Source organism: Meriones unguiculatus, chromosome 14 (assembly GCF_030254825.1).
Source record: "Meriones unguiculatus strain TT.TT164.6M chromosome 14, Bangor_MerUng_6.1, whole genome shotgun sequence".
Lineage (NCBI taxonomy): Eukaryota > Metazoa > Chordata > Mammalia > Rodentia > Muridae > Meriones > Meriones unguiculatus.
Window position 1 is genome coordinate 29,142,843 of NC_083361.1, and position 576,716 is coordinate 29,719,558.

The window sequence follows — 576,716 nt, forward strand, 5'->3', positions numbered from 1 at the left end:
TCACCTCTTCCTCCAAAGTGCCAGGAGGAAAACCATGTGCCAACACACCCCACTGTAACTGAACTCTTATCCTTTGACCCATATCTGTCCGTCCTTAAGTGTTTAAGCTGTGAGAGGCAATGCGCATGGTTATGTCTAAGTGATGGGTTTCTTATGCTCTGCAAGCTACGCGCAGAACTGAGGCGGTCTGAACAGTAATTCTGGGTCCTCCAGCTTGTGCTCCCCTGGGAAACATCCCACGGGCTGCCTTTGCTTGTAATGGATGCATATGACTGCAGCGATCTAGTTTCTGAGGCCAGTCCCCACTGTCAGCCCCACACTGGCACACAAGACACTGATGATGTCATGCAGGCTCTGTCCCCATGTGTCACACCCAGCGACGCTCAGGGGATGTGTCAGTCGTGTCAAAGTTTCTTTGTAAACAGCTTCATCTTGTGCCTGAAAGTCCTTGAATCCCCGGACAGGCCTGAGCAAGTCTCTCCACTCACCCTGGAGCTGCTGCCGCTGCAGCTCAAATGGTAGAGTTGTGGCCTCCATGTGCGAGGCCCTGGGTCCTAGCCTCAGAGTGGCATAAATTAGGTATGGCGGCACAACTCTGAAATCCCATAATTCAGGAGGTAGAGGCAGGAAGATCAGAAGTTTGAGGTTATCCTTGGCTACATAGCAATTTCAAGGCCAGCCTGGCCCCCATGAGACATTAGCAACAAAAAGAGATTTTTAAGAGGTGTGCGTTAAAATGTGCTATTGCTGGTTCCATTCTTTCCTGAGAACAGTGCCATCCCTCAATAATTATTCACAGGGGCATCTGGAAAACATGGCCTTTGGTCCTACCAGCCAGGTCAAGGTGGCTAAGTCTATCTCCAAACAAGGAATACACCTGGGCTAAGCAGAGACTTGTCATCATTTTCCTTTCACACTTTGATGTCCCAAACATCATCTCCCAGCCACTTTCCCTGTATTAGCTGTTTATTGCTTGGTGGGGTTGTCTAGCCCAAGGCCTCTCCTGAGATTGTCATAAAGGGTTAGACCAGGTTAGAATCATCAGAGGTTTGTCTGGGTCTGGAGCACCTATCTCAAGATCATTCTTAGGATAGGCTTCCCACAATGCAAGTCATCCAAGGCAGAAATAACGACCGAGACCAAAACAGATGTCGTTTATTACCGCCTACTCTTGGAAGCCACACAGCACCACCGCTGCCATATTCTAGCCACCAGGCCCACCCTACCAGGTGAGAAACAGTATGCACAGGGAGTGGACAGGAAGTGCAAGTGACAGCAGCCACCTCGGACATTGGCCCCCAGACTCTCTACCCTCTCTCCATCTCTAGCCTCCTACCAAGCTTGAGAGGAGCCCACCTTTCTCCATGGTCAAAGAAGAAGGGACTTTAAAGGTCTCAAGTGTGGAACTAACACCATCAGTGTAGCCCAAGAGCCAAAGGATATGCACTTGAAGGATGATAGCCAGAAAAACAAAGCTGGGGGAGGGGTGGAGCTAGGGAAGAAGCTCAGTAGATAAAACACTTGCCACACAAACTTGAGGACTGGAGTGTCCTCACTCTGTCACACCCCCAGTGCCACACTCTGTCAGGACTACCCATAATCCCAGCACTCGGGAGGTGGAGACAGTATCCTCCACCCCCCTCCGGGAAAGCTAAGTGGCAAGGAGGTAGGACCAGGAGCTCCTGGCTCAGCGAGATGCTCTGCCTCAGTAAATAGGGTGGAGATCAAACAAGGAAGAAACTTCAGTTTGGGGCTTCCATGTGCACTGACACAGGCAAAAGAAAAGAAGAGGAAGGGAGGGAGGGAGGAATTCACGAGAGGGCACAGATCCCTCAAGAAAGAAAATCAGCATGGTGTGGGGCAGACAGGAGACCTCGACCTGCAGTGGCAAAGGGTGGATGAAACAGGGGCCTTATGGCTGCAAAGGGTTGTTTCCCTCATGCTTCCTCTCCACACTCGGGTTCTGTTCCACTTTTCATTGAGAGAGCAGCCACCATCTTGAACAGTGTCCACACCATTGGCAGGAAGAGAGCCCTGGAAGGCCCCTGCACTAGCGATGAAATGCTCTAGCCCAGAGATGATGCATGTCCCTCCCATGCACAATCCACTGGCCATAAATTGTCACTCTAACTCTGGCCAGCCACGGGGAGCCAAGAAGAGCAATCCTATCACGTGCCTGGAAGAGGAGCAAGCAAGAAATACTTGGCAAACAGGACTCGTGTTTCTTCAGCCTAAGGGAACAAAACCGCAGAAAGGCGAAGGAGGGACTAACGCCGAAGCCAGGCAAGAAGAGACTTCTGCAAGGCTGTGCTAATACACACATACGTGTGTGTGTGTGTGTGTGTGTGCACGCGAGCGCGCGCCAGTTACTCCCTCCCCCAGCCATTCTCTACTGCCTCCTCACATCCCAGTCCAAAAAATCAGGGTCCCTTGAGTACTCTGCCTCAAGTTTGGGGCCCTCCTTCACCTCCCCTCATTGCCTACACTACACTTCTCCACAGGGAAGAATTTATGGACTTGAGGTCACATGGCCACCCAATTTCATCTTCTAGAGCATTGCCCAATCCCCTGGGATCCTTGGAGGCGGCCCCCAACCGCCTCCACAGAAATGGGCAAACCTCTAACTCCAGCCTGACAACTGACCATGGTTCTCAGTAGACCCAGTTGGGCCAAGCTCACATCAACCTGAGGAAGCTCAGCTCCTAGGAATCTCAAGTGCTCACACACACTACGTGGCCCAGCTTTTACATCCAGGCCACAGCTTCCATGTCCCCATAAGGCCTTCCACAGAGGGACCTGGGGTGACTGGAACATGACCCTCTGTAACCCTCTATCTTGCCCTCCATAGGACCACACACATTTATTCAAGTTCTCATGTGGACTGACTGCTTTGGTTAGAGCATGTTTTGTTACTTCCCAGGCCTAAGGACTCTCTTTGCTCACTCACTGACCAGTAAATGCCCACTATTTATCAAGGTAGCCAACACCATCCAACCCCCACCTCTCACTTTCCAGCCTCCAGGCCGGTGTGACCAGAGTCACACAGCTAGTAAGTGCAGAATTCAAACCCCCAATCAGTCAGATTCTAGATGCTGTGGCCTTGGTCTCAGATGGTACCAGGGGAGATGGCAGGAACCAGTCAGCCTGAGCCACACACTGGGATGCACGGCGCAGGCCTCAGCAGCTGGTTTTGCTCACTGAGAGGTGGACAGAAAGGCTGGACACACAAGTTGTCTGAGCAGGCAGGTCAAAGGCTCACAGAGCTACGCAGCCAGGCTGACCAGACCCTCGTACTCTGCGGTACTCTGCTGCTTCCCTTGCAGGTTAAGTCCGGCTTTGAGTAGGCCCGGTGACCTTAGAAGGAGCCAGACAACCCCTTCAAGCCACTACTCTTGGGAACTCCTAAAACCTTCAGTGCATGTCTGCACGGTGAACCAGGGGAAGTGAATCCTATTTTCAATGTTTGCGGCGATGACCAGGACGCACACGGAGGCCAGGGGGCAGGCCAGGACTGCAGAGAGCCAGAGGCGGAAGTCCAGCTGGGAGAACGCCGGCAGGAAGTGGGCGGGGCTTAGGGAGGACCTCCATCTGCCAAGGAAATCCCCTCCCGTGGGTTCACTCAGAGGCCAGTTCAGGTTGAAGCAAAGATGCTGGGGAGCGGGCAGGGAAGAGGAGAGGCAGAAATGCCAGAGACAACACTGAGAGGCGAGAAGAAAGCCAGGAACCAACTGAAGGTCACCAAAGGTCCTGGAGCGGGTCTGAACTCGGCCAGGCCTTCTCTAGTCCAGGAGAGCAAAGAGGAATTTACTGGGAAGGGGATAGAGAAGAAAAACCACTCCATTCATTTTATGAGCACATCAAAACTCTGATAACGAGACCTGTCAGGGACACACACAGGAAGCGACAGAAACAACACTAACAAGGTCAATAAACCATATGGCAGGGCAGCGCCTGAGGTAGTGAGACAGAGCGTCCTCTGGTGATTAAAATTAAACGGCTTGGGCAGTACACTGTTCACCTCGCATGCGCAAAGCCCTGGGTTTGGTCCCCAGCACCGAATACATCCAGCATGGTAGCACAGGTCAACACTTCCTGCAGAGGCAGGGAGATCACAAGTTCAAGATCATCTTCTGCTACATAGCAAGTTCAAGACCAGCCTTGGGTACATGAGATCTTGTGTCAAAGGGGCAAAGGGGTGCTAGATAGCACAGTTGGTAAGTACATACCTCACTAGCTTGAGGAGCAGAGTTGGAGTTCCAGCACTTATGAAAAAGAACAGATTTAACGTAAGTACTGGAGAGGCACGAGCAGACACAGACAGCCCTGAGGCTCATCGCCAGCCAGCTTAGCCTAATCAGCAAGCTCCCCTGTCTCAAAAATCAAGATGGGGCCTAGAGATATGGCTCAGCAGTTAAAGCTGCTCTTCTAGAGAACCAGCTTTGATTCTCAGCACCCACGAGGTAGCTCACAACCGCTCCTAACTCTAGTTCCAGGAGACCTGGCGCCCCCTTTTGGCCTCTGAAGGCACGGGACACACACACGGTGCAGAGGAGTATGTGCAGGCAAAACATTCATGTACGTGAGGAATAATAAAATAATAATACAAAACAGTTAACGGAGATGGGTGGTGCCTAAGGAAACCGAAGGTTGACCTTTGGCTTTCATTCGTATATACACACACGGGCACATGCATCCAAAGACTACACACGTATATATACAAATTTATACAGTTTATCAGTGAAAAAGCAAACCATTCAGATCCATAATCTGAAAAACATTGGTTAAAAATCTACATCCACTTTTGTTTGTCAATATCTCTTAGCATAATAATGAGTGGCAATATCTTATTTAAAATTAAAACTGGAATACACTAAAAAGTAAAAGAAAAATTATAATTGGTTCATTAAAATAGGCAACTCAACAGGATACTCAGTTTTGGTGTTATTCCTTAATATTGCTCTAGAAATTAAGACCAATGCAATAAAAAAAATACAAAATAAGCAAGATACATTAAGAAGACACAATGGTCAATCAGATCTTAGATACTGATACTATATGTTAAAATTCCACTGTGCTTTCTATAAATAAAATCATCATTAAGAGGGGCTTTAAAACTCACAAAAAAATAGAATCAATGTGAATTAAAACAATTAACAGGATAAAATGTTAACAATCAAAAAGTCCGAGACCAGATGGAGACATGAGCAAGCAGGCATCCTTGTTCGCTGCGGATGGCCTCTTAGAGGAGAAGCCAGCTGTCTCTCTTGTTTTCTCACAATCCTTTGTAGACACCAACTGAGTGGGTCACCTTTTAACTCAATTCTGAAACAGGTTAAGAGCCATGATCCTGTAATGGCAGCAGCACTCGGTAGGCAGAAGCAGACAGATCTCTGTGAATTCAAGGCCAGCCTGGTCTACAAAGCAAGCCTAGGACAGTCAAGGTTACACAGAGAAAACCTCTCTCGAAAACAAGCAGCTTATCTGTATTGGCAGCAAGCAAAAGAAACTTATTCTAAGTACTACCATTTCACTTTCAGACTCCATTTAATCATAGAGAGAAACTAAGTTCAAGCTCCCAGGCCCTGGAGGAACTGGGCACTTTCCAATAGCTGAACAGCTTCTGTTGTAAGAAGATAGTTGTCTGAGTCCAGCCATTTCAAGGACAACTTCTCTATCTTGCTGGTAGGGTCAAACTAAAGTTCTTTTCCCAGGCCCAGGAACCAATTCCTATCCTGATTGGTGTAAATTCTTTTGACCAACCCCTATGTCAAAATATGATTGGACAATGATACAACCTACCCCGCTCCCGGTCGCTTTATGGTTTCTTTCTTTAAAAATGCTATACAACATCCCTTCAAGGGGGCAGTTCAGCTTCCAAGTCTGTTCTGTGGCCCTGATTGATCAGTAGCAACTCGATTACAATAAATTTTCGTCATCTGCATTGACTTGGTGTTTGAGTTATGTTGGATTTAAGTGGACCCCTGCATCTCTGTGTCATTCAGCTACGGCTTGGGGTTCCCACAATTCTCAGCTTGTTTTCAATAATTTGTTGTAATGGCTCAAGAAACTCAAAGCAGTACATTTACTGGCTTATAGATAATGACAGAGAAGACAAAGGACACAGGAAGAGAAGTGCATAGAGTGGTATTGGAGGTGTTCAGGCCTTAAGGGCTCTGCCCCTGCCGGGCTGGCATGTGCCACCTCTCGGGCTATGAGTACATTCACCCACCCAGATGCTCAGCCAGGCCTGCCCCTGCAGCGTGTTTGTGGGGGCTTCCTCACAAAAGCCCAGTCATGTTTCACTCCAGCCCCAGCTTCTGTTCCCTACCCGGGAAGAGCGGGGCTAGGGCTGAAAATGGGTGGGTCTTTCTGGTGACCCGCTGTTCTCCAGGAGGCCCTCCCGAACAGTCATTTCATTAGAACAAAGATACTTTCAGTACATTTCCGAGGGTCCTAGGTCTGCGTTGGGGACTAAGGAACCGTAGACACACATTCCTTGCTAGTCCACAGTACTATGTATTTGTACAGCCAGTGGAAACAGTATGTCAACACTTTAAAATCATAAATATGCATATTTTAATCTATTCATTTCTCTTTTAGAGACTAAATTATATAATGAAAGTATGCAACAGGCACTATATGCATAAGTTATGTACATTATAATGTATATATTATACACTATAAGGTGTGAGATATTCTTGAATCTATGCTTGAAAAGTGTATGTACAATGTTAACTCTATTTGTTGTTTCTACATTTTAATAAAAGTAGAAATGATCTAAAGAACCATCAATAACCATTCTCCATTGGATGGTGCACTATGCATCTGTGAGGAAGGATAAGAAAGAAAGCTTTGTATGCTGAAAGAGAATGAGCACCAACAATACAAATTTAAGTAAAAAATGCAACGCACTTAGAAGATTGTGCACCTAGGTGTAGTGGCAAACTCCTGTATTTCTAAGTTTTGGGGAAGCTGAAGCAAAAGACTCAATTTAAATGCAGAGGTTCACATCAGCCTGTGCAACAGTAGTTTATACACAAAGTATCTATGGGTGCATACACAAGAAATTAGAAAAGTAACACTTGCTGTATCTGTGATGCTCTAATTTATTATTTGAGACTTCAGCCAAGTGAATGTTACCTATTAATAAATACATTTGATTTTTAAGAAACAAGGCCTGCTGAGGACCCCTGAAAGACTCTACCTAGCGGTGTATCAAAGCAGATACTAAGACTCATAACTAAACCTGTGTCAGAGTGCAGGGAATCATATGAAAGAAGGGGGAGTTAGTATGACGTGGAAAGGATAGGAGCTCCACAAGGACCAAATATATCTGGGCACAGGGGTCTTTTTGAGACTGATACTCCAGCAAGGACCATGTATGAATATAACCTAGAACCTTTGCTCAATGAAGCCCGTGGTAGCTCAGTAACTAATTGGTTTCCCATAGAAAGGGGAACAGGGACTATTTCTGACAGGAACTCAATGGCTGGCTCTTTGACCTCCCCACCCCCTAAGGGAGGAGCAGTCTTGCTAGGCCACAGAGGAGAATTTTGCAGCCAGTCCTGAAGATACCTGAAAAAAACAGGGTCAGATGAAATGGGAGGAGGTCCTCCCCAATCAGTGGACTTGGAAAGGGACAGGGAGGAGATAAAGGAGGGAGGGAGGGTCTGGGAAAGAATGAGGGAACGGGATACAGCTGGGATACAGAGTTAATAAAATGTAACTAAAATGTAACAAATAAAATTAAATTAAATTAAAAAAATAAAATAAGAAACAAGACCTACAGCAATGCTTTTTGTTGTTGTTTTGAGACAGAGTTTCTCTGTGTAGCCCTGGTTGTCCTGGCACTTGCTCCATAGACCAGGCTGGCCCAGAACTCACAGAGGTCTGCCTGCCTCTGCCTAAAACTATATGCCGCCACCACCTGACTACAGCAATGATTTTATTTCTAATGAGAGCTCCTTTGCTTTGCCAGATGTAAATAATTTGGTTCAAGGCTATTACGGGTTACACAGTTATGTACCCATAATATATTATGTACCTGTAATTCCAGCACTCAGGGGGCTGAGGCAGGAGAATCACAAGTTTTAGGTGAGCCCAGGCAACATGGTAAGACCCTGTGTCAAAAAAAGAAGCCAACCATAACCTAAGTATGGTAGCACGTGCTCAGTAGGAATTAAAATCGCCTTCAGCTACAAAGTCCAAAGTCAGCCTGGGCTACATGAGACCCAGCTCCTAAATAAATCAATGAATAAAATATTATTACCAAACATTATTAAATGACAGTAATGGCAAAAGTGTTTGACAAATATGTAAATTAGTAGCTTAATACACTGCAAGATAAACAAAAATGTGAAATTATTCAACAAATCATCTGGTAAAATAGCTCTTCGACAAAAAATGATGTGGTCACTGGCACCACACATCCAAGTGAGCTCCATATTATTTAAAACTAAACATTGACTGTGCGTATGAGTGTGTGTGAGTGACTGTGAAGCGTGAGCACTTGTGCACGCACACATACAGGCCAGAGTAGAATGCCTGCGTCTTCCTGGGTCACTCTTCACTGCGGCATGGCTCGAAGCAGGGTCTCTCATTGAACATGGAAGCTCCAGTTCTCCCTAGGCTTATCGGCCTCCAAGCAACCAGAAGCTGCACCTCACCTCCGTGTCTCTGCCCTCAGTGTGACAGGCATGCACAGCCATTCCTAGCCTTTACTGGGGTGCTGGGCTTTGCACTCAAGTCCTCATGTTTGTAAAGGACTCCTTACCCGCTAAGCCATCACCTCATCTCTGTTACTAGATTTTTCAAATATACAAAATTAAACTCTGCAAAACTAGGTTAAATATGTGAGTAATTAACTAATTTCCACATATTTGTGGATTTTCTGTTTTGAATTATAAATCAACCTCTCATTCCTGGAATTAGCCCCACTTGGTCATAATTCACATCCTTTTTCAGATACTATTGTTCATAATTTACTGGTATTTTAAGAGCTGGCGAGTGATGCCGGTCTTTAGTTGTCTTGTGATGTCCTGGTGCGGCTGTGGGGCCAGGCTAACACTGGCCACTAGGATGGAGGAGGTGCAGTCCCTCACCTGCTCTGTAGACGGGTTTGCAGTTGGTGGTGTTCCATCTACTACACAACAGCCTTCACCCATTAAGCACAAACAGATCACAGCATTCTCTTTTAGAATACCTGGAGGGTCTATGGTGATAGCCCCTTTTGCCTTTCTAAAACCCCTCTCTCTCTTTCTTGCCAATTTTATCAACCTTTTTAAAACCCAAACTTTGAGTTCTGTTGACTGTCATTTTTCTGTGTTCTATTTCATTGACCTCCACTCTTTGTTTTTTAGATGTATTTATTTTAGGTGAGTGACCGTTTGCCCCCGTGTGTGCATGTATACCGTATGTGTGCTTCTTGCCCGCTGAGGTCAGGAAGGACATTGGATTCCCTGACACTGGAGTTAACAGTTGCTGTGAGTCACCGCTCGGGTGTTGAAAACCAAGCCCGGGTCCTCCATGAGAGCAGCAAGTGCTGTCAGCCCCTGAGCCATCTCCCTAGGCCCTGATTCCCACTCTTGCCTCCTTCCTCCTACACACTCCCATTACTTATTATTCAATCTGCTATTTTTAGAGTGTTTCGGGGCAGGGTGTGGTAGCTTTCTTCTCTAAAATGAGCATCTCCAGAAGAAGCGTCTGTGGAGGTGCTGACAGTGCCACACCGCCAGGGCCCACGTCGGGAGTTTTCATTCCAGGTCAGCGTGTGCTTCCCCTTCCGCCATTGCGAGTTATTCCGAGAACTACCTCCTCATCTCCAGATAGCTGTGCATTTGTTGCTGGTGATGAGCTCCCATTTAATTTCAAATTTATTTCACTTGCAGTCAGAGACGCCACGTAATTTCTACTCTCAGGTTTATTGAGGCATACTTTATGGCCCATTAATGTGTTCTGTTTTTAGACTGTTACACACGCACTTGCAGAGAATGTGTGTTCTGCTGTGGCTGAGCGGTGTGAAACAGTCAGTCAGTGATGGTGCTCAATTCTTTGTTTAGGTTTGTCTTGTTGTTTTGTTTGTTTGATTGGCTTTGTTTTGGGAGTGTTTTGGATTTTGTTTGGTCTTTTGAGACAGGGTCCCTCTATGTAGCCTCTTACAGGCTGGCCTGAAACTCACTATACAGAGCAGTCTGGCTTTTATCTCATAGAGCTCCATCTGCCTTAACCTCACTAGTGCTGGGCCTGAAGGTGCTGGGCCACCACACCCAGGCCTTTGTTTCACTTTTGAGCCCAGGCTAGCCTCAAGTTGGTACCTTTATAGGGATAACCTCAAGCTTCTGTTCAGGCGCCCCGTGCTGCGTTTATTCAGCTTCAGACACACTGGCTCTACCAACTCAGCTGCAGGCTCAGCCTGCGTTCATAATTCTTACTGGCTCTTAGTTCTGTCTGTCAGTTACTAAAAGAAGAGTGGTGTGATCTCCTATGCTTGTGACTTGTCCATTTCTGCTTTTGCTTTTGAGCCATCTCGCTTACTCTCTTTCGTCAGCTTTTGACAAATGTGTTTTGAAGCGCTGCTGGGTGGACACATTTAAAATCTTCATTAAGCAATCTTTTTAGTGTTGGGCTAAGTCCCTCATAGCCTTGGCAGTTTTTCTTGTCTTGAAATCTATTTTGTTTGGTATTAATATAGCCATCCATCTTTCTAATATAACTTAGTGCTCCCATGGTATATATTTCCTTTTTTCTTTTCTTTTCTTTTTAATTTTAACCCATCTGGATCTTTAAATTTAAAGTGAGTTTCATCTTGTAAACAACACATCGTTTGTTCTCTGGGGGTTTTGTTTTGTTTTAAAGACAACATACAAAGGAATAGGCTTCATTATGACAAATGTATGTGTGTGTCATTGTGCTGTGTTCTGTTTGTACCTCTCCCCCACTGCCCTCCCCATATGCCTCTCCCACTTGTGCCCTCCCTTCCCTTCCTCCCCATAAATAGTCTTCCTGTCTGGCTCACAGCTCATGTAGTCCATTGCCCCCCCCTTCTTAAACATCTCCTCTTCCCTTCTTGTCACACTCTTCCTACTTCCATGTCCTACATATCTAGCTACATGTCCTATACTTCTTTCTCTCTCTCTCTGTCTCTCCATGTCTCTCTCGCTCACACACACACATTAAACATACATTAAATATAGAATATTTGTCTTTCTGAGTCTGGCTTATTTCACTTAACATGATGGTCTCCTGCTGGTGTCACAATTTCCTTCTTCTCCCTAGCTGGATATAATAACATACACACATTATAATATAATAACACACACATTCACCGTGTGTATGTCCTACACTTCTTTATCCATCCTGCTATTGATGGCCATCTAGGTTGGTTCTTTTGGTTCCCCTGGCTGTCGTAAATAGTGCAGTGTGGTGGTTTGAATAAAAAGGGCCCCCATAGGTTCATACATTTGAATTCTTAGTCACCAGGGAGTGAAACTCTGAAATAGAATTAGAAGAATTAGGAGGTGTGGCCTTGTTGGAGGAAATGTGTCACTAGGGGTGGACTTTGAGATTTCAAAAGCTCATGCCAGGACCTTTCTAGATAGTTAGATAGATAAACTGGATAGATGGATGGATAGATGGATAGATAGATAGATAGATAGATAGATAGATAGATAGATAGATAGATAAGATAGACAGATAGAAATAGATACATTTCTGCAGCCTGCGAATCAGGATGTAGCTCTCAGCTACTGCTCCAGTGCCATGCGAATGAACTAAGCCTCTGAAACTGTGAGCAAGGGCCCAATTAAACACTTTCTTTTTTTGAGTTGCGTTGATTATGGTGTCTTTTCACAGCAACAGGACAATGATCGAGACATGCAGAAATAAACATGTATATGCTTACGTGAGTACCTTACTCAAGGATGACCTTGAACTTCTGCTGAGATCACCGCTAGGCAAGCGCTCTTCCAAGCGAGCCACTGTCTCACCTTCATCCTTAAAGAATATTTTTGGAGGTAGAGAATTCCAAGCTGGCAGGCTTTCCTGTCAGCCCTTTAAAGACGTTAAAAACAAAGGCTTGCTCTGTAGTCCCGCTTGTCTTTGTCTCTGTACAGAATGTATCTTTTGTCTGGCTGAGTTTCACTTTCTTTTTTTTACTGCGTCATTGAGTCCTTGCAGTTTAGTTATGTTGTTCCTTGTCACGGTATACTCTGTGTTTATCTTACCCTATGTGGGGTTTTTTGAACTCTGAGTCTGTGGATTTATAGTTGATCAGATACAGAAACTTCTCTGCTGTGGTTTCTTCTGTACTTCCTTTGGGATTCCAATTATACATACATTACGCGCTCTTTACTGCTCTATAGGTTACAAAGGTGGTAGACAATTTTTCCAGTCTTTTTCGCTCTCTGGATTTCAGTTTGAATGACACCTACTATTTCATTTTCAGGTTCACTAATCTTTTGTAGAGTATCTAGCCTGTTAATGATGACTACCCAGAGATTGCATATTTTCATGATCAGTCACCCTGGCATTCCTGTGACACTATTTTTATGTCTCTCACTACTTCCTTGTTAAGTTCCTTATCATTTAAATCCCTGCCAAAAACTCCTTCCTGCTAATCCTATCATGACCTTAATAGCTGCATCTGTTTCTATTGGTAGAGTTTTTCCTCCTCCTCTTCTTCTTCTTCTTCTTCTTCTTCTTCTTCTTCTTCTTCTTCTTCTTCACACACTTGCTTCTTCTCATGAGTAGTATTTTTTTTCTTTCATTGAAGCTAGGTTTGTTTTTTTTCTCACATAGCATACACTGATTACGGTTTCTCCTCCCTCTACTCCTCTCAGTTCCTCCTCCCCTCCCCTCCTATTCAGATCCACTCCCTTCTCGTCTCTCATTAACAAACAGTCTTCTACAGGATAACAATAAAATGAAATAATAAGATAAAACAAAAATTAGCACATCATAATTGAACAAATGAACAAGCAGAAGGAAAAGAGCCCAAGAGAAGGCACAAAAAACAGAGACCCACTTGTTCTCACACTCAGGAATCTCACAAAAACCCTAAACATGAAGCTGTAATATACACAAAGGACCTGGTGAAGACCCGTGTAGGCCCTGTACACGATGCCTCAGTCCCTTGATCATCTAAGCAGTGTTGTGTACTGGTTCCATCTCCTGGAGCGTGTCTTAAGTCAAATCAGTAATTGGTTAGTTACTCGCCCAGGCTCTGTGCCACCATTGCCCTGGCTTATCTTGCAGGCAGGACACCATTGTAGACCAAAGGGTTGTGGCTGGATTGGTGTTCATGTTTCTTTTTTAGGTAGTGTGCAAGGTGCCTTCCTGTACCAGAAATGCTAGAATGTAGGGGTGAAGGCTCGGTATAGGCACCAGCTCAGCCTCTCTGTTCAGTGAGACCTGTATGTGTGTCTTCAGCTGTCAGAGAGCAGCCTATAGACTTGGCGACAGCCTGGGTTGCTTGGAGGTTCCCATGGAACCCCTTGTGCCAACAATTTAATTATATGTAACCTAATCTTGGTATTGGAAGCTTCATTTGGTGACAAAAATAAAATGTCCAGATGGGGGTCTGTCTGTCTCATTATTTGATAATTTCATTTAGATCCCCTTCATACATGTATATAGTTTAGTTTAGAAAGGTTCGAGTAGTAATTTTTTTAATGCCAGGGCTCATAGATTTTATGTTGTTATGTAGTTATGCATGTTACTTTCCAAAATCAACAACTTTAGACTTAGAACAGAAAAGGGACATTGATGGGAAAACTGGTGAAGTTAGTCTATAGTTTAGCTAATGGTGTGGGTTTCTTGGTTTGGAGAGATACACCGTGGGGTTAGCTAGGTAAAAGCTATATAGGAATTCTGTGTACTACCTCTGCAACTTTTTAATAAATCTAAAATTATTTCCCCAAAAAGCTTTCGGTGTGATTTGTAGGGTAGTGGCATAGGCGATTGTGTGCGCTCACCTGTGTACCCTTGTAGATGTTGACATCACGTCTGTCTTTATTGCTCTCTAAATTACTGCTGTGTGGTTTTTTGAGACAGGGTTTCTCTGCATAGCCTTGGCTGTCCTGGAACTCAGCCTGTCTGAAGACCAGGCTGGCCTCGAACCTGAGTGCTGGGGTTAGAGGCATGTGCCACTGTCACCTAGCTGCTGTTTTCAAGGTCTCTCGCTGAACCTTAAGCTCAATGCTTCAGCATGGGGTTACAGGTGCATGCCCCCACACTTGGCTTTTCACAAGGGTCGGGCATTCGCGTTCAGGTCTCCATGCTTGTACAGAAAGCACACAGCACACCACGTCATCCTTCAGCTCCTCCACCTTATTTTTTTGAGACAGATGCTCTCACTGAACTAACACACACGTGGAGGTCAGAGGACAACTCCTGGGAGTTGGTTCTGTCCTTTCACCTCGGGTTCTGGGGATCAAAGGCAGGTCATCAGGCTTGCCTGCCAAGTGCTTTTACCCCCTAGACCATTCGCTGACTCTCATCTGAGACTTCCTAGTTCTGGACTGTACTCTCCTCACCAGGCTTACATTGTACTGTGCTTTGATCTTCTGTTGAGTGGCTCTTCCTGGCGCACACATTCGTACTGTGTGCAGGCATGTGATAATACTGCTTATTCCTTTTCTGTACAGAACCTTTCCCCCTGACACTTTTCTGTTGGTTATATTGGGTGTAGAAGAGCTAGATGACACTGCTGATGCCGGGCAGAGGGGTGGGGAGGGGGCTCAAATGGCCTCTGTAACCTCACGGGTCTCTCTCTTCAGTTGTTTCAATGTCGTGTCAGAAATGGTAGTCACATTCTAAAATGAAGAGATTATTTTTTACAATTGTTCTCTTCTGCTGGCTCTCCCCCCTGTCCATGTTGACCCGAGCCTTTCCTTTTCTTTAGTTTCTTCTGCCCTTACCTTATTAAAGCTCAAGTCCTCTCCTAGAGCGACAGTTGAAGAGTAAGTCTGGCCTCAAATGCCCACTGTCGGTGGTCCGTCCATCTTGGGAGTTCATGTACACAGAGGCTGGACTCCACATCCCTTCAGGGCTCGCTGCAGCTTTGTTCTCATCAGTCACTGACACGACAAGCCCTTCAGCTGCCACTGCTGCTCTCAAACGGAGCCTCTGTGCCTCCTGTCCTGCCTCTCATCGGTTCTCGGATCTGTCTGCGGCCCTGTTATTCCTTCCTGTCCCACACTGACGCCCATTCGATGACTGGGGTTGTTGGTGTTCCCCACTCTGTTACCTAGTTTTGTTGTGAATGTCCAGAGGTGCTTAGTTTTATCAATCAGCTGCTCTGACTTTTCTATGGTCATTAAAGAATGTTCATACGTGACACAGACCCTGTTCCAGCTGTGTTCCTGAAATTCGTGTGTGTGTGTGTCACCTTTTAAGTCATAGCAGAAAAAATGAAACATTACACACTCTTAAGTAACTTTTTTCTATTTCTTTTGGAATTTAACCAAAGAGATGAAAAACATGGAAGTGAGTTTGGAGGATGGCAAGATGGCTCAGCAGGTAAAGCATGTGCTTCCAAGTGTGATGACCTGAGTTCCATCCCCATGAGCCCCGTGGTCAAAGGACAGAACCCCACAGGTTGTGACACCGTGACACACATAAACAAATACATGTGATTTTGAAATTATTTTTGAAAATTAGTCATCTGAGTCAGTTGAACTAGAGAATGGCTCAGCAGCTAAGAGGCATACCGTTTCTGCAAAGGACCCTACTTCAACCAGCACCCATATTGTGGGGCTCACAACTACAGCTCCAGGGGATCTGACACCTTTGGCCTTCATGGGTACCTATGCTCATGTGCACACATACAATTAAAAATAATAAAATAAATACTCTTAAATGAGGCCGTTGAAACAAGGGGCTAAATTTTTGCTAAATTATGTTTTCACTAAATTACTTATGTGCTTGTTCACGTTTGGCACATAACCTTCCCAGAGGCCGTTTTAACACCTTTAGGAGATTCCACTGAATAGACGTGCCAAAATTTAGGCAGCCCCGGATTACTGAACATGTGCTGCCTCCGCTGATGATATCATAAACATCTCTGTGTGCTTGGCTGTTTGTTTTGTTAAATTATTTCCTTATGAAAGAATCTCAGGAGTAGGATGACTGGGTCAGGGGTAGGAGCATCTGCCTGACTCCAGCACTTTATAATCTGAAAATGTGTTCTGAGAATTAGTTTTCTTATTTTAGGGGAAAGGCTGAGGCTCAGTCATGAGGAAGGCCCTATTTCTCAGAGTCACTGCTAACACGTGCTGTCTCCCAGTTGTCATTCTCTCCGACTCATTTGACTCAGCTTTCCTCTTTCAGAAGCACTTACAGAGTGCCTGCTCTGCAGCAACCACTGGGTTCCTCTCTGCTCACTGCAGTGAACCCCAAAAGACTGTACCCTGTTCTGACCAATGACTGGTTCAACGGGCATGATGCCAAGAGGACCAGGTCAGAAATGAACTGGTCCATTCCTCCTGAGGAGTATGAGGTGCTGTGGCCTGCAGCTTCCTCATTTTTCCCTGTGGGTCTGAGATTGCCTAGGGAATCCTAGAATCTTCTGCCAGAGAGATCTGGTGTTAGCCATCCATCCTTCTCCATAGGTGGGTACGAAGCCATCCTGGCCTAGCCTGGATGAGGAGTGTCTAAGCAATCCCAGCTGCACCGGCTGACCCGGAAGAGCATCTTACTGCCATTATCCTTATAAGCTGCTGATCTAGAAATAACCTCATAATGACCTATCACAACCTTCTCGTTATCTGGATTCAGCCCACATCTAACCTTCAGCCTCGTTTTTTTTCCTCCGCCTGTCTTCCCAGGATCTCTAAAAACTAAATCTTGGTCTAAACTCAGATCCTTTAGGTTCAGGGCCCGCTTTTCCTAGTAAGCACTTCCCCGCTGGAGAGTTAGAACCTGTTGAGTTTCTGTGTTTGATCGCCGGAGGCTGAAAACCAAGACTCTACTTTGTGTCCCATTGTCATAGCTCCCACCGGATGAAGCCTGCAACCGAAAGCTGCCCCACCTTCATAGGGTCTTTGTAGCCCCTGTGAGACCGAGCAATTCCCAAGACTATCCATGTGGCCAGTGGACATGTAGCTAAGCTTGCTGACTTAGCAATCTCGCAGTTTTCAGGGTGAGCAATCCAAAGGCCAGAGAGTAAAGATGACCTTTCAAAAGTCAAAGAGCAAGCCTGTACTCATATCTATGCATGGAGCCTGCGGTTAAATGTAGGAAATGATTCTAAAGCAGAAGTTTAACAAGTCCTGAGACCTGCAGAGCAGAGACAGAGGGATGACCTGGGACTCAGGAACAAGGCAAGTCTCACTTTTAAGACCTGAGTTTGAAGTCAGGAAAAGAAAATCAGGGGGCTGACTTCTGGCGGCACCCTAGATCATTGGGCCGGGTTTAGTTAAACACTGCTAGTATCACCAGACTGACCCAGAGAGTGGGAACTGGCCAATAAGTGCAGGTCAGGGGAGGGACTTTGGAGAATCACACTTACAGCCCAGGGAAGAGAATAGGTGTGAATTTGAGAAAAGATACAAAGGCAGAAACTAGGCTGGACCCCGCTCATATCCAATGCTCATATCCAATTCCTATCACTCAGGGCCTTCCTGGAACACGGGGACTGCATAACCGAGGTTCAAAATACACATCCCCATGGCCCATGGAAGCCTAACACTTCCTGCAATGTTTCTCTAGGAGCCAGGACACCTATCTTCTGGGCTGCTTTCCTAAGGATAATGTTCCTTTAGTAATGTGTTTGCTCTGCACTAAATCCACCCAAGCACAAAATTTTGCCCTGTAATGAAAAAAAATAATCATGCCATATATTAGATTAGTAAACCTCTCTGAAAATGATGGACAGCAGACAAGCCACACCTCTGCTAATACACTCCTGCTCTCTTCAGTCCTGTGAGCAATTCCAGTGATGCCTTCCCGGTTGGCTTCAGCTCCCTGTCTACCATTGTGGCAGCCATGCCCACGTATATCTCTTCCTGCTCCACTTCCCTCCTTCCCTGTCTCTCTCCTATTATTTTCTCTCTTGTTAATCTCTCCCATGTCATACCCTAAGGCACGTAGGAAAGTAGAGGAGATAAGCATTCTTGCACTCCCACTACTCTTTATTATCAATATTTTTTCAAAGACCCTTCTCTCTCACAGAAGAATTCTTTGCAGTGCCGGTTGTTAAGGCTCTGCCAGCCGGTTTTCACTTCAGTACAGATGAATACATAGAAAGAGTTACGTCTTGAATATGAAATGTCCCCCACAGGCACTGTGTTTGAACACTTGATCTCCAGATGGTCGCTCTTGGGAGGTTATATAATCTTTTTGGATGTTGGCCTGGCTGGCAGAGGTGGGGCCGTGGAGGCATAGCTAGGTTATCGACCAGACAGGTTGAGTTCTCTGCTCTCTTGTTGTGTCATGTGACAATCCATGGCAGCACAATCATAATCCACTCCCACCACCATGCCTTCCCCACCATGACAGACTTTGTCCCCTCAAAAGAAATCCTCCTTTAAGCTGTCTCACTTGGGTATCTGTCACAACAATGATAAAAGAAACGCGGAAAGCAGACACAGCTGCTCTGGTGCATAATTTGTGCCAGACCAAGTGCAATGATTATCTTTTTCAAAATGGACTAATGAAGACATTTAGCACATTCTACCCCATTCAGGAGGTGGGGGGGCTGGCCATGATAGCTCAGCTGAATCCCAGAACCAAATGAGGAAAGCTTGATCTGCCCTGCGCCTTCGAAGGCATTTCATAGACTGCTGTTAGCAGAAAGAGGCCCAAAGTCTTTGAAACACTGCTTCGATTTGATGAGTCAAAAGCCATGCCTGTGACAAGCAGAGAACTGCAAGGCTTTCAGACCTACGTATACTCTCAGTATTCTCAGGCTGGAAACTTCGGGCTGAAGTATAACTTCAACCCAATTGCAAAGGGAAAAAAAAAAATCACTCAATGAGCATTTCATGTGGTCAAACTAGGCAATCAGGTGAGCAATGAAACTTCAAGACACATGGATTGTTTCAGTTACTAGCTAGTAGCACAAAACACCACGAGTTTGTTATTTTCACGAGTTATATGGGTCAGGAATTACAAAGGGCATGAGGGGGACAGCTGTTTTTTGCTCCACTATGTCCAGAGCCTCAACGGCTGGGGATTACCAAATGGCTGGATTCAGGAATTATCTGAGTATTCTTTTACTCATCTGTCTAGCATGCATGCCTCTCCCCTTCTCTGACTTTCTCACAGCACAGTGGTTAGTTTCTGTGGTAAGAAGCCTCTAAGATCAGGCCCAGAGATCCCCACCTGCTGGAACTTACAGCCCGTGTGCCCCCATGTTCTTGAGACCCCATGCCCCTGAGCAACTAGCAGCTAGCCAATAGCAACACTGAGAGGATTGTTTTCCCATCATTAAGTTACAAAGGCGTGGGGTGGAGTCTTTCTCAGTGAGAAGTGAGAACTTCAGATTAGCAAACCTTAAAGATTGAATCTCCCCCTCAAACCGTGGAAGCGACCTTGGAAATGGACTATTCTCCATCTATACTTTCAGATGAGATTCCCTCCCCCAGGCCTTTCGAAAACCTCAGTGACAGTCTTGTAACAGGTCCTGGATCAGAGGCTCTAGCTGAACCACGGCTGAATTCCTAACTCAGACAAGTTGTGAAATGAATAATAAATGTATATTATCTTAAGCTGATGCTTTGGAATCCATTCTTTTTATGGAGCAACAGCTATCTAACACAGGCTCCGAGAATGAGTATCCCATGGAAACCAGGCAGAGGGGTCTTGGGAGGTGGTTCAGTGGTAAGCGTTTGCTGTGCAAACATGAGCCCCTCAGTTTGATCCCCAGTACCCATGTTTAAAAAAAAAAGGCAGGCATGGTGCTGCGCTTTAACTTCATCACTGAGGAGGCAGAGACAGAAGGGCCCTGTGGCCCACTTGCCCACTGACCAACCTGGGGAGCTCCAGGTCCCGGGAAGAAACTATGTTAAAACAGAAGGTGGACAGTGCCTGGGGAACACGGGAGGATGGCCTCTGGCTTCCACGGGCATATATGTGCATGTGCAGTGCACACACATACAAACACACACACAGGCTTGATGGATTAGTTAATTTAACTTGAAAAACAGGCAAGAGGTTACGTTATCACATCCCCATTTATGCCTTAGACTCAGAAATCACATACAGAGCTGGGCATGTAATAGTAGGCATTTGCCCAGCATACACAATGTCCTGAGCTCAGTCCCCAGCACGCACGCATGTGCATGCAAGAACACACACACTCACACACACACACACTCCATAATCAAAGTTGCAAAGCTGCTAACTCAAGAAGATGGGAGGAAGACCCCACCTTTCAGAGGGAGTGTACAGTGTCAAAGCATCACCCCAAGACGTGAGGCAGAGAGTCACGGTGGTGATCTTTGGAAAATAAACTGTGTCGCACAGTTCTGTGGCCTGTTCCCTGGCATTGCCTGGTCTGCTCAATGTACACACTTCAAGAAAGTAAACTGAAGTCTTATTTGTGTTCCATCTGATTTGTCTCCCCTACATTAAAAACAAAAAAGTTCCAATGTTTCTCAGCATGTCACAATCTAAATGGGAATTTCTCCTCCTGCACTCAGAGAGACCTCAGAGCCATAATTTCCAAGAATGTGGCCATCTAAAGCACAAGATTATCCACTTAAAAAAGACCCAGGATTACAGCATTGCTCTGGCTGCATGTGCTGAAATATTCCAATATTACCCCACATTTCATGCCAGAGAAGAAACACATCAGCGAGAGGAGAATGCAGGGAGACTGATGGGAATCAGAGCACGCTGACCCAAGCAGGACCTCTAGCACTCCATAAGCTCCTAGATCGTCTGAGGCAGCAGGCACCTCAGAGATCCATCAGTTCACTTCCCACTGGTAACCACGGTGGCAATGTTTAGTGAGGCCCCATGGGACAGCAACAGAGTGGACCTCAGTACCCTGATGCAGCCTTTGCCAGCTCTCTGGCTCCATGTCTCAGATTCTTAGATCCAAACACCTGCTTGTCTCAGACTCCAACTTGCCTGAACTCGCTCCCCTGCCCCAGCACGAGGCCCGTACAGGAGACCAGGCCACTTCTCTTTGTGATAACCCACGCTGGGCTGAGACTCAACAATTCACTAGTAAACAGTTGGAGAGGAGAGAATTACAACACAGAGAAACTCACAAGCAAATCCCTCTGTTCAGATTCTCTGGGTCCTCGAGTGACCCCCACATTCTTTTCTGCTGTGGCCAGAAAAGAAGCAAGGGCCAGCCACCTCCCGAAAACGATTCCCCCAAATCCTGAGCTTCAGGGAAAGGAGGCAGCAATTCCTCCACACTCCAGCCTAAGGCCCAAATCCCACATTTTTCTCTCCTGTCTTAGGACTGATCTTGATCCAGGTGGCCCAAGAACAGAAACATCTATTCCAACTTCTAATTCTAGATGCCTACCAGAGCAGGCATCCAGACATAAAACACTACATTTGTGATACTAACAGTTCCCAATGGGGTCAGTTAGGATTTTTTCCTTATCCTCTTTCTAAGGAGTCTATGATCAGGGTTACACTGTTTTCTAGCCATGGGCATTTCCTAGCTCCTGTCCCTAAAGATGAGTGACTCATTAGAAAAGTTTTAAGAGTGAACAGTAACAGATGATTTAAGCACACACTTGGAAAATAAACCCTGCTCCACAAAGGAACCTGTCCTGGTCACCTTTTAAAGCCAACCTGAGACAATGTAGACTCTCCAGGGAAAAGGGAACCTCAGAATTACCAGTTACAGTCTGACCCATGACCAGATCTTCACTAACGATTGATGTGGGAGAGCCCAGTCCATTGTGGGTGGCACCATCCCTATGCAGGTAGACCTGGGGTGTTTAGCAAAGCTCGATAAGCTAGTAAACAGCATCCCTCCACAGTGTCCGTTCCAGGTTCCTGTCTTGGGTCCCTGCCTCAATGATGGACTATGACCTGTAAGCGCAAGCTGAAATAAACCTGTCCCTTCCCTAAGTTGCTTTTGGTCAGAGTGTTTTATCACAGCAACAAAATAAAACTAGGACAAAGCTGTTTGGAAAAGTCAACCCTATAATTCATAACAACAACTGACCTGATTTTGCCAAGTAAAAATGTCAGGTTCTTAGAGCCAAGTTATCAGAACTTCCTCATTCCGAATTAAGGTTTTGTTTGCTTATTTGTTTTCTGCTTGTTTGGGGGGTTTCTTATGGCTAGAGCTGGAGCATGGCCAGTACAGTGTTTGCCTGGCATGCACAAAGCCCTGGGTTCAGCCCACAGCAGGAAAAGCACAGGGTATGGGTTAGTTCACACCTGTAATCCCAGCATTTGGGAAGTAGAAGCAGGAAGGTTAGGAGTTCATGGCTTGCCACTAGCTTTGTCTTAAAAAATCAAAACAAATAACAGAGCGTGGTGGTGTTATGGCTTTAATGCCTGAACTCAGGAGACAGAGGCAGGTGGAGTTCTGTGAATTCAAGGCCAGGCTGGTCTACAAAGAAAGTTCCAGGCCAACCAGAGCTACACTATGAGACCCTGCCTCAAAAAGGAAGAGGGCAAAGTGATTTTTATCTAATTTTCTTGAACTTTTTTGGTTTGGATGGTGAATAGATGCATAAAATATATTTCATACTTAAAGTGTAATGAGAACATTCACAGCTTTTATTTTAAAAAAATATATTTGTGTACATACGTATTTATTAGTATGTTTACAATGTTCTGCCTGCATGTACACCTGCACGCCAGAAGGGAGAACCAGATCTCATTATAGACAGTTGTAAGCCATCATGTGGTTGCCTGGAATTGAACTTAGGGCCTCTGGAAGAGCAGCCAGTGCTCTGAACCTCTGAGCCATCTCTCTAACCCCCACAGCTTCTACTTTTAATGCCAATCCTAACTGTATATAACTTCATTAAGTTGTTTAGACTTTGGGTCTGATTAATTTTGATATGTGATGCTTTTATCTATTTGTGATCTTTAATAATAAAGTTTATTAATAAAATTTTAAGATTACAATTTGCATAAGACCTATAGAAAGCACTTCTTTAGACACTTCCTCTTTTAGGAGACAAAATTGTATGCAAATTATAAATGAGAAGGTTATTCTGTTTCACATTCTCCAAAAAGGTGATCCAAAAACCTTATTTTTAATTTATATTACTTTAATGGGGGAGGGGCGGGTAGAGTTCGTACATGTGCATGCAGGTGCGTGGGGAGTCCAGAAGAGGGCAGTAAACCCTGTGGAGCTGGAGTTACAGGTGGTTGTGAGCCTCCTGATTTGGATGCTAGGAACTGAACGCAGGTTCTCTTCAAGAGCAACACAGTACGTGCTCTTAACCGCTGAACCATTTCTCCAGACCTAGATTCAAAAATCTTTAGGTCCAATCTCACCCACCCACACCTTGTTCCATCTTTCTGGATAGAGACAAGTGAGGGCCTGTGGACGTCATAGTTTGAATTACACCAAGAGAGTAGGAAAAGCTGAAACCTAGGGTCCTAGCTGCTCTGGATGTGCTGACTCTTGTGGTTATGCCAGGCCGTACTTGATCTGAAAGGAAACATTACAGATCGCAAAAACACTCTGTGTACAAACTGGCCAAACACGCAGCCGGTTGCTCCCGTTCAGCTGGAGGTTTAACCGGACAAACAATAGAGCCACTTTCAAAGTGAACTTCCGTTTCCAGGATGAGAAGGAAACATTGGGACATAAGCTCTTAGGAGACACCTGTGGTGAGCAGGGGCCTGTGCCAAGGAGTGTAAAGAGTTAGGAAAGAGAGGACTTGGGAGTCATCGCATAGATCTGTCTCCTGCCTGGCTTTGTGCTAAGAGGCAGGCAGATGACAATCAGAAATTCAGAGGCTCCTGCCTTTCTGAGCCTCACAAGTCAGTCTAGAATCTGCTTTTCTCTGATTCAAACACATTGAAACATCCTGATTAAAACATCTACGGCAACTCAGAGAACATGGATGCCTTTGGATAGTGGGAGTCCAAACTGCCTGTCATTTCCTCATTCTATGTCTGGAAGATCCAGGGCACTCAGTGTGATCCCTCTAGTTCTCTCCAATCCTCCATCCTCCAAATCATTTCACCCTGGAAAGGCTCCATCTTTGAGGTTCAGCACGTGGACACAGCCTTTGTCAACAGGCAGTGACAGAAAGCACCAGCTGCCTTTGGCAAAGACCAGCTGAGCAAATGCTTAACTCAGACACCTGTTACAGTTTCTGAAAAAAACAAATTACATCAGCACTTACCCAGCAGTCTCCCAAGCAGGCTAAAGAGTACTGTCTTTAGTGTGTGAAAGAGAGAGAGAGAGAGAAAAAAAAAAAAGAGAGAGAGAGAGACAACTATGCTCTGGCCTCATGTAATGTGACAGTGGCATGAAGACGGACAAATGTCTCCTCAGCTCACTGTTTTGCCAGGCTATCCCACAGAGTCCTCAGAAAACGGCTTGGCATTTGGTTTTTCGAGACAGAGTTTCTCTGTGTAGCCTTGGCTATCTTGGAACTTACTCTGTAGACCAGGCTGGCCTCAAACTCCCAGAGATCTGCCTGTCTCTGCCTCCCAAGTGCTGGGACTAAGGTTTGTGCCACCACCACCCAGCAAGAATATAACTTTTAACTCTTCATACATCACTAAAAAGTATATGAAGTAACATAATATTGTAATCACTTTATTTAGCCATTCCACAAAGTACACGCATTTAAACCACTCCATGCTGTGCATGATGAAGACAGCCTGCCCTCCATACCCACATGTTTCATATCCTCAAAGCCAACTGAATACAAGTGGAAAATACTGAGGGAAGGAAAACAAAAGCAGGCATGGTGGCTCATGTCTGTAATCCCAGCACGTTGGAGGCTGAGGTGGGGGGCCAGGGAAGTTGAAGGCTGCCAGGTTTACACAGTGAGCTCAAGTGAGAAGAGATTAGACTTAGCAACACCTGCCTTGCCAAGAAAAAGAAAAAGAAGGAAGGGGAGAAGAGGGAAGGAGAGAGGGAAGTCAGGAGGGAGGGAAGGAGAAGGGGTTGGGTAGGGTAAATAAGGGAGAGAGGAAGGAAATGTTTTAACTCCATGTATACTGAATATGTACAGATAATCTTTACTTGTTTCTATTCCCTAAGGAGCAGTCTAGCAACTACTTACATAATAGTTACACCGAACGATGATTTCAACTGTAAAATCTGTAAAAGGTTTAAAGACTAGAGTATGTTTGAAGATGCCATGGTGAAACCCATTACATTTTTGCTAGCCTAAAAATTTAATAAATAAATACGACAGGGACACCCAAAAATTTAGTTCTGCGTGAGAGAATCTTGAACTAAAATGCTGTGGACACCAAGAGGAAACTGTGTATTCAAAAATTATTTTTCAGCTAAATAAATCAGAAAAAAAAATGTTAATCTCCTGTCTCCATTGTCTTCTTTTTCCCTTTGCTCCTTCTCCGATCTTTCTAACTTTCCTAGAGCAGAATTTCCTACCATACACCCACAACCTCATCCCTACCTCTCTCTCTTTCTCTCTCTCTCTTCCTCTCTTTATGTCTCTCCATGGACATACCCACTTTTTTAAAATCATACTTTATTGGGGCTGGAGAGACTGTGTGGCAGTTCAGAGCACTTATTGCTCTTGAAAAAGATCCAAGTTAATTCCTAGAGCCCATTTTGGATGGCTGTAAACCCCAGCTCCAGGGGGCCCTCTCCTCTGGATCCCACAGACATCTGCATTCATGTGCACAAACACTCTCACACACATAATTTAAAAATATTTAACTTTTGTTTGTCTGTTTGTTTGTTTGCTTGTTTGTTGAGACAGGGACTGTCTGGCCTCACTTTGTAGATCAGGTTGGCCTCGAACTCTCAGAGATTCTCCTGCCTCTGCTTCCCAGAGTGCTGAGATTAAAGACACACACCACCACATCTGGCTTATAGCTACTTTTATATCACATTTTATTTGTTCATTTTGTGTACATGGCAGGTCAGAGGATAATCTGAGGGAGTGGGCTCTCTCCTTCAACCACGTGGATCATAGGGACTGGACTCAGGTATTCAGGCTTAGAGACAATTGCCTTTACCCTCTGAGCCATCCTGCCGCCCAATACACAGCCTCCTCCATATCTTTCCAAACCTTGCCAAATCCAAATCTCTTGCCAAACCTCACAAACAAAAATCTAATACGTAGCAGAAAACAATATCCAATTATCCCTCTAGTAGGACCTTATGAGACCAGTTTTTTAAACACATTCTTTAATAATTAATTGGCAAGGGATCAAATTTGGAATCAGGAGTCAGCAGTGAACACTATAGACCAAACCATCTGCTTTAGTGACTTTCCATGATCCTCAGAACCATCTATTCTTACATATGAGAAATTGGGCTCAGGGTCAGAGAATCCCACAGAGACGGGCACACCAACCCAGAGCCAAATCAGTAAAAGCAGCTGACTCATCCCAGCTTGGTCTTCAAGCAAATCAGCTAGCACCTGGAAGTCTGAGGGTGAGCAAGCATATCCTGGAGAGCCAGAGCTAGCGCAAAGTCAGGGGGAGGCAGGTGTCTTATGTCACCTGAAAATTAGCTCTTGGAAGCCAGGAGTACTGACTTACATCCTTACTCACAGCTGAGGCACGAGGATGGTTGAGAGTTCGAAGCTAACCTGGAGCTGTATAGTGGCTTCCAGGCTAGCTCAGGCACACATGGCGAGACCCAGCCCCAAAAAGCTAAGAGAAAAGAAGAAACAAACACTCCTCAGAAACAAGAGAGTCTAGCTTAAACTTCCAAGTCAGGCATTTACATGAATCAACTACTTAATTTCTTAGTCGTAGTTTCCTCATCCATAAAGTATGGATAAAATTGAAGTTTCTACCCACGGATAAGCATAGAACCTATCTTTCAGCAAAGACACAGCCCATTGCAACAGACACAGACCATTATAGAAAACTACGGCAGATCAAAATGCAGAGTTGTAGAGCTGAGCCCCAAATGATCTACAGCACAACTCCTGCAGCTAAGGCTCAGGAATCAAAGCAGAAGATTGGGCAGAAAGACTAAGAGCAGGAGGAACAAGGCATCCCTAGAAATGTCAGAGAAGCTACGTCCACAAAGTCTCAGCAACAGGGCCACTTGAACACGTAGACACGCTGACATAGAAGAGCGAGGGCTCATGGGGCCCCAATGCTAGATGAAGAACTACAGGCAACCAAGGAATGCTAAGAACGGGGAAAAAAGCCTTCCTCAGGGCAGAGCCTCCAACTTGGTTATCCAAGGCCAAGTGGTCAGACCTGAAGTCATATACACACATTATGCTGCATAGATCAAGCTGTTTTTATAAATTTAGGAATAGATATACAAAGAGGTAACAACAATGAAAGAAATAGAGGCCAGGAATCTGAGAAAAAGCAAGGGAGTGGGTACAAGGGAAGGGCTGGAGAGCGAGAAAGAGGAAAAGGAAAGAATTATATTTAATTTCAAAACAATTTTTAAATTAAAATTCCAGAAACAAACTATGATCAAAGAATGTAAGTATGAAACATGTAAGTATGAAAATGTCACAGTGAAACCAATTGTTTTGTACAATTAGTGCATATAAGTTAAAATATAAAGTTCAACTTACCTTACAGACTACAAATATAGCACACGTATGCATACACAGCCCATGAAGCCCCAATATCCCTGTGCCAAACCCCACAGTATGAGCACAAAATGAATAACATATTAATACTTATGTATTTAGTTTACATTTGTTGTCATTATTATTAGGTGGAAAGCCTGAACCAAGGGTAGGGAAATTCCTCAGCAGATAACCTGTGAAAGCCTGACACACTGAGTTCCAGCTTCAGAAACCCACATGCAGATGGAAGGTGTCTACACCACACATTTGAGGTCTAACTTACAAGTGTGCTTATGGGTACATGCACACACACACACACACACACACACACACATACACCAAATAAAATAAAATAAAAATTTAAGAAAAGAAACACAAACCAAGCTTGACAAAAAAAACAACCAACAATTTTTCAGCCAACTGCCTATCTTGGAATGATGGTGGTGAACAGTCGGGCATGCGGACGGGAGATGCAGAGCTGAGCCTGTACCTAAGGGCTGGTGCAAACTTGTTCTTGAATTCCAGGAAACACTTTTGTCGGTGAACGCCTTGCTTGTGGCAAGTTGATCTGGCTTGGGAGTATATGCCTGCCTGTGCACATGCTCAGTAAGTCAACAAACGGAAAGGAATTAATAGTTAAACAGATACACAAATACATGAAGAAGTGTTTATTTTAATGAGCGCAGTTGAATAATTCCAGCAGTGTGAGTGTGCATTCATACATGTATTTTCCAAACATCACGCTGTATGTGGTAAAGAGAGTCCAGCTGCATAGCCATATGCTCCAGATCCGAAGAGCCAACTGGCTACAGATAGAAACTACTCAGGAGAAAATGCCAGGCATGGTAACACACCTGTAATCCCAGCACTTGGGAGGCTGAGGCAGGATGGTCTTGAGTTGAGACTACCTGGGCTGTGGTGGTATTTCCATTTCCCAGCTGTTGGGAGTGAACATGGCTACTCGAGGATCTGTGGAGGAGGATGTCGAGTCCTCTGGGCATGTGTCAAGGAGTGGTAGAGCTGACTCACACTGTGGGTTTATTTTTAGCTTTTTGAGGATCTCCACACTGAATTGCAGGGTGGCTGGAGCAGTTTGCAATTTCACCAGCAGTGAACAAGGCTTTCCTTTTCCCTGTGTCCTCTCCAGCATTGATGGTTAGTGTTTTGTTGGTCTTAGACATTCTGACCAGGGTAAATGAAACCTCAAGTTGTTTTGATTCACATTTCCATAATTACTAGGTATAATGTATATTTTTTTGAGATATTTCTTAGCCATTTTTTTCCTACTTTTGGGGACTCTCTGTTTAGGTCCCAGACCTATTTTTTTTTTTTTTTTTGGACGAATACTTTGGTTTTGTTTTTCCTTTTGTCCCGTTGTTGCTGGGTTGTTTTTTGTTGTTTTTTTTTTTTTTTTGAGTTTTTCATATATTGTTGATATTAATCCTGTCAGAGTATATATAACTGGCAAGACCCCTATTCTGTGAGCTTCTTCTTCACTCCATCATTTCTTTAGTTGTGTAAAGGACTTTGAGTTTTCCTAGGTCCCACTCATAAAACTAATTGTTGGCCTTAATTTTTGAGCAAATAGAGTCCTATTATGAAAGTCCTTTTCTACATCTACAGCATACAGGGTACTGCCTGTGGTTTTTCTAGAAGTTTCACTGTTCTGGGTTTCACACTTAGGTCTTTGGCCCATTCAGAGTCAGTTCTTGGCAAGGTAATAGATACGGTTCTAATTTCATTCTTCTCCCTGTGGACATCCCATTCTCCCAGCGCTATCTGTTGAAGATGCTGTCTTTTCTCCAGTAATTGTTTGCTGTTTGTTTGTTACTTGGCATCTTTGTCAAATGTCAGGTGGCTGCGGCTGAGCACACTCATGTTTGGGTTTCAGCCTTGTTCCCTGAGTCTGTATGTCTCTTCTGTGTCCGTAGCATACTGCTTTGGTAGCATAGCTCTGTAATGTATGTTGAGATCTGGGATGGGAATTCCTCCAGCATGGTTCATGGTTCGTCTGGCTATCCAGGGTCTTTTATGATTCCATGTGAGTTTTTTTTTTTTTTAAAGATTTATTTATCTTATTTATATGAGTGTTCTATCTGCATTTACACCTGCCAGAAGAGGGAATCAGTTCACATTATAGATGGTTGTGAGCCACCATGTGGTTGCTGGGAATTGAACTCATGACCTTTGGAAGAGCAGACAGTGCTCTTAACCACTGAGCCATCTCACCAGCCTCCTCCATGTGAGTTTTAAGATAAGCTTTTTTTTTTCTGTTTCCATGAAGAAGGAAATGGGGGGGAGGGATTGCGGCTGCATTGAATTTGTAAATGGCTTTTGGTAGAATGATCATTTTTACTATGTTAATTTACCAATTAATGAGTCACCCTCTTTTTAAAATTACGTTTTGTTGGAGTTGGAGAGGTGCTAAGCAGTTAAAAGCATGTATCACTTGCCAGCACTCACCAAGGAGGACTTATAACCTGTACCTCCAGCTTCGGGGCATCGCCCAGCCTCTGTGACCTCTTCTTAAACTCAGATATACAAATCCACACACATATATACTAATTTAAAAAAAAAATGGATCTTGGGCTGGACAGATGGCTCGGGTGTTAAGAATGCTGGCTGTTCCTCCCGAGGGCCAGGCTTTAATTCCTAGCACCCATATGGCACCTCACAAATGCTGATTACTCCAGCTACAGGGGATCTTGTGATTTTTTTTTTACTGGGCTCTACAGACACCAAGCATGCACAGAGTGCCCAGATCCACGTGCAGGAATAATACCCATACACATAAAATAAATAATAGAAATTTTTAAATACATCTTTTTGTAGAAACTACATTTCATTTGCCTATTTTGTAGGCAGGAGAGATAGTATAAAAATACCAGGATGTAGCGGTATATATAGGGAGCTGTTGACACAAAAATCACAGCTCATGCCTCAAAGGAAATAAAACTTACTTTATTCTGAAGCCAAATTTGAGTGACAGAGGCCCAGGAAACACGCAGGTAGGTCAGTGCAGGTTCCAGGTTCTCACGCTGATGCAGTTTTACAATTTATGGTTGCGGAATAAAGAAAACCCTAAAACCAGAGCAAAGTTAAAATACACTGTTGGGTTCATTGAAGACACAGTGACAGCAGGGTGGGGGAATCACTTCCCCGGGTCTCAGATGCTATCTGATGACATGACCCGCTTCAGGGTCAGCGGAAGATAACTGATGCTTTCTTCTGTTCACTACAGCACATAGGTGGGCAAGGAAATAGCTAATGGAAGGCAAAAGCTACTTCCGGGATAAGGTACAATTTGGCCCTGGGCTGCAACTTTCCCATCTCTGCACATTACTGCAGCTCGAAGCAATAAGTCTTTGCAGACCCAGCTTCTTTCCAGAGACTCTCCTTCACAGAGGTCAGAGGACAACTTAAGGGAATGGGTGTCCTCTATCCACCATGTCAGTCCCAGGGATTAAATTCAGTTTGTCAGGCGCAGCAACAAGTGCTCTTACCAACTGAGCTATCTTGCTGGCCTGGTAGACAGCCTCCTTGTAATCCTCTCCATACTGAAAGGTGTGCTGGCTAATTTACATCAACTTGACATAAACTTGCATCATTTGTGAAGAAGAAACCTCAGCTGAGAAAATCCTCCCACCAGTCTGGCCTGTGGGCAAGCCTGTGGTATGTTTTCTTAATTGATGATCCATGTGGGGTCTCTCCAGGTCGCAATGGGCAACGCCACTCCTGGACTGGGCTGGTGGTCCTGGATGATGTTAGAAAGCCAGCTCAAGCAGAAATGTCCTTCTTTCCTCTCTGCTGGGTGCCAGCTGCCCCCTGTCAAAATGGGCAAGTTCATGAAACCTGGGAAAGTGGTGCTGGTCCTGGCTGGATGCCACTCCAGAAGCAAAGCCATCATCGTGAAGGATATTGATGATGGCACCTCAGACAGCCCTTACAGCCATGCCCCGTAGCTGGAATTGACCACTATTCCTGAAAAGTGACAGCTGCTGTGAGTGAGCAAGATGAAAATCACCAAGAGATGAAAGATCAAGTCCTTTGTGAAAATTTATAACTACAGTCACCTCATGCCCACAGGGTACTCTGTGGACATCCCCTTGGACAAGACTGTTGTCAACAAGGATGTCTTTAGCAACATAGCTCTGAAACGCAAGGCCAGGTGGGAGGCCAAGGTAAAGTTTGAAGAACAATACAAGACAGGGAAAAACAAATGGTTTTTCCAGAAGCTTCACTTTTAGGTGTATTTTTGTTTCCATCATTAAAAATTTGAGAAGACTGTTGTATTATATTAATATTATATTGTATTGTATTAATATATTATTGTATTATATTAATATTTACTATTAATGTATCTTTTAGTTAAGTAGTGGTTATTCCTAAACCAGCTATATACCCAAATCACCACACAGAGACTGGGATTTATTTAATTAACCTAGAGCACAATGCTGGGCAATGATTACTTCATCCTAAACCTCTAAACCCACATAGTTTCCTATCATTCAGATTCACTCGTTATACTTCCTTTTAGTGATACCTTAGGTTTGGTTCCTTTCTCCACGTGGTTCCAAGACCGATTCTCCAGATTCTCCTTCTCTCCTTCCTCCTGCTTCCTTCCTCTTCTCCCACTCTGGATGAGGATGTCCCACCCTATCCTCTCCATTGCTCAACACTGTGGCTGGTTGTTTTAATTGCCAATATAGAGAATAAATGGTGGCATGTTTACACACTTTTGAGACAGGTGATGCTCAAAATAAGCATCACAATGCAATGTCCGGATTGAAACCAGATAGTGAGGGAGAAAAATCAGCATTTGAATGAACAAGGGTAAATTGTATGCATTCCAAAAGAAGATTATACCAGAAGAAGAAGAAGGAGGAGGAGGAGAAGGAGGAGGAAGAAGAAGAGGAAGAAGAAGAAGACAGTTGGCTCAGCAAGTCACTATAATCAAGCCAATAAGCAGCATTCCTCCATGGCCTCTGCTTCAGGTCCTGCCTTGAATTCTTGTCATGAATTTCTGGCTAGTGGACTACAGAATGTAAGTTGAAATAAACATTTTTACTTTCCAAGTTGCTTTTGGTCATGGTGGTTCATCACCACAATAGAAATCCTGACTAAGACACAGCAACACAGGTAAACAAGAAAGGATAAATCAGGATCCCTGAGACGGTGGCTTCTCATTCCCAGAAGACGTTGTCAGGAGAAATGGTGGAAAGGCACACAGTTTGGTTTCTAAACAGGACCAGCAGTAAAGGAGGGAAGATCTCATGGCCTAAAACAATATCTGCCAGGGTCTGTTCAGTGGGCTTCCAGCCTTAGTTCTGTCCTATCCCACAGGGATAACTTGGTACTTCCCTTAATCCTCAGCCAATAGCAAGAATGTCCACTTATAAGCAGAGCGCGCTGGCACACACCTGTAATCCCAGCACTTGGGGAGGCAGGGCAGGCATATCTCCATGAGTTTGAGGCCAGCCTGGTCTACAAAGCAAGTCCAGGACAGCTAGGACTATGCAAAGAAACCCAGTCTTAAAAAACAAACAAAAAGAATGTCTAGTTATCCCTCAAGTAGAACCCTCATGAGCCTCAGGTTTAAATTCATTATGTAACAATGATAATTGGCAAATTTCCAGGTATAATGAATGTAGAAGAAAAGCACTGTTGTTCTCAGAGCCATGTATTTTAACTTATGAGAAACTGGGTTCAGGATGAGCATATCCCACAGACACAGACACATGGAACATGGGAGTAAAATCCAGCCCAGAAGAAGTAGCTGATGTATCCCAGTTAGGCCTCAAGGGGCCAGCTCAGCCAGCACGCACTCTATGAGACCTTATCTCAACAATAAGTGAATAGAGAGCCAGTGAGATGCCTCCACAGATAAAGGCACTTACTGGCCCCAGCGTGATAACCTGAATTACACAGTCAGTCCCAAAGAGCAAGGAGAGAAGTGAGCCTGAAGAGCAGTTCTCTAACTTCCTCTTGCCTGCCCGCACTCTTACACGTACACAACAATAAATCAATGATTCCGGTATGTGCGCCAAATAAACCCTTTCCTCCTGAAGTGGCTTTGGTCGTGGTGTTTCTTCAGAGCAATGGTAACCCTAACCAGGACATCCTGTTTCAAAAACTGAAGAGAGCTCTTCATTCCTGTCCGTCTGACAAGTCCCAAGTGGCCTTCGCAGACATGCCGATGTGCCGTTCCTGAATTCCTGCCTTGTCAATAAGACCTGTGGGCCAGCAGAGCCTAAAGTGGTAGCAGCAAGAAGAAAACAAAGTCCCAGTGAATTACTAAAAGCAATAGTTAAAAATAAACATCTCTATCCTCGATTCTTGGAGCCATAAAAACTGGCGATAGGAAATACAGCAACACACATGAATCCAATTTACACATGTGTAACATCCTAGAGGACGATGCTCCAGCACCACAAGGGCCTTCACCCAACCCTCACTGCAACCAAATCTCTGAAAGGTCACCCTGCCACTATACCAGACAACTGCTCCCAGGAGGAGGGGAACATGACTGACATGGGATTGTAAGCCCAGAGCCTGGAGATGGAGGCAGAAGGTTCAGGATTGCAAAGCCAGCCTCAGCTACACAGTAAGCTTAGGATACCCACATAAGACCCTGTCTCAAAAAAATAAAAAACTCAACCCAACCCAAACCAACCTGCCAACCACCCTCCCTCCAAACAAGCAACCAAATTCCCAGAAATCCTAGGTGCTCACTGTACAGTATTCGGACATCTTTGTGGGTTTATCTTTTCATGTGTGTGACGGAAGCGTTTCTGAAGAATGACTGTAGATGCTTGACCCCAAATCACCAAGTTATCAGGGGAGCTAAGTTCCCCATTATGAACTGGGTGCCATCTGGCCCTCCAAGGCATGAAGTTGGCCATTTTCAACAGCATTCCATCATTAAATGAAAATGCTGTACATGAATCAGGCTCATGGAAATCCTCAAGGGATAAGTAATTTGCATAAGCAAAGGGCACCAATGCCTCTTCCCTTCAGTTGTATCTGTGGTCTCTTACTAGTTCTGTATGACAGGCTAGATGAGAAGAGACTCTAAGGCTTGTCTCAAGACAATTCTGCATTATATTTGTGGCACTACCCAAAAGTGGCTCTGAATGATAGATTGAGAGTGAATCCAGCATCGACTATAGTTTATTATTATCTCACCATAGTTCTATTAATTGTGTCACAGACATGCCAGTCTCTCCAGAAACTATATGAGAATTAGTTATCAAAAAAGATGCTGTGTCCAGATGTAAAGGAGCACTGTGATAAACTAATAGGTATTGCCTGTATAGACCCTGTCCTTATCAAGCTTTGTCTGTTTCCCTCTAGATCAGGATACAGATAAAAAGACTTAATTATAATATAGTCTGATGAAAGGCAAGAAGAGGAAAAAAAAATCAAGTTCTACAAGAATGTATGGATGGGACAGGGCATAGTGGCTCATGTCTTTAATCCCAGCACTTGGGAAACAGAGTCATGCTGATGTCTGTGAGTTTGAGTCCAGCCTAGCCTGGTCTACAAAGTGAGTTTTAAGACAGCCAGGGCTGATACCCAGAGAAATCCTATCTCAGAAAACAACAACAACAACAACAAAAGAATATATGGATGGTATGGGAGTTAGAGGCCTTCTTTCTAGGTGTGATAGAGAACACCTTTAATCTGAACACTCAGGAGGCAGACAGATCTCTATGAGTTCAAAGCCAGCCTGATCTACATAAGGATATCTTTTCAAAAACTAAAAAGGGAAGTTTTTCTGAGAGGAAATCATATTTGACTTGAGATTAAGAAGGTTCAGTAGGAGGCAGGGAGATAAAGTGGGGCAGGGCAAAAAGGTGGAGGCGAAGGGAAATAAATGCGGTTAGAGAAAATAGCAAGTGCCAAGGTCCTGATGGGGCAGTCGGCACAGACAGTATGGACCTTAGAAGGTAAAAAGAGAAAGGGCCAGGGATGAGGTTAGGTGACTAAGCTGTGTTTGTCCTGAGGATGACAAACAGTCACTGAAGTTTAAGGACACGGTGAGTGTCACAGTGTCACATTTTATGATGCCTCTGTGACTGACACAGCTGTAGCAAAGGACACGGAGGGAAATGGATGGCTTGATACACCACGGTTAAAACTGGCCACTGAGCCTAGTGGCGCACATCTATAATGCCAAGTGCGTGAGAGGCTGAGAGGAGAGGATAGTGTAAGTTCAAGGCCAGCCTGGACTGCACAGTGAATTCCAGCGCAGCTAAGGCTACAAATGAGAACTTTCTTCAATTAATTAGTTAATTAGTTAATTAATTTTTAAAAATCATAGGCAAATAGCTGGTATATAGTTTTAAAACATTTGAAGTAGAAGATTAAACTCTCTCAGTGAATTAGTGTTATTGTGCTATTTTAGAATGCAGAATATACCCAGGAGATGGAGTCTGGCTGCTAAAATATTGGCATTTCCAAGGTGTTCTTGAGGTTTACAGAGATAGAAAACTGAGGTTAGCCTTGTCCCAGTTTTCCAAGCCTGGTGGCAATGACACTTCTCTGACCTTACTTGAACAGCTCCTAAAAGGAGTTTTAGAATAGAAAAATATATTATTCCACAGACTTCCAGTGCTCGCAGAAGTAGAGACCAAGCTGATGAAAATAAAAGTAATCTTCAACTATTTAAATAGGGTTGTGGGGCGTCTCACTCATAGTTGCACCCAGCTGAGAAAGGCAAGAAAACACTCACAGCCATAAACACTGGCTTAAGTAACAGGTTTCTGCTCTGGGTTGCACATTAGAATTGGCAGACAAGTTTTAAAACTTACAAAGGCTTAGTACCTTCATCAGAAATTCCCGAGTGAGCTAAACAGCAGGGACGGACTTGAAAATTCCATTCGTGATTCTAGTGGGAAGCTCAGAGTGAGAGCCTTTTTACTAGTTCAAAAGGGTGAAGATTCTGTGTGTGTGTGTGTGTGTGTGTGTGTGTGTGTGTGTGTGTGTGTGCCTATCTATATGTGGGTGTGCATGAATGCATGTGCACATTTGGAGGCCATAGGTCAACATCAGGTGTCTTATTCATTCATTCTCCACCTCATGTTTCTGAGCGGGGTCTCTCACTGAACGCAGAGCTCTCTGATTCAGCCAGACTGGATGGTCAGCAAACTCCAGGAACTTCCTGTCTGTCTCCCCAGTGCTAGGACTACAGGCACACACTGAACGTCCAGCTTTGTACACGAGTGATGAGGATCCACACACTGAACATCCCAGCTTTATACATGAGTGATGAAGATCCAAACCCAGGTCCTCAGGCTTTGGCAGCCAGTGCTTTGCCAATGGAGCCGTCTCCCCAGCCAGTGGGTTAACCAGAACAGCATAGATGCTAGCAGGCATCACTGTGGAGTCAGGATCCCTCTTTACTTCTTCCTCACCACCCTAAGCTCTCAGCTTTCCTGCTCTTGGTCACAAGACAGATGCTGCTATGAGCACTGTGTTGGAGCTCCATGCTGGAAGAAGGCAGCAACAGCAGCTTCTGGCCTCATGGATCTTCTCCATTCTACACAGAGGGGAAACCTGCGCGAACAGGGTCTACCAGCTTCCCCAACTGCGCTGCAGCCATCTCCACTGGAATGGAGTCTGGAGCTTGTGTGTGCTGCAGCCTGGCAGAAGGCAAGGGAGGAGGAGGCAGTTGTCAGCATTCCTGACTGAGCCATTCTACAGTGTCAGCCAGGAACAAGGAGATGACGTCTTTTGAAAAAATGTGAAAATAATGCTATAATTGCAAGACATACAATGTCTGGGAGCGCTTTCATCCCACCCTGACTCCACAACACTTTATTTCCCATTTACATGACTCTATTCAAGCCCCAACTCCATGCTACTTTTTTTTTTTGAGGTTGTATTAATTGGTTAATACGGCTGCCCCTTCAAATTCCAAATTTTCATTTGAGTAGAAAAGCAGCAGTCATTAGCCTAAGCCTGAAGAGTGGAATTACCAGAATCTTCCCCACAAAGTCCTGGCCTCTTTCTGCCTCATGGTCTCCAAAATAAATTTTCATTTCTCTGCTGACCTGAAGTTCACATTTAATTACTTACTGCCAAGGGTTTGAGTTACTGCAAATGTGCCCCTTGGGTCTATCCCAGTTGAATCCATTATCAGGGCCCCCATCACAATCTCTAGCTTGGGAATTACTCCTGTCCAGTCTGCATGCAGAAATGAAGACTCATAATTTCCAGCTTTCTCCTGAACAAGAATACCTTGATGTCCCATGGGTAAATCCAACCCAGGATGTCACTGTGACCTCATGATGCTCCCATCCAAACTCCTGTATTCACTTCTGTGTTAGTTACATTCCTATTCCGAGGGGAGGGGGGGAACACACCATGACCAAAGCAGCTTCTACAAGAAAGTTTATTTGGTTTGTAGTTCCAGAGGGGTAAGAGCCTGTCTGCAGGGAGATATGGCAGCAAGCGACAGGCAGGGGGGCAGGAGCAGGGAGCTGAGAGCTCATGTCTTGACTCACAAGCAGGGAACAGAGAGAGCACACTGGGAATGCTGTGAGGCTTTGAAACCTCAAAGTTGGCCCACAATGACATACTTCCTCCAAGAAAGCCACACCTCCTAAGCATGCCCAAACAGTGCCACCAACTGTGGACTAAATATTCAAACTTCTGAGGCAATAGGGGACATTCTTATTTAAATTTCTATATACGTGAGGAGCCAAGTAAACAGTATGACTTGCGTGAGTCTTTTTTTTTTTTTTTTTTTTGAGTTGGGGTCTCACTATGTAGCCTTGGCTGTCTTGGAACTCTCTATGTAGACCAGCCTGGATTCTCTTAATTTTACATAAATGCCCTCTAATGTGTTTCTCTCTCCTTCTCTAATTCTAGGCCCCAGCCATCTTCTATCCGAACCATAGAGCAAGAATTAATTCAGTGACCTAAAGGGAGGCAAGCTTGCACTTCCAGAAGGAAACAAAAGCCAATAGAAGCCTGCAGACCTGGGCACAAAGCACAAAGGGAAGGAGATGGGGATAGTCTACGTGGTAGAATACTTGCTTCAGAGGCACAAAGCCTGGGTTTGATTGACCACACCACATATACTGTACATAATGGCATAAGCCTAGAACCTGGCACTTGGGAGGTAGAGGTATGAGGATCAGACATTTAAGGTCATTGTTAGTTAAATAGCAAGTTCAAGGCCAGCCTGGGCTACATAAGACCCTTTATCAAAATAGACTAAAAAGTAACCAGAGCTGAAGACATAGCTCAGTACTGAAACACCTTCCTAGCACAAGTGAGGCCTGGATTCAATCCTCAGTACTGCAGATGGATGGATGGACAGATGAATGGATGGATGGATGGACAGACAGATGGATGGATGACATTCATTAGTTGTAACAAATGCACTGTGCTGATCTAAGGTGTTAATAACAGAGAGAAGGTGTGGTCATGTGTGTTCATGATCTCAGCACTTGAATGGTCAGGGCATTGGGCTATAAATGAAACCCTGTGTCAAAAAATACAACACAAAATAAACAAAAAATCTAAATAAGTTTTAAAAAATAGGGGAACTGGGAGCTAAGCACTTTTTGCTCCATTTTGTATGTATCCATAAATCCTCTTTAATAAAGGCAGGAGGGAATTAATGTATAGATGACTAACCAACCGATCGTAGGGTTTAAGAATCTGAGTCTAGGGGGCCAGGTGAGATGAGAAGGCTAAGTGATTAAGAGCCCTGGCTGCTCGTTCAAAGACCCGGGTTCAACTCCCAGCACCCACATAGCAGCTCAAAACTGCCTGACCTCAGTCCCAGGAGATCCACCGCCCTCTTCTGACATCCTCAGGGACTTGCTACACATGTGCACAGACATGTTTACACAACACATAAAATAAAAATAATTTTAAAATTTTTTAAAGAATTTGAGTCTTGTCCAGTGAACATATGTAAGTTCACTCCCCATTAATGGTGACAGTTTAAGAATGAAATAAAGCTGGGTAGTGATGGTGCACACCTGTGATCCCAGCACTCAGAGAGGCAGAGGCAGGCGGATCTCTGTGAGTATGAGGCCAGCCTCGTCTACAAAGCAAGTCCAGGACTCAGGTTACACAGAGAAACCCTGTTTTCACAGAAAAAAAAAAAAAGAGCTCAAGCATAATTCATAACTTCAACCCTTGTACTTGGGAGGCAGAGGCAGGAGGATCCCTGTGCAGTCAAGGCCAACCTGGACTACACTCTGTGTGCTGAATCAGCATGGGCTACAGGATAAAATTCTATCTCACAACTATAATAAAATGACTACAAAGAATACTAAAAAAAGACAAGGGAGTCCTCATTGGAATGCATCTCCACTCCCTTTTGTAAATATATGGTTGAGAGGCTTATGAGTCACAGGATTCAGTGTAATTCCACCAACTTTTATTATTGAGCATCTACTATGTGCAAGGAATTGAGTCAGGGCCAAAATTCCAGAGGTAGAAATGTCAAGGGCAGTGTAATTTGATCTCATTAAAATACCACACAAAGTCTCTCTGGAGCCAGAGATGGCAGAGCCCCAGAGGATGAATGGTATAACACTATTATGAGCTGAGTTTCCAGCTGTCTGAATCTCCTTCCCTACAGAGGATGATACACTGGCTGCCCCACAAAGGAGCCTTCCATGGGACCCAATCACCTGTCTTATACCCAGCCCCAAACTACATTTTTAAAGTTTGACTTACACAAAGGTAAGCACAAAGTTTAGAATGAGTTGTTAGGTAAAGAAGCAAGACGAGAGCTGGCCTGCGATTCAACGAGGACCATTGTAAACTTCTGTGCCTAGTTTCAAAAAAAAAAAAACAAAAAACAAAACAAAACAAAACCTCAAGAGCAGATTCACAGGGATTCCTGGCTTGGTAGCAATTCATGTAAAAAAAAAAATAAAATAAAAAATAAAAACAACCAGGCTTTTAATTGACCGCAGATTTGTTCTGAGGCATTAATGGAATGTGGCTGATAAAAACAAAGGTCAGGGCAATTCCTCAACACAGCCATAAATCTAGATAAGAGGGTGGCGTTTTGATCCTGTTCTAGGCAGACCACACCGGAGCACTGTTTTCACATTGAGGCATCCATTTCCCTGTTGGAACTTGGCATCCTTGACCCTTTTTTTTTTTAATACAATTATTTATTTTTCAGAAGTATCTGTGCATTCACATACCAGTGCCATGGCACTCATGGGGAGGTCAGAGGACAACTTCTGAGAGTCAGTTTTCTCCTTCCACCATGTGGGCTCCGTGGAATAAGGTCAGGTCATTGGGTTTGGCAAAAAGCATCTTTACCCACAGAGCCAGCTCACCATCCTTCTACCCCCTAATTGGCCCCATTACTGTGAAGAAATGTTTTCTCACACTCCTTTTCTGCCCTCTATTCTAGCATGTTCTTGAACACTATGTGAGAACAGACAAAGAAAGATAACAAAAACGCCAGACATAGAAAGATGACAAAAATGCCAGAGATAGAAAGATGACAAAGTGGTGCTAACCAGAGAACCTGGTTCTTCCTGATGCCACCACACTGGCTTTGTGAAGTTATCCGGCTACTGTAGTCTCCTCTCATTGGGAACCTAGGCCTAAATCTGGAAGTCATGCTTCTCAGCCATTATATGCACTCCAGTCTCCCATGCCTTAATCTTAACCAGGCATTTTGTCCTTCCTAGATTCCTATTCTTCCACCAAAGATACAAGAGGCCAGTCTTACCAAACTCCTATAGGAGTCTAAATCTACCATTTAGTCTGAGACCTAGGATGCTGTGAGCAAAGTTGTTACAGAACAAAACTGTGGAAGTTCCTCTCTGCCCTTCCAGTTAATAGTTCTTCCCTGGCCAGGGATCTGTCCCAATTCTCACTTCCCTTTCTATTCCTGTCCTGATGAGACGAGGAAGTTGGGAGAGTGCAAAAAAAAAGGAGGAAGAGAAAGAGAGAGAGAGGAAGGAAGGAGCCACACATTGGATCTCTGCCTCTAATCTCAGCATTCAAGAGACAGAAGCAGCAAATGACATAATGAGGCCCTATCAAAGAATAAAAAAGGGGGGAGGGGAAGCTCAGACGTTAAGAGCACAGGGGACCTGGTTTGGGTTCACACAGCAAATGGTTGGTAACTCACCACCATCTGTAACTCCAGCTTGGGGGGATCTGCTGCCCTCTTCTGGCCTCTGTGGGCGTGCACCTGGTGCAACAGTCACAAGAGAGCCAAACATCCACACACATAAGATTAAAATAAATTTCAAAAACACCTAAAATAGTTTAAGGAAGGAAGGATCTATTTCTGCTCACAGTTTGAGAGTACAGTCCATTGTGGGGAGGAAGTTTATGGTGACAGCATGAGGCAGCTGGTCACATCACATGTGAAGTCAGGAAGCAGAGAGAGCAGTGCCAGAAGCCAGCTTTTTTTTTTCTCCTTATTATTCAGTCTGGACTTGAGCCCAAGGAACAGAGCAGTGTGGAAGCCACTAAGTCAAAGGTGGGGTTCTGGTAACTTTGAATGCACACAGTGCACCCCACAGGGTTCGGCAAATGTCTCTATCACCTACAATGGTGTGCCCAGAGCACCTCCTTCTAAGTCCATTCTGGGCTCATTCAGTGGTTTGGGCTAGCCTGGGAACCTTGCCACACCGTATAACAGTCTTCCAGATGCCAAAGGACAGCCTTGCAAACAGCCTTCTGGAGTGCAGCCCCATCCACTGCTGGGAACTGCCTTTGCTGGACTTGTTTATTTGAGAGAACTGCTCTGGACTTCGACCCTGCAGCTGCCTGGCAGGAGGCAACCTGGCTTTAGCCAATCCAGGGTGGGGCCGGGAGCAGAGGAAAGCTGGTAGCTGCTGCTGCTACTAAGATGTCACACTCTGCCACAGCTGCGGGGAAGGTTCAGAGGGCTACAATACCAAGGACTTTACTTCACCGGCACAAGTCCCCTCCTGGTGAAAAAGAGAGAGACTGATTGACTTGAGGTGAGAGGCATCTGCCATTTCCAAGGGCTGCGGAATAAACCCTTCCTATAAGCAGCTACAGGTTTGAGTGTCACAGCCTGCCAGAGCCGCATTGGCCTTCAAGATTCCTGAGAGCTATTTTGAGTGGTTTCACTGCTCATGATCCTGGCAAACTTAGCCATTTTTCGGACAATATTTAGATTCTGAGGTAAGTGTGAACTAGATGATGACCTTTCAAGCCATGGCACAATGTTCTGTTTAGAGTGTTCATTTCTTCCTCAGAGCACCGCAAAGTCCTCTGACCCCTCTGTGTGGCCCCGCAGGAGATTTCCCTAAGGTTCTGTGCACACTCCCGGGGTGGGGCAGAGGGAGAGGTAATGAATGAGGGTCCCAAGGAACGTGGAGCTTTTGGAGACCCTTTGCCTCTGCAGCAAATTGAATTTCCGAGACGTGTGGTACCAATGCATCATCTGAGGCATTTCATGCTCTCTGGATGTTCTGAAGGTTGGCTTCAAAATACATGCGAGTGTACAGCTACAGTCCCCTGCTCCCTCGCGAGCGGTAACTAGGAGCTGGCTTGCATGTCAAACCTGCTACGGCTGAAATAATAGTGTATCTGCACCTAAAGTGACTCACCAGAAGAACTATTTTAAACAGCCTGTAGCAACTACAATTATGTTTGTTCTAAGAGAAACAGACTGAAGGGACAAAAGGCTAATTGCAAAAGTGCTCTTTTTCAGCTCAGAGGAGTCTCATTGTATTTTCTTGATAGCATCTTAGTTACCAGACACAACAGGAGGCATGAAAGCTGGTATGGAAAACACTGGAAAACAGTCACGCCTTAAGGCCACCTGGCATACTTCTTGCTCATCAACAGACAAGCTTGCTAAAGAAGCCACAGCCTTGTCCACCCGTTCATCTAGGACCCTACCCCTTGTATTGAAAACCTTTCTCAGGCTGTAGCTGTGGTGGCCTTGTGACCAATCGGTCTGATTGTCCAACCTGCTGATCATCTTCAGTTCTCTCAGCAATAGCTGTCTGTGAAGGAGCTGGTTGCGCTTTCCAGCTGGAGCTTTGAGCTTGGGATAGGGCTTCAAGGACACAACAGATACAAGAAATGGTGGGCTCCCACACTCCTCAAATCAAGTAGACCAGAAACCACTCACCTTATTACTCACCTGAACAGTTGTTTCCCTGCCTGGAGAAGAAAAGTGAGACAACCCAGAATCTTCTAGAACTAAGAACTGTCAAGAGTATCTTGGGAGGAGAGGACAGATGAGAGAGGTTGTTACCCTAGACCTGCAGGAGTTTTCCTTCAGCTTGGGTTCTCTTACTTTCCATTTCCATGATCCCATTGCTTCCACACACACACCCCCCCCCACGAAATACTGCTTTAATGACTGGCCTCTCCACATGGCTTGAGCCAGACTGGAACGTTCCCAAAGCCCTTACACAACCCTACAGAAGAACAACAGGACATAAACAAGAAAATGCACGATGTATAAACAGCAGGCTTGTGAACCACATTAACAAGGGCAAGAGTTGGAGAACCAGACCTGGGAGGAGGGGATTTTGCATGGTACAACTTCCTTGCTAGTTTTTTGAGAGTCGTGCTTAATCTACAGGCAATGCATCTGTGTTTTGAAGCTTATACAGTATGGCTTTCCATCTCCTCATCACACTCAAGCACTCAGGGTTTGTCTGCCATGAACTGTCCATCTCAGTAACCCTGGGAAGCTTCCTCCTACTCCTCCCTACCCCACTCCCAGAGGTACGGAGAGGTGATGGGGTTCAGCCATTCAACAAACGTGCCCCTGAGTACCAGCTGTGGTGCAAGACGCAGGAATGCGATGGCTCATACCTGGCTTTATCAGGCACCGCCTGATAAGAGAAAATAATCCAGGGTCATTTCCTTAATACTCTATGTCATTTTAAACGTATTAGATTTGACATTAAAAAAAAAAACTTTATATGAAAACACACTTAACAGGCTCATTAATCTCTGACAATAAAAAGATTATGATTTAAAGAATTCCCAAAGGACAACAAGGATAACAACAGAAGATGGCAAAGAGGAAAATCCCACTTTCTAGAGCCATCAAGATAGCTCATCTCTGTCCTCTATGACTCCCATAAGATGACTAAGAGCCCCTATCAGGCCAGTCGGGCTCACCGGACTGTGAACCCCTTTCCAGTATCTCCTCATCTAACCCAAGCTAGGAGGCTCCCACCTGGCAGTGTTATCTTCACTTCCCTGAAAATGCCTCTTCCCTAATCCTTAAATGCCTTGGTTTCCTCAAAGAAGACAAAGATAAAACACCTGAAGACGTCACAAGCGAGCTCCATCTGAAGCCTGCCAGCCAGTTATACTAAGAAGAGCATTTTTACTTCCGGGGTGGGGTGGGTGGGAATGCTACTCTTTGACACACCCTTCAGAGAACAGTCCCATGGGGGAACCTTATAGCCTTCAGTTATGGCTCTTATGATATCACTGCTCCGTGAGGAAAAGATACCCAAACTCTTAAGGTTTGGACCTTGCTCAGGGGCCTCACTGGGCCAGGCCCTGTGGGTGCTCCCTAGGTCCTCTTGAGTCTCACAAGCTTATTCTAATGGATGGTGCAAACAGCCATTAAGCTAGCTTAAGAGAGAACAAGCACCCATGAGACCCTACAGTTTATCCTAGCACATAACAGACCTGCTGCTACAGAACTATATAAACAAACATTTCACAGCCCCCAAATTCCTCAAGGCATTTGACAAAGATCAACCAATACAAATGTATTCCAAAGGAAACAGCAGGTGGCAGCAGAGGGTTACATTTTTTTACTCTTTGGCATGGCATGAGAACAAAGTGTCAGGCATAGTCTCCACTGAGTCACCCCACTGGCCTAGAGACAGGCACTCCACCATTTTGTCATGTGGGTAGTGGAGAGTCCTCTGCCATGGGTTCTGCACGTTTTGACAAGCGACTCTCCCAAAAGCCCCTGCCCAAAGCCGGACGTTCTGGTTTCTGTGAGGCAAGCAGGAAAGCAACTGGCAGCAGAGTATCCAGATGACACAGACTCCAGCTATGACTCTCTCCTGTTTCCCAGTGTCAAGGCATTCTAGTTCACAGCTTCTTCACGATGGAAAGGCTCTCAAATAAGCCTGAGTATGGTGAAGTAGAAGAGTGCCTAACAACTGAGTTTCCACGTCACGGGGTTTGATGCATCTATTATACTGTTGTCCAAGGCTAGAACTCGGGGCCTGAGAAAGGAGTTAGTTGAATCTGAAGCTGAGGTATCTGGCCGTTTAGAGACCTCAGACAATCCCGCCACCCCCAGCAGCCGCTGCAGCGCTGGGCTCGTGAGCTGGCAGTGCTGTGATCTCTCTCCCACTTGGCCCCATGTCTTCCTTACTCGGTGCTGGCGTGGACCCCACTGTGCACGTCGCAGCTGGAAAGCTTGCGTGATCGCAGCACTGTGCGGGAGCTTGCAGGCCAGGCCCTTGCTGAAGTGCTTTGCAGGGAAAATCCAGGTTTGCCTTTAAGAAGTAACTGGAGCCTGTGAAGTAGCCCAGAGGGTAAGGGTACTGCTGCTGCCAATCCTGAGGACCCAAGCTCCAGGAGGAAGGAAAGAACCAGCTCCCATGAGTAGCGGTCTGACCTCTAAGAGCATATCATGGCATGCAAATCAGCTTGCTTTCAAGAACATACACACATGCAATATAAGCATTTTTTTTTTAAAGAAGATAACCTAAATGACCCTTAATAGCCTTAATCTAAAATTTTAAATAAAGAGAAAAGAAAGTGACTGGTCAGTTTATTTCACTCCAAAATAGTGCTTTCAGTTCTCTCAGAAACAATTGGATTTAGCTGCTTTAATTCCATCAGGAAGAAACTGAAACACTGACCTTTTAGAAGAGGGTAGAGGGGTAAAGGATGATGGAGGGATAGTAAAGGAATGGAGGAAGATAAAAGGATGGAGGAAGTTGGAAAGATGAAGGCAGATGAAGGGATGGAGGAGGATGGAAAGATAGAGGGTTTTGCTCTTTGGTAAAAAGGTACAAAATTTATTGAAGAAAAAAAAAAAAGACAAAATTGTAAATCTGGTTCCTAAGATCCTAACAGATCTTGCAAACAGATGTATTTGTGGGTTTTCTTTCTGGAAGTTGAGTAGACAGAAAATGAAGTAGCCTTGGCCTTTTTTAAGTTACATAATCTAACATGAGCATGCAGCATCAACAGCGCTGAGAAGAGCCTCCATAAAGGTGGTATACCAGATGGCCACTACCGTCATTGCCTTAGTGTGTGGCTTCGACTCCAAACACATGAGCTAGCTTTTCTTTCCTACAGAAAACATGGTTTGGGGGCTGGGAGTGTGGCTCAACTGATAGAGTGCTTACCTAGCGCGCTAATCCCAGTATTTAGTCGACAGCATTGCGTAAAACCAGCGTGGTGGTGACATATTCTCATGATGCCCGTACTGTACTTGGGAGGTGGAGGCAGAAAGGTGAGAAAGTCAAGGTCACCCTCTACTACTTAGTGAGTTCAAGGCCAGACTGAACTACAAGATATCCTATCAAGAAAAAGAAGGTAGGGGAGAGGAAGGGAAAGAGGGAGGAAGGGAAGCAGACAGGCCTTGTCTTCAGGATGAACTTCTCAGTTCTGTTCATGGAAAGGGTCATTTAACTTTATCAGCTGAGGAAAACTCTGTACAAAGCCATTGAATGTAATAAGCGATATCTTTCAGAGAAATGCTCCAGAATTTATATCAATATTTAATTTTCCCTCTGTGTATATGTTCAACTACACAAACATGCTGTTAAATCATTTAATGCAGAGAATTGACAGCATGGAGAAAACATTTGGATTGACTGTCTGGAGTTGCCATCAGCAGCTTTAATTATGACCCACTGCTCTTGGGTCCTGAAAGAGCCAGAAAATGACATCTGTGTGCCAAAATATTCATTAGAATTCCCTTCTCGGTCATTGTTCAGAAAGAAAAGTTCCCTTCTGGCCCCCATCTTTGGTATTTTAAGAGGGATTGTTAATACGCCAGATTTTTTTTTTCAAGGATCTGTCAGAAAACAAGATTGTGTGCATACCTTCTATTTCACATTAAGAAAACATCTTGGAAGAGTCAAATGTCCCCAAAGAAAGAATCATTTTTGCAGCCATGAAATTAACTGGTCTTCTCTGTCCAGGCTTCCTTGTCCAAGCCATGCTCTCTTGGAATAACTGGGTCTTGTAAGCAGAACTGGAAGTTCTGGGGAGCACGTCTCCAGAGGAACTGCTTAGAAAAGATGATTGCCTTTCTGTGGCTCTTTGATGCTCATCTCTCCCTGAATAAAATACCTTAGAATATTGGAGTCCAGGTGGGGTGTTAGAGATCCTCAAGTCTGGTTCCTTGTATGAATTATCTGAGCTAAACCAGTCTATCCACTGCTTCAGCTTTCTGTTCTGGGTTGGAGAAAGAACAGGAATGGGCTGGAGAGATGGCTCAGTGGGTAAGAGCACTTGCTCAGCAAACATGAAGACCTGGATTCAGATCCTAGGAACCATGTGAAAAGCCAGTGTACCTGAGCTGGGTAGAGACAGGACAGTGAGGAGGACTTGCTGACTGCCAGCGTAGCTCAATGAGAGACCCTGTCTCAAGAGACTAAGGAAGGAAGGGACAAAAGAAAGCACTCAAAGCCTTCCTCTGGCTTCCATATGTGTGAACCAGGCACATGAGCCTGCATACGTGTGGGAATACACCACAAACACACAGACACACACACACAAGAACAGATGCTTTTTGCTTTAGGTGAGGACATCCTTAGTTATTATTATTTTTAAAAGTGGCCAGTTAATGAGCATTGACTGTACTGCCAACCGGGGGTTGAAGCTTTCCTACACCTGCCATTCATCCCTACAAGCCCACAAGGTAAACACGATTCCCCTGGCTTTGTAGCTAATGAAATAGAGACTGATGTTAAAGAGATTTGCCCACAATTACAGGGCTGGGAGGAGGGAGAGTCAGTGCACAAATTCAAGGTTGCCTGACTTCAAAGCCCAAGCCCTTTACTGTCCCCTCTACTGCCTGCCAAATGAAACAAGGCCAGAGCATAAATCAGCCAGGCTCTCTTGGAAGCTCACATCACTTCAGTGCTTCAAATAATGAGGTGAGTGAGGAGTCCTCCACAGCGATAAAGCAGAGAGGGATGCCTGTGTCTAAGCAGCAAGATCTTAAAGCCAAAGCTATTTCCCATTATCAGCTTGTCGCGTCCAACCTGATAGTGTACTCCAAAGCGTCCCAGCTCTTAGTGAGAGTCTTCTGACTCGTTAATACTTTGTCTATCATGTAATAAAAAACTGGTGGAGGGAATTTGGGAAGGACACTTAACTGGAACGAAACGAATAGTTTGGAGGACATTTCTGTTGGCCTTTTTTTCCTCAAGCCTGGTCATACAGGGCTGGAGTGCCAATGTGGTCTGAATTAGGGTATCTTATTGTTGTCTAGAGTGGCACAGATGTCTACAGTGGCATGGGGATTACTGCTTGGAAACACCAGCTTCCCACTTTGGGGGTGGGGGAGGTGAGTTTGGCCTTTCAGAAAAACCAACAAAGTTAAGAGACAGCTGGTATGTTGTGTATTAAATCAAAGAACCAAAATGGACCCTTCGGTGGAAATATTTAAGTTTGTCTACTTAGGGCCAATGGAAACTATAGGCACAAAAAATCAGCTTCCTCCTCTAGGAAAAAAATCATATAGTTGGAATGGGTATAGATAATGTGTTTGATCCAGCCCTCACAGCTTCCTCTTTACAAACAAGGTCTCTGTGCCCCTCTGTGAGCAGGTATGTGCAAGGCCAACCTGACTTAACACATATCACCTCCGTGACTGGTGGTTCTGGCATCAACACCTCATTCTCTACACACTCTAATCCACTCCAACATCCTCTCTGGAGCATCCCAACAGCAATATACCTGGTGCCTGGAGCAGGACCCAACACAAGGTAGATGCAAAAGCTGTACATTATTGAATGATGAATGAATGAAGTCCACGGGCTGGGGAGATACCTCAGTGGGTAAGGCGCCACACAAGCACGAGGACCTGAGTTCATGTTCCCAGCTCCCACATAAAAAGCCCGGTGTAGCAGTGTATGCCTGCACCCCAGTGCTGAGAAGGTGGACGGCGGGGTCCCTAGGGCAGACCGGTCAGGCAGTCCAGCTGAGCTGGTGACTTCCGGGGTCAGTGAAAGGCTCTAGTTCAAAAACTAAGATGAGGGCAATAAAGGAAGACACTGGGCAGTCTTCTGGCATACTCAGGCCCAGGCATATGCGAACACACACGCAGGCACACACACACACACTCACACACTCACATGAAATTCTATTTGCCCTGAATCAGTAACCCTGTCACATAATTGTCTGAGATCTAGCCACAGTACTATGTCTCTGAGGCGTTAGCCTTGCCCTGTTCCTGCAAATTCCTTCAACAGGTATTGGATTGTTGGGACCAAACAAAATACTAATGGCTGATAAACAGCAAAAATATGTGTGTGGGGGGGGGTTGTCTTTGTTTTTGTTGTTGTTGTTGTTTTGTTTTTGTTTTTGTTTTTTTTTGTGTGTGTGTGTTTTGTTTTGTTTTGTGATTCTGAAGGCTGGATGGCTCCTCTCCTTGGCTTGCAGGTAGCTAACTTCTCTCTGTGTACTTACGATGGCTCTTCTTGTGGAGACAGAAAATGGTAGCCACACCTCATCCCAGCACTCAGGAGGCTGAGGCAAGAGAATCTTAAATTCAAGGCCACAAAAATAAATAGAAATAAGAAGGTACAGATTAGATTACACACACACATCTTATTATTTTCTTCTTGTTTTAAGCGTTCATTCGTTTGTTTGTTTGTTTTTTCAAATTTTTGTGTATGCATGTGCACCAAATTCATGCCCAGTGCACCCGGGGTTGGGGGCAGAAGAGGGCAGCAGAGTCTCTGCACTGAGGTTACAGGTGCTTGTGAGCCACCTGTGGATGGTGAGGACTGGACCTGGTTTTCTTTTCTTTTCTTTTCTTTTCTTTTCTTTTCTTTTCTTTTCTTTTCTTTTCTTTTCTTTTCTTTTCTTTTCTTTTCTTTTCTTTCCTTTCCTTTTCTCTTCTCTCTCTCTTTTTGTTTACTTGTTTGTTTTTCAAGACAGAGTTTCCTTGTGTATCCTTGTGTCCTGGAACTTCCTCTGTAGACCAGGATGGCCTGGAACTCCCAGAGATCTGCCTCTGCCTCCCAACTGCTGGGGCTAAAGGCGTGTGCTACCACTGCCCAGCTTGAACCCTGTTTTTTTATAAAAGCACCAGCAGCAGCACCAGCAGCAACAGCAGCAGCACCAGCAGCACCAGCAGCAGCAGCAGCAGCACCAGCACCAGCACCAGCACCAGCAGCAACAGCAGCAGCAGCAGCAGCAGCAGCAGCACCAGCACCAGCAGCACCAGCAGCACCAGCAGCACCAGCACCAGCAGCACTCTTAACTGCTGAGTCATGGCTACAGTCCTCTTAATTTTTCTGAATTTCCCTTCGAAGTCATGTCCTGAGATTCTGAGGGTTAAGAGTTTAACATTTGAATGGGGGACACAATTCAGCAGTAACTCCAGTTCTCTCTCTGAATTCGAAGCAGGACTTCCGGTGTGCTTGTGTGCTTGCTTCTAGAAGGCTTTCTGTCATTCTTTGCATTTGTTTGTTTATTTACTATTTAGTTCGGACTGTTTTGATTTTTTTTTGCAGTGAGGGCTCAGTATGTATCCCAGGCTGGCCTTGAACCTATGCTCTTCCTGCCTGAGGCGTGGAACTACAAAGCCACACCACGTTGCCTTGCTCCCTGCCTTTCCTGGCGCCCGGTAGCACACTGCAGCTCCCCCTGGATGCCTGCACAGGCCACCAGAACACCTGTGCCGCCTCATCGCCAGCTGGCTCTCTTCCCATCGCTGCAGCTCGCCTTCTCTCCAAACACCTGCCCTTCTATTTCTGGCTGTTCCACTAGATGAAGCCCTGAGTCTAAAACAAATAAACCAGTCAACTCTGGTTCTAATCTGTTGCGGATCCATTTTTGGAGCTGCCGAAGAATGACAATGTGTGAGCTAAACAAAGTGGAGTGGTCTCACGAGATAAACGCCGCGCACAACCGCAGCGGCGCCAGGCCCTGCCCAGAGAGCATCCAGTTCAATTAAGTTTGGCAAGGTGGTCCTATCAGGAGTTTCTTCAAGGCTCCTCGTGTGTTTTGAATAGGCGAAAGAAGTTAAGGATCGCTGCCTTAACTGCTGTCCGTCAAATTGACACAAAAGGTTCCCAACTAGGCTCAATGCAAAACCAGCATGAGGCTGGGTATCCTGGACCATGTGTGACTTGTATAAACGCGTTAGAGTGAGCCTTTTTCTTTGTTTGTTTTTAGTATTTCAAGACAAGGTATCTCCGTGTAGCTATGGCTGTCCTGGAACTCACTCCGTAGACCAGGCTGGCCTCGAACTCAGAGATCCACCTGCCTCTGCTTCCAGAGTGCTGGGATTAAAGGCGTGCACCACCACCGCCTGTCTAACAAGCTGGGGGCAGCTCGTGAGTGTCTTTGGTGGAGTGGAGCGAGTAGGATGGGAGGGGGAGGGTGGCGCCCAGCAGGAACTCTGGGATCGTCTGCGCTGCAGCAGGACCAGCACCGCGCTGCGGATGACAGTCTAAGGCATACAGCTGACAGGATGCTGGCCCAGAACAGCTAGACCCATTTAGATGGCCGCAGTGACTATGAGCATGTGACTGCCCTCCACCCCCCACCCCCACCCCGCGGAGGAAGCTAGCCTGACCTGCCACGTCTAGGCTGGGTGCCCCTCCCTACCCACTGTCCCATCTCCCACCCCTCCACCCACCACCACCTCCTTGGGCCGCAGAGGACTGGGTGAGGGGCTCAGCACACTTTCCCACGTGGGTGAAGCCGGAGCCCTGGAGCTTCCGGCTTCCCCTTGAGATTCTGAAGAGCCTTTTCTCCTCTCAACAAAACCTGGCTCTCTGCGAGAAAAAAGCTTTGACTTTCAAACTACTGCTTTTGATGTGGGCTTCAAGAGGCTGTTTAAAAAGCCAGAACGCTGAGCATTGACCGGTTTAGTTCAGAGCGATTCTTCTCTTTGCATTCCGGTTGCACCGATCTTAATTCTCCTCGAGGCGATGCTCCCGACTTACTAGGGGAAAGGTCAAGTGGAAAAAGCGTAGCGTGGAAAAGCAGGAGGAACGACATTGCAAGATTCTTTCTGTGTCGGAAATACTGCAGCATTGGTTCGATGCGCCACCTGCCCCACCCGCGCCCCGCAGGCCCGGCTGTCCCTGCGCAGGCCTCACGGTGGTGAAGAGGAGACTCCGAAGCTGCCTGTGTATCAAAAGCTCTGAATCATACTCACGAATACATTGTTTTCTTCACGAAGTCGATGGCAGGAAAACCGAAGGGAAGGGGGCTGGCTCTAGGTTAAGAAATTGTTAGAGACTGAACAATTTTGTTTGGCATCTGTTTGGAGCAAACCACTGTCGAATACATTTTGGGGACAAATTTGATTATAGACTGGGCATGCGATGGTCCCTCAGAATTACTGTTTATGTTAAGTGACGGTTATATAAGAGGACTTTTTTTTCTTTTTTGAATGGATGTGTAATGAGATTTGGGGTAAAATGATGTGATGAAGAGAGGGAAGGAGAGAAGGAAGTAAAGGAAGAAATTTACAAAAACAATAGGACAAAAGCAATATAAATATACAAATCATAATAACTGTTGGATTGTTTTGATTCAGGTTCCCAGTATGTAGCTCTGGATAGCCTTGAACTCACCATGTAGCCCAGGCTAGCCCTGAGCAAGCAGTCCTTCTGCCCCCGCCTCCCAAGTACAGGATGACATAAAGGCCCGTGCCAGCACAACCAGATTTACTTATTGGGTTTTAATAATATAAGAATCTTCATTTTATCATCTCTATCTTTTGCATGAGTTTGAACAGTTTCAGAATAAGCATTTAAATATTGTTAAGCTAGTGCAGGAAATGACAAACTGAGCAACAGAGGAGAACGAGAGGACCAGAAAAGTTTAAATATTTACTGTTGGAGAAGTTATCATAGCACCCATCTACAAGCAGACCAACTTTTTCTTCAAATAAAACGTGACATGAAGCCCCAACATATAAAACAGAAAAGGAATGGAGCTGTCCCCCTGGAGGCTGAAGACAGAGCCTGGCCCTCTCCCCGTTGTCAGCCCAGAGAACTTGAGACTGTGCTCTGGAGACTGAAGAAAGCAGCTTGCAAGGCTGTGTGCATCTCATTTCCTATGCTGAACAACTGGCTGGCAGCTTGGAAAGAGAATAAAGTGAAATCCCTGCCTCTCATCATAAGCAAAAACAAATTCCATTACATTAAAATGTCTAAAGAATGAAAAAAGACATGACATTATTAAAAGAAAACTGGATGTTCTAAAATATTAAGGCAGAAAAAGTCTTCGTATAGGCCATTGAAGATGCAAATTATGAAGGTGGCAGGAGGGAGCTATGTCAGAAGCACATCTGAGCCAGTTGGTGGTCTCTTCATCCCAGCACTAGGGAGACAAAGGCAGACCTATCGCTTTGAGTTCCAGGCAAAGCAGCCCTGCATAGTGAACCATACACACAGACACACACACACACACACACACACACACACACACACACAGATGGACACATTATAATTACTGAATAACAAATTCACAGCTATCTCAGTTCCCTTGGCTTTATATCACCAAGCACTACTGATACCGTTCAGTAGCCATAGCCTTAAAAGGGCAAACACTAGTCTTTTATTCCAGTCACAATTATTAATCTTAACTCTCAGATCACACATTTCACTTTCACACACACACACACACACATTTAATGTTACAGAGTTGCAAATAAAGGGCTAAAGGGACAAAGGACTCCAATGACCTTAGTGAAAGAGCCCGGAGTTATTGCAAAGAGCTGGTGTCCCTGCAGTCACAAAGCAGATCCGGCACAGAGCAGAAGCTCTGGGGAAGGAGTCTGGCATTCAGGTCCTCCTTCAAGACATGCATACGGGACAGTCTAAGGATGGGTTGATGAGGGCCATTCCCCAGTGCAAGGAGTTCCTCTTTTTACATGAGCCAGGTGAGGGTTTGCATCCTCTCTTGGTCTGCTGTGCTTGGTAAATTCACAAGCCTGTTTTATTATTTTTTTCTAACAGGGTCTTGATACACCCGTGTGTTCCTAATTTACTTCGATAACTTCATAGGTGCTAGCATTTTCTGTGTGCAAGTGTTGTTTATAAGTTTTTGCCTCACTCTCTGTGCCAGTTGTTTGCTTACACAAACAAGATGCAGACTCATTCTGTTTAAGCTTTTGCACTCAAAATGGATCCGCAATGGAGCCATTTGAGGCAAGACACAGCCTGCATGCTACTGTTCCATACATTCAGGAACAACTGGATCAGGACATAGTCTGATCTCCACAGAAGGAAAAATTATTTTATATTTTACACACACACACACACACACACACACACACACACACACCACTCAAAAAGAAGCAAACAGCCTCTCTGGAGTGACTCACCTCAGTCCAGTCCACACAGACAACATAGATCAAGCTTTAATAAAATGAACCAGAAAAAGTTCAGATTATAACAGGAAATGAAGCATGAAGAAGAGTCAGGTGATGACAACCATGCTATTAGAACAAGATTGTAAATTAAGGATTTTTTTTTAAGTACTTGAGACGGTGTCAGAACCTTGAGGGCCTGTGAGGGGGTCAGTGGGCTGCACAGGCCTGGCCTCCTGCACTCTCCCCACTGACCCCCAGTCTACTCTACAGTGGAAGGAGAGAACCAACCCCCAACAGCTGTCCTCTGCTCCCACCTGTGTGCCTGCACCCACATGCACAAATCATATTCTTTTTTTTTTTTTTTTAAGATAGGGTCTATCTATGTAACTTCGGCTGGCTTGGGACTTGCTATGGAGATCAATCAGGCTGGCCTAGAACTCACAGAGATCCGCCTGCTTCTGCCCTGCCCCCAAACATTTTGCTTCTAATTATTTATCCTAAAGAAAAATAGTCATAAAATGACCCAAAAATAAATGCAAAAAGAAACATTTTTAATGGCAAAAATATAAGAAAATTCTATTGTGTAACAGCAGAGAGGAACAGCTAAACAAATTGTGATGTTTTCGTCTAATGAGATGCCATGCAGGAAATGAAAATGATGTTGTATAGAGACGTATTTATCTACACTGAAAGATGTCCAAGATACACAGATGAGTGGAAAAAAACAAGCAATAGACAAACATGATTCCACTTCTTCTTAAATTGCCTGCCTCATTAAGGAAAGTTCACATAACCAATAAATAAGTAAATGCAGGCATATTAAATCCACTAGGAATGAGTTGTGGAAATGTAAACAATATTACATTTGTGTTCTCTTTCTCTATCTGCAATGCTGCAGACCAAACCCTGAGCCTCAAACGACATAGGCAAGTGTTTTGTTACAGTGTTCATCACATCTCCAGCTCTGGTCAAAATCATACAGAAAAGAGGATTCATGCTGTATTTGTAAGGTTCTCCAGAGAAACAGAGCTAACACAAGATGATAGACAGGCAGACAGGCAGACAGATGCATGGATGCATGGCTATTTAGTATAGGAATTGGCTCCTACAATTATGGAGGCTGAGAAGTCCCAAGATCCGCTATCTGCAGACTGAAGAACCAAGAAAGCCAAAGGTATAATTTAGTCTGAGTCCAAAAGCCTAGGAATTTGATGAATTCAGGGTGTAGCTCCCAGTCTTTAGGGATGGTATGCTGCTGATATAACGCCTGGAGTCTGAAGGTCCAAAACCAGGAGTCCACTGTCTCTCCCGGCTCAAGAAGAAAAAGGGAATTCCCCTTTCTTCTTCACCTTTTCCCATTACCATCGTCAACAGACCAGATGATGCTGTCCACAGCGGTGAGGGTGGATCTTCTTTACCAAGTCTGCTGATTCAAATGCTGATCTCCTCTGGAAACGCCCTCAATGACACACCTAGAAAGTATGTTTTACCAGGTAGCTGGGCATCCCGTAGCCCTGCCAAGCTGACATGTGTAATTAGCCATCTCATCTGCGAGGGCTGGCAAAGTATGGGGAGGTGAGAAGTCTCAGGCACTACCGGTAAGGCCCGAGCCTGGAAGCAGCCCTTCTCAGGGAAGCTCCTGCAGCCCACGTCCTCACGCCAAAGCCTCCCCACTAAATGGTGAAAATGCTGGAGAGAGCTGGCGGAGCAATGCACACTCGCCTCCAGATGAGGTCATCTAGTGTTTCTCGTGGCAGAGGCGACACATGTACCCTTGACTGAGAGACAAGAAAGGGCCAGTGGGAAGGTTCAGTGGGGAAAGCTGCTTGTCATCAGGCCTGACTATTTAAATTAGAGGCTGGGACACACATAGTAAAAGGAGAGAGCCATCTAATGGAAGTTTTCCCCTGACTTCCACAAGTGTGTGGTGGCCTGTGTGCTTGTGTGTGCTTGTGCACACATGCACACTCCAAAATAAATAAGTAAATAGATTAATTAATAAATAAGTAGTAAATTAAGTAAATTTTTATAGCATGCAACTTAAGAAATTTAAGTTGCATGCTATAAAAAAGACAAGAGGGGTCTGGAGAGATGGCTCAGTGGTTGAGTTCTTCGTTTTTGTTTGTTGTTATTGTTGTTTTGTTTTTTCAAGACAGGGTTTCTCTGTGTAGCTTTGGCTGCCCTGGAGCTCACTCTGTAGACAAGGCTGGCCTCAAACTCACGAAGATCCGCCTGCCTCTGTCTGCCAAGTGCTGGGACTAAAGGTGTGTGCCACTACCATGCGGCTGGTTAAGAGTTCTTATTGCTCTTCTAGAGGACTCTGGTTCAGTTCCCAGCACCCACTTGTCCCTCCAGCTCAGGGATGGAGAGGTCTGTGGCCTCAGCAGCCCCCTGCATGGAAACAGCACACACAGACTTAGGCACATGTGCACAAAGATAAGTAAAAGTAAGTTTTAAAACTCAAAAAAAATTTTTTTCAAGACAGGTTTCTCTGTGTAGCCTTGGCTGTCTTGGATTGCTTTGTAGAATAGACTAGCCTCGAACTCACAAAGATATGCCTGCCTCTGCCTCCCTAAGTGCTGGGGTTAAAGGCATGCACCACCATGTCTAGCTAAAACTCTTTTTTTTTTTTAAAGATGGGAAAAATAAAATGTAGCAGAATTTCTTATGTGAGAAAACTGGGAAACAACAAAAATGTAACACAGTAGATTTTATATGTTAAAACATGTATGAAACATGTATGTTAAAAATGAAACGATACATTTTACAATCCCACTTCCACATATGTGTATATCAAACATTTTAAGGAGGGCTGTTGACAAGCATGTGTAGGAGTACCTACCTATAATCCAGAGCTCAGGAGGTGGAGACAGGAAGATCAGGAGTTCAAGGCCAGCCTTGACTACACAGCAAGTTAGTGTCCAAAAATAAGAGAGAGCTGCTATAAGGAATTCAAGAAAGGGTATGAGCTGGGTGAGGTGGCACACAACTGTAATGCCAGCACTTGGGAGGAAGAGGCAGGCGGAGAGTTGTGAGTTCGAGGCCAGCCAGCTCTACAAAGAGAGTACAGGACAGCCAAGGCTACACAGAGAAACCCTGTCTTGAAAACATAAAACAAAAAAAAATTATAAAAATGAATATATATTATATATAACATAATATATTATGTATAATAACATATATATGTATATATTATAAAAGAGAAGTATTACACAGACTGGTAATGACAATTTGCCTTAAACTGACAAATGTGTTTATTTCAGCTCTTCCCCCCCCCCAAGGGTTCTATTCCTCAAAAGAAGTGTCTGTGCATTAGCTGTATATGTCTATGTGTCTGCAATGTATGTGTCTACAGTGTATTAAAGTGTCTAAAAGTGTATAGACTAAAATACTAATCATGATTATGGCTGGGGATGGAAATAAAGGTGAGTCTTTGCTATGCTGAACAAGTACTATGTAATAAGGCAAATATTTCCCGCTGTTAGATAAATGTATAATTGCCTACTAAAACTCAGCTGCCTGTGTGGCCAAAGTCATTTTATTGTTTTTCCAGAATGTTCCAAAATAGCTCTGGAACAAGACCAGTGGGACCACCAAATAGCTATCTAGCCTCACCCTTCTTCCCATGCAAATGAAGAAAAAGCCTCCTGATCCAGCTTTGGCAAAACCCTCCCTGGAATTCTGACTAACAGGGCCTCCTGCTCCCCCACTGGAGAGAGGAGGGGTGGCCCATGCAGCTCCCTCCAAGTTGGATTCAGAACCTCCTCTCAAAAGTTGCCTTGAACAGCAGATGCCAAAACAAAAGGTCCCACCTCGAGGGTGGAAGCCGTGTCTGCAGCTTTGTAGACACAGGTGTTCTTCCAGTCAACTGGAGAATTGCAGTGCAGGGCTGTGCAATAGGCCAGGAATAGCTCAGAAGGCCCTCTTCAGAAGCCAGCGTTGGAGGCCTTTCAGTGTATGTTCTAACTATATTTGGCAATGCAAACCAAATAAGTCAGTGGCTTAACTCAGGATGGGAAAAGGCTATTCCTGATTTATAATCCTTGCTTCAAACTGAGACCAAGAATTCAAGACTCACTTTGTTTCTTTTGCACATATTGACCTCACTGCTGTGGCCACTCTCCTTCTTCATCCTACTGGCCCCTATGGAAAGCTCTCAGAACCAGGTGTAAATCACAGATACACAGATTCAACTCCGCCATCCTCGGAGTTAGAGGACATTTGGGGACATCTGGCCTGAGGATCTTAAGGTTAAAATTATCTCATTTTACTTCTTATGTCTTCATAGCATCAAAATAGCCTGTGGCAGTTGGGTGCAAATCCAGGTTCTGCCACTTACTACTCACTGTGTGACCTTGCCTGAGTTACTTTATGTCTCTGAGGTTCCTTATCTACTGATAGTGATAATAACACCTACTTCATAAAGCCACTGTAAGAACTCAGTGAGATAAGCTGTGTAAAGTAGCTAGGAGAATGTCTGACACCAAGCTGGGGCTAAAAAAAGAAATGGTTTCCATCCGCCCCATCTCTCCTTTCCACCCATAGCCGTTCCGACAACCTGTTGGTGCTGAATTTTCAAGAAATTGTCTAGTACCCTTGGTTCATTGTGAGTGGGTGATGCCATCCCCACAGCCAGCAACAGTAGCCACAGATAAAAGCTGTGACTACTTCTCAGCTGCGGACAGGTTCAAATCAGCTCACAGATGACTCAACACCGTTGATAAATGATGTGTTCTTGGCATCAGGAGGCCCTATCCCGATAACCTTCAGCACCTTATGAAAAAAAAAATCCAGAAAGCCAGTTGAACAGCTTCCAAAGAAGGGCCCAAGGCTTTGTGGTGACCTTTAGTTAATCCCAAATGCTGTACCAGGCTGGTCATAAGAGGGTCTCTGTCTGCTCAGAAATGTCTCAAGTCACAGGTTTAGCAATGGGAAAGACTCCAGCTGAGCAGCTGTCTGGTTGCTCTTAGGGCTGAACCACATTGCTTATACTTGCTTTGAATTCCCTGAGGTCATAAGACTCCCTCAGACGAAGGCTAGATGCCTGTTCCCTGCTCCCAGCTGCCCCTAAGCTGGTGCCCAACCTGTCTTTGGCAGCTTTGTCTGGTAAGTTGAAGTTCTGCCAGCGTGAGGTTTTGGCTGGAGGCCTCTGTGGCTACGGGACAAACCTTGGAAACGAGTGAGTGGCTTGAGCCACTGTCAATGAGGCCAAAGTGGTCTCTGCTCTTAGTAGTTTCTGTAGCCCCTTCAGACCACCCTGAACCCACTGCACAGGATTGGAGCTTCTAGTCATTTCCTCTTGCACGCATGCCTTATGCCTCTTCAGTGCCTGGCAGAGTTCGAGTGACTGCTTAGCAAGGAGTCCTTGGGGCCAGGATGGTCTGTTGCTGCATTTATGATCTGCTGTCACTGGGAGCCTCACGAAATTGTTAAGATCAAATAGGGCGCGGAACTGGATGGGACTGATACTACATACAGCCAGGGGCCAACAATTGAGGCCTTGTGGGGGAATTCTATGTGCTATAGGCTGCTTTCTTCTGAATCAGGAGCTGCCTCTATCAGGTTGTGTGTGGACTCAGACCCAGGCCCAGTGCTTTTCATTGTGTATAATAGGCTTCTTCTTCAAGGAAGAAAACATCCGGCCGCTTAGCTGGGGCTCTGTAATGCCAGACACTTCCATCCTCCAAACCAAACAGCTTCCCAAGATCCTAAACTAGCTAGAGGTACAAGCAATTCAGTGTGTCCAAACGGTCAGTAAAACTTTCAGGAAAGCACAATAATTGATCTTCGGGGATTGGCTGAGCAAGCCAATTCACAGCCTCCCAGGTAGGCAGGTTTATGGCGCCACCTTAGCCTCCCTTTCTAAAAGTCCCTGTGCTCTGGGCCTTCAAGCTTGGAGTCTAGCACTTCTCACCGGATCTGGAGGTGACAGAAAGCAGGGAGGAAGAAAAGAGCGAGAGAAGGCTAGAGAGAAGTGAAGGGAGCATGAAAAAGACTTGGGAAAGAGGAAGGAAGAGGAGAGCTGGAAGGGGAGAAGGAACAATGAAGGTCTCAGCCCTCGGAGGCGCACGGTTCCGGCGGCACGTCCGTCCGCCTGCCTCCGGCCAGCAGCTGCTCGCCGCACAGCGTGAGGGCGCTGAGTCACTGTCCCGGCACAGCAAGCCGGCGTGCAGATGGGGGGGAGCCCGGTTGGCATCTGCAAACCGCTTTTTTTTTTTTTTTTTCTTTCTTTCCTCTTTCATTAAGGCTATGTGCTGACTCCCACGTAGGAGAACTTATTAAACTGCACGTACCACTTCCACCCCTCTCGGGGACCACGCGTGACGACCAGCAGGGGGCGCTACAGCCCCGCTTATGGATGCTAGGGCCCAGTGAGGACTTGGGCTCCAAGCTGAGGGTTTCCCAGAGACGTGCGAACTTTTTGCCCGCTTTGCCCGAGTAGCTTTTTAATACCCGCAGCTGCCGCGTAAACTCTCTACTTAGAAAGTCTCCAAAGAATGCCTTAGCTCAGGTTCAGTGAGCAACCCCATAAAATTGGGAGTGTGTTGTGCAACCTAGGAAGCCCAGGCTCGCCTAACTAGGACTCACCCTACCCCACCCGGTCTGGCGGCCACGCAAGGTGGTGAACTCCCACCCAGGACACCGCTTTGTGCACCCAGATGGACAACAGAGCTCGTGACAGATAGGGCCGTGCGCAGGGATGTTGGCTTGCACCCACGCCGCAGTTCAGTCTTCCCAAAACAAGAAGCAAACCCCAGCACTCGCAGGGCAACCCAAACCAGGACCACCCCTCCCTAGATGCACGAACCGAGAATGAATCAGCATTGAGACAGTTTATTGGTTTGCTTTTTCCCAGATCACATATTTAAGTAAATAGATTATAAGAGACATAATGTCTTTTCTTCTTCCACAGGCGGTAATCAGGCGCTCTCCACCTTAGACAGACAGACAGACACACACACACACACACACACACACACACACACACACACGGAACCAAACAACCTTACACCTCGCTGAGACATTCACGTCTTAAAATAGGGGACGGTGACAATATCATTCGCTTTAAAATGCCCTTAATACAATATATAACGTACAAAAATATCTCTATGTATTTGAAGTTACCAAAAGAAAAAACAAAAAACAAAACAAAACAAACAAAAAAAAAACACCTCTTGACAGCAACAAACTTAAATACGATAGTTACCTTTGGCTGTACAACAAGCATTGCACTTTTCCTCGCTGGGTTTTGGAAAGTTCAAGTAGTAATGAGGCTTACTAAGCCCCGTGAGAAACCAGTTTGTGAGCGGGCAAGGCAGTGGCTCAGACCCCTGCCCGAAGAGTAACAGTCTGTACTGCTCAGTCTGCGTGGCGAGCCAGGCCTGGCTGCCCCCTCCCCCAGGGGCGGCCCGGCGGATCTCCGCAGGTTTGTCTCGGTCCGCGCCGGCGCGAAGCTCTCTGATTCCGCAGGAGCCGGTGGGACTCTCGCCCGACTGTTCAGTGCCGCCACCCGCGACTAAGTCCTAAAGGGCCTGGGGAGGGCGCGGGGCGTCCGCGGAGGCTGCGGTGGCGAGGGTCTGCTCCCGGGAGGAAGGCACAGTCCGGGCCTGGAGGACCTCCCGCAGGGACCGCCGGCGCCGGCGGCCGTAGCCCTGGGCGCTGATCTTGTCTCTGGGGGCAACGCCGTCCTTGTCTTTGTCGGTCAGCTGGTAGATCTGGTGGGCCAGTTTCTGCACCGTGCAGGTCCCTAGGCGGCACGGAGAGCTGCGGGAGCCGGGGTTCATCATCTGGCGGTAGCGTTTGACTCGGATGTGGGCCACGCTCGGGGTGCTGCGGAGAAGGAAGGACACTTGAAACTTCACCAGCCCCGGCTCTGGCCCTAACCACCCGGGACCAGGGCCATCCAGAACCCGGGGACCTGGGACCTGCTCCCTCCACCGGAGCTGCAGTCCGGCCTGGGCAGTCCTCCCGGGGCCTGGGTAGTGGAGGGGGCACACGCTCTGCGGAGGGCATAGTTACCTGGCTTGTGGCGGCTTAGATGTGCTCTCCTGGCCCTGGACCGGAACAAGAGTCTCGGTAGAAACCGTGTCCTCACCAGCGAGTCCCGAGGAACCGCTGCTGGATGCCTGCAGCCCCTTCTTTCCACGACTTAGCGCCCACTTATTCCACCTAGAAAACACAAGCAAGATGCGTTTGGCTTGCGTTCAAGGGGCGTCCGGGCCAGCTCCGGTCTCCACTCCCTCCTAACCCCTGCAGGGCGTCCCTCGGCGTCCCCGACTGCCGTGCATCAGGACTGAGGAAAGCACTGCCCCACACTCACTTCTTTCGGAACTGCGAGGACGCGTCTGGCGGGGCGGCGTCCGCGCCTAGGAAGGCGAGTGAACCCAGGAACATCAGGATGACGGAAACCAGCTTCATTCTGTGTCGATGCTCAGACACCCTGGAAAGGAGCAAGGAGCCGCGCGCGGGTGAGCAACCGGGCCAGCTGCACAGCCTCGGCGGGGCTCGAAGGGCGGCGGCAGAGGGGGAGCAGCTTGGCGGCGCTCTGCCTGGTTCGGCTGCTTATCTCCCCCTGGCGCAGAGAGGCACCCGGAGGCTTTGGCGCTGGCCGGGTGGGTGACAAGCAAAGCAAAGGAAGCCCTGAGTGCCAGGCTTCCAGAGGTCTCCAACTCAACTCTGGGATCACGGCCCAAGGTGGAGAGGGATCTCAGGCGAGACCCAGCTGGGTGCACGAGCTAGACCTGGGACGTGGGGTGTGCTCTACAGCGGATCCCCCAAAGTAGAAGCCACTCTCCAGGTCTGCAAGCTTTGGGGCTTTGGCAAAGCGGCACTCCCCCGCCCCGACACGCTGGACAACAGCGGTCCCTACCTGCTAAAGGAGTGAGCTGTCAAGCACTTGGAGAAAGTCCCACACGTCCTTCTGACCGTGGCAAAACCCCAAAGTCCAAGTCGGCCTGCGGTGAGAAGCCAGGAGCGGTAGCGCAGGAGCTCTTCTGTCTAGTGTCACCAAGAAACCACTGAAGAGCTAGAACCAGCTCCAGCGTTTTATACACTCCGGGGAGGGCGGGGCCTACTCTGCCCTGGAGCCCTCCCTTTCCTCCAGCGCCTGGCTTCTAAGATCAGACCTGCCCCGAAGCTGGCCTGGGGTGTAGGGGTAAGGGTAGAGGTCCCTTCTGGCCAGGCATCTCAGAGCTCCATTCTGGGAGATCAGACTGGTGCAGGACTTCCGCTGCCTTAATTTCCTGGCTTAGGGTTCAGGCAGTGAGGAGGAAAGGAGAGCCAGAACAGCTTGGGTCCGGGGAATCCTTTTCCTAGAACGACTACAGCCCAGGGTGCTGGTCTGAGCTTTTGGGATGGAGCTGCAAGAGCCAGGGACGGGCGGGACACGTGGCTAACCTAGACCTTAGACTTGGGGGGCTGTGGCCTCAAAGGGGCCGCGCCCCCTGCCGGCTTAGCACCTGCTGGGCCTCGATCCCTACCCCTGCCTGCAGAGTACACCTGGAAGGGTTGGGTCCAGCCCCCCTGACCGCGCCTGAGGCTGAAGGGTTTCTCCAAGGGCTGGCTAGCAAGATTTCGTAATAAGGGCAAAGCTGGTAACAGCTGAATTGAAAATTGGGCTTTGGAGAGGGTAGTTACCTGAGGATTGAGGGCTCACATTCCTATTTGGAAATACAGGAATAGCCAAAATTAGGAAGAGAGTTTTGTTTTCCTCATAGTACTATTCTGCCTTCTAAGGCTGTAACCTGAGAGCTGGCCTGACTGCCTTCATTCACCCACTGCAAACGTAAGGACTGAGTGACAGGGACTTCACGTGAGCTAATTGTTGCCTCTTTTGATCTTTACACACACCCCTGAACTGGAGTTCTCACGTATAAAAGTGAAATTCTGAGAGGGGAAGTGTACTGCCCCGTCACAGTAAAGATGGGAAGCCAAGGAGCCCAGACACCAAAGACTGGGGTGCGGGCGGCTCGAGTTTTTCCGGCTGGGGTCATCATTCTCATCAAGGGGAAAGAGGAAAATTCCGGCCCCCGCCCAGAGGTATGTGCTAATTCATGATGAATCAGTTCAAACACGTTTGTCTCTGGTTTGTGATCTTGAGGGATCCTTGAGTTCACTTTCTTCCCTGCTAGGGCCAAACCGGGAAACAAGCGTAGCTCCGCAGGCAGGGGTCCTGGAAGGTCCCTGAAGCTAAAGCTCTGACCCTCCCCAGCTGCTAGCCTCACGTCCTGGCGATCCGGACACATCTGTGTCCCCTTCCTAGCGTCGCCGGCAGATCTCCCGGCTTCCCACCTGACCTGAGACCACGCGCAAAACCAGCTGGTCACTGCGTCCCGCGGACCTTGCTCAAAGCTGGCTCAGCCCAGTTCCCACTCTCCAGACTGAACCGTGGACATTGCACCTGGGGGAACAAGGCCGCACTGAGGTTGCTTATTCCGGGGAGCCTTCCTAGAAGAGGAGACCTGAGTTCCCCCGGGGCGGGGGACAGATTCCAGCTTCTGCTCGGGGCTTGAATAGGGCTGCAGCTTGGTGAACTGGTCCGCCCTCGGGCCTTCTGGGCCCCGGGACAGTCACCGCAGCAGCCCCAGCCCGGGCTGGTTTGCCCGCACCGTGGAGCGCAGGTAGCCCAGGGCGCTGCGGGGTTCCCGGGAACCCCAGATCGTCGATCGTCACCATAGTTTTTCCTGGCTTCTGTCCCTTTCTTCGCCCTTCCTTTCACTTCATCTCTGGACTGTCTGTCGATGCAGCCGTGTCCGTCTCTGAGGATGCGACCTACCTGCAGCCAACTTCCAGCTGGGCCCGGGCCACAGCAGGTTTTACTTTCATTTCCCCCGTCCAGTCTGCCCAAGTCAAGGACAGCCTGGTGTTGGCCCACATCCAGGGCGCGTCTCCTGAGCTGAACTCCTCCCCAGCCTCTACCAGCCTTGAGGGGTCTGTGTGCAGAAAACCCCCGCCGGGCTGGGCCTCGTTGCCTCCTTGCTTCCTCTCCGAGGAAAGTCGGTGACCTGAGGTTAGCTCTGGCTTGGAACAGTGATCGCCAAATATGCTCTTAGCCGAAACGTATTATGGTGATTACTATTATCATTATTTGGATAGGGTCCCCTGTAGCCCAGCCTGGCTTGAAACAAACAGCTACAAGATGACCTTGAATTCCTGATCCTTCGGCTCCACCTCTTATCAGCTGAGCTACACCCCCAATCCCTCGAACTTCTTTTTTTGAGCCACAGGTGGCTTCAACAAGGAAGTGAACCGAACCCAAACGGGGAAGGCTTGGCTCCACTGAGCTCCTGGGTCTGCGCCAGTATCCTGGCGCTGTGCCAGGAATCCCCACCTGAGCGCCTTGGCACGTGCCTTGTTAGCCTGGGTGCTCTTCGCCGCACTGGCATTTAAGAGATTGCTGCCTGAGAACCAAGCCAATTCTTTTTTTAGGCGAGGTCCCAGACTGGCAACTAGAAGAATTTTGTTAGAAAATCTTAGAAAGCGCGTGTATGATTGTGGTTTGCGTGGGTGGGGAACCTCTGTCAGTGTGCTCCCAGAACTGCTAAAGGATGTAAGCGGGGGAATAGATGAGGAATTCGCCGTGTCTGGGTATCTGCCCCCCCCCCCAGAAAATGAGTTGCCTTACTTAATCACCAGTACAAGAAAAAAAAAATCTCTAGAATGCATTTTGGGTTCAAGGTCTAGAAGCAAGGCAGCAGGGGCCCTTTTGGCTATGCTTTTACAGAATTGCATCCAATTCAAGTGCAATGATTGTAAATTCACCCTAAGCAAGGAAAGAAGGGAGAGGAGGGGAGGGGAAGAAAGGGAAGGAATATGTTTAAATCTTCCTGGCAAGAAAACAAAAAGGAAAAAAAAATCCTACTTAATGAAGTTCCATTTTTTTGTGTGTGCTCAAAAATTCTTAAGTTGTGTTTATGTGTACATTCTTTCATCATATTTCCATATATATATATATATATATACAGACACACACATATATATAATATATACTCTAAAAGCCTGCTGAATAACGGTGTTTCAAAGTCTTCCTCACGTTCTAACTGAATTATTTTTAGGCCCTAAATCTAAACCTAATTTTTATCAATATTTGGAGGTTTTGCTTGTTTTGAACGTGTGGTTTTATTTTCTTAGTTAACAGTGTGTGCACAGTCCCTCACACCAGGGTCATCCTCCTCGGCTCTCTAGAAGAGAATGAAAGACAGTAAACAGTACTAATAACAGCTAAAATGAAAGTAACTGGGTGCATTGTACAATGATCTCAGATGCTCTCTTCAGACAGGACATTTTATGAGGCATTTTTCTTCATGAGGCACAAAATGCCTGTTAAGCTTAGGGCTTGTTTACAACATTCTCTTGAAAACAAGGTTCAAGATGCATCCTGAAGTCACAACATCAAATGATTTACAGAAAGGACACAATCAGCTTTGCAGATATGGCCTCCTAAGGATAAGAAGGCAGGATGTAAAGCCCAGGACATTTTCTGGAGATCTGACCTCTCATAAAAACCTAATGAAAATATAGTTTCTTCCCAGAAAATAAACATGTACATAAAACCAACTATGTGTAAAGCAGGTATATAGTGACTGTCAAGAGAGGGACCACATTAAAAACCAACATCAAATAAGCAGCACTGTTGCTGTATCTGTAACTTCTTTCTTATTTGGAAGGCAGAGACAGGAAGACTGTTAACCCCTGTATTTAAGGCAGAGCATCTGCATAAAGAAAAGCAAAGCTTTGCTTCTCCTGTTCCTTTTCTTTCTCCTCTTCCTCCTCCTTCTTTACCTCGTGTATGCGAAGCAAATGTTTTGCCTCCGAGCTGTATTTCTAGCTTCTGTACAAAACAGGCAGATACAGATAGTCTTTGCATATGATAAAGCCAGATGCTAAACCTCCCTAAAGCTTAAAGAAAGTAACTTGTTATGGGATAAATGAAATAGAACACAGAGAAGGCAGCAGGAATAGAGGAGGCTGTCCTATTGACAGCAGTAACAGAACAAGATAAATAGACTTCAGGAGAAGTTTATTACAGATGGCACAATGGCTGGCATTAATAAAGAAAATGCTACGTGCTCATATCCTCTAGGTGGGAATTCTGTATTACTATCAGATTATGAAAACTTCGTTAAAGGCATTTACTGTTTAAAAGGTTATTTGTCCTTCCCCAGATAGCTACTGTTTGTGAATTAGGTACTCAATACTGTTCTAAGTCCTGAACACACAAAAATGATTCATGCAAACATCATTCTTTCTCGATAAGCTTACAGTCTTGTGGGGTGATCCACCATTAACAAACCCATAGACCATGCATAGATATGTATGTAATCACTATAAATTTCACTATGACACCTAAAGAAAAGCAAGAGGGACCTAACACCCCAGAAGGGATAAAGAACATATGTATTTAAAGGCCCAGAGGTGAGAACATTTTAGTTCAATAGAGGAAATGAAAGAAGGTGAATTTGTTTGGAATATACTAGGGAAGAAGAAAGAAATAATAATTAAAAAAAAAGAGAGATTAAAGAGGAAGCTAGAGAGGCTCAAGAGATGGCATAGCGATGAAAAAACATTTTCTATGGGGCTGGAAAGACGGCTCAGAGGTTAAGAGTCCTGGCTGCTCTTCCAGAGGTCACGAGTTCAATTCCTAGCAACCACATGGTGACCCACAACCATCTATAATGAGATCTAGTGCCCTCTTCTGGCGTGCAGGTGTATATACGAACACATTGTATACATAATAAATCTTAAAACACTCTCTGCTTTTTTTTTTTTTTTTTTTTTTCAGCGTTCCTAGCATGTCCATGGTGGTTGACAATCTTCTGTAGTTCCTATTTCGGGGAATTTGATGCGCTATCACCTCCTGGGATATGAGGCAAACATGTGGTACACCTAAATACACGCAAAAGAACAAAACCCAAAACCTCTCTTATCACTCATATACAAAAAAAGGTAAAAATACCCCCCCAAAAACAAAACAAAACACAGAGGTCAGCAGGTGTAGTGGCACACACCGGATCCCTGTGAGTCCGAGGCCATCCTGGTCTACAGAGTGAGTCCAGTCCAGCCAAAGCTGCACAGAGAAACTCTGTCTTGAAAAACAAAACAGCAACAAAACAAAAACAAACAAACAAACAAGACCATAAGGCAAGTGTGGTGACACATGCCTGTAAATGGAGCATTAGGAAGGTCAACCTGGACTACATGAAACTGTCTCAAAAACCAGACAGCAGCGGCGGCAACAAAACCTGTGTGCCTGGGATGCTTTGGGACATTGAAATTTTTTATCGTAATTCTTGGCTACATAGGAAGCTATTGAGGAGTGTAGTTGTTTGAATGAAAATGACCCCTATAGACTCATATGTTTGAAAATCTGGTCCCCAGTTGGTGGAGCTGTTTTGGAAAAATTAGGAGGTGTGACCTCGTTGAAGAGGTGTGTCACTGTGGGTGGGCTTTGAGCTTTTAAAATCCCACACCAGTCTCAGGAAGCTCTTTGCCTCATACTTGTAGATCAGGATGGAAGCTCTCAGCCACTGCTCTGGTGCTCCGCCTGCCAGTCCTGTCTGCCACCATGGTCCCTGCCATGATGGTCATGGACTTACCCTCTGAAACTCTAGGTACCCAACCAACCGTTTCCTCCATAAGCTGCCTTAGTCATGATAGCTTAGCACAGTGTTAGAAAAGTAACTAAGACAAGGGGTTTGAAAACAGGAGAGAAATGATTTGATGTACACTTATCTCAAAGATCCTTTTGTCCTGTAAAATTAATAGTAAGATTTCAGAAATTAAACACACACACACACACACACACACACACACACACACACTTTTCTGCACTGCTGGGGACAGGTCCATACTTCATTGTTCTTGATTCTGAGTGTAACTTAAAGAGGAAACTTACACAAAATGTTACAGACATTCCAAAAAAATGTCTGGAGCCCTTGATGTTCTGCAAATGAAGGAGGAGGAGGATGTCCTCAAATTTCTCGCCACAGGAACCCATTTAGGTGGCACCAACCTTGACTTTCAGAGCAATACATCTACAAAAGGAAGAGTGATGGTATCTACATCATAAATCCGAAGATGACCTGGGAGAAGCTGTTGCTTGCGGCTCAGGCTATTGTTGCCATTGAGGACCCTGATGATGTCAGCGTCATCTCCTCCAGGAACATTGGCCAGCGAGCTGTGCTGAAGTTTGCTGCTGCCACTGGAGCTACTCCAATTGCTGGCTGCTTCACACCTGGGACCTTCACTAACCAGATCCAAGCAGCCTTCAGGGAGCCACAGTTTCTAGTGGTTACTGGTCCCAGGGCTGACCACCAGCCCCTCACAGAGGCCTCTTAGATCAACCTGTCCACCATCGCTCTGTGCAACACAGATTCTCCTCTGCGCTATGTGGACATTGCCATCCATGCAACAACAAGGAGCTCACTCAGTGGGCCTGATGTGGGGGATGCTGGCCCAGGAAATACTCCTCATGTGTGGCACTATCTCCCATGAGCACCTGTGGGAGGTTATGCCACTCTGTAGAAGATCTTTACTTCTACAGAGACCCAGAGGACATTGAGGAGGAGGAGCAGACTGGTGCTGAGAAGGCTGAGACCAAGGAGGAATTCCAGGGCGAATGGACTGTGCCAGCTCCTGAATTCACTGCTGCTCAGCCCGAGGTGGCAGACTGGTCTGAGGGTGTGCCGGTGCCCTCTGTACCCATCCAGCAGTTCCCTACTGAAGAAGTGGAGTGCTTAGCCAGCCAATGAGGACTGGTTAGTAGCTCCCATAGCACAGGCCACTAAGTGGTTTGGAGCCACCACTGAGTGGTCCTGAGCTCCTCTGCAGACACCTGAGCAAAGGGGAAAAAAAAGGTAGAAGGAAAATAAAGTTCCTAATAGCTGAAAACACACACACACACACACACACACACACACACATTATAAACAGTAGTTTTGAGCGTTGAGTGTAATGGTACACTCCTGTAATCCTGGCTCTCAGGAGGTTGGGGCAGAAGGATTGTGAGCTTGGGTTATATAGTGAGATCATCTCAGCAATAATGACAAGACAACAGCAACCAGAGATTGTTTTGAGGCTGGGGATGTAGCTTAGTGGTAAATCATGTGTTAAGCGAGCACAAGGCAGCTCTAAGTCCCATTGTCAGCTCCAAAATATCAACAAGAAAAGCAGAATATAGGGGCTGGAGAGATGGCTCAGCGGTTAAGAGCACTCACTGTCTGCTCTTCCAGAGGTCCTGAGTTTGATTTCTGGCAACCAAATGGTGGTTCACAACCACCTATACTGGGATCTGATGCCCTCTTCTGGCACGCAGGTGCATATGCAGGTAGAGCGCTCATATACATACAAAACAAAAACAAAAGCAGAGTATCATCTCAGCTAATGAAGGTGGTGGATGGGCTGGAAGAGCAGGGAGGGAAGAATGGTGGTGGCATCCAGGGTAGAGCTTGCACCAGATCTCCTCACCACCTACACCCCCTCCCCACTCCAGCATGCACACTCACTGCACCAGCACAGCTAGGTGGAAATGCACCCTTTTCAGTGCTGGGGATGTGCCCTCAGAGGAGCCCGCCTTCGTTCTAATGCTCTGCTAAAGCTCTTGAAATCCTTAACCTTTGAACAAGGGGTCCTTCACTTTCGTTTTGCACTGGACTCTGCAAATTATGTAGCCAAGGCCGCCTGTTTACCAAACATGCAATCTAAGTAAGAGCAGCCTGCAAAGCCCCACAGTACCTATTTATACTGTAGCCACTGCAGTCACGGGTACTTAAAAAAAAAAAAAGCCAAGTCTCAATGGCCTAGGACATAGGACACAGTCCGTCAGCCATCTCTAAATTTCTCTTTCCTGCACACCAAACATAGTTCAAACTGAAAATGGTGTGCTTGGTTTACAAACTTTTTTTTAATTTTTTTTTATTTATTTATTTTTTTTTGGTTTCTCAAGATAGGGCTTTTCTGTGTAGCCTTGGCTGTCTTGGCTTTGTAGACCAGGCTGGCCTTGAACTCACAGTGACCCAGCTATCTCTCTGAGTGCTGGACTCACAGGCAAGTGCCACTGAGCCCAGCTCACAGACTTAATTTTAAGACAGGGTCAATAGCCTGCTTTTTGTCTTTAGGTTTTCTATATAAGGGCTTGGAATGTAGCTCAGTTGATAAAGCACTTGCCTTGCATCCATGAAACCTTGTGTTTGGTACATATCTGTAATCCCAAAAAGGAGGCACAGTCAGGAGGATCAGAAGTTCAATGTCATCTTTGTGTGCTTGGCAAGTTTGAGGCTAGCCTGAGATACATAAAACCTGATCTTAAAGAAATAAGCTTTACATACATAAAACCATCTTTTACATACACGGAACCAGTGAACAGGGGAACAGGTGAGGAAGGTATCATAAACTATCAAGATGGGAGACGACAGTAATGTGAGGGTGAAGTGGACATGTGGGAAGGAGGAGCAACAGGACTGAATGACGAACGTGGGCTAGAGAAAGGCCAGCATCAAGGGTAGCAGTCATTAAGATTCTTGCTTAGGCAACTGAGTGGCTGGAGATGTGGCAACACATCAGGGGATTTTCCACCACAGCTCCCAGGCTCCTTTGTTATTGGGTGGGAAAAGCATTCTGAAGGGGCCTTGGTTGTGCCTGCAGGACATATGGCCAAATCCAACTCTCAGACTGCCTGCCTGAACTGTGGTGGCTAACCACAGGAAGCACTTGCAATGACTGTACAGTGAAACCGCTTACCCCACCGCAGCCCACTGGGGGAGTACCAGGGTGAGAAATCCTCCCACTGGCAATCAGCTCCATCTTGTCTTCTAAGGCCAGAAAGGCTGTCGTCTCTCTTGTGTAGCTCCATCACTGTGCTGTATACCCTTCCTCCCTTGCAGCTCCCAGCACTCAGCAAAACAAATCTGGACTTGCTTTGTTCTCTCCCTTGTTAGTGAAAGGTGATGGTAGTTATCTTAGAGGGTGGGTGGCCTTCAGCCAACCTCAGCAATCGGGTGGCCCTGTCCGGGCTTATCAGTTTCAGCAGCCTGGCAGTTGTTGGGTGAGAAAGCAAAGTGTAGCTTCAGTGGATGTTAATGTGTTCATGTGTAGATAGGAACACACAGTACCTTTAGGCCTTTACCGTAGGTCATGGGAAAACTTCATTTACAAAACAGCCATTTAAATGTCCACTAGTCTATCTAAGACCTTAATAAAATATACTCAGGAAGGTAGTGCTGAATTCGAGGTTTGAAAAACAACTTTGATAAAGAAAAAGAAGGAAATTAAAATAAACTTGCAGGGTGGGAATGTAGCTTTGTATTAGTAGGAGGAATAATGACTACCTCAGGTTAATGTCAATATTTGCAAATAGAATTTAAACAATATGCATTTAAAGAGCAAATGGAGCCCTGGGAGGATGGCTCAGTGGTTAAGAAAACCTGATTTTCATCCAAAGAACTAAGTTCAGTTCCTAGCGTCCATGCTGGATAGCTCACAATTGCCTCTAACTCCAGCTCTGGGGGCTCTGATACCCTCTTTTGGTCATCACAGAAACACGCATACATATGTGTACACACAGAGGTACATACACACAGAAAATAAACATAGATCTTAAAAATAAAAGGGAAAATGAGAACCCTACCATTACAAAGTCAACCCAAAATGGATCAAAGGCCCAAATATAAGAACTATAATTATGTGTAGCTTACAAAGAAGTGGACTTTCATGATGTCAAATGCAACAACGGACACTTAGATATGATACAAAAATCATAGGAAACCAATAAAAGTTTGGACTTTATCAAAGTAAAATACTTTTGTGAACCAAAGGGCAATATCAAGAGGATAACATGGCAGTCTACAGAAAGAACATCTGCAGAGTTTGTATTTGACAGAAATCTAGTTTTTAGAGTATACAAACACAACAAAAACAAACAGGGCTGGGACTGGGGTATGGCTCAGTAGAAAAGAGCTTGCCTAGCATGGGGGAAGCCAAGGGTTAGACCCTCAAAGGGTGGGGTGAGGGTGTGGTTAGGCAAAGGACTTGAATAGAATTTCTCCAAAGAAGATTTAGAAATGGCAGACATACACAGGAAAAAATGCTGAACACCATGAGTCATTAAAGAAATATAAAGCAGGAGGACAGTAAGACTCATCTAGGCCTGGTGGTTAATTCCATGCTGTTAACCTCAGTATTGGGGGTGAAAATTAGGCAGCAGGATCCAGAGTTCAAGAGTAAACTAGGTTACAGATTAGTTAGGTCTCCAGTGAGACCCTGTCTTAAGTGCAACAGCAAAGGTTAATAATTCATACTTATTGGGCCAAGCAGTGGTGGGACATTCTGTTAATCCCAGCACTCACTCAGGAGTATGAGGCAGACAGACCTCTGAGTTTGAGGCCAGCCTGGTCTACAGAGTGAGTTCCAGGACAGCCATGGCTACACAGAGAAACCCTGTCTTAAAAAGCAAGCAAACAAAAACTAAACCAAAACAACAAAAACCTCAAACAAACAAACAAAAAGTAATTTATACCTCTTAAAATGTCTATAATACTTTAAAATAACAACCAAGAAAACAAGTGTTGACAAAGATACAAAGTTAGACTCCTTGGTCAGTGCTGGTAGGTAAAATCATTACCATATGTAATTCACTGCTGTCCAGTAGTGCTACTCCTAAGGATATAGCAAGAGAATTGCAAATTGGTATTCACATACTTTTTTTTTCTTTTTAAGATTTATTTATTTTCTGTATGTGAGTGCTCTATCTGCATGTACACCTGCATGCCAGAAGAGGGTATCCGATCCTAGTATAGATGATTATGAGCCACCATGTGGGTGCTGAGAATTGAACTCAGGACCTTTGGAAGAGCAACCAGTGCTCTTAACCACTGAGCCATCTCTTTAGCCCCACCCACATACTTTCTATACATGGTCATGGTGCTAGACAGAAACAATGCCCCAAACCACCAGTGGATAAGCAAAGCCTGGTGTGTACATACAGTGGAGGGTTATTCAACAGTAAGGGAGAACGCAGTACTCATGCTCTTAAAGAGTACAAGGCAGCACTAATGATACAGCAGGGATAAAACTAGGAAACAAGCCAGGTGGTGTGGTGGCTCATGCCTTTAATCCCAGCACTCAGGAGGCAGAGGCCGGCAGATCCCTGTGAGTTCAAGGCCAGCCTTGTCTACAAAGAGAGTTCCAGGACAGCCAAGGCTACACAGAGAAACCCTGTCTCAGAAAAACCGACCAACCAACAGACAAGCAAAACCCCAAAATCTAGGAAACAATATACCAAACAAGATTAATTCAATAGACAAACCAATAGAATCAGAAAGTAAGTGGTTATTGCCAGGGCCTAGAGAACAGTATCTGTTTAATGGATTTTGGGTGGGTGAAGAAATGTTTTGAAACTAGACAGATGTAGTCATTGTCTAATGGTGAGATATATTAAATGCCAGTGGAGTGTATATTTAATTTTATGATAAATAAATTTTGTCCCAGGTATGGATTTTGCATGTTCATGTACCACATGCATGCCTGTTTCTGGAGGAGACCAGAATTGGATCCCACGGACCTGGCGTTACAGATGGATGGTTGTGGACTGTCAAGCGAAAGCTGGGAGTCAAATCTGGTCTTCTGGAAGAGCAGTACAGTGCTCTCAACTGTGTAGTTATCTCTCCAGTCCCTTATCCCAGATTTCAAAAAGAAGGTAAAACCGGGGGAGGGGGGAAACACCCCACAATAATAATTCTAAAAATTACACACAGTCATGTGGTGTCCCTCCCCTTCTGGTAGCTTCAGAGAACACGAGGGCGGTTACAGGGGGCCAACTCTGACTTCATGAGGAAGGACTTTCTAACTCAGCTGTTAAGCTGTGGAGCGGGCTGTCTCTGGAGGAAGTGAGATTACTCTTTACTGAAAAAGTGGAGGAAGAACTCCAAGGGACATGACTGGGAAATTTTCTATATGAGGTGTGGTGGGCGGTTTTGTTTGCTTTAATTATTTTGAAAACTAACCTACTTTTCATCACATCAGTTGTGCTGACTCCTCTGTCGGACTAGCAGCCATTTACAAAGGAGGCCCTGAGTTAAGCACCCCCCCCCCCCCCCCGGCCGGGCCCAACCTGCTCAGATCCTGCTGAAAAAGTCTGCCCTGTCACTGGGAAAATAGCCTAAAGGTAGAAGGCTTTCCTAGCATGTATGAGACCCTAAGTTCAGTTCCCAGCACAGAATCGGGACGGGAAACGCTGGCCCAGAAAAGAGAACTGGTCAGTCAGAGCAGCTGAACTGATGACCCTTTGGACTCTGTGTTCACAGCTCTAGTCACTAGCTTCCTGCTAGTCATTGGCAGAGGGTATATGTGCTGCACTAAGCACATTGGCATCTACTAATGCACTATATTAAAGATCAAATCCCTCAGTGAGTGATGTCCTCACGAAGATAATTTCTCAACCACGGGTTCCGAAAACTTCAGTCTTAATTCATATACATATTCAACTAAAATTTCACGATCATTAAGAAGTGACAAAGTAACCTCATTCAAGTGTTGTACCAGCCAAATTTGAAAACATCAGTAGGGGATAGTTCTTAAAAACGCAGTCACTTGGATAATCTCTAGACTGGACGAAGAGCCCCACTTTTGCTTTTGCAGTAGAGCAACTTGGAAGTTAACTCCTGCTTCAGCTACCCGAGCCTCGAGACGAAAAAGCAGTGAAAGTCAGGCGGGCGGGGCTCCCCGAGGAGAGACCGGCCCATTTCAGGAGGATCCCGGGGATGCCCTGTTCCTAGGTGGAATCCAACTCCCTCGGGCACTCAGAGGAAAGCCCAAGCTCACCGCCCCCAGCCCAGAAACCATAGGCGCCTCTGAAGATTGCGCAAGTCTTTTCCTCCCCCGCCAGCTCGGTGGCATGTTTCTAAAATTCCCATCTGCACAACATAAACAGGAAACGTGCAGCAAAAGCCTTGGCGGTGCAAATTCCAAGCTTCCAGCCGAGGGCGGGAGAATCTCATCCGCGCTGCCAGTGGCAAGCAGGCGGCAGAAAAGAGCAGACTTTCCAAGTGACCCCGTGCCCCTCCGTGCCCTCTCCCCCCACTGCAAAAGGGAGAGAGAGGGCGGAAGGAAAGACCCCGCTCCGGGAAAATAGAGAGTAGGGGAGGGGGCGCTGAGGCAGGGGCCCGGCCTCTAAGAGCGCGGCCCGGGTGGCGAGGCTGCGCCCGGCCGCCCACTTCCCGCGCCGCGTGTCCGAGCGGCCTCGGAGCGCCGCGTGGGCTCGCGAACGCCGGGCGCCGGTGGCCGAGCCCTCTCGGGTGGGGCGGGGGAGGGGCGGGCGCGCGGCGCGGCGCAGGCGCAGTGCGCGCCTCGGTTGTCAAACATGGCTGAAGCGCCGCTGCTACCGCTACAGCCGCCGGAGGGAAAATGCTGAGCTCGCCCGGGCCGGGTGGGCGGCGGCGGCGAGGGCGGCGACGGGAACCCGCTTCCCGGGCGCGGCGGCGGCGGTCATGGCGCGGCTAGCCGACTACTTCATCGTGGTAGGCTACGACCACGAGAAGCCAGGTAAGGGTGTGGGGCGGGCGCCGCCCCCGGGCTTCGCCTCCGCCCCCGGCAGCCGTCCAGTGGGCTCGGCGGGGCCGGGCGTCGCGGCCGGGAGGCGGGGAGGCGGGCGGGCCGGGTCCCGCGGCGGCGCAGCGGCCGGGCCACGCGTGGCGGCCTTCGCGGCGCGGCCGAGCCTGGCTGGCGGTGGGCGTGCGGGGGGACCCGCCGGTCGGCGGTGGCGGGGCTAGGCCGCGGCGCTGCGGCCGGGGGCTGGCGGGCCGGGCGGGTCCCGAGAGCCTGCCCGCGTCCCGCCACGCGCTCCTGCGGAGGCTGCGGGTCCCCGGGACCGCGCCCTCGTGCCGCCGGGGCTGGGAGGGCGGGAGCACACTGTGCGGAGTTCCTAGGGATCCACTTGTGCCCTGCATCCTGAGTGAGAGTGACGCTGGGGGCAGTCCTCCCGGAGAGGAAGTGCAGAGAGTCCGGTGCTGCCTCCCGCCTGCCCTCGGGGGTGGGGTGGGGTGGGGGCCCCTGGACATCCCGGTGGAACGAACGCCGGGTACTTGGGAAGGCCACAGGATCCGTGCACTTTGAAACATTTCTAGGAACATTGTTTCAGGACGTGTGTGCCGGCATTGCAGGATGAAATGACTCTATAAAGACAGCCAGCCAACCACTGCAGGTGCTCTCACTTAGCTTTCAGGTGTTCTGATTGTTCTCTTTATTCGTCAGAGAATTCTTCGTAAGGAACAGTTTGCCAGATACATTGCTGTTTTTACTTTGGTGGACTTGCACAGCGAGGAATATACAGGCCTCACGCAAACTTATTTTCCTATTTGTATCTCTTTGTGTTGCTATTTATAGATAAGCGGGATGTAATGACAAGGTGCCTGTAGAGCTGGGAAAGCTCTTTTATTTCAGGGTAATTCCAGTTTTACACTTGGAAGGAATTTTAGCTACCAGCCCTGCAGCCCCTTCCTTGTCTCAGGGGGTGCTTAGGTTGTGCTTTGCTGATTGTTAGTCGTTGGTAGCACTAGGGTACTACTGTTCTACTCATCTCTTTTTATTATTTATTCATCCCTAAGAATTTGTTTAGGAGAAGGGATCCTTCACATATTTTTCTCACTACTACCTAATTGAGGTCACTTAAGAGAACCGCTTGCAGGTCGGTGAGATGGCTCAGCAGATAAAGGCTCTTGCTGGGCAAGCCTGGAGACCCGTGTTCGATCCCTGAATTTATGAAAAGGTGGATGGCTAGAAGTGATTGCACAGAGTTGTCTTCTGACCTTCCTATGTGTTCCCTAGTATGCACGCTTCACCTGCGTCATGAACACACACACAATGAAAAAAAGACAGTGGGCTGTATTTAGAGAATCTTCTTGCTGCTCCAAAATGTCATGTCATTTCACTTTTCAGTCTCTTACAGACATAGTCTTACTCAGACTGTCAGTGTGGAGAATCAGTTTTATTTTTAATCTTATTCAGTTTTTAGTTACATTGTTCTTTCCCCTACAACAGTTGTATTTAGTTTGGTTTTTTGAGACAAATTCTCTGTAGAGAGCCCTGGCTGTCCTGGGATTCCGTATGTAGACCAGCTGGTCTTGAACTTACATAGATCTGCTTTCCTCTGCCTCCCAAGTGCTGGGGTTAAAGACCACGCCCAGCTTCCCTCACAACAATTTTGAAACAATAACAAACTTGAAAAAGGTTCCAAGTATGGTACACAGTTAATTGCTGTTTTACTTTGGACATTTTGAGAGGAAGCTGCTGACCTTATGCCCTGTCACTTGGAATAGTTTAGTGTCAATTTTACACAAACAAGAACATTGTCCTACATAATGACAGTGCAGCTATCAAAATAGGAAATTCACGCTGACACAGTATTCCATTTATTTTGGGTTTTGTTGACTGTTATTACTCACATAATTGTCGAAAGAAGTTGGTACATTTAAGTGTTGCATTGTTTTGTTCTCTTTAGTCATTTCCAATATGGAACAGTTCCCTCATCTTTTTCATGATCTTGTCACTTTTGATGACTATGGGTCAGTTATATTCTTTCTTCATTAATTTATTTATTTGTTCATTTTACATCCCACTCCCAACCCCACTCCCTCCTCTCCTCCCAGTCTTACCCACCCACCCACTTTTCCCATATACTCCCCCTCTCCAGCCAACCACCCTGGCACATCAAGTCAAACCAGGATTAAGTACCTCCTCTTTGAAGCAAGACAAAGCAGCCCTGCTAGGGAAATGGGATCCAAAGGGAGGCAACAGAGTCCAAGTCAGAGAAGGCCCCTGCTGTAGTTGTTAGGGGACCCACTTGAGGACAAGCAGTGCATCAGTTTCCTATGTGTAGGGGATCTAGGACTAGTCCAGGCATGTTCTTTTGTTGGTGATTCAGTCTTTCTGAGGCCTCATGGTCCCAGGTTAGCTGGCTATGTAGGTCTTCTTGTGGTGACCCACCCTTCCAGCTCCTTCAATCCTTCCTCTAACTCTTCCACAAGACTCCCTGAGTTCTGCCTAATGTTTGTTTGGCTGTGGGTCTCTGCAACTGTTTTCATTATCTGCTGGATGAGGCCTCTCAGATGACAGGCTGGTCTCTGCTACAAGCATAGCAGAGTATTATTAATAGTGTCACAAGTTGGGTCTCTCTCATGGTTTGGGTCTCAAGTTGTGCCAGTCATTGGTTGGCCATTTCTTCAATCTCTGTTCCATCTTTTATCCGTGAATATCTTGTAGGCAGACAGATTTGGGTCAAGGGTTTTGTGAGTTGATTGATGTCTACCCCCCTCCACTGGCTACAGGATATGTCCACTTTAGTCTCAATATCCCTGCTGTAGGAGTCTCAGTCAGGGTCACCCCCATATCTTCTCAAGCACCTCCAAAATTCCAGGTCTTTATCTTGTCTCAGAGATGCCCCAATACCAGTTTCCCTTTTCTCCTAGCCCTCTCACTCCCATCCCCACTTTTCCCACACCTGATCTCCCCTCCTGGTCCTCTCTTTACTCCCCTCTCCCACTCACTTCCTCTCTCACTCCACTTCCCATGTCTGTGGTATCTATTTTATTTCCCCTTCTTAGTGGGATTCAAGCATCCTCTCTTGAACCCTCCATGTTACTTAGTTTATTTGGGTCTGTGGGTTGTACCATGGTTATCCTGTACTAGATGGCCAATATCCCAGGTTAGTTATTTTTGTAGACTGTCTCTCAGCTCTCTTTGCTCTCATGGATCGATACATACGCTCGGGCAAGGGTATTATAACAGTGGTACACGCTGTCTTGTCAGGTGGTACATACTTTCACTTTCAGTGTTTGCCAGGCTTTTCTACTGCAGAGTTAATACCCTGCACCCCCATGAGTACCTTGACACTGTGTCTTGGTTCTCATCAGAATATTAATGCATTTGCCATACACTTACATCAATATGGATTCATGATCTATGTGCCTTCTGTAGTGGACTGTACTGTTAATATTTGTTTTAGTCTGCTGGGGCTACATGACAAATGATTTATAAACAAAGGCTTTACTGTTCACAGTTGTACACTCCGGAAAGTCTAAAGTTAAAATATGAGGTCTAGTTGGGGGCATGCTTGTCTACAGTCCTGTTCTCACTTTAAGCTAGTGGCCTAACGGGCCACGTGATTTTATAGGATCTCTTTAATAAGGTTGTGAACTATTTATATGGACTTCACCTCCAAGACCTGAGTAACTCCCAAAGATCTCATGCAGTTCTGTTACTCTGGGTCTTAGGACTTCAACATAGGAATTTTGGGAGGACATAGATACTCATTTTGATGTTTAAAATGTTTTGTCATTTGAGCTCATATATCTGGCTTCTGTGTCTTTTTTTTTTTAATTTTTATTATTTATACAGTGTTCTGCCTGCATGTATGCCTTGTGGGCCAGAAGAGGGTAGCAGATCTCATTGTAGATAGTTGTGAGCCCCTGTGTGGTTGCTGGGAATTGAACTCAGGACCTTTGGAAGAGCAGCCTATGCTCTTAACCTCTGAGCCGTCTCTCCAGTCCCTTCTGTGTTTTTTTGACATGTCCCATTTCCCTCATTCTTTGAGCCTCCTTACTTTTTGACCTAAGGTACGTGTGCACACATACACACCCATTTCTTCTCCTTTGTGGTGTTAAGCCTCTGACTTGCTTACACACTAAGCAAGTGCAACCCTGTAATCAACTATTCCTTTGGAGACCCCCTTCTTTCTCCCAGTGGAGGCTAGTTTCTCTTTGCTAGCATCTTTATTACTGTTGGGTTACAAGTATTCCCAGACTCTCTTCATGATTGGAGCTAGAGGATATATTTATCCAGATATACACATATATCTATATTTCTGTCTCTGTACATCAAAAACTGTGAACTAATCCAGTACCCAGACTTCAGCCCAGCAATCTAGCATTTGCCTTTTACATGTTGTAATGGTCTTCTCAAACAGTGGGAAATCAGGCCTTACACACATGCACAGATGCATATCTTGTTTATTTTTTGCTGTTGTTTATACTGACTTGTTTTCTCTCCCTACTGAGGCTACTTCTTCGTTTCATATCTTCCTCCCTTACTTCCAGCCCTGTTGGATCTAAGAATCCATGTTAGGATGCCACCACACAGGGTCTCCCCAACTTGCTTGTGCTCTTGATGCATTTGTGCTTATGGTGGTTTCTGTGGACACACTTCTCATTCTGCTCATGCTCTGACCTCACACTTAGGCATCTTCACTCTCACTCCCTTTGCATCTTAATGCTCCAGGCCAGTTTGTTCCTGTAGCTTTGACCCACAGTTTCTGATACAATGTGTTTGTCTTTGGCCATTCTCTGACCACATGGACTCTTCTATTTCCCAAAGCTTGCTTGAGATTTTACAAGTCCCACCTCTGTCCTGTGGCTACTATGACTACTCTTCTCCCACACTCAACAAAGAGAAGATTTCTTTCTTTCCTTCTTTTTTTTTAAATGAAACCCAGAATGTTGCATAAATTATAATCTGAAGTATGAAATGTATACTTTTTTCTGTTATATTTTTGTATAATTTATGTAGTTTATTCAAGCATAATTTATGTGCAAAAAAGTTAGGCAAACATGTCAGTGGTTTTAAGCAATTATATATACTAGTATAATCACTACCACAATCAAGATATCGAACATTTTCTTCCCTATAAAAAGCCCTCTTATAAAGCTGGGCATGGTAGTGCATGCCTATAATTCCAGCACTCAGGGAGGCAGAAGCAGTCAAATGAATCTCTGTGAGTTCGAGGCCAGCCTGGTCTACAAAGAGATTCCAGGATAGCCAAGGCTACACAGAGAAGTCCTGTCTTGAGAAACAAAACAAAACAAAACAAAAGTCCTCTTACACTCTTTTGTAGTCTGTTTTCTCCTTATTCTCTGATTACAGATCTGCTTTCCGTCTCTATGATTTTGTTGTTTGTAGAGTGTTACTGAAATAGAATCAGACAGTTGTTTTTTTGTTTTTTTTTTAATGTTTGGCTTATTTTCCACTTAGATTCATACACTGAGATTAACCCATGTTGTATAATTGTACCCTTGCACTGCTTCCCCTTTCCCTTCGGTGCTGAGTGTTGAACTCAGGGCCTCACCCATGCTAAGCATGTACTCTACCACTGAGCTATACTCATTGCTGTCCTGTCCTTTCCCTTCCCTTTCCCTTTCCCGTTCCTTTCCTCTCCCCTTTCCTCCCCTCTGCTCCCCTCCTCACTTCTCCTCCTCTTCTCTTCTCCCTCTCTTCCTCTTTCCCCTGTAGCTCAGGCTAACCTCAAATTTATGTAGTCAAGGCTAACCTTGAAATTCTCATCTTCCTGCCTCTATCTCCAGTGCTATGATTATAGTTGTGTACCCTCATGCCCAGTTTCTGTGGTCCTAGAAATGGAATCTGGGGTATTCTATATGCTAACCAAGCACTCTTATCAATAGAGCTGCATCTCCAGCCTTGGAGATAACATTGTTTGCTTATATTGAGATGTAAAACACAGTTTGTTCATTCATTCATCAGTTGGTGGATATTTATGTTTCCAGATTTCCAGATTGGTTACTCTGAATAAAGTAGATATTTGACAAGATCTTTGAATATTGGCATGTTTTTAATTTTCTTGGGTTAAAACAGAAAAATTCTTAGATCATGGGCAAGTATCTGTTTAAGTTTATATGAAACTGTAAACGTGTTTTCCAAACTGCCTGAGCAGTGTAGGATGAAAATCTACAAAGTGTATGTACTTATTTAAATTACAAGGGAATAGTCAATCTAATAGATTTTCTAACCTTTATTATCCAACTGCCTTCAAAAGTTAGTATGGTTTTAGTACTTAAAGTGTCTTTGCCATTAAAAATAATTTTAGTTGAGTCATTTTTAATTAAAATATTTTTCCCTTTATTTAGTGTTTGTGTATGTGTATGTACGCATGTGGAGATCAGAGGACAACTTTCCAGAGTTGATTTTCTACTTCTAGCATGTGTGTTCCTCGAATTAAACTTAAGTCATGAGGCCGGACAGCACGTGCCTTTATCTGTGGGATCATCTTTCTGTTACATATTTTTAGTTACATTTTTCTTTTTCCTTTCTTTTCTTTTTTCTTGTTCTTTCCTTTTTCTGAGACAAGCTCTTACTGTGTAGCCCTCAATGTCCTGGAATTATCAATGTAGATGGCACTGATACTCATAGAGACCCACTTCTTTCTTCTTTCCAAGTACTGCAGTTAAAGGTGTGGGCTGGTATGTGCACACACACAAAATGGGGAAATCTGAGTAAGAATGGTGGCTTCTTATATGATACCAGCATCCTAACAGTGATTCTGTACTGTAAGGATGCAGCTTGTCTGGTGAAGGAAATGAAGTAAAGGTGTCTGCTGTCCCTTTAACTGTTGGTATATCTACAACTTTATCAACATAAAGCCTCCAGGAACCCACCTGTATTCCCAGCACTCAGAGAGGCAGAGGCAGGTGGATCTCCGTGAGTTCAAGGCCAGCCTAGTCTACGTAGGGAGTCTAGGACAGCCAAGGCTACACAGAAAAACCTTGTCTTGAAAAGCAAAAAGTCCAGAAACCATAAAGAAAATAAAGTGTACTTTAAGTATCTTGATTTTTCTCAACATTGATAAGGAAGTTCTTAGTCTATACAATTTTGTAAAAACATACTCTTTAATAATAGAATCATATTTCTGAAGCTCAGTGTCATTGACTTTATTACTGTTGAATACTTACTGTTTCTTCAGTTTTGTGCTTTTTATGCTGTTATCATTTACAAGAACATAGCTTAAAATCACTGATTTTTATGATAGTGCGATAATTCATTATTTAAAACTATATTTTTCGGGCATAGTGAGATGGCTCAGTTGGTAAAGTAAGTGTTTGTTGTGTGATGAGGGCCTGATCCCTAGCACCCACGTAAAAAGAGCAAGGCTCAGTGATACATAGCATCTGTAATCCAAGTGCTGGAGAGGCAGAGACTCCTGGAGCTTCCTGGACAGATAGTTTAGCTGAATCAGTGTGCTTCAGGTTCTGTGAGAAACCTTGTGTGAAGACATAAGGTGGACTGTGATTGGAGAAGACACCATGCCCACCTCTGGTCTCTACACTCATACACACATACATTAGCTCACTCCCCAAAAAACAACCCTTTATTTCACAACTTTATATTTGGATGATGGTAGAATAATTAGGAAGTATGATTTGTCTCTAAAAGACAAAGTTACTTATTTAATTACCTTTACTTTTCTTACTCTGTTACTGTTAGTTTTATTGAGATTTGTCAAAGTAAATTTGAGTGATGAGTTAATTTTTTTATATTCCTTTATGCTTAGTTTTTGTTTTACTGTTTTAGAAATAACCCATTTACCTAGGGATGTAGTTTAGTAACAGAGCTCTTGTCTAGCATGTAAAAGGTCCTAAAGCTTAAGATAAGGTGCAGTCAAAAATTATTTGCAGGCAAAATTCTTTATATAGATGTTATTAAACTACGTTAATTTTAGGTTTGATATTCACTTGCAGTCCTGTATATTTTAAAAGCAGTCTGCTCCAGTATATTAGAAAAAGTATTCGAAATGTTTTGTAAGTATTAAGCAGTATATTGCAGGTGAAATAAGCAAAAATGTATGTTCTTCCATAAGTGAAATATTGTATTTTGAAACTGAATTTGCGTGTGTGTATACACCACAGTATATGTCTAGAGGTGAGAGGACAACTTGCCAGAGTGTTTTCTCTCCTACAAAGCATGTTCTGGAGATTAAACTCAGATCATTAGGTGTGGCTGCAGGCACCTGCTGAGCCGTCTCTCTGGCTTTGAAAATGAGAGTTTTTAAGAAGCAAGAATTAACAAAATTGTGACTCAAGTGGCAGTGAGCTGCAAACAGAAGGAGCAGTATGAGGAAGCTCAGGAGTACTCGCTGTGAAAAGAATGGTGTGGATGCTAGAATTAGAAAGCTGAAATTAGTAAAGCTTCATGATAAATTACTGTGAGGGCTGAAGTAGGAAAAGTAGTTGAGAGTAACAAAGATTCTAACCTGGGTAATTGGTATATAAATTCAAGCAAGGGGAGAAATGATCGAGTTTATTTTGGACATGTTAAATATGACTGTTTTTAAACAAGATGGAACTGTTACTTGGGTATTCAAATACATGGACCAGGAGTAAAGACAGGTGAAGATTAGAGATTTATTTAGCAGTTATCAATAGCCAGTTTTTTGTCAGACAGCAAGAAAAGAATGCATAACTGAGCAGAATTACGTGCAGGGTGCAGGGAAGTGGTTGTAATTTCAGTTGAGGATCTAATGATGCTCCACTGTGGGTAATTATAGCTGCTTTCATTAAGATGGTAACAGCCACGTCATGCCCTGAATTGTGATCATCACCATCCAAGTGAAGTGTGAAAAGATAGTGCAAATGGAGACTAACCATGAAAATCTGGGAGTCATTAGTGCAGATAGAGCTGTGGCATTTGTGTAGATGTCCTCAGAATGATGTCACAGAGATGGGAATAAATGACCAGGGCCCAGGCTTCAGGGTACACCATTGCTTAGGGGATGAAAGAAGAGGGGCAGCAAAAGGATTTGGTGAATTTGGAAGAGACATTTAACTTCCCCTAATAGATATTATTTTTCTTGTAGGTGATGTAAGCCCTAATTTTTGTCTAGTTACATGGCTGTGCAGAAGAGAAAAATTGTTTTCAAATTAAATTTTTTTCTCTTTTAGATTTCTTTTTTTCTTTTTTTTTTTGTTGGGGGGGAGGGTCGTCAAGATGGGGTTTCTCTGTGTGTGTAGCCCTGGCTGTTCTGGAACTCTGTACACCAGGCTGGCCTCAGACTCACAGAGATCCGCCTGCCTCTGCCTCCCAGGTGCTGGGATAAAGACATGCACCAGCTGGTGAGCAGTCAGTACCCTTGATCACTGAGCCATCTACAGCTCTCTTTAAATTTTTAACAGATATAATCATGTGACTATGTCTGGATAAGTTGACTATAAATGGAATGATGAACATAATGTTTCAAAAGTGTTCTAAGGAGGTAATGGTGTGTATCCCCAGCTTTTCTTTAGCTGACTGGAGCCTGGCTGGGCAGTGGTGGCTCAGGCCTTTAATCCCAGAGTTTGGGAGGCGAGGCAGAGGCATTTGGATCTCTTCATTGAAGGCCAGTCTGGTCTATAGATCTAGTTTTAGGACAGCCAGGAAACCTACACAGAGAAACCCAAAGCAAGCAAGCAAGCAAGCAAGCAAGCAAGCAAGCAAGCAAGCAAGCAAGCAAGCAAGCAAAGGATTAGAGATCTAGCAGTCATCTTGGGTAGGAGTAACAGAGCAAAGAGCTAGAAAGAACTTGGGTAGTTAATGACTGACAGTAGGATTGCTATAGCAGATCTAGATAGCTCCTTTGTGTGTTTTTTTTTTTGTTTTTGTTTTGTTTTTAACATGATAAATAATAACATGTTTAAGTCACTATAAATCTGAGTTTGCAGTTTCATGCTGGCAAAACAGGTACAAGGTGACAGGATGGGGTTATCAGGATCCAGGGTCATAGATAGTGAAGCAATGTTTCTCAGTGTCATGGGTAGCCAATTGAGGCTGTAGAGAGGAGCAGTTATTGAAGGTCTTTGTGGTTGAATGTACAGATGATCTATTTATATGCAATGTACAGATAAGGAGGAGACAGTCAAGTCTCCCTCCTCCCTGTGGCCTCCTATTTTTTTCTTGTATTTAACTCCATTGAATGGCAAATCATGAACTGCACTGCAAGTTTATTCTAGTGAATTATGAACTTTTTTTTTTTTTTTGAGAACTTATACAGGTTATTTTGTTTGTTTGTTTTTTTCCCCAAGCCAGGGTTTCTCCATGTAACACTGACTATCCTGGAACTTCCTCTGTAAATCAAGACTGGTCTCAAACTCAGAGATCTGCCTGTCTCTGCCTCCTGAACGCTGGGATTAAAGGCGTGTGCCACCACTGCCTGGCATATAGGATCATTTTTAACTCTGACTTTTCTTAGTTGATTGTTGTCTTATTAACCAAATTGTAGAATATTGGTAGAAGTGATAAGAATTGAGGTTAGCTGAGTAAACACCCCCCACGTGAGAAACCTCATTGTGATAGGTTAGAAAACTTTGAATGTATTTTATTAAAACTTAAAAAGACCAGCTCCATGTACTAGTGTGGCCTTCCTTCCTTCCTTCCTTCCTTCCTTCCTTCCTTCCTTCCTTCCTTCCTTTTTTCTTTTGAGACAGGATCTCTGTAGCCTGCTATAGCCTGTAACACACTAGGTAGATGCCACCAGTACTTGCAAACTTTATATTTTAAGAGGAAAATAAAAAGGAAGTAATTTTTTCTTTCTTTGAGACAAGAGTTTCTCTGTGTAACCTTGCATGTCCTGGACTCACTTTGTAGACCAGACTCACCTGGAACTCACAGAGATCCGCCTGCCTCTGCCTCCCCCAATTGCTGGAATTATAGGCTTACACCAAGATGCCTGGCTTTTCTAATCTTTATTTTTAAAAAATGTTTTATCTCCCTCTCTCTCAGTTTACTTTATTTTCACTTTTTATATTTTGGGTTTTTGAGATAGGGTTTCTCTGTGTAGTCCTGGAACTCAGATCTGCTAGCCTCTGCCTCCTAAAATCTGGAGTTAAAGGCATTGGCCATCACCACCAGACTTAATTCTGTTTCTTAATGATGTTCTACATAATAGTTACAAGTTAGTTTTCCAGCATTGGGGCCGCTATAACAAAATGTCATAAATTTGGGGGCTAACAAATAACAACATGTGGTTATTCTTGCATAACTTTGTGGGTGGCTCTGAAATTTAGGTGTCAGGAGGTAACCTCTTTTGAGGGCTTCTAGGGAAGAATATTTATCTCTTCTAGTTTCCGGTGGTCCCGGTGTTCTGCCATTTATGGCACCATAATTCTATTTTTTGCCCTCTCTTCACATGGCTTTCTTTGTTTGAATCTTTTTCTCTTTCTTTTCTTTTCTTTTTTCTTTTTTTTTCCATAAAAACAATTTCTTTGTTCATCCTGATGGTACATATCTATAATCCCAGCTATCTGGGGGCAGATGCTAGAAGATGGCAAGTTCAAGGCTTTTGTGAGTTATAGAATGAATTCAAGGCCTGACTGGGCAACTTAATCTCAAACAGACAATAAAAATAGAAAAATGGCTGTGGCCATAGCTCAGTAGTAAAGCACCTGTCTAGTGTGTTTGAGGCCCCATGTTTAATTCTCAGGCCTGGATGTTGGGGAGGATTAGGAGGCTTTGTTTTGCCTTATTCTTTTCTTTCTTCTTTTCCTCCCTTCTTCCCTTCTTTTTTCCCCCTGTACTAGGGATTGTACCTAGAAAACACACATTTTCTCTCTTTTTCCTCCCCCTCTCTTCCCCGCTCCCTCTCTTTCCATGCCTCCTCCTTACTCCACTACCCCACTGAGCTATATCACCAGCCTGTTTTTTTTCTATAGCCAAAGACTGTTTTGATGGCTAACTTGGACTGTTGGGTTGACTCACCTGGGAGGAAGGAATCTTAACTAAAGAATTGCTTCCATCAGATCGGCATGGGGGTGGATACAGACATTTTTAAAAACTTGCTAATTGATGTAGGAGGGCCCAGACCATTGTGGATGTACCATTCCTGCAGGTGGATGGTACAGTTCCTGCAAGTGAGCCTGGGCTGTAGAATAAAGGTAACTGAGCAAGCCAGTGAGTGTTGTTCTTTCATGGTTTCTGCCTCAGTCCCTGCTTTGGTTCCTGCCCTGGCTTCCCTCAATGGATTGTAAGCCAGATAAACCCTTTCTAAAGTTGCTTTGATCAGTGTTTACCACAGCAACAGAGAAACAAACCAGGACAACTGTTAAACCATAGAAAAACAATGAATACAGTGACATTAAGTAAAGCAGGCTTTAGTTTCATAAGGTGAACATTCTACCTTAGGAAAGAAAAGCACAGAACTTAATCTAATATTCAGTATTTCCAAAAAATAGAATATTTTTGATTTGTATTCTGTAAGTAGAATTAGAAGAAATTGGTATCATGCCTACCAGAATTAGCTTTCAGGAAGTAAAACACTGTTTTAGTGTTGAAGTTTAGGGAATTGCTGCTAAAGACTTTCAAAGCCTTATTATTTCTTCTCAGCTATAAGTACTAGTGAGGTAACACCTTGGGAAAATGCAGCTTACTGGAAAACAGGTTAATGCCTTTGATTGCAGACTGGTGGCCTAGTCTCCTTTTTTTTCTCCAGCAAGTTGTATGACCTGTTCACTCTCATTTGACTATCTCTGTGTAGACTTGGATTTTGACTGGCCCATTCTGCTCAGCCCTTAAATTCTTGTGTTCCTGTGGTTAGAATTTTTGCTTAACTGCTCTCCTTTCCTTACCTTCTTCCATTCTTTCCTTTGGTTCTGAGGTGGACTGAGGGCCTTACTAAGGGTGTGCTGTGCCACTGAGCTCTGCTCAGTCTGCTTTTCTACTTAGTTTCGACTCAACTGTGTGGTTCTGTTGGGCATTCCTGGTGCATATTTGCTTACATATTGAAAATTTGTTTTCTGTTATATTTGCAAAATCTTAAAGTGTGCTGTCTGTCTCTTTAGAGCTTGTTACAGTAAATTTGTTTCTAAGTACCAGTAAAGGCACCTCCTGGTTTAATTGCATGAAACCCCAGTCCTCTAAAGTTGACAGGGTAAGGAAAGCCCCTGCTTGGGAAAGGTTGGATTGACCTCAGCGCTTCAGTTGTTTTTTTCAGTGATATCTTAGAACAACACCTTTCTTTAATATTTTGGCCCAAGTCTCCCTGAATCAAATAATCTTCTCTTTATTTTCTGAGAAGTGCTGAAGCAAGGCTGGAACACTGAAATAAGATTTTTCTAAATGGTGAAAATGAAAAATTTTTAAGTCAGTTGCCCAGTTTGTTAGGTATAACTTACTCCTTTCCAGGCTGTGGTCTCTTAAAGGGATGTTATCTTACTTATTTTATTGTCTGCTACTATATGATAAAAGTCATACTTCAACATGTCTGACAGTATCTAGACCCTACATAAGGGCCAGCAGATAATTCCATTATTGTCAGGTCTCTCTAAGGTTCCTTTCCTGGCTGTCATATTCTGGCCAAGGATCAGTCTGATTTTTGGATAATGGATGGCCAAAGTGTGTCTGAAGAGATAGAGATTCCCTATTCTTTTTTTTTTTTTTTTTTTTTGTAGTACTTGGGATTGAACCCAGGGCCTTCTGCATGCCAAGCAAGAGCATTATCACTGGGCTATAGCTCCAGCTACTATTCCCTGCTGTTAACAGCACCAACTGGGCTATAAGAAAGTTAGCACAAGAAGGGATTCATAAACACAGTGGAATAGGTTTTGTACCTGTTTGCCACTCATTGTCACAGAGTTGAGAAAACCATGATATTATCTGGAAACATGCTTACAATTTTCATGAACACATCATAGTTCAGCTAAACAAGCATCATAGTTTCTATTTTTAAGGGAAAAGTAAGCTTTATAAAACAATGAATTTACATTTTTAATTGATATAATATTTCTTCTTTTGATTTTAATCTGAAAAAATAACGATTACTCTGGATGCATGAAGTTAGTAGATGGAGTTTTTTAAAAAAAAATGGTTCAAATCTAGAAGCATCTAGATTTTGGTCTGGTTAATTGGTGTAGCTAAGTTGCAATCATTTTGGAAAACTGACCTGTCCTTTTGGTTTTACTACCTTGAATTACAGGTCTGATTTTTTTTTTTTTTTTTTTTTTTTTTTTTGCTTGTAATGATGAAACAGAATAGTTGGTTATCAAAGCATTTAATTCAAAGGCCAAAACAAAGCAATCTTTTATTTCTTTAGCAGAAGCTATTTAAATGTATAATTTTGTACTTGATCTTATCCAGAAAGCTGAGAAACAATATTAAATATATAATTCTAATGAAATTGTATAGTAAAATCACTGTTTACTTGTGATCATGAGGTTTGAAGCTATTGAAGACCTTGTTAAAGGACTCAAAGAAATTGTATGAGTAGTTGATAATTGCTGTCCTTCTAAGGAGTCAAGATTACACACTGTTTTTTTCAGAATTCTTGCCTTGTTGTTCTTTTATTGCCATGACTATCCTAGTGGAGATAAAGTGGTATGCTTATGCCTGCTGACATTTTAAAAGATCTTTCCTGAGTTTTTTTTTTATGTATTTATATGTATGTGCATTCAAAGATATATGCTTATGTGTATATAATTGTATGTACATATATGCGTATTGTTATTTTACTTCTTATGAAACAAGGTCATAGTATCTGTTCCTTTATGCAAGCTGTACTAACTTCATATTTAATACCTGCTTTTGACATAATATATATTATACAATAGCATTAAGGTTTATTGATAAGTGTCTGATTATCATTAAAAATATATAAAGTTTAGGTCTAGTGAAGTTGAAAGTGTGGGGTGAATCCATGTGGTCTGAACTTGGTTTCTAGTTTTGCCTCTAAATACTTTTGACCTTAGACAGGTTAGCTAATTTGTTCTGTTTATACATTTACAAAACAAAGTAATAGTGACTAGCAATATTTACCTCCTAGATTTACTGTAAAAATTGAGTTAAATTTTACAAGTGCTTAAAACCATATCTGGATCACAATTACAGTATAAGCTTTTATTCACAGAAGTGGAACTGCTGGGCCACATGATAAGTGTTTCACGTGGAAATAAGTGTTTCACATGGAAGTTTATGCCTACCATTGCTGGCTTGGGAGCTTGTACTGTGGCTGCAGGCAAAGTGTCAGTCTTTGTTGTTTAGTGGTATTCGCTGAGCACAGACACTGTTTTTATCAGAGCAGTTGTGACTATTTAAAACCCCCTAAGATCAGGCTCATTAACTATTGGGGTTCTCTCATAGGTGTAGAGAGAAAGGGTAGTGAGGGTCATTGGACCCTTCCAGAGATTCTTGCTGCTCACTTCTGCATGCTGCAAGAGTGGTTTGTGATTCTACCCTAATTGCATGTTATATTCCCAGGTGCAGGTGTGTGTGTGTATACACATAGAGACTGTGCAAGGTTAACTATAAAAGTCTCAGCTATGGGGTGAGACTTTTGGTGTTGCTGGCTGTTTTAGGGTTATCCGTGCTCTGTAAGTCAGCTCAAGAAATCCACTTGTTCTGAAGTTGGACCCTGGTAGAGTAATACTTTGGTTTGTTTTTGGTGCTCTATAATTGGGGCTCTCTTTGTCACCCCAGAGAAGGACATCTTACAACAGTCCAACTTTGTTAACCCCTACCTTAAATGGAGCCAGTTAAGATCCATCCTTAGGTTTCCTCTTTTGGAGCAAGCAAAGCCTCTGTCTTTGCACTGGCATGACAGTAATACTAAGATGAGATTGCCAAAGAATATTTTCCCTGATACATTTCAGGAGTGTGAATAATTACAGAACTTAAGTTAGACTAAAAAGGGAGACAGACGTTGGGAAATATCATTTATACATTGAGTTCCACCTGTGCCTGAAAACCAAAAGAATATTTTTTACAGTTTTAAGGTCTACACTAAATTGTCATTCAGAAAGATTATGCTAATTTACCCGAATAGGAACATGCCCATTTTCTACTGCTTAAGCAACAGCTGAGAAAATTTAGATTTTGTAAAGATGAGGATAGTAAGCAGTTGGCTCAAGATAAGACTTTATATTTAATTAATGTTATATTTCAGGAACAGTAAAAATTGGTACTTGCCTGTTGCAGGATTTTTTTATCATATTGTGAACCCTGAGATTGTGTTTACTGGGAAAACCTGTTTTAGTTGTTGCGTGGCTCAGCCTTCAAACACACCTTTAATCCAAGAGATTTCTGCTTGAATATCGTAAATAGGATTAAATAAAGCCAACCCTAGGTCCAGAGGCAAAGCAAGCAACCAGTTGCTGGGAAGTGAACATAGGATTATTAAGAAAAAAACTTAGAGAGGAAGAGGAAGTCAGGAAGAGGAAGTCAGGAGGATGGATAGAGAGACTAACAGCAAGTAGAAGGGAGGGAAATTCAGACAGTAGAAGGGGCATTCCTGCTGAAACTTTGGTTGGGTGCTTTCTCTGCTTCCCTGAGCTAACAGGCTTTCACCTTGTACCTGGCTTCTGAGTCTTTATTGGTAAAATCAAACGATTGAGATTCTGTTAAAAACAACATTTGCCTTTGGTCTTCATTATATCCAAAGGGTTTTTTAAAAACAGAAATATGAAATACGAAAATGTTAAAGTCTTCCCTTTGGTATTTGCCTGATTTATTAGATTGCAAGAGACAGCATGGTCCAGATATATCCCAGTAGTCTATGAGTAGAGAAACTAGAAAAAGAAACAATCCTTTCAGCAGAGTTACTGTTATTATTTTAGCAGTCTGATTATTGAATAGTTATAGACCTTTCTTGTCAATGATCTCTTTAACAGATTAGGAGAAAGAATTTGTATCTTGTCTGATGAAGAAATGCTTGTTTCCACTGATGAGACCATTACACACGTCATCTTTTCCTTTGATCTGTTGTTGTTCTTTATTTATTTTATTAGTTGACAAGGTTAATTAGTTTGAAGAAAACAGCTTGTTTGTAAACCTGAAATCTCAAGGTACTTTTCTTTCTACCAAATATTGTTATAATATTCACTTAAAATACAGTTAAGAACTTGTAATGAAAAATTATTTAAAGAAAATGGATAGTTTCAGAGCAATTTTTTAAGTGAAAAAAAATCTGCTTGTAGGTAGTGATGTCTGGTTGTAGGTTCAAGTGCATCTTTTGTATTTCTCTGCTGAAGCTAAACCTTAGTAACATTCAGAGTGAAATCCACTGTCCAAACAAACTTGTCGAATAAGTTTAGAAAATCGGTTTGCAGTGGAAAGTAGCAGTTAGGACTGGAGTGAATTTTATGGATGCTTTATATAATTGTCCCACATGGTCTGCTCTGGAATTTGAAAAGAATGTTACTTGTTTTCCTTTTGAGACAGATGTTCTACCAAATAATTTTAGCCCAAGTAAACACAAACCCATTGCAAATTAAAGGTAGTAAAACTTTTTTTCTCTTTTGAAACAAAAAGAAACAACAAAATCCATTTAGAATAGCAAAAAACAGAAGAAGAATTTTGAAAATACACACAACAGCAGCAACAAAAACTAACTTCTCTGTATGCTGTCTCCTATTCAAATTGAATGTTTGAGGAATTTGGCTGTAGAAAACTGAAGAAAATGTGAAGAGTAAATACAGCGTTTGGTCAAGTTGTCACAGTATGAATTAAATTATAGAATATCCATTTTTGGTCTTTTTTTTAATGTGTGAAAGATGGAATGCATAGTTCCATCTAGAAATTCGTATTATCTGATACAGTGTGCTGGACTTACTGGTCTAATTAAATTTTTCACAACAACCATGTAGGTGAAGTTAATGAGACTTGAAACCACTAACTAGTTCAAGACTCTGTAGCTGGTCTGGTGCTGTCAATAACAGATCCTATGACTCATCCCCTTCAAGACTAGTCTTTCCCATTCATTTCCTGTTGCTGTGTCCTCCATAGACAGTCAAGGTTCTGATTTTTTTCCTGCTACATACTGATTTTTTTCATCCTAGAATGTAAAAATTATTACATGGCATATACTTCTTTTTTTCAAGGTTTCTTTCACTTAGCACCTCTCGATCCTTTTAAAAGTCTATCCATGTTTTTTTTTTTTAATTAGAATTTTGTCTCCCATTCTTTTGCATTATTTATTCTGGTGTATGAATAAACCAGTTTTGCTTATCCATGCTGTTGACAGACAACTGAACTGCTTATTGTATTTGGCTAAAATGAATTTTAAAACCTTGCTACTAATATCCTTATTGTGAAAAAATCTTTTCAATTTCTCTTGAGTGAATCCTGGTCAGTTGAATTTCTGGTTTTAGGCCACTGTAGGTTTCATTTGATATGAAATGGCCATGCCTTCCTCAGAGTAGTTGTACCATTTTATACAGTATATAAGGGTTTAACAGCACTGTCAGTCTCATTACAATGTGTGTGGTTGGTAGTCGTTAGCGTCTTTGGAACACATACTAGCATCTCATTTTGCTTTTAAATTTCTGGATTTCTCTTATTGTTGATCGTGTTGGTATTTTGTAAGAATTGATCGCCATTTTATTTCTGAATTGTTACCTACTACGTGGTAGTCCCTAAATATTGGCTGTATTTTTCCTATACCAAAGCGTTCCTTAGTGTTTAGAAAATTCGTTGTCAAAGAGGCATGAGAATTTAGCTTTGTTGAAACAACAATAATGTAGATACTTTTATTAGCACATAATGGGTGGGGGCATATTAGTTAAAAAATTGTGGGCTTCTAAAATTTATAAAATTTCTAAAGTTGAATTGATTTCTTTATTGTCAAGTAGATTTTGAGTTATCCCAATGAAAAGAGGATGACTTAGCTAAATAATATATAAAAACAGTGTCTCTAATTTCAGCTCTAGGGGAATCTGATGTTGTCTTCTTGCCTCAGTGGGAACTTGCACTCACAATTGCACATAAGCACACACCAGCCACACATACACATAGTTAAAAGTAAAATAAGTCTTTAAAATTATTATAATTTTAAATAATTATAAATATTTAAGTAAATAGTTATTTGGACATATGGAGTAAATTTAGTATGAATTGGGTATTTCTAGAGCGAAAAGCAGTAAGTGCTAGTATAAGAAAAGCAGACAAGTGCCAACTTATCTGTGATATTGAGTCATTTTTAAAAGGCCATAATAGACCTTTCCGCTCGGCCGTTCTCCTGCGTGGAGGCAGCCATGGTACCCAGCCGGAATGGCATGATCCTTAAGCCCCACTTCCACAAGGATTGGCAGCGGCGAGTGGACACTTGGTTCAACCAGCCGGCACGCAAGATCCACTGGCGCCCCTCGCCCCGCGTCCGGTCCCATCAGGCCCATAGTGAGGTGCCCTACAGTCCGATACCACACCAAGGTCCAAGCCGGCAGGGGCTTCAGCCTGGAAGAGCTCGGGTGGCTGGTATCCACAAGAAAATGGCTTGCACCATCGGCATCTCTGTGGACCCAAGGAGGCGAAACAAGTCCACGGAGTCACTACAGGCCAGCGTGCAGCGCCTGAAGGAGTACCGCTCCAAGCTCATGCTTTTCCCCAGGAAGCCTCCTGCTCCCAAGAAGGGAGATAGTTCTGCTGAAGAGCTTAAATTGGCCACCCAGCTAACGGGACCTGTGATGCCCATCCGGAATCTCTACAAAAAGGAGAAAGCCAGAGTCATCACAGAAGACAAGAACTTTAAGGCTTTTGCCAGTCTTCCCATGGCCCGGGCCAATGCCCGGCTCTTTGGCGGCCAAGCAAAAAGGGCGAAGGAAGCTACAGAGCAAGATGTTGAAAAGAAAAAGTAATACACTGTTGGAATGTTTTAATAAGTTTTCCGTAAAGCAAAAAAAAAAAAAGGCCCTAATAGAAGCCACCTGCTTTGTATTTCTTGTTACTGTAGATTTTCATATTCACTCCAAATATAACCATTTTAGAATAATAATTTATTATTAGTATTTTAATTGGTTATTTTATAAAGGTTTGTTTTTTTTTTTTAATTATTTATGTATGTGTGTATGTGTGTCCTGCATAAGTGCATGTGCACCATTTGCAGGAGCCTGGGGAGGCCAGAAGAAGTCATCAGATGCCCTGGACCTGGAGATACAGGCAGTTGTGAGCCACCACGTGGGTGCTGAAAACTGAACCCATATCTTCTGCAAAAGTAGCCAAGCTCTTAACCACTGAACCATCGCTCCTGCCCTTGCCCCATTTAAACAACAACAACAACAAGTTGGTCTTTGGTATTTTAAAAATTTTGATACTTTAGACAAGGTGGTGATGGTGTTGAAAGAACTTTTTTACCTGTTGAGGAAATAATGAAATAATTTCATTAAGATCAAAGATATTTTCAGAGTATTTGATTTTAGTTTTGCAAAAAGCTCAAAAAATAAGTGACTCTTTAAAATTGAGGTACAGTAGCTATGGTGAAATAGTAAAATTTTGAAAACAATATTTACTAGACTTTTATATCCAGAATTTAGATTTTTTAAGTTATATTCTAACAGCAAGGCTTACATTGAGAGAAAAGAGAAAACAAGTGCACTTATGAGAATTAAATAATAGCAGACATTTAGCACTTTTTCTTAAGCAAAGCACTTTACAAACATCTTATAATATTTATAGCCTGAGATACAGAAATTTTTATTATTTTTCCCTTTCTTTCTTCTTCCTCCTTTTCTTCTCCTCCTCTTCTTCTTGGAACAGAGTTTCTCTGTGTAGCCCTAGCGATCCTGGAACTCACTCTGTAGCATAGGCTGCCCAGGAACTCGGAGAGATCAACCTACCTCTGCCTCCCCATGCCAGGATGCAAGGTGTGTGCGCCACCACACTCAGCTTCTTTGGTACCTTGAATGTATCGTTCTGTTAGTTTGCCTACATAATTTCTGCTGAGAAATTTACTGGGTATTTCTTCCTCTTTCACTTGATAATCTAATTACAATATGCTTCTTAAAATAATTTTAAAGTTGATCATTGTGTGCATAATATGAGTGGGCTCAGGTTCCATTGTGTGTGTGTTGTGTGTTGGTCAGAGGACAACCTTATGGAGTTGATTTTCTCTCTCTCTATCTTTTTGTGGGTTCTAGAGATTAAAGTCAGGTCACCAGGCTTGTATGTCACATATCTACCTTTTCAGCCATCTTGGCAGCCCTACAGTATATTTTGGTGTAGAACTGGTTAGGTTCTACTGATTGGGCTTCATGGATCTGAGGGTTCATTTTACTCTGTCTCACTAGATAGCCCTTGCTGGTCTGGGACTCCCTATGTAGGCCAAGCTGGCCTCAAACTCACAGAGATCCTCTTGCATCTTGCTTCTCGAGAGCTGGGATTAAAGGTATGTGCCACCATGCCCAGTTCAGTCAGCATTTCTTTAAGTAAACTTTTTCTTCTTTGCCTTTTCATGATGCAAATGCTTTTTACTTGATGATATCTCATAAATTCTGTAGGTTTAAACTTTTAAAATTTTACTGTATGTATTTTCCTTTACTTTTGAGAATTTCATTCATGTGTTCAATGAAAGTCTTAAGACTAGGCAGTCTCCGTCTCAGATTTTGGCTCGAGTCTTTTTTACAGGCTTTTCCTGTATTACCTTAGCTGTCCTGGACTCACTTTGTAGACTAGACTGGTCTTGAACTCACAGAAATACTCTTGCCTCTGCCTTCCTGAGTGCTGGGATCATAGGCATGTGCTACCACACCCAGCTTTGGCTGGAGTATTAAATCCTGCTTCAGCTTAGTATGATGGGGAAGTGAAAATGTGTTAAAGAAAGGTCAAGTACTAGAGACGAGCCAAGAGAAAGTTAAGCTTGCTTTATAATAACTCATTACTGAAGTAGCCAATAACCTACTTTTGTGACATAGATTCCGTAATGAAGTCATCATAGTCATCATGACTGAAGTTACCTCTGGATGGTCTACTCCCTCTCAGTACCTTTATATTGAGGAATAAGCCACACCATGAGTTTGGGTTGGGAAAAGCTCTGTTTTTACCGTCACACACAGACATGTACATATACTGCATATTTATGCTAGTTTTTATTTCTTTCTCAATTTTTGTTTGTAATACATTGAGGCTGCCATTGGGCAATAAATGGTCACATCTTCATGTGGAAGTTAAGCTTTTTGTTATTGTGAAGTGTCTCTTTGGGTAATGCATTTTACCTGAAAACGTATTTGAAATGAATAGAGGTATATAGTTTTATTTTGGTTAATATTTGCCTACTTGTCTATTAAATTTAACATTTTATTATTATTGTATTTTAGGTACTGATAATATTGCTATCAGACACATTTACATTTAAAATAGAACTGAGAGTGTAGCTCAGTGGTAGTGTTTGCCTAACACTAGTAAGGTTCAACCTTTAATCCCCAGAACCACACACACACACAAGAAGAAATCTGGAAAAAATGTCATGCTTTATGTCCATGCATTGACTTGTACGAGAATGTTTTTAATAGCTTTATTTGTAATAGACCAAACTGGAAAGAACTCACATGTCTTCCTTCAGTGCATAAGTGCATCAAACACTTGAGGTGTATCTGTATCTGCATAATAGAAGCTCTCCCATCTCCTCAAAAATAGATGTTGTATATTAATATATAAAGTTCTTCAAGTGTAGACAAATCTTTAGTGATAAAAAGAAGAGTAGCGATTGCTTAGGCATGGAGTGTGGGTTTTAAAGTAGGAACAAGTAAGAGTCAAAGATCACAAAGGCATCTAAAGAAACGTTGGGAACAAGCCAGGTGTGTGAGGCATATTAATCCCAGCATTTGGGAGGCAGAGGCAGGCAGATCTGGGGCCAGCCTGGTCTACAGAGTGAGTTCCAGGACAAAAAGGGCTACATAATAAGAGCTTGTCTTTAAAGAGGGTAGGGGGAGAGGGAGAGAGGAGGAGGAAGAGGAAGGAGAGAGAGAAAGAAACTTGAGAACTCCGGCATAGCTTGGTGGTAGGATCTGTCCTTGTCCTGCATGTTTGAGCTCTTCAGTTCTATCCTCAGCATCATCATCATTATCAACATCGTCAACAACAATAAAAACAAATCAAAAAACCACAAAAGAAAAAAGAGAGCTTGGGTAAGGCATGTTTATAATTCTGTGGGCATACTGGTGCACACCTTTAATCCCTGTACCTGATGGGGCAAAGGCAGAGATAGGTAGATCTCATGAGTTCAAGGCCAGCCTGATCTACATAAAGAATACCAGGACAGCCAGGGCTGCATAGAGACCCTGTCTTTATAATATTGATTGTGGCAATGATTATCACACTAAGACTCATCTAATTACATTTTAAGTGTGTGTATTTATTTTGTATTAATTATGCTGTAATATTGTTTTGTAAAGATTTATTTTATTTTTAATTATTTATGTATGTGGGGGGTATCTATATGTGTGAGTACAGGTACCTGTAGGATTCAGAAGAGATCGCTGAGTCTTGTGGAGCCAGAGTTACAGGCAGTTGTGAACCACCAGACAGGTGCTGGAGGTTCTTTCAAAGACCCCGTGTGATTTTAACCACTGAACTCTCTCTCCCAGCCTCATGTGCTAGTAGTCTTGAAAAAGTAAAAGACAAGTTCACTGTGATTCTGATTACCCTGCTGTGTTTCAAGTGTAGGAAGTAATCTCGGAGTTTATGTTTGGCTTCCAAAGGAAGAGTCCTTGTGAGTACAGGCTCCAAACCTTACTCCTTCCTTCTTTAACTAGAGTTCTTTTATCCTTTTATGCCCTACAGAAAAACTTTTAGCAGAATTTTCAGAATTAGCAAGTATCTAGAGAAGTGGCTTAACACACTATTCATCTTATTCCTGAGCTGATTTTCCCCCGTATCTGGGCTTTGGGTTTTGTTTGTTTGTTTCTTTTGGTTTGGGTCGTGACGACTCGTGAATGGCTTTAATCAGATGATTTAAACCATTTGTCTAGCTTTTGTATTTTTTTTTACACAGTTGGAAAGTTATTCTAAATTACTGATTCAACATTAGAAATGGAAGTCATACAGTTTAAATCTAGCATTTTCAGTGTTTTAATGTTTTGAAACAGTTTCATGGAGATAAGGTAACCTTGAATACATAGAGAGCCACTTGCCTCTGTTTATTTATTTTTGAGATTATATACCTCTGTCCTTAGATATTATTCATTTTTATTTCATCTATATTTTTTCTGGTTAGATGAAAATTATTATATTCTAAAGGAAACTGTTAAACGTCTTGGACAGTGAGTAGGTAGCTGCAGCAGTAGCTCAGGAATTCTGTCATAGGTTAAGATAGCTCTAGGCCAGGGTGGGCCTAAGAGCCCAGTTACTGGTAGTTACTGAAGAATCATGTCCAGCTAGAGAAATGTTGGATTATCGACATGAGAATATCTCACTAAGTTTCAAAAATGGCAGAAGGCCATAGAGATGTGGGCTTTATATAACTTTTAGTTAGTTAGTGGTCTGACTAGGTATCTTATTGTTCACTTGGAAAAGGGAGTATAATTAGGTATATTCCTGAAAAACAGTAAAAAAAAACCTGGTACTTATGAATGTTTGTAAAGAGTTAATAACTTGATTAAGATTATTTTAATATATGTAAGCAAAGTAATTGTCATAGACATTACCAGTGATGAGCTTGACCTATTTCTTCTTTTATGTAGAGACTAGTTCTGTAGAGCTTCTGTGTGACTAATTTTAGCCAATGGAGTAAGAGGAAAGGATGATTTTGTTCTAGGCTGAGACATTTAATAGGTATTATTCCACCATATTCTTTCTTTTACTAACCTGAAAGCACACATTTTACTTTTTTTTCCAGCCAACACAGAAGGATGGTTCCTTCTATTTTGGATATGTACATACTTTTCATTGTAGAGGATGATCCCCTTCAGATGACACAAGTTAAATTAAAAATAGGTAATTTAAATAGGGTACTTTGAGCCAGGCAGTGGGGACACAAACCAATAATCCCAGCACTTGGGAGGCAGAGGCAGGTAGATCTATGAGTTTGAGGCCAGCCTGCTCTGCAAAGCAAATCCAGGACAGCCAGAGCTATACAGAGAAACCCTATCTTGAAAAACCTAAATAAACAAACAAACAAATAGGGGGCTTTGATTTCTACGTTTTGAAAGGGGATACATAGTAACTGTACATATATTTGAGGTACAATATAATGTTTTCCTTTATTGTTTTTTGAGACAGGGGTTTTCTGTGTAGCCCTGGCTGTCCTGGAACTCACTCTGTAGACCAGACCAGGCTGGCCTCAATTCAAGAAGAGATCCACCTGCCTCTGCCTCCTGAGTGCTGTGTTTAAAGCATGTGCCTAGATCAATATGATGTTTTGATAACCTGTGTTCTTTGTATGATGGTCAGGGTAATTAGCATATCTGTTAACTCAGAAATTTGTTCTTGTTGATTGATTGATTGATTTTGATGAGCACATTAGAACACTGATTAAGTGAAATACCCTGGTGGGGGGATACATGTTTGGTTTCAGAGTCCCATGTTTACAGTATCAAAATGAAAAGTAAAATTGAAGTTCTCAAAACAGTAAGAATTTTCTTTGTTTATTATTGTTTAAATATCATCATATTGGTATTTGCTAATTTTTTTCTCATGAGTAACTAAGGAAAAATCCAACAGAACATGTAAATTGGAAAATAAAACATTTGTATAGAAATATTATAATTATTTTATATCTAGATCTTACAGATAATGATAAATGCATGTTAGATCACTATATTTATTGGTCTTTGGAGAATAAAGGATCAATGAGGTGGGTTAGGAGTGTGGATTTGTTTTGAATAAAGCAGGATAGGGCAAGTCTCCTCAGCACTGTGAGACCTGACAGTCTTGGGTGATCTGGTGTGGTGCTCTGTAGGAAAGACTGTGGAATCCATAGGAGGAAATCATCACAGCTGTGTACTAAAGCAGTTCTTTGTCCATTAGTTGAGAGAGAGGTGGTTGGGAAGTTTTTTACTTTGGCCAGAAAGCTGAGGCTTGATACTAATTTTCCTTCCCTGCAGTTAATCCTAAGTTCTTTCATGAAAAGAAATCTAAGTGATTTATTTTGTTGACTGATGTACTGATTATTGTTTTTTAAAGTACATACTTTTGTATATTTATTAATTTTAAAGATGTTTGTATGCTATGTGTGCGTGCGTGCTCATAGAGGACACAAGAGGGTGTCAGATTCCCTGGGCCAGCAGTTACAGGTGGCTGTGAACCCTCTGAAGTGGATGCTGGGTTACAAACTCTGGTCCTCTGTGCTAGCCTAACCACGGAGTCATCTCTTCATCCCCTGTAAATTATTTACAGGAGTTAAGAAAACGTGGATTAAGTAGATTCTTTGTAGTTACAATTGCTAGCATAAGATTATGAAAGATGAGTTACTGAAGTGCAGGGCTAGGACAGCTTTTAAACAATGATTAGGACTTAATACTTAAAATGTAAGTAGATCTGTCAAACTGATCAAAATGAAGAGAGTTGATAAAAGTATAAGTACTACTCTGTAAGCAAAATTTTAAGAGTTAAAATTCATGTAGCAGCATGGAACTTTTAAATAACATAATAGAGTAAGTTGAAAGATGAAAATAAATTGTAAAAGTAGATCTTCAGAGGTAGTTAACTTCGTAAAATATTTGCTTAAAGGATGTTGTGGCAGTTAAGAGCACTTACTGTTCTTGCATAGGGCCTAGTTTCTGTTCCCAGCACCCACATGGGGCGTACAATCACTTGTAACTACAATTTCAAGGTATACGACACCCTCTTTTGGCCTCTGTGGGCTCCTGCTCAGTGCACATAAATTTTGGCAGGTACACGTATGTCCATAGCCACGCAGAAATAAATTTAAAAAACTTAAAAATGGAGTACTGTGGACCATTTATGTTTCCAATATTCTATACCATAGATAACACCTCTGATCCTGTTATAGTGGGGTTTCCTAGATGGAAATTTTGTTCCCTTGGTCACTCTGAGACTCTCCAGACTATGAATAAAGTAGCACAAATGAACAAATTAATCACTGTCTATCAGGAAACTAAGCACAAGGAGATGAGTTCTAGAAGGACTTGATACTGTTTTAGAAGTAACAGGATTTACTGATATCAAGGAGACTTGATATCAAATGAAAGAATCATTTCCCAGCCTCTATAAAGATTCTCTGAAGTTGGAGTACAGACGGTTGTGAAATGCCGTGTGGGTGCAGAGTATCAGACCTGTGTCCCCTGCAGGAGCAGCCAATGTTCTTAATTTCTTAAGTTTCCCTTCAGCCCTGAGAACCCTAGTTTGGTAGGCATGGATATTTAAAATACTTTGAAACATTACTAATTAGTCACTTTATATTTTGCCAGTAAATTTGTAGTAACAGGATATATGAGTGTTTTGTTGCTGCTGTTGTTTTTATGTGGTGCTGGAGTTTGATTCCAGGGTGTTGCGTAGGCTACACAAAGCACGTGCCCTGCCACTGAGCTGTGCCTGGCCTCTGTTATTGTTAAAAGCCCAGCTGGTGGTTGGCCTTATTCAGGTTGGTATTTGCCAACTTAATAAGTGGTATCATTTTAATTTACTATAAATATTCATTCTAGAATGATGAAATGTTTCTGCAAGTAGTAAAATAGTTTCCCTTGGGATGATGATAAAAGTCATCTGCACACAGTGTAAACACTTTCGTGGTAAGACAGATGCACTGAGTTTTTTTTTTAGCTAATCATTTTATGTGTGTGTGCATTTCTGTGTATGTATACCACCTGTGTGTGGGTACTTGCAGAGTCTAGAAGAGGGTGTCTGATCCCTTGGAGCAGGAGTCACAGTTGTTTGTAACCCCCACCACATTTAAGTACTGGGAACCAAATTCAAGTTTTTTTGCAAGAACAGCAAGCACTCTCAAATGCTGAGCCATCTTTCCAGACTCAGAAGAGTGTTCGTTATATAATTAGATAACAGAAGGCAAGAACCCCGCACCTCCCCTCTTCCTTTCTCTCTATCCCAGTAATAAAGTCATTGTTATCTGGAACTCCCACAGAGATAATAAAAGAAATCAAAATAGAATACTTATTAGGAAATACATTTCTATTTATAACAGCACAAATACAACTTCCCTGACCAACCTTTAGGAACAGAGAGTACTTTTGTTTTGGATTTAGATGTTTACTATTTTCTCAAGAACAAATTTATACTACTTAACTGCTTTTTTGATAGGAAATTGGGTTTTCAAAATATGATATCTATTAATAAACAATTTATGTGGCATTATTTCATATTCCATTTGGGTGTTTTTATGAAATGGAGATGTTTTTATTTTGAAATTTACTTACTTGAAATTATTAAATATTGTTGATAATATTCCCTCTCTCCCTGTCTCTTTCTTTTGGGTTTGCTAGGGATCAAACTCAGGGCCTTGTATGTGCTAAGTAAGTGCTCTGCACTGCACTCTATCCCTCCCCTGGATAATATTCTTGGATTGATTTGCCTTAAAGTATATTTTTGACTTGGACCATTTGGAAGATTGCTAGTGATATAGATTTTTTTTTAAATTAGTTTTAAAAGTTTCATTCTTTTCTGAGTAACATTTTATACTAAGTAATACGGATTTGCAAAAAGGAAATGTTTTATTTTCTTTAATTTTTTGTCTGTTTTATTTATTTTTAAACTTTTTGTTGATTCTTTGTGAGTTTCACATCATGTACAACCCCATTTACCTCCCCATTCTTTTGTATCTGTCCTCTGCCCTTTGCAACCTCCCCCCAAAAGAAAATAAAAAAGAAAAATAAAAAAATAAGCAAAATGAAGTATAGAAAAAAAAATCTTGTAGAAGCTGTGGTGTGTCACAGTGTTTCCCACAGTATACCCTTTTGTCCACACATTTCTTTGCTTGCAAATGTTTATTGCAATGAGTCATTGGTCTGGTATGAGGCCTCTGGCTTCTGCTACACGATCAATACTGGATCCTCACCAATATTATCCAGGGGAAGGATACAGCTCAGTGTACAGTTCTTGCTTAGCACATACAAGGCCCTGAGTTTGAACCCTAGCATACAAGTTTAAAAAGAGAGAGAGAGAGAGAAAGAGAAGGAAAGAGGTAATATTATCAACAATCTTTAATAATTTCAATTAACAAACTAAAAACATCTTGGCTATCCTGTTGTTGCCCTGTGTCATGGATATCCTAGAGCTTTGGATCTTCAGGACTGGTTCTTTCACAAGCTCTAGCAGTTCATAGTTGAGGTAGATTTTAGGGTGCGGCAACTCAAAGCCCTGGACTGGTAGCTGAGCTGCTCAGCCCACCCATTCTTCTGCGCTCTCACGACCAGGGGGAGCTCTCCAGCATTGCCCCAGCTAGCTCACCCAGTGCCACAGCCAGCAAGGGGCAGCGTTAGCGCTCCTGCTCTCATGACATCTGGGCTGGCTTTCCTGACTGCCTCAGGTAGGGAGGGCATATCACCCTTGCTCATGCTGTCTCAAAGATGAGTGCCAGGGCCAGCTGTCCCCACTCACACTGTCTGTGCTGGCTCACCCACGCTCCCACTACCAGGACTAGCTCTATTGTACTGCCTCGGCGAGGTGCTGCAGTAATAAGGGGCAGGTCCAGCCCCCCTGTTTTCATGATCCTAGGACCAGCTCTCCTCACTGCCCATGTGGTGAGGGGCAAGGAAAAGGGGTTGGAGCTGGGATGGGGGTGAGGGTAGAGGAGGGTATCACCTCAGTGCCTATGCCACCACACAGCAGACACAGCAGATGTGAGACCAGCTCTCATGCTCATGCCCTCAGGGCTGGCTCACCTGAACCAGCGCCACCTGCCCAAGTGAGGAGCAATGCCTGCTCTCTGGAGTGCTGCAGCTGTGAGAGGTGGGGCAAGCTCTCCAGAGTGCCCCAGCCAGTGAGGGGCAGGGCCAGCTTTGCACCTTTGGACATCTACAGGATCCCAGGGAATCCCAAGCTGCAGCCTAGACCAGGGATGTCTGCACTGTCTTTAGTTGTAATGTGATAATGGACATCGACACAGACCCCTGCTGCTGCATGGCCACAGACCCAGACATGACCCTCAGAGGCAGCACAGACTGGGGCTTTACCGTGGCCTCGGGTGGCTGGGCAGGCTACTAAAAACAGGCTACTCCTTTCCACCCTTGTGTCTCTAGCTCCACTTCTCTTTATAATGCTCAAACCGTCTCACTTCTTTTTCTCTTCCATCTGTCTCCCAAATACTTGTGCATTGTAGTGGCTCCTGCTGAGGGCAGGCCACATGACTGGTGGGCCTGTAATTTTCTGTGTAGACTAGGCTGACCTCGAACTCAAGAGATTCACTTGCCCCTGCCTCTAGAGTGCTGGGACTTAGGGCATGCACCAGGATGCCCCATAATTAGTCTTTAACAGTTGAAAAGCAGTGATGTCAAAAAACGAATAGACATTTTGTTACTCCACTGCCCACCATCCCCATGTTTTGGAGCTTTCTAGATTTTGTTGGAGATAACATTTTTTCCTGCCTTATAGATTTTGAGTAAGATAATATGGCAGCGTAAAACAGTTGCAACCTTAACCTTAGGACACAAGGTGTCAGGAAACATTTTTGAAAGAAGTTGATACTTGAATTGACTCTTATAAAATCTCTAAGAGTTAATTTGGTCTTGAGCAACTAGTGTAATGGGTAAATTAGAGAGTATGTAAAAGTGACATTATATTTAAAGATGAGTGAATGACCGTTTGGGGGATCTATGAACAGGGTTTTGAATGTAGAGCTTCTAGACATAGAAGATAATTAGGTTCACATTATTAGGAAGCCTACCTATCTTGAATATGATGAGAAATTAGTTAGCTGGAGTAGCATGAATTACAAATTATAGTGGTGTTTGGGGGAAAATAATTTGGAAGGGTTAACAGGAAAGTCCAGGGGAATGTAATCGAAAGACATTGTAATCCATGCAAGAAATGGTAAAGAAATGCTATAGTTTAAAATATAAGGCATTTATAGTTGATGCTAAAGGCCAGATGATCATGCTAGTATGAACTGTGGGAGCAGTGAAGTGGTTGTGAGTTAGCAGTTTGTGTGGTGCTGTTCTGATAGTGGTGCTTCTCAGTCGCACGCTCACAGTAGCTTCCTTTTTGGAAGCCTTCAGCATTGATGGTAGTAGTTTTAGTGGTTCTGTGGCTAGGAGTTGTTTCTTAGAAGTTACTGTCGCCGGGGCCTGCTTCTTCTCTTTTTCCAGTGAATTTGTGAGCATGCAAGATGCTTGTAGTAAGTATATTTTTGCCCAGGTTACCTATGCTGGGTTTTGATCCGTGTTAATACTCTAATTGGTCATAACGGAAACTGATTGGTGGGCTGCAGATGGAAGGGTGACTGGTAGTTCTTCTGTGGCTGTTAGTGGGAAAGGTTGCTTAAGTTTTCATCTGTGGTCACTGAAATAAAGTCCTGGCAAAGCATTAGTGGACTGAATAGTGGTATATTTTAGGAGATACAGGATTATAAGGATTATGGGAGGATTGTGGTTTTTAACTCTATAGCAGAGTTTAAAGCTTATTTCTCTATAAGATATTTAGAAATATTTGGTGACATTTTTGGTTATAATAACAAGGGGAGAGAGTGTAATTTAGAGCTAGTATATAAAGAGCCAGGATGTTGCTGAATAATATTGTTTCCTTTTCTCTCCTACCGCAGTGATTTGACCCAAACTGTCAGTAGTATTGAGCCAAGAAACTATGGTTTAAAGAAAGCCAGTTTCTTTAAAATGGTCACAGTTTTAAAATCATGGCTGGTTATGGTTAGAGAACTAAGGAATTCTGTCGTTAGCCTAAAACAGTCTTTTATATTATATAATTCATAGAATTATCAGATCCCGAATCACGTCCTGAGTCTGACCCAAGTTATTCAGCTATACTTAGACTGAGCTCAGAGCTTTGTCAGACCTTTTACATTTATAAGGGTGGGTTATTGAGAATGACTATGTTTCCAAGAATTGAATCGCTAAGAATTGGGAATATTTGGATGTTTTAGTTTTTTTTTTTTTTTTTTTTGAGACAGTGTCTTATAGTAGCTTAATCTAGCCTTAAGCTTACGAGGTAACTCATGCTGGCCTTGAATTCCTGACACTCCCCACTTCCTACCTCCATCTTCCAAGTGCTAAGGTTATAAATGTGTACTACACCTGGCTAACTTCTAAGTATTCTTCTTCTGTAGCTTTTTTAAATTTCTCCTCGCCAGCTGTTCTTACTCGATTCTATTGCTGTGACAAATGCCATGGCCAAAAGCAACTGAGGAGAGGAAAGGTTTATTTCAGTTTACACTTCGAAGGAATAGTTCCTCACTGAGGGAAGTTGTGGCAGGAACCATGAAGGATGGGTGCTTAACGGCTCACCCATTGACTTAGCTAGCTCTTTTCCAGGTTCACCTTTCTAGGAATGAGGCTGCCCACAATGGGCCAGGCTCTCTCATAGCAATCATAAAGCAAGACAATCTCTCACAGACTTTGCCACAGACTGTCTGATCAAGGCATTCTTCAGTTGAGGTTCCCTCCTCCCAGGAGACACTAAGATGTGTCAAGGTGACAGTGCACATTAACTAGGGTACCAGCAGAAGCAACAGCTTCTCTTCCCTTAACTGCAACAGTGGGTTCCCTTTGCCTAAAGGCACCATAGTGGCCTCACTTCTCCCCTGCCCCTTTCTTTAAGAAATGGTCTTGATATGTATACAGCCCAAGTTGACCTCAGACTCACTGTGTAGCCGAGCTTGGCTTTGAACTCATGATCCTCTTGTTTCAGTTTCCCAAGTGCTGGGATTATAGATGTCTACAATCACATTTGGCTTGGCCTTGCTTCTTTTTTTTTTTTTAATTTTTTAAAAAAAAATTATTTTATGTGTATTTAGTGTGAAGGTATCAGATCCCTTGAAATTGGTGTTACAGACAGTTGTGAGCTGCCATGTGGGTGCTGGGAATTGAACCCAGGTCCTTTGGAAGAACAGACAGTGCTTTTAACCACTGAGCCATCTCTATAGCCCCCATGGCCTTGCTACTTAAAGTCATAGCCATTTCATTGTCATTGCACTTAATGGCCTTCAGAACAGCTAAAGTCAGATCTCACTGGTGAGAGACAAGTTTTATGTTTTGAAAGAATTACAGAATGGTTTTATTAATTTATATTAGCAGACCCCCAGGGAGTATATATAAAAGGAGGAATCTGATTTTAATAGGCTGAATTTATTAATACAGGTTATCCTGTAGAGTTTTAGATTTGGTACTTATCTAGACAATTGAAACTGTTTCTAATTGCTTGTTTGATTGACAGACATCTAATTTCATTCTTGATCTACATTTAATAAAATTGAGATACCAACTGGCTGTGGTGGTACATGCCTGTGATCTCAGCATACAGGAAACAAAAGCAGGAGGATGACATGTTTGAGGCAGCCTAGGTAAAATAGCAAGAATGCTGTCTCAAGAAACAATGGGGAGTTGACTAGGTAGAATGCTTACCTAGCAGGCCTGATGCCCTGATTGGGTCCCCAGCACCGAATAATCCAGGCATAGTGGCACATTTATGCAGTTTCAGCACTTGGGAAATATAGGAGGATCTAAAGTCAAGTTTATCCTGGGCAGCATACAGAGTTGGAGGGCATTTTGGGATACGTGAGAGTCTGTCTCAAACAAAACATACAAGCAAACAGAGCAAATACTGAAATGGAAGACTTAGGAAGTTAGGCCTGTTTGGGGTAGAATTATTATGTGAAACTGACTTCTTACTTTCTGGCCTTAGAGGCCTATGTAATCCATACTGAATGATGCTTATTGTAATTATATTGTTCACCACAAATGTTCTCTGCTACTTTCAAGAAGGTACAGTGGTGAGGGGACTACTGTCGTCCTTAAAAAGTGCTGTTGTGATTGTCTTCTCTGGCTTTGGGATGAATGTGAAAGATTTTGCTACTAAAGTGGCCACCTGAATTCAGTGGAAACTTGGATGAGCAGAGACAAGGAGTAGACCTGAATCAATATAAGCATGGCAGGCATAGTTACCAGGTGCACAAGTGAGCAAAATTCCAAGAACTGACATGGAAGGATGCTCTCTCAGGTCTTATTTGGTTGGATAACAGAATACAAATAAATAAAACCAGAACACATGAAGTTTGATGACTTTAGGTTAATTTTCAGTCACTGTGATGGAATTACCCAGCCTTGTGCCTTGTTATTATTTCATAGATCTAGAACTCCTTGAAGAAAGGAGACAGGGTACTTTCTTGTTTAGAAGAGATTGTTATGATATTACGCCTAAGTACAATCAGTTTCCTTCATAGCTTTCTATAAAGGAAGGGACTTTTGGTCATGTACAAGACTAACTATATCAGGGAAAGGAAAAAATACTTAAACCTCCCCAAAATTATTAGAACTTAAACTAGTGACTCAAGATTAGTGTATTTCCAACAGTGGGATGAATGCTTCCAGCAGTCAGAGACTGCAGCTTTGCCTTGGGTTTTACAGTAGCTTCATGGAACCATAAATTCATTATATGAATTAAAAAAAATCTTAGTGTATATTTAGAATAAATATATTCATTAGCTGAGAGAAACTCTCAGTTGTCTTCCATATTTATGGCCTAAGGACCACAGTGATCAGAAGAGTAGAGTGTAACCCACTGCTGTTCCTTTTATCAAAGCAATCTCCATTGCGAATCCTAGAAATTAATTCTGTGTTGAAGATGTGGAATGTTTAAGTTTCATTGAACTCTTGCTTTGCTAATGTAGAGGCTTTTAAATTTATACTACTCCTTTTGATTCTTGTGTCCTACATATGATCTCTTTGCTGGAAATAGATTCTGATAGCCGGTAATCAGACCAAAATATATTAAAGACTAAATAATAGAGCCTCAGAAAGAGCTAGCAGTATATTACAGCAACACTATATTGTCTCCCTGGCTAGGGTGGTTTTTTGGTTCTTTGCCATAATTTAGTCTATAGGAATTTTGTTTATTCACCATCCAGTTTTATACTATAGTGGTTCTGTATAGAATGACGTCATGTTGATCCATAAGACGTTCTGCTAGAAAGCCAATAAAGCACAGCACAGTGAAGAGAGGGGTGTGCACTCCATAAAACTAACAACATTACAGCACAGTGAATTTTTTGAGATTGTAATGTTTTGGGTATGATGGATTATCTTTCTGACATATAAGATACTTTATGTTTTTTTTATATTTTCTAATGTCCAAAATATAATAACTGTGGTTTTGTTGTCTTCAAAGTTAGCATATTAAAGTATACCATCGTAACCACTTTACTATATAATGCACAAAGCTACCATTGGGTTGCTACATGGCAGGCTCTGACAGGAGAGTGACAGTTTAGAACTCATTAATTTTGAAGTTAACTTCTTTGAAAAGGACTGTTAGCTTGATGTTGTACTTGATAGAGAACAAATGTTCAAATACTGCATGTGAGTGATATGAACTTCCTTCGTAGGACAGAGTTGGCAGTTTCTGCCATCAAATAGAAATGGTCTATGTGGGACTGGGCAAAATGCAAGAATGTAAGAGCAGATATACATTGAATAAGCAAGAGGACCTTTTTGTATTGCTAGCTTTCTCACAACCCACCTCCATGGCTCTATTTCTGGAGAATTTACTCTGTACTTTGCTAACAGATAGTTTTGTATGCTATGTTGACACTTGTCAATTTAAGAGAAGATTCTGATAGAAATTGCCAATTGTCTGTTAATATCTATCCTATCTTTGTTTAGACATAAAACTTTTTTCCCTCCAACACTGTTGTCAATTAAGAGACTTCCTTGGAATTGGCTATGATCATGGTTTAGATCTGTGATATATGTAAGCAAATATGCTTTTCAGAAATTTTCCTTAATTTATTGTTGCCTTTCTTCTCAGTTTCTATGTGAAACATAGTTAGGCCTGGACATATTCTCAAGGTTAAAGGGAGGAGATGGCATGTTCTAGGCCAGCCTTGGCAACTTGTGAGATCTTAGCATTAACAGGCTCTATTAGCAAAAACACTATCCCAAACCAACGAAGAAGTGAAAGACATAGTTGTAATATTCTTATATGGTCCGAAAATCATGGAATGATTTTGATCTAGGGAACTATCATGATGAACTTCAATTTTGGGGATCTTATTTTCACAGTTTTAGAAACTTGAGCATGAGTTGCAGTGCAGTGAAAAGGGAAGCCAGGAGATACTAAGCTATTGTCCAATGAGAGTTTACATTGTTGGAGTGATTGTGAATGATACTAGCAGGAGGAACATGGTTAGTGATATTTAAAAAACACATTTGATAAGGTTTTCTTAAAAAGAAATTGTCAACGTAGATTTTGTAGCAGCACCTCAACCGCTGCCTACCTTTCTTCCTTCATGAAGAGGGTGTTTTAATTTGGTAGGATAATATAATCTAAGCAACTCTATGAAAAGTCAGGTCAATATTTAGTTTTAATTATATACTCTTAAAATTTTGCTCTGTGTGGGTATAAATTATATTTTTTAGTGCAGGTGGGCATATACCATGGGACATGGATGGTTGTCAGAGGTCAGAGTTGTTTTTCTGCTTTCACTTTAGGTTGTGGGGTAAAGCTCAAGTACTTAAGCAAGTACTTTTAGCCACTGAACTTGTCTCATTGGCCCATCAGTTTATATTCTTTTGCCACTGGTTTTTGGTTTTGACATTTACTCTCTAAGTTGTGGTTGGATTTATATGCATTCTGAGTTTACAAAGATAAAGTCATGTAAAATTCATATGTATTATGTGCGCTGCTGTTTTTGAAGAAGCCAGTTTTAGTATACTGCACAAGTGTACTGTATAGAGAGTGGTGGGCACGGCCATAGCAGAATTGTCTGCCCGATTCAGTTTTTAATGGCGTGTTCTGTTCTTTATGCATTGTGTTCAGTAGGTATTCTTGGCCCGGGATGGGACAGGTATAGCTCAGGTGGTAGAGTGTTTGACCAGCATTCAGGAACCCTGAAGTTGTTGCCCAGTCACTGCTTAACTGGGCATAATTGCATGTGTCTGCAATATCAACACTTAAGCGGTAGAAGGAGGAGGACTAGAGACTCAAGGTCGCCCTCAGCTATGTAGGGAGTTTGAGGCTTGCTTAGGGTACAGGAGATCCTGGCTCAGGGAGGAAAAAAAAAAGTCTTCTCACTTAGTTTGTAAAAGCCCATGGCTCCTTGCCAAGTTTAACTTGGGGGAAAAAATAAGTTTGTGCATTCCAAATAAATCTTTTGAATAATGGGAGATTATGATGAAAAATTGGAAAATCACATTACATTCCTACCTGCATTGTTGAATAGCCACAAAAAGACTTGTTTTAGTTGAAATAAACAGATTCCTTTCATTAAATGCAAAGTAGTTGAGATAGGAAAGCCTTTTGTAGAATGACTTCCTGCATTCTTTCTATTAGTCAATGAATAGTTTTTCCCTCTTACCCTTTGGAAATGGGTTCGTACAGACAGTTAGATTTACTTACTTTGTTGAGGAGGTTTGAGTTTCTAGTAATTTTGGCATTGTTACACAAGCCTTCTGGAAAGTAAGAGGATGACATTTAAAAACATGTTATTTACTCAAAAGCAAATTTTATAAATTAAGAGTGGGTAATTTGGGCATTGTAAAATTAAGTTTCTTTTGATTAACCTGTAGCATACTAAGATGAATAAGTTAATTCTGTATATTCCAGATGCCAGAAGTTTTGTTTTCTTTGCTTTTTAGTATTGTGCTTTTGTTGAAGCCTTTTCCTTGGTGGTAGATGTCTCAGAGAGAAAGAGAATAGATTTGAGTTTGGGGATAGGATAAAGTAAGAGGAGTGGAACTAACATCAGGAATATATTGCTACATTTTAAACTTGACTTTTTTTTCTTTTGAAAGGAAAACAGTCTCATACTAATATTGGTGATATATTTTATGGCAGTATTTTCTGGAAGGGCTACTTGAGTAATAGGAATACAGTAAGTAACAGGCATAGAGGTTTTTATTTTTATTTGTTTTTGTTTTTTCAGGCAGGGTTCTCTGTGTAGCATTGATTGTCCTGGACTGTCTTTGTAGACCAGGCTGGCCTCGACCTCACAGACATCCTCCTGCCTCTGCCTTCCTGAGTGCTGAGAATCAAGTTGTGAGCCAATACTCCCAGTTTAGGCATGGAGGTTTTCGTTTTGTTTTGTTTTGTTTGAGACAGAATTTCTCTGTGTAGCCTTGGATCTCCTGGAACTTACTCTGTAGACCAGGCTAGCCTTGAACTGACAGAGTAGGCATTGAGTTTTTAAAGGAATGTCATATTGATTAAAGAAATAGAACAGGTGTTCTGGGGATGTAGCTTAGTTGGTAAAGTGCCTGTTTTTTATATGCCCAGGACCTTGTGTTCAGTACTTCTCACTGCATAAACCTGGCATGGTTTCACATGCTGTAATCCTAGCACTCAGAAAGCAGAGGAAGAGCATCAGAAGTTCAAGGTCATTTTAGACTACATAGGGATGTGGAGGCAAGTCTCCATGCTCTTAAAAAAAAAAAATAAATAAAAAGAAGGAAGAAAAGAAAGAGAACAAGGATTTAATCTTGAGTTTTATAAAAATTATTTATTAGGATCAGTGACATGAGTTGAAATGTTTACAGTTGAAAGAAAAAAGTTTACTTGGGCCACAGTGGCACAGGCCTGTAATCCCAGCACTACAGGAGGCAGTGATCTCTGTGAGCTCGAGGCAAGCCTGGTCTACAAAGTGAGTCCAAGATAGCCAAGGCTACACAGAGTAACCTTGTCTTGAAAAAAAAAAAAGTTTAGAGACTGGGGAGCATATTAGAGGGAAGAAGCAAGTTTTGTTGCTTTGTAAATAGGGTCTCACTGTGTAACCCTGGCTGGCCCACACTTACTCTGTAGGCCAGCATGCTTTGAACTTGTGGCAGTCCTTCTTTCCCAATCTCTCAAGCATAGGGTTATATATGTGTACTGCCATGACAGTCTTGAGACAGATTTTTGTTGGCTCTATTTAAGCATTTCTTTGTAAATACATATTCTATGGATTAATGGCCAGATTTATCCAGTATGGCTCCAGAGGGGAGATTGTGACCAACAGATATAGATACTAGTTTTTAAAAAAATTTCTCCCATGAAATGAAATTAAAAGCCAACTGCTGTAATGAAATATGAGGCTGGAGAGATGTCTGAGTGGTTAAGAGCACTGTCTGCTCTTCTAGTGTTCCCAGGTTAAATTCCTAGCATCTACATGGTGCCTCACAATCTCCGTGACTTCAGTTCCAGGATGTTCGATGCCTTCTTCTGGACTCCGCTGGCACAAGGCAGAAGAGTACACATGTAGTGCACAGACAGATATGTAAGCAAAATACCCATAAAATTAGAAAAAGAAGATTAACTAATCGTCTTCTCAAGAGGCTGTATCAAATTACTGTAAATATAAGCCTCACATATATTGTAAATACAATATAGTAAAAGGGGGAGTTTTAAAACAATTTAGTTTTTCACACTTTTAAAGGCTTGAAGATCAAAGTTGAGATCTAAGTAAAGTTAGATTCTTCTAGGTTTCATGCCAAATCCTGCCTTGGAACGTGGCTACTGGAAGACCTTGGCATTTTTGACGTATGGTTTCATCACACCAGTCTTTGCTGTTCATCTTCATGTGGCATTTCCTCTGTGTTTGTCTTGTTTCTGTTTCTTTTTTTTATGACACTAGTCATTGGACTTGGGTCCACTCTAATCCAGTGTGACCTCATCTTAACCAGTTTTATCTACAAAGACATTATTTCCAAATAAAGTTTTATTCTGAGTATTTAGGTTATTGTAGGTAGATAATTCAGCCTAGTACACCAAATAACAGAATGCATGCCATATATTCTGGGACTTGGAGGGAGTCTAAAGTTATTTAAATTCATCTAAACATACCTATCTTGAAATTGTAATACAAAAGGAACACATGGAAAACACCAGGGATGTGGAGAGAAAGTAATTCTCCTCAGACTTTAATGGACAGACATGGAAAAGACCAGGGATGTGGGGAGAAAGTAATTCTCCTCAGACTTTAATGGACAGAGACGGCTTCCTGGTTTATGTTCACTTGTATTTAGTGTCGCTTAGGAGGGTCATTTGCAATTTGGGGTTTTCATAATAAAGCTACCATAAATGCATGTCATTGTTCTTTCATTTCGTCTGAGTGATATGGCTGTATCATACAGTGTATGTATGATTAACTTAAGAATTCTTCGAAGTACTTGGTTTGGTGAATTTTGCTAAGTGAACATACTTCTGTAATCAGTGAACAGATAAACACAACAGGAGCAGTACATTAGAAACTTCTCCCCCCTTCAAGTCATTAGCATCCACTGAGAGATTAATGTTAGCAAATATTTTTTTCTAGTAGGATTTTTAATTTTTCTTCTTTAACATGGGGGTGGTGGTGGTATATACTTTCTCGTCTGCAAGGATATCATTATTTAAATTTATTGTGTAGAAGATAAGGAACTTCCGTTCAGTCAGCTGAACAGATTGATACCATAGCAGATTCAGCTTCTAGTATGCAGAACAGACATGACCAACTGAAAAAAATATGGTTTCATTAAAAAGTTTTTTTTTTTTTACCTTATGAAAGTATAATTTTACCAAACATCATTCACCACATGTAAAACACTGTTAAAGCCAGGCAGTGTGGTGCAGGCCTTTAGTCCTAGCACTCTAACCATCATAGCTGGTATGTGTGCAGGTGTTGCCGGTACATGTGGAGTTTAGAGTTCCACATCAAGAGTGTTTTTTAATTGTTTTCCACCTTATCTTTAGAGACAGGATCTCTTAATGAATCTAGAGCTGGCTAATTTGGCTAGACTGGCTGGCCAGCAAGCCTCAAGGATCCTCCCATCTCAGCTTCCCCAATTTTGACATTATAGGTGTGTCAACATGCCTGGGGTTGGTGCTGGGGAGTGAACTCAGATTGTTATGCTTATAGAGCAAGTACTTTACCCATCGGGTCACCTCTTCAGCTCCTAGTTAAGCATTTTTAACAATATCCCTCAATTTAATTTGTCTGATATTTTTTGATGATTAGGTTAGGGTTGTGATTTTGGGGATTATTATCACAGATGATTTGTTTTCTTTTTATTGCCTCAGAGACTACACAGTGCGACATCACTGGTGATGATCTTGATCACTTGGTTAATGTTGGTATATGCTAGGTTTCTCAGTTGTTGCTCTGTTTTTCTCTTGCTAGGGCTTATTATTTGGAAATAAGTCTCAAGGGAGGAACATTATGGTTCACCTCCTGGAGGGCAAATACATCTGTATGAATTCTATTCAGAACACTTATGTTTTCTTTGTCCATATTTGTTCATGTAATCACTTACTGATTCAGTTAAGGACTTACGTACATTTATATTTATGCTTTGTTACACCAGAGACGTTATAGGTTATTACTTAGAAATTTTGGATGCTCTTTGAGGTTCCTTGCTTTTTCTTCTTTTTTTAAAAAAATAACTTATTTTAATTTTGTGTGCATTGGTGTTTAGCCTGCATGTATGTCTGTATGAGGATGTCAGCTCTTAGGATAACAAACTGTTGTGGTGCTGGGAGTTGAACCCGGGTCCTCTGGAAGAGCAGTCAGTGCTCTTAACTGCTGAGGTCCAACCCTGCTTCCTCCTCCTCCTCTTCTTCCTCCTCCTCCTCCTCTTCCTCCTCCTCCTCTTCTTCTTCTTCTTCTTTTTGGCTTTTCGAGACAGAGTTTCTCTATGTAGCCTTGGTTGTCCTGGACTTGCTTTGTAGTGCAGGCTGCCTCGAACTCACAGCAATCTGCCTGCCTCTGCTTCCTGTAATACTGGGATTACAGGCGTGTGCCACTCTGCCTGGCTCTGCTTTTTCTTCTTAAAGATGAATTTCCCCTATGTTATCCAGCTAAAATTTGGTGGGCTCAAGTGTGATCTTTCTGTCTCGGCTGTCTGAGTAGCTGCGAGTACAGGCACCTACCACTGTGCTGGCTTTCAGATGCCCTTACCCCAAAGTTTTTAAAAGTAATGCTTTATTTTTTTGATACTGTAAGGTTTTCCTTTCAGATACTCAGACCAAGTTCTAGAATTATCTATTTCTCCAAGTCTTAGCTTCTTTCATTGGAGAAAAGTGTTTAGAAATCATGATGTAGCTGTTAGGTATACATTTAATTTTTTTATTTTTCTTTTGCAATAGGATTTTATATAGCTAAGAGTAGGTCACACTTACCACATTGTTGAGGGATGGCCTTAACCTACTGATCCTTTTGCTGCTGTCTTCCAGATGCTAGTGTTATACGTATATACTACCATTCCTTATTCCTAGCACCTTATTTGGTGCTAGGGATTGAAGTCAGGGGAGTGTGCATGCCGGTTACCAACAGAGTCTTTCTTCCCTTCCACAACCTGATGATCTGAGTTTCCTCTGTCAGCGCTTCTCTTGACCTTCTGGTCTTTGGAACTCCAGTGAAAACGGGCAGTTAACCTCTATACAGCTTCCAGGAGCTTTTCTAAAGTGTTAAATTCTTCCACTTTCCTCCCACACACTAGGTCTAAATGTCTAAAACCCACCTGCTCATGTTTATCACAGCAATACCTTGGTGGTGTTGTTTCATTTACTTTATCTATTTATTTATGCCTCTACCTCTCTTCTCCACCCTTTCTCCCTCCTAATACCTTCCAACTAGGTGGGAGAAAAAGAAGGTTAGTGGGGGCAGGGCTGTAGGTTCTTTACTACTTCTAGTTTGTTCGGGCCGTCGGGTTCTCTGGGGCAGTACTAATCTCAGTTGTCAGGGTATCTAGCAGTCCAGCCCAACAGCCACATCAGACACAGTGGAGAGATGAGCCAGCAACAGCATGGGGAGCAAAGGCCACCTCTCTTGGCTCTGGTATTTATACCCTCTCTGAGTCCTCAAAGTTCCATTAATTGCAGCCTGCAAAGACCACACTCCTATCTGAGCCACAGGAGGCAATTATCAGCTGTGGATAAACTAAGACAGCCCCATATCTCACACTTGGGATTAAAACAAAAACGTCTTTACATAACATAACTGAGTTTTTAAAGAAACTAAAACTTCTACTAGAATAGCTCCACTAAATTTTTATAACAATTTTCTGTATTACTCACTTTTCTTGCTGTGTCAGGAAGTTTTGTGTGTTACAGATTGTGTCACACATTAACTGTATTAGTCAGGACTCTTTAGACCAAACATTCCAATCTGTGAGCCCATGGAGGTCATTCTCATTCAAACCATCACAGTCACCAAGAACCTTGAACTCTGACTAGTTATGCAGACCCTGGATTTAAAAAAAAAATAGTCTTAATAGTTTTATTGAAATAAAAAGTAAAATAAAAAGGCAGGCTAACAAGATGGCTTATCAGGTAAAGTTGCTTGCCAACAACACTCAGTGAGGGATTGTCTATGTCAGCTTGGCCTTCAGGCATGTCAGTTATCTTGAGATGGGAAAACCCACCCACTGTGGGTGATATCATTCCTAAGGCAGTGAATCCTGACCTGAATTAAGAGTGGAAACAGTGAGCTGAGCGCATGCTTGTATGCATTCATTGCTTTCTCTTCCTGATGCTGGATACAGTGTGACCAACTAACTCCCTGAAGCTGACTTCCCTGCATCTGTGAGCTAAAGCAAATTCTTCCTGAAACAGCTTTTATTAGGATATTTTATCACAGCAACACAAATGGAGCCAAGACAGATACTCTGGATCCAAGACAGATACTTCTGGATCCATGGCAGCAAAACCCTCTGGATCACTAAGAATTCCATTGAGCCTAGGCATTCTTGCCATTCTAGGCATACCCCCTCCCATTCCAGGCATTCCTCCAAGAAAATTATCAGGCCTTCTCCCCAGGAAAGCCACCTGGAAAAGAGCCATACTAAACTCCTGATCACCATCTGGCTGCTTCCTGCCTTTGAGCTTTTTAATGCTCTTAAGTTTTTTTTTTCCTTTGATCGCTCATTTCATGTTTTCATTCATACTATTTTCATGTTCAGTATTGTTTTGGGCATGCAGTTGAAATTATTTCAGCTTTGTACAGGTGCCTTACCTTTAACCTAATTCATAAGAAAAGACAAGAACCTAGGTTGCTTCTTTACAGTGGCCAGGAATGTGTAGTTGGGTTGAATCCAAATGGCATCCTTTGGCTTCTGTAATTTGGTGAAGTCCCTAGCTCTCCAGTCATAGAGAAGAGCTAGGTGAAGATTTAACTTGGTAGCATCTGTGAACAATTTGTCACCTCCCATTGGTGACTTTGTGTTGTTTATCATCACTTAGGGTTTCAGTAGCAGCTCTTCTTGTTTTTAAAATATTTGCTTGATTGATCATCTTGGTTGTCTCTGCATTTTTATTTCCCATTTTTTGAGGACAATCAATATGTTTGGCTCAGTTATACCTTGATTGTCAGTTTCTAAATCACATCCCTGTCTTTGTGGTTTCTCCTCAGCATTTTCTTCCTTAGCTTTATAAAGAACTGGGCAGTACTTTACCCCCATGCTCTGCGCTTGCTTCCTCAGGAAATGCATGGCCTTGGTATGCATGACACACTCGGATCCTGCTTACACATTTACATGAAAGCTGTGTACTAAGCAGGGTTCTGGAGAGGAACAGAACTGATTGGATACATATTTCAAAGAGTATTTATTGGATGGCTTACACTACATAGTCAGAGTAGTCTAACAATCATTGTCTCACACCAGAGTCTGAGGATCCAGAAGTTAATCTATGAGGCCAGGTGTCTCAGCAGTCCCATTCTGGTGATGGGCTGAAGGATTTCTGGAGAGAGGCTGTCTTTAGTCCATGTCGGGAGCTTAAAGCAGTTGGTTTTAATATCATCAGAGGAATCAAAGTAGTGGCAGAAACAGGTTAGATGAACTCTCAGTGAGAGTAAAGGCTAGGCAAGCAAGAAACAAAAGTCTTGAGCTAGAGATGCCTCAGTGGTCAAGAGTGTTTGCTGTTCTTCTAGGATTTGAATCCCACACATCCCTAGTGGCTGACAACTTCCTGTAACCCCAATTCCAGGGGGTCTGATGCCCTCCCCTGGGCTCCACAGGCACCTGTACACACATGGTATGCACATGCATGCATACACAAAAACTGAAAAGAAAAAAGAGATAGCAAAAAACATTTCCTTTTTTGATGCTCATTTATCTCAGAAGGTGCTACCCACAGTTAGGGTTGGTCTTCCCACTTCAGTTCAGGCATGCCATCATGGAGCCTCTCTGATTCTAGGTTGTGTCAAATTGACAATTAAAACTAACCATCACAGGCTGGTGAAAAGTCATGATTGGAGATAGTAGGTATGGGCCTTACTCAGAAGGTACGGTCAGGTAGCAGCTCAGTATCATCGCTGGGAAAGGGCCACTGCCAAATAGGTACAAACCTTTGCTGTAGGCTCTTTTCTCTAATTATATATACATACATACATACATACATATGAATACATATGTCAATACCAATTGTCTTTATTATAGTAAGTCTTGTAGTTAGATAGTCTTGATTTAGTTTTAAAAAATATTTTTGGCTATGTAAGCATCTTGCAATTTTATAAAAGTGTTAGAATCAACTTCTCAGTTTCTAAAACAAAATACTAATTTATTTCAATTAATTAATTAATCTGTTTATTTATTTTGTTGTGCTGGTGATGGAATCCATGTCCTTGCATATTCTGGTTTAGAATCATTGAACTGTGTCTCCTGCCTCCTACTGAAGTTTGATTAGGAATTCATTGAATCATTGTTTTGGATGGGACAAAGTGTTACCTCTATTGCACTGACTTCCAGTTCCTCTGCACATTGTCTCCCTCCATTTGCTTAGACTTGATTTCCTTACTTATATTTTTATACATTTGATTGTATAGTATATGCATGTGTGCCCATGTTTATGGTATACTTGCCTGTATGTGTACAGCAACCAGAAGTTAGCATTGGGTTTTATGCCTCTGCCCTTCTCAGAAACACTGTAGCTTGCTAGTTCCTTCTTCCGTAGCATGTTACACAAGGCCTTGAATATATAGCATTTGCTGAATAAGTGAATTAATATGTTCTATTTTCCAGATTTTTTTTCCATTGTAGCTTTTTTTAAACTACAAAGCCCAAGAACATAACATTTTTTTCCTCAAAGATATATCTATTTTACTTTATATTCATGCGTGTTTGGCTTTCCTGCATATATGTGTGTGCATATATACCTAGTGTCTGTGGAGGCCAGAAGACATGAAATCTGGAAATGGAGTTAACAGATGTTTATGATACTGGAAACTGAACCCAGATTCTCTGCAAGAGGAGCAAGTGCTTCTTAACTACTGAGTCATTGCTCCAGCCTCCAGAGCTTATTTTTACCACAACTCCAGTTATGATAATTGCTTTCTGTGGCAATTCATTCTGTTGTATGTATGGTGCCTATATGTTTGTATATGTGTTTTGAAGTGTGCACACTTACATGTGGAGGTCAGAGGTTGACATGCTGCATCCTTCGCAATTATTCTTCACCATTTTGTTTTGTTTTGTTTTGAAACTAGTCTCTCAACATTAGCCAGCAAGTTCCAGGGATGGCCCCTGTCTTTGCCTTCCAGGTGTTAGGGTTACAGGCATGCACTACCACACTTGGATTTTTTACATGGGTGCTGGATGTTCGAACTTTATTTGTCCTTTCTTTGTATTGACTCAAAATATGTCCTTTTGCCTTGGGTCTTCCCCAGTGTATCTTTTTCTATGTAACAACTTTTCAGATATTTGAACAAAGTTATGTGCTAAATATCTTTTTGAGATTTTTAAAAATAGACCATTATTTTATGTAGTTGTTTCCAGATTAACAATTTGAGGGAGTTTGATCTAGCAAGGTGCCTCTTACTGTATGGTTTAGTTTGTACTCCAATGACAAAAATACAGACCCATACTAGGTTAAGTAATGGAAAAGTATTTTAAGGATAGCTTAGCTGTTTGCTGAAAGATGCCATGGTGCTTCAAGAATTTAGTGGGGATAGAGCCTGGAGAGCTATACAGTCTTTCTCTGATGACATTTGTTTTCTTTTTCCATGTTTGCACTGCTCCCTTGATAAATCTCTGCCTACTTAGAATACTTCTTTGTCTGCTGTATGCATTTGTTTTCACATGTAAACATCTGTGGTTGCCTTTTTTTCTTTTCCTTTTCTTTAGTTCTGAAGATTGAAGCCAGGGACTTACTTGTACATATTAAACAAGCACTCTTCTTCTGAGTTATACCACCAGCTCATACATGAGCTTTATTGAGCAAATCTTCTTCTTTTCCCTTCATTTTCTCTCCCCCCACCCTTTTTTCTTTCTTTCTAACAAAACAACAAATGGGCTTGCAGTGTAGCCCTAGCTGGCTTGGAACTTGTCCTGTAGGCAGGATGGCTTTGAATTCACAAAGATCTGCCTGCTTCTGCCTCGAACAACAAGGATTAAAGGTGTGCTCCATCACACCTAGCCCAAATCTTTAAAAAAAAATTACAAAAAAATTGTATATGAAGACTACGTTTATAAAATTCCTTTCTTTCCTACCAGTTCCTATCTCCCCACTTCCTTTAAAATATCTTTTTAGCTATACATTTTCTTTAATGTTTTTTTCTGTTCAAATTTTTCTAGAATAGGAATCCAGTTGTCTAAGATATCTTTTATAACCAGATTATTGTAGTAATAAATTTTTGACAGTTTATAGGTACCCTTACACATCTAATAGTGCTATTAATTTATTAACAGATATCTCGTTAAGTCCTGATATATCCCTGCAGCTGTGGGTAGCGTCTGAGCAGAGCGGCTCAGATTGCTGCTCTCATTCTAGTAAAATGAGACAGACAGGAAGCAGTAACCACAGTAATGTGTTAGTGGTTGCTTAGGCTGCCCTTCATAGATGTGGGCGTATGGACATTACAGGTATTCTGTAGATAACCACTGACTTAATAACTATATCACAGAGGTAGATAATTTAGTGAATTATGTATTAGAATAGCATTTCCCAGAGTTTGTTTTTGTAATCAAGCAGAATACAGATGCATTCTAAGCATATAGAAAGCACTCAGTTACTTTATCAACTGTTAAAATCAATGAATACTAAATAGATTTTGTGTGTGTGTGTGTGTGTGTGGAGCGTAGTATTAATTTCTCAATCCAGTTAATTCCTACTCACTGTTCAGTTCTTTAAAGATGTTGATTTTCCCCATAGCCACTAGTATCTCCATACCCTAGTATTTAGTAGCCATAGAGAGTGTTTGACACCTTTAGGGTCATCTGTTAAGGCTGAAATGGCCACTTGGCCAAGGTTTGAGGGCCGTTTGCTTTATCTTATGGTACTTGGTAATCCTTGTGGCTGGCCTACACCCCCCACAGCTCTACAGGACCCAAATCAAAGAGGCTTACCAAACATAAGAGAAAGAAAACAACCTGATTATTATTATGTCACTTTCTTTAAACTTGTTTGGGTAGTTTGTTTCGTATCCATTCATAGTCTTTTCATAGAAGACCAGTTCAAACATTCTGTTGTCTTTCTGAGCTTCTCTTCACCGCAGTTCCTTTAAAAAGATATATAGACTCCTGGTCATCATAGTTTTACATTTTTTCATAGGATGGGAGAGCAGGAGCTGGAGAGGAAAGCACAGAGGCCTGGATAAATAGCAGCTTCTTCCCTTTTCCATTTTATCTAGGTAGAGTATTTGTCTGCTAAGCACTGTTTTATCTTAGGAGTGGTTAGTCTTCTGTTGAGGAATTTCTCCCCTTCTCTTTTTTTGTCATCCTGACTCATTTAATAGGTAGTCCAAATAGGAGGTACTCTGCAGTTACTTTAATTGACATGACCTACTTCTTTTGTGGACATAAAATAGAAATCTATCAAACAATCTTTCCTTCTCTATTAAAAAAAAAGTCACCTCACCATTTGCTGGTATAATCAGAACTACCCATCTGATTGTTTTCACAAATATAAACTTGTGGGTTCAGAATAACCCACAAAATCAAACATCAGAAAGTATTTGTTTACCTTTTATAGATGTATTCTTAAGTTCCTCAAAAGTTGTTAATGACAGAAATTTACATATTTGATATTTCTATTTTGGGAAAGCAGAATGTCAGGATTCTTTGTGTAGCTGTGGTTAGCCTTGAACTTGTAATATTCCTGCCTCAGTTTCAGAAATGCTGTAATTGCAGGTAGTTACTGCTACGTCTGGTGTCTTTGTATATTTTGTTTATAATAAAAGATCATTTCTCCACTTTGATTTTATACTTTCTAACCAAATTTCTGTCTTCAAATAATAGTAAGTCTTATTACTTACAAATCACATTTTGATGTACATATATAAATGTGTCAGAATTTCAAACTAAGCCATCATGTTATTGAAACACTATATATTATGAAATCAGTAAATAATATGTTGCTTTTGGAGAGGTTTTGAAAGTCACATTCTACCAAGAAGGAGCATCTCTCTTTCAAATTGGACATGATTAAAATAAGCTAGTATTAATTAACCAGCTAATTAATTAGCTTTGCAATACTGGGGATTGAACTAGAACTATAGCAAAAAGCAGGGTTTAGGGATATGGGCTAGTGGGATAGTATTTGACTAGTGTGTGGGAGGCAACCAGGTCCAATGACTGAGGCCTTCAGGGAGATGATATAAAAATCAACTTAGATCTAACATATATTTTAATCCACCATTTTCTTATATGGTATTTCCTGAAAGTTCAGCTTTAAGCTGGACATCAAAGTCCATTCTTTGATGTCACAGGCTAATTTTATAACAACTGATGGATAGATGTGTGGTTTTGAACCCTGAGATATTTGGCAATATCTGGAAACATTCCATTCTTGGTTGTAACAGCTTTCTTGGGGAGGGTAAGTGCTGTGTTACAGTGAGTTGAAGAAGAGGATGCTGCTAAGCATACCACAGTGCTCCAGGTAGCACCTTCCTCACCTAACACACTAAATTACCCAGCCCAAGATGTCACTAGTACTATACTGAGAAGCTCTGCCTAAATTATGGTAAGGTTCAAGGGTAGCCTAAAAAATGAACATGTAACAACAGTATCTATAACCTATACTTGAAATTTGGTGCTAATAGTCTCATTTCGTTTGTCGTTTAAAATTACTTTTATTGGGACATAGGTGGCTGTTGTTGACCTTCCTAATCAGGTGTAAAGGTGTCTGGGAACACAACTCCGAGGCCTGAGATGGTACCCTACCTCAGAGGTGGGATAGTGTCCCACGGGACACTGAGACATGGGAGCCCAGGAACTACCTAGCTCTGAGAGGAGGCCTCAACAGAGAGCAGCTCCCAGGGGAAGGTCACCTCAATCTCTGATGAGCTGAGGCACTTAGGAGCCTGAGCCCAGCTCCTTCTCCAGCGGTTACAGCTCCCAGGGGAGGGATACTCCAACTCATGATGAACTGAGGAGCTTTGGAGCCTTAGCCTTGCTCCTTCCAGGGGAAGGTTACCCTGACCCCTGAGGAGCTGAGGAGCTTAGGCATCTAAGCTCTGCTCCTTCTTCACTTCTCTCCTCCTTTGTTGAGTCTTCCAGTGAGAGAGTCACACCAGGCAGTAAATCTCTTAAAAGAGATTTATTGGAAGGACAAATCCAGGAGTGGCTCCTTCTGCTCCCAAGTGAAGACAGCAGAGAACTGGGCAACACAGCCTTTACACAGGATTTTTTAGGGGGTGGAACTTCCCAAGGCTGAGATTTCCAGAGTGAGGAATGGTGGGCTTTTAAGTCCTGAGCTTGGGGGATTGGTGGGTTTTTATTCAGCCTTTTCACCTAAAATTAGCATAAATCTGGGAGGGTTCCCAGGGGCAAGAGGTGAGGTGGAAGGAGGTATCTCTCCCTCATCCATGCTACTGTGTGGGAGACACTAGTGGCAGGGCCAGCTCTCCCATGCTCTTACCTGCTCATACCCTTAGGGCTGGCTTACCCCCAACTCCTACAGTATTCTGGGCTGCTTTCCTTAGCACTTGAGTTGGTTAGGGGTAGGGTCATCTCTCCTGCCCTCATGTTCCTAGGGCCAGCTCTCCAATGATGCCCAGGCGAGGGGTGTTGCCAGTTCTGCACAGCCCTCAGACATCAACATGGCTCCAGGTGACAGCCCAGATCAGGGATGTCCACATGGCCTTTGGTGGTAATAGACCCTTGCAGGACTGCGGACCCAGACATGGCTCCTAGTGGCAGCACAGGTCAGGACCCCACCGTGGTTCCAGTTGGCATCACTGGCTATTCACATCAGGCTGTTTCTCACTATCCCTTCTTCATTGTGCCTACATCCTTTTGTTTCTCTTTATCCTCCATTTCTCTACCACTTACGTGCTCCTCTTAGTGGTACCTGGGGTTTCTGAGTTTCTGGAGTTGTCTCAGGAGTGCATTATGGTACCAGGCAGGGGTCATTTCTGACATGGTCTGCCCCCCAAGGCATGAGTGGTGCCAGACAAGTGGTCATCTCACCCTAGTTCCCTGTCCAGGCCCCATGGTGCTAGTCTGGTGGCTATCCCAGGCTCACTCCTCACCCAGGCAGCCGGAGTGGCCTCATGGGAGGGTCATCTGTTCAGGCTTACTCTGGAAGTGGGGCCCAAGGTCCCAGGTGGAGTTTTCCTGGTCTCTGGCGTGCTCCCTTGTCCTTGAAGCCCGTCCACACCTGTGCAGCACCAGACTGGGTTCAGGCACACTTTTTCTCAGGGAGTGTTAGGCTACTAATTATTCAGATGGTCACAGGTTAGAACACTGAGTGTAGACATAGTCTCTCTTCCCTGCCACTTACTGACACAGGGGACATAATAGCCACACCTGCCACGCCTCTAGGGGTGGTTACAGCTATGTTTGTTAAAACTTAAGAAATGTTTCCTCTGTTTACTCAAATCTTTGGGAAATAAATAGTAATAGTACAATGAGTATTCATTAATTTTTTTTTTCAATGCAGTTTATTCAGGAACCTTGAACAATCATCTGACCCTGGGGAAAGCCAGCCCACAGCTTAAATAGCCTCTGGGTAGCCAACTCCAGCGTGCCACGTGGGCAATGCAGATAGGTCCACATACACGGAAGCAAGCCAGATCCTCAGCCTTAGCCAAATATGGAGTTGTTTGTGACAGAGAGCACTCACCATCGGGAAGGTGGAAGGCAGAAACCGGCTCCATCTTTAAGGCGCGGCATTATGCAGCTCTCTACAGTTCCCCCTTTTTGTTTTAGACGCATCAGGCAAGAGTAGAGGTCTGATCTCTGATATTAGAAATAAATTGGGACTTTGTACCGATGTTCATTTAGGTGTCATCCACCCAAAGAGCATCAGACCCGTCTGATAACTTTTTCTCAGAGGCGGGACCTGGGGCATCAACCCGCATGCAATCAGACATGCTCTTCTCTGGGTTGAAAGCGGCTGACCCTGAGTGCAGTGCTTAGCCTCGCATCCTGAGCATAACATTTTGGCTCCCATGCTTGGGGAGACTGTCCTGCTTCAATGGCTGTAAAGGCCTGAATGGTCATGGCTGCATTATGCTGTTGTGAAACTCTAATCTTGCATATACACCACAGGCAAACCAAGGAGACCAACACCAGAAGGCCTGCTAACACTCCCATGCCCGCCCATTCCTTCAGATGATTCATGGCTGCAGCAATCCATGATGATAATCCTGTGGCTAGTCCTGTGTCCACTCTGGTAGAATTTACCGTGACAGTGGCCACTCTCAGCTGTTCCATCGTAGTATCGAATTCTCCAGTCCAATTACCTAAAATATAGCTAGACAATTGTTTAGACAGATTTGCAGCACAGGAAGTATCTTATAAGTGGTTTATTTTCATTTTATCAACAGGGCCAGGAGAAGGTCTGGGGAAAATCATTCAGAGATTCCCACAGCAGGACTGGGATGATACGCCTTTCCCACAGGGAATTGAATTGGTAAGTTGGTGGCATGTGGGCATGCCTTTATCCTGATGTCCTTTTTTAAAAAATTGCTACATTTTAGCCTACACTGTACTTTTTCTATTTAATAATCTTATTACATACTATTGTTAGAAATAATTTATTATACAAATTATAGAATGTCTGTTATGCTGCTCTTTTTCCCAATTCTAAGTGCTTGCTAGCAATACACATAATCTTTATATATCTAGAAAGAGAAGAATTCCTTGGATTCTTTAAAAAGTTGGGTTTTTAAAAGATTTTTATTCGTTTTGTTGAATGTGTTTTGCTTGCATATATGTCTGTGCCTCACATGTGTGTCCATGAAGTCAGAAAAAGGTGTAAGGTCCCTTAGAACTGAAGTTATGGATAGTTGTGAGCTACCATGTGGCTGCCGGGAACTGAACTCAGCTTTCTGCAAGAGCAGGTGTGCTCTTAACTGCTGTGCTATCTCTCCAGCCCCTCCTCTGATTCTGTAATTAAAATCTTAGCAGAAGTAGCTTCTGCACCAGCTAAAAAGGTATCTTTTCTTTTCAACTTTCCACCTTACTGTTTTAATCCTAGAACTCAGGAAGGAGAAGAAGGTGAATCTTTGTGAGTCTGAGGCCAGACTAATCTACATGGACAGTTCTAGCCCAGCCAGGGCTACCTAGTAAGACCCTGTCTCAAAAAGATAAACACACACACACACACACACACACACACACACACACACACATACAAATGCACACATACACGCATACACACACCCACCAATCTTTGAAGTATGTGATAGCTGCATGGTATGACTTTTGATAGTTAATTATTAGCCCTAGACTCTTCATCTATGCAATGGGGCTAGTGGAAGTACTAATACCATTGTGCTACTGTAGAGACAAAGTGGGAAAAATGGATCTAAAATGCATAGAACAGTGTCTTCCATGGACAGGTAGTGCTTAAATAAGTTGATGCTTCTTTGGGTAGATATTTTTTGTTATTTTATTTGAGACAATTTCATGTGGCTGACCTCAAGATCATTGGGTAGCCTATGACCTTGAACTTTGAATCCATTTGATTCGAAGTGGGATTACAGGTATATGGCACCACACATAATCTACATGGTTGTTTGTAGTTGCTGTTTGTTTCATACATCTTAGTGCCTCTTTCAGAGGAAAAATTTGTTATTTTTTTCTTACTTTTATTTCATGTGAATGGGTGTTTTGCCTGCCTATATGTGTATCCACCAGAAGCATTTATGGTACTCATGAAGGCCAAAGAGGTCATTAGATTCCCAGGGGAGGGAATTAGTAGACTGTTGTGAACCACCATGTGGGGGCTGGGAATTGAACCTCGGTCTTTTGCAAAATCAGTGCTCTTACCACTGCATATATCTTCAGTCCCTGAATTGTTTCTTTTCTCATGGGCATGGCTCAGAAATGTCCACTAGGAGTAAAACATGTTGAAAATGTTATCCTAGCTGATGATAACTTTCAACTTCACTGAGCATTTAATTTTGCTTATTATAATCCAGTTCTATATAAAAGACTGGTTTTTGTAGATAGATAGAAAGGTGAATTTTAAATTTTGGCTTTGAAAATGCATATGGGAATATGAGAATCCAAAGAAAGTGACTTTTTGGAGAGCCCCTTGTTTTTGTTTTTTGTTTTTGTTTGTTTGTTTTTCTCCTCTCCTACATGCCTCCACAGCCAGTAGTTGGTCCTGCTATTTGAATAACCAGCCATTTGTACCATAAATGTTTTTGAAGTGTTTCAGCATCCCTTTTACTAGTGACTGAAAGGGGAAGTTTTACTGTCGTGATCAAATTTTCTGTGAATTTCTACCTTCATTCACATGAAAATATAGATACACAGAAATTACTGCAGTGTTGCAGTGTGAATGATGAAACCCTTCACAAATTTCTAGAACAAAAAAGATTGGGCCAAAAAGACTGTGGCTTGGGGTAGAGATTTTGCTAGGCCCAAGAAAGGATACTTTTTTTATTTTATAAATCAAGGGGACAGATAATCTGTGATGCCTCTGGTATTTTTTCTAGCAGCGAGAAGGAGACAAACTCATTTTATTATTTATTAAATGGATTTTTTTCTTTGTATGACAGTGTCAGTACAGTGATAGGTGAAGTTGTGTCCTGTTGATCTAGTGAAATGGTAGAACCATAGGTAATTAGAACTTAGCACCTAAGATCTTTCTATGTGACTTCTTGGCATAGTATTTTAAAACTTTGGACTATTAATACTTTAGGAATATTTAACATGTTGCATGCACATGCCTCAGGTCTCATGTAGAGGTTAGAGGTGATTTTTCAGGAGTGAATTCTCTCCTCCTGCTCTGATATGGAGTCAGGGTTTTGCTTCTTGTGACTGTGGCACTGCATACTGCAGGCTTTTCAGCCCTTGACCCTCTTGGCGTTTCTCCCGTCTCAGTCTCCACCTCACAGTCATGGTGCTGTGATTGTGAATGTGTGCCGCTGCATCTGGCTTTTCATCTAGGTTCTAGGGATCAAAATAGGTGGTCAGGCTTATGTGGCAAGTGCTTTTCCCCCCTGGCTATCCCCACAGTCCCACACTTTCCTTATTCTTTCAAAGTTTTCCATACTTAATAGCAACTTTGACTTGTTAGTGCCTGTCATGGTGTAAATTTAACTTACAAATGTTGAAGCTCATTTAAAAAACGGAATAAAAACTGTTAATCTTTTATATGTTTTAAACTGCCGTTACTGTATACTATCCTTGAATAAATTAGGTATACGGTTCTTTATATGAACAGCAGTAACTTGGGTTACTGATATGCTGTATGATTATAACTCTTAATAGTGTCAAAAAGAAAGCTGTAGGTCAAATGTTAGCTCTCTCAATTTCTAAGTAGTTTGTTGGTTCAGGGGGATAGTTCCTTTCCTGATGATACACATGAAAAAAACTTCATACCATTTCTAAGGCAGAGTGACTTCGAACATGTAACATCTAACTGTTAATATCTAACAGTTATAAATAATTGGAAGAACTCATGAAAACTAGATGATTGGTGGTAGATAGTGTTTTAATTTACAAATAAATAAAGCTTATGCTTAGGAAGTTTACATAATTTCAGCAAACCCTTAACAGGTAGGATGCAACAAAGCTAGTGTTCAATTCCAGTCTCTTTGTTTATTAGTTTCAGCCAAGGTATGGTGTTTTGGAAGTGACATTTTTAAACTATGGTGGTATTTTTATTCTAGTGGAAATGCAGGATCTGAAAGATAACTACTAAAAAAGAAAAAGAAGTTTATTTAACTCACAGCCTTGGAAATTGAAAGTTCAAACAGAGTAGTACAGGTTCTGTAGTGTGGGGTTCTACGGTAGGAGTATATGCAGGAGCAAGCAATAGGTACAGAATGAATGAGAGATACCAGGTCCTCTGTTTTTATAAAAACTCTTTCATTTGAAATACAAGAGGGCCCTATGAGAAATATATCTTTCTTCCAATCGTCTTTATAAAGGTCAAATGTTAGCTCTCTCAATTTCTAAGTAGTTTGTTGGTTCAGGGGGATAGTTCCTTTCCTGATGATACACATGAAAAAAAAGCTTCATACCATTTCTAAGGCAGAGTGACTTCGAACATGTAACATCTAACTGTTAATATCTAACAGTTATAAATAATTGAAAGAACTCATGAAAACTAGATTGGTGGTAGATAGTGTTATCTTTATAAAGATGATTCTGCCCTACTTTTAAAAGCCTCACCATTACCTTCCAGACCAGGTTTTATTCATAGTGAACCCTTGGGGGATAATTGGATTATATCCAAAACAACATGCTATTGAATAGAGACCAAGTTTACTTATCTTATGTAAATGTGGGATCAAATATGGGACTAATGTGGGATCAGAGCATGTATACTTAAATTGTTTTTTGTTGGTAGCTCTACTTCTCAGGCAGCACATATATGATGTATTTAACTTCTAAATAAAAGTTTGCATGTTCAACCTGAACACTAAACTTTATAATTTGCAGAGAAGGGTTTTATACATTACCCACTAATAAATTAAACCTCAAGTGTAGAGGGTGCTGAATTTATTTTTACATAAAGAATTTGCCTTCTTCTGTTTAGAGACGATGAGCTTTAATTTAGATAGATTTAAAAATAAAAATATGAAAATAAGCTAAACCAGACATAATGACTGCTTTTCCAGTTCTGGGATATTTTTGTCGTTTCTTGTGCTTTTTAGGTATGCACAAAGCCACAGACAGTTGTATAAATAAAATTGAAAGTTAATTTTAGCGGCCGTATTTCAAAGGACATTAGAGAATTGTTTTTCAGAGGCATTCTATGGCTAACAATCTATTTAAAATTATAGGAACAAATATTTTTATTGGCTAGGTCTTGAGCATCAGGAAAATAGCATTGTTTTAGCACTAGATCCTTTTTAAGCTGCTTTGTCTCTGAAGTGGATCTTTTTGTGCTGTAATTCAGAAAATTTACTGTAATAGTCACAAAAAGCCTTTAGTGGGCATTTGTAGTATATCATATTTTCTTTGAGGATTAGTGTTTGAAAAAATTGTGGCTTGAAAAGTAAGCAATCAAAACTTCAAATTGGAAATTTTCAAGAAATTAATCCAGATATTTAAATTCTTCATCAGTGATTTGACTGCCAGATATAAATTTGGTGTTCTGTAAGTATGCACTGGAGAAAAGAAATAAATCCATATTCAACATTTTGCAGATGTAACATAGAAGTAGATCAATATGCCATGCTCCTTGAGGACAGAGGAGAAAGTAAATAGATACCATTTAAATAATCTGAATTCTCAAGTTAAACAGCAACAAATCAAGTAATCCAATTTAAAAATGGGGTACAGAGCTAAACAGAGAATTCTCAATAGAGCAATATCAAATGGCAAAGAAACACTTACAGAAATGCTCAACATCCTTGATCATCAGGGAAATCAAATCAAAATGACCCATCAGAATGGCTTAGATCAAAAACTCAAGTGAGAACACATGCTGGAGAGGATGTGGAGAAAGGGGAACCCTCCTCCTTTGCTGGTGGGAATGTAAACTTGTACAACCACTTTGGAAATCAATCTGGCACCTTCTCAGACAATTAGGAATAGTGCTACCTCAAGACCCAGCTATACCACTCCTAGGCATATATCCAAAAGATGCTCAAGTACACAATATGGACATTTGCTCAACCATGTTCATAGCAGCTTTATTTGTAATAGCCAGAATCTGGAAACAACCCAGATGTCCCTCAACTGAGGAATGGATACAGAAATTGTGGTACATTTACACATGGAATACTTCACAGCAATTAAAAACAAGGAAATCATGAAATTTGCAGGCAAATGGTGGAAACTAGAAAAGGTCATCCTGAGTGAGGTATCCCAAAAGCAAAAAGACACACATGGCATATACTCACTTATAAGTGGATATTAGACCTATAATATAGGATAAACATACTTAAATCTGAACATCTAAGGAAGCTAATCAAGAAGGGGACCCTAGGTAAGATGATCAATCCTCACTCAGAAAGGCAAATGGGATAGACATAGGAAGAGGGAGAAAACAGGCAACAGGACAGGAGCCTACCACAGAGGGCCTTTGAAAGACTACCCTGCAGGGTTTTAAAGCAGATGCTGAAACTTATAGCCAACCTTTGGGCAGAATGCAGGGAATCTTATGAAAGAAGTGGTAAGTAATAAGTCCTGGAGAACACAGGAGCTCCACAAGGAGAGCAAAAGAACCAAAAAATCTGGGCACAGGGGTCTTTTCTGAGATTGATATTCCAACCAAGGACCACTCATGGAGATAACCTAGAACCCCTGCACAGACATATCCCATGACATTTCAGTGTCCAAGTGGCTGCCCTAGTAATGGGAACAGGGACTGTCTTTGACATGAACTCTTTGATCACCTCGTCCTGAGGGGGGAGCAGCCTTGCCAGGCCACAGAGGAAGACAATGCAGCTAGCCCTGATGAGACCTGATAAGCTAGAGTCAGATGGAAAGGAAGGAGGACCTTCCCTATCAGTGGACTTGGGGAGGGGCATGGGAGGAGATGAGGGAGGGAGGATGGGATTTGGAGGGGATGAGGGAGGGGGCTACAGTGGAGATACAAAGTGAATAAACTGTAATTAATAAAAAAATTAATTTAAAAAATAAATAATCTGAGTTCTAAATACTGTTGGCCAGGGAACTGAGTAAAGAAAAAATATGAGCAAATTTTAATTTTGTCTTCTTATTGTGTAGAAATATACATGACAAAAGAATGAAAACTTACTATATCCCAGAGCTAGAGTTTACCAAGGTTCGGAGCTCTGACCTCTTTATCAATAGATACAGTGTGGCAGTTAAGCATATATAAGTTCTTACATGTAGGTATAAAAAGCTGTTCATTATTTAGAATAAAAATAGGTGGGTAAGATAACCAGCAAAGAGATTTGAGAAATGTAGGAAACAACTTTAAAAAATTATAAGAATAGTCTAGTTGCATCTAAACCATGTTTATTAATGGTGGATGCTAGGTGATAAATCTAATGTTAAAGGTGATCCAAATTTTGAAGAGAAATATATGTAGAAGGATACTTGATTCTGTTTAGAGTCAGGATACAGACATAGGAGTTTTGGTGTGAAGAAGGAAGACATGGCTTAGGTTTACAACAAAACTATGGAGTATAAGTAGGTAGAAAGTACTGGTAGCTCACAGTTTTGTTTTCTGCTACCCTTTTTTTCTTTGAAGTACTAAAACCTCAGAGAGGGAATCTAATGTAGGAGGTGCATCTAGGTAGTAATCATTCCTGTAAGTATCTCTGAAGGAGGGCATAGAGCTCTCTTCTTTGTGGTCAGCTTCTCACATGCCTACGGGTTCCTAAAGTTGTTTGTTTATCGTAATAGAGTTTTGGTTACTTTGAATTCTGCTTAAGGAATATTGTTAATCATTTATGCTGGGGAGGATGTATTTTCTTGTTGTCAGCTCTTTCAGTACTGCTCTCAGACCTTCTTTAGGCAAAGTTTTGTGCCGTGCTGGATGCTGCTAAACCTGAAGCTATATCGTAGTTCCTGAGAAAGATTCAGGATTATATAGGCCTGGCGTGTTGTTTGTAATCAGCCTTCTTGATCTGATGTGGACCACACTGCTATTTAGTTCTCACGCAGTTACAATCACTTCATCTTTGTGGGCCATTCTGCACTTGGACAGTCTCAGTTCTATTCTGCATTCTTCCATTGGTCTTACTTTCTTTGTGTCCAGAGTCTGAACTAAAAGTAAAATCTGGAAATTGTAATGGCTTGCCATGGCAATTTTTTTTTCTTTTTATATATATTAAGGGCAATAATGGGATAGCTAAGAGCAGGTTTTTCCTTCTTCAAAATGAAGCCTTTGGGTCATTTGGCCATTGAGAGTTCATCTGGTGGGAGTCTAGGAGAAAGCATGGAGGCCAGTAAAGTCGGATTAGGGCTATACTTGAAGGCAATGTGTATATTACTTGTTCTGATATTCTGTTGGTCAGAAATCAGTCATATACCATTAGCTGTAGTAAAGGATAACAGATGAAACCTAGATGTGTGCTTTGGACTAATTTAATCTTTGTGGTATACTGTTCTTGAGTCATATCTTGTTTAATAAACCATTAAATGTAATCAAAATGGTTTCCTGAGTTCTGTAAATTGCCTTAGAAAATTATTGAACCTGATGCAGATGATTACAGGAACTTGAATTTATGGGCAGATGTTTGAGGGTAGTCTTGATGCCCTGTTTGTGACTGGACTTTAAAGTGGATCTTTTGGACCTCTGGGGAATAAATGATTGGATACACCATTGGTTTCAGAATCAGTATTAGCAAACACACATTGATATCAGAGGAAGCATAACACAATCTTCATTCTATTACATATAGTTAGTTAATTTTCTTAAATGTATTTTGAAACACGATCTCATGTAACACAAATTGGCCTCAGATTTACTTCAGAGCCAAGGATGACTTCACACTTGTAATCCTCTTGCCTCTACTTCGAAGTGTTGGGATTACAAGTTTGTACCACTATGTTTGGCTATGTTTTTTCTTAATTTTACCTCCACTTGTTATCATCAGTTATTTGAAAGACTAAAATTTCAAGGTACTTTGTGTAAAATGTGCGTGTTACTTGCTCTCTTCTCTATTTCTATGGAAAATGGTGGGATTATAGTTCTTTGAGCCATTTATACTTGATTTCTTGTCATTCTTTTGATTCTTTCTTCATATCACCATTTCCTGTAACCTAACTGTATTTGCTATATATCTCTGTGAGAGTTAATTCATATTTTAGTCTAGCTAGTAATAGGTTTCCAGTGTAGGTGAGTTCTGGTGATAGACTGAAAACTTTAATCAAAGGTAGTTCTTGCCTAATTTTATTTACAGCATTTTTCTTAAGTGTAAAACCAGAATTAGATTAACTATTTAATTAAACTGGAATATTTTCTGAGAGTAAATGGAATTGGAAAAAATACTTAAGCTAGGGCTATTCTGAGCAGGTTACAAGTAGCTACTTGCATATACAGTTGCACATATCTATCTGTGTATGCCGTTATACACAGATAGAAGATGAGCAGCTTTGTACGTGCATCCATAGAGATTTGTTCAGTTAGGGTTGCCAACATCTATTCCGTGGACTGTCACGCCACTGTTACGAAGAAGAAGCTATAGCATAAGATCTATAGATGACTACCAATCTAGGAAAAGATGCTAACCTCACTATTACTAGTAAAATGAAATAAAATCCATTGTAATTAGTAGCTGTGGCTGCTATTAAAATATTTATTATTATTATTCTCTCTCTCTCTCTCCTCTCCTCTTTCTTTCTCTCTCTCTCTCTCTCTCTCTCTCTCTCTCTCTCTCTCTCTCTCTCTGTGTGTGTGTGTGTGTGTATGGCTATGTACACATAAGTACAGGTGTCTTTGGAGGCCAGAGCTGTCAGTTCTCCTGAAGCTGGAGTTTGTGCTAGGAACTGAACTTGTCTTTTGAAAGATCACTCTTAACTAAGCTGTCTTTCCAGTCCCTATGGCTAGTATTAAAACAACAGAAAATAAGAAGTATCAGCTTAGGGGAAATTGAAATCCTGGTGTACTATTGGTGGGAATGTAAGATGATGTCAGTGCTGTAGAAAAGAGTCTCAGTTCTTCAGTAGAGTAAAATTACCTTGTGAACCATCAGTTTCCTTTCGGGTGCATTCAGAAGAACTGAAAGCAAGGAATCAGGTATATGTACTTACATGTTCATAGCAGTGTTGTTTACAATAGCCAAAAAGTGAAAGGAACCCATATGCCCAAAGGCAGATTTGCCAGTACATTCAATGAACGATTACTCAGTCACAAAAATGAAAGACATTTTGATAAAAGCATCAATTAACCTTGAAAACATTATACAGTGAGAAACCAGCGAATTGCTAAAAGACAAATACTCTGTAATATAGAATATTTCATTTATAGGTGACATTTAGAGTAGCCAAGTTTACACAAACAGAAAGTAAAATGAAGGTTTCCAGTAGGTAAAAAAAGGTAAAAAAGGTCAATTGTTTGTGGTCAGAGATTTTCAGCTTGGCAAGATTAAAAACAGTTCTGGGAATTGCTGCTCAATAATGCGGATGCACCTGCCACTACCAAACTATAAATGTAAAAAATGGTTCCTGTGGTTGGTTTCATGTTGCAGGTTTTACTAGGTACTTTTTAAAAGATGTGTGCTGTAGAGTTTTAGGTATGGACCTAAGGTAATGCCAAGCACAGTGTAAGGCACTTACACTGCTATCTTCAGACTCTATATAGCACACGTGCAAAATGGTTTGTAGAGGAGAGAACAGGGTGTGGCTTGACTTAGAGATGTGTTAATAGATCAGGGAACAGTTCAAATTGATTTCAACAGTTTCCAGGAGTCATGTGGTTGTAGAAGCGATTGCACAGATAAATTACTGGCTGTCCATCTGAACAATTAATTAATCTTGATCTGTTTTCATACCTTGTAGAGAAATTGATTTAAAATCCATCTTAGATAATCCATGTAAAAGCCAAAGCTATAACTTTAAAAACAAAACTATAAACATTTTTGTGACCGTTTAAAAATTAGGTCAGGTTTTAAAGTAGAGCATATAAGACATGACAGTGTTGTTTCTCTGGTATATTTGAAACTCTTGAAAAATACTATATACAGAAAGATGGTCAATCAGATAAGATGAAGCCTTATTTTGTTTTGTAAGTTTCTCACGATCCTGTAAGTTCTCTGCAGGCTGTTTGGGCTTCTGTATTTTGCCATCTACCTTTAGTGAGAAGCAAAACTCACAACATTTTTATTACCAACTCACTAAGAGCTCAGAGCTGAGTTTTCTAAGACACTAACATCATCTGCTAGATGACAGAACTTCTGCAATTTGGAATTTTGGGTATGTCACTACTGTAGGTAGTGGCAAGTTAGGTGTTTAAAACATGTGAAATACTTTGTAATAGGGAAGAAAACATTCTGGTAATTTATATATTGGTTATAATGTGTTCATGTATATTCACATAGGCATCAATCACTTGCTTACAAGAGGCACTGGCTGTTCAGAGACTATGGACTCTCTAGTTTGTACACACTATTTCCAAAGGTATCTACCTAGCAATATTTCTGTACGACCTAGCACCACTCCTTTTATTCTTTGTCTGGAAGAGTCCTTTGGTAATGCAGACATCCTGTTCACTCTGTGAAATAATGCTTCCTTTTTGTTGGAGTTTGTATTTTTATTTAAAGGTTCATGTGCAGCATTTTTAGTTATGGATATTGCAGTTCATAGTTATTTGCTTATAATAAGTACTTAGAATGACTAACAAATGTGTTGGTTTAAGAAAAAGGAGTATTTGGTGGCCTCTAGTGGTGGCACTTATGTGTCTGTGAAAAGTCACTGATACCAATATATAAGGTTTTATAGGGAGAGTCACTAAAGTGACAGAATAATCACACATGTACATTTATTGGAACTTTTTTGTTTTTGAGAACTTGAGATTTATGAGTCAATTATAAATGTATCAGTGATGTGGCTATATCTGTTAAAATGATAATTATTGGAGTCTGTTTTAAGAAAATGCTTGGAATTTCCTTCCTTCACTCCTTCTCTCCCTCTTTTTTTTAATTTTTATTGTATGTGCATTAATATGAAGGTGTCAAATCCCTTGGAATTGGTGTTACAGACAGTTGTGAGCTACCATGTGGGTTCTGGGAATTGAACCCAGGTCCTTTGGAAGAACAAACAGTGCTCTTAACAACTGAGTCATCTGTCCAGCCCCTCCCTTGTTTGTTTTTTTCCCCATTCTTTCATAAAATTTTGCTTTGTATTTTGTCCTGGCCTTTGACTTGATGTCCTCCTGCTTCAGCTTGGTCAGTGTGGGAACTGCAGGTGTGTACCAGCCTGCTGGGTTTCATGTGCATCTTAATCGTAAAGTATTTCTCTGTAGATTGTATTCCATGTTTAGTACTTAGTGCATTGCATTGTGACCTGTGAGTGATGGTGGTAACAGGGGTAATTCCTGAGATCTTAGATATAATGCAAGCTACAAAGAGGAATAATACCTTACATATTAATCATTGAGTTTATGCATTTAGATGGCTAATTGTGACTAGCTTGAAGCTACTCTAAATTAATCTAAGAATATCTGTAATCTGAGCCATCTGTGGGAATTTAGTTACTATGTCAAAAATTGAGAAATCTATATAATATCAATATTTGGAAAGCTATGGAGAACATGGACTTTTTAGGACAGCTAAATATGAAATTAATTTCCATTAATTTCTGTTCATTCTAAAAATTAGCCATAATAATCTAGAGATTTAATAGCTTGTCCTGTGCTGTACAGCTGTTTGTTAGTTGCTAAGAAAATCAACCAGCTCTTTTGACTCTGTTTAAACGGAAATATTCTCTGTGAGCTCAGACTGTTGCTCAAGAGCAGCACATTTGCCCAGCATGCACATATTGCTGAGATTGGTGTGTATGTGTTGGACATTCTTTGTAATGGATAGAATAAACTGATTTTTAATTATTTTTCTTAAATGTAGGACTAATCTTAGATTCCAATTAGGAAGGGTTAATTAAGTAAGCATTAGAAAGGCAGTAGTAGGGCTGGGAAAACCACTCACTGGCCTCTCTTCCGGAGGACCTGAGTTTGGTTCCTATCACCACATGGTGGCTTATAGGTGCTGCAGCTTCAGTTTCTGAGCATCACCTTCTTCTGGCTTCTGTGGGCATCAGATAGGCACACAATGCACAGACACACATGTAGACAGGATTCTCATACACATTAAAAAATAGCAATAGAAACGGTAGTAAGAAAGCATTTTATTAAAATTTGAAGACTAATGATGTATTTACAGAGTTGGTAGCTCCAAAGTTATTTTTATTTTTCAAAGATAGACCTCATTTACAAGAAACATTACTGGAGTCTATGGACTGTGGAATTATGGCATCAATGGGGATCTAAAGAAAAAAGTTAGATTTTACAATTCAGGTTGAAAGATTTCATTAGTGGTAGTAAGATCTTTGTATTTCCTTCAGTTTAGAGCTATGTACTTAGTTTATAACCAGAAATAACCTGTCAAAAAATCTGAGTGAGAAATGCTATTCATTTTTTACTCTAGTGTGCTTTCTATTATTTGAATTTCACTGGATAGTGATGGTGTTTCACATATTTCTGAGCTCCAATACACAAAAAGAGGTAGACTTCTGGGTTATTAAAGTCTTTACATTTTTTTTAATTAAAAATTTTTATATGCTATATTGTGATCATATTTTCACTTCTTCTAATTCCTCCCAAATCCAACCCACCTTCCTTCTCACCTAACTTTGTTTTGCCTCTCTTTTAATTAAAATAAAAAATCACAAAAATGAGAATTAAAACAAAATCCCAGTAAGACCACTGCTCCAAAAAAAGTCAAAACAAAGCAAAAATCCCACCAAAAAAAAAAAAAAAGGAATTTGTTTTGTGTTGGCTAACTACCCCTAGCATATGCTCAGTGATACTTTACTGGAAAAACAGCAGGTAGCAAGTGCAAATAGCTTCTTGGTAGGAGTAGGACTTGTTTCTTTTTCTTTTTCTTTTTTTAAAAAATTTTTTGGGGGTGCTTTATACAGTCAGTTAGCATGCTTTTTTTTTTTTGTTGTTGTTGTTCCATGAATGTGGGTCTCTGATATTTGCTGTGTAAATGTTTACATTTGTTAGATTTTCTTGTTGAATTATTTCCATTAAGGGATAGTTGCCTTCATTATCTCTTCTGACTAGTTTTGCTTTGAAGTCTGCTTTGTCAGATAAAAGAATAGCTACACTTGCCTGTTTATGGCTTCTATTTGCTTGGTAAGTTGATATTCACCCCATCAACACTTAGTTTTGGGGCATCTTTGGTAGCTAAATTTGTTTCTTGAAGATAGTAGAGTAGATAGTGGTTCTTATTTCTGCATTTTTAAACTTTTGGGGTATTTCATACAGTGTATTTTGGTTATATTCACTTTAACTCTTCCCCTTACCTCTGCCCAGAGCTACCCCACCTTTCTACATGCCCCAACTTGGTGCTTAAGAAAAACCAATAACCTAGTGACTCCAGTTTAACCTGTGTATATACTTCTGGATGTGGGTTTACACGATATGGCATAGTTAACTTAGCAGGAACTAGTCCCTCCAAGAAAACTGATTGTCCCTCTTCCAGAAGCCACTAGCCGCTTAGAGATTCTCAGTTAGGGGTCGGGTCATGAACCCCGTTCTACTCCATTACTAGAATGTCTGCTGACTAGATCTTGTGCAAAGCTTGTGTAGGCAACCACACATGGTGTAGGTTCATGAGCGCAACAGCCCTTACATGTCCAGAAGACAATATTTCACTGTGGTCTTCCTCTCCACCTCTGGCTTTTACAGTTTTCCCATTTTCTCTTCTACCACAGTCCCTGAGCCCTTGGGAGGGGTGTGATATCGATGTCCTGTTTGTGGTTGAACACTCCATAGTCACTTATTCTCTGTATTTTTCCAGTTGTGAATTTCTATGTTGACTGCCACCCACTGCCCAAAGAAACTTCTCTAACAACGTCTGAGAGCTGCACTAGTCCCCTTGGAGACACAGTCTTTAGAGGACATTTTAATACTTTGTTCATTTAGGAAAATAATAGGTAGGAGGTTTATCCCTGGGGTTTGTGAGATCCTCAGCCATGGGTGGGCTCTTACCCAGGTTTATAGCATTAAACAAGTGTTTCCCCCTGTGGAGTTGGCCTTAAATATGGTGTGGTTACCCCTATAACATTTATGCCACTATTGTATCCATGAGCATGTTTTGGAGGCTAGTCACTATGAAGTTCTCAGCTAGGAAAATCAGTTGATGTTTCTTTTTTTTTAACTAAATGAATAAAATCAGCCAGTTATTTTTGATAGACATTTCTCTGAAGGTCCTTTCTGTAATATAGTGTGCCTAGCCCTGAGGGAAGGAAAAAAAGAAACTCAAAAAACCAGATGTGTCAGGGCTGGGGAGATGGCTCAGCTGAACTTGGGTTCAGTTCCCAGTACATGTCGGTTCGTAGCCATCTATAACTCCAATTACAGGGAATCTGATGCTCTCTTCTGGCCTTCTGTGGGCTTCAGGCATGCACAGATACACATGCAAGCAAAACATCTGTATGTATGTTGTATGTATGTATGTATGTTGTATGTATGTATGTATGTATGTATAATTAAAAACCAACACCAGATGTGCTGTGCCTTTGTAGATTTGTTCTAGTAGTGCTTTTATAGTAGCAGGGAATTGTTTGTATGTTTGTTCAGTTTTGTATCACACTAGCTGCCCTTCCATGGTCTTTTAATTTTCACAAATTCCTGAGTATTAACCTATGCTAAAAGTCCAATTATTGTTGATGAGCTTAAAAATACCGTGAAACGAGTCTTTTCCAAATACTGATTTGCAAAGTTTGAATTAAAATATGAAGTAAATATCTTCTAGTGTATGTATGTATGTATGTGAGGCAGGGGCACATGTGTGCCAGGGTGTGAAAGTTAGAGGACAAGTTTGGGGAGTTAGTTGCTTCCACCTTGTTTTTGAGGCAGGGCCTTGTTTGTGTTGTGCTGGGCACACCAGCCTGTTAGGCCATGAGCGGTGGTTTTCCTGTCTCTGCCTGCCATTTTGCTGTAGGCCTGCTGAGATGACACCTGTGTACCACTGCATCTGCTGTGGGCTTAGAGTTTTAAAACACCTGCTTTATTTAAGCTTCTTAGATGCCTTTACCCTTAGGTAGGAGTATAGTATCTACTTTCTGTTGGCAAGGATTGATGGGTTCTTTGGAAATTACCAAACTCAGGTGTCAGGATACCGGCAGTGTAGCAAAGCAGAAGCGGAACAATTCAGTAGAAGCAGTTAAATTCTGTCCAAAAGGCATGAGTCTACCAAAGCAGCACGAGCAGTTCTCAGAAATATTCTTCAGCGGAGGACTCAGAATTTAGCCACTTCTTAGTGTGACCGAGTTTGCTAATTCCCAAAGAACCCTTAACAACAGAAAGTAGATAAAAGAGGTCTATAGCCTAGTAATCTCCTACCTAAGGTGTGTGTGGAGGGTGTGGGGTAGGGCTGGAAGGGAAGTAAAGGCATTTAAGAGCATTAAATAAAGTAGGTGTTTTAAAAATCTAAGCCCACAATCTGGCCTTTTTTTTTTTTTTAATCCAGTTTTGCTTCCTAGCATCTAACTCAAGTCTTGCTATCAAGCCTTTGAAGCAACTTCTTTTACTTCTTTATTACCAAGAGCTGCAGGTCCTAAATGTTTGTATGTGGCATTGGTTTTTCTGAAACTTTCTCAAGGCAGAGTGTGGAATATTAACATTCCCATTAAGTGTGTGTGGTGGTTTGAGTGAGAATGGCTCCCGTAGGCTTGTATGTATTTGAATATTTGCTCTCCAGTTGGGGAACGATTTGGGAAGGTGTCTGAGTGTTTCTGTTGCTGTGGTGAAACACCGTGACTAAAGCAACCTGGGTAGAAAAAGGTTTATGTGTCCTGTCCTGAATCACAGGCAGGAACTTGAACTGTGCGGAATCTGAGGCAAGAGCTGATGCAGAGGCCACGGAGCAGTGCTGCCTACTGGATTGCTCCTCAGGCTTGCTCAGTCTGCTTTCTTTAGCACCACCACAGTGGGTCGCCCCCCCCTCCCCCATTTCAATCACTAATTTAAAAAAATGCCCTGCAGGCTTGCCTATGGCTTAACTGTGGAGAAGCAGTTTCTCAATTGAGATTCTCTCCTCTAAGACAACTCCAGAATTTCTACCATTGTTTCTATAATCTCTGTATTATTTCTTTTGTTGGTATTATATAAATTCCATAAACCTTTTTTTTCATATGTATTTTTCTCTTACTCAGATGTTCTTTTTTCAAGTTCACAGATTGTTTCAGTTGGTCCAATTGGGTGTTATATTTTTATTTTAATCATTGTACTCTTAAATTCTAAAATTTTTGAGGGCTGAGAAGCAATCTCAGTAGGAATCTCAATGTAGTTTTGATTTGCATTTTCCCAGTGGCTAAGGATGTTGAACATTTTTCATGGACTTATTATTAGTTGTTTGTACTATTTCCTTTGAAAATGTTCTGTTCATTTGCCCGTTAGTTAATTGGATTACTTGTCCTTTTTTTTTTAAGTTCTTTATTATGAATCGCTAATAAAGTCTTCTCCTACTTTGTTCTCTTGTGACTCTTGTAACAGTGGGTTATAGACTTAAATGAGAATCTGAAAATATACTTTAGTTTTTCTCTTTTTTCTCTGTGTTTTATTTATCTTCCAATGAGCCATGCTGTGGTTTTATTGATTTTTTTTGATGCTTCTTTTATATAATCATTTTAAATTCATTTCTAGTTTTTGTTTTTATACTCCTGATTATGTTAGAGTTAATTCGTTCTCCTTCTCCCGCTTTTGTAGGGTTGAAGCTGGGGTAATTATTTTAAAACATTTATTTATTTGTAGATGATATATGCTAATCCTTTTTTTACATTTTTTAACTTTTTTTAATTTTTTATTAATTACACTTTATTTATTTTGTATCCCCCCCATAAGCCCCTCCCTCCTCCCCTCCCGATCCCACCCTCCCTCCCCTTTCTGCATACATGCCCCTCCCCAAGTCCACTGATAGGGGAGGTTCTCCTCTCCTTTCTGATCTTAGTCTATCAGTTCTCATCAAAAGTGGCTGCATTGTCCTCTTCTGTGGCCTGGTAAGGCTGCTCCCCACTCAGGGGGAGGTGATCAAAGAGCAGGCCAATCAGATTATGTCAGAGGCAGTCCCTCTTCCCATTACTATGTAACCCACTTGGACACTGAACTGCCATGGGCTACATCTGTGAAGGGGTTCTAGGTTATCTCCATGAATAGTCCTTGGTTGGAGTATGAGTCTCTGGGAAGTTCCCTGTGTTCAAATTTTCTTGTTCTGTTGCTCTCCTTAAAGTACAGTTTTAATTCCACCTTTCAAGCCTTAATAAGTTGTTTTCATTTTATTCCACTAAAATGTTTAAATTATCTTTCATGTATTATTTAGAATTGTTTTCAAGGGTCTTATAATTTTTATAGAGCCCTTTCTTTTCATGGATTTTTAATTTAATTCTATTGTAGTCAGAGAATGCAGTGTGTGATCTAAATTATTTCTTTATTTCTTTACTGTGTTGCTTGCAATTACTTAAAACTTTTTTGAGCATGCTTTTGTGGCCCAGAATATGGTCTATCTTGGGCTTTATGGTATTTCTTTTGGTGATTACAACTTCCATCAAGCGTTTTACTTTTGTTGTTGTTGTTTTTCTGGTTAGCATTATTTTGTCTGCCTAAGGCAGAACTTATAATTTTAATACATTTTAATTAAAATATGATTATATCATTTACTCATTTTCCTTTCCCCTTCCCTCTAACCTCTCTGGTAACTCCCACCAAAGTTTCCAATTGATAGCCCCCCCTTTTTTTTATTATTATTGTAACAGATACACAAATAGTAAAACATATAAAAATACAACTTAGTGAGTTTCTTTTTGTTATTTGTGTTTATGGTTTTAGAGCACTGTGTATTGGATAACCATCTGTGGGTCTCATCTTTGGGAGAGGATCCTTCACCCTTTCTGAACAGTCATTGCCTCTTGTTTGTCAAGGGGTCACACACACACACACACACACACACACACACACACACGCTTTTCATAAAATCTTTTAGTTTAGCATTGCTTTCCTTTCACTGATAGCAGAGGTGTTGTTCCCAAACCAGGTAGATTCCACCATCCCTCCCCTCTCTCCTAAAGCTCTTGTGGTTTCCTTTCTCTGTAAAATTCAGTCTCTACTTTGGCAACAAAGTCTGTCATTAGTGATGTCCAAGATCTTTTACTGAGAAGCACCAGCTTGCACTATCTAAACAGTCTGTTTTCCACCGTGGAGAACGTAGTTATTTTTCCAGAACGTATTGTGGATTTTCTGGCTTATTTCTCCTATGAAACAACTACTTTGTCTTCGGTTTCCTTTGTGTCCCTTTTTTGCCTTTAAAAACAAACAAACAAGCAAACACCACGTTGGCCATTTTTCATACCTATAGAACTTTTCTTTTTTTCTTCATTCCATCACTTAGAATCTACTTTACTGTTCATTGTTTATATTTCTCTTTTCTGGCTTTGGTGTCATTCTTGTCACTGTATGTTTTTCTGTTAACCACTTTATTACACAGTAGACACTATTTCTTCATTTCTCAGTTATGAGAAATTAAGGCAATATATTTTCTGATCAGTAAATTTAGCATCTGTAATCCAGCAATACAGTTTTTGGATAAAGCAAGTTAAATTACACTGAAATTACCAAATTTTAATTTTAATTTTGTCTTTAAATTTTTCAAGGCAAGCAGGACTGAATATATGAAAATATTAATTTTTGTTTAATTTTTAATTTTTTATACTTTAAGTTACACTTTAACATACATACACAACTGCAGCATGCATATAGAAGTCAGAATGACTTGCAGAAATTTGTTCTCTCCTATTATGTGGGTCCCAGGAGGTTGAACTTAGGACATCAGGCCTGGTGGCACATGCCTTTACCCACAGAGCCATCTTGCTGACTTTTCAGTTATATTTTAGATTAGAATACATTTAAGATTATAGATTCTGTACAGCATTATGCATCATTTTTACAAACAGAATACCTAGCTCCCTCAGTTTTTACTAAATTTGAAGAATCAAGGACTGAATTTGACCTGTCTATAAAACAATGAACTGTAGAAAAGACACTGAAAGTAGTTTGAGTGATTTCATAAAACTGTGTACTCTGAGTGAAGGGTGCTGTGCAGTGGTCAGTTAGCATTGCTTAGTGGAAATGACATTATATACAGACAACATGCCCAGGACTAGTGGACCTCGGTATGAGAGGGATTCAGATTTCTCCAAAGTTACAACTTGCGTCTGGGTTTTTATTTTTAAAAGTTCAAGTTAAATTAAGAAGCAGCAAACAAGTATCTAACATATAATCATACTTTATTTAAACATCCTAAAAACGCCTCATTGTTGTAAAATTTTGTTCATTTATGCTTTTTGATGGACCTATGAAAGGTAGTCATGGTTTTGATGATTCTCTTTTTGATGGACCTATGAAAGGTAGTCATGGTTTTGATGATTCTCTTTTTGATGGAACTATGAAAGGTAGTCATGGTTTTGATGATTCTCTGCTTTGCTGCCTTTGTTGATTAGCAGTTCCCTGTTGTACTCTGTGATCTAGACAGAATTGTTCATGGGAGTTACTGTGTGTGTAAGTGTGTGAGAATGCAAACTTTACTGTTTGCAAAGATATTTTGGGGTGTGGTATTCCTTTGACATTTATTGACCTTGCAAGGAAAGAAATCCTAGTCCAAGATATCAGTAAATATATGGAATCTTGTGTTTTTTCTGCCTACTCATCAAAAAGAAGAATCCAAAGAAGGGGTGGCTAGGTGAGCAGAGAAGCGCAGGGGTGTTTGTATGTGCTGAGCCTTTACACTGTGAGACATTTAGAGCACACATGAAAGTCAGGACAGTGTTTTTAACAAGGTAAGGTTCGTGATAATGTGTGAGTGTATCTTCCCCTAAGGGAAGTAAATGTCAACCTTTAGCATAGAGAATTGGGAGGAAACCTTTAGTTACGTAGGAGTCTTACAAGAAATGCTGACTGGTGTTTCTGTAATGATTTCACCCCAATTCCAGGAGGTTTAAGTCATGTGTGATCATTAGGTAATTGCCCTAGATCTGCTGTTGCCCTTACTTGGCCATGCAACCTCCCATTTCATGCCTGTTCTTGTTTCTATTTGCCAATTGACCCTTTCACACAGACTGGGTGTGGGGGAGGGTCCCCAAACCTGACACACAACAAGAAAATGCCTTCGTTTTATGTTTGCCCATACTTTAGGAAAGCCTTTTAAGGATTTTCAAGTGCTTAAGTCTGAGTGCAGGTGTACAGCAGGACACTTATTTTAAGGAAGAGCTGAAGCAGATGATCAGTTGTTTCTAGGTAGAGCATTTCTAGCTGAACAGCTTAAAAGCTAGCTTTTTTTCCCATTCAGTAAATAGACTGAAAGGTTAATACAAAGAAATATATTGAAAAATTAATGCAAATATACTTAAAATTAATATAAAGGAAATATATTAAAAGTAAATGTAAAAAATATTAATCTGAACATGGTGCTCATACCTTTAATCCCAGCACTCGGGAGGCAGAGGCAGATAGATCTCTGTGAGTTCAAGGCCAGCCTGGTCTACAAAGTGAGTCCAGGGCAGCTAGGGCTATGTAGAGAAACCCTGTCTCAAAAAACAAAACAAAACAACAACAAAAATTAATATTTAAGACAAATTCTTTGAAACATTTTAAAATGTTTCAGTCAGAGTATGGACAAACATGAGATGAAGGCCTTTAGTTGTTGTGTGTGGGGTATGGGGATTCTCCACCCCCACCAGGTCTGTATGGAAAGATCACTTGGCAAATGTGGTAGAAATAATCAGATATCTGTATGCATTTATGTATGTATTAGGTTTCTATAATCTGGAAGTGAGATACTTTTTTTTTTTCTTGTCAATAGAGTATGAACAGAAGTCATTTTGAGGCAAAGATGGAGTGGTGTTTTTGTTTTTTGTTTTCTATGATATTGTCAATACGAGGTTTCATAGGATTTTTGGACTTGGATTCCCCAAATGACCAAATAAGAAGTATTTGCTCTAATTGTTTCCTCCCCATTATGAATTACTGACTTATATTTTGAAGGAAATTGAGAGTTGTATTATTTGTTACACTAATAAACTTTTTACTATTTTGTAGAGCAAAGTAAATATATTTTATACCAATATATAAACCGGTATTCCATATTAGTAATACTATTGGTACTTACTAGAAAATTGCACTTGTCATTCACTTGTGTTGTATTAGGTACTTTTATCATCTTTTTTACCCTTTACAGTTACTCACTGGAAGTAAATGATGTCATATATATTTCAGAGAATTTGAATGCAAAGCTTAGAAGATTTATAATTGTAATTAACTTGCTCTAGTAATGCTATTTGTTGGATTATTTTATTATAACTAATTTGGTTTCATTCTTCTAGACTGTCGTGTTTAGCAAACAAAGTCAGCTGTAATTCACTGTTGTATATTATTAGTAGCTATGATAGTCTGCAGTAGTTACAGAATAAATATAAATGACATTGGCATAGAGTAGTATTTAAGAGGCTATAAAGGAATGCATCAATAATTAAGTCCACTGGGAATTTTCAGTCAAATCAAAGATTTTATTAAGTAATAGTGACAAATACTGAATAAATGTAGAGAACCTAAGTCTGCTTAGGAGTCATTTGTAAAGAGTTTTTTTCAAGATAGGAACGTTATCTTAGTTGAGTTAACCTGTGGTATTTTTAAGACAATGGCCCTGAAATCCTTTGGCATTTTTTCCTTCAAGGTATAACTTTCTCTTTTTTCTTTGACTCTGGATGGTGTTGTACCTACCTGTGGCAAAAGAACATGGACTTTTGAGGCTAGTTCATAAATCATGATCCAGAGGTCACTCTTGTCCTTGGAATTGAATCTTTTAACTACATGTATGTCAGTGCCGGTTCTCATCACTGTGACAAAATACCTGACAGAAGCCACTTAAGAAGAAAGGTTGCTCATGGCTCTTGGCTTCAGGGACTGTCATATGTCTCACCTGGTCTGAGTAGTCAAGTTTAGGAGAATTAACCTATTTTAATGGTTTATTTTACTTATGTATACTTGTATGTGGGTGTGGGTGTGTGCATGTGAGTGTGCATGCCCATGGCCCATAGATGTCAGAGGCACGAGAATTCTTTTCTTCTTTTTTTTTTTTCTTTTTTGGGGGGGGGTGGTCAACACGGTTTCTCTGTAACCTTGGCTGACCTAGAACCTGCTCTGTAAACCAGGTTGGTCTTAAACTGAGAGATCTGCCTGCCCCTGCCTCCTAATTGCCGGATTAAAGGCGTGTGTCACTACCTCTCAGCTGGCACAAAATTTCTTGGAGCTGGAGTTACAAGTGGTTGTGAGCTGTCTAATGTGGATGCTGGGAACCCGACTTAGGTCCTCTATAAGAACTGTGTGCTCTCTTAACCCTGAGCCGTCTCTCGAGCCCTGAGAATTAAAATGTTAATAACATTGATCTACCAGTGCATGAGCACAGACTTTTCTGTTCATTTAGATCTCTGAATGATAGGTGTTTCGTAGCTATTCTGAAACCTTTTTATGTCACTTGTCAGTTCTAGTAACTTATTTTTATTGTTCTTTTAAAATTTTTGTTTGATAACTTTTTGTTCATATTTAGAAAATACTCAAGGTTTTCAAATAATAATAGCAAATTTGTGACTATGCCATCATAGGCAGTATATCCTTTAATCTGTGTGTATAAAATTCTTGTTTTATGCAGAAACTATTTTAAGAAAGCTATAAGATTAAATAATAATGTTTGTTTTACCACTATACAAATATGACTTGGTGCTTTTAGTGCTTTTGTGGGTTATTGTTTGAGAGCAATGTAGTAGTAATTAGTGTCACTTTTTTTCATTACGTTTTATGAAGGTTATATCACAAGGTCAGGGGATCTCTGCTATACATTTCTTTGATCTCCTTTTATGGCAAAAATCAACATACTTGATTGACATTGACAATCCCTAATTAAAAACAGAAAAATAGTACCCCAATACAATTAATATTTTGTGAGTGATAATACTTAAAATTTTAGAGATCTTTTACAAGCCTTCTGACTTTGTTAACAGGATATTTCATGTTTGGATATATATTCAATGTATACTTTATTACCTTTATGAAGCCCAATAATCCCTAAGCATATTTGTACCATTTACACATGATGCCTTCACACTGTAAGATAGCACTTTTCTTAGACCAATGTTCTTTTGGAGCTATTATTGCTTATGAATAGTCTGAAGATAAATTTTGAGTATGAACCTTCCCCAAACTTTGACTGTTGTATTTATTGTATTGTATTTCTTGTTTAAATCAGTCTACAAGTTTAATATCTTTTGTGGGAAAGTGTCAAGAATCTGGTTTTACAGCATTATAGCCAGTGATTTATATTTATAAATCACAAAAATAATATCTATAAAGAACAGTGGTTTACTATCTGCTACATTAGAATCTACTTTCTTTGAGAAATACCAAAGCACAACTTGTGAAATTTGGGTAGATAGAAAATATTTAGGGTCAGTAATATTAACTTTGAAATGCGAGGATATTCTTAGAATTTATGACTTCTGTGCTCTTCAAGAGACTTTCTTCCTTGATCCTGTTTTTTTTTTTTTAATTGTGGTAATTAGGCTTTGCATTTGTTTTACGTTGTAGGAGAATTGCGTAGCATAGCTCTTTTAAATACTGAAAAAGCCAAAGCTAAATTCTGTTACCACATTTCTAGCAGATATAGAAATTGATTTGTGTTTAAATAGAAATGGCAGTGTACAGTAAGTAATTAGTCTGTATGATTTCACTAACAAAAACATCTAAAATGTTAAAGCGCATGGAATTGCTTATACATGTGTTATAGGCTCATTCTTAGCAAGAAAAGAAGTTAAGGCTGAAATCTTGAAGGACTCATGTTCCTAAGGGCAGGTACAGAGTTGGCAAAGTGTAAAAATTAAAGAGGATAGGTAACTTCCTATTTGAGTGTTACAGCTACTTGTTCCAAGAAGTGAGATTTGGGCGTAGAAACTTAATGGCATAGTTTGTTGGTGAATGCATGTTTTGTATAAGGATGATGGTAACTTTTTAAGGTTATACTTGAGGTGACACATCTGTTGGGAATCTTGTTGGAGAGCTGGATAGGTGTGTCACTATGGTTTTACTTTTCTTCCATGTATTTGTGTGGCCGAGGTACTTCTGTTCATGTACTATGTAGAAGCCAGAGGACAATCCTGGATATCATCCTCAGGAAAGCCATATAATTCTTTTGAGACAGGGTCTGTTTTGTCCTGTAGCTCACCAAATTGGCTAAACTAGGCTGGCCAGCAAGTCCCAGGGATCCTCTTATCACGATCTCCCTTGTGCTGGATGTGTATACATACATACAGGTATACATATAGGTATACATACCTATACATATATTTATACATACATATATACATGTATACATATATAAGTATGCATATATTATACTTAAATATATATTTAAATATATATTTCAGATTCATTGACATACTGTATACATATATACATACATATATGTGCGTGTATATTATATATTCTACTGATACACACGTATATACAATTATAGCCCCCTGACTTTTGACAAAGGTGCAAAGGCAATTCAGTGGATAAGAATAGCCTTCTTAGGAAGTATAGCTAAGAGCAATTGAATATCAGTAGTCATTCCCCCTTTTCCCCCAAAATACTTGATCCTAAAATACATGACTTAAACAAAAATAACTCAAAATGGACCTTAGGTTGATGTTTAAAATGTAAAACTATATAATGTTTAGGGGAAACAGAACATTTTTGGGGACTTTAGAGAATTCTTATATGTACAAAATGCATGGTTTGTAAAAATAAAAATGGTAAACTTCAATTAATTAAAATAAACGACTTTTGTCCTAGATATCCTATGATGAGGGGAAAAAAGGCTAGGATAAAATATCAGCAAATCATACACCTAACAAAAGACTTAGAAATACATTAAAAACTCAGACATCAACTTTGAAAACACTAATAACAGAAGTCTGTTTTGAAAATGGACATTTCTGTCTCCCCATTCATTTATTTATTTTTCTTTGTGGTAAAAGCATTAGGTCTTTCCTGAGACAAGCACTCTTTGGAATCCAGATGAAGTCACAAATCATGTGACAGAGGCTTGGCAGGAATCTTTTCTTGACTAGTTACTGACTTGCTGTAGAGGTATTTGAGCAGCTGGTAGAGAGGTGTAGAGATTGATCTTGTGAGAAAATGAGGTTACTCATGTTGGATGATATGTTCCAAAAAATTCCAAGTAGGGCTGGAGAGATGGCTCCATGGTTAAGAGCACTGGCTGCTCTTCCAGAGGTCCTGAGTTCAATTCTCAGCAACCACATGGTGGCTCACAACCATTTATAATGGAATCTGATTCCCTTTTCTGGTGTTCATGAAAACAGAGCTCTCATATACGTAAAATAAATTAATAAATCCTTTTAAAAAGTTAGCAAGTGTTGAAGGGCTGCATGTGTCTCTTTGTTAGGTAAGGTGGGGCACCTGTTAAAGTGCCCAGTGGTGAAGCTCTGGAGCAGGCTTTGAGGCTTGGTGTCTGTGCCAACCTCTGCCTGCCACTCCTCCCTCCACGCTCCTCCAACTGAGACCTGGCTTCTTCCTTTTGCTCTTGCAGATCAGGGGAGCAAAATGTTCTCTCTGAGTTTGGAAGGTGAAACTGAGATGCCGCTCTAGGGTGGCATACTGTTTAGTAACAAGAAGTAGTGTGAAGTCTTGTTACACTCAACAATTTGTGTGGATCTCAGAGGGCATTTTAAAAATCTCAAACATTCTGCATGCAAAGCTTTTTCAAAACAATATAGAGGTCATCATCAAATTAATAGTTAATGAATTGTTTTTACAGCGAGGTGGTTAGATGAAACCATAAATGTGTAGCACAAGGTAGAGCTGCAGGGTAATGGAACAGTTATATTTTCTGATTACATTAGGTACAAAGTAACCACTGAGGAGGACAGGCTATCTCATTCTACTATCTGTTAACATGATAAAATTCTGTAGATATTTCAAAATACTGTTTAACCAGAATTATATTGAAATTTAACCAGATTAAAATTTTAAGCACCCCTTTTGATTAAAGAAACTATAGGTTAAAAGATAGCAGGCATAGTTACTGTTCATAAGGTTATTTTTTAAAGAGCTATTTTGGTATACTTCCCAGAAAATTAGAAACTAAATAATTCTTAGTCTGGGTACAAATCCTTTTGGAAGTCAAATGAATTTCAATCAGTTACTCAATCAAGAAAATGAAGGAGGATCCAATTCGATTTTGAGCTCCTGTTTTACTTGTAATTTAATTTCTTAGTTTTCTACAGTGTTTAATTATAGTGAATAACTATGTGGCTAATTAAAAGTTGTTGGGTCTTTGGGAGAAAAAAAGATAAATTACAAGGAAATAGGCACTTTTTCCTCAAGACTACTTCAAAGAAAATTGTAGCAAAGGAGGAGGGCAAAGTGTTTCATGGTAATAAGCAAGACTATTTAGTGTTTAATCAACTTGTTTGGATTCTATCTACTTTGTTCAAGTAGTGAGAAAGTTTTGTTTTCATAGCTGAATTAGGTTAGGTAAGAAAGCAAGGAGAAACATTTATTCATATAAAGTGATGAGCAACTATAGTTTTTTTGTTTTGTTTTGTTTTTTTCTTTTTGGATCACTTAGAAACCATTTTATTTCCTATGATTGATGATTGGTATAAGTCTGCACCAGTGTGAGGAAATACAAACTTTTCAAAACCAGAATGACAAAGCAGATTTTTTCATCATCATCATCATCATCATCATTAATTACAATTTATTCACATTGTATCCCAGCTGTAACTCCCTCATCTTCTCCTAGTCCCATCCTCCCTCTATCTTCCCCCTCCTATGTTTCTCTCCTAGTACACTAATAGGGGCGGACCTTCTGTCCTATTGTCTGACCATAGCCTATCAGGTGTCATCAGGACGGTCTGTATCCTCTTTCTCTGTGGCCTAATAAGGCCACCTTGCCAAGGGGGAGTTGATTAAAGAGCTAGCAACCAAGTTCATACAAGTGACTGCCCCTGCTACCCTTACTAGGGAACCCCCATGGAGACTGAGCTGTTCATGGACTGCATCTGAGCAGGGGGTCTAAGTCCTCTCCATGCATGCTCCTTGGTTAATTCGTCTGTCCTTTCAGGTCCTCCTGGGCCCAGATTTTGTGTAGACCCCTCCAGGTCTTTCTGTCTCCCTCATCTTCCATAAAATTCCCTGCATTCTGCCCAAAGTTTGGCTATGAGTCTCAGCTTCAATACCCTGCTTCAGTACCCTGCTGGGTAGAGTCTTTCGGAATACTACTCAGCTATTAAAAACAAGTAAATCATGAAATTTGCAGGCAAATAGATAGAACTAGAAAAGATCATCCTGAGTGAGGTAACTCAGAAGCAGAAAGACACACATGGCATATACTCATTTATAAGTGGATATTAGCCATATACAGGCTATATATTTATACTGGATAAACATACTAAAATCTGTAGTCCTAAAGAAGCCAAACAACAAGGAGGACCCTAGGGAAGATGCTTAATTCTCATTCAGAAGGGCAAACACGATAGACATCGGAAGCAGGAGAAGACAGGCAACTGTAGTTTGGAAAGTTGATGAAATGTTCTAAATTCACTATCTTTTGTTTGTTTGGTTGGTTGATTTGATTTGGTTTTGGTTTTGGTTTTTGAAGGCAGGGTTTTTCTGTGTAGCCCTGGCTGTCCTGGAACTCTCTCTGTAGACCAGGCTGGCTTCAAACTCAGAGATCTACCAGCCTCTGCCCCATGGGATGCTGGGATTAAAGACGTAGACCACCACCACGTGGCATTAAGTTCACTATCTTGTTGAGCATTTTTTTTCATACAAACTGAATTTATCAATAAAACTTTCTTGTTCATAAGATTTTGTAGTCATTTCAGTTTCTTATTAAAATTAAAATGGACAAAAACTTTCTCATTTTTATTCTAAAATTAGTTTGTTTAGGAATTTGAGTTTAAAACTATAGTTGTATCTCATGCACAGTTTTTAAAGTTTTTAACTAGTGTGTGATTTTTTTAAAACATGTGCTCCTGGGATTAGAATGTGGTATAGAATAGGCAAGTGCTGAAGCAGATCCATTTTCTGTGGTAACCTTGGTGAAAAAAAATTCAGCCTCTCCTTTTCATCGTCAGGAAGACAGAGTCAACTTTTTTTTTCTTTTTTTTTTTGTCTGTGCAAGTTCTTTAAGTCCGTTAACACTAGCTATTGTGTTAATTTATTTGAGTGGGTCTTTGAATGGCAAATTTATGCACAGTTATATTTCTTCCACATCCTATTATATATGCTGTCTGTGGCCATAGAAAGGCACAGTCTCTGAATTTCTAGGTAGGAGTGGTCTATTTATTTAGGAAGACACCTGGGGAACTGGCAAATAGGAAAGTGATGTTTAATCATGCTATTTTAGGAAAGTTCTAAATAATAATAATAATAATTCTAATATAATAATAATTCTAAATAATAATAATAATTATTATTATTATTATTTTGAGACAGGGTTTCTCTGTGTAGTATTGGCTCTCCTGGATTCACTGTGTAGACCAGTCTGGCCTCAAACTCACAGAGATATGCCTGCCTTGGCCTCTCAGAGTGCTGGAATGCGCCACCACACCCAGCTTTTAGAAAATTTCTCACCAGTTTGCCTTATACATACCAAAATTGAAAGTTTTATTTGTAGTTTATCTTGTTAGAAATTTGCTTAGCACAACTTATACTAAATATACTATACTAGAAATATCAGGTACCTCTAATAATAATACTGAAAAAGTGTGGTCTTTTATTCTTTTTTTTTTTTTTTTGCAAGTACAGATAGTGAGGTTCATATACTCATTCATACTGTTTAGCAGTAGAATTGTTTTTTGTTTGTTTTTGTTTTTTCTTTGTTTTTGAGCTATTGGCCATTTTGTATATCTTATATATCACTGTATTATTTCATTTAGGAATATAAAGAAACATGACATAAATTATCTCCTAAGGTGCTTTCAAACTTATGTCAGTGGATAAAGACTGAATATTTTACTGTTAAATGATGGTGATAAATACAATTCTGAAATTTAGTAAAATGATATACAGGCATTGAAAAGGTTGTTTACTAGCAAGATGAGATAGAATTCTCATGTACCATTATAGTAGTACCCCAAAAATATTTTTTAAAACAAAGTGTAAGTTATTAGAATGAAATGTGGAGATAGAAACCTGAACAAATAGTAATTGTATGAAGCTGCAGAAGCTGTCAAGTGAGTAATCAAGGGCAGCCTTTCTTTGTGGATGGGGTGTACGGCCTGACATGATGATGAGAAAGTCACTTATCTCTAGCACCCTTCTGCAAACCCATATGCCAGTCAGGTACCTCAGGCAGATCCAAATTTGGGAGATTCTATGATGTTTTTAACCAGAACCTTACAAAACTGTCCAGTTATGGACAGAAAAAAAAGAAAGTTTTAGATGCTCTCCTAGGGTACACTAAACACAGCGTGGTGCTTTGGAACAAAGAGCACATTAGTGAATAAACTGGGGAAGTCTGGGTGAAATCAGTGGCTTAAGAATGTCACCAGGGCTGATGTACTGATGTACACACGCACCAACTATATAAAATAATGTGAACGTTAGAGGCAACTAGATGGAGGCTGTTCTGAGACTCTGTCTGATATAATCAAAGAAAACATACAAGTAAGAAAATGAGACACACTGGAGGCTGAAGATGGCTCAGCACTGAAGAGTACTTGCTGTCCTTGTTTTTCCACACCCACATGGTGGCTCACTACCAATCTTCTGAAACTCCAGTCCCAAGGGATTCAACACCCTCCTCTGTCTTCCATGGTCATTGCACACTTGCAGTGTACATATGTACATGCAGGCACTTACATGAAAAAAACATTTTTAAAAAAGGGAAGCAGGACACAGACAGGGATAGTCGCTTTAAGAATTAAACAATCCTTTTTGGTGGGTTTAAGCTCCCAAATATAACGTTGAAAGGATTATATGGTGTGTGTGTGTGTGTATTTATAAGTTGTATATGTGTGTGTGTCTGCATGTTTACGTGTGTATTTTATTGGGGATTGAACCCAAAGTCTAGCAAATACTCTTGTCACTGAGCCATAAACCCCACCCTTTAAAGTCCTCATTTTTTAAAAAGCAAAGTAAAATAACAATAAGTAAAGATTTTGGCTTTCAAAGTGATCATGCCATAAAAATTTCTATAACTAAATGTGGCTATCCGCATATATATATATATATATATATATATATATATATATATATACTCAAGCTTTAATGACGAGGTAACAAGTATATTTATTGGTGTTTTTGTAATAGCAAACTGCTTAAAGTTTTCTCAGAATCTTGATCCATATGCTGAAATCTGCATAAAAGAATGAAAAGAATTTATTTAGGAAGCTCTCCAAGAATATGTTAATGGGAGAAAAAAAGATGCAAACAGAAAATTCCCTGCGCTCAGGAGGCAGAGATAGGCAAGATCTCTGTGAGTTTGAGGCTAGCCAGGTTTACACACAGAGTTCCAGGACATAAGGAGTTCCACAGTGAGACCCTGTATCAAAACAAAACAAAACCTTGCATACATTTATGACTAGTTATAAAGAGTCTGGGAAGTTTGCTTTGTTGTTGTTTTTCAAGTAAGGATAAGGTATTACAATTTCTGTAGTTTTCTTTTGTTGTTGTTGTTTTTTTCCATCTAACTACAAATAACTTACCTCTTGAGAGTTTCTTACTATGGGATACTGTGAAGATGAAGTCCTTCGGTTTTTCTTACTGCTGTCATTTGCACCTGGAAAGGCTGCCAAAAGCCCATATGCTAAGGGCTAAGTCTCTAGAAAGGTGGTGTTGCGAGATGAGAGAACCTTTAAGAGGTAGGCTAGTACAGAGACTTCTAGATATTGACAGTGTGCCCTTGATCTTTTCCTCCCTTTCCCTTTCGCTTTCTGCCCATGAAAAGAGGCCTTTGCATTGCTGTGTACTTCCTGCCTGAGTTGTTTGGTCATGGGCCCAAGAGGAGTGGTGACAACCAGTTATGGACTTAAGCGTCTAAATTTTTGAGCAAAAGTAAACCTTTTCTATATAGGTTGATGGTGTTGGGTATTTGGCATAGTAACAGAAAGATATCATACCTAGTAATCTTAAAGGAGAAAATGCAAGTAATTACAACGTAATTACTACTACTTGGAAAGTAAACTACTTAGAAAAAAGGAATGAAAATTTTACTCAACTATATTGCATATATTTATGAGCTGGACTTCATGTTGCCATTCTTACTCTTAGTTGTTTTCATCAGATTCTTCCTTGAGTGTCTCTTTAGAAGGTGTACATTACAGAGATGCAGGCTTTTAATATTTTATGTCATCACAACTCCTGATTCATCTTGAATTTCAGTGAGTAAAATAAGAAGGTAGGTGAATCCAGCTATTAGTGAGACTAGCTGAAGTAATGAGGTGACTCATGAAAGAGTTGTTGCTGTGGCAGAAAGCATGAAAAAGGCATAGAAAAGGTAGGGGTGTATGTGTGTAACTGCAAAAGTACACACCTTATAAGTCATGCACATTCTTGAGACTACATACTAACAATATTTCACCATTAATAGCTGTAGTATTCCTGAGGAGTATTAGATCTTGCAGTCTGCTGTAATGAGTAATGCTTACAATAAATTGTGAAAATGTAGATATGAAGGTCTGACCTAACCTATTTTGTTTGGTGAGACTTCCATGTCTTCATTTTCAATCTTTATGTAAATGCATTTGTTGTCGACTGCAGTGTCACTTGCATTTGCTAGAATTTTATGCAAGTTAATAGTATCTAATGATTTAGTGACAGACAAATGATTCTCCTTTGAGGGAAACCAAGTCCTCTTTTTTTTTTTATTAAATTTTTATTTTTTTTAATAGTAGTTACAGTTTATTCAATTTGTATCCCAGCTGTAGCCCCCTCCCTTATTCCCTTCCAATCCCTCCCTCCCTCCTTCATCTCCTCCCATGCCCCTCCTTAAGTCCACTGATAGGGAAGGTCCTCCTCCCCTTCCATCTGACCCTAGCTTATCAGGTCTCATCAGGACTGGCTGCATTGTCCTCCTCTGTGGCCTGGCAAGGTTGCTCCCCCCTCAGGGGGAGGTGATCAAAGAGTAGGCCACTGAGTTCATGTCAGAGACAGTCCCTGTTCCCCTTACTAGGGAATCCACTTGGGTACTGAGCTGCCATGGGCTACATCTGTGCAGGAGTTCTAGGTTATCTCTATGAATGGTCCTTGGTTGAATTATCAGTCTCAGAAAAGACCCCTGTGCAGATTTTTTGGTTCTGTTGCTCTCTTTGTGGAGCTCCTGTCCCCTCTAGGTCTTTCTATCTCCCCATTCTTTTATGAGATTCCCTGCCCTCTGCCCAAAGTTTGGCTGTGAGTCTCAGCATCTGCTTTAATACCCTGCAGGGTAGTCTTTCAAAGGCCCTCTGTGGTAGGCTCCTGTCTTGTTTCCTGTTTTTTCCCCTCTTCCTATGTCCATCCTGTTTGCCTTTCTGAATGAGGATTGAGCATTTTACTAGGGTCCTCCTTCTACATTAGCTTCTTTAGGTGTATGGATTTTTGTATGTTTATCCTATATTATATGTCTGATATCCACTTATAAGTGAATATATACCGTGTGTGTCAAGTCCTCTTTTTACAAAGATTGGTAATACTTAATTTTACTCTTTTCTGTTTGTTTGTTTGACCTAATTTCAGAACTTGGGCTCTTTGCCACATAGTTAAGTGTGTTGAATAAGTGAAATGTTGAAAAATTCTTACGATTCAAATATTTAGCAGCTTTTCGTGGCTTTTTTTGAGTTTTAAATTCAATACTCTAAAATAGCAGAGACATATAGTTTATTCTTTAGGCCTTTAAGGAAGTTTTTAGTTTATGAAAATATATGTTCTTAGAGCATTGTTGGCTGCTTTATGTTTTTTCTTTTAATTAAATAGTCAGTTTCTGGTAAAAGATCAACTACTAGTAATGCTTAGAGTTGACTGTGAGTGACAGCTAGTACAGTCTAATTTATAGCCAAGGTTAATGCTTTTCCATATTTAACACAAATATGGAAATATTGTTTGTGTTAAATTTGTGTTAAATATGGAAACAATATTTCCATATTTGTGTTAAATCCTTCCATAAAGACAAGTTGGGCTGAATGAATCCTGATAATAAAAGGGGAGAAATTGAGAGACTTCAGAGAAGGAAATATGCTGAGTTTGAGCAAATCAGGTCAACTTGAAAACTACCTTTTCCACATGTATTTCAGCCATTGGCTCTCTGCATATGTACTTTTTCATTTCTGTGAGCCAGTTCCACATCAGCTGGTGATGGTATCCTCTGTCATTTGTTGAATGAGACTTATTTGATGCTGCCTAGTATTATGAAAATAATTTCACCTCAAGAAATTAAGTATCTGTTTAATGCTGTTTCCAATTTAGACATTAGACTTGAAGCCAGAGAATCTTTTTAGTGAAGAAAACAAACAAACAAACAAAAGCTCCCTAGAAACCTATGTGTCATTGTTGGGGGTCTTGAAGGGAGCACAACAATATGAATACTTAATACATGGTGACCAGTAATGATAAATGTACTGATTGCAAAGACAAGGACAAGAGGGATGCTCAATCTTTGTTGTACAAAGTTTAGAACACACATTACAAACCAGGGAATTACGCAAAGATTTATATGGTAAAATACATAATTAATATATCCACTTTAATTTGAGCCTAGGAGCTCCATCTTAAATATGTTAATATGTAAAACTACTCCTGTATGGCAGTGTTCAGGCCTCAGGCCTGACCATTGCAAAGTATTTGCTGGCAGGATATGAACTTGGAAGAGCATGGTGTTCTTTTTTTAGTAGCCTTTCTCCTCCTGCAGATGTGACTTTAACAGAGGAAGGTGTGTGTGTGTCTAGCAGATAATCAGCAATAGAAATAACAACAATCTTTTGTTAAAGTAATTTACATATAGAAATTGTGTAACTATTTAAAATCATATGGCTTGGGAAGCAGGGGCAGGAGAATTGTGAGTTTAAAATCATTCTTAGTAGTTATAAGACGGTATTTGTATTCTAGAAATTAAAAATAACTTGTTCAACCATTATTTCCAATTTTATGAAAAACAGACTTAGTTTTTCTTTTAAACTGGAAGATGAAAATTGATAGTGATTGTTCTTGTCTCTTACACAGTTAGACATTAGAAAGAAACTGGATGCATGGTTTAAGCAACTACTTGCTATGGAATGGAAAACATTTTTGTAAGTCTTTTTTTCTAACGCACACATCAGAAACACATTTTTTATTTTTACTACATTTCAAGGTTGATATTAAGTCAGAACTAAGTTTCATTGTGCTAAATTAGATGTTGAGAAAAAAATTTAAATAAAGATCAGTATTTTGTTGTAAAATTTGACTCCTTGTATGTGGCTGCTTCTAAGTCTTGTCCTGCCTAACTCTTGACTTACTGCATTTTTTTTTCTTTGTTGTACTTGAGTCCCTGTTGTACTCTGGAATGCAAAAAGAACTTCCAGGAAGGACATGTCTTACTTTAAAAATGTGCAAATAAGAATAGAGTCATCAGTCAGTGACTAAGGATAGCTGACTTCAGTTTGCTGCTGTTTAAATTGTCTAATGTCCTGTCCTTCAGTGTAACAACTTTTGGCGTTCAGTATCTCTAACTGTGGTTGAGGTGAAAGGAAAGGTGAATTCTAACCGTGAATCAGAACAGGAATTGAAGGAGGCTTTGTTTGTTTCTTTAACTTGTTTTGTAATAAGATCAGTTGTTTCAGTGAATAATAGTTGTAAGTAACATGAGGAATTGCACGTTGCTTTGTGAAAATTCTTCCCATTCATCATGAATTCCAGAAAGAGGACTTTGACCAGAAATATTATATTCCTTCCTTCCATTCTCTTTCTCTCTCTTTGTTTGTTTAAACTAAATACTCTTCATTCTTTAGGAACTCTACAGCATTACAGGTTTACTTTAATCCTTGAGAGGAATCATATTGTATGCTTACATTAGGGGGGAAAAGGGAATAGTACTCGAGTGACTCTTACGGCTGTGTCACCAAGAGGTCACCAGTACTCCTCCATTCTTCCCATTTCAATAAGCACACATAATTCATGTTGAGATTGCAAAGTTCATAAACCTTCAGTCTGCTCTAAGACATGGAAAGTCATGAGTTAAAATGCAAGAAACAGCTGAATAATTGGCTTGTTTGTATTTTAAATTTGCATTAAGTTGAAAAGCAGAGTATAACACAGGGTTTGATTCTAAGTTTGATTTGCTTCTTCATGTGTCAATACTGTGAAAGCAAAAACAGTTCTCAAACCCAGCTTTGGATTAGCTGAACTACTTTGTAACTCTGTTTGAGAATTTTATTTAATTTCTCTAAGACTGAGTTTTCTGTCTTTAAAGCCTACCTTACCCTCCCCTCCTCTACTGCTCTCTTCTTGCTTCCCTTCACATGCCCCTCTCCCTTCTAGCCTCTTCCCCTGTAACATCCCTTCACCTGTCCAGTCCTTTTCATTCTTTAATGCAGCCGCTTGAACCCAGGGAGTGTTGTCAGCCTACTTGCTTTGTCTCACTAAGCTATACTCTATCCCTAAAAGACCCTTCTCTTTCGAATACAGTTTCTCTCCTCTAGTGGAGAAGATGCTTTCCACACTCAAAGGCTTTTAAGATCTATTAGGGAATAGTAATTGTTTAGAAAGGAATAGGTGCATATTATTAAAGTAACTATGTAGTAGTGTTTCTAGCTATATTGAGAACTCAAAATGAATTTGAGTGAAACCTGAATTGAGTCTGAAGGCTGACTAGGAGTTTTTCATTATAGAGAGACACTGGTAGTGATTGGACCAAAGAAAAGTTGTAAGAAAGATGGAAACTTTCTCAAAGAGACTAGACCTGACTGAACCAGGGAGCTCAGTCAGGGAGTGAGGGGTGGAAATTGCATTTCTCCAAATTTATGAAGCCAGACAGTGGAGGGACTTGAAAGTTGTGAGTTGTCTGTATGTCAAGTAGAAAGCAATAAGAAACCCTTGTAATTCATTTGCTTGTTTTCTTGAGACACTGGGTCCAACTGTGATGCCCTGGAATTCATGATCCTCTTGCCTTACCTCCCTCGTGCTAAGATTATAGGAATGTTTTATACCCAGACCAATATAGATCGTTATACAAGGAAGTAGCATAACATATTGGAACATTTTTTGGGTAAATTTGGAAGAGACTATTTTGATTTTTTTTTAGTGATTTATTAATTATTTCCTAGCATTGCAAATCAGCAACCAGTTTTTAAAGATTTCACATTTTCTGCTGCATTTAACTGCCTAAACATAGTATATGACCACCAGCTTTGTATGTGTTGTCTATTTGAGAGCAGTACGACTATGTAATTTTTTTAACAAATGTAAATAATTTTAACCAAAGTTGTATTCAAATGAATATATATTTTCTGTGCATAGTTGTGGTTGTTGTGATGTCTTGTTGTCTGCCCAACGTCAGTTTGTTTAGCATAAACTAGAAGATCAGTGTGAGTGTAGAAATATGGAAAGATGTGTCTTAGCATCAAGTCCACGTGGCATTTTCATAAACGCCTTCAGTAGTGCCCATGTCTAGTATAGGTGGGGTCTCGATTGATATTATTTGTAAATAGTTGAAGCAGCAAAGGAAGTTGCAAGAGTTTCAGTCTTTAATACTTGAAATTAGCCAAAACCAGTAAGGATGGTTACTAAGAGGAAATTAAATCTGTATACACCTAATGATCAATTAGTGAAAATGTAGTAGGTGTTCGTTCATTCATTCATTCATTCATTCATTTGTGAGTGTGTAGGTGACTTGGTAATTTCTTACCTTAGATCTTATGTCTTAAACTGGGATGGTAAACCATGCCCACTCCCTGTCCAGGGTGGTTATAAGAAACAAATGAAAGACACTGTATTTTAAGTTGACTTAAAGGATTGTATAAACTCGTATTTCCCAAATGCAGTTGGTACCGTCACTATTCCCTCTGCTCTGTACTCTGAGACTTTAGAGTCTGCTATGGTAATGGTGGTATTGAGAGGAAGGACACATGGAAGGTAAGTCATGAGGACACAGACCCTCTGGATGGATTAACACATGTTATCAAGGACAGGGTTCTGTAGGAATGGATTTACCACCTCTTCCTGTCTGTCCCACTCCTTTGCTCTTGTACTTTTAGCCATGGGCCATCATCAGAATGATCGCTCTGTGATTCTTGATTCTTTACCTTTGAGAAGTATATTTCTCAAGCAATCAGGAAAATAAACACAAGTAGAATTAATAATAATAAAAATAGTAAATAATAACAAATAAGTAAAGCAAAAATTCATTTAGAATGATTCTAGATAAATAGCACAGAGACAAAGAAAAAAAATAAGAGGCAGAATGAGGGCAGTTTCCATCTTACAGTTCTGTTCTTTTTTTAAAGAGAAAATAAACACGTTTATTACATGAGCTATGGATGACAACTTATTTGCTTTTCCAGGCTTTGATCTTCCTCAGATAGAGCTCTAGCTCCTTGCCCTTAAGCACGTAGTCCTCTGTTCTGACACTGGCCCAGGCTTGCTGCAGTGCAGGCCAGAGGCTGGCCCTGTTAGAACTGCTTCACCAGATGACCGCTGACATTGACATTCTTTCTCTCCTTTCATCCTATTTCTTTTTAATTTTGATTGTTTTCTTGTTTAAAATCTCTTCCTCTTCAAGAGATAACTTGGCCTCTTGTTAGCCCTGGGGCTGTGCATAGTGGGGTGTTAGTAGGGTGTGCTGCCAGTGAGCACCCTACATTTTCGTCGTTAGGATGGAAGCAGACCAGCTTGTCGCTGGATGTGTTGTAGATAGCAGCAACACGCAGAGCCCAGGAGCCGGTCCCCACATGCAGTCTCCAGCCATGGTGTTTTTATTTGTCTGCTCACACTCAGGCTGTGTGTGTGATATGGGCCAGTCCTAGTGCTGGCACAGATGGTGGTGCTTGTGCCAGTGTCCCAGGAATTGTTCATGGCTTGACACTGGCTGGAAAGGGAAAGAGCACAGCTTCACAGCCTGGTTTTTGGAACACAGCCCTCCTCATTTCCTTTACGAGTTCTTAAGAGGACCTGAAGAAAAAGATACACATTACACTTTTCCAAAGTTAAAGAAAAATGAAGAGACCTCAGGTTGATGATGCATGGGGAAACCTACCCCCCCCCAAAAAAAAAGATAAATAAAAATACATTGGTAATTAGGAATAGCTAATATTCACTGATAGGTTTTTATGTTTCAGATACCCTAATATGTATGACTTCATTTGATTTCTTCTGTAATCTTTTAGAGAAAGCACTGCCTTTTTTTCTATTTCAAAACTGAGTGAACTGGAGTTCAGATAAACTAAATAATTTACCTGAGGCCTCACTAGTACTTAAAGTATATGTTTTTTCCCAGTACTAGGAATTGAGACTAGGACCTCACACTTGCTAGACAATTATGCTACAATTCAGCTATATCCCCAAGATCTCTTTTAAAAAAGAAAGCTACAAACAAACCCCCAAAACCTGCCATCACCAACAAAAAGTTTTACTTGAAACAGCATCTTACAAAGTTGCCTTGACTGGTCTTGAATTCACTCCATAGCTCAGGCAGGCACTACATTTATAGTCTCACTACCTAGGTAGCTGAGATTGCAGGCTTGTGTCACTAAGCTTGGTTTAACACATTTAAAGTTGGGCATTTTTCTTTATCAAAGGGATTAAGAATTAAGAGAAATACTAATAACATTAATACTGTGAAGAACATGTATGAAGATTTAAAAATTGTGTCTTTGAATATATTTATTTTAAGAATATGAAAAATTCATGTACAATTTAAAATTTCTGCTTTCCTAGAAATAAACAGGGAAGTGGAAAAGAGCTAGAATCATTAGAGGGAGGCTCGCTAGTTCTTAAACACTGTATGAGAGAGGCACTAAGAGACATTTGACGTGGGAATGTCATAGAAACTTTGATTGGTTTTTCACCAGCATTTCACAGAAAATGTTCCAGAAAATGAAAAATTGAGTAACTTTTTGAGTAGCACTTGTCATAACTACTTAGTCTCCCACTGACCCCATAGAGAGCGGTATTCAATTATATTTTCTTTTATTTAACCTATCCAAATTACTGTAGTGACATAATAAATGGAAGTTTTTATGCTTCTTTATGGATTAGTTTCTGGAAATATTTATGAGGTTGAAATAAAATAGATTAGATTATAAAACTGTAATGATGAAAACATGCCATTAGAGAACGCTCTCACAGAAACAACAGTGCTTTGTAAGTTTACAGATAGTTTAGAAGTGGCTGGTGACAGAGTTGAGGCAGTAGGCATGCTGGCTTACACATGTGAAGCTCTTGGTTCAAGCCCAGCACTGCCAAATAAAAGCAGAAATAATTTAAAAGGAGAAAAACTCAGCTGGGCATGGTGTTGCATGCTTGTAATCCCAGCACAGAGAGGCAGGCGGATCTCTGTGAGTTCATGGACAGCCTGGTCTACAAAAAAGTCCGGGGCAGCCAAGGCTACACAGCGGAGCCTTCTCTCAAAAGTCAGTCAGTCAAGCAGTCAGTTGATTGTATTTGTGTATCACTTCTAAATAAAATAACGTCTCAATAAGCTCATCCATTTTCTTGACTTTTGTTAAATATTTAATAGGATCTGTTAATTGTAAGATCTATGATGGAAGGTGCAAATGAAATGTAAGTGCCCAAGGCCTGGATATATGGCTCAGTGGTTAAGAGAACTTGCTGCTCTTTCAAAGGACCTGGCTTTAATTCTCTGCAGCCATATGGCAGCTCAAAACAATCTCCTAACTCCAGTTTCAGAGGATCTGATGCCCTCCTCTGGCCTCTGGGTGCACCAGGCACACAGACACACAGGCAGGCAGAACGCCCATGCATATAAAGTAATACATACATGCATCCACACTTACATATGCTCCCAAAGACCACTATTATTTATGTATTGACGTTCTTAATATGTGGGAAATTGGATTTTGTGATACTTAGATCTTTAATTTTAGGATTTGTGCCATTTGCATTTTAAAGTATTATAAAACTTTGAAATAATGAAATTAGATTTTCTTAAATTTTATTGTGATTATTAATTTACCACTGTAGATTCATTTTTCTTTGTATATAAAAATTTACCTTAGATATTAAAGTCATTGAATTTAATAAAAACTGAAGGTCTTTTTTTCCCCTTAAATTCTATAATTTGAACGTAAATGTTATTTAAAACAGTTTCTGTTGTGATTAAAATGGCTGTTGAACACAGAAATGGTGAACTGTGTGAAGTTGATGTTCATTGATAATATAGTGACTGTCAGCAGTTTTTTAGTGTCTAGTGACGCTTTAGAATGGTGGAAGACTGAAGATCTGTAGGATTTCCTCTTTGCTAATTCTAGCCAGTGTATTTCTAAGTAGAGAAATGTTTTATTTGTACTCATATTTATAAAGTGCATCTGGAAGAATAAATTCACATCTGGTTCATGGATTTCCTCCATGGAGATGTTCCAAATTCAGTGTCAAGATTAGAGCTTGTACTCATGGGTTTGCAAATCTTGTGTGGAATTTGAAATATTTTGTTTGGAAGTAGTTGGGGGAAACAATTGATTCAGATGTTTTTGTTGAGTTCTAATTTTAGATGTATTTCTCCCTCATTAAAATTAAAAAACACTTTGTGCTTCATAGTGTAATCAGGGTACATATAAACACTGTTTACATTTGACAAGATGTTTTAGATGACCATATTCTCAACCTTGTTTTATGACAGAGAGATAAATTGTTAAACTTATAAGAATGTGATCATTGGTAACCATAAACACTATTAGACTTATTTCTCATGCATAATGTGGAGTCTCAATTATTCTGTCATATTTCCTTGATGCCATTTCAGAGCAGCAACAGTCACTTTTTAATTATTGTGTTCTGAATGTCTTCCCACATGACATGTATAATTTGAATTCTCAGAATATGATGATTGCACAGTGCTTTAGTCTCTTACAATAGCTAATAAACATCTTTGTGCCTGAATGGAATCAGTCCCTGGAGTAGAATAAAGTAGAAGCATTTATGGGCTCAATCCAAGAAGCATGCAAACTAAAAATAACATTGTCAAACTTTTATGAATTACTTGTCTTATGTATTGAGGTTGCCAAATCAAACTGCTGGTCATGGGAGTTAAACTTGATACACTGGAACAAATGGGTGTTACTTAGTAAATCTCATTAAAGATGCTTGATCTTCCTCAAAAATTGTTTTTTGGTTCTTTAAAGTGTTAAATCTTTAACGTGGAATATCACTATAAAGTTTATTAATAGGTAAATCTACATTTATTTGCTTTAACTATGTTTAACTTTAAGCTTTCAATGGAATAGGAAACATGCATTTTGCATATGTGTTTAATTTAGCAGTTTCTAAACAATACAGCAGGAATTTTTGTGTTTGAGCAGATTTTCCAGTGCATTATTAAATCCTATTCCAAAAAGAGGCAGGTCTATGAGAGTTCGGACCTCTCTCCCTTTTTGCTTTCCTTCCCTCATAGTAATGGCCAGGTAAAAGCTTATAGTAAATGAGAATGAAAGTGGATACCCTGATTTTCTTGGTCATATGCATGTTAGGTTATTTTTTTTTGAAAAAATTTGTATTTTTATAAATTACAGTTTATTCACTTTGTATCCCTGCTGTAGCTCCTTCCCTCATCCCCTCCCAATCTGTCTCCCTCACCTCCTCCCATTCCCCTCCCCAAGTCCACTGATAGGGGAGGTCCTTCTCCCCTTCCCTCTGACCCTAGCTTATCAGGACTCATCAGGACTGGCTGTACTGTCTTCCTCTGTGGCCTGGTAAGGCTGCTCCCCCTCAGGGGGAGGTGATCAAAGAGCCATTTGAGTTCATGCATGTTAGTTTTAAAGTCTCATATGTTGTAACCCCCCTTTTTTGTATTTTTTATTTTTATTAATTAGTTTATTCACTTTGTATAGCTGCTGTAGTCTCCTCCCTCAGCCCCTTCCAATCCCATCCTCCCTCCCTCCCCCTTCTCCACCCATGCTTCTCTCCCAGTCCACTGATAGAGGAGGTCTTCCTTTCTTCTGATCCTAGTCTATCAGTTCTCATCAGGAGTGGCTGTATTTTCCTCTGTGGCCTGGTAAGACTGCTCCCCTCACAGGGGGAGATGATAAAAGAGCAGGCCAATCAGTTCATGTCAGAGACAGTCCCTGTTCCCATTACTATGGAACCCACTTGGACATTGAACTGCCATGGGCTTCATCTGTGCAGGGGTTCTAGATTATCTCCATGAATGGTCCTTGGTTGGAGTATCAGTCTCAGAAAAGACCCCTGTGCCCAGATTTTTTTGTTCTGTTGCTCTCCTTGTGGAGCTTCTGTCCTCTTCAGGGCTTACTATCTTCCTCCTTCTTTCATAAGATTCCCTTTGCTTTGCCCAAAGTTTGGCAATAGCTAGAAGCTGGAAACAACCCAGATGCCCCTCAGTTGAGGAATGGATACAGAAATTGTGGAACATCTACACAATGGAATATTACTCAGCAATAAAAAACAAGGAAATCATGAAATTTGCAGGCAAGTGGTGGGAACTGGAAAAGATCATCCTGAGTGAGGTATCCCAGAAGCAGAAAGATATACATGGTATATACTCACTCATAAGTGGATATTAGACATATAATATAGGATAAACATACTAAAATCTGTATACCTAAAGGAACTAATTAAGAAGGAGGACTCTGACTAAGATGCTTAATCCCCATTCAGAAAGAGGATGGACATCAGAGGAGGGAGAAAAGAGGCAATAGGACAGGAGCCTACCACAGAGGGCCTCTGAAAGGCTCTACCCTGCAGAGTATCAAAGCAGATATTGTTGTGTCCTTTTAAAAGCTTCCCATTTGTGTTTGCAACCTTCCTGGATGTTCTGTCGCTTCTTTGTTTTGCTTGGCATCATTTGGTAGTTGTGTGAGTTGGTGCTCCTGTGGTTCACTGACTGCACAAGCATTCACCAAGGATCCATGTGGGTGACTTGGAATAAGTGTTAAACTCTCTGATATACATTGCCTTCATTTTGGGGTAGCCACTGTCACTTTGTCATTCATTGTGTATTTCTAACTCAGATTGTTTTCATCTTTCTCAATCCCACCTGCGTTTTTGTTGAGGGGGAGTGCCTTGCTTTGTAGCTTAGGCTGTTATCCTTAACTTCATGATCCCCCATCTCAGTATCTGGAGTGCTAGGGTCAATAGCTCTCTCAGTTCCTAAATGTTGAAGAGTTCATGTGTATTTATTTATTTTTTGAGTTTAAATTTCTTATTTAGGATTAATATGACTCATGGTTGCACTGTGAGATTCCAATATGAGAAATGATGGTGTTTTCATTACAAAGTGTATACTTTAATAACTTTTTTGGAGGTAGAGGGGTTGGTTTGTTTTTGAGACAGGGTTTTTTTATACAGCCCTAGCTATCTTGGATCTCACTATGAAGACCAGGCTGGCCTTGAACTTACAGAAATCTACCTGTCCCAACTTCACAAATGCTGGAGTTAAAGGTACTCAACTTAGTTTAATAACTTTTAATATATGTTTACATTCATGATACTGTTACTTGATTGTAGTAATCAAGATAATGGATAAAATTTTTTCTCATGATTCTATATAATCCTTTCTTCTAATCACTTCCTGTCCCTGACAACCACCAATTTGTTTTCTGTCCTTAGAGTTATGCAAGTTGAGTGATGTTCATCAAAAGATGTATCTACCTATACCATATACACGGGCCATGTTTGGGAAAGTCTTCAAATGTAATTAAATATCTAAAGACCAGATAATCCTTGATGAGTAGGTATCTTAGTCACTGTTCTGTTGATGTAAAGAGACACCATGACCAAGGAAACACTTATAAAAGAAAGCATTTAATTGAGGGTTTGCTTACAGTTTCAGAGGGTTGATCATTATCATCTTGGTGACAGGGAACATGCAGCAGGCAGGCAGGGTGTTTGAGAAGTAATTGAGAGATTTACATCCTAGTTCACAGGCAGCAGGCTGAGAGAGAGGGAGCCCCACTGGGCCTGGTATACTCCTAGCAACATACTTCCTCCAAGAAAGTCTCCCCTAAACCAACTAGGTCACACATCCTATGTGGCTGTGCCTCCTGCCTGGGGTCACGGGTCCTCAGGAACAAGGGAGCAGAAGTGATGCAGGAACAGAAATAACTTTCCAGGAAAAGCTGCTGGGAGGCGAGAATTATATTGAACTTTGGGGAGAGGGTGAGGCTATCAGGGTGGGTAAAAATCATAAACTTGGAGAGGAATCCCAGGTGCTTGCTGAAAAGATTCTTATTGGGAGAAAGGGAGTTGGACCTGTAATGTCCTTAAGGACTAAGTGACATTTTTCAGGTAGAAGCTATGGGGAATCTGTGCTCCCCAAGGCATAGAAAACGAAGCCTCGCCAACAAAGGGAGTCCTCCATTTTGCACTGAGCTCAGGGCTTTCAGGTAGTGGTGGACTGTGACCTTAACAGCAGGGTTTCCTGGCACTCCTAATCCTTCCAAGCAGTTCACCAACTAGGGACTAAGCCTACAATAGTGGCCCACATCTTCAAGCCACCAGCATGAGACATAATGTCTTTTGAAGAGAAGAGATAATATGATTGATGGAGGTAGAGATTAAATTGGTACATCACAAGCCAGGGAAGGGTGGCAGCCACCAGAACACGACTGAGTGGCAGGAAGTTTCCACACTTATGCTAGAACCTGGTTTTTTACTTTGGGCCATTAGAATAACTGAATAAATTTCTGTTGTGGTAAACCATTGAATTGATGTAATTTGTCACAATAGCCCAGTGAACTAATACAGGATCAATTTGTACCCAGGTGTGGTGGTACACACCTTCAACCCCAGCACCCAGGAGCCAGATCTCTAAATTCCAGGCTAGCCTGGTCTACAGAGTGAGTTCCAAGCCAGCGAGGACTATCCAGTGAGACCCTATCTTCAAAATACTTTTTGGTATTTGGGGCAGTGGGTGAAGGTATCTGCTGCCATGTCTTGACAGATCCTTGAGACTCACTTGGCAGGAGGAGAGAAACAACTTCAAAAGCTTTTCTCTGACTTACATATATGCAACATGGTATGTAAGCCTACACACACAATATAGATAGAAGGTAGAGAGATAGCATGAAATATACATAGATTATGGATGGATGGATGGGTGGGTGGATGGGTGGGTGGGTGGATGAAGGGGGGTAATGAGGTGCATGGGTCTACCATAATGTACTTACACAGACACACATGGTTTTAACTGTTTAATCCAGAATCACGTTGAATCAGTATGTCAGCTCATTTATGCGGAGTAATAATAGGCAGACCAGTTTATAAAGTTGATATTTATTTCTCAAAAACCAGAAGTCTGGAAAATTCTGTCAAGGTACCAACAAGTATGTTGGTATGGGCTTAGTTTCCAAGATGGTACTTGTTACGGTGTCTCTTAAAGGGGGCACAAGCTATATTATATCCTCACATAGTGGAAGGGGTCAAAAGGTAAACTTGCCCCCCTAGACCTTTTATAATGTTTTCTAATCTCATCCATGATTAACCCTGCCATCATAACTTAAGCACTCCCTGAAGGCCCTGCTTGCTAGTGTTATTACAGTGGTAACTAAAATTTAGCACATACATTTGGGAGGATCTTTAGACCATCACAGTGGGTTTTAGAGAGCAGAAATGACCAAATGCTGCAAGTGTGCTGGTCTGTTGTTTTTTCTTTCTCAAGGCATTTTTTTATAAAAGATATCCAGGTGTGCCCCTCGCCCCAGTTTTAGGTAATACTTCCTATGGTCATGTCAGAATTTGTTTGGTTCTTTTTTAAATTTTATTTTAATTTTTATTAATTAAAGTTTATTCACTTTGTATCCCTCTATAAACCCCTCCCTCCTCCCCTCCTAGTCCTACCTTCCCTCCCCCTTCTCCAGGCATGCTCCTCCCCAAGTCTGCTGATAGGGGAGGTCTTCCTCTTCTGTTTCCTTCTTTATAAACAGTTTTCTTAGCTGTGTGAGATGACTTAGCTGGCATGAGTGCTTGCACTGCAAACCTCGTGACCTGTGTTTGATCTGTGGATCTCATGTGTTACTGGAAATAGCTGGCTTCCAAAGATGTCCTCTGATCTCCGTGGGCATGCCCAAGCTCCCCAGTTGGTCATAATAATAATTATTATTATAAAGATAATAGCATTTTTAGAAAGTTTAAAATAATTGCTAGGTGATTCAGAAGCTCAGCATTCCTGTGGATGATGCGCTGTCGAGCAGGAAGCAGGACTTTGATGACTTCCCTGTGTGTGCTGCTGTGGGTGCTTTGTTCCCAGCCTTGAACAGCTCCGTCACTGTGACTCTCCTCATAAGGCTTGGGAGAAGTAATGAAATCACAGTGTTTCAAAATGCCTTGTGGGATACATAACCGGTGATTTAGATCTAAATAAGTGAGTCTTGATAAAGTAGTGGATCAAGCTAAGAGCTTTTTGCTTATTTCATTGCTTTTTTTTAAAAAAAAAACAGAACCTTATAAGAACAGTGTAGTTCAACAGCTGTAGATACATATTTCTAGGAAAATAGTTTATTTTTGTTATGTACTATATTATGTACCAAAAAACAACATTTGGACTCACTTGAAGTTTTTATTAAGTTAGAGTTTTAATTTTAAACCTTTGGGGTATGTAAAGACTTGGTGATAAATTAGCTAACATTTAGAAAAAATGTAATTTATCCATTAAAGTTTTAAATGTATTAAATATTTAGCATTTAAAATACTCTATTTAATCATAACTCCTGCTTCAGTTCAGTATTTAAGCAATGATAACTTAAAGTAAAGGTAACACTTAGTTATTGAGGTATTTATTTGCCTCTGGTCTTAGGCCTGATACTTTTTTTTTTAATTTATTATGTGTACAGTGTTCTGCCTGCATGTATGCTTGGAGGCCAGAAGAGGGCACCAGGTCTCATGATAGATGGCTATAAGCCATGTATTTGCTGGGAATTGACCTCAGGACCTCTAGAAGAACAGACAGTGCTCTTAACCACAGAGCCATCTCTTCAGCCCCTTACCCTGATACTTTACTTCTCAGGCTTTACATGGTTGTTTTACTGGGGACATTACGTTCAGCTGTGTAATACTGTTCTTCAAGTCTCGAATCAGATAACAGTGAGTTGACTTACAATCTTTGTGACTGTTGATGTGATTCTTTGAGATAAAAATTCGCATTTTTTAAAGTCTTCATGCAACCGTTTTTTTAAAACTTTTAACAAATGTTTATTTGCTATGGAAAATGACTCCTCAAGTCTGCCATGTATTTTGATTTTCTTATCCTATGCCATTTGATTGTATTGGTTTAAAAAAAAACAGTAATTGGGTTTTAAAAAATAAATTTGTAGACTTGAGTGATACTCCTTTTAGTTGGGGGAACAAATGTTTAGTCCTATCATAGTTTGCTGAAAATGACAAGTTAGGTATTGGTTAACTCATTTAAAAAATTAAACTACTTCTCTGTTTATTTCATGGTGTCTCATATTCTTTGCACACAGCTAGCATTCTGATATTATCATTATTCCTAAAAGGAATTATCAGTTTTGTACTAGTATAGACTAAATTCTGTTCATTTAATTTTTAATACTTTCTCAACATTTAAATGTATACAGTAACTTAAACAAGATGCTCCTATGCTACTGAAAAACTAACCTTGTTGATGATGCTTTGAAGAATCATGTGATAATGATGTCAATATCCATATGTAAAAGGAACATTTATTCCCCTGTTTCAGTTGTCTCAGAGGTTTACTGCCTCTGCCTGCTTACCTAGGCCTAGTCCCGGAAGCTTCTGGCCTCCATACAGTCTAACGTAGACCTAGAATGTTTTTAGCCTCTGAGACTTACTGCCGAATAAGCTCACCCATTCTTGTTCTTCTGAGCTCATAGCTGGCTGGTTCAACTCATCTGTTCTGGCTTAAACTCTTCTCCCAGTTGACTTAATCTGGCTTCTCTTTCGGCCTCTTAATTGCTCTGCTTGGCCTCAAACTAACTCCAACAATCTTTTCTAATCTTGGGGTTCCTTCTCATTCTTTGGCTCCTTCTGTCTTCACCTGTGTCTAGCTTGTTCTCTCATTCACCCTCTCCTTGTAAAACTCTCCTGGTAAAACTGCCTCCTCTTTCTCTCATTCTTTGTTGCTCCCTTAAGTAGTTGCCTTTCTTCCCTGTGCTTGAGAGAACTGGGTGTATCCTATTCTGTCAAATCTTTCTTTGATTCATCTCCTTTTCTGCCACTCAGTTAGGCATTACTTTAAAACATGCTTTCTCCTACAAGCTAACTTTACCTTCATGGTTTGGATTAAAGGTGTGTACCATCACGCCTAGACCTAAGCTTTTCTTTACCGGAAACTTGCTCTATAGCAGGATGGCCTTGAGCTCAGATCTGCTTGCCTCTGTCTCCTGGATTAAAGACCTTTTTGTCTTCCAGCCTGATCAATCAGACCTAGAAGGCCTTTGGATGTGATCTCTTGCCAGAGCAGCCATGTTCTGAATTAAAATTCCTCTATATCCATATGCATTTTGGCATACAAAAAATGATAGATGCAATCAATACCTAGAGATTTATAAACATCCATCATAGGAAATTGGGTTTAGTTGTTTAAAATGCATATATATATATATATAATATATATCTTTCTAAGTAAAACGAGATATTGCAGATCTAATTTTCAGTAAGAAGTTAAAATAGTTACAAAAGTTTTAAGATTTTTATTTTTATTACATTTCATGTGGCATTCAGAGGACAGTTTGTGGAATTGGTTCTCCTACCACGAGTTGCCTTTTCCCAGTGAGCCATCTGAGTGGCCCTATTTGCAAGAATTTTTTTGAGAAATACCATGGAGTACTTTTAAAGGCTTATCCTAGACACCCTTTCTTTCTTTCTTTCTTTCTTTCTTTCTTTCTTTCTTTCTTTCTTTCTTTCTTTCTTTCTTTCTTTCTTTCCTTCCTTCCTTCCTTCCTTCCTTCCTTCCTTCCTTCTTTCTTTCTTTCTTTCCTTCTTTCTTTCCTTTCTTTCTTTCTTTCTTTCTTTCTTTCTTTCTTTCTTTCTTTCTTTCTTTCTCTCTCTCTCTCTCTCTCTCTCTCTTTCTCTCCCTCCCTCCCTTCCTTCCTCCCTCCCTTCCCTCCCTCCCTCCCTCCCTCCCTCCCTCCCTCCCTTCCCTCCCTTCCTTCCTCCCTTCCTTCCTTCCTCTCTCGTCTCTCTTTCTTCCTTTTTCAAGGCTGGGTTTCCCTGTGTAGCCCTGGCTGTGTTGTAGACCAGGCTGGACTCTACTCACAGAGATCCTCCTCCTCTGCCTCCCTGAGTGCTGGGATCACAGGCCTACGACACTACACCCAATTTAGACATTCTTTTCTGTTGTTGGTTTTCCAGACAGGGTTTCTTTGTATAGCTTTGCCTGTCTTGTAACTCTATAGATGAGGCTAGCTACAAGCTTAGAGGTTTACCTCCCTGTGCCTCTGGGGTGCTGGGCTTAAAGGTGTGCACCACCACCTCCTGGCTATACTCTCTTATTTGTGCTTTCTAATGCTTTTTAATTTTTGTGCTATCTGATCATAACTGAATAAGAGCTTTTAAGGAATATTAAATACTTTCAGATAAATCATGTTTATAGAACATTTTATCCAAACAGAAAAGAATATATCTTCTTCTCAGCAGTTCATGAGTTTTTCTCCAAAATTGAACACATACTCAGAAACAAAGAAAGTTTCTACATATATAAGAATATTGAACTAACACCCTGCATCCTGTCTGACCATTATTGATTAAAACTGGATATCACCAACCATAGAAAGCTTACAAACTCATGAAAACTGAACAACTCACTAACACTGCTTGGGTGACCAAAAACATGAGATTAGATGGCTCAGGGACCTAAGGTAAAACTAAATACTACTGTTCTTTAAAAAAAAAAAAAAGGTAGCAGTTGTTTTGCCCAGTTCGTGAGACCCCCAAAGACTACCAGGAATCAACCCCATTACAGATGCAAGAGAGTTTATTGAATACATGCTCAAGCCACCCTTCCTGCAGAAGCAGGAAAGGAATGCAGCCCCAAGGTCTAGGGGAACAAGGTTTTTAAAGGGAAAAAAACACAAGCAGAGACTTAGATGCTTTGGCGTTACATGATTGGGTAAGGGAAATTGACTTTTGAAATGATTGGTTTACTTTAGTCGCCAAGACCACAAACAGTTCTGGCCTGGCCATCTGGGCTGTTTTCCTAGCAACTGTATGTCAAGTGGTCAGGAAAAGAATGCAGTAAAGCTAGTTCTTTTCCCCAGGTGGTTGGACATGCCTCCACCTGGCTGGCCTTCACTCCTGCTTGTGTTCCAAACCCCAAACAAAATACTCCCCCCCCCCAAATTTTCAATTCATTGGTCTCTCAGCAATAACTCCTAATGTAGCAAAACAAAACAAAACAAAACAAAGACAAAGACAAAAAATAACCCTCCTAATGACATTTTGCTATATTCATAGATCAGAATGTTGCTCAATAATTTTCAGAGAAGCTTCTTCCTGCAGCAGGTGGGAACAAATACAGAGACCTTGGACTCTCAGCTCTAAATGGAATGTCTCTATCATGTTCCTCCCCTCAGGCTTCAGGGAACACCTTGAAGAAAGAGGCAGAAAGCGTATTACAGGTCAGAGTATGGAAGACACCAAGAAAACAAGGCCCTCTAAATCAACATGATAGATACATGTGAGCTCACAGAGACTGTGAGCACAGGGCCTGGATGGCTGCCTACCAGCTAAAGTCCTAGAGCTAATAGGAGAAGTGGACACAATCCTCTGTCCCCAACCCAGAAGTTATCTCCAATTGATAACCACTTCAAATGAAAATTTAGTTTTCTTTAAGTGAGCCACACAGGGGAACAAACTGTTCTTAAGAATCGGCCTCCTGCACAGCTGTAGATATCAACAGAGGGTGAACTAACTCAGGGGCGCCTTTGGAGGTTCCTTGTCACAGGATGCCATGTTGGGGCTTTTTTTTTTCCTTTAAAAATTTTTATTTTATTTCATTTTTTACACTACAGGTTCGTTGGGCATATATTATGGCTTTCAGTTTTTTGTTTTTATGGGAATCCCAAGTGTTCGAAGGAGTATGTTTTTGTGCCTGTATTTTTTGTCTTCTGTTTGTTTTGTCCTATTCTGATTTTTAAAATCTTACTGTATTTTAGTTTATTTCATTATTATTCCTTAGAGGCCTATTTGTTTTTTTTAAGGCAAAACAGGAAGGGGTGTATCAGGATGGAGCGGAGATGGGGAAGAACTGGGAGGAGTAGAGGGAGAGGAAACTGTAATCAGAATATATTGTAGGGGAAAAAAGTTATTTTCAATAAAAGAAAAATTTTTAGTTCTTAAATTTTTTCAAATAACATGCTAAAAATGTTACTGTTTTGAAACAGTTTGATGAGAGAACAGACAGATAATACATATCCATTATTTATTGACTTTAGAAATATAATAGTGGGGCTGGACAGATAGCTCAGTGGTTAAGCGTTCCTGCCATGTCTGTCAGGCAGCTTGTGACACACTGTAACTCCAGCTCCAGGGGATCCATTACCTTCTTCTGGTTCCCACAGGCGCTGACACACATGGTATACACTTACATAAGAAATACATACATATAAATTAAAAAATAAAATAAATCTTGTTAACACATAGGCAAAAATGTTCTAGTATTAAGGTTGCCCTAACAAATTTGATTAAGTGTAAATAATTGTGTTTTCTATGTAAGGATTATAAAAAGTTAAATCTTACTTTTAATTTTTTGCTTGGTTTGTTTATGTTTGTGTGCACACAGGGGTGGAAGTCAGAGGACAACTTGTAGAAGTGTTTCTTCCCCTGTGTGGGTTCCGTGATCAAACTTGCTCCTTTACTGGCTGTTTCACCAGCCCTTCAAGTGCTAGTTTTAAAGCACCTGCTTCTTTCAGTAAGGAGCTCAGAGATGTTGGAGTAACAAGCCAGTTTTTAGGAAATTGAATTCATATTATGGCTTATAGTGATATGGAGACTAAAATACTTGGGAAAGATTCTGTGGGGAAGGAAGTAGTAACCAAGCAGAGGAGGGAACTTCTTGAAGTGCATGGGCAAGTGTATAGAAAAGTTTGCATAATGTTTTATCAGATAGTTTATTCTTTTCTACCTTTCGTTGTGCCCTGTAGATCAAACTCCTGCTTGTGAAGCAGGCACAGCACAAAAACAGACATTTAAATGTAGTGAAATACAATTGTAAACAGCAGCTACACTCCCAACAACTTTATAAAAGAAAGGAGCTTGAATATTTGTAACCTGGGAGCTCAGAAATTGTTACAAAACATTGATAATTAAGTAATAAAAGCATGATGGTCAAGGTAAAAATTGGAAAGTATGTGGGTTAAAATATGAGAGAATATAATGAAGGAAAAAAAATCAAGAAATACAAAATGATCTTTAAACAAAACAGGAAAGAAAAAGATCCCAGTCAACATCCTCACCAAGGGGAGAAGGGTGGAGATGCTTCTCTGTGTTCCCTGTGCCCCCAGGCTTGTCCTCCTGAGCCTAGTTGGTATGGTGGTGAGGCAGTTATTGAGACTTTTCCTCTGGTCCTGGTAAGTAGACTTGAAACATCTGTTGATAGATTTAGCCCTTGCTTGCCTTTCACTCGACCATGTGCTACTGTGCTGGTTACTAAGCCGAGTTCCTGTCATGTTTTCCTATATGAGGAAAGGTGGCCATGCTTAAACTTCTCTAGCTGAGCCTAAGGAACCTTCAGTTGGATATCCCCTTGCGGTAGATGTCCTCTGCCATTTTGGCATGGGAAATTCCAAAGAGATAGGTTCATTTCCACCAAATCCATCCAGCTCCCTGAGATAGCAAAAGTATTCTGACCAAAGCAGTCTGGTCTGGTGGGGCACTGGCTACACTGTTCTTTGTCTCTGTGTATATGCTTACCAGAATTCAGGTTTAGGCTATCTCAGTGTAATCTGGATCCCTCCTTCTGGATCTCTCTATAATCTGGCATGTACCATCAACTTCAGTACACACATATAGGCGAATATGAATCCCAGTAACCCAGTTTACCGAGGTCATAGAGATTCTCAAGAAGGGGAGAGGGAAGGAGGCCCTTTGAGTTTTAATATATAAAAATGCAAGATAATCCTCCTTCCTTCTATTGAAGATAGATTTTTTTTTTCCTCAAATAATATACCCTGATGATGGCTCTCCTCCCTCTACTTCTTCCAGGTTCTTTCTACCTCCCTTCCCAGGTAGTGGAAAGCCACCTGTAGTACTCTTTTAAAAACTACTTTATTTGAGGTATTTAGGCCTCTACCTCCCTTCCACCAACCCCCAACCTTAAGTAGGAGAGAGACAAGGTTAGTGGGGAGAGGGGTCCCAGACCCCTTTACTTCTTCCTGGCTAGTTAGGGTCAAGGGGTTCTTTTAGGGCTCTTTACCAATCTTTATCTACCACAGAAGCAGCTAGCAGGCTCCTCCATGCTGCTGCACCCTGCCCCAAAGCATTTCCCTCAGTCTGCTCCAAACCACCACACCATCTCTGGTCTCTCTAAACTACTACACACCACATGCCAACACCACGCACCACACCAAACGCTGCACTGAACACTTTGCTGTGCCTTCTCTTTCACACTCTCATATTTATGCTCTCACCACACCCCTCCAGTACCAACTGGCAAAAGCCACGCTTTGCACCAGCTAGTTAACAGGTGTGGACAAACTATAGCCCAACTAAAATACCACACTTAGGATTAAAACAAGCATATTTATATAACATAACTAAGTTTACAAAAAACCAAAACTTCCATTAAACTCCCATCTGCATCTACCACGTTTCTGTCTCTCATTGGAAAAAGTGAAATGAATTAATTATTCTGTATATACTAATTAATGCAGGAAATTTTTACTGTGGCAGTTATTACCTAATCAGCTGTTTCCAAATAAAAGGCACAGAAACATGTTAGATTTATAATAAGCCTTAAAGCACTAGGGCTGGGTAGACAGCAACTCTCTAAACTGTCTTGTCTGCTTCCCATCCAAAATCTCAAATACTTGCACATGTTCCTTTTGGGCTGCTTCAGCTCCATCAGGCCAGTCCTCAGAGCAAGCTGTTCTTGGCCACATGTTCCTGATTACCCATGGTGACCTCCTGTCTCCAACCTCTCTCCTGCTACATCTTCTGCTCCCTTTCCTCCTCCAGTGCCTCCTGGTCTTCCAACCCCAAAGCCAGGGAACCTAAACTCCACCTACTTCTTTTCTGCCTGAGGTGTTTCAACATACATAACAATGCCCATATCTGGGTGGTAACCAGATCTGTGGGTATTGAAATCAGTATATGAAAACACAGTATACAAGATCCTCCTTTAACAGGAAAACAGACTTCTAAAGGATAATAATAAAATATAGCAAAATAAAATATAAAAACAACAAAAACTAGCACATCAGAATTGGACAAAACAAACAATAGGAAAGCCGCCCAAGACTCAGGAATCCTATAAAAACACTTAACTGTAAGCCATAATGTATACACAAAGGACCTAGTACAGACTGGTATGGGCACTGTGCATGCTGCCTCAGTCTCTGTGAAGTCATATATGTATCAATCCTTGTTTTCTTCCTAACTCTTCCTGCCTTCTCTTCTTCAGGATTCCCTGATCCTAAAGAAGGGGTTTAATGGAGACATCTTGTTTAGGGTTGAGTGTTCCAAGGTCTCTCATTCCCTGCACAATGCCTGGTTCTGGGTATTTGCTTCCATCTGCTGCTTTTCTGAAGAGAGCAAGCAAGGTCATCAAGATCATGCACATACTGATCTATGTATTTAGCAAAATATCAGTAGGGGTCATTTTATTGATGCTGCTTCTTCCTCTTCCTCCTTTTTTCTTCTTTCTTCTCAGTAGTATGTGGTTTTGTACGAGGGCCCTGGGCTATATAGTCTGAGGTTCTTGGTTACCCCAAGGCAGTATCTGGTTTGGGTTTCCTGGTTTGGCTTCCACTTCATAGAGTGGGCCTTAAGTCAAATCAGATATTGGTTGGCTACTCCCACAAGTGTTATGCCACCATTGTGCTAGCATATCTTCCAAACAGGACACCATTGTAGTGTAGCTGGCTTTATGTTAGTCTTTGATCGATTTGGAGTAGAGTTGTATGTAGGATGATAAGTGTGGATCTATTTGAAATTTTCTATGTACAGCAGCTGTCCAGTTTGACCAGCACCATTTGTTGAAGATGGTTTTTATTTTTTCCATTTTCTTTTCTTTTTTGGCTTTATAAAAAAATCAGGTGTCCATAGGTTTGTGGATTTACCTCTGGGTCTTCAGTTTGATTCCATTGATCAACATGTCTGTGTTTATGACAATACTATGTGGTTTTTATTACTATAGCTCTGTAGTACAGATTGAAATCAGGGGTGGTGGTACCTCCAGAAGTTCTTTTATTATAGAGGATTGTTTTAGCTATTCTGGGCTTTTCAGGGTTTTTTGTTTGTTTGTTTGTTTTGTTTGTTTGTTTGACATTGAGTATTGTTCTTTTAAGGTCTATAAAGAATTGTGTTGGAATTTTGATGGGGATTACGTTGCATCTGTAGATTGTTTTTGGTAAGATGGCCATTTTATTATATTAATCCTACCCATCCATGAACATAGATCTTTTCATCTTCTGATATCTTCTTCAATCTCTTCAGTGTCTTATAGTTTTATCATACAAATCTTTCACTTGCTTTGTTTGAGTTACCCCAAGGTATTTTATTGTGAAAGGTATTGTTTCCCTGGTTTCATTTTCATTTGGTTTGTCATTTGCATATAGGAGGGCTACTGGAGTGTGTGTGTGTGTGTGTGTGTGTGTGTGTGTGAATTATGTATTCAGCTACTTTGCTTAAAGAGTTTTATCAGCTCTAGCAATGGAATTTGGGGGGCTACTAAACGTATACTATAGTATCATCTGCAAATAAAGACATTTTGCCTTCTTTCTTTTCAGTTTTTATCTCCTTGTTTTTCTTCAGTTTTCTTATTGCTCTAGCCAAGACTTAAGTATGATATTGGGTATAGAGTGGACAACCTTGTCTTGTTCCTGATATTCCTGGAATTGCTTTGAGTTTCTCTGCATTTAAGATGATGTTGGCTATGGGCTTGCTGTAAACTGTCTTTATTGTGTTCAGGTATGTCCCTCATATCTCTCTCCAGGACTTTTATCATGAAGGAGTGTTAGATTTTTTCAAGAAGTCTTTCTGCCTCTAAGGAGATGTTCATGTGGGTTTTTTCTTTCAATTTGTTTTTTATAAGTAGTATATTCAACAATTCACATGTGTCGAACCAACCTTGCATCTCTGCTATGAAGCCTACTTGGTTGTGATGGATGATCTTTTTGATGTGTTCTTTTTGCATGTTTTTCATTGAGAATTTTTGCATCGATGTTCATAAAAGAAAGTGGTCTGTAATTCTTTCTTTGTTGAGTCTTTATGTGGTTTAGGTATCACAGAAACTGTGGCCTTGTAAAACAAATTAGGCAGCGTTCCTTTTGTTTTTATCCCATAGAATAAAAACAGAATTAAAAGAGTACTGAATAGTATTGAGTTAACTCTTTGTTAGAATTCTGTTCTAAAAACCATTTGGCTTTGGTCTTTTTTGGTTGGGACACTTATTTCTATTTAATTAGGGGGTATAGATCCAGATTTAACTTTGATAAGTAGTATATATTTTAAATAAGTATCCATTTCTTTTAGATTTTCCAGTTTGGTGGAGGACAAGTTTTCAAAGTGTGTCCTTATGATTTCTCTGGATTTTCTTGGTATCTGCTGTTTTGTCCTCCTTTTCATTTCTAATTTATTAGTTTGGATATTTTCTTTCTGCCTTTTAATTTTGATAAGGGTTTGTCAGTCTTATTGATTTTTTTTTCCTCAAAGAAGCAATTCTTTGTTTCATTTATTGTATTGTTTTTCCCCCCTATTATACTGATTTTTAGCCCTGAGTTTATTTCTTCCCATCTACTCATTTTAGATGTTATTTCTTTTATTTGTTCAAGAGCTTTCAGGTATGCTGTTAAGTTGCTATTATGAGATCTTTTCAGTTTTTTTATTTTTAATAAATGCATTTATTGCTTTGAACTTGCTTTTTCGAACCACCTTCATTGTTGTCCTGTAAGTTTGAGTATGTTGTGTATTCATTTTCATTCAATTCTAGGAAGTTTTTAATTTCTTAAATTCTGTCTTGACCCATTCTTTCATTGAGTAGAGAGTTGCTCAGCTTTCCTGAGTTTGTAAGATGTGTGTTCCTTCTGTTGTTGCTACTTAGCGTGCATAGGGTTCAGGGTGTTACTTTAGTCTTCTTACAGTCTGCTTCAGTTAAAACCTGCTTGGAGTCCAGGTATATGGCTAGTTTTGGAGAATGTTCTATGAAGTGCTGAAAAGAAGTTATATCCTTTTATATTTGGATGAAATGTTCTGTAAATATCTGTTAGGTCCATTTGATTTATAACATCAGTTAGGTCCAGCATGTCTGTTTAGTTTTTGCCTGGATAACCTATCAGCAAGAGTGGAATACTGAAGTCTCCACTGTCAGTGTGTGTGGGGGGTCAAGGTGTGATTTGAGCTGTAGTAGTATTTCTTTTATGAACTTGGGTGCTCTTGTGTTTGATGCTTAGATGTTAGAAATTACAATGTTCTCTGGATTTTTTTTTTCTTTGATGAGTATGTAGTGTCCTTCTCTATCGGATTAATTTTGGTTGGAAGTCTATTTTGTCAACTAGTATATTGACTATACTAGCTTGCCCATTTGGAATATCTTTTTACAACCCTTTACTCTGCGGTGATGTCTATCCTTGATGTTGAAGTATGTTTCTTGGATACAGTAAAAGGATGGATCCTTTTTCACTTCCATTCTTAGTCTATGTCTTTTTATTAAGGAGTTAAAACCATTGATGTTGGGAGACAGTAATGAGCTGTGTGTTGATTCCTGTTACTTTGTTGCTGGGGTGGCAGTGGTAGTAGTGGAGTTGGGGAGGGCGTGCGTATGTGTGAGTGCACGTCTGTGCTTCTCTTTTGATTTGCTAGTCTTGGATCATTTATTCCCTTGTTTTTTCTTGAATGTAGTTAACCTCTTTAGGTTGGAGTTTTCCTTCTAGCTCTTTCCGCAGGGCTGGATTTATAGATATTTCTTAAATTTGGTTTTATCATGGGTGTCTTATTTTCTACAACTATTGTGATTCAAAGTTTTGCTGAGTACAGTAGTCTGGGCTGGCATCTGTGGTCTCAGAGTCTGTAGAGCATCTGTTCAGGCCCTTCTGGCTTTTGGAGTCTCCATTGAGAAGTCAGGTGTTTTTCTAACCAGTTTGCCTTTATAAAGACTACTTTAAGGTTTTTTTCTTGTGCTCCAGCTCTGCTACAGTACTCAGAGCCTACTGTGATAGGGTTGCTGGGCTCGAGTGGAGACATGCTGTCCTGCTTGTTGTTGATTGTGTTTTTATGCAGGCATCTAAGCATCTGGGATTGGGAAGATTGTAATTCTAGGGGCTGATAGGTGGTCTTGTCTTTGTTAGGTGGGTGTTTTGTTCCTTGGTTTCTGTTACCCTCTCTGGTTCCTGGGAGAGTATAGTAGAAGCATGTTGCCTGATAGGAGATTTTTCTGGGATCCTGCTAGGTGTAGTGGTTCCAGGTAAGATGTGTTTCTAGCTATTGGGAGCTGACACTTAGGAATAGAGATGGGCTAGGAGAGAGGATTGGGGGAGTTCACAGGAATGGCAGGGTGTTCTGCCAGGATCTGCTTAGACCCTGGGGAATGGAAGCAGGGGATCAAGAGAGACAGGATAATCTTTTAATTTGTTTCTTAAAACTACTGATTTTGCTTTTGCTCTGCTTTGGATGTGATTGGGAAAGTTTTTTTCATATTTAAATCAGTTTTCTAGGGATGGAGAGATGGCTTATTGGTCAAGAGCACTCACTGCTCTTCCAAAGGTGAAGAGTTCAGTTTTCAGCACTCACATGGCAGCTCACAACTATCTGATACCATCTTCTGGTAGGCAGAAGTGCGTGTAAACAAAGTACCCATATACAGAAAATACATAAATAAAAATCAGTTTTTATTTATAGGTGAGAATAATTGCTTTTGATAATCTTGGAATACATATTTTCATATTTCTTAAATTTGCTTATAGTAATTCAAGTTCACTGCACAAATAACCCAAGTTAAACTTTAGTACCAAAATTGTGCTTTTACCATTAGTTCCAAGTAAGATAAGCAGGGAAAGAAAAAAGCTATGATTCCTGGAAACTTCTAAGAACTGAAATTTCATTTTAACTGACAGTTGTGTTGGTTTAGATAATGTCATCCTTCTTTGCTGGAGCACCTTCTGTAAGAAGCATAGACACAGCAGGTGGCCCAGAAGCTGCAGGTACTGTGAAATAGAACAGTGATTGTTGATTGCCTCCATGCCCACTAACTGGGCTGATAACCATTTTTTTTCATATGTGAACAAAACGATTTAATTTTCAAAGCGATTTAATTTTAGAAAGGTATAGATGATTTTTAAAGTGTAGCATTTTATCAGCATTATTATGTATTTAGAAATTTTTGTTTTGAAGCATTATTGGAGCATTGTAATTTATATAAGTGCTAATAGCTCTTTAAGAGAGAGGAAACAGATAATCTCTCTTGTCTGCCACCCACTCAAAGTTACCTGTACTGCGAACATTAAATAGTAATTAGCTTTTTTTTAAACATTTATTTATTTTATGTATGTGAACACTGTTTTCATGCACACCAGAAGAGGAAATTAGATTCCATTGCAGATGGTTGTGAGCCACCGTGTGGGTGGGAATTGAACTCAGGACCTCTGGAAGAGCAGCCAGTGCTCTTAACTGCTGAGCCATCTCTCCAGCCCCCAGTAATTAGCTATTTTTATCATTATTCCCACTAAGTACTATTTCTGTTCTTTATCTCAGTTCACTGGATCTTTAAACGGGCATTGTGTCTTTGTTCAGAATGACACTGAACAGTATAGATACCCTTTGTGAGCTCACAGATGTTGGAGTAAGCCTGTTTTTAGGAAATTAAATCAATATTATGGCTTATAGTGATATGGAGAGTAAAATAGCTTAGAAAGAAATTTTGGGGAAGAAAATAGTAACCAAGCAGAGGAGGGAACTTCTTGAAATCTATGAACAAGTGTATACATAAGTTTGTGTTGTATTTTTCAGGAAGTTTATTCTTTCTCTTAGCTCCTAAAATCTTCTGTTTTGATCAATAATTTACACATAGTATATGCTGTTTTGTTTATTAGTTTTTATGTGCATTGGTGTTTTGCCTTTATGTCTGTCTGGGTATGAAGGTGTCAGATCCTCTGGCATTGGACTTACAGACAGTTGTGAGCTGCCATGTGGGTGCTGGGATTTGAACCCAGATCCTTTGGAAGAGCAGCCAGTGCTCTTAACCACTGAGCCATTGTTCCAGCCCCGCTGTTTTGTATTGTATTCATGTTTTAATACTTTTCTGTCCAGTTCCAAATCAAATTCTGTTCCCACAGAGCAAAGATTACTTCTTGAGTATAGTAAGGTGGTCAGTGATATTTATGATTATATCAACACTAAAGGTGTGTTGATATTTATAATAATTTTTTGAAATACTATTTTTGATGTGTCAGAATTAGTCAACATTTATTGTTCATAGCTTTTAGAGAATTCAAGAAGAGAAAAGCTGCATTTGATTTAGCATATGTGCCTACTTCCTAGGGTTGATGTAAGAAGGAATTTTCTTTTTACTGTTTTATTATACTAATTTTAATGGTTTAGGGCATTTTCTTTGTCTTAATTTTTCTTTTCTCCCTTCCATATTTGAAATAGGTCTCAGTATGTCACCATGGTTAGCCTACAGCTTACTGTATAAGCCAGGCTGTTCTCGAGCCTTTTGGCTAGCCTCCTACCTTCTTTTCTCTGAGTGCTAGGATGACAGTTTGTTTGCCATTGTGCCTGGCTTCAGTTCCCATAGTTTGGGTTTGTTTGTTTTGTTTGTTTGATTATTTTTTGTTTTGTTTTCTTTTAAATGATATTGTGCATTCCCTTGTTGGTAAGCTGATCCACTGACTCTTCTTTCACTGTGAATATGTTACTATTTTAGTTGTATAGCTGTTTGACTTTAAGTAAGTGAATGGAATTGAAGACTCCCTGTATCTTATTTTCTTTTTCATTGGTTATATATTAAATCTTGATTCCTCTGGGTTCTGACATCTGGGTTGAGATATACATATTGTGGCATTCAATTTCTTTCTTATCTGTGAACAACTAATTTTGACATTGCCATTTCAATGAAAGTTTCCTCCTTATATGCTTTAGTTTTAATAATGTAGCATTGAAAAGTGTCTTCTTCCAGGCTCCTTTTCAAGTGTTGTTACCTCTGAAGTTCCAAGGAAACACCCATTTGCTATCATCCAGATACATTCAGGCTGAGCTTTTGGAGTAGAACATTTTGTTCTGTTTGTTCTAATTTTTTTTCAAGGGATGAAGACAAACAGCTTAACCAGATAGCCATCTCTGGTTGTTGCTTCTGACAATAACATTTAGCAGGCAGAGTATTCTGCAAATGCCTTTCTCAGAAGGGCTGCATTAAGTAAACAAGCAGTAAACATTCTGGTGACTGACAGATGATAGGTTTTAAAGTTAGCCAACTGTCCAAACCCAGCTAAAACATTGTTAATAAAACTCATCTTGTTTAAACAGGTCTTATCAAAAACAGTGTTAACATTTCATACCAAACATTGTTATGAAGCTCATGAGAACTAAAACTAACAAATGTAAATTGCTTGAATCATATTTCATTAGTTCTCTTCACTGCATGTTTTGATTCATTTGAAGATCACAGATTCTTCAGTTGCCCTGTGTTTTAAAGTGAGATCTATTGTGCAGCGTTCCATCCAGTCAGCATTTACAGCAAAATTTAGTTCATTTTTGTCCTGAAATCTCATCTGTCGATTGAATTGCGCTTGGAAACTTACTTTATTTGGTCTTTGTTGTGTGAAAAATAATTTTGATGCTTGTGTTTTCTGAGGTTTATGCACTTTGTATCTGAGTGAATTCTTTATCAGATACCAGGGAAGAGAACAGATTCTAAGATAGCCATTTCTTAACACATGTCTGTGTCCACAGAATAGAAAGCTCCTCCCTCTCTTCTTCCCTCCCTCCTCTTTCTCTCTCTCTCTCTCTCTCTCTCTCTCTCTCTCTCTCTCTCCCTCTCTCTCTCTCTGTGTGTTTTGTGTGGAGTTGTGTGTGTAGAGTTTGTCTGTTTTGGTTTTTTTCAAGATAGGGTTTCTCTGTCTAATCTTGGCTGTCCAGGACTCGCTTTGTAGACCAGGCTGGCTTGAACTCACAGACATCCACGTAACTCTGCTTCCCCCAGTGCTTATAGGCATATACCACTGTGCCTGGCTCTGTTTATAATTTTAAGCCTAGATATTTTCTTAACTAATTTTTAAGTTTTAGTTAATAACCATGTGTCAGTGGAAGCACCAGAAATACCAGACAATGAAGAGTAAGGCTTCACCTGTCTTCTTCATGTTCTGGAGATGAGGGTAGCATATGGTAATTTCTCAGTAGATAAATTGGATCAATTCCTTTCAGCTTCAGGGTCCCCATCATTTATATTCCCATTGTGTGTGTATGTGCCCCCCCATCCTGAATCCTTTGAAAAACTGTCTCTCTGTTTGTTCCCTCTACTGTCCAATTGGTTGTGATTCAGGTTCCAGGTATGGTAGGTTCATTTGTTAACTCCCTCCTGTTCCTTTATGTAATATCAGCAGCAATGAAAATGACGCGGATTACCTGTAAACTTGAATGCCACTGCTGCGGTTCATGTTTCCTATTTCAGCACTAGGGAATGTACTAATCGTTTGTGAATATTATTTAGTTCTGATTGTGAAATGAGAGATATTTTGTGTTCAGAACTTTCTCTGTAGCCAAGGTTAATCTTGAGTTTGTCATCTTGTCTCAAAATCATTCTAAATAATTCAATTAATATCATCTTATCTATAAATATTTCTGCAGGCATTACTACATGCTGTATGTGTGACTTTGGGTGGGGAAAGGGGAAGACATGATATCATTATGTAGCCTAGGCTGACCTGGCCTTGAACTCAAGATCCTTCTGCCTATACCTCCTGAGTGCTTAGATTACATGTGTCCAGCATCAGTATGTATTTATGAAATTCAAAGTGCTTTTTAAAAAAAGAAACAAAAACAATCACAATGTCATTATGATACCTAACAGCTAAGAGCTTATTAATAAGTCCAAACACTTAATCTTCACACGTTTGTTTGCGTATGTGCATTTGGAAGGTAGGTATCTTAAATATTTCTTTTTCTCTTTTTTCAAGACAAAGTTTTTGTGTATAATAGCCAAGGCTATTGTATAGAATTGTATAATAGAAATCACTCTATATACCATGCTGTCCTAGAATTCAGAGGTATGCCTGCCTCTGCCTCCTGAAGCCTTTAAATATTTCTTAATTATAGGTTTTTGTCTTTGATATTTTTCTTATAAATTATTTGTTAAGGAAAGTACTCTTACTTAGTTTTCATTTATAAAAAAATTTAATACTTTCACTTAAAAGTTAAAATATTTCAAATAATTTAAATTTCTCTTAATGAAAAAATATAGGAAACACATGCACATTAAACTGACTTTATTTTTCTAAGGTAACCTTTATTGAACACATGTTGTGGGAGGCCCTCTTATAAGCCACGACTGAATAAGGACTTGTTAATGACTGCATGTTATGTTTGGTCACAGTTTCTCAGACCTTGGTTTTTTTCTTAAGTGGTTTAGGGATTGATCCTAAGGCCTTTACACATTTGGGGAAAATGTTCTGCCACTAATCTGCTACACCTGTAGCTCTTCGACCATATTATATATACTCTTTGTGAAAGAGTCAATTGACAATATTAGAGTGATTTTGTTTGTTTGTTTGAAAACATGGTAATGGAATTATGAGTGGAAAAGCCCCAAGTGATAGCATACTTTCTGTTTGTTATCCAGGAAATAAGTAAAATTCCAGTGTTTATAGTTTTCCAGAAAGGAAAAAGTATTAAAATGGGACTCACCTTATTTCCTCGATTTAAGTGAGAAAAATTATAATTTAAAAAAATCAAGTAATTTATATGACTACTGTTAATTTTAAATTTTTATTGAAAGAGTTTTCTGAGACATTATGCTGTGTGTCTCTGACTGTTAAAAGAGTGCATTTTCAGGAGTGAGCGACATGCTGTCCTCACAGGCTATAAGTGTTAACTCCTAGAATCTTGATTTTTCTCTCAAAATGTACAAAATCTTGATGGTACAGTTCTTTGGTTGTTGTTGTTGAAGCTATCTGTAAAGTTTCGTCCTGAATGACTGCAGCTTTATTAAGTTTCTACCTTACAGAGTTTGTGTGAGATGTGTGAAATAACTTCATGTTGAAACTCAGAACCAAGCGTGTGCCCAGGGCTCAGGAGGCAGAGGCAGGCAGATTCCCCTGAAACTGCACTTAGAGATTTCTGTGAGCCACCACACGCACGTTAGAAACCAAACCCGGGTCTTCTGAAAGCAGCGACACTCCTAACCACTGAGCCATCTTTTTACCCTATAATAACAGCTCTTTTTTTTTTAAGCCACTTGTACAATTTCTCTTTGAAATGTGCCACAAAACAAGGAACTAAAGGGTAATTCAACTTCTTTGTGCTTATTTATATACACTCTACAAAAGTAATTAATTCTATAAGAGAATATTGAGAAATATCTATAAAGGTTTCTATAATGCTGTATTTCAGCATTAGTTATATATAAAAAGGTAAGCCGCCAAAATGTCAAAATAGAGAGAGGGCTGAGTTTTAGCCAAATATATGTACACCTGTAATGGCATTATGGTTTTTAGAAACAACTACTGCTGACCTCAGTCGAGCATGTCTGTAATCTCAGCAGAGGCAGGAGGGCTGCAAGTTGGATGTCACATGAGCTCTATAGCAAGGATTTGTCTGCCAAGTACTGAGAACTACTCAGGAAAACTGTGTAGCTGTGTTTATGACAGATAAGTCTCCTTTTATCTAAAAGAGAGAAAGAGAAAATGCACACTCATGTACTCTGCCAAAGACCAGTAGCTACAAATGTGTTGGTACAATGTTTGCTTTATTCTCACTTTATTTTTTCCTGCTGTGAATTTATGATTATAAAGTAATAACTCTAAAGGATTTATGATACTCCATTAGTGAAAGGATGCACTTCCTACAGACGATAGCCCTAACTCTGTCACAAGCTGTCCAATGACCTTAGCATTCATAGCCTTAGTTTTCATTGTAAACTAAGACTTGGGAGTTGAGGTCAGACAAGTGTTTTTACAGACATGAAGTCTCCATTTTTCTTTCATTCTTTCCTTCTCTCTCTCTCTCTCTGTTTCTTTCTTTCTTTCAACAGAAACACAAAACATGAATAATAAAGTGATTTTATTGCTGGTCTATACAAGAGAATTTATGCCACTAGAGCAGAGGCTGTGATGACTCGTATTTCCAATTGGGTGGGAGGACCTGCTCAGTCTTACAGTAACGAGCCAACCGGCGAATTCTGCTCTCTCTCAGAATCAAGCAGAATTTAGCATCCTATCCTTTCTGTTTCTCTCAAGATGCTTTCAGACAGCAACGGCTTTCTTAGTCAAATGGTAGAGAGCCTCAGGGAGGTCAAGGACTTAAGAATTCTCAAAATTTTACTACCAGTCACAAAACGGACCTGTGCCATGCCATGTGAGTCCCTCAGGATCACACCTATCTGGGAGGGAGTCTGTAAATCTGTTCCTTCAGACATCAACTTCAGCCACATGAGGATGGTATAGCTGTAGGGCAGCGCCGACGGGGGCAGGCCCTTCCTGGGAGTGTGCATGCAACCCATGATGCTGAGGTCTGGCAGCAAAGAGAAAACGAGGGAGGAAACAGCCCAGGAAGCAAAGCCATGCACAGGAAGTCTTCTTTCTTTCTTCTTCTTCTTTTTTTTTTAATATTTATTTATTATTTATACAGCATTCTGCCAGCATGTGTACCTGCAAGCCAGAAGAGGGCACTAGATCTCCTTATAGATGGTTGTGATTGCTGGGAATTGAACTCAGGACCTCTGGAAGAACAGCCAGTGCTTTTAACCTCTGAGCCATCTCTCTAGCCCTGAAGTCTCCATTTTTCAACTTTTTATTTTACTAGCTCTTTAGTACATTTTTAGGCACCATTAAATTATCATGTATTGTTAACTTAATTGCTTACAAATGTTAGATGAAATGAGAACCATCAGAAAGATTAGCTTTCATGTACATGCATGAGTGCCTATGGCACCTAGATGACTACCCCGACTCCCTCTGGAGCTCCCTATAAAATGCCCTGCTCCTATCTTTGTCTGGTCTTCTATATGTGCTTTAGTTTGTGGACAGTTAGATTGTTTACTGAACATGATCTACTTCTAATGTCTGGGTAATGAAACGAAGTTAGTACTTACAGCACATTGCCAGGCAGGGCCCTGCAGTACCGAGCACGGAGTACTCCTAACTTTGTACTCTTGAGGACCAGTTGCCAGCTCTGCCAAGGTCTTAAAGAAAACTTTAGAGCCTGCTAGGGTGGTGCAGGCCTGTAATCCTCGAATTCTGGGAGGCAGAGGCAGGCAGGTCTTTATGAGTTCGAGGCCAGCCTGGTCTACAAAGTGAGTCCAGGACAGCCAAGGCTATACAGAGAAACCCTGTCTCAAAAACAGAAAACCAAAACCAAACCAAAACAAACCAAACCAAAACAAAACAAAACAAAAAACCTTTAGATTAACAAAAAATCCTCTGCTTGGGTATTCCCAGTTACATTGCAACATTTTATGGACTTGATTTCTATGAAATGATGAGGTCAAGACAGAGGGAGATGTTAAGAGACATATTTTGTTGCATCTACCCGTGTGTGTGTGTGTGTGTGTGTGTGTGTGTGTGTGTGGTGTGTATGTAAAATAACAGTGTTCATCAGTTTATGTGGTGTGTTCATTGATAGCATCATTCCAAATACATGTGCTTTCTCAGTTATTTGAAGGTGGCCAAAATATCAGGCTATCATTGTTGACATTCGTTTCTAAACATTTTAAGTTTGCACCTGTGATAGCAGTTATTTCTCCTGTTTGCCAGTAAAGACAGTAGGGAGCACAATACCCTGAATTTCTTCTATTTGTTTAAAGCTTATCATTCTGTTCATTGTCTTTTAGTGACGACCCTGTTCCCAGCTGTCTAAATATTCTCTCACATTCCTGTCAGAAATGTGACTAGGGCCTGGGTTTAATAATTGTATTGTCTACTCTGTTTATTGGGTAATCATCATACTTTTTGAAGAATTGAAATGTCTGAGCCATTTAGCATCATTGCTTTATGAATCTAGATCCTAAGGGAAATATTTTCAGTAGATATTTGGGTCATATCTTGATCCCCAAGTCTTGTTACTGCTTCTCTGTGATGCAGTGAACTTGCATTGGTAATCATAGCTTAAAGCTGTTTTCATCTTTGAGACATCAATTTTTTATACATTCAGTTGTATAAGCTTCATTAACTGGATATTTATGTACTCATGTATTTTATGTGAGAATATAGTTTCAGATTTTCCTGTAAAGTTTGAGTCTGATGTTATTTTCTAATGCACACTTTAAAATAAGTCCTTTGCATCGTTATAGTTTTTTATTTTAAATAAGAGATCTTATATGTAACCAGTGTATAGGTAACTCGGCAACCTTTTCATGAAAAGCTTCATAAAGACTATCAAACTAGGCCAACCATAAAGTGCCATTGTTTTCTGGATTCTGGTTACTTTAAATAGAATTATGAAGTAGTACTTAATTAATTGAAAATGATCTCTGGAATTCCCCATATTTTAAGGTTAGTTCCTTTTAATCTCACAAGTCCTGTTGTGGTGTGAACCAGGGAAACAGGGCTGTTTGAGTAACTAATTTTAAAGCTCTTCTCCCTTTGGATGTTTGTGCTCACTATTTTCTGTATCAAGAAAGAGTTTCTTGTAGACGTTCTAACAGGACACATTTAATTTTTAGTTTAAAGATGGCATACACCCCTTTACCCTTTAGGTCAGTAAAGCACGAGTCTACAGATACGGGTGAAAGCATCCAGAGATGCTAACAGCGACCATTCTCCAAAAAGCCATCTTTGAAAGAGCATTCAATTTAGTTCAAATTAAACGAACCTTTTCATTCTGTTAAATTCTTATCTTCTCTGTATGTTCAAAAAAGGAGGAAACTGGGCTTAGGTGCTTTTTCTAGCAAGTAGTGAAAAACTATCAAAGTGCTATTTCTATTAGGTCTCTCTGCTCTAAAAAGGTTAGTTTGTTATTTATGACCTCTTCTCTGACAGGTGACTTCAGTTTGATGTGAAACACATTTGATAGAATTAGAGCTAAAATACAGCTTTTCCTTTCAAAAACCTTAGTTGCATGTAAAATTCAGTGAAGATAACTTATTCTCCTGGATATGCATCTTTTTCAAACCCACCAATCCCCTGCTGACCATGAACATCACCCTGTAAGAACGTACACATCTGCTATTCATCCACAGAACTGATTTGCTCTGTGTCAGGGGAGTGTTTTGTCAAATAAATAAACAGCAGACTGGGTGATGGTGAATGTACAACTTTATTATTTTCAACCAATACCAGTCACCTTGGATCTGATTGTGAGTCCCTTTAGAAAATGAGGCTTGTTGGGAAGAAGGGTTTCAGTGGGAAAGAGAAGAGAGAGAGGGAGTGATGGGTGTATGTAAAACAACTAAAGTTCAGCATATATATCTATGAAATCATCAAACAATAAAAAACCTAATAAAAATAAAGTACTAAATTCAGACAAAAATTCATTGATAGAAAATTAGATTTTGAAAGACATTTCTGGGCTTGTTATACTCTGTTTAAACTTCTTGGTTTTACCACAGCTATATCCTACCCTGGAGTATAAGCCAAGGCTAGTTACACACTGAACCCCATTTGCCATAAAAATGCAGTTCTTGAGATTTTTTTTTTTTTTTTGGCTTAGTGCTCCATTTGCTCATCAGTGGTAAGGACTGCAAAGAGTATTATTCATATGGTTTACTCACATACAAAAATTTACAGCAATTTTTAATGAACCCCTTTATTGTTTTTAATGTGTGGGTATGGTATATACGTGTATAGTGTATAGACCTACTTGCATGTGCAAATATGTACGTGGTGGTGAGTACAGCGGCTAGAGAAGGTTGTGAAATACCCCCCTTCTCTATCATTTTCTGTAGTATTCCTTTGAGGCAAGGTCTCTGTGAATCTGGAACCTGTGGGGTTTTTTGTTTGTTTGTTTCTTTTTTTTTTTTTTTCTTTTCTAGCAGGCCTCAGAAATCCCTCTTGTCTCTGAGCAACTCTGGGGTTACAGGCACATGGGGACATAATTGGCTTGTTACAGGGTTCTGGGGTCTGAACTTTGGTGGTCAGGTTAAATAGCAAGTACACAACCCCTATCTCTTATTTTTTGGTTAGCACACAGAGAAGTGACATTTTATACATACCCATCATTTCGCTTTATCTTTAGTCATCCCCTACTGTCATTTCTCTTTCCTTTGCACTCCTCTTGCTGTTTACCTTCCTCCTTCCAAATAGTGTCCTTCCTGCACTTCCTCTCCAGCTTGTACCGTGACTTATTCTAATATTTGGAGAAGAGTCTTTCACCTACATTCCTGCATATGCCAAAAGTGAATTGGCATCTCAGAATGAGAGCTGTGGAAAATTTTGGTGAATGTTTTCATAGCTATAAATCTGTACATGAACTTTTTTAATGTTAGCTCTTTTAGTATACTATATCAAGTATATAAAATTGTGTCTGTGATGTATCTATGTGTACACACATGAACGTGTAAGTGTGTGCCCACACATGCATGTCTGGAAGCCAGAAGTCAGTGTCATGTACCTTTATTGATTTCTGCCTTGTTTTTGGAAACACATGGATCAGGAGTTCACCAGTTGGCTAGACTGGCTGATCTAGGTTTTAGGATCTTTCCGCTGTCTTTGCTTCCTACTGCTTAGATGCCTTGGCCGTTTTTTTTTTGTTTTTTGTTTTTTGTTGTTTTTTTTGTTGTTGTTGTTTAACATGAGTGCTAGGGTTCGAGCTCTGGTCTTCATATGTATAAAGCAAGCAAGTTATTCTGTGAACCATTTCTTTAGCCCCTCAAATATATAGTTTTAATGACAATGTTATGTTTAACATTTTTATATATTAACAAGTAGTAACTTTTTATTTTAAAATGTGACGTTCTTTCCTTCTTCTTTCAGTTTTGTCAGCCTGGTGGATGGCACTTGTCCAGAGAGCGGAAACAGCCAACATTCTTTGTGGTGGTCCTAACAGATATTGACTCAGATCGACACTACTGCTCATGCCTAACCTTCTATGAGGCAGAGATCAATCTTCAGGTACAGAAACTTTCTTGCCCAAGTATAAATTACACATTTGTTTTTGTTGAAGATGAAAATTCTATGGGATCCTTTGAAAAGCTTGAGGATTGTGGATATTTAATGTTGGAGAAGGAACAATGAAATAGAAGTTGTTAGTTTAATTGTCCTCACTTAAAATAGTCATCATTGTTGAATTAGCGTATTAATGAATAGGTTTATTAACGTTAGTTTCTTTAAGTGGTAAACCTATTATTTCCCCTACATGTCCTTCTTCCAGGGGATCTTTCATGGGACACAACAAATTATCACAGTATTTCTCATCACTGTTACTCTCTGAAGTCCATACTCCAGCAGTGGAAAAATTTACAATCCCTCTTCTTTCAGAGTAGTGATTAAGTTTCTAGTTTCAGGCAGTTAGATTAATTTCTCTACTAATGACAAAGTGTTTGACAATTATAGAATTTCAGGGGTGAGAGATGAGCAAAAAACATATTCTGAGTTTAGGGAATAGTTCACAGAAGTTACATTTCTGCCATGTTTGAAGTCACTGGCACTTTGTGGGGTTTGATCAGTCAGGATAACCTTCACCCTAGTTAACCTCCCTCCGTCTCTCCTGAGTGCCTCCTTATGCATACTAGTCACTTCTGCTTCGGTGTTTCAATTGTTTCTTCCTTGGTAGAAGTTAGATTGCTTGTAGAACCTATTCTTGTGAAAGGGAGTCATAAAAATGGAGGGGTTTCCATAGTGGCGGTAACTTGTTGGTTTGTTTTGGTTATATTTGATAAAGCACAAAATGTACAGAGGTTGGTTTTTGTTGATGAGTCAATTTATGTTAATTACTATACCTTCTGCTACATATACGAAAGTGTCACCAGTGGGAGAAAAGATGTCTTCAGAAATGCCTGACAAATCGGTATTTGAAGTCTGGATACATATTTTTAAAAAAGATTTGTTTATTATTTATACAACATTCTGCCTGCACACTGTATTTTACTCTAGATGGTTATGAGCCACCATGTGGTTGCTGGGAATTGAACTCAGGATCTTTGGAAGAACAGCGAATGTTCTTAACCTCTGAACCATCAATCCAGTCTTGATATATGTTTGAAGAACAAAATCTAAATTTTCTGGGTACAAGATCTGGTTTTTCAGTACAAAGGGACAAGTTACCTATCATGAAGCAAACACTGTTATTCTCTTATTATGAAAGGCCCAAAGTTCTTGTAGAACAAAATACTTATTAACTGCATTTCCAACAACAAATATATGTTATCTACATTTCAGCATTTGTTCTCTTTGTCAGATCTTCGTGGGAAGCCATACCAACACTTCAAGGCTTTAGATAGTGGATCCAAACTCAGAAATCTTTGCTGGGAGATAGTTAATGATGTGTCAGAATATTGCTTCTTTTTAAATTTGGAAGTTACATCACCAATAAGGTGTCATAATTTCTAAGTCTATGTTTATAGATCCTCCTGTCCCAGATAGTGCCTTTTATAGCAATAGAAGTTGCTGGTAAAAGGATGATTAAGATACTATTTTGATTGTTTCAGTCAAAAACCTGCCAGAGTGTTCAAATGCTACTCTGTTTTCTTAGTTGACCTTTTATTTTAATGATGAATGAATGTAGTATTCTTTGCTTCCATGTTCTTAATAACTCCTTGGAGTTGTCTAATGAAAACTCAATAATAATTGGACTTCTCCCTTCTCTCTTCTTCACATGTATTCAGCCTTCAGAGAAGCTGATGGAAAGGCAGTATATTAAGACATCATTGGAGATGTTGGAGGAATTTTAGATGTCTAGGAATTCTTGAGCACATATCTCATTTTTATTTGGACATTTGTTCACAAATAATGGTAAATTGCTGACATTATTCAAACATTTACTAATCTTTTACCAGGATTGGTGGGTATATGCCTGTTATCCCAGCATTAAAAAGTTTGAAGCAGAAGGATTGAGACTTTGAAGATACCCTGAGCTACATAGTGAGACTGTTTTTTTTTTAATTTGTTTTTTTTTTATTTTTTTTTATCAGTTACATTTTATTAACTCTGTATCCCAGCCGTGTCCCGATCCCTCATCTTTTACCCATATATATCTAGTGTTAAATTTTGGTCTTTAGTGTATTATCTGAGATATATTTATCCCTTTCTTCCTCTCTCTTCTCTCTTTCTTTCTCTTTTTTGCACAATTCCTTATTCTCTCTGTCTCTGTCCCTGTCTGTCTGTCTCTCCTTTCCCCCTGAATCATTTGACAGAAAATCCCATATTTATGTACTTTTCTTCTGAATTTTTTGGTTTTCTAGGCTGGACATGAACCACTGGCTGAAGTGACTTTCTGCCATACTTCCAACTGGACATCACCATAACCACCTTAATAATATTCTCCACTACCCATTCCACTATTTTATTCCAGGACTAGCCCAACCCAGCACATAACTGCATTTATTGCGTTTAATTTTCATTTCTCTTTTCTCCATCTTGAATATTTTCCCAGTCTTTTCTTACAATATTGAAAACTTTATAATCTTTCCACATCCATTTTTAATAGAATTGTTCTTACTTTGTGTTCCTGATACCTTTCATTAAGTTCAGATTGTGCATCAAAAGAATACTGTAATACTTAAGTAAACCAGGATTGGTGGGTATATGCCTGTTATCCCAGCATTAAAAAGTTTGAAGCAGAAGGATTGAGACTTTGAAGATACCCTGAGCTACATAGTGAGACTGTTTTTTTTTTAATTTGTTTTTTTTTATTTATTTTTTTATCAGTTACATTTTATTAACTCTGTATCCCAGCCGTGTCCCGATCCCTCATTCCCTCCCAGTCCCTCCCTCCCTCCCTCATCTCCACCGTGCCCCTTTCCAAGTCCACTGATAGGGGTGACCTCCTCCCCATTCATCTGATCCTGTTTTATCAGGTATCTTCAGGACTGGCTGCAAAGCCCTCCTCTTGGCCTAACAGGACTGCTCCTCCCTTCGGGGGTGGGGAGACCAAAGAGCCAGTCATTGAGTTCCTGTTAGAAATAGTCCCTGTTCCCCTCACTTTGGGAAACCAATTGGTTACTGAGCTACCACAGGCTACATCTGAGTGGAGGTTCTAGGTTATATCCATACATGGTCCTTGGTTGAATGTCAGTCTCAGAAAAGACCCTGTGCCCAGATATATTTGGTCCTTGTGGAGCTCCTATCCTTTCCCCATCAGACTAACTCCCCTTCTTTCTTATGATTCCCTGTACTCTGCCAAAGGTTTGGTCATGAGTCTTTGCTTTGAAAACACTGCTAGTTAGAGTCTTTCAGATGCGCTCAGTAGACTCCTGTCATACCTTCAATGCACATCCCATCTGTCTTTCTAAACGAGGATTGATCATCTTACCCCATGTCCGCTCAATTGATTATCTTTTTAGGTGTATAGATTTCATTATGTTTATCATATCTTATAGGTCTATATAAGTGAGTATATCCCATGTTTGTCTTTCTCCTTCTGGGATATTTCACTCAGAATGATCTTTTCTAGATCCCACCATTTGCCTGCAAATTTCATGATTTCCTCCTTTTTGATTGCAGAGTAATATTCCATTGTATAAAAATACCACAATTTCTGTACCCATTCCACCGTTGATGGACATCTGGGTTGTTTCCAGGTTCTGGCTATTACAAATAGAGCTGCTATAAACATGGTTGAGCAAGTGTCCTTTTTGTGTACTTGAACAAACTTTGGGTATATACCTAGCAGTGGTATAGCTGGGTCTGGAGGAAGCACTATTCCTATTTGTCTTAGAAAGCGCCAGATAGCTTTCCAGAGTGGTTGTACCAGTTTACATCCCCACCAGCAGTGGAGGAGGGTTCCCCTTTCTCCACAACCTCTCCAGCATGTGTTATCGCTTGAGTTTTTCATCTTGGCCATTCTGATGGGTGTAAGGTGATATCTCAGGGTCGTTTTGATTTGCATTTCCCTGATGGCTAATGAGGATGAGCATTTCTTTAAGTGTTTTTCTGCCATTCGATATTCCTCTGTCGAGAATTCTCTGTTTAGCTCTGTTCCCCATTTTTTAATTGGATTACTTGGATTGCTGCTTTTCAGCTTCTTTAGTTCTTTGTATATACTGGATATTAGTCCTCTGTCAGATAAAGGGTTAGTGAAGATTCTTTCCCAATCTGTAGGCAGTTGTTTTGTTTTGATGACGGTGTCCTTTGCTTTACAGAAACTTTTCAGTTTCATGAGGTCCCATTTATTGATTGTTGCTCTTAGAGCCTGTGCTGTTGGTGTTCTGTTCAGGAAGTTGTCTCCTGTGCCAATGAGTTCTAGGCTGTTACCCACTTTTTTTTCCAATTGATTTATGGTATCTGGTTTTATGTTGAGGTCCTTGATCCACTTTGACTTTAGTTTTGTGCAGGGTGATAAATATGGATCTATTTTCATTTTTCTGCATGTAGACATTCAGTTGGTCCAGCACCATTTGTTGAAGATGCTGTCTTTTTTCCATTGAATGGAATTGGCTTCTTTGTCGAGTATCGAGTATTCATAGGTGTGTGGGTTTATTTCTGGGTCTTCTATGTGGTTCCATTGATCCTCCTTTCTGTTTCTATGCCAATACCATGCAGTTTTTATTACTGTTGCCCTGTAGTACAGCTTGAGATCAGGAATGGAGATACCTCCAGATGATCTGTTGTCGTACAGGATCGTTTTGGAGATTCTGGGTTTTTTGTTTCTCCATATGAAGCTGAGAATCTTTTTTTCAAGGTCTGTAAAGAATTGAGTTGGTATTTTGATGGGAATTGCATTGAATCTGTAGATTGCTTTTGGCAGTATGGCCATTTTCACAATGTTAATCCTACCAATCCATGAGCACGGGAGATCTTTCCATCTTCTGATATCTTCTTCGATTTCTTTCTTCAGAGACTTGAAGTTTTTCTCAAACAGGTCTTTCACTTGCTTGGTTAGAGTCACACCAAGGTACTTTATGTTATTAGTGGCTATTGTGAAGGGTGTTGTTTCCCTCATTTCTTTCTCAGCCTTTTTGTCTTTGGTATATAGGAAGGCTTCTGGTTTTTTTGAGTTGATTTTGTATCCTGCCACTTTGCTGAAGGTGTTTATCAGCTGAAGGAGTTCTCTGGTTGAATTTTTGGGGTTGCTCATGTATACTATCATATCATCTGCAAATAGTGACACTTTGACCTCTTCCTTTCCGATTTGTATCCCCTTGATCTCCTTTAGTTGTCTTATTGCTCTGGCTAGGACTTCAAGTACTATGTTGAAGAGATATGGGGACAATGGACAGCCTTGTCTTGTCCCTGATTTCAGTGGGATTGATTTAAGTTTCTCTCCATTGAGTTTGATGTTAGCTATAGGCTTGCTGTATATTGCCTTTACTATCTTTAGGTATGTGCCTTGTATCCCTGATCTCTCCAAGACTTTAAACATGAATGGGTGTTGGACTTTGTCAAATGCTTTTTTGGCATCTAAGGAGATGATCATGTGGTTTTTCTCCTTCAGTTTGTTTATGTAGTGGATTACATTGATGGATTTCCGTATGTTGAACCACCCTTGCATGCCTGGGATGAAGCCTACTTAGTTATGGTGGATGATATCTTTGATGTGTTCTTGGATTCGGTTTGCAAGTATTTTATTGAGTATTTTTGCGTCAATGTTCATAAGAGAGATAGGCCTGAAGTTCTCTTTTTTTGTTGGGTCTTTGTGTGGTTTAGGTATTAAGGTGACTGTGGCTTTATAGAATGAATTTGGTAGTGTTCCTTCTGTTTCTATTTTGTGGAATAGCTTGAGGAGAATTGAAGTTAGCACTTCTTTGAAGGTCTTGTAGAATTCTGCGCTGAAGCCATCTGGTCCAGGGCTTTTTTTGGAGGGGAGACTGTTAATGACTGCTTTGAGTTCCTTGGGAGATATAGGGCTATTCAGTCTTTCTACCTGATCTTGACTTAGTTTTGGTAGATGGAATCTTTCAAGAAAATTATCCATTTCATTTAGATTCTCAAATTTTGTGGCATATAGGCTTTTGTAGTATGACCTAATAATTGTTTGGATTTCCTCAATGTCTGTGGTTATGTCCCCATTTTCATTTCTGATTTTGCTGATCTGGATAGTTTCTCTCTGCTTTTTAGTTAGTTTGGCTAAGGGTTTGTCTATCTTGTTGATTTTCTCAAAGAACCAGCTTTTTGTATCATTGATTCTTTGGATAGTTTTATTTGTTTCTAGTTGATTGATTTCAGCCCTTAGTTTGATTACTTCCAGCCGTCTGCTCCTCTTGGGTGTATCTGCTTCTTTTTTTTCTAGGGTTTTCAGTTGGGCCATTAAGTTGTTTGTATGTGATTTTACGAATTTCTTCTTGCAGGCACTTAGTGCTATAAATTTTCCTCTGAGCACTGCTTTCAATGTGTCCCATAAATTTGGGTATGTTGTGCCTTCCTTTTCATTGAATTCTAGGAAGTCTTTAATTTCTTTCTTTATTTCTTCCTTAACCCAGCTGTCATTGAGTAGTAAGTTGTTCAGTTTCCATGTGCGTGTCGGCTTTTTGTTGTTTCTGTTGTTGTTGAGGTCGAGCTTTAGTCCATGGTGGTCAGATAGTATACAAGGGATTATTTCAATCCTTTTGTATCTGTTGAGGCTTGCTTTGTGGCCCACTATATGGTCTATTTTGGAAAAGGTTCCATGCAGTGCTGAAAAGAAGGTGTACTCTTTTGAGTTTGGGTGAAATGATCTGTAGACGTCTATTAGGTCCATTTGATTTAGGGATTCTGTGAGTGCTTTTATTTCCCTATTTGGTGTCTGTCTAGTTGATCTGTCCCTTGGTGAGAGTGGAGTGTTGAAGTCTCCCACTATTAAGGTATTAGGATCAATGTATGATTTAAGCTTTAATAATGTTTCATTTACGAATGTCGGTGCTCTTGTATTTGGGGCATAGATATTCAAGATTGTGATGTCCTCTTGGTGGATTTTTCCTTTGATGAGAATATAGTGGCCCTCCTTATCTTTTTTGATTAACTTGGGTTGAAAGTCTATTTTATTAGATATTAGGATGGCTACTCCAGCTTGTTTTCTGGAACCATTTGCTTGAAAAACAGTTTTCCAGCCCTTTACTCTGAGGTAGTGTTTGTCTTTGTTGCATAGGTGTGTTTCTTGGATGCAACAGAATGTTGGATCCTGTTTCCTTAACCATTCTGTTAGCCTGTGTCTTTTTATTGGTGAGTTGAGTCCATTGATATTGATAGATAATAGTGACCAATGCATGTTAGTTCCTTTTGTAATGGAGTTGATGATCTAACCCTGTTTCATTGCTTGTTTTCTTTTCATTTTTGTTGGGACATTATCTGTATGCCCTGTTTTCTTGGGTGAATTTGTTTTCATTGGATTGGAGTTTTCCTTCTAGTATCTTCTGTAGGGATGGTTTGCTGTGTAGATATTGTGTAAATTTAGTTTTGTCATGGAATATTTTGTTTTCTCCATCTATGTTGATTGAAAGCTTTGCAGGGTATAGTAGTCTGGAATCCAAATTCAAACACATGAAAGAAATGGTGCAAGGCATGAAAACAGAATTAGAATCAATAAAGAAAACACAAAATGAGAAAACCCTTGAGCTGGAGAACTTGGAGAAAAGATCAGGAACCACAAAAGTAAGCATCACCAACAGAATACAAGAGATGGAAGAGAGAATCTCTGGAGCTGAAGACACACTTGCAGAAATGGATACTTCTCTCAAAGAAAAAGTAAAATCAGAAAAGTTCCAATCACAAAATATCCAAGAAATCAAGGATGCTATGAAAAGACAAAATCTAAGAATAATAGGAATTCACGAAAAAGAAGACTCCAGACTCCAAGGTCCAGAAAATATTTTCAAGAAAATCATAGAAGAAAATTTTCCCAACTTAAAGAAAGAGATGTCCATAAATATACAAGAGGCCTACAGAACTCCAAATAGACTAGACCAGAAAAGAAACACATCACGTCACATCATAGTCAAAACACTAAATCTACAGAACAAAGAAAAGATATTAAAAGCAGCAAGGGAAAAAGGCCAAGTAACATATGAAGGTAGACCTATCAGAATCACACCGGACTTCTCATCAGAAACTATGAAAGCCAGAAGGGCCTGGGCAAGTATCATGGAGACTCTAAGAGACTGTTTTAAAAATAAAGATAATGGAGGAAAAGGTAGAAAAGAAAAGGGAAAGAATACTTCCTAAGTATGTTCCTTCCAAAGATGTCCAGCGGTACACATTTGGATGTATGCCATGCCTATTTTCTTACCGATGGGAAGCTGATTGCTAGATTTCTGCAATATATAGTTGTAGTGTTGTTTTTTCAGTTGCAACTAAGTATTACCAACGAAGATATTTTAAATCTATATATGTGTCCTGATGCTTGTCACTCATGTTCCCCTTGATTTAGTATTTACAATTGAGTTTTGCTTGGCTGACAACTGATTATGATGCTTGTAACATGATTATCTACCAGTTTCATACTCCCTCTGCCCTGTTGGTCAGCAGTTGGCTTTTTTTGTGTGTTTTGTTTGTCTGTCTGTTTCTTTGTTTGAGACAAGGTCTCATTGTGTAACTTTGGCTGTCCTGGAACTCACTATGTAGACTTGGCTTTGAACTCATAGAGATCCATTTGCCTTGGTTTCCCAAGTGTTGGGAGTAAAGGTATGTACCACCATGTCCAGCTAGTAGTTGACTTTTTAGAATAGTTTTTCTATATAATATGTTTTGGTCATGCTCTTTTCTCTTCCCTAACTTCCCAGGGCCTCCTTACCCACTGAACATCATATTCTTTTTATTCTCCATGTCTCTGTCTCTCTCACACACATAAAAAACAACAGCTCTCTCCACAAGAAAAACAAAACAAACAGAAAAACCTTAATAAGACCAAAAAAAGAAAAAAAAGCACATACACAAAAGGTCCTATTTGTGTTTGCCATATACTGTTGGGCATGGGAGTGTGGTTGGGAGTGTGATTGATACAAGTGACACTCCATGGGCAAAACAAATTTTCCCTTTTCCAGTAGGTATCAATTGCAGCTACCTTCTTGGTTAGAGGTGGGATTTTGTGTCTGCTTTCCCCTTCTTGGTGCTCAGGTCCTCTAGTCTGAATCTGTGCAAGTCTTGTGCATGTTGTCACAATCCCTGTGACATACGTAAAGTGTAGAGTATCTGGAAGACACTGCTTCCTTGGAGTCATCCACCATCTCTTACAATCTCTCTGCTGCCTCTTCTACATAAATTCCTGGGTCTTAATGGGAGAGGTTGATAAAATCTCTCATTCCTGTATGTTTTCAGTTGTGGGTCTCTTGTTAATTATGACCAACGGCAAGAAGAAACTTCTCTGATGACAGCTGAATGATGCTCTCTTCTGCACAACCAGTGCACAGCAAATAGCAGCCTTTCTGTCAGACCTTCCAGGAAGGGAGAGCTTGTCTCCGGCTTCCAACAGGGCCCTGCTTTATGCTGGAACAGTAGTGACAATTCATTCCAGACTCCAGGGCCCTGGAGGAGCCTCCCGCTGGGAAGAGAGAATACTTGTCCTGGGCCACTTTTTCCTCATGGTGTCTAGTGTTGCTGGGTTCTGCAGAATCCTGGGTTTGGAGTGGGTCAGAGCCCTGCCATGGACCTTAGTCACCACGGAGACTACAGGTCATCAAGATAGGCCATGGTAGGGAAAACATTTGGAGGTAGGGTAAAACACCATATTTAAGTCTCTGTCATGTCTTCCAGCTCCTCTGAGTGCCTTTTGTGGGGACTCTGGCTGTGCTAGGAGAAGTACTTGAACTTGCCTCTTACCTGCTGCTTCTCAAATTCTGAGTTTAGTTCCCTACTCTTCCTTGTTCCTATCCCCTGCCCCCATTTCCTATTAAGGGTGCCACAGAAGACGCTACAGAGCCAACTGCTGAGCCACCTGCCCTTTCTCTGCCTCTGCCAAGTGAACTGGTCTTCCTTTTTGGCTTCTACTTAATTATTTCAATGCCAAGACCTCACATAGAATGTACAACCAATTCAACACCCAAACGAGCTGTAAATGTGTGTACAGTCGGCATGCTAGCCTACAAAAGCATTGTAGTTGATAACAGTTTTAAAGAAAAAAATGCCTGTAAGTTATTTTGTGTGTTTGGGTTGTTTGTTTTTTCTTTTTGTTCATTTGTTTTGTTTTTGAAAGATGGCAATTCTAGCCTTGAAGTCAATGCTCACTCTATCTATCTATCTATCTATCTATCTATCTATCTATCTATCTATCTATCTATCTATCTATCTAGTTGCCTTCCTGTTCCAAACTTCCACTGGCTATTGCCCTAGAATTTTATTGTCAAGTTCTGTTTTTTGGGTTTTTTTAATTAAAATTTTCTCCCGACTTAAGGACCTCTTACGGAGGGCTGTAACGCTTGCTGGGGTGTTGTGGCTCCAGTGGAATAGCTGCTGTAGCTCTTTATGGTGAGGACCTCTTGCCTGCTTGCTGGAATGGGTCTGGCCTCTGTCTGGGAAGGGACATTGTTGACTGTATAAGACAGAAAGACAGTGTGCTTTCCGGATCCTTTCTGGAGCTGTGCTTTGAGCAGCATGTAGCCTGCTGGTTTTATCTAAGTGAAATACTGTACAGGGGAATAAAAGATTTTTTTTTATGCTTGGCATTTTTTGAATAAAAACCTTTTGTCTTAAAAAAAAAAAAAGAATGATGCTCTGTTCTATGTCCATGTGTCATTAAGAGTCGCTTTTATTGCTATGTTCTTTTTTAGCAGGATAATAGTAGTAGGTTTTCTCCTAGAGCATGACTTCTATCGTCTCAGATTCTTGGCCACTTCAGCAGTGTCAGGTATGGTTTTTGTCTCACTGAGTGTGCCTTAGTTCAATTTAAAAGAAAAAAAAGTTGGTTACTCCCATAACATTGTTGCCTATTATACAAATATATCTTGTAGGCAGGTCACTGTTATAGATCACAGGGTTTATAGCTGGCGATATTGATGATTACCTTTCTCTACTGACAGCATGCCAAAGTACCTTCCAACAATATGAACTCCAGTTAATAGGGCTGAAGCTTCTAGTTGGCACCAGCTTGGTTTCACCATGTTCAGCGACACAAATTTGGTCATGAAGAGTGACTAATAGCCTTGGAAATAACCTGTGATGTTTGTCAGGGAAGGGTCTGTAGGACCTTTATGACCAATTTCTCAAGATATAACCCATTCCTGGCACCAGAGATTTTATTTGATAGCAAAATATATAAAATAGGGTATTGTTTCCTTCACTATATGGTGACTCTATTTAAAACCTTTTCATATGTTTATATTTTAGGAAGCGTCTACAGTAGTATGTTTCCATATGGCTTTCAGAAGGCCAAAGTTTGTCGTCTTTTCCCATATTCCCTCCTGTACCCTGTCATTCCACCCCTTCCTCATTTAATCTTCCTATTTACATTTCTTATCTCTTTATTCCCTTTATCTCTATATCCCCTTTATCACTATACATTGTTTTATCTTTCCTTGGAAGATCTTCTCCTTGCTGGTCCCTTACTAGTTACGTGGAATATGGAAAGCTCTCCCAAGTGCCTTTATCAGTAGGTGAAAATTGTTATCCTACCAAAAACAATCTATAGTTTTAATGGGATCCTCATCAGATCCCACAGAATTCTTCACAGAAATTAAAAAATTAATCTTCAACTTTATATGGAAATATTTTAAAAAGATATCTGAGGTACTAACATGATGCTTAATAATAAAAGAACTGCTGGAGATATGACCACCCCACAGAGCCATATAAAATAAAAACAGCTTGGTATTGGCATAAAAATAGGCATGTTGAACAATATAATCAAATTGAAGACTCGGGCACAATTCTACACACATACACATACAGACACCTGGTTTTTGTTTTGTTTTTACAAAGAAGCCAAAAATACACGCTGTACAAAAATGCATCTTCAACAAATGTTCTTGTCATACTGGATGACTGCATGAAGAAGAAAGAAGATAGACTTATTTTTATCACTCCGCATAAAACTCAACTCCAAATGGATCAAGTATCTCAACATAAGGCCAAATACAATGAACCTGATAGAAGAGAAAGTGGGGAATAGGCTTGAGCTCACTGACACAGGAAAGGACTTTCTGAGTAGAACACAGGAACTAAGGACAACAACTAATAAATTAGACCTCATGAAGCTAAAAAGTTTGTATCCAGCCAAGGACACCATCATTTAAGCAAAGCAGTAGCCTACAGAATGAGAAAAAATTTTATCAGTTATACATCTGATAAAGGTACTAGTATCTAGAATAAAGAAGAAGAACAACAACAAAAACCCACCCAAAACTGAACTTAACAATCCAATTTAAAAATGGGAGTATAGACCTAAACAAAGAGTTCTCAAAAACTGAAACACACGTGGCTAAGAAACACTTAAAGAAATGTTCAATATCCTTACCATCAGGGAAATAAAAATTAAAAATACCTTGAGATTTCATTTTGCCCTAGTCCAAATGCCCAAACTACTATAACAACTGACAATACATGCTGTGAGTATGTGAGGGAAGGGAGTACTTATTCATTGCTGGGGGGAGTGAAAGTGCTATGAAAACTACGATGGAGATTCCACAAGAAGCTGAAAATTTCACCATCACAAGATCCAGCTATGTCATTCTTGGGCATATAACGGAAGGACTCTCCATTTTACTTGTCTGTCCATGTTCATTGCTACACTATTCATAATAGCCAAAAATTAGAAACAGCCTAGATATACACCAACTGATGAATGGATAATGAAAATGTGATAAATTTACACAATGGAATATTAGTCAGTTGTTAAGAAAAATGAAGTTTTCAGGTTAATGGATGGAACTAGAGACAGTCCTTGCTTTTTTTCTTTTCTTTTTTTTTTTTTTTTTTAGACAGAGTCTTCACTGTGTTGCCTTTACTGACCTGGAGCTTGCTATGTAGATCATGCTGGCCTTAGAATTACAGAGGTTACCTGCTGTAGCTCTCCAAGTCTGGTATTAAAGATATGTGCCACCATGCTGGGCCAGCAATTGACATATTCCTGTAAGCAAGGCTCTCTTCTCCTCTGGCTAAGCCATGAGCTCGTTGATTCAGGCTTTCCCTGCTTCTGTTCAGAATCCCTAATTCATTAATGGCTTTCATGGTTTTCATGCTCATGTTCTCCCATATCTGGCCAGTGGCCACTTTCTAAGCTAGGTCTCCTTTGGTTTGTGGTTTGCTTATTATGTAAACACTTTAAAACTTTGTGTCATAGCAAGCTGTAATCCAACTCGTGGCTTTTTCTAGCACCAGCCCTGAAATGAGATATTTCATTAAGGAGCCTTGTTTCCCCTGGGGAAGGGTAAATATTGGAAGCCATGGTGTGGGTTCCTGTGTATTTTGAATCAGAGTCTAAACAGCTTCCCTCTCATTTAGCTCAGGTGTTTGCTCCCTTGCCATTTAAAAGGACCCAAAATTATAATTTATTTTTTTACAGCTAACTTTAAAACATTTGAAGCCTGTTTCCTTTAAGTTTTTTAATCCTGAAAATATAAATAGGTTATCCGATTCTGTCTTTGTATGATGATGCTTAGGTGCTAGGTGCCAGCTGAAGTTGTAAGCCTCCTTTTCTGTGTTAGAAACAAGGTATTGTCATTTGAGTTTGTTCTAAATGAGGGTATAAACTGTGAAAGACAATTTGGGGTGGAAAAATAAACTAAAAGATATTCCTTTTTAGGTCATTAGTAACATTATTCTCACTTTTGGCACTGTTTTTAACAAATGTGTTTTTCTTTTATTTTTGGATCATATTATCAAAATCAGTTCAAAATAGATCTTAACTCATTTGGCATGAATTACTTCATATGAAATGTACTCTGTGACACATTGCTTGGAATACTAAAGAGAAAGAACTTCAGGATGTCCAGCATTTAGAGCAAAGTTGTGCAATTTAAAAAATATTGGCTCTTTTATCTTTTCTAAAATACAGTAACATGCTCAGTAATCACAAGCAAATCTTTGGCATTAAACTTTTGATAACATGTTTCCAAAATTATCCAACTAGATAATATGAGCCTTGGCTTTTTTTTAAATAATGAGTAAAAAAGATGACAGATATGGCATTTTTTATTGCTTACATGAAACATATATATCTAAGTTCTTTCATTTAAGTTTGTATCTTTTTAAGTTTTTAAATGTGTTTTACATTTGTGAATCAATAAAAATTATGAAATTCTCAGTAAAGACATTTAGTATATTAGCAAATTAGTTGCCATTAGAAAATGATGTAGGGATTAATGATGGGGAGGTAAGATGAAGAAAGAAAAAGTAGCAGAAGCAATAAGATACTCTTTTGTGTTGTTTTTATCTCAGTGGACATAAAATTGGGCTGTGGAGGCAAACCCAAAATTCAGGTGCAAAACTGTCCCAAAGTATAGTCTAAGTACTAGTCAATGAAACAGATAGTGACTGGACCCTGTACAACAGGTCTATACCGACTTTATAAAAATCTAAGTACACACTTAAAAATCAAGAGCTAAGAAAAAGGACAATCTGGGAAAAAATTTGGGGACAAGAAATTAAGTTATGAGGTTTTATTAATTAAACCTTGGCATGTTCCAAACCTGTGCCAAGGTTTGGCACTGCCTTATCTCATTCCATTGTATTTAACTCACATCACTTAATCCCATTTTAGTCTCTGTTACACTCCTATTTTTCAGAGAGACTAAAGACCTAACCCAGGACAGTTAGTAAGCTTGACTCCATCTGTCTCCGTGAGGTGGGTACCGCACGTATGCTGTAGCACCACAGAAGTTACATCAGTATAGGGTTGGCATGAGAACAGGAAAATGATGGCACAGAAGTGGTAGTTGAGAAGCACAGTCAAGACCATACCACGTCAGTATCTTACATTGGAAGCATGAAGTTGGTGAGGTTTATATGTTTCCTTGGGTTCTGTTGCTCTCTTGTGGGTAGTGTTGTTTGTTTTGTAATACGGTCAGATTATGCTGACCTCATATTGTCCTTGTGTTTCAACCTTCTGAGCCCTGGGATTAAGGCCAGTGCTATCACACCAGAAATAGGTTGCTGTGCCAGAGATCATATAGTTTACACTGAATAATTCATTAAATCTGACTTACTGGCTATTAGTTGATGAGTAAAAGTTGTTTTAAACAGTATATTTAGTAAAGCTTCTGGAAATAACGGATGCCAAAACTTAAAAACACCAATAAACCATCATACTATTTGATATTAAAACTAATGTTCAAATTTATTCTTTTTAACTTTAATGATAAAATAAGCAATAAGTTTTAGTTCAATATGTGTAACATAAAAATGGCCTGCCCTTTGATCACCTCCCCTTGAGGGGAGAGCAGCCTTTCCAGGCCACAGAAGAAGACAATGCAGCCACTCCTGATGAGACCTGATAGACTAGGGTCAGAGGGAAGGGGAGGAGGACCTCCCCTATCAGTGGACTGGGGGAGGGATACAGGTGGGGAAGAGGGAGGGTGGGATTGGGAGGGGAGGAAGGAGGGAGGTACAGGGGGGATACAAAGTGAATAAACTGTAATTAATAAAAAAATTAGTTTAGGTTACTATTTTTTAAGGACATATGTATTAAAATAGTAAATCTAAATGGCAGTTATGTAAGGATGCATTACAGTTCAAGACAGTCAAAGAACAAAATATGTTGCATTTTTCTTAGAAAGCTTAACCCTTTTGGATTCTCTTCTTGTTGGATTTCTCTTTTTCATTTTGCTTCCTATTGTCCTGATTATCTTTTTATGTTTTGATGATCTTAGTTTTTTAAATCCCAGTTTACTGTTGTGCATGGGCTTCACAGAGTTCCTTCTCAGATATGACTCTGAACTCTAGTTATAAAGTTGTTTTGACTGGTGCTGTTTTTTCACCTGTGTTACTCTTAACATTCATGTGACATTGAATTTCCTGCATAGAGCCTTTCGCAACAGGTGCTTTGTGGCTAACGAGCTACAAATGTTTAATAAATAAACACGCACTAATACATTGCTATTTAACATTTAGCTCTTTGTTTTAAAAATAATATAAATATAAACATTTAAGAAAATTGTTTTGCTCCGGGTGTGCATATATTTTCATATGATCCATATCAACTATAATCCCATGGCCTAAAGGCATTTGAAATAATCTTCTAAACATATTAAAAGTGTAAACATACATAATAAAAATGTACATACTTTTCCTATAGATAGTCCTTTAAAAGCTTGTGTTTATGTATGGCATATTCTGGTGTCAGTAAACTTATAGTTACCTTTTAATTGTATAGCCACTAGAAAGCTACTTGCTATCTTGTTTTTATATAAGAGAAAAAAAAAAGCAAAACAGATTAAAAGGGAGTGGAACTCATATATTGTCTTTAACATATGCAAGATTCATTGCTTCCTTAATATGCTCGCTCAGTTCTTTTCTTCTACCCCCCCGTATATATGTGTGTATAGTTTTCATTGTTGCATTAAATGACTTTACTCTCATCTAGGTTTAAAACATAAAACTTAGTTAGGCAAGGTGGCACATGTCTGTAATTCCAGCACTCTAGGAGACAGAGGCAGGTGGATCTCTGTGAGTTCCAGGCCAGCCTGGTCTACAAAGTGAGTCCAGGATTGCCAAGGCTACACAAAGAAACCCTGTCTCTAAAAAAGCAAAGAAAAGACGAAAGAAAGAAAGGATGGAAGAAAGAAAGGGAAAGAAAAAAGAAAAGAAAAGAGGGGTTGGGGATTTAGCTCAGTGGTAGAGCGCTTGCCTAGCAAGTGCAAGGCCCTGGGTTCGGTCCTCAGCTCTGGCATGGTGTTGGTATAGAAGCAGAAAAGTAGATCAATGGAACTGAATAGAAGACCCAGAAATAAACCCAAACACCTATGAATACTTGATTTTCGACAAAGAAGCCAAAACCATTCAATGGAAAAAAGACAGCATCTTCAACAAATGGTGCTGGTCCAACTGGATGTCTACATGCAGAAAAATGAAAATAGATCCATATTTATCACCCTGCACAAAACTAAAGTCCAGGTGGATCAAAGACCTCAACATAAAACCAGATACACTAAATTGGTTAGAAGAAAAAGTGGGGAAGACCTTGGAACTCATTGGCACAGGAGACAACTTCCTGAACAGAACACCAACAGCATAGGCTTTTAGAGCAACAATTCATAAATGGGACCTCATGAAACTGAAAAGTTTCTGTAAAGCAAAAGACATTGTTATCAGAACAAAATGATAATCTACAGACTGGGAAAGGATCTTCACCAACCCTATATCTGACAGAGGGCTGATATCCAGAATATATAAAGAACTAAAGAAATTAAAAAGCAACAAATCAAGCAATCCGATTAAAAAATAGGGTATGGAGCTAAACAGAGAATTCTCTGTAGAGGAATATAGAATGGCAGAGAAACACCTAAAGAGATGCTCAATGCCCTTAGCCATCAGAGAGATGCAAATCAAAATGACTCTGAGTTTCACCTTACACCCGTCAGAATGGCAAAGGTTAAAAACTCAAGTGACAACACATGCTGGAGAGGTTGTGGAGAATTGGGAACCTTCCTCCATTGCTGATGGGAATGTAAACTTGTACAACCACTTTGGAAATCAATCCGGAGCTTTCTCAGACAATTAGGAATAGTGCTCCCTCAAGATCCAGCCATACCACTCCTAAGCATATATCCAAAAGATGCTCAAGTACACAATAAGGACATTTGCTCAACCATGTTTGTAGCAGCTTTATTTGTAATAGCCAGAAGCTGGAAACAGCCTAGATGTTCATCAACAGAGGAATGGATATTGAAATTGTGGTACTTTTACACAATACTTCCCAGCAATTAAAAACAAGGAAATCGTGAAATTTGCAGGCAAATGGTGGGATCTAGAAAAGATCATCCTGAGTGAGGTGTCCCAGGAGCAGAAAGACACACATGCTATATACTCACTTATATAGTCCTATAAGACAGGATAAACATACTAAAATAGGTGCACCTAAAGAAGATAAACAAGAAAGAGGACCTGGGGTAAGATGATCAATCCTCACTTAGACAAATGGGATGGACATTGGAAGTAGGAGAAAACAAGAAACAGGACAGGAGCCTACCGCAGAGGACCACTGAAAGACTACCTAGCAAGCGTATCAAAGCAGATGCTGAGACTCGTAACCAAACCTTCGGTAGAGTGCACGGAAGCATACGATTAAAGGGGGAGTTAATATGATCGGGAGAGGACAGGAGCTCCACAAAGACAAAATATATCGGTACGGGGGTCCTCTATGAGATTGTTTCTCCAACCCAGGACCATGTCTGGATATAACCTAGAACCCCTGCTTGGATGTAGCCCATGGTAACTCAGTATCCAAGTGGGTTTCCATAGTAAGGGGAACAGGAACTATTTCTGACATAAACTCAATGATTGGCTCCTTTACCTCCCCGAGGGAGGAACAGCCTTGCTTGTCCACAGAGGAGGACATTGCAGCCAGTCCTGAAGGTACCTGATAAGCTAGGGTCAGATGGAAGGGGAGGAGGACCTCCCCATCAGTAGACTTGGAAAGGGGCAGGGAGGGGTTGAAGGAGGGAGGGTGGGATTGGGAGGGAATGAGGGAAGAGGCTATGACTGGGATACAAAGTAAATAACCTGTGATTAATATTAAAAAAATAAAAATTAATATAAAAAAAGAAAAAAGTCAGACCCATAGTGACTAAACTGTGCTACCATGGCTAACACATTATGTCACTAGGGTCTGAAGACAGGGTGATGTAACAGATCTTTGGTGCCATGAGCAGAGGGGAGGGTGTCATTAATACAGCCACCGTATCTTGAGGTTTCAATTCAAAAAATAAAAAAATTTTAAATGTGAAAAAAAAAAGAAGAAAGAAAAGGAGTATAGCTGTGCTAGGACTACTATGCAGTGCCTTGTTGTCTAGCACCCTATCTGTACAAATCTTATCTTTGTGAAACAGGAGAATTAATGGAACAGATGTCAACAAGATCACTCTATTAATGAACAAGAAGCATTACACCTACCTAGACTTCTAAAGGACTAGGGCATATACATAGAAGCTTCACACGTTTAATATGCCGGTACATTTTATGACAGCCTTTTCTAGATGTGTGTTCTAACAGGGTATTAGGTTTGGAATAAAAGCGCCCTGTTAAAATCGAGAAGTGTGTCTTTCTGCTTCTGGGATACCTCACTCAGAATGATCTTTTCTAGTTCCCACCATTTGCCTGCAAACTTCATGATTTCCTTGTTTTTAATTGCTGAGTGGTATTCCATTGTGTAAATGTACCACAATTTCTGTATCCATTCTCCAGTTGAGGGACATTTGGCTTGTTTCCAGGTTCTGGCTATTACAAATAAAGCTGCTATGAACGTGGTTGAGCAAATGTCCATATTGTATACTTGAGCATCTTTTCGATATATGCCTAGGAGTGGTATAGCTGGGTCTTGAGGTAGCACTATTCCTAATTGTCTGAGATGGTGCCAGATTGATTTCCAAAGTGGTTGTACAAGTTTACATTCCCATCAGCAATGGAGGAGGGTTCCCCTTTTTCCACATCCTCTCCAGCATGTTGTTGACACTTGAGTTTTTGATCTTAGCCATTCTGATGGGTGTAAGGTGAAATCTCAGGGTCGTTTTGATTTGCTATGCCTTTTCTACTTGAAGTTACACATCACGCTGTTAAGGCACTCTTTTAAACTTGGCTTAATTTATTGGCTTAATTTATCTAAAATTGTTTGATTAGAAGACCTTTAGCTAAGTAATATCTGTCAACTTCTAGGGGCAGTGCTAGAAAGTGATGACTTGTAAGAGGGTTTTCATGTGATTGAAAGCAGCCACAGCCTTCTGGGGAGCAATTAGCTCCTGCAGTTGAATCTCCCTGCCTTGCTAGCACTATAGAGTCAGGACCTGTGCTATTATTGCACAGACTTTTGTGTTAAGTAGGATGTACTTATTGTGGATCTGGTATTTTCCAGGCTGTTGCCAGGATGCACCAGGTTTTATCATGTGAACATGCCATTGTGATTAAATAATCATTTGGCAGAAAATGAGGAAGCTTTTCAGGGGAGTTTTGTAGCCTAAAGAATTTTTGCAACTATTTAGACTCTACTATTTTTATTTCTGAAATGTTCGAAGTCTTTGTTTTATTAAGGAAACTCAATGATGGTACATGGTGAGAAAATGTATTTTAGAAAGGAAATTTAGAACTAAATTTTACGCTTACAGATTTTTTTTTCATCCTTCTCTAAAAAACTGAATGTTTCAAGAAATGTGGCAAGATTTTTAGGGTAATGTGCTATTAGTGGAAATGAGCATGATAGATGTTGAGGGCAACGTTTACTGTGATGTAAAAATCAAGCATCAGGATACAGCAAACATGTGGCTGAAGTGTCTAACCTGAGCTCTATGAGGAACACTTCCTGAGGCCAGAGCCTCTCAGTCCTGTGGAGTCATCATGTGAAGTCAGAGTACATTTTAGCCCTGTGTTTTAGGTTGTGTTTAAAGGGCAAGCGTTGGGGGAGTACTTTTTATAATATGTTAATTTAGCCCATACTGGAGCATGGGGATAACCAGCATAACAGGACCGTATATGGGTGGAGAGTCTCATATAGTTCAGTGTAATAACCTGCAGACGTAAATACCTAATAATAGATAAGGTATGGCAAGTGAGTCAGATGTGGATAAAAGATGAGGTGGTGCCTGGAAAGGTGGCTTCATGGTTAAGAGCACTGTCTGCTCTTCCAGAGGGCCAGGGCTCGATACCCAGGGCTTACAGGGCAACTTACAACCTCCCTCTTTTGGATTCCTCAGTCACCAGCTGTACATGTGGTGCATAGATCAAACACGTAGGCAGAACACTTCATACACAATTTTTTTTAGTTTTAAAAAATGAAGCAACCTTCCAACTCAATGTATGATAATTTAGTAAAAGTCATTTAAATTTGTAGCTTTAATGAGGCAATCTGAAAATAATTTTTTTTAAGTTAGAAGCCTTATAAGGTTGAGCTAGACAATGTAGCAGTATTTCAGAATATCAAATACTACATTTTAAAGCATATACAAATCTCTTAATTTATTTAATTTCCTGTTTTTGTTTTTGTGTGTGTGTGAAAATTTGACATTGTTAAATACACAGCCAGGCTTCACATGATTGCTTATGCCTGTAATCCCAACACTCAAGAAGCTCGGTCAGGAGGATTCCATAAGCGCCAGGCCACTTCGGGCCACGTAGGAAGTTTCAAGCTATCCTGGGCAACAGTGAAACCCTGTCTTCAAACAAAACTTACAAACCAGTGTCACTGGTGTTTATTACTCAAAAGCCACAAAATAGAAGAAGCATGATTTCCATGGCCTGATAAATTATTTCTAGAAAAAGTTATTAAAATGTTTATGTTATCTTAGGAAAAATACCTCATTTTACATAACAGGTCTCTGCATACATTTTTCTTCAAAGTGGGATGACGACTTATCGTAAACTGGAGACATTGTATCTATGTGTGGGGACGCACACGGGAATGCATGCACGTATACACCTTCGTTGCTGGGGTCAGGCAAGCGCTCAGTAGTGAACCTCACCCCAGCCCCTGGGACATGGATTCTTAGAAGACAGCTGCTGGGATTAATAGCAGCATTCCAGGGCTTACAAAATAAAACTCAACCTCTGTTAAAAAGATCAGTGTAGAAATGGAAAACATGACCTTATTACTTAATACTGATTTACACTGTATTGACTCTTTTTTTCTTGTTAATAATTAGTGGGTATTTAACTAGTGAACATCTTTAATGGCTATACATTCTGTTTTGTACCTTGGTTAAAATAGTCTCATGGCCATTTATTTAAAATGGCTATCTGCTTACTCAAGTTGTCTTTCAGTGATACTCTAAGGCAAATATCACAATCTCATAAAATGTTTATGAGATAGGTTTATCTGTTCTGGGAATTTCAGACACTTTTGCTATTTTGAGTTTTTTAGTAATTCATGAAAGCCATGATTCATTCGGTGTGGAAATTTTGGTAAATTAATAATCATCATGTTTCTGTTATTTTGAGGGATTCCAGAAACCAACCAGACTTATTTTTATTTGTTCTTTGTCATTTTTAGTTATATTGCCCTATACTAGAAAACAAATGAACTCTAAAGGGAAGTGAAAATGTAGTTCCTGGCCTCAAATGAGGAGAAAAAACTTCTCTTGCTGAAATATCCAGAAAACAATTTTTAATATATTTTTTTATTTATTATAATTTATTCACTTTGTATCCCAGCTGTAGCCCTACCTTCATCCTCTCTCAATCCTGCCCTCCCTCCCTCATCTCCTCCCATGCCCCTACCCTACTCCACTGATAGTAGAGGACCTTCTTCCCTTCTGTCTGACCCTAGCCTATCAGGTCTCATCAGGACTGTCTTTCATAGTCTTCCTCTGTGGCCTGGTAAGGCTGCTCTCTGCTGGGGGCAGGGGAGGTGATCAAAGTGCCAGCCACAGAGTTCATGTCAGACAGTCTCTATTCCCCTTTCTAGGGAACCCACTTGGATACTTACCTGTCATGGGCTACATCTATGCAGGGGTTCTTAAGTTATCTCCATGAATGGTCTTTGGTTGAATTATCAGTCTCAGAAAAGACCCCTGGGCCCAGATTTTTTGGTTCTGTTGTTGTCATGGAGCTCCTGTTCTCTCCAGGTCTTTCTATCTTCCCCCTTCTTTCATAGGATTCTCTGCACTCTGCCCAAAGTTTGGCTATGAGTCTCAGCATCTGCTTTAATACCCTGCAGGGTAGACTCTTTCAGAGCCCCTCTGTGGTAGGCTCCTGTCCTGTTCCATGTTTCCACCTTTCCGATGTCCATCCCATTTGCCATTCTGAATGAAGATTGAACATCTTACCCAGGGTCCTCCTTCTTGCTTAGCTCCAGAAAACAATTTTAAGAAATTTTATTCTTGTATTTATACTGTGAACAAATACCAGGTAATAACCAAGTATACCAGCCCTTATTTTAGGAACTTAGTAATCATCATTGAATGAAACAGAAATCCTGGCCTTCGTTTAGTCTAGTGGGAGAAATAGATTAAAAAAAAAAAAAGCCAAGATTTCTAAATTTGTTAATGCGTTAGATAACTATAATGGCACGAAGAAAGAAAATAAGGAAAGGAAAAAGGATAAGGGAGATGTTGGACTCTGTAATTTCAGATAGCTAGTGGCAACAGTGGCTCTCAGTGGCAGGAAGGAGGTGAGACCGGAGACATGAACACAGGCATTAGCTTCTCTGGGAAGCATTCTAGGCAAAGAAACAATAGGCAGGTCCAGGAAGATAGGACCATTCCTGGTATTTCTGAAGAGCAACAAGGAAGATTAAGGCTCAAGAATAAAGGGAATAGGGAGGGGAGGAAGGAGGGGGTTATGGGGGAATACAAAGTGAATAAAGTATAATTAATAATAAAAAAATTTAAAAAAGAAATAAAAAAAGAAATTCGAGTAAGATAATAAATAAATAAATAGATAAATAAATAAATAAACGGAATGGAATGGAAGCAGGCTATTGCAGTAATCCAAATGATATATATATATCATATACATATATATATGACATATATATATATATATACGTCCACTCTTCTATCATAGCCGTGAAAAAAAATTGAGAGGCCAGGATATTTTGGCAGTTGGATATGAGCTATAAATGATAAAAGAATGAAAACTTGAGATTTGCCACATAAAAAGTGGGATTGCCATTAATAGACCTGGACCACTCACTATAGGAGAATGGAATTTAGGCAGAAAGATTAAATCTTATGTTTTGACTATGTTTGAGATGTCAAGTAGACAACTGGCATTTTGTGGCATTTGGGGAAAGGCTGAAGTAGCAGACATAATCAAGTCTGAGGTGTTGGTAAGCCACAGTGGAAAGCAAGAGACCAAAGGTCAGGAAAGGAAGGTTTCAGGAGGAAGTGAGTTTAAGCTGGACCACAGATACTAGAAAAGGCTAGGAAAGTGGCTTTAGAGGAAATATTCTAGACTTTCAGACTACCCACTGACAAAGCTCAGTGTTTGATTAACTTGCTATCCTGCTCCTTAAAACTTTCAGTGTGTCAGTCTTGCAAGCAGTAAGTGCACAGGAATTATTTGTGGACTCAAAAAAAAATTTTAAGACTTTCTTACTTTTCCTCTTTGGTGGAGTTTATTTGGCAGACCGCTCCATCAAGAAAAGGGTATTGGGCATCTTGACAGTGAAAGTGCAGGTTCTGCTGGCATTGCCAGGGGCAGCAAGAACTTCATCTTGGAGCCCTGGGCAGCTTGACAGAGGCCACTGGCACCTGTCATCTTGTCTACCGAGATTGGCTGAATGGATCCTGCATGGGTGCCCTTGTGAAAACACTGCATGCTAGCAATGGTTGGATGGAGTGCTCTTGTAGCTCGGAGCCTCCCTATGTGCTCAGGGACTGACGGTACATATGCATGCTGCTGCTGGAGTCACAGTGCGGCCAGATGCCGAAGCTCAGTCTGCATGGGGACTTCTGCACAAGCTCACAGTCTCCCCTGGGAGATCTTCTTCTTTAGCTGTGACACAAAGTACCAGAAGTGGGACTTGGCCACCACGAGGTTGGGTGCAAAGCTGCACATGCCAATGGGAGTGTGTGGTTTTGGGGTAGGTACGAGGCAGTGCCACAGCACCTTGTCGTGTGCCTCTCAACCTTGTCGTCACAGTGTATGGCCACAGCCTTCAGGGAACTCTGTCTCGCCTTTGTCACCATCTAAGGGTTTATTTTTGTTTTATGTGTGGGTGTTTTGACTCCATTTATGTTTATGTATCAGCTGCATGCAGTGTCACCAGAGCTTTGAATCCCATGAGTCACCATGTGGATGCAGTGAACATAAGTGGCATCCTCTAGAAGACCAGCCAGTGCTCTTAACCTTAACACTCCAAACATTTTTGCAGGACTTGTTGACTGGTCATTAGGTATTGATACTTAGGGCTTTTTTAACTTTGTTTTTTATTGTGGTAAATCTACTTTAAATGTACATTTTCACCACTTGAAAACATACATTTTCATGGCACTAATTACAAAGCTTTGCTTCTTGTACAAAAGTGTTCTCTTCCTTTAAAAAAGTTATCTATCTATCTGTCTGTCTGTCTGTCTGCTGAGTACTCTGCTGCATGTATACCTGCATGCCATCAGATTCCTTTATAGGTGGCCATGAGCCACCAGGTGGTTGCTGGGAATTGAACACAGGACCTCTGGAAGAGCAACCGGTGTTCTTAATTGCTGAGCCATCTCTCTAGCCCCATGTCTTTCTTTTAAGGCAACTGCCATTGTTGTATATGAGCAGAAGCACTCGACAACTCAGCGTGCTTTACCTGGAGTGCTCTGAGCTTTTGATGCCTTAGAATCTTCACAGGAGACTGGGCCCAGGGGAAAAACAGAAATGAAAATCAATACCTTAGTTCTAAAATAAATTTTCCCCTTCTTTTGAAGACTGACTTTCCAGTTAAGTAACATTTTTAATTGTTTGGGTCATTACTTAAGATTATCTTAAACATGTCTCACTCACCTTGATTCCTCAGAAATGAAACACTCAAAGTTTGTGTACGTATCTGTAGCCTAAGGAGCTTTGAAAAAAAAAAATGAAACAAATACTCCTTACTTTGTCATGTCTTGCCTACTATTTGTAATTAATTTGGGTTCTTATAAGTTACCTGTAAGGTGTGGGGATTAAATATATTGTATAAATTATGAATCTAAGAAACTTTGTCCATTGATTATAATTTCTCTTTTTCCAGGGAACAAAGAAGGAGGAGATTGAAGGTGAAGAAGTACCTGGTCTGATTCAACCTGCAGAAGTATTTGCTCCCAAAAGCTTGGTGTTGGTATCCAGATTAGACTATCCAGAAATTTTTAGGGTAAAGAACTCACAGTTGTCATAATCAATCTATATTATTGTATAAATCTATTTTGAATGAACTAAGGTGACAATTTTTTATATTGAAAATATTGTTAGGTTGAATTAGTGCTTCACCAATAAAATAAAATAAAATAAAAAGTATGGCATGAAGAAACAAATTTATGTTGGATGAAAGCAATCCCTGAGTAAGTTAACACAACTGTTCATACTTCTAAGAACATAACATTTGTTCTAAAATAGATCTCATGGTTAATTAAATAAAAAATTATAAATTATAAAAATAATTAGATTACCTTCAAGAAATGTAAAATGTACTCATAGTTTAACAATTGTGAACATGTTTATTAAGTTTGTGGAGTTAGGTTACACTAAATAGGGTTATGTAAGATTTCAGATAATTCTGATCATGTCTTTAAAATATTGTTTAGAGCCAGGCCTGATGACCCATGTTAGTAATTCTAGTATTTAAGAGGTAGAGACAAGACAAGCCTGGCCTACTTGTTTTTTGCAGATTCCCCCTTTTTTAATATCCAGAATTTTCAAATATAAAGATTTATGAAAGTATAAATATTTGTACTAATATGCAAGTATAAAAAAACTAGAACATGAGATTATGCATTCTAGATAAATAACAACTTCACTATTACAATGACAATTATGACTCCTTTAGTGTATTTTATAACACCCTATTTAGTGACAGTTACTATTTTTTTAGTCACAATGTTGGTAGGCTAAAAGATTGATTGAGATTGTATGTTTGGACCAAGAAAAGGAACTAGTCAGAAAAGAGCTTGCTGCACCAATAAGAGGATTTGAAAATGGATCCCCAGCACTCCTGTAAAAGTCAAGCACATGATTGGCCACATGTCTGACCTCAGTGCTGGAGTGGAAGAAACAGGACAGGAAGACAGAGGCGTCCCAGAGCTCACAGGCCAGCCAGTTTAGCCAATCCATGAACTCCAGGGTCAGTGAGAAACCCTATCTCAAAACATAAGGTAGAGAGCTACTGAGGTAAACTGTTGGCCTCCTTCTCTAGCATCAGTGTGTACATATGAGCACATACATACATCCCCAAAACAAGGAAAATAAAGAAAATAACGATTGCATTTTATCTTATTTTATCACTTACTGTCTCCTGAGCTCAACATGTTAATCTTGTTATTTTGCCCGTTGTGCTATCCTTTGTTATAATTCATAGAAGTTAAAGTTTCTATCAGATAAATAGTCTGGATTTATAAGAGCCATAAAACAATATCTCTAAATTTTTATCTTGAAAGACAAAGTTTGTTAAAATAAGTTAAAAAAAGGAAAAAAAAAAACCCGCCAGGCAAACAGTATGGACACATTAGCTGGGGTGGTTATCAAAACAGAGATACCCATTTTACAAATTATGGCTTTCTGCTTTCTGTAAACTCATCTTGGAAGCTCATTTGGGTGTTCTGGTCCTAGAGGAAAATTTAATAAACCTAGTTTGTTGCTTAAGGTTTATTTCATGTTCAGTGTAGAGTATAATTTATGTGCTTCAAAGAGAAACTTCCCTGGAAGAGGTGCCACGCTTGTTTTCAGTGACACTGCCCTGAAGTGACTGCATCGCCTCTGTCTGCAGGCCTGCCTGGGTTTGATCTACACTGTGTACGTGGACAGCCTGAGTGTCTCCTTGGAGAGTCTCATTGCAAATCTGTGTGCTTGCCTTGTTCCAGCTGCTGGAGGGTCTCAGGTAAATAAAACAAAAGGCAGATGAACTATTTTTTTTTCTCCAGGTGATTTAATTTATGAAAAAAGAGAATATTTTTTGAAAATTGTTCAATTTTTTTGTTTTAAATAGGATCCTACTTTAGCTAAACCTTGTCCCTATAGTATACCTTCTAGACACCTAAGATTCCATTATTTTCATGGATGAAGAGGCTGATTTCAAGGGCTGGAGAGATGACTCAGGAGTTAAGAGCACATGTTGCTTTTCCTGAAGAACTGAGTTCGATTGACAGCATCTGCCTCCAATGGCTTACAACTGCCTGAACCCCCAGCTCCAGGAGGATCTGACCTCTGCGGACACTCACATTCATGTTCATATTAAAGAAATTAAATCTTAAAAAAAAAAGGCTGATTTCAGGACTAAGTACCCTTTCATCCAGCAGAGTTAGCAGATAGTTTGATATAGCTTAAACCCTACTTTTTAACTTTTAGGACATAGGTTTTTTTGTTTTTGTTTTGCTTTTTTTTTTTTTTGCTACTTTCTTCTGTATGTAGTTATACCTCAGTTTTATTAAGTAAAAAATTGATCAAAATTAGGAGAACATTAAGAAAACTTTGTAACATTGTAACTGTTTTTAAGTAGATTCCTTCATTCTCTGTATCTTGACATTAAAAAAAAGTTTCAGAAGCAGAATATAAGAATCTTTGCCACTATGACTTATTTATTGTTTCTAGGATAACTGTCTTTAAAAAGCAGTGGAGCTGGGGATGTCGCTCTGGAGAGAGCACATGTGTAAGGCCTTATGATGGATCTCCAGTACTAAACAGAACAGAAGACCTGTCTCCTAAGCCTTGAAAACTAGTTAACCCCTTATTTTGCCTTTTGCTCAAGGAAAAGAGACAACCCTCTAAAAAAAATCACACTTATTCTTCAGTCTGTCAAAAAATGTTTTAAAATAAGTTTTGAAATTTTGTTTATATTTTAAATTATGTATAGGTGTGTGTGTGTGTGTGTGTGTGTGTGTGTGTGTGTGTGTGTTGGTGTCCAGGGAATTCAGAGGCAGTAAATCCCCTACAGTTATGGATTGTTGCAAGCCTCCTGACATGGATGCTGGGAACTAAGCTCAGATCCTCTGAAAGAGCAGCAAATGCTCTTAACCACTGAGCCATCTTTCCAGCCCACAAAATATTATGCTTTTAAAAGAAAAGATGTTACATATAGGGAATTTAGCATCTTAACTCTCCTCTCTCTCAGTGTCTCTTGTTAAATTACCTCCTTTCTCCTTCTTTCCCCTCCTCCTCCTCCCTTTTTGTTTTTTCTTCTTCCTCCTTCATCATCTTCTTCTTCCTCTTCCTCCTCCTTTTCCCTCCTTCGTTGTTGTGTTCTTCTTTCTTTTTTCTTCTCCTCCTCCATCTTGTTCCAATGACAGCATCTTAAAGGTGTCCTTGGTCATTGTCAGGTTTTTCTATCAGAAGAGCAAATGGTTCTGTGGGCCTTCTCATGTTAACACATTTTAGTCAGTTATAATTGTCAGTGATATTTGTGTCTTATCTACTAATTTTCAACTTTCATGAACTGAATTTTCTGATGTGATTTTGAGTTGTACACAACATAACTCGTATGTTTTAGGTTATATGTTACTGCTTCCTATTGTCTCTTAAGACTTTATGTTTCTCTCATTCTGCAGAAGCTGTTTTCCTTGGGTGCAGGAGACAGACAGCTGATCCAGACTCCTTTGCATGACAGTCTTCCTGTCACAGGCACTAGTGTGGCTCTTTTATTTCAGCAATTAGGTATGTCTTATCCTGGATTTTTAAAATATCTTTCATAGAAGCCTATGGATAGACAAAATGATTTAAATTTGTAACACCTGGCATGATAAAGAAAATATAAAGAAACCATTTATTGTCTGTTGTAGCTTAGCTGTGGCAGGAGGAAAGAAGAATGGAGCAAGCTTCCTGAGGGACTTTTGTTTCACCCCATTGGCATAGTTTGGGTATTTAGGAGCAACTTATAGCAAAGAAAGGGGATAGATAAAGAACACTTTGTATTACTGCTTGGTATGATTTTAATGAAGCATACAACTTAAGGATGGAGATAGGCACATCAGGCATTCAAGCTTGTCAAAAGGCTGTGTGCCTACATATTTGAAGAGAAACAGGAACTGGAACAGTTGTTCTTTGCTATTATAATAAGAAAGCTACCATGAACTGTAGTTTGTTTATTTATTTTTCTTTTCTTTTTCTTTTCTGTTTTCTATCTTTTTTGTTTGATTGGTTGGGGTTTGAGGGAGGGATGTTTTGTTTATTTGTTTATCAAGACAGGGTTTCTCTGTATCGCCCTGGCTGTCCTGGACTCAGTTAATGTAGTGTGATTTATTTTGTGTGCCTGGCTCTTTAGAAGATTCCCAGTTCCTAGTCAACTGGCCCATTGGGAATTCTTAGCCTTTAGAACTCCCTGACCCTATAACCTTCAGTGTTGGTTGCCTCTTGGATTTCAGGGAACAGGAGAGGATATAAAAAGCCAGCAGAGACCGACAGAGATTGAATAGGGTTAAAAAAGACAAGGCAGTTGGTATAGAAAAGAGATTAAGCAGAGTGAAAAGAGAAGGCAGTTGAGCCAGAGAAGATATTCGTAGGAGATAACAGAAGAACCCAAAAAGTAGTAAAAAAGTAAGCTACAATTTTGTAGATCAGGTTGCCTCAAACTGCCTGCCTCTGCCTCCCAAGTGCTGGGATTAAGGGTGTCCATACCTTTATTTTGTTTATTTTTTAAGTTAAGTTCATTCCTAGGCATTTACCCAAGAAAATGATAATACATCTTTATAAAAATATTTACACGTGAATGTCCACAGCCATTTTTATGCTAGTAAAAAATTGAAAGCATTCTTCGTGTTCACCGAAGGTAATAGAGAATTAATAATGGAAATATATTAAATTCTGTGCTTTATCCGTGTGCTAGGACATACAATGTAAAAGGATGAATTATTGATACATCTAACAAATTAACTTAAAAACAGTTGTGCTGAATGAAAAACATCACATAAAAAGAATGCATGCTTTATGATTCAGTTTCTTAAATTGTAGTCTTGTCTAGTAACAGAAACAGGTCTCCAGCTACGTTATAGGTGGGAAGAGAAAGATTACAAAGATCATAATGAAACATTTTATGGTAATTATTTTTATAAATAAATGTATCAAATTCTTAGCTGAAAGCATCTTCAAAAATAAGTGTGAATGTCATAGCATCCTTATACAAAATAGAAATAAGTCTGTTATGAATGGATTTAGTATATACATTATAGTATATTCACCCAGTGACAATTTATTCAACCATACAAAGGGATATAATATGAATATCTGCTGTATCATGGATGTGCCTTGAAGCTATCCTGCCCCCTCCTGAAATGTGTCTGAGGCTTTTGAAATGTTTTTGAGGGCATTCAGGGTTACTTGTTTGTAGCACATTGGCCAGTACTGCCACCAATGCTGGTGTAACGTTCTTGTGGAGTGCATACAATTTACCCTGTTCATTCAAATGCTGATTTCTCTACCCCACTATCTGGTTTCAATCCGGACATTGAGTTGTGATGTTTATTCTAAGTCTGACCTGTCTCAAGTTTGTGTAAACATGTTACCATTTGTTCTCTGTGTTGCCAATAAAACAACCAGCCAGTGCTGTGCAATGGAGAGAATAGGGTGGGACATCCTGGTCTGGAGAGGAGGAAAAAGAAGGGAGTGGGAGAAGAGAGATCTGAGAGGAGAGGGCCTGGAAACACCAGGAGAGATGAACCGGACCTAAGATATGACTAAAAAACAAGTATAATGTGGGAAATCTGAATGGGAGGAAGCTATGGCTTGGAGGTTTAGGATAGAGTAATTATTGCCCAGCATTGTGCTCTAGGTTAATTAAATTAATCCCTAGTCTCTGTGTGGTGATTTGGGTATACAGCTGGTTTAGGAGTAACCACTGTTTAACTAAAAGATAAATTAATAATAAATATTAATAATCATCAACACAGCAAGCTTCACTAAGAAGCTTCTCTGACCAAAGGAAGATTGACCAGCATCATCTAAGAGAAACCCTGGACCTTTTAGTACCCCACAGTGGCCTCTGGAAGCTATTATTCTAGTTACTGTTTATGTAGATTTACATATTCTGGACTTTTCATATAAACAGAATCATACTGTATATGGCCTTTTGTGTCTGGCTTCTTTCCCAGGATAGTTTCAAGGTACATCCATGATATAGGATATATCAGTTTAGGAACAGTACAAATCTATGAATACAAACAAATATTTAGGAGACATTTTGACAACATGGCCATTTAGAAAAACAGCATCAAAAGATTTCTTTTTCCCCCTGGGGCCTGTGACTTCTCTAGCAGTGAATTTGGCTCATGTTTACTGTACCAGGCATAGATTCACTCCTACTTGGGAACTTCTGATCTTGAAGTCCATGTTTAAAAAAATACAGTGAGGGGTATCATATGCTGCTACTCCTTGGGGACATGAGAAAATATATACTCTTGTAATGTAGGGAACCAATGATAGACCAAAGTGTGGATGTCACCAAAGCCCAGTTTAGTGAATCAGTGAGTGCTGCTTACACACAAGTCAGGGTGAGAGGGACAGTGGATGGACAGAAGGACATGTTACAGAACGGCATAACAATAAATAACAATGAATCCGGTGGATATAGTTGTCTAAGGGATTCTCTTACCACCAGACATTTGGTTGGGTTTTGTGGAAGCAAGCATTAGCCCATTATCAGAGTTTACTCATGGGTTGGGAGCTTGGGGTTGGGGTTAGGAAATATAGAGAAGAAGCTGGTAAGACTAAAGATTCTTTTGGAGCTTTGACTAGTTTTCCTGTCAAAAGTCACAGTGTAAGTAAAACATTCCCTTGTTCTTATAAGAATTTTTTTATGATAATGATTTGTTTTTCTCAATTTGAAAGGTTTCTATATGCTAAGATAATTGTGTGTTTCTACCATTAGAGCTTCCACTCTTCATAATTCCCTGTTCATCTTCACCTCTTTCTATATCTTTCTATTCATTCATATGTAACTTTATCAGCTTTTCATTATCTATTATTGGGTCTGTTATTTCTATGAGGCCATGTATATCAATATATGTTTTTTTAACTTATTAAAACATGCTTTTATTTATCTTCAAACATTTCTACTTTTCATATAAGTTTCTTAAAATGTTGATTTAGGTAATTCCATGTTATTCAGAAAGTTACTTCTGTTTTTGAATGCTTTGGCAAAAAACAATATGATATTCAATTTTGTCTTCTAGGAAAGTTTCTGTTGTAGAATGTAGTAATTCTTTGGCATAAACTTGTTCAGGAACATTTTTTAACATTTACATTCCTAAAATAGAAAGATGAAAATGTGCCAAAGAGAAAAGTGAAGGCTTAGAATATACAAAATTACTTACTTGAGCTGGGTGGCAGCAGTGCACACCTTTAATCCCAGCACTGGGGAGGCAGAGGCAGGTGGATCTCTGAGTTCCAGGTCAGACTGGTCTACAGAACAAGTTTCTGGACAGCCAGGACTACACAGAGAAACCTTGCCTCAAAAACAAACAAAACCAACTAAACAAACAAACAAGTACATACTTTAAAGTCAACACCTCTAAGAAGCGTACTTGAATGGGTAAATTCATGAAGTTACAGGGTTAATGCATTAGTTATAGAATGGCTTTGTTCTCTTTCCCATATGTGGTCAACATCCAGTGCCTTGGACTATGCTTCTGCCTTTGCTTGTTCATGTAGCACTGTGACTTGTTTCTGTCTTATTCTCTCTTGGACAGGAAAAATGAAGTAGCTTTTTCATTTCCCCTAATTCTGTTTGGCTTTGAAGATAGTTGAGAATTTGAGTGCTCAAGAGTTTATTGCTATAAATGGCATATTACAGCTTAGGTGGAAGAGGAGGACATGGCAAATTGGATTTTTACTTGTATTTGTTGTTTTTTTTTTTTAACATTGAAATGTCATTTATGTTCTTTGGGTATTTGAGAAAGTTAAGCTCATTAGTTCACGCAAAAGCACTGTACTGACAAAACTGCTTAGCACATGTTCTCTACACATGGGCATACAGGTCTCTGAAGAAGACTCTAAAGTTCAGTTTAACTCCTCATAATAAATAGCACAGGAATCTGCACTAAAGTCCCATGGCATCCATGTTCTTATGTAATGGCTCTTGTAGTTACTTCTCTCAATGTTGTTGTGGTCAAATACACGAGCAAGCAACTTAAGGAAATAAAGATTGAGGGAATATAGTTCTTAACGGTGGATAATCATGACTGGTGACTCCGTTGTGGCAGACAGCTCCAATGGCAGCAGAAACAAGCGTACAAGAAAACAGACACTAGAAGTAAAGTTACAAATTTTAAGGCCCTTTTCCTGTAGTGAGGCCCCACTTCCTAAAGGCTATACAGCCTCCCCGAACAATACCACTAGCTGGGACCAAACATTCAAACACGTGAACTTGTGGGCATTTTTTTACACCAAAACTATAACACTAACAGAAGTATTTCTAAATCAAACATTTTAAGATTAATGTATTTTTATCTTATGTGTATTGGTGTTTCCTCTGCTCATGTGCCTGTATACCATGTGTTTGTAGCGCCCAGAGACCAGAAAAATACATCAGATCCCCTAGAACTAAAGTTACAGATGGTTGTAAGCTACCACGTGGGTGCTGAAAACTAAACTTGAGTCCTCTGTAAGAGCAGCAAGTGTTGTTAACCACTGGGCCTCTCTTCAGCTCATAAGTGAACTATTTTAAGACACCATCCCTATGTAACAGACTCATGGCAGTTACCAGGAATAAGAAATTGAACAAACCACAGCCCTTCCCATGTGTGCTTTTATAGCCTTCTTGAGCTTTAAGAATCATAACATGGTGTAATAATAGAGACCCCAAGCATAAACTTCTAGCAGCTAGATAAAGTATAAGAAAGGCACCCTGGAAAGCAGAAGAGATCAGCAGTACAGAGAATCACAAAAAGCTTTTATGGGAGAGGAAAGTGTTTGGTGGAACCTGAGCATTCAGCTATAAGAAACAGAATATTAAGAAACTAATAACAATTTTTTTAATTTTCAGATTACATAGGAAACATTTTTGTCACTTCTGTAAAATAACTGTTTCACAAATGCCAAAGATTGTCATTGCCCATTTGGTCCTTGTGGACTGGTGGGCCTTTCTTTCCAGGATCCATGTAAAAACATATTTAATTATACATTATATAACTTGAAGACAGTTCAGCAGCATCTGATGTAAAACTGCTTTCTTCATTACCTTTTTAATTTTTGGGACCATATCTTCTTATGTAGCCCAGGTTGCCCTCAATTTGCAGTTCTCCTGCTTTAACCTCTAAAGTATTATTTTACAAGCATGTACCATCATGTTTAGTTCCCGTTCTCTGTCTGTCTGCCTGCCTGCCTGCCTCTTTCTTTCTCTCTCTCTCTTCCTCCTTCCCTCCCTGCCTCCCCTCTGTGTGTGTGTGTGTGTGTGTGTGTGTGTGTGTGTGTGTTTGTGTTTATGTTTATTGGGAGCAGTGTATACATATGTGCTCATATATTAGAGGCCAAAGGTTAATACTGAGTGTCTTTCACTACTTTGTCATTTGAGACAGGATCTTTTACTAAACACAGAGCTCTCAGCTTGGTGTTGAGTCTGTCTGGTCATTGAGTTCTGGAATCCACCTATCTCTTCACCACCCTTCCACAGCAGAGCTGGAGTTACAAAAGTGTGTGGTCATGGCTGGCTTTTACTGGGCTCTGGGGATGTACGATCTCTCATCTTTTACTGACTTAGTCATCGCCCCAGTACCTCCCATTATGTCTCATGGCACTTGAAAGGTACTGTTACATAAGTATGTTTAGTGACCTTTTAGTGAACATCTGTGACCTGTGGCAGTCATAGTTACTGAGTTGATCGTCTTTGTCACAGAGTTCTCTTCTATAAACTTTCAGTTGTCTCTTTTAGCACCTCAAAGATTCCTGTTTCTATAAGATGTGTCTGCTCAGCATGTAAGAATGCAGCTTTCAAATGGCAGGAGGATCAGTTGTCTTTTCTTTGCTATCTTATACACTGTGTATGTCTGTATTTTGCAGTGTTTTATCAATTCGCCACCCCTACTGACCTTTGAGCTTCCAAGAGTCTTCCTTATATTTATCTCTACCCCAAAGAATTTAGCATTTTCTCTCAAGTCTCAGAAGTCTAGTAAGTTGCTGTTAAACTTTTCCTCACCATGAATTGGCCAGAAAGGAGAGCAAGACTTTGCAGAGTGTATCATGTCTTCAAAGTATGGCTTTCTGGGACTGTGAGATAGTGTGCAGGTGAAGGTGCTTTTGTGCATGCTTGCTGACCTGATTTTTGTCCCCCAAACCACATGAAGTTGGAAGGAGAGAACCAGTTCCACCGCATTGTGCTTTCACTTCTGCATGTGCACCGTGGCATGTGTGTGCATGTATTGTGTAAGTACATACATACACATAGTAAAGTTTAAAAACTAGAATTTCTGTTCCTCACTTTATCCTTTTGAAGGTTGAGGCATAGTGTTGTATTGGTATAATATATATATTTGCTATTCAGTGAAGAATCCTGGAGTAAAGGATTGTTGTTGTTCTTTTAAAATGGGGAACATATGTGTTTAATTCTTGAGGCACTTAGTTTTAAAACTTAACCTTCCAAGAAAACTGAGAATGCTTTAAGCCAGGTGGTGCTCCTGCATGCCTTTAGTCTCAGCACTTTGGAGGCAGAGGCAGGAGGATCTACAGATTGTCTAGGATAGACAAGGCTATACAGAGAAACCCTGTCTTGAAAAAAAAAATGTTGTAATATTTGAGCAGTCAGCAGAATGTGTAGCAAGTTCCATAGAAATTTTATCACCAGAGTGTTTTCCATTCTGTCCCGTTTACTATATTGTGCAGTATTAGATTGATATAGACAACATCAGACTAAGAAACTGTTCAGATTCAAGCAGGCATCTGGTCATAGCTCTAGCATTTATTTTTTAAGTAACTGTATCTGTGAACACAGCAACTACTTTACTGTGTTCGGTGTAGAAATCAGTGTAACACCTTAAAATTTGATATTGCAAGTTATGTAAAATTTAAAACAATAATAGAAATATGGAATTTGAGTGTGATTAGGTTTTTACAAACTACACTTTTTGGGGAAAGAAAATTTTATCCTTTAGAATGTCAAAATGTCATCCCTTAATTGCTTAGTTATGACATGCATAACATGTCTGACCATCTTCCCTTGAGAAGAGAAACTGAGTTTTGTTGGTTTTCCTCCAGCCTAAGTAGGATAGAGTCTTTCATAACTGAATACAGACCTTTTTCAGACTCTGTGTGATACTGTATGAATCTTCTTTTCTTGTGAAATGTATAAATAGATCATTGTTATTATTGTGAGAAAACAAAATTCAGGAATGGACAAGTTCTTCAATAGACTCTTCTTGAAAAAGTCTTACTGCCCTGATAATGTTCATCCTTCAAAATTTTGCTTAAGGTCACGTCTGGAGGAACTGCCACCTGAGGTCGGCTTAGTAGAATGGCAAGAGCCCTACAAGGTGAAGGAGGGAGGCAGGAGACGGGTGCCAGAAAGATGCAGTGTGAGACTATCAAGTAGCGTTGTCGTCTTTGAAGATAAAAGGCAACCAGGAGCCAAAGGATAGGGGGTGGGGAGGGGACTAGAAAATAGAAACCTAAAAGTAGAACTCTGGCTTCAGCAGCTCATACATGCATGGTGACGAAGTCTGTGCTAGTGTGCTACAGCAGCCCTAAGAAACTGATGCATCTGTATGCTTTTGTGTGTTTTACTGTATCAAGAGCTGAGATTAGAGTCTTTCCTGTGCATGCTAGATAAATACTTTACCACACAACTGTACCCTGTCTTCCTCCCCCACCTTGTTTTGAGACAGGACAGTTTGTAATTCTCCTGACTGGGCACCCAAGTATCTAGGATTACAGGAGTGCATTACAGTGTGTTTATCAGATAGATAGACAGACAGATCTTTTTAGAAATGAGTTGATTTACAAGAAATAACCACATTAATAAAAACAGACCTGTGTATGCACAACTACCTTCCCCCATTATAATGTTTTCCATAATTACAGTTTATTGCAGAAAGTCAACTGTGGAAATGGCTTAGTTGGTAAAGTGCTTTCAGCCCCTGGGCTCTGCATAAGAAGTGAGTGTGGTGTATGTTCTTACAGTCCCAGCACTAGGAATGTGGAGACAGGTAGATAGATAGATTGCTGGGGCTCATTGGCCAGCCAGCCAGCCTAGCCTACTGGTCTAGTTCCAGGTCAATGAGTAACCCTGTCTCAAAACACAAGGTAGATAGTGCTCAAGGAATGAAATCTAAAGTTATCTTCTTACTCCCTTTTGCACACACATCACACATTCATGCACACACAGTCAAATTAGTAACTGACATTGTCAAAATACTATTAATTGAGGGGCAAATGATGCTTCTCTAAATTCACCATCATATAGTTTTGACTTCTAGAAGCATGTTTATGTCTTACATATCCAGGAAACAAAATTACATCAGTCTAATTGCTAGCAATTAGAAAGACAGGAAAAAATACTTATTTAGAAAGGCATTAGGTACAGTGTGGTTTAATGAGAAATGCCCCTATAGGCTCTGTGTTGGAGTTCTTGGTGTCTAGCTGGCAGTAATGATAAGGTTGTGGGGAGAAAGGAATCATTTGGGCCCACTTCCTAGTCACAGTATTTCCTAACTGTAGATGCCGTGTGATGAGTCCACTTCCTGATACTACTGCCTTGCCTTCCCTGCTGGCCATCATGTCTTCCCCTTCTGGGCAGAATGGTCCTTTGACACTGTAACCAGAAATAACCTTTTCTCCCTTAAATTGCTTGTCAAGTATTTGGCTACATCAGTGAGGAAAAACTGCCTTTGAGGTATTAAAATGAAGTACCTGAAGCAAGCAACTTTAGACAAAGCTTTCCTTAGTTCACAGTGTCACCTCATGACATCGATGATGGTCCAGCTGTATGTGGGAGAAGAAGTGGTTATATCTTGAACTAGAGGCAGAGAGAGAGGACAGACAAGGTCCCATGGTCCCTTTCAAGGACTTGTTTTTAAGGTTCTCCCAGTATGCCCCACCTCCAAAATGTTCTACCACCTCCCCCTAGAGCCACGTGTGGACCAAGCTTCAGTTAGGACCTTTAGTGGATACTGAAACCACTGTCTAAATTGGGACACTCAAGAGTTTGACTCTGTAAGTTCAATATGGACAGGTTTGGTGTGTAGGGTTTTTTGTTTGTTTGTTTTATTTTGTTTTTTTGAATTGCAATTTCTTAGACAATTCTGAAAACATAATATAAATAATAGAATAGAAATTATCAAATAAAGGAATGCTTCAGTGTTATTAGGATACAGTGTTTTCAATGGAGAAAGGGGCATACACATATGAGTTGAAGTAATAGAGGAAAATAAGGATCAGCTGGAATTGAAAGTGATGATACAGATTCATTTTCAAAAGTATTTACATCTTTATGTGTGTGCTCATAATATATGTATGTTTATATAGCTGTGTGTATTTACTATAGGTAGTAGTAGGCTACAAGGAAAGACACTGCTGTGGAAATTATCCAATGTATACCCTGACAGTTTGAAACTTGGTCTTCAGTAGTCTCAACAAAAGCTGCCAGGACTCTGGAGTCCAGCAGTTTCATTCTGGAGAGTGGAAGAACATTATGAGCCTGAGTTGTTGAAAGAACTTGGAAGAGGAAGGGGAAGAAAAAGAGTTCATGCTTTAAAGACAAGGATTCCTGTCGTCTACCAAACAAAAGGTGTAATAATCTTCAGACTCTCAAGTGTGACAGAATACTGCCAGCCACAATAGCTTAAAGGGGAAAGGCTTGTTTTAGAGATCTCATTCTGTGGCTGGCTGCCTCCATTGCTGTGGTGAAACAACAGGAGCGGCTAGCAGATTAGCTGTTCCCTCCACATACTCTCGTGTCAAAGAGTAGCAGGAGTATATTTCGGGGAAATGGGTCATTAGGCAGACATCCTCAAGAATATCTCCTTCCACGTCTTAGCTGGTATAGCCCACTTCATATCCAGGCTCTACAGTGAAAACAGACAGCACAGCCTGTTACACTGAGGGCCGTGTGTGCAAAATAACATGAGATTAAATCAAGCACAAGAGAAAATGATGCAATCAAGAACTACAGATGTAGCTGGACGTGGTGGTGCAAGTCTTTAATCCTAGCACTTGGGGAAGCAGAGGCAGGCAGATCTCTGTGAGTTCAGCGCCAGCCTGGTTTTCAAAATGAGTTCAGGATAGCCAAGGCTGCACAGAGAAATCCTGTCTCAAAAAACCCAAAATTAAAAATTAAATAGATAAAAATCACAGCTATAAATATATGTGTGTATAGATATAGATATATAGATATATATAGTAGGAAAATACAAAATATGTGAGGTTGCTGCTAGCTTAACACAGCATAATTTTCTTTATTAGTAGGAATACAGAATACAAACTAAACTGGTATAGTAAATACATAAACCAATTATATAGTCATTGATCACATTTTTCACTATACCTAATTATGTATGCTATGCTTTCATATGACTAGCAATAAAATTTTATTATGCCTATATTATTACAAATATATAATATATAAATATATTATTACAAATATGCATTGTACAGCAGTACTAGGACAGTACATATTGTTACTAGATGGTAGGAATTTGTCACCTCTATTATGACCTTGTGATACCATTGTTGAGTATGTGATCTGTAGCTGACTGAAATGTCATCTTGAAACATGTGACTGTTTTTTTTTTAAGATTTTATTTATTTATTATGTATACATCAGATCTTATTATGTACCAGAACTCATTAGAGATGGCTATGAGCCACCATGTGGTTGCTGGGAATTGAACTCAGGACCTTCGGAAGAGCAGTCAGTGCTCTTAACCTCTGAGCCAGCTCTCCAGCCTACACGTGACTGTTTTAACATCACACAGAAAGACTCTAAATAAAAACAAAACCAATGTTAAGTTCTTTGGAACTTTTTCATTTCCAGACTTTGGAAATGAAGTGAAGAAGACGGTAATAGTAAATTTCCAAACAACTCATATGATCAGTGAGTATCACAGTGGTGAAAAGAATAAAGACAAGACTAGATATCAAGGAAGATAGATGCCTGTAAGGAGCATGAGTTATTTTCCTTTGGAGATCTCCAGAATATTGCCTTTTGTTTCTTCATCATTGACAATCTGTGATTTCTGGCAACACGATATAATTTGTTATGTTGAATAAGCTTTGCTCTTTTGTTTGCAGGCATTCAAAATGTCCTCAACCTCTTTTGTGCAGTCCTTACAGAAAATAAGGTTCTCTTCCATTCAGCAAGTTTCCAGAGACTTAGTGATGCCTGTAGAGCGCTGGAATCCTTAATGTTTCCTCTTAAATACAGGTGACTGACATTTTTACCTGATAATTTTATTTATTCCCACATTACACATTACTTGTTGATAAATCAAAATGCCATGGTCCAATTGCTTTGAACCTCAGAGGTTTGTTACATGAAGTTAGACAATCATCAGTCTAGTAAAACCTAGTCTAAAATTTGCGAATTTTCCAAGTGTACATCACCGAGTGTTGATTAACTTAATGAAACATTTAATTTATGTTGAATAATATAGTCAGCAATACTTAATTATCTTTCCTTTCAGTACTAATAAAATTCTTTGGTTAGTGCTACTTGATACTAGTGTATTACTTTTTAGTAGTTACTAGAATTCTGTTAATTAAGAATCTTTATCTGTTTTAGCTACCTCATAAGTTATTTGTATATAAATGGTGTGGTTTCACAGTAACATAGAGAATAAAACATTAAGTCTGTAGACATACATGGTTATGCATTGGTAGTTGTTCATTATAATTTTCTCATTTATTTTTAAGGCATATATTATATATCCAAAATATTTCCATGAGAGAAATTGTTTTTCAATTTTTAAAAATGTAAGCCATGGTGGCAGGTCATACTACAGGTAAAATATTTTACTCTGGCTTAATTTGATAATTTTAATGTCCCAGAAACTTAAGTTCATGAACACTAGATAAAATTTCACACCAGTCTCCTCTGGAAGTTTCATAAAAAATTTTAATCTATGTGTTTATTGAATGCAAGCATCAATAACAATAAACAGTGTTAAATAACAAATCATTACATTTTCTTGATCGTAGCGCTCCTCTCTGATATTAGGAGTCTGCAGAAAGCACAATACTTAGGGGCTTGAGAGATGGCTCAGTGATTAAGAACACTGGTAGCTCTTCCAAAAGACCCAGGTTCAACTCCCAGCACCCACATGGCAGCTCACAACTGTCTATAACCCAGTTCCAGGGGATCAGACACCCTCACAAAGACCTCTGTGTAGGCAAAACACCACTGCACATAAAAATAAACAAATCATTTTTAGAAAAGAAGAATGCTTTAAAACAGCACATAGTCTAAAGAGACTTGCTTAGGAGGAAGGAGAAGGAATTTTATCTGCATTCCATTTACTTTGTGCTTTAGTATCTGTGATTATACTTTCTGTTTTGTTTTGTTTTTCAAGTCAGGGTTTCTTGTGTAGTCCTGGCTGCCATGGAGCTCACTCTGTCTCCAGGCTGACCTGGAACTCCCAGCAGTCCTGCCTGCCTCTCCCTCCCCAGGGCTGGGATCAAAGCTAGTGTGCCACCACTGCCCAGCTTTTTTAAGGCTTCTGTGATTGCATCTTAAACATTGAGATTTTGAAAATCATTCCTTTAGAACTTTAGTGCTAACAGTCATGCCAATAAAACATAATTTTTTTTTAGTTCTTAAGTGCTATAAAAAATATTTATTAGTTTTTTGAGAGTTCCATTCATGTTTTGATCATATCCCCACCCAAACACTTCCCAGATCCATTCTTCTCTACCCACCCAAGTTTGTATACTTTTAAAAATAACTTTTTTGAATTAAATTTATTTATATTTCAATTAATTACAGTTTATTCACTTTGTATCCCAACTGTAGCTCCCTCCCTCATCCCCTCCAAATCTTACCCTCCCTCATCTCCTCCCATGCCCTTCCCCTAGTCCACTGATAGGGAAGGTCCTCCTCCCCTTCCCTCTGAGCCTAGCTCATCAGGTCTCATCAGGACTGGCTGCATTGTCTTCTCTGTGGCCTGATAAGGCTGCTCCCCCCTCAGGGGGAGGTGACCAAAGAGCAGGTCAATCAGTTCATGTCAGAGACAGTCCCTGTTCCCATTATTAGGGTCACTGAGCTGCCATGGGCTACATCTGTGCAGGGGTTCTGGGTTATCTCCATGAATGGTCCTTGGTTGGAGTATCACTCTCAGAAAAGATCACTGTGCCCAGATTTTTTTTTCTCTCCTTGTGGAGCTCCTGTCCTCTCCAGGTCTTTCTATCTCCCCCTTCTCTCATAAGATTCCCTGCACTCTGCCCAAAGTTTGGCTCTGAGTCTCAGCATCTGCTTTGATATGCTGCAGGGTAGAGTAGAGTCTTTCAGAGGCCCTCTGTGGTAGGCTTTGGCCCTGTTCCCTGTTTTTTCCCTCTTCCGATGTCTATCCCATTTGCCTTTCTGAATGAGGATTGATCATATTTCCCAAGGTCCTCCATTTTGCTTAGCTTCTTTAGGTGTACAGATTTTAGTATGTTTATTCTATATTATATGTCTAATATCTACTTATAAGTAAGTATATACCATGTGTGTCTTTCTGCTTCTGGGGTACCTCACTCAGGATGATCTTTTCTAGTTCCCACAATTTGCCTGCAAATTTCATGATTTCCTTGTTTTTAATTGCTGAGTGGTATTCCGTTGTGTAAATGTACCACAATTTCTGTATCCGTTCCTCCGTTGAAGGACATCTGGGTTGTTTCCAGGCTCTGGCTATTACAAATAAAGCTGCTACAAACATGGTTGAGCAAATGTCCTTGTTGTGTGCTTGTATACTTTTAAATAAAAGAGCTTTCTAAACCAATTTGTGCTACCCAAATATTCTTGGATGTGTGGTCTCCATTGGAGGATGGTGGACTTAGCAAGGCTACACTCACAGAGAAAACTACCTCTCCCTTTCCCAGCAGCTAACAATTGCCAGTAGCTGAATGGCTAGAGATAGGGTTGAATGTCCAGTCCCCATCTTCGTGCCGTGGTTTTGTCTGGCGTGGGCTTGCACAGGCCTTGTACGTGCTGTCACAACTGTTGGGAATTTATACGTTCACTTAACCTTGATTTGCCTAGAACTTAGTGTGTAGACCAGACCAGCCATGAATTCATAGAAACCTACCCACGTCTGTACCACCACATCAGGCCTACTTGATATTTTCCAAATATAAATAAAGTTAAATTCAGACTGAAAAAAACAACAACAACAACAAAAGAACACAGAGTTAGGGGACAAGGAAGTAGGGTGGATCTGAAAGAAATGGTATTGACTATAATAGAAATACATTGTATGAAATTAAAATAAATAATAAATAATTTTTAAAAAGACAGAGCTGGGGTGGCATAGGGTGATGGGGGCTGTATCTGGGAGGAGTTTGGGAGTAGTCAGGGTGAATATGATCAAAATATATGGTATAAAATTCTTCATAGAATTAATAAATACATTTTTACAGTCCAGACTGCACAGAAGTAAAGGGAGATGTGCTCACACTGTGGGAAAATAACATAGATGAAATGCTTTTATTATTTCCAGTTACCCGTATATTCCCATTCTGCCGGCTCAGCTACTAGAAGTTTTGAGTTCTCCAACTCCTTTCATCATTGGAGTACACTCCATCTTTAAAACTGATGTCCATGAGCTTGTAAGTATCTAAAATGTTCAGATTTTGAGTTGTCTTACAAGGTTTCCACATCATTTTTACTTTCAGATATGGTGTATTTCCCATAGAAAAGAAAGACTATAAGGAAAAATACATTAGGAAATCGAAATATATTTAATTTTGTAAGCATGAGAGAAAGAAAAATTAATGTGTTCATTGATATAGTTACTTATGAATAAGATGGCTTTAGACAGGGAAGATGGTTCCATGGGTAAAAATGCTTGACCCGAGTTTATTACAGTAGTAGTTGTAATTCCAACACCCCTGGCAGAGAAAGGAGAGTCACCTGGAAGGCCAGGTCAGCTAGCCTGACGTAAACAGGTGGAGCCGAAATAAGAGAGACCGCCTCAGACAAAGTAGAAGGCAAGAACCAACTCCTGAAAGTTGTCTTATCATGGTATGTTTCAGACAACAAAAAACAGGGTCTTGCTGTGTGGCCTAGGATAGTTTCAAATTCCTGAACTCACAACAGTTCTTCAGCGTCAGCCTTCTGAGTAAGTGGTGGCATGTGCCACCATGTCTCGTTTTTAAACAATCCTTCTATAGCAGGGTACTATAAAGTGAATATCAATGTTCTTGACTATATTTGACTCAAAAAAAAAACAACCATACCCTTATGTAGCAGATCAGATTTCTCTTACTGTATTTCTCATATGAGGAATTCTGTATTCCTGCGGATCAGTGCTTCTCAATCTTCCTAATGCTGTTACCCTTTAATACAGTTTTTCATGTTATGGTGACCCCCAACCATAATTTTTTTTTGTTGCTACTTCATAACTATAATTCTGCTACTGTTACAAACCATAATGAAAATATCTGTGTTTTCTGATGGTTTTAGGTGACCCCTGTCAAAGGGTTGATCGACTTCAAAGGGATTGCTAACCCACAGGTTGAGAACTGCTGCTGTAGATGATAATAAAGGAGTACTAATCCATTATTTTATTTGTACTTTTCTTATGAATGCTTCGTTTATTAGTGTTTTAAATTGATACCTGCCAATATAGATTACCTAAAAACTAACAAGATAAAATTGTTTGCAGAGTTTAAATTTAGTGGAACTCAAGTTCACTTTGAGCTCCCACCAAATTCTTAATCCTTGTGACTAAAGGAAAGTTAAAGCTAGCAAGAATAATTTGATTTTGGATATCATGCTTTTGGTGGTACTATAACAGTATGCATCAGAGGACATCAGAATCAAAAGTTTAGAAACTGCAGTTTTCTGAGGAAATTGTCTCAGGTAATAATTTAATAGCTAAAGAGCAATATTTAAGGACTATCACAGGGAGGAAGGTTGTTTGTAGCTATTAAAGACTAAAATAGCATCCATGGGTATAATCGACACAGAAACAAACTTCTGTTGGGTGTACCTCGAGATTTAAGAGCTGCCAAGTATCCCCCTGAGTGGGGGAACAGCAATACCAGGCCGCATAGGAAGACAATACAGACAGTCCTGATGAGACCTGATAGGCTAGGGTCAGAGGGAAGGGAAGGAGGACCTTCCCAATCAGTGAACTGGGTGAGAGGTAAGGGAGTAGAAGAGGGAGGAAGGGTGGGATTGAGAGGGGACAAGGGAGGGGGCTACAACTGGGATACAAACTGAAAAAACTGTAATTAATACTAATAATAAAGAGCTGCCAAGTAATGGGCTGGAGTCCCTAGTGTGAAATGAGGAGTGTGCTCTGAAGCACTGTGACTGGGGTGCAGGGAGCACACTGTGCGACTTTTCAGGGAGAGTAAGAAAAGTTTTTACCAAAAGGATTTGCTTGCATGACATTTATAATCCACAAGGCTTTATAATGTTGTTTCTGTTCTAAATGCACAAAGAAGGAAGCTTTGGTGCTTCTTGCACAGTAATCCAGCTGGAACTGAATCAGAAATGTCATTGACACTATTGAGGGATTAGGCAAGACCCCTTCCAACCAGTTCTCCTAACACTATTTCATATTTAGTTCTGTTTAATGTCAGTGTTATCATATAAAATATATAAGCTAATTAGCATGTTTATTAAAATTAGGCCCCATATAATTTGTAAATAATTTTAATACAAGTAAATATTGAGATAGAACAAACCAATTATTGCCAGTTGTAGGTTTCTTTACATTTTAATAAATAAATTAGAATGAGTTACAATCACATTATCAAACTCTTTCCTATTTATGTAAGGTTATATTTTGAAATGCTACAAATCAAGTTTGGGGTAGTTTTTTAGTTTGTTTTAGTCTTGGATTTTGAGACAGAGTCTTATGTATCACAGATTGATCACAAACTTGAATTCATTACAGAGCTTTGAGTTTATCCTTTTGCCTCCCTAGTGCTGGAGTTGCAGATGTATACCATCATCCTCAAGCTAGATTTTGCATCTAGACAGATACACATGGCTTTCTTTATTGATTCCTATGGAATCCAAATGCAATGGCTCAGTTACCATGGAGTGTTATTATTAGCATGTAGTACTTCCTAGAAATTCACCAGTGTGTCTTAAGTACAATTGTTCCATGGCATCATTGACCATCCAAGCGTCCTTCCTGCTTGTTTTTTTTATTACAGTCCCGGCAGGTAGTGTCACCATCTGGGTGGCTAATGCTAGCCTAGTACCAGTTCATAGTTTCTCCCTATGGGAAGGAGGAGGACTAGAAGAGCTGCGACACTCCTATCTTGAAGGGCCAGAAGTGCCCGTACCATTTTTTCCTTCTCCACTGGCAGGAGTGTACTCATGTACAGTACCTTATTTCAGAGTTGGGATGTAAAGTAATGAGGAAGTTCTAAGTTAGAACTTACTGTGATGGCCAAGAGCTACTCCTCAATTTGTTCTTCCTCAATTTGAGTTAGTCAAGGCCAGTTCATTTGCTTAACAACAAATATATATTGTATGAATTATGGTTAATTTCTTAAATCTTTTTCAGTTAGATGTAATCATAGCAGATTTGGATGGAGGCACTATTAAAATTCCGGAATGCATTCACCTCTCCTCACTCCCGGAGCCGCTTCTTCATCAGACTCAAGCAGCGCTTTCTTTGGTATGACTCTTTGTTCATGGTAATTTTTCGTGATTTAAACATGAAACTAAGATAACAGGAATTATAAAACATTGTCTGTAATTATGTACATGTGTATACATGTTTACACATTATATTAAGACATACTGTCACTATGTAGGTCTGGCACTTACGGCTGACCTTGATCTTACCTACCTCTGCCTCCCAGGAATTGAAATTAAAGGCATATACCACCATACCCTGTTAGAGTATAATTATTTTTTTTTTAGTGTAATTATTCTAAAGAGTCCTATTTTTGAAACAGCTGTATTCATTTACAGTCTTTAGAAGAGAATTCACTTACTAGGTAGTTATATAAAGAGCATTTTTTCTTGTTCAATATATTTATGCAGTAGATATTATGTACCAAATACTGTAAAAATAGGATAAAACTCTCCCTCAGAGATCCCTGATTCCCTACCAGTGTGATGGTACACGTCTTTAATCCCAGCTATAGTGTACAGTATAATATGTCATGAAAGTAAGAGCAGTGTATATTGTCCAATAAGAACCAAAAAGAGATCAGATTTAATGGATATAATAGAGGAACTTTGAAAAACAAGTATAGAAGGTTTGTTTGGTTACTAAATAGTTATAATCAAATGACAGTACATGACTAGAACTGAATAAGAACCACGAATTACTTCAAAGGCACCAAAACATTAAGATAGTATAGGAGTGACTGGATGATTTGTAATTAGGGCTGACGTTTTAGTTTTAGTTTGCAACAGGGTTTCACTGTGTCTCACAAGCTGGCCTCTGACTCACAGCCCTCCTACATTAGACTCCAGAGTGCTAGCATTACAGGTCTTCACCACTACAGCCAGGTTTGTATTCATTTTAAGGATTATTTGAGTATTTTGATGCATTCTCAATATACTGTGAATAACCTTTGTTTGTCTTTGTGGTGTGGGGTTTGAACTCAGTGCCTTGTATATGCTTGGCATCCTATTGAGGTACATCCCAGCTCTCTTTAATTTTATTTGAGACAGGATCTCGCTAAATTGCTAAGGCTGGTATCTCACTTGCAACCCTACTGCAACAGCATTCCATGAATCTGCAGTTATGGATGTGTGCCCTCACCCCAACCTCAAAATGATCCGCAGAAACACAATGTGTTAGATACTTGGCAGAACCTCATCTGTTCCTCTGTGCAAGTCTTGCTTAGTCCTCTTCCATCCCCCACCCCCAGCCATTCTTCAGCTTCCTGACTTTCAAAGCCTAGCTGAAACGCTAACCTTTTTCTTCAGCTTTCCCAGGGAGCTGTCCCTTGTATTTCTCACGTTACCTAGTGTTCATAGGCTCATCACAGTCTACCCTCTTCTGAAATGCAAAGCTCAACAGTATTTGAGTATCCTCCCCTTAGTATTTCAGTTAGTTTGTTGTGCTTTCTCTTCTTTTTTTTCTCAGTATGCTTCTAAAAGATTTTTAACTCTCACTGTATGGGTATGAAGTTTTTGCCTGCATATATGTATGTACACCATATGTGTGCAGTGCTTGAGAGACCTGGAAGAAGGTATCGGAACTGTAGTTGCTGCTGTTGTAAGCCACCATGTAGTTTCTGGGAAACAAACCCAGATCCTCTCGAAGAGCAGCAAGTGTCTTAATCACTGACCTTTTCCTCCAGCACCCCCCCACACACTTTAAAAACATTTATAAGTTAATTTTTGATAGCATACAGATATGTTTTCGTTATGACACTATCATACGGGTCATTGTACTTTGCTTACTTCACCCCCATTATCTTCTTTCTCCTTCCTCCCCTTTTTCATCTGTTTAAGTCTTGATTTCATATATGTAAGAGAAAACATGCCTGTCTCTCTCCCATTACTATCTTTTATTGTCCTTTCTCTTCCCTTCCCCCTGACATAACCCTATTCTACTTTTATGTAAATTTGGATAACAAATTTATGAGAGAAGCACATGCTATTTGTCTATCTGCTTTTTACTTAAAACACTTTAGCATGGTGATATACAGGTCCATTCATTTTACTTAAAATAGCATGATTTAATTATGTGTAATTATTCTTTATAGGCAGTACACTTCACGGCACATTTGCTTTATTCATTTACTAACAGGCATCTGGACTGGTTCCCTGTCTCAGCTACTGTGACTAGTGCCGCAGTAATCGCGGGTGTGCAAGCACAGTATGGTGCACTGATGTAGACTATCTTAGGTAAATGCTCCAAGAGTAGTGCAGATAAGTCAGATGGTAGGTTTTGTTTCATTTTGTTACTTCACTTTTTTGATGAACTTCCACCTTGATTTACATAGAGGCTGTGCCAGCTTCGCTCTTTGCATGGTGATTGAAGCCCCAGCTCCCCTGCGTCTTTGCCAGCATTTGCTGTCATTTGTTGTCATGATGATAGTCACTTTAACTTTGAGGGAAATGGGATCTCAATCAGCTTTTAATTTGTGTTTCTCTGATTGCTAAGCATCTTGCCCATTCTTTTTCAAATATTTATTAGCCGTTTGAGTATTTCATTGGATGATTTGTTTTTATTGGTGTTTAACATTTGACTAATTATATATTTGAGATTTGACTTCTGGGTTTAATATGCAGCTTACAAAGGTTTTCTCTAATTCTGTAGGCTGTCTCTTCTCTCTACTCATGTTTTCATTTCATGTAGTTCCAAATCAGTTCTGAACCATGGAGCCCTTTTCAGAAGAACTTTCTTTGTGCCTGTGAATAGATCTTGAAGTATTTTTCATATGTTTCTTCTGACAGTTTTAAACTTTTACATCTTAGGTTAAGGTTTTTACTTCATTTAAAAATTTTTTATACAGAACAAGAGAGGGGGGTCTTAAATCCTTCCTTGATATGTGTATATCATTTCCTAGCACGTTTTGTTCAAGTGGTTATTGTCTTTTCTATAATACCTGTTTTATGACACTTCTGTCAAAAATAAATCAGTGGTTGTACCTATGCATTTATTTCTGGGCTCTCTATTCTATGTCATCTGTTAATTTTCATATTATGAGATATAAAGTCAGCCTCTATTAAGTAGCAGCATAGCTATATAGCACTGCTTTCAACAGGTCCCTACCTAGAAGTGAGTAATGCTTTATAATTTGGTATATGTTCTCTGAGAACTGTATATACTTAGATGTATGTTTATCTCTGTGTGTGCATTTATTTGTTTGGGTTGTTTTATTTTCAAACAAGTGAGCCAATAGTATATAATTTTTTTCTAGTTGGTTTTTTAATGTTTATTTTATGTGTATGGATATTTTGTCTTCATGCCACATGTGTGCCTACCAGAAGAGGGTGTCAAAACCCCGGAAATTGGAGGTACAAATGGTTGTGAGCCATCCTGTAGTTTGCTGGGAATTGAACCTGGCTCATCTGCAAAAACAGCAGTACTCTTAACCCCTTGAGCTCCCCAGCTCATGGGAGGTCTTTCATTTCTTTGTTTGTTTGCCGCCCCCTCCCCCCCCCCCCCAAGACTGGGTTTCATTGTATAGCCTTGGCCGGCCTGGACTTGCTTTGTAGACCAGGCTGGCCTCTAACTCACAGAGATCCACCTGCCTCTGCCTCCCTGAGTACTGGAATCAAAGGCATGCACCGTACCATTATATTATGTTTTATTTTGGAGATTTTCCACAACAGTTCATGTAAAAATTATATCGGTTGATTTGTATCTCATGGTGGGAATATAATCTAATAACATGTACTGATAGTTCACTTAATGCCCCCCCAAACTAAAATGTAAGTCTTATTAATCCTAGATAACATATATAATAAATTTTCTTACTTTAGATTTTGCACCCTGATTTGGAAGTAGCAGATCATGCCTTCCCTCCTCCACGAACAGCTTTATCCCACTCAAAAATGCTGGTAAGAAATTTAATGTTCAAATTTGATGCTTTTAAAGAGTATTGTGCTTTTATTTTTAGGTTTGCTGAAGTAGCTGAGTTAGAAATACCCTCAGAAGGTGCTGTAGGGCAATGTGCCTACAAGAGAGGATTTGGCTTTTTTTTCTTTAGGAGACAAGAATACGGACAGCAAAGAAATGAGAGCCTTAGCTATAGCCTGGAAGACCACTCAGCATAATGGATTCCTCTGTTCTTGTAGTGCTATATATCAAACCCAGCACCTTACTGATGCTATGTGTGTGCTATACCACAGAGTTAAATCTCCAGTGGGGTGGGGGATACATAAAAAAATGAAATAATAAAAAAAACATTGAATTATAGGAGAGAATTACGTTTGAGGAGTAAATATGCCAAAAGGAATTTTGATTAGCAGTCATAAGAGAGTGAAGGGACAGCAGACAATCCTTTTTTTACCTGGTTCATGTCTTAGAGGTGAATATAGGGCCAGTAGGAGACTTAACAGAGCTCTGGTCCTCTGGAAAAAAAAATGACTTAAGCATTCTTGACTTTTATTTCTTTATCAGTTAAATAAGGTATTGACTGAATAAATACATAATTTTCTTTAACAGTTCTAAAACTGTTTCTATAAGAACTTGGATTGGAAGACTTAATGTTAAATCATGTTTTACTAGAATAAGAATAGATTTTTATAATTTGGATAAATGTTGGAAGAATTTCATAAACCTTTAAAATACAGTCTTTTGAGAGATTTTCCCTTTTATATTCATAACTATATCTTTTGCAGATATAAAAATCAAATGTCTTGGCTTATATTTCTTTCTCTGACTACCTATTTTTCCTCTGGAAGAAAGTTGTATGCTCTAGCATCAAACTCTGTTTGGTTCAGTAGAAAGAGCAAACCAGTTTTACCCAAGGATAGGTAGACTCTTACGGGGCTCTCACTGCCGGGATGGATGAGCATGGAAAGCATGCACACCTGCTCACGCAGGCTTTCTTCTTTCTTCCTTTTCTTCTCTCTCTCTCTTTCTTTCTTTCTTTCTTTCTTTCTTTCTTTCTTTCTTTCTTTCTTATTTAATTTGTTGTGTAAAATTAAATTACCTGTATGTTTCATTTTGCATTTTCAGGATAAAGAAGTACGCGCAGTTTTCCTTAGGTTATTTGCACAACTCTTCCAAGGATATAGGTCATGCCTCCAGCTCATACGGATCCATGCTGAGCCCGTGATACATTTTCACAAAGTAAGACACAGTGCCGGGTTGCCTGTCTAGAGCACTCACTCAGTATACCCACTGTTAGTCATGTGTATTGAATTAATTTTTTAAATGCACTTAAAGTCTGTGTTATGTGACAAATAGAGCTGGTGTCATGTTTTTCTTCAGAACATGTAAACTTAAAATTGATTTTTCTCTTATTAAAGTGTTAATCAAGTATAAGTTGAGAATTAATATGTGATTTTTCTTCCTGTCTTTTAGATGAACTCATTTTTTTTCTTTCCAATACCTGTAATATTTCAGGTACCAAGTAAAACTGTTTGAGAAAAATATATTTCATGACAATAGTTAGAATACCTAACGGCATTCAAGCAATCATCAACTTTTCTATTTTTTTTTAACTTTTCTATTTTTTATTTTAACCATTTGTCCATTTCCTAGTGAAATTATCACTTCACCTTTTTTGTTTGTTTGTTTGTTTTTCTTTACAGACAGCATTCTTGGGGCAGCGTGGCTTGGTTGAGAATGATTTCCTCACTAAAGTGCTCAATGGAATGGCATTTGCAGGTTTTGTTTCAGAAAGAGGACCTCCCTATAGAGCCTGTGATCTCTTTGATGAGGTACAGTTCTTATCAATGACTAATAGTTTAAAGCAAAACCCATTAACATTTACTCAAATTCTTAAACACCTTGTAATCTGTTATGTATATAAAATTGTGATAATTATAATGTTAATTGGAAAATTAGAAAATTGTAGAATATTTCAGAACTACATAAATTTTTTAACAACTAAGATTAGATAGTCTCTTAGATCTTTTTGAAAATTGGACAGTGCTTATATAAATAAAACTCAGTTTTTAAATACAGTTGTCAGTTTGCAACTGGGTCTAGCTTGATGCACAGATATGTGACTCTAAATTACATTTACATTTAGTCCATCAATGTCATAGAGCTGTAATTTAAATTTATAGCATTCCTATAATCAATAATAACCATCTTCTAGAAATGTTTGGGACAAATATGTAGTCTCTATCTTTTCAAGGATTTGACCATATAAGGGGAGACATAAAATAGATGAATAGAACACTATTTTACATTTATTGTGCTTTCTTTTTTTAGTGTACTTTTCATTTATCATTTAATTATATGTTCACTGAAGTGCATTATAAAAGACAGGAAAGTGAATATCATTTATATTTTAGTTCCTGAAACATCATTGTATTTGGAACCAATAGATTTTGAAGTTCTTGATGTCCATCAAAGAAAGTCACTCCTGGAACCTAGAGAGAGGCTTTGTTACCTCTTCCCAATGGTGGCTTGTCTTGTAGATAGTTAAATACTCACAGGTAAGGAGAGGGGAGCAGAGCTTCTGTCCTGAAGACAAAGGCCAAACACCTGTATAGCACACACGTAGCATCAGTAAGGCGCTGGGTTTGATATATAGCACTACAAGAACAGAGGAATCCATTATGCTGAGTGGTCTTCCAGGCTATAGCTAAGGCTCTCATTTCTTTGCTGTCCGTATTCTTGTCTCCTAAAGAAAAAAAAGCCAAATCCTCTCTTGTAGGCACATTGCCCTACAGCACCTTCTGAGGGTATTTCTAACTCAGCTACTTCAGCAAACCTAAAAATAAAAGCACAATACTCTTTAAAAGCATCAAATTTGAACATTAAATTTCTTACCAGCATTTTTGAGTGGGATAAAGCTGTTCATGGAGGAGGGAAGGCATGATCTGCTACTTCCAAATCAGGGTGCAAAATCTAAAGTAAGAAAATTTATTATATATGTTATCTAGGATTAATAAGACTTACATTTTAGTTTGGGGGGGCATTAGGTGAACTATCAGTACATGTTATTAGATTATATTCCCACCATGAGATACAAATCAACCGATATAATTTTTACATGAACTGTTGTGGAAAATCTCCAAAATAAAACATTATATTAAAAAAAAAAAAAAGTCCAGCCTCACATCACCCTGACTTGCCCACTTCTTTCTAGTCACTTACTGAGCTTCCTGTTAATAACAGTTAATGTCACTGTCTTTGATCATACTAACATTTATTCAACCTTTAGGTTCCTAGTTAAATACTCAGTGGTTGATGGCTTATATATAAACTAAGATGCTTGCCAAAGTCCTTTTCACACTCCTTTGCTAGTCTCTGAAACTTTATTAATAGCAACATGAGTTTATGTGCTGTCTTTATTTCCTACCCACATATTCCTTGCTAACCTCTGGCAAGAAAATCAACTTGATTGCTTGCAGCATTAGACTTAAATGTTTCTCATCCTGCCCTCTTTGATCATTTACATGAGAACATGTTTTATTAGGAAAATAACATTTGCTCCTTGGAAAGAGATTCATTTCCCACACCGCATGGGTTCTATAGAGCTGTGAGAGGCAGCTTTCACTGTGCACTGTCTTTGGCTTACACTGTCATCAACTATCATTACACCTTAGAAATGAAAAGCAAATCTGCCTTTCTTTGTATGACAGTCTTCTGAATATTGGTGTAGAGTGGGAAATCTGCCTTCTCTGATTAATCAGTTAATTCCTAGAAGGAAGAAACTCTTCCTTTCCCTTTTTGCCTGTTTACTCTCCTCCATTTCTTTTCATGTTAGCAGCATACACTCCTACACAATTGCCTTTGCAAATTAGTTAATAGAGAGGTGGACTCATTATATATCACTTGAGAACTAAAAGGAGCCCAAAGGTCATCTTGCTCTTCCATCTTCATTTAGAGGTGTGGAATCTGAACCCAGGTCATACTGTCCATAGAGTTCAGTCAGCACGACAGGAATTGTTTGTTTATATTTGTAAGTTGAAGAAGCATTTGGAGACTTTCTTGCCTTCTGAGTTTTTCCAAGGAAGTGAATTAGCATGCGTGGGGCCTTTAGAGTAAAAAGGCTTCTCTGCACTCTATAGATGACCATCTGCCAAGAGTCACTGAACAGGGGCCACCTGGAAGCCTGTGTCATCCTGGGATAGAGGTGAAGCCCAGTACAACTTTGAGTAATTTGTTTTTAAAATAACATATTTTAGATGGCTTCTAGTTTGTCTATTGTTTGAAAATAACCGTTTTTAAATTCAGCGTATTTAGATACAGATTATAGCCATATGTTTCTTTTTCTAAGTTGGTGGCTTTTGAAGTAGAGAGAATTAAAGTTGAAGAAAATAATCCATTGAAGATGATAAAGCATATCAGAGAACTTGCTGAGCAACTATTCAAAAATGTAAGTAAGTGTACTTAATCCATTTAGAAGTATTGATAAAACATTTCATTTTCTGAACAGAGAAGCTCCAGCTTTCAGCAGTAAAAATTATGCTCTGGATAATCCATCCTAAGGTGTTATACTTTGTCCTGTTTGTCAGAACATATCACATTTTCACTGTATCATGAAGATGTCTGTGTTTCCGGTTTAATACAGAACTTTAAATACATTGGAAGTCAGAAGAACCTTAGGCAACACTGAGGGACGTGCTCTGCTGCAGCAAGGGGGCTGCAGATTTACAAGGCCGTGAACTAAGCTGGAAGAAAGAAAGACACCTCAGAGGGGAAAGCGCTCCCCGGGTAGGAGAAGGGTTGTCAATTAAAAGATGTGTGTGGTGAGCTAACCACCTGAGCTCTTAGGCTGGCAGCGAGATCATGTGCACATAGAATTCCTACTTGTGAACTTTTTGACTTCTTTTGCTAAAAGACATAAATCAAGTGGGGAATGTAGACCTCTGAAGTTGGTTGCTGTTTTATTTTTATTTTTTTAAGGAATTAGAGTGAAGAAGAACTTGATATTAATATCCTGGGTCCAATGCATATTGTTTAATCTAGCTATTCAACAAGGTAAACCATTTTGACAGTGAGTCATTAGTCATTGCTTTGTCAAATTCATTTGAAATCTGAGAACCAGTAAGTTAAAAGCAGAAATAATAAAACTATTACCTTGTTAATATTATTTAATTATATTTTTGCGTGTGTGTACGTGCATGTGGGTGTGTTAAGGGTTGAACCCAGGGCCTTGTGCATGCCATGTATCCACTATACGTCTGAACTAGTCCCCCACGCTACTCAGTTATGCTCAAGTTCTCCATTTTGTATCAGACCTTCCTTTGAGAGAAATAATTCCTTTTTTATATATTCTTTCTTGTATGTATCAAAACTCATACTGAGTAGTGAGTTCTGGGTTGCAAAGGAGGATTTATTTTGTACCTGTATAACCTTGCCTTTGTCCATCAGCTGGGCAAAACCACACATAAGTGCTAGAGAAATAATTCTTTTGAACAATTCATATTAAAACAAATGGTGTTTCTTTTCTGAACTGAGCCCATCTAAGTTATGCTACATAACTGCATGTTCTTCATTTATTTCTTCAGTTACTAGTGATTTTTAGTTTCAGTTTTGACAGTGTGTTTTGCATAACATAAAAAGAACAGTAATGCCAGAAGAAATTAGGCATAGCATGTTTGGCCTTCGCAAAAGATAATTTTCTATTTTAATTATTCAACATAGTAATACTTCAGTTGACTGTCATTGATCATTAGTTTCTTTTATAAGAAGCAATGTTTTGTAATCTTACACATATCTCATTCCAATCATGATTTATCAAGTTTAAATAAATGGGATGGTATTAACTACTTTACATGTTATCTAAAATCCTATAGCACCCATTTAAGGCAGGTCATTATATCCTCATTTTCTTGAGGATATAATTGACTCAGAATCATGTAGCTATTAAGTGATAGAATCCAGGGTTAAATTTATGAACTTTCTTATGTCTAATTCCTAACCTCATTCTGTCAGATTTGCTCTATCTGCAATCCAAAAAAAAAAAAAAAAAAGTAATAATCAGCCAGGCAGTGGTGGTGTACACCTTTAATCCCAGTACTAAGAAGGCAAAGGCAGGCAGATCTCTGTGAGAAGAGGCCAGTTCTACAAAGCAAGTTCCAGGACAGCCAGAAAAATTCTGTCTCAAAAACCAGCAACAAACAAACAAAAAAAGGTAACAATGTTTCCATTATACTTTATGACAGTGTTTTGGCACACTTTCTCACTTAGCAGTGACCCTGTGCTTGGCAATGACCCTGTGCAGTAAGAGAAGGCTGGTGTTGAACAGATGAGGAAATTGAAGATCAGGAAGTAGTTTATTCTTCTCTTGGAAGGAATGGTTTATTGATGCATTTCAAACATGAGGAAAACGTCAGCTGGGAATCAGTTTAATCAAACAACTCAAATAGGACTGATAACTAGCTGTTTACTTCTTTGATCTTTTTTTCAAGACTATTTCAGGACAAATGTTATAGCTAGTATAACATTTATAGTTATACTATAGCTATAGCTTTATATATATATACACATATATATACACACACATACTATATAGTATACATAGTATATACTATATACATACATTATATATACTGTATATATAGTATATAGTAATGCTATATACTATAACTATAGCTATAGTATAGCTACTAAGGTGACCAAAATTAGAATTCTGGTATCATTTTGCCTCTATGTGAAGGCCAAGTGTCTACAAGGGATTGTGCCAAAATTCTTTAATGCAAAGACAAAATAAATACTTGCTTCTTATATCTTAAATTGTATGATACATGCTTTATATTTACCAGTATATAACTAAAATACAATAAAGTGAATGTCTAGTAGTTATACATTCTTAAAAGTCAATCTAAATCACAGTGTCTTTTAGTTTTTAAAGTAATCATAATGAAACATTACATTATTATATAAAATAAAAGTCACCTTATTTATTAAGACTCTTTGGAATGCACTTTACATTTCATGAGTTGACTGAGCTGTTTTAAAAATCTAGTTCAATTCCATTTAATTTAGTTGATTCCACTCAAACACTGTGTACTTATCAAATACCAGTGTCAAGTCTATTTTAGGCACATGATTCTAATGTCTTTCAGAAAAGAGACACAAACATGATGATTGAGAATCCAAGAATATCATGCTGGGTTGTTGCCATTCCTTCTAGTTGTAAGATTCTGAAGTTTGTGACAGCCCCAACATTGCTAACATGTAAATACTTTGTGAAATTAAAACAAACAAACAAAAAAACCCAGACCTTTGTGGTACAGTTACTTTGTGGGTCATGCAGGAAATTGAGACTAAGAGGAATCATGTCAGTGTACGGAAAGTTAGCTACATAGTTCTATTTCTATATGAAAACCACTTTCATTCCCATGTCAAAGTCATATTTCTAAAATTTCCATTTGTTAAGCAGGAACCAACCATATACTTTTACTGTTTGATTATTCTTGGGTTAGAATTAAAAAATAATGATCCCATTCAAATGTTTGTAAATACTTTGCTACATTTAAGTCTGGTATGCCTGTCTAGCTTATATGCTAGACCAGACTTTGCTACATCTAAGTCTTGGTATGCCTCTCATTTCAGGATTTAAAAGAGATCTTGGTTTTCCAGTTTCTTCTTATCACTCCTTTATTTAAACCTTTAGTGAGGTTTCAGGAATGTGAGTTTTATGATTTTAACTAGATTTAGCTGCTTTTCTTAGTTCCTGGAACTTTGAAATAATTAAGAAAAGTATAGGTGACTTCAGTAGCTTGGAAAGGTGGAATACAGGAGAAGACTAAATGCATTTGAGAGAAGTCATACAAGCATTAGTAGGGTTTCTACTACAAAGATTATTATATACTCATCTATACAACTTGTCCTTCACTACCCAGTTGGTAATACTGAAGGCTGCCCTCTGCCTTTCAGTGTCTGCGTGAGCACATGTTTTCCTACTTAGGCACCTTATCCCTGTGATCCCAGACCTTATACAAGACCTCATAATTAAATGCCAAAATAATCAAGATAAGAATTTATGAATTTCATTTTGAAGTACTAGAAAATCAGTTAAAATAAGATCCTTTAACTCAAAGTATGAACTCTTCTGATTTGCTTGTTGCACAATAAATCAATTTATTATGATCTGCTTTACACAGAGTAAATTTTTAGTGCATACATCTACACATTTTGACATGTGCATGATGCCACCAGTACCATTGTAGGTGCATAAAACATTTTTCTCACTTGGAAATTTCCTTGATACCTCTCTATAGTCACATCTTCATACCACCTCAAATGCTTGGTAACCATTGGTCTTTTTTCTGTCTCTGTGGCTTTGTCTTTCCACAATTCAGTTGTTTTGAATAATACATAATGAATTTCAAATTCATCCGTGGTCACAAATAGCTGGAAATTATACCTTTTGCATCTTAGTAGCATTTACTTGCATGGATTGCTCAAGTTTTATTTCTCTGTTGATCTGCTGAAAAAACAATTTTGGTAATAATGAGTATCCTAAACATTTATACAGGTATTTACATAAATATAAATTTTACTCCTCTTAGATAAATACTTGGGACTGAGATACCAGGATATATAACACAACATTTAACTTTGTTTCAAAACTGCTGGTTTTTTTTAAATGCCTGTATTATTTTGCATTCTCACCAGCAGTAAATGAGAATTCCATTTGCTTTACATCTTCAGCAAAACTCAGTAACATAATTTGTTTTTTTTTCTTTGCTTTTCTTGCAGTCATTCTTCTAGGTTTGCAATAGTATATCTTTGTGGCTATTTTAATTTCAGCAGGCAAATGAATAAGTGTTATCTTAGCTAATCGTTATATGCAAATACTGCCTTAATATTTGTGATACAAGTAATTAGGTAAGAATGGAGACTCTCCATCTGGAATCATTAAAGTAATGATTCTCAAAAAAAAAAAAAATCAACCCTTCCCATTCTATCTAAAGAGATTGTCATATAAGGTCAATATCAGAAGATACTTTTGGTTATCACAGCTAGAGTGGCTGTGCTGTTGTCATCTATTAAATACAGGCCAGTAATGCTTCCAAGTATTTTACATGAAGACACACCACACCCATTGTAAACAAGGACCTGTCAAGTTTAAAATGCCAGTAGTATCAAGACTGAGAAGTACATCCAGTTAAGGTGAAGCAGTTAGAACTCAGATGGGGAGACTATGCTATATCTCAGTGGTCATTAAAAGGGTTATCAAGTTGGAAAACTGAGAATATCTCATTCTATCAGTCTCATATACTGTCAGGCAGCTCAAGAGTTCAATTATATTGATAGTATTTAATGTTTACATAAGCAATAATAATGTCTTCAACTGTATTTGGGAGGATTTGTGTCATCCCCAGAGTTCTAGGTATGAATAGTGGACATTAAACACTTCTAAATATCTGAACTAACCTGGAATTTTTGGCAACCTCTAACAAAGCCACATTCATTTATCATTCACTGCTAAGTCCAAGTTGTAGGAAGTTTTTGTTGTTGTTTTGTTTGTTTGTTTTTGGCTACTGTGGCTTATGGCCTACTTTGGATTTTCATTGAATCTTAGAATTTTTGTTTTGTTTTGCCTTTTTTTTAATATATATATGCATGCTTGGCCTTCTTTTCTATAAAACTAAAAACATTCTCATTTAGTCTGGCAAAGGAGGAAAAAAATTCACGTTGCCTGACCATATGGTGGTATATATGTCTGTAATTTTTTTTTCAAGACTGAGAAAAACAGTGAGCTTCTCCCTATGAGAACCTTATCAGGATTACGTAGACCATGCTTGAAAATCATCATCAAAATGTAAAATTTACTCCCAATGATAGGACTTTGTCAGGCTGTTCATTCTGGTGGCTTGCACAAAATTGTTTCTGTGTCACTCTGTTCAGTTGACTAAGTCTTTGGGTATTACTTTGTGCTTAAATTTCTCTGAACTCTAGTAAAAATTTGTTCGTTTGGAATGTTAAAAAACAACAGATTTCCTTGTTTCTGCAGCAAAACTAGATTATAGTTTTTAACGAAATCAGGAACCTAAGGAGCCAGTCCAAACCCATTCATAGTGAGAAGTAAGAGTAGGTATTTCTATGACCCCCTGAATACAGCAAATCCTAACCTGAGTTTCCTTTCCTCCCTGCTCTTTTCACATGTTCTCATGGGGACCAAGCTTAACATACTGTCCATTAGAGGGCAGTAGTGCACAGACAGAGCAGCCAGGAAACCAAACAGATTCGCATGTAATAAACACAGTGTGTCAGAATTTAGCAAATCTATCTAAGGTATACATTTTGCTGTAGTATGTTGCTGCAACTACAGGTAAGCTCACCATTGAACTTATAACATGAGGTTTTCAAATGCTTGTTATATAGTTTTTCTGATTTTGTTTATAAGAATACTTTTAATGAGCAACATCTTTTTTTTAAAGACATGATTTATGTTTAGATTGTTGCTACTACTTTTGCTACAAGTGCAATCACTATTATTACTAACATAAATAGTTGGTGTTGTGATGTGATGCATTTCATTTTAAAAGCATGGTATTATACAAAAATGTGTAATAGAGAAATGTTTTTAATGTAATCTAGACTTATAGAAAGTAGCCCTAGATTGATCCTGGGAATGTGTGTATTGTTTGTGTTGTGATAACACCCCTGTAACAGTTGGTAATCACCTTCACAAGACTTTCATGAAGTAGGTTCTGTGTTATCAATACAAATGAGGATGAGTGAATCAACCCTATACTTGATTACACTACTGATAAAGGCATGGATTTGAACCCCCAGCATTCTGAAATCAGAGAACATAAAACTAAAAGATGTTCTCACTGGATTAACTAAGTTTGTTGCTGAATTGTAATGCTACTTAGCTTTATCATGTTTTCGTGTCTAATCTTGTTTCAAAGCTGTCTATTCAATTTTTCCATTTAACCCTAATAGTCATAAGGTTACATAAGTTTGGATACATCTGGAAACCTTGACTCATCCCTTTCTCTCTTGTTTGTCAGTTGTTACTGGCACAAAATACCTGAAACACTTAACTTACAAGGAGGAAAGATTAATGTTGACTCTATGGTTCAGAGACTTTAAGCAAAAGCTACTGGACCCTGATGTTTTGGGGTTTGGTGGCATAGCTCATCATGGCAAGTATACATAGTAAAAGAGGCTGTTCATCTCACAGTGGCTTGGAAGCAGAGAAAGGAAGGACCAAGGTATCCTCATCAAGAGTGCATACCTTGTGATGTAACTTCTTTTCTGCTAAGCCCTAACTCCTAAGGATTTTAACACTCCCAAAAGCACCAATGGCTGGTGACAAAGCCTAGTATATAGGCCACTGGGGGGGCATGTAAGATCCAAGCTATAATGTTCTACTGAAATTCCTTGACTTTTTATGGGTCTTTGTTCTTTTCTATAAAAATAAACATGCCACTTTACAGATCTGGCTAGAAGTGTTAAATTTGTTTTCTAAACGACCTTAAGCCCTTGTTAGAACAGCAGGTAGTGGAGATGCTAAGAAAAGTAAAATGTAACTCAGAGATACTTGCATTGTTACAAAAATGTCTACTTGAATTTTTTTTATGTTTTAAAGTTGTTAAAATGAGGAGGCTGGGACATGGGCCAATGGATAAAGTCCCTTGCCTTGTAAACCTGACAACCTGAGTTCAGAGCTCATGTGAAAACAAAACAGAGTAGTGTTTATGTCCATAATTCATTTCAGTGTACCTCTGTGGGGAAATGGGATATAGAGACAGGAGAGATGCCAGCAGTCTGCAAGCAGGCTAGCCCAGCCTACAGTTGTGAGCAAGAGAAACCCTGTCTCTAATAAGATGTAAGGTGAAGACCAGAATTTTCCTCAGACCTCCACACATACTCCTTCAGCATATACCCATACACATATAAGCATATACATATATACATGTCCAAAAAATGTTAGGATGTCATGATGACGGTTTACTTCATTTGAAATAGAGTTTGCACAGGGTCTTTTGTTTTTTGTTTTTGCTACAAAAATAAGTCTAAATAGAAATAGTAAATATTCTTTAAAGCATTCAGGATTGAATTACCTCTCCACTCTGGGAAAACTGTATCCATTATATTAGAAAGTTGATAATTAATTTTTTTGAGAATCATGCCTAAAAATAAAGCAAACAAATATACTACTTTTTTTGAAAAGAGAGAAATTATAAAGACTACACACCAGTGATGTTTATATTAAATCCAGACAGAATTTTAAAAGAATTAAATATACATGATTTTGCTTTTTTAAGGAACCTTGTAACATAAGCCTGATTATCTTAGATAAAGTTATTTGCGTAGCAACACATAGTGAGCAGTGCAAGAACCAGAATCTAGTGTTTTGACAAATAAAGCAGTCTTATTTCCATTGTGTTCTGAAAAAAATATTAACTGCATCCTCTGCCCTAATCCACCTTCTTCTTTTTCTGGATATGAGCCACATAACCAAAAAGAATTTCGGGGAGCAATCCTAATAGATGGTGACAGTTGCCCATTTTTAACTGACAAGAACATGTTATAGGATACTAATGAGTTTAGTCTACACCATGAATAGCATAGGTTCAGTGGGAATAGGGAATTTTCTGGTGGCAGAAGGATAATAAATGCTGGAACTGGTCTAAGAAAAGTTGTAAAGCAGCCTTCCCTAGAGAGCTTTACAGAACACGTAAACTCCACTCCCCTCCTTAACTCGATACCAGAAAAAGTTTCACTCTGGCCCAAGAGCATTTAAAAATATTAGCTGATAAGATTAGGGCTATAGTTCAGCGGTAGCGTATAGAAATTCCTGGGTTCAATCTCTTGTCCCAAAACTTTAAAATAACTAAATTATTACATTTTTTATGTATGTCAAATATTGTATCTCACTTGATAGGATGCAGTGGAAAGTGCATGCCTATCAGATTTTTCCTGCACCAGGTATATAGAACAGGACAGATAAACAACAATAACAACAACAACAACAACAACAAAAACAGCAAAAACCCAACTTTTAATATGGGGCTGAAGAGATGGCCCAGAGGTCTTGTAAAGGACTTGAGTTTAGTTTCTAGCACCCACATCAAACAACTCACAGCCACCTAGAACTCCAGGTCCAGGGTAGTTAGTGCCCTCCTTCGACCTCAACAGGCATCTTCATTCATGTGCACATATACACACGTAAACACACACACATTTACATTGGTACTTTACTTTAGTGAAGTAAGGCTGAACATTAAATAATCCATACTATGTGAAAAGGTTTTACATATTAAAGAGAAAAATATAAAGATAAGGAGTGTATTTGGTAATGTGTCTGGAAAGGCTATCCTCAAGAAATGCAAATTCAGGGAGCAGAGAAGCATTCCAGACCAAGGGAACAGTTGTGTGCCAAGGTCTTGAGGCAGAAACAGGAAAGCCTGTGAGTCTTGACTCAAATGCGTGTAGTATGATTCCATAGAAAGGCTAGATCTTGCAGTCTTGTTAATTACTTTGGGTTTTATTCTGGTGAAGGAGCCACTTGCATGAACAAGGTTGTGTGGTGACTTTTTATGCTTTTAATGAGATCACTGTCTTTACTGTTGAAAGATGGAAAAAGGCAGAGTCAAAGAAACTAGTTGTACTGGATAATATGAGAGCTGTTGGCTTAAACTAAAATGAGACATAGTCAGATTATGAATGTACCTTATGGATGGTACATGGGTAATTGTATGATAGAAAGAGGATTAAAGGTGACCAATCTGTGATTGGGAAAATACATATGCAGTGATCAAGACTAACAGATTTCTAAATAGACTATATTTAAACCTTAATTGAAGATGTTATTTTTTTTCATTTATTTATTTATTTTATTATTAGTTACATTTTATTAACTCTGTATCCCAGCTGTGTCCTGCTCCCTCATTCCCTCCCAATCCTACCCTCCCTCCCTCACTTCCTCCCTGCCCCTTCCAAGTCCATTAATTGGGGAGGACCTCCTCCCCTTTCATCTGACCCTGTTTTATCGGGTATCTTCAGGACTGGCTGCAGAGTCCTCCTCTGTGGCCTGACAATACTGCTCCTCCCTTGGGGGGTGGGGAGGTCAAAGAGCCTGCCATTGAGTTCCTGTCAGAAATAGTCCCTCTTCTCCTTACTATGGGAAACCAATTAGTTACTGAGCTACCACGGGCTTCATCTGAGCAGAGGTTCTAGGTTATATCCATACATGGTCCTTGGTGGAGTGTCAGTTTCAGAAAAGACCCCTGTGCCCAGATATATATGGTCCTTATGTTGTTCCTATCCTTTCCACGTCATACTAACTCCCCCTTCTTTCATATGATTCCCTGTACTCTGCCGAAGGCTTAGTTATGAGTCTTAGTATCTGCTTTGATACACTGCTAGGTAGAGTCTTTCAGAGGCCCTCTGCAGTAGGCTCCTGTCCTGTTACTTGTTTCTCCTATGTCCAGTACACATCCCATTTGTCTTTCTAAGTGAGGATTGATCATCTTACCCTGGGTCTTCTTTCTTGTTTATCTTCTTTAAGTGTATAGATTTCATTATGTTTATCATATCTTATAGGACTATATGAGTGAGTATATACCATGTTTGTCTTTCTCCTTCTGGGATACCTCACTCAGAATAATCTTTTCTAGGTCCCACCATTTGCCCGCAAATTTCATGATTTCCTCATTTTTGATTGCTGAGTAGTATTCCATTGTGTAAAAATACCACAATTTCTGTATCCATTCCTCCATTGAGGGACATCTGGGTTGTTTCCAGGTTCTAGCTATTACAAGTAAAGCTGCTACAAACGTGGTTGAGCAAATGTCCTTGTTGTGTACTTGGACAAATTTTGGGTATATGCCTAGGAGTGGTATAGCTGGATCTTGAGGAAGCACTATTCCTAATTGTCTGAGCAAGCACCAGATTGACTTCCAAAGTGGTTGTACCAGTTTACATTCCCACCATTGCTGGGAATGTAAGATGTTATTTTTCAATCTTACTGGAAATACTTTGTTTCATAGTTAAATAGAGGACTATAGAATTGGGGCGAACACTCAGATTAAGAATATTGAATCATTGATGTCTTTATGACTAAGAGATAAGAGACTGGAAGTGACCTCCAAGGGCTTTAAATATTAATAGAGTAGAAGCCCAAGGATTGAGCATTGAGACATTCACATAATTAAGAAGTGAAAAGATGCAACCAGATCTAAAATTTAAGCATGGTACATATTCACAAAAGAAGTCAGCCAACTGTCTCAGATGCTGCTGAAAGATCCTGGAAGATCTTTTCCAGGTCCCACCATTTACCTGCAAATTTCATGATTTCCTTGTTTTTTATTGCTGAGTAATATTCCATTGTGTAGATATACCACAATTTCTGTATCCATTCTTCTTCAGTTGAGGGGCATCTGGATTGTTTCCAGCTTCTGGCTATTACAAATAAAGCTGCTACAAACGTGGTTGAGCAAATGTCCTTATTTTGTACTTGAGCCTCTTTTGGGTATATGCCTAGGAGTGGTATGGCTGGATCTTGAGGAAACACTATTCCTAGTTGCCTGAGGAAGCGCCAGATTGATTTCCAGAGTGGTTGTACAAGTTTACATTCCTACCAGCAGTGGAGGAGGGTTCCCCTCTCCACACCCTCTCCAGCATGTGTTGTCACTTGAGTTGTTGATCTTAGCCATTCTGATGGGTGTAAGGTAAAATCTTAGGACCGTTGATCATTCTGAGTGAGCTATCCCAGAAGCAGAAAGGCGCACACGGTATATACTCACTCATATAGACATATAATATAGTATAAACCTACTAAAATCTGTACACCTAAAGAAACTAATCAAGAGGGAGGACTCTTGCTAAAATGCTCAATTCCTATCCAGAAAGGCAAAGAGGATGGACATCAGAAGAAGGAGAACAGAGGGAACAACAAATCAGGAGCCTGACACAGAGGGACTCTGAAAGGCTCTGCCCTGCAGACTATCAGTGCAGATGCTGAGACTTATGGCCAACCTTTGGGCAAAGTGCAGGGAATCTTATGAAAGAAGTGGGAAACAGTAAGATGTGGAGAGGATAGGAACTCCACAAGGAGAGCAACAGAACCAAAAAATCTGAGCACGGGGGTCAGTATCCTGAGACTGATACTCCAACCAAGGCCCATGCATGGAGATAACCCAAGACCCCTGCACAGATGTAGCCCGTGGCAGTTCAGTATCCAAGTGGGTTCCACTGTAATAGGAACAGGGACTGTCTCTGACATGAACTAATTGGCCTGCTCTTTAATTACCTCCCTCTGAGGGGAGAGCAGCATTACCAGGCCACAGAAGAAGACAATGCAGCCACTCCTGATGAGACCTAATTGACTAGGATCAGAAGGAAGGAAAAGTGGACTTGGGGAGGGGCATGCATGCAGAGGGGGGAGGAAGGGAGAGGTTGGGATGGGAGGAGGAGGGAGGGAACCACAGGGGGATACAAAGTGAATAAAGTATAAATTAATAAAGAATTTTTAAAAATTGAAAAAAGTTTAAAAAGTAAAAAAAAAATTTTAAAAAAGAAGATCCTGGAAGAAGATTCTGGCATTCTGTATACTTTGGCATGCATATGAATGTATATTTATCCACCTATCTGACTTCAGTTTGTCCCTCTGTGCTCTTGTATTCTTCCAATTTTCTCCTGCTATATTAAATAGGTTAACTTGGATAATTTTACTTGTGTCTGATGTTGCAGGAGAATCCAAACCCTCATATGGCATTCCAGAAAGTTCCACGTCCAACAGAAGGGTCCCACTTGAGAGTTCATATACTTCCTTTTCCGAAGATTAATGAAACCCGGGTTCAGGAACTAATAGAAGAAAATCTTATTAAGAACCAGAATGCACCTCCTGCTACACGAATAGAAAAGAAATGTGTGGTGCCAGCAGGTCCACCTGTTGGTATGTATTTGTGTGTGTGTGTGTGTGTGTGTGTGTGTTTGCTCATTTTAAAAATAAATCTTTCATGAGATGAAAGTCTTAACACATTCCTATAACTATAGCACACAGGGAGCTAAGGCAGGAGGATTGACCCAAGTTCTAGGCCAGACAGGGCTACATAAGGAGTATAACACCCACCTAGAACTACCTCTCAAAATGAAATTCTATCTCAAAAACATTACAGGAAAAAAAAAGTGTAGGTCCTTCCATTAAACTACAAGACACAGCAAAGAAAGGCATATAATTTACGAGCACACACACTAGAATCAGGGTGCTATCAATGCTCAGAAACTTCTCCATCCACGCCGCTTCTCACAAAAGTGAGGGCTGTCTCGCCGCTCCCACTATAAAATCTAAAACAGTTTGTTATAGTTCACATTCTGAAGGTTCTCCTACATGTATACAGTGCAGTGACTTTTAACACTGTTAACGCTGCCATTTTCACTGTTGAGCTTAAGATTTCCTCAAGCCATTGTTCTTCTGTACCTATTATCATGGATTCCCTGCTTCCTTCTAGAACTGCCTTCTCTAATCTCCTTCCTCCTTCATAGGTTTGCCTATATGAGCATTTGTATAAATGGAATTGTATACCATGTGTTCTTTTGTGACTGGCTTACTCATTTAATATACTTCCAAAGTTTTTATGGTAGTGTGTGTCAGTATGTCTTTGCTTTTTCTGGGTGAATAATGTTCAACAGTATGGGGAAAATGTATATACATTTGACCTTCGTTTATAATCCATTCATGATTTGGTGGACATTTGAGTTGGTTCTTCTCTGGGGATTTTATAAATAATGCTGATGTGAAGAGCAAAGCACAATTTCTTGTGTGGCTATGTTTTCTGCTCTGTTGATTGCACTCCCCGGAATGGACTAGTGAGGTGGTGTGATAATGGATTTTAAAGAACTGACACTCTTCTCTGTAGCAATTGCCCCACATTATACTCTATCGGTGATGTCACACAAGGGTGTGGCACTTCCCAACCCCAGGGTGCTGAGCAGATTTTTGTTTGTTGCCTTTGATGCAATATAGCAATGTAATGAAAAAAAAAAAAAGACAAAGCTACAACAGTTAAAAAACCTCAGGATTGGACATCTAATCGGTACTACATCGCAGTCCTGAACAAGAAGGGTTTTCTGTTTAAGCTGTTTCCAAACTATGGATCATTGTTCCTTCTGTGGTAAATTTTTACAGTTCTTCTAATGCATTTGGGACAACTGTCTCAAAGTAACCTGCAACTTTCAGCTTTTTTGAAAACTCCTCCCTCTCTCTCCTGCTAAGGACTGTAGCCCTTTTCTGCTGTTTTTTTTTTTTTAAAAAACCTTCTGCGATCATATCCACCACTTCTACCACCAGATTCATAGCCACCACCATAAGGACTGCCTGAGCATCTTCCACCAAAACTGCTGCCCTTCATGGGTCCATAATTTGATTGCTGTTATCTACTATAATTTCCAAAGGCAGTATAGTACAGTTACCTCCATCAGAATTTCCTCCTTCATTGTAACCATCATATCCTTCTCCACCACCATATCTACCACCTTGGCTTTCATATCCTGGTCCATCACCACCATAGGCCTCTCTACTACCATAATCTGGTCCATCACCATAGTTGCCACTGCTACCTCCAAATCCATTTTATCCACTGTCATACAAACCCCTGCTGCCACCATAGCCTCCTCTTCAGCCAGAGTCCTCACCACACAAAAGTTAATTCCCCACTCCCAAAGTTTTCTCTATGACCCATGAAGTTGCCAGATCTGCCTACACAACATCTCTGTGATTCAGCCAACTACATCTCTTTATTTTAGAAAGGGCCCTTCTCACTTCCCAATTCTGCAACAGTTATATCAACTGTGTTATGATCATCAAAAGTTACAAAAGCAAATCCTCTTTTTTCCCACTCTGCCTGTCTTCCATCACCCCTGTGCTTTCAATCTTGCCATACTTTTCAAAGAAGAAAAGTTCTTCTTTGAAATTATATTCTTCTGTATCTTTAATACCACCATTTTTTTTCTTCATTGTTAAATGGACACCAAACTTGACAGAATCCTCTCTATCTCTAGAAAGAGCTCCACCATATACCCATCAACTTTCCCTGGCTGAGCATATACTGTAGCATTCCCCTCTTCAACATAAGACTAGGGATCTCTCATTACCACACAGTCTGTAAGTGTGCCCCATTCTTAAGCTGGCATCTGTGGTTTCAAATCTCAGACCACCAATAAAAGGCTTCCTCAACTTTTCTGGTTTTGTAGGTTCATAGCCCACTGTTGTGAGACCAGACTCTCCTCTTCCAATGGGACCAAGAAAAAAAAAGCAGGGCTGTGATTTTTTTTCTTTTTTTAAAATTAATTTATTTATTAATTAATTTATTTTACATCCTGACAGCAGTTCCCCTCCCTTCTCTTTACCTAATCCTTCCCCCCAACCCAAAAAAACCCATCCACTCTCCCTCTCTTTCTCTTCAGAAAAGGGGAGGCCTCCCATGGATATCAACAGCTTTGCCACATCAAAGTTGCAGTAAGACTCAAGCATCTTCTTTTAATGAAGCGAGATTAGGGAGCCCAGTAGGGGAAAGGGTCCCAAAGGCAGGCAACAGGGTCAGAGACAGCCCCTGCTCCCACTCATGTTAGGAGTCCCACATGAAGACCACGCTACACAACTGTTAGAGATGTGTAGAGGGCCTAGGTCAGTCCATGCATGCTCTCTGGTTGGCAGTTCATGGCCAGTCTTTACTGACACCTGTCTCTTCTTCCATAGCCATTGAGAGGGCTGTGTTAAAGTCTCATGGTTATGGAGCTGTTTTCCATTTCAGCTCTAGCTGAGCACTGTGGGTCTATCTTGAAGCTGATTTGTGAGATATGTATATATTTGCAAGTGTTATACTAGTAATTTACCTCTTCATTGTTATAAAATGTGAACTAAATTGTATCCTCCAAAGAGAAAATGTAATTTCTATAATAAGCCAGTATTTTTTTTCTCTTGTTGCATGCCATTTGTTGTTTTATTTTTGTCCACAGGATTTGAAGGTTTAGACTAACCAGTGTATAATTTGTGTAGTTTTTAATTTATTTGTGTTTTCTTTATATTCCTCCACTAGTTTCAATAATGGATAAAGTGATAACAGTTTTCAACAGTGCACAGAGACTAGAAGTTGTTAGAAACTGCATCTCATTCATATTTGAAAATAAAACTTTGGAAACTGAGAAGGTAATAAAATAACATTTTTCTACCTATTTTTCCTATATACTAATAATTAGTATATAATTATTTTCCTATATAATAATAATTAGTATAATAGTATAATAATATACTAATAATATGTTAATATAATATGGTATAGCATGACATAATATGTGACATATTAATATTCTATGTTATGTATCATATATATGGGGGTTGAAATGTGGCAGGTTTCCTGTTATTTCTCTTCCCTTCAGCTTTTGCATGCTGTTTATTTCTTATTATTGGTTTATTTTGGTTTGGGATTTTTGAGACAAGGTCTCACTGTGTAGTAGTCTAGGTTGACCTAGTTTTACTGACCCTCTTGCCTGAGCCCCTCTGAGTACATGAGTATTCTGTCATTGTAGGCTTTGCATGCTGGTTCACACCTGTTTCTGGTAGTGTTGCACCCTTCTGCTCTGATACTTTTTCCTTTATGTTTATCTGTACCTTTGTTCTATTTTAGGTTTTCCAAATTAAACAATCTCTTTATTACAATATACAAATAAACACATAATTACAAGCCTATTTTACAATTAGTCTTAGCAGCGAATCACCTGTTCCCTAGGAATTCAGTTATAGTAACTTTGTTGAACCTTTGGCGGGATGTATTTGAATTTTCAGTGTGATTGCTTGAAGGTACTTCTGGTCACTTGGAATTCTCTTATTCCTAGACCCTTCCTGCTGCTCTGAGGGCCCTTAAGGGAAAAGCAGCTAGACAGTGTCTCACTGATGAACTGGGTTTGCATGTCCAGCAGAACCGGGCAATATTGGACCATCAACAGTTTGACTACATAATAAGGATGATGAATTGTACTTTACAGGTAATTTTGAGTGATTTTGGATCATTCCTCTTTTATAAATACTTTTTTTTTACAAGAGATGTGTTAATTACTGAAATATCAATGTCTTGAGGCTGCTGTAGCTAATGAAAAGATGATATCCATTGAATCACTTGCTCATTAATTGATGTAAATCCCCACTTCTTTGTTCTTTCCTTGTTTTCTCTTGACTAGTACTGTGTTACTATATTGATTTTGTAATATGAGCAATATCTTAAGGCCTAGAGTCTCATATTACCAAATTTCATAGTCATATCACTCCCTAGTCATTTTTTAATTGTGCTCTTGAAGCAAATAGCAATTAATGATTAACAACCAATGAATTATAAGAACCAATTTCATATGGGGTTCAAAATAGGTATATGATCTTACAGAAATAACATTCCTACAAAATAATGAAGATTCAAATTAGAAGAAACAATCTAGGTTCCTTGTTGGTTGCCATCCTGTTCTCTTTAAATTTTGATGTAAAGTATGTCATGGTAGAAACAAGAACCACACGATATATTTGCTATAAATAAATGAGAAGATACAGTATATGATAACAGTTCTCAAAATAATCTCTAAAGATGACATAGTTCCTGTCAAAAATCCAAGTAAAAGATCAAAAATCCTCTTTGTCCTCATTACAACCTTGTCCTCATAAGATTAAGAAAAAGAACAAGTAATGGACACTTCCCTTGTTAGCTCTCAAGTTAGATAATATAACATTGGTTAGATAATTACATTGAACAATAGAAAAGAATAAAGAGTCTAAACAGATATACACTTAAGTTGAAATGTACTTTATGGCAAAATGGCATTTTAGAACAATGGCAAAATTATGATTAACTTAGTAAACAGTGGGTGAACCTGTAAATTACCACACATACACACCATCAGCATGTGCCAGGCATAGCCTGGACACTCCTTTAGTCCCAGCACTCAGGAGGCAGAGGCAGGTCAATCTCTGTGAGTTTGAGACCAGCCTGGTCTACATAAAGCGAGTTCTAGGACAGCCAGACATAGTGAGACCCTGTTTGGAAAAAATTTAAAAGGAAAAAAAAATCAACATAAGAAGTATAAACCCTCACACTTACCAATGTTAATCCCACATAGGTTAGAACAAGATTTATTTTAAAAAAGTCACCAATAGTACCCATCTTAAAAGATTTAACTACATTAAAATTTACAACTTCTGTCAAATAGAGAAATAAATCAGTGGCTTAAGTATGCTTATCCTAGCAAGGGGAACAAAAGAGTGGGATTATAAACCTCAGTGTAGATGTATGCAAAGCAGATAGTTGCCAACAAACTTGTATCTAATCATAACAACATCTGTAGTTTTTTAAGACAACCTAATTTTTAAATGGAAAAAAGATGTAAAGAAAACTATCTGATTAACAAGTATATCAAAGGGTAATCTAGGCAGTGGTGGCACACGCCTTTAATCCCAGCATTTGGGAGGCAAGCAGATCTCTGTGAATTCAAGGACAGCCAAGACAGTCAGGGCTACACAGAGAAACCCTTTCTTGAAAAAGAAAATGAGAAAAAGAGAAAAAAGTGATCTAAAATATTTATCCCTTTAATTGAAGAAATATACAAGGTTATATAACTTGTAAATTATAATGCTGATATGTAAATTAGTAAATATTTTAAGAAATGTTTGTAAGCAATTACCTTAAAAAATGAAATACCAGCTGGGCTCGGTGGTGCATACATGTGATCACAGCACTCAGAGAATCAGACAGCCAAGGCTACACAGAGAAACCCTGTCTCAAAAACAAACAAACAAACAAACAAACAAAAACAAAAAAGTGAAATACCTTAGAATAAACTAATCAAGAAAGTAAAAAACTTCTACAGTGAAAACACTGAAGAAATTGAAGACACTAGAAGATGAAAAGACCACCATGTTCCTAACCCTCCCATTTTCCACATAAATAGAAACAAAGATCATAAAATTCATATGGAAGCACAGAAGATCCTGGATAGCCAAGGCAATCCTGAGAAAACCCAATACTAGAGGTATTATCAGACCTCGTTAGATTTACAGTTTTATTTGCAGAGCCATAGTGACAAAACTGTCATGGCACTGGCACAGAAACAGACATGTACATCAGTGGGATAAGACAGCAGAACAAAATCTGAACTCAGATACAGCCACCTGATTTTTCACAAAGATACCAATAAAGCACATTGAAAAAAAGCTACCTCTTCAATGAGTGATGCTGGAAATATGGATATCCATATGTACAAGAATGAAACTAGATCCCCGTCTCTAACTTGAAACTTATAGAAGAGAAAGTAGAGAAAAACATTTTAAGGTATCAGCCTATGAAAGAACTTTCTGAAAAGGATTTCAATTACTTGGAATCATTATTAAGCATTAGACTACTCTCATAAAGGCAAATATATGTTTTCTCTCATTTGTGGGTCCTAGATTTTATATAGATAAACTCATGTCTGTATATATAATAGGAAATTAGAAATGATACTGTCTAGAGGAACACAGAGTTCTCATAGGAAGGGGAGGGGCATGAAGAGAAAATAGAATAATCTGGGGGCATATACTTAGCATACAATATATATTCGCGTGAAGATTTAAATTTTAAAATGAACACATTTTGTAAGATAATATATCAGAAAAGAAATAAGGTAATTTATTGCTATCCAGTAATAATATGAATCATATTCTAGGACCCAGATGTTCTATTAGATGTACTCTTGCTTATATACACCAAGAGATGTGCACAAAAATGTCTCTTACAGCATGAAACAGAAAAGCCAGGGCCTGGAGATATGGCTTCGTGGTTAATAGCACACACTACTTATGAAGAGGACTGGGGTTCAGTTCTCAGCACTCACATCAGATGTCTTAAACTGCCTGTAACTCCAGCTAAAGAGAATCCAGTTTTCCTTTTCTGTATTCTGTGGGCACCTATACTCACATGTGCACATATCCTCCTACTAGACATATAGTTAAAAATAAAGTAAATAATAATAAAAAATGAAACACATCAGTGATAAATGGAGATATATCAATTGTGATATTTTCTTTCTGTTGAGTATTAAATTGCAGCTACAGATAATAATATGGTTGAATCTTAACCATATTATTTTGTGTAAAACAGCTTAATTACAGTATGGCTTCACATAAAAAAATCAAAAGTCTATTGTATCTGCAAATTCTTAACTTGGTGATAAAATTTGTGGTAAAGCTACAATGAAAATCAAAATCAAGAGAGGGCTGTAGGGATGAAGATCTAGGTCAGTGGTAGAGAGCCCGCAGCATGTAGGAGGCCTTGTGGTATTTCAGAACCCCTACATAGTTACCATTTGTATATTGATTTTTTTAATAGTGGTCTCTTTGCAGGACTGTTCAACTCTGAATAGAAACATGTCAATCTACATATGTAATGGTATGGAACATTTATATTTTAGTGTTGACAAATAGTTACATAAAGTAGATATGATGTGGTTCCTTTTTATTTGTAATTGCATATATGTGTACATATAGATGATTGCAAATCTGGAAAGATACACTAAGTCCTTAGTAGTGGGCATTGCTGTTACAGAGTCTAATACTTTTGACTTATAATTTAAACTATTTGAATCTCACATATAACCAAATTATATAAATTAAGTTAAAACATATCCTTTATAATTAAAATTATTTTGTAAAAAAACAGTTTGTGCCCCCATATGAAAAGGATAAACTGTACTGACTTTTCCCTTCAAAAACCCATATATTCTTTGTTACTTTGTTACAGTAATTTTTTTCTATCCATAAATTACAAAGAAGTAGAACTGACATCAATATATTTAAAAGCCCTAAACTTAGACAGTTTTCCAACCTCCTAATAACTGGCATTAAAGCACAAAAACTGTATTGGAAGTTTTTTTCTATTAGAATTTTCTATGATATATATATATCAACTAAAGTTTCAAAGCTTAAAGTTTCACATTTTAGATTATATTTTAAGGTATTGTCTAAACTTAATCTTAACACATATGGTTAACTATATCATTTACAGACATATAGGAAGCTGGGCTACAATATTTTTTTTCTGTGAATACTCATCTTTCTGGGAAGTAAAAAGTACCATCATAATTTTTATTTCTTTCAAATCTACCTTACTTGCATACTTACATAAATGAGCATTTCAGATGCACAGAAGCATAGTGCCTCTCTAGTTACAGTTTCCTTACTGTGCAGAGACACCGTGACTGAGGAAACTCTTATAAAGGACAGCATTTAATTGAGACTGGCTTATAGTTTTAGGGGTTTAGTCCATATCATCATGACAGGAAGCCTAGTAATGTGTAGCAGACATGGTGCTGGAGAAGCCAAGACTTCTACATCTTATTTATTTACTTTTAATGTTTATTTGTTTGGTTTTGGTTTTTCGAGACAGGGTTTCTCTGTGCGTAGCCTTGGCTGTCCTGGACTCGCTTTGTGGACTAAGCTGGCCTCAAACTCATGAAGATCCATCTGCTCTGCCTCCTGAGTGCTGGGATTAAGTATGTGCACTCTGACTTCAACATGTCGAACCGCAGGCAGTGGGGAGAAACTGGTATGATACTAGACATGGCTTGAGCATATATAAGACCTCAAAGCCCAACTCCACAATAACACACTTCCAACAAGACCACACCTACTCCAATAGACCACATCTCTTTAAGAGTATCACTCCCTATGGGCTAAACATTCAAACACTTGAGTCTGTGGGGCCAAAGCTAGTCAAACCACCATAGTCCCTTTGTTCATCATGCTCCATCATTTACCATCATATAAGCATTCTCTCTGGTTATAAGTGGGCCTACATGTACTGTCCATGTTTGAATGAGTTCTTTATTACAATTTGGGATTTATTTTGTCTCTGCTTGTTAAAACAGCATGCATAAATGGGTTTAATGTGACATTCAGACTATCCATTACAAAAGCATAGAATTTAATAGCAGGCCAAACATCTGTGTTGATATTTTAAGAAAGAAACATTAACTAGATGAACTAATTTTTAGTTAGTGATTCAAACACTTAGTAATCTTTCTTTTCATGACCTAGAAGTTGGTCTCTTTCCCTCAAGGGAAAACCAAAGGGAACATGAGTACTGCCAAACAACTACTTTGTTTATCAGGTTCTTTCAAAGCCAAGGCAATTTTTTTTCACAGCACTCTTTTATACAGGGTGTAATTAAATTTTATATAGCATCTCACTTCAAAAATTGGATCATAATTTTCAAAACAAAGGTTACAAAAAAAAAAAAAAAACGTAAATTGAACCACCATTTAAAACGTTTATTATGCCTAGATCTTAGCTACCGTCTTTTTTTTTTTTTTTTTTTTTCAAGACAGGGTTCCTCTGTGTAGCCTTGACTGTCGTGGACTCACTTTGTAGACCAGGCTGGCCTTGAACTCACAGAGATCTGCCTGCCTCTGCCTCCCAGAGTGCTAGGATTACAGGAGTGTGCCACCACTCCTGCCTCTCAGCTACTGTCTTTTAACAATAAATTATGATTTGAAAACCCGGTGAAATTCTCCACTTCTGTCATTATGTTAAACTTAATTATATGAGGAACGCACTCATCAACTGAAAAAGACCTTAGAAAATTCCAAAAAACGTAACTCAGAATTTTGATACACAGTTCCTCTGAAGAAGAAGAGCTCTCCAAATATGTTTTTCTCTGTGTTCTTGAAAAGAACAAATAAAACAAACCAAATCCTAAACATCATCAGGTTTTAAACATGTTTTGAAGACTTATTTTTATGTGCATTAGTGTTTTGCCTGCATGTATATCTGTGTAAGGATTCCAGATCCCCTGGAACTGTAGTTACAGGCAGTGAGCTGCCATGTGGGTACTGGGAATTGAACCTGGGTCCTGTGGGAGAGCAGCCAGTGTGCTCTTCACCACTAATCTATTTCTGTAGCCCCTACATCAGCAGGCTTTATGACCACACTTATGCATTGGTTGCTTTAAGCCTTGGACAGCTGGTTGCACCTGAAACTTTTTACACTGAGATACAAACACTGGAAATAAGAGGTAATCCCCACTTAGTAGCATACTTGCCCTTTGCCTCCAGGAGAAGCAATTATATATCCTTTTTTAAATAATACACCCCCTGTTTAAGCAATCAGAATTTCCCTAGATCACGTTCAATAAAAAATGAACTCGCAATTTTAAACTGGTCTAATATCTTGGACACGACCCAGTATGAGTTAGTTTCAGTACCAACCAGTGACAGATTTAGGCCTCCTAGCCAGGCGGCAGTGGCGCACGCCTTTAATCCTAGCACTTGGGGGGCAAAGGCAGGCAGGTCTGTGAGTTCCAAGGATGGCTTGGTCTACACAGTGAGTTCCAGGACAGCCAAGGCTACACAGAGAAACCCTGTCTCTCTAAAACAAACAAAAAACATTTAGGCCTCCCCCTAAGACTATATTTACTTATTGAACATAGGTATATAATAGTTGAAATACTACATAAAAGATCGAATATAAAAAAAATAAGAGAATAATAAACAATTGCTAGGTAAGTTTAAATTATATAATTATTAAAAGTAAAGACATAAGGGATGTGAACGAGTGTTATTAAGAAGTTATTGCTATGTAAATGAGTATGTATTAAATGCAGTCTAAGTCAGAATTACATAATACTTCTTTTAGAAGGTAACAGGCTGATTCTCGGGTTTCTGTTCTGTGTTTCTAAGTACTGCGGACTTAGACTAGCACCCTCAATAAAAAGAGCAAAGTTTGAGGACTTTAAACCATGTCAACACCAGCTAATCAGGACATGTTGTGTTGACATAAAGCATAAATGACTAGGTTAGTGGGAAAGAGCAATCAGAAGTAGACCCATTTTTATATCACTCTTCACAAAAGCATTGAAATGATACAATAGAGGGATGAAAGGTCATTTCTTGAGACAACTCTCTTTGTGTAGCCTTCACTGTCCTAGAACTCACTCTGTAGACTAGGCTGGCCTTGAACTCATAGAGATCTGTCTGCTTCTACCTCTCAAGTGCTGGGTTTTGTTTCTTTACAAATAGTATTAGAATAAATAAACGTCTATATGAATACTAACTGTAAATCAAAAAATAGGATTAATTTGAGATAGAGCATTGACATAAAGTGTAGAACTACAAAATTTTCATTGGTTGCTTAATTGATATTCTTCTTATATGAATTCTTAAATTTGGCTACCTGACTTCAAACTCAAAGTCTTCTTGAACATGTGAGACTACCAGTGTGTACAGTTACAGGTACCTCAGAAAGAAAGAGATGATGGGGAACAGAGGACCAGGATATAAGCGCCACAGGGCAACTCAAGCAAAACAAGCCATGTATGGTAGTGTACATCTGTATATAAGCTTAGCACTTGGGAGGTAGAAGCAGAAGGATCCAAAATCAAGGTTATCCTTGACTATTGTCCTAGGTAGTTTTATGTCAACTTGACACAAACTAAGTCATCTGAGAGGCGGGAACTTCCGTTAAGAAAATTCCTCTTCAAGATCAGGCTGTGTGGCATTGGTTCTCTACTTGTGGGTTGTGACCCCTTTGTGGGCTGAACAGCCCTCCCACAGGGGCCATGTATCAGTTATTTACATGATGGTCTATAACACTAGCAAAGTTAATGATTTTTTGTTGTTGTTGTTGTTTGTGGGTCACCACAATATGAGGAACTGGGTCACAATGTTAGGAAGGTTGAGAAGCCCTGCTCTAGGGCATTTTCCTCATTATTTATTGACTGGGGAGGGCCTAGTCCATTATGAGTAGTACCATCCTTGGGCTGGTGGTCCTGGATTTTACAAGAAAGCAGCCAAGCAAACCATGGAGAGCAAGCCAGCAAGCAGTACTCCTCCATGGCTCTGCCTCAACTCCTGCCTCCAGGTTCCTGCCCTGTTGGAGTTTCTGTCCTGAGTTCCTTTGATGATGAGCAAATGTGAAAGTATAAGCTAAATAAACCCTTTCCTCCCCAAGTTGTTTTTGGCCATGGTGTTTTAATCACAAGCAGCAGAAACCCTAACTAAGGCAGCTACACATTGAGTTAGAGGCCAGCCTGGGCTACATGAGACTCTGTCTCCAGAAAGAAAAACAAACACTGCATGTGGATATAATGTCCTGAACCTGAAGGATAAAGGCTCAGTTACTACTGAGCTGCATGCAGACTGCCAGCCCAGTAAATAACAGTGCCTAATCACTATTGCAACCTAGTCACACTTCAAACATTGCAAATACTTCAACTTAAAGAAAATGGATTTTAAAAATCTAACCAAATACCAAGCCCCAGATGTGCAAGTTTCAGTGCACAAAACACAAAAGAAATTTTTTAAAAGGGCAACATGACTTTTCTAAAATTTACCAATTCTATAGTAATGTATTTCTGTGAGAGTGAATTAGATGAAATCCCAGACAAAGATTTCAAAAGGATTACTATAATAACTAAGGAAGCAAAGAAGGCACAAGTAAGTTCCTACACAAATTCAAAATAACTGCAAACAACTGAATGAAATAAAGATAACACAGAATATGGAAGAAGCAGCCAATAAAAAGAGAAATGCTAAAAAAAAACAACATTAAATTTGGAGATGAAGAGCTCAAAACTTCAAATAATGTAGTGGAATGGGTCAAGTAGAAGGCAGATTATCAGAGCTTGAAGTCAAGTGTAATGATAGATCTTATTTGTTAACTCTTAAGATTTAGTATCAGCTGATAGAGGAGGCTCTGCATGTGCCTGTGGAGAATTGCCCAATTAGGTTAGTTGAGGTGGGATTCTGGACCGAGTGAAGAGGAGAAAGTGAGGTAAACACAAGCATTCACCCTTCATTATCTGACTGAGGATGCAGTGGGACCAGTTGTATCAAGCGCCTGCTATCTTGACTTCCCCACCATGACAGAAAATATCTCAAAAGTATGAAATAAATGTCCTTTTTACTTACCTTCCTTCCTTCCTTTCTTTCTTCTTTCCTTCCTTCCTTCCACCTTCCCACCCTCCCTCCCTGTTTCCCTTCCTTTCTTCCTTAAGTTGCATTTTAGAGAATATTTTATCATAGCAACTGACAACCAACAAAGAAAACAAGATAAATGAATTAGAACATTCAAACAACAATAAAGATAAAATAATAAGAAACTGTAAACAGACATGTGAGAACTATGGGATACCATTAAAAGAGGAAATTTACAAATCATAGGCATAGAAGAAGAAACAGTGTAAGCGTAGAGATTTAAAAAATGTTAAATAAGGGGGCATAGGGGGAGAAGAGGGAGGGGTGGATGGGGAGGAGACAAGAGAGGGGGCCACAGTCTGGATACAAAGTGAATAAATTGTAATAAATAATTAATAAAAAATTAAGTGTTCAATAAAATCATAACAGGAAATCTTCCAAATTTACAGAGAGAATTGACCATTCATATACAAGAGGCATTTAAAATGCCAAATGATCAAGACCAGAATAGAACCTACCCATGTCTCATTATAGTTAAAGCACTAAGTATATAGAACAAAGAAAGACTATTGAAACATGTGACAGAGCACACAGTTGCACATATAAGCAAACTAATCTAGTTGATACCTCAACAGCAACTCTGTAAGTGCTAGGAGGATGTCATATGATGTGTTTTAAGCTCTGAAAGATAAGAACTTCAAACCCAAATTGCTGTATCAAGAAAAGATATCCTCATAATTGAAGAAGGACCTCTATGTGATAAACGAAAACTAAAGGATTCACAATCACATGCCAGCACTACAAAAGATACTTGAAGGAAGCCAACATGTGGGGAAAAAAATAGGTACACAGAGATATAGGAAATAATAGATGTGCTAAAACAGTAAGCAAATGAATAGTAGGAAAGCACACAACATTACAAAAAGAACAAAATTATATAAATTAATATGTAATTTTCAATAAGAACTCAAAATATTAATGGTATCAATTCTCCAATCAAAAAATACTAACTACTGGATTGTCAGGGTACACTTATTTGTTGCTTGCAAGAAAGGCAGTTTACTAACACGCCCCCCCCCCCCAAAAAAAAAGCATAGTCTTAAAGTAAAAGGACCAAGGAGGCATTCTAAGCAAACAGGCCTTTTCCTATTCTTTTATACTAACACCAGAAGAAACCTCATTAGGAGATTAACAGCTATAACTTACTTTACTCCCTTTAGATTATTTTATCTGTATGAGTGTGTACAAGTGTGTGTGTGGGCACTACATGCATGTAGGGCCCACAGAGACAAAAAGACAGCATTGGATCTCCTAGAACCAGAGTTACAGGTAGTTGTGAGCTACCATGTGGCTGTTGGGCATCAAACCCAGGTCCTCTATAAAGGCAACAAGTACTGTTAACTACTAAGGTATCTCTCCAGCCCTACAGCCTATTTTGGTCAAGAAAACATATTCCTTTTTATATAACTTCTTTTGAAAAAATTTTATCTGTATGGGTGTTCTATTCACCTGTATGTCTTTTTATTGCATGAGTGTCTGGGGTTTGGTAACTTTAGAGGCCAGAGGACATTGGATTCCCTGAAACTGGAGTTATAGATGGTCATGAGCCACCATATGGGTGCTGAGAATTGAACCTGGGTTCTCTGGAAGAGCAGCCGGTATTCTTAACCATTGAACCATCTCTACAGCCCCTGTAACTTCATGTTTATTTTTTTTGAGATTTTATTTTAGATGTATGTGTGTTTTATTTACATGTATGTTTGTGCAGCACATGTAGGCAGTGCTTGTGGAAGTCAGAAGAGGAGACATTGGATGCCCTGGAACTGGAATGCTGGAAAGTAGTCCTGGGTCCTCTGAGAGAGCAGTCAGTGCTCTTAACTACTGAGCCATCTCTCCAGCTCCTATAACTTCATATTTTAAATTAAAAATGAAATTTCAATAGGTCTAAAATCATACAAACATAGTAAGTAGTGACCATGTTTTTTGGCTGTAGACTTACATTTAGACTGAAATACTTTTGCTGTATTTTTAGAGTACTTCATTTTCCCCTACTGTCTATTCACAGGATCCCCAAAGTCTTCCCCTGGACTAGGAGTTGCTCAGGCTTTTTATTCTGGAACTCAGCACTGTTAAATAGGGTGTGAAAGTAGGCTTTGCAGGGATCTTTTTTCTATCAATAATGCATCAAAACTTGTTGAGCCAAGATTTTGACCATTGTCATGACCTCTTGAGACACATCTCTTCAGAGTAATGTATTTTAAGGATATTCTTTCCTAATGTGCCTGTCACTAGTACATATTGAGCCTAACATTGCATGAACTTCATGCATCTGGCTTCCAGAATCCACTCTTGTAGTCAGAGTGTTTGCAGGAAATATCTGCCTGAGTTCCCAATCTTAATAATTTTTTTTTTCATTGAGTGAGTTTAAATCAGAAATTGAATCGCCAAAGAATTTAGGACAGTGTGAAGCAAAGGTCATTAAGAGATCATTGATAAACTCTATTCTAGCCAAATAAAATAGGTCCACAAAGGTGAAATGGTTGAGTGAAGCTAGCAGAACCATAGTAGCCTGCCAGGGTTAAGAATGGGGTCATAAAAGGATGTACAGACCTATGCTTTTCCCAGTTTTCTAGACAGTGTCTTTAGATGATAATATGTTAGATTTTTGAATGAGTATATGTTAATCACTCCTTGTTACTGTGACAAAGTCTTGAGAAAACAACATAAAAGATAAAGGATATATTTGGCTCCCATTTTCAAAGTTTCAGTCCTTCGTTAGCTGGTTCCATTATTTCTGAGCTTTACTGGGGCAGAACATCATGACACAGGGCACGACAGAACAGAGTTGCTCACCCCACTCATGGTGGCCGAGAAACAGAGCAAGAAGAAGGAGCCAGAACAGGATAATACACTTAAGGGTCATATTCCTAATTTCCTCTACCCAGACCCCATCCTCACTGGTCTGTTGAGCTGCAAGTGAAGCTCAAGCCCTCATGGTCCAATTACATTTTCAAAGCTGGCATCCAGGCTACCATGTGAGCCTTCAGGGACAATGTAGGTTCACAACATAACAGTCCTATTTCTTTAGACTTAAAACATTTTATGTAATTTTGTAATCTTTATTGATACAAAATCTTTATTGATACAAAAATTATTAAAATTTAGTAGGTGTCTTTTCTAATATGAAATATGTATACAAAAACAAGGATACTGTTACAATAGCTTAAAATATGTGCTTAAGTATATTGTCTTTGCATATAGCTTGCTTATCATATGTAACCTTTGTATATTTTTAAAACATGGCAACTAAAACCACATGTGAGAAAACAGCTATTAACTGAAGGTGTAAAAGACTCTTTTAGCATGAGAGATGTGAAAGAAGAGTGTTGAATCCATGGCTCATCCTCTCTCAAGTCCAGCTCAGCTGGCTCTTTTTCATTAACCCTTTCTGCTTGTTGGAAGTAGGCATCACTCTTTTGTATGCTGTGATATCTTTCTGTACCTCCAGTGTTGAATGTCAAATACATTGATTTGCATTAGCTATTTCTGGACCTAATTGTTCATTCCACTTGCTTATAAAGTCTCTTGACAGAATAATTACCAATGATAGGGATCATTACACTTTCAATTTGTAGGCCCTGGGTTTATTCTTGCTGGATTTTGGAAACAAAGATATGTATATGTAAATAGCAGTACCTTATTCCTTTGAAACATTTACATTTTGTTCTTGAGAATTCGGGGACAATATAGTTAATGAAAATTAAAATAATCTGTAACATGCACAGTGTTTCACACATTATTACTATAAGCAGCGCACACGGGAGTTTTCTGTGGACATAACTGTTCACCTTTTTTGGTAAATATCAAGTAACATACTAAATAGTATGTTAAGAATGTATTTCATTTTTATGAGGAACTGTCTAACAATTTCCAAAGTGGCTGTCCCAGTTTGAATCCCAGCAGCAATGCAGTAGTGTTTTTTTCTAACAGAATCGTACAATAACTTTATATTTGGCTTTTGTGTAGTAGTGTTTTTTAAGAAAGAAACGACTCAAAGATTTTTTTATCAAATAATTTTAAAAACATACATCAGATCCATTTCTTTTTAAAGTTCATTTTATTATTTCATCTTATTCTGGTTTTGTTTTGGTTTTGGTTTAGTTTGGTTTTTTTGAGATATGGTTTCTTTGTGTAACCTTTACTGTTCTTGAACTCACTTTGTAGACCAGACCAGCCTCAAACTCAGAGATCAATCTGCCTCTGCCTCCTGAATGCTGGGGGATTAAAGATATGCACTATTACCACCCAGCTTAAAATTGATGTTTGTTGTTTGGTTTTTATGTATAGTTTATTTATTTTTATTTTATGTACATTGGTGTTTTGCCTACATGTATGTCTGTGTGGATATCGGCTCTTAAAGTTATAGACAGTTGTGAACTGCTATTTGGGTACTGGGAATTGAACCAGGATCCTGTGAAAGAACAGCCAGTGCTCTTAACCACTGCGCCATCTCTCCAGCCCTGTTGTTATCTGTTAGCCAATCTGATTTTTTTTTTTTTGCATTGTTTGGTTTAAACAACTTTTGACCTCACCATTGTAAACTTGTTGAAATTCTACTATTGTATTAGCATGTATTTACTTTAGTGTAATTTGATGGATTATGTGAAGATTATGACAGTATTAACCTAGAAGAGATCCTTTAAGGACTAACTTGATATGTGGTGTTAGAAATAGCAGTAGTATTGATAACTACTATTAGTATTGATAAATGCTAACTGATGTAATGATAGTGACGAGTAGGCAATATTGTCTCCTAAAACTTTTCAAGAAGATTGTGTTTGACAGCTGTCGGACATATTCACATGTATTTACCAAAACCATTTACACTGTAGTTAAATTTGGATAGTTTTATTGCATCTTTTTATTTGCACATAATAGAGTATGATATGCTTTTGAATTTAAGTTGTTTGAAAATTTCAACTGTGACACGTATACCATTGAAATTCTTCTATTCACGCCCTTATGAAGTAGTACCATATATCATTATCCACACTTTGTTCATTCGTTCAAATAGAAACATTTGACATAGACAGAGAGCAGTAAGAAACTAGAGACCATGAAGAAGTGATGTCTGAACTAAAAACTGAAATGAAAGGAATATTTGTACACTAAGGTGAAGGAGGGTATGTCAGATGGTCAAAGCAAGAACAGAACGGTATGGCGTGCGTCCGGTCTTCAAGCTCTGTGCTAATAGCAGCTTTGATGTGGTCACTACCTAATATTTAGCAACTGAATGATATACACTAGTGTCCTGGTTTTGTTTCTGTTGCTGCAATAAAATATCCTGAAAGAAAGCATCTTAGAAGAGAAACTGTTTTAGTTCCCAGTTCCAGGTTACTGTGCTGTGTAAGGAGGCCTAGGTAGCAGACACTTATACAGTGAGTCACATTGTGCCCAGGTCTCCCCACAGACCAACCCAATGTAAATAATCTTTTATTGAGACTCTCTTCCCAGGCAGCTGTAGATTGTGCCAAATTGGTGATTAAAGCTACCAACCATCACAAGTAGAGCTCAGTTTTTTGCTGAATGATTGAAATCTGTCTTCACTGGCTTTCCACATTTGTCAGAGTGGTCGTTCTGAAGCAAGTAAACAAACAAACAAAAAGCTAATGCAGTTATACTATAACCCAACTTAATGACTGTCACATTACTAGTAAAAATCCCAAGGAAATGTGAAAGTTTCATTGATACAGTAAATATTTAGTATAAGTTTTAAAATGTTAGAAAATTGCTTACAGGGAAAACCAGTCATATGTTAGCATAAACCCACAAAGGATGTTCAGCTCTCAGTGACTGGTGCAAACATATAGGATCTGTACTGCTGTACTATATATGAACACTGAAAATGTTAACTCAGGTGCTAACAAGTCTCAGAGTGCTGGTTATTGGGAACCAAATCCCAGAAATATTTTCACTCACTAGTGCTTTAGATTTACAAGATATTTAAAGTTATAATTGATGTCTTTACAGTCTTTTTGAACATGTTTCAGTATGTTCTAGAACCTACCAGGAATTAGTTACAGTTTTTTTTCACAACCAATATCAGTTATGTTACTTGTTTGTTTAGTTGTTTGTTTAATTATTTTGGTTTTTATGGTCTCCCTGAACCCTTGGCTGTCCTGGACTCACTTTATAGACCAGGCTGGCCTTGAGCTCACAGAGATCCTCCTGTCTCTGCCTCCCTGAGTGATGGGATTACATGTGTGGGATTACTTCATCCTATGCTCCATTATCAGTTATTTTAAATCATTAGTTAGATGAGATTTCTTTTTTTTTTTTTTACTAAGTTTGTAAATTGTTCTGTGTATCTTAGGCAGTAAAATGTAGTTCTGATCATTATCGTTTCAGCAGATGAAATAATTGAAACTTTCCCTAGTAATGGGAACAAGGACTGTCTCTGGCATGAACTCAGTGGCTGGCTCTTTGATCACCTCCCCCTGAGGGGGGAGCAGCCTTATCAGGCCACAGAGGAAGACAGTACAGCCAATCCTGATGAGACCTGATAGGCTAGGGTCAGATGGAAGGGGAGAAGGACCTCCCTTATCAGTGGACTGGGAGAGGGGCATGGGAGAGAAGAGGGAGAGAGGGTGGGATTGGGAGTGGATGAGGGAAGGGGCTACAGCTGGGATACAAAGTGAATAAACTAATTAATAAAAATTACAGTTTATTCACTTTATATCCTCCCTGTACCTCCCTTCCTCCTCCCCTCCCAACTCCACCCTTCTTCTTCCCCACCTGTGACCCTCTCTCAGTCCACTGTTAAGGGAGGTTCTCCTCCCCTTCCCTCTGATCCTAGTCTATCAGGTCTCATCAGGAGTGGCTACAGTAAAGCTACTCCCCCCTCAGGGGGAGGTGATCAAAGAGCAGACCAATCAGTTCATGTCAGAGACAGTCCCTGTCCTATGGAGGCCACTTGGACACTGAACTGCCATAGGCTACCTCTGTGCAGGGGCTCCAGGCCATTTCCATGAGTGGTCCTTGGTTGGAGTATCAGTTTCAGAAAAGGCTCCTGTGCCCAGACTTTTTGGATCTGTTGCTGTCCTTGTGGTGCTCCTGTCCTCTCCAGGTCTTACTATCTCCCACTTCTTTCATAAGATTCCCTACATTCTGCCCAAAGTTTGGCTATGACTCTAAGCATCTGCCTCGATACCCTGCAGGGTACAGCCTTTCAGGGGCCTTCTATTGTAGGCTCCTGTCCTGTTCCCTGTTTTCTCCCTTCTTCGATCTGATGTCTATCCTCTTTGCCTTTCTGAATGGGGATTGAGCATCTTAGCCAGAGTCCTCCTTGACCTGAGATTTCACCTTACACCCATCAGAATGGCTAAGATGAATAACTCAAGTGACAACACATGCTGGAGAGGGTGTGAAGAGGGGAACCCTCCTTCACTGCTGGTAGGAATGTAAACTTATACAACCACTTTGGAAATCAATCTGGCCCTTTCTCAGACAATTAGGAATAGCACTTCCTCAAGATCCAGCTATACCATTCCTAGGCATATATCCAAAAGATGCTCAAGTATACAAGGACATCTGCTCAACCATGTTTGTAGCAGCTTTATTTGTAATAGCCAGAAGCTGGAAACAGCCCATATGCCCCTCAGTTGAGGAATGGATACAGAAATTGTGGTACATCTACAGAATAGAATATTACTCAGCAATAAAAAAACAAGGAAATCATGAAATTTGCAGACAAGTGGTGGGAACTGGAAAAGATCATCCTGAGTGAGGTATCCCAGAAGCAGAAAGACACACACATATACTCACTCATATGTAGATATTAGACATAATATAGGATAAACATACTAAAATAAATTAATTTAGAAAAAAGAAATAACTGAAAGTATGTAACTATTTTAAGATTGATTATAACAGACACTTGAGGGGAGGGGGAAATGATAAATCATGGCCTAGTAGCATTTTTCTCAGATTGCAGGTCTGATTTAACAGTTGAGAATCGTGTCACCAAGTTGGGTGCAGTAGTGCATGCCTGTAACCCCAGCATTCAGGAGGCTGAGGCGCGAGTACATTCAACACCAGACTAAACAGCATACTAAGCCGCAGACCAGCGTAGGCTGCATAGCAAGGCCTTTTTCTCAAAAGTTTAAAATAATAGTAATAACAGGGTGATGGTGATGATGTTGATGATGGTTTTTCGAGACAAGTTTTCTCTGTCTAACCCTGACTGTCCTGAAACTCACTTTGCAGACCACACTGGCCGTATTTACCAGCCTCTGTCACCTAAGGCCTGCAACTGAAGGTGTGCACCACCAGTCCCAACTCAAAAGTAGTTTTAAAAGTAAAAAAAAAAAAAAACAAGGTCACTTTAATAGCAGATTAAGGGTATGTGAGCATGTCAATAGGCAAAAAATAATATGAAAACTTCCTATCCCACTCATGGTTTTAAGAAGTGGTTACTATAATTAAAAGAGAACTTTTTCAAATATATATAACATGAGTAATATAACACCTAATGGAAAATGGAGTTTTACGACCTCCATAAGAGCCAGTCTTTTGGAGTCCTATAAGATCTGATGTAGTCCCATAAGATCCAGTGCTCTCTTCTATGCAAACAGAATGCATGTGTGTGTGTGCATTACATTAAAGAGATAGAGAGACGGCTCAGTGGGTAAAAGCATTTTCCCAGCAAATCTTTGGCTTGAATTGGTCCCTAGAACCCACATGAAGTTGGAAGGAGAGAAATGACCCCTCGAAGTTGTCCTCTGACCTCCCTTGACACGTGTGACACATGCCCATATACTCATTTGCAAAAACACAGAGAGAAACAATTTCTTTTTAAAGTAAAAAGAGCATACTAGGGAACAATATTGGCAAAACAGGTTTAATAAAGGACTTACATCCAGAACAAAAGAATTTTTACAACTCAAAAATAAAACATTAGTCACTTGATTTTTTTTAAATGGGTATCACAGATACTGCATCATAGATGTTAGACAGCATGTTAAAATATGTTTGGTATTTTTGGCCATTGGAGAAATATAAATTGTAAAGCTTGCAGAGAAACCTCTGTGCACCTATTAAAAATACTGTAAATACTAAGTTCTAGCAAGGATACAGAGATAAAATAAGTCTCAGATAAAATGGTATAGCCAGTTTAGCAGACAAATTTGACAGTTTCTTATAAAGTCAAGCATACATTTATTATGTGGTCCAGCAGTTTCATTCCCAAGTAGTTTCCCTAGAGGATTGATGCTAATATAAAACCAAATATGTGAATGTTTAAAGCATCTCTCTTTATAATTGTCCAAACTTGAAAACAGCCCTGTGTCCTGTAGTAGTTTAATGTTGCTGCTGTGGAATGCTACTTAGCAATTAGAATGAACTGTTAGATATTGTCATGTAGATGAATTCCAAGGTACCGTCCTGAGTCTGAGTGAAAGAAAGCTGCTTTCAACAGGTTATAGTTTGTACAATACCATTTAGATAACCTCCCCAAAAAAACAGAGCTGTTAGTTACCTAGTATAAATATTATTTTGATTGGGATGAGAGCCATACCCAAGCTTCATGAATATATGGCTTGGGCTGAGCCCAGAATGTTTCTATCTGTCCCTAGAAGTAGGCCTGGAAGCTTCTAGGCTCCATACACTCTCCTCTTCTGTAAGCCCAGACCTTGACGGCTTCAGCTTCCATCTACTACTCTAGGCTTAAAATGTTTTCAGCCTCTGAGACTTAATGCTGAATAAGCTCACCCTTTCTAGTTCTTTCTGAACACTGGCTGGCTGGTTCAACTCAGCCATTCAGGCTCAAACTCCTCGCCAAGATGACTGATTCAGACTGGCTTCTCTCTTCTCTCTGCTTCTTACTGCATTGGTCTGCTTGGAAAAACTACCTCTGAACTCTACAAACTGAACTACATAAACTCTACTGCACACAACGGAACTGCACCAAACTGTACTATACTCCAAAACTCTACTGTACTGTCTCCAGAAACCCTCTCTATGCTGCTTCTCTTTAAGTAGCTTCTCTTTCCTGTCTATTCTCTGAGAGTTGGGTGTATCCTATCTCTGACTGATTTTGTCAAATCTTTCTTTGATTCATCACTTTGCCTGCGCTTCAATCCCCATTGTTTGGGATTAAAGATGTATACTAAATTCCAGCCAGAGGGATTAACAGTGTGTACTAAGGGCATGTCTGTATTCTAGCTGGATCCCACAGATCTAGGTCTTTGGATGTGATTTCTTGACAGGGTAGAAATGTTGCTGGATTAAAATCCCTCTACACCTAGGATTAGAAGTGGAAGTAAAAAGAGTATGAAAAGACAGCAGCAAGAAACTTGGAGTCTGATGGAGCCGTTCTATGTCTAACTCTGATGGTTGCATGGATTTCTACCTACAGTAAAAGAACTATTTAACAAAAAAAAATTAATATCACAGGATATTGTTTCAAAATATTAAATAAATTTCCTCAGAACTCTGAAAACATTGCTGTTGGGCTTCAGACCTGGGACAATCGGGTGAGGTGCCCTTTGAACCTAGGCAGACCTGACCTCTCACAGCATCTCTAGGTCCCTGCCTGCTGCAGGGCATGGCTGGCATACCCTGCCCTCAACCCTGACCTCTCCAGCCCTGGGAGGTTGGGGGAGGGGGGCCTTCTCAGCAGGATCTTCACTATATATACCAGACATTTTTGTGTCCTTTCTTTCTCTCTCTCTTTCTCTCACCCTCCTTCCTTCCTTCCCTCCCTTCTGTCTGTCTCCTTCCTTCCTTCTTTCCTTCCTTCCTTCCTTCCACCCTCCCTCTCTCCCTCCCTCCCTCTTCCTTCCTTCCTTCCTTCCCTGCTTTTCTTCCCTCTGTCTCTCTGTCTCTGCTGACACACTCCACACCCCAGCCCACCCCCAGCTTTTCCGTCTTTCCCTGTATGGCAGCTTTCCTGGCCCCAGTTCCTTGGGACCAGTGAACCTGTGTAGAGCTGCTCTCAGTAAACCTGCATTTAAATACTTTAACTTGTCTTGAATTAGCTCATTTCACCGGTGGAAGAATGATTATCAATTGTTATGATTTTTCTATCATCCAACACTTTTTAATTTTTTAGAAATTTGATTCTTCTGAGTTGTAGACAGTACATTTTTGGTTTTTTGTTTTGTTTTACCAACTTCTATAACTGATTTAGTGTTTTATCCTTGGTGTAATGAAATTTCACCAAGACACATTTTGGGGCAGGTTTTTTCATTTGCTCTGCATCACTCACTGGGCTATCTGTATATCATCACTGGTGTTTGCCCCATCACCTCTTTTACTTCCTCCCATCTACTTTCTCTGTTCTCTACTTTTGGATTCTTTGTATTTTAGAGGCTTTGATTTATTATCTGTAGTTTTTATTTTTCAATTCCTTAATATTGAGATTAAAAGAAAGTCATAAGACAATAGATTAGCTTCTAACCATCTATTTGTATTTTAATTTTTAATTTTCAGTTATTTTTTCATAGATATGATGTAATTTCAAGCTTTCTTGAGCAGATTTGCAATTTACTAGAATGTTTCTTCTTCTACCTGGATTGTATATGTTCACAAATGCCATTTTAAAGATTCATTTCAATGTCTGACTGTATTTGAGAAACAAGAGAATATAAGAACACAGATTACTAGGATAGGACTACTTAGACTCAAGTCTCAGCTCTGCCATTGGTAGCTGTGTAAATCTCAGCAAGTAATCTTTAGAGGTTCCATTCTTTCACCACCAAAGTGGACATAATTACAGCATATATCAAATAGAAATATTATCAATACTAGATGAAATAAGTTTAGAATTAGACCATATGTGATACCTATTTACACTTACTAGATATTAACTATCATTTCCATGTGCTAGGTGTAATGTCCTATTTTCCAAGCAACTAAAAGCAAAACAGACTTGATCCTTCACTCCAAGAATTTAAAACTAGCATTCATATGTCTCTAATGAGTGTTAGAGTACATATAAGTATATGTAAAACTGTGACATACCCCTGTGGTTTTATAAGTTTATTTAGCATTAAATATAACTAAGGTTCAATGAGATGGCTCAGAGGTTAAAGATGCCTGCCACTTAAGCCTGATGACTTGGATGTTATATCTGGATTCCACATAAACAGAGGTGAGAACCAGTTCCACAAAGTTATCCTTTAATGTCACATGTGCATCATAGTACACATGACACACACATAAGCACTACTTAAGTGTGTCTGTGTGAATGTGTGTGAATGAGTGAAGCTGAAACTATAGTGAAAAGCATTTTGCCAGCTTTTTTCTTAACATTGTGCTTCAAGAGCTGTAAGGATAGTTACATAAAAGTATTGCAGGGCTGAGGGTGGAGTGTACAGATGACAAAGCAAACGATGAGTCCTTTCCTGGGGAAGTTGCTATGATAGGAGTGAGCCCAGTGTGTAATAGATGTGAATACAGCTGACTCCCTAGGGCTGGAGCGCATGGCAGGGGGCTGCGGTGCTCACAGGGTTGCTGAGATGGGTCCACATCACCTCGTGATGCTGCCGTGATTTACAAGCCTGGCAGAACAGAGCGCTCTGACCAGGAGAGCATTGTGATATAAAGAAGTGATTTTAGTTTTAGTCTCTGTGTAGAAGATGCAATTATTTTCAATACATTGGACAATTCATAGCTACTTTATATTTCATTTTTAAAGCTACCTAGTGTGCGAACAGTAGTTTTCAGTCTCACTTTTTATGTTTAAATATAATAGTTTCAAGAGATTTCAAAGTTTTATTGAATAAGAATGTTGGCCAAAACAGTTCAAAGGTATGCAAGTTAAAAGTTTTAAGTACTTTAGGATAAATGTCAATTAAGATTGCAAGGCTCACTCTCCAATTTTAGCAGGAAAATTAAAGGTAAATTACATAGCAAAGCTGAGAATAAAGCATGTATAAGTATTCTAGTCCTTCAGAGTTTATATATTGCCTGGTATGTTTATAACTACAACGCTATTATGTAGCCAAAGCACAGAGGACTCCATAATGTGTATTTGGGAATTGATCCCCCAATAGATAACTGCACTAGTCTGGAATGCAATTGCTATGTCAATAGTTGTAATCTTATTGTTTTAGAATATTTCCATCTTTCAGCCTAATTAATGTCTCTAATGTGATTTGAAAAGAATTTTATATTTATATTTTGCAATCAGTGCTTGACTGGCACACAGTTTTTAGACATTCACCACAATGTGTAAACATTTTGCAAAATAATAAATAGCTCTTTCTAATCTAAGTGTTTTAAGGTTGCTGAGTCTCTGCTAATTGGTCATGGATTGAAATCCCCCCCATTTTTTAATTTTTTAATTTGTGGGAAATTTTTATAAATGAGTATGTAGAGCCTCATATCACAGCTGTTGTCGTTTAAAGTTTGGACAGCATCATTACAAATGAAGCCCTGCTGTGAAATCAAAGTCAAAAGGCATCTTGGCATCCCAACCATTTCCTTGGGAGAAGATTACAGCTCAAGTCTGTTGAACTTTATTGCCTTGGGCCTCATGACAGTCTTCAGAAACATGCAAGGCATTTCTGTTAAAGAAATTCAGATGTGCTGGGACATAGATGACATTCTTGAACATAGCTGTGTCCTGAGGGGGTAGAAGGAATAGTCAAGCAGGAAAAGATAAACAGTTTTTGCTGTGTTCCTATGTTATTTTATATGATGGAGGCCTACATGATACCATGAGGGAAAAAGGTGTAGGGTTTTTCTTTGTGGCCTGACTGTATTTTAAAATAAAAAACTAATCCTGATTCCAACACAGACTTAGCTCCAAAGTCATCTTCCTGTTTGTATGGGGTGGGTGCTAAGGCTCACGGCCCGATGAGTGCAGAGCAAGCACCAAAATCATCTTTCCTTCATCTGATTTTACTGTTCACATTGACTGTCTCTCTCCTCCCTTCCTGTCTCCTGATGTATGTGCCTGAAGGGGAGACATTACTTAAAATAATTCCAGTAATTACCTCTTTTATAGCTAAAAGTCTTTTTAATCTAAAGTCAAAGATGATTCATTACAGTTTAATATCTATACAGCCAGCACAGATCCTCATAGAGACAGCATAAAACAACATGGCTGCCCTCGTGTCCTTGCCTTTTTATTTCATGATCTCTGTATGTATATATATATGTATGTATCTACGCATGAAACTGGATCCACAAATCAGAGAGAACAAATCAGTGGTATTTATTTCACTGCATCTGTGTTACTCAATATTTTTCAGCTCCAAATTCTTGGAAATTTCACAAATTTCATTTTTCTTTATGGCCAGATAAAATGTGTGTGTGTGTGTGTGTGTAGTTTTGTTGCCTATTCATTTATTGATTGAACATTTTAGGCTGATTCCCTTTCCTCACTATTGAAAACAGTAACAATGGTTTTTCTAAGAGCCTGTAGTAGGGTATGGAATACTTGGAGTCTAGGCCTAGGAGTAGTAAGTGTCGCTAGGTTTCAATGGTAGTTCTATTTGTTTGTCTTGTTTTGAGAAACCTCTACCCTGATTTCCATGGTGGTTGTACTAGTTTACCCTCTCAGCGAATAACGGCTCAGTGAGAGCCGTTCTCACTGGGATGAAATAGAAGCTCAACTTTTAATTTGCATTTCCCTGAGGGATATGGATGTTAAATACTTTTTTAAATTTTGTTTAATTTTATTCCAAGACAGTAGCCTTGTCTCTCCTGGACTTTGTAGACCAGGATGGCCTCAAACTCACAGAAATCTGCTACCACCGTGCCCCGCGAATACTTTTTAAAGTACTTCATTTTGTTTGTTTTTTAAGATTTCTTTATGTGTTTTATCTGCATGTATGTCTGCGCACCAGTAGAGGGCATTGGATCCCATGGAACTAACAGCTAGATTGTAAGCTTCTGTGGAGGTGCTGGGAATTGAACTCAGAACCTCTGGAAGAGCAATTAAATGCTCTTAACTGCTGAGCTATCTCTCCAGCCCTAAAGAAAGAAAGAAAGAAAAAAAAAAAAACTTAACCATCTTTTGTAAACTGTTTTGATATATGCTCTGTTTATTGACTGAGAGTTTGATTTTGGTATCTTAATTTTTACAGTTCTCCATATGGTCTAGATATGAACCTCCTCTCTGAAATAGAGCTGGCAAAAATTTTCTACTTTTCTGACTATCTGTTCATTGTGCTGATAATTTCCTTTTCTATATAAAAATAAACTTATAAATTTCATGTATTCCTGTTTTCCAGTTCCTGGAGTTATTTTCTTTGCTACTGTTATTTTATTAAACACCTCTTAACTGTATCTTTTTTTTAAATTCATTTTTACTTTAAATGAATGAGTGTTTTGCTAGTTTCTATGTATGTGTACCCACATAGACCAAAAGAGGGCATCAGGTGCCCTGGAGCCATGGCACTGGAGTAGTTAGTGTAACTCTACAAGCAGCTACAATGTCCCCAAGGTTCATCCATGTTACAGCATGTGTCAGAGGTACCATCCTTCTTAATATAGAATAATATCCTATTATGTGTATGTATATATCACATCCATATATAGTCACATATGTGCATATATAAATAAATACCAGTGCTATCTATTAGATCTTTTTTCTAAAAGACCTACTTATTTTTATTTTATGCCTATGAGTATTTTGCCTGCATGTATCTAAGTGCACCAAATCCATGCAGTGGCCGGGAAGGTCAGAATTGGGTGTTGGATTCTCTGGAACTAAAGTTACAGACTGCTGTGAGCTGCCATGTGGGTGCTGGGAGCCAAACCCTGTTCTATTAATCAGTAAGCCATATCACTAGCACTAGTTCTTGCCTTTGGTTCTTTGAGTTCATATTGAAATGTAAATAAGCTAGGACGTAAAGTAATTACATATGCATACTTACATATGTTTTAACTACCGCACTTTTCCTCAGCAGCTGCACCAGTTTATCTTTCCATTAAGAGTTTTTTATTCTGTTCTTCAACAACTCAGTGAGTTTCATCTTTTTATATAAAACTGAAAAAGAAAATGGTACTTGTAATCATTTGTAAAATACACCCCAATAAGAAAGATAGAAAGCTTGTATGGAAATAGTCCCTCTCTAAAAGCTTCTGTATATTAAAACACCTTTTAACACAGACTCTAAAAGAAAAGTAGCTGCTCACCAGTAAAGCATAAAAGTCGCATGCTTCCCTGTGTGTTTATACTTTGTTTCTAAATGAATGTGCTTCAGGAACAATATTTTTCCCTGGGTTTACCTAGCTATGCCTTAGTGACAACTTGAAATAAAAGGAAACAATTTCATAGGACCGTGACAGTGTAACCCAAACTTGGTAGTCATACATTTGTGATTCTGATAAATATCCTAATGATGTTCATTTGCCTTTGCTTCCTTTAAGGATTGTTCAAGTTTAGAAGAATATAACATTGCTGCAGCATTACTCCCTCTGACCAGTGCTTTCTATAGGGTAAGTTTATTTGGTGTATACATAAACTTGTTATGATTTACGTAAGTGTATTGTATTTGATTTCTCATGGTGTTGTGAGAATCTGTCCCCTTACCTAAGCATACACCTATAACCATATTTACTGTAACATTTATCACATTCCATGTATAGGAAGTACAGCATCAAACACTAAGTCATCATCATCTTCAGGTTCCACACTCCACCCTTTCTAACCAGCTTCACCTGAAACTATTCTAGATCAGGTTATGGGTAGGTTCACCCTGTCATAGAAAGTAAACCCCACAAAGCCAGGACATTATTAGTAGACACCTAGTGAATGAATGATATTCATGGAGATAGAACATAGAATTTATTGTCAATTTTTTAGACTGTTCAAAATGAATTTTATAATTCTATACATTATTATAACTACTGTTTATGCCATCATATAAGATATTAACTTTTTATGACAGTTTATTTTGCATCTCATGTATGATTAGGGGTAAGTAAGTGAGTAAGTGAGCTCATGCCATGGTATATAGAGGACAGCTTGCACTGGTTGGTGCTCTGTCCTTCCACCATGTCAGTTTTGAGAGTTGAACTCAGATCCAAAGGCTTGGGGGCAAGCATTCTTAGCCACTGAGCCATCTTGCCAACCCTAGCTCTTACAGCAAACAAATCTAGCAGTGCCTCTTTATTATCTTTTTTTTTTTTAAGATCCACATGCTGAATAATTGATTTAGTACTTCTTCTTAAAATAAGGAACAAGACTATGGCAACATATGACTTAGTACTGAGCCATCTGCACAGTCAGCTTCAGGAGGCAACAAGCTAAGAAGTTCAGCTAATGTCAAATTTAATTGTCAGATTTAATAATAAAAACTTACACTTTGGGTTACATTTATGGATTTCCTTTGGTTTTAGTGTTAGTTGATTCAAAGTTCCAGTAGAATTAGAATTTGTATCAGTCATTTGAACAGGGAAAGTTGTGTGGTTTGGGTTTTGTTTGGGGGGGGGTAGTTGAGGCAAGGTCTGTGTAGCCTTGTCTGACCCCGGACTAGATCTGTAGACCAGGCTGGCTTCAAACTCATGAGATCTGCCTACCAGGAGCTAATGCAAAAGGTGTGTACTACCATGCCTTATAATTGCATTTTATAATTTGCATTTTAATGCAAAGAACTATTAATAATTGTCTACTAAAATACAGTGAATTCTAAAATATGCAGGAATAGAATATAAGGCAGAGAAGCTACTAACTCCTAGGTTAAGTCTGAATACCCAAGAAAGAAGTAGACTTTGAAGAGGGCCTCTCCTGAGACTGTCAGGGAAGTATTGCTGTGGCCACTGGCAGAGTAAGATGCAACCAGCAAGCAGGCAACTGGAAACTACCTTCTGGAGTGCTGGCAAGACCTTTTTGGATTTCTATCTACTAGAATGCCACTTGTCTTCTAAGGTATCATTGAAGCTTCATGGGCAGCCATTCTCCAGAACACTACTGAAACTTCATGAGTGTGAGCTCTTCTGAGTGTCCCATACTCAGAAGCAAAAAAAAAAAAGACAGTCTCCAGAAGCAGAGCATGAATCTGCTTCTATTGTAGTGCCCCTTAGCGTCTCTGTTAATAGCCCTTGACATTATTCCCACTTACAAGGAAAGATGTTTGTAAGATGCATTTCTAGGATCACAAAGCAGGGCAAACAGATAGGAATTTAGAAGGAAGAATTCACCATGGTCAAGGAAGGTGAATCACACAGATTGTTGAATATTTTCTAAATATGCATCTTTTGGAAGTTATTTCTAGTGCATAACAGATTTCTCAATTCAGAAAGTAGATGTAAATTGCTTTAGCCTAGCCACAAATTTCTGTGAGCCGTCATATTTCCCAGCCACTGTAAACTCTTGGACTTGCTTACCATTGCCTTAGGGAATAGACTCAGCTGACTGATATTTTTTAATTTAAATTTTTATAAGCATGTATGTTCATATTTACTCCTCAACTCTTCCTTGATCTACCCAACTTTGTGACCTTCAAAAAACAAAGCCAATTTTTACTGCCCTAATATCCTTGGATATATGGTCTTCCACATGAGCATGGCCACATTCTTAAAACTGTCTCTCCCTCTCCTTAAAACCGTCTCTCTCTCTCTCTCCAAATGCAAAAGCTAGCATTTGTCAACTCCATAGCTAGGAGTGGGATTGTGTACCCAACTCTCATCTCTGTGCTGGGATCTGAACTGGTTTGGCCTTGCAACAGGTCTTAGGCATCTGTTACGAGCCTTAGTATCTGCTTTGGTACACTGCTAGGTAGAGTCTTTCTTCCTATTTTTTAAATATTTTAATAAATACTTTTTTACTCGAGAGGTAGCTCGGTAGTTAAGCGCACTGGCTGCTCTTCACAGGACCTGGGTTTGATTCCTAGTTCCCAAATGGCAGCTCACATCTCTCTGTAACTTCACTTCCTGGGAATTTGACACCCTCACACAGGCATACATACAGGCAAAACACCAATGCACATAGAATAGAAATAAAACAATCATTTAAAAAATTACTCCTTTAATCTCAGCACTTAGGAGGCAACAGACAGGTGGATCTCCATGAGTTTGAGGCCAGCCTAGTCTACAAAGCAAGTTCCAGTACAGCCAAAGCTATACAGAGAAACCCTATCTCGAAAAAAACAACAACAAAAATTATTCCTTAAAAAAAAACTTTCTTGAGCACCTCAACATATAAAATTACTATACCAGACAATGTATGAGCTACACTATTGATAGTACATTAGCATAGCCTCAAGAAACTTAATAGTCTTACGAATACAGTAGTGACTTAAAAAAAATTAGTCTGGTCTACAACACCACCAAGCCATCAGCATTTTCTTAAATAAATGTGTTATATATGCATGGTTACAGCATTCAAATAGGGGAGCTTTTGAGATAGTTCAGTTGTAAAAGCCAGTTGCCACCAAGCTTAATGACCTGAGTCCAAACCCTGGCACCTACATGGTCGAAGGACAGAGCCAACACCTACAAGTTGTCCTTTGACTTCCATGCATGCACCCTTACACACACATGCACACACACCAACCAAATAAATGAATGTAAACACTTTTAAAAATAAAATCCAAATATTATAGAAAAGTGTGAAATCTCTCTCTTTTTTCATTTTCTCTAAACAGTTTTTTTCTTTGAAAGAAACATTATAAGGCAGCACATACTGACAGTTTACCTGTCAGGCCTTTTTCTTTTTGAACTAAAGCCATAGGAACAGAGAGAGGCTATCATTTGGTGATCTCCAAGGCAGAGGCCATGGTGATTTCATGTATGGTTGTTTATGTTCTTTTAGAATATATAAGCCAAAAAAATATAGCAAGAAATGAAAGAACTGTAAAATTATGGAGAAATACACCTAAGATTGCTATGGTGCACAGACCTTTCTGGTGTGTACCAGAGATGTCTCTCTTCTCATGTGTTTCAGTTGAAGGATTGAATCAGTCATTGGGCTAGTGTTTTTTTGTTGTTGTTGTTGTTGTTTGTTTGTTTGTTTGTTTATAAAACCACTTGCCTAGTTCTTTGATATAGGCCAGTGTGCCTTGATTTAATTTGGTAAGTCTACAAGTGGCAGTGTTTTATTAGCATAAATAAGTTACCTGTCACTCTGTGCCTTGTGCTTGTGTAGTACAGATGGCGATTGTTATCCCAGCGAGTTCAGAGTGTGCGGCCTCTGGTAGTTAACTCCTTGACCAGACAGTGAAGTTACTGCTCTGCAAAGACTGACATAATGAGGGCAGGGGACAGACAGCTTGCTAGCTGCCATCTAGTGTTAGAAGTCTTCTGTCACTCCAACAAGAGACCTCATGCCCACTCCCCGACAGCAAAGAATCTGCTTTCTATTTAGCCTGCTCTTCGGAGGCATTTCTTATGAGTGAAGTCATGGATCTGTTCTTGTGTGTATCCATGCACATATGTATGTGGTGCATGTGCATACGTGTGTACTCTGGTTTTTGAGACTAGATAACAAAGCCAGGTATCTTCACCAGAGTCTCTCACTCAACCTGGAAATTACACACTTCACCCGACTACCCGGCCAGTAAGTGCTTTAGCAATATATGTTCTTCTGTATCTGCTTCTTTCACTGAAACCCATGGTATTAATCAGTATCTTTAGATCTCTTCGTTTTGCAATTAAAATTTTTTCAGCTAAATTTTATGGCACATACATACAGTGCCTGCGAAAAGCTGAGATTTGGAGGATCATGTATCATTTGTGTGTGTGTGTGTGTATATACATGTGAATGATATATATTATATATTTTATATATATATAATATATATCATGTGTATTTCTCAGTTTGAAGACAAATTTTATATTCCTTCATAATTTTGAAGGTTTTTCTTCCTAAATTTTAACTTTGGCATATACATCCTAATACGTGTGTGTATAAATAAATGTTTTTTGCTTAAGTATTATTTGCATAAGAGCTTACTACAAGTAAACTCAAATGGTGTAATAGGAAAATCTGTTGATGACCCTTTATGGACAAGCCTCTGCCAACCTGAGAAGCAGAAAGTGAACATGAAAGCATAGAGAGCCACAGAATTTCTTGAGTTCTGTTACGTGCTGTCCTTCCTGCCACTGCCAGGCCCTTACCAGTAATTCTGTCCCAGTCTCTGCCTCCCAAAATGGGAGCTAAGGTCCGCTGTGTTTCATGTCAAGTATTATTATCCCCTATAAAAGTCCATTTTTACCTAATAACATAGTGTGAAGAGTAGGTCCAGAGGAAGGCAATAGGGATGAGAGCCCGTGTGTAATGAGTTCTGCTATACTTGACCTTTCAACCCCCAACCACTACAGTGGGTTTGACAGAAGAGTATTTGTTTCAAAGGACTCCCTGCCCATGATAGGACTGTGTGTGATTACAAAACTCAGATGTTGTTGTTTTCATTCTAATAGTGCTTTACAATGAGTCACCATTTATGCAAATCTTTTGGGAGTTTTGCATAGAAATGTTGAATTACCATCACTCCTAGCCCCACACTCCCCAGCTATGTTCCTGGTCATATCCAGCAAGGATATTTCATTAAGCTTTAAACAAGGTCAGAAAATACTGATTAATTAGTGTTAAAATTTCAGTAACTATTATGTAATATTATTTATAAGTCTACAGTTTCTACATATGTATAACAAAAAAACGTACTAAGTGCTCAGAAGAACATGAAATACTTCATGTTTCTGCTTGAATACTGACCTGCTCTGGTTAATAAGGACAGTAGTTGTCCTACTGTAAAATTACACTTTGTAAGTAATTCTTGTGAAATCTAAATAAACCTTCTATCATAGTAGTAAGATCATTTCTATAAGAAAAATCTTACAGTAATATAGAGGACAGACATTTCATCAGTCAATTTTAATTGGTAAGAGACTACAAAGTAGGAAAAGAATTTTGTTTATCTCAGACTTCGTAGTCTAGATATATAACAGATCTCAAAGGATTATATTTTTGGCCAAAAAAAGTTAGGGAGGAGGGTGTGATTTAAGGTCTTCTTGCATCATTTTTTCTGATGTAAAAATCAAATATATTTTTTAAAAGTTAGCAGCTAAAGCGCTGGGAGTGAGAATGTCCACCAGCTTGACCTGGACACAATGGATGTCTGTTACAGCAAATATACTTCTGGAACCACAGAAAGTTAGAATGGAAGGAAAGTTAGTTCTTGCTTTTATTTTCCTCCTTCATTGTTTCCTTGTTCTTTACGCTGGATAGTTTCATGTCAACATGACACAAGCTAAAGTCATCTGAGAGGAGGGAGCCTCAGTGGAGAAAAGCCTCCATAAATATGGGCTATATGCAGGACTGTAGGGCATTTTCTTAGCTAGTGAACGATGGGGGAGGGCTCAGCAATTGTGGGTGGTATCACACCAGGGCTGGTGGTCCTGGATCTATAAGAAAACAGGCTGAGCAAGCCATGAGGAGCAAGCTAGTAAGCAGCACACCTCCATGGCCTCTGCAGCAGCTCCTGCCTCCAGTTTTCTATTGTTTGAATTCCTGTCCTCCTATGATGATGGACTATAATGTAGAAGTGCAAGCCAAATAAGTCCTTTCTTTCCAAGTTGTTTTGGTCATGGTGTTTCATCACAACAATAGTAACCCTAAGTAAGACACTGTTTAAGATAGTTAACAATGGGACTGGAGAGATGGCTCAATGGTTAAGGGCACTGAGGACCTGGGTTCAAATCCCAGCACCCACATGACAGCTCACAGCTGTCTATAACGCCAAGATCCGACATTCTCACATAGACATCCATGCATGCAAAACACCAGTGCACATAAAATAAAGGTAAATAAATTTTTAGAAAGACGAAAGAAAAAACCAGCATACCTCTCTTCTGTTTTAGCACAACCTCCTCTGTGTCTCACTTTCTCTTTCAAGTATTGAAGGACTTCCATTTTTCCCTACTACTCCTGAGAAACTATAAATTTTAATTAAGTCAGAACTACCATGTTTTTAAAGTTAGTTTATGTCCACTATTTAAACTAGTGATTTAAAATATTATGGAGTAATTTACATCAAATTAAAAAGATACCTATTATTGTGTTTTCTAGTGGATAGTTAACAAAATTTTTTAATTTTCTTGGATTTATATATTTTAATTGATGCCCCCTTTTTTAAAAAGACCTATTTATTATGTATACAGTGTTCTGTCTGTCTGTACACCTGCATGCCAGAAGAGGGCACCAGATCTCCTTATAGATGGTTGTGAGCTATTTTGTGGTTGCTAGGAATTGAACTCGGACCTCTGGAAGAACAACTAATGATCTTAACCTCTGAGCCATCTCTTCAGCCCCGATGCCCTTTTTTAAAAAATTGGGTTATATCTTGGTTACTTTTTAATTGCTGTGATCAAATACCCTGACAAAAGCAATCTTAGAGAGAAAGGGCTTATTTGGGTTTATAGTTCCGTAGGCCCATGGTGGTGGGGAAAGCATGGTGGCAGAAACTGAAGGCTGGTCACAGGCTATACTCAGGAAACAGAGCATGAACAGGAAATGCAGTCGGGCTATAAACATGAAAAGGCTTCCTTTAACAATGCACTTTCTCCAGCAAGGCTCTTTCTCCTAAAGGTTCCATGCCATCTCAATTTGGCCACCAGCTGGGGGCCGAGTATCCAAACACATGAGGCTGTGGAGGACATTTTATCTCTAACCCACAGCAGAGTATTTTTTTCAGTTCTTTTGTATTATGGCCAAAGGTTCAGAAAATTAAACAAGCTACTAGAACTATAGTAGTGCCTGACAGTTTAGTAGAACTGCTACCACATCCCTGGTGTTGGACAGTAAAGATGAACAAACAAGGTTCTACCCTTGAGAAATATATATACTTATGGTGATACAGTAAAAACTAATTGCCACATTAGTTACCTAGACCATACATAATCAATACACTGTAAATATACATTAATTCCCACTGATCCAAGGAACCCTATAAAGAAATTGTTAGGTAGGTTTGTGCTGGCAAAAGATACATGGGCATTGTTCTACAGGCAGGGCTGAGGTGAAGAACAAGCAAAGAGCAATTTGTAAATATTATAGGCAAAGAAAATAAGAAACCTACTGGGGATGTTGCTGGAGGTGGAGGCAGACGGAAAAGATACTTATTGGTTAGACTGTAACTGACCTGTGTGCCCAGGTAAGGGATTCCAGTGTAGTGAAAACAAGGGCTTACTTCTCTTTTTTATGACTAAAAAACAAAACTTTAAATAAATGAATAGCACAAACAAGATTTGAAGGACCAAATTTATTTACTAATGAAGACGCTTTAACTACCTTGGTGGACAACTTTCCTTCACCAGAATCTTCGTTTTCCTGTGCAGAACTCCGTAGTAGATGTTGTGGGTTGCAGTAGTGCCACAGACATGGCTTCTGCTGCTGGTTAGTAGATTGTGTGCTGAGGTAAGCAGGCGTGAAGACGACATGAGAAAATGGGAAATAATCTGAAGTTATACAGTGAATAGGAATGTGGCGTTTAAGCAAGCTAACCTGGGGTTGAAGCTCAGCTGGTGAGATGCTTGTCATACAAGCATGAAGACCATACACACATAAGAAGTGTCAGCTCATAGCCATAATCCTAACAGAGTAGCTGAGACACCAGCTTTCTAAAGAGCCACTCTACATGAATTGGTGAGGTCCGGGTTCAGTGAGTACACTGTCTCAAAGAAATTAGCTGAAAAGCCTGTCCCTGGCTTTCCTGAAACTCATTCTGTAAACCAGGCTTGTCTTGAACTCACAGAGATCCTCCTGCGTCTGCCACCTGAGTCCTGGGGTTAAAAGCATGAGCCATCATGCCCAGCCCTATCTGTTGTTGTTTTACTGATTAATGGCAAAACAGTAATCAATAATGTGCTGAAAGAATGGAGATGATGATGGCAGTGTTCATGAGAGTAAATACACATTGACCATTTTCTACTCTCAAGCATTACAGTTAAGCGCTAATTCATAACCATCACAGTAGCCCTATGAACATAGTTTCCATTTTACTTTTTTTTTCTGATTTTTTTGAAACAGGGTTTCTCTGTGTAGCCCTGGCTGTTCTGGAACTCACTCTGTAGACCAGGCTGGCCTTAAACTCAGATATCCACCTGCCTCTGCCTTCCAAATGCTGGGATTAAATTTGTGCACCATTGCCAGGCTTCCATTTTACATTTCAGAGATAGTATCTAGGTATATTAATTTCCAGGTTACATAGCTAAGAAATAGAAAAAGACCAGATTCAAACCTCAGAACATCTGTTTTGGCAGTACAGCATACTAAATATTTTGACCAGTCTTCTTCCCAAAGACCACAGCTAGCCATCAATAAAACCCAAGTGTAGAATAAAATGAAATGTTGTTTGTTCATTTGTTTCTTTGCTTGTTTTTCAAGAAAGGGATTCGCTATGTAGCCCTGGCCATCCTGGAACTATCTCTGTAGAACAGGCTGTCCTTGAACTCAGAGATACGCCTGCCTCTGCCTCCCAAGTACTGGGATTAAAGGCATCTGACAAATGTTTTTTAAATGTATAACTAAGATGTTATGCTGGTAGTGTGTAACATTTAAAATTTGCAGCTGTGCACAGAACCAAGAGCTTTTAAGACTGGGTGATACAGAAACTTATAAGCATATGAATACATGTAAGTTTAACAGTTTTTAAGGTTACAGTATTTTCTTATCTTTACTTGTTGGCCCTCTATACTGTGCTTTTTCTTATCTCACTAATTTTATTTGTAATGGAGTATTGGTAATGCTCAGCCACAGTCTGGGAGAATGGGTATACAGCAGTAAACATAAATGAAGATGGTTTATCCACATCACAAATATTACGTGCTTACCTACCTGCTATTCTCCCTGTTTTCACACTTATTATGTTGTTCTGTTATTAATATAGTTGTCAAAATAAGCTTCTCAAAACCTAAGTCACATATTTCTCCTTTCAACCTTTCTAGTTGCTTTTTACCTTACTCAAAAGCACTTCTTGAACTCACCTCCCTGATTTTGCCCTGTAGCTCTCTTGTCACTTTCTCTGTAAGGCCTGCCCTTTGAAGCTTACTTGAAATTCTGCCCATCACTCTCCAGCATTCCTACTTCTCCATCTCTACTTTTGTTTATGTGTATGTAATCCCATGTATTACTTTGCTTACTATATTTATTTTGTATCTTTTCACTAGGCAGTAACCTAGTTATTAGACACTAGAGTCTCAGAGCCTGGGTCTGAATAGCCCTGTCATCTTAAGTGTCATTTTATTTCTATATTAGTACAGTGTGTTTGGTTTTGAAACCCGGAACCCTATGTGTATTGAGCAAGTAGTATGTGACTGAACTACATTCCAAGAGCTTTTTTACTTTTATATTGAGTCAGATCCTCACTAACTTGTCCAGGCTGGCCTCAAATGCATTAATATTTGCCTCTGCTTCACAAGGGCTGGAATTGCCACCACACCTGACTCCCCAGTGTCTGCTTGTGAAGATGTTCCAGTGTGTCAACTCTACAGAGCTGCTAAGAGAGTTAATATGAGCACATGTGTTAAATGCTAGAGGCCACCAAATAGGAGTGCTTTGTTGTCATTATAACTTAACCAAAATCAACTCCGTCTACTCCCCTGTATCTCCTCCTGCATGTCATTAGAGGTGTCTGCTGCTTTTTTCTGAAGACCTGAGTATGATTCCCAGAACCCATATGGGAGGAGAAAACTGACACAGGCAAATGGCCATGTAACAACCTCCAAAGGGTACTTGGTACCACAGGAAACAAGATGGACACAGTGTTGCCAGATCGTCAGCTTTTCAGAGGACCCAAAGGCTGAGCATAGTGGCAATCTTAGGGTTTCTATCACTGTGATAAAATGACTGACTAAAATCAACTTGAGGAAGGAGAGGTTTTTTTCAGTTTACAGTTTCCACTCCCTAGTCCATCACTGAAGGGAGTCGGGCAGAGCCTAGAAGAAAGAGCAGGAACCTGGAGGCAAGGACATGGTATAGAGGCCATGGAGGAGTGCTGGTGTATAGGCCCCAGAACCACCTGCCTCGTGTGCCACAGTGGGCTAGACCCTCCCATAGCAATCAGTAATTAAGAAAATGCACCACAGACTTGTGTCCAGGCAATTCCTATGGAAGCATTTTCTCAATTGAGAATTCCTCTTCCATAAGCTCTAACTTAAGTCAAGTTGACTATCAACTATCCAGTCCAGTTAGTTGTGCATTCTTGCAGTTACAAAATTCAGGAAGTGGAGGTAGGAAAATCAAAAGTTAAAGTCTGCCTTGGGTAAATATGAGCAAGATTTTGTCTAAAAAGAAAATTTACTGCCATGGATTTTCTTGGTATTAATAATAAAATTCAAAATGAAATATCTATAAGCTACCAAGCTGTAGCTTGGGCTTTGTGGACCTATAGAGAAAACAAATAGAATTTGGATATTTTTAACTTCAGAGATAGATCTAATTTAAAATAAAAGTTTAAGAAACTTCTACAGAGATACCTATGACAGGAGAGAGAGAAACACAGAGTCAGAAACACAGAGAACTGTGTAGAACAAAATGGAGGAAAAGCAGACAGTAAGGCAGCACAGGAAAGCCATGTTGTGGATGAGGGGAGGGAGGGTCAAGCAGGCTGCAGAGTGTCTACTTGGAATAACAATCAAACGAAAGTTACTAATTTCATTACCTTTTAGAATATATATCGTTTAATATACTATGTAGTGCCATTAAAAATCAACTGAAAATGGTGAAAAAGGAAGTACAATGATATGTCAAAGCCAGATACTAATTTATCCCTCAGTAGCACAGAATTTCATTTATTCTGTTGGCCCCTCCAAGTATATTTTCTTTTTAGAAGACTAAAAAGAAAGGCAGATTAAACAAGTGTTTGACAATAAGAACAGTGCAGTCTCCTTCCTAATTCGGGGACAGCAGGAGCAGTGAGAGGGTGCCCAGTAGAAGGTCATGGAGAGGATGGAGTCTGCCCTTGCAGAGGACTTTATAACCCCAACCCACTTCTTGTCTCTCTTACAAGTATTGAGTTTATACATGAGGTTTCATTTCCTGCGAGTCTGCGGTTCATGTTTGTTTGAGTACTGGCAATGTTGGATGGGCCTCACCAGTAGAAAGCATCTTCTCCCTTTCCATAGCATGGAGGAAGGACACTGAGGTTTCAGAGTTCAGAAGTAACTTATAGCAGATTGCTTTCCAGATACAGGTTTAAAATTCCAAATGATAGGTCAGTGACTAGTGAGAAATAAACAAATTGTTACTTTTTAAGCCCCCAAGTCTTGGCAGTTTTTTTTTTTTTCTTGCAACAGTAAGATAGATGTCAATATTAGCACCTAGTAAATGCCATGGAAACATTAAGCAATATACTCTTAACTGGCCTTGTGTTAATGGAATTGTCTCTGAGGCCAGTTTGTGATATCCATGTTAATCGATGAAACTATTAGGTATATTTGGGAAAGGAAACTAGCATGAATTAAATGGTATTTCATTAGTTTCTCACTGGAGAGCAGCTTAAGAAATATTGACTAGTGTAGGCAGATCTTTTCAAGCGCTATCTTGAGAAGTTTCAGAAAAGCAGAACACCATATATAGAAGTGGTAACTGATGGTCCTGTGCTAAATTCATTGACATTACAAATATCTGCTAACATTGTGTAGTTGTATCCCTTCTGTGACTCAGACTATAGTATCACCATTAATGATATTCTTCCTCGTGGTTAAAATCAAGTTTTACTTGCTCTCTCCCAACACTTGTGGATTTTGTAGGAACTTCTCTACAAAATAACAATATACATAACAATTCAAGATTTCAAGATTAGTGGATAATGAAGTTTGTTTCTATTCAAGCATGCTCTAGAATGCATTTTCTGAAATTTTTTTGCCTGCTGTTTGCATTTTGAGTGTCTCTCAAAGTAAGAAGGCATTTGTATTAGACCAGAATTCTTATCTATTTGCGAGGTAATTAGTTTACCAATTAAACACTTGATGACTTTGACTCATAATGTAAAGATAATGTTATGTTACCAAGGAAGCTGTGGGGAAAGTACACGTTAGTGCTTCATTGTTTTCCTAGGGGAAAAAAAAAAAAGGTCATTTGTTAATGGAGGAAGTTAAGGAGAGTTGCAGACACTTGACAGAAGTGAAAACCTGTTCTCTTTTCTATCCAAGAAAGTTAACTGAAGCTGACATCGGAGTGTGCAGATGCCAAAGTGCAATCATGAGAAATCAACCCAGCAGGAGTGGAATTTGAGTCGTAAGAAAGGATTAAGATTTTGGAAAAGTATCTGGATGGCATCACTTTATTTAGAGCTGGTGAACTCATTGTGTGGTTGAGGGAGGTGCACCGCTGTGCAACAGTGAGCAATTACTTGTTGCTAAGACAACTCAGTGCTCAGGTTGAATGGCTTCGTTTTACTGCTTTAAAGCTTCACTGCGATAATACATTTTAGAATTACCACATCTCTTGTGCCCCCCCCAAAATATTCATGGTTACACTATAATGTATTCTTAGGTACCAGTGCTATACACAGTAAAACACATTCCAAATACAGATCCTATCTTACATAAGCATTGCATCCATTCATCTTTTACTTATTGTATGGTTTTCTTCTTGATATTAAAGTAAAACAAAACAAGATTCCATATTTTAAAATGCTATAGGAATACTTGCTTTGTCACAAAAAAAAAGTAGAATATCAGTTCTTTTATCTTTATGACTTATGTGTATGTGGATTTTTGTTTTTGTTTTATTTTGAAGTAGAATCTCACTCTGCAGTCCATCCTGGACTTAAACTCAGGATCCTCCTCCTAATGTTGACTTTATTGGCATTGTGCCAATAAAATATTCAGCTTGTTATATGAAATCTTAAAACTATCATAGAAGGGGCTGAAGTGATGGTTTACAGGTTAAGAGCGCTAGCTGCTCTTACACAGGCCCCAGGCTCAGTTCCCAGAACCCACATGGCTACTCACAGGTAACTCCACTTGCAGGAGATCTAGCGCCCTCTTTAGACCTCTGCAAGCATTGCACACGTGTGATGTAAATGCATAGCATCAGGCAAAACACATATACTCATAAAACAAAAATAAATAAGAATCTTAAAAAAAAAAATACCATCAATCCCAAATCGTTTTGTGTGTGTGTCCATAGTTAGTACTTGCCAGTGGCTTCTTTAAGCAGCAAATAGACTAGGACACACATCTTCGAGAGATAGGTAGAAATAAATTATAGATTTTCTGTTTCCTTGAATTAAATTTGAAAATCATACTTGCAGTTCAAGCCATGTGTTAAAAATGTAAAAAAAAAAAATCTACAACAAAACACTTAAATACCTCCTTTTAAGGTAATGGCAGTCTACTCACTCATTAAATGTGGAAAATGTGTGATGGCAAAGGTAATTTGAAATTACGCACAGGATGCCTAGGATGCCATGTTAAGGAGTTTAGACTAATATTATTCTCTGGTCTCTAAGGAGTATGCAATACTAAACTTTCAGGAACTTACTGCAATGAAATAAAGAGGCTTGAGAGATTGACAGGCTATTAGTAGGCTAACACAAAAGACAAGAACTCATGAGGCAGTTTAAAGGAAAATGCAGAAAGATGCTAAGAATTGCTAACTAAAAGCCTAGAGACCAGAGAATGCAAATGAGTGAAGCAAGCCAAAGGAAGAACAGGATTCCTACCTGAAGGGCAATTCAGCTCCAGCAACTGCAGCTATGCAAGATTGTTGTTAGCAAATCTTTCTTTTTTATTTTTTCAAGAAAATTATAAATTTGGACATTATATGAAATGTCTTCTTTTGGCTTAATTAGAAAATAAAAATCCTGGACAAGGGGTTCAGTAGGTAAATTTCAAATCCTTAGCAGCCATATAAGAGCCGAGCTTGGAGATGTATGCCTGTTATCTAAGCTGTGGGTTCGGGGGTGGGGGTGAAGACAGGCAGATCCTGGAGGATTACGGTCAACCTGACTAAAGGAAACAGTGAAACTCCAGCTTCAGGGTGAGACCCTGTCTCAAAATACAGAATAGAGGGATAGCCAAAGAAGACATCCAAAGTCATCGTCTGGTTTCTACATAAACAGTCCTGTTCTCTCCACTCTCTCTGTGAGAAACACTCTCTCATAAACCTCATAAATAACCAAAGCAACATCTGCAGGCTACATGCAGCTGATAACCTTCAGCTTCACAACCTCTCACTTTTAACTGTGACTATAAATTCTTATGGTGTCGTATAGTAGCTGTGCCTTGCATGAGAATGCCTGCATTGTTATGAGATATAATGAAGCGAGGGGAATACCTTTGGCAGCCCCAGCCAGGTGCATCCCCTGAGAAATTACCATGCAACAGATCTGGTGTAAAAGGGGTTTATTGGGGGAGGGGAGAGGATTGAGGATCTGGGGAAGGGATAGAGGTGGACAAGTGGATATGTAGACAGGCAGACAGATGGGGCAGATGAGGGCAGGAGGGGATGGGGGGCTTTTGCAAGGAACAGAGGAGAATGCCAGAACAGAGAGAGGTGGGGTAGCTGGCAGGTCCTTTTATCCGGCAGTACACACCTGGCACACTTGGTGGCAGCAGGTCATGATGTAAGCAGCTGCTAAGTCCCTGAGAACAGGCTAGTAGAATTGCCTGTACACTAACACCCACAGCTCATATATGAATACTCAGTCCCTAGCTGGCAGAACTGTTCTGGAAGGAAAAGGAGGTGTGGCCTTGTTGGAGGAAGTATGTCAGCTCCAGTGTCATGCCTGCTGCCATGCTCCCTGAAATGGTGGTCATGGACTAACCCTCCAAAGCTATAAGCAAGCCCCAATAAACTGTCTTTTGTAAGCTGCTTTACTCACGGTGTCTCTTCACAGCAATAGAAAGGTACTTAAGATAAAAGGGAAAATCCCTAAAATGGGAATCAGATCTGAATTTGAACTCCAGCTTACTCTGAGATCTTAAGCAAATGTCTGGGCTGAGGGTAAGTAAAGATAGAAGGAGGTGGTAGACACAAAAGCACCTGCTGGAGTGACTGGCATTTACTGAGTGCGTAGTGAGTGTTAGTGGAATGAAGGAAAGAATGGAGTTCAGCTGCAAGTTAAATGTCTGCTTCACCAGTTACTGCATGTGCACGGAAGTACGGAAGACACACAGCTGCTAGACTCACAGAACTTGGTCAAAGTTCCACACTCAGGCCAGCATTCATAATCACTATCCTCTACAACCTGTTATGGATCTGTATTCTCCTTTGCTATCTATAATTCTAGCTACAACAGGAAGCAGAAATCTGCCATTTACTGACTTTCACTTTAGGGAACATGTAAGCAAAATATATATGCACATCTAAATATATATACATGCATATATACACATAAATACATGTATGTGTTTTGGGGGCTGTTGAATGAACCTAAGACCTCACACATGCTAGGTAAGTGTACTACCACTGAGTTATGTTTCTGACCCGAAGCAAAATACTTTTATAGCTTTATCTGTGTAAATTGTTTTTCCTATCTAATCAAAGCAAAGATTGCTGCCCCTTCACAATGGTAAAAGCATTTTGACCCGGATTAACAGTGGGAGAGAATGTCCTCTGTGAATATTCCAGAGATTTTTTTTTTCCTGTATTTTTTTATGCGCTTCCACCTCCTTGGGGCTCCTCAATAGTTCTGGTCCCTGCTCTGGTAATTACATGATTGCTTAATACTTACATTGATTTTTCAGCCGACTTCCTGGCCTTAGGATGGAAATTAGAAAGTTTTGAGGTACCTGCAACATGCTATAATTGGAAAATGCAAAACTTGTGACTGTGTTTATGAGTAACAAAAACACAGATTTTTATCAACTGCCTGTCCACAAAACAAGCTTTGCAAGTAGACTCTTCTCTGGTTTAATTTTGCTTAGGCAGCACTCTTTCCTTTATAGTAGTCAGCATTGTTAACATTTTTGAGAAGTCATAGACTTGATGGGGATCTGTGGGGGAGCTGCTGAATTACAGAAGAAATTATTGCAGCGGAAAGTGAATTGTGTGCTATCATAAACACTTGGTGACTCAGCAGATTCCCTTTTTATCTGAAGTGCAAACATTTTGTTTTTAATTTTTTTCTAGCTTTACAGTTGTCCTTGCTGTTACTGATAGGTTTTTCCCATGATTTGAGAGATGGAAAGAGAAACAACTTTTGAAGGTTTTGAGTACTTGATAATGAAAGCAACAGAGTGCTGTAGTGTTGATGGTAGGGGACTGCAATGAACAATCAGAAAATATCTGAAATGCCTGGAGGAGATTGGTCTGTTTTCTTATACTTTTAGATGATAATTACAGCTAATAAAATTAGATTTAGAATTGAAATCTTAGAAGCAAACCTGAATTTCTCTGTGTATCTCTAATATCTGCAGGCAGCAACAGGACTGAGATAGGTGTTTCTGAAAATGGATATCAGTAAATGATAAGATTTTTCTGGGCTTGATAGTGTAGCTCATTAATAGAGTACAAAGCATTGAAAAAGACAGAATCAATATTATAAAAATAACTATATTAGCAAAAAGCAGTCTACAGATTTAATACAATCAATATTAAAATTCCAGTGACATCCTTCACAGAATTAGCAAAAACAGTCCAAAAATTTATATAGGCAAAGCAATCCTAAGCAGAAAGAGCAATGCTGGAGACACTACAATACTTTATCTCAAAATGTACCACAAAGCTGTAGTAGCAAAAAACAGTACGGTGCTGGCACAAAACAAACACATAGACCAGTGAAATAGAATAGAGGACCCAGAAGTAAACCCATACAACTACAGCCATCTAACTGTCAAAAAAGTTGTAAAAAACATATGTTGAAAATAAAGCATTTTTAACATTTAGTACTGTAAAAACTGGTATCCACCTATCAAAGAATGAAACTATCCCTATCTCCCATGATACACAAAAGTCAACTCAAACTGGGATCAAAAATTTTAATGTGAGACCTAGAAACTTAGAAAATGCTAAGGGAAAACCTGAATTAATAAAAGATACTCCAAGATATAAGTGTAAGTAGGGATTCCATTAGGAAATAATCCCAAGAACTGGTAAATAGAATTAAATGAAATTTAAAAGCTTCTGAACAGTAAAGAAAACAATAGCAGAATGAAAAGACCTGTAGAGTTGGGGAAAGTCATTACCAGCTATCCATTACACAGGGCCTTAATGTCTAATAGAGAGAGAGAATTGCTAAAATCAAATACCAAGATTAATAAATACATCATCTAATCAGTAATTGAGCTAATGAACTTCAGGCAGTTCTGAAAGGAAGAAATACAAATTACCAAAGTTCATTTGAGAATGTATGCAATATCTGTAGTATAAAAACTGCTTTAAGGTTCCATCTCACCCCATTCGTAATGGCTAACAAAGAAAACATGACAGCAAAGATTGACAAGAATATGGGGAAAGAGAAATCCTTACTCACTGCAGGTAGAAATAAGCTGGTAAAGTCAATGTGGAGGGCTCCTTAAAAAAAAAAAAAAAATTAAAAATAGAACTACCGTATTACCAGCTAAGAGCTGGAGAGATGGCCCCATGGTGAAGATTGCTTGCTCTTGCAGAAAACCTGGATTCAGTTCCCAGCGTCCACATGGTAGTTCACAACCATAACTCCAGTTCCTTGAGATCTGATGCCTTCATCTGACCTCTACAAGTACTAGGCATATCCATGGCACACATACAGCAAGCAAACACTCTTCCACATGAATTAAACAAAAGTACCACTGTTAGGTATCTACTTGAAAAACTCTAAGGGACATACTATAGAGATACTTGTACATCCAGTGTTTATTATAGCACTATTCAAAATAGCTTGAAATGAAACAGTCTAGATAAAGAAAATGTGGTATATACAATAGACATTTCAGCCATAAAGAAAAATGAAATCGCATTCTCAGGAAAATAGGTAAGACTGGAGATCATGTTAAACTAAATAAGCTAGGCTCAAAGACAAATACCACATTTTCCATATGTATGTGTTGTAGGTCATGAAACCAGAAACAGGATCATGAGGAGATGGAAGAGATATTAAGGGAAGAAGTAGAAAATATATTAATGAGATATGTATTAGTTACTTTCCTATTGCTCTGAAGAACACCATGACCAAGGCAACTTATAAAAGAAAATGCTTAATTGGGTTAAGGTTTCAGAGGGCTAAGAGTCCAGTCCATCATGGTCAGGCGCTGTGGCAGTAAGCTGAATTCATGCTAGCTGGAGCAACTTCAGAGCTCACATCTTGGCCTGCAAGCAGGACACAGAGAGAATGCACTGGAGATGGTGGAGATCTTCCGAAGCCTTAAAGTCTATCCAGTGACACACCTCCTCTAACAAGGCCATGCGCCTTAATCCTTCCCAAACAGTTCTTCCAACTGGGGACCAAGTATTCAAACATATAAACACATGAAGGCCATTCTCCTTCCAACCACCACAGGCTTCATGTAACAGAAAAGCAGAAGGTAATACTTTTGGAGAGGAAGAAAGGGACTGTCGGGGATTAGGGGTTTGGGGATATGAGGGAAGGATGAAAAGGAACAGTATAACTTAATAACAACTGTTTCTCGTTGTTATATGTTCTTATCTACATTTCCTATATTTTATACACATATTAATACGCTTATTTAATCATCTTCCCTACATTTCTCAATTTTGTTTAGAGTTTTTTCATCTTTGTTCATGAAACATTGGCTTACTTTTAAATTTTTAGAGATACATACATACATACATACATACATATTGTTAATTCTGTGATTCACTGGGAAAAAAAAAAACAATTCCACCATTTTAGGCCAGATTTGAAGCAAGCTTTATTAAATATTAAAAGACTGTGGTCAGGACCACTCCCTGGAACTTCCAGCTGAGTGGCCCTGAGACATGTGTTGCAGAGATTTATAAAGATAAACCTAAAGGCCACTGTATTTTCCCATGAGGCTTCTGTTCTATTTTAAAAACGACAATGCCAGCATCTCAGGAGGGTATCATGGCTCATATATGGAGGTCAGAGGATAGCTTGAAAAGAAGAGGTTCTGTCCTTCCACCATCTGAGTCCTGGGAGTTGAACGAAAGTCATCAGACTCGGTGGCAAATCTATTTAACTTCTTTAGCCCGTTTGTAACTAGAGTAGGCTGGGTTTGGTGCTCTGCTCTTCATCATACATGAGTTCCTTATATGAATGGAATCTGTTGTCAGATGAACAGTTTGCAGATATTTTCTCTTCCATATAGGTTGTCTTGTAATTCTGTTAATGCCTTGCTACACAGAAGCTTTTGTGTTTGATATAATCCCATTTGTCAGTTTTTACTAATGTTGCCTATTCATTAGGGTCCTAACTGACAAGGCACTGTCCATACCGCTGTCTTGAAGTTTCCCCTGTTTTTTCTTGGTAATCTCATAGTTGTAGGTCCTTAATCCGTTTGTGAGGTTTTGGTGAAACCATTGGGGTCTGGGATTTTTTGTTGTTTTGTTTTGTTTTGTTGCAGAATATTTTAAACTGTAACTTCAGTTCTTTAGATATGCTATTCAGGTTTTCTCTTTCCTAAGTAAGGTTTGGAGATTGGTCAGGGTGTGTGTGTGTCCGTGTCTCTGTCTGTGTGTCTGTGTGTGTATATGTTATATATCCCCAACTGATAACAGGTATGTGCGACCACTCCCAGAAATATTTGATAGCTTATATTGTGATTTATAATAAATATATTTTATTTCCTATTTCTTGGCAGTTTTCAGAACCTTCAGAATCTCTGTTACTAGTGAAATGGCTGATGTCTGGAGGCTTCTAGGCACCTGTACATGGAGTTGTCAGGAGAAGTAACTGATTTAGAGGGTTGGAATTTTCATCCCATGCAGAGAAGGCAAGGAACTTAATGTTTGGCTGGTCACCAATAAATCACATCTCTATAATGAAGCTTCTGTAAAGAGCCTGAACGGCTAGGGCTGTAGTTCAGTATCTAGCAAGCACGCTGTCCTGCGTTAGATTTTCCCGCATGGTGATGGAGGAGGATGGGGATAAGGGTTGAAGAGCTTGCAGATTGCTGAACACAAATATTCACATGCCAGGAGTATAGCACACCCTAACTCTCAAGAGAAAGAAGTTCCTACATTTGAGACCCTTTGGAATCTCACTTTATGGATCTTCTTATCTAGATATTTGTTTATATCCTTTAAAGCATTCTTTGTAATGAATCAGTAGTAGTGAGTAAAGTGACTCCTTCAATTTTGGGAGCTATCCATTCTAGCAAGTATTCAAACCTAAGAAGGAGTTTTGGGGAATACCTAATTTATTTCCTATCCATCAGTGCTACTAAAGGCTTGTACTTGTAATTGATATCCAGAGATGGGGGTAGACTCAGAGGTTGACCCCGTAATATGTGGGATATGATTAACTCCAGGAAGATAGTACTAGGATTTATTGAATTAGAACTTGAATTATAGAATTGACTAGTGTGGGATTAAATATCCAACTGTCAGTTGGGATTGAGGCATGTGTCATCACTGCCCAGCATCTTGCCTTTTCCTTGACTTTTTTTTGTTTTGTTTTTGAGGTGGGGGTTGCACGTGTTTGTGTGTGCAGATATGTTAACTTTTCCTGGGAAAATGTGAATGAATTTTTTATTCACCCCAGAAAGGAAATAGATAATAAACCAAAGTAATAGTTCTACCAAAGTCTAACTTATTGGGATTGCTTTAGGAGAATATGGGAGGTTCCTTGCAGGAGAAACCCTAGCCTGGCATGATTGGTGATTCATGAAAGTTGTATTCCTAGAGCTCCCTTGGCTGCATAGTTTCCAGGCAACTTGGTCTCAAAGTATACTCTCCCTAGCAGTTGTTACTGTAAGATTGGGAAGGGCCCTTGTCTATGTTACAAGTTAGAGGAACTTCCTAAGACTGCTAAATAGTTTGCTTCCTAAGCCTAAGTTTTGTTCCTGTCCTGAATCTTAAGGAGTCTCTCATCCTTATGGAATGTTTCAAATCAAAGGAAATTGCTACACAGCTGTGGGGGCCCTTGTATACCTGCATAGTGCTCTAGGTCAGGGTCTTGTCTCTTTCTCAGTTGTTTTCTGACTCCATTTTTGAGACATGGTCTTTAACTGAACCTGGAACTTGCTGATTTGGCTGGCCAGTGAGAAATCGGAGCCTCTTACCTCCACCTCTAATGTGACAAGATTAGGCATGTGGCATCACACCTACCTTTACACGTAGGAGCTGGGTCCAAAACCAGGACCTCATGCTTGTCTTCAGGTGTGTTAACAAGGTACTGGCCACTTGCCTTCTTTCTCTCTACAGTGAGCGTTAAAGTCACTAACTCTGTAAGGAGCAACTACTGAAGAAACTCAGAATAAACTGTGCCGTGTGTGTGTGTGTGTGTGTGTGTGTGTGTGTGTGTGTGTGTCTACTTCTCCAGCCTCAGGATTATGTGCATTGCAATGCTGTATCTTTCTTTTATGTGAGGGCTAGTCACAAAAACTCAGATCTCCATACTTAAGCCCCAGGTACTCTAAACTGAGCTATCTCCTCAGCCCCCCAAATAAGCTTTTTTTTTTTTGTGGCGCTGTAGAGACGCTTGCAAGTACATGTAATGAGAGAGCTACAAATAGCCCACCAACTTTTTTCATTTTCTATACCATGGCACATTCTTGCTTTTTATCTATCATACATGTTGCAGTTTGGCCCCAGAAATTATACCTTGTTAGGATCTGTTATTTGTATTGTATTCTGTCAGTGAAGCCTTTTATCCTTTCCGCTCACAATGCTGTTAAAAGCAATTATTAGGTCAGTCAATATCACATTTGTGTCATTTCCCCACAAAGATTTTAGAAACTTTGTACATAGGAACATTATAATGTGTGACATTCAGTTAATGAAAATATATAAGCACTTGAAGATAAGTTTGTTTTTTTATTAATTTCTAAACATAAATTTAAGACTCTCTAATTAGCACTCAGGGAGGCAGAGGCAGATAGTTCTCTGTAAGTTCAAGGCCAGCCTGGTCTACAAAGCAAGTCCAAGGCTGCACAGAGAAATCCTGTCTCAGAAAAAGAAAGAAAGAAAGAAATTAAGAAAGAGAGAGAGAGAGAGAGAGAGAAAGAAAGAAAGAAAGAAAGAAAGAAAGAAAGAAAGAAAGAAAGAAAGAAAGAAAAGAAAAGAAAAATTCTAATTAAATATTTAAATTCCCAAATTCATAAATACATTATTGAAATAAAGGTCAAATTAATATACCACTATAATGATAAAAATAACAATATTTCCAAAATTGTCAGGAGTAAGATGGAATCAAGGGTTGATTCTGGTTGTGTGCATGCATGTGTGCACATACATATGTATGTACATGCTCACATTCAAGGTAAAACTCAGGATTCTGTGTGCGTTAAGTAACACAACAGTTGATTCTCCTTTTCTCATATGGGTATATAGAACTCACCAAACAGTTGTTGACAGGAACTTCTTCTGTATGCCAGTTTCTCCGGTGCGAGTGCTTGAGAGAGTGATGCCCAATAAAAACATGCTGTCTGCTCCTAATGATGAGTTCCCACCCATTGCCCATCAACAGCTCTCACACCGAAGAGGACAAGGCCAGCTGTCCCCTTAGACAGTACCATCTGTGGAGTATTCTTGCCAGCCAGTCCTAAATGTAACCAGACCATTAAGACATTGCCAATTCAGAGGAAGCACAGGGACCAAAAAAATGTTAAACGATAACACTCTGCTGTAGTCAACAACTACTATAGGATAGATAAATGGTCCTGCTGAGAACATAACATCAAGTAGAACTGATCTGAGTGATGCTCAGACTAATACTAATATGTATCCTTATTTGGATCCTATCTAAATTAAACAAGACTGTGAAAGTAGCACTGAAGAAGAGGGAAAGGGCGTTTTCTTATACTTTAAAGACATTTGGAACTTCAAATCCCAAGCTGGGATTTTACATTAAACAGCTCTTGTTATTATTTTGAATAGTGGATTTTCAGAAACTCTGCATGAAATAATTTGTTAATTGAGTTAACCGATCATTGGCAGACACAACATGTTATTGGCACAGGTGACAATAGGTGTCACCACCATATTTCTTGATACTCTCTCATATATCCTACCATAAACTCTCTCAAGTATTCCATACACTGCTAAGCAATGTTGACATTCAAACAGGCATGGGGGCATGCCTATAATCACGACATTTAGGTGGAGGCAGGATGATGTGACTTCAAGGAGAGTTTTGGCTACAGACCCAGTTTGAAGTCCGCTAAGGCTACGTGAGACCTGACACTGAAACCAACAATCACACGATGGCAGTTGACTTGTGTTTTGGTGTCTGTGCCCCATTGTCTGTTTTAGCCAAGGCCTTACCTGGAACAGAGAAATGCTGTATATTCTTACAGCAGAATTCCCAGACTGGATGATAGTGGCACACGCCTTTAATCTCAGCACTTGGGTGGTAGAGGCAGGAGGATCTTTGTGAATTCAAGGCCAGTCTAGTCTACATATCAAGCTCCACAATAACTAAAACTACATAGAGAGAGCCTGTCTCAACACCACAGCTTCCACAGTAAGATTTGTTTGTTTTCTTTTGGGGGCTGCAGGTACAGAGGAATGGGGAGATGAGTGAGATTGGAGTGCATAATGTGAGATTCACAAAGAATCAGTAAGTTTAGAAAAAGGAAGGAAAGAACGAAGGAAGGAAGGAAGGAAGGAAAGAAGGAAGGAAGGAAGGAAGGACTCCCTGCTCTAGCTGTGCCGCCTGCTGGCAATGCCTCAGTTTTCTCATGTTATTGAAATGGGAAGTAGTATCCTTTGTCAGTGGGTTGGAAGACTGCTTTGAAGATTAAATTAATAACTATAGTAAGGAAATCCTCAGCAACTGAGATAGTTCTATATTATTCTTAAAGATGTCATTGGCATTGTACCTGCCAGCCAGCCTTCTTCCCTGAAATGTAGTTTCCCTCTGACTTCCCTAAATGGAGCTGTGAGCCATTTTTAGCCAAACAGACTTTAGACAGTTCCTGCATACTCACATAACTCCTGATCACCTCCTCAGATAATCTATGTCCATATATGTGGGTTTGAATTGGCTCTCTGTTTAGTGAGCACCGTGAGTCTGTTCTCCACATCCTGCCTCATGCTGGGTTTCTTTTGAAAGCTTTGTGGAAAATGAACGGCATTGCTTAATCTAGTACCCTCAGGGCTATTTTTGCTAGATAAGGAAGGAAATCAACACATTCTTAAATATCTTAGAAAACTGGATGACAAAATATCATTTGTTTCTTTAGGACATAATTAAAGAAGTGTTATGAAATATAGAGTAAATATTTATGCCAGAGTTGAAGGGTAAAAGAGATGTCATTTGACAAGTATTCTCTATCGCCACCCTGTCACCCTCAGGACAGTCACTAAGAGCACACGACCAATTTGGGAAATCTTCCTAGAAAAAGTTTGCTTCAAACTAAAGAAGTGACTAGAATAAGAGATAGTTTTGACCATGGTTGCTTATTTTCTCAGTTTACTAAACTTCTGCTGCTGTCACTGTTTATACTGAATCTGAAACTCTAAAGTCTCATTACATCTCTTTCTCCACAATTGTAGTAAAGTTCCATTTTGTATAATTTGTTAACTTTTGTATCTTAAGGAACGTGTAGTCAGATATGGTAAAGCAGACTTCTATTCCTTTCAAACCTTAGCATGAAGCAGGAGGCTCTTAGGTTTGAAGGCTGCCTGGCATGGTTAGATAGTAAATTCTAGAATAGCTAAGACCCTGTTGTTTAATTAATAAATAAATCTACCTCATTTCTGTGTGACTTGGACAAATATATTCTCAAAGAATCTCAGATGAACAATGAAGAGATGTGGTATTCCTTCTACCCACTTCCTGCAAAGTTCTGTTGTTATGAAGCTGTTAGTTGAAGCTATGAGGATATCTATGGAGAAAAGGTCTCACTGCCCTCTGCTGTCCTAAGGACATACCTGTTCATTGTACAGTGTCCATACTAACAGGGACACATATTCCTCTTCAAAGAGGTAATATTTTACGTGCTTGGGAATTAATGATTTTTAGGCATGGTTTAAGCAAAGGCTATAGCTATATGTGGGCTACCACAAAAATTAAATTTGCTACCACAAAAATTATCTTAATATTATCTTAAGATCACTTTCACCTTGCTGTGATTTTCACCTGGTAAATAGGCTGTGGCTCTGCCTCTTTGGGCCACTGTCATTCTCTTTTGCACCATTTTTCTGCCTTTGAGTGTATAGTTTCATTTTATTGAAAAGACTTAGAAAAGTTTTCATATATATTTTTTTAGTTTGTGCATAAACAGGAAAGGTATTTCAATGGATATGTGACCAGGAGAAGCAATATGTAGCATGGCTGAGAGTAATGCTTAAGGGCAAAGGTAGGGCTTTATTAAACTATCAGATTCATTGAAAATCTCCTAAATCACTCTGAAAAGACAGCTCAGTTTTCTGAACTCTTCTATATTAATAATGTATACAGACTGTTTAGAGTTGCTGTGGTTTATATTGTGCTGCATTTGTAAGAAATGATTCTACCTTGGGTTGTACTCAGGGGAAAAGCAACTTAGAATTTCTATTTTGGGGGGAGGGGTGTGAAGCAGCGTCTCTGCATATTCCTGGCTGTCCTGAAGCTCACTGTGTGTAGGCCAAACTGGCTTTGAACTCACAGAGATCCCCTTGCCTCTTCCTCCCAAGTGTTGAGATTAAAGGCATGCATTACCATTATATCTCACTCAGAATTATGCTCTATCTTATTTGAATTTTATGCTTTTTCAAAAGCATAAAATTTTATCTCTTTCAAACATTTATGCCATGTTTTCACTCATGATAAATCTAAGAAGAGCATATGTTTTTACATATATGACATGAAAGCCAAAAGGGAACTATTTGGGGGAAGGAAGGGAATGGGAAGTAACAGGTAGATATGAGCAAACTATAATGGGCATGAAAATATCACAGTGAAATAAGTCTCATTCTGAATAGGACTTTGCTCTGTTACTGAAATGAAGATCTAAAATGTCAAGGGAATAATTTATAATCTACTCACTGGATATCTTTATGCAGGATATAGAAGAAACACATGATTCAGTGTCGTTTCTGCTAACACAGCTAGCAGAACCACATACATTTAGTCCATGATTTCCCATTGAAGACAGCATCTGGAGTGAGCAAACGAGGCATCGTGAAAACCAAACATGACCTTCTCCTTTTTCTGCCTCATGGTCAGCACCTGTTTATAGCCACCGTATAGAAGGAACTTTACTCATAGTCAGTCACCTCCAAAGCAGTACACAGCCCTTGAAGGGAACTTGCATCACATATGACACAGAGATTCTTGCAGACAAAATCACTCACCCTGCTTGTAAGTGTGTAAGACTAAAACATGGTATACCTGTTGCTTGCACGTGCTTTAGGGTTGGTATGTCTGGATCAAAAGGGAAATTACATCAAGCTTAGCATTCTGCTGGTACCTTACTTATTTGTTCTACAGACCTAAAAATGGACTTCTGCGAATAATTGTGTATATAACCTTAATATTTCTTAACATTTCAGAAGATAACCCAGCTTACTAAATTGCTTAAAAAGAAAAAAAAGTACTTTACTATCACACAGAGAGAGGGAGAAAGATTAATTAAATTACAGAAGGTAAAATGGAACCACAATTTTTTTTTTCTTTTCTGCAGTGTTTTCTATTGTTTGCTAAGAGGTGGCAAATTATTTAATGTATTTTTAAAACACACCCTAGCTAGAAATGGTGGTCTGCAATTCTATAATCTCAGCACTCATAAGGCTAAGGCAAGAAGATAAAGAGTTCTGAGTTAGCCTGGGCCAGTGAGATGAATCAAAAGATAAAGATGTTTGTTAGCAGGCTTGAAAATTTGAATTTGATACTCAGAAGCCACATGGTAGAAGGAGAAAACCTACTCTATAGATTGTCCTCTGACTTATGAACACAGGCTGTAGCATGTACACACATACCTGCAAAACAAATAAATGTTAACAAATCATAAAGTAAGAGAAATTTTAGATTATTAAAGTTTTATTTTTAGGTTGTATTGTATTGGGTTTTAGTCTATATCCCAGTTAGAATAACTGTAAAGTACCCACCTTGTATATACCAGCGTAGGAGATATTTTTGGTATATTTTATAATTCACAGAATTATATTAATTCTATAATTTATAGTATAGCTATTGTTAAAATGCTCATTTGAGTAGGTAAAACAACCAAGACCTCAAAGGATTTCATACAGAGCTGACAGTTGCCATTTGAACATGAGTACAGTGCTGATTACTAAGCCTTCAGAGAAATCTTTTTTATCACCTCTACAATTAACTGTAGCTCCTGTGACCTTCTGAACTGTCATAGTCTGGCAGCACTGTGCTGATGGATATTACGTGTTCTCGTAGAAACTTGCCCCCGGAGTCAGCCAGTTTGCCTACACCTGTGTCCAGGACCACCCCATTTGGACAAATCAGCAGTTTTGGGAGACGACGTTCTACAATGCAGTGCAGGAGCAGGTCCGCTCCCTGTACCTCTCAGCAAAGGAGGACAATCACGCCCCACATCTGAAGCAGAAGGTAAGGGAAGAAAACACTTCTGTGTGGTTGGGACCTGAAAGACAGTTCAGGCAGATGTTCTTAGGCAAAGGGACTCTACCTATGTGGCTCCTGAGTGTTAGGGAGTCCTGTAGTGAGCATCTTTCTTCCTTTAATTCTGGTACCATGTTTTTCTATAATGACCTCATACTACAGTTCTTTAGCACTAGAATTGTTTTGTTATATTTTAATGAGAACTCCTTGGAAACAATTTGAGAAAATCGAATAGAAAAAACAAATCTAAGATGGGCCCAGGTATAAGTCTCCAGCCACTTACTTCCTTGAAGAAATGCCAGGTTTATCTCTCTGATAGAATGTTTTTACCTAACAAGCACAAACCCTGAGTTCCCTTACCACCATTGGAAGAAGAAGGAAAAAAAAAAAAGAAATTGAAGTTAATTGACTATAAAGATAAATGTAAAATTCAGTAGTCCTGTTCAGAATATGTCAGCAATAACTGAGGTCTTTCTTTAGGATTTGTGTGTATGTGTATGTGTGTGCATGTGCGTGCAACGTTTGCTAGATATCCATGTATTTAAATAGCTAGAAAATAAAATTTAAACTACTCCAATTTTTAAATGTCATTTTCTGGCTTTCTGTTCTTAGACTGACTATTCATATTACCCCCACATGTCCTCATTGGTGAAATGTATAGATGTCTTTAAGATTTTCATGTCTGATAGAAGGCTAATTAAGAGTTCTTGACACACACTAAGTAAAAAGTGTTACAAATCATCATCCTCATGAAGTGAACTTAAAGGAGCCTAAAAGACTCAATGTTGATTCATTTGAGAGTGATTTTAAATTCAACCTTTTTGAACTGAAGATTTTGGGAGCACATCACTGTAGATTCTGTCCATCATCTTCTACTTCAACTTATTTGTAGGTAGGATGGATTATCCTAGGCATCTAAGAGAAGCAACATAGTCATAGTCAAACGCGTATGTGCTTCATCATCTTAAACATATTTTTGGTTTATTAAGTAGAATAGAAACTCTTGATTACAAATAGCATTGACAGGTATGTAACTGTTATTGTTCAAATGTGAATTGTTTGCTTAATTAATATTCAGAATTTCTTGATAAGACACTACATGCACCACTCAAGGTGTAACTTGTAGCAGATACAGAGACTGTTGGGCTGGGACACACCCAGAAATAATCAGATTGTTAGCGTGCCTTTGCTGATTTTTAAGCAGCTGTAATTTGCTGGATTGACATATTTATAAAGCACTCATACAGCAAATGTGGCACAGCTGCTGAGTCCCTCCATCCTGAAAGAGTCCTACCTCTGAGCACTAAATTAGATACGGTATGTGTTTTAGCACTCCATACTAGATAAAATACTATGCAGGTGTGAGTTGCTATTACCATCATGTATCTCTTCAGCCTTTCCACAGATACCTACACATTTGTGTATTTGATAATGTTTTACAAAGACATCTAGTTATATTGTTTTGTGACTTTGATCATTCTGTTTCCTCTCAAAGAGCAGAAGAAAGATAAGAGTTTTAGCAGATGTTACTGAAGTGTTCTGACAAGGGCACTTAACAGGAAATCTGTTCATTTTTGTAACTAGTAGCTTCAAAGAGGTGAAGCCACAGAGTCAAGTGTAAACGCAGAAGTTAAAGTGAGAAGCATGGGTCTATGTTTTGCTACTGTTTCTTTGGATTTGTCATGTGGTACCAACGAAATTATGCAGGCCAGGGGAAAAAGCTCCAGTGTACTTTGTGGGGTTATTCTGCTGAGTTTCGCCTCTGCTGATACAGTACTTAACAGATTCTTCCCGTCATTCCAAGAGATTCAGCCCAACATGCTGACGCACACTAGTAATCCCAGCACTTGGGAGGTAAGGGCAAAAAGATCAAGAGTTCACAGTCATTTCCACTACACAGCAAATTCAAGATGAGACCCTTTCTCAAAATAAAAAAGGGAAATCCATTTTCCTGATCTTTAAGTGGTTTCTTGATATTTTCCTTAAAAATAGTGTATACTGATAAACTATACTAAAAGATACAGAATATTCCAAGAGAAGACCAAGATTTAAGACATGGACAGATTTCAGCGTCATCCGTGTCTGAGGCGCACAGATGAAGTGATAGCTGTTCACCCGTGGCTTATTGTGCTTTATTTTCTGGGATAAGCTTCCTGATGGCCAGTGTCAGGAGAAGACAGCGATGGACTTGGCAGCCGAGCAGCTTCGCCTTTGGCCTACTCTGAGCAAGTCAACTCAGCAGGAGCTGGTGCAACATGAGGAAAGCACTGTCTTCAGTCAAGCCATTCACTTTGCAAACCTCATGGTTAACCTGCTGGTTCCACTAGACACAAGCAAAAACAAGCTCCTTCGAGCATCTGCTCCAGGAGACTGGGAAAGTGGGAGCAACAGCATTGTCACAAACAGGTACTGAGATGGAGCACACAGCTCCTCCTCAGATCTAATCATGTCTCGGCAGAAACATGGCAAATACTGCTGTACGTGTTTTAGAAATGACTGTTTTCCCCATCTCCAGCTTACTCAGCCCTTCTGTTTTAAAAAACAAAACAAAAAAAAACTTTCCTTTATCCTACTTAATCTGCCCCCCCAACACACACACACACACCCCTTTTGTCTCTGGACCTAATTTGTCAAAAGTCTATACCACTGATGTGGTCTGTCAGTCACGTTCTGCTAAAGCAGAGTGCTCTGAAAAATTCTGGTGAGGAACTTCTTATCAAGGTGTTTGCTTCTTGGCCCTCTTGTTTCTCAATTTATCTAAATTTTGTCAAATTGTGCTGTCTAAATTATTTTTCATTGCTGTAACCAAAACACCTGAGAGAAATAAGTGCTTATTTTTGAGGTTTTCAGACAATTCAGTCCATTATTGCTTGGCCCCATGAGCTTTGGCAGAACAATATGGTAGCAAGAGTTTGTGGCAAGAGAACCTTCTCCACCTCCTTTCACCCGAGAAGCAGAGAGAAGGGATTGCAGGAAGGAACCAGAGCAAAACCCTGCCACTCCCAAAGACTTACTTCTCCCCACTCCCACTCTCTGCCACTTCCCAATAGAACCATCGTGTTATAAATAGGAGAGCCCCCAGAGCTGATCACTTCTCAAAGGCCCACCTATGGGCAGCAGGCCGCGAGTCTGTGGAGTCCACTTCATATTCAAACCCTAACATGACATCCTCAACCTCACCTTCTTCTCTGTTCTCCAGTGAGTTTCCATGTCCCAAGAGTGAAACACCTTTGCTACGGCCCGAGAGGTGATAGGAACCATGCACTTCCTGTAACGCTCACCAGCTCTCTGTCCTTCTTAAGTCAGCCCCAGTCTTTGTGCTGATAGGACCCTCAGACACCCTGAGCCTGTGCTGCCTGCTTGTTATTCCCAGGTCTACACTACCTACCTGTCTTCAGTAGCCCCAAGATCTCTCCTTGCTTTACATTGTTGATCAAGTGTCACCCTTCAGATAGGCTTGGCCTTTTTTAAGTGTCCCAATTGTTACTGGGTTTTTTTGTTTTTGTTTTTGTTTTTACTTTGATTGGTTGTTTTTTTCTTCTCCAGGTGTTTTTCATAACTTGATTTCTTCCCCCGTTTTTTCTCCTCTCTTTATTTTTATTTTCTATTAATGTGGTATTGTTTTGAGTTTGGGGTTTTTTGAGACAAGTTCTCACTAAGCTGGCCTCAAGCCTGTAATGATCCTCTCAGCCTCCCAAGCTGTACCACCACATCACAGTCTGATGTATTTTCACATGTGCTCTTGCCTTTGTCCTTTCTTTGTTGTGTTCTTTGTTCAGTTCTCTGCATCTTTGCAGATAGTAGGTGCTAGGTAACAATGTTTAACTGAATAGATAAACAAACGAACTAACGCTGAGCAGCAGTTTTAGCTCTCTAGTAATAGATGTTGAAATGCCTGGCTAGTCCTGGTTCTCAACAACTTGTCAGGCTCCTTCAGGCAGCTCCTCTTTTTCTCAGTCCTTCTTCGTTTCATTTCAGATGTGTTCATTTGTTTTACATAAGTTTATCACCTGCAGAAGAAAGTAGCTTCACAGTGGCTCTGAGAGTTACGATTTACTACAGGAGTTTAGGTGCAGAGACCAGGGAGAGAGAAATCTGACAAGAGAAAGGGTCATAACAGTCTCATTCTTCCATCTGGAAGAACATGGAGGTTTCTCAAAAGGGTTCGTGCTCTCTGCCTACCAAGGTGCATCAGTCACTAGCATCAGCCGCATTCATTTTGCTTCTCTGTAATGATTAACTTGGAAGGACAGGTTTTTTTTTTTAATTAAATTTTTGTTTTTTATATTAATTACAGTTTATTTACTTTGTATCCCAGCTGTAGCCCCCTTCTTCATTCCCTCCCAATCCTACCTACCCTTCCTCATCTCCTCCTTGTCCCTCTCTTAAGTCCACTGATAGGGAAGGTCCTCCTCCCCTTCCATCTGACCCTAGCCTATCGGGTCTCATCAGGACTGGCTACATTGTCTGGCTCTGTGGCCTGGCAAGGCTGCTCCCCACTCAGGGAGAGGTGATCAAAGAGCCAGCCACTGAGTTCATGCCAGAGACAGCCCCTGCTCCCCTGACAAGTTTTTTTAGAAGGTTCTGGTAGCAGATAATAAATTATTGACACAGCCCTTTGCTTTCTTTTCTGTGGCTTCTAAGTTCCTTTTGAGAGAGTAAGAGAAGGTATTGCTTACAATAATAAATCTTATTCTAATAGATGATATTTAAATGTAGGCACATAGAACATAACATTTCACAGCTGCCACTTAATAGAACCATGGAGTTAAGTGTGTCTCTCCTGATTATACGCCTCTTTTAGCAAGTTTCAGTTCCTCTGTAAAGTGACTATAATGTCTTTTTTTTTCTTATTTTCTTTTTTTTCTTTCTTTTTTTTTTTTTTAATTTGAGGCCTGGCCATGATTTCTTTCCTTGGTTCTCTTAGTATTGCAGGAAGTGTAGCTGAGAGCTATGATACAGAGAGTGGGTTTGAAGATTCAGAAAATAATGATGTTGCCAACTCCGTTGTGAGGTTCATTGCCCGGTTTATTGACAAGGTTTGTACAGAGAGTGGAGTGACTCAGGACCACATCAGGAGTCTCCACTGCATGATTCCAGGTAATCAATCACTTCGAGGGGACTGAAGGATCGGAGGGTTGAAGCAGGTATGACCCAGCACAGTACTTGTGCACTGGGCTTGTCTCTAATGTGCTTCTTATTTCTTTTATTGTTGTTCTGTTTTCTAAGAAAAGACTGCATGTGACCCAGGCTACCCTCACATTTGCAGTGCACCCAAGCTGCCCTTGCTTTTCTGATCCTCAGCCTCTGCCTCCCAAGGGCTGGGGTTACAGGCCTGTGCCACCATGACATGTTCCAGAGTTTACTAAACTGTGGCAATTAACATGAATTGCATTAATTGTATTTACAATATTTAATCGCTCCAAATAGATATGTGCTAACTATTATCAGGTAATATTTTCTGTTTCTTCAGTCTCTGCCCCTGGAAATACCTAATCTATTTCTGTTTCTATGAACTTTACTATTCTAGTGATTTTACATATGTGGAATATATAATATTTCCACTTTTTCAGTTAGCGTAATGTTTTTAGGGTTTATTCATGTGTTACTTCACTCATTCATTTTTTATTATTAAATACTATTTCATTCTATGGATATATCTTATCTGTTCAGCAACTGATTTGTCAATGGACACTTGGGTTTTTTCATTTTTAGAGATTTGTGAGTGATGATGCTATGAATATTTGCATACAGGTAACTGTCTGAGTACTTGTTTTCAATTCTTTGGAGATGCATACCTAGGAATAGAATTTCATGTGTTACATGGTTACTATATTTTAACTTTTGGAGGACCTGTCAATTTTTACTTCGTTTTCATTGTAAAATATCTGGAATTTGCACGTGCACCCTGGTTGATTTTCTCTCTTTTTGAATTCTCTGACTCACCCTAGGAATTGTAGCTATGCACATTGAGACCCTAGAAGCAGTACATCGAGAGAGTAGAAGACTTCCACCTATCCAGAAGGTAATTACCCCTCACTGTGTGCTTTCAGGGTACAACAGCCCTTTCAAAACACAGCAGCAATGGGCTACTACTGTGCTCTAGACAGTGCCTTCTTAGCTATTTATAATTTATGGATGCATTAAAAGTTTTGGGGACTTTGCCCTACAAAGTTTTGTAAGCTGCTGAAATAGGAATGCTGTCTGTTTTGTGATTCAACAAAAGAACAATAATAATGTCTTGTTAACTCCTCTTTTTACAGAAATAAATCATGAATAATTCTAATCGCCAAGCCCAAAGCCAATGTTGATACACACACCCCATCCCCCAAAAAAGAAAATATTTAAAACGGTTTCCATAAAAGCACTGGGTTTGTGACTGTCCATGACCAACAGCTGGGAAATTTAATAAGGATTTGGAGTCCCTGCTCTCCTGAATTAGAAAACCCTGGGACCTAGAAATCTGTGTTTGAGAAAGCCACTCAAGTAGTTATTTTGCTGCTGTTCTCACACCTGTTACAGACTAGAATCTGGGCCTTCTGCTCTCTGACAGAACTTTTAAAAATACATCTAAAGGAGCAATCAGAAGCACATAGGTAGGAGCAGCAGTCTGAGGCTTAAGATATAGTGGCCATTACACTTTGATTTCTGCATTAGTAAGATTCTTTGAGCCTGAAAAAAGAATAATGCTGATTTGGGTCAGTTGTGGTTTTGTTTGTTTGTTTGTTTGTTTTGGAGGACCTGTCAATTTTTACTTCGTTTTCATTCTAAAATATCTGGAATTTGCACGTGCACCCTGGTTGATTTTCTTTCTTTTTGAATTCTCTGACTCACCCTAGGAATTGTAGCTATGCACATTGAGACCCTAGAAGCAGGGTCTCAGGTATGAGAAAGTTTGTGCTAGGGGGTGGTGAGACACTTCTTTTGTATTGTTTTGGGTTGGGTTGGGTTTGGGGGTGTTTGGTTATATTTTTAGATTTTGTTTTCTGTTTGTTTGTTTGTTTGTTTTGAGACAGGGTCTTAGTATATATCTCTGACTGTGACTGTCCTGGAGCTCACTATGTAGACCAGGCTAGCCTCCAAATAACGGAGATCCACCTGCCTAAGCCTCCCCAGTACTTAGATTAAAGATGTGCACCACTATATCCAGTTGATTTGGGTAGTTTTTATTACTGATTAAAAAACAGATGGTTATGGGCTGGAGTGATGACTCAGCAGTTAAGAGCACTAGCTGTTCTTCCAGAGGACCTGAGTTCAGTTCCTAGCACCCATATGGCAGCTCACAACTGTCTGTAGCTCCAGTTCCAGGGAATTTGACTCCCTCACACAGACATACATGTAGGCCAAATGCCAAATGTACATAGGAATAAATAAATAAAGTTTAAAAATAAATAAAAAGCAGATGTTCAGGGAGAATGGTCTTTTTCCTTACCCACACCTCTCAAGAGGAGTCTTATCATGTTGTTTTTCATATACCGGACACTGAGCTAAATTTCTCACGTGAAAAATTCATTACTTGGCCAAAAAGGACTAAATCTTTTGTAAAAAAAAAACAAATCCATGGACAGCCACGGTGGCACACACCTTTAGTCCCAGCACTGAGGAAAGAGGGGCAGGTAGATAGATCTCTGTGAGTTCAATGCCAGCCTGATCTACATAGTGATTGCCATGCCAGCCAAGACTACATAGTGAGACGCTGTCTTTAAAACAAAGCAGCAAAAGCTACCTATGGAGCCAGGCAATGTAGCACTCACCTGTAATCTCAGCAGTGAGGATGTAGAAGCAATACAGTGAGGAGGAATTCACATCCAGTCTCGGGTATGAGAAAGTTTGTGCTAGGGGGTGGTGAGACACTTCTTTAATGCCAGCACTTAGGAGGCAGAGGCAGGTGGATCTCTAAGTTTGAGGGCAGACTGGTCTATAGAGCAAGTTCCAGGACAGCCAGAGAAACACTGTCTTGAAAAACCAAAAAAACCCAAATCCATTTAAATGCTTGTTTCTTCAGTCTACAGGATAGTACTGTTTCATGTAAAGTTTAAGCATGAAAGAAATACAATGTAGTGTCTTCCCTTACCCCACCCCCAAGTCTCTGTCAGAGCTACTATAATCTGCCTTTATTAGTTGGTCACTTTCTTATTGCTTTTCTTCTCTGACATTCCATTGTTTTAAAGGCTATACAATGATTGTTTGAATGGATATTTTAAACTTTCAAGTTATTTCCTATATTTTTACTGTGAACAAGCAGTGCAGCAAAATCTTTTCACATTTGGACTTAGAAACTCCATTTCTGCTCTTCCCAAGTCAGGCTCAGGGTTGGCTCAGGGTTTCCAAACTATACATGAAAATGTAACCTGAAACTAAATGATGGAAATGCTTCAGGAGTTGCTTTTAAAACAGTTGACTGTTCTTAGCCCAAGATTCTCCGACCAGCTCTACTGCCAGGAGAAGAAATTGTTTGTGAAGGCCTTCGAGTCCTGCTGGATCCTGATGGTCGGGAAGAAGCCACTGGAGGTCTCCTTGGAGGTCCTCAGCTACTGCCTGCAGAAGGTGCCTTGTTTCTCACCACATACAGAATTCTCTTCAGAGGGACGCCACATGACCAGCTAGGTATGACCCAGTGCACACCATCAGAGCCCCATGTGGCACTTGAGGTTTTATTTAGTCCATGCTTAATGATTTACATCTCATTTCAAACCCAGAAAAGAAAAAAGGTATGCTTGGTGTTGAAATCTCACTTTGTTCTTTCTTTGCAATTTTAATGTTGTATGTTCTAGGAAAATGTTTTCATCAGAGAAAACATTTTTTTTCTCTTTCTTTCTCCTTTAGTAACACATAGAAATCTGGGTGGGTTTTTTTTTTTCATGCATTATACAGGCATAAGTTGTTTAACAAGTATTAAAACTTAAATCTAATGTATACCCTAGCTTTGCTTAGCTTCTGGATATGAACTTAACAAGTTGAGAAATTCAGAGAATGAGGAATTCTGAAGATAGTGAACAAATGTGTAAGCCTCTCGATTCAATAATCCTCATCCAGGCCTTCCTGCCCTGGCTCAGCTGTTAGACTGCCATTGCTGCTTCTGTCATGTTAGCTATCACCGTGCCCAAAATGCCTCCCCTCTTCTCTCTCAAGTTAAAACCCTACCCTCTGTTCAGAGCTCTCCTTCCCTCCCACAACTTGCAGAAGTTTTATTCTATCCATCAAGCATACAGAGATCGTCTCCTTTTCTGCAGTACTCAAGGCCGTGAATTACCTGTTCACTTGAACTCACATGTTACAGTAGCGTTCATGTGACATTCCCCAGTGGAGACCTGAAAACTGTCAAGGAACACCATGATACTTCCTTTCTAGATGGATCTTCATATTCACAGATAGTTTGTGATTTTGCATTCTTGTTTTATAAAATGTTACGTTCCTAAAACTGTTGGACACACATCTAGTCTTATCTTCCAAAAGCTTTCTAGAAGAAACATTGACCAATACCTTTTACTAATAGGGAAACAGATTTTAAAAATCTGTTGTCTTATCAGACATGATAATTCAACCCTTTAATCCCAGCACTTGGTAGAATCATGAGTTTGTGGCCAACCTGTAGTAACAAACTATCTCCCCCACCCCAACCCCCAAATCTATTCTCTTTTGCGTTGTCATTACATTAACTATCTTGGCTTTCTTTTCAATATTGGGAGCTACTTTATTTTTGTATAGAGCCTATTCCTGAGTGACTGCCTTAAGCTAGATTTTATATGTATACAGTGGGTAGACAGAAGCAATGAGGATGGGAAGGTGACCCAGTTCCCATACCCTGGAAAAAATAGTATGTCCTAAAAGTGAATTACAGTGTGTCTTAGTTAGGGTTTCTATTGCTGTGAAGAGATACCATGACCAAGGCAACTCTTATAAAGGGCAACATTTAATTGGAGCTGGCTTACAGTTCAGAGGTTTAGTCCGTTATCATCATGATGGGGAGCATGGTGGCACATAGGCAGACATGATGCTGGACAATGAGCTGAGAATTCTGCTTTGATCCAAGGTAGCAGAAGGAAACTGTGTGCCATACTAGACGTAGCTTGAGCATATGAGACCTCAAAGCCCGCCCCACAGTGACACTTCCTTCAATAAGGCCACACCTACTCCAACAAGGCCACACCTCCTAATAGTGCCACTCCCTATGGGCCAAGCATTCAAACACATGAGTCTGTGGGGGCCATTCCTGTTCAGACTACCACACAGTGCAATAAAATTAGTGATTTGGGTGTGGTGACACACACATTTAATCCCTGCACTTAGAGGCAGAGGCAGGTAGATTTCTGTGAGTTCAAGACCAGCCTGGTCTACATAGTCCCAGGACAACCAGGACTTCATAGAGAGACCTTGTCCTTTTTTTTTTTTTTCCAAACTAGGATCTCTCTGTATAGCCCTGGCTGCAACTAAGATATCTGCCTACCTCTGCCTCCTGAGTGCTGGGATTAAAGGCCTATGTCACCATACCCAGCATGAGAGACCTTGTCTTAAAATTTTATACACACACACACACTGAAATTCTAGAATCTTGGCATTTTTTCTCACTTCACTCCTGGCATTGTCCTCCTATTTCTTCAGAAATTTATACCTTAGCTATAAAGTGATACCCCTGAGTCTTTGTCCTGTCCTCCTGCAGTTGGTGAACAGACAGTTGTGCGGAGCTTTCCCATTGCCTCTATAACCAAGGAGAAGAAGATAACCATGCAGAACCAGCTACAGCAGAACATGCAAGAAGGGATGCAGATTACATCAGCATCCTTCCAGGTACCCCATAAGTGTTTCAGATTGTACAATACTTGCACAGACTGTACCATTTGAGTGTCCCTAATTCAAAACCTCAAAACCAGTGTTTTCAGAATATTTTCAACTTCATATTTCCACATACACAATACTGAAAATGTACCAAGGAAGGAGGGAGAAAAGAGAGGAAAGAAAGGAGGAGAGGGAGAGAGAGAAAGTTCTTCTAATAAAAAGTCTTATACATATCTAGTGAGGTTCTTATTTTTTTATGGTCATGGGGTCAGAAGTTAGAGGCTGAGCCTAAGAAGGTGAGTGTCTTAGAGTGGCTTTGGCTTTGGATATAACCCTCCACTTCAGGGTTCCCTTGACCAACAAGTTGTCAGTCAGACATACAATGGCTCTCGTTCTCTGACAACTTATTTCTCAACTCCTGCTTGATAGAACTTTAAGTAAAAATAATTGTCTGCTTCAGAAGGAAACACTGTGCTTTTCTGTGGGGAAAGTAAAATTCTAAGAAGGTTGGCTGGAGCTAAGACACTGTTGTCAGGGCTAACTGAATGACCTGAGGAAACAGTGACTTCCAGAGGCCTCTGATTTACCCAACCAGTAGAAACAATGGTGCATGGTTGAAGTGACCTCCCTCCATTGTTTCTTTTTCAAAGTTCATGTCTATCATTAGATTTTCCTCTCTTTTGCTCCTTGTTGATGACTTCTCAGAGTCCAAGAAGGCCAAGGCTTACCTCTCCCTTCCTCATGAAGAGGCCTCCCTTCATGGTTCCTGTGTTCTCTCACACAGCAAAGCTGCTGGCTTAGGACTTGAACCTTCTCACATCACCTCACAGCCTTGGCTACTAGGAATTTTCTTAACAGCTCTAGCCACGAAAGAATTCTACACTTAAAAGTTGCCTGTCTTCACTATTTGCAATTCTTGTGAAACTGACTTTTTTATCCCTAGATTTGTTTGTATCTCTGGATAAGAAGGAACCCTATTAGGCTACAGTTCTTCTCTATACCTAACAGCTGAGAACTAGGAATGACACATTTCCTGTGTCACCTACTCTAGGCTAATTAATTCCCTATCTCATTATAGAAAAGATAATTTAAAAAGAAAAAAAATTCAAGAAAACGAGTTTTCTTCTCGCCAACTGACAATCTAAATTGCAAATAAACTTTTCTGAGCATCACTTTTTTTCACTTTTAAATTTTATCACAGCTTTGTGGAGTCAGTTCTCTCTGACTACCTTTCCATGGGTTCTGGGGTTCAAACTCAAGTTGCTAATACCGTCACCTGCTGAGCCATCTGGCAAGTCACACATTTTTCTTTTAAATGATTTAAATTATATTTCATATTATCCAAAGTCCATACAACTTCCAAAATCCTATAACTTATAAAGTTATGGTACCTGCTAATATCTTTCTATGTAATATTGTTATTTTTGTTTGCTTGTTTTTCTTGTTTTCAGTGTTGTGAGTAAAAGTTGTCAAGAAATCCTTAACGCTTCTGATATGTCTTTTTCTTTTATCTCTAGTTGATTAAAGTAGCATTTGATGAAGAAGTCAGTCCAGAAGTGGTAGACATCTTTAAGAAACAGCTAATGAAGTTCCGTTATCCTCAGAACATTTTTAGCACCTTTGCTTTTGCTGCTGGACAGACTACCCCACAAATCATTTTACCCAAGCAGAAAGAAAAGAATACCTCCTTCCGGTAAGAGGAAAAATGGGTCTCTTGTCTTCAGCCCTTCCGTACCCAACTGAGAGGAAGTAACCTATCTTTCATTAATGACAGCTTTTTCTCATACTCCGTGTGTGTGTGTATGCACATGCGTGCACGTATACATCTACATTTCACTTGTTGTGTGTGGAGGTCAAAGGACACCTTATGGGACTCAGTTCCCTTCTTTTACTATCTGGGTTCCAGAGATTGAACTCAGGTCATTCAGATCATCAGTGGCAAGCACCTTTTTCTACACTGAGCCATTTTGCTGGCCCTTTTAACCCCTAATTTATGTCCTATGGACTCATTAATAAAAGGTGATTTTAAAGAAGGATTCTCAAATATCTCAGTTGTTACTGTCTCTTTAAAAGAATTATTCACTTTCTATACTTGAACAGGTTTACAGCTAATTAGAGACAAAGCACAATGCACACATACATACCTAAAACATTTGAGAAATAAGTGTTGCCAATCAATATTTTCATGTGACCTCAGAGAAAGTTTGAATTGAAGAAAGAGGGGGACCTTTTGTGGTAGAGTGAAGACTTGTTAATGTGATTTACGGGGACCATGTTAGAGGGAGTGGCATGGATAACAGAATAGGCTTGGGAATGCCCAAAAGCTAAACCAGGGAGCTTAAGGTTTGACTAATCAGCTGGGCATAGTGGTACACTCTTTAAGCCTAGCCCTCAGGAGGCAGAAGCAGGTGGACCTCTAAATTCAAGACAAGGCTGGTTTATATAGCAAGTTTAGGACAGCTAGGGCTATATAGGAGACCCTGTCTCAAGTCAGGGTGGGAGGGATATTTGAGTGATCACTACTTTGTGTCACACTTTAAGTTCTTGCACTTTTTGCCTGAAGCACCGTCCTGATGACAGTGAAATTTATGGGAAAGTAATTATTCACAATATGGAAAGAGCTGTAAAGAAGAAGATAACAAAAATATGTGCTGTAGTACACACTATACATAAAGACATGGCTCTGGAGAAGAAGCAATGTGACTAATATAGATGTCAAAAATATTAGTGTGCCTTTATATTAAGTTGGTTTTCCTTTTGGCTCTGTGACTTCTAGAACTTTCTCAAAAACAATTGTGAAAGGTGCCAAAAGAGCAGGAAAAATGACTATTGGGAGGCAGTATTTATTAAAGAAGAGGACAGGAACAATTGTGGAAGAGAGAGTAAACCGTCCTGGGTGGAATGAAGAAGATGACATTTCTGGTATGTGAGAATTCAGTTTTCTTTCTTTCTTTCTGTCTTTTTTTCCTTTTCTTCCTTCCTTCCTTCCTTTTCTTCCTTCCTTCCTTCCTTTCTTCCTTCCTTCCTTCCTTCCTTCCTTCTTTCCTTTCCTCTTTTCTTAAGACAGGGCCTCACTTTGTAGCCCGGACTGGTCTTGAACTCACAGAGATCCATTTTCCCCTGGCTCCCAAGTTCTGAGATTAAAGGTGTGTGCAGCCATGCCTGCCTGTTCTTATATGAATAATAACAAGAGACTAAGTTGTAGCTGTATGCAAACTCTAAGGCATAAAAACTGTGAAAACTTCATGAGTACTTAACAGTTTCTCAGAACTAGTAAGATAAATTTTTGCTGATATTCTATTGTTTACATAAGACTTTGGTTGACTTTTTTTTTTTTCTAAAGACATGGTCTTATGTATTCCAGACTGGCCTAAACTTAGCGTACACCAAGGATGAATTTCTCACCCTCTTGCCTTCACCTCTTAGGTGCCGGGATTGTGCCACCCTGCCTGGTTTTGTACTGCAGTATGCCCAACAACTCCAGCAACTGAGCTACATTCCCCAACCTGATTTTGTTAACTTAGACTGTTTTTTTTTTTTTAACTAAGTCCATTGTTATCTGAGCTTATTAAATGGAGAAAGAAGTAAATCCTATGTATAAAATAAGGATGAGGGAATAAGGCAGAAGCAGGCTGATCTCTGTGAGTTTGAGACCAGCCTGGTCTACAGAACTAGTTCTAGGACATATAGGGCTGTGTAGAGAAACCCCATCTCAAAAAATAGACAGATAAACAACAACAACAACAAAAATGAGGGAATAAGATATTGAATATTCCTTGTGGAGCTCCTGTCCTCTCCAGGTCATACTAACTCCCCTTTCTTTTATATGATTCCCTGCACTCTGCCAAAGGTTTGGTTGTGAGTCCTAGTATCTGCTTTGATACACTGCTAGGTAGAGTGTTTCAGAGGCCCTCTGTGGTAGACTCCTGTCCTGTTAGTTTCCTCCTACATCCAGAGCTCCACAAGGACCAAATATATCTGGGCACAGGGGTCTTTTATGAGACTGTATCTCTAGCCAAAGGACCATGTATGGATATAACTTAGAACCCCTGCTCAGATGTAGCCCGTGGTAGTTCAGTATCCAAGTGGGTTCCTTAGTAAGGGGAACAGGGACTATTTCTGACATGAACTCAATGACTGGCTCTTTGACCTTCCCCTGAGAGAGGAGCAGCCCTGCTAGGCCACAGAGGAGGACTTTGCAGCCAGGCCTGAAGGTACCTGATAAGCTAGGATCAGATGAAAGGGGAGTAGGTCCTCCCCTATCAGTGGACTCAGAAAGGGGCAGGGAGAAGATGAGGGAGGGAGGATGGGATTGGGAGGGAATGAGGGAGCGGGATACAGCTGGGATACAAAGTTAATAAACTGTAACTAATATTAAAAAAATAAAAATTTAGTTAAGAAAAAAAAGATGTTGACTATTCCAAGCTGAAGATTAGGGAAACCTATACTAAAGAAATTCCTAGGTAATAAGGGAAAAAAAACCTGAAAAATAATTTTAAAAATATGTGTAGTTAGCTAAGATACTTCTCGGCTGGGAAAAATAAAAGAAAGCAAGATGTCTTATTGAATGATTTTTTTTCCAATTTTTAACCAAGTATTGTGTATGCTATGAATGTAATACTATATAAAAGATGATCTAATGGAAGGAGAAATAATATTATCCTTTTCTTCCATCTAAAGATCTTAGATTCCATCACTAGTAATTATACAGTTAGCACCTGTCTGTAACAGCCTTTTAAAAGAAAACTTTTGTGGTTTTTTAAGATAGGGTTTCTCCACATAGCCTTGGCTGTCCTGGAACTCTGTAGACGGGCTGGCCTCGAACTCAAAGATCCTTGGACCTCTGCCTCCTGAGTGTTGGAATTAAAGAAACTTCATTTTTAGTGATAGTATTGCCTAAAAGATGTTTATCTGGTTTGCTAGGATAAAGAACTTAAGATTTTATGTGTATGCACCCCAAGTATAAGAAGAAATATAGGCTTACCCCTGTGAGCAATAAAAAGACCTGTCATTCTGTTACTAAAATGAACACTTCCTGGAACTCTGGACTCTCAAAGTCAGATACAAAACATTGCTACCCATCCCTATTGACTCCTCTAATTTGAATTACTTCATGGAACAACAAAACAAACATACAAACAAACAGTCCATAACTGTGCATGATGATACATGCCTATAGTCTCAGCTACTCAGGAGCCAAAGCAATAAGGTAAAACTTCAGCTCACAAATTCCAGGCCAGCTTGGGAACCATAGTGAGACCCTTCCTCTAGAAATCAAACCATCTAAAAATCAAAACTCCACCAAAAGACCAAGTTACATAACATTCTTTGCTCTTCTAGAGTTAGAAGGACAACATGAAACTGACATCTGGGTGTGTTACATTATGAAAGTCTCAAGCTGAAATACCAAGTCTCATTTTTTAGGGATAATTATTGTTGGTTTTCATAATTTTTATTTGTTTTGTCTTGTTTTTGAAATATAGATTCACTATGCCCAGACTGGCTTCAAACACATATTTTTCCTGCCTCCACTTTCTAACTAGTAGGATTGATTATAGGCATATGCCACCATAACCAGTTCTTTTGCTTTGTTTGGAGTTTGGGATTTTTGTTTGGTTTTGGAGAGAGCTGTATCTTTTGGCTTTTTGAGACAGAGTCTCTTTATGTAGCCCTGGCTGTTCTGGAACTTAGAGTATAGACCAGACCGGCCTCAAACTCACAAGTCTGCCTGCCTTGAGAGCTTTAAAGGCATGTGCCACTCCTGTGCCCAATCCAGGAGAGATCTATATCTTTTCTTGCCTGTTAGTAATCTTCAGTAAATTCTTTCACATTTAAATCATAGAGGAATCTGAACCTGTGATAACAAAGCAATGACAGAGTTTTCCATGCACATTATGTCCTCTTATGAAAGGATTTCTAGGAACCAAGTACAGCTTTTCATAATCTTTCCCTCTACTGTGCTTCTTCTGGTCAACCTAAAAATTTCAATCTGAATGCATTCTTTTGAAAGTAATATAAAACCTTGGGTGATTAGTTTGAATAGTGATCTTACTAAAATTAATTTTCTAACACATTATTCTCTGTGTTAGATCCTATATACAAATTATTGTACTTTAATATCAACGGATAGGCATGACTGAAACAGAAAAATGTGGCTTATGAATTTAAAATCATGTTATTTTTGGTTGCTTTGTTTCTTTTCAAAATGGGGTCATAGGATGCAGTTTTGGCTGGCCTGGGACATACCATTTAGACCAGGCTGGTGTCAAATTCAGAGATCCACTGTCCGCTTGCCTCTGCCTCCAGAGTGCTGGGATTAAAGGCATTGACATCACACTAGGTAAATTTTCTATTTCTTTGGTTTTTGAGACAAAGCTTTATGTACCTCAAGCTGGCTTTGAACTTCTAGTATTCCTGCCTTGACCTCTCAAATACTAGGGTTTTAGGACTGTACCTACAGTGCCTAACTTTGTTTTTAGAAGTTATTTAAATGATATTACTTTTCTGATTTTTAATTGACTTACTCTTAATATATTTCCTGACTGCCTGTTACTGTTTTCATCTATATTTAGCTATAATCCCTTGTAGATTTTTTAAATATTTTTTATTTTAATTTTTATTAATTACACTTTATTCACTTTGTATCCCCCCATAAACCCCTCCCTCCTCCCCTCCCAATTCCACCTTCCCTCTCTCTTCTCCACACATGCCCCTCCCCCAGTCCACTGATAGGGGAGGTCTTCTCCTTCCTTCTGATCCTAGTCTATCAGATCTCATCAGGAGTGGCTGCATTGTCATCTTCTGTGGCCTGGTAAGGCTGCTCCCCCTCAGGGAGGTGATCAAAGAGCAGGTCAGTCAGTTCATGTCAGAGGCAGTCCCTGTTCCCATTACTATGGAATCCAATTGGACACTGAACTGCCGTGGACCACATCTGTGCAGGGGTTCTAGGTTATCTCCATGCATGGTCCTTGGTTGGAGTATGAGTCTCAGGAAAGACCCCTGTGCTCAGATTTTTTTGGTTCTGTTGCTCTCCTTGTGGAGTTCCTGTCCTCTCCAGATATTTCCCACTTCTTTCATAAGATTCCATGCACTCTGCCCCTTGTAGAAATTTTATGGTGTAATTTATGATACATAAAATCCTGGTAACCCTAATATAAAGACCTTCTTCAAAAGAAAGTTTTGAGCCAGGGATAGCATTGCATGCCTTGAATCTCAGCATTGGGAAGGCAAAGGCAGGCAGATCTCTGTGAATTCCAGACCAGCCTGGTCTACATATCTAGTTCCAGAGCAACCTAAGCTAAATAGTGAGAGCCTGTCACCAAAAAGAAATAGTAGTAATTGTTGCTGTTGTCATCATCACTGTTGTTGTTGTTTTGAGTCCTTTACTTTGAGGTGATCATTTTGACCAAACCTATTTCTACCTGTCAGTTTCAGATGATAGTGAACTCCCCACAAGTACAACCCTGAAGGCCTCAGAGAAATCCACAATGGAACAGTTGGTAGAAAAAGCATGTTTCCGAGATTATCAGCGATTAGGTTTGGGAACCATAAGTGGAAACTCCTCCCGTTCAAAACCAGAATATTTTCGAGTCACTGCCTCCAACAGGCTGTATTCACTATGCCGGAGGTAAGTGTCAGTGGGCTTCAGAAAGAGACCTTTCTTTATTGCACATTGGAATCTTCAAAGTATTCCCGAAACAAGATCCTGGAGATGGCTGACTTAAGAGATTTTTTTTTTTTTGTGCAGTAGGAGATGGCATCCTGTTGGTATTCTCAGAACAAGTAGATCACTGCAAAAAGTACCTCTGCTATAGCAGAATGAGACAGTTCTTGTCCTCTCTATGCATTTTCCTTATTTATCTTTCTTTGTGTAGTTTGTCTATTTTCTGTCATGTGTCTTTACACATTAGAAGATGACCTAGAATAAGAGTGCATTTGCTCAGTCACATAAAAAAGAAGAATATCTGTTGTAGGCTAAGCGCCACAGACATTTTCCAGGGCCAAAGAGTAAAGATTGCTATTTTGCAAACCATTTGTAGGTTCTTAGCTCTGCCTCCAAAGCAGCCATAAACTAAGGAATGAATGGATGTGCCAGAATTTGGCCATAGGCTATAATTTGCTGATTCAAATATAGATGGTGGCTCTTACATATTGTCTACTTAAAGTATTTTCCTAAGATACTACTTAAAGAATATAAATGAACACATCCTTTTTTTCCCCTGTGTTTTTGCCACTTACTGCTGTTTTCCAAAAATGTTAAGCTCTATTTTGTGCTTTACTATGTATAAAAATATATTCTCGAGGGGAGTGGTGGCACACACCTTTAATCCCAACACTCAGGAAGTTAGATCTAAAGATTATGAGTTCGAGGCCAGCCTGGTCTACAAAGCAAGTCCAGGACAGCCAAGAGTACACATACATACTCTAAAACTGTACTCCACTCCACTCTCTATAAGTTTAATGCTTGGATTACAGGGGAGGTGATTTTATTTGCATTTACAAATTTCTGATTTTAATAATTATCTCTAAAAGCACTTTGTAACTTGTAAACCTTATATAAATTTTAGAAGGTTGCCTTAATGTTGCTATAAGTCTCAACTCTACTTATTGAAGAACTATGGGTATATTATTTTAAATGGTAATTCAAGTTTACATATGACTTTATAAAAACTTGAGAAAAGATTTTTGGAGGGGGGCCAAGATGGCGGCGCAGGGAGAGCACTGTGTCTGAGAAGCGGACAGCACTCTCCGTACAGCAACCAGGAGACTGAACTGTGGGCCCTATAACTACAGCGATCGTGTTTCCCAGGTGAGGGGAGGCTCCCACAGCATGGGAATCGGTCAGGTCCACTGTCAGGCCGCACAGCCAGAACCCGGAAGAGATTCTGAGTAATGCAGGCATTGGGTCTCCGGCCGGAGCTGCACGCCTGCATGCCCTGAACACTTTCCCAGGCTGATTGGTGGTCACAAGGGTGCCAGAGACTGGGAGTCCCAGTTGCAAGAAAACCCCACAGGGAAGGAAAGTTGCGAGTCTGATCACGGGTCACCCAGTCTTTCCCCGGAAGGTCTCGCTGACCTCGGATACCCGCCACCATCACAACTGAGCTCCCGCCGCCAGCACTGAGAGCGGCTGCGCACACAGCTCACTGCACGCCCCAGTGTGACAGAGCCTGGGAATCCCTGTCCAGAGAGACCACAGGGAAGGAAGAAGCCGTGCTGCTTGGGTCACCTAGGCTGTGCCTGGGGAAAGTCTTGCAGACCGCAGACCTGTGAGTACGCGCTGCCATCACGGATCCTGGCCCAAGCGGGGAGCACAGAGTTGTTGGGAACCCAGCTCCCTCAGACTAGCAGGTGGGCGCACGCTCCGCCAGCCCAGAGGCCTGCTTTGTACCAACTACTCCTTACAGACAGAACTGTGTGCCCCAGGACACCAGAGTCTTGGAGTCACTGTCTGGAGAAACCCTCACAAGGAACGAAGCAAAGGGGACGGATTTAGGCAACCCAGTATATCCCCGGAAAAGGTTGCACGGACTGGCCCAACCCAGGGACCTGCTATGCCCCAGATAGCCTGCTGTTACCAGGAGAGCAGTACTCACCCACCACAGATTACCCCTTGGGTGCTGGGGCACAGAGCCCCAACCTCAGACCTACAAAAAACCGGGAACCCCAAGATAACCCCCAGATACTGCTCCAACGGGCAACTAGTTATCCCTAACAAAACCGACCAAACCATGGGACACACAGGTTACAGCAGCTGATCACTATATTTACAGCAAGAAACCCAGAAGGAGGGCAGCTGTCTCCAGGACTTCTCCCAGTGAGAGGAGAGCCCTCTTGACTAATCAGGACCACAGTTACCACCCAGGTCTCTATGCCTGAGGTGAGCTGTAGCAACTCCTGAAAAACACCGGCCATCCAGTGACTATACCCAAAAAGCTGAGAAGGCTTCCTTCAGGAAAAACCATCTTCCTGCCAAAGGGATTCTCTCCACCACAGGATTCTAGGAACTACCAGAAACTAACTTCAAACACCTAAGATAGCCAAATGGGTAGAGGACAGCATAAAAGTTCAACCAACAAAAGCCAGAGCAATATGGCATCTCTAGAACCCAGTTATCCAGTGGCAAATAGTCCTAGACACCCCAGCATAATTGAAATTCAAGATGACCTAACATCTATGCTCATGAAGAAGATAACAGAGGAAAAAAATAAAATACAAAAAGAAATAGAGGAAGCTGCAGCCAAACAGTTTGTGGCCTTTAGAGAGGAAATGCTTAAATCACTTAATGAAATAAAAGAAACAGAGGATTGTTCAAACAGCTGAAGGAATTGATGGAAAAACAGGAAAATACAGCGAGACAGATGAAGGAAATCAACAAAACGGCTCAAGATCTGAAGATAAAATTGGAAAAAATAAAAAAAAACACACAAATGGAAGAAATTGTGGAGAGAAAGAACTTAGGGAAGAAAGCAGGAACTACAGAGGTTAGCATAACCAATAGGCTACAAGAAATGGAAGAAAGAATCTCAGGTGTGGAAGATACAATGGAAGAAATAGATGTATCTGTCAAAGAAAATGTTAAATCTAAAACATTCCTGACACCGTCTAAGAAATTCAAGACAACATAAAAAGACAAAACCTAAGAATAATAGGAATAGAGGAAAAAGAAGATTCCCTGCACCAAGGCCCAGAAAATATTTTCAACAAAATCATTGAAGAAAATTTCCCCAACTTAAAGGAGGGGCCAATAAGAATACAAGAGGCCTACAGAACACCCAATAAATTAGACCAGAAAAGAAAATCCTCCCGCCACATAATAATCAAAACTGTAAGTATACAGAACAAAGAAAAAAATACTAAAAGCTGCAAGAGAAAAAGGCCAAGTAACATATAATGGCAAACCCATTAGAATCACACCTGACTTTTCAACAGAGACTATGAAAGCCAGAAGGGCCTGGACGGATATCATGCAGACCCTAAGAGAACATAGATGTCAGCCCAAGCTACTCTACCCAGCAAAACTCTCAGTCCTCATAGATGGAGAAAACAAGATATTCAATGACAAAAACAAATTTCCACAATACCTACAAACAAATCCAGCATTACAGAAGACACTAGAAGGGAAAATACAACCCAAAAAAACTAGCTACATTCAAGAAAACACAGGAAATAAATAACCTCACTACAGTAAAACAAAAAGCAACCAAGCACACAACCGTATGACCACAGCCAACATCAAATTCAAAGGATCTAACAGCCACTGGTCATTAATCTCTCTCAACATCAATGGACTTAATTCTCCAATAAAAAGACACAAACTAACAGAATGGATGTGTAAACAAAACCCAGCAATCTGTTGCATACAAGAAACATACCTAAGTCACAAAGATAGATATTACCTAAGGGTAAAGGGATGGAAGACAGCTTTCCAAGCAAATGGATGCAAGAAGCAAGCAGGAGTAGCCATCCTAATATCTGATAAAATAGACTTTCAACCAAAATTAATCAAAAGAGATGGGGAAGGACACTTCATACTCATCAAGGGAAAATTCCAGCAAGAAGACATCATAATCCTGAACATCTATGCCCCAAATACAAGGGCACCCACATTTGTGAAAGAAACACTGATAAAACTTAAACCACACATAGATCCCCACACACTAATAGTGGGAGACTTCAACACCCCACTCTCAACAAAGGACAGGTCAACTAAACAGAAATTAAACAAAGAAACAATATCTCTAATAGAGGTCATGAATCAAATGGACCTAACAGACATTTACAGAACCTTACACCCAAACACAAAAGAATTTACCTTCTTCTCAGCACCTCATGGAACCTTCTCCAAAATAGACCATATAGTTGGTCACAAAGCGAACTTCAACAGATACAAGAAGATTAAAATAATCCCTTGTATCCTGTCTGATCACCATGGAATGAAGCTGGACCTCAACAACAACAGAAATAACAAAAAGCCTACACACACATGGAAACTGAATAATTTGCTACTAAATGACAGCTGGGTCAGGGAAGAAATAAAGAAATTAAAGTCTTCCTAGAACTCAATGAAAATGAAGACATACCTAAACTTGTGGGACACAATGAAAGCAGTGCTAAGAGGAAAGTTCATAGCACTAAGTACCTTCAAGAAGAAATTCGAGACAGCTCATTCAAGCAACTTAATGCTCACTTAAAAACCCTAGAAAAAGAAGAAGCAGACACACCAAAAAGGAGTAGATGGCTAGAAATAATCAAACTCAGGGCTGAAATCAATCAATTAGAAACAAGTAAAACAATTCAAAGAATCAATAAAACCAAGAGCTGGTTCTTTGAGAAGATCAACAAGATAGACAAACCCTTAGCCAAGCTAACTAAAAGACAGAGAGACACCATCCAAATAAACAAAATCAGAATGAAAAGGTGGACATAACTACAGACACTGAGGAAATCCAAACAATCATTAGGACTTACTTCAAAAGTCTATATGTAACAAAATTTGAAAATCTAAATGAAATCGACAATTTTCTTCATCGATTTGACTTACCAAAGCTGAATCAGGACCAGGTAAATCAATTAAATAGTCCTATATCCCCCAAGGAAATAGAAGCAGTCATCAAAAGTCTCCCATCCAAAAAAAGCCAAGGACCAGATGGTTTCGGTGCAGAATTCTACCAGACCTTCAGAGAAGAGCTAATTCCAGTTCTCTTCAAACTATTCCACAAAATAGAAACAGAAGGAACATTACCAAACTCATTCTATGAAGCCACAGTCACCTTGGTACCTAAACCTCACAAAGACCCAACAAAAAAAAAAAAAAAAAAAAGAATTTCAGGCCAATCTCCCTTATGAACATTGACGCAAAAATACTCAACAAAATACTCGCAAACTGAATACAAGAACACATCAAAGCTATCATCCAGTATGACCAAGTAGGCTTCATCCCAGGTATGCAGGGGTGGTTCAGTATACAGAAATCCATCAATGTGATCCACCATATTAACAAATTGAAAGAAAAAAACCACATGATAATCTCCCTAGATGCTGAAAAGCATTTGACAAAATCCAACATCCATTCATGTTTAAAGTATTGGAGAGATCAGAGATATAAGGCACAGGGATATAAGGCACATATCTAAACATAGTAAAGGCGATATACAACAAGCCTATAGCCAACATCAAACTGAACAGAGAGAAACTTAAAGCAATCCCACTGAAATCAGGGACAAGACAAGGCTGCCCACTCTCACCATATCTCTTCAACATAGTTCTTGAAGTCCTTGCTAGAGCAATAAGACAGTTGAAGGAGATCAAGGAGATACAAATTGGAAAGGAAGAAGTCAAATTATCACTATTTGCAGATATGATAGTATATATGAGTGACCCCAAAAACTCTGCCAGGGAACTCCTACAGCTGATAAACATCTTCAGCAAAGTGGCTGGATACAAAATTAACTCAAAAAAATCAGTAGCCCTCCTGTATACAAAAGACAAAAGGGCTGAGAAAGAAATTAGGGAAACAACACCCTTCACAATAGCCACAAATGACATAAAGTACCTTGGAGTAACCCTAACCAAGGCAGTCAAAGACTTGTATGAAAAAAATTTCAAGTCTCTGAAGAAAGAATTAGAAGAAGATATCAGAAGATGGAAAGATCTCCCATGCTCATGGCTTGGCAGGATTAACATAGTAAAAATGGCCATCTTACCAGAAGCAATCTACAGATTCAATGCTATTCCCATCAAATTACCAACACAATTCTTTGCAGACCTGGAAAGAAAAATTCTCAACTTCATATGGAATAACAAGAAACCCAGAATTGCTAAAACAATCTTCTACAATAAAAGATCTTCTGGAGGTATCTCCATCCCTGATCTTAAGTTGTACTATAGAGCAACAGTTTTAAAAACTGCATGGTATTGGCATAGAAACAGAATGGTGGATCAGTGGAACCGAGCAGAGGACCCAGAAATAAACCCACACACTTATGGACACCTGATCTTTGACAAAGACACCAAAACCATACAATGGAAAAAAGATAGCATCTTCAACAAATGGTGCTGGTCCAACTGGATGTGTACATGTAGAAAAATGAAAATAGATCCAGTTTTGTGCAGGGTGAAAATAGATCACCCTGCACAAAACTGAAGTCCAAGTGGATCAAAGACCTCAACATAAAATCAGACACATTAAATCGGCTAGAAAAAAAAGTGGGGAATACCCTATAACTCATTGGTACAGGAGAGAACTTCCTGAACAGAACACCAACAGCACAGGCTCTAAGAGCAACAATCAATAAATGGGACCTCATGAAACTGAAAAGCTTCTGTAAAGCAAAGGACACTGTCATCAAAACAAAGCGACTACCTACAGATTGGGAAAGAATCTTCACCAACCCTTTATCTGACAGAGGACTCATATCCAGTATATATAAAGAACTAAAGAAGCTGAAAAGCAGCAAACCAAGTAATCCACTTAAAAAACGGGGAACAGAGCTAAACAGAGAACTCTCTGTAGAGGAATATCGAATGGCAGAGAAGCACTTAAAGAAATGCTCAGCCTCATTAGCCATTAGGGAAATGCAAATCAAAACAACCCTCAGCTTACACCCATCAGAATGGCCAAGATCAAAAACTCAAGTGACAACACATGCTGGAGAGGTTGTGGAGAAAGGGGAACCCTTCTCCACTGCTGGTGGGAATGTAAACTTGTACAACCACTCTGGAAATCAATCTGGCGCTTTCTCAGACAACTAGGAATAGCGCTTTCTCAAGATCCAGCCATACCACTCCTAGGCATATATCCAAAAGAGGCTCAAGTACACAATAAGGACATTTGCTCAACCATGTTTGTAGCAGCTTTATTTGTAATACCCAGAAGCTGGAAACAGCCCAGATGCCCCTCAACTGAAGAATGGATGCAGAAATTGTGGTACATCTATACAATGGACTATTACTCAGCAACGAAAAATAAGGAAACCATGAAATTTGCAGGTAAATGGTGGGACCTGGAAAGGATCATCCTGAGTGAGTTGTCCCAGAAGCAAAAAGACACACACGGTATATACTCACTCATATAGACATACAACATAGGATAAACCCACTAAAATCTGTACATCTAAAGAAACTAAGCAAGAGAGAGGACCCTAACTAAAACACTCAATCCCCATACTGAAAGGCAAAGAGGATGGACATCAGAACAAGAAGAAAACAGGAAACAACCTAGGAACCTGCTACAGAGGGCCTCTGAAAGCCAGAAGAATAAAACAGGAAACAAGCTAGGAACCTGCCATAGAGGGCCTCTGAAAGCTTCTGCCCTACACACTATCAAAGCAGATGCTGAGCCTGATGGCCAACTGTCGGGCAGAGTGAATGGAAATTTATGTAAGAAGTGGGAAATAGTAAGAGCTGGAGTGAACAGGAACTCCACAAGGAGAGCAACAGAACAAGAAAATTTGAACACAGGGAACTTCCCAGAGACTCATACTCCAACCAAGGACTATTCATGGAGATAACCTAGAACCCCTGCACAGATGTAGCCCATGGCAGTTTAGTGTCCAAGTGGGTTACATAGTAACGGGAAGAGGGATTGCCTCTGACATAATCTGATTGGCCTGCTCTTTGATCCCCTCCCCCTGAGGGGGGAGCAGCCTTACCAGGCCACAGAAGAGGACAATGTAGCCACTTCTGATGAGAACTGATAGACTAAGATCAGAAAGAAGGAGAGGAGGACCTCCCCTATCAGTGGACTTGGGGAGGGGCATGCATGCAGAAAGGGGAGGGAGGGTAAGATCGGGAGGGGAGGAGGGAGGGGCTTATGGGTGGGATACAAAATGAATAAAGTGTAATTAATAAAATTAAATAAAAAATTTAAAAAACTTGAGAAAAATTTTTAGAATATATTTTGAAAATGTGGCCAAGGAAAATAATTGTATGAACTGAAAATTTGGGACTTTGAATATACAGTTATTTTTCTGGGCTTCCCTGTCCTTCACACAAACTGTTCTTAGTAAATAAAAGTGGTATTATCGTGTGCTGTCCTGATAGGGAAAGCTTGCTGTCAGAATTATGAGAACAGAGACTTCATCATTCCAGTCTGTCAGAAGCAGTAAAATGGTTTATTAAGTTTATGACCATCATCCTGGTTAGCTTGTTCCATAATTAAAATATAGTTACATTATTTCCCCTTCCCTTTCCTCCTTCCAACCCCTCCCATGCATCACCACCCCCTTTGCTCTCTTCAACTTGATATTATATATATGTATGTTATATATAAATACAATCTTCTCAGGCCATATAAATGTTACTTGTCATCTTAGTCAAGGTTATTGTTACTGGATGAAACACCAAAGGCAAGTTTGGGAGCAGAGGCTTTACTTCACACACACTTCTGTATCACAGTTCATCAAAAGCAGTGAGAACTCGTGCAGACCAGGCACCTGGAGGCAGGAGCTGATGCGGAGGCCGTGGAGAGAAGCTGCTTCCTGGCATGTCCCTGTGACTGGCTCAGCTTCCTTCCATACAGACCCAAGATCACCAGCCCAAGGGTGGCACCACCCCCAGTCTGGGCCCTCTCACAACAATCACAATTAAGAAAATACCTTACAGGCTTGCCTGCAGTATAGAGACTTTTTTCAACTGACGTTTTGTCCTCTGATGTCTCTAGCTTGTGTCAAGTTGAATAAAACTAGCCTCTGTGAGTGTGTGTGTGTGTGTGTGTGTGTGTGCACATATATACAATATGTGTGTGTGTGGTTTTTGTGTATGATTTCAGGGCTAACCACTTGGTATTGGATAACCATTTTAGATACCCTTCCCTAGGTAAGACTATTTCACCGTTCTCAACATTCCTTAGTTGCCTGCAGTTTATATAGGATTGAGGCCTGGTGGTCTTTCCCCATCCATTTTAGCATGTCTGTTGTTGTCTTTGTTGTCTCAATGAGGATTGTTGGAACACTTCTCATTAGAAGGCATTTATGGTGGAGTAAAAGAATGTATGTCAATCAAACTATGAGGAGGAAATAGAATAACAATCCAGAAGGAGAAGGGGGGGAGGAAGAAAAGAGGGACATAGAAAATACAAGTATTAGAGCAAAGACTTAAATTCACACATATCAATACATAATTATAAGTTGACTAAATCTTAAAGATTAAGAAAAAAACTTAAAAAAGAGAGAATAGGGAGACTTTTTTAAGTGTTCTGCTATTAAGGGACATAATTAATGTACAAAAATGCAAAAAAAAAGTGGAGACTAAAAGGTTAGAAAAATATATCATGTGAAACTGAAAACAAAATCTGTTGTCACCATAAAAATATCAAAGTAGATATTGAAGTAAGAATTATTATGGAACAAAAAGAAAAATACTAGAAATAAAAAAGCGTCACTAATAATAAAGACCAAGTTGCTACAGAATTACTAGTTACCATAGAATTCAGAATGTTGACAGAAACATTCGCCACATCGATAAATTTTAAGAGAGAAACATGTAAGCTTTTATAGACAGAAAGGCATTTTAGATATAATACACAGTTATAGTCTTTATTTTAAAAAATTCTCAAAAATAGAAAATAGGAGCTATTCTATATCTATAGCGCCTACTCTGGCTACATCTTAGAAGTCTCACAGCAGAAGTCATTTAGTGCTAAAGTATTGAAAGTTTTTGTTTTTTTAACATCAGGGCAAGAATTTCCACCATCACTTCTTTGAAGTGTTTTATTTAACATCCTAAGCAGTACAAGAGACTGTAAAAAATGGTAGGAAACCTGAAGGAATCTAGAGTAAGTGAATTTGATAAGGTAACTGGGACAAGTTGGTGTTGCAGTAATTAGTTACATATAAACAAAAACCAAACCATTGCAAGGAGAATTTTTTAATTTATTTTTTTATTAATTACAGTTTATTCACTTCGTATCCCAACTGTAGCCCCCTCCCTTGTCACCTCCCAGTCCCACCCTCCCTCCCTCTTCTCCCCTACTCCTCCCCCAGTCCACTGATGGGGGAGGTCCTCCTCCCCTTTCATCTGACCCTAGTCTTATTAAGTCTCATCAGGACTGGCTGCATTGTCTTCCTTTGTGGCCTGGTAAGGCTGTTCCTCCCCTCAGGGGGGAGGTGATCAAAGAGCCAGCCACTGAGTTCATGTCAGAGACAGCCCCTGTTCCCATTACTAGGGAACCCACTTGTATACTGAGCTGCCATGGGCTACATCTGTGCAGGGGTTCTAGGTTACCTCCATGCATGGTCCTTGGTTGGAGTATCAGTCTCAGAAAAGACCCCTGTGCCCAGATTTTTTGGTTCTGTTGCTCTCCTTGTGGAGCGCCTGTCCCCTCCAGGTCTTTCTATCTCCCCTTTCTTTCATAAAGAGAATTTTTTTCTTTTCTTTTTCTTTTTAAATTTTTTTTAATTTTATTAATTACAGTTTTTACTTTGTATCCCAGCTGTACCCCCTCCCTAACCCCTCCCAATCCCACCCTCCCTCCCTCTTCTTCTCCTATGCCCCTCCCCTAGTCCAGTGATAGGGGAGGTCTTCCTCCCCATCAGGTCTCATCAGAACTATCTTCTTTGTCTTCCTCTGTGGACTGGTATGGCTGCTCCCCCCTCAGATGGAGGTGATCCAAGAGTCAGCCCATGAGCTCATGTCAGAGATGGTCCTATTATTGGGGAACCCTCTTGGATACTGAGCTGCCTTGGGCTACTTCTGTGCAGGGGTTCTAAGTTATCTCCATGCCTGGTCCTTGTTTGGAGTATCAGTCTAGAAAAGACCCCTGTGCCCAGATTTTTTGGTTCTGTTGCTCCCCTTGTGGAGCTCCTATTCCTTCCAGGTCTTTCTACCTCCCCCTTCTTTCATAAGATTCCCTGCACTCTGCCCAAAGTTTGGCTATGCATCTCAGCATATCTTTTGACTCCCTGCTAGGTAGAGTCTTTCAAAGGCCCTCTGTGGTAGGCTCCTGTCCTGTTTTCTTTTTTCTCCCTCTTCCAATGTCAGTCTCATTTGCCTTTCTGAATAAAGATTGAGCATCTTACCCAGGGTCCTCCTTTTTGATTAGCTTCCTTAGATGTACAGATTTTAATATGATTATCCTATATTATATGTCTACTATCGACTTATAAGTGAGTATGTACCATGTGTGTCTTTCTGCTTCTGGGATACCTTACTCAGGATGATCTTTTCTATATCCCACCATTTGCCTGCAAATTTCATGATTTCCTTGTTTTTAATTGCTGGGTAGTATTCCATTGCGTAAATGTACCACAGTTTCTGTATCTATTCCAACTGAGGCTGTAATGCCAGGTTGACGGGACCCTCAGAGACCACCCGGAGACGATTCGATGCAATAGCAAGAGAGCTTTATTACGAGAGCGATCAAATTCAGGACCCAACTCTCACTGACACAGCAGTAGAGAAGTAGGATCCCGAGCCCTGAGTGAGCAGGGTTTTTAAAGGGAAAGACTGCAAACAGGGGGTTTCTATGGCAGCAAGCAGGAGGGCACATGTTTCTATGACAGCAAACAGGGGACATATGCCTTGACGTTACAGGATTAGGTAAGAGTTAGAGGGGTGAGGTGACCTTCTCTGAATCACAATTACCTAAAGCATACAATCACAATTGCTATTCTTCTGAACTATATCTGAAACATTGGGGAGAATTTTCCCAGCCAATTCCCAGCTGATTCTCATTGATTATTGCCAGGGAGATTCTCTCTATTTTCTATAAAGTATTTATTCTGTGGTATTTCCTGGAGGCTGTTGCTAGGAGAGTTAACTTTATTTTCTGCCAAGTGTACATTCTGTGATATTTCCTGGTACCTAAATTCATCTCCCAGTCAAGATGGCTCTTTATTTCAAAATGGAGTTATACCCAGGCTAACTTAAATTCTTCAAGAGACATCTGGGTTGTTTCCAGCTTCTGGCTATTACAAATAAAGCTGCTACGAACATGGTTGAGCAAATGTCCTTGTTGTATACTTGAGCATCTTTTAGAGATATGCCTAGGACTGGTATAGCTGGGTCTTGAGGTAACACTATTCCTATTGTCTGAGAAAGCTTGTACAACCACTAGGAGAATTTTTTAAATGATGATATTTCACTATATCACATATCACTCATACATATCCCTACACAAATTCATGATTTATGTGAATTCTATAAACAGTAACACTTAGGAACATTTCACTACTTCAGAATAAATCTAATGGAAGATGTACAGTGCCACACTATGGAACATTCAAATTAATAAGGTCATTGAAAGTTCAAATAAATAGATATTTATATTATAGATATATCAAGTTCTTAGATATTCCATATTCTAATGCATGCAGTTCGTTCATGAGTTAACCTGTAGGTACAATGAAAACCCTAATAACAAAGGCTGAAGAGGTACTTGTAAGACTTCCATCATAGCAATGCAGAAGACCAAGAGTAGTCTAGGTAGGTTTATAGAATACTACTAAAGGCTATCAAGATATTGATAAGAGCATGTACTACTCTTGCAGAGGACCCAAGTTTGGTTCCTTATAACGCATGTTGCACTAGGGTATCTGATGCACTCTTGTGGTTTCCATGGACAGCTGCACTCATACACATACCTACACAGACTCATGATTTAAAACATAATACAAACTTTTTAAAAAATATTATCAAAAAAACTACAGTAATTAAGATAGTCTTGGAGTAGCATAAGCAGACTAGTGAAAAAAAGAAGAAAAATAGCAGCAACCACACGTGGATATTTGGTTTCAGAGAAAAGCAGTGGATGGAAGTTTGTTGTTGTTGTTTTTAATAAATAGTCCTGGCAATACATATGTATGAGGAAAAGTTCATCTTGACTGCTGGCTTATACTTAAAAACCTCAATTCCCATTGACTTATAGGGTTACATATAAAATGCTTTAAAATAAAGCTCCTATAAAATTAGAGAATAACCAGGCAATGCCTTTAATCTCCAGAGGTAGAGGCTGGCAGATCCCTGAGTTAGAGGTCAGACTAGTTTACAAAGCAAGTTTCAGGACAACCAGGGCTAAGGCTACACGGAGAAACTCTGTCTCAGGAGGGACAGGGCTAGAGAGAGAGAGAGAATGTTTTTCAAGATCTTGAGATAGAAGATTTGTTAGGAGAGGAAGAGCAATACCCACAGTGTGAAATGATAAGTTGTAGCACCTTCACATCAGGGCTAGCAATTGAGAGAACAAAGAAAAGCGAGAGGCACCTACAATGCAAGCATGCTAGAGGCTGGGACAGGAAGATCTCTAAAATTCAAGGACTGCATGGGCTACAGTGAGAACACGTCTCAGAAAAAAGAAGGAAGAAAGAAAAGAGAGATAAGGAAAAGGAAGTTAAAATGATAGCAGAAATTTTTCATAAACATTGTAAAAAAGTGATTATTTGAGTGGGAAAATTTAAACACATAAAATCATCTATTCAATAAGTAAACAAATGTTTGAAAAGACTAACCGCAAAAGAAGAAATGTGTCTGATAAATATATGAAAAATGTTAATCATCTTTAGTCTTTAGAAAAATGCAAATTACTGCATTAAGTTCCCATTTCCATCCCCAGTCAGAATGATATTGAGAAAACAATAAGTAGCAACAAGTGATGGTGAAGATTGTAGGGAGAGAACCCTTTTTTAAATTGTTTTTTTTATTCTCTTAACATCCTGATTATGGCCCCATCCCTTTTTCCTTTCCAGTCCCACCCAAACTCTTCCCTCCCCACTTACCTTTTCCCCAGAAAAGGGGAGCTCCCCTTCCCATCCACCCCAGCTCATCAAGTTGCATCAGGACTGAGCTTGTTCTCTTCCCCTGTGGCCTGGCAAGGCAGTCCCACCAAGGGGAAGTGATCAAAAAGCTGGCAAGTGAGTCTGTGTCCAATGCAGTCTCAGCTTCCCTTACTAAAGGCCCCACATGAAGCTGAAGCTGCCCATCTGCCACATCTCTGTAGAGGGCCTAGGTCCAGCTTATGCATGGTCTTTGGTTGATGCTTCAGTCTCAGCCAGCCCAGCAGGGAACCCTTTTATCCTGTTGTTGAGAATATAAACTGATGTGATCACTGTGGAAATCAGAATGGAGGTTCCTCACAGTACTAAAATTGAATTTCCATGTGATCTAGCTATACCACTGATGGGTGTAAACCTAAGAGAATCTAGGTCAGCCTACCACAAAAGCACTTCCATGTCCATGTTTATTGCAGCATTGTTCACAATAGCCAAAATATGAAGCCAGCCTAGATGGCCATCACAGATGATTAAAGAGAATGCATGTATATATATAAATACACAATGGAATTTTATTCAGCTACAAAAACAATTAAAATATATCATCTGTAGGAAAGTGGCTAGAGCTAGTGAGCATTATATTAAGCAAAATAAACTTAGACTTGTAAATACAAGTATCACATTTCTCTAATATGCATAAACTACATTTAAATATATATGACATGAAAGTAAAAGTACTGTGTGAGAGGAGAGGAGTTTAAAAGAAGGAGGAGGTAAGCAGAAGACAGGAGAAGGTAGTGGGAAGAAGACAAAACACCCATTTTCTCTTACAAAGTGTGTGTAAGACATGAAAACAGGAGATCCTGCTTTGGTGGGCGGGAAATGAACAAGAATAGGGAGGAGGAGTATAGGAGAGAAGTTGGGGTGATAGTTACACAATCTTATTAGTATACTTAATACCAGTGATTTGTAGGCTTAAGATGTGTAGCTTGGTAAATTTCGTGCTGAGCATTAAATTAAGATGCTGCATTAGTAGTCAAGGAGTTAAAATGTGAAACTTCTTCACTGTGAGTCTTCAAATTGCTGTCTTCTCTCATGAATTATCCTGTCCTGAACTCTGGGAGCCAGTCTTTTAAAATATATACATAAACACTGAGATGTGTTGAATGAAATTCTCTGAAATTTAATTTTAATTTTTTTTTAAAGTTCTCATAACACAGAGTTAGGCACGCACACCTTTAATCCCAGCCCTTGAGAGGCAGAGGTAGGTGGGTCTTTGTGAGTTCAAAGCCAGCTTGGTCTCTATAGAATTCCAGGCCAGCCAGAGCTACATAGTTAGCCCTTGACTATAAATAAATAAACAAACATCATTATGTAGTGCTAATGAAATCGTTAAACTTTTTTTTGACATTTGAACTTTCTGTTGTCGTACCAAAAATTACCTGTTTTGATTTTTAATCCTTTTACGCCTCAGGCAATCTACAGGCAGCTTTGTTCTGTTGTCATTGCTATGAGTTGTTGACTGTTAGACTTGTTCTGGTAACACTGAGTGTAAATTCCAGCACTCAGGAAAGTAGAGACAGGGGCATGTCTGTAAGTTCAGGTCCTCTTGGTCTGTATAGCAAAGTTTCAGGCCAAACAGAGCTATATGATGATAGCCTATCACAAAACAATCTTGAGTTTAAATGAACTTCCATACTTTATGATACATCTCAACCAGTGTGTTTCTTTGTGTACAAAAATCACAGTGATAGTATACTATTTATACTTTTATATTATCTCACCATGTTTCTTACCCTTCTCCTCCCCATCACTCTCTTACCCCCTCCTGCATCCTGAAGCTATCCTGGCCTTTTAGTCATACCTCAAGCTATACAAGACAGTAGTTTACCAAGAGTAGCCCGCTGCTATCGACACAATCGCCTGCCTGTTGTATGTTGGAAGAACTCAAGAAGTGGTACTCTGCTCCTCCGGTCTGGAGGATTCCATGGGAAGGGAGTTGTTGGTCTGTTCAAATCACAGAACTCCCCTCAAGCTGGTAAGCATCTCTGCACAACACAACTCTCACTGGAGAATATCCCTAAAACTCAGCCAAGCATAGAGGTCCAGGCCTGTGGATTCAATTCCTTGGGAAACTAAGACAGGATCACTTAAACCCAGGAGTTTGGGGACATCCTGAATGCCATAGTAACAAAGGGACAGAGCCTTTACAGAATTAAAAAGAGTAAAACCCATAGTAGAGGACAATACAGCCACTTTTGATGTGAACTGACAGACTAAGATCAGAAAGGAGAGGAGAACCTCCCCTATTAGTGGACTTGGGGAGTGGCATGCAAGCAGAGGGAGAAGGGAGGATGGGATTGGGAGGGGAGGAGGGAGGGGCTTATGGGGGGATGCAGAATGAATAAAGTGTAATTGATGAAAAATTAAAAAAAAAAGTTACTAAAAAAAAAAAAAAAAAGAGTAAAACCTAGGGTCCAGCTGCCTGTCCCCGCACCCTTTCACTGTGCCACATGCAGAGTACACAGAGCTTGACTTAAGTAAAGATGACTGCTGGCATGCGGGCTCTACACTGAATTCCCATCTTACCATATCGGATCTTCTCTTTGGTTTTTAGCCAATAATAGTTTAATAAAGTATTTCGTTCTAGGCTGTTTTTGTTCTGGCAAACTAAAATATCCATTGTTGGAAACTAGGTTATACCAATCTTTGCTCTTTTCTCTGAAAACTATTCAGCTACATTTAACAGCTTCAGAGGTAAATAGGGATTTTGTCCCGTGTGGCATGAGAATACACAAACAGCAACAGTAATTTCAGCTAGCATGCAGCTTTCAGAGGTCTCAGACAAAGACTCTTTAGGAAACGAGAGAAATGGGAAGTCCCTTGTCTGAGGTATATTTGTGAGTACCATGACCAAGATAATAAAATCTTGAGCTAGAGTGTGCTGATTTTCTCATGGTTTCTAGTTAAACTTTGACCCAATCCAGTATAAGATATAAATTTGGAAGTAGCACGTTCTTTTTTAGAATCCAAAATCTTTGGTCAGTAAAGTAGAGGAGCCATGTGGTTTTGAGAGCTCTGTCTTCATCCACTTGCCTCCGGAAAGTTGCCCTTCATAATTCACTTGATTGAGAGCATTGTGCACGGGGCTGTATTTGCCTGGCTTGGGGTTACAGCAGCGTTGCAATTAAAGGAAGTTGATTTTACCACTTTCTGTCTTGGGGATTTCTCCCAAGCCAAGAGTGTACAGTACAAAATAGAGCACAAATGGATGCAAGTGCAAAAAGCCTGTGAGTTCAGGAGCACTGGCAAGCATAGTACTGAATGTAGGAAAGTTATTCCACTGAGTTCTAATTTATCTGATAGAAATTTTATTTTTATATTCTAGTATGTATCTTATATTCCTGAATAAATTTGCTTTTTCTTCAAATTGGGATGTGCCTCCTAATTGATATGATTAGAAATAATAGTGTCATAGTTCAAAACTTGAACCTAGTTCAACACTTGAACCTTATAATTGATGATATCTTAGAGCAAATAAAAATAATGCTAATTATTTTCTGTTGAAGGTATAAGAAAATGTATGGTTCTGTTGTCCTTTTAGTATACCTCTTCTGCATGCCTGAGCCTGCCAAGTATGTAATTCACACCTGTAATCCCAACATTTGGGAGAGGTGGAGGCAGGAGAAGCAGTATTTCAAAGTCAGCCTCAACAATATAATGACTTTGAGGCTAGTCTGTACTGCATGTAACTTTTATCAAAATTAAAAATGCATAAACAAATAAAGGGCTTGAACCCATTTCAGTGATTCCATTTTGCTTCACACAAACTAGGCTCATATTCCTGCCAGCTGCTTGCTTTACACTTGTTTGTGTTTGTATCTACTTTCTGTCTTAGACCAGAAAGTGTGGCAAAAGTGGCTCCTGTACTCCTCCTGTCTTTCTCTAGTAGGCAAGCAACAGAGCCCCTGACAAGCTCGTGTAAACTGTTAAATCGATTAGGAAATCCTCACATCTACCTCCTCTGGGATGCCGAAGACACCCCCTCGATGCCCTCTGCTCCCACACATGGGGAGGATGTGAGGGAATCAGGGAGGTGTTTGTTTGTGAATCTTCATTTTGATTCTATCAAGTACACCTGTGTTTGGGAGGCTAGTCTTGCCCTGGCTTTTTAGACTTGGGCCCTTTATAGGAGAGTGATGAGCAACTGAGAAGTGGGTGTGTTGAAACCAGCATCAAAATACAGCCACATAATTGACCAGGCTTTAAGTCTAACTGGCTTCTATATTTGGGTGTGGTTGCAGGAAATTATATAAAGTATGAGCAAATATATTTGAGCTTATTTTATTATACAGAGACTTTAATTATTTTTTTTTGTATTATAGTTTCTACCTCCTCTTTAGAGTCTTCCAGTAGCATAGAACAAGAAAAGTACTTGCAAGCCTTATTGACTGCAGTTACTATTCATCAGAAACTCAGAGGCAACAGTACTCTTACTGTCAGGCCAGCACTTGCTCTGTCCCCAGGTAAGATCTGATGATACTTCTCTTGATCACTACTCTTAAAAGGTAGTATCTGTTTCTAAAGTTATTAATCTCGTTAGACACATCTTTTGTTACTCCATCATGACTGTAAAATGTTTACCCTGAAAGGTCATAATTTTAGCTTCTTTTACTTAGAAGCCACAGTACCACTGTTAATGTCTAGTAATTAGTAACTATGTGTAGAGATTCAAGTATTATCTTTTTAAAATAGTAATAAGACAGGAGGTATCACACATAATGTAATCCTTAAAGTCTCAGAGTCTACTTTACATAAACTTTAAAATATTATGAAGTTGAATGTATCAGTTGAAAATCTGGTTATTAAATGTATAATTGATTAAAATTATCATATAAATTTGAAATTCCCAAAATTTCTTTATGATTCTGCGTTAGTTTGTTTTCTGTGGATTTGGATGAAGCCATTAAGACTTGTACTAATATTCTGTTTCAGTTATCATGTGATGGAACCCCAAAGGGTTCATGTAGAGGTAACCCTAATGTGTTAGACAGGAGCATGTGACTTGAGAAGTTGGTCTCTGTGGCTTAATCAGCTATCTGAAGTACCTCAACATAAGCAGAAGGTGGCTTTTCTTGCAAAGTAACGCCATGCATGTCTTGCTTCATTTACCATTGGATTCTCTGATTGCACTTGCCAAACCTAACTCTGTAATCTTTCAAATATGTGTTATCTTTGATGAAATAATAACATTTGTTGTGTTATCTCTAATAAAGCATTTGGGGATTTAAAAAGTACGATGTTTGGCAGCAATTAGACATGCTACACATGAAGATAACTTTTTGTTATTTGAGTAATGGTAACCAGAATTCCATGGTTTTTTTCTTTTTTTATTTTTTGTATTTTGGCTGACTTTAGGGACTGAAAGGAGGACTTCAAGAATGTCCATTGTGCTTAAACAGGTAGTGCCAGGACATTTGGATATAAACCCATCCAATAGCTTTACTTGAGGAAATTAGTAAGACCAGTTTTATAACTGAGCACCAATACAAGCTTAACAGCAGAGAACATTCTTTCAGATAGTGGGTATTTTAAAAATCAACTAATTATGTTTCTAAGTTATTCTTAATTACCCTTCTTCAATGAATGACCAAGTTTATTTCTAGTATGATGACAAAGGTGTTATGCCTTATGGAACAATGAATATGATTATTAATGATATCTTAACTACTGATGAATTTGAGAGAATTAGGACGTGGAAGAATCATGTTTAAATGGTGATGATCTGCCAAGTTTACAGAGTAAAAAGTCTACTTACAAAATTAGAAGAGATAGCAGACAGCTGTGCCTCCAGAATCTTTTAAACTTCTCTAGTCTTTGAGAGTAAGCTAAATGAGATCTAAACCTCTCTTCCTCGCTCTCTCTATACATACAGCTGGCATGAGGTGATAAAGGAGGCACAGTAGTCGCTTCACTCGAGTCTCTGCAAGTCACTGTGCACTTCTTTTTCTCAGCAAAGATAATTCTAAACCGGGCATTGTTCCTGCAAAGTTCTACTGCTCCACAGTGGAGTCACAATCGTGCATTCTTCCTCTGGCTCCTGTAAAAGGCTGGCTGTCCTTGAAAACAAGCCTCCTACATGATCGAGGTTAGCCCATAGCTAACACTGTCTTTCTTCTCAAAAATGGTACTTTGCATATACAAGCACTCCTTATTAAGAAGGTCTTTCTTAGATCTCTAAAACTCAACTGCCACATAATTTTTACCTGTTGACCCTTGCCCAAGTGGCAAGTACCTGTAATCCCAGCACTCAAGTTTGAGGCCAGGCTAAGCATCAGGAGTTAGAAACTAAATCTAATTTCTCACACTTCAGATCTTCAGCTTGAAAAGCTGTTCTCATATTTTCTCTTTGTTTTAATTAGCTCTGAGTTTCCCCAGGTTATTTGGGTGTGGGCTGCTCATTATCCTCTTTACTCCATGAATTCTACAGAATCATACCCAGCACTCAGGGTGTTGAGTCCACTTTAGATTGCCTTGTGGGGAAGCCTCATCCTAAAGTAAGCCCATGCTGAGATTAATGCTATTGGAAGTCCCTACACCTCTTTCACATGTATTGCTGTCCTTAACATACTGGCTGGAGAGTTGCTATTGGTTGTATGTATAAATTTTCACCCTTGGATGTTTTCTAGTGTGGACTACTAATTGTGTTAGAATTTGGATATCAGTTCTGTCCACCAGTATTATTAACTGCTTTTTCAGTCCCTTTTCATCTATAGAATCTGTTACTGTTCTCGTGTTTGAAAAACAAAAAGAACAAATCATAACTAAAGCAAAGGCAGACTCTTGTAACTTCTGAAAGAATGAGATTGGTTCTTACAGTTTGCATTCTTACTAAAAGTCCACTTGGTCCTCATTTGTAAATCTAGATCATTCTTTTTAATCCAGAAATATTATCTGCATCACCTGCTGTATTTTGACATAACTTATAAGACCCAGTGCTATTTTTTCCTAAGAACTATAAGTAATCTGAGAATACTCCATTGCAGAATTTGGTTCAAAGTCAACATATAAGCTCTGTTTTACAAAATTCACTTATTCCCTTTTGAGAACCATGTACATGTTCTAGTAGTCTTTGGATGTGTCATCAAAACTCTGAAATTATAGCTTTTCCCAAGAGTTCTCAACTTTCGGGGGGTCATGTTTCTAGTTAATTTGTTAGGCTTTGAGACTGTAGTGTTTCATTTCCTGGGACTACTGTAGCAAAGCATCACAAATGGTGCCTGAAAGCACTCTAGTCCCACAGTTTTGCAGCAGACAGAAGTCCAGAACCAACGTCAGTAAGTTGTTTTCTTGAGGGTTGTAAGAAAGGATGTTTGATGACTGCCTTCTAGGGGCTGAAGATCATCTAGAAATGTGTGGCATTCATTTGCTTATAGAGGCACCACTCAGATCTCTGCTTTCATTTTTATGTGACTTTCTCTATGTCTAGCTTCAAGGTTTTTTTTTTTTTTTCTTTTTATAAGGATCCAGTCATATTGTAGTAGGAACTTAGTCTATTATAGTATGGCCTTATAGTAACTAATTGCATCTGTACCACACTGTTTCCAAATACAGTCACTTCTGAGGTACCAGGGTCAGGATTCCAATATGTGAGTTTGGAAGGACACAAAGTACCTATGACAAGTCATGTTAAGGTTTGTTTGTTGTTGTTGTTTTTTTTTTTTTTCTGGATTTTTAAAATGTAAGATACAAACAAACTTCATTCTTCTAATTTTTTTTTGTTAAAGGATTGAAACAAAAGACAATATAATATATTTCTTTTTGGAGGCCTGCGATTTCTCTGTCACAAAGTATTACCAGATTTTTATAAACGATTATGACTTATCCTTTCTGTGTGTGTGTATTACTGAAGGGTTGAAGTTAGGCCTCCTACATGCTAGGCAAGGACTTTACAGCTGAATTGTATCCCTACCCCAGCTTAGTACTGAAAATTTATTCAGGTTGCAGATCTTTTATTCCAAATGCCATGGACCAGATGTTTTTGACATTTTAGAGTTTTAGGGTTTTTTTTTTGTTGTTGTTGTTTGGTTTTTGGTTTTTTGTTTTGTTTTGTTTTAGATTTTGGATATTTACACAGACTTTTACATGCTAAGCATCCTTTAGCCAAAAATATAGAATCCAAAATCAGAAAGTTTTTGACACATCCTGTCAGCATGTAAATGTTTCATCTTTTAGAGCTCTTCGGGTTAACTTAGGGCTGCTCAATTGTGTTGTCAGGAAAAGTAAGTCAGTGACTTTTCCATTTACTCTTTAGTAGACTACAGCTTCCAGCAGACACCCGGATACTTTAAATTGTCCCACCAACACCCCACTCTTGCATTTTATTTTTATAAACTTCTTCAAGAACATTTTATCTGTTTCCATGTTTGGCCAGGTAACCTGTAAGATAAATTTTAGGTTTAAAAAAATTGTCCTTCCAGTTAATGGCCTTCACAGTTATTCAAATGTGAAGATGTAATTATTATTTCTGATACCTTACCCAAGAATTTCCTGCTACAAGTTTCCATGAACTAAGTGTGCATGCTTTCTACAGCTTTTGCTCTCAGCCAGTTGCCTGTCAGCTGGCATCTTAAGCAGGTCTCATTCTTTTACTCTAGACCGTCCAGAGGCTCAGTGATTAACTAAGAGATACCAAGGTTTACTAACACATTCCACATCCTCTATGATTGTAGAGCTGCTTTATGTATCTGTTATGTACATTTCCTCCGTCTAAAGTCACAGCAATAGGCTGTAGGGCAGTGCATTGGAAGTCTCAAAAGATTCCCTATTACGTGACCATGACAGGCACATGCACATTCAGATCAGCTTGCAAGTTCTTGCTTAGGCCTCCTGCAAGTATAGGGCTCCTCATTCTTCCTAAGAGCTGGGTATGGCTTCTTCAGCAGTCCCTTAGTTACCCTGTGTGAGAAGAGCCTCCTGTTTTTCCGTTTTTGTTTTTTTTTTTTATTTCAGCCTTCGTTTTGGTCTTCTATTTTTATATTCCTATCTTTGGCATAGAGTCTTAATTTTGGGTTTTTACTTCTATCCATTGTTTACTTTTCCTGCTCTAATGAGCAGGAATTGAGATTAGCCAGCAACTTTTTTTCACATCAGTTTGTATTTAGTTTGCAAGGTAATGAATTATAAGAAAGAGAAGATACTCTTTTTTGTACGAAAGCCACTTAAGAAAATGTGAAGATGTAAATAACTTTTGTTTTTTGACTCAAAAGTTTATCCTTGAAATTACTACTTCTAGGATAAATATTTCAGATACTTAAGATTAACTTTGCCAAGTTTACATAGGAAGCAGCAGTCTACTTAGTGTTAAACTGAGCTGGGTGTGAGGCCACATTGAAAGTAAGCTAACCCATCTCCAAACCCAACTTAAGCATCTCTTTCCCTTCTCTCTGAAGCTTTGTCCGTGTGTCCCATGAGAGTAATGAGCCACATCACCCCTTCACTGGCACCTGCTTCTGGACATGTTCACCTGGTTGTACAGATCACTGTATACTAAAGGTCCATTCTGCTTGAAAGGCTGAGGCAAGAGGATTACTTTAAGTCAGCAACCAGATTCCAAGTCAGCTTTTTGAGACCCTGTCTCGAAAAAAGTATATCTTAGTTATATTTAAATTAAAACTGCAGTCCTAGTACTTTGTGATGCTGAATAAATCTGCAAGCCTCGTTTTTAAATGTTCTCATTTTTAAAATAGAGACTATTAGATAGTACTTAAGATAATTATGAGGAATAAATTAAATAATAAATGTAAACTACTTAGTAATTAGATCTTCATTAGAGTTCAATAAATCATTAAACTAGTGCCTACTAATTATTTAAAAGGGAAGAAAATGTTTTTAAAGTGTACTGAATCTCACTGACTCATATGTCTTTATTGCCGTGACAAAGCACCATGAACAAGGCAACTTTCTGGAAGAGTGTATGTGAGGCTTACAGTTCCAGAGAGTGATTCCATGACCCTCATGGCAGGGAACATGGCAGCAGGCAGGCAGGTGCGGCACGGCACTGGAGCAGTAGCCGAGAGCTTACATCTTATCCACAAACACAAGGCAGAAGAAAGCTACGTAAGAATCAGAGCCCACTGCCAGTGACACACTTCCTCCAAAAAGGCCACACTCCCAAATCCTTCTTTCACCAACTGGAGACCAAGTGCTCAAACATAGAGATATTGCTCTTTGTAAGGGGTGGGAATGGGGCATTCTCATTCAAACCACAGCACCAACCTAAGTTTAGAAGGAAGAAGCCATCTGCAGTAAATCTAGGCCAGTAACTTTCAAGCTTTTCTGATCATAATTCATAATAAAAACCACATTTTATATTTATATATATATATATATAAAATACTTATATGCCGATAATCTTAAGCTATGATGCAAAATGTATCCAGTCTAAGATAATTTTTTTACAGAAATAATATCTATACCTACCACATTCAGTATCATAAAATTTATAATTGTAATCTATTTTTAAAGACACTGATTTGACATAGTGAAATTATTCACAAGCCATGAAAGGGATCCTGCAGTTTTGAGAAATTCACTACTGTAGACTCCCAAGGTGTCGAGAACTCACTTGGGAAATCTAAGCACTAATTACTGGCACTAATGCAGCAATTAAGTCCTCTGGTAAAGTGACTTCCATTCAGGACTGCAGTTCTCAAAGCCCTTCATGACCCCATGATAGAAGCAGGCCATTTGATAAGCACTAGGCAGTTTTTCACAAATAAATGTATTTGTATTAATGTCTTTTGTTTAATACTATTCTTTCTGCTCTCTGAGTGCAAGTAATTGAGTTGAAAATATAGGAGAGACTCACAAGAGCTCACAATGTATTGGTTTGTGAAAAGAAAATAATCAGCAAATACTTAGAATGCCTGCAAGTCAGGCTGTCAGCGTGGATAGAAGAACAAACATGACTAGGCCACTACCATTGCCAGCACATGACCCTGTTAAGGAAAGAATTTCTAAATAATCGCAATGCAGTTACAGAGTTCAGACCGAGCTTTCTACAGCTCTGGATGGTCTGAATGCCTTTCAGAGGAGTTAGCGGTATATCTGGATCTTACAGGATAAATAGAAAGATGTCAGGTAAGGAAATGGGAGAAAACATCCTAAGCAGAGACTAGCACGTGCAAGCGAAACACGCTGAAGGAAGAGCTCCACTACTTACGCTTTACTAGAGTCATCTTAGTGCCCACATTCCAAGAGCAAAACACAAGACTGTGGCAGTGTGGGAGCTAGTACATGGCAGGCCTCCTATCTTTGACATGCCGTCGTAGGGCCTTGCAGGGATGCTGTCCGTATGCCAGTAGCCAGAGCTTCTGCAGCCCTTACTCAGATGCCGTTTGTTTACAAAGGCCAGGATTACCTATTATTTCTTGCTTCCAATGGACCAATGGAGTAAAATAGGAATGAATATCAGTGATTTTTCTTTTATTATGAGATCATGTTATATGCAGTTTTGCATTGTAAAGGTAACAATGTTACTAGTGATTCTGAATACATAATTATTTCCCTTAATTGACTGGAATAGTCCCTTTTTTTGGGAAATTATTATTATCAAGTGAAGTTTGCCATAGTCACAGAACACTTTCTAAATAATGAAAAAATATTACTCAAATTACAAAAGTATTATCTCAAAAACTGCCTATCATTTTGGTGAAAAAAAAAATTTTAAGAGAAGCCATTTACTTCAACCATCACAAATTTGTATTGGTGGTATTAGGTATTGTCACAGGATCATGAATTTTTGCTGCTTATAACTTATTTATGAAAAATAAATATAATTTCTGAATGCACAGAAGAAAAAAGTAATGTGGCAATGCTTAATGCTGTACTGCAGAACACGCCCTCAGTTATCCCAAATGGTTGCTAGAGCTTCACTGTTGCCTGGTGTGAGGACCTTGCTCAGAGAAACACCTGATATCTGCCATTTACCTTCAGCACGAGGGCCAGTATACTCCTAATATTGACACATTCCCCAAATTCCTTATCTTTATCATGTAGACTTATTTCTGACTGACAGTCTTGAAAAGCTTGTTCCATTTGGCATAATATCTTAGTGGCACCCCCTGCTGTGCTGTCCATTTCATTGCGCTTACAGTGTTTCTAAACAGGTGCTGAGGATCATCCCGTAGGCATTCAGCTCATTTTTCTGTTACTGTGAAGCTTTGTTTGTTAATTAAATATACTTGTATTTACATTTTCCTCCTATGTTAACTTAACCTTAAAAACTAAACATTCTTCTCCTACTCGATTGCTCTGATGTTTGCTGCTGTATACATTTCATTTCTCCTGTCTTTAACCTTATCTACCAGTGCATGGGTGCAGAGACAAGTGTTTCACTCAGTCAAACCCCAAATCTTCAGCTAAGGAAACAGTTCATAATCAAGGTACTGTATTATTTGTCCTAGTGTGTCCCTTTTAAAAACCATCTTCTTATGAAAGTAAACGTTACAAGTAATTTTTCATGTGTTTGTCAAATTATATCCTTTATTCTCATTTGTATTATGAAGTTTCTGTGATTGCATTTAGAAGCCTTTTGCCATAATGCCTGAGATTATGTAGAAGGCCACCTTCATGTTAAGCAGAAATCACCTACCACTCTCTTGCAAACTGGTCTGCTAAGCTCCACAGATGCTGATAGGGAGAGAAGGTCGCATGGCATTACTGAGGCAACTTCAGTCACTTAGTAACAGGACTTGATTTTTCACCGGGGAAAGATTCTAAAACAGCCTTTCCAGGTTTACACAAGAAAACCCAGCTTTGGGTAGGCCTTTCACCCCCTACCCCATCTCTGCAGCCACGTGTGGAAGGTCTGCTGCTCTGAAGGCACTACAGGGCTACGCTGAAAACTGGCCTACGCCTGTTTGGCCGCTTTACTCATCTCACACAGAAGTCCTTGGTTCTTCTAATTTATATAATTTGGGTTACTTATACAGTAAGACTCTTCTGTCTGCTTAGTGTGGATGGACTTTCTCTTGAAACATGTCTGCTTCTGACTGTATATTTTAAATATTCCTAAATCAAATGAAGTATACATTACTAAATTTATAATTTTTTACTTTTTATGGAAATTCTATAAATGAATTTTTAGTTGTTTAAAATTAGGTCATTTTTTTTACCTAACCAAATATGCCTTCTATACCCAGCCTCTGGCTTTAGAAGATTTAGTTAAGTTTCTAGTTTACCTCATGATATAGCTTCTTGTTAAGCTGAGTAAATAAGTGAAGAGCCTCTGACGAGCTTTCTCTGTGAAGCCTGAGAGCTGCATAGAGACCCCAGTGCTCCGGCCTCTTCCCAGCTCCTTCCCTGTCTCTTGCCAGCTCTCTGCTCCTGCTCACACACTCTACTTATGCCCTCGTATTTACTTTAAATGCCAAATTGATGTGGACATATGAAATGAGATAGAAACGATTTCTTAAATTCTTCCAAATCAAAGACAAACTGATTTTAAACTACTCTATCAAATATTTATATTGCAGAAAATAAGTGGCAAACAATCATGATCCATGGTTTAGGTTGATTACCACTTAGATTAGATTGATGTTGCCACTAAAACTGTGCCCAGAGCATGCATCTTACTCAGCGGTGTTCCAGCGTTGTCTCATTCAGTTTTCTTGGCTTTTGTGCAGGTGTATGGGCAAGTCTTCGTTCCAGCACCCGTTTGATCAGCTCTCCAACATCCTTCATTGATGTTGGTGCCAGGCTAGCAGGCAAGGATCACTCAGCCTCCTTCAGCAACAGTACCTACCTGCAAAGCCAGCTCTTGAAACGACAAGCCGCCCTTTATATATTTGGTGAAAAGTCACAGCTAAGGGTAAGCTTTTTCTCCCCCTCTCACTTAGAAAATGTGGAAACACAAAGGCAGCTTATGAACCCTTTCACAAACTAACTTTTTTTCTAGCATGATTTCTAACCTAGATGTAATATTCTCAAAAAGAAGAAAAACCTTAGTTCTAACCAGGCATGGTGGTGCCACCACACCTGTAACCTCAGTACTCAGGAGGTAGACAAAGAAGGATCAAGAGTTCAAGGTCAGCCTCCACTGTATGAAAACCTTGTCTCAAGAAAACACAGTAGAGGCTAGCGAGATAGCTCAGTGAGTACAGCGATTGCTACACTAGCATGAGGACTTGAATTCAGTTCCTTGGGACTCACATTACAGACTGGGGTGGCTGAGCACTCCTGTAGTCTTAGCACTGCAGTGATAAAACAGGAGACTCCTTGGAGCTCACTAGCTGGCCAGCAAGGTTTAGGTTCCATTGACAGACCCTGTTTCAACAAAACAAGGTGGATTGGGGTTTAGGGGGTGGGAAGATAGCTCAACAATTAAAATGCTTAAATGCAGAGTGAGACCCCAGAAACCCACTTACATGCTGGATGGGTATGGGAGCCTGCCTGTAATTCCAGCCTGTCAGCAGGATTCCTAGAACAAGCTGGCTAGCAAGATTAGCCATATTGGGAGCATTGGTTTGATTGGGAGACTCTGCCTAAATGAGGAAGCTAGAAGAACAATTGAGCATTAACCCTGACTTCTCTCTGAGCCTCCATGTGTACACATGTGATCTTACACACATGCACACCATGCACACACATGAAAAAGAGAGGAAAAAAAAAGGTAGGTGGCTTCTGAGGAACTACTCCCAAGATTGACCTCTGGCCTCCACACAACCCCACATACACACACATTCTCATACACAAGAACTTACACACCATAAAAAAGCCAAAAAAAGTATCATTTTTTTAAAACTAGCTCTTTTATATTTATACCTACATAGACATATATGTATATATATGTGAATATTATGTGTGAATGGATATGCATGTGTGTTTTATTAGCTGTGAGAATAAATATTCATAAATTTTTAATGTAAAGCATATCAGGAAGTATATATATAAAAGACTTAGGCTGTTTACCACTGTCTTCATCCAGTTCCCACAGTCATCTGTGCTGTGCAAAACAATCGCCCTTTATCTTTTGAACTGTTAATACAGAAGGCTGCAGAGAGGCAGAGATTGCAGGACTGCTGGAGGCAAGGGGAGATAAGGCCTTGTTTTTTAAGAAATATTTTTCAAACTTTTCAAAACTGTATACACAGAGATATGGGTTCTAAGATCAGATAATTCAAAATATCAGCTGCTGATGCTGTGCGCTTTACTATGTAAGATCTCATAAATCGTAAAAATAGCACCACTAATTTCTCAAATTCGGTATTTTCCAATTCATGCATTAAAAATAAATTTGAGTCTATGTCAGAGACAGACCCTCCTCCCCTTACTAGGGAATTTACATTGAGGCTGAGCTGCCTATGATCACCTCCCGCTGGGGGAGCAAGCAGCCTTGCCAGGCCACAGAGAAAGACGATGCAGACAGTACTGATGAGAATTGATAGGCTAGGGTCAGATGAAAAGGGAGGAGGACCTCCCCTATCAGTGGACTAGGGGAGGGGACAAGAGGGAGGGAGGGTGGAATTGGGAGGGAACAAGAGAGGGGGCCACAGCTGGGTAACAGAGTAAATACATTGTAATAAATAAAAAGAAAAACAAGACAAAAATAAATAAATTTGAGCTGGCCCAGTGGGTAAATGTACTTGTCTTGTCACAAAGTCTGATGAGCTAAATTCAACTCCCAGAGCCCACATGGCCAGAGAGCACTAACAACTCTAACCTCCAAATAAGTGTGGCATATGCCCACTGTACCTTCCACACAGTAGAAAGAAAGGGGGGCGGGGTTGGGACAGTTGTTTGTTTGCTTTCTTGCTTGGCTGGGGGTGGGGTTGATTGGTTTTTGGGGTTTTTGTTGTGTTTGGGGGGGGGAGTTGCATGTGTTTTTGGTTTGTTTATGTTTCAAGGCAGGGTTTCTCTGTATAGCTCTGGCAGCCCTGGAACTTACTCTATAGTATACCAGGCTGGCCTCAAACTCAGAAAGATTCATCTCTCTGAGTGCTGGGATTAAAGGCATTTGCCACCACCACCCAGGAAATAAATATAATTTTTTTCAGCTAAAATGTTATCTCTGTCAACAGATATAGAAGTGGAAGCATCTGTCAATTCAGAAATCTCCTCAAATCTCCTCAAAGTCTAGCACTGAGCAATCCAGACAGACCTCTGGCTGAACCATAGAGCAGAAGCTGTGTGTGCAAGCTCCTCTCAGCAGGAGCCCACTTGCTTACCCCTTGCAGGGCCAATAGCTGAGTCACCTCTGCTGTAACAGACTGGTGTGGCTAACCCTTTTCCCACTACCTAGACAGTTAGAACCAATTAGTCACCAGCCTGAAGGGTAGAGGCTATAAAACCTTTAGGTAATGCTCAGTTTTAAAATTTTCATACATGTCTTCTGATACAGCAGTTAATAGTTCAGTAGTAACTGAAGATTGCCTGCACAGCATTCTTGGCTCCAGTGACTTTTCCAGAACAGGACTTCTACTTTGGGCACACTTACATGATCTGAGTTTCCTCCCAAGTTTGACAGCCTCAATATCCCCTCTGGTATTTCCTTGCTGTGTGGGTCTCAGAGTAAGTGTGTGGGCATGTGTATTTAGTAAGAAAGGCAGATGGGTCTTCCCTTTCCCTTCCTTTTTTCCTTTCTCTTACTATTATCATTTATCAGTAACTCTTTACGTGCCATATCCTAGCTATCATTTGTGATTTTCAGGTGCCACCACATTCCTTCATATCCCAACAAAGGAAACAAAGGGAATTGAACCCAGGTCCTCATGCTTGTAAGGCAAGCACTCTACCAACTGAGCCATTCCTACAGTCCTCTTTAAAAAAATTGTTGTTGTTTTGTTTTTTGAGACATGGTTGTCATTTTGTATCCCTGGCTGTCCTAGAACTCACAGAGATCTATTTGTCTGCCTCAGTGCTGGGATTAAAGATATGTACCACCATACCCAACTCCTCTTTGAAAATTTTAATAGAACTTTAACAACAACTAGAATAATATTAATATTAAATATCAAATGGACAAAATATATGTGCCCTTTGCAGAAGTTTTTATAATTTTTTAATAATTTATTTTTATTTTATGTGCATTGGTGTTTCGCCAGAATGTATATCTGCATGAGGATGTCAGGTCCCCTGGAACTGCAGTTACAGACAGTTGTGATGAGCCACATTGTGGATGCTGGGAATTGAATCCAGGGCCTCTGGAAGAACAGCCAGTCTCTCAACTGCTAAGCCATTTTCAATTTTTTAAATGGTAGTCAAAGTAACATTTACCATCCTAACCATTTTTAAGTTTATAGTATTAAGTACATTCTCACTGTTACACAGCCAATTTCCAGAATACAATTTGACTCCTTGAAAAACTGATGTTCCAGTAGATTTGAGAGAGAGAGAGAGAGAGAGAGAGAGAGAGAGAGAGAGAGAGAGAAAGCTAAAAGAATGATTCATTCTTTGGTATGAGAAGTTAGAGATCTTTTTAAGTCTTTGGAATTAAACAACCAGATTATCAAACTGAAATTGCATCACTACACCCGTGTCATTCTGTAGCAACATGCGGCTAAGGATGAAACTCAGTTGGAAGAGTGCTTACCTTGCACAAAGCCCTGGGTTTGATCCCCAGTCTCATATAAACCAGGTATGGCAGCACACCCCTGTAATCCCAGCACTTGGGAGTTTGAGGCAGGAGAGAAGTTCAGAATCATCCTCAGCTCAGCCAGAAAGTTTGAGGCCAACCTAGAATACACGAGATCCTATCTTTAAATCTGTCTGTCTGTCCTTGAATGCACATGTGCAAGCAAAAGCTCATACCTCATAGAATAAATTCCATGTGAAATAAAGACAATAAAAGAAATGGTACACAAGTAAACATAGGCAATGCATGTTTCATGAAAAAAATGACAAGGTTAGAAATCAAAAAAGACTTATTTTATTGTAGGAAAAAAAATCTTTTTTTTTTTCAGATTTATGAATAGTTTTATTTTAATAACATGGTAGTAATAAAGAGGTGTGTGTGTGTGTGTGTTCTCACAAAGTGAGAACATTTAACTTGGTTTATACTATGAACTAAAAACATTCCAATCATAGTCTTTTTGCTTTGACAAGACATTTAAGACAGGTCGCTTAATTGATCTCGCTGTCTGTCTGTCTGTCTATCTACCTACCTACCTACCATATATCTACCTATCTCTCTATATCTATCATCTATCTATCTGTATCTATTATCTATGAATCTATGTAATATGCATGCTTATATGTATCTATCATATCTATCTATCCATCTATATCTCTCATTTCTCTCTCTTTAATTTGTTTTATTTTATTTTATTAATTACACTTTATTCACTTTGTATCCCCCCCATAAACCGCCCTTCCTCCCTTCCTGGTCCCACCCTCCCACCCCCTTCTTCACGCATGCCCCTCCCCAAGTCCACTGATAGGGGAGGTCCTCCTCTCCTTCCTTCTGATCTTAGTCTATCAGATCACATCAGGAGTGGCTGCATTATCATCTTCTGTGGCCTGGTAAGGCTGCTTCCCCCTCAGGGGGAGGTGATCAAAGAGCAGGCCAATCAGATTATGTCAGAGGCAGGAAAAAATCTTAATGACATAAAAAGTAACCATAATGCAGTGAGATCATTTTTCTTTTTAGTTTATACTTTTATAATGAATATATTTTGTTTACATAATAACAAGTATGTTTAATATCTACAGAATTTTATTGGTTCAGTTCTGGAACCCCAACAGTGTATATTTCCCTTCAATTAACAATGTTTGAGCTGTTAATCTTGGAAAATTAAGTTTATGCTATTAGATTAACCATGCTGCTCATTTTGTCACTGGTTCTTTTATTTGTTTTGTTTTATTTTGGTTTTGTAGAGTTGTTTGTTTGTTTGTTTGGTTGGTTGGTTGGTTGGTTGGTTGGATTGGGTTTGGTTTCCCTGAGATAGGGTTTCTCTGTGTAGCTCTGCTAAACTGGAACTCACCCTGTGGAGTTCAGGCTGGCCTTGAACTAAGAGATCCACCTGGAGTGCTGGCATGGGTACTACCATGCCCAGTGGTTCTTTCAACTTGTAGATTCATAGCCTTAGAATTGCCTTGTATTTGGTATTAGATACTACATCAACCTCAGCCTACCAACCTTTCAAGTTCTCAGAATGACCACATTCCTGACCTAACTAATCTACCCCTAGAAAGGACTGCCATTCTGAGCTACTGCTAGAGCTGGCTGTAACCGCTGACAAGAGAGCCACACAAGACTGACCCTTTTTGATCCACTGAAGCTTTTTCAGCTATTTGGCATCAAATGAGTGTTATTAAGACTGCCCTGGAAAGCTTTGTTCTTCTACTTTTTAACACTTTGTCTGCCTAATTCTCTGTATCTTCATATTCAGAGCTTCAAGGTCGAATTTGCTTTAAACTGTGAGTTTGTTCCTGTTGAATTCCATGAAATTCGACAAGTGAAAGCCAGTTTTAAGAAGCTGATGAGGGCTTGTATCCCAAGCACCATCCCTACAGACTCAGAAGTGACGTTCCTGAAGGCCCTGGGAGATTCTGAATGGTTCCCACAGGTAATGTCAGCGAAAAGTTGTGTAACTCAGAGAACACCCCAAGTAGATACACAGCCAAAATTTGAAAAGCCTGTCTTTTCTTCCCTCTCCTCCCATACGCCTTTGCACCCTCTGTAAAGGCCTCTCAGTTCCAAGAAACAATAGGGCCTAAGTGTAAGGAAGGCAAATTCTTGATCACCTGGGTGTTTTTTCTCTGTATAATTGAAAGTGTGGCATATTGTAGAGAAAATTTTTTGATGTGCAAGAAAGTAAGTCACTTGTGTTCATAGATCTTCTGCGCTGTTGTCAGGTCTGCAAAGATCCTGGACAAAAGGAGATTTCTGTATAAGTCCACCCACCTTTCCCTCTGACTTTCTCACCTCCCTTTCACTTTGCCATCTCTATGCTTCTAGATTTTAGATTCACCCACACACCAGCCATCAGACACTAGATACTTTAAAACTACCTAAGGTCTGGGAAAACTAGCTGTCCATCATCATTCAGCCAAATCACCCTGAAGATCTTTATCGTTGAACTTTTGTTGAGAAATTAAGGGAAATGTGGTTTGCCAACACACATATGCCTACATTTCTTCCAAACCGCAGAAAGAAAGGTATTTATGACTTGCACATTGTAGACAGAAATGCCAGTTTGGCAGAGAGCACTATCTCTGTGGTATAATCTTTGCTGTGTCTGTGCTCATACTCCTTCCTACACTGCGGGAAAGTCTAGTCCCTCTGATGCCTAGTTTCAGTTGTTCTCCAAGCGCCCTGCCTACGTGCTGCTCCCAGCACTGGAGCAAACCCCAGGCTCCATGTGCACTAACAGTTCTGAGTTACAGCTCCAGCTCCCCCAACTCCCTGCCTAATCCGACTCTGTTAAGGAAGAGAGTTATTTCTGATAGTTGTCGCAGTGAAATGGTGCCAGTACCCAGGGCAGTGAGTGTTGCCCAGGCACTTGACTATAGGAAACATAGCCACGGGTACAGTGATTATAGACATGTCTCAGAGGAGCTCACTGCTCTAAGGACACTCGTGAGCACCCAGGGAAGAATTTCATTGCTAGTTTTTTCTATCCCTAAGCTATAAGTCCTGGCCCCAAATTGTTCTCACCACCCTACTCCCATCTACATAGATAGTCTATGTTCTGTTCCTGGCTAGACCTGGGCCAGAAATTAAATGCTAAAAAATAGTTAATACTGTTATTTACTTGTGTTATCAGAGCACTCCGGCCGATAGCTGTGTGGCAATAACGAAATGAGGACTCTTCCCTATACCTTGCTTCTGTGCTTAAAGTGGCCCAGGTCTGCCGAAATGTGGGTTTTACTTCAAAGATGAGTTTTTACTGCATATTGTGTCATATCCTGCTCAAAATATTTTTTAAACTCAAATTTGGGACATACTGGCTTTGAAATCTATACTGTTTGTACTCCTTAACTAAATATTCAGTATGGATTTTGAGTCAATTGGCCTGACTTTAGAAGTTAAACTGGGGAGCCAGGTGTGGTAGTGCATGCCAGCCCTTGGGAGGCAGGGGGAAGCAGATCTCTGGGTTCAAGGCCAGCCAGGGCTACACAGAGAAACTTTTGTCTTGGAAAAAAAAAAAAAAGGAAAGAAAGAGGAGGAGAAGGAAAGAAGAAGGGAGAAAAGTTCTTTTCTAAAAGTTTATTTTTCTAAAAGAAGTAGTTAAGCTGGGGAGATGGTTCAGCCATTTAAAGGCTAGGCTCACAACTGAAAAGTTGAGCAAAAACAGAAGTTTCTTCCCGTGTAACACACAGTATAAACAACCAAAAGTGTCTTTTAACACAATTCCCATACTGTAAAATTCACCCTTTTACAAGTGCACAGTGCAGTGTTTTAGCACACTCCCATGCTATATAGCCATCACAACAGCGCCAGAGAACATTGAGCCTCTAAAATAGAAACTATGTCACACAAACATAAACCTGGAGTCCTGGAAGGAAGAAGAAATAGAAACCCTGTCCTTTCCACTTCATAACATTAGATAGCCCATCCACTTTTGATGAAATTGTACAAGGCCATTTTATTTTTATTATATCTCATTTAACACCTTGGATTTTTTTTGTTTATTAGCATTTATTATACCTAATGTGCCATTTACATATAAATATGGTATATTTGGTTATATTTACCCTATTACTCATTGTCTCTCTCCTACCCCTGTTGATTTCTTCCCTCTTCCTTCTATTAGTCCTATCTTCATGGTTTTGTTTTTGCCTTTGATGACCCAATTCATTTCATTAGTATTTCATGGGGAGGGCTTATTTACAGAGCCATGGGAACCTTACTAGTGGCTAGGGTTCATTCATTCCTAAGAGACATTTCATCTCTGTTTTTATTATTTCATTTTATGTGTATGGGTGGGGCTTCATGGGACATTCCTCCCTCTGGGATAGAATGCCAATAGGTCCAGTCTTGTGCAAGTCTTATGTAGGTAATCAAAGCTTCTGCTAGCTCATGAGTAGAGCAGCCATGTCATTTCCAAAAGAAAGGATTCCATAACATTCTGTCCCTTCCTCCAGATTCTTACATTCTTTCTGTCCCCACTTCTGTGACGTTGCCAGTGCCTTGGAGGGTGTGATACAGATGTTCCATTTAGGACTGAACATCCAAGGGTCAATTATTCTCATCATTCTTACCGAGTAAGTCCCTACAGTTACCACTGCCAGCTGCCAAAAGAAGCTCCCTGACCAAAGCTGATGACAGTGCTTATCTGTGGGCATGAGCATAATTATTTAGAAAGTTTGACAGATGTATCATGTTTATTTAAAAAAACAATAGTAGCCTTCCCACTAGGACCTATGACCTCCCTAGCCATGGGCTTCTTTGCCCAGTTCCAGACATGAATTCCCTTCTCTGGACCAGGCCTCAAATCCAGTCAGCTGCAGTTGGTTACCCCTCTAACAGAATTACCACTGTTGTGCCAAGGGCCATATCTCACCTGTCTAGTTGGTAGTGTTATAGACAGGAACTATAACTGACTAAGACTATTAAAGGAGAATTCTCCCACTTGTACCCTGCATAACTTAACCTTCAAGTAGTATGAGGCGCTAACCAGGAGAAAGGAAACTCCCAGCTCAGGTCCAGCTTAATTTTTCAGTGTTCTATAACCAGAGAGCTTAATGTCTTCAACAGAACTTGACGTATTATTTTTAAATATATCTGCCAGGGCTGGAGAGATGGCTCAGTAGTTAAAAGCATTCTTTATTCTTACAGAGGACCCTAGCAACCACTTTGAATGACTTATAACTGCCCATGACTCCAGCTCCAGGAGATGTGATACCTTCGTCCTCCATAAGCACCTGTACACATGTGGCAGATGCACAGCACATAAATGTAGTTACAAACAATAAAATAAAGAGGTGGAGACATGGCTCAGCAGTTAAGAACACTCACTGCTCTGACAGAGGACCCAGTTTTCGTTCCCAGCATCCACATAGTGGCTCACTACTACCTGTAACTCTAGTTTCATAGGATCCAATGCTGCTGACATTCATAGGCACACATACAATGTATTAAAATATGTAAGTAAACCATTCAGGACACAAAAGAAGGCTATAAGAATATCACTGTAAAGCTGTTCCTTGAAAATAGGAATGTTTGGGGAAGGTAGAAAGCAGTAATAATACAAAGGAGCTTTGTTTAATCAGTAGTCATAGCTCATAATGCAGAGTAAACAAAATAATAAAGAAGCAACTGTATGGGGCTGGAGAGATAGCCCAGTGGCTAAGAGCATGGGTTGCTCTTCCAGAGGACCTGAGTTAATCCCAGCACCCATATGGCAGCTCACAACCATCTATGATTCCAGTTTCAAGGAATCTGACACCATCTTGTGGCCTCCATGGGTACACAGACATAAATACAGAAAAACATACCCATACACATAAAATGAAATAATAAAAACAGATGTAATCAGTATCCTCACTGGCCATAGCTCTTGCTTAGGCCTGACCTGAAATGTAAGAAATAGGACTCTGACCCTGGCCTCATAACTTCAATTATTATTTGCATCTATCAGTTATTGAGAAAGCAGTTAGGGGAGTTATCAGCCCTTCAGTGCCCATGAAGTATGTGCAGTGATGCTAAGAAGTAAGAAACAGATTTCCATATGTTTCCGTACTCCACTGCCCTGAAAAATGTAATTCAGAAACTACTGTTTTACCTTGAGAGTTGTGCTACTAATAAATTTTACTTTGAAAAAACAGCATGAAGTGTAACAGCAAACACTGTAAATATAAAATTATTCTGAGAAAGCCAACGGATAGAGCCACTTGTGATCAGGCCTAAGGACTTGAATTTAACCCCTGATTCTACAAGGTAACAAGAACTAACTCCCAAAAATTATCCCCTGACCTCCACAGACATGCCACAGAACATGCATTCCTGCACTTACACACATCCGCACATAAAAACAAATAGGTGAATGAAAAGTCTTATTTTCGTTATATATTACGCAAAATTTAGTAAGTCTAAAAAGCAAAATTTCTAAACTGGAAAAAAAAAGGACAAATAAAGTTCTTGATGTAATTGTAGCCTCTTTTCTCTCTTAGCTTCACAGGATACTGCAGCTGGCGGTGGTTGTGTCAGAAGTACTTGAGAATGGGTCTTCTGTTTTGGTGTGCTTAGAAGAAGGCTGGGACATCACTACACAAGTAAACTTTTACACATGTTTTTCAACATTTTATATTTGTATTTCAAAGTAGTTTTTACTTTTGGGATTGTTTTATGTGACGTATGTGTTTGTGGACAGAGAAAGTGGCCTGCTAACCAGCCCCTGGCAAGCCATCAGGCAGCACTGCCTGTTTTTAGCTTTGGATCAAGCATCAGACTTCCACATCCTTGGGTACACCATACAAGCTTGCAGCTAGAACCCTTGACCAACACCCTTCCTGGCTTCCCTCCATCCTTTCTTGAGCTCTCTGTAAGCCTGTGTTTACTCCAGGATGAAAAAGAAAATTTGTGTGAATGTCAACAAAATTAAGACAATAATGTACCCCTGCCAAGGAGTAGAAGTTTGAACTGATTGCCTAGTGTCACAGTCAACAAACTAGCCAGCCAAAGTGAATTTGGGTTTTGTTTTTACTGGAAAGTTTCTTAAATTTATTTGATTGGCCATCCTGAAGTAGCTAGTCAACATATTTGCTGTTCATGTAACTTTACTTGTGACTTAGCTATCATGAAAAGAAAGTACAAAGGGACTTTTTTAGGCCCAAAATTAACGAGGTGTCCATCCTGCTCGTGCTCTAGGTGACATCCCTGGTACAGTTACTCAGTGATCCTTTCTATAGGACGATTGAAGGCTTCCGGATGTTGGTGGAAAAAGAATGGCTGTCTTTTGGCCATAAATTCAGCCAGCGTAGCAGCTTGGCCCTTCACTCTCAGGGCAGTGGTTTTGCTCCCATCTTCTTGCAGTTCTTAGACTGTGTGCACCAGGTAAGTGAAGCAAGTTTAGAATGACTTCTGCGCTGGGTACCCGCTGCCACAGCTCGGTCACGGGACATCGGGGAAGGGAGAAGAAAACTGGTCGGTTTCTGAAACTAGAAGTGTTGAGTTAGCACCCAATAGGGGAGTCAACACTCTAAATTACCATCTCCAAAAAAGAAAAGCAAACTTGGGCATGGTCCCCAAAGTTTGGACTAGACAGCAAAAGCCTCTATGTATGACATGCCCCGAAAGGCCACAGATGGTCCTCCCAGTTTGGGTGGTCACATGCAGGGCCACAAGAGTTAGAGCTTCATCCCCTGAGAAATAAATGGGGCCCATCCAGGCAGGCTGGTGAGACTGAGAGCAGTGCTTGGTTCAATGGCCCAAACTACAGCTAATGAAGAGCCCCGGCTGTGTGTGTAACCTGTCCAGTGCAGCGAAGAAAGGTGAGCACTTAGTTCCCAGCTCTCCTGTGTTCCTGGGCATGGAAGGTAACTCCCCTTGCTGGGTCCTTGCTCAGGATTGGGTTGAAGAACAGGGTGCTACTAAGCTTTCATCAGGAAGGCAGAGTTGGCCTAGAAAAAAACAGCGCTGATACTACAGCCTTGTTCTACCTGCATCACCCCTGGTAGATGAAGGTTCTCGCATGTCAGAGAGGGCAGTGAGCCCCTGAAACTCCTACTGGAGGAAAAGTGGGGACAGTCTCAGAACTGAAATAGCTCTTCTGAAGAGACCAAGTTGGCATTTGATTATATTTTGTTTTTTTGTTTTTATTCTGTTAATCATTTGCTTTTTAAAGTGATAGCTTAATTGAACTGACGTTGTATAATACAGTTCACATATTTTAAATGTAAAGTTTCATTTTTAGGGTATTCACGGACTTTCAAGACTGTTATCACAGTTGTAGACTGTTACTACCCTAGCAGACACTCAGTAGCCACCAGCAGTGACTTTTCATCCTCCTGCCTGTCCCCACACACACACATGCACACCCACATACATACACACAGGTTCGGGCTGTGTCCGTGATGTCTCTCTTAGCTTAGCACACTGCCAGGCAAGGCAGCATGTGGAGCATGGGCAACAGGGCAGAGCTAACTCTTTGAACTTCTTTGCAAGAGAGAGCACATGTGCTCTCTGTTTGAATATTAGCCTTTGTATTTGTATTCCTTTACAAATAGATGAAGGAGGCGTTTGGGGACAGGTGTGCTTTCCTGCGGCCAGGAGAGAAAAGTGAGTCTCTTAGCTCTCATCTAGGTTGGTTTGCAGATTCGGGACTGCTTTGTATCCTAATTTCAGTGGTTGTGACTCATGCGTATCATGACCAAAACTTATCAAACTGGTGCTTACACTGGAGAATTTAAAGAAACTTTATATATTCAATATGAAAATAAATGTAACATCTCAGTATATTGGAGTTCCAGAGAAAGGAAATAGCAGCAGCCTTTCAGGAAAGACCTGAAAAGCGGGTGACCACACCATGCTGAGGAGTTTACTAGCATTAGGGCAGGAAATGGGACCCACAGACACTCCAACTCGGGAAATACACCGTTACTTTTCCATGCTGTTTTCAGTCCAGTCTCTTTACTAACCAAATTGTGTCTAGTATTCTCAAGTTTGGGATTTATCTAACCAGCTAGTCTCTTCTGAAAAGGGTTATCATGACAATTTAAGACAAGAAGGACTGTGGGATCTAACCACGGCCTCTGCAGGCTTCCAGCTGTCTCCATTTTAGCTCCCGTCTCACCTGTATGCATTCTGTTTCAGGAGTGCTCTGTATCCTCAGCAGACTTGTTAGATTCTAAAATCGGTTCTCTTCTGCAGGCTCCCCACTGTAGCTTCCCTTCTGCCAGTTGATGCCACTCTCCCTCCAGTCCCCTCTTCAGCTAAATTGGTATAAATGTTTTTATTTCGTCAGATAAGGGGATGAGAAGTGAGAGGCATACCCAAGCTTTATATATACATGGCTTGGGCTGAGCCCAGAGCTTTTCTGTCTATCTGTACCTAGGCCTAGACCCGGAAGCTTCTAGCCTCATACAATCTAATCTTCTGCAAACCCAGACCTTAAAGGCTTCAGCTTCCAGCCTCTGTTTGCTAACCTAGACCTAGAATATTTTCAGCCTCTGATACTTAACAGCTGAATAAGCTCACCCGTTCTAGTTCTTTCTGAACTCTCACTGGCTGGTTCAACTCAGCTGTTCTGGCTCAAAACTCCTCTCCAAGCTGACTGATTCAAACTGGCTTCTCTCAACTTATCACTGAATTGTTTTGCTTGGAAAATTGCCTCTGAACTCCATGAACTCAACTGCACTCAACTGTACTTTACTCCCAAACTCTACTGTACTGTCTCCACAAACTCCCCTGTTCTCTCTCTGCTCTTAAATAGCTTCTCTTTCCTGTCTGTTCTCCTGAGAGTTGGGCATATCCTATCTCTGACTCATTCTGTCAAATCTTTCTCTTTTTTCATCGCTGTGTCTGCCCATTAGTTAGAGGTCATTGTTTGGGATTAAAAGTATGTACTAAATTTCAGCCAGAGGGATCAAAGGTGTGTCATGTCTATATTCCAGCCAAAGTGATTAAGGGTTTGTGTTTCAAAAGGTGTGTTTCCAGCTGGCTCACACAAACTAGGTCTTTGGCTGTGATCCCTTGCCAAAGCAGCCATGTTGCTGGATTAACTTTCTTCTACAAATTGATTTTGACCAGTTACTGTGTTTTCCTTCTGTTCTTTCTATTTCCTTTTTGGGGTTGATGTTTTGTTTTGTGTTTTTTTTTTTTTTTTTTTTATCTGCCTTTAAAATTCTTTACTAGCCAGGCATAGTGATGCCCCATCTGTAATCCCAACAGTCAGAAGGCAGAGGCAGGAGGATACCCACAAGTGAAACTATAACTTTTTGTTTGGTTGGTTGCTTTTGTTTTTTGAGATGGAGTTTGTTGTTCTCTGATCAGTAGGGATCTGGAATGCTGCTTCAGAATAGAGAAAGGGATCAAAAGTCCTGGCTCTCAGGAACAGCTAGATCTCTTTGGGGTGAGGCCTATGCACTACGCTGGGGTGCGGAGTTTTCCACACAATAAGTTAGCTCTTTTAGAATGAGATTGTTGGAATCAGAGGCAGTGGAAACCCGTGAGTTCCAGAAGCCTGTGCTAACACCACAGTGTTACAGCTCTTGGTCAAGCTGCTATGCTAAGCACAGCACAGACCCGAAACCTGTGTGATATTTTTTAAAATTTGCCTGAACCTGCCTTGTCATAGTTCCTCATACATACTCACCTGACTGTAGGCAAACCATGACAAAGAGTGCATGTGACCTTAACTCTGATACTTTAGGGGCTTGACCATGATAGGTATCAGCTTAGGTGAAGCAAATTCTTTTATCTCACACAGATATTTTTTATCATTTGAAAACAGAGGGGACTGGAGAGATGGCTCAGCAGCTAAGAGCACTGGCTGCTGTTATAGAAGACCCAGGTTCAATTCTCAGCACTCACATGGAAGTTCACAGCTGTCTGTAACTCCAGTCCCGGGGCTCTGACACATCACACATACACAGATGAAGGCAAAACACCAACACACAGTAAAGAAATCATTTTAAAAATTAACAAAACTATTTTTAAGAAAAGAAAACAGAGGAATCTAAGGAGTCTGTAGTTAACAAATGGTGCTTCTGACTCTTGCTGACTTAATTATAAGGTAGTGTTTCATCATCTCCTACACACTGGTTTGAGGCATTAGAAAATGCCTTCTTTGAATGCCTTTCAAGTGAATACTAGTGTTTTACATGCCCCTGACTTTTACCAAATAATTTTAATGAGTGCTGTCTTTAGACTCTTGGGGACACAGAACAAAGACAGACCCAAAAACACTACAAAAATAAGTTCAGAATTTCACAGCCACAAGCAAAGCTTCCCGGGGTAGAATGTGTTCCCTGCTCATTTAACTATTTATAACACACTGAATACAAAAGGCGATTCATGGACATATGCCCAGATATGTCTATTAGTACTAACAAAGTTACAAAGAAAACAGATGAAGCACCATTCTTAAATTAGAAATTCCTCATCATATAAAAAGCCATTGTTTATGCCAGTATATCCAGGTGTCAGATGAAGAGTAAATGCTAGATCACTATTTCATAATAGCAACATCTGCAGATTTCTTTTTTACTTTTAACAGTAATTGGCCTAACTGAAATGATATTATAACAGGGTGCTTCCTTTCCTTGAAATAATTGAGCCAAATTTTTCAAAAGGAAAATATATCCAAAACATAAAAATGAAATTTTTGCCTAAAATTTATTTTTAAAACACAATACCAGGGCAAGCAAAATGGCTCAGAGGATAAAGGTGCTTCCCACTGAGCCTGTGAACCTTAGTCTAGTCCCAAGAACACATATGGCAAGAGAGCACTCACTCCTATACATTGTTCTCTGATCTCCACACACATACACTAGCACACGTGTACCTGTTTTATGGGGAGCCAACCAGAGATGTGCATTCAGATAAGAGCTTATAATCAATTGAAAGTCTTTATTCAAAGTGTAGCCCCAAGCATTTAGAGATTTTTGTACGGCAAAAACCATATCCTGGCATCTCACTCAGCAGCAAGCAATCAGTTTAACAGAAGTTAAAGATAAGCAGTTAGCTGGAGGGGGAGATTTACACCATTATGAAGTTTAACAGAAGCTAAGATAAATTAGCTCGGGTATCTTGGCCGCAGATAGAATTGGGTAACTTTCCATGGGATTCTCCACCAATGAGGTCAGATACAAGGTGGAAGAACTTCTGCAGTGTCCTGCCCTGTCACACCTGTACAAACATATATACTAAATAGATAAATGGTTTTTTTTTAAGTAAAAAAAAAAATAAAAAACCATAGTACCAAAGGGGGAAATATGTATTTTTGTATGTCCCACTTTGAGAACTTAACAGTGCTATGCCTTCAAAGTTTATCCACATTGTGAATTGGCTCACTGTGGCCTAATGTGATGTTCCTCCTTACAGTTACTATATGTGAACACTTTGAAGGTCCTAACCCAAATGCAAAAGCTATTCTCCTCCCCTCCTCCTTTAAGACCAGTTTCTTCCTTGTGACCTCACACAGGATCAGTCCAGCTGCCCCAAGACACTGGTTACTCTAAAATGCATACATGTGTTTAAGTAACATAGCTGGAACTGATGGCTGCATGGTAATTCAAAAATGTTACCTGCTTCCTATTCAACTGAAAACTGGAAAACTTCACATAAATCAAATGGTTTTAAAACAAAGCAATCTTCCATTGTCTTTTAATTTCATGAGTTTTAAAGCTTTCTATGAAGGGCTGGCACAGTACAAAGTACACTCTTAGTCCTTCCTAAATCTTACTTTGCGGGGTCACAGTCGTCGGCTGTCCCTGATCATTAGTGTGTTAGCTGTGCCCATGGGGCTCACAGGTGCTGCTGCACATAGCTCTAGCTGGGTCTCCCGGTAACTGAAAGCGGGGTCCAGGCTTGCTGCAGCGTGCTCCCAAGGTGCCGATATGGCCTGTGATTTGAGCTGTAGATTTTTATGGGTCTTTTTATGTTTTACAAAGAACTTACTGGAACACCACCAAAAATAAAACTATAAATTCACATTTCTCTGAATTTTATTTGAGGTTCAATTCTTACATATAAGTGAAGCTAGCAGGTTTTACTCCAGATGGAAAGTAAAATTAAAATGCCTACTGTCCTTATACTATGTACTTTGAATGGTTAGCAATATAAATACAAGATTATTATTTAAAGAGAATTTAGATGATGCCTGAGAGAAACCTTCAAAGTTCGGTAGAATTAGTTTAATAACTGACTTGGCTATCTTTCCAAACTCTACATAGTACAGGGTTAAATTGTTGGATGCACACTTGCCTTAATGCCCTGAAAATCTTGTGATCAATAATAAAAAAAATACTGATGAAGCCCAAAGATGCTCTTCTAGAACAATAAAATTGATGAAGCCCTTGCTAGGATGACCACAGGAAAAAATGACCTTTCCAATATTTTTGTAGACTGGATTCTAGTAGAGGCCTGAACCTTTCTTCCTCCAGAAATGGTGACCTGGGGTGGCCTGTGACTACTGAATGTTCTCATGTTTGCTGGAGTAGTTTGTCCTTGTAAGCCTGCTCCATCTGAGCATAGTAGTCTCTGCCTCCCCAAGACTCCTAGTTGGTCAGAGGCCAGGTTTCATCCTCATCTTGCCTGGTCACCAGCAGTCAATGTGTATACTAGTTCCAATCTGGATTCTTGAACTAGAAAGCTTTAAATCTCATCTAAGGACAGGTGAGGAAGGAAGCCTGAAATCCGAATGCTTGAGAAAGGAACTAGAGGAGCTAGGTGCAGAGGTGTAGCTCAGTAGTACAATGCCTACCTGCTTTGTTCAGGTTTCTGCATTCAGTCCCCAGCACCTCCAGGAAACAAGTGTCAAGCCTGGCAGTGCACACCTTAACTTGCATATGTGAGAGCCAGAGGCAGGTGGATCTCTGAGTTTGAGGCTACCTGCTCTGCACATTGACTGAGACAGCCAGAGCTACAGTGAGACCCTGCCTCCTCAACTGAAAAGGGGGTAGGGTGAGATGGGGCGGGAACATTTGAATGAGAATTGCTGTATTAGGACACAGTCGACAAACACCTAACAAAGCAAGAGGGGGAAATGTGTTTTGTTTTGTTTTTTTTTTTTTTTTCAATGCAGTTTATTCAGGAACATTTGAACAATCCTCGGACCCCGGGGAAAGCCAGCCCACAGCTTAAATAGCCTCTGGGTAGCCAACCCAGGCGTGCCACGGGGGCAATGCAGATAGGTCCACATACATGGAAGCAAGCCAGATCCTCGGCCTTAGCCAAATGTGGAGTTGTTCGTGACAGAGAGCACTCACCATCGGGAAGGTGGAAGGCGGAAACCAGCTCCATCTTTAAGGCATAGCATTCCGCAGCTCTCTACAGTTCCCCCTTTTTGTTTTAGACGCATCAGGCAAGAGTAGAGGTCTGATCTCTGATATTAGAAATAAATTGGGACTTTGTACAGATGTTCATTTAGGTGTCATCCACCCAGAGAGCATCAGACCCGTCCAATACCTTTTTCTCAGAGGCGGGACCTGGGGCATCAACCCGCATGCAATCAGACATGCTCTTCTCTGGGTCCAAAGCGGCTGACCCTGAGTGCAGTGCTTAGCCTCGCATCCTGAGCGTATCATTTTAGCTTTTTATGGTATCCAACCATGCTTGGGGAGAATGTCCTGCTTCAATGGCTGTAAAGGCCTGAATGATCATGGCTGCATCACACTGTTGTGAGACTCTAATCTTGCATATATACCACAGGCAAACCAAGGAGACCAACACCAGAAGGCCTGCTAACATTCCCATGCCCGCCCATTCCTTCAGATGATTCATGGCTGCAGCAATCCATGTTGATAATCCTCTGGCTAGTCCTGCGTCCACTCTGGTAGAATTTACTGTGACAATGGCCACTCTCAGCTGCTCCATCGTAGTATCGAATTCTCCAGTCCAATTACCTAAAATATAGCTCGACAATTGTTTAGACAGATTTGCAGCGCAGGAAAAATTCTCATGTTGTATGCTAGTGACACAAAAGTCCAGCATACTTTCATTGACAGCCAGGTTGAGCGATTTGCCATAGGGTATCAATTTGCTCCTGCAAGAGGTCAATCCTCTGATTGAACACTATCAAGCTTCCTTTTAGTTGAGCATTAATTCCTTTATGTACAACTAAGGCATGAGCTACATTTTTGGTAGCTTCATACGTGAGTACTGCAATCTACATCACTTCCACCCCTCTACCTCTACCTTGTCTCCTCCTCCCAAATTCATGATCTCGTCTTTATTTTTACATATATATATATACATAGATGTGTATATGTGTATATGTGTATAAATACACACATGTATGTATAGCTTACTGTGTCCCTTTAGCTTTGCTTATATACACACATGTCCAGGGCTCATCCTTGGAGGAAATTGACTCTCCCTCTCTCAGCAGCCATTATCCACCTGTAGCTGTGTCGAACTAGGGGTCAAACTGTGTGAAATGTCCCATCTGCAGTGGTTTGTGAGCTGGTGTCACACTGGTCTTGTTGAGGCAACCATCTTCATGGTTCATTTTTCTCTGTCGTGCCTAGAGGACACTATCTAACATAAGGCATCCCAGGCCTCTGGCTCTTATAATCTACCCCTTTCTTCCTCCAATTTCCCTGAGCCAAAATTCCATAAGTACAGTTTTGTGTGTGTGTTTCACACTGTTATGCCCCACAACAAAGGACACAAATTATGTTAATTTATATTTGTCAATTTTTTGGCACAGTATAATGTTGTGAATGGAGCCAAATAATACAGTATTTAAGTTGAGCCTAAAAGTTATTGTTGATGGTGTTGCTGACCTAAGCCTCCTCACATGTAAACAGAGAGTAATAAGGCCTGGCTTGTAGTGTTGTCGACATTAAATAAGAAGCCCCAAATCTAGTGTCAAACATGGAGGTGCTCAGAAAGCCTCCCCTCCCATCTCTGTATGGTGGAGGTTCAAGCATTTGTCAGGTGAATGACCAGAGGTCTCCTGCAAATTTCAGGTAAGTGTTTCGTGGCATGGCTTTTACTTTTGTGTTGGATTCTTAATCTTTGTTTGTATATTTCAGGTTCACAACCAGTATCCAACTGAGTTTGAATTCAATCTCTATTACCTAAAGTTCTTGGCTTTCCATTATGTGTCTAATCGCTTTAAAACATTTCTCCTGGATTCAGACTATGAAAGACTAGAACATGGTATGTATTTATATGCCCCTGTTCTTTCTTTTTTGTTAGTTTTGCATGTTTTCAGTGGAAACTTGAGTGATGTAACTGATCCCAAGTAAAACTTGAGTGTAGAGTGATCTGAGTAACTGCCCATTCCAGGGCAATGTGCTCTCTCAGCCGTTAGTTCCAGCAAGTGCTCATTCCTGTCCTACTTTTGTAAAGTTAAAAATGCCTACTATTTGACACGTCCAAACCCTACTGCCGTGTAAGAGACATGTTTAACTCATAGTGTTTCCACTCTTGTCCACTCTAGTAGAAAGGGGTGTGTCCATGGTGGCAGTGTGGGTAGCAGTGCATGCCCAAGGCTCCAAACAAACAGATCGTAGAGTTAAAGTCTAACACCACCGGTTCCTACTACACTTCGGGAGAGTAAGGGCCTCAGCCTCCTTATCTGTAAGATGGGGACAGTGATAGAGTACCATAGGGCCCTAGTGGCCACAGGAGGAAAAGCGGTGGGCAGTTTCTCAGCACAGTTGCCAGCATGTAATAAGTACTTAAGGAATCGTAGACATCACTGTCATTATTATAGTTTCTAATAGCTGTAACATTTATGAACAGTAGATTCTGGAAAACTATGACTGCATTTTGTGGGGGGTTGTTGGAAAAACAGAGAAATATGCATGACAATTTTTGTTAAGTATACACAAAACCTTGGGTACCATTGTGTATGTCACATAAACCAAGCATGGTACTACACGCCTGTAATTCTAGAACTCGGGAGGTGGGGCATCAAAGTTGGTATTCTCAGTACATCATATGTAACAGAGTATTTAGAAAGAGGAATCTTCATAATAAAGCTTTACTGGTGATCTCTGTTTAAAAGCTGAAATCAAGAAGTAATACTTGAAGGACATGTTGTAATATTTCACTTTGGGTGAAGGAAAAAACACTGGCCAGACCACTTCCATCCTAGACCTTTGTCATACCTCTATCAGTCAGAAACAGTCTCTTAAGCAGTATGTAGTGGGAAGGTAATCAGCAGAGCTGGTGACAGCTCCCTACTTCAGCCTACTGGGTATGACAGGGTCACTCAGTGTTCTCACTAAAAGGCACATATGGCTGTCAGTGAAATAGAAAGGTGGTCAGAAAATTACCTTCGCGCATGCAGATGTGGCCAAAGCCTGAGATTCTTTCTGCACCAGATGACTTGTCCAGTTGGAGAAACACCAGAATCTGGTGCAACGCTCCTCTGACTTGATTAGAATTAACTGGGGACATGCAGGCAGCACCTCCAGCCAGTTGAATCAGACCCTGAGCTGATTCAGAACTTGGTTTCTGGGCAGCTAGAGCTTTCTAAAACTTCCAGGTGGTTCTACCATGTTGGCAACGCTGAGTGCTCCACTGATCCAGTAGGGATGGCATCAAACTAAGTTAGAAAATGAGACAGTGGGTGAACAGCTTCATCCCCCAACCTCAGTTTCCTTCCCTGGAAACTGGCCAAGGCTCTCTGTCCTATCTGTGATCTAAAACAGATTAAACAGAAAGAGGAAAGGAGCCAGATTAAGAGAATGTTTTACCAAACATGTTGACAGGTTTCTGTGATTAGTTGAAAGTGAGATTGTTTTCATCCTGTGTTTTACATATTTTTCAGAAACCACCTAGCATATTTAGAATGTCATTACCAAAGGGCCCTTTATCCAAACCCCTCTCAAGACCCAAGGGGTACTCACCATCAAAGAAGCCTGGCTTACCAGCCAGTCCAGTCTGGCTTGCCTAATTGGAAGCTGTCCCTGCTGGGTGGACACACCAACCGTGCATCCCACTCAGTGAAACAGTGGTTACTGACAACGGTGGGAAGCTTCCTCCACCTGCCAAGGTCAACAGTTAGAGACTAGGACTCTCAGCCCCTCATCAGCCCTCAGCACCGTGAACTCTCCACGGTCTTGGAAGAATGGTGTATTACTGTTTTGGAATTGGACCTTGATAGGACTTGATAATAGTGTCCAATGATGCAAACATTTTTGAAAAGTATTCCCATGTTTGTACATTACTCTGAGACAGGCATCTGGATACTGTAAGAAAAGTCCATTGTCTATGGTTCCAGTCACCAGCTAGCACCAGAATGAAAAGGAGAGGAGTGTGTCCTGAGAAGCAGAGGGCTACCTCTTGTGTCTTCTGTCAAAGCCTATTACCCAGCCTCCAGGTGCCTGATCGTCTCAATTTTAAACTCTTAAAGTGACTTATATCTGAGGCCCAGCCCCAGAGATTCTGATATAATTTCTCTGAAGTGAGACGTGGGCTTTGAGATGTTTTTAAATGTGATTGAGAACTACTGAGCAAGGACCCTGCAGTTGAGGTAAGGAGGGAAGAACAAAGTAGAAAGGAGATAGTCATCCATCTTGGGGCCCACGGGTTACAGGATTTTGTGCAGCCTAGGGCCTGAAACAGTGTCTTGTAGTAAAAAGTTAACTTTTAACAAGATCACTTCATGCAAAGCAACTTGCACTACCTTTCCAGAAATCGCTCCTGCCTCACCCTGCCATAGTTATACTGTCCCCCCAACCCCATTAAAAACAGAGTAGCCAGGTGTGGTGGCACACGCCTTTAATCCTAGCACTCGGGAGGCAGAGGCAGGCAGATCTCTTGGTTTTGAGGTCAGCCTGGTCTACAGAACAAGATTTAGGATAGCCAAGGCTTCACAGATCAACCTTGTCTGGGCAGGAGGGGGGGAGTGAGGAGGGGGGATGTTAAGAATCGAAGTTCCTTTAATCACTCAAGACAGAAGACATGCTCTGTTATCCAGAGTCTCTGTGGCTATCATTTGTAGTACAAGTAAACTTTTAACCAAAAACGTGCTTTAAATTGCTTCATAAGAAACAAGTTGTTTGTTTGTTTTTTTAAATAAACATACTCACTTTACATTCGGATCACAGCTCCCTCTCTCCTCTCCACCTATTCCCACTCTCCAACCCTTTTCTCCTTTTCCCTCCTCCCCTTCTCCTCAGAAAAGGTAAATGCCCCCTTACAAACCCACCCCACCCCACAGATCACATCAGTACTTAGTACATTCTCTTCTGCTGAGGCCAGGCAAGGCAGCCCAGCTAGGGGAAGGGACCTAAGAGCCGGCAGCAGAGCCCTTGTCAGCTATCACTCCCACTCCCCTTGTTGCTAGGGGACCCACTTGAGGACCAAGCTGCCTACCATTTACATCTGTGTTACTGGGCCTAGGGTAGGTGACACTGTTGGTCTTCTTGAGGGATTCTTGTTCCCTCTGGAACATTCCATCTTTCCCCATACTCCTCCACAAGATTCCCTAGGTCCAAGTAATGTTTGACTGTGGGTCTCAGCATCTGTTTTGCTCCACTGTTGGGTGGAGCCTCTCAGAGGATAGTCATGCTAGGCTCTTGTCTACAAGCACAGCAGAGTATTATTAATAGTGTCAGGGGTTGCCTTTCTCCTATGAGGTAGTTCTCAAGTTGGGCCAGTCATTGGTTGGGCAGTCTCTCTTTCTTTGCTCCATCTTTATTCCTTCACATCCTGCAGGCAGGGTAAATTTTCAGTGGAAAGTTTTATGGGTGGGTTGGTGGAAGTCCTGCTTGGGAGGTGGCCAGTCTCCATGGCCCCCACAGCTAGGAGTCTCAGCTAGAGTCACCCCCATATCCTCCCAGGAGCCTCCTCTATCTCCAGCTTGTCTCAGAGATATTCTCCCCCTACTCAGTTTCCCTTCTCTCTGCCTACCCTCTCACCTTCCAGCCCTCCTCTCCCCATATCTGGTCTCCACCCTCATTCCCTTCCCCACATCCTCTCTTACCCAGTTCCCTCTCTCCATCCACTTTCAGCATCCATTCTATTTCCCTTTTGAGTGGAATTCAAGTATCCCCCCTTGGGCACTCCTTGTTACTTGGCTTCTTTGGGTCTGTGGATTGTAGTATGTTTATCCTGTATTATGTGGCTAATATCCACTTATAAGTGAATACATACCATGTGTGTCTTTCTGGGTCTGGGTTACCTCACTCCGGATAATCTTTTCTAGTTCTATCCATCTGCCTGAAAATTGCATGATTTCTTTGTTTCTGATAGTTGAGCATTATTCCATTGTGTAAATGTACCACAAATTTTCTATCTATTCTTTGGTTGAGGGACATCTGGGTTGTTTCCAGTTTCTGGCTATTACAAATAAAGCTGTGTAAACATAGTTGAGCAAGTGTCCTTGTTGTGTACTTGAGCAACTTTGGGTATATGCCTAGGAGTGGTATAGCTGGGTCTTGAGGTAGAACCATTCCAAATTTTCTGAGAAAGTGCCAGATTGATTTCCAAAGTGGTTGTACAAGTTTGCACTCCCACAAGCAATGGAAGAATGTTCCCCTTTCTGCACATCCTCAGCAGTATGTACTATCACTTGATTTTTTTTTAAATCTTAGCCATTTTGACTGGTGTAAGATAGAGTTAATTTGCATTTCCCTGATAACTAAGGATGTTGAACATTTCTTTAAGTGCTTCTCAGTCATTAGTTTCCTCTGTTGCAAATTCTCTGCTTAGCTGTGTGCCCCATTTTTTAATTGGGTTGTTCTGTTGCTAATTTCTTGAATGTGTGTATATTGGCTGTTAACCCTCTGTTGGATGTAGGGTTGGTCAAGATCTTTTCCCAATCTGTAGGCTATTTTGTTCTATTGACAATGTCTTTTGCCCTACAGAAGCTTTTCAGTTTCATGAGGTCCCATTTATTAATTGTTGATCTTGGAACCTGAGCTGTTGTTGGTGTTCTGTTCAGGAAGTTGTCTCCTATGCTGATGTTTTGCTCCACTCTTTCCAGGGTCTTCCCCACTTTCTCTTCTAGTAGATTTAGTGTATCCGGTGTTATATTAGGGTCTTTGATCCACCTGGGCTTGAGTTTTGTGCAGGTGATAAATATGGATTCTCTTTGCATTTTTCTACATGTTTCTCCGTCCAGTTAGACCAGCACCATTTGTTGAAGATGCTGTCTTTTTCCCATTGTATGGTTTGGCTTCTTTGTCAAAAATCAGGTGTCTGTAGGTGTATGGGTTTATTTCTGGGTCTTCTATTTGGTTCCATTGATTAACCCATCTGTTTTTATGCCAATACTATGTGGTTTTTATTATTATTGCTCTGTACTGTAGCTCAAAATAAGGGATGGTGATACATCCAGAAGTTCTCTTCTTGTTCAGAATTGTCTCAGCTATCCTGGACAATTTTTCCATGTGAGGTTGAGACTTGCTCTTTCAAGGTCTGTAAAGAGTTGTGTTGGAATTTGGATGGGAATCTCATTGAATCTGTAGATTGGTTTTGGGAAGATGGCCATTTTTACTATGTTAATCCTACCAATCCATGAGCATGGAGATTTTTCCATCTTCTGATATCTTCTTTGGTTTTTTTCTTCAAGGACTTGAAGTTCTTGTCATACAAGTCTCTCACTTGCTTGATTAGAATTACACTAAGATATTTTATATGATTTGTGGCTATTGTGGAGAATGTTGTTTCCTTAATTTCTTTCTCAGCCAATTTATCACTTGAATAAAGGAGGCCTACTGAATTTTTTTTTTTTTTTAGTTAATTTTGTATCCTGTCACTGTGCTGAAGCTATTTATCAGCCTGTAGGAGTTCTCTGTTAGAATTTTGGGGGTCATTTATGTATACTATCATATCGGCAAATAGCAGTACTTTGACTTCTTCCTTTCCAATTTATATATCCCCTTGATCTCCTTTAGTTGTCTTATTGCTTTAGTTAGAACTTCAAGTTACTGTATTGAATAGATATGGAAATAATAGACAGCCTTGTCTTGTCCTTGATTTTAATGGAATTGTTTCAAGTTTCTCTCCATTTAATTTGATGTTGGCTATTGGCTTGCTATACATTGCCTTTATTGGGTTTAGGTATGTGCCTTGTTTCCCTGATCTGTCCAAGACTTTTAACATGAAGAATATGCTTCATATTGCTTCATAATAAACAAGATTTTTAAGAAAGCATAAAATTATATTTTCAACTGAACTTCATTAGTTGATTAAGTCCATTTTCTCTTAATAGGTTTGTAGCCTGTCTCCTGGTTCCTTTGTGGCTATACATTCAAAAGCAGGACACAAGTGGGAGATCCCTGATGTCCCATGCTTCATTCAGGCTTGGCTAGCTTGTTGCTGGTTTTTGTTGGCAGTTAGCTTTTAAGATTTCTGCACATTTATTGCCACTTTCAGGGATGTAAGAAATATTTCACGTTTTCTTCTCCATGTTTTGTACTTTTAGACAGAATTTCAATTTCTTCCATTTTGATAGATTTTTTTTTTTTTTTAATTTACAGGAACTTTATTTGACGATAAAGGTGACAAGCATGCCAAGAAAGGAGTTTGTATCTGGGAGTGTATTGACAAGATGCACAAGCGGAGTCCCATTTTCTTCAACTACTTATATTCACCAGTGGAAATAGAGGTAGAGTTAAAAATCGTTTGTGTCTTTTCTGAATGTTTTGTATAAAAGTTTCTCTTCATTTTAGTATATGTAAACATTTGACTGGGTTTTATACTAAAGGTATTTAAAAGTTTGAGATAGCAAAGATTTGTGTCAGAACAGAATGGGAGACTGTCCACTAAATACTTGATGAAAATATTAGGAGCTAGTCCTCAAAAGAGATAATGTCAACACACTCAAAGCAAAGAACTTTACCTGTGTAGGATTAGGTATGCCACCGCGCCAGGCCATAGCTGAAAAATCTTAAATGCTTTAGTATATAGTAAACATGAGGAAGGGTCCTAAGGGCAGCACTCACATTAGGAGACCAGCCCAGAGGACAGCAAGTCTTGGTCATATATATCTGCATGATCTAGGCTCAAACCTGCAACAGGCAGCTTTGACTGCCTAAAGCAGGTGCTGGAAACTCAGATCTCTGAAAAAAACAGCAAATATTCTTAACAGCTGAACTACCTCTCCAGCCCATAATTTCATCTTTTAATTACTTCTGGGGCTCAATGTGATGGCACATGCCTCTGATCCTAGTACTTGAGTGATAGAAGCAGGAAGATGACATTTGTGGCCAGCCTCTTCTACATTGTGTAGGCCAGCCTGAGCTGCATTGGAAGACTTTGTCTCAAAAAACATTACCAAAAATTATTATTGGATGAGAACTGTTTTATACCATACATAAGAAAATTGGAGCCTGGGCAGGTTACTAAGTAGCACTTCAGTGCTTATAGGATGCAGAGGTCCCTGCCCTAGGCAAAGCATTTAGAACTCTATCTGACCTTTCCCCAGTGGGATCATCAGCAAGAAGCCAAATACTCATTTTTAGGTGGCCTCCTCTCATCCAATCCTTGCTCTGGATACCTCCACATTCCAGGCCTAAATCCAAGTTCATTCATCAGGCTACTTCCCAAATCAGCCTGCCATGCCAGTGCATGAGTGCCAAGGCCCAGAGGAACCAAGTAGCTGTTTGGCAAGGGATAAACAGAGTTTCACTTCATGGCCTAGGGTATACACAAAGAGGTTAAGCCAAGGCCTTTAAGCCACTACTTCCTGGTATAGAATTATGGGCAGCGCAAGAACCCTTTATTTGAACCTGACCTTCCAAATCATTAGGAGTTTATGTTTCTTGGGGTAGGAATGTTAACATTTTTTATTTGATTTATCTTGATGTATAAGTTTTAAATATTTAGATGAATGTATACACTTGCTCTACACCCTGCAGATGTTGTAAGGGGCTTCCTGGTAGTGAGTACAAAGTAAATTGAGATGAAATTACATTTCAGCATTTTTCAACAGGCCCTGAAGCCTAATGTAAATGTCTCCAGCCTTAAGAAGTGGGATTACTACACAGAAGAGACTCTGTCTGCGGGGCCTTCATACGACTGGATGATGCTGACCCCCAAGCATTTTCCCTCTGAGGAGTCAGATGTAGTTGGAGGAGCTGGGCCCCAGAGTCAGAGGAGAACAGTGTGGCCATGCTATGATGACATCAGCTGCAGCCAGCCAGATGCCCTCACCAGACTTTTCAGCGTAAGTCAGCCGTGTGTAAACACACCTACAGATACTTTGGGCCTAGGAGGACAGCTTAGACTGGCTTGCATACTTGTACTGTAGTGGCTCCCTTACTCTGGGCTGTGTCATAGGTAGCATTCTAAATATGAAGACTCCAGCCTCAGTCTCACACAACAGTGGGCACCATGCTTAACTATTGGCAAAGGTACCCATAAAAGTGACTTTGCAGTGCTACAAGGAAGCAGCTGAGAAAACAGCTCCTTCCCAGCAACATTAGCTGCCTGGGCTGCTTGAGTTAGATCTAGGCCATAGCTTTCGTGGATGCTTTACTTTCCTTGGTTGGATAACTTTGATGGGACACCTTCTGAAAGGCACATTCTGGACTGAAGCCAGCCCGGCGTAGCCACCCAGGAATAGTTTTATGTTCTAATGTGGGTCAGACAGTTCCTGAAGAGTCCTCTGTTTTCAGGATAGGAAGAACACGTTTCAGTGATGGCTGTCTCAGACCCATCAGAGGGAAGTCATTTTCACGAGCATCTCTTGCTTCATTCTTTTGCACATCTGGTTTGAATCACCAAAGTTGAAGGGCCCCTCTGTCAAGAACTTGTTAACTGCCTCAGTCATTAGGGCTGGGACATGGGCCCACGATTGGCTTCAGCTCTGGGCATCAGATTTCCCACGGGCTGTCTAAGTGAAGGTGTCTGGGCATGCGCTATTACTAGTTAAGTCAGTCTGTACAAAAACTGAGTCCTGGTAAGTCACCAAATCTAGCTGTCTACCAGCCATGCTGCTCATCTGCCCCCAGCACGGAGGAAACCTGTGCCTCTGGGAGCATCCTGTCATTTTAACTTCTCTGCAGGAAATTGAAAAATTGGAGCATAAATTGAACCAAACTCCTGAGAAATGGCACCAGCTATGGGAAAAAGTAACCATGGACCTTAAGGAAGAGCCAAGAACAGACCATGTGAGTTGGCAAAGGCCTCTGAGCTTTGGAAGGTAGTAGGTCAGAGGGAGCCCACAACCCATAGCCCAGCTGTGCTTGTGGCCAGAGAAAATAGTAGAAAGAGGGGTCATGCCCTGGGGGTCCTGGGTAAAATGTTCCAGATGACCAAATGCTTCCTGAATGTCTCATTCCCCACAGTGACATAATGCACATGTTTCAGGCACTGAGTCCAGAGGAAATTACTGGGTTCTCTATCTCGATCCCACTGTGGTCTCTGTTGACCTACCACAAGGGACAAGGAATGCTAAGCCCATGGCTCTTACAGAGAAACAAGCAAAGAGAACCTAGTCTGACAACACATGCAGCTTTGTTCCCTGCGCTTCCTTTTCTGTCTGCTGTTTCCTCTACCTGTTTCTTATCTCTGTTATTAGAAACAGCACATGTCCAAGGGACTGAGCCCTATGCAATCCACAGCGAGCGAGGTTTGCCCTCATGCACAAAGAGGAAGGCAGAGGATCTCACAGTTACTAACTGGTTGAGCCACCACTCAAACCCATAGCAGACTGACTGCCAGCCCAACACAGGGAAGTGAGGACACAGAGTTCTGAAGAGCATTTCAGGAAAGAGAGAGCAAGATGAGTGGAGTGACAAGAAAAATTACCCACAATGTGTGAGCTAGAAATAAAAGATGCACTGTATGTGATAGTTTAAGACCTGCCTTCTTTTTTGCATACGTGTCATTCATTTGCATCCTTTTGGTAGCCATCTAGAACTCCTTCATAACAATTTTTTACCAATTCCCAAATAATGAATATTTAGGTTGTTTCTACTTTTCATTAAAAAAAATCAAAACAAACAAAAAAACAGGAAAAATGTTTATGCATGTGTTGACTCACTAGTCAGTTTTTATCCTGAGATACATTTATCTGAATGAAATAATCAGGCCAGACTCAAAGCCACTGGGAAACTTTCCTAGCTCTTATTCTCTTTTCCAGTCCCTAAGATACTCGCCGGGACCCCCAGGAATTGCATCTACCAACATGCCTTCCTATCAGAAGAGGCCTGTGCTGCAGCCACTGGACCGCAGCTCTAGCGAGGATCAGAATGCCACCATCGCCCCATCCAATGGTGTAGAGCACAGGGCAGCCACACTTTACAGCCAGTACACATCCAAGAACGATGAGAACAGGTGACGTCACTGCAGCCTGCAGTGTTAGCCTGAGCAAGCCCTGTGCAAAACAGCCTCCTCGGACTTAAAATAGATTCTCTTCATTCTGTGGGTTTTGTTTTTCTTCGTTTGTTTGTGTGGTATTTTTTGTTTTTGTTTTTGGTAGTGTTTTGTTTTGTTTTTTGAGACAGGGTTTTTCTGTGTAGCCTTGGCTGTCCTGGACTCCTTTGTAGATCAGGCTGGCCTCTCCCTCCCCGAGTGCTGGGATTACAGACCTGTACCACTGTACCCACCTGTTTTTTCTTAAATGCCTTATTTAGATGGTTCTGGAGTGGAGGGATAAATAATTGAGAGAATGTGTATCAGGAAATACTTCCTCAATGGTACATGTCACAAATCCTACTCGTCTTGGCTGAAGAAAAAAGAATTTACTCGGGATGCCAGGGGCATGCCACTGTGTCCAGACTTCTGTTTCCACTCAATATTACAGCATTCCTAGCAGAACAGAAAACAGGGAAACCAAGAACTTCTAACGAGGGGGTTGTGGTGACCTCAGCAACAGGGGTCAGCCTCTCCACAAAGGGACAAAACTCCAGGGAGAGCCCTGACTAGAGAGACAGAACCCTGACAAATAAGAGGCAGCATGTTTATTTTTGTAATAAAAGTCAGAATAAACTGTTTCATTGTGCTTTCTTCTAGATCCTTTGAAGGAACACTGTACAAAAGAGGAGCACTGCTGAAGGGTTGGAAACCCCGCTGGTTTGTTTTAGATGTAACAAAGCACCAGGTAAGACCTAAAAAGACCACTTCTGTCTAAGCTCATCTCAGTCCCTGCTTATATGTATCTGTGACACACAGCCTGCTCACCTAGGGCCTCATCTATGCAGATGGTGGCTCTTCCAAGACCCAAGATGTCCCCGAACCCTGGTAGTAATCATTGCAAGGACATTCTAACGCAGCCTCTACCTGGAGCATGGCTAAGGCAGGACAGTTGAGTCCAGCATGTGCAGAGCACTAGAACTCTGTAATGCACAACTGTCTCATCTTAACATACAAGTCTGGAAGTATGTAGGAGCTGTAACCTGTTGCATGCACATAGAGCTTGCGTTTGCCCTCCCTTCCAGGGGACAGCTGTTCTTCACCTTCCTGAAGAAAAATCCATTTATGACTGATTTACTCAACATTTATTGCACCCTACCTCACTGTACTGGTTATCAAGCAAGGGACTGCTGTTCTTCAAAGATAGAGCACTGATAGGGAATGTGCCCACTCAGTCCTGGGAGTCACAGCAGGCTGATTAGACGTTGGTTAAGAACTCTGCCATGCTTTACTCTTGCCCTAACTGCTACAGGTTAGACTTCCCATCATGCTCTTTACTCCTGTAATCTCAAGGAACTCTTATTTAAACCATCCGCCCCACAGCACCCTTCATTAGCAAGAGTAGTGAAGCCTGTGTTTCGGGCAGAAGTGCTGAGGTCAGAGTGCAGAGTGCCAGGCTGGACCTAGACTGTGCTGACAGTTCTCCAGTAGCATCTGGAGGACCTTTCCAGAGTAAGATTGCTCTGGGGCCACCTTTTCCTCTGGTTCAAGTGCTTTCTTGGTTTTTGTGTGTTGATTTTCAAATATATGAACAGAAGCCCTTTTTAGAGCTGCATTTTAAAATAGCAGTGTCCCTGAAATCATAGAACCTTCACTGTGTAGAAAAGTTCCATTAAACCACTAAATATAACATTGGAAAACCTGACTTTACTATAATTTAAAATTATATCAAATTATACTTGTATTCTTACCAGTCTTCCAGATTTCTTTAGCATGGAAGGTATATGGTTATTCCATGTAGTCCCTGCCTGGGGTGGGGAATGAGGCAGGAACCACAGCCAGTCACATTTCTCCATGTGCACTGGGGTCCAGAAAGGCTTTCACCAGTGAGCTCTTTAGCTTTTAAAATGCTTCATCATTTTTTCTTATTCTAAAGTAATGCACAGTCATTGTGCCAAATTTAAATGTCTCATAAAGCTCTGACAGTCCCAGAGCCAGCAGCTGGGAGCTGTCTGCGATGTCCTTCGGCACCATTTTATACTTCGCTCCGCTGCGAGCCAACTTGCTGCTCACTTTGAAACCTTCCTTGTCCTTTGTCCATCTTATTGCCATGCTGTCACTCAGTGAGCCGGTGTTCAGTGCCCAGCTGACAAATGCAGCCCTGAAGGAGGCTGTGGCACTTCCTGGTCCTGTGAGGAAGTAGGGAGGAGAGGCGGCTCCACAGACACAGACATTCTTCACTGTAGCCAACATCACTAAATTGTTTGCAAGAAGATTTCTGACAAGTTTTGTTCCCAGTAACAGCATATGGGAGTCCTCACTTCCTTGCTGGCCATTGCCAGCCACTGTAGTATTTCTCAGTATAAAAGTGGATTCTTGTATTTCATTTGTCGAGCAATGCTGGGGAAGAGTCCTGGTGTCTGTAGCTCGGTGGTGTTTCTTGTATAATTTGCCTGTTGAAATCCACATTGACCATTTTCAACTAGGTTGTTTATCAGCATCCAGAAAATCTCTCTTTTTTTTTTTTAAGCTCACTTTGAGGACCAGGCTGGCCTTGAACTCAGAGGTCCACCTGCCTCTGCCCCCCAGGTGCTAGGATTAAAGGCATGATAAGAGGCAGCCTGTTTTATTAATGTGAAGTATCCTTCTGGGCAGAGTCAGCACCAACAAGCGAGGTGCAAAGGAGAATGATCAGATATAGTGTGGAAAGCCATGTCATTCTTTCTGTCCCATTTGTCTCTTTTTGGTCCTAGCTGCGCTACTATGATTCAGGGGAAGACACAAGCTGTAAAGGCCACATTGATCTGGCTGAAGTAGAAATGGTTATCCCTGCTGGCCCCAGCATGGGAGCCCCAAAGTATACAAGTGACAAGGCCTTCTTTGATGTAAGTGCATCTTTCCTGTTCTGCTACATATCTCTCCATCACCTCCAAACATTACAGGGCACCCAGAGGAGTTGGTAGTCATTAAGAAGGATGTTTTAGGGCTTTGGGTGAGTAGCAAACTAATCCCCATGACTTTGCTTTTTCCACTGGCCCAGAACTGTCTGTCTCCTCCTCTACCACTACTATAGCACTGTCTCTGCCCTTTGTCACTTTGGAGGGAGAGAAGGAAAGTCAGGGTAATCAAGGGGGAGGGAAAGGGCAAACACAAGAAGAGCTGACATCTTCCTGGAGTTGCCTTTGATGAAGGGGGTAGGGATGGGCTCCCAGGACCAGCTGGTACCTGTGGCCTCTCTCAAACAAAGCACCAAAGCAAGAACAGTGAGAAAACAAGCTCTCAAGAACTGCACCACCCCTTTCCTCAGGTAGGGCCATAAGAAACCCAGAGCCAGGGAACAGAACAGTAGCCTGTAGAGGAATGGATAATTTGACTTCCCACTGCAGGAAACTGGTTTCCTTGTAAGGGCTGGTTGGTCATCTGTTTGCGTGGCCCTTCAATTACCCCCAGGCCCACCTCATGATGTTAGAACAGGCAGTTACGCGTGTCCAGGATGGATTAGTTTGCCACTCATCCAAAACTATAAGACGGCACTGCTTTATACCTGTTCCTCTGTCATTTGGTCCTGTAGCTCAAGACCAGCAAGCGTGTGTATAACTTCTGTGCCCAGGATGGGCAGAGTGCCCAGCAGTGGATGGACAGAATCCAGAGCTGCATCTCTGATGCCTGATGCCCATGATCAGCCAAGCACAAGAGGCAGAGAACTCATTTGCCAAACAGGGCAGATGATGGTGATCCCAGGGCCTGAGGCTCTGCTTACCCTGTCTCCTGTTGGAGCAATTGCCTTGTCACACAAGTCTGGTTAAGAGCCCTGGCCCTCTCTTTGCGCATTCCAACAGGATTTAAGTGGCTGGAGATGAGAGAATGCCTCCAAACCTGCTGCCATCATCTTCTAGGCAAGGTGGCTACCACCTGAATCTTCAGTGAAGGTCCTTTTTATTCTTCAAGGCCACAATTTCCTTCAGGAACTTTTGGCAACAAAAATCCAAACCCTCTAAAGGTCATTGGACACCGGACACCCCACCTGCGTCTTTCCATCACACACACCTCCTTTTACTGCCTGGCCTTTGAGATGCTCTGTTCTCTGGTGCTGCCAATAGGTGCTCTCATGTTCCATGCCTGCAGCTTCACAGCAGGAGGCATCAGTACTCAGTGGCAGGCAAAGAGGGGAAGAGCTGGGCCAGTGCAGGAGAACACTGCTTCAAACCACCGCTCTCTGAGGATAGAATACCTGTGTCCAGTGCCCTCCTGTTTCTTGACAGCTTTCTGGAATTAACACACAGGAGTTACAGATGTGTGACCCCACAGGGCAGTGGCACCGAACTAACCAAGGAGCAAGTTGGACAGACTGAGGCCAGATCCTCACCAACACACGCACAGGACAAGGCCAGAGATAACCAGACAGCACTGCTTGTGAGGAGAACTGTTCTCCCAACTACAATAACCATGTTATTTTTTAGCCTAAAACTCAAGGATGCTCTTCACCTGTGGGGAACCTGAGCAGCCACTGCCACCACTAGGCCTGGCGGCTGGATCAGTGTGTTCATTTTGAAATGTTAATATGTTAAATACCAAACTAATATTTCAAAATATGTATATATGATTTCTATATCCTGATTTTTCAGATAGCCTGCTTATAATTTAATATAAAAATAACTAAACTGATTCATAAGATTTTAGTAATAAAAGGTTGTTCCCTTTTTAAAGAATAAAAACTACTTTGTAGATTAAAAATAAATCAGATTTTCAAATTAAAAATTATCAGCACACTAGAAAATAGAACTGTATTAATATATAAGAAACTGAAAAATAAAAATGAAGGAATTTTTTATCATACTCATTTTATAAATTGCCACCTGTGAAATGTTTTTTGCACATTATTTGTATTTTTCTTTGTATATGAAATAATTTTTTGTACTTTGTAAAAATGGAGCCCATTGTACTTTCAGCTCTTTGAGACTGTGCTCACTACTGCTTTTGTAACTGGATTCTTTTAACTTCCATGAAGGCATTACAGGCCGTATGTTCACTAACCACCCGGAATTAAATTCGTTTCTTAAGAAAAGAACCTCTTGTGTACTGTGTGAAGCCACGTTCACTCTGCACTGAGTAGAACCACGGTTCCATCTGAACCATGACCCGTTTGGACCTTGGAAGCAACAGAGACGCTGGACCGCAGCCGTGAGCTCCTGGGTCCTGGCCGCAGTCCTGCAGCATTTGGGGGAAAGCCTGAGGCATCCTCTCTGGCTCTCCTAGTAAGCTGTGCCAGGCAGCCACGCTCCTGCCTCTCCTCGGCCACACTTCACTGCCTGTGCTGTGTGGGAGATTATAACGGTCGCAGGCAGAAGACTCCCGGGTTGAAGAATTTGTGTCAGTAGTAGACGCTCTGGTTAATTCTTTGGGGTTTACCTCACACAGCCCAAAGGAATGCTGGCCCTTACCTCAGCCCTCGGCAGGTCAGCATGCTCCAGGGGCTTCAGAGCCCTGGCTGAAGCAGTGCCAGCCAGGGGGTCACAGGCCTCCTCAGTGGCCAACTTAGACTTGAATGATGCCCTGCTGTGTGCCTGCGGTTCAGTTAGGAGGGCAAGTGGAAACAGGGCTGAGCAGGTTCTGTACGCTCAGTACTGAGCTGCTCTGCATAGCTGCAGTCAGAACTAAAGGGGAAGGACAGACAAAAGCGAAGGCTGCCGCAGGGCCTACCTGCTCTGGAAAGATGCAGCCATGGTCCTTGCCAGCATAGGTCCCATTGTGGCCAAGCCCAGATCCACTATCCCACTCCAGAGCCAGTGCTCACTGCTAACGGCTGGTTCCCGCCAGGAAACTGACATCTTTAGTTACTTTGTCCTGACTTACGAGTTACTAATACCATTATAGGATGAACACTTTGTGAGGGATGTTGGGCAGGCAGTGCACTCAGCGGGATTATGGCTGTGTGCCTTCACACAATGCTCTATTGTTAATGGTGTTCTTTATATAACCTATATATCTAAAATGCTACTTCAGAGTCATCAACACAGAAGCAGTAATGAAATGTTTCATATTTTGTTCACACTAAGTCCTCCAAAGCCAAGGTGTACTTTATAGCGCATCTCGGCTCAGACTAGGGCTGTCTTTTCTTAGATAGTAGTTCTGATGTGCCAAACACGTGTCATTCCAAGTGGCTGTCCAACGTCAGTTCAGTTTTGATACTAACTGCCTACAGATAGCACAGACTGCATGGGTGCAGGGCTCGGTCCACAAGACCATCCAGTTGTACATCTGGATGCTACCAAGCCCTGTCCCTAGACTCAAGAATTTACCAGAGCAAAACACAGCACTGAAAGAGGCACATCTGCCAGCTTATCTAAGAGATATAAGCCTGGGCGGCTAGATGGAAATCACACAGGGCGTAAGGTAGGAGGGCCACGGCCGAGCACCTGCTGGCCAGTCAACCCTGACCTCTCCTAATCTGATTGTTGGAGAGTTTCAATTACTGCAGCCACATGACCACCCTAAGATAAGGGAAGGACTGGAAATTCCCACCCCCTCTTCCCGTCCCGCCTTTCTGGTGAGGAAAGCTTGTCCTGAAGCTACCTAGCAGCTCTGCCATGCATCACCCTTAACACAAACGCAGATGAGGTTAAAGAGGCTCATTATAGGTACAAGACCCTCCTGTCGCCCAGGGCATTCTGGAGTTTTAGCAGTTGTTTGCACAGCCCTGTGTGTTGAACCGTGGACGTCCACAAAGCTGCTCCATAGAGGACGCAGTAGAGTCCAGCTGGTGCCTGCGCACGGGAGAGCATGCATCCGGAAACGCTGGCGACAAGACACTTGGGTCGCTCTTTCACTGTGACCCTGAACCAGTCCCTTTATTCTGCTGGGCTTTGACCCATGACATAAAGGACACATGAAGCCGAAGAGGTTTTGCCCATTTATAAGAGTACGTGATAGTCCGGGTTCAATCTGTCGTTTACTCCAAACGCAAACTATACCTTAGCAAGGACTTACATTCCAAACCGAAGTTTAAAAGAGCTACTGAAGAGAAAATACACTAATCCTCTTGTTAAGATGAAGATTTCGGGGATCGGGGTGCAGCTTGGCGCACTTAGCATGCACCGTGCCGTGTGCCCATCCCATCCCCAGCACCAAAGCAATTAAGGATTGAATGAACAGGTCTGGGTTGAGGCTGCCATATTTCTAGCTCACTACAGGGTGACCCCCCGGAGTAGCAAGCATGCTGTGTCCATCCTCGGGCAAGCAGACAGCATTGAGAGGACATGCAGAAAGAACCAAAAAGCCCCTATGTCAACATAACCTTTGCTTCATCTTCCAGGGATACCGGGCTGTTCTGAGCATAGGTTGCTTTCCCTAATTGCACAGTGCAAGCCAGCTGCCTCATGACCACATTCCAGAGATCTGAACGCCCAGGCCAAAGATACATGCTCCACCCAGGGTTGCGCTAGACCAGGAGGCGTTACAGGAAGAGTGCAGTCAATCCCAGTTGCCGTCACACTCCTGATGGCCAATGTCCAAAGGCCAGTAGACAGGAGGGGGGACTGCCGCATGCCCAATGGGACGAGCTTGACACTCGCCCTGCCCCATAGGGGTGCTCAGCGGCGGCCTGTCTTACTATTGGGCATTCAGTGGAGGAGTGCATCTGTTTTTATTGGTATGTGAGAGTCCTGTGCAGGCGGCAAGGACTGGCACATGTGAGCTGTACTATACTGGGCACTTTCTGTGGGCATCAGCGTGTAGTGCAAAAACCACATGCTAGCCGGTGGTGGGGAGGCAGAGGCAGGTGGATCTCTGCCTTTGAGTTCCGGGACAGCCATGGCTACAAAAATACAACCCCTCTCGGACAAAAACACAAACCACGTCAAGCCTGCTTGACACGTACCTCTGCCCCACCCCAGCTCACCTCTCATACCATCTTTTACTCTCAAGCCTCTGACCTAATGTCCAATCTTTTGGCCACATTCCAGGAACACATACGTGTGCTCACTGCCTTGCACTGCTTTTTTGGTAGACACAAAAGACAGGCACTGCTCACAGCCCCGCCGACAGGTGAGATTTTTCCCTGCCTTAACTTTTCACATGTACTTGGGGATGAGGGGATCCGCACGCATGCGTCTTGGTGTGTTGAGGTCAGAGGACAACTCTGTAGGACTTGGGTCTCAGCTTCCACCGTGTAAGTTCTGGGAGTGGAACTCCGGTCATCAGGCTTGGCGGCAGATACCTTCAAATGCTGAACCTCCTCACTGGCCCCCTGCCTTTTATACTACAGTCAGGAGGCCACCGTCCATCTTGGTCCCATTAACCAGGTAATCCTATCCATAAGCCAAACTCAGGCTTTTCCCTCTCCATCACACAGGACTAACTAGCCGTCAGTACAGGCAAGAGAACAGGCTCTGGTCACCTCATTGAGCTTGCTAGTTCCCTCTGGCCCACACCCAGACTCACTCCCAGATAGACCCTTTCTGTTCCAATAGACTGCTGAGCCCATCTCAATTGGACTTTGTGAACCTGACAGAATCCTGCTCACGATTGCATAGCCACCAGCGTGCAGACCTGTGGCTGGGTGGCCTGCATGTAGGAGCCCTAAATCCTATAGAGCAGTTTTTGCACAAGGTTTGCCCCAAACTCAGACTGGCAAGTGATATTGGATGGCAGAGCTGTTTGCACCACAGCCTGGAGTTCTTTCCTCTGTGGGCCCTCTGCAACGGCAGTCTTCCCCGCCACCATTCACACCTTGCCTCCAGTCTCCAAAGAGTCGCCCGGCAGTGTTTTGTTACAGCGTTGCTTTAGCCCGCAAGGGGATATCCCAGCATACAGAGCACACTTAACTACGGGCACAGCCGGGCACAGTGGCTCATGCCTTTAATCCCGGCACTCAGGGGGCAGAGGCAGATCTGGGCTCCAGAGTCCAGGACAGCAGGGATCCGTTACACACAGAAACCCCATCTCAGAAAACCAAAAAACAAAAGTGATTTTCATCCTTCCTACTGCTGCAGTCCATTAATCTAGTTCATGCTGTGGCAACTCCCAACTATAAAGTTATTTCATTGCTACTTCATAACTGTAATTTTGCAACTGTTATGAATTGTGTAAATACCTGATACGTGACCCTTGTAAAAAGGTTCACTCCCCAAAGGGGTCATGACCCAGTTTGAGAACCACTGTCTTAAAACCTTAACTGAAGCTAGTCTTTGCGTTGGCATGGGGTCCACAGCCTATAAAGCAGGTTTCTAGACAAGGCACTTTATACCATTGACCAACTGTGATATCATTGACACATGAATGAATCAGATACAGGCTTAGGAGTAGTTTAACTATTTTATTTTTAACTGTTTTATCTACCACCCTTCCAACCCCCCAACACTAGGTAGGAAAAAAGGTTAGAGGGGAAAGGGGACGTAGATCTCTTTAGACTACTTCCTGCTGATTAGGGGCGTCGAGTTCCTTGGGGCAGGGTTGATCTTCTCCAGCAAAACATCCAATTTCTTCTACTTCGTCTCTTTGTGCAGCACCACTCGACAAACCGAAACTACTACAGCGACAGCAGGAGGAGCATTAGCCTCTTTGGAGCACACCCAGCCCCTCTCAGGGCTCTGGCATTTATCCCCTCTGAAAAGGTCTCAGAATTCCAAATGTCAACTATCCTCAGCTGGCAAAATCATGCCCCTGCTAGTGCATGAGGCAAATCAATCTTCTGCTGTGAAGCAGCCTCTTATCCCACACCTGGGATTAAAACAAAAACAGTCACATAACATAGCTGGGTTTTTAAAGAAACCAAAACTCACTATATTCCCCCGTTTATTCAAAAATGGTTCTTCTCTACCATTAATAAACTATATACAATAAGTAAAATTATGAGAGCTAGCAGGTAAGAATTATGTTTACAATGTCCAGTCCATATGTATTTGGCAACCTTGGAGAAAATATTTCACTATCTATTCTATCCTGTTCAGTCCAAAGTTTACCTAAATCACTCTTACCACAATTTGCCATTATCAACCTAAGAAAACTTTAAACCTTGAAACATTTTCTTAGATACTAAACTTAAGATTTTTTATCTTTAATCTTAATAAGGAAAACTAAGAATATAACTATCTAGTCTTCAACCCCATCAGAGACCAGAGAAGGATAAATATTACCTGAATAAACAGGAAATACAGACCAAGCATCTTCCAAAACTATAGAAATGACAAGAGACTGCTGTTTGCCTGGATAGTCACCCAGAACTCCTCTGGAATGTTGGAACATCCAATCTTCGGTCTTCAGGCCAAGAAAATCTGACAGACTTATCTGTAAAGCAGGAATTTTGAAGGACTGGCCTACCTTGTCTCTGCAAAGTTGGACAGTCAATTTCCCAGTGTCCTGCTTGCCCACAGTTTGGACAGCGAGCTGTCAGTAGTAAAGGGCAGTTTTTTACCCAGTGGCCAGCTTTGCCATATTTGAAGCAAACTCCATGTGGAGGTTCTTTGGTGCCCATCATATTTGAAGTAGATTGGGGTGCTGCCAGGAGCAGACATGTCTCTGTCAGGAAAGCCTTTTATTATTAAAACATTAAATGCCATATTCTGTAGATCTCTGAAGAGTTTGAAGATCATCTACAGCATATCTGAATAGACGTTTGTTGCTTGTGTCTAGGTATTTAACTCTCAGCTTAACTTTGAAAATGTATACAGGAGGCTAAGTAACTAGAACTTGACAAGACAGGTGACTAACTCCTAACTGCATTTCTAATTACCCTAAACAATTTACAGTAAGTAGCTTTCATAATATAATTTTACATTACCTTTTTACATGAGTCGCATGTGTACAATACATTAAGCAAGAGTTGAACAAAATAACCTTAAATTTATACAATAATCCACACCCATGTAAAACTATGAAACTTGTTGCTTTCTTAGATACAATGCACCTTTTATCCTATCATCCCTACATTCCCTCTTTTTTAACTTTAAGGAGATACAATAATCTATCCTTTTTTGTCCTTATATGCCTACTGTCCCTGAAGGCAAAGGGCCAAAACTGCCAGTGGCTATTTCGTCAGGGAAACTTAGTTGCAGTTCCTCTGCTTGTTAGAGACATTATCAATGAACCAACCACTTTTAGATCAGCACTTTTTCCATAACCTGCTCATTCTCAGCTGTTCTTGTTGAAACAACTTGTACTGTAGCTGCTCGGCCTCCAGCTAGGGCCTCCAAAGCCACTTCCTGATTGCAGGAGATTGCCTTGGATGTCCCTTCTGGACGTACATTCATTAGTACAATGATGCAAACCCCAAGAAGCTAGAAGTTAACAGGAACTCATTGCCACCAGAACTGGCTTTTTTGAATCTATACGCGGAAAGTACCGTATTCCTCGCTTTTAGTGCACCAGGCATTTTGATATCTGATGCTTTTAGCATCTACTGGGAAAGCTAATGGTGGTAATCTCAACTCCAGGCTGCCCCTGACAGCATAGTTGTTCGGAGTTAAGCCTTTACTTCAAAGGGGGCCGTTTTTCTTTAACCCAGTTGCCTTGTACAGCCTCCTCCTCCTCCTGGCTTTCTGGCCCCTGGGCTGTGAGGACTTGAAAGTGCAGAGTCTGTTTTCCCACTGTCATCCTGCAGGAAACTCCCTCTCTCAGCCACCAGGTCTGAACCCCTTTGTTCTGACACGATTCACTTCCCAAGCATTTTCACATCTCCACCTGTAACCTCTCTAGTTACACCTCAGATCCCTCCATTTCTACTCATAATTTTTCCAGTTATTCAGACATTCTCCAACCCCTTTTTTGAGACAAAATATAAGAAAAGCAAAAACAAAATCCCTGTAGGAGCAAAGCGGGAAGGAACTCGGCAGCAATGGCCGATAAGCTCTCGCTGACGCCCTGAGACAACTTGTTCCTTTGGGTCCTGCCACCTAACCTTTACAGCGCTAGGATTCCCATTCTCCGTAGCCACGTGGGCACCACTTATAGCTCCTGCTTTTTATTGGGGAGGAGGGGATTTTATTTTTTTATTTGGGTTCTTATATCTACCACCCTTCAAACCCTTTCTTCCACCCTAATTCCCTCCAAAATCCCCAGCACTAGGTAAGAACGAAGGTTAGAGGAGAAAGAGGGCTACTTCTATTTAGACTACTTCCTGCCGATTAGAGACTGCGTTCCTCAGGGCAGGGTTGATCTCCAGCTGGATATCCAATTTCTTCTGTTTCATCTCTTTGTGCAGGGCCACTTGACAAACCGAAACGTGCATATGGGTACCCATTCCATCTGGTCTTTGGACTATAATAAGCACAGGAGAGTTAACACAACCCCCAGCAAAGCCACAAATGAGCCAGGTGATGGCCCACACCTTTAATCTCAACATCCAAGGAGGCAGGTGGATCTCAGTTCCAGACCAGCCTGGTCTACATAGTCAGTTCCAGGACAGCCAGGGCTACACAGAGAAACCCCGTCTTGAAAACAAAAGCCCCACAAACGAATAACAATTATCTCAAGTGAATGTGAAGTGCATCCCAGCCTGGGTGTAGTTGTATGTGTTTTGGAGGGGCTTTTTAACTCATTCATTCACTTTACATCCCCATTGCAGTCCCCCCCTCTCCTCCTGGTCCCACTCTTCCCTCATATCCTCTTCTCTTCCCCTTGTCAGAAAAGGCGAGCCCCCCACCCTTTACCAACCCACTCTAGCACATTAAGTAGCATCAGGACTAAGCTTGTTTTTTTGAAGGTCAATAGGAAATATTTTGTTTAATAAAACTAGAAATACGCATATTAGAGAAGGCAAAATCCTTATTTCTTTTTCTTCTTAATTACAATTTATTCACTTTGTATCCCAGCTGTAGCCCCCTCCCTCATCCCCTCCCAAGCTCATTCTCCCTCCTCCTCCCATGCCCCTCCCCAAGTCCACTGATTTCTAATTAGAAGGGGAAAGACATTTGACAAATGAGACCACAAACTTCTCTCCTGTGGTCAGCCTAGAGCCTGCTTTTAATAAAGGTCTTTATTAACCTGTGCTATGGATGATCTCACATCTGCACAGCTTCCATCAGAGGGACCACTGGGCAAGTCTGCAGTGGTCTACAGTCTCCCTCAGGGCCCACTGTGTATTGACAGGGGTCAGACTGGCAAACACAAGTGAGAACACAGGGGCCAGCACCCGAGTCCTTTAGATTGCCAGTGGGACACTAACTCTGGCAACCATTCCATTTTTATTTATATCCATCACAGGCAAGGCAGCAGACTGACCACTCAGGAGAACTTGGTTTCTCAAACTGCTAATACCAGTGCCATGATGATGATGAGTCTAGGTGTTAATGTGAACTCAAGATCCCTCTGCTACTCACTGACATTTGCTATTGCCCCTCTCCCCTGGAAACACAGACACAAGTAAACGGCCACATACATGCATTGCAGGGTATTTGATCACACTGTGTGATCGTGTTGCTTCCTGGAAAAACCTATTTCTAGTTGTGTGGCTTAACCCTAGCACACACCAAGAGCTTTTTGCTTGAGTATTGTAAACAGGTAAATAAAGTTAACCATAGGTCAAGAGGCAGAGCAAGCAACCAGTTGGCAGGAAATGAACACAGGAAAACAGTAATTTCAGGAGGATGGATAGAGGCATGCAAAAGAGATCAATATTCAGCTTGAGGGTATTTGAGATGGCGACAGGGAGAGCTTTTTCCTTTTGGGATATCAGCTGAGGAAGAAGATCAGCTGGGTGCTTTGTCTTTCTGAGCTAGCAAGCTTTCACCCCAGCATCTGATTCCAAGTCTTTATTGGTAAAATCAAAGATTTGAGATGTTTAAAAAAAACATTTGGTGTTCCCAATGTGTGGCAGAACCACAACAGAAATCTTGCCAGCTACAGACCAAACTGAGAAACCATCAGATTTGGTAAATCACCTGGAAAGTCCTCAAGGAGAGAATTAAGGATGGGAAATACATAATGCTAGGCATTAGGCCCCTGAACAGTACTACTTTACATGGCTTAAAAATAGAATCAGAAAATAGACAAATGACTTAACTGAGAGTGATATAATACTAATTATAATCACTATCAGCCCAGAAATTGATATTTTAATAGGCATTATTGGCTTTTTGTGCCCTCTTAAAAAAGGGGGGGTTGTTTATTTGGGGTGGGGCTTGAGAAAGGGATGAAAAGTTTAAGATAAGCCTTAGAAGAAAAATTAGAGACACTTATTAATAAAAATGAGAATACTCAGACACTGGCAGAGGAGTTTAGACAAGGACCTACCATGCCACCAAATGAAACTGAAGATGGGTGGCCCAAGGTTATCAGAAAACAAACTTGAACTCAGAGATATGCCCGTCTCCTGAGTGCTGGGATTAAAGGCATGCACCACCACACTTCACTGAAGATTTTTCTGGAGATAAAGAGGAGGGGCCTTCCGGAGTGCGCAGAATGCGTGGTAAAGAACAGCATTGAGAGAATGAATGCAAACCAACAAGAAACAGGCAAGATAACTCTTTGCCATCACAAAACACCATAAGGGGCCTCCTATACGCCCAATATCAAATTTGATTCAATCATTCCCTGTCAGTATTGGACATTTTTCACAGGGCAATTAAAATATTTAATTCCTATTGTATACATTAAAAACACACACACAGAACAGCTCCAGTACATAAAACAAAAAAAATCAGAAGACCAGAAAACAAGTATTTTGGCAAACTTCTATAAATGATCATAGACCAAAATCCAATAAATAGCATTGAAATTGAAGGTAGTAGACCCAGGAGCAGATGTAGCAATTTCAGCAAAATCTTGGCTTTCAGGTTGGCTCTTTCGGGAGGTATTCAGCTTCTAGGGATTGGAACCTTATCTCAGGTGAAACAGAGTACAAGATGGGTCCAGTGTATAGGTCCAGAAGGACAAACAGGAAAATTCAAGCCACACGCGGCTAACACAGCCATGGATTTATGGAAATGTGATTTGTTGCAGCATTGGAAAGCTCAGGTTAGCATTTCTCTAATCTCAGAAACCATAAAAAAGAATGCTTGGGGGGTATTATCAAGAACAGTCACATGTAGGCACAGGTTATTGCGTAATTCAAATGCTGATTTCTGTACTCCCCTCCCCCAATATCTGGTTGTAATCCTTAAGAACCTTCTGTCTGTGTTGTATCAACACTGCTTCCCAATTGTCCCCTGGTATGCCAGCAAAGCAGTTTATAGCCAATCACTGAGCAGGGGTGAGAATAGGGCTGGACTTCCTGCCAGCCAGGGGAAGAGTTAGAAGTCCAAGAGAGCTCAACAAGGAAAACTACAAAGTGCAAGTATCTCTGAGATGCGCATTGGGAAACAGCCAAATTAGCTTAGAGGGTTAAGAAGAGATTAATAACTGCAGTTATGGTGTTGTGAAACTTATTAAATATAAGAGTCTCAATTATTGTGATGCTAGCCGGGCTAAGAGAAAAAAAACAGATACAGTTTTGTAAAAATAACATTAACAGTCACAGGCCATTCAGGCTGTACAGAAGCAGGGCACAGCAGCTGTTAAAGGTACCTTTAAAATGGCTAACTGGCAAACCCGTATGAGTGGAACAATGGCCTATGACAACAAAAAAATTACAGGAACTAAAACAGTTGGTACAGGAGCAGCTAAATGCTCAATACATTGAGAATCAATAACCCGTGGAATTCCCCTGCATTATAAATATATATATAAGAAAATAGAGGATGTTAAAAGATTTAAGAGCCATAAATAAGATGATTCAGCCAATGGGCTCTTTACAGCCTGGAATCCCATTGCTCTTCTTTATTACCTAAGTCATGGCCTTTGATAGTTGCTTTTTCACAAACCCTTTGCATAAGCATGCTAGGGAAAGGTTTGCTTTCTCAGTACCTACTTATGGTAGTTGTCCAACTAAGAGATATCATTGGTGGAGATCATCCTGAGTGAGGCAACACAGGCTCAGAAAGATACACATGCGATGTACTCATAAGCAGGTATTATCCATGAAGTACAGGATAGCCGTTCTACAATCCACAGACCCAAAGAAGCTAAGTAACAAAGGGGGCCCAAGGGAGGATGCTGAAGTTTCACTAAGAAATAGACATCTGAAGTAGTTGGAGGGAAGGAACTGGGTGAGAAGCAGGGTGGGGAGTTGGTTGTAGGGAAAGAGGAGAGGGCTGGGAGAGAAGGAACTTGGTGGTGGGGCACTATGCACAGGGGGCTCCCAGGAGTCGAGGATGACTCAGATTCCCAGCAGCAGGGATTTGGAGCCTGAACTGGCCTCCTGTAACCAGGCTAGACTTCCAGTAGAGGGAGGAGACACCAACCCACACACAACCTTTGACCCAGACAATCAATGACTGGCCCTAATTAAGTCACATGCCATGAGAGCGAGCCCACCATTGACACTGTTAATATTCTGCTATTCTTGAGGACAGGCAGCTAGGTAACAGTCACCTGAGTGGCCTCACAGCAGCCGATTGAAAACAGATGCAGAGACCCACAGCCAAACATTAGGCAGAGCTCTGGGAATCCTGATGGAAGGAGGAGGAGGAAGGATTGAAAGAGCCAGAGAGGTCAAGGACACAAGAAAACTACAAAATCAACTAACCTAAACCCATAGGGGTTCATAGGTCCTTAACCACCAACCAGAGAGCAACTATAAAATGGTTCTAGGGCCTCCACACATACCTAACAGATGGACAGTTTGGTCCTCATATGGGACCTCTAACAGTGGGAGCAGGAGCTGCCTCTGACTGTTGCTGGCCTTTGTATCCCCTTCCAATTGCACAGCCTTATCCAGCCTCAGAAGGTAGGCCCAGTCCTACTTGATATGGCAAGGTGGGTCGACACCCATAGAAAGCCTTGTAATAGCAGTGTTGGTTTCTTTAAAAACTCAGAAATGTTATTTAAATGTTTTTGTTTTAATCCCAAGTGTGGGATTCTAGCTTGGACTTTAGTTTGTTCAGAGATGATAATTGTCTCATGCAGGGCATGGCCTTTGCCAGCTGGTAACAGCCTGCCTCATGCAGCATGGAAAGAGACATGGCCCAGGAATTTATATCTGAGGGATATAAATAGGAGAGCCCAGAGAGAGAAAGGTGGTGTGTGGCAAGTAGCAGTTTGGAGAGACCAGAGACAGACCCTGTGGCAGCTTGGAGATAGATGGAGGGAAACGTTTCAATGCGGCGGCTTGGAGGAGACTGCTGGCTGAGTTTGCTGTTGATGGAGAATCAGTATAGCCCTAAAAGAACCCCCATTAACCCTCAACAGCCAGGAGAAGTAAAGGGGTCTGCGCCCCCTCTCCCCACTAACTTTCTCCTACCTAGGGTTGAGGGGTTGGAAGGGAGAGACTTTAAGGAACCCCAAATAAAGATACCATTGGGAAGTCTTACCACAAGAAATGTTTAACAGCCCTACCTTGGGCCAATATTTTGTAAAAACAGCCATTAGAAATAATTTGTAACCAGTTTCCTCAATCTATAATTTACGATTATATATGGATGATTATCTTATTGGCTGATTCAAATGCAGATACCTTAGAAAAAATGTTGAGGTAGAGAATTTTGCCTTGCTGGGGATTACAAATTGCTCCTAAAAAATTATAAAGAAACAAGTCTATCAATTATCTAGGATATAAAATAGGTTTACAAAAAATTTGACCACATAAAGCACAAATAAAGGCCAATTACAAAGTCTTGATGATTTTCAAACATTTCTGGGAGATATTAACTGGCTACAACCCATGACTGGATTGACTACTCATGAGCTATGTATTTCAAATCTTACAAGGTAATTTTTTGGACTATTTAAGTCCTTATCAGGTGAGGCTGAGAGAGAACTAGCTCTGGTAGAGAAGAAATTACAGGATGCACACGCGAATGGCTTGGATCCAAAGCTGGGTGGTATTCTGCTTATTTTGCCTTCTACTCATTCTCACACAGGAATTCTTATGCAGAGAGAAGGTAAATCTTTAAATGGCTATTTTTAGCACACAGAGTAAAGAATTAAAAACCAGCAGTGAAGGTCTTGCCTAAGCTAAGTGCTGGATAGGGCACCATACTAGTTACAATACACACTAAGCTTCAGCCCCAAACCACAGAGCAAGCATGAGTGACAGTTCACAGAAGGCGGAGAGTCTGCTTTCTTCATCAACACGTCCCCAAATCCTATGTGCCAAAACTTGGCAAGGGTAGCGTAAAGGATAAGTTTGAAGCCATGCAGAGGGCCACGGAAGAAAGCAAGCAAGGCGGACTAGAGATAAAGAACAGTATGTTAGAGAGAAAGAATGGAACAGGAGAAAGCAGGAGATTAAAGGAATGCTTGCTTCTAACGATGAGGAAGAGATTTCTGCTAAAGCAGAAAAGGCTTATATCCCAAAGCTAACAGTTAAAGGTAAATTTGATGAAATGAAGAAACACAGACAAGAAGGACAAAGAAAGAATAGAAAACAGAACTGAGCAGGATCTGCTAGAAGGGAGGAAAATACAGCATGAATTAGCAAAAAGGGCTGAGCAGGAAGGAGACAACTCACAACTGTGGTAAGTGCCAAATCCTACAGAACTTCTGAAAAAGAATCCTAAGGGCCTGGACAGAGAGCACCGTTCTCAGAGAAGCAAAGTGTCTTTTAGTCACGGAAGACGACATTGATATAAAGCCTGCAAATAAATAAGTGAATCTCCCTTTACTCATGAAGTGAGCATGAGAGCCAGATTTTAACAAATGGCTACAGCAAGAGAAAAAGGGAGAATTGAAGTACAAAAGTTACTACAAATGCAGTTTGAACAGAAAGAAATTGATGCGGCACTACAGAAGACGAGGAAGGAGGAGGTAGCATCGTTAATGTATCCACTACTGAAGATGAAGAGCAAAGCAGATCAGGAGCTCCATGGTTCAAAAAAGCTCTAAGAAACACTTCAGTGAGCCAGTCAGATTTGCTGTTAAAGAGAACCCAAGCCAGAAATTACATGGTGGTTTGAGGGAGAAACACTGCAGGACAGAGAAGACTGTCAATACACTGAGAGTTAAAACTCACTGCCTCCATTTACCAGAACCGTTCCCAGAAGATGGAGAACGCGTGTGGAAAGCAGTCAGCAGTAATGGCTCTGCAGCGAGGACCTGCATTCTTTACCATTGAAAGGAAGAGCTGCTTGGCTTTTGATCCTTTTTCATTAGAAAGTAAATAGGAAAAAATATTTTTAGTCGACAACTACCAGGCTTCTTTCCTTGGAACTGACTCTACAACTCTGGATACATCTCTGTGGAGGGGCCAAAAGGAGACTATGTTGACCTAACACCTTTCCCCAAATCTTCAAAAGAGGAACTTAAAATCTTTTCCCGTATCTTCAAACTCTAAAGAATGCTTTTTCCAATGCAGATCAGGTTTATTACCATGCGGTAATAAAAGGTAGTTGACGGGGAAGGGAAATGTGCTCATTCTGTCAGAACCAAAACAAAAGCTTTGTATTTTCCATATTCACAGCAATTATGCTTAAAGTATACAATTGTTTGCTGAATAAACTGAAGTTTTTATATCTAAGATTAGCCAATAACAAATTTGGAACTGATCAGTTTCTGTCATACGTAACTGTAGATTCCAAGTTTCTCTGAAGCAGGTATACTGACGAAGGAACATGAAGAAAACCCCAAGGAGGATTTGAGAAACTAGTGCTAAATTAAATTTGATAGAAACATGTACTTTTCAAATTATGTGTATTTAATTTTCTGGAAAACTATTTTACATTGTGAAACCATAATAAAGTTTGTGTTAAAAAAAAAATTAAAGACCTATGTAGAAAAGTTTTGTGAATTGATTCTGAAAGGAAAAATGAGATTTCATCAATTAGCAGGAATAGATCCAGCCGAAACTGGTGCCCTTTACCAATGCTGACATTGCCTCACGGGCAGAAAATGAACATTGGCAAAGGACTTGCAGTAATTTGGGGGGCAAGATTAACAACAAATATCCCCCAAACAAGAGACTTTAGTTTATAAAGAGAACTAATTGCATTCTCCCTCACAGAGTAAAGGGACACCAATTTTTGGAGCTCCTACAGTATATTGATGCAGATAAATTAGGAAAGTCAGAAAAAATATGTAAAATGGCTCAGAGCTCTTAGGATTCAGTTCAAAACTCAGTTGTATGTCACTCTTATGGTATTAGATTTTCCTGAATCTCTTAATATAGTTACTGACTCAGTGTGCAGAAAGAATTGTTTTCCACATTGAAACCGCTGAGCAGATTCTGGATGGTTCGCAATTCGTTATTTATCCAACTACAGCAAGTAATCAGAAATAGAAACCATCCATTATATATAACACATATTGGATTCCATATGTGTCTACCAGGACCTCTAGCATAAGGTAATGATGATTGGCTATTAGCAGGAAATGTGCTCAGAGCCTCAGAATTTCATAAGAAACCGCATGTTAAGAGCAGAGGTTTGAAGAAAGATTTTTCTATCTCTTGGCAACAAGAAAAGGAAATTATAAGAAAATGTCCAGCTTGTTCTTTGTATAAAGAATTCCATTACTGGTAGGAAGTAACCCAAAAGGTACCCAAAGAAATAAAATTTGGATGTGTTTCATTTTATACAGTTTGGAAAATTAAAACATATGTACCATACCGTAGATACATAGTCAGTATTTCAATGAGCAATTGCTTTAAGTTCTGAAAAGGCCGATTCTGTAATTACACTTACTAGAAGTCATATCTATAGTGGAAATACCCGGCAGATTAGAACAGGCATATGCTCCACCGTACGTCTCTAGTAAAATCAGACAGTTTTGCATATTACAACATAAAGCATATTATAGGTACACCACACAATCCCACAGTACAAGCAGTTAGAGAGAGCCTGGCTTCCCTCCCTCTTTTCCCTAGTCCCCTCCCCTACTCAGAAAAGGGGAGCTCCCCACCAACCCTTCTCAGCACATCAAGTCCCATCAGGACTGAGTGCATCCTCTTTCCCTGTGGTCTGCTGACGCAGCCTCACCAGGAGGAATTTATCAAAAAGCAGGCAACAGAGTCCATGTCAGAGACAGCCCCTGCTCTCCTTACTAGGTAACCCGTGTGAACCCCAGGCTGCACACTGGCTACATCTGTGTTACGTCCAGCCCACACATGGTCCTTGGTTGGTGCTTCAGTTTTCGCAAGACCCTCGGGGCCCTCGTTAGTTGGCTCTGTTGGTCTTCTTTTGGAGCTCCTGGAACCTCCAAGGCCCTTATATCCTCCCCCTCATGCTTCACCCAACGTTTAGCTAGGAGTCTCAGTATCCATCTCAATCCACTGCTGGTCGGAGCCTCTCAGAGGAGAACTATGCTAGGCTCCTGTCTGCAAGCACAGCAGAATATCAGTGTCAGGGCTTGGTTCTCGCCCATGGGGTGGGTCTCAGACTGGCCAGGCACTGGTTGGACATTCCCTCAGTATCTGCTCTATCTTTATCCTTGCAAGTCTTGTAAGGCGGGGTAAATTTTGGGTCAAAGAATTTGTGGGTAGGTTGGTGTTCCCCTTCCTCCGCTAGGAGTCCCATCTAGTTAGAGGGTAACCTCTTCCGTCTCCATGACCCTTTCAGAGATCTGCTGAATATGACATTTAAAATGTTTAGGTTCTCTACCATTCCTAACAATAACCTTTGAATAACCTGCTGAATATGACATTTAAAATGTTTAGGTTCTCTACCATTCCTAACAATAACCAAGATGATAATGGGGCCCTGAAACTAATTCACCAGGACTGTTGTAACGCAAACTACTGGGAAAAACTGCCCCATGCCTCTTCTGCCTCCAGGGTCTGCACAAACAGTGGGCCCTTTGGGGTTGACTACTGTGTTCTACCCAGCCAGGATTGCCACTAACCTGACAAACGCCACCCAAAGATCAGCTTTGGACTGCAAGCTTCTCAGGATATTCAAATTAGCTGAGTCTATATGAGAATGACATGAACATTTTAACGAACTTTGAACTCAAAAATACTTAACCCTAAGACTGTCAAACACAACCAAGCTGGAAATTGTGGAGAGTTTGGCAGAAATAGCTTCATTGTAAATACTTTTACTGTGTTAGAGTTAAAATCTTTCCTTTTTATTTAGACAGAAGTGGGGGGTATTGCAGGCTATCTGATCACACTGAACCCAGAGGTTGTGTTGTTTAATGGAAAAACCCGTTTCTAGTTGTGGTGTGGCTCAGCCCTAGCATACCCCGTTAGTCCAAAACAGGATTAAATAAAGTTAGCCCTAGGTCAAGAGGTGGAGCAAGCAACCAGTTGACAGAAAATGAACATAGGAAAAAACCACAGCGAGTAAAAGGAAGACAGGAGAACAGATAGAGAGATGCACAGGAAGCAGAAGGGAGGGACATTCAGTTTGAGGGTTTTTGAAATGGCGTGGAGAAGAGCTGCTTTCTTATTTGGGGGCATCTGCTGAGAAGGAAGGTCAGCTGGGTGCTTTCTTTGCCTCTGAGCTAGCAGCAGGCCTCCCCAGCATCTGGCTCCTGAGTATTGGTAAAATCGAACATTTGAGATTTTGCTAAAAACATAGGTCCCTGCATTCGTTACTTTTCACATCACTATGACCAAGGCAACGTAAGGGCTGGGGTGGGTATTTTGGCTCCTGGCTGGCGGCACAGTCTGCTGCATAGGGAAAGCATGATGAAGACTGCTCACTCAGTAAGCTTGAGGTCCCGTATCTCCGGATAGCCAACTATTTGCACTTGGTCTGTGATGACAGACTCCCTTTTCTCAGTGGGGCTTCAAGTCTCCCCTGACCTGGGCGAGTCTAGGTCTGGTAAGGAGGTCACAGGGCCCTCAGAGCAGATTACAGGCAGACCCTTCCCCTGATTAGGGAACTGCTCTATCAAGTACCTAGCAATTCCTAGAAACTCTAGACCTTGCTAAGGATCTTAGTCCAACAGTGACCTTCAATTGTACTTGAAGATTCCCTCCCCCCATAGGATAATTAAATACCATATTTTTCTTATGATAGAACCATTCAGTATCCCTGACCTCAGCGAATCAAACACATTCACCCTCGAAGTCCTTCCCTCTGCCCAGGGTTTATATTGTGCTTGATTTCATATGAATAAAGGTTTGAGTTCTCTCACTCCACAGCAGTCTGAGACTCCATTTATCCTCCACTGGAGTCTCACTGAGCCTGCCCTCTGGCCCATCAGGCCTGGGCCTCACCGGGCCTGTGTCTCGGCTGCAAGCCAATCAGGCATGGGCCTTGGGCCCGCGCGCCTTGCTATCTCCATAGGCTTCCACCGCTACAAACGACCTCATGATAGAAGACCTAAACTGGAACACTCTGGAAAACCACCTCCACACCCTGGCCCAGCGCACTCAGGCTTCAGGCTTCACTTTGCACCTGAGAGAAATGGAACCCGGTACTCCATCTGGAAGCCGAGTTCCGGCACCCCAGCCGGAATCTAGGCCTCTCAGAACAGTCTGTAGTGGCTGATGGTGTACCGAGTCTAGGAGCAGAGAAGGGTGCGTGCTGGTGCTCAGCCTGCCGCCCCCTTTTATGCATCCTGGGGCTCTAGCCACACAGGCAGGATGGACCTTCGCGCCTCAGTTGACTGTGGAAGCAGCACAAGGACACATGCAGAAGCGGGCTTCCACGAGGATTTTAAACCCCCAAGCGGGCAATGGAGGTGGAAAGACCATCACAGCCCCTATTACAGTCTGCGTATGAAGTGTCCCCAAAGGCATGCTCCTCAGTTATCTGTCACCTGCCAGGCGCACTGGGTCTGTCTACTTCATTGTGTGAGGCCCACATCGATCGGCCCAGACCCTCAAGGGCTACCTCAGGAGAGACTAGCCACCCCTGGTTCCCCACAAGGAATGTTCTCATGCTGAGAGTGCTCCCTTTCAACCCCCTTAACCAAGAACCCTCAAAACCCAGACTCGGCAAGAAAAAACAAGGAAACCATGAAACTTGCAGGTAAATGGTGGGAAATGGAAGAGATCGTATCCTTGAGTGAAGTATCCCAGAAGCAAAAAGGCTACACATGGTATCTACTCACTCATAAGTGAATATTAGACACATAATATAGGATATACCTACTAAAATCTGTACACCTCAAGAAGCTAATCAAGAAGGACGACTCTGGTTAAATGCTCAAACCCGGAGAAAACAGGGAACAATACAGGAGCCTACCACAGAGGGCCTCTGGAAGGCTCTACCCTGCAGGATATCAAAGCAGATGCTGAGACTTATGGCCAACTTTTGGGCAGAAGGCAGGGAATTTCTTGAAAGTAGGAAATAAGACCTGGAGAGGACAGGAGCTCCACAAGGAGAGCAACAGAACCAAGAAAATCTGGGCACAGGGGTCTTTTCTGAGACTGACACTCCAACCAAGGACCACTGATGGAGATAGCCTAGAACCCCTGCACAGATGTAGCCCATGGCAGTTCAGTGTCCAGGTGGGTTCCATAGTAATGGGGACAGGGACTGTCTGACATGAACTGATTGGCCTGTTCTTTGATCACCTCCCCTTGAGGGAGAGCAACCTTACCAGGCCCCAGAGGAAGACAATGCAGCCACTCCTGATGAGACCTGATAGACTAGGATCAGAAGGAAGGAGAGGAGGACCTCTCCTATCAGTGGACTTGAGGAGGGGCATTCGTGGAGGAGGAGTGGGGGGGGATTGGGAGGGGAGGTGGGAGGGGATTTCTGGGGGGATACAAAGTTAAGTATAATTAAAAATTAAAATTAAAAATTGAAAAAAAAACCCAGACTCAGGTGGCCTGGCCCCAGCCAGTTAATTCTCACTATTCTGAGTTTAATCTTTTTCCTTTATCAGGCCTAGCATGATAAAGGATTATTCTAGAACTCAACTACAACTGTGGTCCTTGGCAAGCCAAAGGATAAGTGGAGATGAGTGGGGATGCTTTTTTCCTTAGAGTTGAGGCTTCAGCTGCCCCTAAGTCCAGGGCATAGCTCTCAGCATAATGGCTGCTGCCTGGAGCTCAGGCCAGGGAGACACAAATTCCTGAGCCTCACTGGTGACAGAGCCACCCTGAGCTCTTCAGCTGCCATAGACATAGTTTCTTTATAAGCCACCACAGGGACCTCCTGCCCTCACACCCTCCTGACCCACCTGCTATTGACAGAGCACCAACACACAGTTCACAGTAACCAGTCAGGAAGTCCTTCCAAAGCATTGTCCCGTATCTACCACCCCCCCCAATGGATACCATCAAATACATGCATTGCCATACCGGCTACAGCATCCTCTCCTAGGGGACACTTTTCCCGGCCACTCCTAGTGAGCACATGATTCAGCAGCTGACCCAGAGACCACCTGCAACTCAATCATGCAGTATGACATAGGGTGGACTCCCCTTGTCTGTGGGAGAGGGTCCCAAACCCCATCCCCCACACCCATTTAGACTGTTTGGGCCACTTCAGATCCTCTAAGAAGCAGACACCAAGACGGTATCTGATATGCAAGAGATTTCTAGAAAAACACCTGTGAAGGATGAGGGCAAAGGGAGGCTCATTCTGTGACCAGAATGCAGGTGTGACCCCGTGAGGGTCACAGGGAAGGCAGGAAGGCTATGTGGAGAACCACCGGGCTCCAGAAACACCTCATCAAGCCACTTGCAAGTTGTGACAAAACTGCATGGGCTTGGAGTGTGGCTGCATTGGTAGAGAGCTTGCCCGGCATGGATAACACACCCAGGGCTGGTCCCCAGCACCAGAGACTTCTAATCCCAGCATCGGGAGGTGAAGTAAGTGAATCAGAAGTTCAAGGTCATTCTCTGATACATAGGAAGTTTGAGGCCAGCCTGGACCATCACAGGGGGAAAAAAATCAGTTCAAAACTGTCAGGAAGTTCTACATCTCTCAAGAATGGACATCCTTAGTGATCACATACACACAAAATAAGTAAATGCAATAAAAATTGCATTTTAAAAACTGAAACTATATTCAGATGGCCACTCAATTAATGGTTTGACTTTTTGTTTTGCATTTTACTTTCTAATAATGCAGAAGTAATACAAGTTAGTAAAAGCCATAGTTCAAATTTTTACTTTACATCTTTTCCCAGGCTAAAGGCCTGTGGGAATCAGATTCCCATCCTAGAACTATAGGGTGGAACCTCCAGTGGGCAGAGCACCAAAGCCAATGCATTGTCTGCCCATCACCCAGTCAGCATGCATTTGCTAGTGCTACCAGGCCACTTAGTGGCTACAACGGGCCCTGGAGGAAGGTCATAGGCCACCCCAGGCTCACCATCTTACACAGTGACATTAGGACCTGCTGGCACCCAGCTTTCTTCAGGAATCTATAGTTCAGGACTCAAGAAACTCACTGTAATGTGGGGAATGTGGAGGTAAGACTTCCGGAGGCCCAAAGGGAATGTCGAGTAAGGTAACGGTGGCTCCTACGGCTCCTGACAGACCCTCCTGATCCACTGCACACAGTGTCTCCTTACACACTAGTGAAGTCTCAAAGTGGATCTGAGGCTAGGGTGGTCCAAGGCTGCTTCCCCCTTTCTCAGGGAAGTCTAAGGTGACCTTGGCCCCCCCCAATCTCCCAGATTTCCTTCTGGTCACACCAACCTGACTGATTGTCACTGGTGTTCCAGGCTAGCATGAGATGGTCTGATTGGCCCTTCAATCATTTAAAAGCTGCTACACTGGATAAAAAGATCTGCACCTTTGAGTCTGGCCTCTAGAGTTCAATTCCTGGGATTCTGTGTGGGCTCCATCACCTCTCATCCCCTTCCCCTCAGTTCCTGAGCTCCACACTGTAAGGTCAAGTGTGTGACAGCACAATAATGGCCCTCCACACTCTAATCCCCAAGACTTGGGACCCTGCTGTATCCATGGTCAAGGAACATGAAGTAAGGTTGCAGACTGGCTGACCTCGAGAGGTTATCCTAGAGGGACGGACCCAGCGCCATGCCAACGACACTTACCAGTACAGGAAGGTGATGTGAATGCTGGAGTGACGCTAGGAGAGACACTCAGGCAGCCACTGAAAGCTTTGAAGATGGAAGGAAGCCAGAGCCAGGGAACACACGGCCTCCAGAAGCAAGAAAAAGCGAGAGATTCACCCCAACCGCCTCAGAAAAACAGCCCCACTGACCCATTTTGGACTTCAGACCTCCAGAAGCACTCAGTGACGTGTTGCCTCCAGGCCCTGCACCTGTCATAGCATCATGAAGCTACTCATGGCAGCATCACACAGGTGACACTGATGGGGGGAGGGGAAGCCCTGGATGAGGATAGCATAGGGTTAAAAGGGAGACCTGGGACAAAGGTACCTCAGAGTGGGGGCTGCTGCCTGGGGAGGGAAGACAGACACGCCAGTACCATCTTGTGCACATACACCAGCAGTATTGTAAGCTCACCCTCCCCCCAACACACACACCCTGCTGACATTAACTCTTACAGCCTGGTTCCATCTGGTTTGGGTGGCCTCAGTCAATGGGGGAGGTGGCAGGGGAGGGAATGGGCTGCCAGCATGGCTATCACTAGCCTGGCCCTGGGCAGGGGGACTGGGAGCCTTACGAGAGAGAGAGAGAGAGAGAGAGAGAGAGAGAGAGAGAGAGAGAGAGAGAGAAAGAATATCTCCCTCCCCAGGACCCAAGTATATGAGGATCTTCCAACCCTCAGCCTCCTCCCTGCCCCAACCTAGGGTGGTGCCTGCCATGAATGAACTGGCCCAGCAAAACCCCTGCTCAGGTTATTCAACACACATCGCCGGGTGCTCATTGCTGATGTCTGCTCAGACCCCCGCCCCTGAGTCCTAGATAAAGGCTGCACATGTCCTGTCCAGTATAGCCGGAGCTGTTCAGGTGAGGACAGGCACGGCCAGCTGACAAGCAGGAGTCCACCGCCCACCACCAGCCAGACTTCCTGATCAGTGGGATGTAAGTGGACTCCTAGTTGGACGAGGCTGAGTGGTGGTGAAGTGGGGGAAGGCGAGGGAAAGAGGCCAGACTGTGCTGCGCTTGGCTCAGCTCCAGGGGTGAGGTGAGGCGTGAGCAGGGCAGGCAGGTTGGGAGCTGTTGAGGCTGTTCAGACTTGAGGCAGAGCAGCTGGCTAGGCTCAGAACTGCGGGCAGCGAGAATGCACGTGCAGGGGCTGGGCCCTATCTGGTAGGACTGTTGAGGCTGGCCCTGGGAGGGAGAGCTGGCTGGGCAGGGAAACCCCAAACCCTGACAGGACACATCTAGGGAGTCAAGACTTCTCAGAGGCCGAATGACCTTGTCTAAGGTCACACAGCAGAGCCTGACAGAGCTAAGATTTGAGCCCAGAATTGTCTGATTGTATCCTGTGTGCCCTTCTCCCAGCTAGGCCAGAAGGAGAAGGAGTCTGTGACCCCTGCCTGGCCAGGCTACAGGGACAGCTGTTCAAGGCTAGGAGTCCCCTCCTGGGGACCAGACAGGACATAAAGTTCCTTCTGTAGGAGGAAACTTGAGCCTCCTAGGAGGGAGCAGGGCCCAGCTGACTTAGCCCTTCACATCCTCTGCCACATACGACCAGAGCACTGAGAGGCACACAAAGCCATTGGCTTATGGGGGGTTGGGGGGGTGTGACTCCATTCCAAGAGGAGCCCAGCCCAGCCTGACCCCTGCTGCCACACAGCGCAGCCACAGCTGAGCCTTCTAGGAAATCCAGGCCTGGGCAAGAAACACATGAATTTGCGACCCTGTGTGGGCCAGTCTTTTTCTCTCCAGGCTCCTGTAGCCTAGCTTCCAAGCTTCCGGCTTCCACCCTGCAAGCCTTGGCCTCGGCCAGCCAAGGCTTCAACAACAGATGCCTGGACAGACCCCTTCCCCCCCCCCGCCCCCCGCTCTGGCCATAGCAGATCCATCTCATTCCCCAAGGTCCCCTGAGGTTCCACGTTCAGTACAGCCCTGGCCAGAGGAATGCAAGCCATTCCCGGCATCTCCTCCCCTGCGGCCAGCCCGGAGAGGGGCTGGGGCCTCTGGGCCCTGCTGACAGGAAATTAGCTGGGCCTGGCCTTCCCCACTGCCAGCTGCTCTGCTGACCCTGACCTGTGTTTTCTGAAACTTGATCCTGCGTATTTCAGAACCTCTTCCAGGTCCCCAGGAGGCCTGTGGATCTCTGCACGTCTAGCAAGCCTCCAGCCCACATGCAGGCGGGAGAAAGGTCTGGAGCGCTGTCCTGAGCAGGACCCACCACTCTAGACCATCAGGCCCTGATCTTCAACAAGGCACAACCTAGAGACTGTGGTTACAGTATGGAGCACTGAGAGGCACCCCAAAGGCTTGGTGTGGTATGTTCCCAGCCAAGGAGCAAGAATTCAAGCTCAACTTAGAAGTACCAAGAGACATGGGGTGGGGGATCAAAGTGTGTGTGAGAAAGATGGACACTAACCTCCGCAGGTCCGGCCATGGAGAATGAGAGATGGACACTTCTAAAAGGACCTTCTAGGTTTCCAAGGCATATAGCTAGCTGTGTGGTAGCTCTCTGAGCTGCTGGACACTAAGGGATGACCAGAGCTCAGGCTTGGGGAGGGGGACAGCAAAATCTCTGCAAGCCAAGGCACTGGGAGCAAAAGATGGCCTTCCAGAGACCCTTGGAGGATCGTAGGAGGCAGAGAAGCAGAGGAAGCTGAGGCCTGGGCCACAGAAGCACTGTGAGAACATTCCCAGCCTTACGTACACTAATGTGTTGGAGCGGTGTGGTAGAAAGTGAGCCAGCCAGAGGGGACAGAGGGAGGGTGGTGAGGCCAACAAATGGAGTAGAGAATTTAAGAAAAGGCAGGCTCCAAGCCAGATGGTGAGGGCACACGCCTTTAATCCCAGCACTCATGAGGCAGAGGCAGGTGGATTTCTGGTAGATCTGTAAAGTTCAAGGTCAGCCTGGTCTACATGGTGAATTCCAGGACAGCCAGGGTTACACAAAGAAACCCTGTCTCAAAAACCCAAAGGAAGAGAAGGAGGAGAAAAAAGGCTCTAGAGGGAAGGCTAGCCAGCTCAGTAGCTTGGGCTACAAGGGAAAAAGACAGCCTCAAAGAAACAAGAGTAAAGGGCTAAGGGTCCATGGTAGAGCACTTGCCTAGGAAGTATAAGGCCACAGGTTTGGTGCCCAGCATCAGAACAAGTAAATAAACAAGCAGGGGTTCTGGTATCCTGAGGTCACCAGTGACTTTGGCACCATTGGTGGCGTGGAGTGGATGGAAGCCAAGCTGTAGAGTGGAGGGAAGGCTGTCGAGTAGTGAGGAAACAGAGCGGGTATGTAAGAACTACCCTGGGGTGATTGCCACAAGAACAGGAGGAAGGGGTAGAAAGGGACCTTTGCTTTCAGGCTACCTGTTATGGTCACAGGTAGCCAAGGTCTCCGATGAGAGGTTGGCGCTGAACTGGCAGGAGGGCTTGCCAAGGCCACTCAGCAGTGACTGAGCTAGAGGAGCACACAGCCCCTAGTCCCCCAAAAGGGGCAGGGGCCACTCTGCCTCCCCCATCCCCATCTGGCCTGAGGAGATGCTGGTGTGGATCCTAAAGGGAGCAGCTCCTAGTCACACTGTGGGCATCTCCAAGGTGCAGGTACCTGGAGCTCAGAGGAAGTGTCTCCAACCCCGAGAAGAGGGGGTGTTGGCACTGAGTTGGTATTGGCCCTGCCCTGACTGTCCTCTATGTTCCCACAGCCCAGGCTTTATGCCCTCATTGCTTCTGGGAGGGGAGCTTTCAGTCCTGTCTCAAGGCAGGAGTTAGGACGCAATACCCTAATTAAGTACCATCTCTACACTGTGGGCCTGCTGCCACCAGCCATTGCCTGGAAATCTGCCAGGTGGCATCCCCGAGCCCAGAGACTGCGGTTCTTCCCTGTCAGGAGCCTGTGAACCAAGAAACCGATCTCTATCAAGCCACCCCTGTCCCCCCCTTCATGCCTGACCTATGCTCAAAGCATTGAAGCTTCGCTGTACTGTCCCCTGTGTTCCTCTCCAATCTCTGCTCACTTCCTCTGGACGTCCCTCAGGGTTCATTCTTCCCAGGTGTCACCTAAAGCCATCACTCAGACCCCTCTTCTCCTGATCACTCATGATCTCTGCTCCCATGACTTCAAATGGCATCTAAAGGACATACTTGCAGACTTTGTCCAGCTCAGGCCTCTCCAGCCACCAGACTCATATCCAGCTACCTTCAGCATCTCTACTTGTAGACACCCTAACTTGAAATGACTGAAATAAATCCCGCACCCTACGCCCAAAGGAAACCACCAGTTCTTTAGACACAGAAACTGTCTTTCGGTCACCATGGTCAAAGTCTCAGGAACACCCTTCGTCTGAATTTGCCTTTTCTCTGCCAAAATCTCATCCAGCAGTTGGTCAGAAACGCACCCTAAGCCATGCCTCACTCCCTGCCCAGTAGCTTGAAGCAAAGGGCCATGATATCAGCTCACATCACCGCCCTGCATGTCACCTTCACCTTTCTACTTTTTTTGGAGCAAAAGTCAAAAGTGAGCCATCAAGCTTGCGTAAGCTTAGTGACGTGGGACTCTAAGCTTGGGCCAGGCACGTCACTCGCCTCACGGCACAGGTAGCAGCCAGAGAGGCTCCTCTGCACACACTATGCATTTATACCCCACCCCGAACAAGTGTCTCCCCACCGTAACACCAAACTTGGACAGTTTGTTCAGACATCTTCCCAGTGCAGTCTAGATGCAAGGAGAGGAGAGCCAATCCAGGGTGCACACAAAGAGGCCAAGTGAATTTCTGTGAAAGGATCCCGTATTTATGATCTCATGCCTGTGCACAATTGGAGATGCTTTTTAGTAACCAAAAAAATGCTTTCCCATGAGCCCCCAATACTCTGGGCCCTGGAGTATCTTTACTCCAGCTCTTCCTGGAGAGACCTGTTCCATAGCTTCTCTTTGAAGGACATTTTCTTGCTACTTTTGTAAACCCGTGCCAGCTTTTATTCCAATTCCTTGATAAGAAACCAAGAATCCGGAAACACCTGGCCCAGACCCGACCAGCAGCAACAGCTACATCAGCATCCTTCTTGCCCTGTGACCTCAGCTCCCACTCCATTAGCTGCACTGGCCTCAGTGTTCCTCAAAGGAATCCCACCGGCCACACTCACCACACCCTCTTCCAGAGTGGTCTCCTCCCAGGTGTCTTCAGATCGGTCAGAGACACCCCTTGAGCACTATCAACCCTCTCCAGCACCCCTGCCCACCTCTCTTCACAGCCTCGGGCATCACAGCTCACTGCCTTGCCCATTAAGAAGTCTGCTTCTAGTACCCAAACATGGTGGCACATGCCTCTGGTCCTAGCACTTGGGGAGGCTGCAGCAAGGATCATAGATTTCAAGGCCAGCTTGAGCTACACAGAGATACTCCCCCCTCTCGAGCTACACAGGAGTCTATTATTCACTTTACATCCTGGTTGTAGCCCCATCCCATATCTCACCTTTCATTTCTACCCTCTCTCCCTCGACCCTCTATCTCAAAAAAGATACAGAACTCCACAAGGAGACCAACAGAACCAAAAAACTGGGCCCAGGATGGCCTGAAAACCATGGACCATGCATGGAGAGGACCTAGACCCCCTGCTCAGAGGAAGCCCATGGGCTTCTAAGTTTCCAAGTGGGTTTCCTAGTAAGGGGAACACAGGGGCTGTCTCTGACATGACCTTAGTGGCCGGCTCTTTGATCACCTCCCCCTTGAGGGGTGCAGCCTTGCCAGGACACAGAGGAAGATGATGCAGCCAGCCTTGATGAGACCTGATAGGCTAGGGTCAGGATTATCAGTGGACTAGGAGAGGGGCATGGGAGGAAAAGAGGAAAAGAGGAAGGGTGGGTGGGACTGGGAGGAGACTGAATAAACTGTAATAAGATTTTTAAAAAAGACAATTTGTTTCATCTGCTGTGGCTTTTCAGGATATAGGAACTTTGTGGCCTGGCATGGTAGCGCATGGTGTGACTCCAGTTCTTGTAACAGAAACAGAAGGGTTAAGTGGTCAAAGCCAACTTCAGATACATAGCCAACTTGAGGCCAGCCTGGGCTACATTAAACCTTATCTGAAGTAGGGGCAAGCCTTGTATAGATGCAAACAGACACAAACAGCACTGGGTACAAGCCTGTGGGAGGAATGAGCAAGAATGGCTGAGAGGATGGCTGCCATGCCCCAGGACACCAGGGCTGAATAAGGTCACCGAGGGCAGAGAACACAGGGAAACCTTGAGGGCCTCAAAGCTCCCGACTTGCCCGCCTTCGTCTCCACAAGGCCTGCATGCCATTGGCAGATCAGCCCACAAGTGCCCACCTAGTCCTCTTTCCTTTCTGGTCTTTGGATGTCTTGCACTAGAAACAGTCTTTTCTTAGTGTCCCTTCTACCTGTCTGCCTTCCCACCTCTCCAACTCTCCAACCTGCCCTCCCTCTTCCACACACCCAACCTTCTGTTTGAAAAATCAGACAGCCCATTAGTCCCACCCATATGAGCCAGCATGTCACCCATCCATGTAACCATCGGCCATGATGAAACACCATGACCATAGCAACTCAGGGAGGAAAGGATTTATTTCACTCACACTTCTGCCATGTTCACTCTCAAAGGCAGTGAGGACAGGAACTCAGGTAGGAACCTGGAGGCAGGAGCTGATGCGGAGACCATGAGACCATTACTGGCTTGTTCAATCTGCTTTCTTATAGAACCCAGGCCCACCAGGTGTGGCATCACCCACAATGGGCTGGGCCCTCCCCCATCAATCACTAATTAAGAAAATGCCTGACAGGCTTGCCTGTAGCCTGGCCTTATGGAGGCATTTTCTCAACTGCAGTTCCCTCCTCTCAGATGACTCTCGTTAGTATCAAGAATGATGTAAAACTAGCAAAACTAGTTTTGTCAAGTTTTGCTTGACACACAAACTTATCACTTTTCAATTTGGATTTTTCCTGTCTTGATTGTCCCCAAGACAGCATGTTAATACTGCAATGTAAAACATCAATGACTTTAGTCACACAGTCTCTACAGATTCACACGCCTTACAAGGCCAGTCTTGCCATGTGTTGGGTGCACACCTCCCTGCACTTGGGGAGGCAGAGGCAGGAGAATCTCCGAGTCCAAATCCAGGGCAGCCAAGGCTACACAGAAAAACCCTGTCTAGGAAAACAAAAACAAGTTCAGTCTCTTCAAAGTGTCCAATCTCTTTAAAAGCTCAAAGTCTCTCAATCGCGGGCTCCTGTAAAACCAAAGTACGTTAGATACTTTCTTACTTCAAGAGGAAGAACCAGGGCACGTTCACAATCTCGAAAAACCGCGGAGCTAAACTCTAGTGTAAGCCCCGGTGTTCAGTGTCTGGAATTCACTTATTTTCTGGACGCCTCTGAAGGCCTAGGGTCACTTCTCTGCCTCTGCCGCGCGGTTTTACTCCTAGCCGACTCCACTCCGCACTGCTGCCATTCTTGGAGATTGTGCCGTGGTCGTGGCAGCTCCAAGATGCTGGGTCTCCTCCCGCAACAGGGCTGCAGGTTCACTGCTCCCGACTCTTCTCCGTGCCTCTGCTGCTCTCTGTGACCCTTCAGTCTCGGGATTTCAACTGCTAGGAGGTTGCACCCTAATCTGTGGCCCCTCCTGGTTTCTCCCAATGCCTCAGCTGTTCTCCATGACCCCATTAGGCCTTCAAAACCAGTACCACGTGGGAGCCAAGTCCAGCTGCCAGTGGGAGGCACAACCTTGGCCTCCTGGAACACAGCTTCTGTGTGTTGACCCTGGGCAAACACTTCCCAGAAGATTTCACCCCAACAATGCTCTCTTCTTAATCACCGCTAGTTTCTCAGCTCCACTGACCATCATCAATTGTTCCAGCAAAGCAAAGTTTGACTGCTGTGGTTCTGGCCTCTTGTTAATCACAGCCTATTCTGTAACCCCAGCTGACCAGAACCGCAGAATCATTTAAAAATGTGTAATGGCCATGGCATAAGAGACTCTCAAACTTCCCTCTTGAAACATCACAAGCCAGGCCTCTATCATGTACATTTCTCTCAACTTTCTCATCTTCCAAACTCCCGCAGAACAGCTCACCAAGCTTTGAACACTCAATGGCTTTTCTAGTCCAAAGTTCCAAAAATCCTCCTAAAAACAAAACGGTCAGGTCTGTCACAGCGATACCCCAATATCTCGCCACCAACTTGTCTTAGTCAGGGTCACCATTGCTGTGATGAAACACCATGACCACAGCAACATGAAAAGGGCTTGTTTCACTTACAGTCCCACATCCCAGTCATCGAAGGCAGGAAGAGCGAAAACTCCAGCAGGCCGGGAACCTGGAGGCAGGAGCTGATGCAGAGGCCACGGAGGAGTGCTGCTTGCTGGCTTGCTCTTCATGGTGTTCCTCAGCCTGCTCTCTTATAGAACCCAGGACCAGCAGCCCAGGTGTGGCATCACCCACAATGGGCTGGGCCCTCCCCCATCAATCACTAATTAAGAAAATGCCTGACAGGCTTGCCTGTAGCCTGAACTTACAGAGACATTTTCTCATCAAGGCTCCCTCCTCTCAGATGACTCTAGTTAGTGTTAGGATGACAGGAAACTAGCCAGCACACTATCCCTGGGCCAGCCTTTCAGGATACCCAGGTGGGGTAGACCCAGGAAGGATGGTCTGAGCACAAGGGAGGCACCTGAGCTGCTTGCTCACCACTGGAAAGCCACGGAGCACTCTCAGCAGAAAAGCTAGAATCAGAGCTTTATTTTAGAATGCCTGGCAGCTGTGAGCAGGACAGAGCAGAGGGGGCAGGGCTAAAGGCAGGAAGGCCAAGTTGGTAATACTGCAACTGCCAGGTGAATCAAGGAATTGAGGGGAGTGGTGTTGTCAAGAAAAGAGGATTCTACCCAGTCCCAATGGCTTCATCTTCAGAACACAAACACACCTAAGGCTCAGGGAACAGAGAGGGTGGACGAGCTAGAAGATCAGGGAGTTTGCTGTGAGACTGTATTTTCTAGGAGTTCAGAAGCTACACCCATAAAGTCTCACCAAAATGGCTGCCGAAAGGTAAGCTGAGTGAGGACAGGAACAACAGACATGCCAAAGTGGATGGGGGAAAGCCCACAAGGCCTCAACCCTACACAAAGAACTACAGGCAGCTAAGGAGAGTGGGAGACACAGTCTTCCTCAGGGGAAAGCACACCTCATCTGATGTCAAAAAGTCAATCCTGAAAACACACATACAAGTAACACTACACAGACTGAGCAGGTGATATTCAGGGAAATATATGCGCACACACACACACACACACACACACACACCACAACAATTAATGGGGGAAAGAAGGAAGCCATGAATTTGAAAGAAGGCAAGAGAGATATATGGGAGGGTTTGCAGGGAGGAAAGAGAAGGGGGAAATGATGTAACTACATTATTATCTCAAAAGTAAAAGAAATAATAAAAAAGGAAAGATTCCAGAAACAACCGTAGTGGTCCTGGGAGCCAGCCCAGGCTGAGGGCTGTCCCTGTCAGAGGACGGCCGCCCAGCAGGGGGCCTGGGTTATGCAATCGGCAGCAGGCCCAGCCGAAACAGGGAGTGCCGGTCCAGAAGCGGTGCTCTTTGCACCTATCTGCCGCGCCTCTGTCCCACAGTCCCAGATGCCAAGCAAGTGGCATTGGCAGGGTCCAGCGCCACGGTTCAAGCCTGGCTCCGGAAAAGCTGGGCCTTTGTTCATTTTCTCCAAGCCCACAGAGGCTGGGACTCAGGCCCGGTGAAGTCAGTGCCGGGGAAGCAGCTCTGGCTCCCTGCCTACCCAAGGAGGCTATATTTGGAGCAAGACAACTCCCTGCAGACACAGAGCTTTGGACCCACCCTGAGGAGCTGCCCTGACCAATTTTACCAAGGGGGGGGGGTTGTCACCTGCCTTTTCACCTGTCTAGCCATTCATTCCGCTCACTTGCTCACTGTTGCCCCTCTAGTATAAAGTAGCCGGTACACTGGGTTGTATTTTCAGGCCCACCCCAGCATGTGGACGTGTGAGTATTTGCATCTACACGGGGTGGCAGGGCACCCTCTCAGCACCCTCCCTCCGCGTCGGCTGGCAGGGGTGACTCACGGTCAGGTGCACCCTGTCTGTATGTACCTAGGCACACATGCGAGCCAGCACGTGCTCCCTGAGGAGTGACAGTGACTCAGCGGCTCGGGGCATCTGGGTACCTGTGTGGCTGTCTCTGGGTGTAGCCTGAGTTCAGGCTCTTGTTCCCTGGGGGTTGTGACTCAACTGCACATGGTGACCCGGAGCCCACAGGCCAGCTGTGACTTCTCAGCTTCAGCCAAATAGGCAGTGTTGGGTGTAAATATTCTCTCATAGAGCGTGCCTGGAATACTGTGCCCAGGTGGCCTCGGACTGCCAGAGAGCTGTAGCGGCTCTGAGCCAACAACTGGGGCCACGGTTCCCTGCCTCAGCCCAGCTCTTCACTCCCTCAGCCTCTGCTGGTACCTCCCGGGACCTCAGAGATAGCGCTCTCCAGACCCCATCATCACACTGGGACACCAGATTCAGAGTCACACACACGGGACCCTGGGAGCACAGCCTGTGTCCCTGCCATTCCCCCAAGTCCCTCTGTCACAGCCCTGACAGTCACCCAGCTCTTAGCAAGCAGAGACAGGGATGGGGGCCGACCTCTGGGGTTCCCGACAGGCGACTGCCCCATCTTCACCTCTCTGCTCCATCTGTCTCTGGCTGTCTCTGTCCTTATCTGTCCCCAGTCTATCTTTGTCTCCTCTCCCCGTCAGGCTGTCTACCACAGAGGCCTCACTAGAGCCGAGGTGCTGACAGAAAGGGGGTGTAGGGTGGACACTCGGTGTCCCTTTTTCAGCCTTATCGAGAAAACTGAAGTCATTGCTCAGGGGGCTCAGGCTGGAATTTCACCCTAGATGACCTTGCTGGGTTTGGGGCCTCCACAGAGACAGCCGGGGTCAGGGAGTCAGGAAACAGGCCCCTTCTCTCTGGCTGCTGACCTCCACCCTCCACCTTCCCCCATCCCCACGGCGCCTCCAGCCAAAACTCCGAGCTTGCTGGCTTGCTCCCAGAAGGCATTGCAAAGGAGGGCCAGACCCAAAGCTGTGGTGACAGCACTGGGCCGAGGATACAAGGCAAGACTTCCTCAGCTCTCTGGTCCCCAGAGCCTGTGTCTCCTTGGGGTGACTGCCTGCCTTCCTGAACCCAACTTTTCACATCTGTAAAACAGGTAAATCATGTCAACCCTCTGGGTTGGGAAGATACGATGAAATTAGGTGGGGTCTGGCTCCCAGCAGTGCTCAGAATTGGGTCTGTTCCCATTGACAGGATCCTGAGGCAGCGGATCACAGGCACCGCCATCTTAACCCGCGGGCGCGGTGCACGGCTGCCACCTGGTGGCCACTGGGCCCAAAAGCACAGGTGCAACTCCGAGGGCCCAGATAGGACAAACCTTCAAGCAAGTCTTGCATCCTTGCTGACTGTCCCAGAAAGGTGCTTTTCCTCTTTCCCACACTGGGTATCACATCACCTTGTGAGAGTAAAAAGCTATAGAAATTGTTTAGGAGAAATGGTTCAAATGAGCCTGCCCATCGAAGGAGTCTGGGAAGTCCCCTCAAAGACATGTGGGGAGTTTTCCACTTTCTAGTATCAGCTTTCCTAACTATTCCTGGGAGAAAGGGAGACCAGACGCTGGGATTAGCTTTCATTAGAAAGAGGGAGAGTGTGGCGTCTCCAGTGTCTGGGCAGGATGGGGTAGGTGCTGTTCCCACAGCCCTGCAGTCTATGGAGCTCAGATGGGCAACATCCAGGCGTGTTTGAGGACCAGACACCTCTACACGGTGCTGGGGAAGCGGCCTGCTTCTGTCTCACCTGTGGGGGCATCTCAGCTGGTCCTGCGGACTCTGAGACACAGCTGCTGAGACAGCCTCAGGGGTGTCACTCGGAGCAGCAGGAGCTGGTCAGGAGCTGGAAAACAGCATCTCTGACCATGGCACAAAGCTTCAGTGGCCACCCAAGAAGTCACAAGGTGCAGGAGCAGAGGCCTGGACCCCTGAGGACCTGGTAGGGGGTGGCTGTCCCAGCCTCTTGACAGCCCCTTGCATGGGGTGGGAGGAAGGCTAACGAGATGGCAGAAACTAGGTAGTTCTGAGGCTCTTTGGTTCATTCTTCGTTGGACACCTCAGAAGTTGCACACCTGCCTGTGGGAACACAAAAAGCACCTAAGATACTCCCCAGTTCTCCAGAAGCCTTGAATGAGCAACCACCTACAGCCACCTGCCAGACAAGCAGCAGAAATCCCCTCAACACGGCTTGGCCTAGCTCAGACGGAAAGCCCCTCTCCACAGGACTTCCCCAAAACACTGCCCTGACAGCATGCTAGGTGTGGGGAGTGTCTTGAAGGGGCAAAGGCCATCCTGTGCTCTAGGGGTGACACTGGGAACCTCATCTGTGCAGGGTCATTCTGAGAGCACACACCCTTTTAGGTGACAGTGAGATGAACCGTCGCTGGCAGCCCAAGGCGTTCCCCTTAGAGCCCTGGAGCGGGAGGGGGGGTGCAGGTGGGTTTTCACTTCATTGCAGAAAAGACCTTTGCCTGCTAGCCACTCCAACACGCTGTGCTGAGCGCAGCAACCGCGGTCCCCTGGGCACATCACCTTTCAACTCAGTGCAGCTGCGCCAGTAATCTACTCCACAAACGAGGGCTGCTTTCCACCTGGCCAGAGGAGCTTCTCGGCAGCAGCTGACGCGGAGACTCATCACTGGTCAGCGCCGAGAGTCGGTGGCTGTCCGGTGTCGGTGGCTGTCCAGTGAGCAGCCCTGAATGGAGCATCTGTATCAACCCCACCCCAGGGCCCAGGAAACGTGGTGGAAGAGGGGGCAGAGAGAACGCAGGAGTTGAGCATGGAGAGGAGCTCTGTGGATCGCCACCTTCGGCCACTGAGCTCGGGAACTCGCTGCAGCTGTCACCTGCACAAGATCAAGCCAGCAGTCAGTCAGCCCTGATCGAACTAGAAAAACACAGGGCCAAATGGAAGAAGGACGTGTTAGGGGTGTCTGCGGGGAGGGCAGGCACGGAGTTGGGGTGAGTGTAATGAAGCACACTATAACCATGTGTGAGATCGTAAAAAAGTCTAAAAAAGCAAACTTCAGGGAAGGCAGCATTAACGAGTTTACTGTTTAGGCAGAAAGAGAAGTCACGGTCAGGTGAGGGAAGGGACGCAGCTGCCTCCGTGCCAGCAGCCCACAGAGCTGGCGACTTGAAAGTCGGTTCAGGTATTGAGGGAGGGGGGCATGAGCTGGCGCTCGAGCTTTTCTCATCCATAGGAACTTTGTCCTTGAGGAGTCTTTCAGGAGGCTCCGTGTGCTTGCAGCTGGAGGCTTTTTGCACGCACACCATGTGCAGCTGGAGGCCGTGGGTCTCGTGGAGATAAAACCTGGGTCGCCCAGAGGGCGGGCTGAAGGCTGGTTTACAGGCCTTCGGAAGGGGGCACAGCCCTGCGGCAGGCAGTCAGCCAGGGCAAGGGAGCTCAGAACTAGGTGTGCATTGAAGTGGGGGTGCGGGGCAGCTCTCATGTCCCCTCTATTTCCTAACTAGCCATCCTGCCTCAGGGTCACAACTAAGCCCAGGTCAATGGACTGGTGCCCAGACTCCTTCCAGCTAAGGACCCTGAATGCCAGCGGGGTTGGGACAAGCGTTGAGCACTCTGGGAAAGGGCCCTTCTGTGCCCTGTCATCAGCTTCCAGCTCAGGGGAGCCAGGGCTGCCGGCCTGGGGCCTCTGGGATGAAGTCTTCCTTTCCATAGTTCTCTGTAAACACTGTTTACAAAGCACCGGTTCTGGCAGCCTAGCAGAGTAAGTGACTCCCATTGGGCAGACTTTGACAGCGAGCATGGAGGTGGCAGCTAGTCTGAAAGCCTGTGATGGGCCCTGACCCAGGATGCTCCTGGCTGAGAGGAGAGTTGGGGAGCCACAGAAATTGAGGCCCATAGAGGGCACCTTCAGAAACCCAATTTAGGCTGCTGGTATGGGGGGGGGTGAGACCTGGGATGAAACGAGAAGGTTGGATGTGGCAAAATAAGGGCAACTAGAGGGAACTCTCCTTTGTCAACTCCTGCAATCCCTCTGGCTGGCTGAGTGTGTGGCTCAGTGGGCAGAGCACCTACCTAGCAACCTTGAGGCCCTAGGTTCGATCCTCAGTCCTGTATTAAAATCAAGTGGCACTTGAGAGGTGGTGACAGAGGGACCAGCTCAAGGCCAGCCTGGGCTACTTGAGAACATATTTTAGGAAAAAAAACAAGTGGGAAACAATCTCTCTGGCCCTTTCAACTGCCGTGGAGGAGGCAGACAGAAAGAGAAAGATCCACATCCTGTGGGTGCCCAGCCCTGACAGCCCTCGGACTGTATCGGGGGAGACTGGAAATGAGGCCGAGCCTGGACTAGGGGTGGAATCTAAGGTCCACCACCAAATGTGTCCACTACCAAGACTAGGAAGCCTCAGAAGGGTCAACAAGGCTTAACAGGAATTAACAACCCTCCCCTCCAAGCCGGGGGTGAGGTGAGGCACCTGCTGCAGCCTGCAACCCTCCTTCCAGTTAGGAAAGCCACAACTGTCTCCAGACACTGCCATGTGTCCCCTCGGCAGCAAGTGCCCCCACTCGAGGACCCCTGCAATAAAGAACAGTTTCACAAACGCCCACCTCTCCCCGTCCTCCTCCCTAAGGAAGACCAGCGGGCCAACACACAGCCACACACAGCCAAGCTAGAACAAGGCCCTGCTGCGTCCACAATAGGAGTTTTCATCCGGTGACTACGGAAACCCAAACAGAAAACCAGGGTTTATTCTAGTGAAAGAAAAACTCGAAGACGTAAAGAAAATTTGAGAAAATGGAGATGAGTAAAAGGCTTCAGAGGTAAGAGCAGCAACGAAGAGAAGCCAGGCCCTTGAGCTGACACAGCCATCCAGATGCCCACATCTGTGACTCACATACCGAACATGACGTCACAGCTAACTTCCTGGGGTCTTAACTTCCAAACCCCTTCCAGTAGTATCCCCAAACCATGTCCACGTCACTGTATGAAAATGAACATGAGCAAACACACACACACACACACTTTTTACCATTTTTAAAAAATATTCAAAATCTTTGAAATGTTCTGTTTAATTTTCTTATTGGGTCCATTGTGCTAAAAAAATAAAAAACAAAAATCCCATAGAAAACATTTTAATATCTTAGAAAAATTAGCAAAAAAGTTAAGAAAGTTGAGCATATTACATTGTACAACGTTTAGGTAAGAATGCTTGAAAATTATAAATATTTTGTTCGTTCTCAATATAGCAGATCCCAAGACAGATTTTCAAATGTTTTTCATTCATAATTCCCACAGATAATCTCATCTCTCATTGGAGGACCGGGCAGATTACAATGAGCACACAGACATGCACTCCTGAAGTTTCCTGTAGTTACAGACGAGGAGAGGCGTCTACAGGCATGTAGCTGAAGCTATGTAGCTATCCGAAGAGCCTCACAACTATCATCTGTGCTGTCTTCTTTATCCACTGCTTAGGAGGACTTTCACTTTCCAGGCACAGTGCTGCTGAAGCCGGCAACCAGCAACAAACGCTAGACTGCAGACACCTTCCACAAAGCGCGATGGTTCTGCACTAGGAGGAAGCAGGCAGCACCCAGGCCTGCAGAGCAGACAAAGAGGGCCATGGCAGCTGCAGGCCATGCTTCTGACTGTAACCAAGTCCAGGGTAAGGAAATGGCCGGCCAGCCAGGGCATGCAGTCCCTTTACCCCGGTCTCCCCTGGACTCCCAGGCCCTTTGCTTCCATCCAGATTTCACACCAGTCAGTACCTTCTTGCAGTTTCCTTTCCTAATTCTCTCCAGGGACACTGAAGTCCCCGAGGAGACATCACCAAGCCACAGGGGCCCTGGTCCCCTTGGTCTCATAGTCCAGCAGCTTCGACAGGGGAACAGCCAGGCACAAACCTACACCCAAGTAAGCTACTAAGCTAAGAAGATTTGTGATAGTGATATTTTGCATACAAATATAAACTTTAGGAAGGCAACTATAAACATTAAATAAAATTACACTTTTATTAAGCAGCCCAAAATATTAGAAAAAAATTTTTAAGACTTCCATTGGCAAATGTTTTCCAGTCATAAAAAGTAGAGATTTACAAAATTCTGTCCAGTCCTTCTGAAGACGCCAGGAACACTGAACTCTATCTCTAGATTCACACATGCCTGGAATGGCCTGCCCTCTGCTCTGAGGCTGGGGCAGAACACTGGGGTTCTCTGCTCCGCTACCAAATTCCACCTTTTCTCCATCACCTGCCAGATTGCAGCTGAAAACTTTCCTCGATACAGTCAAACAAAAAGTGTAGAAACCACAACCTGGATCACGGGCGGGAGGGGGGGGTGCAGTCCTAGTGAAACGTTTGCCATCACCCTGTGACACTTTACATCCAACCAGCCTCTGGCCTGCCAGCTTCCCACCAGTCACCGCTGATTTCAAGTTAGACCCTCTACAATACTTCCACACACACGGACTGGGGGCCTAAGGACAAAACATCCAAAGAACTCAGTTGAGACACTGGGCCCGGGTATGCTTCCCTTTGAGGGAAGGGGAAAGGAAATGCAAATGAAGCATGCCAAGTGCATGATGGTCAGGGAAAGAAGTATCTTAGCTAAAGCTGAAAAAACAACAAACAAACAAACAAAAAATCCAACACCAACCAGATCCCATCTACAAGGCCAGTGACTGGTGGCTTGTCCATCACAGCACCAACAATGAGGCTTGCCCTGTCCCCTGACAGGAAAGGCAAGCAGACCAGCCAATCAGCAGAGGGAATGTGCTGCCTAAGGAGGCAGCTGACCTCCCATCCAAAGAGGAGCTGAGACAGGGCTGCAAAGGCTGCGGTGACGGTGACGGTGGCCCCAGCCACACCTGTGCCTGGGCCACATTCCCGCCCAAGAAAGCTGACACAGCACTAGGAGGTGAATACAGCCTCCTTAGCATGTGGGCCCCGCCAGAGCGCCAAGGGAAGACTAGAAGCAGCAAAGCCAGCGTCCTTGTCCTGAAGCTCTGGACTCCTCACTGGTGTGACTGACTGGGGTGGCTGCTGGGAGAGCTGTCACTCCGTGGTCTTCTTCTCTTTCCAGCTCTTCTCTCTCTCCTGGAGCTCTGCCTGGGTGAATGCTGCGGGTCCCCAGTTGGTGATGAGGTGAGGGTTCTTGGAACCTAAGCAACAAGCACACTCTCAATGCAAAAAAGCCGATCCTCTCCACACAGCGCTCCACGGACAGAACAACGTTCCTACTTCCCTCCTCTGAGGGCTTCCCACCAGCCTACAGGGCAGGGAGGTGACTGGGATCACTAAGGGCAGCTGCTGGGGAAGTTCACAGGCAGCAGCTTGGCTTCAGGGCACTCTGCCCTCCGGAGCCCTGGGATTGCAAGTGTACACTCCTCTCTCCAGTACTGGGGAGGGTTCTGGACCAGAAAAAGGGCATCGGGCTGTCTCAAGGATGAGCTCGCACTTCAGACCCCAAGAGCTAGCAGTGCAGGCGCGTGTCCCAGCCCCAGCTTACGTGGTGCTAGGTATAGAAGCAAGTGCCTCATGCCCCTGAGAAGGTCGCTGCTGTTGTTGTTTGGGTTTTTTTTTTTTAAATACAATTCAATCACATAAATACAACAAAATAAATGAAAATTTGTAAATATGTATATATAAACATTACCTGGTTCTATCAAGCGTATTAATCCCTCATGATGGGCCACTTTGTCCTTCCAGCTCTTGGTCATATTTGTTGCCATCTCTAGCTTCTTTTTAACTCCCTAGGAAAAAAGTGGTAGTTTAGGAACCATGCAGCACGGACTGGCACCTACTGTGTACCTGTGGGTTCTCATTAAATGACCAGAGTCATGCTATGGTGGAGGAGCTACCGTTACTCCATCGCACATTAGCAAGGACCAGGCTCAGGAGCTAAGGCGTCTGCCCACGGGGGCGGAAGCAGGGTTGGAGGCCCAGTCAGCTGACTCCAAGGCTCTTCTCACCTCATGCGGGTGACGTGGGCCCCCGTGTGTCCGCCTTCTGCCTCTCCGCCCCCAGCCTACCCGTCCCTGGCCTGCCTTGTTGCTAGATCAGCAGCCTTCATGTCAACAGTAACGTTTTGAAGGAAGGGCCTCTTCCCTCTGCTGCCACTCACTCACGACAGCCATGGTCACAGTGGTTTGGATGAAAACGGCCCCTGTCAGCTCCTGTGCTCGAATGCCTGGAACCCAGTTGGCAGGGCTATTTGGGAAGGATTAGGAGAGTGACCTTGTTGAAAGAGGTGTGTCACTGGGGTTGGAGGCTGAGAGCTCAGAAGGCTCAGGCCATTCCAGTGCTTTCAGATTCGAAGTGAGCTCTCAGCTGTCCCTGCCTCCAGGCCTTCACTCCCCCACCTGGGCTCTGACTGAACACATCTAGAAGTTGCCTTGGTCAGTGTTTTGTCACAGCCACAGAACAGTAACTAAGACGCTGGTGCTGGGGAGGTGGCTTCTCAGCAACTTCCTCTGGCCTCGAACCTCAGCCACCACTCTGCCACCACCACTACCACGGGCCCCTCCGAGTGAGGGGCTGGGAGCAAGTGACCTTCTACAGGTGTGACCTCCCCTGGTGCCCTCCCTCAGGGCGGGGTCCCTGCATTCTCAGAGCTCATTCGGCACCCTCTGTCAGAGCGTGTAACTGTGTCAACTTCCCCTTCCACTCCTCTATGGTCCCTGAGTGGACAGGCACCTCATCCTCTGTAAAAACACTTCCTCTTTCTTCTCTCCGCTGAGCACGGTCCTGCTAAGTGAGTGCTGGGGATGGTTTATATTGGTTTCTGCAGGGCTGGGTGCAGAGTCCACCCCTAGCCCAGCTGATCAGTGTTTCAGGGCTAAGGCCAACCACCTCATACTGCTCCAGCGCCTGCTTCCGCTCCAGCTCCAGCTGTTCCAGCTGTGCCATGGCCTCCTGCAGCGCCTGCTCCTTCAGGACGCGCTGCTGCTCCAGCTCCTGCTTCTCCGCCTCTGTCATCTGAATGGCCTGCTGTTGCTCCAGGTGCCACCTTTCCAGCTCCGCCCTCTTAGACGACTCTTCCTCCAACAACCTGTAACGCCAAGGACACACGGGCTCATGTCCTGCCAGGGACCCCGGCCCAGCTGGGTCAGCACTGCAGAGAGTTCATTTTCTCAGTCATCCAACGCCTCCCACTTTATAAGGACACTGAGAGCCAAAGGAGTGCCCATCCCAAAGCTGGTGAGCGGCCCACCGGCCTGCAAGCAGCCTCCATCTTACCCCTCTCTGAGGGAAAACTAGCGGTTAGGCAACAGTGTATGTCAAGAACTGAGTCAAAAGTGCTTTCTCCAGGTGTTTCAGAGTGCATGTCAGAGAAAGCAACCAGCCAAGCGCATGTGCAGGCCTGTCACACTAGCCACTCAGGAGGCGGAAGGCAGGAGAATCAGCTGGGAGCTGCCATGTGGGCGCTGGGACCTGAACCCTGCCCCTCCACAAGAGCAAGTGCTCTGAGCTACTGAGCCATCTTCAGCCCCCCAGCTTGCTTTTCTGATATTTTCTTGGCCTAACACTATCATTCTAGACTTTCCTTCAGTATCTTCCTTAACTCTGCACATGGTGTGTCTTCCTCATCTGTGAACGGGATAACAGCACAGAAAGCTACACGGTATCATGCTCAACACTGTACCTGCTACATCTAACTTCATCCTCTCGGCCCTGAAGCTGCCAATCACCCTTATTTTATGGATAAAGAACTAAAAGTGCAACATGGTAAAATACTACTGCAAACTCACAGAGACAGAAAGTACCATGAGAATTAAGTGCTCACACCTCACTTAAGAACGCAGGCTGTGGCTGCCTTCAAACACATGAGAAACACTGCTACAACTGGAAGAGAGGCAGCCGTGCACACGACCTCGTCAGGCACACTGTGGTCCCTTTCAGTCATTCAGAAGCTGCTCCCAAGGCCTGGGATGTAGCTCAGGTGGTAGAGGCTTGTCCAGCTTGTACAAAGCGTGGGATCCAATAGCACCAACAGCTATGGTCTGTAACCTAGCACTGAGGAGACCTCAGAGGCATGAAAGTCAGGAGTTCAAGGTCATCCTCAGCTACATAGTAAGTCTGAGGACAGCCAGGGATAAGACACTTTTATCAAAAATAGTAATAAAGCCAGGCAGTAGTGGCGGCACAGGCCTTTAATCTCGGCACTCTGGAAGCAGAAGCAGGCAGGTCTCTGAATCTGAGGCCAGAATCCCTCAAAAAAAAAAAAAAAAAGTAATAGGAAATAGCTGAAGTGCTTTCTCTTCCGGTCTCTTTGGCCTCAGTGGCAGAAGCAAGATGACAAAAAGACGTCATCCTCTGGAAAGTGTCACAGTAACACACACAGGTTGTGCTGTGGCTGTAAGGCCCACCACCTTCAGAAGTCGACCTGTGGCAAATGTGGCTACCCTGACAGGAGCAAGAGGAAGTGTAACTGGAGTGCCAGGTCTAAGAGACGGAACATCACCAGGACTGGTCAGACGAGGCACCTGAACATTGTCTATGGCAGATTCAGGCATGGATTCCATGAAGGAACAACACCTAAGCCCAAGAGGGCAGCTATTGCAGCATCCAGTTCATCATGAGGATTTCAGTCAGTCAGAAAATAAGTGCTCTGATTTCAAAAAAATAATAATAATTCCGGGGGGGCGGGGCCGAAGAGATGGTTCAGAGATTAAAAGTACTGCCTGTACTTCCAAAGGTCCTGAGTTCAATTCCCAGCAACCACATGGTGGCTCACAACCATCTATAATGAGAGCTAGTACCTTCTTCTGACATTCAGACACACATGCAGGCAGAATACTATATAAATAATAAATAAAATATTTTAAAAACTAATAATTCCCTGAACACTTACCAACTGGGCATGTGCTGGGCACTGACCTGGCTGGGGATGCAGACATGACCCCAGAACTTGGTTGTTTGGTTGGACTTCTGAGATGGGGCTTATACATGCAGAGCAGGGGCCCTCAAACTTGCAATAATCCTCCTGCCTCTGCCTCCTGAGTGCTGGAATTACAGGCATGCACTTCCACACCTGGCTCAAATCTAAACCTTTAATGAGTTAAGTTATAATGAGCTAGAGCATGGCTCATCTTCCAGGCCTTTCCAATAAAATGTTAAAAGTTTTCTTCTAAATTTCCTATCAGATAGGCTTCAGAATTATACAATAAAAACCAAAGTTCTAGTACCAAAATATCTGGGCACAGGGGTCTTTTTTGAAACTGATACTCCAACCAAGGATTATTCATGGAGATAACCTAGAACCCCTGCACAGATGTAGCCCATGGCAGCTCAGTATACAAGTGGGTTCCCCTAGTAATAGGAACAGGGGCTGTCTCTGACATGAACTCAGTGGCTGGCTCTTTGACCACCTCCCCCTGAGGTGGGAACAGCCTTGCCAGGCCACAGAGGACAATGCAACCAGTCCTGACGAGACCTGATAGGGTCAGATGGAAGGGGAGGAGGACCTCCCCTATTAGTGGACTTGGAGAGGGGCATGAGAGGAGATGAGGAAGGAAGGGTAGGTGTGGGAGGGAATGAAGGAAGGGCTACAGCTGGGATCCAAAGTGAATAAACTGTAATTTATTCCAGGCCAGCTGGGGGTTGACCCCGTCTTTTTTTTTTTTCAAGACAGGGTTTCTCTGTGTAGACCTAGCTATCCTGGACTCACTCTGTAGATCTGGCTGACCTCAAACTCACAGAGATCCACCTGCCTCTGCCTCCCAGGAGAGTGCTGGGATCACAGGCATGCACCACTTTGCCCAGCTGTGAGACCATTTCTTAAAAATAAAAATCAACTTTAGTTTAGTCACAGAAAAATTTAAAGATCCACATGGTCCTTCTGCCGACCCCTCTTCTAGCCCATTTCCAATCCATGTGTCACAGAGCGAGGGCTTTGTAGCCTCACCTCACGTCCTGTTCCTCTCACAGGTGGAAATGTGATGGGCTACTTCCTGCTTCTGCCAGCATGGCTTCCCAGCCGAAACAGACTCTCCCCCTCCCACCCCACCTTTCCCCCAGAGCAGGAGAAAAGTCACCCTGCAGAAGGCACCCTCTCCACACACGGGAGCCGATACTTTGTGAACTTCTGAGCTGTCCCGTCTTCTGCAACTCAGTTTCTGCTGTGCTAAATCCAATGTCCCTCAAAACCACTGAAACACCGCATGGACTCCGCGCATGAGACAATCTACAAGCTCCCGGCACAAGAGTAAATCTGTGGCTCAAACACGCCTAGTCACTCAGACTGCCACCCTTGCGAAGGGCAGCCCTGTGGAGCGGCTTCTCTTCCTCCACCTTGATATGGGCTCCATGGATTGGACCTGCGTCACCAGGCTTACGCAGCAAGCCTCTTTACCCCCTCAGTCATCTTGACTCAAATCAGTTTTCCAAATGATAAATACGATGTACTTTAATTACACTTGTTCTGTGTGTGGCTACACGCTGAGGCATGCATGTGGAGATCAAATGGGAACTTTTGGGTTTGGTTCTCTCCTTCCACCATGTGGGTCTTGGGGAGCAAATGCACGTCACAAAGCTTGACGGAAATGGCTTGACCCACTGAGCCATCTCACCAGCCCTACCACTTTTGGCAAAGTATACAACTACAGTAGACTCCTTTTTCCAGTCAATTATGTTTTAAAATTATTATCACTACTGTGTGTGTGTGTGTGTGTGTGTGTGTGTGTGAGAGAGAGAGAGAGAGAGAGAGAGAGAGAGTGCTGTGGCGTGAGTGTGAAGGTCAGGGGACAACTTTGTGGGTCAGATTTCTCCTTCCACCTTTAAGTGGGTAGCAGGGATAGAGTTAGGAATGCCAGGCTTGCACAAGCATGCTTTACCCGTGGCCATCTCATTGGTCCTTTCCTTTCCTTCCCAGGCTTACACAGCATCCTTTGCTTATCCACATGAGGACTGGCAGCTGTACAAATTCCACCAGCTCCACTGGGCCCTATGGATTAAAGGCGCACACACTCGGAAGGCAGAGCATTTGGATCTCTATGAACTCAAAGCCAGCCTGGTCTACAGATCAGTTCTAGTATAGCCAAGGCTGCAAGAGAAACCCTGTCTCAAAAAAAAGTGTACCAGCTCAATTTCTAACTGTTCCCTAACGTGGGGCAGGGGTGCTACAGCTCAAGAGCTAGGCATACCTATACTGCCTCCCACAAGCATCATGAAGAAGTGAATGGGAAAATGGGTTAAACCTGGATAGCTCCCCATCCCCATAGGCGCCTCATTTTACTTTGTCCTCCCTGATGTTACAAAGACACAAGGCAAAATTTTTCTCTTGAGAATATGAGTATCATAAATTATAAAGCTGATTTTTAAAAGTTCGGCGGTAGAGGGAGAATCCAGTTTTAAAATGTTTAAAACTTGGATTACAAGTAATAGCTATTGAAGAGAAATGGTGTCGATCACCAAACAAGAAGTGAGGGATCCTTATCCACAAAACCTCTGCTGCAGCCTGGCCTGAGGCACTCCTGCCTGTGCAGCCAGGACCGCTCAGACGAGAGCCCAGTTTCCCCCGAAGCTGATCTGGCTGGTAGATACCCTGAAACAGAATGGAGGCACACCAGCAAACACAGCCACCACCAGACTGCTCAGTACAAGGCTCTTCTTTAGAGCCCCATGCAAAGGTTTCTGTAGCCAGGACCAGAACAGACACCCTGGCAGCCTAATGCTCGCAGACTCAGGCTCCTTTCTAATGGTGTTAGATTCCTGAGCGGGTGAGCAAAGCCCGCGAGGACGAGGGCTGCACCTGGCCTGAAGCTTGCGCACTGTCTCTTCGTCCTGCCGGGCCTGCCGCTCGTCCTCCAGGGCCTCCTGCAGCCTCAGGTACATGTCTTCCAGCTCCCGGACCCGCTGCAGATACTGCTCCAGTTCGGATGACTTCTGGGCAACCTGCTCCTCCATCTGCTGTCTGATCTGCAGGGATGAGAGGATGATGGTCTTGCTTAATTAAATTCGGGTGACTTCTTCCCCAGGCTGAGCTCCCACCCCGCCTCTACCTTTGAGCTAAAGGTGGAGGAAGTGGGAGTCTATACTCAGCATCAGCACCCAGAGTCCAAGAAAAGAGACTGTACCCGAATGCCGCCCCCTGTCCCGCATATGTTCTACCCTTTCTACTCTGTATTTCCATTCAAGTCAGGAAAAAAAAGACATAATTTCTGTTTAAATTCTTTTCTATCTTAGAGCCAAAAATCTTTACCAAATCTTAAGAAAGAGTCAGCCTTCACCCAGGCAGAGCAGCCTACAAAGAGCTGCAGGTCCCACTGCCTCTAACCCCTCCCCCACCCCGGGGCACCAGTACACTTAAACAAGTGCATGGCTTTCCCTCCTGACCTAAAAAACAAAAAGACAGGGCTGCGGCACAGCTTACTGGCGAAGCGTTTACTTAGTACGTGTGAGGCACAGGGTTCGATCCTCAGCACCCTGGCACACATACTGCCACACCCTGCAGTTAATGGTACTAACGTTAGCTGCTGCGAGCTCACAGGACACCTATGTAGGAAGCACGCACCGATCACAATCACACTAGTGCTAGAAAGACGGAGCAGGGAGAAAGGGCAGATGGCCTTCCTCAGATGCATCATGTCCGCCTTCCTCAACACTGACAGGAAGGTCACCTCAGCAGCAACTGACTAGCACCATGTTCCAGCACCGGGTTCAGCACAGCAGCACTCTGCGGGAGCCGCACGCCCTGGCAACAAGCCAGCTCCACGAAGCAACCTGGACCTTGGTGTGATCAGTGTTCACTTTGCCCCTTACGGAGGAGAAATGCCATGGCTTTGGGCGTGCTTTCACTGTCCAAACAGTCACTGTCCAAACCAGAAGTCTTTTGAGGATGAAAAGGATCCTGGTGAACAGTTATCCCAGGATGACAGGGACACCTCAAAGCAGATGAAGACAGGTAACCCCACTAACCAAAAATTTGTCACCCCACTGCATACGACCCTGCTTAGGGGTCTGGAAAACAAGGCACCCATCCTTTACCTCTACCTATCTGGCACACAGAAAGTGCTCAATAAAAAATAATGCACGGACAAACTGCCCCAGTCTCCCCCACAAGGCATAGCTAAGCCAGGATGAAGTGGCCGCCACGTAGCCCCAAGCCTTACCAGCTTCTCCCGCTCCAGCTCCGTGCTGAACCTGGTCTGGAGTTCTACCTGGGTCTGCAGGCGCTTCTTTTCCTCGTCTGCGGCACGAGATGCTGCTTCCTCCAGTTTCTAATTGGTCAAACACCCATCCCCAGAAAAGCAGAATCGTTACAGTGGAAGAGAAAGCCTTAAGTATATGAGAAAAGCCAAATATTGAATAAAAATTGAATACAAGCTGGCACACTGGAATTCCATCCAGTCTGCCCACTCGGCAGATAAAACAAATCCGGCACGAATGACTGGATTCTAAACAGTACGCGCAGAGAACGTGAGGACGGCTGCTAAGTCATAATCATTTGCGACTATGCTCACACAGTCTGACCCAGCTCTGGAGGTCTCTATACAGGGAGACCTAGCATATTACTCCTTTCATCGGTTACCAGGGCTAGGCTTCCAGATGAGTGACACAGGGAGCTTCCTCCACCACCTGCTCCCCCATCCACCCCTATTCCCAAGGCCCCCTCCCCGCTCCCGACAGGAACAACTGGTTCAGTTATTTTAAAAAACAAACAAAACATGTTAAAGTTTGCAGAGTATCGTGGAGCTATAGCTAAGTAGTACAGTGCCCAAGGCCCCAGAGTTGATCCCATCCACCTTCAAGGACAAAAAGCAAACACAAACAAAAACACTGAAAGCAGAATAGTCACAAAAGACAATCAACTGGATCCTAGAACACACAAAAAACGTCTAAGGCATTTCAGGCACTCCCTCCCCTCTCCCTGGCAAGAAGGAAATGCCAGTCCTGGCAGATGAAAGCAGAGACAAGGGCGCCCCCTGTCCTCTGCTCACAGCCCAGGCTACTGTAAGTGAGGGGCAGCTGCTGGGTTTTCATGAAACCACTCCAGCCTGTGGTCAGGGGCATTGGCAGGCAGAGAAGACAGGTCTGGTCACCCAGGTCTCAGCTTACTTGTGGGGTAAAAGCTCCCCAAGAAGGAAATAGGCTGTGCCCTCTGCTTGGTGGCAGAGGCTCTTAAAACAGGAACATGGCTCCGAGCATGTGGTGTGCTACCGTATGATTTGCAATCCTCCTGCTTCAGCCTCCCAAGTGCTGGGGGTGCATGCCATCACCCAGGTTCAGGCCATCACACAAGTACATGCCATCGAACACACCCAGCCTGGCAGAGAAGTCTGGCTCAAGGAGGGAAGCAGGCTCTGCGGCTCTCACCAAACATGACTTTGTCAGATGTGAGATGTACAAAGCTAAGGACACAGTCGGAAACAATGGAGATTCGGACCGCAGGAATTAAGAGGAGACTGGTAGCCCCCCAGGCCAGCAAACCAACCATACTAGGTAGGCCTGCCAGAACAGAAAGGTCCAGCTAGGCAGAGCCCTCATGTGGTAGGAACAAGTTTCAAAGACTGGCCTTGAGGAAAAACATCGCCTGAACTTAACCTCGGACTGTGAGGCTTAGTTCTTAGGGCACTGTAGAAGGCAAATCAAACACCCATAAGTCAGTGAACTCTAGCAGTTAGGGCTGACAGAACAAAGCAGACAGCTTAACAGGGAGGAGAGGACAGCAGTATGGAGGGTCATTCCAGGTTACTGTGGCCACGCATACCCAAGGCTACTTCTCTGAGAAACAGACCTGAAAGGCCTCAAGCATCCAGGAAACAGTCCAGCCAAGTCACTAAATAAATAACTAAACAATGACAAGCTGAGGGTAGGGGTGTCAGCATCAGTATCCATAGTTCCCACAACACGTTATCTTCTAAAACACTAAGAAAAGTATGAGAAACAGGAAAAGTGTAACCCATGAGTAGGAAAACAAACAGTTAACAGACGGTGCCTTTGAAGAAGCCCAGGAGGCATATCTACAAAGCCATTGCTGTAAACACACTGAAAAGAATGAAAGGAAGTCATGGCTAAAGACATAATGGAAGAAATAACAATATCCCACAGAGGGGAGAGTATCAATAAAGGCAAATTTAAAAGAACCTAATAGAGCTGAAGATTGCCTGACTGGAATGCTCAGGAACTGACTAAAGAGGCTCCTGGGGGCTGGGCGAGAGCTGGGGGGGCAACCTGCACTGCGTCAGGAAGCCAGGGCTCCGTCACCAGCACCACACAGGACAGACGGTGCTGGAGCTCGCCTATGATCCCTGAAGTCAGAAGGTGGAAGATCCGAAGTTCAAGACCAGCCTCCCTTAGGAGAGAAGGCTAACTTGGGCTACAAGATGTTATTTAGGGGGGCAAAATGAACTAGAGGAGCTCAACAATCTATCTGGGCTGCAAGAAGGCCACACTAAAGAGATACACAGAAACTGTATCATCAGAAGAACAGAAAAACAGAATAAACGACCTCAGAGAGTGAGAGCACTTTCTGTACAACAGTCTATTCAACAGCACTTAAGGAAAGAGTGAAAGGGGAGGAAAAGTACCTGGAGAAAAAGGCTGAAACTTTACCCAGCATAATGAAGAAGCTTGGCCCATAGGCTATGAATTCTAAATAGCTAAAAACAAAGGCAGGGCTAGACGTGGTGGCCACGTCTTTAATCCCAGGCAAGGGCAAGCAGATTTCAAGAGTTAAGAGGCCAATCTAGTCGACACAACAAGCTTTAGACCAGCCAGAGCTGCACAGTGAGACCCTGTCTTAAAAGCAACAAGGACAGCAGCACCTACAAACATCACAGTAAAACGAAAGACAGACCCTGAGGGCAGCAAAATGTGAGGGCCTGCAGTGCACGCCACAGCTGAGCTATCCTGAGAAACACATGACTACTTCTAGACAAAATACGCCATGTCTGGCTGCGGCGGGGACTGCCAAGCCCTAGAGCGCGTCTTCCTGTAGCTGAGTGAACAGCGCTGTTCAAGACCATGGCTTTTCCATCAGCCTTCGTAACTACAGAGCTGGCTCAGCTTCTGCTTCTGTGTGTGTATTCCACAGGGCGACAGAGCAGAGATAAAAACGGTTCAAGTCTAAGTCCTTTAGCACCACCTACTAAGAAGAGAGAGCGGTGGGAGGCACAGCTCAGAGCTTTACTCTTAAAAGCACAGCTTGCTGGGCCCAGGCACCGGACTCAGGTCACCAAACCTGCAAACTCAGGTCACCAAACCGCCCCTGAACTTGCGCTAACCGAGCATGGGTGACGCAAAGCCGAGGCTGTGTGGCTGGTACTGAACGGGTCAGCGTTGCCCTTGCTCTGCCCAGGCCTCTCTGTCCTACACCTACCTACCTTCCTCACACTCTCCAGCTCCTGCTGCTTGTTCTCATTGGCAGCTTGGAGCTCCTTCATCTGCCGCTCCAGCTCCTCCTGCTCTGCTAGCAGCTTCCTTCGGAGCTCTTTCCGACGCTGACGGGCTTCCTTGTGTGGTGGGGGGCTGCCCAGCTTCAAAAGATGGATGGTAGAATGGATGGCTGTAAGGATGAGGAGAAAGAAGTTACAGTCTATGTGTCTAAGACTCAAGTGATATATATCGCCAGATGGGTGGGGTGAGGTGGCACCAGGGAGCAGTGGCTTGGCCTGAGGGAGCTCAGCTTCTGCACATTAGAGTCCCCTCTGAGTGTCCAAGGCCCAGCTGCATACCTGTGCTTACAGGCAGACACTTCACTACAGGGCACATCTATATATGCACACACATAGATGTCTTCAGGTACCAAGTGCTGATACTATACACCCGGTCCTTTCCTACACCTCAAATAACTAAATAAGGAGCAACAAGATCACTTGGCACATAAAGACACTAGCTGTGCAAGCATGGAGCAGTCCGATCCTTGGGACCCACACATGTGCCCATCATACACATCAAGAACACACACACACACAATAACAACAAATTTTTAAAGTGGTATAAAATTAAGACACACCAAGGGCAGAGTCAGAGCTCCTAGGAGCTGCTGTGCAATCTGCGAATCTCCCTCCCTCTGTGGGAACGCACATCACAGCAGTCGCCGTTTCTTGAAGCTCCCCGTACTGTAGCACAGCGTGCACGGACTCCGTGAGACACATAATTCCAGACGCACACTGTTTACACACATGCACTACACTTCATAGAAATCTCACTTCTTTTGTTTCTCCTAGATCCACTTGCTGTATTTGAGTGGTTTGCCTGCCTGTATGTGTGCACCATGTGTGCCTAATCTCGGAGGTCGACGGAGGGTGTCAGATCCCCTGGGACCAGATGGTTGTAAATTACATACAGGTGCCGGCCGTAGAACTCTGGTCCTTTAGAGGAGCAGCCGGTGCTCTTAACCACTGAGCCATCTCTCCAACCCCTTTTCTGTTTTGTTGAAACAGAGTTTGACTCTGAAACTGAAGCTGGCCTGAAACCTATTATGTGGTGCAGACTGAGAGCAATCTACTACCTCTGCCTCCTGGGTGGTGGGGTCGCAGACAGGAACCACCACACCTGGCTCTGGATGTTTTCAACCACTTAAATTCAATTTCTTGAATAACTAATACCTACTGTTCAAATTCAAGAAGCATGAAGAAACACTCAGGAAAAGTTCCCATCTGTTCTTCTTCTCCAAGCTCTGGTTTCCTGGCCGTCAGCAACTAATGCTAACAGTTGCTTGCGTTTCTTCTGAAATACTTTAGCAAGTGAGCATGTCTGCAGACCACCCACTTCCTCCGAAATGCTAGCACAATGCTCTCTTTTCACAAAACCAATCCATAAACTCCTTTTGTGCCTTTCAAATTATGACCAAAATCTCAAGACAATCTCTAATAGTTTTCATAAGCCTGAAAGAAAATTCCATACTTTTTCAAGAATTAGAACAGTAAGACCTAAAATATAGTTTCATCCTCACAAAGTCAAAATACAAATAAATTAGCCAAAAAAGAAGAAAAAAAAAATGAACTCGTGTTTCCTTGGTTTTCGTTTGCATGTAGCAATGGCCATGACATAAGGAAACAAAATTGGATAGCGTCTTTTGTGAGGTTTGAAAACACAAAGTTGGAGCACACACGATTTGTTTGTTTTTTTAGGCAGAGTCTAAAGTAGCCCAGGCTGGTTTGGACCTTCATGAAGACTTCAGGTAGAGAGCTCCTGATCCTCCTATGTCTACCTCCCAAGTGCTGGGATTAAAACCCTGTGCCCACATTCAGTTCTGCTCTCGAGTTTTATCATGAAAATAATAAAAATGTCCTACCCTGAATCCATTCTTGCTTCTTCTTCTTATCGGAGGCACTGATTTCAAAGGTCTTATCAAAGCATTTTATTAGAAAAAGACATTTCTTTCCGTCTTTGTCAGGCAGTGACTAAAACAGAAACCATGATTAGTTCTTTAATTTTTATTCTTTTTTTGTTGTTTGTTTGTGTTGGATTATTAAAAGCAGCTGGAGGGGGCAGAAAGAGACTCGCTCTGCCTTATGTGGAACCATGTTTATTCATGGCAAAGGGGCATCTTTCCAACCCACATATGTGGATGCCAACATGTCCGCAGAAGATAGTACGTGGCCTCTTGTAGGGGTGGAGATGACTTCCATAGCCCTCAAGGGGAGCTGGGAAGTGTAGTCCTTTAGCAGGAAACTATCTGTTTATGGTGACAGTGCCTCACAACATGGACTAGGCTGCTCTTGAACTCACAGCCCTTCGGTCCCAGCTTCCCAGTGCTGAGATTACAGACATGTGCCACCACACCTGGCTTAAAGTTTTCTTGTTGTCTATTTCAATTCATTTCTTACACTCAATGCCAGTGAAAAACAGCCAGCAGTGCAAATGTCTGGTTTACTACTGCGTGTTGCAGGCAGCCTTACAATGGCTACAGTGACAATGTGGGATGCCACATCCACAAAGGAAGAACTTCAACACCTGCTGAGGACAAGAGGCCCCCAGGCTCTGTGCTTCCCCATATACAACTCTTATACTTGAGTGTCCCCTGCAGGAGCCCTGGAAGGGACATCCACATAACTGTCACAGGAGGCCTCTGCCTGCTATGACACTTTCTTACACCTAGCTTTTTACAGCTGGAGCCTTGTGCTTTTTGGCCTCTATCTTTATGGGTAAAATGGTAGAGCTTATGGAAACCTTAAGGGCTCAGTTTACTTGAATATAAGGAAACCCAGTGGCTGGCACAACACTAATAAATCTGAACATGAGTGTGGGATTACAGACACGTGCCACCTCGATTCCCCCTCTTGAGAACATTACATCTTTACAGAATTAACAGCTACAAAATAGGTCTCTCACAGCAGGCATAGAGGCTCACACTTGTAATCCCAGCACTGTGTAGAAGGATCAAGAGTTCAAGGCTAGCTGAGCGCAGTATCACACTCCTGTGATCCCAGCACTCTGAGAGGCAGAGGCAGGCAGATCTCTGTGAGTTCAAGGCCAGCCTGGTATACAAAGTGGGTCCAGGACAGCCAATGCTACACAGAAACCCTGTATCAAAAAACAAAAAAAAAAAAAAAAAGAAAAAGAAAGAAAAAGAAAGAAAGAAAGAAAGAAAGAAAGAAAGAAAGAAAGAAAAGAATCCAAGGCTACAGCAAGTTTAAAGACACAGGGACTACATGAGACCCTGCTTCATAAAAATACACATCCTGTCTCAGAAAGAAAAAGGAAAAAAAGATGACATATGGTATCTTATGCCTGCAATCCCTACACCTAGGGTAGAAGAGGAAGGAGGATAAGGGATTCAAGGCCATCCTTCGCTACATAGTGATGTCAAGTACAACCTGAGATATTTCATTTTGATGACCAGTTTTCTTCTATTTGCTTTATTTAAAAAGCCCTCGATTTTTAGTCTATAAATCATTTCCAACATCATCTTACTGAATTTTTTTGCCTTTTTAATGACTTAATTTTACTCAATAATTGATTCCTTAAATACAAATCTGTCAGATTTAATCCTTATATTTTATTCACAAGAATAAGACAGAAAATAAATTCTTATTAGGCACACATTTCGTCAGCTGTCTTTAATTTTTGGTTTAGGAGTCACAAGGACTATACTTTATTCTGGAAATGTCCGCTTGGGAATCGTTTGAAGGTGTAGTCTGCAGGAGTGAGGCTGGGAAAGTCCCTGTACAGCAGGGGGCAGCAGAGGGTAAGCGCGCAGAGAGGCCAGGACCACTCACCTCCACACAGCAGTTCTCATCCAGGAGGATGTCTCCTTTCTTATCTTTCAGATCCTCGCTCACATAGTAGGAAATTATGTTGGGTTTTAATACAAACCAGCGCTCAGTCCAGTTTTTCCGTTTGTGGCCTTTCTTCATCATGTAACCCTATGACAGATTAAACAACGTAAATATGTGTGCTTTTTTATGTGTAGGAGCTGACAATGCCTCTTTGATTGTCTTATTCGCTCCATTAGCTCATCCTTGGCCCAAAATACACAAATGCCAATGCTTCTCACCTGCATGGCTATGGACTGGAGCTCTGAGCAGGCTAGAGGCATGCTCCCCCGAGATCCACACCACTCACAGCAGGTTTACATGTAATTTGAGACATTTCAGAAAGTCTCCGCAATGAACAGTGAACTTTCCTAAACTGCCTTACCTTTCAAGACATTTGTTGAAATATTTACAGGTAAATGGAAATGTCTGGGATGAACACCAGAAGGAGACATAGAGATAGGCGGTCAGAGAGGTGCCACATTCTCCTTGTAACACTAAAGCCCCTTCACACTTAGCCATAATTAATGCTTATTGATGGAAAAAAGAACAAGGATAATAATAATCACCTACTGAGCAAAGAAAGACACTAAATAAGAAAAGCCGAAAGCAGAGTTATTATCTGCTATAATAAGGTAAGATGTTTGAAAGGCCTGTATGAGGTGTGTTCACACACACACACACACACACACACACACACACACTCAGTATTATGCTGTACACCTTCATTCCCAGCAGGTAGATCTGAGACCAGCCTGAGTTTCAGGCCAGTCAGAACTAGAGTGAGATCCTGTCTCAAAACAGACATCAACTGTTATATTTAGTGTTTAGTTTCCTACAAGTATGTCAGACACTATGTTGTATGCTGAGAAAACAAAAAGAGTCTGTTAAAAATGCAGCTTTGCTATACGAAAGTATCTCTTTCTAAAGGTAAATGTATTTTTCTTCTTCATATGTAAAGATTAATTTATTTTATGTATATGAGTGCTCTGTTTGCATATACACCTACATGCCAGGAGAGCACATCAGATCATACTACAAATGGTTGTGAGCCACCGTGTGGTGGCTGGGAATTGAACTCAGGACCTCTGGGAGCATAGTTGGTGCTCTTAACTACTGAACCATCTCTCCAGCCCCCAGTATTTTTCTAATTCTGTAAAAATATTGGAAAATCATGCAGTATATTCTAAAAATATAGAAAAAGAGGAAAGTAAAGCTGACCAAAGTCAAAAGCTCCAGAGGTGATCACTGGGCACATGTTCTGAACAAGTCCACACACTCTGATGCCACATGGCAGGCAGGAGTTGTAAGAGCTCTCTGCTCTGTGACATGTTGCTTCCACCAGACAATATACCACGGCGTCTTCCACATCAGTGGGTGCAGGACTCCATACGACAGGAGGAGACTTTTCAAAAAATAGTTTGGAAGTTTGAACAGTGCCTTCAAAAATAATCACGTCTCGATTCTTTTTTTTTTAATTTATTTAATTTTTTTTATTTTATGTGCATTCATGTGAAGATCCCTTGGAATCCACATTACAGACAGTTGTGAGCTGCCATGTGGATGCTGGGAATTGAACCTGGGTCCTCTGGAAGAGCAGCCAGTGCTCTTAACCACTGAGCCATCTCTCCAGCCCCACTTCTCAATTCTTAACTGTACTTCAAAGCTGTAATTCTGCAAAACAAGAGCCTCGGACTGGAGATACAGCTCAAATGCAGAGCACTTGCTAGAACATAGGATGCCTTGGTCAGTCCTCAGTATCACAGTAGCGTGGGGTGAATCCCAAAAGTCTAAAAACAGACAACTTCACTTTTGTTCTAGATCATTTAAAAGGTGTAAGTGACTTACCCCATCTCTACAGAAAAGGGGAGAGGAAGAAGGGACGGGGAAGGAAGAGGGAAGGAAGCAAACACCCCATTCTAAAGAAGAGGGGCAGCAGTGTTATGGCCTTCTTACCTGTTTCAATACATCTAGAATAAGCTCATTGAAGACTTCATTAATGGCCATAGACACCGTCTGGCGATCCATGCCCTTGCTAAACTGTCCATTTCCAATCAGCTCAATAAGTTCCCACGCAGAAAGGCCATCTTTATTGTCATCAAAGTTTATTTTGTAATGTTCAAATTGTTCTTGTTGCCAACCTCCTCCCATAGCTTCTGTAAGTTTCTTAAGCAGGTATTCAATCTGCAAGAAAAAAATTTAATTATTTCTCTCTCTTTTTTTTTTAAAAAAACTTCCTCTGTAGACCAGGCTAGCCTCAAACTCAGAGATTCCCCAAGCACCTGCCTCCTGAGTGCTGGGATTAAAGGAATTCAGCACTACCATCTGGCTAATTATTTCCTATTTTTAACATAGGTATTCATTTGTGTTATTCACGATACTGGGGTCAATTCAGAAAATATTCTTTTGTTGTTGTTTTGTTTTTCAAGACAGGGTTTCTCTGTGTAACAAAGCCCCTGGCTGTCCTGGACTTGCTCTGTAGACCAGGCTAGCCTCAAACTCAGAAATCTTCCTGTCCCTGGGATTAAAAGTGTGCACCGCCAAGACTAGGAAAAAATATTCTTTATACTTCCAAAAGAGTACTTCTTTAAAGAAGCTCTCAGTGCTAAGGAAAAATGTACACGTGAAACTCCAGTGTTTGTTCTCTGCTGGCTTACCACACGAATCAAAACTTGCATCCAGGTACTTGGGAGGCAGAGGCAATGGATCTCTGTGAGGCCAGCCTAGTCTATAGATCTACAGAGTGAGTTCTAGGACATGGGGCCACACAGAGAAACCTCTGTCTTGAAAAACAAAAACAAACAAACAAAAACCTTGACAACCAATCCTTGTATGTCTGTAAGCACACAAAGCTAAGGAAGGCTACAAATACACCATGTATAAACTAATCACTGTCATTCTGTCAACTCATCACTCTCTGAGTAAATACTTCAACATATCAAGATCATTAATCTTTTCTTCCTTCCTTGTTTGTTTTTGTTTTTTATTTACAGACAGGGTCTCCTACAGCCCAGACTGGACTCGAACTCACTATGTAGCCAAAACGCCCTTGAACTGATTCTCCTACCCCCATCTCCGCTGTACTGAATTAGTAGTGAAGCATGTGCCACCAGCACCCGCCTCTGCACACAAATCTCATGGAACATGTCAGTGTGGAGATAAATAAACACCTCAAATGCACAAGTTAGCCCCTAATCTCCAGATTTCCTATGTAAACCAATTGCTTCTTTACCGATGTCTCCATCCACTAAAACCCTGATGATGTCATAAATGTCACTGGATCCCTGGTCTGAGCCGGAAAGGCTGACTAAATCCTGAAACATCAGACATTATGTAGGAAAATAGCTGGGGGCGGGAAAAGTGAGGAAAAGGCGAGGCCGTGATATTGGAAAGGAAGAGGACATTGTCCAACAAGCCAGTGTGCTACAGTATTCTCAAACCCTATCACTCCTCTCTCCCTTCCCAATGGTTCCTCTCTATCTGACATATTTCTAGAGCAGAGTCATTATATACCTTGATGAGTCTGATTGTGACATTTCCATACCTGAGCATCACATACCCTGCTCACGTGTGTCCCGCATCTTGTCCTCTCTGACCCTCTCCCCTCATTACTGATTTCAGTGGGCGCACATCACAACCCCATGCCAATACTCTGGGTCTCCACCACTTACACCAAAGCAGAAACAAAATGCTGAGGGCATCATTCCCGAGATCAGTGTTTTTCACTGTTTTCAACCAGTATTTTTTTTTTTTTTGCAATGGTTTGAAAACTATTCTAGTTCAACCACAGTATAGCGAGATACTGTTTTACAACAATGTTTCTGTGTGCGCATATTTGTTTGTGCTGGGTCAGAAAATAAAATGCTTATCTTCCTATAAGGGTGAAGTGGAAAGAGATACTTAGCTGGGTGTGACGACACACGCCTTCAATCCCAGCACTTGGGAGACTAAGGCAGAGCTATTTTACCCTAGCCAGGGCTGTATAGTGAGACTCTGTCTCCAAAAATGAAAAATAATAATAAAATAAAAAATAGAAATAAAACCCACAGGAGAGGGAGAAGAAAGAAGCAAAGTGCTGGCTCTCCAGATGGTTCACACTGGCCTCCTCCTCCATCTCTCCTCCATCTCAGCGCAGGCTTCACACCTGACACTCACCCTCTTAGTAGACCATGATGCTTTAACAAGACTCTGGTCCCCTGACACTGATGTAGCACAGTTGCTCTAATCAACCCTAAGGCAGGCATCCCCCTGCATCCTCTTCTGGGTCACTGCACTTCGTGTGCACAGTTTTGTAACCTCATTTGCTTTTCCACCCTTTTCTGAACTGCTCCCAGGAGGGACCACGCCCATCTCTCTGTGAATTCCCAGAGCTCAGCAGTAGGCCTCAAGCACAGCAGGGCTCAACTGTATGCTCCAACTTCCTCATCTGTGAAGAGGGAGTAACAACAATCACCACAAAAAGAGATAAAAGACACACAGAGAACAGTCGGCACAAAGCTACAGCGTCTATACAATCACTCTATACTTTCTGAGAAGCAAAGAATGCAAAGCTAAGCTGACCCGTGGTTTCACCTGCATAAACACCATACAGATTTTCTGGCAAACGTTTGCCAAAAACACATAAAATATTTAGTTACAAATAAGACTTGATTTTTTTCTTTTTTATTGGTTGCATCCCCATTAACATGATTATAATGCTGTTTGTGAAATAAAATGTAACAAGAAAAGAAGGCAAAGAGATTTACATTACTAAATACCACAAGTTCAAATCCATCAAAAGTTCAAAAGACTTTGTTTAATGATAGACGCTCCTTTGGGACAGTGATTATCTCAGACCTTGAAAAATCGTGAGAGATACCAACAAATGTTGCGTGTTGAAAAGAAGCACACTTAGGATTCTCCCTTCTCTTGTTGAAGATATGTTTTTTACTGCTTAGACACCTTTAAGGGGTGAGGGGCAGGAACAGATAAAGATAAAAAAAAAAAAAAAAACAGAAACGATAACAGGAAAAATGGTTAAAGTCAGAAAAGACTGAAAACAAAATAACAAGTTTTAAAAAAGAAAGAAAGAAACTAACTAACTAACTAACAACTAACTAACTAACTAACCAGTAAGGGTCCAGCTGGTGGCAGGAAGATGACAACCATCCTCAGCTAAATAGTGAACCTGAGGCCAGCCTGGACTCTGTTTACCTTCCATTCAAGTAGTAAGAGATACTTAGATAAACAATTGTCCAAGGTGGCATTAGCATACACAGAAGTTCTAACTTCCTAAGAGTGCCCAAAAGTAGGCTCTAGGCTGCTGACTGTGACTTAGCTCATCAAGGGAATACTTAAACAGCCAGAGATCTTACCAATACAGTGAGGGAAGCGTTTGTGTACTGCCATGTATGTGTGCAAAGGATGGGGACGACAGTGAGTTTGACAAGATACTGCACAGTAGGTAAGCCTTAGCTTACCTAACACTCTGAAAGAGGCCAAGCCCATCATCTTCCAGCTCTGGGTGGCCCTTTGTTTGTAAAAGGCTGCCTCCCGAGTTCATCTGGAGCCTCTCAAGCCTGCAAGACTGACTTTCAGCCCCAGCACTCTCTCCCAGCAACTGTGTGCTTTCCTTTTGACTCCTGACACAATCATATACTTACCCTAACCAAAGAGCAGAAGGGCCTTTTGACCATGCTGGCCAAAGAGGCACATTCTCATGCTCCACTATTCAAGAAAACTAAATAATGAGTCACGTGCCAGGGCTGGTTCACAGCAGCCCACAGCAATTCTAAGGCTCATTCAGTCCAGGAAGCACCCTGCTTCCTCCTTCCAAGCAGACCTCACCAAAAATAACAATGAAAAGATCTCAAGCTGAATGTGATTTTTCTAAGGCCTTTGGCTTGGATTTTTATTCTGTCAAAAGTTCTCTCTGTCATTAAAGGGACAAGCCTAGGTTTTACTTCACTTAAGATCTCTTTAAAATTATTTCAAGTCTGAGTTTTCACCAGGGTGAGGCAATTCTTCCAAATAAGTATGAGGCAGACACATCCTGTTTTGTTTTTGGTTCTGTGGGAAATGACACTAGCAAAAACTATATTCTATAGGCACACATTTCCAGGAATATCACCAGAATAATGTGGACCCAAAGGAGATCACCATCTCTTGACAAACAGAAACACCTTGGCTTTACCATGTAATTTAATATGTATTTAACATCCTTATCATTCATTATGGGTGATGGAAAACTGAATCAATGAGTAATGTGAATGCATTATTCACACAACTTCACTGTTGGACAGTATTAGCTGAAGTGAGGGGGAGAAAAATTTGGACTTTGTTGGGTGTGGTAGAGCAAATCTATCATCTCAGCACTGGGGGTAGAGGCAGGAGAATAGCCCAAAGTTTGAGGCCAGCTTGGGCTTCATATGAAACCGTGTCTCAAAAACAAAACAAGTAACAACAACAAAAACGCGAGTGATCATTGTGATAGATGGATTACTAGAAATATAAACATTAGGCAGGAGTGGTGGGACAGGAGCACACCTTTAACCCAGAACTTAGAGGCAGCAGCAGGTGGATCTCTGTGAGTTCAAGGGCAGCCTGGTCTACAAAGTGAGTTCCAGGCCGCCAGGACTACATAGAGAGATCCTATCTCAAACAAACAAACAAACAACTAAACGAAAGTGTGTTTCTGTGTACATAGATGGATAAATACATTCTATTTAGATTCTATGTAATAAGCATTAAGTTTCCCACGTGTATATGAGACATTCTGAACCCGTAAGACTTTAAAATTCCCAACAAGATTGCAAGTTAAACCCACAAAGACTTTGCATTTTAAAATATATACATACATATACATACACACGCACATATATATACATATATACTGTTGTTTTGTTTTGTTTTTTTAAGACAGGGTTTCTCTGTATAGCCTTGGCTGTCCTAGACTGGCTTTGTAGACCTGGCTAGCCTCAAACTCACAGCAATCCACCTGCCTCTGCAATGCTGGGATTAAAGACGTGCGCCACCATACCCAGCTAAAATTTTTATTTTCTAAATGTATCTATTTTCAAATTACATTTTCTAAAAATCTCCATTTCTAAAACAGTTAAAGTACAGTTTTTATGCTCTTAAATACTTGGAGAGGAAGCAAATTTTAATAGGCTATATTTTCCACAGCCCCGTGTGACCTTGGGTTGCAGTGCTTGGTCAAAGGGCAGGCGACACGCTAAAGCTCAGAGTGCCCAAGGCCATGGGTTAAACCTCACGAGGCTGAGTCAGCAACTGAGACAATTTCACACCAGTCTGCTGCGAGCCCCCGCTGCCCCACAGGAATACTCCTGTCCACGGAGATATAATCCCCAAGTCTAACTCTGCTTCTGCTACCTGAAACAGATCTTGTCCTGTAAACCAGACAGGCCTCAATCTCCTGATCCTCCTGCCTCAGCCTTCCCTGGTGCTGGAACTTTGGCACATGCTCCTAATTCTAACACTGAGAGGAGATGCTGACACGCTCATGAATGCGAAGCACAGAGTAAGCCCACAGGGTTCCTGGCAAGAGAGACTCTCTTCCAAACAGGATTCCTGTGCTTGAAGGAGGACAAAACACTCATGGTGACCTGCAATGATGAAGGAAAGCAGGCAGGCAACAAGCTGGGCTCCGGTCTGCAGCAAAGACAGCATCAGGCCCTTCAAGGCCCACGTAGGTCCTGTTGCTCCTCAGAATCACCAAGAAGCTGACCACAGTAGTGGCTCAGGGACAAGGCCCCCAAATGGAGAAAGCACTTACCTCACCCATGAGCAAGGTAAGGACTGAGCAGCCGCCATGTCTGTTAAAGGCCTTTTTAGGCCACCGTTGTCCCACTGATCTCTGAATTACGCTGGGCAGTGTTCTAGGATGTTGCTTTCTATTCCCCTTTAGCAGTTACTCACACTTAATATCTACACATGATCGCATTTAACACTAAGACTGTTCCCACTACCTAAAGAAACTGCCTTTCCTCGCTATCGACGGCTACCTATTGTTAAGTCCAGAGCCCCTTCTCATCACTATCTTATTTTTCTGCAATTCTCACGTTACAGCCTCCTCTTATCTTACAGCCTGCCCAGTTCTGCTTCCTTTACCAAATCTACTTCCTCCTGCTGCTACAGAGGCAGCCCCAAGCTTCTCCTCAGCCCTCACAGTGTACTTTAGTCACTTCCTCCCTGCCCTAACCCTCTCCTGTGGTTTCTCCAGCCCTGGCTTCTCACAAGCTCTAGCTGTGTATTTCCACAAGGATATTCTAGCATACAACACCAAACATGCCACACCCATCATTATGTACGAATTTGTTCACCAACTTGTCCTTCGTTCATTCACTACCAACATGCATGCATACATCTCTTTGGTGAACATGTATCACAGGTTCAAGCACCGCGCCAAATGTTTCACGTGTGTCAACTTTTTCAGCCTTACAGGGTACACTGCAGAAGACAAATATCCCCATTTCATAGATGGGGAGACCCAGGATGGGAGACTGATTTGTTACTCTGTGAATAAGTGGTAAAGTCAGGTTTCAAAATCAGTCTGTTTCAAAGAGCTTTAAACAAAAACTGTGCTACCTCTATTTGCCCTGAAACTTACCTAGACCTCCCCACAACCAGGCACTATCAGCGTGAGGAGACAGGAAACGGGGGGATATAAATTTAATCTGCCGGTTATGGCCTTACCTCTACAGACCAGGTCCCTGGCTGTGCTCTGCAGAGGACTGACTCTAAGGCCCAAAAGTCAGCCACTGGACCCAATAACATCATGACCACGACTTCATGACCTCCTCACACAGGAAGCCGGCATCTTGGTTGGAAAAGACCCATGTCTGGTCAAACCTCTCCTGCGTCTCTGGTTCCCAGAAAACAGCATAGGAACCTCATTCCTATTCCCAGCTACTGCCCATACTTGGGAAGGTCAGGAGACCAACAAAGAGCAAAGCTAGCACAGGTGCTCTCCTTTGCTTTGAGAGGTCTAGTAAATAACCACCACCCCAGACAAGAAAAGCAGCAGCTACTCCTAACACTCGAGAGAACGACATCGGATCCTGTGTGTTTCCCACAGAGCGTCAGGCAGCTCTCCCACAAGCAGACTGAAGATTACGTTGTCTCTGGTACCGAACAAATACGCTTTAGAGAGCATGAGGATGGATTCATCTGCAACCACAGCAATTCTCAGAGTCTCACCGCCCCTGCAAATCTCCAAGGGTATTTCCTACCCCAAACCCCTAATGTAGGCTTTTACGGACTCAACCTGTTTTTTCTCTAATCCCCACTTCCCCACCCCATCCCCCAAAATACTGCTTCTAATATCAACACTAAATCAACACAAATATTTTCAGGCCGGGTTTACTCAGTGCCAAGACACCTAAAAGCTCCCCAAAGCCATACCTTACCTCTTCTGGCACAATAATTAATGGATACTTGTCCTCGGACAAAAAGTTGAAAATGACCCACACTTTAAATGCATCATCTTCTGTAACGAGCAGTGGACTCTTCGTGAGGTTCTTCTTGACACAGAGGGTCCAGCACATTCTATTGAATTCAATCTTGTCAAAGTTGTCTTGGACCTAAAAAGGAAAGAAGAAAATTCATAAGCCAGTCCAGAATAAGGTCTCTCTCTCTCTCTCTCTCTCTCTCTCACACACACACACACACACACACACACACACACAGCACATGTGCATGCAATAAAGTAGGAGAGGCTCCTTAACCAACAGCCTTATCGCACATACCTGCTCCTTACACTAAGACTGTCAGTAGCTCAGCTAACAATTCTGCTTAGCCTGACCTTGAGGCGGCATCTGTCCTCGACACTAACTGAGCACGGATATCTAGTGGACCTTTCAAAGCTGAGCCCATTTTTATTTATACAGGCAAAGAAAAACCTTGTTACAGAAAAACTGTTTAACTCAAATCCTGAGACAGCATTCCTGACTCCAAAACTCCAAGAGCCAATTACTGTACTAGAAATAAATGGCAAAAAGAACTTGATCTCTGCTCTTAACACATTTAGTTTATCAGGGAAAACATATTCCAGTGGACAGTTTTAATATTAGTATATAGTCAGTAGTTCCTCATTCCCCTCAACAAAAAAAGTTTAGACCATAATTATTACTTTCCAGAGACAGACAGCCACTCAATACTAGCCTGTCTCTCCAAGGAACATGAAAACAATTATGATCCGGAGTGGCAGCTACTGTAACCAAGACATGCAGGAGGTTCCATAGGAACACTGAGCAGCTAACCCGCCCCCCCAAATGTGGAGCTGGGATACTTGGGCTGAGGTGTGGCTCCCTGGTGGAATGCTTATGCAACATGTTCAAGGCCCGGGTTTGAACCCCAACACTGAAAAAGGAAAAAGTCAAACAGATTAAGAATGGGATAAAGCATGTTCCCGAGTAGAGCAGATGTGAGAATGTCCAGAGGTGGCAACAATTATGGCCAGTTTAGAGGAAGCATGGGTGGCTACTGCACGCTGGAAGGTCTCAGTTGGACAGGGTAGAAAAAAAGGAAGCTTATTAGGAGAACAATGAGTAACCTCAGCTCCAACATGAGCAAGAAGAAAGAAGCACTGAGCCTAAGCCAGTACAAACTGGAGTCGGAGTTAGAAGTTCAGCACAAGTCAATCAAAGAGCAGTCTAGTGGGGATCCCACAGAAGACAGCACTGCACCTGGCCTGGGGGCTCTCTGCCACTCACTAAAGTGGGTCTCCACTAAGCCCGGGTCACATTCTCATGTTCAGGTGTCATGGAGCAGGGAAAATGAGGACCTGTACTTTCCGTGTCTCCATGTGACACAGGTCTCGTCCCACCAAAGCCTGAGAAATGTCTCTCAGAAGAGATCAAAGGCCGGACCAGCAAATGTCCACTGCAAGGAAAGTTGAGGCTACGAAGAAGACCAGACTGGGAAGAGAACGGCCATTCTCGGTAAGAATCAGGACGTTATGTGCACAGCTGAAGGCTCAGTGGTGCTGGGACAACACGGGAGGCACCATGGATGGAGCGGCACCACAGGAGCGAAGGATGCGCTGTTTCTTCTCGGAGAAGCACTGTGCTGTGTGTCATGGGAAGAAGCCCCCGCTGCCCTGAAGGAGACGCCTCTCTCGATCTCTAACGAGACTCTGTGGTTGCAAGCCAGCCTCTGAGAAGCAGAGAGAGGCTCTCTGTACTCTGTCATCAGCCCCATCTTGTTGTGGCATCACGTCCCACACTTGGACCACACGTGGCAGATCCCTGGATGGAACGTGGCAGCCAGTGTCCCTGCTTTACTTGTTTATTGATTTAGGCCCAACGCCATTTACTGAAGACTTATTTATATGTGAAGGTCAGGGGACAGCTTTCAGGGGTCGGTTCTTTCCTTCCACCACAGAGACCCTGAGGACCAAACTTGGGTTGTCAGACTTGGTAACAAGCACCTTTACCAGATGAGTCATCTAGACCCACCCCCTTTTTAAGTGCCAGGGATGGAACGCAGGGTCTCGTAATGTTAAGCAAGCATTTCAATTATAAAACTAATACATCACCCCTAGACTCACTTAGACTTCATATTAATTTTATAAGTTGAATAATCACCCATTTTATAGCAGGAACCAGGTTCAGAAAACAGTGAGGTGCAGTAGTTTTGGTACACATCAAAACTAAAGCTTAAAGGCCCATTCCTTCCACTCTGCCAAAGACAGAGGTCCCCTGTCAGACATGAGTTACTATGCAGAACTAGTTCCAACAGCCAGTGACACCAATTCTACCCATAGCATGGGGAAAAAAAGCACTAAGTGGAAGACAGGCCATGATGGAAATGACATGTGCACAAGAGTATGTATTCCTGCTCTGAGGAACAGGAAATGATTCCACAAGTGTGCAGTAAATCACAAGATTCCCCCAGGCAGTAGCCTGATACAAAGCTAGAAAAGTGAACAGAGGTCAAATCAAAGGGCTTACAATTTTAAGACGCAGTACACAGGCCAGTTTAATGCTTGGTAAAAAGCTGGCACCTGAAGTAGACCTTAAAGTACGTCGAAGGCCAGCGGGATGGCTCAGTGAGTAAAGGCACTTACTGCTAAGTGACGGGTTTGACACCTGGATGCCACACAGTGGAAAACTGACTCCCATCAAGAGGTCCCCTGACTGTGACATGTATACATTGTGGCATGTGTGTGCACACGCACACTAAATAAATGTTTTTTGGTTTTGGTTTTTTAAACGCAGGTGCATTGACAAAGACATGGAAAGGCATTCCAAAGGCAGAAGAGGAAATGGCTCGAGCAAAGGCATGGACGTAGCCCTACGCAGGTAACAATGAGTATCCAACTTGGGCTAACCAGCAGGAAGATGGCAGATCAAATGCCAGAGGCAAGGTAATGTCAAATGTATGCACCAGGGGAAACAAGCCGAGGCCGTTAAAGCGGGAACTGTCTCTGTGTTTGTGGAAACACACTACGTACACTGACATATTCCCCAGGGGTTCCGGCGGATGGAAGGAGGGGTCAGAAGACAGCGGAGTCAGTGAGGGAATGAGCTTGGTAACAATGCATGGGTACCAACAGGTGCACAAGACAAGGGAGAAGGAAGGGGGTGTTCAGCTGTGGCATCTTTCAAGTTGACATCCTAGGAATATTTAGAGATATCAAAAAGCAGAGAAGGGGAAATACAACCTACTAGAGGCAGACTTGTGAACCAACTAATAATGCTGGCCACAGAGAACATAGGGCAAAAATAAATGGAATCAACAAAAGAACTGCAAGCTGGGCACAATGGCACACACTGTAATCCCAGCACTGGGAGGTGGAGGCAGAGACCAGAAGTTCAAGGTCACCCTCCTCCATTTGGTGAGTTCAAGGCCACCCTGAGTTAAGAACAAAACCAAAACCAAAACCTAGAAGGCGGGCAAGTGTGGTGATACACACCTGTAATCCAGCACCTGAGAGGCTCAAGTAGAAGGAAAATAATGAGTCTGAGGCCAATATGGACTGCACAGTGAAACCTTGTCTGGAAAAATAATGATACTCACATCACATTCAATGAAGAAAGCTTTTCCTCTAAGAAGAGGAATAAAACAAGGACATCTACCCCTGTTCCTCTTTGATATAATACTAGAAGTTCTAGCCAAAGCAGTGAGGCAAGGAACATGAGCAAAACCAAGTAAACTGGAAAGGAGCCAGCCAACTAAGTACCTGAGTGCAGACGACCGAACCTTACACATAATACATATCTTCTTTCAAAAAAGGTCAACGACTTGCGATAAAAACTATAATGTAAAGCACTGCTGAGAAAAGCATAAACAGGTAGGAAGCATCTCATCCATGTTCATGATTAGAAGACCTGAGATGCTCGTAACACCTAGAGTAATTACAGTCTATGAAATTCCTATCAAACTGGCAATGCATTTTCTTGCAGAACTAGATATAGGAAAAAAAAATCCTAACATGCACATAGAATCTCAAGGGACTCCAAACAGTCCAAAATAATCTTACAAAAGGGGCAAACAAAAACAAAAACAAAACAGCTTGGGCCTCACATTGCCTAACTTCCAAACACATCACAAAGCTAACATAATTAAGTGTTACACTATGTAAAACAGACATGGAGACAGACAGACAGAACTGAGTCCTCAAGCATATAATCATGTGATCTTCAACAAAGGACCAAGAACACGCAGGGAGGGACAGTCTCCTCAACAAGGACGGTTTCTGAGCCTGGGTATCAACACGCAGTGGAGTGCTCTTTGCCTAACACTATATTCGAGGATTAACTCAAAATGTCTGGAGCTGCAGCTCAGCGGCAGAGTGCTTACCTAACACACACAAGCCCTGAGTTTGATCCTCAGCACCACGTGACTGGGCTAGATGGCCCACCTCAGCTCTGGGAGGTGAAACAGGAGGGTCAGAAGCTCAAGATCATCTGTAGCTACATAGTGGGTTCAAGGCCAGCCTGGGCTACATGAGACCCTGCCTCAAAAAAAGAAAAAAAAAATTAAATCAAAGTGAATTAAAGACCTAAAACTACATAACTTCTCAAAGAAAACATAGAGGAAACACTTCTAGACTGGCATCCTGTTTTTAATAACCATGCATGTATAAGAGGTCAATTGTTAGAAAAATAACATATTCCTACAACTCAGTAACAACATTACCCAACTTAACAATGGCCAAAGGAAAAAAATTGAATGAGCAAAGAGCTTTACTAGCAAGCCTATATCTATCTCCAGAGAATGTCAACAAATGGCCCATAAACCTGTGAAAAGATGTTCAAAATTGCTTATCAAAGGAAAATGCAAATCAAACACAATGAGCTATTAGCTCATACCTGTCAGATGAGCTACCAATGGCCACCATCAAAAAAATAGGTGAGGTGAGGACATACAGAAACTGAACCCTTTATGTGCTGCTGCTAACACTGAAAAATGGCACAGCTACTGAGAAAAGTGGTCTAGGTGCTCCTCAAAAATAAAGCTCCCACATGATCCGACAATCTCTTTACTGGGTAAATATCCAAAGGAACTGCAAACAGAACCTTGAAGAGCTACTGTACCCCATACCCACTGCAGCACTGTCAAACAACAGCCAAAAAAGAAGCCTTGCCACAGGTTGTTAAAAGTACAAAATCCATCACCTTCCAATTAAAAAACAGAATTCAAAAGCTTTCACATGAGGTACCTGCCAAACAAAGCAAGGCGACTCGCGTTTGGGATCCAGGAATTCCCCTGGCATATGCCAAACATGGCTTTTGAGGTTCTAAAAATAAGTAAATATATGTGATCTTGCTAAATACAGCCAAGTGTGGTGGCACAACCCTTTAATCCCAGCAGCTGGGAGGCAGAGGCAATTGGCTCTCTGTAAGTTTGAGGCCAGCCTGAGCCACATAATGAGTTATAGCCCATAATAATGAGTTATTTTATATAGTTAAAAATAAAATGAAAAAAACAATCAGCCTACCAAGTGTTTGACTGTATGATACTCTGACCATACATGTGGTGGTAAGAGGGACCCGCAGCATCTGCTCTGTGCACACGTCTGTGACAGGACCAACAAGCAGCGAAGGAACCTCACAGTGGAAAAAGCAAGTTGTAAGAACACAACCCATTTTTGTAACCTTTAAGAAAAAATACTTGGGAGGGGCTCATGTGGCCCTGACCCATCCAGGGGAGTTAATCACTATGAGGGCTGCTTGGGAGAGGAAGTCAGACCTCAGTAATGTAGCCAGTGGTGCTACCACACTCCAGCAAAAGGTCACAATACGTGGCCCTGGGTAGACCCGTGGATCATAAAGTAAAATCGAAAACAAACCAAAAGACATGAAAGTGGGATGGGGACTTGGGAGAGGACCAGTAGGGCTGAGAAGAGGACAAGAGAGAGAGGAAGGATGAAAGTGACCAGAATGAATTATATATGTGAAAAGTGTCAAAGAATCAATTGAGTAACTTCACCTAAAATTACTCATATGTATGCAGCACATATTATAAAGCTTTTTCTAATGTGAGAGAAATATTCATAAAATGCAGGGTGGTGGCTTCCTTTAGCAAAGAAAGAAAGAAAGGAAAGAGTTCAGAGTAGATAGACTAGGCAAGAGACAAATGGCAGGTTAGAAATACAAATTCCATATATCATGTTTATTTGTTCATTTGTGGCAAAGATCTCACTATGTAGCCTTGGTGGGCCTCAAACTTATTATCCTCCTGCCTAAGTGCCCCTAAGTTCTAGGGCTATAAGTATAAGCCATCACAGCTGGCTAACCATTGTAGGTCTTAACTCCAACTGCAGAACTGGGACTGTACATATGTTTACTACTTGTGGGGGTCAAATAAGACACAGTCCTTCCCTCACATCTCCTGTCTCTGCAACAGTGGACAGACAGACTAACCCATCAACTGCTGCAATGAGGGGAGGGCAGGTGGCTCTGGGCTCCACAGGTGCTGGAGACAGACTGCAGGTGCCTGTGCAGGATGCTGTGCACACAGGTGCACAGTGGGCTGTCAAAGGGCTGATTATGGACTTCTAGGAAGATGACAAAGTACAAGAGACTGTTTCTTAGATCAGTTCATAACTTACTCTTTGTCAATTGTTGAAGGCTTAAAAATAATAGTTTTCTGGGCTGAGAGATGGCTCAGAGGTTAAGAGCAGTGGCTGCTCTTCCAAGGGCCTGAGTACAATTCCCAGCAACCACATGGTGGCCCGTAGCCATCTATAATGAGATCTGGTGCCCCCTTCTGGCCTGCAGGCACACACGCAGGCAGAATGCTGAATAAATTATAAATAAATCTTTACAAAAATGGTTTTCCACATCTACTGGGATAGCTAAGGTTCTAAAAGTGAGGAAGGAAAGAACAGAAAGAAAGAAGAAAAAGGGGGAATCTATCTGTCAGTGAGTGTGTAAATAAAATGTGGTATATCTATCAACAGGATATCATTCATCCACAAAATCTAAATTACTTACATATCCTATAACACGGATGACACAAAATACCACATATTGTACAATTCCATTAATATAAAATACGCAGAACTGGCAAACCCATGAAACAGAAAGTAGGTTATGGTTTCCAGGAGGGAGAACTGAAAGTGATATGAAAGGATGCAGGATTTCTGTGAGGGATGATGGAGCGTCCTGACAACTACTGAATTTACACTTTAAGATAGTAAACGAAGGCTAAGTGTGCTGGCGCAGAGACCTATAAACCCAGCACTCCCGGGACTAAAGCAAGCAGACTGCTGCATGTTAGAGACCAACACAGACGACACAGCAAATACGCTGAGGTCAACCATAGCTACATGGCAAGAAGAAAAGAAAAAGAAAAAAAGAAAGGAAGGAAGGAAGGAAGGAAGGAGGATAGGATTCAGGAAGGAAGAGAAAGAAAGAAAGAAAGAAAGAAAGAAAGAAAGAAAGAAAGAAAGAAAGAAAGAAAGAAAGAAAAGAAGAAAAGAAGAAAAGAAGAAAAGAAACAGAGTATCACAGCGCATGTCTTTTATCAGGACACTTGTGAAGCAGAGGCAAGCAGATTTCTGTAAATGCCAGGCAGCCTGGTCTACATAACAGAGTCCAGGCTAGCCAGCAAAACTTTGTCTTAAAAGACAATGAAGGAAGGGAGTAGGCGCTGGGAAAGTGGTTCAGTGGGTAGAGTGTGTTTGCCACACAAGCATGAGGACCAGAGTTCAAATTTCCTGAAATTCACATACAGCTGAGCGCAGTATCATGTATCTGTAATTACAGCACTCCTGTATACAGAGAGATGGGAGGCAGAGACATAATTAGCCTAGAACAGGCAGTGAGCAAAGAACAAAGAGATCCTTACTCAAGGGAAGCAGAGGGTAAGAACTCAAAGTCAAGGTAGTCGTTCATACCTGCACACACACACGCACACACACGCACACACACATGTACATACGCACGCATGCGCCTAAAAAGGGATGAGTTTGTGCTGTAGATGTGACTCAGTAGCAGAGTACTCAGCTGCCTTGCACAAGACCCTGCACTGATTTCCAGCATGTCAGAAAGCAAACAAAAGGACAACTTTTATATTATGTGAATTATACCATAATGGAAAAAATAATCATTTTATGAACCATAAACCCAGAGCAAAGGTGTGGAGGTAGGAAAATGCAGAAGGGAAAAGGGGAAGGCTCCTGATGGGGTCACACACATTCCATCTTCAACTTCCTTCCTGAGTCCATTATTCTAGCCCAGTGGTTCTCGAGATGCCTAACGCTGCCACCCTTTGACACAGTTCCTCATGCTGGGATCACCCCCACCATAAAATTATCTTGTTGTTACTTCATAACTATGATTTGCTACTGTTGTGAATAGTAACACAAATACCTGATACACAGGATATTCCACCCAAGCAGACTGAGAACCACTGCTCTAGTTCATACAAAAAACGACAAACCAACCACAAATCCTTTCCAATAGAAGGCCATGTTTTATTCACACCCACAGCCCTGTGTGTAGTATGCAGGGTTCAGCTGCTCTTTTGCTTAACTAGTTGGTAGCTCATGTTTCTAATACCAGAACTTGGAAGACTGAGGCAGAAGGACCTCCGTGAGTTCAAGGTCAACCTGGGCTACAGAGTACAGAGTGAGTTCAGGCCTCTGTGGGCTACAGTGCTCCCCCTCCTCCTCCTCCTCCTCCTCCTCCTCCTCCTCCTCCTCCTCCTCCTCCTCCTCCTCCTCCTCCTCCTCCTCCTCCTCTCCTCCTTCTTCTTCTTAAGTTGTAAGCATTTCCCAGTCACAGCACTCAAACTGGACAGTGGTGAACTGACCTTGCCGGCACAGAACACACATTCCAGAGGCTGAGCCAGATCCCAGTCACTGCTGTCATATCACAGAAGCACAGGGTGCTGTGAGAATTCTGGCTCACTCTGAAAGGGTGGGGCGCTACCTAAGGAAGTGACTAGAGGATGAACAAGAACCGCCTGTGTTCTAAAGTGAAGGACTGACAGTCGAGGAAGTAGGAAGAGCCCGGTAATTAGAGGAACAGAGAAAAGGCCAACGCAGTCACACTGAAGTGCTCAGCCCAAATGCCCACCAGCTGAAGGTGTGAACAAAACGACGTCCATGAGAGAAGGTTTGGGGAGGGGGACACTGAAGGCATGGCTCCTGGTTAAGAATACTTGTTGCAAAAAAAATAAAATAAAATAAAAAATAAAAATAAAAAAATAAAAAAAAATTAAAAAAAAAGAATACTTGTTGCTCTCGCATCTTGCAGAGGATCCAGGGGGGGATCTGATGTCCTCCACTGGAATTTGTGGGCACCACACACACATGTATAAACACATATAGGCACATGCGTGACTGAACACACACACAAATAAAACTAAAAATAAATCTTTAAAACAAATTTTAAGACTATGATTCTGCCATAAGAATGGAAGTAAGGCTGTTCTTGGAAAAATCCTGGAATCCGACAAGGTGACAGATGCCAGTGACAAGCTGGACATGGGATGATTTAATTAATAATGAGTGCCAAACGCAAGCAACGGCTTGCTTAGAGCTGTGGGGGAGGATATTATGAATGCTAGTAGAAAGGTATTTTTTGAAAGGGAACAATCAAGACTTCTAAAATTGGTTGTGGTGATGGCTATACAAAATTAGCCACTCTAAAAACCACCAAACTCTAAGGCTAAGTAGGTAAATTGCACAGAATGTGAATTGAGCAAAAAACCTGTTACTTTACTATTTCTTTAAACCACACTGCTGTTGCATGTACTGGCCACGGATTGAAGGAGCATAAAGTCACTGGCGGCTCTCCTCAGGAAACCCTCATTCACTCCTCCGCCTTCAGCAAGGCGTAGTGGTGTGCGCCTGTGATCCCCAACCTCACAGGGGTGCAGGTAGGGCAATCAGGAGTTCAGGGTCATCCTTGGCAACTGGGCAAGTCTGAGGTCAGACTGGACTACATAAACCACCTCCTCTCCTTAACTGATTTATAAATATAATGAAAATCAGGAGGGTAACTTGGTCATTGTAGCAAATATAAAACTAACTTTCAAGCTGGAAAAATGGCTTAGCAGTTAAGAGCACTGGCTGCTCTCCCAAAGGACCTGGGTTTGATTCCCAGCACCCACCTGATGGTTCACAATCACCCAGAACTCCAGTTCCAAGAGATTTGACCCTCTTCTGGCTTCTGCAGCACCAGGGTAAACACAGTACACAGACATACACACAGGAAAAACACATATATAGAGTAAAATACAAAAGTCTTTTAAAAACCTACTGAACTTTAGAACAACATAGGCAGATGCAATGAGAAAGAACTGGAAAAGGCCTGGGCTAATGCTTGCGAACAACAGCACCCATACCCAACAACGATCGAGTAATTTGGACAGTTAAATGTACAGACACTCAATTACTAGCAGAAACCAAGGAACAGATTTTATGGGGATCAGGATGACTCACTGTTTTTTTTTTGTTTTGGGTTTTTTTTTGGGGGGGAGGGAGGTCTTTCTTTCTTTTTGGTTTTGGTTTTTCTGTGTAGCCTTGGCTGTCCTGGACTCACTTTGTAGAACAGGGTGACCTCAAACTCACAGAGATCCGCCTGCCTCTGCCTCCTGGAGTGCTGGGATGACAGGCGTGTGCCACTGCATCCAGGCTTCGGCAGCTTCTTCTGGCCTCCTTGGGTACTGCATGTATGGGGTACATAGGCAAAACGCTCATGCCCATAAAATAAATAAATATTTTTTAAATTTTTCAGAAACTCTACCAAAAACAAAAAAAAAACCTTAGAAAAAGAACAGGTTTTATGCAAGAACTGTAACTATTATATGAGCACCAAACCTGGTAAGGAAGTACAGAAAAGGAAAAGTGCAGAAATGTGAGGCTGTAGGACCAGAACTCTGAAGACACTGGCAAGCTGCATGCTCTTTCCTATGCACTCTTCCAAAGCACAAGCAACAACACAGAGCAGATTCTGCTGGAAAGCATGGGCATCTCCAATGTGAGCTTGGCATGTGGCCAATGAACTACTGGTTTTAGTTGGCTAGCCCAGACGAACCTTTAATACTCAAGGCAAAGCTGACAACAGTAAGGGTCAACAGGCCTAGTCAGCCACAGACCCCACAAGAACGAGACTCTCAGAAGCATGCTGTACTCTGTGTAACTAATAAGAAATAAATAGTTTAGAAAAAATAGTAAGCACCATGGCACAGGCCTGTAACCTAAGCACTCTGGGAGGCAGAGGCAGGCAGAGCTCTGTGAGTTCGAGGTCAGCCTGGTCTACAGAGTGAGTCCAGGACAGCCAAGGCTTCCTGGAAAAACCCTGTCTCAAAAACCAAAATAAATAAACAGATAGATAGATAGATAGATAGATAGATAGATAGATAGATAGATAGCCAATTTGTCTTCAATATCACCTTCAAGTAATCCAGGTATAATGTCTCATTTCAAAAAGAGGAGGAGGGAGAAAGGACGAAGAAAGCCCACAAAACTGGTGTTTCAAATCCTTTCACTAAAGACAGAATTTAACACTCAGGCAAACTATTCGGTAAAGAACAACAGACTGGCTAACCATCCGATGTCTCAGAAAAACTGAAAGTAAATCCTATCAGTGTGACAAACATCAAGAATGACTATCAGGAAGTAAGTGCAGAAGCCAAATATGAAAACTGTTTTTTTCCCCTCCCAAGACAGGATTTCTCTACTTTTCAGACTGGGCTGGCCTCAGAGATCTACCTGCCTCTGCCTCCCCAGTACTGGACTGGGGAGGGACAGCTCAGTGGTTAAAAGCGCTGGTTGCTCTTCCAGAGGACCCAGGTTCAGTCCCCAGCACTCACTTAGCAAGCAGCTCACACCTGTCTGTAACTACAGTTCCAGGGGATCCGAAAGACACACACAGGCAAACACCAATGCATATAAAACAGAAATAAATAATTAAAAATGAAAACTACTTTTTGGAAAGCAGGTTTCAATATAGTATATTTCAGGGCCCCAGACTATTCAGAGTAATGCTCCCAGGCAATAGCAGAAGACTTAAAGAAAGCGACCAATGGACACATAAAAACAATAAAGAGAATCCATCTTAAGGTACTTCAGACAACTGGACGGAGGTCAAGATAGTCTAAAATTATCAGAAAGTTTTCAAAGTAACTCCACCCCTGCCTTCAACCATTACTTCCCCTATGCAGAAAACAATAATAATAATTCTGAAAAAGAGGATTTAGTCTTTAAGAGAACAGTTAAAGGAACACTGCTGGGAGAAGTTAAATGGTTCAAGCTCAAGTTTTATTTACAGGCCAGCAAATTGGCTCAGTGGATAAAGGTGCTTGCCAACAAGCCTGAAGACCTGAGTTCAATCACCAGAACCTACAGGTTGACCTCTAACTCCACCTTCTCCACCTTCATACAGACAATAAACACATTCAAATGTTACTTTAAAATTTGTTTTAATCCATTCACCCCTTACTAAGCGACTTCTACTCAGAGTAACTCACAGAGTTACCACTGTGATCCAGCAAAGCTATATGAACCAGAACCTACATCTAGCAAGTGTATGATCAACAACTCATATTTTCACTGCATAAGGAACAGTAATCCCTGTATCTCACACTACTGGCTTTTTTCTCCCCAAACCAAATTTCAAAACAAGATGCTAATCCTATCTGATCTAACCCCACAGCATGGAAGCCCTGCTGCTTCCCTTGGATGGATAAATGGTAAGTAAGCAGGATGGTGGCCAGGAACCAAGGAACAGGGACTCACTATTCTCACATCCTCAATGGCTCCCTGACAAAGCTTTCCTCCAAATTTAGTGGCTCATTTTGGACTTTCTCAATACTGCCATCTTTTCTCCCCAGTTATTGGACTTTAAAGTATCAGACTATAAGAGTGTTTCAAAACGTAAAATGCAAATCTGAAAATATACTACCAAGGGGAACAAAATACAGTAGTAGGACACGGCATTTCAGAACATAAAGCCAAGCCCCTGCCACTGATTCAGCCCACGTTAATCCTAGTGCTGGAAAATACAGCAATCTCCAGACTCCTGAGAATGCCTTGGCATGTCTCACAGCATCCTAATAACATGAATAATTCTCCTTACTGCCTACAATTTCTGCTAGTTTTGATTTTGGAAATAGGGTCTCATATAGTCCAGGCTGGCCTTGAACTGACCCTATAGTTGAGAATGACCTTGAACTTCCTTCATGTTGTGGTGACCCCCAACCATAAACTTATTTCATTGCTACTTCATAACTGTAATTTTGCTAGTCTTACAAGTCATGATGTAAATATCTGACATGCAGGATATCTGACATGCAACCCTCAAAGGCGGTCATGACCCATGGGTTGAGAACCGCTGTCTTAGGGTGTGTCTGTGATGCCACTCCTGGAAAGGATTAACTTAAGGAGGATGGTCCATCCTCACATGGATGGCACCATCCCTCAGGCTTTAGTACTAAGACTTAGTAACAAGGGAAAAGAGAAAATGGCTGAGCTCTATAACATCATCCCTCCCCCTAGTCTGCCCAGATGTGAGCAAGCAGCCTCATATCCCTGCAGCCACCGCCATAGCACTGCCACAGCCATAGCAACACCCCATCATGATGGACTGTGTCACATTAAACCGTGAGCAAAAGCATCCCCTCCTCCCCCGCGCCTTACGCTGCTTCTTGTCAGGTACTGTTACAGCAACAGGAACTGGTGCTCGTCTTAGGAGAAGCCTAAGACGAAGCTGGCTGAGTGACCACACAACAACAACAGTCAAACCCCTGTTTAACTCCATCGCACTCATTCTTTAACGGCCACTGCCAGCACCTGGACCACATTTTCCAGGATAAGCAAAGCACTCTGAGAGAAGATAGACACAGAGCAACACAAACACATTTTTAATTTCAAAGGACCCAGAGGTGTCAGCCCAGGAGGAGGAAAGGGAAGAGCGGAAACCCCAGCCTCATTCCCTCCCATCTCCATGGCCTCTGGCACCCAGCTTCTTTTCTTGTTTTTTTTTTTTATTTTTGTTTTTTGAGACAGGGTTTCTCTGTGTAGCCCTGGTTGTTCTGGAACTCAGAGATCCCCCTGCCTCTGCCTCCAGAGTGCGGGGACTAAAGGTGTGTGCCGACACTGGCCGGCTCATGCCCAGCTTCTTAATGCGCCCACCAATAAGGACTGCCTTTGGCTCACTTGATGCACAAAAAGCAAGCAAAGCTGTAGGTGAGGAAAGGTTAGCATCATACCTTCTCCAGAATGAATTTGTTTAAATATGGCATGTAGCCCTGATTGGAGACGGGCCCCTCATCGTCATCTCTGAAGTGTTCTTCCAGGGCAACGGGGTCATGAGGAACCTTCAGCACCGTGCACAGGTTATGGGAAAGGACCTAGGAGGGGTAAAAACAACGTAAAGACACCCGCTTAGCACCACACAACACCACAACTGTGTGAACACAACATACTGCTCCCTCCCCTACGCAGAAGAAGATGAGAATGATCTAGCAAACACAGGGTCTCGCTCAAGCGCTGCACCCATGCAGCTCTTTCATTCCTTCCAACTTCTGTTCACTTCAAGCAAGTCTGTATGTTGGCTGTTCACTAAGGGCCAGGCTCCACGCAAGGTCTGAGAACAAACACTCCTGGCCGATGTATTAGGTACATGTTTACCATAGGAGGAAAAGAGAACAGGAGCAATAGAACGTGTTCAAAACTAAACTTTTCCCTTTGCCAAGGAGCTTGGCTATCAGACCTTGTTTACAGAAAGAACCTGGCAAAAATGCTATAAAGCATTTTGGAGAAGGTGTTTGACCTGGACAAGATGTAACTGTTCTAGACTCAACTTTCCCATAGAAAGGGCCACATTCAGATATTAATATATCAAGTACTAATCATTAATCCCTAAGTGTACGGATCTCTAAATTTTGAGGGGTTTAGGCTAAATCTGGCCTCAGTATAAAAAGACCCCAGACAGGCACCATGTCCCTTGGGAGGCTCCAGCAGAAGACTGAGTATGCAGTCAGCCTGGGCAGCAAGTTCTGGGCCAGACTTAAAAAGAAGAACAGTCACAGATACACAAGAGAAAGAAGGCTAAGGGCTGGAGGTGCAGCTCCCAGGTAGAGTGCCTGCCTCCTGTTCCAGCCCTGGGTTCCATCCCAGCAAAAGACAAAAGAGGAGTGCAGGGGGGGGGGGGGGGGGGGAGCAGAGGGGAAGGGGGGAGAGGGAAAAGGAGGGGAGGGGAGGGGAGAGGAAGGAGAAGGGGAGGGAAAGAGAGGGGAGGGAAAAGGAGGGGGTGAGAGGAAGGGGGAGAGGAGGGAAAAAGAGGGGAGGGGAGCTGTTATCCCAGAGCACACACACACAAAAATACTGCCATTGTACAGTAACCTAAGTGCACACTTCAGCACCCAGGAGAGAATCAGCAAATTCAGCTGTCTCAAGTTTTAAATTAAATCAAAACTGGAGCACCTTCCATTTATCTGTACACTCTGAACAGGTCACATTACAAAGGCAAGGGCTGTACTCTTTAACCTCTTAAAATCTTCTGGGTGTCAAACCCCAGGTTACTGTATTTCCCATTTGTTCAGTACTAAACATGTACCTACTCTTTGCCACATCTGCCAGGTGTGGTGGCTACTTAGTCCTCTAGTCCTAGAGGCAGGTGGCTCTCTCCACAGAGTTCCAGGACAGCCAGGGCTACACAGAAAACCTTTGGGGGTGTGGTGGGAGGCACATTCATCCATATAAACACCTTTAATTCCATTAAGGAAGTCGCCTCCTGCATACACCTATTTCAGTTAGGAGTTTTTAAGCTTGAAAGTTTTAATCTATAAAAAGAACATTTGCATATCTTCTTTCTATACTGGTTTTGTTTCTCAAAGCTTCATCTGTGTGGAGATCCTTTTGTGCACGCTCTGTCAGTTTTAAGGAAGTCCATTTACTAAGGGCCCTAAGTGCAGCAATGCACACTTTTACCAGCCCTACGAAGCAGGCTGTGTTCCTCAGACCCTGTACTTGATGGAGGAGCCTGAGAGGAACACAGTGGGGATTTCATGCAGCCTTGTGTACCTCAGTCAGCAAAACCCTATATATATTATTTCTTCTCCCTACCAAGTATACCCTAAATCACCCCAAAGAGTCTTATAAGGATCGATTTCAAGACTGTAAAGTGCTCAAAAATGACGGAGAAAAGTTCCCACATGAGGCTTAAAGACCATTCAAACATAAAAGTCACTCGGGACTTTACCAAGTAAAAATCCCCAACCACTGATTAAATTATGATGTGTCTATAAATTGTCAAAACTATGATGAAGCTCAATGTATACTGATATGAAAATAACTCCAAGATGAAAACACTATTTTTATAAAGGGTATAGTATTCAAGTGCCACAAGATAAATACATGGGGAGAAAAAATAAGGAATTCTGAAAGGATACATAAGAAACTAATAATTGTAGGGGATGGATATGGTTGGTGGGACGCCAGGGACAGAAGACAAAGATTCACAGCAGCTTCTTTAAAAAAAAAAAAAAAAAAAGCCAGGCAGTGGTGGTGGCACAGGCCTTTAATCCCAGAATTCTGAAGACGGAGGCAGAGAATCTTTGTGAGTTTGAGGACAGCCTGATCTACAGATCAAGTTCCAGGACAGCCAGGACTACACCGAGAAACCCTGTCTTGAAAACAACAACAAAACAAACAAAAGATTTTGGTTTTATCGTCTAGTTTATTGTTTCCTGTTCTTGAATTTGAATCCAGGGCTTTGTACATGGCTAGGTAAGCACTCTACCACTGAACTACATATACCCCTACTCTGCACCTCTTTTTTTTTTTTTTTCGGGGCGGGGGATGTGTGATTAAAAGCACGAATCATTCCCTGGGAGATGGCTCAGAGAGCTTGCTGCCTAGACATGAGGGCCTGAGTCTGAGTTTAGATCTTAGCACCCACATAAAAAAGCAAGGTATAGGCACAGAAGCTTGTCACCCCTACCCGGTGGAGGGCAGGGACAGAGGAAGGGAGCGCTGGCTGCCTAGAGTGGCTTGGTTCCAGACTCAGAGTGCAGAGCAGTTAAGGAGGGCGTCCAACATCAGCTTTGGGTCACAGCTTTGGGTCACACACACACTTTTTAAAAGGATAATGGGTGGGGGTCTGGGCACGGCTGGGCTGGCAGAGTACTCCGCTAACATACACAGGCCCCTGGTGTGATGCCCAGCATGGCATCCCCCACGCTCATGCCTGCAATCCCAGCACTCAGCTGTGGAGGCAGTGACAATCAGGTCAAAGTCTTCCACAGCCGAGTGCTGATATCCCAGCCTGAGACCCCCTCCTTCTCAAAAAAAAAAAACAAAAAGGAGGGGGACAAGTAAGGGTGACTTTGGAGTAAGAGACAAACAAAGCATCTTACTGGAGGAATAAGATGTGGAAAGAGCTGACTAAAGCTCTCCGGCTGGAGCCTCGGCTCAGAAGTTCGGAGCACTCATCGCTCTTGCTGACACAAGTTAGATTCCCAACACCCACACGTTCACAGTCATCCATAACCCCTCTGCTGCCCTCTTTGGCCTCCTCTGACACCAAGCACACACATGACATGCAGGCAGGCAGGCAAGACACTCACACACAAAATGAAAGGAATAAGCCTAATAATTTTTTCTTAAATATTTTTAAATGGGATTAAAGCAAAAAAAAAAAAAAAAGAAACAACAACAAACAAACAGCAAAACCCTCAAAGACCAAGAGAGCAGCAATCCACCAACTTCTCCCATGCCCACCCTCTTCCCACCATTCTTCTCATCTTGTAAACAGGATGTATTAGCTCAAAGAAATTAAACTGAATTTTCTTGACTAAGGTTAGTAAACAGAACTGAGACCAGAACTCGGGTTTCATAATCCCTTGTCCAGCACTGTCTAGTAATCAACTTGATTTTTCAGTTTCTGAATGAATGCTATTCCTGGTGCTCCTCCCACAGAACCCCTCCCACACTCAGGAGTTCTCACATTCCCTAATAAATCTGTTCACCCTACTTTAAGAAGAGAGAGAAAGAGAAAGGAAGAAAGGAAGGAAGGAAGGAAGGAAGGAAGGAAGGAAGGAAGGAAGGAAGTAGGGAGGGAGGGAGGGAGAAAGGGAGGGAGGGAGGGAGGAAGAAGGAAGGAAGGAAGGAAGGAAGGAAGGAAGGAAGGAAGGAAGGAAGGAAGGAAGAAGGAAGGAAAAGAAAAGAAAGAAAAGAAAAGAGGGCGGGGGCTGTTTGCTGCTGTCTGTGAAGGTTTGGTTTGGTCCCCGAAGATTCTGGTGAGAACTGGTCCTCACTGAATGGCTGAGCAGCTCTCAGGAGCTAGCTGCAAGGAGCTGTATTCACCTCCCCTGCTGTGGTAGCTTTCTCACCAGCCTCTCCATACTTAATCATGCTGCAGTAACAGCACTGTGGAAGAGCTCTGGGCCTCAGAATGGGGTGGCTGGCTTGGTCTCAGTGCCCTCACCATAAAATGAGGAGCTGCACTTAGTCTAAACTTTAGAAGAAAAAAAACCCCAATGATTAAGTGTTAGCCCAAACTCATTTCATGAATTAATTCTGAAAAAAAAAAAAAAAAAGCTATATGTTAGATCAATGGTTCAGTTTTGTTACAGTTTTTAGCAACAAAACTTAATACAAGATAAATGAAAACCTTTCTAAAGAGGTGCATTATCTTTAAAACGTTCAACATTTTTTAAAAAGCCTAGGCAATATCTCATTTCTCTTAATTAAAAAAAAAAAAGTAATCAAAATTTGGGGCTTAGAAAGTTACTCCAGCACTAAACTGGCCTGCTTCTCAGGGATGAGAACCTGCGCTCCAGCGCCAGCTCCATGCAAGTGTCACAGCGCCACTTGCCCCAGCACTGGGGAGGCAGACATCATTGGGGGTCGCTGGCCAGCCTGTCAGGCCTGACTGCAGAGACAATGAGATCCTGTCTCAAAAGAGGAAAGCAATACTCCTGACGATGACACCTGAGCTTCTCCCTTGACCCCCACATCCATAGACACACACGTGTACACACACATACACACTTCATGAAAATAAAAATGTTTTAAAAAGCTAGTAAAAAAGATTGGAAAATTCGCCAGGCAGTTAGTTGTGCTGCGAGCCTTCAATCCCAGCACTCAGGAGGCAGAGGCAGGTGGATCTCTGAGTTTGAGGCCAGCCTGGTCCAACTCCTCCAGTGAGTTCCGGGACAGCCAGGACTACACAGAGAAACCCTGTCTTGATAAAAAAAAAAAAAAAAAAAAAAAAAAAAAAACAAACCTTCACAGCAACCTGGGCTTTGGGGAGTGGATCCATACTACCCACCCGTTTACTTTAGATCCTGCAAGGAAAGTAGGGACTGCAGCTGTTCTCACGATGTTTAACTGTGAGGGCTGGAAGATGTCCCCCAAATCCACCTTGAGTATCATGATACAGGGATCAGAACACAAGCTGCTCACTCTGGCCTCCTCTCCTTGCTCTGCCACCTTCTCTCTGTTGGTAGACTGCCTTGCCTATGAAGACACGTGTGCATGCTGTGTCTTGGCTTCAGGGGTGGGCTACTGCTCCCTAGTCAGTTCCCCGGGGCCCAGCAAGATGACTGGCAAAGCCAACCAAACCCCGTGGTGAAGAACTCCGAAAAACCCAGAACCATCCTGTGTGAAAACCCTCTTCTCCCAGCACAGGCCTGAGGAAGCCACTCCCAGAAGCATTGGCCCTTTCCCCACATGAGAAAGCAGAAAAACAGATCAAACAAAAGCAATCAGAAGCAAAAAAGACTACAAGGCCCTAATTTGTAGAAGGACTGCCATGCGCTGCTCTAATGGGAGCCTTTGCAAGTTGCTTGAAAAGCCTGAATTTAGCCCACTTCAAATGCCTGCTGCTGCTCCAAAGGCCATTCTTTGAGCACCCACATGATTGCTAAGCAACTTTGCTCTCAGTCCCCTAGTGTGAAGAATAAATCATTGTTACACAAGAAACTATCCACACCCATGCCAGAAATCCATCTCTCTAGGCCCTTCATGGCAGCCTGATGCTGGCCCTGCAGAGCCTTTGCTTGGAGGAGACAGATTCCCTGCCTGAGTGGCTGCTGTGGGTGCCTCGCATTTGTCCCTGTAAGCATTTTGCCCCAGCTGTCATAAAAATGAAATCAAAGATGGTGAGTAACTCAACAGTGTTCACACACACACACACACACACAACGTTCCCCTCCTCCCTCCCAAAGATGCAGAGATTCTTAGCCCCAGTCACACAGAGCTTCCCTTTACAGGATGTGCGCAATGGGCAAGTCAGCCGCCCTGAGGAAAGGGGGTGGGGCCCTCTATTCCAAACACTCTGAAGTGGCACTCTGAAGTGGCACAATCGCAGAACTGGAATTCATAACGGGTGATCTTTTTTTAAAACATGAAAATTCCTGTCTGATTTATAAAATTTCAAGCTAATGGCAAGTTACCAGAAAATTCCTCCCAACAATGAGCCAGAATGACCAACTTCCTACCCGGCCATGCCCTGCCTCGGGCATTGTCTGCTGGAATGGCCAGCCCCTTTCCACACGGAGTCATTCTCCCCCCCCCCCCCCCCCGCTGCCAACAGCCTTTCCTCCTGCTTATCCCTACTGTGTCCCGCCCGCTTCCCTTAAATCATCTTCATTCTATTCCGCCTCAAAAACAAAAACAAAACCGAGTCCAACTACAATCCATCACTATCCTAGACACTTTTAACACATAAATCTTCACGTGCTACTAACATTATATTGTCTGAAGATCACCATCAGCTGACAGAAGGTGAAGCCAGCGATGTACCCGAGCTCCACACAGCTCAGGTCGCCTTCCCAGCCTTAGCTCTTCCTGGGGTTTGCACAGACTACAGACGCAGCCAAGCAAGTCCACTCAGTGGATCTCACTCTGCACTCCCCTTACTCCTGGGCTTGCCCGAGTGAGGTCCATCCACCTCCACCCTCACCGCACACCCACAGCAGGTGCCGAGTGACGCCCAGAATGCCTGCATCAGCCTACTCAGTTCTTTCCAAAATACTCTTAAGAGTAAAACTCTTAATATTTTAATAATAATGACAAGCGTTTTAGAAGTCCACTCTCCCTTTCTGTTTTGGTTTGGTTTGATTTTGCATCTGGGTCTTGCTGTGTAGACCTTGAACTCATGGCAGTCTGCTGCCTCAGCCTCTTAAGTGATGGCATTCAGCTTTACATTTCTTTTATATCACACATAAAAAAGACTGAGGCCGGGGGCTAAGTCACCCAGTGAGGTGCGACAAAGAGCCTGGAACCCAGGTCCCCCACTGTCCCACAGTGGTGACCTACACTAGAAACATAGCTTCAACCCACCAGCCTTCTTCAGTACCGTTACTCATAAACCTGAGGGACTCTTCACCACAGCACCCACTGTTTCCAAGGCCAGTGGCTCTCAGGCCCCTCTCTGCAGCTGCGGAGGAAAGCTCCAATTGCTGCTGCTTTCTTCTGTGTGCTGGAGAACAACAAACATAGGGCCAGGGGTGGGGACGGGGACCCACAGAAGCACAACCCTGAGAGGTGGACAAGGCTCATGGAATATGCACCACTGAGCTTGTGCCACTGGATCACACTCTGCATGAAAAGCCTTTTTTTTTTTTTTTTTTTTTTTTTGGTAAATCCATCAACTTCCATTTCTCAGAAAACACTAGCAAATCTCATCTCATACATTTTAAAATTTCTCTTTCAGAAAAAAAAAAAAACATCAAGCAAACACAAAGACTAATGCCATGGTATCCAAATAAAATTAAAAAAAATAGGCACATATAATAGAAATACGAGCAATGGGCATGGATTGAAAACTTAAAAAATGTATTTTCCAAGGTCAGTTTAAGCCTAGACAGCTGAAGGCTACAGCTGGCTGCTGTATGTGATTTGGGTCATGTCTTATCATCTCTCTACATTTAAAATGTTTTATTGCATCATTTGTGTACATGTTGGGGCGGGGGTGGGGTGTGCGTGTGGCTGCACACATGAACGTCAACCTGTAGAGGTTGGTTCTCTTCTTTCACCACATGGGTCCCAGAGATCACGCAGGCTGTCAGGCTCGGCAGCACCTTCACTGGCCCATCCCATTGCTCTCTACATGTTATTATTTGCTGGGAGGAGGGAAGGCATGTGTGTGCCTCGGTGGGGGTATGGAGGTCAGGGGACAGCTTTGGGGAGCAGGTTCTCTCCTTTCCATCCTGTGTGCTCCAGGGAGGGCTCCAGACACTCCTCGGGTCATCAGCGTTGGCAGCGAGCACCTCCTCCCAGCGAGCACCAGCCTCATCTGTCTATACGTAAACGCGGTTTGACTAGGACACTGCTCTTAAGGGGTTACAGCTGAGCGTGACGTCAGCCGCCAGCCCAGCACTGGGCGGGCAGGCCAGCCAGGGCTACCTTTGAGACCCTGTCTCAGAAAGAAGCCCTAAACTATGCTTACTGCAATCCTCTCACTTGCTTCTTGTTTTGTTGTTATCATTCTTAATCTTGTTGGGCTTTTTGGATGGTTGGTCTGGTTTTTGTTTTGTTTTTGAGACAAGGTCTTTTGAAGCCCAGGCTGGCCCAAGGATGGCGGTGAACTCCTGATCCTCTCACCACTACCACCAAACATTGCGATTACAGGCGTGTGCCGGCCACCATGCCCAGCTAAGTTTCTTACTGCTGTGACTCCATATCTTGTCGTGTACTACAAAAAGATTAACTTCTACCCTATTCTTTACTTCAAAAATTGAATCTGTGAAGAAATAAATGACAGGAAAAGATACCTAACCTTACTAATGGAGATTAACAGGAGTTGCCTGTTGGTGAGTGACATCAGCAGCCACCATGGCATCTACCTCTTACAGACCAGTCTCTGACCTGCCAACGTCCAATGCTGGAGAATGCCTACTCTTCCACCTACTGACAGTGAGGGGATGACAGACAATCATTTGTTTGAGCCAAGGCGACAGAGAAGTGACCTATGCATTGTGGCATATTCAGCAATATGGCTGAAAGGAAACAAAACATCTCAAAAATCTATGAATGAAAAAAGAGTAACATAAAACATAATATATTTGCGCTATGGAACAGTTCACAAGTCTTATAAAGAATTTCTATCTATGTCATTATAGAGAATTTGTATCGATGCCATTTGATATTGAAAGGTAACTCCTAACCCAATGCTTTTTCTCCAGGAGAAAAAAAATCCGAGGCCACAGTGTACAGTCAAGTAATAACCAAGCTCTCAAGTCTGAAGTTCACCTCTGCTGTCTTCTCCTCTGCCTCTCTGCCTCTCTGCCTCTCTGCCTCTCTGTGGTGCCTACAATATGGCTTCTACCCCCAGAACCTTCCAGCTCAACTGTGAGGAGACACATTCCAACAGCTCCCCAAAATGCATGAAACTACAAACAGTACCAAACCCTACATATACCACATTTTCTTCATGTATCAATGATAAAATTCAATTTACAAATTAAGCCCAGCAAAAGAGTAACAATAAGTTAGATGATGATGATGATGATGATGATGATGATGATGATAAATGAATAATTAAAGCAAAACACTATAGTAAGTTATTTAAAACGTGAAGTTTTTATTTCTGGAATCTTCCATTTGCTATTTGGGGCTATGATTGATCACAAGTAACAGAAGCCACAGAAAGTAAAAACCAAGGCCAAGGGACAGAGAGAGGGAGAAGTACCCCATGTCTCAATCTTCCCACCTCACAGCTAAAATGCAGAGGCTGGAGAGACAGCTCCGTGGCTAAGGCGCTGGAAGGAGAACCAGCTCCTGCCAGCTGTCCTCTGCCCTCCCTCCCCGTGCATGCCAATACGTGTACATACCCTCTCCACCCACAAAAATAAATGAAAAAAACAATTAACAGAAAATTTCCCAAAGTCAAGGACCTCAAATTTTTAATCCAGTCCATCCACCAAAGTCTGTATGAAACAGCAGTTCTCCGTCTATCACTGAGACCCACGTCAGCTGACAAAAGCGGTCTCTCACCTCCACTGTAACCACTTTACCGCGCACATACCATCCTCTGGTTAGAAAGAACTGCTGGGGCTGTGCCCTCTTTCCACAATCCAGTGAAATGTAATACCACCCAAAGCTGTCTCTACAATCAACCAGAGCCATTTTGTTTGTTTTGTGGTGATGGGTAGGAGGCCTGGAAATGTTCTACCTTTCTTCTTCCTATCAGAAAGTTAACATAAGCTGGGTGCGGTGGCCCACACCTGTAGTCCCAGCATTTGGGGGGCAGAAGCAGGCAGATCTCTGTGAGTTCAAGGCCAGCCTGGTCTACAGAAAGAGTTCCTGGACAGCCAGGGCTACATAGGGAAACCCTGTCTCGAAAAACCAGAAAAACAAACAAACAGTTAATATATGAAGATTCCCTACTAAATGCTTTTCCTATCTGCTGAGAACTTACAGTGTCAGGTAGACTCGGAGCAAGAAAGGGACTGTGAATAAGTGCTAGAACTCACTAGTCCAGCATCCAGGTGGCAGAGCGGGTAGGAGCTATGAATCCATGAGTTCTAGGCCAGCCTGGGCCAAACAATGAGAACCCCGTGGGAGGGGGAGGAGTGTCAGGCATGATGGCTCACTACTATAACCTCCCAGCACTGGGGAGGCTGAAGAGGATCACCCTGAGTTTTAGGTCAGTGTGGGCCACATAGTAAGTTCCAAGCCACAGCGACCTTGTCCAGATGTCTCAATAAATAAATAAATAAATAAATAAATAAATGACCCAACAAAGTGAGAGTGGGGTGAGAAGGAATAAAGGATTCTGAGACTCGGGCTGTGCTTCTGCTGTGAGAAAGGGGTGATGTGAGAAAGAGAACTCGGCTATTCTGACCTTTCCACTCATCCCTGACAGGAGAAAGGTTCTGAACATTCCCCAGCTGGCCAGGAATGAGAACCACATGTCCAGTGGTGGCAAGCTTAGAAAGCAGGTAACTCTAGCTTACTACTGTGTCTCTGCGACTGTGGTGGGACCCAAAGGAAACAGGAAGCGGAGCTCAGGAAAGTTGTAAGCTCTGAGGGGTTTTGTTGTTGTTTGTTTGGTTGGTTGGCTGGTTTACGTTTTTTTGAGTCAGGGTTTCTCTGTAACCCTGGCTGTCCTGGAACTTACTCTGTAGACCAGGCTGTCCTAGGTTCACAGAGACCCACCTGCCTCTGCCTTTGCCTCCCAGAGTGCTGGGATTAAAGGTGTGTACCACCCCCCCCCCACCACCACCCAGCTTATAAACTCTTGAGTTTTAAGATCAGAGATGCTGGGCAACAACAAAAATAATGCCCTAAGACTCAAGTATTATCTTCAATAAGACAAGATATAAATGTACATCTTTTTTAAAAGATTTATTTATTTTTGGTCTACAGAGTAAGTTCCAGGACAGCCAGGGCTGCAAAGAGAATTCCTGTCTCAAAAAAAAAAAAAAGATTTATTTTATGCACATCAGTTTTGCATGCGTGTGCATGTACGCACTCATAAAGGCAAAAGGAAGCCTCAGATAAACCCTCTCCAGCACCCTACATATATTTTTTTTAAGACTGAGTTTCCAAGATATCATATCGAAATTCTTCTAGCAAAGAACAGAAAACAGAAATAACTCATAACTCACTCCTACCCACTTTAAGATTTAGAAATATCTGATGTTCTTTTATGTACAGAGCTATCTTTACTCTTTTGTTTTGGTAAAATATTAAAACCAGTTGCAGAGACTTTTTTCTCTGCGGCAGGGTCTCCTCTGTAATGCAAAGCAGCCTTCTCATTCTGGGCCCTCCTGTCTCAAGCCTGTGGAGTGCTGCAGTTACAGACAGGTACCACTGCCATGCTGGCTTATGACAAAGTCTAGTAACCTTCCTTTTCAGAGCTTTTACCACAACGGTCAACAGAAACACAGCCGGCAGGATCAGGAACCCAGTGCTGCTCACACGAGAATTAGCCCTGTGTGCTGAGTCTCACACAAAGTAAGGCCTTTACTACATTTGCTTCCTTAATGTTTTCAACTGATTACCCTTGCCTGGCTCAATCACTTTAACAAGCCAGGTTAACACTTTTGAAACTAGATGCCTGCATGGGAACAAAATACAGGATAGTATTCAAAAGATATGCAAACCAATACCAAGTTGAAGAATAAAAAAAACAACTGATTCAAAATCCTTCCAGCCTAATTCAATCCTAGTTCAGTCGTGTAGCCCTGCCCCTTGGAAGGCTAATGCAGAGGCACTGCTGTGAATTTGAGGCCAGCCTGGGCTACCAAATGAGACCCCACTGGGGAAGAATAGGAACGAATATCTATCATTGAGAAAATAAAATGCAAACTACCCACACTGTCCCTCTAAAAGGGACTTTTATTTTTGTCTTTACCGTAGTTGTAAGCTCTTCAACTTCAGAAAGGTACAAAAAAAAAAGCGTTTCTAAAAAAAACAGGCTGGGAGCGGCGCCAGTACACTTACTTAAGACATCCCCAGCACTAACGTGTACTTCACACTGAAGCCACAATTGCAAGCTAAACTGTATAATAGAGGTTGCAAAAATATCCCTAGAGTTTGCTATGTTGAAGGGAAAAGCACTCACTATATGACAATAAAAGTATTAATTTAAGGTACATTGTGAACTCCGGAAGGAGCATAAAGGCAGAGAAACTAGTGTGGGCTGAGAAAGACTTTTCACTTTGTAAATGCCCTTTGTTTAGTCTGATGAATTTCATGCCATGTGAACATATGAACTATTAAGTTCCTCTTAAATAGTTAAGTAATAACCTTCATTATTGTGTGTTGGTGTTACATATAATTCTTTGCAAGGAGCAACCAATGAAATGCTAAATAAGATGATGCTCATGTTTAAAAACCACAGAATAAACCACAGAGGCCAGTGAGATGGCATTTGCTACCAAGCCTGACAAGCTGAGTTTGACCCCTGGGACCCACATCTAGGAGGAGAGAGACAACTTCAACTCAACTTGTCCTCTGACCCCTGCACGCTGTGACATAGTCACACCTCACCTAAATAAATACAAATAAAATGTAATAGAATAATCAGTTCCTCTATTTCAAATAATACTCCTAAACCTATTTCCATTATGATTTCTGCAAACTTGTACCATGACCTAAAAGTAATGTCTATTTGAAATGGCAGATTACTAATCTTCTAAAGTATAGCCTCTACATGCAACTGTCTTTCATCTAAAAATAAAAGGAAGAAACTGGGAAAGGTGGAACACACCTATATTCCCAGGGCTCTGGGAGGCAGAGGCAGGTGTATCTCTGTGACTTGGAGGCCAGCCTGGTCTACACAGTGAGCCCCAGGCCAGCCAGGACTACACTGTGAGACCCTGTCTCAGTAAACCAAAACATGAGCCAGGTATCAGTGGCACACGCCTTTAATCCCAGCTCTCAGGAGGCAGAGGCAGAAGGATCTTGAGTCTGAAGCCAGCCTGGTCTGCAGAGTGGGTCCCAGGATAGTCAGGGCTATACAGAGAAACCCTGTCTCAAAAAAACAAACAAACAAAAAAAGAAAGAAATAATAATAATAATAATAATAATAATAATAATAATAATAATAATAACTGGGCATGGTGATGGATGCTTGTATCCCAGAACCAAGGAAGCTGTCAAGTGGCTCCTGTAGCTCCTGTCTATCCTGCTGAGGCCCAGAGCAGTAAGAGACTGTGTCTCAAAAAACAAAGTAGATGGCTCTTAAGGAACAAAAGCCAAGGTTGTCCACTGGCCTGCACATTAAGACACATGCTTACACCTCCACATATTCATACACGTTCTCTCTCTCCCTCTTTTCTTCCCTCTCACATACAGCCCACACACACTAAAAACAAATAAATAGATAACAAAAACAATTACATAAGAGACCAAAAAGTGGGCTCAGGAGGTGAAGGGTTTGCTGGCTAAGTTTGAGAACCAAATTTCAGATCCCAAGAACCCAAATGAAAGCCTGATGCGGTGCGGTGATCCCAGCACACACCTACCAGGAGATGGAAGGCAGAGACAGCACAACTGCAGGCAATGTACAGGTCCGCTAGGCTGGTGTGTGCAGCAATGAGCAAGACTATCTCAAACAAGGAGGAGGCTGAGACCGACCCAGAGGTCATCCTGATGCTCGTACATGCACATATACACACAAGTAAGAACAGAACACCAAAATCAAACAAACCATGGGAAAACGGTATGAAAAAAAAAACAAAACAAAACAACCTCTAAAAGTCAACTCAACCATATTTATTCAGCTACCTATAAACAGCCCTTCCCTACAGGAAAAGGTGTCAGGGGTCTCTCCACAGCTAACAATCTTTTAATAGATATCAGACAACATAAGAGAATTGTATTGCAGAGGAATGATGGCATCAGTTCATTCTAAGAAAGGAATAATCTTGAAAACAACTTTGGAGGCTTTTTTCCTGTAAGTCCAGTGCTATCTACTTCAGCTGAGGAGACCTCTCTACCCAATTAGAAAAAACTCCATAGTAGCCAGGAGATCGGTGATGCCCGTAATCCCAGCAGTTGGGATGTGGAGGCAGCAGGATCACAAGGTCCAGGCTAACCTTGGCTACATGAGACCTTGTCAAAAAATAAAATAAAAGGGAGGTGAGAAGTAGGCTGGAGAGATGTCTCAGTGGTTGAAGCTGCTCTTGCAGAGGACCCAAGACAGTTGCCAGCAGCCACAGCAGGCAGCCTGAAACCATCAGTAACTCCAGCACTGGGGGCTCTGATGCCACTAGCTCCCGTGGACACCTGCACTCATGTGCATGTTTCTCTCTCTCTGTCTCTCTCTGTCTCTCTCTCTCTCTACATACACACACATAAAAATCTTAAATAAATAAATATTACAATTTTAAAATCTTTATTTTCTACATATGAACGTTTTGCCTGCATGTATGTACGTGTAGCAAGCGCCTGCCAAACGCCCTGGAACCGGAGCTGAAAATCGCTGTGGGCCACCATGTGGGGGCTGGAATCCAGCCTGCGTCCTGCGCAAGAGCAACGAGTGTAATCCGGTAGATGATGCTCACCCTTAATCCCAGCCCTCAGGAGACAGACCTCTTTGAGATCGAGGCCAACCTGGTCTACACAGGGAGTCCCAGGACAGCCAAGGCTACACAGGGAGACCCTGAGGATTGGGTAGGGACGACACACAAGAACAAGTTGAACTATTTCTACAGCAACATGATTAATTTTTTTTTTATTTACTAAGTTTTTTAGTTTTTCAAGACAGGGTTTCTCTGTGTAGCCTTGTCTGTTCTGGACTCACTTTGTAAACCGGGCTGGAGATCCACCTGCCTCCTGACTCCCTGAGTGCTGGGATTACAGGTGTGCACCACAACACCCGACTGATGACTAAAATTTTTTAAAAAGAAACAAAACTTAATCTCTTAGGTGTCTCTCTGTATTCTTCTAACCTATTAAACAGAGTTAGCACCAAATCAATATTAGAATATTGATAAAATCAATAAAAGAATGAGTTGCCTTTTAACAATCCATTTATATATTGGGCTAAAGGAGCTGGTGGTTTCCACAGAGGGCAGAAGTGGTTCCCTTCTTTGTAGGGAGGAGGGGACTTCTGAAAACGCTCAGGAGGACCACTGACCTGCAGTGACCCTGTCCCCACTTGCTTTAACAAGAAGGCATCCCTGTGACTGTGCAAAACAACCGCTCCCATCGTCTGTAAGACACATATATGGTTTTTACAACGTGTTCCATGTTTTGATATTTATGTGATGTGTGTGCTGGATGCATGCGTGTGCACTGTGTGCAAGCGGGAGCCCCTAAGGTCGGAAGAGAGCATCGGATCCCTGGAGCTGGAACTGCAAACTGGGAGCCACCATGGGCATGTTGGGAACAGAACCCAGTTCTTCTACAAGAGCAGGAAGTGCTCTCTAACCCCTGGGCCATCTCTCCAGACCCCATATATTTTTATTTCACTGACAAGCTGAGCGAATAATGTCATCACATTTTTAAATTTTTCTTTGGATTTTAAGTTTCAACTGAGTTATCTTCTATCCAATGGTATTTCACTGTTTTTGCGTTTCCTAGCTTTCCCACTACACATCATATCATATATGCCTATCACCGCGTGCACGTACATGCACGTATATGCACCTGCGGGAGTCCGTTCTATCCTGCCGCCACAGGCGTCCCAGGGATCAAACTCAGGCAGTCAGGTTCGGAAGCAGGTACTTTTACCAGCTGGGCCATCTCACTGTCCCTTCTGTTTTTCAAACAGTCTTGCTGTGCAGCTTTGGCTTACTAATAGCCAAGACTATCTCAAACTTGTAGTAATAATACTCCTGGCTCAGATTCTCAAGTGTTGGGATTACAAGTGTGAGCCGCCATTCCTAGCTAGCCTTCTTGTCTTTTAAGGACAGGGCAATTATCTAAGCAATGTGACCTCTATGACAGGGGGCAGGGGGGAGAATAAAGAGGCATTTTCTAAGGATTTCATCCTCTTTTAAATTTAATTTAATTGTAGACTAATTTAAACTCCTTGAAAGCAAAAACTCCCATCTGATTCTTTTTCTCACCTGCACTGGGCACTGTGCTCGACACATGAAGCATCTGTATTGACTGAATGAACCCATCTGTGCCGAAAGTTACGAAGGCAGCCCAGCAAGACGGAGCCAAGCCTGCAGACACGAGCTCCGCCCCAGAACCCCCGAGGAGTGAGAGAACAGACTCCTTAAAGTCATCTCTGAACACCGCAGACACTCCATGGCATGCAAGCTTCTGATTTCACACACACATCACACACACATGCACATACAATAATAATCATAAGTTTAAAATGTTTTATTTATGAAGATGGGCTCGGCAGTTAAAAGCTCTGGTAAAAAGCTGTTCCTCCAGAGGACCCAGGTCTGATTCCTAGTACCCACAATGATGGCTCACCATCATCTGTAACACAAGTCCCAGGGGTCCTACACCAGCTTCTGGCCTCTGGCACTACACACGTATAGTGCAAATAAATCTCTCTCAAAAAAATAAAAGAAGGGCTAGAAAGATGGCTCTGCACTTAAGAGCATATGCTGACCTGACAGAGGACCAGGGTTCGGTTCCCAACAGCCGCTCCCAACGACCGTAACTCCAATTCTAGGGCACTGGGGGTCTCCAGCCTCCTTAGGCATGTGCGCTCATGTCTCACAGAGACATATACACATACAAATTTAGAAATAATAAAAATAAATTATTTTAATGCTGAAGTTTTTCATTAAAAAATAAATAAAAATGTAGACCAGCAAAATGGCTCGGTGGGTAAAGGCATTTGCCACCAAGTCTGACCCACGGCTCCAGAGTCCGTCCACACACTGGAAGGAGAGGACTGACTTCTCCAAGTTGTCCACTCATCTCCACACAGGTCATAGCACACACAAAGGTATTCACTATAAATCAACATAAAATAAATTAATGAATAGACAAGTAAAAAGATAAACCATGAGTTTGAGGCCATTCTGGTCTACAGAGCGAGTACCAGCACAGCCAGGACTACACGAAGAGAAACCCTGTTGTCTTGGGGGGTGGAAGGGAGGTAAACCAAGTATTGTTTCCATCTGCAATCTGAGCACCTGAAAAGGAGAGGCAGGAAGACTGTTTAAGTTTGAAGCCTGGCTGGTCTACACATGAAGTTCTAGCCCATTCAGGACCACACAGAAAGATTCGTCGAAAAATAAGATAAAATAAAAAATATTTTTTATTATGTTTTTTATTATTTATTTAGCTTAGAAATCAGTAAGCCCTCACTACAAATTTCCAGCACTACAAAAGTGAAAAATAAATAAATAAATAAATAGGTAAGTAAGGCGTGTGTGTGTAAAGTAAAGTATTTGGGGACCTAAATTCAATCCCTAGCACCTATGCACCTATGTGAAAATACCAAACACGGTGATGTGTGCTTGTAATTCCACCACTGGGAAGGTGAGACAGGAGGATTTCCTGGGGCTCAACAGCCAACCAGTCTAGTCTAACTGGTAAACTCAAGCCAATGAGAGACCTTGTCTGAGGAAGGTACATGGCATCCCTCAGGATGGCACGTGAGGTCATCCTCTGTCCTCCACAACTACCATGTACCCATGTGCGCGCACCCACACACAGGAATACAGACATACCAGATACACATATGTTTTTCTAAGTAAAAACAGGATTAGACGTATAGCTCAGGGGCAGAGTGCTGGCCTAGAGGGCTGGCCGTCCCCCAATGCAGGAAAAAAACAAAAACAAAAACAAAAAACATCCTAGCAGCCTAAAACTACTAACCTTGTATTACGTTAGAATGATACCTTATACATAAATCAATGCCAAAACACTTCTGTTACCCCAACGAAACGAAGTCAAACACCAAAAAAATAAATAATTTATTTTCAGTTCCAAAAACACTGGCAAGATATACACACTGAATTAATCCAGGGTCTCTTCTGTAGACACAGGAGAGACCAAACACAGCTCCGTGGATGTGCTACCAACGTGTGGCTGAAAACTATGAGCTGAGATGTTAGGTCTTCTGCCGAGCTTGCTGCCAATAATACCCTAAGGGACAGGAAACAAACTAGGAACCTACCACAGAGGGCCTCTGAAAGCCTCTGCCCTACAGACTATCAAAGCAGATGCTGAGCCTGATGGTCAACTGTTGGGCAGAGTGAATGGAATTTTATGTAAGAAGTGGGAAATAGTAAGAGCTGGAGAGGACAGGGTCTCCACAAGGAGAGCAACAGAACAAGAAAATTTGAACACAGGGAACTTCCCAGAGACTCATACTCCAACCAAGGACTATTCATGGAGATAACCTAGAACCCCTGCACAGATGTAGCCCATGGCAGTTCAGTGTCCAAGTGGGTTACATAGTAATGGGAAGAGGGACTGCCTCTGACATAATCTGATTGGCCTGCTCTTTGATCACCTCCCCCTAAGGGGGGAGCAGCCTTACCAGGCCACAGAAGATGACAATGCAGCCACTTCTGATGAGAACTGATAGACTAAGATCAGAAAGGAGAGGAGAACCTCCCCTATCAGTGGACTTGGGGAGTGGCATGCATGCAGAAAGGGGAGGGAGGGTGGGATCGGGAGGGGACGAGGGAGGGGCTTATGGGGGGGATAAAAAATGAATAAAGTGTAATTAATAAAAAAAATATATATACCCTAAGGGAGTCAGCAAGGCTCAGTGGGTAAAAGGCACTTGCTGCCAAGCCTGATAACTTGAGTTTGACCCTGCCAAAACACACAATGGAAGGACAAACCTGACTTCTAAAAACTATCTTCTGATCTCCACATCCACACTGTGACAGGCAGACCACAGACGTAAGCACGTACGCACCCACACACACAAACACATTAAGTAAATGGAAGTTCTCTAGAACGAGCAGAGGTTTCACTTAATTAAAAAAAAAAAAAAAAAAAACAGCCAGGAGTTGGTAGCAAGTGGATCTCTGTGAGTTCCAGGACAGCCTGGTCTACAAATCTAGTCCAGGACAGCCAAGGCTACAATACAGAGAAACCCTGTCTCCAATACCCCCCTCCAAAAAAATTAAAATCTTACCACCAGGCAGTGGTGGCACACACTTTTAATCCCAGAACTAGGGAGGCAGAGGAAGGGGGATCTATCTCTGTGAGATAGTGAATAACTTCATTAGAATAGCTTCTGCTTACACTGTAACTTTGAACAAATCACATCTCAGAAGCCTCAACTACAATATCAACAAAACTGAGGAGTACCCTGGAACTATATGTGGGAAAGATGAGCTATTTTCTTAAGTTCTTTAAAGGTCAGAATTGAAAGTTAAATAATAATATTGATTTTTAAAATGTATAATAGAGCAATAAGTATGATAGTTACAGCATACAGCAGGAAGGATAGTGGATCTTACATGGCATGAGGTGTCTACATTCCCTTTAACATGGCAAAATAGTAATTCTAAGTACACAGAAAAAAAAAAAACAGAAAGAAAACAGAAGCCAAATCACAAAATGACAACCCTAAATCTAACAGTATCAATTATCACATTAAATGTAAATGGCCTAAAGACTCTAAGACACATGTCAAAATAGTTAAAACAAGACCCTGCTACACATTATCTAAAAATTATAATAGCTAAAAGTAAAAATACAGCTCTATTCAGAATCATGAATAAACTAGAAATAACACAAATCTTTTTTCTTCATATTTTTTATTTACTTTTTTATAATTTATTAATTTTACATCCCTATTGTAGCCCCCTCCCTCATCTTCTCCTGGTCCCATCCTCCCTCCCCCTTCCCCCTTATCCTCCTCCCCTAGTCCTCAGAAAAGGGGAGGCCTCCTCCCCTACCATCTGAACCCAGCCTATGAAGTCTCATTAGGACTGCCTGCATCCTCTTCCTCTGTGGCCTGGCAAGGCCACCCGGGGGGTGGGGGGAGTGATCAAAGAGCCGGCGCCCTGTCGGAGACAGCCCCTGCTCCCCTTACTAGGGCACCTTACATGGAGACTGAGCTGCCTATCGGCTACACCTGAGGCAGGGGGTGAGTCTTCTCCATGCATGGTCCTTGGTTGGTGCATCAGTCTCTGCAGGCCCCCCATTACACCAATCTTAAAGGGTGAATGGATAACTATGGCACAATGTAATAGCCTAGTAATAACAAGAATGCGCACAGATTAAGTTAATTTCTAAGACATTCATCTGAGTAAAGGAAGTCAGTTTCAGAAGATCCCATTCGTATGACACTGTAGAAAAAGGAAAACTTGAACAGAGAGCGATTACCACCTGTTGGAGATGGGGCAGTATGACAAAGCTTTGTGGGACGGAACTGATGAAATCCTAGTTAGTGATATGACTTCCTACATGTGCTGGAACTCATTGAACCGTACACCAAAGAAGCCTGGTATCAATTTTTTGTTTTGTTTTGTTTTTTTCGAGACAGGGTTTCTCTGTGTAGTGTGGGCTGTCCCGGATTCGCTTTGTAGACCAGGCTGGCCTCGAATGCACAGAGATCCTCCTGCCTCTGCCTCCCCGAGTGCTGGGATCACAGGCGTGCGCCACTGCCTGGCTATTAACTTTTTAAAGTTATGTGTGTGCGTGTGAAAATACGTGCGCTGCTGCCCACAGAGGCAAGAGGCATCCCCTGAGCTGGAGTTACAGGCAGTTGTGAGCTGCCCAACGTGGGTGCTGGGAACACAATTCTGGTCCTCTGGAAGAGCAGTCACTCTTAACCACTGAGCCATCCATCCCTCGGGGCCCCTACATATTAATTTTTAAAAGTAAAAATATGTGGCTCATTTCCATCGGCCCTTCAAGACTATGATTTAATGAATAAGATCAAAAGGAAAACAAGCGAGAACGCCAAATCCTGCTGGCATAAAAGCCACTTCTGAAAAGAACTTCCTCATTTACTGCACAAAATATACAGAGCAAAGCCAGTCCTCGGAAACTTCCCAGAAGAGGCCAAGAAAATCGGTCACTCAGATCCAAAATGTGTATATTTGAAAAAATGCCTGTGAATGGCTCTTCTTGTCTGTTTCTATATTTCAGACTTTCCAAGACGCTGCCAATTTCTCCTGGCTGGGTGCCACTCTGGGGTTTACTCAACTTACAAGTGTCCCTTTATGCCTACCTCACGCTCCGGGGTCTCTGGGCAGCCCTAAGGAGGACTCTGCAAAAGCAACGGACTTCGCGGGGAGCCAGCAAGATCCGGGGTGCTCGGCGCCCGCTCACACTATCCCCGAGGTCTGCGGACGCCGGGCGGGAGGCTGCGACTCCGGCGCCCCCGGCGCCCCGTCCCGGGCGGGCGCTCCGCAGGCCCCGCGGCGGCCCTGAGAGCGCACCTCCGCCCCGCGCACCGCCCAGAAGGCCGGGCAGGAGCGCCGCCCGCCGCGATCCCGGCCACCCCTCCCCGCGGGCACCCGCGGGCCGCTCCCCCGGGGGCGAAGCGAGGCGAAGCTCCGGCAGGGCCCACCTTGAGTTGCGACTTGGAGACCTTGCCGCTGCGGTCCAGGTCGAGCGCGGTGAAGGCGTGCCAGATGGCTTTCAGCAGTTCGTCTTTCAAGCCCCCCATGGCCGCTCTGCCGAACCCAGCCGGCCCGCCCCGTCCGCCCCGTCCGCCCCGTCCGCCTCTGCCTCCAGCAGCGGCTACACTCCAGCCGCCCGCCCGCCGCGCGGTCACCTGACCGCCGAGGCCGCGCCCCCTCTGCCCCGCCCTCCTCCCCTCCGCCCTCCTCCCCACCGCCCTCCTCCCCTCCGCCCTCCTCCCCACCGCCCTCCTCCCCTCCGCCCTCCTCCCCACCGCCCGCCCCTGGGATGCCCTCCGTCGAGCGCGGGAATGTGAACGCCGCTCCAGGCCCCTCCGACTCGGGCCATCATCGACGTGTGCCCCAAAGACACGCCCCCATCCCGGGCAGCACGCGAGCCTGGAGTGACCGGCCTCTGCGCCGTCCCGCAGTTATTAAAGAAGCCTTGCTGGGACGGCGCCACGGCCTCAAGAGGCCAGATAGCACCCCGGAAAATGCCCTGATAGGAATGCTCGGTCCCAAACCGGGAAAGATGGGGAAAGGGAACCTCTGAGAAAAGTTGGTTCGCGCACTTGGCAAAGCTGTGTTGGTGGCTCTCGGTAGTGGCCTCTGGGAGGCGCAACAACAGGTTCTCGTTGGTGGTCTGGTTTGGTTTGGTTTTTTGAGACAGGGTTTCTCTGTGTAACAGAGCCCTGGACTGTCCTGGACTTGCTTTGTAGACCAGGCTGGCCTCGAACTCACAGAGATCCGCCTGCCTCTGCCTGCCGAGTGCTGGGATTAAAGGCTTGCACCACCATGCCCGGCTGCAAGAAGTTTTAAGGAGCCATAAGAAGTCAGTGATGGGCTAAGATAGCTCGGTGGATAACGTGGATAACCGCTCTTGCTGCCAAACCAGACGACGCTGAGTCCCGCCGCTTGTACCCACGTGGTAAACTGAGAGCCGCGAGTTGTCTCCTGACTTCCACCGCATGCCCACAACATAAACACCATTGTGTGAAAAGAAGCTGATACGCCCAGCAACTTTCTGACTCCAGCCGCAGGGGGGCGTTCACGTCTGAGGAAGGGTTCCACAGAGGTGGTGATGCTGTCAGCTGGCGGCTTGTGCTCGCACGGATGGAAATCTCCATCAACCCCAGCAAATCTCTCCATCCTTTTATTAATGGGAATGGTTGGCCGATGTGAAAGCAGCTTCCCAAACCTCGCGAAGTGCCCCGTGACTGTAGTTGCTTATCTCCTACCCCTCACCGGTCCTTGGACCTCTCCTGGCTACACATTCTTCTGGGAGAAAGTGAGCGTGGGATGCCAGATGCCCAGAAGGCTCTTCCACTCCCTGGGGTGGCGACAGCGACCCTGTAACTTGAATCTGCCAGCGACAGCATTCACAGCGCCTCTTCTGCCCACTACTAACCCCAGGGTAGACACTGTGGACAGGTAACTATCAACAGTCAAAGGCAGGAGAGTCTCCCCAGCCAGTGGTGGTGCATGCCCTTAATCCCAGCACTCCTGAGGACAGGCAGGTGGATCTCTATGAGTTCAGGGCTAGCCTGGTCTAGTGAATTCCAGGACAGCCAAGGCTACACAGAGAAACCCTGTCTCAAAATCAAATAATAATAATAATAATAATAAAGCAGGAGATTCTCAGATAAAGTGTGTAGTTTATTTTTCCTTTTTACATTTCCCTTGGGCTGAGGGTGAAGCTCAGTTGGTAGCGAGCTTTGGCCTAGCACTCACAAAGCCCTGGCTTAGATTCCTAGCACCACGTGGTGTTGTTAAACCAGGGATGGTGCTACCTGTCTCTAATCCCAGCACTTGGGAATCAGAAGTCCAAGGTCATCCTTAACTACATGCCGCCGGGCTCAGAGCCAGCCAGGACTAAAGGAAACCCTGCCTACGAATAAATTAATGAATAAACTTCCTTGATATCCACATATGTCTTGTTTTAAAGGGGCAGGGGAGATAAACAGATTTGGAAAGAGCTGGAAAAAAAAAAAAAAAGAATGAACCCAGTCAACGAGTTTAAGGCCAAAGGGAATCTCATAGAGCTGAGGGTAGAAACAACAAAGGGACCGTGATGTCACCTCTTCCTCACATTGATAGCCTTGAGGCTACCATCCCATTTTATTACCACTGGTCAGGATTTTTCTTGCCCTCCCAGAATCTAGTTTCTATTGTTTATCTTCTCCACTCCAGCCCAAGTCACCAGTCAGCAAAACACAAGGTTTAACCTCTAATTTATTTAATGCCAACTAAGCTTGCCCTAAGTAGTAGCTAAAAAGAAACCCTAAACCAGGCATGGCAATGTACACCTGTACTCAGAGCAGGAGGTAGAAGGACGGCTGCACGTTTAAAGCCACTCTGGCCTTCATAGTCTGTCCCAGGCCTACAGAGGAAACTCTGCCTAAGGGAAAAAGAAAAATAAGAAAGCCAGGCAGTGGCGCACACCCGTGATCCCAGCACTCAGGAGGCAGAGGCAGGCAGATCTCTGTGAGTTCCAGGCCAGCCTGGTCTACAAAGTGAGTCCAGGACAGCCAAGGCTACACAGACAAACCCAACCAAGAAGAAAAAGGAAGAAGAAGAAAAGGAAATCCTAATTCTGAAAGTTCAAGAGGTTAACTCTTTCTCTAAGAATCTAAAAGCACTAAGCATATTTCAAAGCTTTTTTTTCCTTTTCTGAGCTTTTCTGAGTTTCCAAGTTCCTACTCCTGTAATTCTCAGCCCTTTTCTTTTAGGTTAGATGGTTGGCTGGTTCTTTCACTTGCTAGTATTCCAAATAAGAACCACCACACCTTGCTCTACAATGCCTTTTCAATACAGCCCTGAATGTCATTCATCATCACTTATTCAATGTCTCACTAATTACTCAAGTCCATCCTATTTAATTCAGAGTGACACTTTAAAAAAAACAACACATAAGATCAGCAGGCCTGAGTCATTTGGGGTTGGTTGAGAAGACGGCTGGTCCCTGTACAGATGAGGCAGACTCTTAGCTTTCCCATTCTGTCACCTGTGAATAAATATACAGTTTCATTTCCCTGCCTGTAAAATGGAGTGGAGTGCGACTATTTTATCATGTTAAAATAATATGAGGCTTCAATGAAAAGTTAGTGTGACACATACTATCACAATACCAGACAAATGTTGATATTTGGCTTATATAATGGTTTTTTTGCTATGGCAATTTAGCCAAACTACAATGTAGTTCCCTAAAATTCCTCCCCCACCCCCTTTCTTAAGACAGTGTTTCACTGTGTAGCTTTAGCCAGGAGGGTACTCCCTGTTTAGACAAGGGCCTGACTGGCCTCCAAATCACAGCCCTTTTGCCTGCCTCTGCCTCTGGGTAAAACTGAAAGGATACACCACCACACCTGGCCTCCTGAAAAAAAAAAATTCTTTATATTTACACGTGTGTGTGTGTGTGTGTGTGTGTGTGTGCTTTGTGTACGCATGTGTCCAAGGAAGCCATAAGAGGGTATCATGTCTCGCTGAAGCTGGAATTATAGGCAGTGGTAAGCCGCCCAACATGGTATGAAAACCAAACTTAGATCATCTACAAGCACAGTTCACACTCCTAACCACTGAGCCATCAGCCAAGCCCCATATGGAACACATTTTAAATCCTAGCCCTCAGGAGAATGAAACAAGAAGACCACCAAATTCAGAGCTACATAGTGAGTTTAAGGCCTGTCTGAGCTGTATACAGAGACCTTACCTCAAAACATGGAATGGGTGAGGGAGGTGAGAAGAAATTAAGGAAAAGAAAGAGTAAAGTTGGTATCAGTGTCCTCCCCAAAATTCATATTTTGAAGAGCATATTTGGAGATGAGGGTTTTTATGAGATAATTCTGATCCAATATGCCTGGTATCCTCATAAAAAGGAGAAATTTGGACACAGACATGCACGTGGGCAGAGAACCATGCAAACAGGAAGGCAGACATCAGAGACATATACAACTACATGTCAAGGGACAGTAAGGCTTATGAGCAAACAGCCAGAAGCTGAGTGAGAGACATGGAGTACACCCTTCCTCACCGTCCTTGGATAGAGCCAAGCCGGGCAACAACTTGATATCAGACCCTCCCGCCTCCCACTACCCACCCACCCAACCCCCCACGTCCACTCCCCCAGCCCCAGCCCTCATCCCCCAGTCTTCAACAAGAAATCTCTCATTTTTTAATACATCCACTTCTGTGCTTTAAGGTATTCAGTCTGGGATACTTTGTTACAACACCTCTAACCTAGTGCAGTTGGATTAAAGGTGACACCTGTTACACAGAGACAGAAAGCTTGGAGACACTGTTGCCTGAAACTACAAAAACTAGAAAGAGGCTGTCCAGACGGCTCAGTGAGTAAAAGCATCAGCCACAAAGCTGGGCAACCAGAGTCTGAATCTTGGGACCCACATGCTAAAAGGCGAGGACCAAATTCAGAAAGTTGTCCTCTGTTGGGGACATACACACTGTGGCACATATGTGTCCACACACATTGATACAGGTACACAAATAAATGTAATTTTTAAAATTTTAAATAGAAAGGAAACAAGAGGTAGTGTCACACACCTTTAATCCCAGGCCTAGGGGGGCAGAGTGGGCATACCTGTGAGTTTGAAGCCGGCATGGTATATGAGTTAAATGTTAACAGATTCTGGTATTGTCATTGCTATTGAATCAACACTGAGATGTTGTGTAAAATTACTCCCCAATTATTCCTGATTGGTTAATAAAGAAGCTGAACAGCCTATGACTGGGCAGATCAGTCCCAGTCTGGGGGTTCCAGGTAGAGAAAGAGAGAGGAGAAGAAGAAGAGCTAGGCCATGAGGACAAAGATGGAACAGGAGTGGCTGGGGTGAGAACAGATGGCAAATAGCATTGGGCACATGGCTAGAAAGTAGGCCAGGCTAGCAAAGACAGGTTAGAAGAGATGGATATCTTCCTAGTTATGGTGCTTGAAGCTTATTAGTAAGTATAACAGGTCTCTGTCTCATTATGTGGGAGCTAAAACGGGTATAGAAAAAAACATCATTCCAACATGGTTCCAGAGGTTATAGGCCTTAGGGTCAACCTATTATTGTTGTCTTGCTAAATGGACATGTTGAGAAACTGCCTTTTAAACAGTTATGTTTATACACATAGATGAGTGTTGTTTTACCTTGGCCAGAGAAGCTTTTGTCTGCAGTTTAGTACAATTAGTACAGAGTCATAACTAGTTGAAGAACTAAGAGTAAGTAACAGTTGAATGCTCAGATCTAAACACAACATCTCTATAAAGTCCTCTCAGCTAAGGCTCAAGGAACACCACAGAAGAGGGGATAGAAGGAAAGCAAGAACTGGGGGATGGGAAGAGTGTTGTGAAATACTGTCTTTTGGACATGATGTGGCCGTTACACTAGTGAACTCATGGTAGTTACGGTTACCTACACAAGATCATCCATCATTGCAGATCCTGAAATCCACAGGGTTTCTTTGTGTAGCCTTGGCTGTCCTGGACTCGCTTTGTAGATCAGGCGGGCCTTGAACTCACAGCGATCTGATTGCCTCTGCCTCCCTGAGTGCTGGTATTACAGGCATGCACCATCTCACCCGCCTACAAAAATCTTAAAATAGGTATATAATGCACACCTATAATCCAGAACTCAACATGTAAGAGACAGAAGAAGAGTCAGGAGTTCAAAGCCATCCTCAACAACATAGCGACACAGCAAGGTAAAAGTCACCCTGGATTACCTGAGATCATCTCTCAAAAAAAATTAAATTAAATACACAACTAATTGTTCAGCCAAGCATATTGGTGTGTGCCTGTCATTTCTCTATAAACACAGTGATTCCCTATCTTCAAACAGAGGTAGAGGAATGCTTCCATTTTCCAACAGAATGAAATGAGTATATAAAGAAGGCAAATCATTGGAGCTGAAGATATAGCCCTGGGGATGTATCATGTGGACCAGTGTTGAAATCCTAGCAGGCACCTCATAGAAGCCAAGCAGATGTAAAGCCCACCTGCCGTGCTCACATTGGGGAGATGCAGAAAGGGGACCCCAAGCAAGCTGGCCAGCAGGACTAGTAAAGTCAGCTCCAAGTTCAGCAAGACAGCCTGCCTCAATAAATAAAGTAGAGCGTGATCAAGAAAAACAGCTGGGGCTGGAAAGATAACTCAGTGGTTAAGAGCACTGGCTGCTCTCCAGAGGAAGAGCCTGGATTAAATCCCCAGCACCCACATGGCAGCTCACAACTGTCTGTAATGCCAGTTCCAGGAGATCTGACATCATCACACCAATGCACATGAAATAAAATTAAATAAATTATTTTTCTTAAAAAGACAGCTGACATCAACCTCTGGCCTACACACACACACACACACACACACACACCATACTCATAAAAAAGAAGAAGCCAAGAATTTCCAGGTTCAGAAACAAAGCTGCCTCTAATCCTTATTCTTTTCCAGCAAGACAAAGGACTCTCCAAGCAGGAAACGGTCAAATAGTAAAGACTGGACCCAGCCCATTTCAAGGAAAGCACAGCCTCTGGGTAAAAATAGTCTCTGATTTTTCTCAGAACCTAAAACAGGCCTGAAGAGCACTCTTCTAATTAGAAAACAAACCTCTGAGAAATCCTAAGAGCTTTGTCTCAGAACTGAATTCCAAAGCCAAGAAAAAGAAAGGACCGCTTGTCAGAGACCTTAGGGTGTGGCTCTTTGTCTGATAGAGTGAACCTTAATACTACTTGAAAACTCAACCGTGGTATTTTTGGATTGTGTCTGCCTTTAAGCTTATTTATTTCATTTTGTGTGCGTGTATATATGTTTATCACGTGCCTAAGGATGCCAGAAAGGGGTGTAAAAGTCTCTGGAACTGGAGTTCTAGACGGTTTGTGACCCACCATGTGGATACTGGGAACAGAACCTGGCTCCTGTATCTCTAAAGGCAGCAAATTCTCTTTACCATTGAGCCAGCTCCTTCCATTGTGCTTTTAAAGATGTTTTTATTGGTACAAACACTGTTGGCACACTTTTAACTCTTTTTGTTTACATTTCTTTTATCTTTTTTTCCCTATTTCACCCCAATCCCTTCCAACACCCCAACACCAGCTCGGAGAGAGAATGGGTTAGTGGGAGAGGGAACAGGGTTAGTGGGAGAGGGGACAGGGTTAGTGGGAAAGGGGACACAGTTCTTTCTTAGCTGCTTCCTGCTGGTTAGGGTTGCAGGGTTCCTTGAAGCCAGTCCAGTCCTCATTTCAGGAGATCTCCAACTTCTTGTCTCACAATAACAACCAAGAGCAGTAAGGGGGAAGCAGGAGCAGCCTTGTTCTTTCCCAGAGCTCCACACTCTCTGGGCTTTGGCATTTATTCTCTCCAGAGTCCTCAGATTCAGATCTGCAGCTGGCAAAAAGCCCCTCTCAAGAGTCTGCATGAGGAGAATAGTCTACTGCTGAGGATCATCTGAATCAGCCCCACATCCCACACCCAGGACCAAAACAAAAACATGTTTATATCCACAACAAAACACTTTCAATTTGGACTGAAGAAGAGAAGTGGTTCAAAGTAAAAAGAAGCCCCAGGGCACCCAATAGATAATGGGAGATGGTGGGCAGGCTGAAGAAGCAGCAGGGCTGCAATCACAGACTGAAAAGGAAAAGATCTAAATGCAGTGCCAATGGGCCAAAGAACAGAGCCAAGAATCAGTGCCGTGAGACTGGACATTCACCAAAGAACTAGGCAGTCCCGATCCATTTCAGAGTTTCTTTGGACAAATGATTACTATACGCCTCATGTCCTTTACCTCTTCTTCCTGTTTTCAATGGAATTGCTTAATGTTGTTTCATCCATGTATCATCATTGCATGTCTGCCCGGGTTCAAAACAGAGTTAACATACAGGCTTTACTGCTTATGCTTAGAAAAATCTACTCTTTAATAATAACATTATGTGGGGAGGGAGTACACACACGTATGTGCAAGCAGCCGTGGAAGCCAGAGGTGCAGGTGCAGTTCCCTGGAGCTGGAGTCCCTGGAGTGGGAGCCACACAGGGTGAGTGCCAGGAACCAAACTCTAGCCTTCTGCTAGAGCAGCAAGGGCTCGTAACAACTGAATTACCTCCCCAGGCCCTACAAAGACCTATCAATGGGGCCAGTGAGATGTCTCCACAGGGGAAGGTGCTGGCTGCCCAGCTTGACAGCTTGAGCTCAACTCCAGAACCATGTGGCAGAAGGAGAGAACCAATTCCTGTGGGTTATCCTCCAACCTCCACACAGGGCTGTGGCCCACTCATGCCCACAGACACATGGGCACATGCACACACTAAATAAACGTAACACAAGATCTGTTTATAACGTTGGCTTTCGGCAAGCCACTGGAAACTTTGATTTGTGGACTATATTAGCTACGATTCTCCTTGTTGCTTCCACACCTAGTCCCTCTTTTTGCTTCCTGGTCCACCAAGCTGTGAGCAGGCCCATGGTTGCGCTCCTCCTGCTGCTGCTGCTCCTTCTCCTTCCCTCCATAAAGAACTAAAAACCACAAGCGAAAAAACTTCCTGCATTAAGTTGCTTCTTGTTGGTTATTTGGTTTCAGCAACCAACACATCCAATCTCTCAGAATTCTCTCTCTGTGTTGTTCCTCTGAGAACCATGCTGTCGTATGGAAAGGCTACACAGACAGAGGGAGGGGATACAAGCCTATCCCCAGATAGCTCAGCCACACCAGACCAGACATCACATGTGTGAGGAGTGAAGTTTAGGAAGCCCCAGACATGACTACTGGCAAGCTCTCCCTACCATCCCCGGCCCTCTGAGCCAGCCCAGCTGAATCCTCCTATCCTGGGAAGCAAAGACAGCCATTGCCCTGCCCACTGGCTGATGACTGGGTTTTGCCATTGTTTGGGGTTGGGTGATTAAGCTGCATTAGATAACTCAGCAGCTCTGACAGGAAGTCTCCAAAATGATGTTTCCTTCTCTTGCCCCCCAGAGAAGATTGTGTCTTGGCCTACTCAGATTCTCCCCCTCCACCTCCTTGGAAGGAAAAGCCTCCCTTCTCAGACCAACACTTAAATGCTTTTTTTATAATGCAGAATTTGAAAGAAGCTGAGGACAGAGTTCACCAGGCAGAGTTGGGGTTTGTTTGTGTTTTGGGACAGTACAGGGGGATGTTTTCTGAGAAAAGAAAAAGCAGCTGTCACCTGTGAAAACAGAGACATGGGAAGGGGAGAAAGGTGAATTCAAGAGGTTTCAGATGATTATAAGCCTCCATAGTCATCAAAAGCTACAGAGAATGTTGAACTGGGAGGGGAACTGTGGGGGAGTGTTTCTGTTTTTTGTTTTTAAGATTTTTTTATTTGTAGAGAGCAAAAAGATCCTTGTGTACACAGATAAGCACTGGAGAAGCCAGGAAAAGTTAAACACACGGTTGAGCGTCCAAAAGGAGAAGACATTTGGCTGACCTCCCAGAATGCTGGGGGAAATATAGTTTATAGCCTGGTAACTTAACTACCTCTTGAGCCAGGCTCTTCCCATACCACCCAGAATATTTTGTTTGTTTATCCCAAACCGTTTCTCCCTAAAATCTTGAGCCACACTTCTAGGCCATAATACTCATCCTTGTGAGAAATGTCGTTTGTGATTTACTACAGCGTACTTGATTTCCATGTTATTTCAGGGGCAGGCCGACTCCTGATTCCCACAGGCATTATGTTTACCTCAGCCATTCTCCCCATTCCTAAGTCAACAAGAACCCATCTTATGGGAGAAGCCATATGTACTTTGTAAAGAGCGTCAAGGTAAACATGTCTTAAGCTGTGCTATACTCACGGGGCTAAGGTCCTACCTGAAAACTTTTTGCTAAAATTGTGCTAAAATTTTTGACTATGGCAAAAATATAGAAGCTGATGTCAGACTCCTGAAGAATTGGCCTAATGCCAGTACCAAAAAGTTGGGCTGAACTGAGTTTCATTATTGTCTTTTCCTGGGTCATTTTCCTGCTGGCTGTGAAGCTTGCAGGAATGCTCCACATTTTATTATGCGTGTGTCTGTATGTGAGTATGGCATACATGTGTGGGTTTTCATGGAGACATGAAAAGCAGGTCGGATCCCCTGGAGCTGGAGTTACAGGCAGTTGTGAGCCACCTAACATGGGTGCTGGGAAAGGAACTGAGCCATCCTGCCAGCACCGTGCCCAGCCTTTATCTTTCAGGTAAGGTATCACTCTGTCATCCAGGCTGACCCCAAACTCACTGTGTGTTGGAGGATGGCCTCCTCCTGCTTCTACCTGTGTGAACATGCTGGGATCAGACAAGCATCACCATGCTGGGTTCAGGCAGGGCTGGGGATTGAACCCAGGACTCCCCGCATGCTAGGCAAGCACCCTACCCACTGAGCTACATTACCAGCCTCTCTGAGTTAGCTTTGGCTATACCATCTTTGTTCTTTTATTCAGGACTAACTTAGTCTCTTTAAGTGTCACAAGTAAGTGACATTCCCTCTCCTGGGTCCCCATTCCCTATAATTCTGTCTTTCCTTGTTAGGCGTTACAGTCCAAGGTTGGTAAGACAGCATACAACACGCGCGAGCATGATGGTCTTTTGGAGACAAGGAATTGACAATAAATTTGAATAGCAAAGCATGCCGGGTGGCACATGCTTGTAATCCCAGCACTCAGGGAGGCAGAGGCAGACAGATCTCTGTGAGTTTGAGGCCACCCTGGTCTACAAAGTGAGTCCATGACAGCCAAGGCTACACAGAGAAACCTTGTCTTGGGTGGGGGAAAAAGCAAAGCATGACAAAGCATGAGCTGTAGTTAACGGGGCTAAAGATGGGAGATAAGCCCTCTACACAGAAAAGCCTTCTACACAGAAAAGCCTTCTGAAGAGAGGATAGTTTAATGAGAAACCAAACTGAGAACCAGAGTCACCAGGGCAGGGCAAACAATGACAAGAACACAGATGAGAGGGGGAAACGGAGGGATTGACATCAAAGCCCAATAAAGCAGGAGCACCAGGCCTGTTGATTTGCTCTGTAGAAGGCTTATCTCCACACAGAGGCCTGAAATACCCCGTAATCAGTGGGCACAATCTGGCAGCCGGAAACAGAAATGAATGTGACTAGAAGTTGGCAGATTTGGAGTGGTATGCTGCCCACGCCCCTGCCCCTGGGATCCTCGGCTGATAACATCCTCATCCTGCCATTAACCCACGACTTTCCTAGGGAAGCAAGGAAACCTCCGGTCCTAGAGGAAGGTTCACAAGCCGGTCTCAGGATTTTAGATAAGTCTCAGGGAACTTGGCCCACCCCCGTGTCTTCAGAGCCAAGCCGAGAGAGGCAATAGGCTACTCAACTAATGAGGATAATGTCCCCTCTGCCTCATAGGGTTGTTTATGGCCACTGAAGTGGCTCAGACAGTAAAAAGAGCATCACGCCTGATGACTTGAGCTTAACTCCAGGATCGGACATGGTAGAAGGAGACAACCAACTCCCAAAGTTGTTCTCTGACCTTCAAAGGCAGCCACAGTACAAGTGAGTCCACACACGTGGACGGCTGTCATTCAGATGGTGGGGCGTATCTGCAATTCTAGCACTTAAGCCAAGGCAAGAGGATTGAGAGTTTAAGGCTGGTGTGGGCTGTCTAGAAGCTAGTCCTTTCCTCAAAACAAACAACTGTGAAAACAATACCACCTAAAGTGGAAGAGGCCAGACTAACAGAGGATAAAAAGGAGAAATTAAAATAATAGAGGAGTGTAGAGGAATTTTAATCCTGGAACATGGCTGTTCTGGCAAGGGATCATATCCAAAGACCCTCTAGGTCTGTGTGACCTGGCTGAAATACAGACACGCCATATGCCTTTAATCCTTCCGGCTGGAATACAGATATGCTCTTAGTACACACCTTTAAAATCCTAAACAATGACATCTAACTGAGGGGCAGACAAAGGGATGGATCAGAGAAAGATTTGACAGAATGAGTCAGAGATAGGATATGCCCAACTCTCATGAGAACAGACAGGAAAAACAGGCTACTTGAGAGCAGTGCAGGGAGAGAACAAGAGAGCTGAGTTTGGTGCACTTCAGTTCGCGAAGTTCAGATGCAATTTTTCCAAACAAAGCAATTCAATCAGAAGCCAAGAGAGGCCACATTGAATCAGTCATCTTGGAGAAGAGATTGAGCCAGAACAGCTGAGTTGAACCAGCCAGCCTGAGTTCAGAAAAAGCTAGAAAGAGTGAGTTTATTCAGCAGCAAGTCTTGGACATTCTAGGCCTAGGTTAGCAGTCAGTGGCTGGAAGCTGAAGTCTTCAAGGTCTGGGCCTAAAGAGGATTAGATGTACAGAGGCTAGAAGCTTCCAGGCCTAGTCCTAGGGGCAGCTAGAAAATAGAAAGAAATGCTCTGGGTTCAGTCCAAGCCCTGTATTGGTACAGCTTGGGTATGGCTCTGATCTCATCCTTTCTTCTGAGGAACTAAAAACAACATTTACAGAGAAGTTTGTTTCCTTTGATTTCTGGGTTGTAGATTTTTGTTGCTATTATTGTTATTGTTTGCTTGTTTGGTACTTTGAAACAGGGTCCTGTTGTGTAACCATAGCTAGCTAATACTCATAGCCCAGAGGGGTCTCAAGCTTGTAGTGATCCTCCTGCCTCAACCTCCCCAGTTTGGCATAACAATTCTGGCAACAAATACAGGAGCATCCATAACAAGTACACAAGCCCCTAAGGCCTCCGGATCGGCTGTTTCAGTCACGATGCAGAAGCGTCCAGATCTCACCTTTTAGTAATGAGGAGTGTGCAGCAGGGCTGAACACCTGAGACCTGCTGGGCATTGCCTCGCATTCTATGCAAAGTTTCAGTGCCGAGGTCGTCCCCTGAGACCAAGGCCAGGTGTATGTCACAGTGAACTCTTAAAACAGGAAAACCCACCCCAGTTCAGTGTACTGAGGACAGAAATCAGGGCAGTCAGCAAAAGCGTATCAGAGGTGAAGGCTGAGCTTTGAGAGCTTGTAAAGGTCACAGATGGCTGCAGAGAAGGAAGGACGCTGTGAGAGGGGGGTAGCTGCGTGTGCAGAAGTGTGGAAGGAAAAACAGCAACAAAAAAGTGAGAGACGAAAGAGGAGGGGTGCAGAGCAGTGTTCTAACTGAGGTGTTTCTGGCTTTTGCAGACAGACAGAATGACATTTTCAGCAGACACTCCGTCAGCCAGGCAAACCTGCAGCAACATCTTACCTAATGGTGTAAAAATGAAAACCTTTCATTTAAGGTGAGGACCAAGGCAAGGTTGCTACTTTCATCAGGACAGTCCTGGACAAAGACGATGCAGTCGAAACTAATTTAGAAGGACCGAAGAAATGGCTCAGTGGTTAGGAGCGCTTGTCAACAGAGGGCCCAGGTCCAGCATCCAGCACCCACATAGTGGCTCACAGTCATAAGGAACTCCAGTTTCACGGGAACTGATGCCCCTTTCTGACCTTCGTGGGTACCAAGAATGAATGTGGTGTTCATAACATATATACAGACAAAGCGTTAATACACATTTAAAAAACAAAAACCTAACTCAGAGAAGCTGAGAATATGGCTCAATGGGTAGGGTGCTCGCCTAGCATGCAGGGAGTCCTGGGTTCAATCCCCAGCACTGCCTGAACCCAGCATGGTGATGCATGCCTATAACCCCAGCATCTTCACACAGGAAAGCAGGAGGAGGCCATCCTCCAGTACACAGTGAGTTTGAGGTCACCCTGGGATGCATGAGGCCCTATCTCAAAAAAAAAAAAAAAAAAAAAAAAAAACTAATTTAGGAGCCAGGCAGTGGTAGCACATATCTTAAGTCCTAGCAATCAGGAAGTGGAGGCAGGCAGATCTCTCTGAGTTCAAGGCCAGCCTGGTTTACAGAGCTGATTCCAGGGCCGCTAGGGCTATACAGAGAAACCCCTGTCTCAAATAACAAAAAAATACTAATTTAGAAATATGGTATGTTTGGTGGCTCATGCCTGCAATCCCTGTACTTGGGAGGTGAAGGCAGGAACCTCAGACATACATAGGTGATAATTAAGGGCGCTTCCCATGAAGCCTAAGGACCCAAGATCAGTCCCTACAATAGGAGGAGAGACTTGGCTCCTCCAAATTGTGCTATGACTTCCATGCTCACTCTGAGGCATGCATTCCCTACACACACTAAATAAATAAATAAATAAATAAATAAATAAATAAATATAAATAAATAAATAAATAAATAGATAAATGTGTTTTAAAGTCAGCAACAGGCCTGGAAAGTTGGTTTCCTGGCTAAGAGTACTTCCTGCTCTTCCGAAGGACCTGAGTTCAGTTCTCAGAACCCACAGCAGAAGGCTCACAGCCACCGGGACTCCAGATCCAGGGGCTCTCACCCTCTTCCAGCCTCCACAGGTTCCCTCACACACACACACACACACACACAGTGAAAAAGTTGATTACTTTTTTTCAGGCAGCATAGCAAGTTCAGAGCAGTCAGGGCAACATTGTGAGACCCTGTCTCAAAAATAAACAAAAAGTCAGCATCGACAAGGCAAGTTTATAAGTTTCATATCTCTGATAAGGGTTAATATAATTAGAATGTTTTTTAATTCCTAAATCTCAACAACAGAAAAACTAAACAGCCCAATTCAAAGATCCAAAGGGCTCAAGCAGGCATTTCTCCAATAATATGCAAAATAGCACTAATCGTTAGGAAATTAGTTTGGAAACTGGGTCACATCCTTCATACCCTTAGGTTGCCAGCTCTCAGGAGGGTGGGATGGAAGGAGACTGTAATTGTCAGTGTTGTTGAGAGTTTGAAGTGGTACTGACCCTTTGGTGAACCGTACGGTAGTTCCTCAGAATGTTAAAAATAGATTACCATAATCTAGCAATCCCACTTCGGTCTACAAGCCCGAAAGAATCAAAAACACGAGCTGGGCTTCCTGGTGCACGCCTGTGGTCCCTGTGCTCGGGCGGCAGAGGCAGGCGAATCTCTGTGAGGCCAGCCTGGTCTATAAAGTGAGTTCCAGGACAGTTGAGGCTACACAGAGAAACCCTGTCTCAAAAAACAAGCAAAAAAACCCAAGGAATTAAAAACAGGGCCAGAGAAATGGTTCAGTGCTAGAAATCCTGACAACCCTTAGTTTGATGCATAAAGGAAGAAAAAAAACAACTCCCAGAAGTGTCTTATAACCTGTGAGTCCATGTGTACACACACACACACACACAGGAAAAAATTTCTGACAGTGGTGGCATACACCTTTAATCTCAGCTCAGAGCTCAGGAGGCAGAGGTAGGCAGATCTCTTTTGAGTTTGAGGCCGGCCTAGTCTATAAACTGAGTGCAGGATAGCTAGGGCTTGTTACACAGAGAAACCTTATCTAAAAAAAAAAAAAAAAAAATTAAATGAATCAAACCCAAGCCATATTATTGTAAACTCATGTCTTTATTATCTCCAACCGTGTTTGTACAGTCATGTGAGTGCGGGTGTCTGAGGCGGTCAGAGGCACCCAGAAGCCCTGAGCTGTAGTGACAGGTGGCTGTGAGCTGAGCGGCCCAACAGGAAAGCTGAAGACTGAACTTGGACCCTCTGCAAGAGTAGTACAAGTTTCTAACCTTTGAACCATCTGCCCTATATTTGTTTATGGGAGACAAAAATCTCATTATACATCCAAAGCTAGTCTTGAACTCACTTTGTGGCCCAGGTTAGCCTTGAACTTATGACAGTCCTCTTGCCTTAACCTTCGGATTCCTGGGATGATAACTATCTGCAATCATGCCATTTTTTGTTACTTGTGGTAATCAAAAGACAGAAGCAACCTAAGTGCCCATCCATTTATGAAGTACAATTTGATCTGTACACACCTCGGAATACTATTCAGTCAGGTACAGTGAATTCAGTTAATTCTTTGTTGTATGCATTTTACCACAGTAAACGATGCTGGGAGCAGAGGGAAGCCATGAAGGCCCTCAAACGGAGCACTGGACATAGAGGAAGGGAATACGGTATAAGCCAGAAACTGGGAGAGCTGACCACACACCACAGAGGGCGGAGGCAGAGTCTGGGGAAGCACCTGTGGTCAGAGGCAAGGGTGTGGCCTGAGGGCTTATGGGTCAGGTCAGCTCAGGTGTGACATGCTTGTGGATGAGATCAGCTAGAGAAAGTGGACAGACTAGACAGGAGTCACAGGGAAGAATCCCAGGGGACACCAGAACTCAAGGAGTGGCTTAAAGAAAGAACCTGGGCAGACCTCAGTGAGTTCCAGGACAGCCTGATGTACATAGGAAGTTCCCAGCCAGCCAGGGCTATGTAGTGAGACACTGAAGAAAAAAAAAATTAAAAAAAAAAAAAGAAAGAAAGAATAAAAAGCTGTGAAAGATCCAAAGTCTTAGCCAGGCATGATGGTGCACACCTGTAATCCTGGCACTCTGGGAGGCAGAGGCAGGCGGCAGGCGGTTTGCTGTGAGTTTGAGGCAAAGGCTACACAGAGAAACCCTGTCTCGAAAAACCAAAAATGATCCAAAGTCTTTTTAGCCACCAGCACCCAGGCCCCACACTCCTTTCCACGTGTGCGGTTGTTTGCTTACTTTGGCTGTTGGCTTGATTTTCGTTTCACTTTGTGACAGGGTCTGGCTATGTAGCCCTTTTATCGTCTAGTCCCTAATCTATTGGGTCTGTGCAATCAGCTGTTTTGTGGCATCTAATAGACAGGCCACTTGCTGCCACACCCTTTCCCTCTCCCCCTCCCTGTCTTTCTGTGGCCGGCGGCGGGATTGTTCAGTGTTTCCAGTCTTTGGTTCAGCTCCTGCTTTTTGAGCTAGCTCTTGGGCTTAATCACAGCCTTCAGTTTACTTCTCTTCTCACAGAAGCTGATGTGCCCTTCAGAACTCATTTTGAAGAGCAGAGGATGTTGCTTGGCTGTTTTAGTGCCCACCTAAGGTTCGAAAAGGCCTGGGTTTGATCCCCAGCACCCTGTATCCCAGGCGTGGTGGTGCATGCCTGTTATCCCAGCACTCGGGAGGGGGAGGTGGGAACGACAGAGGTCACTCTACACAGTAAGTTTAAGGCTAGCGTAGGCGACATGAGAACCTGTTCCCAAAACAAAACCATGTTGAAATATTATTGTGAGGTAAGACAGTAAGAGGGAATCCTGACGCACCTGTCGCTGGAGATGGGGCCTTCACAGGGTAATGAAAGTCAGATGAGGCCAGAAGGGTGGGGCCCTCAGACACCGGGACTGTGGCTTTTTAAGAAGAGACATGAGCTTACTCTTCCAAAGCAGCAGATCTTTGCTGTCTGCCCAGCCGGGCAGTAGTGGGGGTTGGAAAATATTGGTCACGGAGTTAAAATTGCTAGGAAAGTTCAGGCAATAAAGTCAAGGCAATAAAGTCCAACTCTTTTGTTTGTTTGTAATATTTATCCTTTTAGAATACCTAGTATTTACTCCAATAAAGACACGGGAGGCATAAACTGAGGTAAACATCTTCTAGCTCAGTGAGGTAATTTTCTTTTCTGTAAATAGGTCTACAAAATATCTATTTACATGCCTGCTTCTACAATTAAGCTGCTAGCTCTTTAGAAATTGTTCTGTCATTCTACTGAGCTAGTCTACCTTTCTCTTGAGCTCCTCTAAACCTATGAGGGCTCCTTGGCTCTTTCCTTTGCTTTACGTGTGTCCTGCCTGCTGCTTCTGTGTTGTTCTTGCAAGCCCAAAGAGAAAATCCCTATGTCCTTCCATTAGGGCTCTTCCAAGCCAAAAGAAAGAGAGCTCTGAAAAGTCCAATTGCTATTAAGGAAAAAAAAAAAAAGGCTCTAGTCCCTCCTCTACACCCTTGGCAGGCCTACCCACGTCACCATCATTCTGCGGGAACTCCAAGCCAAGTCAGTACCCCCCTCCCATTTCACCTTTAAGGCTGGGTAGCTCAAGACCATCTCGCGGAGCTCGCCTGGGTCATAAAGACCACAAGATCACTCCCAAAGCACCTTGCCTTAAACAGGCAGTAACTTTCCATTCTTCAGCGTTCTTATCTGTGGAGACTTTCAGAGGCACAGTCAAACTGCAGCTCTTCAGGACACACCTGATGCCGTCGAACACACGCAGCATCTATTTCCTGTAACGTTTGTCTGCGTGTTGCTGTTTGGCACAGGGTCTCCCTAAGCACTACGTAAGCAGGCACCAGCCTTGAACTCACTATATAGCCCAGACTTACCTCAAACTTGTCACCATGCTCCTGTGTCTGCCTTCCAAGTGCGGATTATAACATGCCACTGGGCCTCGGTTTTGATTTATTTTGTTTAATTTTTGTTTTGTTGTGTTGTGGTTTTGTCTGTGTGTTATCTTTTAGATAGGGTCTTGTTATGCACCGGCTGGCCTAGAACTCGATATAGACCAGGAAAGCCTCACTCACAGTCATCTGCTTGCTCTGCCTTCTGTAATACTGGTTACAGGTGTGAACCACACCTGGCTCAAATAGTTTTTTTCCTTAGCACCCTTTCACAGTGTGTAAGCCCTTCTTGACTTTCCCTTCCTCCAGGCTATGGTTTTGGGTGTTGTTTTTCGGTTTTTGTTTGGTTTTTTTTTTTAAACAAACAGGGTTTTTCTGTGTAGCCTTGGCTGTCCTGGACTCACTTTGTAGACCAGGCTGGCCTCAAACTCCCAGGGATCCGCCTGCCTCTGCCTCCCAAGTGCTGGGATCACAGGCGTGTGCCATCACACCCAGCTTCAGGCTGTGTTCCTAACAGCCCACCTTTCTTTTTCTCCCTCTCACCCCAAGGGTTGTTTTGTTGCTGTTGTTTATGGGCTGTTTGCAGATTTTGCTTTTGTTGAGGTAAAGTCTTCCTGGCTGCCTCAGCCTTCCAGATGCTGGGGTTGCTGGCATGAGACACACAGTTGGCTTCGAAAGCTTCGGGGTTCTACTGTTGCTTGTTCGCTTGCTGGCCTGCTTGCTTTGCTCGTACAGTAGAGTACGAAATCTCGATGGTGGATGAGGAAGGCAATTCAGGAAGAGGAGCAAATAGCAAAACACTGTGTCTGGATGATACACTTTTTCTTCTTTTATTTTAAAGATTTATTTCTTATTGTTTTTATTTACATGCATGTATTTGCGTTCATGTGGGTATGTACACACAAGTGCAGGTATCCGCAGCAACCAGAGGAGTTAGGTTCTCCAGGATCTCAAATTATAGGAGGCTGTGAGCCTCCCAGTGTGGGTGCCAAGTATAAATGCTGAAAATGGGGTTCAGGCCCTCTCTGATAGAGCAGTGTGCGCCCCTAGCCACGGAGCCATCTCCTTGACCCTACTTTTTCTTTTTCTTTTTTTCTTTCTTTCCTTTTGGTTTTTTGAGACAAGGTTTCTCTGTGTAGCCCTGGCTGTCCTGTACTTGCTTTGTAGACCAGGCTGGCCTTAACTCACAGAGATCTGCCTCCCTCTGCCTCCCAAGTGCTGGGATTAAGGCACGTGCCATCACGCCCAGCTCCTTTTTCTTTTAAAGCCACTGGTTTGCATTAAAAGTTTATTTTTACCTAATTCTATGATTTCAGTTCTAATATACAATTGTAATTTCTCTTGAACGCTTCTATGGCTTTAACCCTTCCTCAAATCTATTACTACGCCCTCTTCTGCTTCAGGGTTCTTATTTGAGTCATCTAGCATCATGCAGATGACTCGCCTCACTGATGCAAATTTGTTTGCATTCATTTTTGGTCCAAAATAAATTTAGTCTTCAACTGTAGGCCACATTTCCCAGTAAGCTGCACATGTCTACACCCTGGATATGAATGATCTGTGTCTTTTTTTAGAAGACTCTATTTAGCCGGGCGTGGTGGTGCACACCTGTAATCTCAGCACTCTGGGAGGCAGAGGTAGGCTGTTTGCTGTGAGTTTGAGGCCAGATTGGTCTACAAATTGAGACCAGGACAGCTAAGGCTACACAGAGAAACCCTGTCTCAAAAAGAAGAAGAAGAAGGAGGAGGAGGAGGAAGAGGGAGGGAGCCAGGCATGATGGTGCATGCCTTTAATCCCAGCACTTAGGAGGCAGAGGTAGTCCTATCTCTGTGAGTTGAGGCCAGCCTGGTCTACAAAGTGAGTCTAGGACAGCCAAGGCTATTACACAGAGAAACCCTGTCTCAAAAAACAAAAAAAAAAAAAGAAAAGAAAAAAGAAGACTCTATTTAAGTATGAAATAAATGAATGGCTTAATATTATAATCAAATGAGACTTGATTAGAAAAGAGATAAGGCACACACTGATTTCATGAGCTATTACTATGTTGAGACAATTAAGTATGGACATGAAGAAGAGTTGGCATCGAGGCTGGAGAGACCTCAGTTGGTAAAGTTCTTGCCTTTAATAACCAAGAAGTTATAGTCATAGATTTGAGGAAGGGTTAAAACTATGGAAGCATTCAGCAGAAATTACTTACAATTTTATATTAACACTAAAGTAATAAAGTTGGACAAAAATAAAGTTTATTGCAAATTGGTGGCTTTGAAAGAGAGTACACAAAGCCCCAACTCTGAACCTCCGTGCTGTGTGTAACCAAGCATGGAGGTTCACACTGGCAGTCCCCGCACTTGAGAGACTGAGGCAGGAGAATACAAAAGTTAGCCATGGGCAGCTGGAGGGATGGCTCAGTGGCAAAGGGCTCATGATGCTCGGCAGAGGGCCTAGCTTGAACTCCCTGCCCCCACACGGTAGCTCATAACCATGTGTAATGTCAGTTCCAGGAAATCCAGGGCCCTTCGGACCTCCTCAGGCTCCAGGCACATAGATGGCCCACATACATACATGCAGGTAAAACGCTTATACACATACAAATAAATAAATAGGTCTTTTGAAAACATTTTTAAGTCCATCATACATTTAGGCAGCATCAAGGAATGCACTTACGGACAATGGGAAAGCCAGGGATGGTGGAGCAAACCTATAATCCTAGCATTCTAGAGGCCAAGCAAAAGAATCATAAATCTGGAGCCAACCTGGCCATCCAGTATAGACCCTGTCTCAAAAAACAAACCAACAAAACAACAACAAAAACCAAGACAGAGAATTAGTTAAAAGGGGTTGGAAACAGAAAACAGAGAGGGAGAAAAGGGTTATGGCAAGAAAGGCTTGAAATGCCAAGTAATACAGTGACAATTTTGAAATTCTGGTTTCTTTAAGAACCGCAAAGAAAATAGCCAGGCCTGATGGCTCACGTCTGTAATCTTACCACTTAGGGAAGCAGAAGCAGGCAGATCTCTGTCAGTTCAAGGATAGTCTGGTGTATAAAGCAAGTCCAGGATAGCCAAGGCTACACAGAGAAATCCTGAGTCAAATAAAAACCCACAAAAATATTATAAGAATGTGTTTTCATTTTAAACTCAGCTGTGATATGGGCTGCCTCAGAATGACTACAGCAGCTGTGTCCCAAACAGCCCACCTTGTCGCCATGCTCCTCATGGCCCTCTGTCCTCTGTCCTCATGCCTGGAGAGTTGCATCTGTTGTTAAATGGATGTGTTTTATAGTACAAGAATCTCATCTCCATAAAGCTATTGTAAAAATGATAGAAAAAAAAGGAAGGAGCCCAGGTGTAATAGGACACACCTGTAATCCCAGCACAAAGAGAATAAAGTTCAGTTGAGTTTGTACAGAATGGTTATGATACTCTCAACACTCACTTCCAGGTTGAAGCCTGGAATATTGAAGTCTGCTTTCAGGCATAACTGCAGCCATTTCAGCTTCCATCTTGTTTCTAAGGTGAAATTAAGTTCAAAATTGTAAACTTTTCAACTCAGCTTCCTGGGAGTGGCTGTTCATAGCTGGCACTAGCAGATCCTGCCAAAGGATCGAGCTCACCTTATATTTCACAACGATTCAATAGTGTCATAACTCATGCTTTGTTATCTATTCACCTGGCTACATTCTGGCTGCACCCTTCTTATCTACACACCTGGCCATACTCTGGATATGCTCTAGAAGACCCCACGCCCCACCTCACTTACCTCACTTACGACCAATCAGCTTAAAGGTTAGCTGATTATACTTTGTCTAGTGAGCCTTAATACTGCTTTGTACAGTTAGACAAAATGCGTTTCTGCCCTCCCCATGTGTTTTGCATTTGTTTCTTTTTATAAAAGCCCTGCTGTTGTGAGAACTTATAGCTGTCACAGTTAGGGTCCCGAGTTCCTTTCTGTGTCCCTGGTCTGACCAGCCATGGGGTGTTGCATTCAATAAACCATCCACATCTGAGGCTGGAGTCTGAGTGGTTTGTGTGCCTGTTCTTGGACTAGAACTACTTCACTTGCCTAATTGGTAAAAGCCCTTCACCCATGCTCGTTGCCAATGGCTGATTTAGGACATGTGACACAGTCCTAGCTAATGAGATGTGAGTAAAGGTCTTTTCTCTGTGTTCCCCTGAAAGGCAAACAAGGCTCACGCTTTGTCCTTGGAACTGTTGTATGTGATGTGGTGGTGGCAAGGTAGCCACATCTCAGGGCTGAACAATGACACTGAGAAGGGCAGAATCAGGAGATTCACAGGAGACAGCGCCTAAGCTGAGAGCTGAGTAGTAATTCCTCAGACCTCCGGACTTCAGTTAGGTGAGACAATAGGTTGTGAACTGAATTGTTTCAAGTGGTTCTAAATCGGGATTTCTTTTTCTTTATTTTATTTTATTTTATTTCATTTCATTTCTTTTTTGTTTGTTTGTTTTTCAAGACAGGATTTCTCTGTGTAGCCTTGGCTGTCAACTCACTTTGTAGACCAGGCTGGCCTCGAACTCACAAAGCTCTGCCTGCCTCTCCCTCCCAACTGCTGGGAAAAAAGGTGTCCACCACCACAATCCAGCTGAATCAGGATTTCTATTACTTCGTCTAAACTTAAAGTCAGAACACAAATGCAGAAATGAGGGAGTCTGTTTGGTTTGGTTTGGTTCCAGAGACAGGGGGCTTACATAGTCCAGATTGGCCTCCAACTGACCTTGGATTTCTGATCCTGCCTTTCCCACCTCGTAAGTCCTAGGATGATAGGCCTGTGTCTCTACGGTGCTGTGCTGGGGACCCCAGCCAGAGCCTCGAAGGCTAAGCAAGCCTTTATCAATTGAACTCTATGCCCAGCCCAGAAGCATGGCTCATACATTTTTCTAAGTTCTATTCATGAAGTGTATGAATTTGATGAGTTGAACATCAAGTCTATTACAAGCTTGAGAGTGTTTCCTTGGCCACATAGAGCCACCTTGGATTTTAAATTACCTAGAAACAAAAGTGGGCATGCAATCCTAAGGGTTATGAACACCGATGTGGGCCACCATGCCTGGTTTACACCCCAGTGCCCATGCTACACACGCCTGGCTTATACTGTGCTGGGGAGGAAGCCCAGTGCCCATGCTAGACAGGCGCTCTGCCAGCTGAGCCACATCCTTTGGTTTTAGTGACAAGGTCTCACCATGCAGCTCTGGCTGTCCCAGAGCTCACTATGTAGACTATGTAGAGCCCAGGCCACCAGGGAATCTGGCATAAAACTAGAGGGGAGGGGAGCGTGTCCAAAGCCTGGAAATCTCAGTCTTCAGATGGGCAGGGGTAAGGACCAGCCCTTTCCTGTTCTATGCCTTTGCGCCCTAACACACATAGCCGAGACCCCCAGCCTCCGAATTCACATAGCCTGGCACCTGGAATTCCTCTCCATGCAAATAGAGCAGCACCATCTGAGCCCCACCCTGACTATCTGCCCACCCTGGAACCTCTTCCCACTCCCCCAAGGTTCATATCTACAATTATCCACTCCAAATAAACACACGTGAGCCATTTCACTAAATACCATCTAAGAGTTGCTGTCTCATTGGGATAGCTCTGAGCTAAGGGAGCTGGGACAGTAAAATCCTTGGAGAATCCCCTCCCCCAGCAACTCCCAGCCGGACCAGGATCTTGTCCACCCCACCCATTCCAGACTCAGCTCCACCCTGACACTCCTCGAGGGGAAGCAGAATGAACTGTAGACCAGTGGCCTCCAACTCACAGAGATCCGCTTGCTTCTGTGTCCTGAGTGCTGGAATAAAAGACATGTGCCACCATACCCAGCATGTTGTGGTTTTGGTTTGTTTATTTTAAGATTAATTTGTTTGTATTATGTGTGGGTATATCTGTGTGTGTGCACACCAGATGTGTGCAAGTACCAGTGGAGGCCAGAAGAGGACACTGGAGATCCTGAAACTGGAGTTATAGGTTGTTTTGAGCCGCCTGATGTGGGTGTTGGGATCTAAGGTCCAGCCCTCTTAAGAGCAGCAAGCACTCTTAACTTCTGAGCTATCTCTCCAGCTCCAAATACATACATACGTGTGTGTGTGTGTGTGTGTGTGTGTGTGTGTGTATGTGTGTGTGTGTGTATGCATGCATGTATAAGATTAAGTTTTTTTAAACAGGGTTTCCTGTGTAGGCATCCTGGTACCCTAAGAGCCAAAAGAGGGCTTCAGCTTCCCTGCAACTGGAGTTACGGCTGGTTGCGAGTCACCATGTAGGTGCTGGGAACTGAACCCAGGCTTTCAAGAAAAGCAGCGGTGCTCTTAACCACTGAGCCACCTCCCCAACCCACCTACGACTATACGACGTCATTGCTAACAACTGGCACACGATTTTCATCTCAATCTTTGCCACAGCCGAGCGATAGATATGGTCACTGATGAGTCACCAGTGTGACTGGTCTGGCTGAACTACTGCAGTCCCCTCTTTGCCTTCATAAGTTGGCAAAGCCACTCACCTACAACTGAAAATGGAGCAAGCAGAGTGAGACCCCAGAAGACTGGTATCAGGTGACCGTGAGCTTCAGAGGAAGTGGGGTCTTCTCACAGATCTCTGCAGCTTCCCAGGGCAGCCTGGTACAGGTCTCTGATGGTCACCCAACAAATGTTCACTGGCTTCTCAAAGACAAGTGTAAACCCAAGGCCGGTAGGTGCCTCTGACTCACAGAAAATGTGGCTCATTTTCAAAGGTCTGAGCATTATGTTAAAAATAAATGCGCTGTGAGGCACCACGGCAGGAAAGACTTGTACTAGAATTCAGAACCCCTTCCTTGCCTTGCAGATTGTGAAACTAGAGTAGGTTACGGAGGAGGAAACAGAAGCCACATTCACGCAGGACTTTCAGCAGGAGGGTAGGTGTCTGAGGTGTTGATCAGACGTTATCACTGTGAGGCAGGAAGGGGGCACGCATATGATATGTCTGCTCCAGCGTGCCCATCACCTCCACTCACAAATGTCCGACCTCTCCCCATCTTAAATTCCTCACATTAGAGGACTTACAAACCCAAAGGCCAGGGTCCTGAACACCCAGACTGTTAAAACCCCAAAAGATGAAACCTCCACATTCAAGACAAGGTGGTGGCATGGCCTTAATCCCGGAACTCAGGAGACAGAAGCAAGAGGATTTCTGCACATTCAAGGCCAACCTGAAGTAGATAGTGAGTTCCAGGCCGGGGCTACCCAATGAGACCCTGTCTCAAAATGAAGACAAAACAAAAATCTTCATATCTTAAGGTCAAATTCCTTGCTTTTTAAAAAATTAAGTTTGTGTGTGTCTGTGTGTGCACGCACACACATGTGCATTCCATAGCACACACATGGATAATCAGAGAAGGGGACAGTTTGGGGGAATCTGTTCTCCCTTTGTACCATGTAGGTCCCAGGGTTCTACCTCAGGTGGTCAGGCTGGGCAGCAGGAGCTTTTGCCCGCTGAGCTCTCAGGCCCCTTACCTGTTTTTGTTTTTAGGTACTGAGGATAAAGCCCGGCCTCCTCTGGGCTAAGCCTGCCCTACCACTGAGCTGCACTCTGCCTATCTACTCGAGCTTTCTTCTTGTTTTCTTTCTCTAAACGCTTTGATTTGTTTGCTTGCTCGCGTTTCTTCTGTTTTACTGAGACTGTAAAGTGCATGGGTTTGCTTAGCTCACAGATGGCTGCAGAGAAACCAGAATCGTTCAACACGCAGGTGTTTTGTCTTCAATGAAAGAAACTGACACCGGTTTCCCTGGAAGGCTGGAGCAGGCGCTGTTCAGTAACTACGTAATCTTTGCTCTTCTGTAAAGGCGGCCTCACATGAATTCCCTTGTCCAGAGCATTGTTTCCCAGGCAATAGAACCATCCTTATGAAAGAAGTCCCACGTACTTTGTGAAAGACTGTTATTATGCTTGTTGCAAACCCTCACTCCCCACACCCTTGTCCTGAGCCTCCATGCTCAGTCAATAACCCACCCTTGTGGAAGAGGTCACAGGTCCTTTGCAAAAGACATGTACTTTGCAAGGGAGTTCGGTGTAGTCATGCCTCAAGCTTTGTTGTAATAATTGTCACAAGGAAACTTTTTCTCAAAGTTTGACTGTGTTTAACTATATTATTTTTTGTTTTGTTTTTGTTTTTGTTTTTTAATGGCCTAGTGGTGGTGGCACATACCTTTAGTCCCAACACTTTAGACCCAGGCAGGCAGATCTCTGTGGGTTCAAAGCCAGCCTGCCAGCCTGGTCTACAGGATGAGTGACAGGGCAGCCAGAGCTGTTACACAGAGAAACCCTGTCTCAAAAAAAAAAAAAAATTTAAATAAACTGCTCCAAGAAGTTTGAACCAGCACTGGCTAACTAAGTCGTGCTGAACTGAGTTTCCCTCTTGCCTTGTGGCTCATTTCTCGCTGGCAGTAGCACTTGAAGAGACCCCATAAGACAGTATGTAGCCCTGGCTAACTTGAAACTCGCTTATACAGGCTCTACTAGCCCGGAGCTTATGGCAATCCCCCTGCCTCTACCTCCCAAGTACTGGAATATCAGACGCCCATCTTTACATGTTCAAATGAGATTTATTTGAGAAACATAAAGAACAGACTGCTGCATAGGTCACGTCACACATTAAGGTAGGCAAAAACCTTAATCCCACACTCAGGAGTCACAGGCAGGTGGATCTCTGTGGGTTCGAGGCCAGCCTGCCTACAGAGCTAGTTCCAGGACAGCCAGGGCTGCACAGAGAGACTGCCTAGAAAAACAAAACAAAAAGGTAGGCAATAATCATATGTATATTTTTGCCGATATAAACACCTGGCTCCACTAACAGTTAACTAACTCAATCACAAGCAAATTATGTTCATAGAGAAATAGATCAAAACTTGAAATACAGATCAGGGATGGTGAGAATGCTTTTAATCCCTAGGGAGGCAGGCAGAGACAGGTGGATTTCTACAAGTTCAAGGCCAGCCTGTCCTACATAGGGAGTTCCAGAACAGCCAGGGCTACATAGTGAGACCCTGCCTCAAAAAACAAATTAAAAAAAAAAAAATGAAATGCCTAATGCATAGCTCTAAAGCTGGTAATTGACAGACACCCAAGCTGACAAAATTGATCAAAAAAATGCAGTAGGTCACAACCACCTATGTAGTCATCCAAAGTATTTCACAGTCACAGATATACAAAATGACATCACAGCATTTATTAAGGAAGTGTCAACATTTTTGCACACAATGCTCACAAACGCAGCATTTTAAGAATGCACCTTCACTGAGACAAACTTGCAAAGAATAAATGAAGTGTGTTAGAACACTCTCAAGTCTTCACACTATTTACACCACAAGTGTAGAAAATAGTGCAAAGATAAAATGTATAACAAAGCAAATTACAAACATAATGCCTGGGCGTGCTTTTCCTGATGGCCTGGACATCACTCTTCTCTGAAACTCACCGTCCTTCTCTGCCAAGCAGACCCTAACTCAAAGGGCATGACTTCCTCTCTTCTTCCCCATCCCCCCCACCGCCAACACAGTTTCTATTGCTTTTACATAACTCTATATATGTATGTATATACTTATATACACATATACATACACGTACAAATTCTTCATTATTTTGTGAGCATGTGTATGTGTATGTACATGTGATATGCACATGTGACTGCCAGAAGACATCTTGTAGGAGTCAGTTCTTTTTCTTTTTCCTTTCTTTTTTTTCTTTTTTAATGTCTTTAGATGTTTGTCTGCATGTATGTCTATGCTTGGTGTCCTTAGAGGACAGAAGATCCCCAGAGATTGAAATTATGGAATTAGACTGTCTGAATGGCCATGGGTGCTGTGAGTTAAACCCAGGTCCTCCGGAAAAGCAGACAGCACTCTGAATAATGAGCCATCTCTCCAGCCCCCTGGAGTCAGGTCTTGCCCTCCACCTTGCTGAGCTGTTTCTGCTGAGGAACAGTGTATTCCAGGCTGGCTGGGCTGGAACTTCAGGCCAGTTCTCTGTCTTTGCCTTCCCTCTTGCCTTAGGTGTACTGGGATTATCATCTATACCACTGCATCTGGCTTTTTCCCTGGGTTCTGGGAATGGAACTCAGGTCATCAGACTTTCCTGACAAGCAGTTTTGTCTCGCTGAGCCATCTCCCTGGCCTCACATAACCTTTTGTAATTTTAGTAATTTTGGCTCATAGATTTCATCACTCTGCACTTTAATATTTCAAGATTCTAATCGTGTGAAATTTTCAGTCTTTGGAGATTTTGAATTTGGGGAATTTCAGCATCAAGGAAATCCTCACAGAACCCAGTACAATCAATTAATTATCCTGTGGTTGTAAATAAAACAGGTGTTGGGCTAAATGTTGTTTATTATCCTTAGCCCTAAAATGATCATGGCGGTATTATTTCACCCACTATCACAATCAATAAGACACAGACACCTGTTAGCTTTTATACTTGCCTTACTTACCTTGGGCTGGGCAGATATTTCACCTCCACTGTCTCAATAACCTCGCCATCCATCTCCCCCATCTGATGTCATCTGCCTTAACCATTTCCTGTCTGGGCTACCTTCCATCCATCAGCCCAAGATACCTGCTTCTATTTTTCATCTTGGTGTTTCCTTCATCCGAGCCATCCTTGGAGCCCTTCCTCCCAGCCCACATGCTTCCTTCTCCACGCTAACCCATCATGGCATCCTTCCTTCTCTCTTCCTGTCTCTTTCCTGGGATTCTGTTTCCAAAACCTAGGAACCTTAGCCAGCCTATCCCATTCTGCCCTGCCCAGGTTTTAGGCCTTTTAAAAACTCAGGTGTAATGTCTTAGGCAGGTTTACACAACAAGGATAAGTGTATCTGGACAACAGCCAGACCCTGAGGGCCAGTAATTAGCATGGGGCCACCCCCAGCATTATCCCCTTGTTAGAGTGGAGGAAATTGACCTGCCAATCAGTTCAAGTTCAGCTTGAAGTACACCCTGTTCACAGAAGGAAGAGCTGGGATTAGAACCCGTGTCTGATCCCTCCACAAGCCCCAGCTCATCAGAAGGTTGTGGGGCAGAGCCCCTGTATCTTCCAGTGGAAAGAGAGCCAAGAGCCTTCACAAGCCTGAGAGATGTAACTCAGACAGGTTGTGAGCACACTGCAAGGGCTCCAAGAAACCGTAACAGGATGGACTGCCCCTGGGGAATGCAAGCTGGGCAGAACCTTCCAGAAATGAGTGTGGAATGATTTACCCTGTCCAGACTAAGATAGCAGGGAACAGGAAATATCTTTAAAGCAAGGCCTGCCAGGAGTCAGACCAGAGCCACTGCATTGCCCAGCTCAGATTTTCCTGTGTGGCCCAGGGCCTGCTCACAATGCCTTGGACGTCTCTCATTCCCCTTCCCTACCCTAGCAACATTTTTGTTGTACAGGCGCCGAGGCATTGTTTCCAACATACTCTGCAGTTTAATTATATGCTCATGCCCTTCCTCAGGATACCAGGAATCATGAAACTTTCCTCTACAGAAAGAAGAAAGAAAGAAAGAAAGAAAGAAAGAAAGAAAGAAAGAAAGAAAGAAAGAGCCAGTCCTTGGCTGACACCTTTAATTCGAGCACTTGGAGGCAGAGGCAGGTGAATCTCTTTGAGTTTGAGGATGGCCCAGTCTACAGAGAGGATTCTAGAACAGCCAGGACTACACAGAAACCCTGTCTGAAAAAACAATAAAGTAAGGCATACATACCACTCATACACACACACACACAAACACAGAGCATACATATCACACACATACAAATAAGGTAGGGAGCACTGAGAAAGACCCAAATACTCCTCTGGCCTCCACACGTACTTAAAAGGTAACTGGAAACCTAGCCGGCCGGTATATTATAAATCAAGTCATACGAACTGCCTTCCTCTCTCCCCCTCCATCCCTGCCCCCCTTCCTCTTTCTCTCAGGCCTGGAATTCCAGGCCATCGAACTTGCTAGGTAAGAGCACTACCACAAAACCACGGCCCCAGCCCATGGCCTGTCTACTTAACACCTGTGACTGAAGAGGGGGAAAAAAAAAAGAGCCAGGCATGTTGGCACACTCAGGAAAGCAGAAGCAGGCGGATCAATCTAAGTTCAAGACCAGCCCGATCAACAAAGTGAGTCCAGGTCAGATAAGGCTACACAGAGAAACTGTCTCGAAAAACAAAACAAAACAAAACAAAACAAAAAGCCGGGAGGTAGCTCTCTATGAGTTCAAAAAAAACAAATAAGGACAATCAACCAAAGGTGCTCCAAACCCCAGGCCCACTTTGGCATAGGGGCTACAGGGAATGGTGATCTGAGCCTTTGATCTTCCTCAGAGAACTTAATTCCTAACCACAGTGAGTCCAGCCATTGCAGCCTCCGTGTTCAGTTAGAGTTGTGGGACTACCAAAACACAAGCTGAGCCAGGCTTGGTGGCAAGTGACTGCTGTCCCCAGCACTGGGAAGGCTGAGGCAGGAGGATTGTAAATTTGAGACCAACCTGAGCTACACAGCAAGATCCTTTCTTACAAAACAAAACAGCAGCCAGGTGGAGGTGGCGCATGCCTTTAATCCCAGCACTTGGGAGGCAGACACAAGTGAATCTTTGGGTTCAAGGCTGGCCTGGTCTTCATAGTGAGTTCCAGAAAGGCCAGGGCTGCTCAGAGAAACCCTGTCTCAAAACAAAACAAAACAAAAAACATAGCAAGCTGGGCAGTAGTGGCACACACCTTTGATTCCAGCACTCAAGAGACAGAGGCAGGCTGATCTCTATGAGTTAAGGCCAGCCTGCTCTAGAGAGAGTTTCAGGACAGCCAGGGCTACAGGGAGAAACTCTGTCTCAAACAAACAAACAAATAAACAAACAAACAAAAACAAAGCAGGCGCACAAAGCTGAGCTTGAAGAGTTTCATTAAGACAGATCGATTCCCTTAAGCTCAAAACTTTCTCAAAAGTTGACCTTTAATAGCAGGGGAAGCCACAGGCCTGTGCTGCTGCTGCTGAGTGACTAAGGGAAATTATGTCACTCAGGCCGTGCTTAAAGAGGGAAGGAAGAGCAAAATAAACCAAAGAGCAAATAAACATCCAACCAGAAAGTCCTTCCACTCTGTAAATGGCTGTAGCCTTCGCCAGTCAAGAAATTAATTCAAGCGTACACAAAATTGTTAACTCACTTCACCCGCCATGAGGAAGAAAGAAAAACAGCCAGAACTAACTTTTTATCTAGGACTCCTAGGAAAGGTTAAAGTTCAACCAAGCTTTCTGAGACTTTGACCTCAGGAGTAACAGAAATGCTTTACATTTTAGATTCACTGAGTTGTTTCACAATCTTATTTATTCATTCATTTATTTATTTTGGTTTCTTGAGACAGGGTTTCTCTGTGTGACCTTGGCTGTCCTAGACTCGATTTTTAGAGCAGGCTGGCCTCATACTCACTAAGTTACACCTGCCTCTGCCTCCCAGAATGCTGGGATCACAGGCATGTGGCACCACACCCAGCTCATAATCATTTATTTATTATTTATTTACCTTCTATTTACTAGGGGCTGAGTTAGAGGTGGTGGGACCATCCCAAAGGTGACTTGGTGCAGAGCCTGCTCTCTGGCTGCTCGAGGTGATGTAGGACACAGGACACATGAACTACATGGTTCCACATACGAGGGCAAAGGGCTGGAGCTGGAGCTGGAGCTGCTGTTACAGTAGCTTTGAAGGCCTATCAAGGAAGAGCTAATCAAGATCCTAATCAAGAGAATGGTATCCACCTCTGGGTGGAGACACCGGAATCAGTCAGGCTGGGCAGGTCATTCACCTGGCCAAGGAGCCTCCCCTAGGAAGGCAGGCTCACCTTAAACCATGCTAAAGAGATGAGATGAACAATTAGCCCCTAAGGAAATAAAGCCCCTTTCCTTTCAAGAATTCCCACTCCTACCTTTTCTTTCCCAGAATCCCCACTCCTACCTTTTCCTTCCCAGAATTCCCCAATCCTTAGCACAGTCGATTACAGACCTGCAGTTATACTTTCCTAAAACAACATAGCTTTCTCTTTTTGTCTTCCTGTCCCTTTTCTTTATTTTTATTTTATTTTATTTTATTTTATTATTTTATTTTATGTGTATTGGCGTGAGGGTGTCAGTTCCCCTGGATCTGGAGTTATAGACAGTTGTAAGCTGCCAAGTGAATTCTGGGACTTGAATCCCAGTCCTCCAGAAGAGCAGCCAGGGCTCTTACTGTTGAGCCATCTGTCCAGCCCCTCTGTCCCATTTCTAAGCAGAGTTTCTGCAACACGTCAGGCTTTCCCCTTTCTTTAAAGTTCTCCTTCCCACTGTGTGGCTGCGTACCTGACATGGGTCTGCCCTCCATGGCAACTTAAATAGCATTGTTTTTCATTCTGCTCCATCTTCCTCCTACAGGCAGTGACCAAAATGTACAGCTGCCTGGCCTGGAGGTTTCCTTTAACCACTCATAAAATTGTCCTTGAGCTTCTGTTTGAGTTGGTCCTTAAATGTTTTATTAATGAGATTAAGAACTACAGGAAGGGACCCGATATTCATAGGAAGATGACACATGTGTGGTTCTCCTGCCTGGGGGGTGGGGGGCTGTTGGCCACCAACCCACAAAGGCAGAAGGAGCAGAAGGCAAATCACAGAGCTTGGGAGGCCTGGAGCAGGACAGAGACCAGACACCCCAGGAACCACTTCAGGGAGCTAGTTCAACTTTAATTTGGAAAAACAAAGGCTGTATACCCCTTAGGGAGTGAGCAAGTCACTCCAAGGGTAGGTGTACATAATTGGTTGGAACTAGAACTTCAAGGATGCTTGATTTGCATGAAACACCACGCTCCTATCCTAAGAATGGGAACGCAGTACCTAATTATCATATAGGCACAGGGAGGGGAGAGCTAGCAGGAAGCTGTGTCAAAGGCCATATACCAAATGTGGTTAGGGGCATCTGTGTCTGAAGACACTCTGCAGATGAAGTCAGGCAGAGGGCAGGAGGCCCTGCTGGGGAGAGGGAGTCCTGCAGCTTAACACGAAGTTCAGAATGGCTATCCCGACTGGGAGGGCGGCAACCTCAGGCAGCAGGGCTCCCCCTTGGACTATAAGAGGCGAAACGAGGGGCTGGAGGATGGCTCAGTGGTTAATAGCACTTCTTGTTCTTGCAGTAGACCTGGGTTTGATTCACAGCTCCTACAAAGCAGCTCACAACTATCCATAACTCCAGCTCCTGGGGATCCGATGTCCTATTCTGACCTCCACAGGCACCAGGCACATACATGGGACACAGACATACATGCACATGAACACTCATATACATAAATAAATATGAAAAAATTAAACAACAACAAAAAAACAACCAAAAAAGTACTGAGTTGAAAGAAACACCTCAGTTTCGACAGTGCATGTACCAAGCCCTGGGGTAGATCTTCAGGGCCCTATAATACTGGGCATGGTGGCCAGGCGGTGGTGGCACATGCCTTTAATCCCAGCACTTAGGAGGCAGAGGCGGGTGGATCTCTGTGAGCTCCTGGTCCAGCCTGGTCTACAGAGCAAGACCAGGACAGCCATGGCTACACAGCCATGTGAATGGAAAAAAAAAAAAAAAACTGGGCATGGTGCCTAATGACTATAATCCTATCACTCAGGAGGTAAAAACAGGAGAATCAAGAGTTCAGGTTCATATTCTGTTGTGCTAGGACAGCCTGGAGTACATAAGAACTGTCTCAAAATAATCAATTAACTAGTTAATTGGAGAAAAGGAAGAAAGTGCTGAGTGCCACCAAGTCATATAAAGAAATAACATCATTTGTGTTTGAATGGGATGTGTGTGCACACACATGCATGCCTGTGTTGCTTTGTGGGGGGCACAGACACACACAGGCGCACATCTGTGTTCCTGTGTGGAGAAGTTAGTGTTCATTCTCAAACCCTCTGCACCTTGTTTCATGAGTGAGGGTCTCCACCGAGCCTGGACTTCACTAACTCAGCTAGGCTGACCGACCAATGAGTTCTAAGGTCCAACGCTTTTACATGGGTGCTGGGGACCCCAAGTCCATTTCCAGCTAGGCTGTTTCCCCAGCCCCCATGAAGAGGACTTTCTGAGGTCAGTCTTCTTGACTGGACCCTCAGCTCATGGGCCTCGGCCTCTGGGCTGATTGTTTTCACTACATTCATCTATCCCTTTCTTATTTTGGGAAACATACCCAACTCTCACTGAAAACACCCCACTTCATTCAGGATAGGAGGAAAATCGAGGAAAGTCCAGAAGGCAGATGCCCTTCATCTAGGGATCTGGTTGGCCTTCCCTTCTGGCAGAGTCTGGAAACTTTGACACCACTGACAACGGCCTAAAAGACTATGTGCATTTCCCTAGAGTCACCGACAATAGGCAGGTCAAAGAGAGCAAATAAGCAGGGCTCACTTGAGCCCCAAATGATCTAGAAACCGAGTTTTTACCTTTGGCCTCTCATTTCTAAATCTAAACAGCGCCCATCTCACAAGTTTGTTTACAAAGAGAAAGTCTTTCCTTTTAAACCTTGCCGTAAGTTATACTTTGAGTGATATAGCCCAGAAACCCACGGGGTCACAATACATCCACTGTGAAGATGCCTACAGCTTTAAGGACAGGCCCAGAAATATCAGATGGGCATTTCTCATCTTTCCCGGGAGCCTTTTCCCCTTGTGCTTAAAATTTACACCATAGGCTCTTTAAAAATGTTGCTGGGTGGTTGTGGCGCACACTTTTAATCCCGGCTCTAGGGAGGCAGCAGCTGGTGGATCTCTGAGTTTGAGGCCAGCCTGGTCTGCAGATCATGTTTCAGGACAGCCAGGAACCCTGAAAAAAATGTAGAAAGTACTAGTCAGGAAATTTTTGACAAAGAAAAACAGAGATGATAAAGAACAGGGCCTACCAAAGGGTAAACAGGGGTCTATACTGATCAAAAGGTGGGATGTGGATGCAGAAATAAGCAGCGAAATAAAACTAAGAGTGCAGCCAGGTGTGGTAGGGCACACTGAGGCTCAGCCTCATGACAAGGCAAGTTCGAGGCCAGCTGAGGGTAGACACACGGCTGCTTCAAACAAACAGGGCCAGCCAGATAGATGGCTCAGCGGTAAAGCACTTCCCACACCAGCCGGAGTGCAATCCCTGGAACCCATGTGACGGTGGAAGAAAAGAACCGACTCCACAAAGTTGTCCTATGACCACGTCCATACTCTATCCATAGCACATGGATGGGCACACACACAATTCACTAATTTTAAGTCAGCCAAAAAAAAAAAAAGTCTAGAAAAAAAACTCGAATGTGTGGTAAAGGTGGCATTTCAAAATAATTATTAAAAAATTAAATGATGCTGTCAAGATGGCTCAGCAGATAGAGGTACCTGCTGCTGCCAAGCCCGATGATCCGCATGGCAGAGGTATAATAAATAACTGAATAGACAGATAAATAAATGTAAAAGCTTTTTTAAAAAGTAAATGCTTATTTATGCTGGGGGACAGAAAGACATCATCAGTGACACAGCCACTCGGAAGGCAGAGGCAGGCAGATCTCTGTGGGTTTGAGGTAAGCCTGGGCTACAGAGCAAGGACAGTCAAGGATATACAAAGAAACCCTGTCTCATAAAAACAAACAAACAAAACCAAAAAACCTCTAAGACTGAGAATTTCTAGAAGGTGAAGGTGTAGAGAAGAGGACAGTTAGTTCAGACATGTAGTTTCCTCTTTTGACTCGGGCATGGCCAAGGGACAGAGAGCATTTAGGGTCCAGCCCCTTCCCTAGCTTTGAGCTGCATATTGGGACTTCAGCAGGACAAGGGAGACAGAGCTAAGTGACAAAGTGGACGGATGTTGTAAGAAGAGAGTGGGGGTGGGGTAGCTCAGTGGGAGAGCTCCTGCAAACCATTATACACACAAATAAGAACTGGAATAACTGGGCTTGCACGAACACACCCGCAATCTCAGAGCAGCAAATACAGTAGTATCAGAGGTCGAAAGTCATCCCCAGGCACATAGTGAGGTCAAAGCTAGCCTAGGCAACATGAGACCCTATTAAAAAAAAAAAAAAAAAGCAAAAAATTCATAAAGTAAGTAAATTTAAAAAATAAATAGCAGGGAAGTCAGGTATGTCAAAAGCCAAGGAAGAGTCAAGTACGATTAGGACGGAGAACAGTCAGATCAATGACCTTGCCTTTAGTGGTTTCAACAGTAGGTGGAGGAGAGAAACCAGGTGTGTGTGGTGGTGGTGGGGTTGACCTCAGAACAAGGAAGTGAGCTCAGGATTCTAAAAAAAAATAAAGAAAACCTTGCTTACATCTAGCCATGACATTTAAAATACAAAGGTGACTTTTTTTTAAAAAGACATAACCAATTCTGACAAACTCCCAGGAACCAGAAATAGACAGAAGCCTAAGGGTAGGGCTGAAGCTTCACACTTGAGGCTCTCTAAGGATGGAATGTGGACACTAGCAGATGGGGGAGAGCACTTGGGAGGTAGAGGTAGGAGAATCAGTAGTTCCGGGTCATCCCTGACAAATAGTAAGTTGAGGCCAGCTTACTTTACATGAAACCATCTTGAGAAAGAGATAGGCAGGCAGGCAGGCCAGCAGGCAGGCCGGCTGGCAGGCTGGTTAGCTGGCTGGCTGGCTGGCTGGCTGGCAGGTTGGCTGGCAAGATGAAATAAATGGTTGAGTGGATTAACAGTGCTTTCTGCTCTTTCAAGGACCCAACACCCTCATCAGGAGGCTCACAACTGCCCGTAACTCCAGCTCCATTGGGACCAGCACCCTCTTCTGTCCTCCTCAGGTACCCCTCCACACACATGTGAATAAAGGAGGGGGAGAAGCTGAATAGAGGTCTCGATGTTAGAGTATGTACAGCTCTATCAGAGGTCTGGGTTCCATTCCCAGCACCATCAGGTGGCTCACAGCTATGGCCTGTAACTCCAGTTCCAGGGATCAGATGTCCTTTTCTAGAGTTCACAGGCACTTACACTCACATGTACACACACAGGCACACATACGTCTGCTTTTTAAAAAGTTTAAAAAGTAATTAAATAACAAATAAGTATTTTTAAGTGAGGATAAGTGACTGCCAGGCTGTAGACTGTGGCTATCTGCACTAAGGAGGTGACATTTGGTGGAATAGTTGAGCTGTCTGCTGCCCCCACAGCTAGATCCACCATCCTGCATTTTCCTCATGTGGCGCCCCAACTCCAGGCTGAGGCCCAGAGGGCCAGAAAAAAACCTTGGGAAATGGGGAGAAAGTGAGAAAAGAAACCCTAAGTCAATACCGTCTCACACAAATAGAGCCTTGAGCCAGGCTGGCAACACCTGCCATCTTAGCCCTTCAGAGGTAAAGGCAGGAGGATCAAGAGCTCAAGGTCATTTTCTGCTACATAGCTTGTTTGACACCATCAAAAAAGAAAGGAAAAGAAAAGAAACAACAGCAAAGAGCTTTGAGCCAAAATCCGACAACACAGAAAGGTCCTTACCAGTGAGAAAGATTTGACCTTCACTTCAGATCAGAAATTTTCTCAAATTTCCTTGGGAAGTTCGTGAAAGAGTATTAAAAGATTTAAAATGTGTGATGTGGCAGACACTCAGAAATGAGTTCATACTTTCCATTTCAAAATGAAATTATTAAGCAAAAATAGGCAGAAATGAAACGAGATGAGGAAGGAGAAATTAGAAATCCTTGAAGTAGAAAAATAACCCAGCTGAAACTCAACAGGGCCATGCACGGAGAAGCGCTAGACCGAACACAGTAAATACAGTTCTCCAGTGAAAACCAATGCGGCTGGATTCAAACAACAAAAAATGAAAAGCTGCCCTGGCCTGGGGAGACAGATCAACGGGCAAAGGGCTGCGGGTCCAAACTCAGGTCCTGATGCTAGAGTTTGGACCCCCAGCGCCCATGTAAATGGCTGGACAAAACACATGCTTGCAAACCCAGAGTTAGAGACAAGAGGATTCCCTAAGGCTTGGTAGACAGCTAGTCTTTCCTGAACAGAGTGATAAGAGACCCTCTCTCTCAAAAAAAAGGGGGGTGGTGGGAAGGGCTCGGGGAGGTGGCTCAGCAGGTAAAGAAGGTACTTGCCATGAAAGCCTGACCACCGAGGTCATGCCTGCCTGTAAAAGGCTGGATGTGGGGCCGCAAGAGTCTGTAATCCAGCCCTCCCAGAGAGAAGAGGGAGGCAGGGACAGGAGAACCAGGCAGAAGCTTGCGGCCCACCTCACTGGAGGACATAGAAAAGCTGAACCAGGAAGAAAGACCCTGCGTGCCCAGATGCTGGAGGCACACACCTTTAGTTACCACTGCTTAGAGGCAGAGACAGGGGGATCTCTGTGAGTCTGAGGCCGGCCTGGTCTACAGAGAAAGTTCCAGGATAGCCAGAGCTACACAGAGAAACCCTGTCTCAAAAGGCAGAATACAACAAGGTAGAAGATGAGAACCACTCCCAAAAGCTGTTCTCTGATCTCCACTCAAGTACTATAGTATACCTACATTTATATTCAGCACAAAAACTCTTTTTGCGGGGAGGGGGGAGTTTGAGACAGGGTTTCTCTGTGTAGCCTTGGCTGTCCAGGAACTCACTCTGTAGACCAGGCTGGCTTCAAACTCAGAGATCTACCTGCCTCTGCCTACCAATTGCTGGGATTAGAGGCAGGTGCCAATACCACCCTGTTTTAAAAACAACAACAACAACAAAAAGTTTTAAAGTGGGGATCAGGTGAGATGGCTCAGCTGATCAGGGAACTTGTCCCCAAGCTTGATCACTTGAGTTCTATCCTCAGAATCCACAAAACAGGAGAAAATGACTCTTACAGGTTGTCCCCTGGCGCCCGTATTTGTGCCACACATATTTGTAGCACACAGGCACACATACAAAAATTAATTAATTAATGTAAAAATATGTTAAGGTGGTCACCATAGAGGAAGACATCTGACATTGACCTCTGGTCTTCACACAAAAGCACACATGTACATATGAACATGCACACACACCAATACCATACACACAAAATATCAAAATTAAAAAAAAAAAAAGCTGATTTGGCCAGGCAAAACGATTTAATTTGGGTGGACTGGAGGGTGGTCTGGAAGGAGCTGGGAGAAGAGCTCTTTTCTCTCCTCCCCTAGCTCCAGGTAGACTAGCTTCCTCTACTCCTTTCCCAGAACTCCTAGTATGAAAACCAGCCGGGCCTGCTTTGCTCCTGAAGCTTTGGTCAGGAATGTTCTTCCCCAGGTCTCCACACAGGACCTCACCCCTCCCTTCGTCACTCAAAGCCATCTGCTTGGTGTCCACACTCAGACCTCCCTAGGTCTCTGCTGCTTTCAACATGAATACAGATAGAGATATCTATATATTGGCAGGTTCTTTGTTTTTTGACTTAGGTCTCAGGTGGCCGTGGCTGGCCTTGCAGTCCTGCCTCCGTCCCTGAACCGCCACACCTGACTCTCCTTACGAATCCCTCAAACCCTGTTTGCCTTATAGCACATGTCACTAGCTGTCATTGTCTCGTCTAAGACTTTGGGGGCAGAGGGGGCAACTTGTGGTGGTGCAGATACCTTGTAACCCAGTGGGAGGTCACGATCACAAGGAGCACAAGGCGAGACCGGATATAGCAGACTGTTTAAAAACTAAGACAAAAGTCACCTGGCAGTGACAGCACAGGCCTTTAATCCCAGCACTTGGGAGGCAAAGGCTGGTGGATCTCTGAATTTGAGACCAGCCTGGTCTACACAGTGAGTTCCAGGACAGCCAGGACTACACAGAGAAACCCTGTCTTGAAAAAAAAAAAAAAGTGGGGAGGCTAGAGAGATGCCTCAGCAGTTCAGAGCACTGGCTGCTCATGCAGCGTTCAGTTCCCTGCACTCACGGCTCACAATTGTCTGTAACTCCAGCTCCCAGGGATCTGACCCACTCTTGTACACAATATGCATGAAATTAGAATAAATCTTTTTTAAAAAAAAAACAAAAGAAAAGAAAGAAAGAAAACAAAGAACAAGAGTTTTTGTCCACAAACTTCATTTAACAACAATATTCAACAAAAATCAAGAATCTAGCATAGCTCAGGCTAACGCCCAGCTCTAGTCCCTGCCTCTGTCCCCTCAGTGTGAGATTGTAAATCTGCCCCGCCATACCCTCAGTGGTTCTCAATCTTCCTAAATGCTTCGCCCCTTTAAAGCAGTTCCTCATGCTGCGGTGACCCCCAACCATAAAAATCATTTCCTTGTTGCTACTTCGTAACTGTAATTTTACTACTGTTATGAATCGTAATGTAAATATCTGTGGTGGCACCCAAAGGGGTCGAGACCCAGATATTGAGAACCACTGCCCTAGCAGCTCATTCTGAAACTAGATTGGCCTGAAATTCATTCTGCAGCCTGAGCTAGTCTTGGCCTTCTGAGCCTCAGGGCTCAGCTCCCCCGAGTGTATACCTTTGCCTGTTTCTGACACAGTGTCTTAATCTTCCCAGGATGAGCTAGAACTCAGTGATTGACCAGCCTCAACCTCCCAAATACAGAAACATAGTAAATGAAAACCGAACTGTGAATGGGAGCAGAGAGATAGAATGGCGGCTGGGAGAGGGTGCGGTGCAGGGTCAAAGACAGCCGAAGGTCCAGGTCCAGAGAATGAGCCAGATCAACACTTACTGGACAGCCTGGGTCTGGAGAGGGATTAAAGAACAGAGTCTTGAAAGAGGAGAATGAGATGCTGAGCACAGGGGGAAAGCAGGACCGGCCTGAGAGGCCCATCATTCCTGTATAGGGAGAGTAGCAGGAAGTAGGGCACAGAGAGGGCTCCAGTCTCCTTCTCTAGCTCCCACGGAAAGGTGGGAGCTGAGGGTATCCACTCAGACTATGTGCTGCTACCCCAGAAGTGGGAACAGATACAACTTTATGAAAATAGGAAAAGATTTCCAGGGAGTCACTGTGGCTCCCTGAGTTTGAATGAAAATGAATGACATCACTGGATTGGGGTTTTTTCTTGAGCAGCATCCAGAGCCATGATCAAAGTGGTTTTGTTTATTTATTTTTCAGGACAGGGTTTCTCTATGTAGCCTTGGCTGTCCTGGACCAGAGATCCACCTGCCTCTGCCTCCCCAGAGTGTGTAGGTCTTTTTTTTTTTTTTTTTTTTTTTGAGACAAGATCTTGCAGCTCAGGTTGACCTTGAACTCATAATCCCATGTCCTGGGATTACAGACCTGTACCATCCCACCCAGCTAGGTATTTTATTTTCAAAAACTTACACTGAAGATACGGCTCAGTCAAGCGTGCTTGCAATAAAGGTGTGAGGACCAGATCCCCAGCCAGCCCTTGTATAAAGGTCAAGCTGGCCTGAAATCTCATCACTCTGGAGCAAGCCGGCTACACTCCAAATTCAGCAAGAGACCCTGCCTCAAAATGTAGGATGGAGCTGGGCATGGTGGCACACGCCTTAATGTCAGAACTCAGGAGGCAGAGAAATGTGGATCTTTGTGAGTTCAAGACCAGCCTGGTCTACTGTCTATACAGTAGAGTTTATGAAGACCCTGTCTCCAAACACAGACTCTGGGGTAACCAAAGCTGGGGAGCAAGAGTTGGGCCCAAGGTCATAGGATACACAGGCCTGGGTCTAGACCCAACCTGTGAGTCCAAGCAATGTCACAGTTCCAAGCACTCAGCCCCACCCTAGAGTTTCCATGGCCTGTAAGGCCTGGGGCCAGTGAATCTACGTGCAGGACAGCAGACAAATTCCACCTCCTGGGTTTCTGTCTTAAGTCATTTGTGGTCTTGGTCTATTTTCTGTCCCTCTGATGCAACATTTTGTGAACAGGTAATTTGTAGAAGATTAGAGAATTATTTGGGTCACAGTTTTAGAAATCAGGAAGTTCCTGAATAAGGGGCCAGCATCAGCTTGACACCTGGTGAGGTCCTTCTTGCTGAACCAACACATCGGAGATCATCACATGACACAGTGAGAAAGGCCAAATGTTCTAGCTCAGTCTCTCCCCCACTTAAAAACCCACTAATAAAAACTGGGCGTGGTGGCACAGGCCTGTAATCCCAGCACTCAGAGAGGCAGAGGCAGGCAGATCTTTGTGAGCTCAAGGCCAGCCTGGTCTACAAAGTAAGTCTAGGACAGCCCAGGCTATATAGAAAAACCCTGTCTTGAAAATAGAAGGAAAAGAAAAGAAAAAAAAAAAAACACTGATTGCCTAAAAGCGATGTCACACTCACGAGGGAGGGACAGGCAGGCAGATATCTGGTGGCCAGCCTGGTCTACAGAGTGAGTTCTAAGACAGCCAAGGCTACACATGAAAACCCTGTCTCAAACACATACACACACACACACACACACACACACACACACACACATCCTCCCTCATTGATGCCATCACAGAGGCCCCAGGATTGCGAGGTTTTCTGACCCTAATTACTTTCAAATGCCCCATCCCAAATACCACTGTCCTATCAAGTAAAGGACTCTATTCCCAACACATAGACTTTTTTTTTTCTTTTAAAAACGGGGTCCCACTATGTAACCCTGGCTGTCCTCAGAGTCACTGTGTAGATTACACTGGCCTTGAACTCAGAGGTCTCCCCATGTCTGCCTCGCAGTGCTGGGATTACAGGTGTGCACCGCCCTGTAATAGGCCTCCGGAGGACAAACCCAAGCCACAGCATCGTGCACGCCAGGTCTTATGAAACTTGTTGAACAGCCGCTGGCTGGCTGGAGATGCAGGGCAGTGGTAGGGCACTTGCCCGGCATGTCTGAGTTCTGTGTTCAATCCCCAAGACCAGAGAGACACAGAGACAGAGAAAGAGGAAGCTGGGTGGCTCAGGCTAGCCCTGCAGCCTGGCTATCCAAGCTTGAGTCCCAGAACCTGGGAGGAAGACAGCATAGAAGACAGCTCAGTGGGTAAAGGCTTTTGCCACCAATACTGATGGCCTCAGTTCAATTTCCAGAAACCATATGGTGGATGACAAAACCCAGCTTCCTCTCCAAACTGACCTCTTATCTCCACACATGCATCACAGTACACAGGCACCCGTAACACACAGATGCAGGAGAATAAAGAACTAGGAAAACACTAACATCTGTGCAATGGCTCGCTCTGTAATCTCATCACTCCTACAGCAAGATGGGAGGTGGAGACAGGAGAATCGCCCAGAAGCAGGCACACTAGCCTAGAGCAGTACCTAAGGCTGAGACTCTTTAATGCAGTCCCTCATAGTGTGCTGACCCCCAACTATAAGATTATTTTCATTGCTACTTCATGACTGTAATTTTGAATTCATAACTCTGCTGGTATAATCTGTTTTCCAAAGGTCTTAGGGGCCCCAGTGAAAGAGTCATTCAACCACCAAAGGGGCTGAGACCCACAGGTTAAGAATATGCAGCAAGGCTGTCAGGACAAGAAAAATCTTGCCTCAGCAAGGCGGAGGACAAGGACTGCCTCCTGAAAGTTGTCCTCTGGTCTCCACATATACAAGCAAATGGAAAAGCCACTAGCTAGCCAGATAGATCTCTAGGCCTCTCAGTGGGCTAGCCAGCTGGTCTTCTCAGTTCACCTTCCAGAGGCCAACATAATTTGCTCCAGAACTAGGCTGGTCCCAGACAGTTAGCAATGGATGAAAACTAAAGGGAAGGCTAGCTGGGCGCAGTGGTGCACATCTGTGATCCCAGCACTCAGGGAGGCAGAGGCAGGAGGATCTCTGGGAGTTCGAGGCCAGCCTGGTCTACAAAGTGAGTCCAGGATGGCCAAGGCTACACAGAAAAACCCTGCCTTGAGAAAAAAAGAAAAATAGAGAGAAAGAGAGAGAAGGAAAGAAAGGGAAGGCTGACCTAGGTCTCAGGCTACACAGCCACAGGGATGGCACCAGAACCTCTGTGCTGCGATGGTGCTCTGCAACCGAGGCAGGTAAAGAGCTCCGAGGCAGATGAAAGATATCTGCTTTATGCCAATTTCCTTTATTCTGCCAACAGACACCAGCTGTTCCCATAACACACTGGTACCACCTTTCCTCCACTTCACCCCCTAACACAGGAGGACCCGCCTCTACACAGCATTGACACACCAGGATACAGCAGACGCAGAAAACCTACTTGGTGAAGCAGAGTGAATACATGAATGAAGGAGACATCATAGTCTACCTCAGAGGCTGCCAGACTGCGCTGCGCAGCCAACCGATCAACGCCCATCTGCCACGTTCCGGGGGCTGTGCTGCTGAGGCAGTCAAGGAGTATAAGTAAGTAGAAAGGACAAGCTGAGATTATTCCTCCTGAGGAACTCTTTTTTGGACACATGCATCATGGGTGTGTTATTAGGTGAAAATTATACAACAAAGAAAACGATCAAGCTAAGAAAGCAGGAGCACCAAGTGAAAAGCATCTCATTAAACAGGGTGGTCAGGGGGGTCTAGCTGGAAAAAAAAGTCAGATGAGGGCTGGTGGCTAGCTCAGCTGGCAGGTGCTCACCATGCGAGGACAGAGACCTGAGTTCCGATCCCCAGCACCCTACAAAAAGCCAGGTGCGCAGGCACAGAGCTGTCATCTCAGCCCTGGGGACAGAGACAGGAGGGTTCCCTGCAGCTTGCTGCTCAGCCAGGCTAGTCAATCCACAAGCCCCAGGTACAGTGAGAAACCTTGTCTCAGAAAACAACATGGAGAGTGAGTGAGGAAAACACTAGACACTCAGTGTTGGCCTCTGGGCCTCCGAACACATGTAATTACACATGAGCACTCGCACACATGCACACATGCGAGCACATACACAACCATAACACACACATACACACATACAAAGAGAAAGTCAGATGAACAGAACCTTGGGATGGTGAAGAGACAGAAGCGTGTCTGGCATGCTTTAGACACGAGGACCCAGGTCACTGGAGCCAGGAGGACCCTGGAGAGAAGGAGACGGCCGTGGGTGGAGGCTCTGGCTCGCGTGGTGGAGGTTAGCGGGTTTGCAGGGAGGAGGGGCTTGATCTGACACATTTTAAGAAGTCCTGCTGGCTTCTGTGTGAAAGCAGGAATGGGCAGGAGGAAAGGGAAGCGTCAGGAAACCACTGCAGTGGCCCAGCAAGAATGAACTCATGACAGCACTGACCAGCACGGCAGCGGCGAGGTGGGTTGGAAGGTACTCTGAAGGCAGCACCCGCAGTTCCTCTCCCGGAATCATTGTGGGAAGTGAGAGAAAAAGCGAAGCCCGACTCCGTGGGTGTCAGAGAAAAGAATGGCTGTCATCAGCTGAGTTGCGAGGCAGGCACGTGTGTGGTGTTGTCTGGGCAGTGAAGGTCAGATGCTCATATTTGGGCATGGTGGTCTTTTGAATGGGTGAGTGGAGCAGTCAAATATATGGCTGGACGAAAGAGTGTGGGAAGAGGCCTGGGTAGACCCCCTGCCATCGCATGAGCCTGTCTTCACGACATCTCCAAAGTCTTCATCTCTGGTGTCCCAGTGACCAAAACACCTGACAGAAATGACTTAAGGAGGAAAGTTTTTTTGTTGGTGGTTATTTGTTTGGTTTGGTTTTTTGTTTTTTCAAAACAGGGTTTCTCTGTGTAACAGAGCCCTGGATGTTCTGGACTCACTTTGTAGACCCGGCTGGCCTCGAACTCACAGAGATCCACCTGTGACCTGCCTCCCAAGTACTTGAGGAAAGCTGATTTTGGCTCACAGTTTCAGAGGGATTTCAGCTTGTCACCGCAGGGTAGGCCCACAGCAGGAGCTTGAGGCAGTGGCCTGTTCCTATCTTGGCAGACAGGAACCATAAAGCACCTCCCTCGGCTGAACACATCTGCTAAACAGCTTTCACTCCCTAACAGCTCCCTGGCCTTCAAAATACCCGCAGCTGGAGACCAAGTGTGCAAACCATGAGCCTGTGGGGGACATTTCAGACGCAAACCATAGCAGCACCTTCCCCTAAACTTCAAACACTCAAATCCAAACACCTGCCAGCTCCAGTCCACTTATATAACTCCCCATGAACTGCGATAACCCAAACAGCACATTTCCAAAGAAACAACCTCAACAGCAACGCCACAATAAGGTTGTTTGTTTGTTTGTTTGTTTGTTTGTTGATTTCTCTGTATATCTCTGGCTGTCCTGGAACTCACTCTGAAGTCTTTCTTTCTTTTTTTTTTTTTTTAATTTTAAAATTGGTTTACTTATTTGCTTATTTATTTTGTTTTTTTGAGACAGGTTTCTCTTTGTAGCCCTGTCTGTCCTGGAACTCACTCAGCAGACCAGGCTGGCCTCGAACTCAGAGGTCCTCCTGTCTCTGCCTCCCAAGTGCTGATATTAAAGGCAGTGTCGCCACCACCCAGATAAAATTTTATTTTATTCTTAATTATGCCTGTGTGTCTGTCTGTCTGCGTGGAGGTATGTGTGCATGAGTACAGATGCCTGTGGTGGCCAGAAGAGAGCACGGGATCCTTGGAGCTGGAATCACAGGTGGGTGTAAGTCTCTGACCCAACTTGGGTCCTCAGCAAGAACATTATATGCTCGTATCTGCTGAGCCATCTCTGAAGCCCCTCCCCCTCACCTAAACTGATTCTTTTAAGAGCAAAGTTAAAATATATTGAAACGGTTTTTACATAGCCCAGGATAGTCACAAAATTGCTATATAAGAGAAGGAGTCTAGCCTTGAACTTCTTTTTGTTTTTAGTTTTGGTGTTGGCTTTGTTTTGTTTTTCAAAACAGGGTTTCTTTGTGTAGCCTTGGCTGTCCTGGACTAACTTTGTAGACCAGAATGCCCTCAAGTTTACAGCAATCCGCCTGCCTCTGCCTCCTTGAGTGCTGGGATCACAGGCGTGCACCACCGTACCCAGTTTAGCCTTGAATTTCTAATCTGAATTTGTCTCCACCTTCCAAGAGCTGAGGTTATAGGCCTTTACCCTCCCACTGCGCGCGCGCACACACACACACACACACATACACACACACACATGCTGCAAATCCTTTCCTGGCTCCATCATCTCATAGCAAAAGCCTACCAAAGCCCCCACAGGTTGTGGCCCCATCACAGATAAATTTTCTCTAGTCATATCCCTTTTTTCCCCTGTCCTGGCCCACTCAACTCCTGTCACACTGAGCTCCCCCATCTGTTCAAGCACGGTCCTACCACAGGGCTTTGGCGTGTGTATTTCCTTGTCTAGAAAGCGCTTTTCCGGATTTGAAAAGGGTTACCCCTACACTCTATGTCTTTATTCCAAAGTCACTTTATCAAAACGGCCTTCTCAACTACTTCACACACAAAGTATGTTCAGTCCCCATCGCCTTGCAAACCCACAGTAACAAAGACTCTGTCTTATCCATTTTTATATTCTTGAAGCCATTACTGGCATGAAGTTGATATTCATTAATTAGCTGCTTAGTGGACAAATGCAACAAATGTGGCTTCTGTAGACAATTCACCATGTCACCAGAAAATGGCCTAGGAAAAAAAGAAGGCTGTGTGTAAATTCTCTAAACATAATATTCATGACAGCACACACAAACACACATGCCTCAGCCTGAAACCCAGGAAAAATGTGCACCAAAGGCAAGTGATGAATCATGCTGCGCGGCGGATCAGCATACAGCTGCCTAAAACACTGATTACAAGGCTGGGTGGAGCTCGGTTGCTAGAGCAGCTTGAAGGTCTGGGCTCAGGTGCCAGCACCACAGAAACTGAGTGCAACGGCACATGTCTGCAATCCCAGCACCGAGGGAGTGGAGGCAGGGGGATTGCTGTAAGTGTGAAGCCAGCCTGCCTGCAATAGGGAGTTCTAGTCTAGCCAGGGTATACAGTAAGATCTTGTTTCAAAAACAAATAAAAATTAATCCACTGATTGGTTGACAGAAAAAATGCTTGTGGGGCCTGAGATGAGGGCTCAGTGGTAAAGTGCTCACTATGCAAGCAGGAGGATTTGGGTTCAGGTCCCCAGGGACGCATGAAAAAGTTGGGTGTGGCAGCACAGTAACCCAGGCTAGGGGAACCCAGAGAGGGGTAGGTCCTGAGGGCTCCCTGGCCAGCCAGTCTAGCCAAAACTGCAATCTCCAGATTCAGAAAGAGACTTTGTCTTTAAATAAAGAAAGAAATAACCTCAGGCTCTTACGATCTCAGGCGCACACACAAATACTTGCAGCATAGTATAAAAGGTAGAGACTTGGGCTGCAATTAGGGCTCAGAGGTTAAGAGCACTGGCTGCTCTTCCAGAGGTCCTGAGTTCAATTCCCAGCGGCCACAGAGTGGCTCACAACCATCTACAGTGAGATCTGGTGCCCTCTGCTGGTGTACAGACACACATGCAGGGAGAAGCTGGGACTGGCAGTGGAGCCACACACCTTTAATCCCAGCACTCAGGAGGCAGAGACAGGGAGATCTCTGAGTCTGAGGCCAGCCAGGTCTACAGAGTGAGTTCTAGGACAGACAGCAAGGGCTACACAGATCCTTTATCTTGGGGGAGGGGTGAAGTAGAGGCTGTAAAACAGACGTGTTCCTAGCATGGAGTTATGTCCCTCTAGAATTTTAGCTATGCAAAGTTCAAAGGAAAACCTATGTTAGGAACAACGTCGCTGGGGCAGGAGACGCAGCTCGGCGATTCAGAGCATTTGCTGCTCTTGCAGAGGACCCAGGTTCCATTCCCAGCAGCCACAGAGCCACTCACGCTCATCTGCAACTACATTTCCAGATGACCCAACACTCTCTTCCGGCTCCACAGGCACCATGCACACATGAGGTACACTTACATGCCTGCAGGCAAAACACTCATGCACATAAACTCAACAAAATGTGGAGTAAAAAAAGATACAAAGTCATTGTGTGAAACCCGTAAAACGGATCCAGCGCCTTTCTCCTCATGATTAGAACAACCTGTGTTCTCTCTTTCTTTTTCTGTACCATAAAAACGACACAGTTTAATCCCCTGGGCACTCCGAGGAAAATCCCAGCCCATTGAAGTCCATGACCAGGTTTCCCCAGGGACTCCCATGCAAGGAGGCGAGGAGGGGCCGAGAGGAAGGCATGTGCGAAAGAGCTGTCCGAGCACCCGAAACTTGGTGGTAAGTGAGGCATGGAGCATTCGCATGACTAACGCAGGGGGAAACCCACCAGAGAGCATTTCTATTTAAATGCCCAAAATGCAGAAGTACATCTGCTTGAGCTTAACAGGGCTTTAAAAGGAAACAACTGGGCCTCTGGAGCTTTCCTGGGTGGAGATGCGGGCCCTCTGGAAGGAAAGAGAGTGAAACCCAGGCTTTGCACAAATCTACCCTGAGCGGCCCGGCTGCGTTCCAGGTCTGGGCCAGGGGCTCCTTTCCTGCAGAGTTCTGAGTTTACAACGCTGATCTTATTTCCTTTGGTTTACTATCTATTTGTTTAGAAGCAAGGTCTCAAAGTGGCTGTGTAACCTTGAATTCGGGATCCTCCTGTATGCATCTCTCCACTGCAGACATGTGCCCCATACCTGGGTTATGCATTATGGTCGCACATTCCTAAACCAGCATTGAGACATATATGTATATATATATATATATATATATTTTTTTTTTTTTTTCAGGGTCTTACTATGTAGCCCTGGCTGGCTGGCCTGGGGTCTGTCTGCCTGCCTGCCTCTGCCTCCATAGTGCTGGATTAAAGGAATGACTGTGTCCGGTGCCTTCATTTCTTTCTTTTAAGATTTAGTTTTATTTTTCACCTTTGTGTGTCTCCACCAAAGCCAGAAGAGAGTGTTGAATCCTATGGCGTTGGACGTATAGGCAGTTGTGAGCTGCCTGAAGCAGGTGCTAGAACCGAAATCAGGTCCTCCGGAAGAGCAGTAAGCACTCTTAATCACTGAGCCGTTTGTCCGGAGCCCTAGACTCACAAACTAAACGTATGAACTCTTTGGTAATCAGAAAAACTACTGCACTTCTTTCCAAAATACTGCACTTCTCCCTAAAAGGTCAGAACAGTTCCCACGGTTTCATGAGCCACCTTGGACTCTAACCACTCTACTTGAGTCAACTCCCAGGCTAAGGACCCCCGGCAGGCTTGAATAACAACATTGTACAGTGCATGCGACTTTCCAAGCCTGTTTACAGACGGTAAATAAGTAGGAATTCACTGAAAAGAAAATACGGCCTACAAAGACTGTGTAGCTCACCACAGGGGCGGTGTACCTGGGCAGGGCTAGGGAAGATGATTCGTGAGCCCGTTAGTCCAACAAGCACGATCCTAGGGCCTAGGGTTCTAGCGCTTAAGGGTTAGAGAGACAATGGGACTTTGTTCTGAAACTGTAGTTCAGGATAGCCTCAAATTCCCTCTGTGGCAGAGGCTGGCCTTGACCGCTTTTTGTTTTCACGGAATGCTGCAGCATCTGCAAAGCTCACCTGTCTCTAAGCTGTGTTCTTGGATAATCATGATTGGGTTTTCCAGACGTGGGCTGTCAGGTGCCTGCAAAACCCGAGCCACGGGTGGCAGCCCCTGGGTCACCCGGGGTGAGCCTGCAGAATGCCCGGTCCGCGAGTGCCCTCTGCTGGGAACACTGGGTCCCGCCACGGGACTGCGGCTGCGCACTCCCACCTCTGGGCAGCCCAGACTGCGGGGACGAGGTGTGCAGCCCAGCCGATTGCCCAGCCTCCTCCTCTCCGGGAGTGTGCTCCTTCCTCCGTCCCTCCATCCCCTGAGACCTCTGCATCTCACTGTGGCTTTGAGCACCAAACCTCACTCTAGGCTCCTCATGCGACTCGTCGAGACATGGGCGCACGGGTTGAATATGTGAAAGACAGTGTGGAGTCACGTCAGGGCAAAGAGAAAACGGGGACCTGGGAGGGCCGCACAGCGACCACGCAGCGTTCAGGGCCCGGTACCCTCGATCTAGCAGCTACCCTGTGCTGTACCAGGGAGGCTCTAGACCTGAGCAACGCGAAGCCGGCTAAAAGGGTTGATCAAGGGCGGGGCCCTTGCCTAGCAAGCCTGAGGCTCCGGGTTCCAAGGAGCAGGACTAGGATCTGAGCCACGTGGTGACTTTTTTCCGGTCTTCCCAGGACCACAGGCGCCAGCAGAGGGCGAGATGTTCCCTTTTGACCCTGCTCAGCTGGAGCTAAAAATAGAAGCTGAGATCAACCGAAAAGCACGAGGCAGAGCAAACAGATAGAAACCTGATCGGGCCGATAGGAAGTAATTTTTCCAAATATGGCAGTAAGGAGGGTTAGCTCCCGCAGGAGAGCTCTAGGTAATGAATGAAAACTTGGAGGGGAAAAAAATGCTACGTTCCACATCATACATCAAACGAACTCTCAGATTAAAGTGATAAATATTTTAAAGACACAGGCACGCAATATCAAATAGAGTAAAAGTAACATTTGTGGGTAAGTATTGGAATTCTCCAAGCTTTGAAATAAGAAAAAATTACAAAAGAATTTAAAACTACAAACACTAAACAGAGTGTTAAAAAGACGGTAGAGGTAGTAATAGCTTGGGAAAAATGTCTCCACCATAATTCAAGCAGAGACTATTTCAAATGAGTAAATGTTTACACAGAAAAACAAACCAGATCTGGAGGAGGTGGTGGCACATGCCTTTAACGCCAGCACTTGAGAGGCAGAGGCAGTCGGCTTTCTGAGTTCGAGGCCAGCCTGGTCTACAGAGTGAGTTCCAGGACAGCCAGGGCTACACAGAAAAGCCTTATAATGACTTATAATGAATCTGTACTTTCACTGTGGTCCTGGGAAGACAAAAACAGAATGTGCTGGGTAATGCCTATAACTCAGTACTTAGGAGGTGGAGGCCAGAGATTTGTCCAGAGTTCCAGGCCAGGCCAAGAGAGTGAGGTCCAGCCAACAAGAGCTATTGAGTGAGACCATTTCAACAAAATCTCAAATAACAACATATACATATATATGTACATATATACGTATACATATATATGATATATATACATATATATGTACATATATATACATATATGTAACCAATCGCTAAACATAGAAGGCTAAGTACATAGAGAAATATTTGCTGTCCTTGATAATTAGAACTTTTAAATTAAAAACAGTCCTTGCATAGTAATTTATATCCACTAAACTAGGAAAAAAAAAGTTTTCTGTGGTGCTAAAAGTCAAACAAAGGGCCTTATCTGTGCTTTTAAAAATAATTTAGGGCCAGACAGTGGTGGCATACCCCTTTAATCCCAGCACTCAGGAAGCAGAGGCAGGAGGATCTCTGTGAGTTCAAGGCCAGCCTGGTCTACAAAATCAGTACAGAATAGCCAGGGCTTGTTACACAGAGAAATTCCATCTTGGAAAACCAGTAATAATAATAATAATAATAGCAGTAGTAGTATAATTAGCTGGGAAGTGGTGGCAAACACCTTTGATGCCAGAGCTTGAGGGGCAGAAGCAGGCAGATCTCTGAGATCAAGGCCAGCCTGATCTACAGAGTAAGTTCCAGGATAGCCAAAGCTTTACGCAGAGAAACCCAGTTTTGAAAATAAAATAAGTTACAAAATAAAAATAATTTATTTTTTTGTGTGGTGTTTTGCCTGCATGAATGTCTGTGCATTATGTGAGTGCCTGGTGCTCAGGGAGGCCAGAACAGGGCACTGGATTCCCTGGACCTGGAGTTGCAGACAGCTGTGAGCTGCCGTCTGAGCGCTGGAGATGGGCCCCAGGTCCTCTGGAAGAGCAGCCCGTGCTCTTGACTACTTAGCCTAACTGGCAGGTGCAAATAAGAAGATGCGGTTAAGATCAGGCTCAGCCACAGCCATCCATCCTGAGCTACCCAGGAAACTGTCCTGGGGAGGGGGCAGGGCTACAATGCTTAAGAGTCTTGTGTAGGTCTTCAGCTCAGCAAACAAAACAAAACACAAAGTAGAAAAGAGAAACAAACAGAAACCTGCCGTCATACAGTTTCTGCTGACTAGAGCCGCCTGCCCTGCGAAGAGAAAACTTCAACAGAGATGGCACCTATGTGGCACACTTTGTTTGTTTGAAACACAGTTTCAGGTTCCCTGGCTGGCCTGGAAGTCACTGTGGAGACCAGACTGACCTAGCACTCACAGACATCCACCGTCTGTAAGGAAACAGAACGGAGGAAAATGAGACATGCTACTAGACTCTGGTTGGTCAGGGGAGAGGGTTGACTGATGAGCCTGAGCTAAGAGACGGAGAAATGAGCAAACAGGTCTACTTCAATCTGACTGAGGCGTGCTTTAGGCAGAAGGAACAAAAACTGTAATAATGGCCCTGAGGCAAGAATGTGGGCCCAGCAGAGCACCCACTGATTCTGTCTGAACTGTGCGTATGATAATAACTTTGAAAAACAGTGATAAATTCATTAGGCTCAATGGACATAGTCAAATATCTTATTTTGTCTTCATTAACCTAAAATAAACAACCTCAGAGGGAGGTGACATTGCAAAAGTATCACTTCACCCAATCCTCTTCCAAACACCGGAATCAGCCAGGCACAAAGTATCAAGATTTCATCTTTAAACCAAGTGGTGAGACCCTGACACTAATAATGACACTCTGCTGTGCTTGCAGACAGGAGCCTAACTTGACTGTCCTCTGGGAGGCTCCAGCCAGCAGCTGATTGACACAGATGCTGGGCCTTGCAGCCAAGCATGGGGAGAGCTCTGGGGGTCCTGTGGAAGTGTTGGGGGAAAGATGAAAGAACCTGGAGGGGACAGGAACGCCCCAAGAAGACCAACAGAGACAACTAACCCAGTCCCATAGGGGCTTTCAGAGACTGAGACATTAACTTAGGAGCATGCAAGACCTGGACCTAAGCTCCCTGCATGTGGCCAATGGACAGCTTGGTCTTTATATGGGGCACCTGGCAAGTGTGTTTCGGGGAGGCTGTTTCTAACATGGACTCTGTTGCCTGCTTTTGGATCATTTCCCCATGACAGTGCTACCTAGCCTGGCCTCCGGGGAAGAAGATATGCTTAGTCCTGATGTGACATGATGTGCTGGGGAAGGTTAAAATGGGGGGAGCAGCTCCCCTTTCCTGGGGAAAAGGGAGCATGAAAGGAGAAAGGAAGGGAAGTGGAAGGGACTGGGTGGAGGGGATGGAGGGGCTACCTTCGGGATGTAAAGTAAATAAACCAATAAAAACTTAGACAAACAAACAAAACCCAAGTGGTGGTGGCACATGCCTTTAATCTCAGCACTTGGAAGGCAGAGAAGGGCAAATCTCTGAGTTTAAGGCCAGTCTGGTCTACAAATCAAGTTTCAGGACAGCCAGGGCTACACAGAGAAACTCTGTCTTAAATTTTTTTTCATATAATATGCTCAATCTTTTTCTAGATATGAATTAAAATTCTATCACAGTTTAGAGGAAGAGTCATTATTAAAACAAGAATGATAGAGGATTGAATGTTATTTATGTATGTGTTTGCCTGTGCATGTGGGTGTAATGTCTAAAGAGGCCAGAAGAGGGCGACATATACCGTGGCTCTGAAGTTCCAAGCAGTTCTGACCTGCCCCACACAGGGGATAGAAACGAATACTTGTTCTCTGAGACATCAGTACATGCTCCAAGCTGCTGAGCCATCCGTCTCTCCCGCGTCTGCTTTTGTGGATTAAAATGTCACTGATACTTACCAATCTTCAAATAAAATCCTTTACCCAACCTCTGTCCTGAACTCCACACTCGGATCCATCTATATAGACTTAGTCTATGCTGACGCCTGAAACCCACCTCGAATTTGAAAGTCTAAGCCTGACAGCTCAGATAAAGGTGTCTGCCACCGCAGCCCAACAACCTGAATCCAATTCCCAGGACCCACATGGCAAAAGGAGAGAACTTACTCCAGTGAATTGTCCTCCGACCCCCATACACATGCCATAGCAACATATGCACCCCTCACCCCAAGGCCCCCACATGGTAAATAAATAATGGAAAGTATTCGAGACATGTCTAAAACTGACCACTGTTCTCCATTTGCTGTTCCTAAAGCACATCCACAGATGCACACACATAAATACACACACCCACATAGACACAGGCTGGGGAGCTTCTAACAGCAAGTCAGGCATTTGCTCGGTGATCTTAACTTTTCTCTTTTAAGAAAGAAAACAAAAATAGCTGGGCACAGTAAACCACCTGCAATCCCAGCACTCAGGGAGGCAGAGGCAGGCGGATCTCTGTGAGTTCCAGACCAGCCTGGTCAACAAAGCAAGTTCAGGACAGCCAAGGCTACACAGAGAAACCCGGTCTGCAAAACCCACACCTGTAGCTATAGCATAGGAAAATGTGAGGTGGAAGCAGAAGGATTAGGAGTTCAAGGCCAGCCTTGGCTATATAAGAAGTATGAGGCCAGCCTGAGCTATATGAGACTGTCTCAAAACACACACACACACACACACACACACACACACACACACACACAAAGGGGCTGACAAGATGGCTCAGTGGGTCATGGTGCCTGCCACCAAGCCTGACAATCTGACTTTTACACAGCATCCACATTCTGGAAAAAGAAATTCTACTCTGGAAAGTTGTCTTCTGACCTCTACACCTGCCGCCTGCTCCTGGTGAGAGTCCCTGCACCCATACGCATAAAATAAATAAAAACAAATTTAAGAACAGAAACAAACAAAATCAAGAAAAGGACTGGAGAGAGGGCTCAGTGGTTACGAACACTTGCTGCTTCCAGAGCTCAGTTCTCGACACCCACACCAGGCAGCTAGAAGCTCTAAGGCCAGCACCGTGGGCTCTGACACCCTCTTCTGGATTCTTCGGGGATCTGAATGCATGTGCTAATGCAAATATGTACACACACATATACAGATACGTTTCATTTAATTTTTTAGGGTATAGGGTGGTTTGAGACAGGGTTTCTCTGTGTAGCCCTGGCTGTCCTGGAACTCAATTTGGGGACCAGGTGGTCCTTGAACTCAGAGATCCACCTGCTTCTGCCTCCCAATTGCTGTGATAAAAGGTGTGCTCTGCCACTGCCTAGCATATTTAATTTGATTTAAAATTAAAACAAACAAAAGCAGGCCTGGTGGCATCTGCCTACACTCTCATGCGGAGGCAGGAAGACCTAGAATTCTGGGTCACTACTAGCAACATAACAAGTTCAAGTCAAGCTTGGACAACATAAGAGCCTGTCTTAACACCCCTCCCCCCCCCAAAAAAAAAGAGTAAATAGATAATAGGAAGTCAGTTCTTAGAAGACCTGTACTTAAAGGCTTCCCCATCTATCAGATATAAAAGCTGTCATGTTTCTAGGCCTGAAGGTCACCTGGACATCTCTCTGGCCTCCTACTCTCTCAACATCCCTCTAGGCCCTTTGTTTCTCAGGCACATCAGACTCAAGTCACCTCCAGGCCACTGGCTTGTCTGGGATGGTGGAAGGAGAGAACTGATTCTTTCAAGTTATCCTCTGACCTCCACAACAGCTGCCATGGCAGGAGCGCTCACTGGCACACATGAGCACACGCACACGCACACACACACACACACACACACACACACACACACACGTTCATGGACACGCATACACGCTAAGTAGAAATGCTTACACAAGCTGTGAATTTGCTCTATGCTCTTTTCTCAGATAAACTCTGGTAGAGGCTGTGTGTGAGGGCAGAAGTGAGTTTGGTTTTTCAGGTCATGTGTCCCTCAGTCTCCTGGGACGCGCTTTCTCTCCCACCACCACCTTTCCCCCCCGACCATGCTCTAAACATGGCCATTCTCAGGGACGCTGTCCAGAATGTGTTTGGCATGTTACAAATCAGATTATCCCACACCCAACAATGCCCCAGATGCCATGATATCCAAATTCAACCCCAGATCTCACAGAGCTGATTTCTCCAAATCCTTAGTGAACTTCAGCTTGACACGGTCAAGACTGAATTTTCTGAAGTGGCAGAGAGCTTGTCCAGAATACCCAAAGCCACGAATTTGACCCGTAGCATGGAGGAAAAGACAGACAAACTAGGGGCTTGGAATGGAGTTCTGTGAGCATAGTGCTAACCTAGCAGATACAAGGCCCTGGGTTCGATTCTCCAGCACAGCATAAGACGGCATGGCATCACACGCCTGCTGGAGAAGTTGACTTAGCATGTGAACGTGGAAGTTCCAGAAGTTCAAGGAAAGGGCTGGAGGGGTGGCTCAGTAATTAGGGTACTTCCTGCTCTTCCAAACGACTCGAGTTCCCAGCACCCAGGTCCGGTGTCTCACACTGCCTTCCCCTTTAGCTCCGGGGGATCTGATTGCCTCTTCGGGCCTCTAGGAGCACTTGCATGCATGTGACACACACACACACACACACACACACACACACACACACACAGTCAAGATATGTGAAAACACATAAATGATGCTTTTCTTTCTTTTTTTTTTTGAGACAGGGTTTCTCTGTATAATAGCCCTGGCTGTCCTGGACTCACTTTGTAGACCAGGTAGGCCTCGAAGTCACAAAGATCCATCTGCCTCTGCCAGCCAAGGGCACTGCCCCCATAAATGATACTTCAGTAAGTCTTTTTTTTTTTTTTTTTAAACAAAGTTCAACATCACCCTCGGCTGCGCATCAAGTGCAAAGCCAGCCTTAGCTATGTGAGACCTCGTCTGCGAGAGCGAGAGACGAGAAAGCGAGAGCGAGAGCGAGAGACTAGCAAACTGAACACCCTGTCTTCTAACCCAAATTCCCCTCCTTCTTCACTCAGACATGTGGTCACTTGTCACACAGCGAGTATAATTAAGGCCAACAGATGTTTCCTCTTCCAGATAGAAGCGGAACCGTGAACAGCATTCTTTATTACCAGTTAAGGTGTGGTGAGCGGTCCTGAACGTCCGTTTTGCTGGCAAGCTGCCGAATGTAAGAACACTTATCCCATTTTCCCTTTAAAGCGCTCTAAGTTGCCCGGCTGTGAATTCATATACTGTGAATTTCAGATGACTTCAGCAGGAAGTGGGAGCCTCCTCCAGCTGTCCGTCGGGGGCTGACAGCAGTCATTGGGGTCACAGCAGTCAGGCTATGCTGAGAGGTGGGTGTTGCTTCGCTGCCTGGGTAAGCTTGCTGTTGAGAGTCTGAGGTCTAAAGTTCCGGACAGATGTCTGCCCTCTGAAGACACGCTGGGAATTTCCCTGGGTGGGTTTTCCTCCCCACTGTGGGCTGTCTCAGGCAGACAATGATTCTTACACAAAAGCAATTTCAAAGTTGGCCCCCACCGCCACAGCTCCTCGTGGGTCCGCTGACACGGAGGGCTACAGAATAACCTGCTCTTGAAATGAGTGAAGTTTTGGGAACCTCCACAGAAACTGCTTGATTGTCATTTGTGCTCACGGAATGAGAGGAACCTCTGAGTGTGTACTGGGAACAGACCCAGGGGTGCAGTGTCTGGTTTTCTGATTCTCTCTGCAGGCTGCAGCCGGAACCCTTGGTGTCCCCAAAAGCCAACAGCTCCCCAGCTCTTCTGGACCCCACCTTTATATTTGCTGAAAGGAATCTGCTCTGGCCTGGCATGTCTGGGTCAAGTGTCTGCTGCTGGTCCAGGGCCAGTCAGCTAAGCCATGGGGACATAAGACTGTGACCATACTGGACTGAGAGAGGAGAGACACAGAGAGACAGAGACAGAGAGGGAGGAGAGGAAGGAGGAAGAGTCAGCAGAGGAGAGAGAGAAAGAGAAACTTTATTAACAGGAGGCCAAATAACTGAACTTGCTGGTTGTGGAGAATTAAAACGTTGCAAAGAGAGCCAAATTATCTTGGGCTATTTCCAGTTCCACTGACTAAAGCCCTTGTGTACCCCTGTGTCTGACCTAGTCTCGTGACTATTCAAACCTTAAAAATGTATTCTCGGGCTGGGCGGTGCTTGGGGGCCAGGGCAGATCTCTGAGTTGAAGGCCAGCCTGGTATACAAAGTGAGTCCAGGGCAGTTAGGGCTCTGTTTCACAGAGAAACCCTGTCTCAAAAAAAAAAAAAAAAAAAGGCATTCTCAGCAAACCGCTAGCTTCCAGCAATCCAAAAGCTAAGACTCACCGATTAGCTGTGAGGCGTAGGACAGGCTTATTTCCCCACTTTGCTCTAACTCACCCACACGATGTTCCCACCACTGTATTGTGTGTTTGTGTATCTGTGTGTGTCATCTGTGTGTGTTTATGCATATATGTGTGTGGGTGTTTTACCCGCATGTGTATCTGTGGAGGGCAGAAGAGCCATCAGATCCCCCGAGACTAGAGTTTCAAAAGCTTGTGAGCCTCCGTATGGGTGCTAGAAGTCGAAGCTGGATTTTGGAAAAGTGGCCAAGGAACCTTTCCAGCCTCTCCATCAACAGACTTTAAGGCTGTCTTAATTGAAGGGCTGGGACGGGAACTCAGTTGGTAGGGTGCTGGCCTACCATACTCGAAGCCCTGTGCTCAATCCTGCCCACTACACAAATGGGGAATGTTTGTACATACTTATCATCCCATCACTTGGAAAACCAATCCCTACAAATTGACCTCTGACCCCGACATGTGCGTTGTGGCTTGTGCTTGCACATGTACATGAACACACAAAATAAGTAAAATGTAAATAGTTTTTCTCTTTGAGACATTCTTTATGACCCCAGCTGGCCTGGAACTGTGCGGAGGCCTCAGACTCACAGAGGCCTGCCTGCCCCTGCCTCCCAAGTCTGCCCCCGCGTGAACAGACTGGAGAGAGGGTTCAGTGGCTAAGAGCACTTGTTGCTCTTGCAGAGGACCCGGGTCTGACTGCCAGCACCCACATGGTGCTTTGGCACTCAATTCCAGGGGATCTGATGCCCACTTCTGGCCTCCAAGAACACTGTACGCTCTTGCAGGCATAGACAAGCCAGCAAACACACATACACATAAAATAAAAATAAACAAATCTTTCTGCTGTTGTTTTTGAGGCAGCTTTTCTCTGTGTAGCCCTGGCTGTCCTGGAACTCACTCTGTAGACCAGACTAGCCTGGAACTCAGAGAGCTGCCTGCCTCTGCTTCCTGGATGCTGGGATTAAAGGTGTGTGCTGACATCACCACCGCCAGGCAAATAAAGCTGAAAAAAAGAAAGCAAGCAAAAAAGATCTCCATCTGGCCTGCCATAGCAGACCCTTTGAACTCTAGGCCAACAGGGCACAGATGCTTGCCCATTGTGTCTTAGCCCACTTCTGGCTAAGTCGCCAGCCAGCCTAGGTGCCCAGTAACAGAGGAGCAAATGAGAAAATGTGGGGGACACACACACAAAGGATCTTTGTTTATTTGTTAGTTTTTGTTTTTCCAGACAGAGTTTCTCTGTAGCCCTGGCTGTCCTGGAACTCACTCTGTAGAGCAGGCTGGTCTCAAACTCAGACATCTGCCTGCCTCTGCCTCCCAAGTGCTAGGATTAAAGGCATGTGCCACCACTGCCCACCTACACAAGAGAATTTTTTCAGCTGTACTGAAGAAAAACTTAGATAATTTCAGGGGGAAATTAAGGCAACAAACAATACGAAGTAAAATAATGTATGTTTCTCTTGTGCAGTTTCTAGATTTTCTTAGATGTATAAAATCACGTATGAAAGCTGAACGTGGTGGCGAAGCTCTGTAACCCCAGCGTTCGGGGGAGGCGGAGGCAGGCAGATCACAGGCCCTAAAAAAGCCTGTGTGGATTTGGTTTTCCGTTAGTGATTGACGGGCCCTTACTACTGTGTTCAGTCTCATTTCCTAGGTGATGGTCCTGGGTTTTATAACAAAGCTGGCTGCGCAAAGCCATAGGAGCAAGGCAGTGAGAAGCACTTTGCCATGGACTCTGCAAAATCCTTGCCTTCAGTTTCCTGCAAGGTGTGAGTTCGAGGCCAGCCCGGTCTACAAAGCGAGTCCATGGCAGCCAAGGCTACACAGAGAAAGCCTGTCTTGAAAAAGAAAAAAAAAAAATTTAAAAATCATGTATAAATCTATGATAGGAAAGAACAAAAGCTGTTCTGGGGGAGAAAGGGGTTTGCTGAGGGACATGAGGTGGGAGAGAGCTCTGTGGACATGTGCCCGATGTACAGATAGACACTTAGATCAATCTGTCCCTAAAGAGTGTAATCCACGCGCAGTGAATATACATAACGCATTCCTTTTTAGTTTTCTTGAAACAAGGTCTCATGTGGCAGTGGCTGTTCTAGGATGACACTGAGCCCCTGTATTCCTGCCTCCACTTCCCAAGTTCTGGGGTTACAGATGTAGGGCATCACATGAAACAACAATCTAAAAAATAAAATGGCTGAGTATGGTGGCACACAGCTTTAGTCCCAGCACTCAGGAGGTGGAGGCAGGAGGATCTCTGTGAGTTCTAGGCCAGCTTGGTCTACATGGGGAGCTCCAGGACCGTGAGGGCTACATAGAGAGACCCCACACATACACAAATATACACACAAAGGAAGGAAGGAGGGAGGGAGGGAGAGAAGAAGGGAGGCAAGGAGGGAGGGAGGAAGGGAGGGAAGCAAGGAGGGAGGGAGGGAAGCAAGGAGGGAGGGAGAGAGGGAAGCAAGGAGGGAGGGAGAGAGGGAAGCAAGGAGGGAGGGAGAGAGGGAAGCAAGGAGGGAGGGAGAGAGGGAAGCAAGGAGGGAGGGAGGGAGAGAGGGAAGGAAGGAAGGAAGGAAGGAAGGAAGGAAGGAAGGAAGGAAGGAAGGAAGGAAGGAAAAGAAAGGGAAGAAAGAAAGGGAAGCTCAGTCGGGAGCACACGCCCTCTCTGAGGAGCTGTGAGGACTTGACAGTGAGTGACTTTGGGCCTGAGGCTGGTGTGTGTTGAATTAGCCACAGTGTTCTTCTGAGCTGCCTGGAGATGAATGTGAGGCTGTCACATTGGATTTCTAGACTGCCTTTGTTTTCCACTCCAAATGCCATTGCTTTTGTGCTTTCAAGAAGGTCTGAGTGGAGTCCAGTGAAGTAAAATAAATGCCAAGAGCAACGTAAGGGCTGGAAAGCAAGCATCTCGGTTCCTCCACATAATCAGTGGAGGAATCACTGTGCAAAATCTGGTACTAGTTAGTGATGTGGCTGGCAGGATTGACTTCTCACCTAGCTCTAGCAGTGTGTGGACACCTAGTCAAAGGTTTTGTAAATGTTACATTTAATTCTGGTTTGTATTTTTTTTTAAGACAGCCTCAGCATATCACCTATGCCAAGTTCATGTGACAAAGCACGCAGGGCACCCTAGGTTCTTTCTCTTTGTCTGCTGTTTTCTGTGTGTGTGTGTGTGTGTGTGTGTGTGTCTGTCTGTCTGTCTGTCTGTCTGTCTGTCTGATCCTCCTGCCTCCACCTCCCAAGTGCTGCTGGGTTTGCAATGTGTGCCATCATCACACCTGGCTTTGTTTGTTGTTGTTGTTTTTTAAGACAAGCTATCACTCTGTAGCCCAAGACAGCCTGGAACTTGCAGAAGTCCTCCTGTCGCAGCTTCCCAAGTGTTGGGAATACAGGTTGAGTCACCACACCTGGCCCTTCTGCTGACTTCTGGGACTGTAGCTTTCCCGTTTCTCCCACTCTACCCGCAACCGTATCTACTTGCACTGTGCTGTATCCCCTTCCTCCTATCTTGAGACTGGCTGGGTTGTTTGTTTTTGTTTGTTTGTTTGTTTGTTTGTTTTTAGCTATACCCTGAGGGAGAGCCTTAAGATCTTCTGGCAAGGGGAAACTAGGCAGGTGTGACTCTGCATGCGGGCCAGAGTCTATGCTCAAGGAAAGATTCCCTGCAGACCTGGTGCAGAGGAAAAGTTGAAAGGTCGGAACATGTGTGCTGCTCGTTGAATGGGCCTCTCTGTGGGAGAATGTGAGCCAAGGTATGTGTAAGCTCTTGGTTGTGCCAGGATGATACATCAGCTGTGCAAACATTGAGGCAGCTGGCAGCTGGCTGCTGTTCCAACCCAGATTCACTCCCCTGACAGCCAGGATCCATGCCTTCACCTCTGTTTGTGACTGAACTTGAGTTTCTGCACTGGCTCCTGCCTCCTTTCAGTGCAACCTCTGGCCACTCGAGGTTGAATCTCTTCTAGTTTCAGCTTTTACATTAAGCCCCAAACCCAACCTTCCATGGAGCCCCCAGCCCAGCTCATACCAGCAATACTTCGGAGGCACAGAAGCAGGAGTGTGAGCTACTCCAGAGGAGGAGGGAGGGAGCTAGGCTCTTCCTGGTCACCTCTGGGTGTCAAGCAGTAGGAAAAGAGAAGATACTGCCTTAAAGGAAGAGGGAGTCAGCTCCTAATACAGCCCTACCTTCCATCACCAGCTCCCTGGGTGTCTACTGGAGCTACTCAGCAGTCAGGGATTCAGGGACAGGGACAGGTCTGGGGATGGCAAGGCCTGAGTCTCCAGCACAGAGGAGTTGCATAAGAACCAAGAACACTGACAGGAAGAGAACTTGACAGGGCCCTGAACTGGCTTGCTGAGGAGGAAGACAGCAGGGCCAATGACTGAGCAAGAGCAACCGCTCCAGGCCCTTTCCAGATCTCGGGATCAGAAGAGGTCAAAATCAAATGGTGGCAACACCCCTCTGCTCTTCCTCCCAGAGTCACTGTGCCTTTTTAAAAGAATTTTGGAGAAACAAAGTAGCTCTTGTTGTCCTAGAACTTGACAAGTACACCAGGCTGCCCTTGAACTCCTAGCGGTCCAGGGTGCTAGGGTCAAAGAGGTGCACCACCTTGTCAGGTCACTGTGACCCTTGATCGCTGTGGCCCGAGGCTTACAGACCCTTCTTTGCTCACTTATTACTATTTCCTACTCTGCTTTTCTCTCTCTCTGTCTCTGTCTCTCTCTCTCTATTGGTTTTTCAAGACAGGATGTTTCTTTCTCTGTGTAGCCCTGGCTGTCCTGAACCTCACTCTGTAGACCAGGCTGGCCTCAAACTCACAGAGATCCACCTGCCTCTGTCTCCTGAGTGTTAGGATTAAAGGCTGCTAATTCCTACTCTTTTTTTTTTTTTTTCATTTTTGTTTTTGTTTTGTTATTCAAGACAGGGTTTCTCTGTGTAGCGGTGGCTGTCCTGGACTGTCTGTACACCAGGCTGGCCTCGAACTCACAGAGATTCTCCTGTCAGAGTGCTGAGATTGCAGGTGTGTGCCTGGCTCCCACTCTTGTCTGAACAAATATAGAACTTTCTACTTCTCAGCAGTTTGTTTACTGCAGAATTGAAACCTGGAAATGGAAAACACGAGACTGGCAGGGTGAGTGAAACTGCTCTTAGTACTGACGGTGATTATGTGCCTGCCACTCACACACTGACCTTACCCCCCTAAAGTCTCAGGGGGCTTCGTTCCTGTGTCTAATGAGACACTCCTGACACTCCTACCGCCTCATCTTTCAAGACTGAGAGAAAATGTCAGCACATTCACTTCTCTGGCCTGTGGACTAGTTAAAGCATCTTTTGGTTATTTCCCTTAATCCTGTCTGTTCTAACAACAGGGGACTAACTTGTTTGTATTATTTCTACTTTGGAGTGTTTTCGAGAAAGGGCCTCATGTATCGTAGCTGGCCTTGAATCCAGTCCATTGCCCATCTCCAAGAACTGGAATTAGGTGCTCAACAAAAACATATGTAATTTTGTTTGCTGATTTTTTTTTTACTTGATTATATAATGTATGTGTTACAGGGCCCTGGACCTTAGGAGACCCTGAGACCTTAGCACAACTGACTCCATGATGGAGATACCATTTAGGCTGTAAAACTCAGCATGTAGACAGCACCACCTGCCAAAACTAAAACAAAGACGTAATCCATCAAAGCCCATAGTTCTGGGAAATCTCTAAATGTACTAACCATGTTTTTTGGCTTCTGTAGTTCTGCTTCTGGCTAATTGTTCTTGTGAACTGAAGTATGTCAACCCAGGACATGGTTTTTTTACTTAAAAGTTCACCCTAAAGCCGGCTGTGGTGGTGCTCACCTTTAAGGGTGTGGTTAGAGATATGGCTCAGCAGTTAAGAGCTCATAATGATCTTGTAGAGGACTTGGGTTCAGTCCCCAGCTCCCATGGAGGGCATTTCACACACACACACACACACACACAAACACACACACACACACACACACAGAGAGAGAGAGAGAGAGAGAGAGAGAGAGAAATTAAAAATAATAATATAGGCCAGGTGGTGGTGGCACATACTTTTAATCCTAACACTCAGGAGGCAGAGGCAGGTGGATCTCTGAGTTCAAGGCCAGCCTGGTCTACAGAGTGACAGGGCAGCCAGGGATGCACAGAGGAAATCCTGTCTCAAAAACAAAACAAAACAATAATAGTAATAATACTATAGCTCTCTAGTGGTGGGGCATGTCATTAATGCCAACACTCAAGAGGCAGAGCCAGGAGGATCTCTGTGAGTTCAAAGTCAGCATGGGTCTACAGAGCAGGTTCCAAAATAGCTAGGGTTATACAGAGAAACCCTGTCTTGAAAACCCAAATAAATAATAAACAAACAAATCTTATTGGGCACAGCACCACGCATCTTTAATTTAATTGCAGCTGTAGCAGACAGATCCCTATGAGTTCAGGGCCAATCTGGCCTACATAATGAGCTCCAGTCCAGACAGTGCCTGTATCAAACTGCCTTTGAAGTACTTATCTCCAGCCCCAGAGATTAGTGAGGTCTTCATCCTCACCACAGAAGCATCTTTGTGAGGTGGACAGCATACATAGAGACTCATAACTGGTCAAAGCACAGTTGGTGTGCAGAGGAGCTGAGCCTTAAACGGGGACATCCTTGTCACACACTCTCTCTGTAAGGCTCTGGAAATGTCAGGGAAGTGGGGGCAGAAAAAATTTAAGAGCCAGAGGCCAAGGAGGACTGGGACAAAACAGTGTCTTCTGACCGTGACAGAACCATTGCATGTATAAATTCACAGCAACTTCAGTTGCTTGCGCCAGGGCAAGCCAGCCAACATTCCAGCGTGGTGGGAGGGAGCACATGACTCTGCTACTAGCTGAAGGGTTTTGTTTTTGAAACAAGGTTTTCTCTAAGTAGTCCTGGCCTGTAACTCTCTCTCTGTAAAGCAGGCTGGCCTCAAACTCAGAGATCCACTTGCCTTTGTCTCCAGAGTGCTGGGCTTAAAGGCAAGTGCCACCATATCTGTCTCGAAGCTATTGACAATTGGTAACTTCTCAACAGAAAGAAGCAGTTTCCTTTAGCAGTGTGGCCACTGGCATGTTGGTCCTGCCACATCAGATGAACCAATACCCATGCACATATGGTTAGCACTTAATTGGACTCGGTGGACTCAAAAAGAAAGACAAAAAGGATATGATTTGGAGGGGAACATGGAGGGTGGATCCAGGAGGATCTGGAGGTAGAAATGGGGATAAATATGATAAAAGATGTCATATAGATGTATGAAATATTCAGAGGAGAACATTAAAGACCTTCGGAAAAGTCACATTAAACCCTACTACTGTAGAAGCTTCCAAAACGAATACATATATACACATATAATATATACATATATATGTATATATACATATACACACACATATATACATACATTAATGGAATTAATGGAGTGGAAGAATAATACTCCTAGACACCATAGAATGTCAAATGATGATGACTTTGTGTCAAACCGGCTGGCCAGTGCCAGGACTGGATTAAATTTGAATTTGGCTAATGAGGTCCCATAGACTCCAAACACTATAGCTTATTGGCATTGATCTTGGTTACCCTCCAAAACTTGATGGTAAGACCCCATTGCTGAAGAAAGTACATGCTTTAGTCCCGAAACACGGAGAGCTCGAGCGGTACCGACCTGGAAACTCCCTCTCCTGGCTAGTTTTCATAGTGCTGAAGGGCGCCACGCACACTACTGCAGGAGAAAAGCAGTCATTCGTCTTACCCAGCTGTGAACACTGTGACTACAATAATTACTTTCCTGGAAAGATGTATGGACTCGTGTAAGAGCGGTACAAACGTTATGGGGCTAACCAATCACTTTCTAGTTGGAGTTAAGCCCACTTCACAGGACAGAACCCATGTCTGGCACCATTATCAGGGTCAGGAACCTGTGACTGGGTAAGTCATAGGACATGAGGAAAATAGCTTATTCTGCTAAATGAACATAACAGTAAACCAGCTCCTAAAGACTTACCATTACACCCACCGATTAGAACATCTCTTAACCTTCCTCAGAGAGACGTGTTAGCACTTGGTGGTCATTTTCACGGAGGCCTACAACTGCTCAGTGTGAGCAGGAGTGTGCATCACTAAAGGGGCGTCTATAGCTTATCCCTTCCTCCCAAGGAAGAATATGCCGGAGGGATTGGAAGAGCCAGAGACAGCCGATGACCACAACAAAACAGTGTTTTCCAAACACAGCAGGGAAGTTGCTCATATGAACTCACAGTGGCTGTAGCAACATAACACAAGACCTATGCAAGCCCCAGCCAGACAGAGCCCCAGACCTATGCAAACCCCAGACAGACAGACCCCAACATGGAGAACGTGGGTGGTCACCGTCTCACCCCCTAGCAGAGGAACTGTTAGCAACTGATAGCTCTTGGGATAGAGTTGGTTTTCTTTTTTTTTTTTTTTTAATTAAAAATTTTCATTATGGCTGGACAGTGGTGGCACATGCCTTTAATCCCAGCACTCAGGAGGCAGAGGCAAGCGGATCTCTGTGAGTTCGAGGCCAGCCTGGTGTACAGTGTGAGTTCTAGGACAGCCTGGAAACCCTGACTCAAAAACAACAACAACAAGTCGGGCTGGAGAGATGGCTCAGAGGTTAAGAGCACAGGCTGCTCTTCCACAGGTCCTGAGTTCATTTCCCAGCAACTACACGGTGGCTCACAACTGCCTAAGATGAGAGCTGGTGTACATGCAGGCAGAACCAACTGTATATATAATAAATCTTTTTAAACATTTTTTTCATTCTGTGTCTATGTGTGTCTGTATGTGAGTATGTGAACATAAGTTCAGATGCCGTCGATGCCGGAAGCACAGGATCCTCTCAGAGCTGTGCAATTTGTGAGCCAGCAAACATGGGTGCTGGGAAACGAACTCAGGTCCTCTACGAAGTGTTCTTAACCGCTGAGCCTTCTTTTCAGCCCTGAGCCAGCCAGTTTTCTTTCAGAGTGGGGCCCCTGGTATGTTGACTAGGTTCCATGGATGGGCCCACAACCAGAAGTTTATGGGTAGCAAAAATTGGTCACAATGGATCCTTAAAAAAAAAAAGCTGGGCAGTGCTGGTGCACACCTTTAATCCAAGCAACCGGGGCTACATGGTGAGACCCTGTGTTGAAACTCAAAAAAAGGGGTGGGGGTGGGGGCTGGAAAGATGGCTTGATTGTTAGAAGCCCTGAGCTCAATTCCTAACAACTGCATGGCTCACAACTATCTGTAATGGGATCTGATGCCCTCTCCTATTGTGCATAAAGACAGCATTCATGTACGTAATAAAGAAATCTATTTTTAAGGGCCTGAAGTTGTCGGGTGGGGAAGTAGAAATGGATCAGAGAAGAGTTGGGGGAGTAATAGGAGTTAAATATCAAAATGCATTGTGTGAAATTCTTATGGAGTTAATTTTTTAAAAAATCTGGTTATCATGGGGCATGCCTTTAATCCCAGCACTCGGGAGACAGAGGCAGGCAGATCTCCGTGAGTTCAAACCAGCCTGGTCTACAAAGTGA

At 42.1% G+C, this 576,716-nt stretch overlaps 4 protein-coding genes, 1 long non-coding RNA gene, 2 other non-coding genes and 5 pseudogenes across 10 annotated transcripts; 7 read left to right on the forward strand and 5 right to left on the reverse strand.

Annotated features, from left to right (window-relative positions):
* Nucleotides 1-31,471: 31,471 nt before the first annotated feature.
* On the forward strand, nucleotides 31,472-31,885 carry LOC110539498 (large ribosomal subunit protein eL27-like; annotated as a pseudogene).
* Nucleotides 31,886-61,961: 30,076 nt separating this feature from the next.
* Adm (adrenomedullin) lies at nucleotides 61,962-64,168 on the reverse strand. The gene is made up of 4 exons (XM_021663851.2): nucleotides 64,013-64,168; nucleotides 63,464-63,583; nucleotides 63,163-63,312; nucleotides 61,962-62,973 (listed from the first exon to the last, which is right to left on the reverse strand). Exons 2-4 carry the CDS (start codon nucleotides 63,559-63,561, stop codon nucleotides 62,667-62,669), a joined length of 555 nt encoding a protein of 184 aa, XP_021519526.1. The 5' UTR covers nucleotides 63,562-63,583; nucleotides 64,013-64,168; the 3' UTR covers nucleotides 61,962-62,666.
* A 5,895-nt stretch (nucleotides 64,169-70,063) lies between these two features.
* On the forward strand, nucleotides 70,064-70,959 carry LOC110565904 (small ribosomal subunit protein uS2-like; annotated as a pseudogene).
* A 6,499-nt stretch (nucleotides 70,960-77,458) lies between these two features.
* Nucleotides 77,459-408,517, forward strand: Sbf2 (SET binding factor 2). 2 transcript variants are annotated; one of them, XM_060367046.1, is made up of 41 exons: nucleotides 77,459-77,676; nucleotides 130,427-130,512; nucleotides 201,141-201,278; nucleotides 227,026-227,145; nucleotides 228,754-228,864; nucleotides 230,528-230,633; nucleotides 242,187-242,319; nucleotides 245,588-245,696; nucleotides 248,618-248,731; nucleotides 252,511-252,588; nucleotides 253,712-253,825; nucleotides 254,290-254,418; nucleotides 256,935-257,033; nucleotides 269,321-269,525; nucleotides 272,668-272,777; nucleotides 273,464-273,613; nucleotides 298,937-299,005; nucleotides 326,911-327,081; nucleotides 329,243-329,499; nucleotides 332,021-332,193; nucleotides 333,045-333,118; nucleotides 335,505-335,700; nucleotides 337,754-337,881; nucleotides 339,387-339,562; nucleotides 340,646-340,791; nucleotides 345,298-345,496; nucleotides 361,418-361,614; nucleotides 363,962-364,102; nucleotides 371,948-372,022; nucleotides 373,265-373,449; nucleotides 378,968-379,144; nucleotides 383,694-383,795; nucleotides 384,391-384,576; nucleotides 393,222-393,348; nucleotides 399,630-399,757; nucleotides 401,084-401,317; nucleotides 402,159-402,263; nucleotides 403,238-403,431; nucleotides 404,110-404,197; nucleotides 406,203-406,334; nucleotides 407,021-408,517. In XM_060367046.1, exons 1-41 carry the CDS (start codon nucleotides 77,622-77,624, stop codon nucleotides 407,117-407,119), a joined length of 5,616 nt encoding a protein of 1,871 aa, XP_060223029.1. In that variant the 5' UTR covers nucleotides 77,459-77,621; the 3' UTR covers nucleotides 407,120-408,517. The 2 variants fall into 2 exon arrangements, with proteins under 2 accessions (XP_060223029.1, XP_060223030.1); XM_060367047.1 differs by lacking the exon at nucleotides 371,948-372,022.
* On the forward strand, nucleotides 96,445-100,785 carry LOC132647032 (large ribosomal subunit protein eL13-like; annotated as a pseudogene).
* LOC132647566 (small nucleolar RNA SNORA17) lies at nucleotides 129,299-129,426 on the reverse strand. The gene has a single exon (XR_009585924.1). It is a non-coding gene; the product is annotated as a small nucleolar RNA SNORA17 (small nucleolar RNA).
* Nucleotides 196,319-196,732, reverse strand: LOC110565903 (small ribosomal subunit protein uS15-like; annotated as a pseudogene).
* On the reverse strand, nucleotides 257,929-258,056 carry LOC132647582 (small nucleolar RNA SNORA40). The gene has a single exon (XR_009585930.1). It is a non-coding gene; the product is annotated as a small nucleolar RNA SNORA40 (small nucleolar RNA).
* A 12,988-nt stretch (nucleotides 408,518-421,505) lies between the features above and the next one.
* LOC110548196 (nexilin-like) lies at nucleotides 421,506-422,533 on the forward strand (annotated as a pseudogene).
* Nucleotides 422,534-445,535: 23,002 nt separating this feature from the next.
* Nucleotides 445,536-508,114, reverse strand: Swap70 (switching B cell complex subunit SWAP70). Of its 3 annotated transcripts, none has more exons than XM_021636264.2 (12): nucleotides 507,949-508,114; nucleotides 486,290-486,430; nucleotides 472,027-472,200; nucleotides 464,576-464,803; nucleotides 462,584-462,730; nucleotides 460,657-460,765; nucleotides 458,741-458,922; nucleotides 455,528-455,635; nucleotides 454,168-454,334; nucleotides 449,268-449,466; nucleotides 448,072-448,168; nucleotides 445,536-447,577 (listed from the first exon to the last, which is right to left on the reverse strand). In XM_021636264.2, exons 1-12 carry the CDS (start codon nucleotides 508,045-508,047, stop codon nucleotides 447,471-447,473), a joined length of 1,758 nt encoding a protein of 585 aa, XP_021491939.1. In that variant the 5' UTR covers nucleotides 508,048-508,114; the 3' UTR covers nucleotides 445,536-447,470. The 3 variants fall into 3 exon arrangements, with proteins under 3 accessions (XP_021491939.1, XP_021491940.1, XP_060223031.1); XM_021636265.2 differs by lacking the exon at nucleotides 507,949-508,114 and adding an exon at nucleotides 507,607-507,769; XM_060367048.1 differs by lacking the exons at nucleotides 486,290-486,430; nucleotides 507,949-508,114 and adding an exon at nucleotides 482,189-482,296.
* Nucleotides 449,493-450,997, forward strand: LOC110548187 (large ribosomal subunit protein eL37-like). The gene is made up of 2 exons (XM_060366308.1): nucleotides 449,493-449,615; nucleotides 450,698-450,997. Exons 1-2 carry the CDS (start codon nucleotides 449,493-449,495, stop codon nucleotides 450,995-450,997), a joined length of 423 nt encoding a protein of 140 aa, XP_060222291.1.
* A 57,773-nt stretch (nucleotides 508,115-565,887) lies between the features above and the next one.
* Nucleotides 565,888-566,892, forward strand: LOC132647034 (uncharacterized). Its single transcript, XR_009585320.1, has 3 exons — nucleotides 565,888-565,965; nucleotides 566,043-566,134; nucleotides 566,512-566,892. It is a non-coding gene; the product is annotated as an uncharacterized LOC132647034 (long non-coding RNA).
* The last annotated feature ends 9,824 nt before the right edge of the window (nucleotides 566,893-576,716 follow it).

What these genes read in the sequence shown, in the direction of transcription:
- Adm (XM_021663851.2), bottom strand. Translation starts at nt 63,561, where the DNA reads ATGAAGCTGGTTTCCGTCATCCTGATGTTCCTGGGTTCACTCGCCTTC. An exon ending in TCCTCGCAGTTCCGAAAGAA is followed by an intron (nt 63,313 to 63,463) that starts GTGAGTGTGGGG and finishes TGTGTTTTCTAG; the next exon opens with GTGGAATAAGTGGGCGCTAA. An exon ending in TCTAAGCCGCCACAAGCCAG is followed by an intron (nt 62,974 to 63,162) that starts GTAACTATGCCC and finishes CCTTCTCCGCAG; the next exon opens with CACCCCGAGCGTGGCCCACA.
- Sbf2 (XM_060367046.1), top strand. Translation starts at nt 77,622, where the DNA reads ATGGCGCGGCTAGCCGACTACTTCATCGTGGTAGGCTACGACCACGAG. An exon ending in CTGAGCAACTATTCAAAAAT is followed by an intron (nt 257,034 to 269,320) that starts GTAAGTAAGTGT and finishes CTGATGTTGCAG; the next exon opens with GAGAATCCAAACCCTCATAT. An exon ending in GCTGGGACATCACTACACAA is followed by an intron (nt 383,796 to 384,390) that starts GTAAACTTTTAC and finishes CTCGTGCTCTAG; the next exon opens with GTGACATCCCTGGTACAGTT.
- LOC110548187 (XM_060366308.1), top strand. Translation starts at nt 449,493, where the DNA reads ATGTCCTGCCAGGGACCCCGGCCCAGCTGGGTCAGCACTGCAGAGAGT. An exon ending in GAGTGCCCATCCCAAAGCTG is followed by an intron (nt 449,616 to 450,697) that starts GTGAGCGGCCCA and finishes CTTTGGCCTCAG; the next exon opens with TGGCAGAAGCAAGATGACAA.
- Swap70 (XM_021636264.2), bottom strand. Translation starts at nt 508,047, where the DNA reads ATGGGGGGCTTGAAAGACGAACTGCTGAAAGCCATCTGGCACGCCTTC. An exon ending in ACAAATTCATTCTGGAGAAG is followed by an intron (nt 472,201 to 486,289) that starts GTATGATGCTAA and finishes TTTCCTTTTTAG; the next exon opens with GTCCAAGACAACTTTGACAA. An exon ending in AGCTGGAGCGGGAGAAGCTG is followed by an intron (nt 454,335 to 455,527) that starts GTAAGGCTTGGG and finishes TCATCCCTGCAG; the next exon opens with ATCAGACAGCAGATGGAGGA.